Source organism: Mus caroli, unplaced genomic scaffold (genome assembly GCF_978045245.1).
Source record: "Mus caroli unplaced genomic scaffold, Mus_caroli_1 scaffold_4, whole genome shotgun sequence".
Lineage (NCBI taxonomy): Eukaryota > Metazoa > Chordata > Mammalia > Rodentia > Muridae > Mus > Mus caroli.
Window position 1 is genome coordinate 119,605,234 of NW_028227259.1, and position 404,582 is coordinate 120,009,815.

At 48.5% G+C, this 404,582-nt stretch overlaps 7 protein-coding genes, 2 long non-coding RNA genes, 2 other non-coding genes and 1 pseudogene across 25 annotated transcripts; 9 read left to right on the plus strand and 3 right to left on the minus strand.

The window, feature by feature from the left end:
• The first annotated feature begins 9,912 nt into the window (after positions 1-9,912).
• Pla2g1b (phospholipase A2 group IB) lies at positions 9,913-18,662 on the plus strand. 3 transcript variants are annotated; one of them, XM_021163628.3, is made up of 4 exons: positions 9,913-9,946; positions 14,510-14,669; positions 15,783-15,910; positions 18,500-18,662. In XM_021163628.3, exons 1-4 carry the CDS (start codon positions 9,913-9,915, stop codon positions 18,616-18,618), a joined length of 441 nt encoding a protein of 146 aa, XP_021019287.1. In that variant the 3' UTR covers positions 18,619-18,662. The 3 variants fall into 3 exon arrangements, with proteins under 3 accessions (XP_021019287.1, XP_029333729.1, XP_029333730.1); XM_029477869.2 differs by having other exon boundaries at positions 14,513-14,669; XM_029477870.2 differs by lacking the exons at positions 15,783-15,910; positions 18,500-18,662 and adding an exon at positions 15,486-15,540.
• A 3,457-nt stretch (positions 18,663-22,119) lies between these two features.
• Positions 22,120-28,595, minus strand: Sirt4 (sirtuin 4). 5 transcript variants are annotated; one of them, XR_015046988.1, is made up of 5 exons: positions 28,390-28,508; positions 26,593-27,087; positions 23,957-24,251; positions 23,360-23,553; positions 22,120-22,525 (listed from the first exon to the last, which is right to left on the minus strand). XR_015046988.1 is itself a non-coding variant. In XM_021162891.3 (5 exons), exons 2-5 carry the CDS (start codon positions 27,078-27,080, stop codon positions 22,518-22,520), a joined length of 1,002 nt encoding a protein of 333 aa, XP_021018550.1. In that variant the 5' UTR covers positions 27,081-27,087; positions 28,519-28,595; the 3' UTR covers positions 22,120-22,517. The 5 variants fall into 5 exon arrangements, 4 of the variants coding, with proteins under 4 accessions (XP_021018550.1, XP_021018553.1, XP_021018552.1 ...); XM_021162891.3 differs by lacking the exon at positions 28,390-28,508 and adding an exon at positions 28,519-28,595 and having other exon boundaries at positions 23,360-23,570; XM_021162894.3 differs by lacking the exon at positions 28,390-28,508 and adding an exon at positions 28,519-28,555 and having other exon boundaries at positions 23,360-23,570; positions 26,593-27,084.
• A 47-nt stretch (positions 28,596-28,642) lies between these two features.
• On the plus strand, positions 28,643-36,680 carry LOC115031140 (uncharacterized). 2 transcript variants are annotated; one of them, XR_015046990.1, is made up of 4 exons: positions 28,643-28,750; positions 29,880-29,992; positions 31,543-31,981; positions 36,413-36,680. It is a non-coding gene; the product is annotated as an uncharacterized LOC115031140 (long non-coding RNA). The 2 variants fall into 2 exon arrangements; XR_015046989.1 differs by having other exon boundaries at positions 29,884-29,992.
• A 2,217-nt stretch (positions 36,681-38,897) lies between these two features.
• On the plus strand, positions 38,898-39,038 carry LOC115031256 (U4 spliceosomal RNA). The gene has a single exon (XR_003836856.1). It is a non-coding gene; the product is annotated as a U4 spliceosomal RNA (small nuclear RNA).
• A 321-nt stretch (positions 39,039-39,359) lies between these two features.
• LOC110294924 (small ribosomal subunit protein uS7 pseudogene) lies at positions 39,360-43,234 on the minus strand (annotated as a pseudogene).
• Positions 39,704-39,844, plus strand: LOC115031255 (U4 spliceosomal RNA). Its single transcript, XR_003836855.1, has one exon. It is a non-coding gene; the product is annotated as a U4 spliceosomal RNA (small nuclear RNA).
• A 16,172-nt stretch (positions 43,235-59,406) lies between the features above and the next one.
• Pxn (paxillin) lies at positions 59,407-109,160 on the plus strand. 4 transcript variants are annotated; one of them, XM_085837066.1, is made up of 14 exons: positions 97,538-97,764; positions 98,078-98,193; positions 98,552-98,688; positions 98,783-98,984; positions 99,992-100,127; positions 101,477-102,307; positions 103,314-103,580; positions 103,774-104,166; positions 104,640-104,741; positions 104,999-105,169; positions 105,250-105,423; positions 105,910-105,991; positions 106,124-106,272; positions 107,027-109,160. In XM_085837066.1, the coding sequence occupies exons 3-14, from the start codon at positions 98,595-98,597 to the stop codon at positions 107,291-107,293; spliced, it is 2,868 nt and encodes a 955-aa protein (XP_085693192.1). In that variant the 5' UTR covers positions 97,538-97,764; positions 98,078-98,193; positions 98,552-98,594; the 3' UTR covers positions 107,294-109,160. The 4 variants fall into 4 exon arrangements, with proteins under 4 accessions (XP_021017360.1, XP_021017361.1, XP_085693191.1 ...); XM_021161701.2 differs by lacking the exons at positions 101,477-102,307; positions 103,314-103,580; positions 103,774-104,166 and adding an exon at positions 59,407-59,577; XM_085837065.1 differs by lacking the exons at positions 101,477-102,307; positions 103,314-103,580; positions 103,774-104,166 and adding an exon at positions 96,109-96,255.
• A 3,356-nt stretch (positions 109,161-112,516) lies between these two features.
• On the plus strand, positions 112,517-116,548 carry Rplp0 (ribosomal protein lateral stalk subunit P0). Its single transcript, XM_021162425.2, has 7 exons — positions 112,517-112,583; positions 112,831-112,932; positions 113,903-114,166; positions 114,261-114,407; positions 114,495-114,680; positions 115,581-115,721; positions 116,297-116,548. Exons 2-7 carry the CDS (start codon positions 112,879-112,881, stop codon positions 116,456-116,458), a joined length of 954 nt encoding a protein of 317 aa, XP_021018084.2. The 5' UTR covers positions 112,517-112,583; positions 112,831-112,878; the 3' UTR covers positions 116,459-116,548.
• Positions 116,549-118,227: 1,679 nt separating this feature from the next.
• Positions 118,228-176,731, plus strand: Gcn1 (GCN1 activator of EIF2AK4). Its single transcript, XM_021163616.2, has 58 exons — positions 118,228-118,271; positions 124,367-124,469; positions 127,897-127,960; positions 128,451-128,582; positions 129,372-129,480; positions 131,941-132,039; positions 132,127-132,261; positions 132,681-132,749; positions 132,835-132,943; positions 133,496-133,570; positions 133,993-134,121; positions 134,505-134,555; positions 134,785-134,883; positions 135,268-135,441; positions 136,406-136,558; positions 138,837-138,929; positions 141,174-141,249; positions 141,370-141,529; positions 142,323-142,512; positions 142,591-142,715; positions 143,433-143,611; positions 144,180-144,273; positions 145,247-145,360; positions 145,490-145,688; positions 146,753-146,908; positions 147,193-147,374; positions 148,112-148,192; positions 148,411-148,554; positions 149,948-150,075; positions 150,159-150,348; positions 150,468-150,538; positions 151,811-151,976; positions 152,193-152,387; positions 155,145-155,391; positions 155,949-156,070; positions 156,593-156,707; positions 157,388-157,567; positions 160,558-160,778; positions 163,135-163,203; positions 163,363-163,501; positions 163,588-163,784; positions 163,919-164,061; positions 164,709-164,826; positions 164,938-165,153; positions 166,542-166,706; positions 167,337-167,498; positions 167,692-167,784; positions 168,064-168,207; positions 168,318-168,587; positions 168,851-168,964; positions 169,359-169,589; positions 170,341-170,534; positions 170,624-170,738; positions 173,367-173,463; positions 173,722-173,870; positions 174,218-174,325; positions 175,586-175,804; positions 176,100-176,731. Exons 1-58 carry the CDS (start codon positions 118,254-118,256, stop codon positions 176,223-176,225), a joined length of 8,016 nt encoding a protein of 2,671 aa, XP_021019275.1. The 5' UTR covers positions 118,228-118,253; the 3' UTR covers positions 176,226-176,731.
• Positions 176,732-186,420: 9,689 nt separating this feature from the next.
• On the plus strand, positions 186,421-202,567 carry Rab35 (RAB35, member RAS oncogene family). Of its 3 annotated transcripts, none has more exons than XM_085837068.1 (6): positions 186,421-186,487; positions 192,641-192,691; positions 195,043-195,166; positions 198,417-198,541; positions 198,624-198,748; positions 200,499-202,567. In XM_085837068.1, exons 1-6 carry the CDS (start codon positions 186,421-186,423, stop codon positions 200,625-200,627), a joined length of 621 nt encoding a protein of 206 aa, XP_085693194.1. In that variant the 3' UTR covers positions 200,628-202,567. The 3 variants fall into 3 exon arrangements, with proteins under 3 accessions (XP_085693194.1, XP_021018168.1, XP_021018167.1); XM_021162508.3 differs by lacking the exon at positions 186,421-186,487 and adding an exon at positions 187,000-187,232; XM_021162509.3 differs by lacking the exons at positions 186,421-186,487; positions 198,624-198,748 and adding an exon at positions 186,988-187,232.
• Positions 202,568-203,006: 439 nt separating this feature from the next.
• Bicdl1 (BICD family like cargo adaptor 1) lies at positions 203,007-285,998 on the minus strand. 3 transcript variants are annotated; one of them, XM_029477602.2, is made up of 10 exons: positions 285,482-285,994; positions 278,614-278,829; positions 228,192-228,308; positions 225,297-225,443; positions 219,058-219,237; positions 218,068-218,286; positions 216,722-216,865; positions 210,775-210,905; positions 206,741-206,861; positions 203,007-204,412 (listed from the first exon to the last, which is right to left on the minus strand). In XM_029477602.2, the coding sequence occupies exons 1-10, from the start codon at positions 285,917-285,919 to the stop codon at positions 204,248-204,250; spliced, it is 1,878 nt and encodes a 625-aa protein (XP_029333462.1). In that variant the 5' UTR covers positions 285,920-285,994; the 3' UTR covers positions 203,007-204,247. The 3 variants fall into 3 exon arrangements, with proteins under 3 accessions (XP_029333462.1, XP_021018691.1, XP_085693193.1); XM_085837067.1 differs by lacking the exon at positions 203,007-204,412 and adding an exon at positions 205,906-206,161 and having other exon boundaries at positions 285,482-285,998; XM_021163032.3 differs by lacking the exon at positions 216,722-216,865 and having other exon boundaries at positions 285,482-285,993.
• Positions 285,999-345,899: 59,901 nt separating this feature from the next.
• On the plus strand, positions 345,900-352,975 carry LOC147005342 (uncharacterized). Its single transcript, XR_015046991.1, has 2 exons — positions 345,900-346,060; positions 348,376-352,975. It is a non-coding gene; the product is annotated as an uncharacterized LOC147005342 (long non-coding RNA).
• The last annotated feature ends 51,607 nt before the right edge of the window (positions 352,976-404,582 follow it).

A 404,582-nucleotide genomic window follows, 5' to 3' on the forward strand; every position in this document is an offset into this window, starting at 1 on the left:
CCCGGGGGGAGCTCAGTTCCCAGCCACCACACTGAACATCTCCCAACCTCCTTGTTTCAGTCTCAGAGCATTTGACACCCTCTTTCGGCTTCCATGGACTCTTGCATGTGCCTGGTACACACACATGCATACAAATAAAAACTAAACAGTCAACAAAATTTCGAGCAGAGTGATGGGCCTGCCGAGGTAGCCGAGGGTGACAGTGGGTACCACGCAAGTCTGACGACCTGAGTTCTATTCCTGGATGCCTGTGAAGAAGCCAGATATGGCTGCAAGGGTCTGCAACTCTGTAATCTCAGCACTCCCACCTCAGGATGAGCAGTGGAGACCAGAGAATCACACAGGGGCAGAAACAAGGTGGAGGGAGAGAATCGACTCAAGAAAGTCGTCCTCTGACATCCAAGTGTGGGCTGTGGCACACGGGTGCTCTCCCTCCCTCCCCTCCTCCCTCCATCCCTCTCTCCCCCTCCCTCTCCTTCCTTGTCTCCCTCCCTTCCTCTTCCCTCCCCTTCATCTTCTCCCTCCCTCCCTGTCACCCCACCTGTCTCTGTCTCTGTCTCTCTGTCTCTGTCTCTGTCTCTGTCTTTGTCTCTCTCTCTCTCTCTCTCTCTCTCTCTCTCTCTCTCTCACACACACACACACACACACACAACAACAACAACAATAAAAGAAAAAATGAGCCGGGCGTGGTGGCGCACGCCTTTAATCCCAGCACTCGGGAGGCAGAGGCAGGCGGATTTCTGAGTTCCAGGCCAGCCTGGTCTACAAAGTGAGTTCCAGGACAGCCAAGGCTACACAGAGAAACCCTGTCTCGAAAAACAAAAAAACAAAAAAAAACAAAAAAAAGAAAAAATGAAATGACTGGAGGTGTGACCCGGCTGAAAGAGTGCTCCACTAGCTAGAGTCCAGTGCAGTGGTGGATGCCTATTAGTCTAAAACTTGAGAGGTGGAAACAGGAAGGTGGGAAGTCAGAGGTCATCATCCTAGACTGTGCGTCAAGTCTAAGGTCACCCGGAGAACCATGAGACCCTGTCTTGAAAAACAAACAAACAAACAAAAATGAACGTTCAATGTAGAGAAAAAAAATGAAGAAGGAAAGGAAGGAAGAAGATTGGGAAATGTTGACAAGAAGTGAGCTTGTTTTGCTGTCTTCTCTACCTCTGCATACGTATATTGCTTGTCTCACTCAATGTTCACACATATACAACCAAAATTAGAGAAAGGAGGATAACGTATGGGGCTGGTGAGATGGCTCAGTGGGTAAGAGCACCCGACTGCTCCTCCAAAGGTCCAGAGTTCAAATCCCAGCAACCACATGGTGGCTCACAACCATCTGCAACGAGACCTGGCGCCCTCTTCTGGAGTGTCTGAAGACAGCTACAGTGTACTTACATATAATAAATAAATAAATCTAAAAAAAAAAAAAGGAGGATAACATATAAGTGTTCTGCTTTGTTTTGGAGATGGAGGCCTCACTATGTTGCTGCACTTTACCTCCTGGGCTTTATTGGCTCCTACATCAGCCTGCCAAATAGCTGGGTCCACATGCGTGTGTGTGTGTGTGTGTGTGTGTGTGTGTGTACATGCATGCATGTTCTCCTGTGAGTGGGCACATACGTGTGTGCGTGCACAGTTGAGTGAGAAAGCCTGAAGCTGACATGCAGCCTCCCTTCGTCTCTCTCTATTCAGAAGGGTCTCTCAGTCGAGCCCAGAGCTCTCTGATATGGGACAGACAAGGCAGACAAGATAGCTGGGTGGCAGGGAGCCCCTTTCTCCAACACGCTATTAGTTGCAAGAAGGCTGTCCTGCCCTTCAGCACTGAGTGAGCGCTGAGGATTTGAACCCTGGTCCTCTTGCTTGTGAGCAGTTATTTTTTTCACAGAAGCATCTTCCCAACCCCCTCCTCCCTTTTCATTATTTTCTTCTTAGTTTTACTTTGTATGTATAATAGGTGTTTTGCCTGAATGGATATGTGTGGGACCGAGGGCATGCCTGGAGCCTGCAGAGATCAGAAGAGGCCATATGGGGTTTGGGAATCGAACCTGGGTCCTTGGGAAGAACGGACAGTGCTTCTAACTTCCGTGCCATCTTTCCAGCCCCTGGCCACCCATCTTGCTTTCCGACACAGTTTCACTTGATAGCCCAGGTGGACTCAGAACTCCCGAATCCCCTGTTTCAGCTTAGGAATTGCTGGGATCTCAGTATGACTCCGGCTGTGTGACTTTGAACATATTATCTAACTTCTCTGAGCCCACTTTATCCTGTCACGTGGGGAAGATGACTTCAGGAGACCCGCTGCTGAGCTTCTCCAGCAAAGTCCGTCGCCTTCTATGCCAAGCCTAAGGGGGTGCTTCGCCATGGCAGCAAGCAGCTCTTTTAAGCATTTCCAGGAAAGCCGGATCCTTATCCTTTGAGGGTGCAGCAGATGTGACCTTGACCTCACTGGAGTGTGGGTATGCCGGCACCTGAAGGAGTCAAGAAGCTATCAGGGCCTGTACTTTCCACTTGACATTGTATTTTTTTCCAGACAGGGAGAGGTGGAGTTTCACACACCTGTGCGCGGATCTCGGCCAGCAGAAACCACAGCACAGACTGTGAGGGGCTAGGGAGGTCTTCAGGGAACTTCTGCAGGGACTGCGGCCGGCCTGTAGCTGTCACTTAGCATGGCTCTCCACTTAGTGTGGCACCAGAGAATTTGCCCAGACTGCCCTGGACCCTGGCAAAACCTGTGGCACTCACTGCCCTGAATATGGTGACTCTGGTTGCACACACACACACACACACACACACACACTAACTAAGCAATTAAAAATCAAATTTCTAACTGGATCTACCTCAAAGGCTGGGTCAGGTTCTTGGGACAAACTTAGCACTTAGTAAGTACAATCAGTGTGGAGGATGGGATGTGCCAGCTGCTTGCACCTTGGACCACACATCTCTATCCCTTAGCATCCCCCCAGTCCCAACCTCAGGAGCAATGGGGGACGAGCCCCCACACCCCACATAGTAGGCAAGACCTCTGTCACCAAGTTATATCATGGGACCCATTACTGCAATTTGTTCTGTTTTGTTTTGTTTTGTTTTGTTTGAGACAGGGTTTCTCTGTGTAGCCCTGGCTGTCCTGGAACTCACTTTGTAGACCAGGCTGGCCTCTTCCTCTCTATCTTCTTTTGACCTCATAGCATCCACAGGGGAAGGGGTCAGCACTTTGCTGGTCCCTGCATTTGAGCTGGTATAGGGTCTTAGGCTAGCCCTTTTTCTTCGCTTTGTCATCAACATGGACTTGGCCTCTGTGGCTATCTTTAGTAGCTCTGCCAGGCAGCACTGCCTGTGCAGGTGTGTGCATTCTATGTGTGAGCTAATCACACAGTAGCCACAGGTTGCAAACTGTCAAAGAACAGCTAGAGAAGCATGAATGAATGGTTCTGTAGCCCAGCTAGCCTGAGACTCTCAATTCTCCTGCCGCAGCCTCCTGAGTGCTTGGATTACAGTCACACCCCACCATGCCCATTTTATTTTCTTCTTTGTGTGAGCCTGTGTGTGAGTGTGAGTGCGTGTGTGTGCATGCATGTATGTGTGTGCGCGCGTGCACACGCACGAGCGCGAGCATGAGCCCATGTGTGCATGTGAGAGCATTGAGTGTGTGCGTGCGTGTGCAAGTGTGTATGCACGTGCATGCATTGCAGTGTGTGTGCATCCGTGTGTGTGTGCAAGCATGTTTGTACATGAGTGTGTGTGTATACTGGTATGTAGGTACACATGTGTGTGTACATGCACGCCTGTGCATGTGTGTGTACACACACAAGCACTGGTGTGCCTGTGCATGCTTGTGCTCGAATGTGTGTGTACATTGTGTAAGTGAGCGTGTGTGCGTGTGTGTGTGTGTGCATGCGTGCGTGTGTGCACACTGCTAGGGTTGAATTCAGGGCCTCACCCAGGCTAAGCAAACACTCCAACACTAAGCTAAGCTGTCAGCCCTGGCACATCCTCCACAGCTGGGATCACAGGTGGGCAGAGGTCAGAGGAGGTTAACGCTCACTCAGTGAGAAAGAGAGTTGATTCCGCCAGACTCCCACACAAGATGACCTCGCTCAGGATGGAGGAGGATGCATTAGTGGGAAGCTGCAGGTGTAGCCATTTCTAGCTCTACCCCATGCTATGCCTGCTTCCCCACCTGAAAGCGATCCAGCAAAACAGATCAGTGTGCTTAAACTGTGCTTGCTTCCATATCCCATCACCTCATGCATCCTACAAGATGTATCCCTGCCTGACCAGGGCAGCTCAGAACCATCAACGCCACAGCAAGAGAAGGCTGGGAAATGACACATTAGGATGAAGCGCACATTCAGAAACAGCTGTGTGAGGATAGTGCCACACATCTGTAGTCCCATTGCTAGGGGACAGAGGCAGAAGGACCGCTACAGGTTAGGGCCAGCCTGATCTACATAGATGGTGCAGGAGGCTTAGGTAGTTCCAAGCCAGTCTAAACTACATAGAAGACCCTGTCTCTAAAACAGAAAAAGGGAAAAAAGGGGCCTGGAGAGATGGCTCAGTTGGTAAAGGACTTGCCATCTGGGCATAAGGAACTGAGTTTGCATCCCGGGATCTATGGAGAAGCTGGGCACGGGGCATAGAGACAGGCAAATCTCTGGAGGTGGTCACTCTAGCCAAACTGGTGAGCTCCAGAGTCAGCGAGTGACCAAGTCCCGAAACAATAAAGAACAGAGTGACTGAGGAAGAATTTCTGGTATCCACATGTGTAAACATACACATACAACATACACAGTTCAGACACACACACATGTGCACACCCTGAACAAAAAATACACACAGGCAGGTATGGTAGTACATGCCTGTAATCCCAGCGAGATGTTGATTAACTAGGGGGAAACTATCAAGAGAAATCTCTGCTCAATAAGAACAATCAAATGAGGGCTGAAGAGATGGCTCAGAGGTTTAAGCTCACTGACTGCTCTTCCAGAGGTCCTGAGTTCAAATCCCAGCAACCACATGGTGGCTCACAACCATCTGTAATGGGATCTGATGACCTCTTCTGGGGTGTCTGAAGACAGCTACAGTGAGCAGGGCCTGAGTGAGCGGGGCCAGAGCAAGAGCTGGAGAGATCGCTCAGTGGTTAATAGCACTGACTGCTCTTCCAGAGGTCCTGAGTTCAAATCGCAGCAACCACACGGTGGCTCACAACCATCTGTAATGAGATTGGATGACCTCTTCTGGTGCGTCTGAAAACAGCTACAATGTACTTATATATAATAATAAATAAATAAACCTTGTAAAATAAATAAATATATATATTTTAAAAAAGAATAATCAAATGAATAAATAAATGAGATAAGGTAAAAAGGCCTGGGGCTGGGGAGATGGCTCAGTGGTTAGGGTCACTTTTTACTCCTGCACAGGACCCATGCGGCACCTTTGAGCTGTCTTATTTTTCCAGTTCCAGGGGACCCCAACACCTAAAATATTTTGGTCTCCAATATTTGGGGTAAGGGACAGCGAAACATGTAATATGTAACATTGTTGGGGAACTCACCTTGACGGTAATGGACTGAACCTCTGAATCTGTAAGCCAGCCCCAATTAAATGTTGTTTTTTTATGACTTGCCTGGGTCATGGTGTCTGTTCACAGCAGTAAAACCCTAACTAATATAGAAGTTGGTCCTCCAGGCATGGCAGAACTATTGTGAGTTCAGAGCAGCCATGACTCCCCATACTCATGAGAACTTCCTATGATCAAGCCTGGGTGGTGAGCGTCACTGGACCCTTGTCTGCAATTCCAGCTTTGTGGTCCTTGCTCCCTGTCCCCAGAGGTGTGTGATCCTCTCTGCTGCGTGTGGTCACCAGCAGTTCTGGGAGAGAACCAGATCTATGGACCCTTTGGAGATCATCACCATGTTCGCTGAGGCGGGAGGTTTTGATGATGTACCTGTTTGGGGTGGGGGGCACCCAGGTTCCTGTAAGTAAGCCCTGTGACTCACAGGCTCACCACGTTAGCCTCTGGCAGAGTCATGCCTGTAGGCTGTTGTTAGTATGTCATAGAAAGTAAGTAGATGTCAGTTCACCATGCCCCCAGGAAATCATGTGACATTTGTCATTGATTGTGCTTTTCTGTACCCACCAGGACAGATTTTTTTTCTACAGGTTTTGGGGGGGGGTGTGGGTGTGTGTGTGAGAGAGAGAGAAAGAGAGAGAGAGAGAGTGACAAGGTATCTTAGGTATGGAACCCAAGTCTAAAAATAAAATTCATGTATCATCTATAAATACTCATATATGTAATCTGGAAGTAATATATAATTTTATTTATTTATTTTTAAAGATTTATTTATTTATTTATTTAATGTATAGGAGTACACTGTAGTTGTCTTCAGATGCACCAGAAGAGGGTGTCAGATCCCATTGTAGATGGTTGTGAGTCACCATGTGGTTGCTGGGAATTGAACTCAGGAACTCTGAAAGAGCAGTCAGTGCTCTTAACCACTGAGATTTCTCTGTGTAGCCTGGCTGTTCTGGAAATGGGTTCTCTAGACCAGGCTGGCTTCAAACTCAGAAATCTGCCTGCCTCTGCCTCCCATGTGCTGGGTTTAAAGCCATGCACCCCACCCCCCACTCCCCACTCTGGGTTTTGAATTTTAAATTTTTTATATTTATGTATGTTTGTGTGTTCTGTATGCTCGTATGTATGTGCACCATGTACCTTCCTGGTTCCCTTGGAGGCCAGAAGAGGACATCAGATTTTCTGGAACTGGAATTATAACAGTTGTGGGTGCTATGTGGGTGCTGGGAATTGAACCTGGGTCCTCTGGAAGAACAGCCAGTGTTCTCAACCCCTGAGCCATCACTCCGGCCTGTAGGTTTGAATAAGAATATTCAGCATGCATGCAAAAGTTCCAGATGAAAAAACCCCACGGGGCCACACAGTGGATTAGTTGTTGCTAGGAATTGGGAAGAAATAATTACCAGTGGGAGCAAGGTTTCTTCCTGGGATGAATGAAGTGGATACTTGAAGGTTCTCTGGAAAGTCGGTTGGATGGTGTTTTACTGGGGCAGACATGAAGGAGTGGTTTGTTAAAGTGGACACAGGTGTGAAAGGCTAAGGCGGACTTGTGAAGGAACATTTTGCTGAAGCAGACACCAGAGAGAGGGATGCTGTGCTAATGCAAGCATGTGAGAGGACACGTGATAAGGATTCCTCACTAACAAGATGTACGTCTCGGTCCCCCCTTACACTGCATAGCTGAGCTGCATTTGTCCGGCCTTCATAGAGAGAAACGCACCAAGAAACTCTGGTGGTGTGCTGTGGCTTAGTGCTTTCCCAGACTCAAGGTGATTGGCAGAGTGATGTCAGCTGAGACAGACGGGTGGCTGAGGCAAGACCATAGAAGACACATGATGCTGGGAGAGGGTATAAAAGGGACTCTGTGGGGTAGGGGTGGGGGTCCTGATGAGATGGCTCAGTGGTTAAGAGCACTGACTGCTCTTCCAGGTCTTGAGTTCAATTCCCAGCAACCACATGATGGGTCACAACCATCTGTAATGGGGTCTGACGCCCTCTTCAGGCAGGTGGATGTATATGCAGCAGAGCACTAATACATTCAATAGAATTAAATAATTTTTTAAAAAAAGGACTCTGAGGACAGTGATGGAGGCTGAGCTAGACTTGCTAAGCTAGAAATTTAAAGAATTTGGCTAGGCAGTGGTGGCGCACCCCTTTAATCCCAGCACTTGGGAGGCAGAAGCAGGCCGATTTCTGAATTGGAGGCCAGCCTGGTCTACAGAGTGAGTTCCAGGACAGCCAGGGCTACACAGAGAAACCCTGTCTCAAAAAAAAAAAAAAAAAAGTTCCCAAGTGCTAGTCTGCAGGTGTTTACGGACTATGCATTAACTGCTAAGTCCTCGACTGTTCCAAGAGTCATTCAGGTCTGATTCCACATCTCCAAAATTTTTTCACAAACCTGCACTGGGAAGCAAAAATATAATGTTTTCAGAGTGGGAAGAAACTAAGATGTGTGCCTTGGAGTTGGACAGACATAAGCGAGAGCCAACCTTGCCTTGCTTGCTCACAGTCTGTGACCTTAGGCAAATTATTTCACCTCTCTGAACACCTTTCCTCATCTGTAGAGGGCATGGCAGATAGAACCATTCAATGACACCGCCCCCCACGCAAACCCAAGCATTCCAGACACAAAGGCAGGGGTCATCTCCAGCCTGCCTCCCTCCCCCACTTCTTACGGCGTCTAACGGGATGGTTGCCCCAGGTCCCTTGAAGCTAGGCTAAGGAGCCGAGCGAGGAGGCAGGAGTATCAGAAGCTCAGGGTCAGGCTTCAGGTTAAGATCGTATAGCTGTGGCAGAGCACCAAGTTCCATTCCCAGCATTCACGTCAGTGGCTCAGAACCCCTGTAACTCCAGTTGCAGGGAACCTGACTCCCTCTTCTGGTTTGTCTGCACTCTCACATGCACGCACAAGGGAGCTAGTGAGATAGATCGCTTTAGAGCACTGGCTGTGCTGAGGTTCTCGTCTTTGCCGGTCTATTGTAATGCAAGTGCGAGCCCCCAAGACCTCTGACCCTGCCCCAACTTATTTCTGATTGGTAAATAAAGATGCGGACAGCCAATAACTGGGCAGAAGAGACATACGTGGGGTTTAGGTTTCCCACACTTGGGGTCAGAGAAGAAGGAGAGGAAGGGAGGAAGGAGAAGCCATCTTTGGTTAGGAAAAGGGGAAAACGTCACCTTGTGGGCTGACCAATTGGAGATAAGAGCAGTCCAGACGAAGCATCGTAAGTAATAACTCGGGGTTATCGCTAGGAAGGTAGATTCTAATAGCCCAGAGGGTAGGCAGCTGCCCAGCAACTATGCTGCTTGAAGCTTATTGTTGTGTGTGTCCCGGAGTCTAAATGGTCTAAGGTAGGGTAGAAACCTTGGGCCTGGGACTGGCGAGATGGCTCAGCGGGTAAGAGCACCAACTGCTCTCCCAAACGTCCTGAGTTCGAATCCCAGCAACCATATGGTGGCTCAGAACCACCCGTAATGAGATCTGATCACCCTCTTATTAGATAATAATAAATAAATCTTTGGGCCAGAGCAAGCGGGGCCGACCGGAGCGAGCAGAGGTCCAAAAATTCAATTCCCAACAACCACATGAAGGCTCACAACCATCTGTACAGCTACAGTGTACTCATATACATAAAATAAATAAATAAATAAATATTTTAAAAAAAGAAAGAAAGAAACCTCGGGCTGAGATTTAAAGTAATTTCTACAACAGGCAGTCTGTTCTTCCAGAGGTCTGAGTTCAATTCCCAGCAACCACAAGGTGGCTCATGGCTGTCTGTAAAAGGGATCTGATGCCCTCTTCTGGACTACAGGTGTACCCGCGGACAGAGCACTCATACGTAAATGAGTGCATTTTTAAAAAAATATTTTTAAATATAAAATATATTTTATAAAAATATATTTTTAAAAATCTAAAAAAAGTTTATAAAAATATATTTTTAAAAATCTAAAAAAAAAAGTAAAAGCTATTATCAGCTACACAGCAAGTTTGAGGCCAGCCTGGGCTAGAAACCTTGTCTCAAAAAAAGAAAAAAATTAATAAAGTAAAGAGGAGTTCAAAGATGTCCCATGAGTTCCAGGGCAACCTGAGACTTGTCATAATGGGGGTAGGGAGAGTAGTAAAGGATTCCAAGATCTGAAAACCATCCCCTTGGGGAGGAAGTGCCAGGTGCAAATCTGTGGTATTATTTTCTCTTACAGGCAAATCCCTCTGGGTTGTTCCCCCGATAGACCCAAGGCCAGCCCAGAGTGGCTAAGAGCAAAGCAAACAGCCTTATCTTGGGAGCATGGGGCCCCATCTATAAAAGAGGAAAGTCACTGGAGTTCTTCCCTCACCCAAGATGAAACTCCTTCTGCTGGCTGCTCTGCTCACAGGTAGGCCCCTCTGTCGCCTCTCTCTGAGCACCTTACGGTCTCCCTCTTCTCCAATGCCTCCCTCCCACTGGTCACGCTGGAATTGTTTGGCATTCTCCTTAGGGTCTAATAGCCTCTGGGTTGGGGTCTCCTCTTCACCCCAGTGTTCAGGACAGCTGGTGCTTTTCGACCTCTGGGGTCTGAACTCAGTTGACCCCTTAGAAAACACTCCCTCATTTACCTACCCAAGCAAAGGAAGCCCCCTTCTGCCTCTGATGTCTTCTTGCCCTGGCACCACTTTCCTTGGCCTTGCCAGTGCCCTAACAACTTGCCTTTTTCTTTTTCTTTAAAAAAAAAAATATTTTTCCCCAAATAGTACTAATGTCTTTAATCCCAGCACTCAGAAGGCAGAGGCCAGCAGATCTCTGTAAGTTCGAGGCCAGTCTTGTCTACAAAGCAAGTTTCAGGACAGTCAGAGCTACACAGAGAAACCCTCCCTCTCTCTCTCTCTCTCTCTCTATATATATATATATATATATATATATATATATATATATATCATTATGTATCTGAGAGTTTTGCCTCAATATATGGTATATATTGTGTGAGCAGTGCCCGCAGAGACCAGAAGAAGGGTCAGATCCTGTAGCGCTGGAGTTGTAAATAACTATGAGCTGCCTGCCATATGGGTGCTGGAACCAGACCTGAATCCCATGGAAAGACCGCAAGTGTTCATGACTTCTAAGCCATCTCTCCAGCCGACCCCCTTATCATCATCACCATCAATAGTAATTATTATTTTATTGACATGACCTTGCTATGTGGCTCAAGATGTCTCCTCTCCACAGTATAGCCCAGCCTTGGGACTCTCCTCTCTCAGCCTCTGAAATGTTAGGATTCCATCTGTGCCTGGTTTGAGTCTGCAATTTTTTTTTTTTTCGAGACAGGGTTTCTCTGTATAGCCCTGGCTGTCCTAGAACTCACTTTGTAGACCAGGCTGGCCTCAAACTCAGAAATCCGCCTGCCTCTGCCTTCCGAGAGCTGAGATTAAAGGCGTGCGCCACCATGCCAGGCTGATTCATTTACATATTCAGGCACCCTCTGCATACAGGCATTACATCCCCAGCTCCATGAACAGAAACGATTTGGGCCCTGTGCATTGAGTCACCTGTAGTTGGCACATAAGTCGTTTATATTCACCCAGCGATGATTGAGACCTGCAATCAGGCTGTCAACTGAGCCTCAGAGATAAAAGAGCCATGTGCCTGTTCCAGAAGCACATGTGTTCGCACGCGCGAGCACACACGGTGCGTTAGTTATGCCTGTGTCTAGCTTCTGTAAAGCATATATCTAGCTGTATCACCGAGGGATACAGCCCCTACTTACTGCCATCACAGGGGTCACCCACATTGTGGAAAAAGCCAGCTGCTCCCTTTCTTTGTCCCTGGGGCCTCCCCACAAATGGTTAGCCAGAATGAGCCCAAAAATAGAGTAAGCAGGGCAGGGTCTTACGCGCCCTTGATCTCCATGCTCAGGAGGCTGAGGCAGGAGGATTTCTAGTTTGATGTCAGCCTTGTTTACATAGCAAGACCCCAATGTGGTGCTCACACTCGTCATTCTAGCTCTCCGGAGGCTGAGGCAGGAGGATTGCCATGAATTCAAGGCCAGCCTTTTTTACAATGTTAGCTCCTGTCTCAGAAAGAATGAATAAAGGAGGCCAAGCAAGGTGCTGCATGCCTTCCATCCCAGCACTAGGGAAACAGAGGCAGGAAACTGTGAATTCAAGACCAGCCTGGTCTACAGAGTGAGTTCATGCCAGCCAGGACAGTATAGTGAGTGAGACCTTGTCTCAAAAAGATAAAAGGAGAATGGAAGAAAGATTAAAAGATGGAACTGGACAACGCCGTGTGAGACGATAAGGCAGCATGGTGACTGAGGAGATGGGACCCCGAAAGTCCCTTGTTCTCTGTGCTCTTTATGCAGCAGGACTCCGTGCAAGCTGCTGACGGCCTCTGCTCCACAAGCTGCTCTGCAAAGCCTGTGCTTGCTTTGGGCAAGCGCAGTCATGGCACAGGTTTGCTCGTTCATTCAACAGAATTTTGTGGAGCGTCTACTAGGTACCAGGCACATACTTCACTCACTGACTTTATTCATGGCTTATCTAGAGTCAGCTCATCACACACACACACACACAAATACACTTACTGCATAGACACAAACACAGATATACCACACACACAAAACACACACCACACACAAACATGCACAAACAATACACAACACAATACACACACACATACACACAAAGAGACACACACACCACACACACAAGCAGATACACACCACACATATACAGACATACACAAACAACACATAACACAATACACACACATACACCACACACACAGGCACACACATACCATACACAAATACATATCACACACACACACACCACAACGTGTGTTAGGCACGGTGATAGGCTTTAAGGAGTATGAAAACCAGGAGACCTGCTCTTGAGAACCTCCTGTCCTACCAACTGAGTGGGAACACATTAGGTAGGATGCCTTAGCACCCACAGAAAAATCCAGGCACAGCAGTGACACCCCTACAATTCCACGACTTCAGAGATGGAGACAGGAGGAAGCTCTCCGGGACTTGCTGCTTAGCCACCATAGCCAAGCCCCCAGCTCTCAGCCACCATAGCCAAGCGGCAAGCCCTGGGCTCACTGAGAGACTCGGTGTCAAGAATAAGAGAGTGAGTTAAGATTCCAGATGTTGGCCGGGTGTGGTGGCTCACGCCTTTAATCCCAGCACTCGGGAGGCAGAGGCAGGCGGATTTCTGAGTTCGAGGCCAGCCTGGTCTACAAAGTGAGTGCCAGGACAGCCAGGGCTACACAGAGAAACCCTGTCTCGAAAAAAAAAAAAAAAGATTCCAGATGTTGACCTCTGCCCTCCACCTACATATGCACACATACACACACATATGTGAGTCCAAACACAAACCGAAGTACTAGGAAGCAAAAAAAACACGGGACAGTAGAGGCACCGCTTGGGTGTGTGGACCGGAAGATCCTCTTTAATGGGGAAGCATCGGGGCCAAGATCTCTCTAGCCATTCAGGAGGCTAAGGCAGGAGGATTGAGAATTTAAGACTTGGACTATAAGCCGGGCGTGGTGGAGCAGAGGAAAGGGGATTTCTGAGTTCGAGGCCAGCCTGGTCTACAGAGTTCCAGGACAGCCAGGGCTACACAGAGAAACCCTGTCTCAAAAAACCACACACACAAAATAAAAACTTGGACTATAGGTAGACTCAAAAAAAGAAAGAGAGAGAGAGAGAGAGAGGATTAAATAAATAGTAACATTTCAGTCCAAGAACTCTCAGAGGGTGACTCAGAGAGTGGCAAGCCTGTCTGTGCTTCCGGCCACTTGTCTATTGGTGACCTGGGCAGGAGTGGCAGTGGAGAGAAAGAAGAGATGAAGTGGAGTCCCAGACCCATGGAAGGGAGAAGCCTCAGACTGAGGTGCTGGGCCGACACTGGGGCTGAGGGAAATCCAGGATGTTCCAGCATTTATGAACACAGCCCTGAAAGGCACAGCGAGACAAACTCAGAACTGGCCCACACTGGCCTGCGCTGACCCAGCTTCGGCAAGGACCTACTTACTTACTGATTGCCCTCCTGTTGGCCATTCCTGCATGTGGGAGGCACTGAGCACCACACCATTCTTGCATCCTTGCCTCCATCTTCCTCCTCTGCCTCCTACTTCTTTTCCTGAGGCAGGGTAACACGTAGCCCAGGCTCCCCATTCAGTGCTGCAGATGGAAGCCAGGACTTTGCGCTTGCTTGCTTGAAACAGGGTCTCACATAACCTGGGAAAGCCTTGAACTTGCCTTGTAAGAAGATAACTGTGAACTTCTTCTTTTTTTAAGATTTTGTTTATTATTGCCAGGCAGTGGCGCACGCCTTTAATCCCAGCACTTGGGAGGCAGAGGCTGGTGGATTTCTGAGTTCAAGCCCAGCCTGGTCTACAGAATGAGTTCCAGGAGAGCCTGGGATACACAGAGAAACCCTGTCTCAAAAAAAAAAAAAAATTTATTTATTATTATATGGAAGTACACTGTAGCTGTCTTCAGACACCCCAGAAGAGGGCGTCAGATCTCATTACGGATGGTTGTGAGCCACCACGTGGTTGCTGGGATTTGAACTCAGGACCCTCAGAAGAGCAGTCAGTGCTCTTACCCACTGAGTCATCTCTCCAGCCCCGCAATCTTTATATAACTTAATGCCGGAGGGGTATCCCAGCCCAGTCCAGTGGTGCTCGTTTATTTATAGTCCTAGCACAAGGGGAGGACAAGGCAGGAGGGTTGCTGCGGAGTTGGAGGCTAGACACCTTCCTGCTCAGGACTGACTTAGATCCAAGACCTAAATAATGAAAGGAGACAATCAGCCGCACGTTAGTAGCTTCTAGGAACCGATGCTCCCCCGAGGCAGCAACTGATAGGAAGCGAGAAAGAAGATAGCAGGCAGGCTTCGGTCCCGGGTAAAGCGGTTCGGAGTGGATTTGAACGTGCTGTACACTCTTGCAGCAGGCGCTGCTGCACACAGCATCAGCCCTCGGGCTGTGTGGCAGTTCCGCAATATGATCAAGTGCACCATCCCCGGGAGTGACCCCCTGAAGGATTACAACAACTATGGCTGCTACTGTGGCTTGGGCGGCTCGGGCACCCCAGTGGACGACTTAGACACGTGAGTGGTCTATTCCGTGGGAGACTGGAGCGTGGGCACCAGGGTGGGGCCAGAGAACCGACCAATCACATCTCGTCTCGAGAGGCGGGAAGGGGAGGCGTGCACAATCCCTGAGCGTCGTGTGTTTTCTTTTTGTTTAGTTATTCATTATTTACATTTGTTTGTTTGTTTTCCAGTCAGGGTTTCTCTGTGTAGCCTAAGCTGTCCTGAAACCCACTCTGGCTGTGAACTCAGATATCCTCCAGCTTCTGCCTCTTGAGTGCTAGAATTAAAGGCATGCATCACAATGCTCAGCATATATTTTCACCTCTTGTTATGTAAAGAAAGAGGTCCAAGAGGACCCATTAATCTAGTGGTCCCAGAAAGTGGAAAGTGGAAATGTAACGTGCGCGATGCTACCCTCTAGTGGCAGAGCAGGGTACTGCCAACCATCCACATGTCAGCCTTGGCTTTAAAATGGCATCGCAACTTCAGAACTTGTAATTTCACTGTATTCCTGCAGCTTAAAAAAAAAAAAAATCGCCCTGTCTCGAATCCCCTCCCCCCAAAAGTCGCCAATTAATCCTAGCACTTGGGAGGCAGAGGCAGGCGGATTTCTGAGTTCGAGGCCAGCCTGGTCTACAGAATGAGTTCTAGGACAGCCAGAGCTATACAGAGAAACCCTGTCTTGAAAACAAAAAACAAAAAAACAAAACAAAACAAAAAAGTCATTTTTTTGAGACAGGGTCTTGCTGTATAGCCCAGACTGATCTCAAACTCAGAGATCCACCTGCCTCTGCCTCAAGTAGTGGGATTGTCTTTTTTTTTTTTTTTCAGAGCTGAGGACCGAACCCACAGCCTTGTGCTTGCTAGGCAAGCGCTCTACCACTGAGCTAAATGCCCAACCCTCAAGTACTGGGATTGAATAAAGGCGGGGGCCACCACACCTGGAAAAAGTAGCTTTCAATAAATATATGCTAATAGTGATCACAGAATCTCGAGTCATTCTCGAGCCATTGCTTCTGGAACACTGGTGCTTAAGTCAGCCTTGCCTGTTAGAGAAAGACTGCAAGCTGAGAACCAACCTCCGGCGGGTGCACTACCCCACCTTCAGCTGTTTCTTCCCCTCTCCAGGTGCTGCCAGACTCATGACCACTGCTACAGTCAGGCCAAGAAGCTGAAAAGCTGTAAATTCCTCATAGACAACCCCTACACCAACACCTACTCCTACTCATGCTCCGGGAACGAGATCACCTGCAGCGGTAGGGTTACCTTCCAAGACCTCAGGACTCTGCCTGGCCTCTGGCGGGTTTGGAAGGGGGAGGGAGGGACAGGGACAGTCACCATTTTGTGCTCCAATACTTGACAGATTTTATGTATTTATGGGAGGCATATCTATGGCATTACACACGTGCACAGCTTTCGGGAGTCAGTTCTCTCCTTCCACCGTGTGAGGCCCGGGGATGGGACCCAAGCTCAGACTTAGCACCAAGCCCCTTTGTTCCCTGAGCCAGCCTGCCTCCCCAAAGCTTCTCCCCTTAACTGCTATGTTATATATTGATTCTGTATTTACTAAACACTCAGAAGCTGTATCATTGCTTATATGCCAAACACTGAACTAAACATCTTTTCGGGAAAGATTTCTCATCTCCACTTTACAGAGGAGGAGTCAGAGGGTTGGGAATGTAACTCAGTTATAGATCGCTTGTCTAGCATGCACAGAGCCCTGAGTTCCATCCCTGGAACCTATAAATTGATATGGTGGTGCATACCTGTAATCCCAGCATGTAAAGGCAGGACATATAATTTAAAAAAAAGATTTATCTATCATATATATATATATATATATATATATATATATATATATACACACACACACATATATACATATATATATATACCATTGCTCTTTTCAGACACACCAGAAGAGGGTATCAGAACCCATTACAGATGGTTGTGAACCACCATGTGGTTCCTGGGAATTTGAACTCAGGACCTCTGGAATGGCAGTTAGTGCTCCTAACTGCTGAGCCCTCTCTCCAGCCCAGGATATATGATTTATAAGTGGTAGTTGATGTAAGAATTAATATTACGGGCTGGTGAGATGGCTCAGTGGGTAAGAGCACCCGACTGCTCTTCCGAAGGTCCAGAGTTCAAATCCCAGCAACCACATGGTGGCTCACAACCATCCGTAACGAGATCTGGCGCCCTCTTCTGGAGTGTCTGAAGACAGCTACAGTGTACTTACATATAATAAATAAATAAATCTTAAAAAAAAAAAAAGAATTAATATTACAAATGTATTCAGGAAATTGATAGAGCAGCAGTTTTTCTTAAACCTTGCTTGTCCCCAAATAATGACATAGAGACTAAGATTTATTTGTGTAAAAGCACAATAACTAGACAGTATAATTCTATTCTAATCCTCTGATCTAATCTTGCTACTTCCCAGCCAAAGTCCCCATAATCCTTGCACTTAGAGCCTTCCACACTCCAGTTAAATTCTCAAGCCTTCCTCGTGCCCAAGTCCCCCTGCCTCTCTGAATCCTTTCTCCTCCCACAAGTCCCGCCCTAGTCTCTAGGAGAGATTGGCTTTTCCAGATTTTATTGACAAATGGTGTGCATTGTTTACACAAACTTGAGACAGGAGATCCTTGTTTGATGTACATAACTAGCTGTCTTCAGACACACCAGAAGAGGGCATCAGATTTGATGAATGAGTATCTGCACGTACACCTGCTCGCCAGCAGAGGGCGTCAGATCCCATTACAGATGGCTGTGAACCACCATGTGGCTGATGAGATTTGAATTCAGGACCTCTGGAAGAGCAGTCAGTGCTCTTAACCGCTGAGCCATCTCTCCCTCCCCTTGAGACAGGAGATTCTTAATATAAGCATTGCAATACCGGCTCCAGATTGATGGTGGGATAGAGAGATCTGCATTTGCATACTACAAGGGTAATCTTCACACAATTCACAAAAATATTATTACAGCTGATATTTGTACTTTTCTGATTTTTAGGTTTATCTGCTTATGTTTATTTTTTTTTTATTTTCTTTTGTTGTTGTTTTGTTTTGTTTTGTTTTGAGACAGGGTTTTTCTGTGTAGCCCTGGCTGTCCTGGAACTTGCTCTGTAAACCAGGCAGACCTGGAACTCAGGGATCCTCCTGCCTCTGCCTCCCGAGTCCTGGGACTAAAGAGGTGTACCACCACTCCTGACAATGTTTCTTTCTTTTATGTCTAAGAATAAGTTGGCATCCTGGTGTCTTCTAGCACTCTCTGTCATATCTTTAGAGACCCAGCCTCTCACTAAACAAGGCACTCACCTGTAGCCTGATAGGCCAACAAGTGCTGGCAACTTGTGCTCTCTACTTACTGACAGAGTTGCAGATGCCCCAACCACACCTTGCTCAAGGGCTTGGGGATCCTCAGTTAGAGGCTGGAGCTTATGTCTTGCGTGTTATCCACTTCATCCACTGAGCCCAAGAAGTTTCTTTCTCTCTTTCTTTCTTTCTTTTTAAGATTTATTTATCTTATGTGTATGAGTTCACTGTTGCTGTCTTCAGACACACCAGAAGAGGGCGTCAGATTCCATTACAGATGGTCGTGAGCCACTACATGTTTGCTGGGATTTGAACTCAGGACCTCTGGTAGAACAGTCAGTGCTCTTAAGCGCTGAGCCTTCTCTCCAGCACAAGAAGTACATTTCTATTATAATTTGGCAACCCCAACGTACTTTCCTTTTGCTTCTGTCTCTCAACCCACGGAATGGCCCCAGCTTCTTTCCATTCTGTCATGTGGCGTCCTGGGCTCCACTCAATTCGATTCTCTCTGTTCTTGTTTCTCTCCAGCCAAAAACAACGAATGCGAGGACTTCATCTGCAACTGTGACCGTGAGGCTGCCATCTGCTTCTCCAAGGTCCCATACAACAAGGAATACAAAAACCTTGACACTGCGAAATATTGTTAGCCTGTCACCTCACTTCCCGCCCACGCCGGCCCCGCCCACCTTGCTGTCTTATTTCACCCTGCGCCCTCGAATAAAGTACCCGCTGTCAGAGCCTGGGTTTGGTGATTGTTGTCTCTGTCCACCGAGCATGGCTAGATCCTCAGAGGAAAGCATTCCGTCTAGGCTTGGAAGTGCAAGATGAATGAGAACATTTCCAGGAATCAAGCGCCTCCTAGAATGGACGATAATCCGGGTGATGGTAGTGCACACCTTTCATCCTGGCACACAGGAGGCAGAGGCAGGCAGGTTTCTGTGAGTTTGAGGCCAGCCTGGTCTACAGGGTGAGTTTCAGGGATAACCATCAGTCTTGGAACAAAAGAATAAGAAAAGTGGCTGCTGGTTTGCAATCACGATCAATGGATTACCCTGCACCCGGCCTGTGCTTCTCTAAAGTCTCGATCGTCCTGCTGTACGGCGACTATGAGGAATCTTGTTTTTCTAAGCTGAGACCCGGTCAGATAGGATGGGAAGCGGGCTCTGGCTTTGTTTGAACCAGTTTTCATCTGAGCTCATCCTTCTGCTTCTATTTGCAATAATCTCAACCCAGTTTTTTTTGGTTTTGTTTTTCCTTCTTTGAGATAGCCCGGTTGGCCTGAAACTCATTATGTATGATAATTTTTTTTTTTTTTTTTTTTTTTTTTTTTTGGTTTTTCGAGACAGGGTTTCTCTGTATAGCCCTGGCTGTCCTGGAACTCACTTTGTAGACCAGGCTGGCCTCGAACTCAGAAATCCGCCTGCCTCTGCCTCCCGAGTGCTGGGATTAAAGGCGTGCGCCACCACGCCCGGCTTTGATAATTTTTTTGAGACAGGGTTTTACCGTGTATTCCTGGAACTCACTATGTAACCCAGTCACTCGTTTCCAGGTGACAGGCTAAGCTTAGAACCTCAATCTTCTGAAGTCTCCCGAGCTTGTGAACCCTAAGAAGGCAGAGTGAGGCAGCTTAGCCACCTTTGAATCTCTGGCTCCCAGGGTTCTTTCGAAACCCCTGCCGAGCGTCGAGGCTCGGAGTAGCAACCCTAACCCTCAAAGAACTGTAAAGACCCAGTGGAAAGAAGCTGGAAGCTTAGTGTATGGCAGAAAAATAGGCGGTTAGGCGTTTGTTCCCATTGTTCTTTCACGTGATTGAAACAAAAGAGAACGGAGAACACAGCTCAGGTGACAGTGTGCTGGCCTAGGATGCAAGATGCCCTGGTTTCGACTCCCAATTGCTAATAAAACTGGGCATGGGCGCACGCCTGTAGTGTACCCAGCACCCAGAAGGTGGGGGCAGGAGAATCAGGAGCTTCGGGTCCCCTTAGCTACAGAGTGAATTAGAAGCCAGCCTGACAAACAAAACACCAGATCGTCTAGACCTGTGCACAGCCTGGTTAATTTCTGTCCCTGTCCTGTGCGCACAACCTGGTTAATCTCTGGTTCCCTAGTCAACGGATTTCGGAGTCAGGTGTCTGATTGGCTGCTGTGAGGACACGTGGTTCTTGATTTCCCCTCCCCTCCCCCTTCCTCTCTCTCTCTCTCTCTCTGTCTCTGTCTCTCTCACTTTAGTTATCCACCCCTCCCTTCCCAAAGGTCAGGCCAGGGCGGCCGCAGGTGCTGCTACGGCCACCTGCGCAGGTGCTGTGACCGGTGACCCCGGTAGTAGCTCGTAATTGCTGTCCAGAATCCGGCTGGAAGGGGTAGAAGTTTGAACATGAAGCCCCACATGGTTCCTATCCTGGTAAGGATGAGAAATGGGAGAAAGTAGGTGCTGTAGTGCTAGTGGGCTGCGTGACAGATGCCTGACAGCACAGGCAAAGGCGAGAGGGCTCTGGACCAGGAGGCGTTGTTCACCAGCCACTGTGTGGGTTCAGAGAATTGAACCCTGGTCCTCTGGAAGAGCGAAAGTGCTCTTAACTGTTGAGCCCGTTTGACACACATCTGGGAAAGGAAAACCTCGGAAGGACTGACCCTGTTGTATTGTCCTGTAGGCATGTCTGCAGAGCATTTTCTTGATAGATGGAGGGTCCAGCCCACTGTGGGCGGTGTCATCCCTAGGTAGGTGGGTGTGGGCTGCATAAGAAAGCATTCCTCCAGCCTGCCGGTGGTGGAGCACAACCTTTAATCCCAGCACTTGGGACGCTTCTGCTTCAAGCTCCTCTCCGGGTTTCCCTCAGTGATGGGTTGTAATCTATAAGATGAAATAAACCCTTTCTCCCCATGTTGCTTTTGGTCATGGTGTTTAGCACAGCAGCACAAAGCAAGCTAGGATACTTGCTTTTCACGTTTTTACGTTTTTTCTTTCTTTCTCTTCTTTTTTCTTTCTTTCTTTTTTTTTTTTTTTTTTTTTTGGATGCTGTTGATTGAACTTACGGCTCCACACATGCTAGGAAGGCTGTTAACAGTAAGCTACACACAGAGAGACACCTGCCCTCGAGTAATGTCATCTTTCAAAAGAAATAATAGTGTCTATTATTATATATATAACATATTTAATATATATATATTATATATCTCATGGACTTGTGGGGCTGGGATGTGAGGAGATAGGGTCATAATATACTTCCTAAGTGTGTGATAAATGATGTTAAATATTTTCCTAAGGATGGGTCTTAGTTTGTCTTGGCTCTTTAATGTTTGTGACTTGGTTTTGTTTTGTTTGTTTTTTGAGACAGGATCTCTCTGTGTAGCCCTGGCTATCCTGAAACTCACTCTGTAGACCAGGCTGGCCTCGAACTCGGAGATCCTCCTGTGCCTCTGCCTCCTGAGTGCTGGGATTAAAGGTCTGCACTGCCACCACCTGGCTGTGATTTGTTTTTAACTAAAGTACATAAAAAGAAAACGAAGGGCCTGGAGAGATGGCTCAGTGGTGGAGAGCATTCATTGGCTGCTCTTTCAGAGGTCCTGAGTTCAATTCCCAGCACCACATGACAGCTCACCATCTACAATGAGATCTGATACTCTCTTCTGGTCTTCACATGTACAGACAAAGTACCTATATACTAAAATGCATATAAACAGACCTAAAAAAAAAAAAAGGTTGGATGTGGTAGTGCATGCCTTTAATCCCAGGAGGCAAAGGCAGGCTGGAGAGATGGCTCAGCAGTTAAGAGCCCTGCCTACTCTCTCAGAGTACAGTTCCCAACACGTTCATTTGGCCACTCAAGAGCTGAGATTGCTGCCGAGGCTGGAGCAGGGTAAGCGTGAGTCCCCTACCCTCATCTCAGGCACGAGTCTTTCTGAAGTAGAGTGTGCCTCCCCTGTGCCTCCTGTTTTGGGGTACACTGATTCTTTCCAGTGAGGGCTGTAATAAAAAAAAGTCAGCTGAGGAGCCCACAGGAATTAGCCGTTCTCTCTAGAAACCAGGTTCAAGGTAGGCGTCATCTTCAGCCAGCTAACATCAAGGAGAAATCCCTATGACACGGGAGCATAAAGCCTGCTTTCTTCTTAGCTGCTTAAAAGATATGTGTAAGTTCACAGTCCACACATTTGTTATGCTATTAAAAATAATTTATTATTTGGCTAATAATTTTTTTAAAAAGCTGTGTTAGCCATTGCTCCTGTCATCAGAAATATCAAAGTGCTTCAGTCAGACACATCCATTTGGAATTATGAATGAATTATAAATGCCCTGAATGAGTGAGATCTATCCCCACGTTGCCCCTCACAGACGGTTGTGGTTTACTGACTTCTGCCTGATCCTTCTTCCTGGTTACCAGAAGGCGACACAGCTACTCCATCAAGAGCAGCTACTTCTTTGGAAAAGTCTTTCCTTAGGGGGCAGCTCTCATTTCTGTAAACAGGAGGGTGCCTGGCCTCTAGACGTGGCTTTGCCACCTCTATAGGATGCAGAGTTGGAGGGGCAACGGGTGGGGTGGGGGGATCCTTAGGGATCTGAAAAGAAATGAAACAAGTTAATGCCAAGATAAATAAGCTGGAAATGGGGTAAAAGAAACATCCACGAGGCAGGGGGATTTCTGAGTTCGAGGCCAGCCTGGTCTACAGAGTGAGTTCCAGGACAGCCAGGACTATACAGAGAAACCCTATCTCGAAGGGAAAAAAAAAAGAAAGAAAAAAGAAAAGAAAAGAAAAGTCCATCCACCTTTCCATTAAAAACCAGGTGGCCAGGCTAGAGAAATGGCTCAGTGGTGGCTCTTCCAGAGGTCCTGAGTTCAATTCCCAGCAACTACATGGTGGCTCACAACCTGATGCCCTCTTCTGGTGTTCTGTCTTGACACACCCTCCCAAAATAAAACTATCTACTGTTTTTTTTTTGTTTGTTTTGGTTTTTTTGTTGGTTTGTTTGTTTGTTTGTAAAGCTCGTTTTAACTAAAAATAGTCTTATCTTAAGAAGTCTAAAATTCACTTGGGAGGCAGAGGCAGGCGGATTTCTGAGTTCGAGGCCAGCCTGGTCTACAAAGTGAGTTCCAGGACAGCCAGGGCTATACAGAGAAACCCTGTCTCGAAAAAAAACCAAAAAAAAAAAAAAAAAAAGAAGTCTAGAATTGTCTCTCTTGTCTGGCCCCTGACTACTCTGTGTAACAGGAAGTGGAATCTGTCACCTGGCTTTTGTTTTGTTGTTTGAAGTTAAGGTGTCAGTTGCCTATGGCCAGATCTACTGGCCTTGAGCTCCAGGCCAACTGCTTTCATCAGCCTCTGAGGGATTTACAAGGGAGAGCCATGCTCCACCTGGCTAGACCCCTTTACCTGAGAGGGTTTTCTCTTTACCTTGAGCAGCGGGACTCAGAGGAAAGTCCATTTCCAGCCTTTGAACATCAGAGTGCTGTCTCTGCGGGTCTATTAAGGGCAGCAACTCTCCACAGCGGGAATCCAGCTTCAGGCAAGCCAAATCGTCAGACCGGGTGGGGCCGATATTCAGAATGGCTATTGGGAGCTTTTGCTCCCGGGCGGTGAGGATGAACCTGTAACCAGAGTACACCTGCCCAGGCAAATCACAGTGATCGCTCTAGATCCCGGGAAAGAACCCACCCGCAGCCTCAGAAACGGAAACAAACAGAAAGGATAAAAAGGAGCTGAGGTGGGGGCTGGCTGGCTCAATGGTTAAGAGCACTGAATGCTCTTCCAGAGGTCCTGAGTTCCATCTCTAATGGAATCTGATGCCTTCTTCCGGTGTGTCTGCAAACAGCTACAGTGTGCTCACATAAATAAAATAAAATAAATAAAAGGACCTTGCCGGTTATAGTTCAACATGTACGCATGCGTGCACACGCACACACTCCCGAAGTGAGACCCAATTACGAGGGAACTTCTAGTTCTCAGCCTGTAGGATGGGCAAAGGCAACTGCCACCCTGACAGTCAGGTACCTGCAGGGATGATCCCACCACCAGTAGGGAGTCCGCCTCTTTCACACGCCGGTGCACAAAGTCAACCTTGTCTGGGTTCACCGTGTCCCCAAAGAAAACGACGTCCGGTTTCAGAGGGCCGCCGCATCGATCACAGCACGGGACCTGAAAGCTCCGGACCTGCTCCTCAGTGAGGAACACGTCGCCGTCGGGAGCCACGCCCTGCGCCTCGGCGCTCCAGCTGGGGTTCAGGGCTTGGAAGCGTTCCTGCAGCACCCTGCGGGCAGTCTGCTCCCCACAGTTCAGGCACAGGACTCTAAAGACAAATATGAAATCTGCTGAATATAATTCCTGGGAGACGCAGAGCTGCCAGAGCAGTCCGACTATTTTTAGTCCCCCTCCCCCAAAACAGTCATTTTCTTTTCCAACCCCCGCCCCATTTTAGGACATTCAAGTGTTCTCCTTTCTCCCGTTTGCAAGGTTCTCAACCTGTGAGTCCACAGGTCCTGAGTCCCTGAGTCGCCTAGGTCCATCGGAAAAACGCAGCTCGTGGGCTGGCGAGATGGCTCAGCCGGTAAGAGCACTAACTGCTCTTCCAGAGGTCCTGGGTTCAATTCCCAGCAACCACATGGTGGCTCCCAACCATCTTTAATGGGATCTGATGCCCTCTTCTGGTGTGTCTTAAAGACAGCTCCAGTGTATTCATACATAAAATAAATAATAAAAATAAAAAAAACACAGATAGTTACATTAGGATTCATATCATTAGGAAAGTTATAGTTATGAAGTAGTCACAAAAATAACTTTACGGCCAAGGGTCACCACAATGTGATGTATTAGAGGGCTGCTGTGTTAAGGTTGAGAGCCACTGTTCTAGACTCCATTCGAATGTTTTTGTCCTTAATGCATCAACATAGACTCTACCCTCATTTCCTTAGTACACAACCCCGTGCCCCTCCACACTTGCTCTGTCCATTATAATAACTGTCACTACCAGTTCATTTAAAGACACCTTTTGAAGGGTGGGGATGCCATTAGATTGGTAGCGTTTTTTACCTAGTATGCACAAAGCCCTGGGTTGGATCCCCGGCACCCCCTAAGGAAGGTGGGTGCCCCACACTTGTAACCCCAGTAGTCAGGAGGTGGAGGCAGGAGGGTCAGAAATTAAGAAATTTAAAGAAGCTGGGCAGTGGTGGCACACACTTTTTATCCCAGCCCTTGGAAGGCAGAGGAAGGGGGATTTCTGAGTTCCAGGCCATCCTGGTCTACAGAGTGAGTTCCAGGACAGCCAGGGCTACATAGAAACCCTGTCTTGAAGAAGAAGAAAAAAAAAAAAGATAGAAAGAAAAAAGAAAAGAGAAAAAAAGAGAAATGTAAAGAAGATGGCTCACTTGGAAAAGTGCTTGCTGTGCACACATGAGAACCTGAGTTCAGACCCCAACACCCATGCAAAAGGAAAGGCCTATTGCCTCAACTCCAGGGAGCAGAGACAGGAGGATACCTAGGACTTGCCAGCCCGTCAACTGGTGGAGACAACTAAGGAAGACATTTCCACCTCTGGTCCCCACATGTGCTCACATACCAGAATATACACAAATACAAAGTCACGATCATCCTTAGCCACATAGCAAGTTCCAAGGCAGCCAGGGATATAAGACATCCTGTCTCAAAAAGTGGGGGCCAAGTGTAGTGGTGGCACACACCTTAATACCAGTGCTCAGGAGGCAGAGGAAGGAGTAACTCTCTGAGTTCAAGGCCAGCCTGGTCTACAGAGTGAGTTCCAGGATATCTGGGGCTACACAGAGACACTCTGTCACAAAAACAAACAAACAAACAAACAAGAAGAGGAGGAGGAAGAAGAGAAGAAGACAATAACAGCTTTCTTTTGGTGAGAAGAAGAAAAAGAAGAGGAAGAAGAAGAGAAGAAGAGGAGGAGGGGGGGGAGGAGGAAAAAGGAAGAAGAGGAAGAAGAAGAAGAAGAAGAAGAAGAAGAAGAAGAAGAAGAAGAAGAAGAAGAAGAAGAAGAAAAAGAAGAAGAAGAAGAAGAAGAAAAAGAAGAAGAAGAAGAAGAAGAAGAAGAAGAAGAAGAAGAAGAAGAAGAAGAAGAAGAAGAAGAAGAAGAGGAAGAGGAAGAAGAAGAAGAAGAAGAAGAAGAAGAAGAAGAAGAAGAAGAAGAAGAAGAAGAAGAAGAAGAAGAAGAAGAAGAAGAAGAAGAAGAAGAAGAAGAAAGCTTTCTTTTGGTGAAATCTTTCTTTTTTTTCAACCCAAACTCAGAGTTAACAACACTACCCATCATCCTCACAATGGCCCTTTCTGAAATAACTCTGAAGTCCATTCTAGATGGGTTAGAGCCACCGCAGGACGCAACCCCACTCACGTTATTTTTCCTAGTGCTGGGAGACTGAGCCCAGAGCTTTGCCCATGTGACCACTGCACCCGAGCCAGCCAGAAAGCCTCCTCTCCTGGCTTGCTCCCTCCCCTGCTTCCGTCCCTACTTCCTCTCCTCAGTTCACTGGGCCTAACTCCAAAGTGAACAACTTGCTCGGGGAGCCTTTGCTTGCTCTCGATCTTAAGATAACCCTGGGCCAGACAGCCAGGGGCCGTTCACCTGGGGGACCACACGTCTTCTTAGGGCCAAACCCCACAGACTTCTGCACCTGTGCATGCATCCATGGAGCTCCGTCAGCCGCTGATTCCCTGCTTTGGAGTGCAAAGCGTCCACGTTCTGGGTCACCAACCAGTGCAGCTTCCCCAGTTTCTCCCAGTTGCTCAGAGCCCAGTGTGCTGGGTTGGGTTGGTGAGAGGAGAATTGAGGCCAGCCCACAAAGTTTCGGGCCCAGTACCGCTGGCGGACCGGAGCACTGCGGACGAAATCAATGTGCTGGATGGGTCTCCGGTCAGTGCGGGCGTAAAGTCCCACCTTTTCTGACCTGTAGTCTGGGATCCCGGACTCGGTGGAGATTCCCGCGCCTGTCATCACGAGGAGTTTCTTGGAAAGGCTAATGAAGCGCTGTAACTCTTTGATCTTTTCAGGGTCCAAAGGAGGGCTGGGCGGTACAAATAACCCCGAGGGTCCACAAGAACGCGGCCGGCTGAGGTGGGTGATCCAACGGCCCTTTGTCGGCCTGAAAGTCAATCCACTCATTCTTCTTCTGGAGAGAAAGAAATCCATGAGAGAAGCAGGGTTTTACAAGTCAAGTTAACCCATCAATTGATAGACACGGGAATACTATTCGACTATGAAAATTTTGCCACTGTGGCCCCGGCCTGCGATTGTAGCCCTGGGGAAACAGAAAGGAGGAAGGTTCTTCCGGAAGCCCTTCAATTCTCAGATCCTACAATGGGGACTTACAACTATCTTTAACTCCAGTTTCAGGCCCTCGTCTGCGCTCTGCAAGCGCCGGGGAACAAAGGGGTGTGCAAATACACGTGCAGGTAAAATACCCAAACACATAAAATAAAATTTAATTTTAAACAATCAAATATTTTTTTTAAAGATTTATTTATTTATTATATGTAAGTACACTGTAGCTGTCTTCAGACACTCCAGAAGAGGGCGCCAGATCTCATTACGGATGGTTGTTAGCCACCATGTGGTTGCTGGGATTTGAACTCTGGACCTTTGGAAGAGCAGTCGGGTGCTCTTACCCACTGAGCCATCTCACCAGCCCCAAATATTTTTTAAAACAAACTTTTAAAAAAAGTTTACTTATTTTATGTATATGAATGGTCAACCTGCACGTACACCTACATCCCAGAAGAGGGCATCAGAACTCATCAGAGATGGTTGTGAGACACCGTGTGGTCGCTGAGAGTTGACCTCAGGACCTTTGGAAGAGCAAGGGGTGCTCTTAACCACTGAGCCATCTCTCCAGCCCTAAAAACCAGACTTTTAATAGCCCATTATTTTTCACCTGCTACTAATATAAACATGTTTTAGTAATATTTATATTTTTGTTAATATTATCTCATGGGACTATTTGTTCTATAACTCTACTTGGTTTAAATCTATTATTATTATTATTATTATTATTATTATTATTATTATTATTATTATTATTTGAGACAGAATTCCCTGTAGCCCAGGCCAAGGAATACAACTAAACCGAATTATCTCATTTCTCCAAAAGATATTTGAATTTTAGTATGTCAGTTTTGTTTTGTTTTGTTTTTTTTCTACACGGTTCTCGGTACCAAATCCAGGGCCTCTGGGACGGACGCTAAGCAATCACTCTGTCTGCTTACCCTGCATTGTAAATTCTGCTACTTGGACACAGAAAAATCAAGGCGCACACACTTGCCTGTGTCTGGTTTTCTGGTTGTAAAGACAAGCCTTTGACACAGTCTTTGATATAATGCGGGAACTATCGAGTGACAGGCACACATATTTAAGCTTGGCTTCCTACCCAAGAAGAGCTCAGGACCCTGCTTTCTCCATGACATCCCCCAGCTACCTGTGAACCGCTAAACAGTCGGGTTTTGCCGGGATAAATCCTCCGTGTCCCCTCGAGAACAAAAAGGACAGATGGAATCCCTCGTAAGAATGCTCAGCAGGGAACCTTCAGCCGGATCAGAACACTTACCTTCCCCAATTCTCACCCAACAGTGGGACTGGCTTGTTACGTGTGCATCTTGGGAAATGTAGTCCGCGAAGCCGATCTAATTGGAAGAAAACTACAAGTCCCAGAATCCTACGTGTCTCCCACACCAAGATTCTAGGGCGCTCCTACACGGATTTCCCGCTGTCTTTCCTGCTCAGCTCAGTTAAGGTTCCGGATGTGCTGCTGACGCCTGGGGCAATAATTGCCTTTTGAGGTTCTTGTAGTTTGTTTGTTTGTTTGTGGCTTGTGCTGTTTGCTGAGAGAGGGTCTGACATAGCCTTGAGCCTTGTCTGACTCCAAATCCCTGATCCTCCTGGCTCCACCTCCCAAGTGCTCGAATTAGAGGCTTGTGCCACCAAAGAAGTGGTTAATATTTCCCATGTCCTGCGTGCGAAAGAGGATCCAAGTAGTCCTAATTTAGGAATTCGCTCTCTTAAACTCTTTCACTGGTAGCACAGGACAATAATCTCTGACACTCGATAGGCTTAGGCGGAAGAATCACGAGTTTCAAGGCCAGCCTGGGTGACTTAGTGAGACCTCGGTCTCAAAATAATACTGTAAGAGCACTGGGGCTATAGCTCGGTGTCAGCGCGTTAGCCCAGCCCTGGGTAGCCCTGAATTCACACTAGCGGGCATTTCTCCACCCAAGACGCTTTTTAAAATAGATTAAAAAAATAATAATAATGTGTGTGTTTTGCCTTCGTGCATACAGGAGCTCCTGACGGCCATAAAAGGGCGTCAGATCCCCTGGAACTTGAGTGACAGCCTGTTGTGAACTGCCCTGTGGGTGCTAGGGATGGAATCTGAGTCCCCCTGCAAGAGTAGCAATGCTGTTGTTTGTTTGTTTGTTTTGTTTTTTTCGAGACAGGGTTTCTCTGTATAGCCCTGCTTTCCTGGAACTCACTCTGTAGACCAGGCTGGCCTCGAACTCAGAAATATACCTGCCTCTGCCTCCCAAGTGCTGGGATTAAAGGCGTGCGCCACCTGGTGAGAAGCAACGCTCTTAACCAGTGAGCCACCTCTTCAGCTCCCCCAACCCCTACCCCAAAGACCCTTTCTTTGATTTTTGTTTTTGTTTTTCTGAGACAGGGTGTCGCTGTGTAGTCTGACACTTTTTTTTTTTTTTTTGGTTTTTCGAGACAGGGTTTCTCTGTATAGCCCTGGCTGTCCTGGAACTCACTCTGTAGTCCAGGCTGGCCTCGAACTCAGAAATACGCCTGCCTCTGCCTCCCAAGTGCTGGGATTAAAGGAGTGCGCCACCACGCCCGGCTTTTTTTTTTTTTTTTTTTTTGATACTTTTAATAATAAATAATTGCCCCCTCTGTTTTTGTGTTTGTTTTAAGACAGGTTCTCACTATGTAGCCTTGGCTGGCCTGGAACTCCTTATGTAGACCACGCTTGGCCTTGAACTCATGGAGATTCACCGGCCTCAGCCTTCCTAGAACTTTGATGAACGGTGTGTGCCAACATGGTTCGCAGATTTGATTTGTTTTCTTCTTAGGTGCTCATGTCCACTTCCACTGCAAAGTAATTAAATTTCCTGCTCTGTTAAAGATTGATAGGGGTCTGCCAGGTGTCTAGGCAGGTGAAGCTTTGCCACTTGACAACCCAACTTTGATCCCTGGAATGAGGGAGGAGAGTACCAACTCCACCTTTGGCCCACGTGCACACACAGTGTTCTTATTCTAAACAGCAAAATAGATCATGGGTGCTGGGGAGATGGCCCTGAGGCTCAGAATTACAGCTCAAGCATGAAGACCTATGTCTGGATTCCAGTACCCACATAAACTCTCCTCCCAGCACAAAGGCGAGCAGAGAGAAATCGGGCGGCTGGCACCTGCTTGCTCCCAGTCTGGAGGAAGAACTGGAGCTCCGAGTTTATTGACATGCTGTCAGATTCTGCCTCAGAAAGAATAAAGTGGGGAGTGATGAGGGGATCCCCAAGACTCCCCTCTGGCCTCCGCTGACTCCCCAACACATATGCAGTATACACACATACCCCAACATACAACCAATTTGGATTACGAAGAAATGTGTCCACGGACTTGAAAATGGACGCTTTGGCAGCAACTATGAGCAGAGCCATGTATAATAATACATAGAGACTGATACACTCCCTCTCCTGACTTCAGGAGCTCTTTTATGTTTTGTTCTGGTTTGTTTGTTTGTTTGTTTGTTTGTTTGTTTGTTTCGGGAAGAGTCTCATTCTCCCAGACTGGCCTCAAACTCACCACGTAGCCGAGGATGACCTTCCTTCTGGGTGACGGAATCACAGGGGTGCTCAGCTCTTCAACGCCATTTCTTACGGGTTTTTTGTTTTGTTTTTGTTTTTTTTATTAAATAAGCAATACAATGACCAGGTCTCGCTTCCAGGTTTTTGTTTTGCTTTGGTTATTATTATTATTATTATTATTATTTGGGTTTTGTTGTCATGGTTGTTTGTTTTGACAGTGTTACTCCACAGCCCAGGCTGTCTTAGAACTCACTCTGGACCCAGGCTGGCTGCCAGCTTGTAGCTGTTCAGGCTGCCGTGCCTGGGTTCAGGTTCTAATGACATTGGTTTGAAGAGAAGCCAGGGAATCTGTTTACTCATATCTTGGCCGCTCCTGAAGTGAAGCCAGCAAAATCTGCCACTCTATACCGGTGTGGTGTGTCCTTTTTAGAATGTGAAGTGGCCTCAGTGGTTAGCATGTTACCTGCCGCAGCATCCTTTCCCCTACTCAATAGCTGATTGGGTGGCTCTGCTTACCCAGTCGGGAGCTATGGGAGGAAGTTCTGGTTTTCCCTGCTGTCTTCTGTCTTCACTCTCTGAAGGTAGCATTCCCCCCCCCCCCAGGTAAACTATGATCTCCAGAACAGAGGGCTTTGGGACCTGGGCACATACATGCCCTGACTCCCAGGCAAGGATCTATCGGTGATGTTCATTTCATTTAGAAAACTGAAAAAAAAAAATTGGCCTTGGGCTTTAATATTCTCATAATGAGGTGTGGTCTCCCTTCCCCCCAGCTTGGAACCTGCCTGCTCTAGGGTGGAGCTACCGGCTCATTCGTCCTGCCACGCCCACTGCTGGAACCTGACTCTGCTGCCTGGAGTCACACACGTGTTCGTCCTGCTACTGGACCCTGAGTTACTCGGCGGGAAATTGGGTTCCCTCCCCCTTCCTTTATAAACTGAGTGTCTGGAAATATTAAATTGAGTCTTGATCAGAGTTTTGTCTTGACTTCATTCTTTTCTTCCGCCCCGTCTAGATTCCTCTCTTTGCAGGGAACTGCCATTCTCAGTGAACCGTTCGTGTTGTGGACCGCGGGCGGGCCGCAACAGTTGGCGCCCGAACAGGGACCTGAAGAATGGCAGAGAGATGCTAAGAAAAACGATTGCTGTGTGGAGCTCCACAAGAAAGGAAAGAATCTTCGTATCGGAGGAGGAGCATCGGAACAACGGACAGGTACACATGCTAGCGCTAGCCCAAAAAAATTTCAGTTTTGAAAGTGTTGCGGGGATGCAGTAGGATACGAAGCAAGTTTGAAGCAGTGCTAACCCAACACTGGTTCTACTTGGGTCAGCAGTTCGTAAATCGGAACTAGATACGGAGACAGGCGGTGTGCCGCAGTTTTTTTTAGAAAAAACTGCTTAGGTGGAAGATAGAAGGGTTCAAAATCATGATCAGGCCGTTGTGTTTAGTTTTCAGGAGTTGCTTAAGGATAAAGGAAATTCATACCGGAGAAGGTATGGGCTAAGCTGAGACAGCGTTAAGCCCGAGCGCTGGTTCACTTAGGTTCAGCAGTGAAGCTTAAGAGTAGCTAGGCACAGGCGGTAGGCCGTGGCTAGAAAAAAGCTACATTGTTAGGTGTGAGAAAGGAAAGGGTTTATTAAAAGGAAATTAATACAGGCGGATTGCCCCAGTTATAAAAACTGCATCATGAGGGAGGAAATTGTCCCAAATAGCAGGAGTACTCTGCCCCATTTTGTGTCTTGTTTATGTCTGGTGCACCAATCTGTTCTCGTGTTCAATTCATGTATGTTCGTGTCCAGTCTGTATGAATGAATGTTCTATGTTTTATGTTGGATAATAAAAATGGTATAAAAATCTTTATCTGCAAGGCCGAGAGCTGCCACGTGTTTCAGCCAAAAATCAGACACGTGACAGGAGGGCCCCTGATTAGAAAAAATGTTCGTTTTAAGAAAAAGCAGCGAGTACACAGCCTCTTAGTTTCGAATCTGATAAATGGTTCATGATTAATGTGTTTGACAATAGTAAAGTGCTTTTTTATTCTATGATTGTAGCTACAAAGATTAATATTCTCTGATTGGTCTAAAATTAACTGCTTCATTTGGTTCTTTATTAAAAATGTGCTCTGCATGTTTTCGCATTCAGCTCATAAGTTGTTGGTTAAAATTAATAATTGTTACATTGCTACAGATGGTTAATGTTAAATTTGATAACTCAAGTTTAGAGTCCTTCCGACACGTGGCCTAAGGCAGCCCTAGAGGCTGAGTCTCTTAAGATATTTCTAGTTTAGATAATGATTAATGTGGTTCCTATCCTAAATAGTAAAATTTAAGATAAGATACAAAGCAATGCCTCTTTATTAAAGCGTTAAAGCTTGCTTTAATAGGTATTCATAGGTATTAATTGATATCCAAACTTCGTAATATAATAGTAATGCTTCTAATATTGATTTTAACAGTGATAAATTGCTTTAAACATAGGTTTTGCTTTCCCAAAGTTGTAGGTATTATCCTAACCTTGCACAAAAACTTAAAAATTATGGTTAAATCTGCCATTGTTCCATTGACTGCAGCTTGCAGTTTGATTGCAAATTTAAGATTAATGCTCAGATTAAAAAGTATTTTACCTTTGAGTCAATACAGGGCTCTGGGCAGTCCCAGAGCGGCTTGTGGCCCTTTCTTTTGTTTTGCAAACAATGCCTAAAAAAGTTTTTCCCTGTGTTCAAGAAAATTTCTTTTTAACAGTGTTACAGATCTATTCAGATGTTTAAAATAATGCTTAAATTCAAAGATTTTTGCTTCTAGTAAACTGGTAATCACTAGAAAATTTTGCCTCTATGTATGGCTAATATAGCTTTACATTATGTAAGAAAAATGTTTATTGTTTCTGCTTCTTTACAAGAAGCCAAAAGTTTTAATCTTTCAGTATATATTGTTTCCTAAGTGAAAAATATTTTATTAACTAATGCTTCTCAAGGGAAGTTTACCTTAAATCCTTGCTCTCACCCAAAAGATTCAGAGACAGTATCCTTTTGTTATTTGGTGTTTTGGTTTGCTGCAAGGGGTTTTGCAGGAAATAAAGAAAGCTTTTATAATTGTTGTTAATTGGTAATTAAAAATTGGTTGTGCCCAAGACAATTCTTTGGCCAGAAAAAACATTATTGTAAAGTCATTTTTCTCATCCTCCCAGCCAATCGTTTGGCCCACGTGGGCCCAACTAGCTGCTGTGGAGCGGAGTCTTAAGACACACAGTTGCCCCTATTCCAGCACAAATAATCTAGTTGTGTGCTGTAGATGGTGTTTTAAAATGCTGAACAATCAAACCTTAATTTATATATTGATAGTCAATGCTATATCTCTGAGCTCATTATTACTTAAAATTGTTCGTCCCTCAGATACTACTAATTCTCAAATTTACAATTGCTTATACATATTTCTAGTTAATAAATAAATAAATTATGCACGTGTGACTCTTAATAACTTTTCTAGCCTTCTAGTTACAACCGTTCCTTAAGAAAAATAATTGAAAGTGCAATTAGTCACTGCCCCTTTACAGCCAAATATTTAAAATGTTTTGTCCAAAAAGTTATTAATTCAAAAGGTTAGATATTGTAAAAATTTTAAACTTTAACCTCTTAAAAGACAAAAGAGAGAAATTGTATTCCCATATATACTATTTAGTGCATTTCCATGCACACTATTTAAAACATACCTTTATTTTCAAAATTTGAGATTAAAATGTCAAATTTAATAAATGCTTTTTAGTATCTTAAAAGGATCTACTTATTGGCTTATAGATTGATCCTAAAACAGCTACCTTATTAGGAAAGGGAAAAACAGGTTCTCTCCACAGAACTCTACAAAAACTTATTGGTAATTCGTGTGCTGAGCTGACAGGTAAGTTAACTCAGTGTCCTGATTAAAAGGACTAAGAGATTAAATTCATGTTTTAGATCCATCCTTGCTTGTCATTTTTCCAGTTTGGACTAGCTTCTAGCCTTTTAACTTTATGGCAATAGTACATCAGAGACTGTATATTCAGATTAGTAAAATTAGTCATTTAATAAAGTCATAATGATTTTTCACTCTTCTTCAGTGTGACCAGCCATTCTAACTCAATCTTAGACTGGTCTAATATTCAGTTCAATTATTAGAGATTCCTATATTCTAAATTACCTAACAAAGTTAATTCAGAGCATTTTCCCCAAGGTCACCAAAGGCTCATCTTGCCTTTACCTTATTTGTCCTAAACTTTTTGCAAACTGACAATAAAGGTCAGTCTGCAGCAGAACGCCGCTGGCACCCAGTTACTTCTAATTTGAGATTAACTTTAGCTTTACAATTTGCATCTAAATAAAGTACCTTGACTTCTCCAAACAGAAAATTTACATTACTACACTCTAATTGTTTAGTATTCTTCCTTCTCTCAAGCAGGTCAATCTACATTCTCCGGTTCTCCGCCCCGCCCCTAAGAGCAAACAGGTGGTTCTGCTAATCTCAGCATGTGGCCTTTCAGTCTAAGATAGGATTTAGATTTACCAAGAGAGCTAGGGAAGTAGAAATTTCATATATATTTACAAAGATTAGTTCTTATTTTGATAGATATAGGCTTAGTCCCTTAACTGGCCTCTGGCTTTTCACCCTTGCTGTTACTGCAAGGTGTCCTTAGTTCCTCAGGCTACTGGGAATAACAGAGATGAAGAGAAAAGACTTTTAACTCCTATTTTAACCAAAATTAATGGTGTTAATACTGACGTAATTCTTGTCTAGGCCTTGCTAAATCTGAGGTTGACAAGTCTCACATAGAGGCCTCGCAATAACTCAGAATTGCGATACTGATTCATATTCATATGAATACGGTATGGGTACCGCTTGGCGCAGGAGATCACTGCGGAGGGAAGGTCCAGTTTGACCGTTTCTGAGTTCCCTGTGCGACACACCTGATTTAAAAAAAGGTTGGTATCTGACTCCAGATAAAAACCAAAATACTTACGGCTCTGCCTCCCCTCCCCAAAAGATACCAAGAGCCACAGATGTGAGTTGTTACGATACTCACGGGAGGAATCAGGTAAATGTCCACCCAAGTCAAGGTTAAGGCCCACTCATCTACGGATGAGAAAATCTTTTGATCACCTCTGTTAAGCATTGCCTATTTAAACTTAATTAACAGGGGGGAGAGAGATTGGAGACCTTGCTGTTGTAAGAGCAGGCCCTTCACTGCCTCCCACCCAAAAAAAAAAAAAAAATAAAAAAGCCAATTGGCCTTGTACTAGGAGCCAGCCAGTCTTAATCGCTTCTCACTGTTTCCCCTGCCTGTCACCCAAAATTGTGGATAATTATCAGTTCAGTGTTATTCTAAAATTGTTTAGCTAAACTCAGCCAGGGTTCCAACGCCCTACTTAAAAGGCAAACAAGTAGCTACCTATTCAGCACTAATTAGCATTATAAAGTCAGAGCCTACAGCCTTAGCCAGATACAGTTTACCATTAGAATAGTTAAGAAATCCCACGGAAATAGGTTTTTTCTTTAGCCCTAGGAACTTAGGCAGAACTATTGAACATAGATAATTTTTCTGCCACAGGCCACCCCTTTTTTATTTTTATTTTTGTTATCTAATGGGGGGAAATGTGGTCTCCCTTCCCCCCAGCTTGGAACCTGCCTGCTCTAGGGTGGAGCTACCGGCTCATTCGTCCTGCCACGCCCACTGCTGGAACCTGACTCTGCTGCCTGGAGTCACACACGTGTTCGTCCTGCTACTGGACCCTGAGTTACTCGGCGGGAAATTGGGTTCCCTCCCCCTTCCTTTATAAACTGAGTGTCTGGAAATATTAAATTGAGTCTTGATCAGAGTTTTGTCTTGACTTCATTCTTTTCTTCCGCCCCGTCTAGATTCCTCTCTTTGCAGGGAACTGCCATTCTCAGTGAACCGTTCGTGTTGTGGACCGCGGGCGGGCCGCAACAATGAGGGGCTGGAGAGATGGCTCGGCGGTTAAGAGCACTGGCTGTCCTTCCAGAGGTCCTGAGTTCAATTCCCAGTACCCACATGGTGGCTCACAACCATCTGGCACACAGGTTGCACACGCAGAGAACTCATATACATAAAATAAGTAAATAAATCTTTTAAATTTTTTTCTCATAATGAATCCGAAGGGGAGGCGAGTGCCACTATCAGTATTTTTGTAGACTTTTACCACACACTTATTTACTGATGGTGGGTGGGCATGTGCATGATGTGTGTGGCATCTGCACAGAAGTCAGGGGTCCTATCGAGAGGTGCTTTTCTTCGTCATCTATGTGAGACCCAGGGATTGTACTCAGGGCTGGCAGCAGGCTCCTTTACCCATCTACCCATCTCACTGGTTTTCAATGTCCTGTTTAGTATCTTTTCTGAGAGACTTGAAATTGAACTCAGGGTCTGTTTTTGTTTTTGTTTTTGTTTTTGGTTTTTTCGAGACAGGGTTTCTCTGTGTAGCCCTGGCTGTCCTGGAACTCACTCTGTAGACCAGGCTGGCCTCGAACTCAGAAATCCACCTGCCTCTGCCTCCCAAGTGCTGGGATGAAAGGCGTATGCCACCACTGCCCTGCTGCTCTTGAACTTTAATGCCAAGCAAAGGTCAAGATAAAAATGAAAACTACTCCTCAGGCAAGTGATGGCTCAGCGGTTAAGAGCACTGACTGCTCTTCCAGAGGTCCTGAGTTCAAATCCCAGCAACCACATGGTGGCTCACAACCATCTGTAATGGGATCCGATGCCCTCTTCTGGTGTGTCTGGGAACAGCTACTCAAATAAATAAATCTAAAAAAAAAAAAAAAAAAAAAAAGGAGTTCAGACACAGGGTTTGATTTTTTTTTTTTTTTTTCTGAGACAGGGTTTCTCTGTATAGCCCTGGCTGTCCTGGAACTCACTCTGTAGACCAGGCTGGCCTCGAACTCAGGAATCCGCCTGCCTCTGCCTCCCGAGTGCTGGGATTAAAGGCATGCGCCACCACGCCCAGCTAGACACAGGGTTTGAATGAACAGCTTTCTACTTGTCAAAGTTAAAACAAAGCAGAGAAATTTACTTCCCATTTTCATGTGCTCCAGCATTGCTGGGTAATGAAGCCTTTTTAGCCTCTCTCCTCAGAATTAAAGTCTTTTCAAAGAAGGGTTAGGAAGCCCTCCGTGTCCAAACATTGGATTTAATTTCCTATACCACAAAAGGGGTTGAAGCTGATTTGGGGTCCTTTAATCTTCAACACTGGGAAGGCAGAGGCAGGAGGGTCTTTGTGAGTTTTAAGACAGCCTGGTCTAGAGAGCAAATTCCAGGTCAGCCAGGGAGACCATCGTGTCTCAAAACAACAAACAAACAAAATCTTCACTTAGAATTAAACCTAGAATTCCTATATGAGCCAGCAACTCCACTACTGTATATACCCGGAACAATTGAAGACAGGGGCTGGGCTGGTGAGACGGATTGTGGGTAAGCCTCCCCTGAATTCAATCCCTGGGACCCAGGTGGTGGAAGGAGAGAACTGCCTCCCACTAGTGGTCCTCTGACCTCTACACACTTACACTCACAGTGTTTTCAGATGTGTAAAGTCTCTAGCGTGAGAGCGTTTGTCACCGGCTGGTCCTGAAAGTGGGCCAGGGAGCTCAGAGTTTAATGCCAACGGAGCTCTATTTTGGGAAGATCAGGTTCTTACAATGAATGTGACTGTCGTCAACGACGCTGACATCACCCTTAAGATAGTTAACACTACCTCTGATGCTATTCTAGACTTTATACGCGTATTTTCTTGTGTCTAAAGTCATAAGCAAGAAAGCCTCCTTGGAAAAAGTAGTTAACGTTGAGCCCAACTTTACACCTAGACGCGGGCGGTTGCCTCCGGTCCCCCCCGCCCACCCCCCAGGCTCCTAGCCGAGTCTATTAGCATGTTCGTTCCCATAGTGCTTTGCTTCATTTCCACCGCGTAAATCTTAAATAAAACTAGCACGCCTCTCCGTTCTATCACATAGAGAGTGCCAAGAGAATGTCCTTGGTGCTCTCATTTCCAGGGTAGCGATAATGGAGGGTTTTCCCGTTTGCTTGAAACCCCCTTTTTGAAATAGGGTCCTCGTCTGCTAGGAACGTTGCGCTGGGGCCGAAGTTCTTTAGCTTTGCGCAGTGGCAGTATCGTAGCCAATGAGGTTTATCCGAGGCGCGATTATTGCTAATTGAAAACTTTTCCCAATACCCCGCCGTGACGACTTGCAATATAGTCGGCATTGGCAATTTTTGACAGTCTCTACGGAGACTGAATAATTATGGTTTAAAAAAAAGTATACTATTTCTTTTTTTCAACTTACAAACTAAAGAAGTTTTGTTTAATTCTTCTAAGCTAAAGCACTTTTCAACTCTTTCTACGGCTTTTCTAGGTGTTGGAATATTCTATTTTCTTGAGATTTCTTTTTTTAAAACTCCTGCTATACTGGAAAGTCTGTTATCCCCGTCTGCAGCAATCCTGTCTCCGCCTCCGGTCTTCTCAAACTTGTATCCGTGACTGGCCCAACACTCACAGCAAATCCTCCGCCTCTGGAGTGCTAGGGTTACAGACCTCTAAGCCACCACCGCGAGGTCAGCCTCTGCATCGGACCGTCACGACACAGGTCCTTTCATCCCGAACTTCTGGCTTACCCTCCTTCTCCCGCCGCGGTTGAGCCTCCACCCAGGCCATCGCGATGACGTTGACTCGATTTGCATAAGAGTCCCCAGCATCCCAAGCGACTGCCGCGTAGTTTGCAAAACACGGACGTTCGGGCGCGAGATAACCCACGGGCAAGAACGTGTCCACGCAGATGATCGAGATGGAACCGCTGGGTTCCGTTCCCGTCACGTGGAGGTCGCGCGTGGGCCGGAGCTCACCGTGACTGTAATGGGAGTCGTCAGCCCTGGGAGGCTGAGCGAGCACGTTCACTCGTCAGCTTTGCGCAGTGGCAGTATCGTAGCCAATGAGGTTTATCCGAGGCGCGATTATTGCTAATTGAAAACTTTTCCCAATACCCCGCCATGACGACTTGAAATATAGTCGGCATTGGCAATTTTTGACAGTCTCTACGGAGACTGAATATTCGTTGTTAAATGTCAGACTTGCTTTCTGCTTTAAAGCCTCTTGTCTTATCTATTGCGTATTTAATTCCAAGTTGTTCTCTGTATGACTAGGGGCAGATTCTTATTGCTTCACGTATCTGAATTTCCAAGTATCCTTGCGGTATTGTTTAGTATGGATGCTACTGCTTTTGCATTGTACTTGTAGTCATCTCCCTGCCCCTGCATTTTGTTTTGGTGATTTGTATTTGTGCTTATCTCCTTGTCTTTGCAGGCGGATGGCAGTAGGGTCTGAGCCACCGCTTTGTTTTTGTTTTTCTCCACAAATGCTCACTGCTCCCTCCCTAGGCAAATTCCCTCTTACCCTTATCTCTTCTACCCCTTCCTCTTTCAAACCAGAGAGAGACAGGTTTCAGGAGGATTCTGGAGTCGAGCAGGACCACCCAAGGAAGGTTTCTAAGCCTCAGCTTTGACCCACATGGGCAGTCCTGTGTGGGTCACTGATGTTCGAGCTTGTCATCCCAGCACTTGGAAGACAGAAGCAGGAGGATCAGGGATAAACAGTGCTTTGACAAGCAAGTATTCCAGAACCAGCCAAAGTAACTCAAAGGAGTTGCTGAAAATCAAACTAAATGAGCATCGTGATCTGGTATGATGGCACAGCCTGCAGCCCGGGAGTCTGAAGGCAGGAGGACCACAAGCTCAAAGCTAGCCTGGTAAGAAGACTGTGTGTCAGGCCTGATAGCCTGTGTTCCATTCTCAAGTCTCACAAGGCAACAGAAGAGAATGGGTCTTGAAGTTGTCCTCTGAGCTCCACATAAGGACGGTTGTGCAACAGCGCTTACAGATGTGTGCATGCACACACAGTAAGGAAACAATTCTATCATTTTTTTGTATCTGAAAGAACTTCGTGAACACCAGTATCTTTTGAAATTAGGGTAAAACAAACATTGATTCTGGTGATTTACACTACAACTGGCTTTCAGAAACCCTGAATACTTGCCTACATCAGTGAAGCTCTGGGCCGGAAGCCTGAGTTTTTTAAAACAAACTTGACAGTGCCTGGCTATGTAGCCGGGCTTGGGGCTTGATCTGCCTGCCTCTGCCTCCCAAGTGCTGAATTAAAGGCGTGCTTCACCTTGAGCAGCTTTTTGTTTGTTTGTTTTAAGAGATAATTTTTTAAATTTTTGAAAGGAGTTTTTTTTGTTTTTTGTTTTTGTTTTTGTTTTTGTTTTTTTTGGTTTTTCGAGACAGGGTTTCTCTGTGTAGTCTTGGCTGTCCTGGAACTCACTCTGTAGCCCAGGCTGGCCTCGAACTCAGAAATCTGCCTGCCTCTGCCTCCCAAGTGCTGGGATTAAAGGCGTGCACCATCACGCCCGGCAGGAGTTATTTAAAAACAAAATATAAAACCACAGAAGTAGGGCTGGTGAGATGGCTCGGTGGGTAAGAGCACCCGACTGCTCTTCCGAAGGTCCAGAGTTCAACTCCCAGCAACCACATGGTGGCTCACAACCATCCGTAACGAGATCTGGCGCCCTCTCCTGGAGTGTCTGAAGACAGCTACAGTGTACTTACATATAATAAATAAATCTTAAAAAAAAAAAAAAAAACCACAGAAGTAACCGGTGAGTTAGCTCAGTGGATAGAAGTGCTCACTATGCAAGCCTAATGACCTGTATTCGATGCCTGGAACCCATCGAAGAATTAACAAACAGCGACCAACTGTCCTTTGACTTCCACGCATGAGCCGTGGCACAAGAGAACCTGAACTCACACGATAATAATAATAATGATAATAATAAAATTAATAATAGTAACAAAGAGGGCTGGGACTATATCTTAATGGTAGACCACTTGCTTCACATGCATGAGACCCTGGGTTCTATCCTTATTAGCATATCATTGCTAAATACGTATATAAGTAACATATATGCATATAAGACTGTCCCTGGTGTCCCACACTTTGAATCCTAGCACTGGCAAAAGCAGTCAGATCTCTGTGAGTGCAAGTCTACAAAGCAACTTTCAGGCAAGTCTGCATAGTGAGATCCCGTCTGAAAAAAATACACACATGGGCTGGAGAGATGGCTCAGCGGTTAAGAGCACTGGCTTCTCTTTCAGAGGTCCTGAGTTCAAATCCCAGCAACCATAAGGTGGCTCACAACCATCTGTAATGGGATCTGATGCCCTCTTCTGGTGTGTCTGAAGACAGCTACCGGGTACTTATATACATAAAATAGGTTAACTAAAATCTTTTTTAAAAAACCAAAACACGCCGGGCGTGGTGGCGCACGCCTTTAATCCCAGCACTCGGGAGGCAGAGGCAGGCGGATTTCTGAGTTCGAGGCCAGCCTGGTCTACAAAGTGAGTGCCAGGACAGCCAGGGCTACACAGAGAAACCCTGTCTCGAAAAAAACCAAAAAAAAAAAAAAAAAAAAAAAAAAAAAAAACCAAAACACACACACACACGCGTGTGCGTACATGCGTGTGCGTGTGTGTAAAATACATATATACAGGAGAAGAGCTGCTTGCGGAAGGAACATAGTAAAACCACCTTGGAGAGGAATTTGCAATACCACTGAAGGACCCATTTTTTTTTTTTTTAATTTGAGGTACATCACTTAAGGGTGACAAAAACTCAATAATCAAATAAATAATATTTTTAGTAAAATGAGTCAAGGAGGCTGAGGGCAGAATAAGAAGGTCCCTTGACACAGGGGTCTCACTACATAGCCTCCTCAGCCTCCCAAGGGCTGAAGTTTAGAGTTGCGCAAGGTTTTTTTTTTTTTGGTTTTTTTTTTTTTTTTTTTTTGAGGACTCGCAGTTTACTAGGCAGCTGCCGGGAAATGAGCGGTTAGACTTGGCCACACACTCCTGCTCATGCTTTTTGACCGCGTAGGCGTTGGAGGAGTCCTCAGCGATCTCTGATGAGCTCATCTTCAAAACCCTCGGCAAGGGTCTGGATGTTCCGGAAAGGAGCACCTGCGCACAGCAGCCAGATGGCCTGAATCACCAGGCGGGGACACACCCACCGCCCGCAGCCCTGCGTCCGGGCTCATTCAATGCCTGTTGAGGCGTCCCCGGGGGCCACTGTGGACGGTGGCAGTCACCAGTACCCGCAGAGGAATTTTACCAGTGAGCAAGTAGGTGATCTCAAAGGCATGCTTGACTATGCGCACGGTCACGAGCTTCGTGCCTCAGCACGGAGTTAGGGAGGTGCTCCGGGATGGGGCTCTGTGATTTACATACGGCGCTCCTGTGTGGGGCAGGGACTTATCCAGGGCAATATAATCCTGAAGAGAAGAATGGTGGATCTGCGCGTCATAACTGTTCGGTTTCCCAAAGAGCTCAATGTCCACCAGCAGTCTCCTCCACTGCTGGTGTGGCTGTCTCCCACTGGGGCATTCTGAGGACACAGTCCCACCGTCCCATTCTGGCAAAACTGGCTTAATTTACTATTAATTGGGACTCAGCCTCTGGGAAGTTCTGGTTATACTGTAGCAGATCGAGAATTCCAAATTATTTCTATCCACCTCAATGTGATTTCATTTTATATTATATTATTTTGTACAGGACATTTTGGGGAGGTGCTTTTTTGTTTTTTGTTTGGTTGGTTGGTTTTTCGAGATAGGGTTTCCTCTGTGTAGCCCTGGCTGTCCTGGAACTCACTCTGTAGACCAGGCTGGCCTCGAACTCAGAAATCCTCCTGCCTCTGCCTCCTGGGATTAAAGGCAAACGCCACTGCCCGGGTTTTCCTGCCTTTTAATACTTTAACTGGCAAAGTAAACAAACCCGAGCCAGACCCCGCCCACCTCCCCCCACCCCCCAGACTATCATTGCAAGACTGTATTAGTTTCACGATGGATGTAGTTCTTGCAGACCTGGGACCCACAGAGCTGTTCTGGCCCCACCCCCTACCTCCCGGCCCCTCTACTGAGATAAAGGGTGTGCACCACCACACCTGCCTAAGGCTAAGTGTACATGTTGTTTTACAACTTCCATTCTCTTCCCACCAAGCAATGCATCTTGGTCGTATTTTGCATGTCAGCATCCAGTTTGGCTGTCTTCCTCTGTGGCTGTATCCTGCCAAGGTTAATCTGTTCTGTTGATGGACATTTTGATTGTCCAATGGGAATGTAGCAAGCCATGTTACAATGAATATCCTTGTGGCTACATCATCCCTATGAGTCAGTCCTTGTGTGTGTGTGTGTGTGTGTGTGTGTGTGTAAGCAATGTTACAATGAATATCCTTGTGGCTTCATCACCCCTATGAGTCAGTGTCTGTGTGTGTGTGTGTGAAAGTGTATGTATGTGTCTCCCTCTCCCTCACTCTCCTCCCCCACCCCTTTCTCTGATGGTTTCATGTAGCCTAGGCTAGTTTTGAACTCTCTATGTAACTGGAGATGGCCTTGCACTCCTGACCCTCTTCCATCCATCTCCCAAGTGCTGGGATTACACACTGTGCCTGGCTTCTTTGTGGGCCACTTTGTGAGGAATTTTCTATATGAGAGATCGCCACTTTCAAGACCACGTGTTTTTATTTTTACATTTTAAAGTCAGGCACACTTCCAATTTGGCATCTGAAAGCTTGCTGATACATTTGGGCCAAAAGTAGTGAATGAATAGAGAGATAAACAAGTATAACACATATGTTTTTGTGTGTGTGCTTAAAAAGCCAGGGTCTTGCTTTCTAGTCCAGGCTGGCCTTGAACTCCTGATCCTCCTGCCTCAACCTGCCAAGTACTGGGATCTCAGGTGTGAGCCCCCCCGCCATTCTGATAGTTCTGGGGAGATCCGAAATGGAAGTTTTCTGTAGCTGTAGCACCTTCCCTTTGGAGAGTGGTAGGGTGAAGAAGAGAACTGTAGCCATCTTGCTGCCTGTAATGATAAGATCCAGTATCTGGGGGGCTGGAGAGATGGCTCAGTGGTTAAGAGCACTGACTGCTCTTCCAGAGGTCCTGAGTTCAAATCCCAGCAACCACATGGTGGCTCACAACCATCTGTAATGGGATCCGATGCCCTCTTCTGGTGTGTCTGAAGTCAGCTACAGTGTACTCATATACATAAAATAAATATATCTTTAAAAAAAAAATCCGGTATCTGTTTGTCGTCCAGGTCTTTCCCCGGCTGGGAGCAGGGAGGAAGGCTGCTGGGTTGGATGAAGTAATCTTTGTGTCTGAGGGAAGAAGGAGGAGGAATCTGGACCCATCCCAAACTGACCCTCTCCTCTTTATCAGACACACAGACACACAGACACACACACACACACACACACACACACGCACACACACACACCTCCCACCCCTGACGCTGTCTTCAAAGCTTGCCTTGGACCCCCTGACTGGCTCCAGGGCTACCTCAGCGGAGAAAGGGCCCAGCCGCCCCTAAACAATTTGCTCAGTGTTTAAGTCACTGCAGGATGTTTGCAAGAACCAGCTTCTCGGTTAAAAATATCCCATGCTGGAGGGGCCTGAGTCTGTCTCAGAACAGAGCTGCCCCACAGCCCCAAGGCTTCTTCTCTGTCACTAGGGGAATTGAGGAGATCGATTGATACCCCACCCCTCCCCATCATACTTTGAAGTCGCACTTTCTGTGTTCTAATTTGGCTCCATGATTCACTAGCTTTGTGACCCTAGGCCACACAATTAGTGTCTCTGTGTCTTGGTGCCCATGGCTATAGAGGGGGCGTCATGTTCTCTCTCAGAGGCCATAGGTCTCTACCCTGTCTGCCAATTGCCTACAGAGTTTTTTGTTTTTGTTTTGGTTTTGGTTTGTTTTTTATCCTGAAGTATAGAAGAAGAGAAGGAAGGAGAAAAAAATCCTAATACCCGGACTACATTCCAGACCAGTTGACTCAGAATGTCTGGGGACTGGGTCTGGGCAAGTAAGATATAGATAATAAACTTCCCAGGTAGTGACAAGTGCCTTCAAGGCCAAGGCATGGTGTGCTGCATAGGGACGGAGCTTGCATGCATGCTGCCTGGCACAGTGGTGAGATCATGGCGCCAAGGGTACAAGTCCTGGTGGTAGTCACCGAAGGCTGCCTGGAGGAGGGGGTAGGCAAGCTGTGAACTGAGGAATTCCCAGGACAAAGAGAGCAAGGTGGATTCTAGCAGGGTTTTAGCATCTGCAGAGCCAGGAGTCTTTGGCTCAGGGAGGAGGTGTGTTCCTCTGTGCTGGGCTTGAGCTTAGGGAGAGAGTGCAATCTTTCTAGGTCCTAGGTTCTGGATTCAGATCCAGCCACCACCTGAGACTGGAGGTGAGCTAGAAGTCAGGTAAGGGAGGAAGTATGGGCCTCCCTCCGGTCTTCTGCTGAGGTCAGAGGTCATTGAGAGTTCCTGCGACTGTTCTGGAAGCACAACAGTGATAGAGACCAGGGTTTTAAGGGGAGTCACGTCCTTTCCAGGTGTCTCCCATGAGACAGCCCTGGACTCTAGCCTGGCCTTCTCACTTGTCAGCTCCATGGCTATGGGCAGGTGACTTCACTTATGAGCCTCAGTTTCCCAGTATATAAACTAGGTGTGAACTGGATGCGATAGCCCATACCTGTGGGAGACACAGAGGTTCTTGGGCTCACAGTTAATCACTAGGGGAACCTGGAATGTTAAAAACACAGGCTTGGGGGGTGGGGTGGAAAGATGGCTCAGTGGGTTAAGAGCACTGGCTGCTCTTCCAGAGGACCCGAGTTCAATTCCCAGCACCCACATGGGGGCAAACAACTCTCTGTAAGTCTAACATCTGACATCGTCCACACAGACATGTGGGCAAAACACCAATACACATTGATGTGTTTATAAAAAGAAAGAGGGGGGCTGGTGAGATGGCTCAGTGGGTAAGAGCACCCGACTGCTCTTCCGAAGGTCCAGAGTTCAAATCCCAGCAACCACATGGTGGCTCACAACCATCCGCAACGAGATCAGGCACCCTCTTCTGGAGTGTCTGAAGACAGCTACAGTGTACTTACATATAATAAATAAATCTTAAAAAAAAAAAAAGATAAAGAGGTATAAGAGGTGTAGTCAGGCACTGGGGGAGGGGGTGCCTCAGCGGGCCCATGCTAAGGCATCCCTTCCCCCTGAGAGACCAGCCACACGACGGTATAGTGCAGAATAGAGTTTATTCAGGGCATGGGGAGGGGAGTTAAGAGGGTGGTAGAGGCAGAGAAAGGCAGAGAAAGGCAGAGAAAGGGAGAGTAGAGAAGTAGAGGCCAGCCATGGCCATGAGCATAGCACATGGAGAGAGAGGAAGGGAATGGGGAAGGGGAAATCAAGAACAAGAGAGAAGCAGGGCGTGGTGGCGCACGCCTTTAATCCCAGCACTCGGGAGGCAGAGGCAGGCAGATTTCTGAGTTCGAGGCCAGCCTGGTCTACAAAGTGAGTTCCAGGACAGTCAGTGCTACACAGAGAAACCCTGTCTAGAGAAACCAAAAAAAAAAAAAAAAAAAAAAAAAAAAGGAAGTGAGAAGCAAGAGACTGAGAGAGCAAGAGAGGGAGGAGGGGGCAAGCAGCCCCTTTTATAGTGGGCCAGGCCTACCTGGCTGTTGACAGGTAACTGTGGGGCGGAGCCTTCCTTGCTGTTGCCAGGTAACTGTGGGGTGGAGTTTAGACAGAATGCTAACACAAAGCTTGATTCTTCAAAGGAAGAGATGCACAACCTGTTATCCACCCGTAAGCCTGAGAACGGACAGGACTAATAGCCTGGTGACCTGTGCCCTATCCTCCACTGGACCCTTATCATAAACTCATCACCCTATAGAACCCATCATCACAGAAGGTGTCGCATGTAGTCAACCGATAGAACCCATCCTTACGAAGGCTGTCGCGAGCAGTTTACAGAGTCTTGATGTAGTCTTTGCTTTATTGTGCGCACGGGATCGAGGTCAACAGAGATGCTCTCACCAAACTGTGCTGTGCCCAAATATACCTAAAAGAAGCTACTCGGGGTCGGGCTCTCCAAGTTGAACCAGCACCAGCTACTTAGTCATGTTGAACTGAACTGCCTGCTTGCCTTCCTCAGTTACTCTGCTGGCTGTAGCTGTCATGGTTGCAGAGACCCCTGACCATGCCTGTGATCCAGCATTTAGGAGGCTGAGGCAGGAGGATTGCCTGGTACAGAGAGAAGCTATCTCACGAAACTCCCTCTAAGAAACAAACAAATGGCATAAAACCTCTCGTAGATTTATGTATTTATTCATTAGCTTATTGGTTGACTGATTTTTTTCATATGTTTAGGGTATTTGTTTGTTTGCTTGCTTGTTTCTTGAAACAGGGCTTTTCTGGGTAGGCCTGGCTATCCTGGAACTCTATCTGCAGACCAGGTTGGCCTTGAACTCAGAGATCTGCCTGCTTTCACCTCCTAAGTGCTGAGATTAAGATCATGTGCCACCACGCCCGACTTGTGTATAGGTGTTTTACCTGCATGTATATCTGTGTAATGTGTGAGTTTCTTGGTGCCCACAGAGGTCAGAAGAAGGCCTTGGATCCTCTGAAACTGTTGTCATATATGGTTGTGAGCCACCATGTGGTTGTTGGGAATCAAACCCAGGACTCTGGAACAGCAGCCAGTGCTCTTAGCCTCTGAGTCATCTCCCAGGGCCTATAATAATGTTTGCTTTTGAAACAGGGACTTCAAATAACTCAAGGTAGCCTTTAATTCTATGTAGAGAAAGATGACCTTGAATATCTATCTGATCCCCCTGCCTCCACCACATAAGTGCTGAGATCACAGGTCTGAGCCACCATGACTGGTTTGTGTGTGGTGCTAGGAATCGAGCCCCCGGAGCTCTGTTTGCTGCGGAAGTACTCTCCCAACTGAATTACATCCTAGCTGGGACATGGGCTTTTGTAATCTCTACGATTAAAGCAAGCAAGGCAGAGAATGTTCACACCCCCGCAGCTGCTGAGTCACAGCCCTGTGGAATCTCACTCCCACTATGTGGATGAGAAAGTTGAGGCTTGTGTGGGGCAGGATGCACAGGCGGCAGGCACAGAGCCCGGAGTTGACCCTGACCTGACATGGGCTTACCAGATACTAGGGGACTCCTCCAGAGGTCATGGTCTTGGCTAGGATCCACCCTTTGGATGACAGAGATCCTTTTTGAAGTGAACGTATATATTTTTCTGTCTGTCCCTCCCTCCCTCCCTCCCTCCCTTCTCCTTATTATTATTTTTGTTATTTTAAAGGTATATTTATGTATTTTATGTATGTGAGTACACTGTAGCTGTCTTCAGACACACCAGAAGAGGTCATCAGATCCCATTACAGATGGTTGTGAGCCACCATGTGGTTGCTGGGATTTGAACTCAGGACCTCTGGAAGAGCAGCCAGTGCTCTTAACTGCTGAGCCGTCTCTCCAGCCCCCTGTTGTTGTTGTTGTTGTTAATTATTATTATTATTAAACAGGGTCTCACTCTCTAGCCCTGGCTAGCCTAGAGTTCTCTATGTAGACTAGGCCATCTTTGAACTCACAGATATGCATCTGTCTCAGCCTTGCTACTGCTGGCCAAGTCTGGAATGCTCTTCGCACAACCTCTCCTCTAAAAATCAACGTCACAGTTAGCCCTTGTCTTTCCTTCCCTTTTTTAAACCTTCCTTCTTCCCGTCCTTCGTCCCTCCTTCCTTCCTTCCTTTTTCCTTCTTTCTTTCCATAACATTATAATTTTATTCATAACAGAACCAGGTTAGAAATGGGTCACTCGGCCTTTTCTTGTATCACATCCTAATCTGAAATGATTGCACCTCTCTTTTTTTTTTTTTTTTTTTTTTTTTTTTTTTTTGGTTTTTCGAGACAGGGTTTCTCTGTATAGCCCTGGCTGTCCTGGAACTCACTCTGTAGACCAGGCTGGCCTCGAACTCAGAAATCCGCCTGCCTCTGCCTCCCAAGTGCTGGGATTAAAGGCGTGCGCCACCACGCCCGGCTTGCACCTCTCTTTTATGTTACTTATTTTACGTGTACGAGCCTTTTGCCTGCATGCATATGTGTGTGTATGTGTGTGTGTGGGGGGGGGGGGGGGACCCTGTGCTTGCAGAGTCCAGATGAGTGTGCTCGAGTCCCTGGAATGGGCTCTACAGGCAGTTGTAAGGCACCACGTTGTTTCTGGAAATGGACCTGCGTCCTCTGTAAGAACAGCCAGCGTTCTTCACCACTGAGCCATCCGTCCATCCCGGGGCATCCGTCCGTCCATCCCGGGGCTTGCATCCCTTAAACCTGACGTGGAGCTTCCCAAACTCCAGCCTTAGCCCAACCCAATTTGTAGTCTCAGCTCTTTGTGGGAAATGGTCCTAGCCTGTCCACTGTGACCACTCTGCTTCCTGCCACAGCCTCGCTTTCCCTGGGCAGACAGAAGGTCCTTGTCCTCCCTCGCACTGTGCCATTTGGTGGTGCAAATGTGTGGCTTGCTGCCTCCCGCACTTCTTGCAGACAGTCTGGCAGGTTTGGGAGCATTCCCCGTGCCCTCCTCCTCTTCTTCAGAAACACTTCCAGAACAAAAAGCAGGAGTTCAAGTGTTTCTAGAAAACATTGCCTTCACATACCCTGTTCTACCTAGATGGCATTTCCCCCCACCCCCAACTATTCTGGGGACTTCACACGTGTCGAACATGCCCCCCTCCAGTGATCAGGGACCATTGCTGTTGTGCCTTAAAAAAAAAAACCAAAACCAAAACTACAGTTTTAATTTATTTTCAAAGTATAGATTCATGTTGGGAATCAGTGACATGACATGTGTGGCTCAAGATTTAAGAGATTCAAAAGGCTATTTCCCGGCAGGCCTGGTGGTGTCTCGCAGACGTATGATCTCTGCATCCCAAGGCAGAAAGAAGAGGGTCTTGAGTTTAAGACCAGCCAGAGAGAAACAGCAAGACTCTGTCCCACAAACAAAACGAATCAGAGTAGAAAGGAAGACGTTAAGTGAAGACTCTTTTCTACTCCTGACCCTGGGCCATCCTGTCCCTAAGCCCTACCAGGTGACTTCGCTGTTTCTGCTTCCCTGGCTGGGCTGTCTTCTGGTAAGCATATTTATATTTAATATATAATACTCTTCCTCTCATATTTATATACTTTTCCCCACTTTCTCTCACAAATGATTCAGATAGCATTACCTTGCTCATTTGTGTGTGTGTGTGTGTGTGGGATTGTTTCATTTCAGAACATAACAGTCTTCCTGAATCTTTCGTGTGGCTGCAGAGTTGTCCATTTTGGAACTATATGTCATTTATTTGACCAATCCTCTAATATCCAGTACTGATAGATAATATTTGTTGTTTTTTGTTTTTGGTTTTTTGAGACAGGGTTTTTCTGTGTAGACCAGGCTGGCCTCGAACTAAGAAATCCGCCTGCCTCTGCCTCCCAAGTACTGGGATTAAAGGCGTGCGCCACCACTGCCCGGCCGTACTGATAGATAATATTTGGATTGTTATATCCATTCACTTTTTCTGAGGCAGTACTTTCTTATGTAATCTATGTTGGCTTCCTCCCTCAGCTTTTGTTAAGGATAAGAGACCAGATCTTGGGTTCAGACTCCATCTTAGAGAACCTGACCTAGGGATGAACTCTTTAGTACCGGCTTCCAGGTTATTCCTCAACAAACTTGTGCTTCCAGGTTACAAGCCTGCCCCTGACACTTCACTTCCTAACAACCACCAATCAGGAGGAAACCAGAAGTTAAGTTTAGGGTTTGGCTTCCAGCACAGCCAATTATGTTAAAGGCCAACAAAGTGTCACAATAGCCCCCCCCCCCCAATCAGATATGTGCCTGGCTAGAAACCTCCTCGCTTACTTGCCATTTCCTATAAAATAAAACCTTGTCCTGCTGAGAGCTCAGGGCTTCACACAAACACACACACACACACACTCCATCCTGCTGTGTCAGAGAGGACAGTGTAGCCAAAGCTTGAGCTTAAAGACCCCCAGTGCCATTGCATAGGACTGAGCTCCTCGGTGGTCTTCTGGGGTTCTGAAATAGGCACAGTACTGGAGTTACTGGCCTGTTCCACCATGCCCAGGTTTGTCCTTAGCTTTTAAAAACAACACTGAATGAGGCTGGAGAGATGGCTCAGAGGCTAAGAGCTCTGGCTGCCCTTGCAGAGGCCCTGGATTTGATTCCCTGCACCCACATGGCTGCTCACAGCTCTGTCTAACTCCGGTTCCAGGGGACCCAACATGCTCACACAGGCATACATGAGAGCAAAACACCCATGCACATAAAAATAAAAAGAAAGAAAGAAAAAGAAATTATTTTAAAAAAAAATAGCTGAGTAGGGGTGGTACAAGCCTTTTAATCCCAGCAGAGGCAGGCGGATGTCTGTGAGTTTGGGGCCGGTCTGGTTGTACAGAGTGAGTTTCAGGACAGCCAGGGCCACATTCACCTCAGAAAACCTGTCTCGGAAAAAACATATAAATAAAAAATGAAAAAGCCAAACAAATAGATAGAGAGCGAGAGAAAGAGAGAGAGAGAGGGAGAGAGAGAGAGAGAGAGAGAAGGGAGGAAGGAAGGAAGGAAGGAAGGAAGAAGGAAGGAAGGAAAGAAAAAGAAAGAAAGAAAGAAAGAAAGAAAGAAAGAAAGAAAGAAAGAAAGAAAGAAAAAGAAAGAAGAGAAAGGAAGATGTGATGGTTTGCATATGGTCAGCCCAGAGTGGCACTATTAGAAGGTGTGGCCCTGTTGGAGTGGGTGTGTCACTGTGGGTGTGGGCTTCAAGACCCTCACCCTAGCTGCCTGGAAGTCAGTCTTCCACTAGCTGCTTTCATATGAAGGTGTTGAACTCTCAGCTCCTCCTGCACCATGCCTACCTGGATGCTGCCATGTTTCCACCTTGATGATAATGGACTGAACCTCTGAACCTGTAAGCCAGCCCCAATTAAATGTCCTTATAAGAGTTGCCTTGGTGCCAGGCAGTGGTGGCACACGCCTTTAATCCCAGCACTTGGGAGGCAGAGGCAGGCAGATCTCTGAGTTCGAGGCCAGCCTGGTCTACAGAGTGAGTTTCAGGACAGCCAGGGCTACACAGAGAAACCCTGTCACAAACAAACAAACAAACAAACAAACAAACAAACAAACAGAGTTGCCTTGATCATGGTGTCTGCTCATAGCAGAGAAACCCTAACTAAGACAATAGGACATAATGTCAGATGATGAAAGTAAATAAACAAGCCAGAATAAGGAGATGTTTCTAATGAGGAACACAGACAAGAATCTAGAGATAAAAAAGTATCTAGGATTAGAAGGGTTGGACATGAATAGCCAGGCAAGATCTCTGAAGAATATTCCAGAAAGAAAGCACTCAAAGCAGATCTCCCCCGGAGGGGAACTTCCAGATGAGGATGTGGGCAGTCAGTTACACCCCAAAAGAGGTCACACACCCGGCTTCCAGCTCCCTAGCATCGGAAACTGGGGTCAGCGATCCTATGACTGTAAATTGCTAAGTGTGTGGTAATTTGTTACACAACTGTAGAGAAAGTGAGCCACAGAAAGGGATTTGAGCAAAGAGAAAAAAGAACTAGTTTGATGGGTTTGGGAGGCATCAAACAGGATGAACCGAAGCCTGATTTGGCTCCAGTATATTGATCCGGGGAGACTGGGTAGAGAGCAGCTTCCAGGTGGAAACCTGGTGATCAGTTTGGATTTTACCCCAAATGTAACAGGAAACTAACAGAGAAGAGCAGACAAGACCTAATTTGCATTTTTCGAAGGTTACATTGTAAGCTAGTTGATTCCCTCTTAGGGGTTTAGAGGAGAGAGAAATATAGCCACCCGAAGACTTCCAAATGTGATAGCAAATTTATTCCTAGCCCAGCCAGCCTAGAAAAACAGCCTCAATGTTCATCAACAGCACAGTGCAGAAATGGGTTCTGGTACATCCATACAACGGAATACTACTGAGCAATAAAAATGAACAAATTAGTGATCCCTAATAGAGATGAAGTTTATAAACATGATGTGCCCAAGAAGGCAGACCTCCCCTGTGCACCCCCCAAAAGATACCCCCCCTGAAAAAAATAAAGAGAAAATGCAAAGTGGACATAGAGGTATTTAAATTCAAGAGTTGGAGAGGCAGGAGGGTCAAGAGTTCAGGGTCTGGGGCTGGAGAGATGGCTCAGCAGTTAAGAGCACCGACAGCTCTTCCGAAGGTCCTGAGTTCAAATCCCAGCAACCACATGGTGGCTCACAACCATCTGTAATGAGATCTGGAGCCTTCTTCTGGTGTGTCTGAAGACAGCTACAGTGTATATAATTATAAATAATAAATAAATCTTTTTTTAAAAAAGAGTTCAGGCTCATCATTGGCTTCAAAGCATGAGGAGTTTTGAGGTTACCCTTGGCTTCAAGTCTGAAAAGCAATCAACACTCTCAAACTACTCTCTAAGGACAGAAAGCAAATCATCGACGATACGGGAGGGTGGGAGAAGCTGACTGGGAAGGAGCAGCAAGGGCAGATGGAATGTTCTAGATCTTAATTGAGGTGGTGGTTACACAAAGCTATCCCTCTCCCTCCAGCCCCTACACTTAACAACTGCTGTCCGTGTTGAGATAGGCTCTCCCCGCTATAGCTGAGGGCTGTCCTCCAATTCCTAAGGATCCTTTGGTGGGGTTCTTATTGCGTTTACTGCATTTATTACCACACTCAGGAGGCAGTGGCAAGTGGATCTCTGTAAATTCAAGTCCAGCCTGGTCTACAGATTGAGTTCCAGAACAGCCAATAGAGAAACCCTGTCTCAGAAACAAATGTAACTCTAGGGGCTGGATGGAGCAATGATTCATTAATTGGGATCTTGCAGAGAACCCACCTTTGGTTTCAAATACCCATATTGGACACCACTGCTTGTAACTCCAGCTCCTGGGGGTGGGGGGTTGGATCTGACACCTATGGTCTCTTCAGGCACTGGAACACACATGCTCAGATCCACACGCAAACATGTATATGTACATATAGTTAAAAATAATAAAAATAAGCAGGGTGGTGGTGGCTCACGCCTTTAATCCCAGTGCTTGAGAGGGCAGAGACAGGTGGATTTCTGAGTTCGAGGCCAGCCTGGTCTACAAAGTGAGTTCCAGGACAGCCAGGGCTACACAAAGAAACCCTGTCTCAAAAAACCAACCCCCCCCCAAACAAAACAAAACAAAAAATAGCCAGGTGGTGGTGGTGCACACCTTTAATCCCAGCACTCAGGAGGCAGAGGCAGGCAAATTTCTGAGTTCAAAGTCAGCCTGGTCTACAGAGTGAGTTCCAGGACAGCCAGAGCTACACAGAGAAACCCTGTCTCAAAAAAAAAACAAACAAAAAACAAACAAAAAAATCTTTAAACCAGGTGCTGTGTCCAAGGCCTTCAATCTGAGCATATGGGAGGGAGGAACAGGCAGATCTCTTGTGAGTTCAAGGCCAGCTCCCCCTCAGTCTACACAGGGACTTCAGGCCAGCCAGGGACACATAGTAAGACGATTTAAAAAAAATTTTTTTAGGCAGTGGAAGCACACATCTTTAATCCCAGCATTTGAGAGACAGAGGCAGATAGATCTCTGTGAATTCGAGGCCAGCCTGGTCTACCGAGTGAGTTCCAGGACAGCCAGGGTTTCACAGAGAAACCCTGTCTCAAAGAAACAAACAAGCCCAAACAAAACAAAACAAAAATAAATAAACAAATAAGAGCTATGGCGCTGGCTTCTTGCTGGAAGCATCCAGTTTAATTTGGAGGTCAATGAATTACTTGTCTGGGCAGGAGGATGGTAGAATAGAGAGAAAAAACAGAAAAAAAAGTAGAGGTAGAAATGGCGGAGTGATAGAGGCTACATTGACCTGACAGGAGGTGAGGAGGAAGAGGGTTTAGGGACTGTAGAGTACCTGGCAAACACGTGGCCCCCGCTCTGATATGGCTGAGGATGGAGTGTTGGAGGTGACTCATCTTCCCTCCTAGGGCCACATCATCTCTTTAAGGTGGCTGGGGCATTGAGTTTATGGTCTTGGACATGTGACTGCAAGCATAGGTATACCATCCCATCGAGCCACGCCCAAGCCCCGTATGTTTAACTTCTGACACAGCACTTCTGGCTTGCAGGAATCAATGACCTTCAGGAAGGATGTGCGCCAAGATTTAGCTACAGGGGAGGTCTCCTCAGCATACATTACATTAATTATGGGGACAGCATGGAGAGAATTCCGTTTCACTAAGGCGTTGGTTAAGTAGATGCTGGCTGGGGTGCATCACTCAGCACTGCTATGGGTTAAGTAAATGGGGGTAAGACGAGCCACAGCAGAGGTTCTCAACCCTCCTGAAGCTACCACCCTCTAACACAGTTCCTCATGCTGTGGTGACCCCCCCCTGCCATAAAATCATTTTCTATGCTACTCTATAACTGTAATTTTGCTGCTGTTATGAATCGTAAGATAAAGGGTCCTTTGATGCCCCCAAAGGGGTCAAGATCCACAGGTTGAGCACTGTGGATCTAGAAACTGGAGATAGCGGGGCTGGGGGGCTGGGGGGGTAGCTTAGTCAGTTTAGTGTTTGCCCAGCATTTATGCAACTCTGGGTTCTGTCCTCAGTACTGACAGAACCAGACATGGTGGGCCACACCTGAGATCCTAGCACTCTTTGGCCTTTGTTATAAGGCAGTCCTGGGATACATGAGACCCAAAACAAAACGAAACAATAACAATATCACATACGCCTATTAGTCACATTATTGGACTGCAAATAGTTTTAATTTTGTCTCTTAGTTTATCTGTATTTTTTTTTTTTAAGATTTATTATACATAAGAACACTGTAGCTGAGCCGGGTGTGGTGGCGCACGCCTTTAATCCCAGCACTTGGGAGGCAGAGGCAGGCGGATTTCTGAGTTCGAGGCCAGCCTGGTCTACAAAGTGAGTGCCAGGACAGCCAGGGCTACACAGAGAAACCCTGTCTCAAAAAACCAAAAAAAAAAAAAAAAAAAAAAAAAAAAAGAACACTGTAGCTGTCTTCAGAGGCACCACAAGAGAGCATCAGATCTCGTTACGGATGGTTGTGAGCCACCCTGTGGTTGCTGGGATTTGAATTCAGGACCTTCAGAAGAGCAGTCAGTGCTCTTAACTGCTGAGCCATCTCTCCAGCCTCTCTTCTTTACTTTTATTTTAAAAATCACTTGTCTTAGTTACCTTTTCAATGGCTGTGACAAAACACCACAAGCCAGGCGGTGTTGGTGTTAATAGAGCAGCTTATTGGAAGCTTGCTGTTTCCAAGTGCATGCCTATGATCACCAAGGCGGGGAAGTCAAGCAGCAGGCAGTCGGGCCTGGCGCTTGAGCCGTAACTAAGAGTTTAGGTCTTGATCTATGAAAAGGAAGCAGACAGAGAGTGGGAATGGAGTGGAGCTTTTGAAACTTCAAAGCTTGCTTCCTAGTGACACGCCTCCTCCAGCAAAGACCACACCTCCCAATCCTTCCCAAACAGTTCCACAGGCTGGGGAACCAAGTGTTCAAATATATGAGCCTATGGTACACTTTCTATTATTAGGGATGGGAGTACTGCAGACTAAATCCAGGGCTTCAGGCACTTTAAGCAGGTGCTTTGTCACTAAGAAAAAAAAAAACCAAAACATTTTTTTTTTCTTTTTTGGTTTTCAAGACAGGGTTTTTCTTTTTTCTTTTTTTTGGTTTTTCGAGACAGGGTTTCTCTGTGTAGCCCTGGCTGTCCTGGCACTCACTTTGTAGACCAGGCTGGCCTCGAACTCAGAAATCCGCCTGCCTCTGCCTCCCAAGTGCTGGGATTAAAGGCGTGCGCCACCACGCCCAGCTGGGTTTTTCTGTATAGCCCTGGCTGTCCTGGAACTCACTCTGTAGACCAGGCTGGCCTCGAACTCAGAAATCCACCTCCCTCTGCCTCCCAAATGCTGGGATTAAAGGCATGCACTACCACTGCCCCGCTGTTGTGGTTTTTTTTTTTTTTTTTTAAGATTTATTTATTTATTATATGTAAAGTACACTGTAGCTGTCTTCAGACACTCCAGAAGAGGGCGCCAGATCTCGTTACGGATGGTTGTGAGCCACCATGTGGTTGCTGGGATTTGAACTCTGGACCTTCGGAAGAGCAGTCGGGTGCTCTTACCTACTGAGCCATCTCACCAGCCCTGTTGTGTTGTTTTTTGAGACAGGGTTTTTTTTCTATTATGTAATTCTGGTTGTCCTGGAACTCACAGAGATCTACCTGCCTCTACCTTCTGGGTGCTAGAATTAAATGTATGTGCCACCATGCCTGGCCAACAGTTTACATTTTTATTTATCAATGATTTTAGAGAGAGTCTTATATAGCCTCATAATCAATATTTAGCTAAGGATGGCCTTGAATTTCTTATTCTCCTGCTTCCACTTCCTAAGAATTGGGATTTAAGTCCTATGTTACTTGTTGGGCTGGTCTTGAAGTATGTATGTATGTATGTATGTATGTATGTATGTATGTTTTGAGACAGGGTCTTATGTAGCCCTGGCTGGCTTTGAACTGAACTGACTGTTCAACCTTGAACTCCTGATAAACTTGCCTCTGCCTACTAAATTCTGGGATTATAGTCTTGTGCTGCCACACTCAGTTTGTGTGTGTGTGTATGTTTATTTTTTAAAGTTTTCAAAAAATTTAAAATTTGATACAGGTCTTCCCATAAATTGCCCAGTTTAGTCCTTACTCTTTCTCTAGTCCAGTGTAACCTTGAATTTGAAGACTTGCCTGCATCTCCCAACTAGCTGAGATTATAGTCCTGAGCTACTACATCAGGCTTTTATCGTCCAGTTTCTGAGTCCCCTGGGCAAATCTGCCAGGATCCTGGAATGAAGTTTTGGTAGTTTTTGCTTTGCTGTAATGTGGGATAAATCTGCCTTGTGCAGAATTTCGGCAGTCTCTCGGAAGGAGGAAGCAGGGAAAGGGGTAAAATGAAAAGTTTCATAAGCTCTAAAGTACTGGATCTGGGGCCAGAGTTGGTCGCAGCCACTGCTGATGTTAGCAGTCAGGACAAAGGTCTCAGGTTCCAGCCCAGCCGGGCTGGAGGTACAAAGAGACCCTGTTTCTCGGAGCAGTGGTGGTACACACCTTTAATCCCAACACTTAGGAGGCAGAGGCAGGCAGATTTCTGAGGCCAGCCTAGTCTATAGAGTGAGTTCCAGGACAGCTAGGGCTACACAGAGAAACCCTGTCTCGAAAAACCAAAAGAGAGAGAGAGAGAGAGAGAGAGAGAGAGAGAGAGAGAGAGAGAGAGAGAGACAGAGAGAGAGCCTGTTTCACAAAAACTGCATCTGGGATATTATTCTGGGATGACCGGCACTGCCATCAGTACAGAGGGCAACCCAAGGATCGTCCAAAGGCTCTTTAATCCTCCTGGGACAGGTGGACAAATCCGACTCTCTTGAGTGACAAACCTGCCAGAAGGTCGGGTCAGACTGAATGCAGCGGTTCATGGCCCATAGAAGCCACCAGCCTGTCCAGCCGCCAGGGGGCGCCACGACCACGCCCAGCTTTCGCCCCCAGCGGGATTGGGCGTGCTGGGGGTGGGGGTGGGAGGTCGGCGGCGGGGCGGGGCCAGCGTGCACGCGGGGGCGGGGCTATCCTGCAGCGGGCGCGCGCGCCGGCGGTGGCGGCGGTGGTGGAGGAGAAGGCAGCGCGGCAGCGGGTTCCGTTCCGGGCCGAGGCTGGACGCGGAAAAGTTGCGGGGGGGCGAGGAGCAGCCCGGAGACGGGCAGCGAGGGCGACATCGAGCCGGGGACTGGCGTCTGAGGACCAGCCATGGACGACCTCGGTGAGTGCGGGAGGCGGAGGGCGGAGCGGCCGGGGCCCGGCGGCCGCCGATCCCACCCTGGCGCCCGGCTGGGCTACGGTGCCTACGGCCCGGGGCTGTGCTGGCTGCTCTTCGCTGCGGCGCCTGAGGACCCCGATCCCGTACTGGGGGTTCAGGAACCCACCTCTGGGAAAGGCGCCCCACTCCCGGGGCAGACCGCCTTGGCTTGCAGGAGACCCTCACTTGGCTTCCCCACCCCCACCTCAGAGCGGCTGCCTATGGGACTCGGTCTCAGAGGCTGTTTCTTCTATGACCCCCCTCTGTTCCCTCCAGGCCACCTCCCACTTTGCACACTGCCCCCAGGCCCCCCACCCCGTTTCAGGGATATAGCCCCTTTCGAGAGAGCCCACCCATTTCCTATCACAGCCCACAGAAGAGCTTGTGAGGACCACACCCCCATTCTAATGACAAGTGTCCCCGGGGGTACTGCATATACACCTCCCAACCCCCACCACACACCGTTTCAAGTCTGGTCACCCTGTATTACAAGATCAGCCCTTCCCCTTCAAGTTTAAACTTAGAAAGGCAAGTTTGGGAGGGTGGCTTATGACTCCCGCCTCTCACCCACCGTTCCCAGACCCTGGTGACATGCCAGAGGAATGAGAAGGGGAATGGGCCGCAGGCTATGGCCATCTCTGAACGTGTCCTGGCTGGCAAGGTCCCCCACCCCCAGCATCAGGGCTGCTGGAAACCCCACAGGTAAAGAGGACAGGACACCCAGAACAGAGTTTTAACTGTCCTCGTGTTATTGGAGTCCAGAGGCCATTCTTTTCAGCCCACACTTGGTCTGCTGTTAGGACAGAGGAAAGGAAAGACACTCCTGGAAGTGGTTTTTAAACCCAAGGGGGTTGATTCAAGGGTTCTAGGAATGCCCTGTGAATCTCAGCGTGAAGGAGCCCCTGTCTTTCCCGAGGGCCCCTCAGCTGAGGAGGTGTGTGTGGGATAAAGTTTCTTCTCTGTAGGAGCCTTGTCTTCACTCTTTGGACTGTGGGTGGCTTGTATGACCGCTGGTGCCATCCGTGTCCCTGGCTCTGAGGAGCAGATTCACTAGATAAGACTGAGGGACCTCTCAGGCAACACAGGGTGCCAAGTTAAGACTGGTCATTTTTAAAACTGGCTACAGTTTCCTTGTGGGATCAGGGAGCCCGTGTAACATCCTGGAGGCTGGGATGGTGTTGGGTCCTGCTTGGTTCATGGAGTGGGCTGTCTGCCAGGCATAGCTATGCTTTTGGGTCAGACTTGGCACGTCCGTTCCCGATGCACTCAAGGTTGGCGTAGCTTCCAGGCAGGTATTTTTAATTTTTATTCTTCCACATAAAAATACCTGAGCTTTTGAAAGGAGGCCGGGGCGATGAGCTTTTGAGTAGGTATCTGAACGTGTAAGGGGTTTCCCGCGGTGGGGACGAGGGGAACCTCGTCACAGCACCTCACAGGCTGGTTGAGGGCCCTGTTGCTTCTGGACAGTCCCCGTGCTGTTTGAAGGACTGAGAAAGTCTTTGTAGTGCCCGCAGAGCCCGGAATTCCCGGCTTCTGACTGTCTTCCATTTAGGGCCAGCACACTGAGTCGTCTTTGAAAGGAAAGAGCGCGTTCTGGCAGACGGGGACCGTAGGGATTGAAATGGGCTGTCTGTGGAGTTCTTACCCATGCCTGGATTTGTCCTGTCCTTTCTGTAAGATCATCCCGAGGCCATGGCCACCAACACTACCTCTTTTTAACAAACCAAGAAGGAAGAGACCAAGAGAGGCTGAGTCTCCGACCCAACGTTGCACAGCCCAGAAACAAATGAAGTCTGTGCCTAGAAGCTGGTCCCTGGGCAGCTCCTGTACACATTCCTTCCCAGGGAAGGGGGTGAGCTGGTGCTGGCAGGAGGGGTGGCAGCGGGTGGTGGCTGCCACCTGTGACTTCTGCTGCCTTCTCTAGACTCCCTAGTTGCTCGATCTGCGCGCTACACTGCCTCCTTAGTCTGGGCTCTCAGGGGGCCGTTCCGCCTGGCTGACCAGAGCTCAGGGCGGGGTGGGGAGAAGGATGGATGTGCAGGAGTGGAGAGGAATTTGCTTCTCAGCCCAGGCGGTCAGCTGTCTGCATGGCTGCTCAGCACACTGCCTGTCAGCTGTTTTCCTAAGTTAGGATGGCTATGACGGAGCCAGCCCTCTTGTTTTTATTTGTGTCCCAAGAGAGATCTCAGCAGCGTGAACCTCCCCGTCGCTTAACATGGGGGAATCATTTAAGGTGATCTCCCTGTGGCAAGGCCATGCGTGGGGTGCATACCTAGCCTCCATGATAACGGTGGGGTTTTCTTTGGGGGGGGGGAGGCTTGAGAATAAAAATAATGAATCAATTTTAAAAAGACAAATTGGAGGACTCTCCCCCTCCTCACAGTGGCCAGTGAGAGAGTCACCATGTGTTGTTTAATAAGTTACAAATTTATAGCTCATTGGTCAGGGGGAAAAAAAAACATAAACACAGCGTGTCCTGCCTTCCTCCGCGTGTTCCCTGCGTTTTTTTGTGCTGTTGGGCGGCTGCTTGGTGGCTTTTCTCATTAGACGCTTAGACTCTGGTTTGGCCCAGAGCTCCTTCTGTTCAAGTTCTGGCCGGGGTTTCCTGGACAGAGTTCTCACAACACAGATCACTCCCATTATGCTTTCTGCCCTGGCTCTCCTCTCTCCCTCTCTCTCCACGTTCATGTCGGTAATGTATTTGGGGCGGCCGTAACCACAGTGTGGCCTGCCTGTCAGGGATCCCTCTTCCACTGCTGGAGACAGGCCCCGTGCTCAGCACTTTCTCTCTGTCTCTCTCTCTCTGTCTCTCTGTCTCTCTCTCTCTCTCAGATGTAGAAGCCTGAGCTTAGATGTTCTGGCAGAGCTGGCTGGGGTTTGAACCTAGATTGATCCAATTGTGGATCTGGTCGTCTTAATCGGAAAGCATTAGGACCTGGTACTAATCGGGGAGCGAACCCTGAGAGAGGCCTGCGGAGTAACTGGTAGTTACCTCTAAAGTTTCTGCTCTGCCAGGCCGGGAGGTCCCCCAGGAAATGGCTTGATAGCATTGCCTGCTCCTCCATAGTGGAGGACACAGGCAGCTGTTGGCAGTGGCCAGGCTGCTGGAATCTGGACATGTCTCCTTTCAGCTTCTCAGCGGGCTTGACCCGTTGGAAAACAGTGCCTCATTGTGTTTGGGGGTGATGCGATGAGGGTGGGTGTGGGGGTTAAGGGAGTTGCCTGGGGCATTCCGGGCTACAGAGCTGCCTAGTCTCCATAGGCAAGCTGGCCTTAGGGCTCGCCTGTATGTGGTATCTCTGTGTGTTAGGCCTGGTTCAGAGCAGAGGCTAGACCTGTGACAGAGGCGGTATCCAGGGGTCGGGCAGCAGGGCCCTCCCTCCCAGTGGGTGTTGTGTGAGGTGCCTGCTGGTAAGGGTGCCCAGCTTGGATTTGAACCCTGGGTGGGTTGTGTTTGATTGTTAGGCAGATCTTTTCTGATCAGGACAGAAAGCTGTGGGCTTTGGGCCGGGCACGGCTATCACGCAGAGGGTGATATCTTTCTGATGGGACATTGCATGTTCCTTCTTTTTGCTTTCTTCAGGGGTGGCTGTGTGTTGCAGAAGCCGGGCCCAGTCATTGGCTGGAGGGGTCTGACAAAGGCCAACAGTTGCTGTTGGGGCCTTGCGGGGCCACTTCCCTATATACTAATCTCCTGTGGGGCTTCTCGTGGCCTTTCCCTTGTTTCAAGAACAGAGATGTTGAAGAGCTTCTTCCAGGGCTCACGTAGCCTTTTACTGAGCTTGTTCTGGCCTCAGGGCCTTCAAGAATAAAAATAACATCTATGGAGTCCATTTTTTTTTTTTTTTTAAAGATTCATTTATTATATGTAAGTACACTGTAGCTGTCTTCAGACACTCCAGAAGAGGGAGTCAGATCTCATTACGGATGGCTGTGAGCCACCATGTGGTTGCTGGGATTTGAACTCTGGACCTTCGGAAGAACAGTCGGGTGCTCTTACCCACTGAGCCATCTCACCAGCCCCCATGGAGTCCATTTTTAAAAATCGTTTTTTTAAAGTCAAGGTCTCTCTCTGCAACTGTGGCTGTCCTGGAACTTGCTATGTAGACCAGGCTATCCTCAAACTTGCAGAGATCAGCTCAGCCTCCCAAGTATGGGATTAAAAAATGAGTGCCACTGCATCTCATATATGGAATGCTTTAAAAACCATGTGCTCGCCAGGCAGTGGTGGCGCACGTCTTTAATCCCAGCACTCGGGAGGCAGAGGCAGGCGGATTTCTGAGTTTGAGGCCAGCCTGGTCTACAGAGTGAGTTCCAGGAAAGCCAGGGCTACACAGAGAAACCCTGTCTCAAAAAACAAACAAAAACAAAAATGTGCACAACTCAATGACTTTGCAGAACACTGTTTTTGAAACAACACGTGCAGAGCTCTTTTCTGAGACATTTCTTTTGTACTTTCATGCAAGCACGGCTGGGCATCTTGCACCCAGTGTTGTTTCTGCCTACTTAGCTCATATGGACCACGCTCTCTTGTTCTTAGTAGTTACTGCTGCCCGATTCTGAAGGAGGACACTGAAGCTGGGAGTGAGCCCACTCGCCCAGATTCTACAGCCAGTGAGGGGCAGGATCGGGAACCGAATCCAGGGTCACTGACTGCAGAGTAGAAATCATGTTGATCCATCAATTGATCTACCTATATATCTATGTATCGATGTATGTATCTATCACAATCATCTATCAATCTATCATCTATGTATATATGTATCTATCATCTTATCAGTCATCTATGTATCAAGAAATTTTGTTGGTTGATTGGTCTATGTATCTACCATCTATCTACCTATCATCTACCTACATATCTATTTATCATCTATCTATCTATGTATATCTATCATCCATCTATCATCTGTCTGTCTGTCTCTCTGTCTGTCTATCTATCTATTTTGAGATAGGGTCTGTCTGTCTACCTAGCCCTGGTTGGCCTGGAATTCCCAGTGATCCACCTTTCCCTGCCTCCCAGTGCTGGGACTAAAGTCACGTGCCACCACATATGGTTTTCTTTTCACTTTGTATTTTAGGCAGGGCCTCATCCTGTTGTCCAGGCTTCCCGTCAACCCATTCTTCAGCCCAAACTGGTGTTGAACGTGTAAACCTCCTGCCTCTGCTTCTGGATTAGCTGGGATTATAGGTCTGTGTCCTCAGGCTTGGCTTCAGAAATCTTTTCTGTTTGTCTCTTTGAGTCCTCATCTGTCCCGCCCCCACTCCCCTTCCCTCTGTCCTTCCGTGCTCAGGAGGAGATGAACAACACCGGTGGCTATGGCTGTTGATAGACAGAGGGCTCCATTCAGCTCTTAACAGCCACTGGCCCAGTCACCTGTACCCTTGACACAGAGCTGTGGGCTGAGAGTCCAGCTGCTAGAAGTTAGTGTCTCCGGGGCAGCCGCTTTTCTTTCCGTCTTGTAGGTCCTGCCCTACCCTGCACGGACGCGGTCTTTGTCTTCACTCCGGTATACGTACTCTCTGTCACTTGAGACGTCCGTCTCTAGTGGAGTAGCTGTTAAAAATGTCATGGTGGGCCTCCTGTGGTGACATAAGCCTTTAGCCATAGCATTCAGGAGACAGAGGCAGGCAGGCAGATCTCTGTGAGTTCCGAGTTCCAGGCCAGCTGGGGTCTCCGTAGTGAGACCGCAGTCTCCAAAAGAAAATGAAAATGTTGAGCAAAGGAAGAGAAGGGGGGGGGGCGGTCATGGGGGGAGTGGGAGGATGGCGGCTGGGGGGGCAATGGGGGGTGTCTGTGGGGATGGGAGAAGTTGGGGGCCTGAATGGGGAGAATTACAAAGCTGAGAAATGTTGATTAAACATTGGAAGGAAAGGTCAAGGTGGGTCTCTTCCCCAAGGATAAGCCTTTCTCCACTCTCATGGCTGGTCTCAGTGTACGTTCACATCCCGATTAGTTTCCAGCCGCCTGATTGCCTAACCAGTGGGGCTTAGCACTGGCTTCCCTAGGGAGGCTCCGGACACTGGGCCAGCAGCAGGCAGATGTGCCATCGGGAAGGCCTACCACAGCCCCAAGTGGCCAAATCTTCCCTGGAAGATAGCCTTTAATGCTTATTTCTGGTGTGATTGTGGTATTGTGGTTTGTGGGATCGTCTTTCTTAGGGGCACGGGAAAGCAGGAGTGTCATGAAACCTATACTTTTTATTTCTTTGTTCATTCGTTTATTTCCTAGAACTCACTCTGTAGACCAGGCTGGCCTTGGAACTCAGAGATCTGCCTGCCTCTGCCTCTGAGTGCTGGGATTCGAAGGGTATGCAACCACACCCAGCCCTGCAACTTAGTTTTAAATGATGTATTAAAAGAAAAAAAATCAAAATCCAAGCCCGAAAGTCTCACGTATCCCTCCGAATCTGTAGGGGATTGGTTGGTTTAGTGTGTCCCACCCCCCTCATACTCGGGTCCCTATAAACAGACCTTCCTGCATGCTTTTTCTAAAAGTACATTTGTTAGCATGTATTTTCTTTATGTGTATGTCTATGTATGATGTATACCCTAGAAGTGAGTTGCAGGGCGCTGTGAACTGACATGTGGGGACCAGGAATTGAACCTGGATCTTCTGTAGGGATGGCCAGTGCTCCTAACCCATGAGTCACTCCTTCAAGCCCTGATGGTTTTTTTTTTTTTTTTTAAAGACAGTTTCTTGTAGTCCAGGGTTAGCGTCGCACTTACAAAGTAGCAGATGAGACAATGACCTTGAGCTTCTGATCCTCCAGCCTTCGCTTCCGCCTCCCAAGTCCCCGGATCATAAGCGTGTTCCCACTCAGTGTATGCAGTGACGGAGACCAAACCTGGAACTCGGTACAGTTAGGCAAGCGTTCTGCCAACTGAGCTGTGCTCCCCAGCCCTTCCCGTAGACTTTGGAATTGAAACTATACCAGGCTGGGGAGATGGCTCAGTGGGTAAAGTGTTTGCTTTTCTAAGCATAAGGACCCCAGTTTGGATTCTCAGCCACCCATGTACAAAGACTGTGGAGGCATGCACGGGATGCAGAGACAAGCCTGTGCGCCGAACTCGTGGGCCAACCAGTTTAAGCGCTCCAGATCTACTGAAGAGATTCTCAAAAAGGTGAGAATGGCTGGTGGAGGCTGGCTGGCTGGCTGGCTGGCTGGCTGGCTGGCTGGCTGGCTGGCTGGCTGAGTGGGTAAAGGAACTTGCTGCCAAGCCATACAAGCTGAATTCAATCTCAGGTCCTACAAGGTACAAGGAGAGAATCCACTCTCACAAATACGTCCTCTGAACTCCACAGACATGCGGTGGCGTAAGTCTCAGTGTTCCACCCCCCAGTGCACGTCTCCATTACTTACAGTTCCTGATTGACGTTGCTGCTGGTAATGACGGCGGTACTGCGTTGTTTAGGGAGGAAGAACAAGAAGGGATCCCGTGCTCACAGTTAGCTGATGCAGCGTTTTCCATATTTCCCTGTCCTCTGTTGTTGAATCTACAGATGTGACACCCATAGGTGCAGGGAGCCAATTCTACATGGATTTGTACCTTGAACGTTTGCGGATAGGTGCGCATGTAGAAAGCGTGTCCCATACATTTACATGGGGTGGCCGAGTGTTCACATCTGAGCCTTAAGAGGAAGGTACGCACGTCTGTGGCAGGGTTTTCAGTTTCTCCGAGTGTTTAGACACAAATAATGGGTATTGGAGAAGAGTTCAAAGGCACCTTTTCCATGGGACTCAGAGGAGTTGTTGAGCGGGGGTGGGGGTGGAGTTGGGGGTGGGGGTGCTGGCTTGTGTCTGCTTGTGTTGGCCTTCTGGGGCTGTAGGTGGTGGGAAGAGAACCAGGTAGGAGGTCTGCTGTCATCTGGGGCGGTAGATCACAGCACTGTGACCTGTACTGAAAACAAAACCAAACAACCAAGCCAAACCAGCAACAACAACAAATTGGGATCTGGGAGACAGGCCACTTCTATAGGGGCAGAGTCCGCGTCAGCTTGCCTTAGTTATTTTGGCTGACCTGACATCAATCAGAAGGAGTCAGGACAAGAGAGATGTTGATCTCTGGTTGCAGTTAAAGGGTTGTCTCGGCCAGTGGTTACAGAGCAGGAGTGGATGTCTTCAGGCAGTGTGAGCTCAGGGAGGGCAGGTGTGGGTGTGGGCGTGTGTGGGTGTGCATGCCTCACCTAGTAACCTCATTAGCCTGTGATTGGCCAACATCATTAGCCTGTGGGCACAGGGCCCTAGCTTTCACTTGCAGCTCAGTCTGGCCCCTATGATTTCCAGTGTTCTCAGCTCTCCTGGAATCTCCATTCCCCAGGTCCCACTTGTGTAGTGTGCTGAGTCAGTTGGGCCCCTTGGCTCTCTAGGTTTTTGGCTGGTGACGGTGGTAGTGTGGATGGCTAGAGTCTAGCACTAGTGGCTCTGTTGTTGGCTCAGAGGCAGAGCTGAGGCCCTTGTCCCTCCCCAGAACCTACTGAGCTGGCCAACAGGCCCTCTGGAAGTCAGTGCTTCATGGAGGCGGTGGGGTGGGACTGGGTCTCTGTCCATCAGCCTGACCGCTTGGGAGGGACTCATGGAGGCTTCCTAACCAGGCCTGGATGTGGTGCATCGGGGCCCTTATACTGCCGATCTCAAGAGTAGCCTGGTGTGTGTTTTATGGGGGAGGGGACGGGGCCTGGAGGAAGCTTTATGTAATCCTTGGCTCCAGCTCAGGTAATTGTTTTAATGAAATGGAATGCAGCTTATTCAGAACTTGCTTGGCAGAAACAGCCGTGTTCTGGTGTGTTTTCGTGTTGAGGAGAGCTCGGGGTTTATATTCCCAGATGTTTCGAATCATAGACTCTGGGTGAGCTGAACAAGGTGGGTGGAAGCCACCGGGGTGCTCCTTCCTCGTGTGTGTGGGGGCTGCCCCGGTCTTCCTTGGATGTCTCCGGTGTTGTGGGGATCCAGCCTGTGGCCTCTGCCACAGGCTGGATCCCCACAACACCGGTTGGCCCATGAGTTCGGCGCACAGGCTTGTCTCTGCATCCCGTGCATGCCTCCACAGTCTTTGTACATGGGTGGCTGAGAATCCAAACTGGGGTCCTTATGCTTAGAAAAGCAAACACTTTACCCACTGAGCCATCTCCCCAGCCTGGTATAGTTTCAATTCCAAAGTCTACGGGAAGGGCTGGGGAGCACAGCTCAGTTGGCAGAACGCTTGCCTAACTGTACCGAGTTCCAGGTACTGCCAGTGTGTCTTTTTGAATGGGCTGTGGAGCTTTTGACCTAGCAACAGAGAAATCCAGCTGGAGGCGGGCTGCGAAGGATGTGCAGGACCTGGACTGGGGATGGGTGCTGAGCACACTGCAGAAGGGCCTCGGGGAGTACCTCTTTGTTTACACAGTTTCCTTCCTTCACCCCACAGCCAGGCCCTTCCCCTTGCCCCTCCCCTCTTTAAGCAGGTTGATTATTATTATTATTTTTTTTTACTTACTGTATATGTGTGCGTGTGTGTCTGTATGTACACCAAGTTTATGCACGTGCCCACACAGGCCAGAAGAAGCGGTCAGATCCCTTGGAACTGGAGTAGAGGCCCCTGCGATCCACTTGACATAGTTGCTGGGAATTGAACCTGCGTGCTTTGGGAGAACAGCCAGTGCTTGAGCAGTGCTGAGCCTCCTACAGGCCCCTTCTCAATGAAGTGCCTTTAGTTTTAATTTTAAAATTACACTTAGCCAGGCGTGGTGGCGCACGCCTTTAATCCCAGCACTCGGGAGGCAGAGGCAGGTGGATTTCTGAGTTCGAGGCCAGCCTGGTCTACAAAGTGAGTTCCAGGACAGCCAGAACTACACAGAGAAACCCTGTCTCGAAAAACCAAAAAAAAAAAAAAAAAAAAAAATTACACTTGTTTATTTACTTATACTTATCCATAAATTACATACATTTACTTAGCGTGTGTGTGTGTGTGTGTGTGTGTGTGTGTGTGTGTGAGAGAGAGAGAGAGACAGACAGACAGACAGACAGACAGAATGTGTGGAAGTCAGACAATATCTTGCTCGAGTTTTCCCTTTCTACCCTGTGGATTGAACTTGGGTTGTCCTGCGTGGGTGACCCCGCCCCCGCCCAGTGGCATGAGGTTGGCCCACTGTCCCTTGCGGCCTTGCGGTCCCAGTCTGTCTCTATTCATCTTGGCCTCTGAGCTGGTTTCCTCTTTTTCAGTTTTTGACACAGCCTGGGACATCCTCCCCGCTTGCTGACACACTTCCTACCCCCCGTGGATGAGCTTTCCTTGCCTCTCGCTTGCTAGTTCGGGTGCTCGAGTCTTTACCGACCCTTCCTGTGCTCTCCACATCCCTCCTTGGGCTTGGAGTGGACGCACCTCCTGCTTCCCCTGCAGAGCCCTCTGGGCTGGCTGTTCTCCTCTTGTTTATCTCTTTCCACGACCCCTTTTAGAACCTTTGTGCTGGCAACTCCCAGAGTTCCGTCCCCACCCCAACGTGGATTCTATTGTCCAGATTCTTCCGGTTTGCAAGCCGGCAAAGACCCAGCTCATTTCCTTTCCGCTGTCCCTCTTGGCGGCCTCAGCTGTTGTGAGAGCTCTGTGCTCTGGGCATGGCCCTGCTGCTTTTTCCTCAGCCTCTGTTTAGATAATGGACGTAAAGTTTGAGGTAGGAGGCAGTCATCCCAACCTATGAACGAGGAAGCGAAACTGAAGCTCACAGGAGTTAGGGTGTGGGGACACCCCCAGCACCAGTGCAGACCACAAGGAAGGAACTTAACCTAAGGCTTCTCGCACTCAACCCATTTTCTTTTCTTTTTTTTTTTTTTTTTTTCTGAGACAGGGTTTCTCTGTGTAGCCCTGACTGTCCTGGAACTCACTCTGTAGACCAGGTTGGCCTCGAACTCAGAAATCTGCCTGCCTCTGCCTCCCAAGTGCTGGGATTAAAGGCGTGTGCCACCACCGCCCAGCAACTCCTGGACTTCTTTTAGCCTTTCTACTGTGAGCTTCTTAGGACAGAGCGTCTGCTGCCTGTCAGGTGTACCAGCCACCGCTGCTCTATGCTTCCCGCAGTTGCTCCATAGATCAGTCTTTGACTGTTGATGATTAAATGGGCAAGAACTGCAGGTACCCACTGTGAGTCTAGACCTCCAGCAAACCACTTCCTTCCCTGGCAGAGCCAAGTGAGCCTCTCTGGGTTTGGGGTGTTCAGGATCCCCAGCCTCATCTGAATTGGGGGGGGTGCTGCTGCTTCAACAGTCACTCTATACCCGAGCCTCTGCCCTCACATCCAGAAAACAGGAACTTTCCCGGATACAGCACTTTAGTCTGTGTTGAGACATTTGTTTCTAATTTATTTTCTTTATTTTAAAATGCTGTGGTTCAAGGTGTGTGCCGCCTCTACCACTCAGGCCATTTCTAATTTTTATTTTTTAAAAAGATAGATTTATTTATTTATTTCATGTTTGTGAGTACACTGTCGCTGTCTTCAGACACACCAGAAAAGGGCATTGGATCCCCATTACAGATGGTTGTGAGCCACCATGTGGTTGCTGGGATTTGAACTCAGGACCTCTGGAAGAGCAGTCAGTGCTCTTAACCACTGCACCATCTCTCCAGCCCCCATTTCTGATGTTTTAAATGTGTGTGAATGTTTTGCCCGTATGTACATGTGTGCTTCGTGCCTGCAGAGGCCAAGGGAGGGCATTGGATTCCCCGGAACTGGAGTTACAGCTGGTTGTGAACCCTCAGGTGGACGCTAGGAATGGACGTCTGGTTCTCTGGAAGAGCAGCCTATGTGCTGAGCCATGTCTCCACCCCCCCCCCCCTTTTTTAATTTCTTGAGACAGAGTCTTGCTTTGTAGTTCTGGATGGCCTCAAGCTCAGAGTAATCCATCTGCCTCAGCCTCCTGAGTCTTGGTGTTATGGGGGTAGATGCTCCACGGTACCCGGCTTAAACTCTCTTGAGTGTTGGGTCAATGGTAATGATTAACACTGGCTCATGGAATCATCTAGACTCTACTCCAGGCTTTGACCCTTGGTGTTAGTTACCATCAGTGTTTTATTATTTATTTGTTTGTTTGTTTGTTTTTTCGAGACAGGGTTTCTCTGTGTAGCCCTGGCTGTCCTGGAACTCACTTTGTAGACCAGGCTGGCCTCGAACTCAGAAATCCGCCTGCCTCTGCCTCCCAAGTGATGGGATTAAAGGCTTGCGCCACCACTGCCCGGCACCCTCAGTGTTTTAAACTCCTACCATACATCTCTGGCCTTGGCAGTGGGCATCAAAACACCTGTGCCCACTGGGCTCTTTAGCTCCCTGGAGACTGTGACTCGGTGGTTCCCTAAGACGACATAACTTGGCCACCTCGTGGCACCGTGGGGCTGTGCCCTGGAGGTGCGCTGGTCTCCCTTCAGTGCTGGCACCGTGATGTGGTGTCTCAGTTCTCCTGAGTCTCTTTGGTGGCTTCAGAGGGGAGGAGGTTGCTCTTTAGCTTGGCTCATACCAACCCTCACTTAATGCTGGTGTCTGAGAGCTGCTACCGCTCCCTGTCCTGGGCTCCATTTCCAGCTCAGCCTTGGGCTGTGAAGGACACGCTGTGGCATCTGTGAAGCCTCCCAGAGGGTGCTGGCCACTGAGGCTTCTTTAGTAGTAGGGCAAGGGAGATGGAAGCTGGGTGTGATGCAGACACCATTATCCTAGCATTTGGGTCACGGAGGCAGAAGCACTGCCCTGGGTTCCAGGCCAGCCTGGGATACAGAGTGAAAGCAACAGGGCCCGAAGATAGGGCTCAGCAGTTGAGAGCAGTCATGCAAAGGACTGGAATTTGGTTCCCAGAGCCCATATGATGGCTCACAACCATCTGTAATTCCAGTTCTAAGACATCCAATGTCCTTTTCCGGCTTTCATGGGTGCCAAGAATGCATGTAATGCACATACATACACCATATATACATAGTACATACACACACCATACATACATAATACATACACACACCATACACAGAATAATGTTCATACAAATAAAATAAATAAAATAAATAAATCTTAAAACTTTAAAAAGGGAAGGGGGAATGTGCTGTGTTCAGGGCAGGCACCTGGAATGGCTGTGGGTGGGTGGACACGGGCCATCTCCTCTCAGGGCAGCTGGTCTTTTGGGGACAGCCCTGGGCTCTGTTCAAGTTTGGAGTGGCACAGCACCCTGGGCGAACTTTCCCTGTCAGTTTCTAGGAACATCCCTCTACCTTGGGTAGAAATGGTCCACACTCGGTTCCTGCAGCCTCTTGGCGCCTCGGCTGCTCAGGGCGCCTTCTCATCCCGGATGAGCTCTGGGGCAGCAGCCTTGCTTTGGCTTCTCTGGGGCTGGCGAGAAGGAGCTGCTACGGTGCCTGCGCCCTGACACTCGTTCCTTGGCTGCCGGGGCCTGAGCCTTTCTGGTCATCCGCTACCCAGCTTGGAAAGTTCTCTGCCACAGGAGTGGCTGTGTGGTCTCGTCACCCTCCTGACCGGCAGGCTTGCCCCGTGTTTGGGCTGAGGCAGCCGCTGGACGGCCGGTGGCCGCTCTCTCCTGCCTCACTGCCTCAGATGGCCTTGGTCCTGAGCAGTTTTAGAATTCCTCCTGCCCCTTCTGTGTCTTTAGTTGGTTTGCTGAAGGGGCCAGGCCGGAACAAGCAAGTGTGTCACCTGGAGGTGGTTGTCACCGGCTTCCTGAGGTCACTTGTAGTCATCGGCTTCCAAACATCCTGTTTGTGCCTGTGGAGTAGGACAGTTGGCCGAGAGGCAGGTTGTCTGTTCCCTGCCTCACCCACCCTCAGGCCACGCGTGGGGCCAGGCTGTCAAAGGTCATCCTCTCACTAAGGGGCTCGGTTTGATGGTAGTAGATTGTTGAACATCCTGCTCTCCTGGTTCAGTACACTGGTTCTGTCCTGTCCTGGTTCTGTGCGCTCTCCTCCCCCTACTTTGCCTGCCTGGGACATGTTCCCCTAATGTTCTGGCAGCTGGATGCTAACAGCCCTTCTCAGCTCCCAGAACTGGGGTCGCTAGCCTCTGCCTCCCTCAGTCAGAGCGATTCCACTTCTCCCTGCTTATGTGTTGGGCTTCAGAGGGGGGTGGCGGGTGGTCCTTTTGTTTCTCTTTTTGAGAGGGGGGTCTTCACATTCACTGTGTAGCCAAGGACCACCATGAACTTCTGATCCTCCTGCCTCAGTGCTGGGATTTAGACTTGAGGCACTTATGTTGTGTCTGTTCTTGGTGGTGCTGAGAATCGAACCCACGGCCTCACAGCACTAAACTGGTGCTGGGATAAATTGGGTGTCGTTTGTTACTTTTCTTCTCCCTCCTCTTCCTCTTCCTCTTCCTCCTCTTCCTCCTGCCGCCAGCTACAGGGTTTCTCTGTGTAGCCCTGGCTGTCCTGAAACTCAGTCTGTAGACCAGGCTGGCTTCGAACTCACAGAAATTCTCCTGCCTCTGCCTCCCGAGTATTGGGATTAAAGCCATGCACCACCACTGCCCGGCTTGGGGATTATGTTTTAACCTGCGGGCCCACACTGCCCCTCTCGGCTGTCACAGTGTGACCTCTAGTCACGCTGGACTTTGATTCCTGCTTGTCATGAGGGGGATGGCTGGCGTTGAGGGAGGACGTTCCGCGGCGCATGCATGTGTATATTTTGTGCACGTGAAAGTGAAGTCATCTGTGGGTCGATTGGGGCTTGCCTGGCAGTGCTGCCGTTGAGGCAGGTCCCAGTCGTGGGAGGGAGGGAGGAGGGACTCTGAACCAGGTTATGACAATAGGAGGGAGCAGGACACCAGAAAGTCAAGTGTGAGGAGCTGGGCCTGGGGGTGGTGCTGGGGGAAGAGTTTTCTGCCGCCCGCCCAGTCTTCTCTCTCCGTGCTTGGTGAGGAGGGCACCAACCACAGCCTGTTGGCCCTCTGTCTCCTTGTCAGTTCTTGAGTTCCTGGCTTCTACTCTCTGACTTCTTCGCTTCCTTCTCTTTCCCTTTCATCTCTGTGACTTCTTGCTTCCTCTGCTTGGAGCACTGCTATTGGCTGACACACCGTAGAATGGTTACTTCTTCTGGTTGACACCCTTTCATAATTACAATGTGTCTCTTTACCCGGGAGCCTCTGCTTGTATGTCTGCTTGTGTGTGACTCACAGAAGCGCCTTAAGCTTCCTGTCCTTTCCCTTCCTGGTCCCCCCCCCTTCTTTCCTGCTCCTCAGTTGAATAAAGTAGTTGCCGGGAGCACCTGCAGTGGCGACCTCAGCCTGGACGCCTGGCTCTGCAGATAGCCAGAATGTGTAGAATGTGATCCACAGCCTGGAGAGGACAACGGGTCAGGGCCTCGGGTGCAGATCCTCATCTGGAAACAATCCCACATCTTACAGCCTTTCTCACAGGAAGTTTCCTTTGTTGTGGTAGGCCTTTCCAAGCTGGTCCTGAACTTGAGAGACTCTGGAATCTCTGAGTAAGGCAGCCCACGCCTCCTCTTGTTTTTTTGTATTTTTTGTTTTTGTTTTTTTCTTTTTTCCATAAAGACATTCTCATTGGGTGAACCGTCACTCCTGTTCCGCGCTGTCTCTCAAAGTGTGACTGCAGCAGGGCTCCCTGAGTGACCTGTTCCTGGGCCACAGTGAATGACTGCAGGTCAGGAGCAGGCAGCGACGACATTCGGAGCTCCCTCCGCTGCCACTCCATCCTCCTCAGAGGACCACTTTAACTTTCTCTTTTGGAAGACAGGGTCTCCCTGTGTCGCTCAAGTCTGGCCTGCAGTCCCAGGCGCAAGGGACCCCTCTGTGTCAGTCTCTCAAGTGCCAAGGGTTGGCCACAGGTCCTGTCATGTACACTCTGACACGTTTGCAGGAGGAGCAGTGTCCTCTTAAAAATGATTTGGGGATTTCTATCCCACCTCAGATCATTTTATTCCCAAACAAAAGACACAAACCTTTATACTTATGTGTAATAAGCCTTAAAGCACTAGAGCCGGGCAGATATCAGCCTTCTGTGCTGTTTCGTCTACTTTTCAGTCAATAACCTCAAGATATCACTTGCCACGTTCCGTCTGCCAGGCCGGCCCTGATGGCCGTCCTTCCCTTTGCTCCCTGAGACCAGGAGCCTGGAATCCTTCAGCACCGCCCACCTCTCCTCTGCCCAGCAGTAGCTTTAAGCGTCTCTATTAACCAACCCTGGATAACTCGGGGCGGGCAAGAGCTACACAGTAAAAGCTGGTATCCGGGAGGATCTGTGGGGATCAGATCAGGAGCATCCAGATCTTAGGATGCAGGATCAGCACCAGCCCAGCCCACCGCAGCCCAGGGCTTCCGCTGCCAACCTGGCCCAGCCTCTGGCCCGCCCAGCGTGGGGGTCTCGCCACCTCCCTCCATCTTCCCCTTTGAATCTGTCTTTATCTTCAGAGTTTCTTCCGGCCAGCATCACTAAAGTGCAGTTTTAATTAGTCTGATGACATTTAACTTGATACTGTGGGCTTTAACCTCTCTCTAACTGTCTGTCTGTCATTGTCCTCCTGTCTGTCAGTGGCGCAAGTCCCCATCTGTCATTTGTTCTCTGCTCACACCTTCTGTTCCTTCTTTTTTTTTTTTTTTTTTTTTTTTGGTTTTTCGAGACAGGGTTTCTCTGTATAGCCCTGGCTGTCCTGGAACTCACTTTGTAGACCAGGCTGGCCTTGAACTCAGAAATCTGCCTGCCTCTGCCTCCGGAGTGCTGGGATTAAAGGCGTGCGCCACCACACCCGGCCTGTTCCTTCTTTTTTTCTGCCCCTCGGAGTCATTATCTTTAGGATTCGCTTTCTCTTCTGTAGTCTTATTTAGCTAGCACTCGTCGGTTTATTATTTTAATTCGCAACTTACCAGTTGCTTTCAAGCCATATTTAACTACTCATGTTTAATCTAAAAATCTTTTATTATAGTAAATGTTCATTTTCCTCCATGTGCTTTTCATTTTTGTTGGTAATTCTGCCCCTGCATACATTATAAACACATAATTGTTCTCAACTGCCTGGTGGTGGTGGTGGCGCACGCCTTTAATCCCAGCACTCGGGAGGCAGAGGCAGGTGGATCTCTTGAGTTCGAGGCTAGCCTGGTCTACAGAGGGAGTTCCAGGACAGCTATGTAGTGAGACCCTATCTCTTTCTCTCATTCACACACACACACACACACACACACACACACACACACACACACACACTTGCGCGCGCAAGTGTGTATATGCACGGACAGGCAGCGTGAGTTTGGCTGGCACTGTATATCAGTGTAGTGTGCATGTGTGGCATCCGTAGATCTCTGAATTCAGTCCTCAGCACCAAAGCCAAATAAACAACAAAACATTCTAGAGAACCTAAAATTTTTTTCTTCCTTTCCTTCCCAGCGTCTTGTGTAAAACAATGTCTTCCTCCCTGGCTGTGTCCTCACTTCACTCGGACCCACCTTCTGGGCCGGTCTGCATAGCCCACTGGGAGATGCTGCGCACACATTCCAGCAGCACGCTTTTTTCCTAAAACACTTCTCTGTCTCCCAGGATAGGCGTGACCAGCCCCCTCTGACCGCCAGGCCGCCGCTGGGCCGTGCCCCTCCCCCCTCAGCGCCAGGCCCAGGTGCTGCCCACTGTCAGGCCCTGACCCTGCCTGTGCCCACATTCCTGAGCAGTGAGCTCCCCTCCTCCACTCCAAAGGAAACCAGGCAGGCCACACAGTGAGCTGAAGCCTTAAGTACCCACAAGGGGCTACACTGCGGCCGCAAAGGCTCGTGGAGTATTCCCTTGCTCTCTTTTTTATTCATTTTCGTCCTCTTTTTAGAGTCAGGGGTAGTGTGGTTGGAGGGAGGGGGTAGTAACTAGATCATAATAGGTGGAGCGTTTCCTGATCCAGGGCAGAGAGACTTTGTGTCTCTGACACTCTCTCACTCTGTACTGAGTGCTCACGGAGGATCAGGAAGTAGTGTGAACTAAGGTGGAAAGGCAGATCTCTGCTGCAGCAAGAGGCTTGGCCGGGGCCATTAGCTCATTCCTTCGGTAGTGTTCACCCAGCATCTGATTGTCCCAGGTTCTGTGCAGCGCTCAGAGGGGCAGAGGGATGTGATGAGGGTGCTGCCCCTGCCCTCCCTGGGCTGCTCAGGGGCTGAGGGATATCGACACACAGTCTGTCCGTCACGTTGCCATGTGCTCTCATCGGGGAAGAGCGTGACGCTTTGGGAGCGCAAAGGAGCAGGGCCTTGAACCAAGTACAGAGTGAGGTCAGGAGGACGTGGGTCTTTCTACCGTTTGCTGTTTGACTTTACTTAGAGCATGGACATTTAGAGGAGACGGATTGTCGTGGGTGTCATGGCCGTAGACAAACACGGACATTTAGAAAGGCTTTCATCTTTTAAGGAGATGGCCGTTCCGGGATAATATTTGTGAGCTTCTAACAAGAGGTCCCCGGCCAACACATTCCTTTTTCCTTAGGTAGACAAACTGAACCTTTCAATCCTGTGTGGCCAAAAAGAAACTGAGGTGTGAGATTCAACAGATAAGAGAAGATTTCACCTGGTAAACAAGATGGAGGGTGGTCTATGTCGGGGAAGGGGGGTGGCCGGCGCAGAGACCTGGAGGGAGGAGAACATGTATGTACCTGTGTGTGCTTGAACTCGTGTGATTTGGCCACTCATTGCGACTTTGTACCCCAATCCTCCTAGTTGGATCTTTCAAGCGAGTCAACCGGCCTGAATCACAAGGGTGAGGGCAGTCACCGGTCTATGCTTCCTCCACAGAGTGGCCTTTTAGGGGTAGCCGTGTTATAGCCGCTGAGCTGAGGCCTGGGTGTCTGTCAACCTCTGGTGTGATGCTGGGCTTTTGTGACACTCTGTAGGCTCAGCTGTACCTGACTCCCCCAGCCAGTTCTGAGGGGATTTCTATGAGAGCAAGGGACCCGAGATTGTCCTGGAAGGGCCTTCGGGGAGCCAGGTTGTAGCAGGAAGGACCTGGCTCCCCTGACACCATGCTTGGCTGAGCCTTCTTCCTGGAAGAGAGCTATTGTACATGGAGCTGCCTGTGGACTGCCTAGACTTCCCTTAGCGCAAATGGGAGCAGGCAGAGAGGGGACCGTAGTGTTCCTATGTGCTCTGCGAGCCCTTGGAGCAGGGCACATGCAGCTTCTAGAACTTGTCCAAGGCCTGGCTTGGAATGACCTGCCTTCAGCAGGAGACAAACTGGAGGTAGGCACCTTACCATCTTCCAGACTACTTCCCAGGCCTCTGGATCTGCTTCCTCCTGTCTTCCCTGTCTGTCTGTCCTCCTCTAGCACTGATGGGGGATGCATCCTCCTCTCTCCACATCCACCCAGTTAGCAGGTCTTGTTGATTTCTTGTTTCATTTAGAGCATTGTGACTTTCGTTCTTCCAGCGGTGCCCTGCCTCCCTCCCATCCTGCCTGCCTGCACACACTGGCTGAGCAATCTAAAGACAGGCCCGGGCCTGCCTTCCCCTTGCCAACTATTCTCTGTGGAAGCCCTTGTAAGTCCAGACTCTGCAGGCCCTGGGCCCTCGACCCCCCTCGGCCACGCTTGGACTTGTACTCTGGGCTCCATTCTCTGTCCTGGCACTTTCCCAGGTTGTTCCTACCTCTGCCTGGAACTCGCCACCCCCACGTCTGCTGATCCCTCTGCTCCCCCCTTAAAATAGGCTCCCACAGTGCTCTCTGGTGCAGACCCTGGGCCTTTGTCCTTCCTGTGCTCAGCCGGAAGGTATCTGGGCCACCAACTGAGTATTGAGGTATTGGGGTGCGGAGGAAGCTGCCTCCTGTGAGGGATGGACAGACCTCAAGCAAGCAGGTAAACCAGGTATGAGTAACTCTGTCTGGAGACCCTGTGGGATTGGGGTTGCTTTGTGCCCTGAGCCGTGTGGTAGCTTGTGGGGTCTGTACTGCTGGACACGTCCCATGCCGGGAATTCCCTTCACCTGGGGCTGACATGACACTGAAACAGCGTTAGTTAGCCCCAGGCACTACACTCATCACCACTAGTGAGGCAGCGAGGTGTGAGCGCAGGGCCATGCCCTTAGCCTAGCCAGGGCTTTCTCACCTCCTCTGCACTGTGACTGCTTCCTCCCCAGAGTAATGTGGTGGGGACCCACGTGCTGTGGGTTTACAGATCTCCTGGAGGTTGCTGTTGTAAAAATCCTCCTCCTTGCCGGGCGGTGGTGGTGCACGCCTTTAATCCTAGCGCTTGGGAAGCAGAGGCAGGTGGGTTTCTGAGTTCGAGGCCAGCCTGGTCTACAGAGTGAGTTCCAGGACAGCCAGGACTACACAGAGAAACCCTGTCTCAGAAAAACAAAAAAAAAAACCAAAAAACAAAAAAATCCTACTCCTTTCTGGGCTTTGGGAGAGGATCTCCATGGGTGCCTATGTCCAGGGCTTCCGGACTGAGTCCCAAGCAAGCCGTGTCTCAAAACTTTGGAGTCGGGAATCGGAGGGCTTAGTTAGACCCATCTCTGTATTTCTTCCTTGATGCCAGCGTTGTTATGAGCAGATGTCTCTTGGGAGTGCGTTGGGCCAGAAGGCTGGCCTTGGACCCAGACGCCCAAGGGACCGACAGTGTCTTTCTTTCTGTTGGCCGCGTGCACTGAGCCTCCACATCCCAAGCACAGGGCTCGCAGATGCTTGTGCTTGGAGATCTTTTGAATCCGGAAATGGCTTTACCGTCAAGGGGAAAGAGATTGGAGGTTTAATTGGGTCTTAGATGTCAGTCCCAAGTCCCTTTCTCATGTAGCCCAGGCTAGCCTTGAACTCTTAATCTTTCTGCTTCTACCTCTCAAACTCTGGGGATTATCGGTATGAGCCTCAATGTCCTGCTAAGATTTTTTTTTTTTTGGTTTCTCGAGACAGGGTGACAGGGTTTCTCTGTGTAGCCCTGGCTGTCCTGGAACTCACTCTGTAGACCAGGCTGGCCTCAAACTCAGAAATCCACCTGCCTCTGCCTCCCGAGTGCTGGGATTAAAGGCAGGGCGCCACCACCACCCGGCCCTGCTAAGATCTTTTTGACAGAGACAAGTGTTCTGCTCCTGGTGTCTTAACAAATGGAGCTTGTGACAGTGTGGAGGGTCCCGCTACCCAGCGGACACCTCCCCAAGATTCTCCCGCGTTACTGCGCATTCTCTTCACTCCTGCTCAGGTGGGGAAGTCAGGGATATTGTCAGCTGTTCAGCCTCCACCCGTCTCCTGGCACACCATGAGAATGGCACTGAACTGTGTAAGGACGGTACAGTTTTTATTAGTTTATTAACGTAGATTTTTATTACCTTTTATTTATGTATTTACATGCATGGGTGTAGAGCAGTGCGTGTGTAGATGTTGGGGGACAGCTGGAGCGGGCTGGTTCTCTCCTTCTACCGTGGGGTCCCAAAGATTGAAGTCAGGTTGGGCAGCAAGCACGTTTCCATGCCCACCGTCCATCTCTTCAGAGGGCTGTGTGCTCTGACGTGGCAGGTCTGCTTTACGCTCATGTCTCTTTTGTCTCCTCATATGGCTTGTGAAGGGCTTGGGAACTCAGAGTATAAGGGACCACCAGGATGCCCAATTACTCACAAGGAAACTGAGCTCAGAGGTGCCACGCCAGCAAGTGGTGGAGCTCGGACTCTTGGGCACGTTCTTGAGTGATTACAAAGCCACGCTGCATTTATTCCAGGTTTTTTTAATTTGGATTTCCTAAGCACAAACACAGCTATTAAGTGATTCACTTGCAGGCTTTCGACTGGGGTTCTCTGCTTCTTCTAGCCCTGCTTCTGAGCCTGCCGGCGCTACCTCTAGAACCCCCTGTAGAAGGAGGAGAATCAGAGGCCATTGCTGAGAGAGATCTAGGAAGTCTGGCCGCCCAGCGGCCATGTGTAATTCCTAATCCACCAAAAAGACAGAAAGGCTCAGAGAGGTGACGAGTCATAGACCAGAGTGTCAAGGACAAGTGCAGGCACACTCGAACCTATGATGTCCAGTTAGAGCAGCCTGGCCTCAGGCCTGCCCTCTGCCCAGCTCTGCAAGGAGCTGTGTGCATGCATGCATTCACCACACACACGGACACACGCATGGGCACACTTGCACATACCTGTGCACACACATATTGTGCTACCCTTGACTCTTAGGATAGCAGCCACTGGTGCCTTTTTGCTTTTTTATTAGCATATGTTTAGCTATGACTTTTTTTTTTTTTTTTTTTTTTGAAACAGGGTTTCTCTGTGTAGCCCTGGCTGTCCTGGAACTCACTCTGTAGACCAGGCTGGCCTCCAACTCAGAAATCCACCTGCCTCTGCCTCCCAAGTGCTGGGATCAAAGGCGTGCGCCACAACTGCCCGACTAGCTATGCCGTTTTATATGTGCATATGGCGTCTTATTATATTTATCCCCCCCCACACTCCCCTTTTGCTGACTCCCACTGACCTTCTCCTGGGCTTCGCTATCCTTTCGGTGAGCTAACGAGTTCTATTAGGCTTGCTTGCAGGAGCGCCGGGAAGGGGTCATTTACTGGAGCATGGACACTTTATCAGTGGCTCCACCATGGAAGAGCATCTTTTCCTTCCCCAAGCATGGTACCCGTAGGTCCTCAGGGGAGCGTGGGAGCCTCCCTACCCTCTTCCCACAGTGCCTTTAGGCAGAGGACCTGGGTACTAGGCCAGTGTTACCGTTGTTCTTTCTGTCTGGGTTTGAATTTGTCCTCATTCGCAACAGGAAATCTTGTTCACGGTCAGGGAGATTGGGCCACTCTTATCCCAGCTTGGACGTCATCTAGTTATGTCTCAAAAATTGGAGTGGGCCCTCCGCCAAGGGGTAGCATCTGTGGGGAGGCAGGTGTCACAGTTTGGGGTACAGCACGAAGGAGGAGAAGACAGAACCTTCCCCGCTTCGTAAAGGAGAAATGACTTACCTCAGGCAGACGGGTCAGCAGTGGAGCAGGTGATGGATCAGCTCATTGACTTGTGTGGTGACCGTTTCATGTCTGGGCACCAAGACGGGCAGGAGAAATGGTAGTCCTGGCTGACAGCTTTGTTCTAACAGAGGTCTCCCGCTTAACTGCTGGGCCTCTGACTCACAGAGGGGGTTGTGGGACTCACAGTTGTCCCATCTGTCGTTTACCAGGACGATCCTAGACAGCTAGCTGTGCTCCATACATGGCAGAGCAGGAGGCTCAGGGGCTCTAGATGTATTCCACCCCAGCCCAACCCCCATGCGAGCTGTCTCTTCCACACTTCATTCCGGAGAGCATGCTGTGGGACACACCTGTGGCTCAGGTGACATGGTGACAGCCCACCTGGCCAGTCGCCCGGCTGCCCCCTTCAGAATGCGGCTTCTTTTAGAAGACTGTCTCTATGGTTCAACATCCAACACACAAACAAGCTTGTGGAATGTTCCTTGTGTGTACATTGGGGACTTCCTGTGTGATATTTCTGGGCATTTCGGACAGGCGCTGCTATTACCATCTGTCCTCTTTCTGCTGGGTTGGGTTCCCTGAGCCCCAGACTGTCTCCTGCAGTAAAATCCAAATTGGGGATGTGGTGGGTCCCACCCTCCTCTACCCCCTGTTGGTGTCCTGGGCTGGCCAGCTGGGAGGGCAGGCTGGCTGAGCCAACCCAAGCAGAAGCCTTGGATCTCCCTCTGCCTCTGAAGCCAGTGCGCAGACTCCCCCAGTCAGGGTCTGCGAGGGCTGGCGTGTGCTTGGCTCGAGGCTCCAGCTCAGGGTCGGTGGGCTTCTTGCAGGCTGGTCATATGACCTTGCGTGTGTTCTGCTTCCTCCTCCTGCATCCTACTTCCCTTGCATGCGAGCCCTGTCAGCCAGGCTGAGCCCACAGGTCCCCTGTCAGCCAGGCTGAGCCCACAGGTCCCCTGTCAGCCAGGCTGAGCCCACAGGTCCCTGACACATTTTGTTCCAGGAAAGCCTGTTTTCCGTTTTCTCCTGTGTGGTTTCCCAGTCTGACTTTGCAGCCACCGTGTGCCTCCTCCCTGTCCAGGAAGAGGCAGATTTCCCACTGTGAGAGTTGGAGAAGATCTTCCCTCTAGTGGTACAGGGACAGGCTGGAGCTGTCTGTCCCTCCTTTGTGGGAGGCACTGTCACCTCACCAGGACCTCCTGGTGAATTTGCAGGTCACCCGTGAGTAAGAGAGGCACGCTTGTGGGCAGGAGGCTGGGAAGGGTCTGAGAGCCTCTGTGCGTGGGATGGCTCTTTTTCAGGAGGTGCCAACTGTCTGTGGTGACACCAGCTGTCAAGGGGCCCCGGCATTTCCTGGAGCTCTGAGCTTAGCAGATGGCTTCCTAAAACTGAGAGCCTGAGGAGCCCGGGGTCAGATGGTGTCAGTTCCTCTAGGGAAGCAAGTGTGTCCTTGAGGGTTGATGATGGAATGCTGTGGGCCGCTGGCCTGCTGCCTCTTCTGCCTCCACCTGGCTGTCCAAGATGGCTGTTTCAAGTTCTGATGCCAAGGGTGTGTGTGGGGTCCTGAGGTCTCTGAGTTCTCTCGAATTCAGCACTGTGTGTGGCACGTATGGAGGAGACTTGATGGTGCCATCTTGAACCCACTTGAGGTTTTTTTTTTCCCCCCCACAGTAAAAGCACATTGTCACGTATGTCAGTACTTGATGACTGCTGGCCACCCGTGGATAATACTGCACCTCTTGATTGATTGTGCATCAGGCCAGAGATGAGGCCAAGGTTAGCTCTTGTCTGAGTCCTCTCTTACCTGGGCTTGTGCCCTTGTGGGGACAGCACTTATAGAGGGCAAACCTGGAACTACCTGGTGTGTGTGTGTGTGTGTGTGCGCGTGCGTGCGCACACATGCACATGTGTGCTCGAGTGTGCATGTGTTAAAGCCAGCTGTCTGTCTCCTCCTTATTTGACTGGTGTGGTGTGTATAGGAGACCTCCATCTGCCTGTGGACTGATCTGTGAGGCTGCAGGTCTGTGCCTGGGGGAACCTTGCTTTGCTTGGTAGTGCTCAGACGGGAGGGAGCAGCTGCAATCTCATTAGGGGCCAGGAGGAAAATGCTTGTACAAGTTGACCTGGTGTCCCACAGATGAGGCTAGGGTTATTTCTCCCTTCCTAAGCAGCTGCCTTGACGCCAGCGTTGTAGCCCTGTCTGCAGTCCCTCGGGCACTCAGCACTTTCCTCCCTCTTTCCTGGCCTAACTTCTTAGGGTCTTTGGAGCTTAGGCGGCTCCTGGTCAAAGTCAGAGGGGCTCCCGGACCCTGCTGCAGTGGGGAGGAGTGAGGAGCACTGAAGCTCCAGGCTCCTCGGCCCCGCCTCTGCTGGGGAGTGAGCTGGAGGCTGCTGGGCTCAGCTGACATTCTCCAAGGAGGACTTGGAATGGACCCCAGGCATAAACGGGTGAGGTCAGTGGTGTGCTCAGCAAGAAGGCCCCAGTTAGTGACGACCTGCCACAGCTCCCAGGATCCCTGGCTGACGTCCCTGGCTCCAGCTCCTTCCCTGTGCTGTTCCAGGGGACATGACCATCAGGGATGCAGATTTATGTACCGTGCGCCTCTGTGCTAGAGTGGGAGGCCTACATCATTTTACCACCAGCCACCATGCTGACTTTCCCCACACTTCCCAGCTGTTCCTCACAGTGAGCTCTGTGAGGGACCGAGTTGGTGAGCGGAAGCTCCTAACAGTCGAGTAAATTTTCCCCAGGCTATGAGCAGTGGATCCCGAGTCCTGCGTTTCTACTGGGTAGGCTGTTATCTCTGCTGGGGCACAGTGCCCGGGGGCGGGGTTACCAGAGGGTGTGCGGAGAGTCATGTGACACCAGAGCAGCCCAATCTTCGACACATACGACACATACAGCGTGGCTTTATGTGCGGACAGTGGGGGCCTTGTGGTGCTGTGTGATATTGTGCACTGAAGGCCCCAAGTGTGTGCAAAGGACTCTCCGCAGCCTCTGTCTGTCTGTCTGTGTCTGTCTGACTGCAGTCTCATTGCCTCCAGATCCCAGCCTTGCTAGTTTGATTCCAAGCAGTGATTTTGACTTCTAGCTTCTGTGTTAACTTGGTCCCCAGGGGGCTTCTGGGTTTTCCTAAAGGTTTTCTGGGCTCCTGTCTTCCTTTGTCTCCTGGAGGTATGAACATCCAGGTAACAGGAAGATGGAGGAGGAGGGAGAGGTTCAGACTGCATTTGCTATTGTTTGTAGAGAGAGACACCAAGGCTAGAAAAGGGGTGGGGTCCCAGTCCTGCTAAAGAGGAAAGTTGTGGTCAAGGCCAAAGCAGGGAGTGAGGGCCCTTTAGTTTTACTTTCTGAGAGGCTCAAAGATGGAGTGTCAACTCCAGGGGTTCTGTCCCCTGGAGTTGGGCAAAAACAGCATTGGTGGGAGTGTTTGTCCTCTGTATCTGTGGCCTTATACTTGAGGGTTCAGACATATTTGGAGCCAGAAAACACAGCTCAGTGCTGTCGGTCTTGTGTTGCACGAGGTCCTAAGCCCTGCACTGGGGGAAAAGAAGAAAAGAAATATTTTTAAAATCACATCTACTTGCAGAGAACCTGAATTTGGTTCTCAGGATCCTCCCTTGACAGCTTCCAGCCACCCACAACTGCAGCCCCAAAGGGGATCTGAAGCTCGAGATGGACTCTGCAGGCACGCACGCTTGCATGCACACTGTGACCAAGCCTGGTTACCTAACTTACCTGCCACCCACATGGTGAGAAGAGAGAAGCGACTCCACAGTTGTCTTCTGACTTGTATGTGTGCGTGTGCGCATGCACACACACACAGATATAAAAGGGAGTAAATAATTTTAAAAAGATGTATTTTATATGTGTGACTCTTTTGCGTACACATATGTATGTGCACTATATGTGTGCATGGTGCCAGAGGGAGCCAGAAGAGGGACTCAGGTCCCTTGGGATTTGAAGCCCCACATGGGTGCTGGGAACTGAACCTGGGTCCTCTGCAAAAGCAGGGCACACTCTTAACTGCTGAGCCATGTCTACAACCCTTAAAAAAATGTAAAACAAAACAGTATATATATAAGTCTACTGGGCGTGGTGGTTCATGCTTGTAATTCCAGCTTTTCAGGACGCTGAGTCCATATTGAAAGTTGATGGCAGCCTGAGGAATACAGTAAACTGTCTCAAGACGGAAGCCAAATCAAATCATCACATACACAGGAAGGTGTGCATGGGCCATACGCGCACCACACCATTCCATGTAGGGGACCAAGCACGGAGGACTTGCAAGCCCAGGACTATATTGTGTCTCCCGTCTGTCTCCATCACACATTAACTCCAGCCCTTCCGTGAGAGGCCAGAAAGGGTGGAAGGAAGTTCCTATACAGAGAGCCCGAGTCTGGGGAGGGATGAGGGGGAAGTGTGGACCCACACAGAAGAGGTAGGCACCCAAAGCGAAGTACGGAGCCCAGCCGAGCCAAGGCTTAGGGCCAACCTAATCTGTGTAAGGAGACATAGCTTCAAAATAAAAAGTATGTGTGAGTGTGTGTGTAGTTCAGGAAGTTCAAACCATTTTGTCTACTGGAAGTAGGCTTAGCAGAACCCAGGGAGGTAACAGAGACTGAGAAGGGACCGAGCCTGGTTTCTGATGCTAGACCGTATTGTTGGCTCCAGATGATAAAAAAGAAAGCATGACTGTGACAGGGAGAGGCCCAGCGGGGGCAGTTACACATGGGAACCAGAGGAGGTGGGTAGCCAGGTGAACAGAGGCGGGCCGCTTGGCCAGTGGGGAAGCCTTTCTCAGTTGTTTTGGGCTGCGTTCGCCAGTCAGCATCTGACGAGTAAAGAGAGCAGAGGAACTGGTGTCTCTGTGTCCATAAACTCGGTGGAGAGACCACAGCTCATCCCAGAAGCAGGCAAACTTTTGAACTTTTTGTTCAGGTCTGTGGGGCCAGAGATGACTCAGAGTGGAGCCCCTCCTAACCTCTGTTGGTGATTAGCAGGGGGAGCCGCCCCGCCTGCCTGTAGACTCATGTGCTTGGAAGAGCCCAGATTGCAGGAAGGGCCTGGAGCCGAGCTGGAACAGACCAGGGACATTTCCAGAACAGGAATCCCCTGGGCGCCAGTCTGCAGCGCACACCTTTGATCCGGGAGGTGGCGGATCTGAGTTGAGGCCAGACAGCCTGGTCTGCAGAGTGAGAGCAAGCACCAGGGCTACACAGAGAAACCATGGTGGTGTGGGGTGGGGAGAGTTTAGATGGAGCCTGTGGGTTAGTTGAAGAGGTCGCTAAGATCTGACCCAAGAAGTGTGTCCACACGTGCTGGGGGCGTGGGGGAGGGGCTCTCAGGATGAGTTCTTAAAGTTGCTGCTTCCTCACCTGGGGGTGTGGCTGGATCTGGCTGCGGGGCACGTACAGACCCGGGGTTGGAGACCAAGACAGCTGCAGTGTGTGGGGTGTGTGGTGTGGTGGTGGTGGTGGTGGTGGTGGTGTGTGTGTGTGTGTGTGTGTGTGTGTGTGTGTGTATGTATATACCTACCTGCTTCATAGGGGCCCTGGTAAAGTTGGATCTCAGAGTGACCTCACAGAAGCCCTGCAGCCTATATTTTCTTATGTCTCCTCTCACCTGTGCCTCGTGCCCTTGGCTGCAAGCCAAGGGGTGGACCTGCCTGAATGCTCCAGGTTGTGAGGTTGCATGAGCCTCTGGCAGGCAGGGCTCAGCTGAGAACCGGAAATCACTGGCACACGGGAGCTGGGAAGAGACAGCTGTACCCGGTGACGGCCCCTGTCTGCTGATGGCTGGAAACCTCTAGACCTTTCCCCCTGGTTTCCTGTTTGTCACCTAGCCCACACTTCCTTCAGGGCAGCTCCTGGTTGAGCAAGGCTTGAGTCAGCTAGGGAAGCTGGGCGGGTGAGTCTTCACAGCCTGCAGGCATGGCTGTTAAATAGTCAGATGGCACCACCACGGCTCTCCTGCCCCTTGGGGAGAACAGCTCCCGTCCGGGGTTTAGATAATAGCAGTGCCTTGGAGTGAGGCAAAGTCTTGAAGAGCTCAGTTGCTATATAAATCTCATCTAATCCTGTTTCCTCCTTGGAGCCTGCTCAGAAATGGGGGCAGCTCAAGACCTTGTCCATTTTACTTGCTAGGACCCTGGCCAGGCAGATCGAAGCAGGACAGCCCAGTTCCTCCTGTACGCTGATTGCCCCGGTCCTTTCCTGTCTTTCTCTCCCAGCAGGAGAGAGCAAGGTTATCCATCTCTAAGAGATTAATTCTCCAAGAGGGGACAGTTGTTGAGGGTACAGAGCCCAGTTTGTGAGGGAAACTCCCTCTAGAAGGTTGAATTCCTACAGAGTATTGAGGCCTTAGGTCCCTAGGCATGGTAGGGGCAGAGATCTGGCTTCACTGTGTATTGGCTGGCCACAGCCACCTTCCCCGAGGATAGAACAGTTACCAGGATAAATATACCCGGCTTTCCATTCCTGGGGAGTTACTCACTGAGTCAAAGCACCCCTCTGTGGGTTAGGTTACCTCTGCTCTAACTGCTCTCAGGCTCTGGCGGCTTGAGGGGACAGGGACTGGGCAGGAGCCATGGGAGGGGGAGGGGCGGGTCTGCCTCTTGCTCCTTCCTCCTTCTAAATGGAGAAGTCTCACTCAAGGGGTGGGAGGTAAACCGTCCCCAGCTCCTTGCGTTTACATAGTTCCTCCCTTGGTCAGGCTGAGCCCACCCACTGTGTCCATCCCTCTGTCTGAGCAGCTGTAAGGGCCCTTAGGTTACCACCTGGGCTCCCCAGGTGACCAGCGGGGGGACTGAGCCCCTTTTGGGGCACAACAGGGTAGACAAGCTGTTTAAGCATCCTCCGGATCCGGACGGCAGGTACTTATGAGCTTATCAGCTCTCTGCTTCACCATGGAGCTGTGGCCAGTGGGCCCTGGCGTGGTGAGGGCCCAGGTAAGGCAGCCCGTAGCTGGGAAAGGATGAGAAAGGTGGCTCAGAGCTTGCAGTTCTAGCCGTGGGTTCAGAAATAGTGATCTGATGGTGAGGTGTGTTAGTCAGGTTTCTTCAGAGGAACAGAACGAATCCAGTGGATATATGAACACTCGCATATTCAATACATATGATATATAAGTATACTTATATATTTATACTTATTAGAGTGACTAACAGCTGTAGACCTGCTAGTCCACCATTGGCTGTCCACCATCCAAAGGTCTAAGAATCCAGAAGTTGCTTAGTCCACAAAGTTGGCCCTCTCAGGTGGTCTTAGGTATACACCAGTGTGGCGGTCCCTGCAAACCCTAGGCAGGCAGAGGAACTGTCCTAACTGTTCTATAGCTTAAGGGCCTAGGGGAGGATCTGGTGTGGTCTAGGTCATGGGAGAGGCCACCAAATTACAAAGTACATATCTCTCCTAGGGATGGGCTTGATTGACTGAGAAACCGTGTTCAAGATAAAGGTCTAGGGAGGAAGAGTCTGGGATAGGCATAATGGTCTAGGGGACTGGGGTATGGGCTGGCCCCACAGATCACCAGGATATTAACCACACCCACTCTCAGCCTTCTGAAGAGTCAAACCTGTGTGCTTATCATTCCTGGTTTCCCTGGTTCTTATCTGTGAGCACAAGGGCCTTGTGTCCTCTACACACCAGAATCCCCAAGAAGTAGGTTCTAAGGAATGGACTTGCCAGAGGCAGAGAGAGAGAGAGAGAGAGAGAGAGAGAGAGAGAGAGAGAGAGAGAGAGAGAGCGCTTCCTTCTTCCATGTCCTTTACATAGGCTGTGAGCAGATGGTTCAGTTCGGGTTAAGGGTGGATCTTCCCAACCCAGACCAGAATGAGGGGCTGGAGAGATGGCTCAGTGGCCAAGAGCACTTCCAGAGCCCACTAGTTCAAAAGTTTAAAAACAAACAAACAAAAATCCAGATTAAAACTGGGTTTCAGAGTAGAGAGATGGCTCAGTGGTTAAGAGCACCGACTGCTCTTCCGAAGGTCCAGAGTTCAAATCCCAGAAACCACATGGTGGCTCACAACCATCCGTAATGAGATCTGATGCCCTCTTCTGGTGTGTCTGAAGACAGCTACAGTGTACTTAGATATAATAATAAATAAATCTTAAAAAACAACAACAACAACAACAACAAAACTGGGTTTCACTGAGCGTGGTGGTGCACGCCTTTAATCCCAGCACTCGGAAGGCAGAGGCAGGTGGGTTTCTGAGTTCGAGGCCAGCCTGGTCTACAAAGTGAGTTCCAGGACAGCCAGGGCTACACAGAGAAACCCTGTCTCGAAAAACCAAAAAACAAACAAACAAAAAAGAAAAACAAAAGAAAACCACTGGGTTTCCCACTTCAACCACTTAGTTGAGGGAAAATTCCTCACAGGTGTTCCCCTGCCTGGGTTTTAGTTAATTCCAGTCAAGGACAACCAAAAATAGCCATCACAGGTCTCCCTCCAAGGCCTTGTTTTGGGCAGAATGATGCACTGTCTGCCATCCCAGCACTGGGTATGACATTTCTTTGTCCTTAGAGTTGTGGGTCCTCTAGTACGGAGCTCCTGCCTGTTCAGCACCTCCCACATGCTGACTGTGCCATGATTCGATCCCGGTGCCCAGTAGGCACTTGATGCCCGTTTTCTTGTTTGATCTGAACCCTAAGCTTAAAATGATGACATTCCTGGAAACGTGGGGCAGGCAAGACAGCTGAGGCACAGGCCCCTGTCCAGGCAGTTCATCCAGTGAGCAGACAGCCTGTCTGCAAATCCCCGAGTACAGGCTGTAACATCCAGCCACCTTAAGAATGGCTGGGGCCCCAGCTCCGGCTGCAGAACCTGAACCACCTTGGGTTGGACCTGGAGCTCACCGCTCTTGGCACCTGTCCAGCGCCAGGACACTGCCTTTTGACAGATTGTATCACATGCCTAAGATGTGGCTGGGGACAGCCAGAACAAAGGGGCACCGCTTGGGAAAGAGCTCTGCATGGGCATGGGGGTGGGAAGGTTTCACCGATTCTCCCCTTGGCTGTCCTTTCAGTGGGGGTTGGGATGGGTGGAAGGGAGTTCCGGGGTGCTTACTATCAAGTCTTGACAACCCAAGTCCAGTCCCTGGGCGCCATATGGTACAGGGAGGGAACTGACCCCCTGAATGTTGTCTTCTGGCCTTGGCATGCGGGTGCTCTTCCTCCTCCAGTAATGGGACGGTCCTGTCGTTGAGTGCTGGGCTCCAGTGCAGGTTCCTGGCTTGAAGGTGATATTGCTTCAAGCTGTAGCCCGAGCAAGGTACAGCTATAAAATGGGCTGCCTGTGCCCTGCATTTGCAGAAGAGATAGTAGAAGCTGACTGAATGTGTCCCTCTGGGTCTGTGGAGCTTGAACTTCATGCTACCCTTAGATTGCACCTCCAGATGTCCCAATTTGCATGCCCAGGGTCTTGGCACTCAGGCTGGTTTCCGTGCCAGCTCTGTGCCTCCGGCTCTAGCTTCTCTCAAGACTGAAACTTCCCACTGTGCCTGGGGACTCCCTAGTCTTTCCCCAGCTCAGCAAGAAAATTCTGCGGTTGCACGAGGTTACCCCTGGTGGCAGGAAGGTGATGGACCAACGGCTCCCTCTGGTGGTGAGCAGCGGAAGGCTCGCATGCTTACTCAACAGTGCACAGCACTGTGAGTTTTGTGCTCCTGGCCAGGTGGCACTTGGCACACTGCACTGCACTTCTTTGCCCATCCATACCCAGGGCTGCACAGTCCTGCCCCGTCCTCGCCCACCGGTGATCTCTGCTTCCCCCCTCCAGTGGATCCAAGCTTCTGGCTCGGGCTTTAGTTGAAATGGTGTCAAGCCCGGACCCAACAATTTAGTGGAGTGATGCTGATGCACTCTGAGGTGCCCCAGCTCTGGGCCTTTTAGTCTGTGAGAAGAAGGACAGAGGTGGTGATGGATCTGTGTCTGACCTCTGTACTAAAGGACGGGGCCATTGAGGCGTGAGGTGAAGGAGTTTCCAACACCCCTTGTATAATTAGAGCTAGTGAAAGGTTGTAGCCACTGCTGAAGCCTGGAGAATCCTGGCAGGTAGGGAGGCTGCTTTGTGAAGCCTCATCCTGGCTGTGTTTACTGAAGCCAGGGGAGGAGTTTGCTGGGTTTGGGGGGCTTTAGGCTTTAACAGCAGCTGATGGGAACGCTAGGCTAGGCGTCTACAGCACAGGACCCAGAGCCTCAGAGGCTGCGTTTAGGTGGCCTCCTGTATTGCTGTAGCAACTAGTGAGGGGCCCTGGGGTACGGGGACTCCAAGTCTATTCAAGCCACCAGGCAAGGACTAAGTTAGGGTACAGAGAGAGGAGGAAGCCTTGTCAGAGGCTGTGCTTGGGTAAAGTTCTGCTCTCTCAGGTAGGCAAACGTTTAGAGGAAATTGGGAAATCTTTTTTTTTTTTTTTTTTTTTTCTGAGGCAATGTTTCTGTGTGTAGCCCTGATCTCCTGGATCTTGCTCTGTAGACCAGGCTGGCCTTGACCTCAGATCCACCCACCTCTGCCTCCCGAGTGCTGGGATTATAGGCGTGTGCCACCAGTCAGGGCTTTGAATGCTCCTTTCTTACTCTGGGGCTCTGGCCCAGACTGTTTTCATGGCTGCATCCGGTTCTAGGAAGGAGGGTCTTTCTCTAGATGTCACAGAGTAATTAGGTCTGATGTTTGGCAACTGATGTATTTTGGCATCTGATCGAGGGCCAGCCCTTGTAAATCTCACTGATACTGCAGGGGAAGAGTTATTCACAAGCTGGGCGTGGTGGCCACGCCTTTAATCCCAGCAGAGGCAGGCGGATTTCTGAGTTCGAGGCCAGCCTGGTCTACAAAGTGAGTTCCAGGGCAGCCAGAGATACACAGAGAAACCCTGTCTCGAAAAACCAAAAAAAAAAAAAAAAGAGTTATTCACAGGGAGGGCCAGAGGGTCGGATAGCTCAGCGGATAGCTAGGTGAGCCTGACATCCCCAGCTCCCATGTAAACCTGGACAGAGGTTGTATCTGCAGCTCCAGCATAGAAGTTGACATCTGCAGTGAAGTCACAGACAGGAAGCGGGGCATGGACTCTTGCATGTGGTCCTCTGATTTCCATGCTCATGTGCAAAGTACACAGAAATAAATAATCAACAAAGGTAAGTATGAAGATTGTTTTTACATGTATGGGTGTTTTGCCTGCATGTATTAAATGTATGTGGTGCCTGCAGAGTCTGAGAGGATGTTGGATTCCCCCTGGCATGAGAGTTACAGGTGATTGTGAGCCGCCTCGTGGCTGCTGGGAACTGAACCCAGGTCCTCTGCAAGAGCAACCAAGAGGTTTTACTGTGGAGGTGTCTCTCCAACATGGACACCTGACTGATTAGACTAGGCCTTCCTTAAAGACAGGAGGTCAGTAGTCCTGGAGATGAGCCGGGTTCAGGCCCTGGTGCTTCCATCTGGTATCCACATGGCAGACCGTTCTTCTGTAAGCTCCAAGTGAGTCCTTTTTTCTTGTATTTAAGATTGACTTTTTTTTTTTTTTTTAAGATTTATTTATTTATTTCATGGTGTTAGTACACTGTCGCTGTCTTGAGACACACCAGAAGAGGGCATCAGATCCCATGACAGATGGTTGTGAGCCACCATGTGGTTGTTGGGAATTGAACTCAGAACCTCTGGAAGAGCAGCCAGTGCTCTTAATCGCTGAGCCATCTCTCCAGCCCCTTGAGATTGACTTTTAATTATGTCTATGTCTCTGTGTTTGTGTGCATGGTGCAAGTGCCCGCAGAGGCCAGAGCCTTTGGAAACTCCTATAGCAGGGTATAAGCTGCCTGCTGTGGGTGCTGGCAACCAAACATGGGGCTTCTGCGTGAACTGTCTGTGCCCCGGACTGTCTTTTCAGCCTCCTCTCTTTCTTTTAATTATACCATGTTTGATATGTGTGTGTGTGTGTGTGTGTGTGTGTGTGTGTGTGTGCATGCATGTGTTGGTCAGAGGACAACTTGCAGGAGTTATCTTTCCTTCTACCACGTGGGTACCAGGGATCAAACTCAAGCCATTCGATTTAGTAGCAAGCATGCTAAGCTACTAAACCCCAAACCTTTGGCCCCAAACCTTTCTTCATAAATTGGAAGGAAAGAAGGAAGAAGGAAGGAAGGAAGGAAGGAAGGAAGGAAGGAAGGAAGGAAGGAAGGAAGAAAACAGGCAATCTGGGGAGAGAACTCAGCTGCTAAAGTGCATGATGTGCAACCTTGAGGCCCAGAGCTCTTCAGCTCTCACTGACAGCCTCCTGTGCTGATACACGTCTATACCTTCCATGCCGTGGGGAACAGGTGGATCCCAGGGACTTGGTGGCCAGCCAGTTTTTCCGAAACCCCTTCTCTCAAAAACACAAGGTGTGGAGGCCAGCCTGGTCTACACAGAGAGCTCTAGGACAGCCAGGGTTACATAGAGAGCCTGTATGTATCTCTCAAAAAAATGGAAGCTGAGCTGCTGAGACGGTGCGGTGGAGACTATAAGCCTGGTGACCTGGCTTTGTAGGGTTTAACTTAGAACCCTACAAAAGTAGAAGGTGAGGACCAACTCCACCAAGTTGTCTTAGGATCTGGGCGGTGCTGGGGCACGCCCTTAGTCCCAGCACTGGGGAGGCAGAGGCAGGCAGATCTCTGAGTTTGAGGCCAGCCTGGTCTACAGAGTGAGTTCCAGGACAGCCAGGGCTACACAGAGAAACCCTGTCTCAAAACAAACAGAACAACAAAACCAAACCAAAAACTATCAGACACATACAATATAAAGAAACAAATCTTTAAAAAACAAAACAAAACAAAACAAAACAAAAACCCATAAAACGGTGACCTACAGAAACAAAATGGAACACGACAAAGAACATACCCAACCCCGACTTCCAGCCTCCACACAGGCTCGTGCTGGGGAGCACAGCATGTGCGTGCACATACACACGCGTACACATCACACGCATGTGAACACACACAAGAAAGAAAACAAAAGGAAAAAGCTTGTGGGAGCCCAGTGTGGTGACTGAGGCAGGAGAATTGAGAGTTTGGGGCCACCTGGCTTGCATAGCCAGGCCCCATCTCAACCCCAGGCGCTAGGCTGTGCCCTGGTGGCAGTGGTAGAGTTGATGAGACAGAGCTCTAGGCTCTATCTGTAGCACCATAAAAATAGAAGAAAAAAAAAAAAAATCCAACCGGAATCCAGCCCCAGCCTGCGTGCAGGGCACAGGGAGGGAGACGATGTGTGGGCTGTGTGGGCAGCGGAATCCCTGATTCACTGTCTAGCAGGGAAGGCTTCTGTCTCCCTCGGAGTGTTCGGAGCCCGAGGAACTGTATCAACTTGGGCAGTGGGGACCTCAGCTTTGCTCGCTATGTTATGTGGCTGTTGTGGGGAGGATGGCAGGTTCCGTAGGTGAAGCTCCTGGCCCTGGGAACAGTTCAGGACTGGCGGCTGCTCTTGCCCTCTTGGGAGCACTGCAGTAGTCCAAGATGGAGAAAGAGGGGTTCCGCCTCCTGGGGGTTGGGCCTGGAGGAAATGGCCAGCAGGTGTGGCCCCAGAGAGACGCCTCCGGGATTGGCCCTGGACATTAGTTCCTGCTATGCCTTACCTAGACACATATAGACTCCCTGTAGTAGTGTAGTTCCGGTTTGTTGGAGGCAGGAAGTCAGAACTCCTCCAGGGGACCTGGAAGAGGAGGGGCCGCAGGAGTTTCTCCAGCAGTAGGAGGCTGGGACCCAGGGTCTCAGCTTCTCTTCCCAGTGTACAGCAGGAGCCAGGGGTAGGTGTGCCCGCCTCAATGATGTTGGTAAGCAGAGCCGCGGGGAGAAAGCATGGCCTCAGGAGGTTCTTGCTTCCCTCTCCTCTGAGCTGGAATGGGGCTGGGGGCAGGGCTGCAGCAAAGGTCAGACTGACAGCCAGCCGGGCCTGCCAGCTCGAGCACCTTAGATTTGCCACCATCTTGTTGCCGTGTGATCACAGCAGCCTCCCATAGGCTTGGGGTTTGGAACTTGGGGGAGTCTGAGGAGTCATGTGACCCTGTCCTTATCTGCCCTGTTACATGGGGCAGGGACCCAGGGCTTCCAAGTCTGCTCTCTTCAGCTCTAAAGAGAACAGTTGTAGCCGTTTAGGTGACCGGAAGGGTCGCCTGTGACCATGTGTGTAAACGCCTCCCACAGCGCCTAGTAGACACCGAGATGAGAGCAGGCCACTGAGTTTGTGATGGTTGCTTAGGAGGGCCAGAGACGCAGGTCACTAGAGGCTGAGCGTAAAACAGGTCAGTGAGCAGTCTAGGAAGGAGGGTGTGGCGTTCGGGGCTGGACTCTACCCAGGCCGCGGCCCCGCAGAGGGTTTCGACACAGGAGGAGGAGTAAGGCAGGAAGGTCACCACTTCTAGCCCCTACCCTCTAGCTGAGTTCTTCCTGTCAGGAGCCTGAGCCCCTGTAGGCTACCCCATGCTGGGGTGATGGCAGCTTGCGGTACAGTTAAACAGCCCTGGGGCCCTGGAGCCTCTAGAGCTGGGTTCCTTGCCAGTTGGCAGGAAGTTAGCTGAGCAGCCTTGCCCCCAACTTGTTGAGGGGGTGGCTAGGGCTGAGCTGGCTTCATGCCAGCCCCCAGCCTCTCTACACGCCTTAGCTGTAACCTGGAGCCTGGGGAGGAGCTTAGAGCATGGAATTCTGCTCCTCTCCCTGGCCTTGGAGGACAGGTGCACCCCAGGGCCACTTCCTGACCTGGCTCTGTCTGCCCAGCCCCTCCCTGTGCTGTGATGTGTTTCGGGGCTCCCCCCACCTGATTACCCCAGTCCCCCCCGCCCCCTCCCTGCCCCGTGGAATCAAGAGTTCCGGGCAGGCATTTCTAGCTTGCACTGGCTTCAGCACAGCCCTGTCAGGAGGAATGCAGAGCCAGGCACCTCACCCCTGAGGGAGGAGCCCAGAGAAAGCACTTTTAGCCTGGGCTGGGGACAGGGCAGCAGATGTGGGAACCTGAGGAAGGCAGGGCACTGTCCCTGGGAAATTCCCGGTAAGGCCGGTGCTCACCAGTGAACGGACACCTTCTCTTTGCAGATGCCCTGCTGGCAGACTTGGAATCTACCACTTCCCACATCTCCAAACGGCCAGTGTTCTTGTCAGAGGAGCCCCCCTACTCCTACCCCACTGGAAACCACACATACCAGGAGATCGCGGTGCCACCTCCGGTCCCACCACCACCGTCCAGCGAGGCCCTCAATGGCACGGTCCTGGACCCTTTAGATCAGTGGCAGCCTAGTGGTTCCAGATACACTCACCAGCAGGTAAGGGGTGTGCACCCGAGAAGCCCTCGGGGACTTAGGGGTGATAGGAGCTGATCTACCAAGGATGCGTCAGGCCACTGAAGAACTGAGGTGGGGGTGGGGGGGGTGGGGGGATGGACATACACAGCCGTACACAGTCCTTCCTATGCACCATGTGAGGGACCAGTGACCAAGTATTAATCACCTGACCGGCCCGTGGAAATTCCCTGTGAGACAGGCTGCAAGCAGGAGCTTCCCGGGGGCTGGCGCTGCTCCTGGCTGCTGTTCCTGTCTCTCCTCGGGGGACAGGCCTGATTGTTCTTCCCCTCCGCAGCCTCCGTCCCCACTACCCGTGTACAGCTCCAGTGCTAAAAATTCCAGTGCCTCCAACGCCCAGGACGGCGTGGGCTCCCTTTGTTCCCGAGCAGGCGAGGAAGAGCACGTCTACAGGTACAGAGCCAGCCCTCTGCCAGCCCCCGGCTTCCTTCTGGGAACCTCTGGGCCGTTGGCTTAACTACAGAAGGCCCCCGAGGCCCCTACCAGGCCCTGTGCCTGTCAGGGGCCTGGGGCTCCCTCTACCATCTCACAGCGGTGGGCTGGGCTCCCACAGCATCTGTGTAGTTGAGGAACTGAAGCGAAGTTTCCTTCCTCCTCGCTCACCACATTCCTTCCCTGCCCTCCCTCCCTCCGCCTCCTTGCTTGACCAGGAGGCTTGTGACATTCTGCCTCAGGGGCCTTGGGTGGCAGGGGGACCCTCGCATCCAGCATAAGGAGGAGAGGTCTCATTTCTCTCCTCTGCTTCTCGAAGCTTCCCCAACAAGCAGAAGTCGGCGGAGCCCTCACCTACCGTGATGAGCTCCTCCTTGGGCAGCAACCTCTCTGAACTTGACCGGCTGTTACTGGAGCTGAACGCGGTGCAGCATAGCCCGCCCGGCTTCCCTGCAGGTACGGCTGGGCATCCAGGCCACCCGTGAGCTTTCGGGTCCCTGGGGGCCTGAGGGATGAGCAACCATTTTGGTTTCCTTTTTTTCCCCCCAAGATGAAGCCGAATCGAGCCCCCCCTTGCCTGGAGCCCTGAGCCCCCTTTATGGCGTCCCAGAAAATAACACTCCCTTGGGTGGCAAAGCGGGGCCCCTGGTGAAAGAGAAGCCAAAGCGAAATGGAGGCCGGGGGCTAGAGGATGTGCGGCCCAGCGTGGAGAGCCTCTTGGATGAACTGGAGAGTTCCGTGCCCAGCCCTGTGTGAGTATTCACTGGGAAGCTCTTGAAGGTCCTGTCCAGACAGGCTCCAGGCCAGAGTGCCTGTGACGTAGCCCTAGAGTCACCTGGTTCCCTTAAGTGCCCGTTACTTGCCGTACCAGCCATCAATCAGCACTGTGCTGTGTGTGCGGAGGCCGTCTGTGGTTCAGACTGTTGCTAAGGCCCCAGAGGGCTGGAATCCTGGCTGGGCCAGTTAGTACACTCAGCTCTGAGTCTGTCTTTTCCTCTGTAAGTTGGAATAAGCTGAAGTGAGGCACGGTGATAACGTGGTCACGATCCCAGCATCTGGGGAGTCGGGGCTTGGGGGAATCTCGTGTTCAAGGCTAGTCTAGGCTGTATAGTAAGTTCCAGGTCGGTCTGAACAGCACAAGACCTTGTTTTAAAACAGGAAGCAAACTGTAAAGTAGGTTAGCAGACAGGGATCATGGGATGAGATGACATAGGTAAATCCAGTGAGACCATGTAGTCCCATGTGTGCGGGGGGCCTGGTTCGTAGCTCTGTTGCTCACCGGACGCTCCTAGTAATGTTAGGTCTTGTCTGTTCATTCTGAGGTAGGGTCTCACTCCACAGCCCGGCCTGTTGTGGAACTCACTATGTAGTAAGCCTCTTGGCCCCAGTCTCCTGCATGCTGGGATTACAAGTAGGAGCCACCACCACACCTGCCTGTCTTAATGGTAGCTAGCGCTGACTGATGTCACCATGTATAATAACCTAACGTCTATGTACAGTGCTGTAGAGGGGGCCTAGTGGTGCTCCCTATGTTTGACAGGTGAGCTTGCCCTGCCCTTGCAGGGGTGTCTTCCTGTAAGGGTACCGTGTGAGCCACCTGCGTTTTTCCTCTGGTCACCTCCCCTTGGCACGGTCTCAGCCAGTTGTACTCTGCCAGGGATGGGGGTCCCTAAGGTACTGGGTACTGGAGACCTGATCCCCTGTGGAGCTAGAGTCTGGCCCCCGGGGCTTCCCGCTGACACAGCGCCTGCCCTTGCAGCCCAGCCATCACTGTGAACCAGGGAGAGATGAGCAGTCCGCAACGAGTCACCTCCAGCCAGCAGCAGACCCGGATCTCGGCCTCCTCTGCTACCAGGGAGCTGGACGAGCTCATGGCGTCACTGTCAGATTTCAAGGTGCCCTGTGACCCTCCGTCCTCTCTGCTTCCCCCCACCCCCCATCCATTCTCCGACCTCAGTGAGTAGCTGGCCTGTGGCTCCACAGCACCCTGGGGGGGGAGAGGCTAGGCAGTCTGTGGGTGAGACTGTGCTTCTTAGCAGTCAGTGAAGGCAGAGAAACCAGAGCCTCTTTTAGCTGGGACATTCCTCCCTCTCCTGGTGTTCCCAGCCACCCAGGTCAAGGGGATCAGGAGGCATGGACACAGGGACAAAGAGCCCTGTGTTGATGGCTGCTCTTGCTGGGGGAGGGTATGTCCGGCTGGGCCTGTGGGGTCAGGATCCCATGCCTGAGAGGTCACTTGCCCCAGAGCTGCCTCTCCCACGCTCGCTGTCCTCAGAACACCCACTTTCTTTCAGCCAGTGGGGATGGGATTTACAGGCCTCTGCAGCCAGCCTCCGTCCACACTCCACTTTGTTCTCCCGGGGCCTGAGTCCCCAAAGCTTGGTTTGTGGGAAACCCAACCTGCCAGGCCCTTGGCCCATCAGCAGGAAGTGTCCCACCTTCCCCTCCCAGGCTTTCCGGGCCCAGCAGTCCACGGTGTTTTATTTAGAAGATGTATTGCTTTGATAGGGCTTCATACTGACAGAACCCTCCAGTAGCTGCTGACTTTAGCTCCGTGTGTGTCAGCCAGAGACCTCTGGGGCGCAGCTTGGGGAATATGAGAAGGGAGCCAGGCCGTCTCTCCATTCTTGGCCCAGAAAGGTGCCTCCTGCCTCTCTTCAGCTGTACTCTTGCTTGGAGCTCAGAGGCGGGAGACCAGGAGCTGGCGCAGTCCGGACTTGTAAACCTTGTTGCCTGGTTCTGAGCAGTGGCAAAGCAAGTCGGGACCGGCATTGGCTGTGCTGGTGTTCATCCCAGGACAATGCGGTTGCTTCCTTAGACTGTGTAGCCCAGTGCCACTCAAGGAAAAGCCACACTGCTTCTTGCTGAGCACTAGAGTGGGGACTTTCCGATAAAGGAAAGCAGGAATGAGCTGGGTGGGATGGCCCGGTGGGTAGTGCGTGGAGCTGGTGCCTGTGGCCAGCTTCCCCTGGGTTTGCACCTCATTGTAAATCTCCAACATGCTTACTCTGGGTGACTTTGTGAGCATGACTCTGTGGCTGGTCTCTGATGCCTGGGTCTCCTAAGGTGCGAAGGAACCCAGACCAGTGCAGACAAGCATTTCCGGGCTTGGAGCCTTTCCAGAGACCCTGTGCCTTAGTGTTGCACAGGTGTAAGATGGCGGTTCTCAGAGCACTAGGCCACACCTGCCCCTTGCTCACCTTTCCCCGTTTTTTCTCTCTTCCCCTTTGTCTTTCTCCTCTAGACTAGCACTTCTGCTGTGCTGCTGAACTCCCAGGGGCTGCTGCCCGGCTCTTCTCCATCCCCGCCCCTCACCCTCCTTCATCCTCCTCTTCCTCCCACTAACTCCTCCCCTGGAGACCACACCCCAGAGGCCCTCTACACAGAAGGCAGTAGTCAGGTCCTTTTAACTTCTGTGGCTCCCAGATGGCTTTGTTTGGGTAGTCCTGAGGACACGTCTGACACTCAAAACTCAAGGTATCCTTCTGCTGCGGCTTCTCGACAGTCACGTGGTGTGAAGAGCCAGGCTCAAGTTAGGTGTGGCCTGATGGGCGCTGTGGGTCCCCCCTCTAGGACTCCCCCATGCCACATTCCATACCCTGCAAGGAGCACAGGGTCCCCGGGGCCACTGGCCAACCATGTGTTTTCAGAGGAGACTGTGGCTCCCATTTGGGGACGGCCACAGGCTCTGACAGCATCCAGGCCTGAGAGTCCCCACGGAGTGACTTACAGCTTTCAGAAAGGGCTTGAGCCACCCGCTGTGGCATTAGATAGGCAAGATATCCTTCCTGACACCTGGGCTCTCACCAAGGAGTGTGCCCTGCAGGAGAGGGCACAGTCAGAACCAGAGGGCCTGGGAAGCACTTGTCCTGCTGCAGGGGACAAGGAGCAGCTCCGTGGGAAGACTCCCCAGAAGGGAAGCCTTGGGGGACCCACTGAGGCACTCGGGAGCCCAGGGAACCCAGAAGGTACCACCGAAGCCACTCTGGAGGCCAGGAAGGAGCAGCCGGAGCCTTCTCATGCCATGGCCGTGGGGACACCCAGCGTCTCGGAGAGGATTTCCACCTCCGGCCAGGCAGGCACCAGCTTGTGTGGTCACTAGGCATGGCTCTGGCAGGACTTGAGTGTGGGCCACTCCTTGCTAACTGCATGCTGCCCTTACAAATGCCTTCCTGGGCAGAGAGTGCCAAAGGATGATGGTCCTAAAGATATGCTTGGCGGTGAGCCTGTGGGGCCAGCCTTGTGTCTAGTGATGTTCGATCTCCTGCTTAAGATGTCCCTTAGAGGAGCTGACCCGGCATCTCAGTGTACAGAACGGTTAGATGCGTGGATTTGGGAACTACAGAGATCCACACAGCACTCTGGCAGCTCTCACTCCCTATGTCTACTTGGGGAACCACCCAGAGGCTCAGCTTTCCCCTCTTTAAAATGGGAGCACTAATAGCACACTGTCCCAAGGTCACGCAGAGGGTTGGCTGAGATAAGTCCTGGAAAGTGGAAACAACCCAGTCCATGGTTTTTCTTCCCTCCGCTCCTGGCTGTCCGTCCTGCCTTTGCCTCCTCAGTGCTGGGACTCTAGCTGTGTGCCACCATGCCGGGCTCTTCCTTGTTTCTCGTAGGATTCTGACTTTACGCCTTCATCCCAAACCGTTTCCGCCAACAGTACAAATGAGTAAGCTTTAATGCGTACTATAAACTACGTACAAACACTGGCTAAAAGATGTAAAGAAAAGAGAAGCCTCCATCTTTCTACTTAAGTAGTGAGGAGAGAGGCGAGGGAGGGGTGAGAACATCAGATGACTACTGTGTGACCCCAAGTGTGAGCCAGGAGAGCCCCGCTGGCTCCGGCTAAGGAGAGAGTATCCTATGAGTATTTTGTCCACGGTTAGAGATTGACTTGTGAGTGAGCGCTAGGCCGTAGGACCCTTGACAGCCCTGTCTGCTTCCTGCTTTCACCTGTCTCAGGTGGCTTCTTGGTTGTTCTGCTTTGACTTCTTGTGACCCCTGGTGTGGCCCAAGTGGCGGCGTCCCACCTTCCCTGAAATAGGATTGGTGACGGCTGCTTTGTCCTCCTCCCCCAGATCCGCTCTGTGATCAGGAGGAGCCGGGAGACGGGCCACGTGCACCCCATGTCCCGGGAGCCCTCCCCTCGCCGCAGGCTGGACCCTGCCAGCCTGAGCAGGAACCCATCCCAGGAGCAGCTCATTGCCGAGCTGCAGGGCCGGCTGGGCATCCAGCTGGCGGCCGAGGAGGTGGCAGGGGCCCCCGAGCAGGACTGGCTGACGGAAGGCGTTGTTATCACCGTGCAGCCACGTGGGAGGCAGGCCGGGGGGCAGCTGGTAGAGAAGGTAGCCAGCCAGCTGATGTGGCCCTGGGAGTGGGGGTCTGGAGATTCCCTCAGCCCTAGTGAAAAAGATTTTGGGGTTGTGGGGTGGTTTCTGCACTATTGCCTTATGACGAGGCTGGCCACATCACCCCTTCCACCCTCTTTTGGCTGCTGAGTTCTTACCTTCCTGTCTCTTTCCCCTCTCTCCTTCCCAGGTTGTCTACCCTCCTGACTCTCCCATTCCCCTGAGAAGAACCATCTCTGTTGTGGCTCCTTCTCCCCCTGCCCCTTTGCTCCAGGATCACCCCGACCCTTCGACTGGCAGCTCTCCTCTCCCACCCAGCCTGCCCACTCCCTCCTGGCCAGGGCCCTTGGCTGCTGCTTCTGCTCCATCTTCTGGGGTCCAGACTGAAGGGGGGAAGTCCCCAGAGGAGGGTGGGCGTGGCCCTCCTGGTCTCATCTCCGTGCCCCACACTGTGAGGTCTGTGGGCTGCCAGACCAATGAGGACCCACTCTTCTGCCCGATGCAGGCCGGCCTCCTGGCACCTTGCCCTGCCCGTGCCCTGTCTCGTCCCAAGCCACCTCCCAACTCCGAGGATGCTGCAGAGGTGTGCACTCATGCAGGCACGGAGGGCTCCGTCCTCCATCCTCAACCCAGACAGTAATTGGAGTCCTTCCTTAGGGTCTGCCTGACCCTGGTATCTAGGCAGCATTTCAGTAAATCACACACACACACACACACACACCCGCCCATTCCCTTGGGTTCGTCAGCTGAGGAGGCCATTTCCACACTGGAAACTATGAACCATCTCTGCCCTTGTTGGCCTGGGCCTGCCATTGTCAGGGCCTCCATGTCTACCCCTTCCCCCTCTCCCTCCCCTTCTTTTCCTAGGCTTCCTCTCTCAGGTTCTCTCTCTCTCCCTCCCGAATCTCTTCACCTCCACTCCCAACCCCCTCTTGTTTTCTGCCATTGCCAGTAGGGAGAACTCCTCTAACTTTGTGTGATAATCCAGTGGCGAGGCCTCTCCATCTCGGTTTTTAAACAATGCTTTCTCCTCTTCTCCTCTCTTTGCCACCTAAGATGCAGGGCCTGGAACAGAGAGTGGATGGAGAGCGGCCGTGGGCAGCCGGCTGGCCCCCCAGCAGCAGGCAGAGCAGCCCCGAAGGGCAGGACGAGGGAGGGGTCAGTGCTTGGGCTGGGGGCTGAGTTCTTGCTTGGCATGTTGTCCCTGGGCTTGGTCATGCAGCTGGGTGCTGGAAGCCCTCCTCGACCTTCCTTGGGACTGCCTGCGATGTCACCCCCCACCCCACCCCAGGGGACCGTGTGCCTTTTGCCTCCGTCGACCCGTCTGTTCGGGATAGAAAGCCTCATAGGTGTTAACGCTGTGAGTTGCCCACACCAGGCCCTGGAAATCTGACTGGCTCTCTCTGTGTCCATAGTTCATGGCCCAGGGGAAAACTGGAAGCAGTTCACCCCCTGGGGGGCTCTCTAAGCCCGGGAGCCAGCTGGACAGCATGTTGGGGAGTCTGCAGTCTGACCTGAACAAACTAGGGGTCGCCACCGTTGCCAAAGGGGTCTGTGGAGCCTGCAAGAAGCCAATCGCCGGGCAGGTAAGCAGGGGAGGTGGGCACTGAGCACCGGGGCCTGGGCTCTGAACCTCACCGGAGTGACTCTGTGTCTGTCTTGGAAGGTCGTGACCGCCATGGGGAAGACATGGCACCCTGAGCACTTTGTGTGCACCCACTGCCAGGAAGAGATTGGATCCCGAAACTTTTTTGAGCGGGACGGACAGCCCTACTGTGAGAAGGACTACCACAGCCTCTTCTCCCCACGCTGCTACTACTGCAACGGGCCCATCCTGGATGTGAGGCTCCTGGGCCCTGTCTGCTCCTTTCATCTCCTGGGGTTGGCAGTCCTCTCTCTGAGCTGTGTCAGCCAGGCTTACCCAGGCAGGAAGTGGTAGGGTAGAGCTGAGAGTCTGACCTGGCGGCTCACAGCAGCCCAGATGTGTTAGGTGGCTCCCCCTCCCATCCTGGAGTCCTGGTGTGGGAGGCCCAGGCATTAGGAGCCTGGGTGCCGGGTGTCTCCCTTCCCACAATCTGTGATGTTACTTATAAAGTAGGAGTCACAATCAATCCGGTGAGCCCGTGAGTTTGAGTTCGAAGTTTGAGGAGGGAGATGTGTATGTGTGTCTGTCGGTTGGAGATGTGTGTGTCTGTCCGTTGTATCCCTCAGCAGCTCTGAGTACTTAGTGTTTGCAGTTAGGAAAGAGCCCTCTTCCATTGGCTATGCGCAGGGGTGAGGGGGGAAGGAGAGCCTCGTCCATGCGCCCTTTTTTCTGCTTTTGCAGAAAGTGGTGACAGCGCTGGACCGCACGTGGCACCCGGAACACTTCTTCTGTGCCCAGTGTGGAGCCTTCTTTGGTCCAGAAGGTAGGGCTACACTGGAAGGGCCTGCCTGCCATGCTCTGGGAGGTCTCAGAAGGAGGTAGGGTGACCTCGCCGATGGTGGGCTCGGGGTGGCTCCCGGTCTACCTCTGAACGCCACTGGCTTCCGATCCTCAGGCTTTCACGAGAAGGACGGCAAAGCGTACTGTCGGAAAGATTACTTCGACATGTTCGCTCCCAAGTGCGGCGGCTGCGCCCGCGCCATCCTGGAGAACTACATTTCAGCCCTCAACACCCTCTGGCACCCCGAATGCTTTGTGTGCAGGGTAAGGGGCACCTCCATTCAGCCAGAGGGCCTGGGAGCGGGCGGGGGTGTGTGTGTGTGTGTGCAGGGGTGAGTCTCTCCTGTGGTGCCTGTGTTCAAGGCTCTCAGCAAGCGAGCAAGCGAGCAGGGCTGGGGTGTGTGTATGTATGCTTCTTCAAGTCCCAAAAGTCCTCAGCTGGGGTCGAGACAAGGAGCCAGGTAGAGGTGTTCCCTGCAAGCTCCAGTGTGCGGGCCTCAGGACTGGTCACACTGGACAGAGCATCTGACGATCAGATGACGTGTAATAAATCCTGAGGCTCCAGGGGGAGCGGACTGTGCTTCTCAGCTGGTCTGTGGGGTAACAGGCCCCCAGTAAGGGCTTGTGGACCAGTAACCTAGGAACACTTGCTGTAGGCCCACGCCTTTCACACCTGCGTGCGCACACTAATCAGCAAATGGGGATCCACAATGTGAAATTTAAGCTCAGCTCTCCTCTCCCTATCCTTTTTAAAAGTGTGCCCGTTTCTGGCTACAACTGTATGGCCCCTCTGTGTAAATCCAGAACTCACACCTCTGACTAGGTGTGAGTTCTGGAGCAGCGAGCACGGCTGGATCACATCACGTACAGACCTTCTTCCTCCAGGAGAAAGTTGAGGGTGTAGCCTAGCTCACAGGAACCGATGAGCAAGCAGCGGTCCTTACAAGGGTGACAAGGGTCCTTTGGGCGTCAGCCAGGACAGCTCCCAAGCCCCTCTCTCTCCTCTTCTGCCCGGCAGGAGTGCTTCACACCCTTCGTCAACGGCAGCTTCTTCGAGCACGACGGGCAGCCGTACTGTGAGGTCCACTATCACGAGCGGCGTGGCTCTCTGTGCTCTGGCTGCCAGAAGCCCATCACGGGCCGCTGCATCACCGCCATGGCCAAGAAGTTCCACCCTGAGCATTTCGTGTGCGCCTTTTGCCTGAAGCAGCTCAACAAGGGCACCTTCAAGGAGCAGAACGACAAACCCTACTGCCAGAGCTGCTTCCTGAAGCTCTTCTGCTAGGCCGGTGCCTGCCCTCCCCACCTTCCCCAGCCAGCCAGTGCCGCCATGCACCGCTCGCACGGGGCCAATCCACCAACGGAAACTGGAACCTCACCCTCTCAGCAGGTGCAGGCGCAGGACAGAACACTGGGTCCGTCCTGCCTGTCTCTCGTCCCTACCACTGCTTAAGGGGCCTCCTCCCCCTTCTGTGGCTCTCCTGGGCTCTTTGCACTTCATCTTCCCCAGAGGTGGAAGCTGCTGCCCAGTTGTCCCGTGGATGTCCCTAAGAGCCAGCACCTCACACTGGAGTCTTTGACAGTCACCTTTCCACAGTGTGGTCATTGGGAGGGCAGAGAGGGTCAGCTAGGGGCTCTTTTTATCCTTCTCCAAACCCCTACTGTATTGGGGACACCGGGCCCCACTAGACAATGCCAGCATAAAGTCACCCATGGGCCACCAAAGGCACTTTGGGTGCCACCACCCAGTCTCCCAGAGTCTGGGTGACTGCCCCGGGGTCTCTGAGAAAGCCTCCTGCAGCAATAACCTTTTATATAGACACGTGCTTCATCTCTGGGGAAGGCGTGAGGTGGGAGTGTCACCCACCCGCGCCTCAACACTGTACCAAATTTGATAGATTTCTACACTGAGGTTCAACTTCGTACAGCGCAAGTTGCTTTTATGTATCTCCACAAGATGATTTTGAAGAGATTTAAAGAACGCCCCCTTTTGTACTCTCGTCTGTCCTCGCCGCTGGGTCAGCCGGTGGCCTTGGTTTTGGTATGGACTTCGCTTTGTACTGAGGGCTCAGGACGGGGAAATACTTTGTATCTTTATGTTATTTCTTAGCACAATGAGCTGGGAGCGGCTCTGTGCCGACTTCTGGAACCTCACAGCTCCCGGGACTGTTTTTAAACTGCTGTATTTTCAAACCCTTCCCTCACTGCCCAGGTCAACGGGCTCTTCATTAAGAACTACTCTAAGAATGTCCAGCCCTTTGGACCTGGAGTTTTGAACCTCACGGGTCCTGTTCCCAAGGCAGGCAAAGGGGAGAGACATATTTGGGGGTCTGCTTCCTGCCTAAGTAAGCCATCTGGAGCCAGCCTCTGCTCCCCGTGAAATTTTTTTGGCGACAAGGAGAACCCCTGAATTTTCTCAGCCTCCTCATTGCTTCTCTGGGGCTCACTCTTCTGCCTTCTCAGGAAAGCCGGTGTCTGATTTTGACCAGGAATACAGTAAAACGTCTCTGGTCTCCACTCCACTGAACGGATCTCTCCCTCCCTCAAACTTCCTGTCAACTGACCGGGGCGAAGGTTGTTGTTCCCTTTCACAGGTGGGGTTTGTGTTGGTGCGGGGGGCCGGGGGGGGGGAAAGGGGGTCTGAGAAGAATGCCCCAAGCTGGTACAGGGGAGCCTGGTAGGATTTGGGGAAGAGGGACAAGATCCCTGTTAGAGCAACGAAAAGTCCCAGAGCTCCCAGTCCAAAGGATGAGATGGGAGCAGCCAGCTTGGAAATGGCTGGGGAAGAGGGGTCTGGAAAAGGGATTCCAGACAATTACATAGGCTGGGGACCTACACCTTACATCAGCTTCCCAGTAGAGGACCAGCGTGATGGGGTCCCAGACAAGGATCCCCGGTCAAGGTCAGCTCCGGCAGTGGCTGCAGACACCGGCACTTCCACCCACAGGCCTTACTGCTCTGTTTACAGTGACCTGCTCCAGCCCCCCCCCCCCCTCCAAGAAGAGGCCGGGGTATCTGGAGGGCCATTCTCTGGGTCAATGGATCTGTGATCATTTGATTTTTTTTTTCCCCCTTATAAACTTTTAACCTGGCTTTTCTCATTTCAACTCCTGTGATATATGCCAATAAAGTTTGCCATGATTTTCACCCGAGCTGATGTTATTTCTTGGGACTTTGAGCTAGTTGCCACAACAGAGAAACTAGACCTCTCTAGACTCAGAAGACTCATACAGAGAAAGCCGATACTTGCTGTTCTCTTCCTGGAGGCCCAGAGAGCCAGAGAATGGGATCCTTGGAGCTTGCTTGTGGCCATAGGTTGGTTCTTCTGACTCCAGTGTGAACTTTACCTACCTAGCCTAGGGAGTACTGACTGCGCCCCACAGGGGCAGGTCCTGCTCTAGGGCTATCCTGTGGATTCACGGAGTGTGTCTCCCGGTGGGCCTGTTGAGTGACTTCCACTCACTGATCATGGAGAAAGAACAGAGTGGAAATCCCAAGTTCCAGAGAACTCACCTTGGTCTAACTCATCCTTTCCCTATGGAATGCCCGAGACTTCCTGCTGCTGCTCACTCTCTACTGCCCCCTTGTGGTCATGTCCATACATGCATGCTTTTTCTTGTCAGATCCCGGGGCCCCTATGTTGGATGGATGGTTTGTTTCATTTTGCCCAAAGCTGCAGTTTCAGTCTCACCTGTCCTTTAGAGCAGGTCTCCAGGCAGCACAGGAAATGGTATTTTGGGTGACGACTCCATTACGGCGAGCTTGACACCCAATCAGAGATAATGACTTGGTTTCTTTTCCCAACCCTCATGTCCCTGTCCTTAGAGTTTCTCGGTAATGTTTTACGGATACCTTCCCGTGCCACTGGGTATAGATTTGCACCATTTCTAATGGCTTCATGGCATGGTGACTGTAGTGGCTATTCCTGGTTGTCAACTTGACTATATTTGGAATGAACTACAATCCAGATTGGAAGGCTCACCAGTGACCCTTATCTGGAGGCTTGGAGATAGAAGTTTCTGATCTGAATCTTGGTATGGAGATCTTGAGGTATAGTGGGTATGGATTCCAGAAGATTAAATCTCCGAGTTTAAGGTCATCTGGGATTAAAGGTGTGGTGGAACACACCTTTAATCTGGGCTACACATTCTGCTGGAGACAATATAAGGACATTGGAAGAAGGGAGTCTAGCTCTTGCTCCTTCGCCTGCTTGCTGTGTGGGACTGAGTAACTGCTAGATCCTTGGACTTCCATTCACAGCTACTACTGAACCATTGTTGGGAATCCGACTGCAGACTGTAAGTCATCAATAAATACCTTTACTATATAGAGACTATCCAAAAGTTCTGTGACTCTAGCGAACCCTAACTAATACAGTGATATATTGGCATACGACAGTTAGAGTATTTATAGTGTCAGAGTCGGGATGTCTTTGGAAATGTAACATAGCCATTATGTATGCACTTGGAAAAGCGCATTTAGAGAAAGAGAGACATGGGGTTTGGATTTGACTGTGGAGCACAGTGGGGCCCACACAGTGGCCTTTGGACCTGTTTCTACAGCCTTCTGAAATCATCAGATGATTTTAACCACTCTGGGAGCTTTCTTGTGGACAAAGTATTGCACCTCATGACTTGGGGAGTGGGGATGGGGTGGTGGTGGTGGCTTCAGGAACATGCACCAGCACTTAGCACAGTGCTGAGCGTGTGGAATCTAAAGAGCGACCTCAGCAGCCACTGATGCCTGCAGTTCTCAAACTGGGCCGATCTTCAAAGGCACCAGGAAGCTTTAAAACAACAGACTGCTTGTTTAGCATGAACAAGGCCCTAGGTTCAATATCTTCCCCCATATATACACATTTATTTATATATGGATATTTATTTATTCATGGGTCTGGGAAGATGGCTCAGCAATTAAAAACAAGGCAGGAGTGAGACTTTCTCAGTAAAACAATTATCCAAATAATGTTGAATGACTGTGTGTGTATATATAATGTGTGTATGTGTGTGTATATATATATATATGAAGAAGCTAGTTTTGTTTTTCAAGACAGGGTTTCTCTGTGTAGCCCTGGCTTTCCTGGAACTCACTCTGTAGACCAGGCTGGCCTCGAACTCAGAAATTCACCTGCCTCTGACTCCCAAGTGCTGGGATTAAAGGCGTGTGCCACCACGCCTGGCTTTTTATTTATTTATTTATTTATTTATTTATTTATTTATTTTGAGAAGCTAGTTTTATGTATCGATTTTCTCCCGTATCCCTGGAAGGGAAAGCAAATGGTCAATAAAGTGGAAGTGCTTTTTAAGACAACACAGCAAGCGGCAGAACAAAGTTATGGATCTGGGTCTCATCTGGCCGCATACCCTGCGTTTTGCCTGCTCAACAAATACTTATCTGCCCACTGTCTGGCAGGCACAGAATAAAATCTCTGCCCTGTGGAGCTTACCTTCCTGCAGGGAGAGGCTGACAAACCAGAATGTGGTGAATTATACAGCGAGTTAGATGGTGCAAGTGCTGCAGGAGAAGGCGGGAGAGTAAGGGAGGGTGGGTTTGGTTTTGCCCCCGCCCTTAAAATTTAAAATCAAGAATCAGGGCAGGTCTCCTTGAGTAGATAGCATTTGCAGCAAGACATGGGGGAGGTGAGTTTCTCTGACGGATGCTGGCCAGCACCATTCAAAAAGCTGTGAAGCCCGTGGTGGTGGTGGTGCACGCCTTTAATCCCAGCACTTGGGAGGCAGAGGCAGGTGGATTTCTGAGTTCAAGGCCAGCCTGGTCTACAAAGTGAGTTCCAGGACAGCCAGGACTATATAGAGAAACCCTGTCTCGAAAAACAAAACAAAACAAAAACAAAACAAAAAAAAAGGGCGTACCCTTGAAGGGGATAAAAGGGCAAAGGGATCAGGCGAGAGGCAGACACATCAGTAGGAACGCAAGAAAACAGATTGCGACAGTGGAAACGGTCGTGTGGGACCTTGAGAATAGTCTACGTTTTAGGCTTTTACTCAGAGAAAACGGCAGTCTTTGATTAACTTTGTGCGGGTGAGGATGTAGGTTTTGAAAGGAAGAACAAAACGGGCAGTGATGGCCCACGCCTTTAATCCCAGCACTTGGGAGGCAGAGAAAGGCAGATTTCTGAGTTTGAGGCCCGCCTGGTCTACAAAGTGAGTTCCAGGACAGCCAGGGTATACAGAAAAACCAACTAAATAAATTTAAAAAAAATTAAAAGAAAGAAAAAAAGAATGGAAGAACTTGAGGAGACTAGAGCATCAGCTCGGGTTTCACAGAAAGAAGTTGTTTTGCTGTACTGACTCGGTGACGCTGCAGGGCGGCTCCGACCCAGCAGAGGGCAGCAGCTCTGAGAGCCCGGCTCCTGCGGCCGGGTACTGTCTTTACTTTCCCGACTTGCTGGAGTGGCAGCGGTCTCAGCCAATAGACGCGCATGTTAACTGAGTGAGGCATGGAACCAGCCAATAGGCATGGACGACGTAGTCTTCGGTTCCGAGGCCCGCCTGGTTCTCCTATAAAAGGGACGCGCGGGCGTGCGGCCCGTCTCTCGCCAGGCGTCCTCGTTGGAGGTTGGGGCTTGTTTTTTTGTGGGAGGGCGGCAAGAGCGCGGGGACGTTGCGGGTGGGATCGATGGGCTCCGGAAGGGTCGGGGCCGGGCTCTGCCCGTCCTGTCTACGGCCTGGCTTGCCGGATCGCCCGTGCTGCTGGCGGCGGCAGCCCCGGGCCCAGCTCCCGCGTGGCCGGCTTGGCCTAGGCCTGGGATCGGGGCCGGTGTTGGGGTTACCGGGCTCACGCTGCCCCCTCTCTCTTCCCCAGTGACATCGTCTTTAAACCCCGCGTGGCAATCCCTGACGCACCGCCGTGATGCCCAGGGAAGACAGGGCGACCTGGAAGTCCAACTACTTCCTCAAGATCATCGTAAGTATGGAGCGGGCCGGTGCCGCGCGGCTTCCGCCCCCGGGGCTTCCCGGGGCGGTCATTGGCCACGCGCTTTAAGAGAGTTTGGGATCCCCTTCGTTCCAGAACTAGCTCACCCAGTTTCTCATCTCGTCGAGCCCTTCGCGTTTGTGCAAAAGGGCTGAGACGGGAGTGATTCATCTTGTTGCACCTGCCAGTCAGGCTGCTGTTCAGTGACTTAATTACAAAAGACCTTTGAGGCGGCTTTGAACCACAACTACCAGACTTTGTAGGCACGAGTCTGTTTAGTTAAAACTTTTTTTTCGGAGACAGGGCTTCTCTGTGTAGCCCTGGCTGTCCTGGAACTCACTCTGTAGACCAGGCTGGCCTAGAACTCAGAAATCCACCTGCCTCTGCCTCCCAAGTGCTGGGATTAAAGGCGTGTGTCACCATTGCCTGGCTTTAGTTAACTTTTACCTTAATATGTTTCAGAGACAGATTTTTGGGTCTGGTAGTGCCTTTTATAGTTCACAACCTAAGATCCCCGTCCTCTCTATAATTTGTTTTCTGTGCTTTTAAGTCTGTCTCTCTTCCCTGATTAGAGTCATCTTGGTCACCCAGGTATGCCTTATTTAAAAAGTAAAACTAAGATTTAGTTGAGGCAAGTCTTCCCCCTATAGCTCTGGCTTGCCTTGGATTAGCAATTAAGCCTTACCTGTCATTACAGGTGTGGCACCACACCCAGCTAAAAGTTAATTTTTGGCTGTGACAGTAATTTTGTGCTACTCCTAACCAGCAAGTGAGCTGGATCAGATAAAGACAGACGTTGGGCTCAGGTGGCTGGCTCCTATGGAGAAGTGTCACAGCCTAGGGTTGGAAGCATAAAGGTGAAGCAATGGGGAGGTAGTGGTTGCAGGGTTTCGGGTTTTGCTGGGTATTTTTGTTTGTTTGTTTCCCTCTCAATGTGGTTTCTTCCTGGCTTCCTTCATAGCAACTTTTGGATGATTACCCAAAATGCTTCATTGTGGGAGCAGACAACGTGGGCTCCAAGCAGATGCAGCAGATCCGCATGTCCCTCCGAGGGAAGGCAGTGGTGCTGATGGGCAAGAACACCATGATGCGCAAGGCCATCAGGGGCCACCTGGAGAACAACCCAGCTCTGGAGAAACTGCTGCCTCACATCCGGGGGAACGTGGGCTTCGTGTTCACCAAGGAGGACCTCACTGAGATTCGGGATATGCTGTTGGCCAATAAGGTAAGGGGCCAGGACAATGAATGAGAGGATTTGGCCATTTCTGGGCTTACCAGTGGAGAGGCATTTCACCGTCGACTACCTCTGTTGTGTTTAGGTGCCAGCTGCTGCTCGTGCTGGTGCCATCGCCCCGTGTGAGGTCACTGTGCCAGCTCAGAACACTGGTCTGGGGCCCGAGAAGACCTCCTTCTTCCAGGCTTTGGGCATCACCACGAAAATCTCCAGAGGTACCATTGAAATTCTGGTGAGTAGACGGCCTGCAGTGGTCGGTCCTTCAGACTGGGCCTCCTGTGTGTCCAGATGGTAACTGTCCAGCTGTTCTCTTCCTCAGAGTGACGTGCAGCTGATAAAGACTGGAGACAAGGTGGGAGCCAGCGAGGCCACACTGCTGAACATGCTGAACATCTCCCCTTTCTCCTTCGGGCTGATCATCCAGCAGGTGTTTGACAACGGCAGCATTTATAACCCAGAAGTGCTCGACATCACAGAGCAGGCCCTGCACTCTCGCTTCCTGGAGGTATGTCTGCCCAGCTCCTTCCTCCCGTGCTGAGTGTGACAACAGATCCTGCTGGCATCTTCAGCTGGTCCATCTTCTCATCTGCAGAAAACAGAATTGACTCTAAAGTTGGGTGGGAGGTCGTGTGCTGGGACTCTAAAGGTTGTTAGCCTGTGATAGCAAAACACTGGCTGTGGGGGCTGTGTCTAATCCCAGCAGAGGCAGGCACCCTCTTGTGAGTTTGAGGACAGCTAGATTTCAAACAAAATAGAACATTGCTGGTGGGTGAGATTTTGAGTATTGAGTCAAGGAGAGATGAATACAATTTAATGCTAACAATTTAAATTATTGCTCTTTTTAAGGACTGTCCCACACCAGGCTCTTGCCATTAAATTGACCTTTTTTGTTTTTTGTTTTTTTGTTTTTTTGAGGCAGGGTTTCTTTGTATAGCCCTGGCTGTCCTGGGCTTTGTAGACTATGCTGGCCTTGAACTCAGAAATCCTGCTTTTGCCTCCCAAGTGCTTGGTTTAAAGGTGTGCGCCACCACCGCCCGGCTTAAATTGACTTTTAAGGAAAATTGTTTCCTCGAGTGAATAACTTACTGAAATTAGACATGCATCTATAGATTTAGCATTTTAATCTATATTAACATTTTTTGAGTTTATATAGTTTATAACTCCAACCATGCCCACCCCCAAACATAATTCAAGATTGGAAAAAGGTTTCATTACTGGTAATAGATTAATATTCTGATAGTGCTCAGTAACTAGGTTAACAGCTTAGATTTTCAGAAGTCACTGTAAGGAATATTGAACACCCAGGTCTGGAGGAAGGGTGAACACAAACTGATGGCTCTTTGGCTCTGCCTGGGCTTGAGATTGAACTGAGGCAAGCTAAAATGTCATTCTTGTCTGCACACAGGGTGTCCGCAACGTGGCCAGTGTGTGTCTGCAGATTGGGTACCCGACTGTTGCCTCGGTGCCACACTCCATCATCAATGGGTACAAGCGTGTCCTGGCATTGTCTGTGGAAACTGAGTACACCTTCCCACTTGCTGAAAAGGTAAGGCTGTCCTTTCAGGACCACAGAGGCCTGATGGGTTGGCAAGTGGCAGTCTGCTGAGTTAGTGTATTCATGCTGTGTCACACAGTAGGTACCTTGTGAGAAGACAGGGTTTCATGTAGCCAAAGCTGGTCTAAGCTGTAGTTGGGTGACCTTGAATCCAGGTGTTTGATAAGCACCACCAGGTTGGGGCTTGTTACCAGTGCTTCCCCACTAAGCCAGCACCTTACCAACTAAGCTGGTAATCCATGCTCCGTGCCCTGTTTGGTACTGGGTGAGGACTGGGTGGCCTGAGGAGCTAGAAGTTCATTCTGGCCTGAGTCTGCCCTGAGCTAGACAGATCCTTTGTTAATAAAAGTGGGGGAAAACACATATTTTAGTGGAGGCATGCATGCTCTCATTTTAAAAGACTACAGACCCCTAGAGCTGGGCCCAAGTGTCCCAGCCAGCAGGCTATGCTCAGACCTCCTGGTGGGTGATCTCATACTGGGAAGCTGCCACAGGACAGTCAGTTCTTAGCAGGAAGGTGTAGGTGGTAGAACTATGCTCATGCTGACTGCCTTTTCTCCCTCAAGGTCAAGGCCTTCCTGGCTGATCCATCTGCATTTGCGGCTGCTGCCCCTGCAGCTGCTGCCACCACTGCTGCCCCTGCGGCTGCTGCAGCCCCTGCCAAAGCTGAAGCAAAGGAAGAGTCGGAGGAATCAGATGAGGATATGGGATTCGGTCTCTTCGACTAATTCCCTCAAAGCAACCAAGTCAGCCTGCTTAATTTGAGAAAGATGGAAATAAAGGCTTACTTCTCTTAAAACTGGTCTGGATTTATTTAGTTTGTTCACTTAAGCAGGATGAAAAAGCAAAACCGCTACTGTTTAGGGTGATACTTTGTGTTGACATCTTGTTTCTAAAAGTAAAGCTCCTAGTGGTTTTGTGGGCTTTTTTTGTTTTTTGAGACAGTTTCTTGACTTGGTGCCATAGCTAGCCTGGGACAAAGATTTTCCAGGTGTGAATTAAAGGTGTATGTCACCAAGCCTGGCCTTTCTTATGGTAGACCATGTTGGATATATATCATGTATACATATCATATATGTATACTAAACTCAACGGTTAAGAGACCTATGAGTCACACCAAATCTGTATGGTTTGGTATCTAGGTCTGTTTTCTGTATATCACTGGATGTCCAAGCCATTGTTAATAGGTAGCCTTACTGCTCCAAGGCAGGGTGATGCAGGACCAGAGCCCTGTTGCTTGAGGCTGGGTTTGAGCTAGGCATGGTTTAAGGACTAAAAGTCTGAGGGCCTGAGACAGTGATACTGAGCTGAGGCACAGCAGTATCCAGGTGAGTCGAGATTGAACTCAGGTGCCTGATTGTGCCTTTTGAGATGAGGATTGGTGTAGAAGTTGATCTGCCTGAGCCTTCTGCCTGCAGAAATTGAGTCACTGCTGTGTGGTTAGTAATGATGAAGTTATAATACTTGTGTTTGTGTAGTTTAGATGTGCAGTTGAGTTTCTAAGTCGTGGTGGCTACATTTTTTTCTTGGTAGATCAAGGCTTGAATACAGGGGCAGTTAATAACTAGCCACTAAGGTGTGCATGTAGGGTTGCTTTCATGTTCTAGACTGGAGGGTGCAAACTAGAATAACTTGCTATGTAAAAAGCCGCTCCAAGAGCTCCTAAAATACTGCCTGTCCATGTGCATCACCGGTAACTAGACAAAAAGTTACCTAGAATTGCAACCTCTAACGACAGTAGTTTGATGTTGGTTCATATAGGCATTCAGTAAGTGTTAAGTCTGAAAAGCTGAGGATTTTAAAAACCTGGGGCTCTAACAAGTAGGTGAATACTGTATCAAATGCAATGCCCTATTGCGATCATGAACCTTGTGACATCACTACACATCTGTGTATAGTTCCCCCCACCACCACCACCAGGGTTTCTCTGTAGCCCTGGCTTTCCTGGAACTCTAGACCAGGCTGGCCTCAAATTCGCCTGCCTCTGCCTCCCGAGTGCTGGGATTAAAGGCGTGCGACACCACGCCCGGCCCCATCTGTATAGTTGCCACTGCTGAAGGCCAAGAAGCATGGAGATCGCATTCTCCAAGTACACTCTTGAGTTGTAGTAAAAATTCACTAATTCTAAGACATCGAGCTCTTCCTCAACCCTGTCCCCAGGTGTCTGCAGTTGAGGCTCCCAGCAGGTCACGCAATTCCCGGGTCATCCCTGCAACCCTCCCGCGTACCTCGCCATCACCTGTTCTAACCTCCAAGCCGCTTGGGCCTGAGACTAGTCTTTGGGTTTCCTGGGGCCTAGGAAACAGCACGATGCGGGGTGTCGGTGCTGGACCCGGGATCCCCCCCAAGGATGCCAGAGCTGCAGGGCGCTATCCGGGGTCTAGGAGATCCCGCGCCCAGGGGCTGCAGAGCGCGACCTGCGGCCGCCCTCCCGCCCGGGGGCGCCAGGCCTCGCCTTGCCGCGTGGGCCCTGCTGTGACCCGGAAGCGCTCCGGAAGCGGTTCCGGACTGGGCGCCGGCAGGATGGCGGCGGACACGCAGGTGAGGCGGGCAGCTGCGGCGGCCAACGCGGCGGGCGGCGGGGGCCGGACCCGGAGCGCGGGCAGTGGGGTGGCGGGATTGCCCGGGCGGAGGCTGCGGCGCCCACAGCCGCGGAGGGCGCAGACGGAAGCGGTGGCGCGGGGGAGGGGGGCGGCGGCTGCTGGCGGCTCGAGGCTCCGGCCGGCCTGGGCGAGCAGAGCGACCCTGGACTCGAGCATCTTGCCATCCGCTTGGCTTTGGGGTAGCGGGCGCCGTGCTGGGCCTGTGCGGGTCCCGGTGGTGGCAGAGCTTCCACTCGGCGTTGGCTACGGTTCTCCGGAGCCCGCGGGGCGATGCAGAGGCCCCCCGACTCTGTGCCCACGCTCGGAGCGTAGCCTTTTTATGTCCATACGGGTTCGGAGTTGAGCCTCTGCTCGTTGGTTTCGTCAAGGCGTTGGATCAATGACATCACCCCTCCGGGTCTCGGTCCTTTTAACATAGGGTGGTGGTGATAATACCGATCTCCTATGTTATGTTACGGGAAGATGTCTTGAGACAAAGTAGTAGGGGCCCATGTGGGTTTGCTGGGTGTTAACTGGGTCCTGGGTGAGATCCCAAAATGTCACCTGCGAAGAGTCGTGACACCTTTGTGCGTTCACACCTGTGGGTACATTGCAGTTCAGGGAGGCGTTGAGGCTACCCCCTTCTCCATCTTAGCCTCATTTGTAGCCTTGTGGAAGGGTGAAATAAGAAATAAATAAGAAACATAATTTCTTTTCCTCTCCATGTCCCCATCCCACCCTCCCTTTTCAAAAATGTAGATCAAGGCCAGGTAGTGGTGGTGCGGTGGTGGCACACGTCTCTAATCCCAGCACTTGGCAGAGGCAGGTGGATCTCTGAGTTCCAGTCCAGCCTGGTCTACAGAGCGAGTTCCTGGCAGACATGGCTACACACACACACACACACAAAACCCTGTCTTGAGAAACAAACAAATTAAAAAAAAAATGTATAGTGAGTTGGCTTTGAACTTGTAGCCATCTTGCCTGTGCCTTCCTAATGTGTGTGTGTGGGTGGGGTGGGGGATGGGGGGTGGGGGGGGTTACCCTGCCTGGCAGGAACATATTTAAAAAACAGTTTGAGTCTCTGGGGTGAGATTAATTGATTTTTATGTTTGAGTCCTCAAGGCCCACCAAAGAGGGGCCATTTAACCTGATCATTAAAAAGATGCTTTGCAAGGGTCTTCAGTACAAGGGTTTGGTAATTTGTTTAGACAGAGCTGCCTCTTAGTGAATCCTAAGAAGGGAAGTTAGTGTTTCTGAACGTTTAAGAATCTTCTCGCTAGAGTTGTGTTATTTAGTAGTAGGTTACCATTAACTGTGCTATCAAAAGAGCCGTAAGGCTTACTTAAGTTGGTCAGAATTAAATGAAATTTAAAAATTCGGTTCTCCACCTGTGCTTCAAGTGATTTGCCCTTCACGTCTTCAGAGCAGCCACATCAGGTCTGTCATTTCAGAAAATCCTCTCTTGGGCAGTGATGTCTGCAGAGACACCCGTGGACTTGGGAGGCATGAGAGCTGATCTTTCCAATGTCCAGTGTGACTGACTCCTAGAGGCTCTTAGCATATAAGGTTTCCAGTGGGAAACTTTTCCTATCTTCCTTTGTAGCGTTGGGGACCCAGCCCAGGGCCCTCGTGCTTGCTGGGCAAGGGCTGAACGACGAGCTACTCCTAACCCGGCCACTTCTGATTAAGGAAAAGAGGAGCCTCGACTTCCTTGTCAAATATGAAAAGTTCCTGCATATTTGTGAGAGAACTATCGCTATGAGTTTAATGCCATGTTATTGCCCAGCATGGTGGCACAGGGGTTTTTTTGTTTTGGTTTTTTGTCCCAGTACTTGGGAATCAGAGACAGCAGGATCTCTCAAAGTTCCAGGCCATCCAAGGCTGCACTGTGATAAGAAGACCTTGTCTCTAAAAAAAAAAAAATTAAATTAAATTAAAGAAAATAAAAGGAAGTTTAATGTTGCCATATTGGAAGGCAGAGGGTAGTACATATGCAGTATTTTCTCAAACCTCAGTAAGGTTGGTAAAGGATTTAAAAAATTGTAATACGGGGCCAGCAAGATAGTTTATTGGGTAAAAGTGCTTGTTGATGTGTCAGCAAAATGGCCTGAGTTTTGACCCCTGTATCCCTTGGTGGAAGGAGAGAACTGATTCCTGAAAGTTGTCCTCTGACCTGTGCACGCATGCGCACACACACACACACACACCATGGCATGTGAACATCTGAACACATGCATGGTACACATACACATGCGAATGCTCTCTAGGCTGTGGGGGACATAGTGGTGGAGTCCGGCATCCACTAGATCCTAGGTTCCATCCCTAGCATCCCTCCTCCAAGATATTTTAGGGTGGAAGGCAGGCTCGGTGATGGACCTTATGTCTGGCATATACGTTTCAAGCCTTGTGTCTGGTCCCCAGCACAGCAAAGCAGACCCAGCAAATGGATGTGGGAGCAGCAGCGCACAGGCAACAGTGGCCAAGTCTGGAGGCTAGAACGTGAGAGGAGGTAGAGTTTGGTTGGTTGGTTTTTGAGTCAGGGTTTCTCCATGTAACCCTGGCTTTACTGGAACTCTGTAGACCAGGCTGGCCTCAAACTCAGCTCTAATTCTGCCTCCCAACCCTGTTATCAAGGGTATGCACACACACACCCTGTCCCCCGTGAGCTACAGATTTCAGAACACTGAAGGAAATGACTCCTGATCCATGAGCTAGGAAACTCAGGAACCAACCCGGAAGACCTTGCAGAATCTCTGAAAGGCAGAGCTCATGGGATCAGGTTTCCTTCACTGATGGAGATGTTTCCAGACCAGAGTTCTCAGCACTGTGGATAAAATAGTCTTACAGCAAAGCATATATGACCATGAAATTTCAGAATCTTAAAAAAAAAAAAAGGTCTAGAGGTTTCTAGAAAGAAAACCTGATCCCTTTTAAAAGATCAAAACAGAACCAGGCATTCCTAGAACCCAAACACAGTAGGTTAGAGTTGGAGGCCTGCTTGTACATAGTGTGAGCAACCATGTCTGAACAAAAAATATTACAACAGCTTTGGTCTTCCCAATCCTAGCTAAAGGTTAGCATTCAGTGGAGAAGTACAGTAGCCTCAGTGTTCTGAAGGACAGTGATTTCAGCATGGAGTTCTGTGTCATGGCAGACTTGACTATGGAGGCTCAAGCCTTTACACGGACCCTGGGGGCACTTGTGGTGGTTACCTTACACATGGGGAAGAACAGAGAACTCAGGGAGACAGACTCCTGGACGAAGGGCAGAATCTTCCAGAATAAAGACACAGAACCAAGAATTTGAGTTGAATAATTAATAAGATTAGGAAGAACACAGCAAACAGGATCGTGGGAAGGGCAATTATTAACTCCAGGGAAAGACATTCTAGGCGGAATGAGGAACCCGGTCATTAAATGGAGGTCGGTACTGTTTCCGGACAGTTCCAGCACCAACCACCGCAGCTGGCTCATTGTAACCCTGAGGACTGCTATTGATGGGATGGAGAGAGTGGTGGGGTCAGAGTCCGAAGGCCACTGGCGGGAAAACAAAAGTCCCACTGCAAGCACCACCAGGTTTGGGAACAGTGGAGGTGACACTCAAGTGCTGGCCAGGCTCAGGCTTAGGGGACAGATCTGGAGCTCCTGGGCTCTTTGCTGGTATGGAAATGAGAACAAAGGACACTTAAATTACCACCTTTCTCTGAGCACTGGGGATGCAGGCAAGTTCAAGGCCAGCTTGATCTGTATAGTGAGTTCCAGGACAGCCAGGGCCATAAGAAAACCAAACCAAACCAAACCAAAAACAATCAATCAAAGCAAGAAATAGTTTATAAGTTTGGACACCACTGTGTCCATTCCCTAGAGAATTAGACTAGGAATTTAAACATAAAAGAAAAAGCAGGAGCCAGTGAGCCCGATCCGGGGGCCACTGTGGAACTCCCACAAGCTGTTCCCTAATCTCCACGCTCAACGTTCGCCCTTCTCCCAAGTACACGGAAAAAGAAGGCATTGTTCTTTGTCTGCGCCCTTGACTCAAGTTACTGATTTAAACTTCCTGCGGATGAACTGCCCTCAAAACCAGTGTCCTCTTCCCCGCTCGGAGCCGTCCTTTGCCCTGTGGACCCGCAGCCTGCCACAGGAAGTTTGCAGACTACCGCTCAGGAGCAGGTTTCCCCGGGTCTCAGAGTATTCACATACTGCGTCTGTGCTAACTCAGTTAAGGAGGCTGTGGACGCCTTGGCGCCCTTTTATAGACTTGGGTGCTTGGGTTCAGGGTTAGTTCTGAGAACACAGGTGCTGTGGCACTGGTCCACTTTGAGGCAGAGGCTTTTATTGTGGAAGTGGGAGATGGGCCTGTTGGTGCTGCCCCCACAGGCCTATTAATGGTAGTAGGCTTTTTGAGTGACTTAGAACTAGTTGCCATACTAGTCCCAAGAGTTAAGAGCTGTTAATTAATTGCCTTCGTTCGAGAATCTGAGCCTGCGAGCGGCCGTCGTCTCACTTGGCGTCCACAGCCAGTGAGACTGAGCCGGGGTCCAGCCTCTTGGTCTTTCCCCATTAGAGCGCTGTGTGCTTCTCTTCTGCCAGAGTGACAAGGTCCTGGCGTTCTTCCTGGGAGATCAGAGTGTGGCCCTGGTAAGGGAGAGCCTGCTGGGTATACTGTGGGCCTTCCCTAGACTTCACAAACTTGGATTTTTGAGGTATAGTTTACATGTAAAAAAAAAGTACTGCCATTTATTTATTTATTCATGCATTTATTTATTTGAGACAGGGTCTCTTTATGTAGACCAGGCAGGCCTGAAATTCTTCTGCCCCCTTCTGGGATTAAAGGTGTATGTTACCTTGCCTGGCTTGTACTGCCTTTTTAAATGTATTTGTTGTGTTGGGACTGTTGTAGGTTGTGTATCTTGATCATATCCATACCCCTCCCCCCTCACTACCCAGTGCCCCAGGACAGACCCTTTCCACATTCATGATCACTTAACAGAAATCTTTTTTTGGGAGGGGGGTGTTTCAAGACAGGGTTTCTCTGTATAGGCCTGGCTGTCCTGGAACTCAGTTTTTAGACCACGCTGGCCTCAAACTATCCACCTGCCTCTGCCTCCCGAGTGCTGGGATTAAAGGCGTGCGCCACCACGCCTGGCTAGTTAACGGAAATCTTATTTCATGTGTATGTGTGAGTGCCTGTCTGTTTGTCAGTGCACTGTGTGTCTGTAGATGCCAGAAGAGGGCATCAGGTCCCCTGGAACTGGAGTTCCAGATGGTTCTGAGCTGCTGTGTGGGTGCTGAGAACTGAGCCTCAGTCTTCTGCCAGATCAGCAAGTGCTCTTAACTCCTAAGCCATCTTTAAAAATAGGTGTATTTACTTAGTTTGGGTATGTATGTGTGCATGAATGTGCTCTTGTGTGTCTGTGCCACACTGTGTGTGGAAGTCAGAGGATTGACTGTGGGTCTGTCGTCTCCTTTGGTGTTTGGGTCCTCTGGTTTGGTATTTGGTGTGGTTAGTGCTGCCAACATGAGTGTGGGGGGTGGGGCCGCCTGCTGGGGGGGACGGGGGTGGTGGTGGTGGTGGTCAGCCTTCCAGTGCTCACCTCTTAGGAAAGTGGCTCTCCCTCACCCATAGTCACCAACCAGGGGTGAACTTTTGGGGTGTTTATGAAAGGATGCTTTCTGTCTAGAGGTTTCTGAACTTTGCCTTGCCTTGCCCGAGTTCAAGAAAAGTATGTTGACTGGATTAAGACAGTGTATCTACACTAAGGGTGGTGTTTGTTCCCTGTGCCTGGAGATTCTACACTGTCTAGGGACTTGATTGTCACAACTAGGGCAGGAGGAGAGTGGGCTGAAACTGGCTGTGACTAGTGGGTGGAGCTGAGAAATGCTTTTAAAACCCCATAATGCACAGAGGCAGCTTCCCATGACAAGATGTTATCCAGCCCCAGCTGTCAGAACGCAGCCCTGCCTGTGCACATTCTGTGTGCATGCACACACACACACACACATACCCTCAGCGCTTGTCATGTCTGTTGAAACTGTGTGGGTTTGGTCTTCGCAGGTTTCTGAGACACTGAAGCGCTTCGCTGTGAAGGTGACAACAGCCAGTGTGAAGGAGCGGAGAGAGATTCTCAGTGAACTGGGGCGATGCATCGCCGGCAAAGGTGTGTATTTGCCTGTTCCTGCGCTGCTGTGTCTGTGTGCGCTCTCTCTTTCTCCCTGAGCTGACTGAGACTGCCCCTGCTCAGTCTGCTTCTGACTACACCTTTTTTTTTAATGTTCTTCAAAACAGTTGAAACATTTGGGTCAGTGCAGGTAGGTTTGTTTGGTTCTGTTTCAAGACAGGATTTCTCCAGTTAGCCCTGGCTGTCCTGGAACTTGCTCTGTACTCCGGGCTGGCCTTGAACTCAGAGATCCGCCTGCCTCTGCCTCAAGAGCTCTGGGATCAAAGGTGAGCCCCCCCACCGCCCGGCCATTATTTGTAGTTTTAATTCTGTTGATTCTTGAGCGGTATACTGGGCACACAGATATTTTCTTTGTATGTCCACAGACATGAGAAGGTAGTAGCAGGTGGCATCCAGCTAAGTACCCTAAGTCTTGCTGAGGTTGAGAGATCCATGTTTTCTAATGCGCCCTGAGAACATTCCCTACAGGCGTTTGCATTTTACTAACTTTTCTTTTTTGGGGGGAGTAGTGGTGGCTGTTTGAGAAAAGGACTCCTTAGAATGGCCTTGAATCCCACTCTCCTTATTTAGCACTTAGTCCTGGAATTATAGGTGTGCACGACTGCACCAAACTCAAACAAACCAGCCGGCGGCCTACCTTCCGTCCCTCCCTCCCTCCCTCCCAAGACAGGGTCTCCCTGGATGGACCCAGCTGCCTTGTAGTGCTTGTCTGTCTTCTGTCCTCAGCCTCCCCAGGGCTGAGCTTACAGATGTAAACCACCACATCTGGCTTTTCCTCCCAATCTTCTTTCACGTTCCCACCTGCTGCTTCAAACCTGTTGTTGCCTGGGTGACAGCCAACTTTGTTAAAGCTGTAAGTGGTGTCAGTTGCTGCGTGAGTTTCTCAGCTGTCCTGTGTGTGAGTGCTGTGGTGTATAATTTTATGCCTACTTGGAGGCCACTCTCCCGAGGCCCCGGTCTGTTAAAGCTGCTGTGCAGAGATGCCAAGTGTATGCATGTACTGAGCCGTGCTGGTTAGCTTTCCCTGCAGGCTAACTAACTGCCAAGTACTGCATCCCTCAATCCCCCGTTTATGGAGTAAGTTTGACTTCTGCGTCTCAGTTTATGAACTACTCTGAGTCTTTGAGGGTGGTTTTGCTTTTCTGGCACCCTGAATGTACAGTTCCAAGTAAGTTGTACTTGTGAGGTGCTGTGGTGTGAACACCCAGCCTCCTTCCTGGAATCTGTAGCTTTCGGTCCTCTAACACTGTGGGCCCAGGTTGAACTTGAGCTCGTGTGAAGCCCTCAAGGGCTGGTGAGGCGGGGAGTGAGAGCAGCTCGGGGCAGAGGCACACGAGCGCTGGGTGTTTCCTGTCATTGTTCCTGATCTGTCAGCTTGCCTGCTGTTTCCTTAGTGCTGAGAGCCCCACAGGCTCGGAGCTCTGCTTGTTTCCTCTCCATCGTTTGGGCTCCTGAAATGGGACGCGCTGAGAAAGCTCCTCCCGGGCTTCATCCGCCTCATACAGGGGCTGAGTTTCCCCAGACCAGCTTCTCTCTGCTGACTGCTTGCTCTGGTCTGCTGGGTCCTGCTTGTCCCAGCTGACTCACCAGCACACCAGGGCATTCTTGTTTCGCCTGGCTTCCTGTTATTTCTTCCTTGGGAGGTGGGTTTACAGCAGAGCCCACCGGGTGGGGCAGTGCCTTGGTAGAGCAGCCTGAGTGATCTCCGCGGAGCCTTCTTCTTCCCTGTCTTCCTGCCCTCTCTGCATTTCCCACAGTTGACAAATGTAGGTTTGGGCTTTTAGGGCCGTCTAGTTCTAGGCACGCCTGTCCTGTCCTGGTTCTTTTTTTTGTTTTTTCGAGACAGGGTTTCTCTGTATAGCACTGGCTGTCCTGGAACTCACTTTGTAGACCAGGCTGGCCTCGAACTCAGAAATCTGCCTGCCTCTGCCTCCCAAGTGCTGGGATTAAAGGCGTGCGCCACCACCGCCCGGCTCTGTCCTGGTTCTTAAGCTTTTCTTTTCTCCCCCCCCCCCCCTCTTTTTTTTTTTTGAGACAGTCTCTGTAGTTCAGGCTCTCCTTGAACTCAACTATGTAGTCCAGGCTGGCCTAGAACTCACAGAAATCTACCTGTCTCTGCCTCTGCCTCCCTGAGGGCTGGGATTAAAGGCATGCATCACCACACCTGACTTATGAACTATAAAAAATTTTAATTGTCATTTTGTGTGCATGCCTGTTTGTCTGTGGTATGTGTACAAGTGTCAGGATGCATACGTGAAGGACAGAGAACCTTCTGGAGGCAGCTTTTTCCTTCCTCCTTTACATGGTCCCAGGGTGAGATTAGAGTCAGGCTTATAGAGTATGTGTGTACCTTTACCCACTAAAGAACTTTACCCACTTTACCTGTTTAGAAACAGGGTGTCTGTGTTGCCCAGGCTGGCCTCAAACTTCTGGGATCAAGTGATCCTTGTACCTCAGTGAGTAGCGGGGGTGGGGTGGGGGGGCTGTAGGCATGTACCATCCCATCTGGTTTATGCTGTCTGGCTGTCTATATTTTTTGAGACAGTTTTCACTGTGTAGCTCTGGCTGGCTTGGAACTCACTATGTAGGTGACGCTGACTTTTAACTCACATAGATCTGCCGGCCACTGATGCGATTAAAGGTGTGCCTCACTACATGTGACCTTTCTGACTTTTAGTGTCATGTCCGCTCTTGACCAGCAAGAACGACACGACCACCAGTCCTTCTAACAGCAGTTTATTCAGTCTTTATCTTTCTTCTTGTTTATATCTCCCCCTGAACCCTGGGCCTCTCACTTATATACTCTCAGTTCCCATCCACTTACAGCAGGCCACGTCACCTCACCAGGTACGCAGCTTCAGCCAATCAGGGCAGCAGGGGCATATCTCCACCAAATGGATTCGCCAGTATCCTGGTACACCTGCGCAGCTCTCACGATGTTTGTGGCTTATATTCAGATGTATGAGGAAGTCAGGTGCAAGTCATAAGACTTAGCTGCAGTCCCTGGCACCTTCTTGGGACTGCCGCCACACCCGCTCCCCACATTTTAGACCACTTATTAGACTGTATGTGAGCAAGTACCTGCCGAGCATCACCAAGGAAACAGCACAGTGTAAAGCCAGCCCCCAGGCCGTAGAGCAGAGCAGGCAGTCGTAGCCCTGCTGAGCCCTGCTCTGTAGGTAGAGGGAGATGCTGGGGTCTTAAGCATCTTCTATCCATCATTGGTTTAGTAAGTGTCTCCTGCACTCGGGGCGTTTCTGTACAATGTGCCTGTTTTCTCCTTGAGATTTTACAAAGGTGCGGGGCTTACTGAGGCATCTGGGGCCAGGCTCCCGGCTGACAGGACTGATGTAAGCGGACGCTCACCGCGTGCTTGTTGTTGAGGCTCTGTGAACTCTGCTTTCAGATCTGCCAGAGGGAGCCGTGAAAGGGCTCTGCAAGTTGTTCTGCTTGACACTGCATCGATACAGGTGAGCCCCCAGAGACCAGGGCTTAGACCGTGCCATACAGCGACACTGTGTCAGGGAGACAGCATGGGGCAGTGGGGAGAGCCCCTAGTTGTTAGAGCCAGACTCTTAGGTTCATGTTCTTAACTACTGGATCCTGGGCAAGTTACTTAGCCTCCCTATGCCTCAGTTTCCTCATCTGCAAAATGGGGATGATAGCATTTTGTACCTCATGGGAAGTTGTTAGTGTGAAGGCCTGGGACACTGCCTGCCTTATTATGATATCTCAGCGTATGTATGCAGTCATTAGCTGCACTTATAAAGCTTTGGAGTTGTGGGGCATACACCATGAGCATAGACCTCTTTCTGGGGTGAGGTGGGTTTATCAGGTTCATCTCCGTCCCCTAGGGGCCCCTGAAATGTAGGACCATGAGTGTCCCCCGGGAAGAGCAGTGCTTCAGCAGCCCTGTCTCTGCTGAGGTCACATGTTGCTCCCCCTTCCTTCCCTCTTTAGAGATGCAGCCTCTCGAAGAGCCCTGCAGGCAGCCATCCAGCAGCTGGCCGAGGCCCAGCCAGAGGCCACCGCCAAGAACCTCCTGCACTCTCTCCAGTCTTCAGGGGTCGGCTCCAAAGCATGTGTTCCCAGGTACGGGTCTGGGGCTGCGGGCCTCCGGGGGATGGTGTGGTCTTCTCAGGTAGGCTGGTGTAGAGCCACTGGTGGGAGCACATCTGGCTCTCTTACCTTTGCACTCTGAATAGCACTAGAGAGCGCCTCTGAGTGGGGAGAGGAACCAGGTAAGTAGAGAAGAGAGCCAGTGGGCCCGAGGCACTGGATGGGAAGCTTTATATACTTGTTCATATAAATGTTATGTGAATGAGTGTTTTACTGCTCGCATGTCTGTACACTACGTGCATGCCTACAACCTGAGGATACCAGGGGAGGGGTCAGGTCCCCGGGACAGTGGGAGCTAAGGGTACCAGGGGAGGGGTCAGGTCCCCGGGACAGTGGGAGCTGAGGGTACCAGGGGAGGGGTCAGGTCCCCGGGACAGTGGGAGCTGAGGATACCAAGGGAGGGGTCAGGTCCCCGGGACAGTGGGAGCTGAGGATACCAGGGGAGGGGTCAGGTCCCCGGGACAGTGGGAGCTGAGGATACCAGGGGAGGGGTCAGGTCCCCGGGACAGTGGGAGCTGCCATGTGGGTGCTGTGACTGTTTTTTTAACCCCTAAGCCGTCTCTCCGACCTCATCTTGTTTTTATTGTCCCAAACATCAAGGGATGGGATTTAGCCAGTGAAGCCTGGACGCTTGTCCTGTTTATCACTGATGGTGTCGGGGGAGGGTTCACACACACACCACGCTGCGCCTCAGGATGAACATTGTCCCCACGTGGAGGCTGGAATCCCGCACTAAGCTCTTCTCCCGCTTCTCCTTTGTAGCAAGAGTAGCGGCTCAGCTGCCTTGCTGGCTCTGACCTGGACCTGCCTCCTAGTGCGAATTGTCTTTCCCCTGAAGGCCAAGCGGCAAGGAGACATCTGGAACAAGCTGGTAGGTCCCGTGGCGGGTCAGCTCTCCCCAGGGTGTTCAGGCGTCCTTCGCATCCGAGTGCTCTGCAGAGGCAGGTGTCTGGTGGTGGGTGTGAGTTCAGTGCAGTAGGAATCACGTTCTGCGGCTCTGTGTCAGGCATGGTGTAGGGCCTTGCCTTCATGAGAGGCCAGACTAGGGCAGACAACTAAAAGGCAGGCTGCCAGCGGCTATGGTGATGTAGATCATGCTGTTACCTGGCTAAGCAGTCTCTCACCTGTGTCTGGATTTCAGGCTGATAGAGGGAGACTCTGGCTGCTGCCTTGGTCATCTGATCTCTCTTTTTATGCCTACACCTTGCACATTCTCTGTTTCTCCTTTCCACCTGTCTGCTAACCTGGCAGGCCGGCTGGGACCTTCTCTTGATGTCTAGGTATGCTTGGTATAGGCCAGGGGGTGTGGTTGATCTGGAAGGAGTCTTAGGGGTGATGTTATGGGTCTCATATCTGGCCATGAGATTTGACAGAGCCACTTAGCTATGCACCTCAGAGAGGTGTTACAGGGAGCCTTACAGTGGCCATAGGCACCTACATGTCAATGACAATTGGTATTGCATACCTGAAGCCATCTCATGGTAAAGTAGCCAGCTCGGTAGACAGACAGGTGGCCTTCTGTCTGCTCTCCTACCTAGATACCTGAGGGACAGTTGGGGAGTGGCCGTTGGCAGTGGTGATGTAGAGCTCTGACGTCTCCCTGCAGCAGTTGGCATGAGGTTAACTCTGCAGCCCTCCAGAGCGTGGCTTTCACTGTCAGCGAGTGGCTTTCTACTAAGGTGATTAGTAATACGCAAGGTCCTTGGCTTATCTCTGCTGAGTTCTTATAGCTGTTACCTGTGGGACCTCACTGACCGAGTGAGTAGGAGGGTTGGCCGTAGCGTGTTGTGTCATAGGACAGGACGTATCTGTGGTATGGGACTAGAATCTGGGCTTTTCCTTTGCCGATCCTGTTGTCTGTTAGATACATGATTAATTCAGCCATTCACTGGCTGGCTCTGTGCAAGAGGCTGGGGCTGCTGTGTAGGTAACCCTGAGGAGCCCTTAGCTGCTGTGGAGGTGCAGAGACGTGCAGGTGCGGAGCCCGGGGCCGTGCTGAGGAGAAGCAGGGTAGAGCGGAGAATGTGGCTGAGGGCTTCTGTGAGGAGAGGTGACTCTTGAGTCAGGGCTGGATCATCTCAGAGAGAGGGAACCCCAGTAGGCTTCTGAATGTGATATGGGCAAGCTTGTTTAATTGTAGAGATCTTAATTAACCCTGGCTGATAGAGCAGGTGTGGTAGGTGTGCTATCAGCATAGCACATAAGGATATAATCGTACAGAAGGCTATGACTCTCCCTAGCCACTGTGGTCCCTGGTGTTACTGGGTTTCGTGACTGTGTTTTCTGTGATCTGATCATTTATGGTCCAGTGGTGGAGATTTCCCTGGCTGGCCTGGAGCTCAGATCCGTCGACCTCAGCCTCTTGAGTGCTGGAGTTAAAGGTGGTGCCACGTGCCCAGTGTCACCCGACTTCCCGCAGCACTTAACATGCACCTGATGTTTAGTTGCAGTTGTTAATATCTGTGCTTTTCAATTTTTTAAAAATTTATTCTTTTGTTGTTGTTTTTGAGACAGTGTCTCACTTTGTTGGCTGGCCTAGAACTCACTGTGTAGACCGGGCTGACCTGGAACTCACTGAGATCTGGCTGCCTCTGCCTCCTAAGTACTGAACAAAGGAGTCCACCATACTTGCCTGTAGGATTTGGTCCTTAGTGGAGGACAAGTCTAGGCAGATAAGTACATTAACTAGGGCCGTCTGTTCTTTTTCTGAATGGCAGCTGTCTTACTGACATCGTGTCTTTTTTAAATTGTTGTTATTGGGGGTGAACTTGGGGCTTCATGCATGCTGTTCTGAGCTGCATCCCCATTTGTGTCTTTATTTGTTTAATATCGTTTTCTCTCTCTGAACTGGAAGGTGTCCGGCAGCACCTGTTCTCCTTGTGCATAGTAGGTAAATAAATGCACGAATGAGCAGTGTAGGTAAAAAAGAGGGTTAGGGGGCTGGAGAGATGGCTCAGCAGTTAAGAGCACTGGCTGCTCTCGTGGAAGACTCTGGCTTGATTCCCAACACCTACGTGGTGGTTCACAGCTCTTTGTAAGCCCGGGTCCAGGGCATCTGATGGCCTTTTCTGGCCTTCTGCACACACATGCAGTGTACAGACATGCAGGCAGGCAGACTACCCATATGCACTCTCTACATTCTTTACACCCATATCATTCTTCAGAGAAAGGGGTGGGGATGTAGGACAGGGGTTGGTAGAGAGAGGAGGGGTGGGATGGAAGGAGCCTCGTAGCAATGAAGGTGGTTGGAAGCCGATGTCTGTGGCAGACTGAGGGTCACAGCACGCCTGTGTCTAGATTCTCCTGACTAAGTAGTCCCTTGTCCCGGCAGGTGGAGGTGCAGTGCCTGCTGTTGCTGGAGGTGCTGGGTGGTTCCCACAAGCATGCTGTGGATGGCGCTGTGAAGAAGCTCACTAAGCTATGGAAGGAGGTGAGGGGGGAGGGCTGGTGGGAGATAGACTGCGCCATCTCTACCTCCGCTGCTGTCTGACTCCCCGGCTGCCTGCTTCCTCTCCAGAACCCTGGGCTGGTGGAGCAGTACTTCTCAGCCATCCTTAGCCTGGAGCCCAGCCAAAATTATGCTGCCATGCTGGGGCTGCTGGTGCAGTTCTGCACAAACCACAAAGAGATGGATGCGGTCAGTCAACATAAGGCAAGTGTCCAGCGTGGTGGCAGTGGCCTTGCTGCATCGGGGGTCAGTGGGGAGGAGTGGGGACTCGCTTTGTCCTGTGGCCCCTCCCTGTGACTTGTGTGAATCCTGGTGTGGACAGTTGTTTATTCTTCACCTGCGTGGGCAGTTGCTATGCACCAAACACTGCAGAAGACTGTGACCCTTGTCAAACTGAGTCAGAGATTGTTACCTAGTTAATTCCATCTGATAGATGTAACAGAGGAACTTGGCAAGTTGGGGGCTCTGACTTGGACTGAGGGGTAGGAGAAGCAGGCCAGGAGAGAGCTGGGCAGAGCAAGTAGGGCGGAGTGTCAAGAAGGCTAATGGGCTGGGCTGTGAGTGGTGAGCCCAGAGGGTGGGAAGCTATGCCTAACTGAAGCCGTGGACCTTCTGTCCTGTAGAGCACCCTGCTGGAGTTCTACGTGAAGAACATTCTGATGAGCAAAGCCAAGCCTCCCAAGTACTTGCTGGTGAGTGGACGGCTTGTCCTGGACACTGCCCTGCACCGTGCCCCTCCCCTGAGGCTGGGTGCCTGACTCTCTGTCTCCTCTGTAGGACAACTGTGCCCCCTTGCTCCGGTTCATGTCCCACTCAGAGTTCAAGGATCTGATTCTGCCCACCATACAAAAGTCCTTGCTGAGGAGCCCAGAGAATGTTATTGAAAGTAGGTTCCTGCTGTGTAGTGGCTGGGGGGCAAGTGTTGGCGTGCAGTCCTGTTCCTATTGGCTTGGCAACAGGAGGGCTTGTGCTGTGAGTGTGATGCGTAGTCACTGTCAACTGAGGGGTGTGTGTGTGTGTGCGTGCACGCGCCCACAGATGCCAGGAAAAGGCATCACAGCCCTGGCACGGGAGTCCTGGGTCGCTGTGAGCTGCCTGCTGTGGGTCCTGGAAAAGCAGCTGCCACTCTTCAGTGCCGACCTGCTGCTGTAGCCCTAGCAGGTGCTGTCTCGTTAGGAGACCTGGAAAAGTCTCCATTTGGAGTATTGTCCACAATTATTGAGGCTGGCGAACTTCCTGGAGACCATTGCGAGTAGTGACCCTTTCTCCAGACAGTTTGGATTTGATGTGAAGAGCAGAGCCCTGGCTCAAGGGTGTGATTGATGGCTTTGTGGCCTTGTCGAGGTGAAAGGTGGGCTTGTCATCACACAGCTAACCAGGCTGGGCAGAACGGGCACCAGTGCTTGAAACTGACGGCTTGTGCTTTCTGTCCCCTTAGCTATCTCCAGCCTGCTGGCTTCAGTGACACTCGATCTCAGCCAATACGCCCTGGACATCGTGAAAGGCTTGGCGAGTGAGTGTGCTGCCCCCTCTGGACAAGCAGACCTCTGCAGCCCCTGATGCTCCTGGCAGTTCCTGTTGTATCAGACAGCTTTTTGTTGAAAAGGGGTGGGGGACAGCTCCTTGGGTTAAAAAGGTGGTTTCTGCCAAGCATGCAAACTCCAGTGTAATCCTGGAAACCCCGTGATGAAAGGAGAGAGCCCGCTCCCACAGTTTGTTCTCTGCCCTGTACTGTGTGCCGTGGCAGCCCCTCCCCCAGGCAGAGTGAATAAATGTTAAATAAATGAAAAGGAAAAGGCTTTTAACCCTTCGAGGGGAGGAGGTTCTTTCCTGAGATACTTGATAGTTGAGGTCAGAGAGCCGGGACCCCTGGGAAGAGAGGGAAGTCTGGACGCCTGGCTGCCACCGCCCTGAGCTGTGGCTCTGTGTGTCCAGATCAGCTGAAGTCCAACAGCCCCCGCCTGATGGATGAAGCGGTCCTGGCACTGCGCAACCTGGCCCGCCAGTGCAGTGACTCCTCCGCCACCGAGGCCCTGACCAAGCACCTATTTGCGATCCTTGGAGGTGAGCCGGGAGGTGGGCACAGTAGGTGAGCAAGGTTGGAACCTTCTCCTGAGTCTGCTCCAGGAGGAGCTGTGGGTAAGGGCACATCTCTGCACGTGAGAGCAAGAGCGCACACACGACAGAATGGAGGGCAGTGTCCGTGTCTTTAAGAATTGGTGATTTTGTGTGCATGTCAGAAAAGATGGAAAGAGAGACGAGAAGATGGTAATAATGCCTTTGAGTATTGGAACATGGAATGTAATACTTTATTTTAGTCAGAAAGCAAAGGTTCTAAACTGCTGTGTTAGACCCAGCGTCGCACCCGCAAGGCTGCTTCCAGAGTGCACATGTGTGTCATCAAGTGGTGCTGGTGCGAACGAGCACTTTTGTTTATCCCCTTGCAGGCTCAGAAGGAAAGCTAACCATCATAGCCCAGAAGATGAGTGTCCTTTCAGGTAGGGCTTCTTCCCTGGGCTGTGGCCGTGTGCTGTAACAGTGGGGGAGGGTTAACCTGACTCTCAGGCTAGGAAACCCTGGAGGTAAGCTGAAGGAGAGCCTATGATGGAGCCTATGATGGCTGGGGAGGGCATGGCTGCTGGCCAACGTGCCCACAGGGCAGTCGCAGGAAGCCCTGTCCTGTGGCTTTGTGCAGGGGCGGGGCCAACCCGAGAATCTGCCTTTCAGGGATTGGAAGCCTCAGTCATCACGTGGTATCGGGGCCGTCGGGTCAAGTCCTGAATGGCTGTGTGGCTGAGCTGTTCATCCCCTTCCTGCAGCAGGAAGGTACTTCCTTGTGGCAAGGGGAGTGGGCGGTTTACACCCATTCTCTCACTCATCTTACATCCCAATCACAGTTGCACCCCCCCCAGTCCCACCCTCACAGAGCCCTCCCCCACTGCCCCTCCCCTTCTCATCCTGGGGCATCTAGTCCCAGCAGGTGCAGGCACATCCTCTCCCAGCAGGTGAGGCCCAACCCTCTTGACCGTGGTTTTCAGTCAGCCTTCCAAAAGACTCTCTAAAGACGCGCCTCCTTGAGTTAGCAGGGCTGGGGATTGTCTGACATGGTACTGCCTCCTCCCTGGACTCTGGCTTGCCTTGTCACCCTGCTTGTTGTGGTTTGATGTGGTTCTAAGACATCAGACCGACTGGCCTTGTCCCTCACCCTAGTGCACGAAGGTACTTTGGTACACGCTGTCTCCATCCTGGCGCTCTGGTGCAACCGGTTCACTACAGAAGTGCCCAAGAAGCTTACGGACTGGTTCAAGAAAGTCTTCAGCCTTAAAACGTCCACCTCTGCAGTGCGGCACGCCTACCTGCAGTGCATGCTGGCCTCCTTCCGAGGTGAGCTGTCCTGCCTCCTGAGCACACTGCCCTCGGGGCGCTCTCTCTGGGCTCACTTACTCAACAGTTGACAAGTTTCTAGGTACCACAGTAGTGACCTCTTCCCTTGCTGGGCTTTATCCAGAAAGAACCTACAATCAGAACGTGTTTTACTGAGATCACAAATTTAAAATGTCCAGTGCTACGTAAACTTGATTTTGAACCTTGTTTTAAAAAAAAAAAAAAAAAAAAAAAAAGACCACTTCCATCTCTATGTGTGCTAGTTCTCCTCCGCACCGTAGAGGCAGTGGGCAGTGTGGCTCAGGCCCGAAATGCCAGCGCTTGGGAGGTAGAGGCAGGACTTCCAGGTCATCTTGAGCTGCCTGCTGAATTTGAGGGCAGCCTGAAGTATATGAGTCGTTATAAATAGCAAAATGAGTCATGTTTAGCTGTAGTTGTAACTGGTTTGTAAAAGTTTGCTTTTTCATTTGAGACAGGGTTTCTCTCTACATAGCCCTGACTGGTCTGAAACTCACAGAGATCTGCCCATTAGGATAAAGGCCTGTGCTAATTTCCTTAGTGTGTTTATTTCACAGGTCAGCAGCTGGCTTCAGACTGTGGGGTTTGGGTCTAGAGGTTGCCTTGTGTGGGAACAGCAGATTGGAGTTGGCAGTTGAAGTTAGCCGTGGTTCTCTATCAGCCAGCTGGTGACAGCCCTGCCATCCTCTTAGCCTCTCTGTCCTTGTCCAGGGGAGGGGTAGCTGACGATCAGATTAATAGAATTCTTTTGATTTTCATTTATTTATTTATTTTAATTTAAGCTTATAGAACTTAAGCCACAGATTCCTCTCCTGTTCTTTGATATAGTTGGCAAGTTAACTGAAGGGCTTTAGCCAGTTCACACCTGGGTGGGTAATGTCTTCTCAAGTAATAATGTCACCCCCACAGACCAGGATGTCGCTCTCTAAGGTGCTTCTCTCCACAGGTGACACACTGTTGCAGGCCTTGGACTTTCTGCCATTGCTTATGCAGACAGTAGAGAAGGCGGCCTCCCAGGGCACTCAGGTCCCCACAGTCACTGAAGGGGTTGCTGCAGCCCTGCTACTCTCCAAGCTGTCCGTGGCTGACGCCCAGGCTGGTAAGGGGCTGTGGGTGTGCAGGGACCTGGGGGGCGAGACTGTCTTCATAGTCCCTGCTCCTTCAGCTTCAGGGCTGACTGCTGTCTGCAGGAATGAGCTCAGGAGTGCAGCCATGGGAACTCCCCCAGCGGCCCCACCCCACCCCTGCCCTCCCACAACCACTGTCCCTGGCTGTGACTCCAGTGCTCCGGGCTGTGGGCTTGTTTGCAGCATTGCTAGGCTGAGGGTTAGGATCTTAGGTCTTGTTTCATTGTTGATGGTTTCTGGGTTCCTGTTTATGTGTGTGAGGGTTTTGCCTGCATGAATGGGCATCACAAGCATTCAGTGCCACAGGGGTCAGAAGAGGGTGTCAATTCCCTGTCACTGAAGTTCTAGATGGTTGAGTTGCCATGGAGGTACTGGGAACCCAGGCTCTGCAAGAGTGGCAAGTGCTCTTAACCACTGAGTCATTTTCTAGACTTTGTTTTAAGTACTTACATCTTCATAGAATGTTCTAGTTCATTTCTGTTGCTGAGGTGACACACCCTGACTAAAAGAGATTTGGGAGTCGGGTGTGGTGGCGTACACCTTTAATCCCAGCACTCAGGAGGCAGGGGCAGGCGGATCTCTGAGTTGAGTCCAGCCTGGTCTACAGAGTGAGTTCCAGGACAGCCAGGGTTACACAGAGAAACCCTGTCTCAAAAAAACCAAAAGGAAAAAAAAAAAGAGAGAGACTTGGGGAGAAGGGAGTTCATTTCAGCGACAGTTCCAGCTGCAGCTGGTCACCGTGGGGACGTTAAGGCAGGACTTGAAGCAGCTGGTTACTTCACACCTGCATTCAAGGGCAGAGAAGGTGTGCGGACACTTGCTTGTCCTTAGCTGGATGTCTTTTGTCATACAGGGTCAGGTCCCCTACATGGGGAGTGGCGCAGCTCAGAGCGGGCTGGGTCTTGTCCTGTCAGTTCATTTAATTAGAAATTTCCATAGACAGGCTGCATACAGGCCACCCTAGTCTAGACACTCCCTCATTGACTCTCCTGCTGACTCTACACTGTGTCAGTTAATGATGAAAGGTAGCCATTGCAGAGGGTGTTAAGATTCGTAAAGGCCAGGTGGAAGGACGGCTCAGTGGTTAAGAACATTTACTGCTCTTACACTCACATGGTGGCTCCCAACTGCCTGTAACTCCAGCTCCAGGGGACCCTGAGCCTTCTGACCCCGCTGGCACTGTATTTACATAGTGAACATAGACTCAGATACGTGGAAAAAGTCATTTTTAAAAAAAAAAAGATAAAGTACCAAAAAAGTAAGTTGTAAAGTGATAGCTCTTTTAGCCCTGTCTTTCAGCCCCTCAGCTTCCGTTTGGAAGGAGTGGCAGGTTTGTGTCTGTGTGTGGTCTGTGTATGATGAAACGTGCTGTGTGTACCATGTCACCTTGCAACCACGTTCGCAAATGAAAGCTCTACTCAGAGCTTCAAGGTCTTTTTTGGCCCTAGGATCTTACCCGTCTCTGAGTCCTGTGTGTCAGTAGGTTTTATCATCATGGCACTCTTTGAGAAATTCAACTTAAGGAGGAAAGAGTTGTTGTGGCCCGTGGTCTTAGAGGTGCCCGTGTATCTGCTGACCTGACTCACTTCCACCAGGCCCTCCTCCTGATTGTGCCACCTGCCAATGGTGTCATAAGCCGGGGACCAAATGTTTAGTATAGGAGCCTTGCTCCTTGTGTGTGCCCTTACCTGGCCATGCTTCTGCGATGAGAAGTAGGACCCCCTTCTCTGCGTGCTGTTGCGTACCCATTGCATATGCCAAGGCCCTTGGCTGCCTTGGGTGGAGATAATGTGAACCGAGCTCAGCTCATTCCAGGGTGCATCAGGGTACGGTACATGGCCTCTGGTGGGGTATGGACATGTAGTAATTTAAAGGAGGGTTTGCTTTTTGTCTGAGGAGTGAGTGAATGAACATTGAGAAAGGTTTCACGAAGTATTCAGATAGATCCTGAGCGCCTGGGAGGCTGAGACTCTGATGAAGGACTGGCCCCAGTTAGGGAGGGAAAGGGGGAGAGAGCGGCACTGTGTGATTCCAGAGGAGAGGCTGCAGGCAGAAGACAACCCTACAGTTTTCCAGATTGCAAGTGAGACCGGAGGACTGACGCTGGGTTTCAGAATAGCAGAACAGTGAGCCTTGGAATGGTCCTTCATGGAGGGTCTCTCGGAGCCTGGCTCAAGGCTTCAGCTCTTGGAAGGGCCATGCTGGGGGGATGTGGAACACTGCTGTGGGGTGACCTTTGATCTCTTGCAGAGGCCAAGCTGAGCAACTTTTGGCAGCTGGTTGTGGATGAGAAGAGGCAGGTTTTCACATCTGAGAAGTTCCTGCTCCTGGCTTCAGAGGAGGGTGAGTGAGCTCCGGCCCCGACAGGCCTGCAGGCGGGACCTGCTCCTGAGCACCTCCCTGGTCAGCAGCTTGGCTCTTTGTATTTTTGTTTTGTTGTTTTTGTTTTTGTTTTTGAGACAGGATTTCACTGTGTAGCCCTGGCTGTTCTGTAACTCTCTCTGTAGACCAGGTTAGCTTCAAACTCACAGAGATCCACCTGCCTCTGCCACCCAAGTACTGGGATTAAAGGCACATGCCACCATCGCATGGTTACCTTGTCTGTTTTCTAAATGAATTCATTCCTGTGGGCGAGTCAGGCTCAGTAGAAAGGGGGGCTTGGGAGGGCTGTAGAGACAGGGGTGCCGCGTGTGCGGGGAGCTACAGTGTCAGCTGTAATTACAACTGCATGGGTAATTGGTGCTGTCTGGGTGGTGTTAGCCGCGTGCCAGTGGAACTGTGGGAACTCTACTCCCCCACCGGGCGACACGGAAACTACTGGTTTCTACCCTGGCAGAAAAGGAACAATGATCTCCAAATGTATGCGCAAAATTCTAGGTTGCCTCACACGAGTCTGCTGCTAATTAGAGATTTGAAAAGTCTTTTGACTCGCGAATCACAACATCCTATTAATGAGCTACAACTCTTAGTCACTTTGTGGCTTACATTTTTTTATAGTTAGCTTTTGATTAAGAGCGACGTTCCTATAGTTCAGAGACACGGTGGGAGGGAATCCGCACTGAAATCTCACTGGGATTTGCTGCTCTGGGTCCTTGAAGTTACACATGTGTAGCCCTCCGTCCACACAAGCTGTGTGTCACCATCGTGCTTCCCAGGCTGGGAATCAGTCTCTTGTCCCCAGACTACAAGTCCAAGCCACTGATCCGCTCACCCGGCTTGCTTATACTTCTCCCCTCCCCTCCCCTCCCCTCCCCTCCCCTCCCCTCCCCTCCCCTCCCCTCCCCTCCCCTCCCCTCCCCTCCCCTCCCCTCCTCTTCTCTTTTCTTTTCTTTTCTTTTTTTGATTTTTTGAGACTGGGTTTCTCCGTGTAGCTTCAAAGCTCCACCTGCCCCTGCCCCTGTCCCCTGAGTGCTGGGTTAAAGGTGTCATCATCACCACTGCCCAACTGTGTCTCTTTTTTTAAAGTTTATTTTGTGTGTGAGTTTTTGCTTTCATGTATGTCTGCACTTGGTACTCTTGGAGTTGGGGATGGATGTGAGCCACTGTGAGGGTGCTGGGAATCCAGCCTGGGTCTTCCCAAAGAGCGACAGGTCTTCTTAACCACTGAGCAGTCTCCCAGGCAGCCGCTCTTTTTTTCTTCTTCAGAGACAGTTTTTATTGTATAGCCTAGGCTAGCCTTAAATTTCTCATCTCCCTGCTTAAACCTTTCAATTACTAGGGTTATAGGTATGTACTACCTACCACTCATAGGTGGTAACTTTTAATAATTAAAATCAGTGTGTATAGGGCTCGAGAGATGGCTCAGTGGTTAAGAGCACCGACTGCTCTTTCGAAGGTCCTGAGTTCAAATCCCAGCAACCACATGGTGTCTCACAACCATCTGTAACGAGATCTGATGCCCTCTTCTGGTGTGTCTGAAGACAGCTACAGTGTACTATATAATAAATAAATAAATCTTAAAAAAAAATCAATGTGTATATATAATGAATTAAAAATGAACTATAGCTTTATATCTAACATTAATCACTTTTAAATTTTGCTGTCAATTTTTTAGTTCATTTTAAGTTTTGGGTATGTGGAAAGAATACATTTAGTTACTTAATTTTTGTGTGTATGTGTGGTGTGTGGGTGTGTTTGGGTGCATGTGTATGTGCGTATGTGCACACACACGGGTGCACGTGCAAGTTGGAGGACAGCTTTCAGGAGTAGGTTCTCTCCTTCCACCATGTGCGTTCCAGGGACTGTGTTCATGCATGCTACCAGGTTTGGAGGTGAGCTGCCCCAGGTTTGAAGGCGAGTTCCCCAGGTTTGGTGGCAAGCTCCCCCAGGTTTGGTGGCGAGCTCCCCCAGGTTTGGAGGTGAGCTGCCCCAGGTTTGAAAGTGAGTTCCCCAGGTTTGGTGGCGAGCTCCCCCAGGTTTGGTGGCGAGCTCCCCCAGGTTTGGAGGTGAGCTCCCCCAGGTTTGGTGGTGAGCTCTCCCAAGTTTGGTGGCGAGCTCCCCAGGTTTGGAGGCGAGCTCCTTTACCCACGGAGGCCCCTCACCAGCCCAGCTTGCTTGTTTTAAAGGCTTGCCCTGTCTCCCTTACAGCCCTGTGCACTGTGCTGCGTCTGACGGAGAGGCTTTTCCTTGACCACCCTCACAGGCTCACCAACAGCAAAGTCCAGTATGTGAGCCCCTTGAGCCCTGTTCACAATGTCTTGGGCATGTGGCGGGTGTGGCTGTGGATACTCCTACCCCGGCTTCCCAGGAACATCTGTGTGTGTGTGTGTGTGTGTGTTTGCAGGCAGTACTATCGGGTCCTGGTGGCTGTGCTCCTGAGCCGGACCTGGCATGTGCGCAGGCAGGCCCAGCAGACAGTTCGGAAGCTGCTGTCCTCTCTTGGGGGCGTTAAGCTGGCCAATGGCCTCTTGGACGAACTGAAGACTGTCCTCAACTCTCACAAGGTGAGGATCCGGGATCTGCAGTGACTCAGTCAGCCTGTTCCCACCCAAGTCTTAGCTGGGCCTGGCCTGGGCTGTTCTCGCAGGCTGGGCGATCCTGGACTTCCTGCCCGGCACTCAAGCTTTGAGAGCATCTCTGCCCTTTAGAGCCCGTCTTCCCTTTGTTCAACCAAAATATTTCTTTTTTTATTGTTTTAAAACACTTAATAATCTTACTTTACTTTTCAAGACAAGATTTCTCTGTGTAACCCTGGCTGTCCTGAAACACACTCTGTAGACCAGGCTGGCCTCGAACTCCCAGAGACCCACCTGCCTCCTGAGTGCTAGGAGTAAAGACCCTGGCTTACTTAGTGACTCTGAATACACACTTACTCTCACTTTTGATGTTTCTCACAGTATCTTAAAGTACACTAAAGACAGGTAGAGCTTACAGCCTTCTTTTTTTAACACTAGCTATATAGGCCATGAGATGAGCTGTCTGGATTGTCTCAGGCAGCAGCAGCAGCAGCAGCAGGCAGAAGGGAACAGGAGACACTAGAGGCCTGGATCATTTGAGAGCTCTAGGTGCCAGGCGTCCATGATTGTCCCTCAGCCCCATGTACCTGCCCTCCACAACCAGTCCCTTGGGTCTCTAGGTGGGCTGGCTTTCCAGGCACATCTCATAGCCTGTGGACTCCTGGGCAGAAAGCGGGGCATTGGGTTCAGTCCAGCGGGGATTCCCACTAATAGCAGGAGAGGCTCAGGGGCCCTGCACAGGGCTCTGAGCCCTGGGGACACATTTGTTCTCTCTCTACAGGTGCTTCCCTTGGAGGCTCTTGTGACAGACGCTGGGGAGTTAACCGAGATGGGCAAGACCTATGTGCCTCCTCGAGTTCTGCAGGAAGCTCTGTGTGTCATCTCTGGGGTGCCAGGCCTCAAGGGCGACGTCCCCAGCACTGAGCAGCTGGCTCAGGAGATGCTAATCATCTCCCACCACCCGTCATTAGGTCGGTGGCTATGGAGGGAGGTGGGGAGGTGGGGAGGTAGCACCAGGCAGAAGGCTTCAAGAAGCCCCTCTCCTTCAGTGGCAGTACAGTCTGGACTCTGGCCAGCACTTCTTACAAGGATGAAGATTGACCCTGACGCCTTCATCACCAGGCACCTGGATCAGATCATCCCCAGGATCACGACACAGAGTCCCCTGAACCAGGTAATGGGCCAGGGTATAAGACGTGAGGGCTCAAAGAAGCAGGAGGAGGAAAGGTACAGTGTAGCCTGCCCTCCAGGGAGAGACAGATGAGTACTGCTCGGGGCATAGAAGGGAGCTCAGGGCCCCATGGCAGGCGGTGTCTGAGGTGGTGAGTCCCTGGGATGCTGCTGTCAGGTCAGCTGGGGCCCTTAGGACAGGAGAGGTATTGTCTGTCCCCGTTCATGAGACTTGTCTGATCTCCCAGTCACTCTCTCTGCTTTCCAGTGTGTGAGCCACATTTTCAAATTTCTGCTAAGAAAGAGTTTTGGGCTCACACCCTGTCCTCCCAACAGTTCCAGTGGGGAAAGAGTGTATTTTCCAGTAATGTCAGCTGACATGGGGTCTCATTGCCACCTCCCCCCGCCCCCCCTTTACCTGTCCCCAAGACTGTCTTTTTGGTTAGGGCATTCGTGCCTGCCTTTGGAAATGGTGAGGCAGAGCCTCTGGACCGTGGAGTGGAGTGGAGTGTGCAGTCGAAATCAGTGGTCATAGCTGATGACGGGAAAGGCATGTGTAGGAAGCCAGACTCAGACCTCAGTGAGCCCTGGCGGTGGGCACTAGTCCAAAGCACAAGGCAGAAAGGGAGAGCCAATTGCAAGTGTTGTTTGGGTGTGATAGAGCCTATTTCTGATGCTAGTTGTGGTATGGACTGACGGTGTCTATCTGTCTGTCTGTCAGTCTTCCATGAACGCCATGGGCTCCCTTTCCGTCCTGTCTCCTGACCGAGTCCTCCCTCAGCTCATCAGCACCATCACCGCCTCTGTGCAGAATCCTGCCCTGTGCCTTGTGACGCGGGAGGAGTTCTCCATCATGCAGACCCCTGCCGGAGAGCTGTTTGATAAATCCATCATCCAGAGGTGGGGCTCGGCTCTTCGTTTGTCCTCTCTTACTTCTCCTCCCCAGCTCTGCTTTTCACGCCTGTTTGATGGACATAGGGTCGCTGTGAAAAATAAGCCAAGCAGCCCGTCTGTCCCTGGTAGACATACCTGCTTGTGTCCAGGCCTAGTGCTTAGGCCCAAGATATCATGACTCCAACAGCTAGCACTGACCTGGTACATGCACTTAAACGCTACCTGGGAGCTGGGTGTGGTGCTGTATGCCAGCAAGTCCACACTGGAGGCTGAGATAAAGGGATAGGAAGTTGGAGGCCAGCCTGGACCATAGCGAGACCCTGCCTGCAATGCAGAAAGCTGAAGAGATGGGGCTGAGGAAAGGGCTTGCAGGCCAGCCAGCCTAGTGAAAATGTCAATCTTGTTTCAAGAGATACAGTGGGGACACACGCACGCACGCACCACACACACACACACACACACACACACACACACACAGACGAAAACAAAACATTAAAGTTTCGGCGGGACTCGGCTGTCTTGAGGTTGAGGAAGCCAGTGCCTCTCTTTAAGCCTTGCCTTCCCCATGTTTCAGTGCCCAGCAGGACAGCATAAAAAAGGCCAACATGAAGCGAGAGAACAAGGCCTACTCTTTTAAGGAGCAGATCATCGAGATGGAGCTGAAGGAGGTGAGCCCGGAGATGCCTGAGTCTGCTTGGCCCGGTGCCTGATGTGCCGTGTAGGCGGGTCCCCTTGGTCCTTCTGAGGCGTTCCCCTGTGACCCCTGACCTGCCTCTGGCTCTCCGCTCACATTCCTCTGTGGCTTCCTTTGACCCCACTCAAAGGAAACCAGGGTTTTACTGGACATTGCTGCTCCATCCTGCCTGCTCTGGCTTTGTAAAGACAGGCTCATCTCGTCTCTGTCAGCAAGAACAGTGCCTGGGCGCCCCCACATGACTGATAGACTGGTCTGACAGAGCTCGTGCCGCTCAGTCTTTCTCTCCCTCTGTCTGTCTTCCCCAGGCTGAGGCTTCTTGTCTTCCGCACCTTATCCCTCGCCCTTTCCTGACTCCCTGCCTGTCCGTCCATAGTGTGCTCCAACGTCGTTTTATTAACTATTTGTTTATTGTCTAACTTTACCTGCTAGATTGTGGGCTCTGTGTGGGAGAGGCTTCATATATATGTATATATGTGTATCACACACACACACATATATCTCTGTGTCTCTAGCAGCTCAAACTGTTCCTGGCATGATGTAGGCACTCAGTAAATATTTATTGGAAGACTCAGGGCTCTCTCTGTGCCCAAGGCGTTCTGAAAGAGCCTTAGGTGTGTCTGAGAGCAGGTTAAAGTCCTTCATCTGAAGCCATGTGGCCACGGGAGGTCATTGAGGGAGCAGTTGTTTCTCTGACATCTCCGCTCACCTTTTCTAGCAGAGAATCCTCTTTTAAAACTTGCTTCTTTACTGCTCTCTTCACTTTGAAGGCATCTGGTGGCTGTGGCTTTTATAGGGGTTACCGTGGACATGCGGTGGGCTTGGGGGCCCTGGTCCTAGACTTGAGGCTGGCTTACAATTCCGGAAGCCAGGGGACTTTCTTTCCTCTGGGGGGAAGGTAGATCTGCCTGTGGATGTAGAACTGGTTTCTGACCCTGGTCCCTCAGGAAATAAAGAAGAAGAAAGGCATAAAAGAGGAAGTACAGCTGACCAGCAAGCAGAAGGAGATGCTGCAAGCCCAGATGGACAAGGAGGCGCAAATCCGGAGGCGGCTGCAGGAGGTAAGAGGCTGCCCCTCACCGCGCTCCTCATGCCAGTGCGGTTCGGGGAAGATGCTCTGCAGCCCGCCGTGCTCTTTGCTGTCTGGGAGGGTCCCCTAACTAGCCTTTTTCTACTGGCTCTGCTTGCAGCTGGACGGGGAACTAGAGGCGGCGCTTGGACTACTAGATGCCATCATGGCCAGGAACCCGTGTGGCCTGATTCAGTACATCCCTGTCCTGGTTGACGCCTTCCTGCCCTTGCTGAAGTCTCCCCTGGCTGCTCCCAGGGTCAAAGGCCCCTTTCTGTCCTTAGCTGCCTGTGTCATGCCCCCAAGACTCAAGACCCTGGGTTAGTCCTTATTTGCTGGCTGTGGGGTTGTCTCCGTGGTGTTTGCAGTGAGCTGGAGGTGCCTGGGGGTGTTGGGAGAAGACGTGGTGACCTAAGCTTCTGAATATTGTTTCCCCATGGGCGCATCCACGGAGCCCACACTGGATGTGCTTTAGAGCCGTGAGGTGGTGGCTCCAGCCTCCCTTCTCTGAGGAGCAAGGGTCACCTGCTAGTTAGTTAGCACCTCATCTTCCTGAATAGCTTTGTTCTTGTGCTCAGGACCAGATCCAGGGCCTGGTGAGAGCCACCCAAGCCTGCTGGAGCAGGTGTTTTCTATGAGGTCAGGCTCAGTGGCAGTGAGATGGGGCCGGTGTGCCTTGCTTGTCTGTGTGCCCAGAACTCATAAGTAGCATGTGCCAGTGGCTTGCTCTCTGTTGGCTTTGAAGAAACATCAGCCACGCAGGAGAGAAGGGATATAGGGGCCTTACTCTTCTCATGACGGGGTTGCAGTCTGCAAGCTGGTCTGAGAAGAAACGCCAGCTGGAGTTGTGTGACCTGTCGAAGTGTTGGTGTCTGCCTGATGAAGGACAGACCTGTGTAGCGAGAGCTTTTCTGTGGGGTGAAAAGCTGTAGGGTGGCTCGTCAGGTGGTGCCTGACCTCTTCAGTATCAAAACTATCAGCCAGGAAGTGGTGGCAGTGGCACACTTTTAATCCCAACACTTGGGAGATAGAGGCAGGTGGATCTCTACAGAGTGAATTCCGGCACAGAGAAACTTTGTCTCAACAAACAAACAAAAGTGTCAGCTCTGCCAGGCAGACATAGTACTGCAAACCTGTAATCCAGAAATTTGGGAGGTGGAGGGAGGAGGAGCCTGAGTTTTAGGCCAGCCTGGGCTACGTAGTGATACCATATCCCTAAACAAATATCATCCCCCAAAAACCAGAAGGGCAGCTACTGCCTCCTCGTTTTTCTTCGATGCTGTCATAAAGTCGGAGAAGTTAAAACATTTCGGTTCACCTCTGTCCAGGGCACCGTCTTGTGTCGTTGTGGGTCATCTGCTGTCTGTCTTGTCTTCTCTCACAGGCACCTTGGTGAGTCATGTGACCCTGCGCCTGCTGAAGCCAGAGTGTGCTCTAGATAAGTCCTGGTGCCAAGAGGAGCTGTCTGTGGCTGTCAGGAGGGCGGTGTCGCTGTTGCATACACACACCATCCCCAGCAGGGTGGGCAAGGGCGAGCCAGGTAAGGGGCAGTGTGAGCTGATGTACAGAGTGAGGCAGGAGGCAGAGCGTCCCCGAGCTTCCTGCCCCCCTGCCCCCGCTCCCTTGGCTTTCCTCATTTGCTTCTGCTCAGCGTCACATTCTGGAGCTGGGCCAGCCTGTGGGTAGAAGCAGGGCGGATTTAGCAGCAGGCAGGCACACTGTCCCCAACGTGGTGCTTGGTGCTGGGAAGGTTCTGGCCTCGTCCCCACCAGCGCTTGGGCTGCTCGGTGGCCCCAGCTTGTCACTATGCTGCTTGTCTCCCAGATGCTGCCCCGCTGTCTGCACCGGCCTTCTCCTTGGTCTTCCCCATGTTAAAGATGGTGCTCACTGAGATGCCCTACCACAGCGAGGACGAGGAGGAGCAGATGGCCCAGACCCTTCAGATCCTCACTGTCCATGCCCAGCTGAGGGCGTCCCCTGACACCCCACCTGAGCGGGTGGATGAGGTTGGCACAGGCTTAAGGGCGTGGGGAGGCAAGGGTCTCATACTTCCTGACCTCGGGTTCTGGTGTTTTATTGTAGCAGCAGTCCACATAATAAGACAGCATGCTCCGATGTAGAAAGGGGTCGTACTGCTGCGTTCACAGCCTGTGTTCATAGGTCTCTGTCCCTGTGGGTGCTTGGTTTTCCATTGCTTGAGGTGCCATGCCTGTATACACTGTGCTTTATGTAACTCGTTCCGTATTCCTGGCTAGTTCAGTACCCTGTCTTTTCCCTGACCTGAACAGCACTTTGTGTGTTTGCATGTTTCTTGCATATCTAGTACAGGTTGGTTTGCAATGGCTGGGTTACATGGCACACATTGAGCCGGCCTCTTACTAAGTTCTTCCCTTCAAAACTAACCTAGGTTTTGTATGAGTCTCAGTGTAAGTTTCATTGTGTAGCCTGGCTGGCCTCAAACTCACAGAGAACTTCCTACCCCTGCCTTCAAGCTCTGTGTAAAGTGTACGCCATGCACGACATCCATTTGAGATGTGTGTTATTTGGCATTTCTTTCCCTTCCTTGTACAAGGGAATTTCTCTTCTTAGGCTCTTTGGTCTACCAGAAGTTCACTCTGGGAATCAGGCAGCGGCACAGCATGTGATAGACTGCGTTAGCTGTCTTGGGCTGCTTGGTTGTAAATAAACCTAAGGAAGTTTCTACCATGTGCATTGTCATCTCACCTCTCTCGTTCTCTTCCAGAATGGCCCAGAGCTGCTGCCCCGAGTGGCCATGCTGCGTCTGCTGACGTGGGTGATCGGGACGGGCTCCCCTCGCCTACAGGTGATCTGCTTTCCAGTTGGCCTGTGCTGTGTTTTGTGACTCTGACCTCAGGATGAGTAGTCAAGACCTAGTCGCCCTTGGCCTCTTGTTAGCAGGGCTGCCGGTGCCTGGCTTGACTATGGGGTCTTAGCCGCAGAGGTGCCGCAGGGTGGCTTTTTACAGTGCACCTCTACAGATCCCTCTGCATAGCTGACCCAGCACTTTGGTGTTGTCCCCAGGTTCTTGCCTCAGACACACTGACCGCCCTGTGTGCCAGCAGCAGCGGGGAGGACGGCTGTGCCTTCGCAGAGCAGGAGGAGGTGGACGTGCTGCTCGCTGCCCTGCAGTCCCCATGTGCCAGTGTGCGCGAGACTGCGCTCCGGGTGTGTACATGCTGCCGTGTTACTCTGGGCAGGTGTTTGAGCTACATAACGAGCATTGGGCAGAGTGTCCTTTACTCTCAGACAGGGCCAAGAGGCAAAGGGAGGAGGTGATGGGGTGGGTTACGGTCCTGGGCTTGTCGTGATAGAGCACTGTCTGTGGTTTTCTTCACCGGGAAAGACTTCATCTGATTGTCAGTCTAGGTTGTGGCTCTCGGTGCAGCTACAGATTGCTTGTCTTTCTTTTTTCCTTTCTTTCTGTGTATTGATAAAATATTCTGACAAAAGCAATTTAAGGGATTGAGTCTTACCTCATAGTTCACTGTGACAGGGAAGGCATCAGGCACTTGAAGCAGCGGGTCAATTACACATGTCGTCAGGAAAAGAGAGCAGTGGACACATGCATGCCTGTGCTCCAGAGTCCAGGTTCCCCTGCCTAGGGAATGGTGCCACCCGCAGTGAGTGGGGCTTCCCACAGCGACTAATATAATCAAAATGACCCCTCACTGGCTTGCCCAGAGGCCCATGCTCCAGGTGGTTCTAGCTTCTGCCACGCTGACCTAACTGACAGGGTTCGTGTGTTTATTTGGCTTTCTGCCTCTGTTTAGCTTTTCAGGATGGCTTGTAGAATTGGTAAAATATGGGACAAATAATGGCAGTGTGGTTATTGTTTGTATTTTAATTCATTAAGCAAGCACCATTTTCTATCATGTTTAGAGCTAAATTAGTAATTTTTACGTTAAAAAGTTGTTGTTTTTTTTTGTTGTTGTTGTTGTTTTCCCGAGACAGGGTTTCTCTTTATAGCCCTGGCTGTCCTGGAACTCACTCTGTAGACCAGGCTGGCCTCAAACTCAGAAATCCACCTGCCTCTGCCTCCCACGTTAAAAAGTTCTTAAGCTGGGTATGGTGGCTCACAGCTTTAGCCCCAGCACTTGGGATGTAGAGACAGACAGATTTCTTTAAGTTCAGGGCTAGCCATGACAGCCAAAACAGTTATAGCTAGAGTGAGACAAAACAAAACAAAATTTCTACCACTATACACCGTCAATTCTATACACAGAAAGTTGGGGTGTGTGGACATGCTCTGAACCACTGAGCTGTATTCCTAGGTCCCCCAGAAAACTATCGGAGGAGGCTTTGAGCTGAGTCCCAGCACTGTTTAGAGCAGCTCTGTCCGGTTTCTGCAGCTTCCCACCTGTGCTGTCTACTGCAGTAGCCACGAGCATAGTGGTTTCAGTCCGACTGGTGGAACACCTGACTCTCAGTCACGTGCAGCCACTTTCCCTTTAAGTAGCCCTGGGCAGCTAACGATGGTTCTGGGGATGGAGGAAGTGAAGAGACAGGGCGCGTGCTCATAAGATGTCAGTCCTCACAGGCTGCTCCCTCGTTCTTACAGGGGCTGATGGAGCTCCGCCTGGTACTGCCATCGCCCGACACTGACGAGAAGAGCGGCCTGAGCCTGCTGCGGAGACTCTGGGTCATTAAATTCGACAAGGAGGATGAGATACGGAAGCTGGCCGAGAGGTGACAGTCCTGCTTGCTGGGGCTGCAGGGACCTACCTGCTGCAGACCCTTGCTTGCCCAGTTCTAACTTTGGTTTGCTGCAGGCTTTGGTCGACCATGGGCCTTGATCTGCAGTCAGATCTCTGCTCTTTGCTGATTGATGACGTGATCTACCACGAGGCAGCCGTGAGGCAGGCCGGGGCTGAAGCCCTTTCCCAGGCGGTGGCACGGTACCAGCGGCAGGCAGCGGAGGTTATGGGCAGGCTCATGGAGATCTACCAGGAGAAGCTCTATGTGAGTGGCCCGGGGACGGGGAAGTGGATGGGTGGCCTTGTGTCCCACTCGTCTCATGGTCTGTCTGCCCCTGGGCAAGGCAGCGCACTGCTGGACATTTAGCACTTTGTCTGTTGCAGCGGCCACCCCCAGTGCTGGATGCTTTGGGACGAGTGATTTCAGAATCCCCTCCCGACCAGTGGGAAGCCAGGTAAAGCCCTGCTTGGTCTTGTTGCCAGGCTTCCCGAGCTGCTCCAGCTGGGTGGGGTGGGGCTGAAAGGAAGCCACATGGCCTGAAGTTGACAGCAGGAGGAAAGTCAAAGAGGCCTGTGCTCAGTGCTGGCTCCGCATGCACCATTCTGCACCCTTGAGCATTTGTCCTCTGTTTCTCCAGGCTTGTTTCCTGAGCTGTGTGAGTGGCACACATGTAGAATCTGTCAGGAAGAGCACTGGCCCCAGCCTGTTAACAGTTGAAATGTGCTCAGCAGATGTTAGTAGTAGCAGCTGAAGGGCTGCTTCCCATGAAGTAGCTGGAGGGCTAGGTAGGCGAGTAGGAGCAAGGATGGCCTCAGAGGAAGACACTTGTCACCTGGCGTGGGCTTTCACCAAATAGTAGAACTAGCTTCCTGAATGGCAGACTCACTGTCATAGGGTTACTGCTGCTGTAATGAGACACCCTGGCTAAAGCAAGCTGGGGAGGAAAGGGTTTATTCAGCTTACACTTCCACATCACTGTTCATCACTGGATCACTGAACAAAGTCAGGACAGGAACTCAAGCAGGGCAGGAACCTGGAGGCAGGAGCTGATGCAGAGGCCATGGAGGGATGCAACTTACTGGCTTGCTCAGCCTGCTTTCTTATAGAACCCAGGACTGCCAGCCCAGGGATGGCTCCACTCACCATGAGCTAGGGCTATACCTATTAATCAATGCTCTACAGTTTTGCTTACAACCCAAACTTATAAAGACATTTTCTCAATTGAGGGTCCCTCCTCTCCAGTGACACTAGCCATGTCCGGTTGACATAAACTAGCCAGCACATGCGCATTCCCACGTCTGCATGGCTTGGTGTGCTAGTGCCTGTGCTGTGTGGACTCATCTTCCTACGTCTTTGCCAGTCCAGTCTGACAGCCGGGAACAGGATGCAGACTTTCTCCTCGAAGGGGTCTCTTGTCTCTGTGGCTGAGGAGAATAAAACCCACTCTGCTCTGTCCCCAGCCAATGGCTGTCGCATCTGTCATCTTGAACATCTTTCTTCTAGCCTGTCTGAGACAGAGGGGTGCTCATTGTCTTTCATAATCAGGGAAACGGAGGCACAGGGTCTGTGTTTCACAGGTGGCTTGTTCACAACACTCGGGCGGTTGCTTCATGGTGGCTTGCATGCTGTCCCTGCCCCAAAGCTGTGTTTGCAATTGTCCTCCTTCCACATGGGGCGCCCCTGACTGTGACCCTGGTCAACCCACAGGCTCCTGTTTGCTTCCTAGGTGTGGCCTGGCCTTGGCCTTGAACAAGCTCTCACAGTACTTGGATAGCTCTCAGGTGAAGCCACTCTTCCAGTTCTTTGTCCCAGATGCCCTGAATGACCGGAACCCAGATGTGCGGAAGTGCATGCTAGATGCGGCGCTCGCGACACTCAATGCCCATGGGAAGGTGAGCAGATGACAGAGGAGCAGTGTGTGACAGGGTGCCAGCACCTGCTGGGATTCATTTGTTGCAGAGAGACCATGAGAGGATATAGGTCCCAGGGCTTTGCTGTAGGCCTGCTGGGAAGCCGGGTAAGCGGGCAGTGTTGCCAGCCCCAGCAGCCAGCCTGTGGCTTGGAGCAGCCTGTCCAGGCTGACCTGTGCTTGGGGCTGCCCTTCACAGGAGAATGTCAACTCACTGCTGCCAGTGTTTGAGGAGTTCTTGAAGGATGCACCCAATGATGCCAGCTACGACGCTGTGCGGCAGAGCGTGGTGGTCCTCATGGGGTCTCTGGCCAAACACCTGGACAAGAGTGACCCCAAAGTAAAACCCATTGTTGCCAAACTCATCGCCGCCCTCTCCACACCCTCTCAGCAGGTACCTTTCACTGGGGGTCCCCGGGTCATTGCGGGTGGGAGGCCATCCTGGGTAGGCTGTAGCGTGCTAGCTGAGTAGGCTGACAGAAAGCAGCCATCTTCCCTCCAGGGAGAATCCAGGCACTTCCTTCCTACTCATTAACTAGAGGTTTGTTTTCTGGAATATATATGTGTGTGAGCATACATGCATGCATGAGTGTGTACAGATGTGCATGTGTGAAGATATGTATATGCATGCTTGAGTTTGTTTAAATTAAATCTTGCACTGAAGACACAAATATTTAAATAAATAAATAAACAAACAAACAAAAAGAAAACTCCATACAGAAGCCAACATGGCGGTGCCTTCCTTTAATCTTGCAGAGGAGGTGCATCTGTAGACCAGATAGGGCTACGAAGTGAGACCGTAACTCAAACCAGCCACACGCCAGAGAGGATCCCTTTGTGGGTTCCCTCTTGGCCTCTCTGTGTGCTGGCTACACATTACAGGTACCTGTAGGGTCTCTCTGATCCATGCTCCCAAGGACTTTTCTTTTCCTCTTGTCTGGAAACCATGCATTTATATCTAATTCCTTGATTGACATACTGGATCTCTCACACCCCGAGTGTCCTCATGAAAGTCACAGTTGGAAACAGTTTCAGGATTGATCAGAGTCTGACCACCAAAGGGCCTGCTTAGGCAGCTGCCGCGTGGCGCTCTGTGGCTGGGCTCTGGCTGGAGCGTAGGATTCAGCGCATCTCTCTCTCCTGACCTGGATCTGGCTTTCTTACACCCAGCACTATCCCCTGGTGACGCTGGTAGGTGTGGGAACTAGGAGGTGTGGTTGTTTAATCCAGGCACAGCGTCATAGCACGCTGCCAGGTGGACCCCGTTCCCCGCTGCCTGGGCCTCAGGTCTTTGTTCAGACCACGGCTACTTCAACTTCTAAAGTTTACAACCCTTCTTGTCACAGACATTTTACTCAGTGCTGGGCATTTATGTTTATAAAATAGATATGCAAATCAAATGTCTGCAGTAATAAACCGTAACAGTTAAAATCAGTTCTTTGGTATATATGAAATGTTTATCATTTATTAGAGCTTAAAACAGATTTGCATACTAATGAGATAGATGGCTGTGCTTATTTACTTTTTTATTTATTGATTGTTTTTAATTAGGTATTTTCTTCATTTACATTTCCAATGCTATCCCAAAGGTCCCCCAGACCCTCCCTCCGCCCTGCTCCCCTACCCACCCACTCCCGTTTCTTGGCCCTGGCATTCCCCTGTACTGGGGCATATAAAGTTTACAAGACCAAGGGGCCTCTCTTCCGAGTGATGGCCGACTAGGCCATCTTCTGCTACATATGCAGCTAGAGACACGAGCTCTGGGGGCTTATTTACTTTTAAATAAATAAATTTTGCCTAAATAGTTGGCACTACTTTGGATGTAGAGTTTCGGTGTGAGCTGATTCCTGACTTTAATCAGTGCTGACAATGCTACTTTGCATAACTACATGGTACAAAGCGGCAGGCTCTCACACATACAGTTTTTAATATTTTTTTCATTAGATGTTTTCTTTTTTTTTTCTTAAAGGATTTATTTATTTATTATATGTAAGTATACTGTAGCTATCTTCAGATGCACCATAAGAGGGCACCCAATCTCATTATAGATGGTTGTGAGCCACCATATGGTTGCTGGGATTTGAACTCAGGACCTTCCGGAGAGCAGTCAGTGCTCTTAACCGCTGAGCCATCTCTCCAGCCCCAGATAATTTTCTTTATTTACATTTCAAATGTTATCCTGAAAGTTCCCTATACCCTCCCCCCTGTTTTGTTTTGTTTTGCTTTTTGGTTTTTCAAGACAGGGTTTCTCTGTGTAGCCCTGGCTGTCCTGGAACTCACTTTGTAGACCAGGCTGTCCTCGAACTCAGAAATTTGCCTGCCTCTGCCTCCCGAGTGCTGGGATTAAAGGTGTGTGCCACAACTTGTTACTAACTGACTGACTAACAGATTTTAAAAAGTAAGTGTTCTAACGCAGTGGACCCACAGCTGTAGTGATCTGACACTCACAGACTGAGGAACCCTGAGAGGAAGGCATTGAAGTCTCTCGTTTTCTGCCAGGATCATTCTCTAAGTGCAGAAAACCCGATACACACAGCGAGATGTTGCTGTTCCACACAGTGGTTCTCAGCGCAAGCTGAGGGGCTGAGCACTACTCTTGGTGTGCAGCATGCTCAGGATAAAGTGCACTTGTGGTTCAGACTGAGGCTGCAGTGACGTCACAGGAGGCGACACTCCTGGGCTTTGTCAGGAACACCTCAGAGTCTTTTTTTGGGGGGACGGGGTGTGTGTGTGTGTTCAAGACAGGGTTTCTCTGTGTAGCCCTGGCTGTCAGAAATTTGCCTGCCTCTGCCCCCGAGTGCTGGGATCAAAGGCGTGCACCACCGCTCCTGGCTCACACCTCAGAGTCTTACGTGTTGGATTTGGAATTAGTGTTTGGCTGGTGTACATTCAGAAACGTTTACTGTTTCCTAGTATCTCACAACCCCTACAGTGACTTAGGGTGTGGCCCCATGTAGGGCTGGGAAGCTCAGTTTGAGGAGCTATGGTTTCGACCAGAAACAGCACTAGAGGTTCTTGTTGATGTTTGCACTGTGGAGCGGGGTGTGTCATAATGACTGCGGAACTAGCTCACTGCTCCTCCGGTGCTTTGACACTGGAGCAGTGAGATTGGGCTCAGCTGTCCCTGATGTGACAATGGCTGCTCCCGCAGGTCCAGGAGTCTGTGGCCAGCTGCCTGCCACCTCTCGTGCCTGCCGTCAAGGAGGATGCTGGGGGCATGATCCAGCGGCTTATGCAGCAGCTGTTGGAGTCGGACAAGTATGCGGAGCGCAAAGGAGCAGCGTACGGACTGGCGGGCCTGGTCAAGGGCCTGGGCATCCTCTCCCTGAAGCAGCAGGAGATGATGGCTGCACTGACCGATGCTATCCAGGACAAGAAGAACTTCCGAAGACGAGAGGGTGGGTCCCCTGAGCCCGGGGCTGACGGCATAGGAAGTGGGTGCCCATGCATGCACGCACACAACAGAGAAAGGGAGGGCGGGTGGGACTCCTCCCAGCCCTGTCCATGGTAGGGCTGGCCTGCACTTCGCCCTTTTTCTGTCTGGCACTGCTTGGGCTGAACCCCAGGCTTCAGCTATGCCACGCAGGCTGCTCTGCTGCCGAGCTGTGCCCCAGCCTTTCTTATTTCCATGTTTCAGGCTAAGGAGTCCCTAAGTTACCAAGCACAGCCTACAACTTGGTGATCCTCCTGCCTCAGGTTCCAGAGTGCAGGGATAATAAACTTGTCCCCCTACCTGCTTTCTGACTTCTAATACAGCAGAGAGAGGCTTGGCTGGTGGTACTAGAAAGTGTTGGAATCTGCCCTGCCTCCTTCTCTGTCGCCCTCTACCACATCCCTGCCCAAGGACTGAGACAGGCGGCTGCACTTGAGTCTGTCTATGACTATGGTCACCTGAGGAGGTCCCAGGAGCCTGGTGGCCCTAGCGTTCTCAGTCCTCCTGTCATCCTCTCCCCAGGAGCGCTGTTTGCCTTCGAGATGCTCTGTACCATGCTGGGGAAGCTCTTCGAGCCCTATGTGGTCCATGTGCTGCCCCATCTGTTGCTGTGCTTTGGGGATGGGAACCAGTATGTACGCGAGGTAAGTCTGGAGGCAGAAGTGGACTGTTCCTAGGCAAGCTTGGTCAGGGAGGGGTCTAAGATGGGTTCCAGCCCCTACTGCCAGAGGCCTGTCAGCACCTACCTGGGTTACCGCTATGAATTTCTCTCTGGTTCCCTGATGCATTGAAGATTTTATTTGTGTGTGCATGTGTGCTGTGTGTGTGCCTGTGTGAGCACATAGGCAGATTCCAGGAACTAGAAGAGGGTGTCAGGTGCCCTCTATCCCCTTTCAGCTGGGCTGGAAACTGGCAAACCCCAGCTAACCCTTCGCATGGGCACACGCATGATGTCCTGGCTTATTATGTGGTCCTAGCGTCCAAGCTTCCATCCTCGTGATTGCTAAACGAGTTACTTCTCTGTGTAGCCCTGGCTGTCTGTCTGAACTTGACACAGGGTCTAACAAAGCCACCATCTTGGTGACTGTAGGGACACAAGGGTCAGTGGCAGACTCAGTGCTTGCCCTGACAAGGAGGCCCCTGACTGTCTTCTCTCCTCCCTTGAGGCTGCAGATGACTGTGCCAAAGCTGTGATGAGCAATTTGAGTGCTCACGGTGTGAAGTTGGTGCTCCCATCCTTGTTAGCTGCCCTGGAGGAGGAGTCCTGGAGGACCAAAGCTGGTGAGGCCACACCCCTCCGTCTTGTCCTGAAAATGACCCTCAGTAGGTACACAAGTAGTCACAGCTCCTGTGTATGGACACGGCAGTCTGTAGAGTTAGGGTTCTGATTCCTGGATCAGGCTTCATGCAAAAGCCACGGCCCTAGGGAAAATCCCAAGCTTGAAAGCTATAGTCTGGAAGCTTCTGGAACAGATAGATGGAGATTCTGGTAGGGAGGGCAGGGCCTGGGTCCTTCCTGCAGAGCCTCCCTTCTGTCCTTCAGGCCTCTTTGCCTTACAGTTTGAAACAACACAGAAAACAATGATCTCCTCATTTGTGGATATGGGACCTGAGCCCCGAGAAACCCAGTGACTTACCCTTGGAACACCTGCAGGACCAAACTAGGTCTTCCTGCTGCCCTGGCTAGGTCTCTTCTGTTGTGATAGGCACCATGGCCCAAGGAAACTTGGGATCACAGTCCATTATTCAGAGAAGTCAGGGCGGGAACCTGGAGGCAGGAGCTGACGCAGAGGCTGTAGAGGAGGATGCTCACTGGCTTACTCCTCCTGGCCTGCTTGACCTGTTTGCTTATACATCCAGGACCACTAGCCCGGGGCGGCACCACCCACAATTACAGTTACAGAAAATGTGCTGGTGAGTGTCGAGTGTCTCAGTGCTGCACGCATGTCTCCTGTCTGCAGGGTCCGTAGAGCTGCTCGGGGCGATGGCGTACTGTGCACCTAAGCAGCTGTCATCCTGCCTGCCCAACATTGTGCCCAAGCTCACAGAGGTGCTGACAGACTCCCACGTCAAAGTGCAGAAGGCTGGACAGCAGGCCCTCAGGCAGATCGGCTCTGTCATCAGAAACCCAGAGATTCTCGGTATGCTTCTCCTGTGAGGGCGCTTACCCTGCCTGTATCCCTTCTCCTGGATGCTCTAGGGAATGTCCACTGACTGTCGCCCTCTGAGGACAAATACATCCATATTGAAATATTCATATTCAGTGCTGGGAAGCCCCTTTCTTAGTTAGACTAAATGGTTGAAGGCACTTTGGAAGCGGTCTGGAGCCTGTCATCAGCTTCATGGTTAGGGACACTGAGTCATTGGCTCTGAGAGCCCCCTATGCACTTGGGTGAGCTGTGCGGTCTGCAGATTCCCTGGCAGCTCAGAGCCCATCAGCACCGTCTAAAACCCTGGTTTCCGGGTAACTGTCTCTTCTGCTAAATTCCATCAGGCAAAAGGATTAACCTTTTTTTTTTCCCAGTTTTTTATTAGGTATTTAGCTCATTTACATTTCCAGTGCAATACCAAAAGTCCCCCATACCTCCCCCCCACTCCCCTACCCACCCATTCCCTCTTTTTGGCCCTGGCGTTCCCCTGTATTGGGGCATATAAAGTTTGCAAGTCCAATGGGCCTCTCGTTCAAGTGATGGCCTATTAGGCCAACCTTTTTTTTTTTTTAATTAAAAAGTTATAATTACGTTTATTGTTTTAGTGTTGTATGGATATACATAGACACAAGTGTACGGTGGAAGTAAACAGACAGTGAGAATTGATCTCCTCCTCCCAGCCTGTGCGTCCTGGGCACCATCTCAGTTCAGACTTGGTGGCAAGTGCCTTACCACGGAGCCCTCTCATTGGCCCAGAGGTGTTCTTTTCTGTGATGCTTGGTCTCTGGCGTAGTCGGCCTGTGTGGACAGCCTGGTGTCCTGGGATGCTTGTGACCTTCTGATCCCAACTCCTGGGATTATATGGGCATGCATCACCAACACCTACCCGGTTTAGGCGGTGCTGAACACTGAGCCCAGGATTCCCGTGCTAGGCATGGGCTCCAGCAGCTGGGGTACAGCCCAGCCATGGTGTGTTTCTTTCCTGAGGGCTGATGGAGGCTGAGTGCTGGCAACAGAACCTAGCCAGCCACCTTGCCTGCCATGTCATGGCATTGTAAGCTTCAGCTCAGAGCGTTGGTGCTGCTGTAGGTGGTTCAGCATCAAACCACCAGTCATGTATGTTGTCATTAGGAAATGAAACCAGTGTGGCTGCGTGCGTGCGTGCGTGCGTGCGTGCATGCGTGCGTGCGTGCGTGCATGCGTGCGTGCGTGCGTGCATGTGTTAGGGGTGGAACACAGGGCCTTGCCCATGCGAGGTGGTGGTCTACCCTGAGCTATGTGCCCAGCTGTGGTTTTCTTTTGTCACAGGGTCTCGCTGTAGCCCAGGCTGGCTTCAAACTTGCCAGTTTCCTGCCTCTAGCCCGCGAATACTAGGATGATAAGTGTGTGGCGCAGGGATTGCTCTCCTGGGCAGGCTGGCCTCCCAACCGAGGGATCTCCCATGGCCCTGCCACTTCCTACTTATACAAACCAGTGTCTATCTTCTATCATGCCTGTGCCCTCTCATGTCTGGTTTCTTTTACCCAACATGTTTGCAGGGCTCACCTGTGTCATAGAAAACACAGGTGTCTTGTGCCATTTATGGCTGAGCTTCCGTTATGTGCCTGTATTTGGGCTGATTCAGCCTTGACTATGAGCAGTAATGTGGCTGTGACCCTCTGTGTAAACACTTTGTGCAGACACATGCCTCCTAAGTTTCCTAGACGTAGAAATGGAGTCAGTGACAGTTGCTTAACTTTTAAAACAACTACATTTATTTATTAGGTATTTTGTGTGCGCACTCATGTTTGTGGCACGGGGGGCACAGGTGTCACAGCACACGTGGGGGCAGAGAACAACTTGCACGAGGAAGTTCCCTTCCTTTACCTCTTGGGTTCTGGGGCTTAGACTCAGGCAGTTATGCTTGGCTCTACCTGCTGAGCTTTGAGAACGGCCATGCTGGTTCCGGCTGCCAGCACTGTTGTCTTTTCAAAGTGGTCTTTAACTGAAATAGTTATTTCACTTTCCCTACTCCAGCCCCTTGCAGCTACCCTTGCTTTCAAGACGATGGCTTTTCTTTATTATTGTTAAGTCAATCTGTTATAGTTGTTCTTGGGGGTTTGAATGGCATCTCTTTGTGGTGTGTGTTTATTTTTTGAGAGAAGTTCTTGCTCTGTAGCCTCGGTTGGCCTAAAACTCACTGTGTAGCCCAGGCTGGCCTTGAACACAAAGAGCCCTGGCTGCCTCTGCATCCTGTCTGTCTGTGTGGTTTTGGTGTGCCTTTCCCTAAAGGCAAAGATGCAGTGACTTGAACATGTTCCCATTGTCTGTTGTCACCGTAGCTTCTGGAGAATCGTCTATTCCTACTGTTGCTTGTTTTATAAGTGGGTTAGTAGGTTGTTATTGTTGACTGCTGCGTGTGTATAGAGAGGCTAAACTGTCTGAGCTCGTGAGGACATCCTGGAGTCCTCCTGCAGGGCTGTCTGGAGAAGTCAGTCCATCTGCACTTGGCTGCTCTAAGTTCTGAGTGCTTTTTTTTTTTTTTTTAAAGATTTATTTATTTTTATTATATGTAAGTACACTGTAGTTGTCTTCAGACACTCCAGAAGAGGGAGTAAGATCTCATTACAGATGGTTGTGAGCCACCATGTGGTTGCTGGGATTTGAACTTCGGACCTTCAGAAGAGCAGTCGGGTGCTCTTACTCACTGAGCCATCTCACCAGCCCCCTGAGTGCTTTATTTTTATCACTGGCTCTAAATCCCCACATGGTTACTGATTACAGACAAAGCCCCTAATACCCAGGAAACTTGGCACTGGCTACAGGTCATCCTGTTGAAACTAGCCCGTTCTCAGTGCAGAGAGTGCTAGCTGCCACCCTTGCTGCTTGTGGCGCAGGGATTGCTCTCCTGGGCAGGCTGGCCTCCCAGCCGAGGGACCTCCTATGGCCCTGCCACTTCCTAGACTTGTACAAACCAGCGTCTATCTTCCTATGACATGCAGCCATTGCCCCGGTTCTGCTGGATGCCCTGACGGACCCATCACGAAAGACCCAGAAGTGCCTGCAGACCCTGCTGGACACCAAGTTTGTTCACTTCATTGACGCCCCGTCCCTGGCGCTCATCATGCCCATTGTCCAGCGAGCCTTCCAGGACCGCTCCACAGACACACGCAAGATGGCAGCGCAGATTATTGGCAACATGTACTCCCTGACAGACCAGAAGGTAGTTGCCTGCCCGGCTTGCAGCAGACGGGGATGGATACAGGCATCGTCGCCACTGAGCTTCACAGGGAATCCTGGGACCTTTAGGGTGGGAGCTGACAGTCTGGGCATCTCCCAGAATGCAGTGGTTGAAGGGCTAACTGAATCTTGGGTGGAGTTCTGTCAACCCTGCGACCTCACGAGTGTGCATCCAGCGGCTGCAGTTTTCTCTCACAGGAGTGTCTCTGACTGGGAGCATGTGCTTCTGTCAGGAGTCTGTGTGGGTGATGTCCCCATCCACCACAGCTCTGCCGTGAAAGTCAAGAGAAGGCAAAGTGCAGTTATTTCTACTTCAGACAATTTAAGAAATTAAAAAACAGCCGGGCATGGTGGCGCACACCTTTAATCCCAGCACTTGGGAGGCAGAGGCAGGCAGATTTCTGAGTTCGAAGCCAGTCTGGTCTACAAAGTGAGTTCCAGGACAGCCAGGGCTGTACAGAGAAAGCCTGTATCGAAAAAAACCAAAAAAACAAAAAAGAAAAAATTAAAAAACTTCAAACTTGGCCTGGTGAGTTGGCTCAGTGGTTAAGAGTACTGGCTCCCCCTCAGAGGTCCCGAGTTCAATTCCCAGCTCACAACCTTCCATAGTGTGAGCCAATGCCCTCCTCTGGTGTGCAGGTATACATGCAGACAGAGCAATCCTACGTTTATTTATTTTATTAAAATATTATTTATGTATTTATTTGTATGAGTACACTGTAGCTGTCTTCAGACACACACCAGTAGAGTGTGCATCAGACCCCATTACAGATGGTTGTGAGCCACCATGTGGTTGCTGGGAATTGAACTCAGAACCTATGCGAGAGCAGTCAGTGCTCTTAACCTCTGAGCCATCTCTCCAGCCCACTCCTACATTTATAAGACTACATATATAAATACATTAAAAAAAAAGAGATCTGGATGCAGAGTGAATTAAAAAAAAATAGAAGGAAAAGAAAGGGAGAAAGCAAGAGGAAAAAAGATTAAAAAGGAAAAGGAAAAAAAGCCCTTGAAACTATATATGTGATGTGTGCCTGTAATATCAGCACTCAGGAACTGAGGCAGGAGGATTACAAAATCCCAGGGGCTAGAGAAATGGCTTTAGCACAGTGGGTTTTAACCTGTGGGTCAAGACTGCAGTGGGGGCGGGGCGGGGCGGGGCGGGGCGGGGCGTGGATGACCCTTTCACAGGGGTCGCATGTCAGGTGTTTACATTGTGGTTTGTGATAGCAGTGAAATTACAGTTATGAAGTAGCAGTGAAGTTGATTTTATGGTTGGGGTCACCACAGCATGAGGAACAGTTGAAGCAGCACTAGGAAGGTTGAGACCCGCTGTTGTACTTAAGAGCCCTGACCCAGGTTTGACTTCTAGCACCCATAGGGAAGTTCACAAACAACCAACCTCAGTTCCAGGGAGCTGGATGCTGTCTCCCATTGTACGCAGGTGTCCATGGCAGGGGCATTAATACACATAAAATACTGTTATTACTTTTCAACACTGGGGTTCTCTAGATTGCCTGGCTTCCCTGGAACTCACTCTGTAGACCAGCCTGGCCTTGAATTCAGAGGTCTGCCTGCCTCTGCCTCTGCCTCTGCCTCCCGAGTTCTGGGACTGAAGTTAAAGCCAGGCCCTGCCACTGCCTGGCCACCTTGTTCTGTTGTTGTTGTTGTTGAGACTGGTAAGCATTTCATGGAAGACTGTCCCAGGAAGAATATCAGAAAAGTAACAACAGAATGCTCCAGGGCTCCTCCAAATCGGAGCAGCTAACGATTGATGTTCTCACATCACGGGCCAGGCATGGTGGCATATGCGTGCTTTTCCACTTAGCACTCAGGAGGCAGAAGCATGGGGTTGCCACGAGCTCAAGACTAGCCTGATCTACACGACAAGTTCTAGGCCAGCCAGGGCTACATAGCAGGACCCTGTCTCAAGAGAGACAGGGAGAGAGATTAAGTTATAGTAAGTCCCCCCAAAGCGATACTTTGTAGTATATAATGTCTGGACAAGTTTGTGTGCCATGATTTACGTATTTGTTATACATTATCCCAGGGTGGGGCTGCTTTTGTTTTTTCCTATTTTAAGAGCTATTGCAAGCTGGACACAGAGGCACGTGTCTTTAATCTCAGCACTCTGAGTTCAAGGCCAGCCTGGTCTACAGAGTGATTTCTAGGCCAGCCAGAGCTACATAGTGAGACCCTGTCTTTAAAAAAAGCTATTGCAGTAAGTAGCCCTCCCTCCCTCCCTCCCTCCCTCTCTCTTTATGTTGGTGTTCTGACTCCCAAGTTTGTCTATGTAACAGGGTCAGATCTGTCTGAGTCAACGCCTTGTGTTGTTACAGGACTTGGCTCCTTACCTGCCCAGTGTGACACCTGGCCTGAAAGCTTCACTCTTGGACCCTGTCCCTGAGGTGAGTGTGGGCATGGCCCAGTGTCTGGAAAGTACCCCCAAGTCACGTGTCTGTCTCTCAGGCGAAGAGGAGAAGGCCAAGGCCAGGGGCTCTTACCTGCTTCTCTGCTCCTCACTGAGCTGCGTCTCCTCTCCCTATCTGTCCTTGCGTATATGACAGGTGCGCACCGTGTCTGCAAAGGCTCTTGGGGCCATGGTGAAGGGCATGGGGGAGTCGTGCTTTGAAGATTTGCTGCCGTGGCTGATGGAGACTCTGACTTATGAGCAGAGCTCCGTGGATCGCTCAGGCGCTGCTCAAGGTGAGACCAGAACAAGCCCAGAGGCCAAACAGGGAGCCCCTGAGGAGCTTTCGGGTCCCATGGCTGATACTATCCTTGCCCTTCAGGGTTGGCTGAGGTAATGGCCGGCTTAGGAGTGGAGAAGTTGGAAAAACTGATGCCAGAGATCGTGGCCACAGCCAGCAAAGTGGACATCGCACCCCACGTCCGAGACGGCTACATCATGATGTTCAACTACCTGCCCATCACCTTTGGGGACAAGTTTACCCCTTATGTGGGGCCCATCATCCCTTGTATCCTCAAGGTAGGTACCAGTGACAGTGCCGAGGAGGGAGGGAGAGGGAGGATGCTGCTATCCTCCCGAGCTAGCTTGGGGCCAGCTGCCAGGCATCCCCACAGAGTCAGCCTGGGCTGACCGCCCTCTCTCTGCGTGTCTAGGCTCTGGCTGATGAGAACGAGTTCGTTCGTGACACCGCCCTGCGTGCCGGCCAGCGGGTCATCTCGATGTACGCTGAGACAGCTATTGCCCTGCTGCTGCCACAGCTAGAGCAAGGCCTCTTTGATGACCTCTGGAGAATACGGTGAGAGGTGGGATCCAGAGGACCCGTGCTCCCCTCAGACTCCTGGAAACCCACATTGAGGAATTCCTGTTGCTGAGGGCCCTCAGCTCTCTCCACACTGTCGCCTCTCGGCCATTTTATCATCCTTGTTTCCTGTAGTAGACATGGTTCCGTCCCCTGTGTGTGTGTGCGCGCGCGCATGTGTGTGTATGTGTGTATGTGTGTGGTGTACAGGCAGTTGAACTCAAGCTGTTGTGCATGTTGGGCAAGTGCACCCAGCCCTTTTTCTCACAACTGAGCTAACATGCTCACTAGTAGAAAATGCCCAAGGCACCAGACATACGTGTGCAGACCTTTAATCCTAGCACTCAGGAAGTAAAGGTGGGTGGATCTCTGTGAGTTTGAGGCCAGTCTGGTCTACAGAGTGGGTTCTAGGACAGCCAGGGCTACACAGAGAAACCTTGTCTTACCAAAAAAAAAAAAAAAAAAAAGAGGAGGAGGAGGAGGAAGAAGATGCATAAGGTTCTGTGGCCACATGAAGCTTGTCTCAGGATAGCCAGCATGGGTGTTTTGGGTAGGCTTCCCTGCAGTCTCCCTTACTTCTGTGGAGCACTGGACCATATCCTGTCACTGTCCCTGAGGCTGTGTGACTCTGCCCTTGGCCTCAGGTTCAGCTCTGTTCAACTCCTTGGGGACCTCCTGTTCCACATCTCTGGGGTCACTGGGAAGATGACCACGGAAACAGCGTCTGAGGATGATAACTTCGGAACTGCTCAGTCTAACAAGGTGAGGGCCTGGCCATGGCTTCCCACCCGTGGCTGTGGAGCGCAAGCCCTGACGCTGAGCTCTGGAGGCCTCACTCTGTGTTCTCTCTCTGTCTCCCTGTGTGGGTTCCAGGCAATCATCACTGCCCTGGGGGTTGACCGGCGGAACCGGGTCCTGGCAGGACTCTACATGGGCCGCTCAGACACCCAGCTGGTGGTGAGGCAGGCGTCACTGCACGTGTGGAAGATTGTCGTCTCCAACACTCCCCGCACCCTGCGAGAGATCCTGCCCACTCTCTTTGGCCTCCTGCTGGGTTTCCTGGCTAGCACGTGTGCAGATAAGAGAACGGTGAGTTTGTTGGGCCTGGCAAGATCCCAGCCCTAAGGTCGTCCGTCCTCCCAGAGCTTGGGGAGCTGGGTCTGCCGAGCTGGAGGGGACACGGGCATCCCCTATGTAACGGGAACAGTCAACAGTTATTCAGTCATTCAGCAAAGTCTCACTGTGCCACCTCTCCTGGGCACAGTGGCAAAGGAACGCAACCTCCCTCCTTATTGTTAATGAGATGCATACCGATGTGATAGTCACAGGCACGTGTCAGATGTGCCTGTGGCAAGTGCAGCTCACACTTACACCTGCAGTAAGGCCCATGGCCCATCGAGAGCGCAGGTGCTTCCGTGAAGTGTGTTTGAAGATGCACAGTTAGTGAGCACGGACCAGCCGGGGCGGTGGGAAGGCAAAAACAGCTGTTCCAGCTGGATCTGCCTTAGATGCATGGCCCCATGAGGAGCAGGACATAGCTTAGGGAGAGCCAGGGCCAGGCCACCATAGCCAGAGGAATCCATTAGGGAGGAGCCGCGCTGCGTGAAGTGAGCTGGCGTGCTGGGTGGAGAGAGGCAGGGTCAGTGGTGCACAGGACATGCCCAGGCTGGACTGATAATTCACCTCGGCCTGTCCCCTTCATTCCACTTCCGGTTCCTGGCCTTGGTAAGCATATTGTGTATTTAGCTTTAAAGAAGAATTGGTATAAAGGCTCAGAGACAAAATCAATGGCTCTCCTTAAGTCATTTGTTACAAATGAGTTCTTTTGAGGGAGAGCAGTGGTAAGTGTCAGTGAGCCGGGCAGGGGCTGCCTCTCCTCCCCACTGACGAGCTTCATGTTCATGCGTGAAGCTGACCTAGTCTTTCTTGTCTATGTAAGCATTTATGACTTATTTTGGGGACGAGGATTGTGTGGGCTAACCTCTAACTCGTGGTCCTCCTCCCTCAGCATGGTTCCCAGTGCTGGGCCACCGTGCCTGCTCTCTACCACACTGCCTTAAAGATAGGGCTGTGGTTTTGTTTTTAAATCATGTGTAAGTGGTAATGTCTGTGTGTGAGTACGTGCACGTGAGTATAGGTGCCCACAGAAGTCAGGGGAGCATGTTGGGTCCCCTGGAGCTGGGCGCCAAACAAGAGAAGTGAGTCAGGGCTCTCTGCACTGAGCCACCTTTCAGCCTATTTTGTTTTGTTCGCTTTGGTTTGGTTTAGACAGGACCTGTCACAGGCTGGCCTTGAACTCATGGCAATCAGCCCTCCTGCTCTAGCCCCCACACACTGTGCGCAGTGGCAATGGTAGCTTTCTTTTCACTATGATTTCAGTGTCACCTGAGAAGGTGGCAGCTCAGGTGAGGCCTGGGTGTGCAGAGACCAGTCGAGCTGCCACCTCCCTCCCTCCCTCCCTCCCTCTCTGCTGACAGATCGCAGCGAGGACGCTGGGCGACCTTGTCCGGAAGCTCGGGGAGAAGATCCTTCCTGAGATCATCCCCATCCTGGAAGAAGGACTAAGGTCGCAGAAGAGCGACGAGAGGCAGGGCGTGTGCATCGGGCTCAGCGAGATCATGAAGTCTACCAGCCGGGACGCTGTGAGTCCCTCACAGGGCCTGTCAGCCGTGGGGCTGATGGCTTGCTCGCTTGCTCAGGGGAGGGAGGGCTCGGCCTCACTCTGGAGGTGCAGTCACCGGCAGTATGTTACCCACTGTGTGCAGACACTGTGTGTCTCCTTCTCTGCTAAAACCTCAGGCAAGAGGCCTTAGGAAACTGGAGATGACTCCCCATTGTGTCCCTTAGTGTGTTAGATTCCAGGGGTGTGCAGCCTCAGTGGGAGAGGGTGGCAGAGGCAGGAGGCATGTGTTTCCCAGGCACAGAGCCCTCACCCGTCCTATTGGAGACTAAAGATTTTTTAGTGGAGGAAGCACTAAGTGGAGGTTTATAGTTCAGACCGAGGGACTTGTCTTTCCAAGAGAATGGAGCAAAAGACTCGGAGCTGGAGGGCAGCTCCTGGGGCTCCTGCTGTGCTCTGTGGAGTCTGGGACTTGGTGATTAGTGAGTTTGCCTTACTGAGTCCAGGTGAGGGGCTCCTGGGGTGCGCAGGTGTTCTCTGCCTTTTTGCACTTCCGTTTTCACGGTCAGAGCGAACAGAACCATCCTTCTAGCTCGCTCAGCAGGAGCCCTCACCGCATCCCCATGGGTCTCACTCTGCCTGCCGTGTTTAGGTGCTCTTCTTCTCGGAGTCCCTTGTGCCCACGGCAAGGAAGGCGCTGTGTGATCCCCTGGAGGAGGTCCGGGAGGCGGCGGCCAAGACCTTTGAGCAGCTGCACTCCACCATTGGCCACCAGGCTTTGGAGGACATTCTCCCGTTCCTACTGAAGCAGCTGGTGAGTGGGTCTCCCACACACCTACCAGTGTGGCCTTTACTGTCTGTGACAGTGAAGCACAGGGGGTTGGGGGTGGGGAGGAGATGACAAGGCAGCAGGAGTTGAACAGTAAGTAAATGTGGGAGACAAGGAGGGCATCCACAGCAGGGATGCAGTCGGAGTCATCCTCAGTCCTCCCCGTGCTCCTCTGCAGGACGATGAGGAGGTGTCGGAATTTGCCCTGGATGGTCTGAAGCAGGTTATGGCCGTTAAGAGCCGTGTGGTGCTGCCCTATCTGGTGCCCAAGGTACATCTCCACTCACAGTACACACGCCCCATTCCAGGGCCTCCTGTGCATGTACATTGTTGGGTCTGGCAAGGCGAATGCAGGGAGTTCAGTGCTCCTTTGGCTTTCAAGATGTGTTGGAGCAGGCCCTTGGATCTGAGCCAGGGAGTGGGCTCCCTTAGACAGGGTGGGGGGAGTCAGCAGGGGAGTGGGCTCCCTCGGTCATTTCTCCTAGACCCCAGTCTGGGCCTGGCGCTGAGGTTAATTGTCATCAGGCTGATACTCTCTTTATTCCCCCAGCTGACAACGCCACCCGTCAATACCCGGGTGCTGGCTTTCCTGTCCTCTGTGGCTGGCGATGCTCTGACCCGTCACCTTGGCGTGATCCTCCCAGCTGTCATGTTAGCACTGAAGGAGAAGCTTGGGACTCCAGAAGAGCAGCTGGTACGGGTACCACGGTTGCTCCTCTAGCCTTTCGCTGGCTCTTGCAGCCGCCCTTGCCGACTTGGAGACTGAGTCCACGCTCAGTGCACACATGTCCCTGTGGTTTTCAGGAGATGGCCAACTGTCAGGCTGTGATCCTCTCAGTGGAGGATGACACTGGGCACCGGATCATCATCGAGGATCTGTTGGAAGCCACACGCAGCCCTGAAGTGGGCATGAGGCAGGCAGCGGCCATCATCCTGAACATGTACTGCTCCCGCTCCAAGGCCGACTACAGCAGCCACCTTCGCAGCCTGGTCTCGGGCTTGATCCGCCTCTTCAATGACTCCAGCCCTGTGGTTCTGGAGGAGAGCTGGGACGCTCTCAATGCCATCACCAAGGTGAGGGCTGCTGACCAGAGCTGCCCCACGGTTGCCTGGTCTGTTCTCCTAGGTCCAGGCATCCGGTGGTGGGACGGCAGGTTTGGGCCACCGTGGGGGCCTAAGATTGCAGGTATTTGTAAACATGGCTCAGAGGGAAGCTACTGCTGCCGTTACTCGGCGGCCTCAGTACTGGTGACTTGTGGCCAGCCCTTCTTGCCTTCTTTGCCCCATGTCAGGGAGGAAGGGCTGGGCCTCACTGGTGCTTTCCTCAACCCTCACAGAAGCTGGACGCTGGTAACCAGCTGGCCCTGATCGAAGAACTCCACAAGGAAATCCGCTTCATAGGCAACGAATGCAAAGGGGAGCATGTGCCAGGCTTCTGCCTTCCAAAGAGGGTGAGCGGAGCCTGGGGCCCAGGATGCGGGGCGTCAGCTCCAGGGGTGCAGCTGCTGCCAGTGTGTCTGGCCTGCTCGTGTGCTGGAGCTGCGGCATCTTCACAGTGTGCTGCTCTGTGGCCGCCCCCTGTGGACCAGGCTCACTGTGCCCTTGGTTTAAGCTATAATGCAGTCTCAGCCAGAGCCAGTGAGTGCTACAGAGGTGGCAGCTGTGCAAGTCTCCTGTCATCAGCTTGTTGGGCCCTTTGCCCTCCAGTCAGGTCACGCCCTCTTGGCAGTGACTCTTGGCCAGCCTCGTCATGAACTCTGTGGAGTTGGAGAGGGGATGGCTGTTGGGAAGTATGCTGGCCTGGTGTATTTGAGATGAGACTCTCCACTCTGCTTCTCCTGACAGGGAGTAACCTCCATCCTTCCGGTGCTGCGGGAAGGGGTCCTCACTGGCAGTCCTGAGCAGAAGGAAGAAGCAGCCAAGGGCTTGGGCTTGGTGATCCGCCTGACCTCAGCTGATGCCCTGAGGCCCTCTGTGGTCAGCATCACTGGCCCTCTGATTCGCATCCTTGGGGACCGGTTCAACTGGACTGTGAAGGCGGCCCTGCTGGAGACACTCAGCCTCTTGCTGGGCAAGGCGAGTGAGTTAGGAACTTTAGGGTTCCATTTGGATCCTGGAGAACAAATCTGTTTGCAGGAGACCAAATGCCATGTGCTGTGGAGGCAGAGAGAGGGGATTGGGCCACAGACACGAAGCTGGCACAGTGCCAAGTCCTGCCATAGCTCTGTGACCAGACCTTAGAGCCTTGCAGTCTGTGAGCCTGCTCCCTCACCCGTGCGACTCCTAACTCTAGAGATCTGCTGTGGGTGCCTTCAGAGGAACTTGAGTTCCTTGTCCTTGCAGATGAGCTGCAGCCTGGTATAGCCAGGGCCGCGCCTGCTGCTGCGACCGACCACTCCCTCCTCACTTGCACTGAGGCAAAAGATGCTGAAAATTAGTGGTTCTCAACCTGGGGACTGAGACTCTGAGGGGGACGGGGGTCACAGGGACTGCATATCAAATACTTACGTTACTGTTTGTAACAGTAGCAAAATTACAGTTATGAAGTAGGAACAAAAACCTTGTATGGTTGGGGTCACTGTGACATGAGAAACTGTGGGAGGGTCGCAGCGTTAGGAAGGTCGAGAGTTACCGCGTTAGGTTGTGTGCAGCCAAACAGGTTTTCCCATGTGTGCTTGGGTCTTCTCTATTTGGAGCTGTCTGTTCCTGGTGTGTGAGCTTGGCCTGCTCATGGTGGTTTTGAGTCTTAGGTTCAAGGTCAGTATACGATGACCTTGATGTCTACCTACCGCAGTCTTGACTTGTGGGGGTGACGATTCTCCCACAGGTTGGGATTGCCCTGAAGCCCTTCCTGCCCCAGCTTCAGACCACCTTCACCAAAGCCCTGCAGGACTCCAATCGGGGCGTCCGGCTGAAGGCGGCCGATGCCCTGGGGAAGCTCATTTCCATCCACATCAAGGTGGACCCCCTCTTTACAGAGCTGCTCAACGGCATCCGCGTGGTGGAGGACCCAGGCATACGGTACGCCACCGCGGCGGAGGCAATGTCCACAGGCCACGCCTGAGCAGGGGCAAGGAGCCTGGGGTTAAGGTGGTGCGTTTCTTCCGTAGGGACACCATGTTGCAGGCCCTGAGGTTTGTGATTCAGGGTGCGGGCTCCAAAGTGGATGCTGCCATCCGGAAAAACCTGGTCTCACTCCTGCTGAGCATGCTGGGCCATGATGAGGTACGGCTGTCGGCCAGTGGCTGCACTGAGGACTCCGCCGCTTCCCGTCTTGGGTGGTTTTCCCCACGGTGTGTGGGTGACTGGATCAGCTGTCGGCTGGGTGGAGGCAGCCCTGCCCTTAGACACTCTGGCTGTGAGGCTGGAAAGTGTTACTGATGCTGATTTCTGGGGTCCAGGTTTTATCCTTTGACTGTGCTGGGGTCTCAAACTGAGCAAGGTCTTAAGGCCACTGAGCCCTGGCCCCGGGGAATGAAGCAGCTGGGTCACCAGGCCTTCCCCAGTTTCTTCAGAGTCAGTCACTTGTCCTGTCTGTCTCCTGATGGAGCTGTGCAGAGCCCTTTTCTTCTGTAGCAGCTGCTGTAGAGCGTGAGGTTGCCCGTGGCTGCCCTTTCACCAGGTTGCAAAGGCCTGGGCCTCCTGATTGTACCTGGTCTGGTAGGTCCTCCCAACTCTGGAAGTGTTTGCTCCACCCCCATTGCTCTCCTTACTCTGTGGCAGGACTCGGGGGCAGTAAGGCTGCAGGAAGACGTCTCCGTTTCCTTCCACAGACAGCCCTCTGGTGTGGCAGCCTTGTGCGTGTGTGGAGTGTGTGTGTGTGTGTGTGTGCAGGAGTGTTCACCTTGGGAGGTTCATGTGGAGGGGGAAAGGGGCACGAGACAGGGTTTCTCTGTGTGGCCCTGGCTCTCTTAGAACTCACTTTGTAGACCAGGTTTGAACTCACAGAGATTCTCCTGCCTCTGCCTCCACAGTGCTGGGATTAAGGTGTGCACCACAATCCGGCTCAGTAAATTCTCCTTAATTGCATCTCTACCTTACTTTCTTTTGAGACAGGGTCTCTTGCTGAGCTTAGAGTTCCCCCTTTTAGGCTCTACTGACTGGCCAGTGAGTCCCTTGTAGACACCTGGCTTTTTATGAGGGAATCGGGTGTCTGAACTCAGATCTTTAAGCTTGCATGGCAAGCATTTCGCCCACTGGACAAGCTTTGGGTTTTTTGCCACAAGGTTTTCTGGGTAGCCCAGGCTGTCTCCAGCGGTGATCTTCTTGCCTTAGTCTTCCTGATGCTAGTGCTGCAGGTCCGAGCTAAGCCGTCATGTGGCATCAAATTCCCGGCACACCCATGACAGGTACTGGATTGCTGCACTCCTGGCCCTCTAGACCTGCTTCAGGTCCTTAGTGGCCTGAAGCCCCTAAGTCTTTGGCTACAGCCCTGCCTCCCTCTTGGTTGCCAGTATGCCTTGTTGTCGTGGTCACAGTCTCTCTCTAGAGCTTTTACAGGACCATGCACAGAGTACAGCAAAGGTGTGTATTAGGCAAACTTGCATTTTCCACAGCAGAACTTAAAATAGTTCATCTGGAGAGGGTGTCCAAGCTACTTCTCAGTGTGCTTGGTGCTTAAAGCCCCCGCGTTGTGGACAGCCATTCTCAGCTTGAAGATGGCAGTCAAGAGTCAGCCTGACTTTAGCTTCCTAGTCCTCTTGTCTGTCTTTGTTTGGTAGGTTGGTCAGGGTTTCTATGGCTGTTATGAAGACCATGACCAAAGCAAGCTGAGGAGGCGAGCGTTTATTTGACTTCCACATCATAGTCTATCATGGAAGGAAGTCAGGACAGGAACTCACACAGGGCAGGAACCTGGAGGCAGGCACTGATGCAAAGGCCATGGAGGGGTGATGCTTACTGGCTTGCTCCCCATGGCTTGCTCAGACTGCTTTCTTAGAGAACTCAGGACCACCAGCCCAGGGATGGCCCTGCCCACAATGGGCAAGACCCATCCCTGTAGATCACTAATTCAGAAAATTCCCTACAGCTGGGTTTTACAAAGGCATTTTTCTCCTTGCTGTTCTGTCCTCTCAGGAGACTTTAGTGTGTGTCAAGTTGACCAAAACTAGCTAGCCCATGTGGTTTGGAGGGACAAGGTCAAAGAGGGACTCAAAACAAAACAGCATGTCCTTAGGATCCCTTCTCTAAGCTGGCCATGGGGCAAGCAAGGGGCCTCTGTGCTCCTGCCTTGGTGTTGACAGCCCTCACCCTAGGGCGCTGTGGGTGTGGCTCAGTGGAAGAGCACTTGCTCTTTACGAGGGTCGATTACGGCTGCTGACCCTGGCACTGTCCCTCCCTCCATAAGAAGTGTGTGAGCGGCAGGACGACACTCCTCTCCACTCCAGGGGCTTCAGCTTGACTGTCTAGAGGCACTGACAGAACAGAGAGATCAGCTAGTCACTAGACATGGGGCTTGTAAGCAGGAAGAGTTGAGCGCCATCACTGTGGCTGTCTTGTAGGCAGTGTGGGAATGTGGCTCTCCTTTTTTTTTTCCCCCGGGGTGGGGGTGGGGGGTCTGTCTGTCTGTGCTCTTGTGTCCGATGCACTGTGGGTGGTGATGGAGATGCTAAACGGGCGGCATCCAGTCTGGAGCAGCAAGGCGCTGTGTAACACGCTCGAGGTACTGCTGCTGCTGCTGTGACGGTGGCTGCCATCCGCACACAGTGCAGTGTGTCGTTTTTAACTCCCCAGCACGTAGCAGTTGTAGTGAATTGGAGATCCTGGTCAGGTGCTGGGAATTTGGGCGCCTAGAGTTCCCGGGTTGCTGGTGATGTTGGCCACACTCCCTGTCACTCCCCTCTGCCCTGTCAGGACAACACTCGGATCTCCACAGCTGGGTGTCTTGGGGAACTGTGTGCCTTTCTGACTGACGAAGAGCTCAACACTGTCCTTCAGCAGTGCCTACTAGGTAGGTCGCTGCAAGGCCTGGGGAGAAGCCTGGACACGTGTCCCCCTCCTCCCTAAATGGTCTCGGAGCCCCTAGACTACCCTTGCCTTTAGCACCCAGCTGCTACCACAGACTGGCTCTCCAGTGCTCCGTAGCCCTGACTGTTGCTGGTCTTAGAGCAGAGCTGCACCCTGGGCTCGGTGTGGGGTGCGCCCCTGCTGGGAGGGTGGGGGTGAGTGTGCTGGGTGCAAGTTCACCCAGCTGTGTGCCTCTGTTCAGCTGACGTATCTGGCATTGACTGGATGGTTCGGCACGGCCGGAGCTTGGCGCTGTCCGTGGCTGTGAATGTGGCTCCCAGCAGACTGTGTGCAGGCAGATACAGCAATGATGTTCAGGACATGATCCTCAGCAACGCCGTGGCAGACAGGGTAAGGCTCGGTTCTGTCCCCCCCAACCCACCCACGGCCATTCCTGTGTGGAGGGGCGTGTCCAGCCGGGTGCTCAGCTCCGGGTCCTGCAGTGGCGGCTAACTTGTTAGGTGCTGATGAGTGATGCCTTCACGCCCCAGTTTAACCCTGTAAACGGAGGCTTGGCTTAGAGGAGCTCTGCCCTCTCTCCGACCCTTGTTGCTGGGGCGTGGCACGTGTCTCAGTAAGCGCTGCGGGTGTGGCCATTGGGGATAGGGTGGGCGGTGGGGGCCTGCACGTCCTGGTTCTGCTGCTCCTTGGCGGGAGTGACGTGGCTCTGTCCTGGGAGCTCTGGCTGTTCTCCACAGATCCCCATCGCCGTGAGTGGGATTCGGGGCATGGGCTTCCTCATGAAGTATCACATCGAGACAGGAGGTGGGCAGCTGCCCCCCAGGCTCTCCAGCCTTCTCATCAAGGTGAGTGTGGGTGAGAGGCTGGTGGGGAGGTGGAGCGGCGTGGAGACCACTCGTGATGAGGCCCCAGGACCAGAACTCATGGGTTTAAACACTTGTTTGGTTTTGTAGCAGTAAGCAAGCAGGAGATGAGTGGTCGGGCCACTCATAAGTTGTTCTCTCCTGCTGCGTGTCCTAAGGGTCCAGTCAGACTGGCAGGTTCCGCAGCGGTTGCTTCTACCAGCTGAGCACCTCACTGCTTCCCAGGCCAGCGTCTCTTAGCTGGTCCAGTCTACGGACGCAAGGAGGCCTGCCTCTGCCTCCTGGTGCTGGGATTGAAGGGGCACGCCTCCATGCCTGGGGATTGAGTTGAACTCTGATAATCTCCTCCCCTGTCTTGCTCGCTTAGCTGGCCAGGCACTTGCCAGTGTGCCTGTTGTATAGGTAATCCCAGCACTTGGGAGGCAGAAGCAGGAGAACTTGAGTTTATGGCTCTCCTGGGCTACAGAGTGAGTTAAGGGAAAGGAGCAGGTGGGAGAACCAGGTAATCAGTCGGACACGACAGCACGGTCTCCCTTCTGACAGCCCCTTCTCAGATATTGTGGCGCACGGGCTCAGAGGCAAGCTCAGAACTGTGCCTCTGTGACCTGTTCCTAGGCAGCTCCTGTGCTGCTCTGTGGACATCACCGAGTAACGAGTTCCCTGGCGATGCCCGTCCCACTCTGAGAGTTCAGAAAGGGTCTGGTTACCTGGATGCTGTGAGCGGTCACAGCAGAGACAGGTGGATTTCTGAGTTCATACCAGCCTGGTCTACAGAGTGAGTTCCAGGACAGCCAGGGCCACACAGAGAAACCCTGTCTCGGGAAAAAAAAAAAAAGAGTGGAGACAATGAAGGCAGGCGAGCTCCCTGAGGCTGCTGGACACAGGCCTGGATTAGGTAGGGTTGAGGAACCAGGAGAAACCACCTGAGAGAGGATGCAGGGATGAGCGCATCCCAGGCAGTGTGAGCAGCAGCAGCCAAGGCCTGAGCACAAAGGAGCGCGGCCTGCACAAGGCAGCAGAAACCTCTTTTGGGCCAGGAGCTGTGAGCCAAGGGGCTAGCAACACCATATGAGACAGGGAAGGAAGACATCTTGTCACCTGTCCAGGGAGGGACCTTGTCACACTGTTACTTTGAAGGAGGAAGCAGGGCGCAGTGTCCATGTGGAGGAGAGCGGCCTCTCTGGAAATTGGGGTGCTCATGTGACCATGGACTAAATGGCTCCCTCTGCACCTCTCTCCCAGTGTCTGCAGAACCCATGCAGTGACATCAGGCTGGTGGCCGAGAAGATGATCTGGTGGGCAAACAAGGAGCCCCGGCCCCCCCTGGAGCCGCAGACCATCAAGCCCATCCTGAAGGCTCTTCTCGATAACACCAAGGACAAGAACACTGTTGTGCGGGCCTACAGCGACCAGGCCATCGTGAACCTGCTCAAGATGAGGCGGGGCGAGGAGCTGCTCCAGGTGGGAGACTAGGGTGCCTGGAGCACCGAGCCTTTGTTCTTCAGACTTGTTTGAGCAGCAGATGAAGTACAAGACAGGAACCCAGGTGGTGCCGCCCTATGTGAGCCCCACACCATGCCCTCAGTCCTTCCCTATCAGCCTGTGTCCTCTAGCTTAGGGAAGGCGTTTTCTGAGTTGTGTCTAATCCATCCCAAGCCCGAATGCTGCCAGATTCCACCCTGGTGGTGCTCGGGCTCAGCCTGGCCTCCATCCTGAAGCTGGGCCCTGACTGTCGCCTCTGGTCCTCTCTCCACAGTCACTCTCCAAGATCCTGGACGTGGCCAGCCTGGAGGCTCTGAATGAATGCAGCCGGAGGTCGCTGAGGAAGCTGGCCTGCCAGGCGGACTCGGTGGAGCAGGTGGACGACACCATCCTGACGTGACAGGCTGGGCCCGCCCGCCACAGCCACGCTGCCCCTCGTCTGTGTTCACACTGTTTTCATTTTTGAAAATACTTTTATTCCAAGGGGGAGCTCAGGAGATGGCATTCCCAGAAAGTATTTTAGTACATCAAGCGACCAGAGCCAAAGCCTTAAATCCAACCCACACACAACTGAAGATTGCCTCCTCCCTCTCTTGCCCTTATCTCCAGAGAAGAGAAAGAGAAGCGTGCACACCACCCTCTGCGAGCGGCAGCAAGGGGAGCCCGACTCGGCTCAGCCCGGACGGACAAACTCAGGCCCTCCTCTACTTGGGAGGCCTGTGTCTGAGGGCTCTGAGCGGGGCATCAGTGCTGCCTGATGCTGTGCCTGGCTTTCTGGGCGGTCTGACTCTACCTGGCTTGTCTGGAGAAGAGGCTGCTCAGTCCTCCTCCTCCTCAGCTCCGGGTCTTGGGGTACAGGCCATTCAAAGGAGGTTTAATAAAGGCTTTGATTTCATCTTGAAAGAAGCAGGAGTTTGTCATTTTTTTGAGACAAGGTCTCTGACTATGTAGCCAGGCTGGCCTTGAACTCAGAGATCTTCCTGCCTTTGCCCCAGGGCTGGGATTGAGGGTGTACGACCCTGCCCCAGATTTCTATAATTCTCGAACATCCATCAGACATGAAGCTTCCTGCATGAAGAATAAGGATGTTTGTGCTCTTGTTTTTTTTTTTTTGTTTTGTTTTGTTTTGTTTTGTTTTTTTTGGTTTTTCGAGACAGGGTTTCTCTGTATAGCCCTGGCTGTCCTGGAACTCACTTTGTAGACCAGGCTGGCCTCGAACTCAGAAATCCACCTGCCTCTGCCTCCAGAGTGCTGGGATTAAAGGCGTGCGCCACCACGCCAGGCTGTGCTCTTGTTGAAGTAAGAGCCTGCTCTGTTTCCCTGCCCCGTCCCGCCCTGCTTGGCCCCGCCCCCAGAGCTTCATTCACTGACTTCCCTGTCCTGGCCCAGTGCTGTCAGGCCTGAGATTCCCTCAGTGGGGAAACCAGGGGCTGAGTGACGTTCTTCCCAGCTCTGTCCTGTGGGAAGGTGATCAGGCTCTAGAGACATCCGTCCCCTCTGGAGCAGTGTTCTGTGACCCAGGGATGTGCGGAAGGGAACCAGGTCTGTAGCTCAGCATCCGCCTGCTTATGACAACTTCCTCCTAGTTCCTAGAAGGCTCAGGACACACCCCGGAGTGATGGGAAGTTCTCTGGTCCCAGCTTACTGATCAATTGCTGGGCTTGGTGGCCTACGCCTTTAATCTTAGCACTCAAGAAGGCAGAGGCAGGTGTCTGTCTGTGAGTTCTAGGCTAGCCTGGGACTCTGTCTCAAAATGGGGGAAAAAAATTACCAGCTAGAGCTGTAAAAGAAAAAGGGGGTGGAGGGGCAGTGTAGCCAGATGTGACATAGGTCTGTAATCCTAGCATTTAGGAGGTAGGAGAACTGGGACTGGGGAGGCATTTCCTTGGTTACATAGTTAAAGCTAGCCTAGCTACATCAAACCCTGTCTCAGAAAACAAAAAACTAAAGACCAGTCTCACTAATAGTATAGCGGAAGTGGGCTTTTGACTGAGGGATGTGTAAGGCAAGGTGACCTCTAAGACGTGTGTCCCCAGCTTCCTATGTCACCAGCAGGCCAGGTGTCATCTGGCTGAGGGTAACTGTAGACTCCTAGGGCTGGAGGGGACCTTGGTAGGTCAGCCAAGTCAGTCTCCAGAGCTGAGCAGCCAATGCTGTCAGCTTTTGGTGGCCATGGCAACTGGGATACAGAGGGTCACCAGTGTCCTCTCGGCTGCCCAGGGCATTTGGCTTCGTTACGTGGGTGCCTCTTGCAGGCAGCAGGTTGTCCTCTGTTCCTTCTGCCAGCTTGGGTTCCATCCACCCCAGATTCTCAGCCCCTGCCCAGTGAGCGGAGGGCGGAGGACACCCAGGAAGCAAAAGCTGAAGGAAAAACAGCTTCCAAGTCCAGCCCCCGGAGGAGGAGCAGACGAGAGCTGAATAGACACGAGCCAAGGCTCTTGGAACACCCTGCATTGTATTCTGGGCTGGAGGGCTGGTGCTGCCCCTCAGAAGTCCGATGGCTAAGGACACAACACAGTGGGGTGGGCCAAAAGGAACAGTCCAGAGGCACAGCAGCCCTGGAAGAAGTGGAGTATGGATCCACAGGAGTAAAGGATGTTTATCCTGGTGGCTGGCTGCTGCTTAGCCTCTGACAGGGCTTCGGCACCTCCAGTTCCTCTTTCTACAAATGAGGAACTTGGAATAACTCAGAATAGACTCTCCTCCACACCGCTTTAGGTACTAGTGTTCAACATTAAATTGAAGCATCCTGTAAACAAGAATCTCTCATGAGTATTTGTTTTTGTTGTTGTTTTGATTTTTTTTTTTTTTTTTTTTTTTTTTTTGGTTTTTCGAGACAGGGTTTCTCTGTGTAGCCCTGGCTGTCCTGGAACTCACTTTGTAGAGCAGGCTAGCCTCGAACTCAGAAATCTGCCTGCCTCTGCCTCCCGAGTGACTATTTGTTTTTAAATTACATTTTATTTATTTATTTGTGTGTGTGTGTTTTGCCCTAACATAGGTCTACTACATGCGTTCCTGATGCCCCTGGAACTGGTATTGTGGACGGCTGGGAGCTGCTATGTGGGTGCTGAGAAGCAAACCAGGGTTCTCTGGAAGAGCACTCAGAGCTCTGAGCCATCTCTCCAGCCCCTTGTAACTGTTTGCCATAGGAGGGAATCGAGGCGCGGCGGCCATGATGAATCGACACTATAAGGCTAAGAAAGGGCAGTGCTGCCCTCTCCCCTTGAAGTGGCCTAGGCTTCAGAGCAGCGCTTCCAACCCTTTCCTGTTGTGGAGCTCACAGGAGGATCCTGAGTAAGCGCATAAGCCAGGCACAGATGACAGGCCCAAAGCTCCACCCACCCCAGGTCTTGCCTAGTTCCTAGTTCCACAGGGGCAGGCTAGCAATTCCTTACCTCATTTGCTGGATACTAGCTAGGAAAACCTGTAGAGAGTCAGGGTCCCCAAATCAATGACAAGAGGTAACTGTCTAAACTGAGTGTTCAACTTCACCGGAGCCTCTGGGACCAGTGTCATGCTGTGACCAGGACGGTATGGTGGAGCTGAGCCACTCCTTTTTTTTCTTCGAGACAGGGTTTCTCTGTATAGCCCCGACTGTCCTGGAACTCACTTTGTAGACCAAGCTGGCCTCAAACTCAGAAATCTGCCTGCCTCTGCCTCTCAAGTGCTGGGATTAAAGGCGTGCGCCACCACTGCCGGGCAAGCCACTCCTGAGAACTGGCTTTGCAAGGAAATTCTCTGGGGCTCAGGAGCAGCCCAGGAAGCCCAGGCTCTGCAGAAATCCAGACTTGAGTTTTGGAGTGGTTTTCCTGATGGATTTTAAAACAAGGTAGGTATTTGGAGACGTGTGAGTGTGAGTGTTGCTGCTGATGTTTGAGATGGGGTCTCTGTGTCCTGACCTCACTCTGTAAACCAGGCTGGTCTTGAACTCAGATATCTGCTTGCCTTTGCCTCCTGAGTGGGATTCAAGGAGTGCACCGCTGCCACGCCTGGTCAGGGGTGTTCTAAGTATAGTTCTGTCTGGCTGTATTAAATTACATCAAGTCTTTGAAAACAGAGCAGTAAATTGTAACATAGTAGTTTATATCCCCAAACTCAGGAGGCTGGGGCAGGAGAAATGTTGTGTATTCAAGGTCAGACTGAACTACAGAGTAAGACAACATCTACTTTATCTATCTATCTATCTATCATCTATTTACCTATCTATTGAGTTTTTGTTTTTTTTTTTTTTTTTTTGGTTTTTGAGACAGGGTTTCTCTGTGTAGCCCTGGCTGTCCTGGCACTCACTTTGTAGACCAGGCTGGCCTCGAACTCAGAAATCCGCCTGCCTCTGCCTCCCGAGTGCTGGGATTAAAGGCGTGCGCCACCACGCCTGGCTCTATTGAGTTTTTTTGAGACATGGTTTCTCTGTGTAGCTCTGGCTGTCACTCTGTAGTCCTAGATGGGCCTTGAACTTAAAAAGAGATGCACCTGTCTCTGATATTTAAAACAAAACAAAGCCAAAAAGAAAGAGAGAGAGAGCAAGAGAGAGAGAGAGAGCATGCAAAATGGGATTTTATTTTTGTTTTGTATATGTATTTGTCTAAATGCAGGTGACATGTGTGTGTGTGTGTGTGTGTGTGTGTGTGTGTGTGTGTGTGTACAGACACATGTGTCTTCCTAGATTGCGTTCCATGCTATTTTTTGAGACAGGCTTCTGTCACTGAGCCTGGAGTTCTTTGATTCCGAGGGACTGGCTGGGCAACAGGCTCCAGGGAGTCTCCAGTCTCCACTTCCCCAGCCCTGGGGTTACAGCCACAAGCTGCCACGCCTGGGGGCCCTTCTGCTCTGGTGACGGACACTTTCTCAAACTCCCAAGCCTTACCTTTCTGCAGTGCCCGAGGAAGAAGATGAGGTTAGGCCTAGCCACCCCAGGCCTGGGGACCAGTCTGTGTGGACTAGCACCAGGGCCTTATCTAAAGGACTAGTTTTAAGGTATGCTGAAGAAAATGCCCTACTGTTCCATGTTCCATGCACAGGACATACTAGGAGCTTTGCAGTCAGATTCAAACTCTCCCTGCCCTGCTTGTGATCCAGCTCTGTAACGGGCGTGGCCACCACAGGCTTGTCATCTGTTTTGGATGATAACGGTGTACCCTGCATAAGGCGAGGTACTCTCTATGTGGACAGTGTGAGTGAGAGACTTAAGGGAAAGGGCCAGCGTGGTGGTTTAAATGAGAATGGACCCATAGGCTTATAGATTTGAATATTTGGTCACCAAATGAGTGGCGAGTGGCAGTATTTGAAAGGATTAGGAGGTGTGGCCTTGCTGGGGAGAAAGTGTGTCACTGGGGGTGAGTTTTAAGGTTTCAAGGACCCAAGCCAGGCTAGCGTCTTTTCTCCCACCAATCTGGATATAGAACTTTCAGCACTTCCAGCAACCATATCTGCCTTTGTTTTACCACACTCTCCACCAAGGTAGACTAAACCTCTGAAGTTGTGAGCCAGCCCCAACGAAATGCTTTCTCTTCTAAGAGCTGCCTTGGTCATGTGTCTCTCTCCCCAGCAGCCAAACACTGACAAAGCCAGCCAGTCACCGTGTAAGGTGGAACACAGGTGGGCATGATGCTCTTGCAGATGCACCTTCAAGTTTTTTGACCCTGTGGTTTGAAGGGCTGCTACCTTAAGATCTGGAAGTCAGGCTTCTGACGGTGATAGCTGCCTTTGCCAGGACAGGGCAGGAAGGGACCGGCCATCAGTCAGTCCCCATGGCACAGAGTTCTGTCCTTAGGAAGGGTAGAGCTGAGGTGTTAGCATGTGGACTAGGCTCTGCCCCACAGTCATTCTCTCTCTCTCTTGCCTTCTTCCCCTTGCTCCCCCTCTTGTCCCATTTCCCTCCCCCTGTCTCCATATGCTCATGGCTGACCTCTACTCTACTACTCTCTCTCTCTCTGTGCCTTTCTCTGTCTCTACTGTCCTCTCAACTCCCCTCCCCATGCCCCGAATAAACTATTCTATACTATACCATCATGTGGCTAATCCTTCAGGAGGAAGGGATGCCTCAGTATGGGCTTGCAGAGGCACCCTCTTCCCCCACACCTTACCACACCACAACATGAGGGGCACACGGGAAGGGGGCCTCTAAGGTCCTTCAGACAGCCGGCAGGATCATGGGGGAAGAAGTCTGTGTTTCTTTAGTCACCAATAAAAGTCTATTCAATAAAAATAATACTGGCCAGGCGTGGTGGCGTACGCCTTTAATCCCAGCACTCGGGAGACAGAGGCAGGCAGATTTCTGAGTTCGAGGCTAGCCTGGTCTACAAAGTGAGTTCCAGGACAGCCAGGGCTACACAGAGAAACCCGTCTCGAAGGAAAAAAAAAAAAAAGGACCACTTGCTTCCATGGATGGTTCTGAGCTGCTCCCCCACCTCCCCTGAGTTCTGTTGGGGGTTGGGGGGGGACTCCCTCCTTCAAGGTGGGTTAGAGCTGGTCTGAGGAGTGTTGTCAGTAGGATTTCTGGGTGAGACCTAATGGAGTGTGTCAGAATGAGTCTCCCAGACCCCGTCTAGTGTTTTTATGATGGGGTTTCTCCTAAGATGATACCAGAAACCGTGGACACGGACGTCTCTCAAAGTAGCAGTAAGATTCCCACCCCAGAGGGAGGTGGGCAGCTGGGGCACAGCAGCATCTGACACATTGGGACATCGATTCTCAGACACCTTGACCTCAAGATCCACTCACACTTCAAAATTATTAAGGACTTCAGAGGATGCTGGTTTATGTGTATCTTTTTGTTTTGTTTTGTTTTTTCGAGACAGGGTTTCTCTGTACGCCCTGGCTGTCCTGGAACTCACTCTGTAGACCAGGCTGACCTCGAACTCAAATATCTGCCTGCCTCCGCCTCCCGAGTGCTGGGATTAAAGGCGTGCGCCACCACTGCCCGGCGCTTATGTGTATCTTACCTGTGGATGCTTGCTTTCTAGAAATCACAACAGAAGTATGTGTTAGAAAATATTTAATCTACATAAAATAAATAAATCTTTTAAAAAGGGGAGGGGCAGCTGGAGAGATGGCTCCGCGGTTAAGAGCACTGACTGCACCCGACTGCTCTTCCGAAGGTCCAGAGTTCAAATCCCAGCAACCACATGGTGGCTCACAACCATCCGTAACGAGATCTGGTGCCCTCTTCTGGAGTGTCTGAGGACAGCGTACTTATATATAATAAATAAATAAATCTTTAAAAAAAAAAAAAAAAAAAAAAAAGAGCACTGACTGCTCTTCCAGAGGTCTGGAGTTCAACTCCCAGCAACCACTTGGTGGCTCACAACCATCTGTAATGAGATCTGACGCCCTCTTCTGGTGTCTGAAGATGGTGACAGTGTACTCACATAAAATAAATAAATCTTTTTAAAAAAACCATATAAGCCGGGCGTGGTGGCGCACGCCTTTAATCCCAGCACTCGGGAGGCAGAGGCAGGAGGATTTCTGAGTTCGAGGCCAGCCTGGTCTACAAAGTGAGTTCCAGGACAGCCAGGGCTATACAGAGAAACCCTGTCTCGAAAAACCAAAAAAAAAAAAAAAAAAAACCATATAAAATGATGATGATGACGATGATGAATGAGGAAGCCCGATGATATAGCTCAGCTGGTGGAGCGCCTGCCCAGCGTGCACACAGCCCCTGGATCACTCTGTAGAGCCACACAGAGGCCCGGTGTGGTTTTTTATGTTCACTTCCACATTTTTGCATGACCACAGCCCTCAGATTTACCCAGATACCACAGGTCCCTGTGTTGACCTAACCCCAGCACTGCAGACTTCAGGGTGCCACCCTTCCCCAAGCCCTCAGGGGCTCCCTCTTCTCTACCCTGCAGCCTCACATCCCATCCCTCCTTCTGGACCTCTGAGGAGCCCTGGTTGGTCTCCGCCTCCCTGTTCACTGCCGAGGTTGAAGAGTAGAGGCCCGCCACCCTGAGCTGCCTTGGCTCCCCGTCCTCATATGCTACACTTCCTTCTGTCATCCCCGTGGCCTGTCCTCCCAAGCACCTCAAAGGTAGGTTTTAAATTTCGCTTTCTGCTAAGTCTCTGGATGCTAAGTGCCAGGCATGAAGTAAGTCTCAATAATTGTGGCAGTTTTTTTTTTTTTTAATTTAGAAACATTTTTTTTTTTTAATGTACAGGGGCAGTTTGCATGTACGTTTAGGCACCACATGCGTGCCTGGTTCCTAGAGAAGTTTAATAGAGGCTGTCTCTTCTCCTGGAGCCTGAGAGTCATAGACATTGTGAGCGAGCTGCTATGTGGGTGTTGGGGACCAAACCAGGTCGTCTGCAAGAGCAAGCGCTCCTCCGCTACAGAAACACCTCTCCAGCCTCACTAACAGCTGGACGGATTCCCGATTTGCTCCCCTACTATGAAGAAGCTGTGGGTGGTGTTTGGCTTCTGGGTACATCTAGTAAGCACTTCCGTATTTATTGAATTAATGAATCAACGAAGTGAATTTGTTGCATGGACCCAGCTACCAGGTGATGTCGAAAAAGCAGCTGTGCCTGCCTGTCACTGTTTGTCTCATTTGTAACTGCCCCGTCCCGCTCACCACACACGTTACCCGCAATCATTAAAGCTCTGTGGCCGTGTGCAGCGTGCTCCTGCTGCGGGTCTGTGACAAAGCATTCCAGTGCTGCTTTTCTGACGGGGATCTCCCGAGTTAGTTCTAAGGTAGGAAGATAAGCTGTAGCCCGGGACATGGGGACAAGGTCTCTAGCTTCGGGCTGTCCTGATCAGCCTGCAGTAGTTCACACGTGACACACGGCACATGTGTTTTTGGGAAAAGCTCTTCACTGACTGCAGCCAGGTAAACGTTAGACAGTGTTTTCAGAGCGTTTGCTGAGAGACTCATTTTGGGATTCCAGAAGCATACCCTGGCCTCAGGGAATTCCCCCTCCATGCCAAAATTGATGATTCTCACAGGGTGTGATAGCGGCTGTCTGAATACAGCTGACATTCAAAGTGTGCCTCTGTTCTGGTGTCACCATGAAGTCTTTGTGACGGACTCTTCTCCTTCCCTCTTGCTAACAGAGACAGTCTGTGTCCTCTGAAGTATAGTATAGTATAGTAAATGGTAAGAGGCCATTAAATAGTTATAGAATAAAGGCAGGAATTAACACCCACTGGGTTCCAGGTGACATATGGGGCAGAGCTGGAAATCTCATCTTCCTAGAGCTGTTCTGCTTCACCCCACAGAGAGTCCTGCGTTGACAGGTTGCTGCTCTGGGACTGTGGGAAGTCCCCTATAGGAAACAGCTCAAAGATGAGCGAGCCCTTGCAGAATGAGTAACATTGGTCCCTGTGACTGACGACGCATAGCCTCACATTTACAGTATTCTGAGGAAACAGACTCTGAGGCCCCTTGACTATCCAGAAGCTATTCAGGGGCGGATTTCAAAGCTGGCATTGAAACTGCAATCTTTTCAACCTAGGAGCAGGCATGAAGATGACCTGACCCGATGCTTTATGGGCCAGGGAGACATGGAGTGCTTACCTGAAGTCTACCCTAATCCTAAGACTTCTTGCTTTCCATCTGTCTCCTCTAAAATGTTTTGAGGTTTTTCTGTTATGTGTCTGAATGTTAGTCTGAGTCTATGTCTACAGACCACATGTCTGAAGTGTCAGCCAAGGCCGGAGGGTGACATCAGTTCTGAGACCCTGCTAAGGCGCCATGGGGGGTGGGAGAGGCTGAGGATTTAAACAGCTTCCTCCGGAGGAGCAGCCAGTGTGCCATCCCTCAGCCCCTTCCCTGTTTCTTAAAAAAATGCCAATCAAAGGAATAGCAGGAACCTGGCCAGTCCCAGGAGTTTTCAATCAAGAACACTCAGCACAGCGAGCGTCTCTCCTCAGCCGGTATCTTATGATTCTAGGCTCGTGTTCATCTGACATCACCAGGCTTGCTTTGGGGAAATAAAGAGTTCAAGCAAGACCTGGATCAGACACTGTGTGTGCTGTTCAAGGACCTTGGTCTGCAGTACCTTGAATAACAAGAAAATTATGAACTGCATAAATCTACCAGCAGCGGAATCGTTAAGGAATAGCACAACCATCAGATGGGGGCACCACGTGGTGACGACGCAGTTAAATGATTGATGGCGGCATACCATTGAACTGCGAGAGGCACATGGGTGCTTAGATACTCTGAAATGTATGGGAAAGCATGTATCCATTAGATTAGTAAGTGTTTCATGCTGTCCAAGAAACTTTAAAGGAACACTAATGTCAACTTTGATTTCAGTAAGCGTCTGTATTTTGTTGTTTTGTTTTAAACACTAGCACTGCTTCTTACGGGGAAGATTAGGAGTGGGCTGTATCCCCAACAGGTGCTTGACTGGAAAGCACTGGAGAGCAGGAGGAAGCAGTGACAAAGAGGCTGGGGGTGGAGCTCGGCTCGCAGAGCGTCTGCCTAGCATCTGCGAAGCCATGGGTTCGAGTCTCAGCACCACATTAAAACCGGTCTCAGGAGGTACAGGTGGGATCAGAAGTATATGATTACCCTCGGCTACTCCGGAGAGTCAGGAAGCCACCCTGGGCTACTTGAGAACTTGTCTGGAAAAAGTAAAAAACCACAGGGATGGGGCAATCCCTGCAGACCTCCAGGGAGGATGGCGATGGCATCGACAGCGCTCGGGGACTGGCAGGTGGGCTTCCGCTCCAACTGGAAAAAAACCTGGGGCTGGCTCCGCGCTGCGTACGGTGGAACGGCGCCCCCGGGAAACTGAGGCAGAAGGAGCAGACACGCCGGCGAGCAGGGTGCGTGCGCCTCACGGATCCCAATCCGGAACCGCTACCCGTTCCGCCAGGGGGTCGTGCGTCCGGGATCGTGGTGCTCGGGGTGTGACTTCCTCCCCAGCGCTGACCTCCAGGCTTCAGCCCCGCGGCAGGTTGTCACCTCTCTTCCGTCGGGCCCTGCGGAACGGCTCCGTTCTCCCGGGGATCCGCAGCTCGCTCGCTCCCTCACTCGGACCTCGGCCGGAGACCGTGGCGCACTGCGCGTGCGCGGAGAGGGCGCGGCCGGCCGGGGCTGCGGCTGCGCAGAGGCGGTTCCAGCCGCCGCGCCTGCGCAGTGGCGGGGCGGGGCGGGAAGGAGGGAGGCGGCGGCACCGGCGGCGGCTGCTGAGGAGGAGGAGGAGGAGGAGGAGGAGGCGGAGGTGGGGGAGCGGAGGGAGGTGTTTCTGTCAGTTCCGGCTGTTTGTTCGGGAAGTGGATCCGCCGCTGCCGGAGCAGCCGGGAGGGAGCTGCGGATCGCGAGGCCAGGACCGACCCCGCCCGCCCAGCTCGCCCGCCCGCCCGCCCGCGCGCGCGCGCCCGCCTGCCCGCCGCCCCCGCCCGCCATGGCCCGGGACTACGACCACCTCTTCAAGCTGCTCATCATCGGCGACAGCGGTGAGGGCCGCAGGGGCCGGAGGCGGTGCGGGCCCTGCCGGGCGCGGCCCGCGGGGGCCTCGGGGCGGGCGGGCGAGCGGGGCGGGAGGGCGAGCGAACGAGGAGGCGCGGCCCGCGCGGGGCGGGAGGCGCGGAGCTCGGCTGGGTCGCAGGCCCCCGGGGGGCCGCAGCGAGGGGACTCCGGGGTGGCTCCTCGGCTGGTCGGGGGGCACCGAGGGCGCGGGATGCATGCACGGCCCCGGCGCTCGCTCCTGCCTCACGTGTGACCTTGGTCAAGTCGCGCGATCGCTGGAGTTGGAGAGAGCCGGGTTCGAGTCCCGGGAAGGCAAGCTTTTGCCACTCTGTGACCTTGGGCGAGTTGCCTCGCCTCTCTTGAGCCTCAGTTCCTGCATCTGAGAAGTGGGGACTTGTTAAGCTGAGTGGAGGGAGGATTCGGTGAGCTGAAAGTAGGGAAAAGCGCCTGACCCGGCATAAAGTAACCCTCTAAGTAACTCACAGTTAGTGTTAGCAGCATGAGTCGCCCTGTGAAGACTCAGCGCTCCGTGAAATGGGGGTATTTCCAGGACCCGTCTCCGGGTTGCCGTGCGCTTGGATGAAGTGCGGCAGGTACAGCCATGAGCGCATTCCTGCAGAATTGTTACTAAGTCTCAGCAAGGTTCAGTTCTCATCTGTGGAATGGGAGTGGTAGATTTGCCTGCCAGGGCTGATGTGAGCACACACTTAATGAAGGGACTAGTGTTTGGCACACAGTAGGTGGACAGTGTTTGCTGTTCTCTTACCTGGGTGCTTCATTCAATATTTTAAGTGCTTTGTGTACGCACACACACACCACACACCTTTCAGGACCGCGCCATCTCTGATTCATAGATCAACTTCTGGTACCCAGTGCTTAAATGCACTTGGTCAGTGAATGAGAGTCACACTGGTTTCTGGCCAAGGATGAAGCATTTTAGAGGTGTTTGGAGTATGGCAGGTGACCGGGTCCTGTGGGGTGACGGTGAGTTCAGGGAGGCAGGCCCAGGATGTTTAGGGGAGCTTAGCTGAGGTGCTAGGAATATGTGATGTTTTAGGAAGGAGGCTGGCGAGCAGCTAAGTTTATAGATCAGACTGGAGTGTGGGATAGAGAGGGTCATGTGACTTGAGACAGCCAAGTTGGTGGTAGAGCCTGTGGATTGTCAAGGAAATAGAGCTCTGTGTCCTGTTCCATTCCCCCCCCCCCCCCCACACACACACACTTAGGATATAAGGCTTGTTGGGTGAAGCTGTCGTAGACGGGACATGGAAATAAGTGGATTTGGTCTCACGGGAGAAGCTGGGTTGGGGTGTGGTTGGTGGCTTGGATCCAGTGGAAGATGGCTGAAGTCTTAGGGGGTTGCTGTTGGGGGGGGGAAGGTGTCGGGAAATGCTAAGGCCTAAAGGATGGGGTAGAAGAATAGCTGTGTCTGGGAGCGGAGTTGGAAAGCTGGAAGACTGACCTGTAGTGGTTTGAATGAAAGAAAACCAGGCAAGCTGTGTAGATAGACTTGAACTTGGACCCAGCTAGTGGCATTCTTCTGGGCTCTTGAGGGTTTGCTGACATTATGGTGATCTCTCTCCTTTCAGAGCTAAAGTCAGCCCGCTGTGGTCAGAGGTCTTTATCCCTCCTCAAGATGTGGCCAGTGTTAATATCCAAAACTTGAAAGGCTAAACTCAGCAAGAAGATGTAGCTTGTTGGCATTTTCTCTTCTGTGAAACCCAGGAAATGGTTTCTGCCTGCTTTCTTACGGTGCACCTCGCATGGTGTATTGATTTTTTTTTTTTTCTTTTTGCTCAGAAGTCAGGTGTGGGGAGAGGACTCACTGGTCAGTCTCTGTGTGGACTGGCTCCAGATTCGGTGTGAGTGTATAGGCCTGGCTTATGGGGAAGGAGGAGACACTATGCTGTTGGGTTTCTCCTGCCACGGAGATGACACTCAGGAACCTGGGAGGTGGAAGCCAGGGAGCGGGGACCATGACATCACCGCCTGACTGCCCTGGCCCCTTGAGTGTGTGCTTCTGAAGGTGTAGCAACTGATCCACAGGCACTGTGCTATCTGATTCTCACCCATGGTCTCTGTGGTTTGTCAGATAAGGAAACCAAGGCTCAGAGGAGAAGCCTTCGCTACCCCGAGCTTTAGCAGCAGAGCTGGGAGTTCTAATCCCGTGTGCTAACCCCGAGAGCAGGCGGCATTGGGCTGGCAGGCAGCGGGCCTCACCGGATCCTAGTGTAGCGGCTTTCAAGTCTAAGTTCTCCTTCCCCCCTCCACCATGTAGTACACACTTCTGGAATGTATTCCCTGGGCACGGGCATCTTTTCCTTATACCCGAGGTCCTGTCCTCTCAGCTGTCCTGACATTGGCTTTTCGTTTGTAACCGTACCCACTGGTGCCAGTCACCCTCATTCTCAGAGCCTGGAGGCTACACTAGTTAAAATCCTTCTCTTAACAGATGTGTAGACAGGAGCTGGAGGTGGGCGTGGTTGGTCTGCGGGTACAGGAGAATGTGGTCACTGAGGCAGAGTTAAAATTGATGCCGCTTTACCTGAGTTTGCAGCAGGCTGGTTAGGTCTGTGGCCCTAGAGGAGAGCAGTGGGCAGAGCTGGGGAAGGTCTGTGGTACCATGCAGGGGTGGAGGGTGGTCAGCGGTGGCATCAAGTATAGCATAGCAGGCCTTCAGGCTAAGTGGTGGAAGAAAGTGCTGCTGTGCTGGAGGTGGGCCCTGGGCTTCTTCATTGGGTGCTTCTGTAGGGTAGGTAGCAGCTGGGATAGTTGGGAGGTGGCACGTCTTGGTTTCTGTTCCTCTCAGGAAGAGCAGAGTTGGAGGTTGGTATCAAGTCCCATGGCAGCAGACCATGTTGTGACTAGTGGGTTTTCTGCAGCCAAGGATTTCAAGTCCTTGCTGGCACTGCAGATGGTACCTCTCTCTCCCTTGGCTATAACAGATACATGAGATTAGGATAATTGATGATTGATGATGGTGGTGATAATAGAGGTGGTAAGGGTGGTGGTGGTGGTAGTAACAGTGGTGATGATGGAGGTGGTGTTGGCAGCCAGATGTGGTATTGCACATCTTGAAACCAGCACAGGCAGGTGGCTTTGTGCTGCTGAGGCCAGTTTGGTCTGCATTGAGAGTTCCAGGCCAGCCAAACCCTGTCTAAGGGTTCGGGAAAAAAGGATCCTGCTGTCTCCTGCCCCTGAAGTTTTGAGCACTGCTTCCCTGGCGGCTGGGGATGCTGCTGTAATAGCATTGTGTAGCATGGCTTCACTGAGACTGTCAGCTTGTGGAGGGGCATTTAGATGGTAGCTATTAAGTCCTGGGCTCAGCTCATGGCTCTGAATGAACACATAGGGTGAGGGAAGGGAGGTCTAGGTCCTGGAGAATTCACTGCTCAGTGGCTAGAAAGAGCTTTTAGCTGAGTAAGCTGGACTTAGAAGACTTTCAGGAGGAAGCAGAGGCACCAGTGGGCCAATGGGGTGTCAGTGACAGGCAGACACAGGACCAGCCCAGAAGCTGGGCTGTCTTCGGGTTTAGCAGGAAGCCTCATGGCGGAACAATGAGGAAGTGGTGCAAAGCAAGGGCATTCATTGTGAGCAGAGGCTGAGCTACAGGTGCGCTGGATGCTTTGACTGGTGCTCAGCAGCAGGGCATCCTCCCCAGACCCTCCTAGGGAAAGTAGAACCCCGCTGGACTCAAGTTCTTCACTGGAGTGGCCTGGAGAGGGTGTCTGGGTTGGGTTAGAAACAGTTGTACAGCTGTCTGCAGCAGTGGTTTGCAACCTCGGCTACTTGAGCGCTGGCTGGGGTGGAACAGCGCTGTCTTTCAGAACTGGAGTCAAGCTCTGGGCTTCTCTCATAATAGGGACATACACTTAAATTTTGATTTTAGTCACGGGGCATTTTTGATGTCCTGGGGTATGATTTGGTACCTCTGAAGGCATTTCTGTCCGACATAGAACAGAAGCAAGGTGTATGGAAGCCATGGGATCACTTTATGCTGGTTCCTGTAAAGGCTGAACGAGGAGGATGGGCCGACAGAACATGCTCTGCTTATTTATACATGTGTGTGTGTGTGTATATATATATATATATATATAGCTTTTGGCTGCTTTTGTTTTAAGTCATGCTTCATTACTGGGATACACTGTGCTTGTTCTTGTGTAGCAGTTCCACAGAAGTGAGGATGTTAGGTCACAAGGTCTAGGGTATTTAAATTTTTCTTGGTACTGCAAAATTGCTTTTCAAAGAAACTGAAGTCATTTGCATTTCTACTAAAGGGGCTGAAAATGCCCCCATTCAGGGCTAGGAGTATAGTTCAGTTGGTAGAATGTTTGTTTCACATGCACAGAGTCCTGGGTTCGATCCCCAGCGTCCCTATAGCCCCAGTATTTGGGAGGTAGAGGCAGAAGAATTGGATTCAAGGTCATCCTGTACTACAGTGAGTTCAAGTCTGACTGAGGCTAGGTGGTAATTAATCTCCAACAGCACCACCCCCCAAAAAAGAGGGGGAGAAGGGAAAGGAAGAAGGAAGGAAGGATGGAAGGATGGAGCAAACAAGCTGGCAGGCTCTCAGCAGAGGTGTCCCGCAGGGCTCCAGAAGCCTGGACTTGAACCTGGGCTGACTTTTTACTGGAGGAACCTTAGGTCTTAGCTGCTCATTCCAAGCCCTGGTTTCCTCATGTGAAGAGACAGAGCTGGAATTCTTGGGAGCATCAGGAGCCACCACACAGACTTGAGTGTGCGATCATCTTTATTCTGAGGCTGGCTGATCTGGTCACTTTGGGGTGGTGGAGGCAGAGGGCAGGAGGCAGGTTGGTGTTCTTGCCAACCAGAGTCACTGTGTTTAGCGGTCTGGAGGGGGGCGGGGCGAGCAGGCAGGCATGTTTATTTACAAGGCACATCAAGGAGCTGCATTGGCAAGTCCAGAGGCCCAGGCACTAGTGTGGTGGTCGCCAAGTAGGGGTTCTGGTTGTGCGATCCTCACTTTCTTCACCTACATAATATCCCTGATAAAATCAGGGGCTCTTTCCACCTTTGCGTTTCTTTGCAAACTAAAGTGGCATGAAGTTTGCTGAGGACGCACTTGGACAGGTCTCGTTTGCTTGACCTTCCTCTTGCTTGTCTCTGTTGTCTGGTGTCTTCCTCCAGGCTGCTGGGGCAGCCCTCAGAGCAGGGCCTGGGCATGAGTCCCTCCGTCATCTCCCCCAGAGAGTTTGGGAGCAGCTTGTCTTACATGAGACGGAGGGAAAGGTCAGCGACTGAGTGGAAGATGTTCTTGGTGTGCGGGGAGACAGGCTGCCCTTGAGAAGAGTTCTGGCCCCACTGGGCTAAGGAAGGATGGACTAAAAGGAGGAACCACCTCCCCCCAGCTTATCTCATGTGCTCTGTGTTGCAGGTGTGGGCAAGAGCAGCTTGCTGTTACGATTTGCAGACAACACCTTCTCAGGTGAGTCCTCCCTGAGTGCTGTTGGGGTGTTTGGTTTTGGGATCCCCGACCCTGTCCCAGAACCCATCTGCTCTGTCTGATTCTGGATGAGGGAAAGTGGGGCTCTGGGGGCTCAGGAAAGAAGCCTCCGTGTTCTGCTTGGTCCATCTCGTCACAAAAGGCCTCTGCTGGTCCCCACTTCCCTACCCAGAGTCTCTTTGTGTTCACATTTAGGAGTTTAAAGTCCTACTACATATACTGGATGGTACATATCTTTGTTTGTTTGTTTGTTTGTTTGTTTCAAGACAGGGTTTCTCTGTATAGCCCTGGCTGTTCTGGAACTCACTCTGTAGACCAGGCTGGCCTCGAACTCAGAAATCCACCTGCCTCTGCCTCCTGAGTGCTGGGATTAAAGGCGTGCGCCACCACGCCCAGCTTGGATGCACTGTTCTTTTTGTAAACATAAAAGTGAGGTTACTAGGGCATAGGGTCTAAGGTGTTTCAACTTTGCCTGGTTCTGCCAAATTGCTTTTTTAAGAACTTACGTATTTGACTGAAGCTGAGGGCGAAGGGGACCTGCCATGGTATGTGAAGGGACATGCCATGTGTCTTGATCACTGTTCTACTGCTGTGAAGAGACACTGTGACCACAACTCTTTTTTTTTTTTTTTTTAAGATTTATTTACACACCAGAAGAGGGCGTCAGATCTTGTTACGGATGGTTGTGAGCCACCATGTGGTTGCTGGGATTTGAACTTAGGACCTTTGAAAGAGCAGTCGGTGCTCTTACTCACTGAGCCATCTCTCCAGCCCCCAACCACCACAACTCTTATAAACGAAAGCATTTAATTGGGGACTTAGCTTACGGTGTCAGAGGGTCAGTCCATTGTCATCATGGCAGGGAGCATGGTGGCAAGTATTGGGTTGGAACAGGAGCTCAGAGCTACATCCTGGCCTAGGCCTGACACAAGCTTTAGAACCTCAAAGCCTACCCCACACTAACACACTTTCTCCAATAAGGCCACACCTCCTAATACTTGTCATCTCTTTAAACAGTTCTACTTCCTGGTCACTAAGCATCAGGTGTATGACCCTGTGGGGGTCATTCTCCTTTAGACCACCATGGTGTGGCTGTGTAGGAGAGGACATTCGGGAGTGAGTTCTCTCTTCCCATCCTGTGGGACTCGCCCAGGTTATCCCATTTGGCAGCAAGCACCTTGACCTGCTTGAGCCCCACCTCACTAGGGCTGCAGTTGCTTTCCAGGGAAGCTGTGCTCACCTACGTGCCATCAGCCTTTCCTCTGTAACTGTAGCTGGGGGTTTTTGTCTGCTAGTCTGTCTGCGGTGGCAAGTCTCCATGTGGGTGCTGGGAATTGAGCCCAGGCCCTTTGTGGCTCACCAGATGCCTGTTGCAGTGTGATGGCTGAGATTGTCTCCGATAACTCCGTGTGTTCTCTGGGGAGCAAAGCCACCCTAGCTGAGAACCACTGTTCCTCAGAATCCGGCTCTAGCTTTCTTCCTTGCAGTTTTTGTTTTGCTTGTTCATATGGGAGGAGCTGCTGGCCCTGCAAGGTACCGGATGCTGGCCTGGTGTCTCGTGCTTGCCCTGTTGTGGCTGTCATTCCCCATCACAGATTCTGCTAAGCGTTTCTACTACCTTCTTGCTTTCATTTCTGCCTCACCTTGAACTTTGGCCTTTCCTATGTCCTTGCCACACTTCACATGGTCCTCTGGTCCTTTGAAAGAGGATCTTGGTGTGTTCTGGATGCGGTGGGACCCACGGTGTTTGTAAACCTGCACCACAGTGAACTACTGAAGTAGATGGTGTGCTTAAATGCATCTTCCACACAGATGTCCAAAGAGCCATTCCAAAGGTTTCTTTGCTGTGAAACAGTGGAAGTTCTCAGCAGTACACAAAGACCGGACTCCTTCCTCTCTCTCTTACCTGGGCTTAGCCTCACAAACCCCAAACCTGCCGTGGCTATGTTGCTGTTGTCCCCCTCCAGAAAGTGCAGTGTTAGGTCCTATTAGTCAGCTTTGAAGGCTGTCCTCACCCTAATACAAAGAGAAACCCAGGCTGGAGAGGTGCTCCATTCTCAGGTCACAGCCAACATGTTCCTCCCCTGCCCTTTAGTAAAGGCGGCCTCCATCACTTCACATTCTAATGTCATTCATAGCGTGTTTCTGAAAGTCTTTCTTACTCTGTGTCCCTGTGAACTGCCTCGCTCGCATTGTGGGCATGCTAGAGCAGGTGAACTCTCTTGGTTCAGGCCGCTCTCCTTAGCCTAGCCTGGATGGGGCACACACAGTGGGGTGGGGCAGGCTGGGGCTGGGGACCAACGGGCTCTGAATAACAGGCTGCCTCTGTGCAGGCAGCTACATCACCACAATCGGAGTGGATTTCAAGATTCGGACTGTGGAGATCAATGGGGAGAAGGTGAAGCTGCAGATTTGGGACACGGCAGGGCAGGAGCGCTTCCGCACCATCACCTCTACGTGAGTCCCCTGAACCCCTGGCCTTGGGTGTTTGCCTGCAGTTGCGTGACATTGCTGAATGGAAATAGTGTGGTAGAAATGTCCTGGGTGTGAGGAGAGGTGAGGCTGAGGTGACTGCTGGCCTCAGTGAGTGGTGGCAGCTATGCCTTCCTTTCCTGAAGATGCTGTGGTGTGTGGTGGTAGCCACCAGGGCCAGGGGTGTGTAACGGCAGAGCCCCTGACCCCTGGCCCTGGTATCCGTCCTGGCAGAGACTGTCACTCACTCATGGGCACTCTCTCAGTTCTACCTGCTGGCAGTTCCTTTGTCCTCAGGTGGCAACAGCAGCAATATTTGCCTCCCTGGGTGACAAGCCTTTCCCTGGTGCCCACTGAGCCACTGACAGTTCTTGATGGTGTCAGTTTGTTCTGTGCAGTCTCTGGCCACTCACCCTGACTCCTCAGAGGTGGCTCTATGGATGCCTGGAGACCACAGATGTGGACTCCTTCCTCCACATCTCCAGTGTCTGTCAGTGTCTCTGTAGAACTCACTCCAGCGTGGAGTCATGCAGAGTCCAAGTTCTTAGGTGCTCATGAAACCGGAATTTAAACATTTGTTCTGCCCTGTGTCCTGGGCGAGCCGCCCAGCTTCTGTGCCCCTGTCTGTCCAGAGGTTTTTGCTTCAGATTTGCCTGAATTCTGAGACTCAAGTCCTGGTCTCTAGGTCTGGACTTTTCATGGGTCACTTTGGCTTTCTGTGTTCTCTGTGCTGTAACTCCATTTTACAGATAAGGTGGGTCTGGCTGTGTGAGATGGGGCCTCACTGTGTAGCCGTGGCTGCCCTCGAGCTCACAGATGTCTGCCTGCTTCGGCTGGGATTGAAGGCATGGGCCATTTCTCACAGCTGAAGGTGCTTCTGAGAAGGGGGCTCCATGGTGCGTGCAGGGCTGGCCTCTGCGGACACCTCGCTGGCCTTCCTTATAAACAGTTGTACATCTCAGGGCAATGTTCCCCATCCTGGCATCAGGGAAGTGCAGGTAGCCATTAGGGAAGCACAGGGCCGCTCAGCTGAGAGGGTGAGGTTGGTGTGTGGGTCGTACTGTCTGCACTGTAGTGGGTATAAGTGCCATGGTCCAGGGCTCCCTTGGTACAGGGCCCTGTCCTGTCTGAGAAACTAAGGTTAGCCCCTGCCTTGGAGTCTTAGGCACGGCCAGTTCTGAGGTAGAAGGCACTTGAGGGCCTACCAAGGGGGCCATGGAGACCCATCCTCGTGTTGAAAGTGGCTGGTGAGGAAGAGAGGCTCTTGAAATAGCTGAATGTTTTGGTGGTGTAGGGATGGAAGTGGCTGTACTCGGTCTGCTAAAAGAGCCCTTTCCTGAGGAAGGATCTTTGTGGCCCTCGGGTGGCTGGGAACAGTGAGAGGAGTAGAGCCTGCGCTGGCCTAGGAAGACAGACCTGGGTGCTGAGGCTGCAGCTGGGCCCAGCTGGAGCAAAGATGAGCAAGGCAGGGGATGTGAGAGACCTGGATCAGAAGCCTGGAAGCCCTGGTGTCCTGCTAGCCAGAGGTATGGGTCATCCATGGCCCTGCCCTGGCCAAGGCTCTCCCGGAATGGAGAGTGGTGTGCCATTTCTTGGTATCTTCAGCAAAGGAAAGGTTACAGAGGTGTTCTGCTTTTTGTACTTCTGCGGCAGGAACGTGTGTCTGTCCATGTGGCTCTCATATGCACTTCTGCTCTAGAGGTATCCACCAAGCTATGCTGTTAAGCTAGTAGTTCTCAGGGCAGGAGTTTGCTTGAGGGACCAGGGCCAAGTTGGTTTAGGGGTCCTTAGCTGAGATAGTGGGACTGCCAGGCTCCCTTGAAGCCACAAATGCTTGCAGCCTTGGAACAAGTCTGCGTAGAGTGTGGTGTCCTGCCCTTGGGGCTGCCCTGCCCTGCCCACCCACCCACTCTTGGCTCTGCCACCCTCATTTGGGACCCCAGATTGCCGTGGAGGAACACTTGTCCTGATAGTACAGAGCACCCTGCGCTGTCTTTGAACTGTTCCCAGCCTCCGGTGGCATCTGTGATCTTGTCTTCCTTCACAGTCTCTTAGACGTCTCTACTCACACCCCATTTTATAGGAAGCGAAGTAAGGGGTAGGATGCAAGCAAGGCTGCTTCCAGAGTCCATGTCTTTCAGAGACAAGACCAGGCTCCACTTCTCAGCTATGTTCTGACTATGGAGAATAGACAGCATAGATCCCTTCACCAGTCTGGGCTGTGGATCCTGGTGTAGTCATCTTGAAACCCAGGGCAGGAGGCACCCTGCTTTCTGGGTTTATAGTCTAGGTGTTTAAGACCTTAGTGGTCGCCGGGCAGTGGTGGCCCTCGCCTTTAATCCCAGCACTTGGGAGGCAAAGGCAGGTGGATTTCTGAGTTCGAGGCCAGCCTGGTCTACAAAGTGAGTTCCAGGACAGCCAGGGCTACACAGAGAAACCCTGTCTCAAAAAACAAAACAAAACAAAAACAAAACAACAAAAAACCTTAGTGGTCAAGAATAGGTAGCTTTAGAGACAAGGCTCGGAGGGACAGTCTTGGGGTTAGAGTGGGGCCAAGGATGCTGCTTGGCCTCTGGCGCTCCGAGGCCTAAGGCCCTGTGCTGCAGGGTTGGTGCTGTCTGCCTTTCTGGGTAGCAGATGTTCAGAGAGCAGTGATGGCAGCCAGCTACTTCCAGACCTTCTGGCTGGCTTGGGTCTGCAGGGTTAGTTGGGTCTCTCCTACATCCGCTGGAGGCCTGTGTAGCTGCCATGGTCTCCCTCACTGGCACAATCTGCCAAAAGCGGGAAGAAAAGTGTCACTGCCCACGGGGAAAGGGGAGCGTTTTGCCATGGCTCTGTGTAGGTGCAGCCTCCTGGGATGGCATTTTACTACTGAGATTGGAAAGAAAGTTTGAACATTTAAACAAGGATGGTGATAACATGATGTCAAACACAGAAGCCGCCTGAATTCTAAAAATAAAAGGAGAACTTGAAAGAAGTTTCCAGCTTATGGCGCCCTGAGTCAGCAGGGTGACTCTTCAGGCCCAGTCCACCCTGGACTGTTAGCTGCCAGGGACAGGCCTGAGAAGCCAGTGGGGCTGGGGCAGCCTGTCCTGCTGGTGGTCAAGGCTTGGTGCAGGGCTTGGGCTGGGCCTGGGCACCCGCACCTTCCCCAGCCACTGTCCTGCAGCAGGCAGGGCCCAGGGAAGCAGCTCTGTCCCAGGCCAAAGCCCTAATGAACATCTTGGCCCTACAGGTATTATCGGGGGACCCATGGGGTCATTGTGGTTTACGATGTCACTAGTGCCGAGTCCTTCGTCAATGTCAAGCGATGGCTTCATGAAATCAACCAGAACTGTGACGATGTGTGCCGAATATTAGGTGAGGCTGGGCCCGAGGGCGGGGAGGGCAGGGGACCTGCACTCGAGTTCTTGCGGGCGGGTGACTCTGCTTTGTCTTAAAGTGGGCAATAAGAATGATGACCCTGAGCGGAAAGTGGTAGAGACAGAAGATGCCTACAAATTTGCCGGGCAGATGGGGATCCAGCTCTTTGAGACCAGTGCCAAGGAGAACGTCAATGTGGAGGAGGTAAGCTCCGGCTGAGCCCTGGGCAGAGGGCAGGGGAGAACCCAGGGCTCTGTTCTCCACCTCAGGCTTCTCCCGCTCCAGGCCCCCATGTGACCCATGGGTATGTAGTGCACACTGTTTGTTGGCTGCCTTACTGGGCAGCCCTGTCTGCTGGGCAGGTCTTAGCTCAGCCGTCCTCTGGGGTGGATTTTCCTAGAGGAAAACGGAAGTTCCTCTTACTGAATACGAGTGAGAGGTGGAGTCATGGCCCGGCCTTTGCCATCCCAAAGCCACGCAGTCTCTTTTCCAGCTGCTTCCTATTGGCCCTTCCTTGAGTCCATCACTACTACCTCTTCCCTGCCCCTCTTGGTCACTCCCTTTCCTGGCCTCCAGCGTGCAAAGGGTGCCTGCTGAGAAGTTCCTGGGGTTTTGGTTTGTGCCTCCCTCCAGGCTGTGACTCTGAAGGGAGAAAAGCTAGAGCTTTTGCCACAGGCCCCACGTGGCCCATTCCCTGGCCCTAGAGAGGAGTCTAGAGGTGCTAGGGAAGGTGGGCTCCACAGAGCCAGGCCAGGACCAACCTCCCTCTGTGAGATTTCTTTGCTCATGTGTACACAGGGAGGATCAAGTGAGCTGAGGCGTGCTGAGTACTCTATACAGCATGCTTGCTAAATAGGTGGAGCTGTTAGCGCAACCCTCTTTACAAAACCTTGTGTGCATGTGTGTATGTGGACGCACTTGTGCACATGCAGAAGCTACAAGAGGGCATCAGAGACCATGGAGCTGGAGAGGGGTGCTTGTCAGATGCCCTGCTGTGCTCCCCCTGTCAAAGGGCACATACAAGCTTCTGAGCCCTCGGTCATCTCTCTGGGTCCAAGGACGTCTGAGCTCTTAGTTCAGCTTTTCTGTTTCCACAGCTGCAGCTGCTCCTGCCTTTTGGGGCAGAGTGGGCCTGTGGCTTGTTGGCTCCTCTAACTAGGACACTGGGTAGTCAGGGAAAGGTTTAGGCAGTGTCTGGCCCCACTGCAGGGAGGTGGTGACAAGTGGACAGACAGTGACTTTCCTCTGTCTACATGCAGAGCGACATCCCTTTGTCTTGCCAGAAGGTTCTAGTTGAAAGCTTCTAACTGTATTAAAAAGGGCTGGGGAGATGGGGAGCTGGCTTGGTTGTGCCACTCTTGCAGAGCACCTGAGCTCCGTTCCCAGTGCCCCTGCCAGGCAGCTCACACCTGGCTGTGACTCCAGTTCCAGGGGCCTATCGAACCTGTAAGAGGTGGACTCCCCAAGACAGCTACAGGCTTTCAGCCTTTAACACCACTCCCTCTGCCTAGAGCAGCAGGTCTCAACCTGCAGGTTTGGGGTTGAATGACCCTTTCACAGGGGTCACATATCAGATATTTACATTGATTCATAATAGTAGCAAAACTAGTTATTATGTAACAACAAAATAATTTTGTAGTTGGGGGTCACCAGGACATGAGGAGGAACTGTTTTCAAGGGTCTCAGTGCTGGTTAAGGCGAGGACCCCTATAGTAGAATGTGTTTTGAGGGCACACAGTTCACACCTGTAGCCCTAGTACTGCAGAGGCAGGAGGAGGATTGTGAGTTTAAGACTAGGCTGGGCTACAGAGTCATGGCAAAACACCCTGCAACACGTGTGCATGCACACACTAAGGTCTTGAGGACATACATGCAGTTCACAGAGAAATAGAAATGTCCTGGGGAGGTGGCTGTGCTAGCCTGCGGGGTCAGCCTTGCCCTGTTATCTCTCCAGATGTTCAACTGTATCACAGAGCTGGTTCTGCGAGCAAAGAAAGACAACTTGGCGAAACAGCAGCAGCAGCAACAGAACGATGTGGTGAAGCTCACCAAAAACAGTAAACGAAAGAAACGCTGCTGCTAATGCCCCAGCCCACTGCAGAGACTGCACTGCATCCCTCCCAGCCTGAGGCCTCGGAGGCTCTCGGGGGACAGTCTCAGTTTAGTGCCGTTATTTAAAGAATTCTCTCCACGTTTTTTGTATCTGGAGGCGCCATCGGCACTTCCTCCCCTTTTCCCCTTGAGTGCCAAGAAGGTGTTGGACGAGCCCGCCCTTCCCCACGGTGCCCTCTTCCCTGCCGAGGCGCCTGGACCTGGTGAGGACGCTGCCAGCTGAGTGGACTGATTAACCAGTTTGTACATAGTGTATATTGCATTAACCAGCTGCACACCCTCAGCCTGCTCTGGCTTTTGGCTCCTTCCTGCCAACCTGCTGCAACAGACCCTCCCCAGCCCTCCATCCCAGCTCGACGGCAGCTTCCTGAGGAGCCAACCTCGTGTCCTAGCTGAGTCTTTGGCCATCCATCCCTGGCCCATGGAGTGCACTCCACATGGCTCCTACCCTACAGCTGCTCTGGGAGCTGGGAACCTGGCTCCACACAGGCCCTGTCCTCTGCTGGCCCCTAGGCCTTCAGTTCCTTCCACAGAGGAACTCAGTCCTGCCCTTTTGGACAACAGGTTTCTCATTCTGCCTTCTAGATGCCTCTGCTACAAACCCAGGAGAGCCATGGCTTCTCACTTACCCAACATGTTTCAGTTCCTGCAGAAAGGTAGTGGGACATCTGTAAAGAGACGGAGCTCGCAAGGGGGAGCATTTTAACAAATACAACCAATGAAGCCAAATCAAATGAACTAAGTTCCTCACAATTATTTCCTTGAGATCTGATTGGCTCAATAGCAAAAGATATGACTGTTCCACGTCGGGCTCAGTATTTTTAGAAAAGGTATGTGGCTTCTGTTGAGTGCAGGGCTAGGCGCTCTCCCTTCCATGGGAAAGGCTGGCTTTGCACTCTCATACCTGTGTGCTCGAGGGCCTCCCGCTGGAGAAAGTCTGTAATGTAGCACCAGGCGCCTGTGCCAGACAGAGTCAGGGGTTGCTGGGCTCTGGGAAGGCACCTCAAGCTGGGACCGACTGGTGGCTTTTGCATTACTGACAGATGTGTTTTTAGTATGAAGGTGGTAGGAAGATTTCCTAGCCACTGGGAAGAAGTGGCAGTGGGGTGGGGGCAGCCAGTATTCACTTAGCCACCCACCAGGGTGATCAGCATTTGGTTACCCCCCCCTTCCCCACACTTGGTCCCTTTCCCCGGAAGGATCACGTAACTCAGAACTGATTTGGACACATAATGTGTTTTAGATTTTCTTCCCTAGGCGATTTCCAGGCACAGTCCTGACTGGACAATCATCACAGAATACTGCAGATTTTCCATGTTAACACTGTGGATGGGTTTTCAATCAATAAAACTGGGGCTTTCTTCTCACCTGTCTCTCCACTTGTCCGAATTGTCAAAAGCTGCGGTTCTGTGTTTGAGCATCAGGCTGGGTTTGGGGAAGACGCTTCAGTGTCAAGCATTAGGTGACTCTACATAGCTCCGGTGAGCTGGGAGTTGAGGCAGAGACTGTCTGCAGGCCTGCCTTGGCTGACCCAGGGCCTGTTGTTCTGGGCACATGACATGCTTCTGAACACATGGGAAGCCAGGATGGGAGTGTTTGCCAATTCAAGCAATAAAAGGGTGATCTCTGAGCATCACCCCAAGTTGGATGGCTTCTGGCACCAGCCTGTTAAGGCCCGGGTGGTGGGTGATTTTGGTGACAACAGTGTGCCTGTCCCACAGTGTTACATGCATGAGTGGGGTTGGGTGGAGGTAAGGGTGGGAGAATCAGGTGTCCTGGTGGGCCCGATGTGAAACTCCTGTCAAACAACCAACTTTTAAATGGTTTGCTAGGACTATTTCTGTATTGAAAGTTTCTAATTATGCTTTTTAAAAAAAATACTAAAAATAAAGGTTCAAGCTGCCAAATTTCCTCCCAGGGTCTGTCTGCTCTCCCTCCCCTGTGCTCTGGGTACCCAACTCCTTCTGCTCTTGGTCCAGCGCTTGTCCTCAGGTGCTGCGCAGGTGCCCATAGAAGGCCCTGGGACACTGTCAGGGGCCAAGTCTGTTCTCTGTGATCCAGTGGTTCAGGGTGGCGCTTCCCGTGGGCCCAGAGCACGTGTGGGAAGACGCCAGAGGCTGCTCGTTTCCCCTGCACACCCCAGAAGGATGCAGCTTGTACCTGCAGTGAGCTCTTCAGGCTGGGCTGAAGTGTCTGCCAGGCTGAAGGATGTGGGATGACACTGTCACTTTTACAAGTCGCCCTTCTGGGGCTGGCCCTGGCCCTCTACACCAACAGCTAGTGGTGGCTTTGACGCATCCTAAGGCACATTCATAGCAAACAGCCCTCCACATACCCAGGAACTGAGGCACAAGGTCTGTAGAAATTCATTTTATTCTTATTCAGACTATTTTCAAAAGAAGCAGTGGTGCGCTGTTTTTCTAAAAATATGCCTTTATAGATTTATATGTGTGTATTATAAAATCCATACGTGTATTTACACAATTGCTACATACAAAATTACAGCACTGTGGTATGTACATATCTATAAGTACATTCTTTCCGCTCAGCCCTGCTGTGCTTTTCCCGTGGAGGGCAGGAGGCTCAGAAAGTGGTGAGCAGCTGCAGGCCGGACCCACAGCCTCTGGGCTGGGGCCTCAGCAGAGATGGGGAGGGGGCTGCTGCAGAAGGAGCAGAAGCAGCAGGCTTAGGGCTTTGTCCCTTAGAGGCCTGGTGGGCAGTATCTGGAGGCTCCCAGCAGCCTCACCCCATCCACCCTGTGGCACCCACGCTGCCTTCAGTGTGAGGGTGGGAGAGCCAGGCCCCTCAGGCCGCTCTTGTGGCCTCAACTTGCTCGGGTTGGCCAAGAAGTTGCATCTGAGGTGGGAGGGTGCTGTGGAAGACAAGTCCTGTCCCATGAGGGGGGAAGTCTGGAGGCTAAAGCCTACAGGGGCAATGGGAATGCTACCCGGCCCAGGCCTCCCTAGGGATAAGGACTGCACTGGAGGAAGCTGAGGAGTGGTGGCAGCCAGAAGATGGCCTTCCCTGGGGTACAGGATGGCCTCAACACAGCTTGTACACCCGGTTCTTAGGCCTCACAGCCACAGGCTGGGCCTCCTGCTGTGCAGGGCTCCAGCAGAGGTGCATGCACACGGGTGAGGGGCCGAGGGGCCGTGCCTCCCCTACTCCAGGCTGGTAGCTGGGGCTCGAGTGGAGGCTCAGGCCTCCTGAGGCATGCACAGGAGGCCCTAATCTCTTCCCCATGTTCAAATTCCAAGGAGGCAGCAGAGCCTTTAGGGTGGACTGTGGTCAGCTGGGTCTGAGTGGCTGAGCCCTGCTCACTAACAGGATCCTGGGAAAGCCCAGGCTGAGGCTTGGCTTGGGCAGTGGGGACAGGTTCATTCCTGTCCCTTGGTGAGGGGCAGCCTTCAGAGGACAAGGCAGGCCCCCTACCTCTGTCTCCATTACATTGACATAGGGAGTGAGCTCTCTGGAGCTAACTGGGCTCCAGGGCAGGTGGGCAGGCAATGTGGCTGCCTGGCTCCAGCTAAGAGGGAACCCTTTTTAGACTGTCGCTAGTCCCCCCTTCTCAATGGCCAGACTCATCCCCACCTAAATCTTCCTGAAGAAGGAGAAGAGCCGTTTGCCGTCTGCGGTGCTGGGTTCCTGCCCCCGCCCTACGCCGTGGCCCCTAGGGAAGGCAGCAGCAGCAGGCCGGCTCTGTTCCTTCAGGTGAGTGTCCATCAGCTGCCTGTCAATGACCCTGTGCATGTCATCCTGCAGAGAGGGAGAAGGGGAGGGGTAAGCAGCTGCTCTTCCCTGGTCGTGGGGCTGGACAGGGAGGTGACAGATGTGGACAGGTGAAGATGAGGGATGAGATGAAGAAGCACTGTCGTTTGCTGAGAAAGTGGTGAATGTTGACACCACGCCAGGACACATGATGCCATGTAGCTAGTGCGCAGCCTCAGGGCCCATGTCATCCATCCCGATGCAATGCCATTAGGCCTACATAACCGTGAGCCCCATACTAGCTTATGGGGCTGCCTGGGTGCCTGCCGTCTGGCTTGCCACCCCACCCTCAGCCCAGAGTGACCTTGGCTTGTGAGCTCTGTAGCCCAATGGCCTGCCCAAGATTGTTTGTGTCCTAATTTCCCCCTTCAAATCACTCTGAGGCTAAGCCGGCATGCCCCCACACTGGACAGACACTGTATGCTTGCGATGACCCCTGTGGCCAGCTTCCCACGGCTAAAGCTACGAGCAGTGCCATTTTGAGATGCTATCTTGTTCCAATTTCAGTCTATTAGGGGGTGAGGACCTGACCTGACCTGGTTGCCTAGAAAAAGCACCCTCACAGAAGGCAGCTCACAGAGGAGCAGCCGAGGACAGTTCCCTCATCACTGGACTGACTAGAGGTAGCTACCTGACAATGGGCTCTGCCACTACCGTCTGCAAGGAGCCCTGGTAATTACCACCAGTATGCAACCACCACCACCTCCAGCTTTTAGCCCAGTGGGAGCTGTGTGATGCTCTGACAAAAAGGCCCTAACAAACCCACAGGGACTCGGTTGCTGGAGTCCAAGCACATGGTGGGTGAGGCCAGGTTAGGGTGGGCTCACTGCAGCATGGAAAGGTTGGGCTGTGTGGCTCAGTAGGCACTCGTGAGCTGAAGGAGGGCAGACCCTGGATGCCTCTTACCTCAGCTGCACTCAGGCCTTGCTCTGTGGGCGTATTTGAAGGTCTCTAAATGAAACCAGAGGATCTTCCTGACCCCTCCCCAGGTGGGGAGCACACAGCTTGTTCCCCTATTCCTCCTCCTCCTCCTCCCCTTCTACCTCCCCTTCTTCTTCCTCCTCCCCTTCTTCCTCCTCCTCCTCCTTCCCCTGCCAGCTCCATTCTCCACTTGCCTCTCATGTTAGACCCTGTGTCATTTCTGCCAGCACACGGCTCCTACTTCTTGAGCCCCAGTGCAGATTCTCAGCACACTGACTGCTCTGTGGCACTTAGGACAAGGTCCATAAAATATGTTGTTCAACACCAAAGGGAAAACACAGAGCTTTAGAAGAAGTCCTCTCGATGCCGCCATGTTTTCTGTCACAGTCGCTACAACTGCACTCTTCTACTTAAATAACTGAATCCACCAATGGACTCCCAGGGAATACATCTCCTTGGAACTTTACACGTGCACAGTGCACGAACTGGTCCTGATCCCCGCCTGCTGCTATCCAGCCGTGCAAACCCATCTATGACAGGGCGGCATTGGTCTGCCGTGCTGCAGTGACAGAAGGAGGAGACTGGGACTTGATGGCACAGAGATGAGGCCAGGCTCCGGCACACAACACAGTGGGCCATGGGGAGATGGCAGATGTGGGACAGATGGCAGAGGACAACAGACGGATGGACACAAGGCTCAATCTCACCTCAAAGGCAGGAGGGGTGTACAACTAAAGCTGTTGGCACAGGAACTGAGAAAGGCCACTAGATCAGAAACCAAAGCAGCCAGATAGTAAAGAGCCCCGAGGACGCAAACTGTAGCCAGGAGGAGAGAAGAGAACAGCCTTGGTGAGCCATGGTGCTGGCTGCTGCCGGCCCCACGGGGCCACGATGTAATGGACACTGCTGTTCTGTCGGTCACTGCGGGGCTCACCTAAGTCACAGGTGACTACTATCTAGTAGGTTACAGTCTCTTGGAGAAAGACATTAACCACTAGACCCATTATTTTGAATCAGCCTATCTCACCCTCATCCCCGAGTCATGACCTTAGCAGTAGGGAGTTGGGAGACCCTGAAAATGGGGTCTTAGAGATAGCTGCATAGAGATAGCTGCACTGACCCATGCCTGAACAGCGCCCTTGGATGAAGAAGCCACAGACCTTTGAGAAGGCCTAGGGCAGCACCTGTGGGGACCACTGGGCTGAACCACATCACTTTAAAACAAACAGAATGACCAGCTGAGTGGGGCCTACTCCACATCTGGTGGAGGTACATCCCTCCCAGAGGCTGCCTGGGCTTTCTGTCTTCCTGGGGCCTGGGGCCCAGGGGCTCCTTATTGATACATGCAGGTTCTGAGTGGGCGCCCCCCTCCCCCAGCCCTGGGCGCTTGCTTACCTGCCAAGCCTCCAGCTGCTGAGAGAGGTTCAGTTTTTGCTGAATGGCATCCAGTAGCTGGCTGTTCAGAGACATCATATCCATCTTGCACTTGGCGAGTTCCAGCTCCACAGCGTTCTTCCTGCAAACATGGGCCGCGATGAGCACGGACATGTGCACCTTGTGCCTCTTCACTAGGAGACCTGGAGTCTCGGGGAAGGGAAGGGCCGATCCCACACCACAGGGTCCCTGGAGCTATGCTTCTTCAAGGACTGACTGCAACTCCTGCTCCCTAACCAAGCCATAGGTACAAAAGATGACCTGTCATCGCTAAACAGGTCACAGCGAGGGGGTAAAAGAGGACAGAGCCTAGAGAGGATCAAAGGCCTCTCAACAAAGGCGCTGCTTGCTGGCCCTCACTCAAGGCTGTGCACAGCACAGGGTGGGACCTTCTCCTCCTGCTATAAAAGATAGTCCTTTGGACGAGCTACTCCGCCATTAAAGAAACTGTTCCAAAGATAAAGATGTTCAAAGGATGGTGGCCATAGTTTAGCAACATTAGTTTGCAATAGCTGGGGAACTGTTTAAAAATGTTAAAAAGACAATACAATACGGCACCAGTGAAAACCCAGATACATGGCACTTCCTGACAGTTTACCATGATGGCACTGGAGAGGAAAAGGTCAAGGTTTTGAGAATAAAACTGCCAGTGTGTGGCCACATACCATAACACACTGGGGCTATCCCTGGAGATGGCACTGATACGAGCTCTCCCTCCTACTTCAATATTTTCCATTTGTGTGTCTTGGGTACTGTTTTGCTCACCTTCCCAACGTTATTACAGTTTAGCCGCTCAATGCAAAAAGCAGGCCGCGTGGAGAGGGTGTGAGAGGAGGATGCCTCTGCAAAGGCGGCACCCGCTGCCTGAAAGCAGATCCTGCCAGGCCCGTGGAGGGCCGCAGGCCTGGCCTGTAGTGGCTGCCCTTCTGCTCTCAGGACACACTAAATGAGCAAAGCCGGAACGAGTAGGTGATTCTTATTTGTACAGAACTCAGACCATACTTCCTCCCCGCCCGCTTTGCCCTCTACCCAGCAATTAGTCACCTACTCCACACCCGGTGTGCTGCATTCACCAGCCACTTTGCCCTAGAAGCAGCTCCCGACAACTCTGGGCTGGTCCCGGCCCCGCCCACTGCGGCTGCAGGCCACAGGGATAGGACCAAGCCTGTCCAATGGGCAAGCGTGCAGACACTGCAGGTCGCTTCTGTCATGCCCACAGCCATTGGCTGTTAAAGAACAGCGGAAATCCTCCTGGCAGCGGTTGCCATGGACGCGATTTGCCTGACAGTTCCCAAACCGCAGGCGGCTCCCAGCGGCTCTAGCCTCAGGAAGTACCAGTGTCCGCCCGCAGATGGCGCCGCGAGCAGCCCGGAGCTACCGGAATGTGCTGACTAATGCCACGGCCTAGAGATGCCAGTGCTGCAGTGCAGGAGGAAAGGGGAGTCTTCAATTGGAACCCCAGATCCAAATGCATACCACACAACTCGCTTATCATACATGAATCCTAGTCTTTAAAAAGGAGAGTGTTAGAGTGTTTCCGGGGCTGGAGAGATGGCTCAGCAGTTAAGAGCACTGGCTGTTCTTCCAGAGGTCCTGAGTTCAATTCCCAGCAACCACATGGTGGCTCACAACCATCTGTAATGGGATCCGATGCCCTCTTCTGGTGTGTCTGAAGACAGCTACTGTGTACTCATATAATTAAAATAAAATACATCTTAAAAAAAAAAAAGAATATTTCCAATGCCCAGAAGAACTCCTGAAGTCACTATTTTGATTTGTTTTGTTGTAAGGCCAATTGCTAGCCCCAGAACAATTGGTGGTACCCACATTGGTATGGTTTTAGTGGTACAAGTTTTTCATCTGCCTGATTAACTTCTGTTTTTAGTGAGTGCTTTTTAATCGTAAGGTGATACACTGCTAGCGGCTTTCCCATTGTGTGAGATAAAGACCACCTAAGGTCTCCGAGCGAGTGCAGTCTGGTGAGGCCGGTCTCCCTGGACCCGTTACAGTATACAGGTGAAGCAGCGGCTCCTCCCAGCCACTCTGACGCCACTGTGTGGGAGCCCCGGTGATTAACATGTGCAGGCACCGAGCACCACGGGTCATGTCCGCTTCAAAGCTACTGCTTTAATGTTCACACGGAATATGGCACACAGGGGCAAGTGACACTGACAGACCTTACTGAGATACACTGCACTCAATTCCAGAAACTGAGCTAGAAGAAACAGGCGACCTAATGGGAGGTCTGACCAGAGAACCTGCCGCGCTACACTGCTCACTGCTCTAGCTTAAAGGCCCAGGGCATCACTCAGACCAGCTCTCTTCAGACCTGCATGCGCACTAGGGAGCGTGAGTCCTTGCCCTCCAGAGTCGGGTTTAAGAGCTTCCCTTCCTTTCCGTCCCATTGTGGAGGCACCGTTTACCTTCTCAGTGAAGAGGGCAGTAACTGAGGCCCTAGGAAATGTTTTTAGGTCAGTTGGGTGTGCTAGTGCACGCCTGGGATCTCAGTAGCTGCGTCTAAGACCAGGGAGAAGGCTGGCCCTAGTCAGAAGCCAGCCTTGGCTGCGGAGCTAAACAAAGCAACCAACTCACAAAATAGGGGCTACGGGAAACTATCCCTGTGTACCTCCAACTTGTCCGATGGAAAGAAATGCATTCACACACTTCTTCTCTGTTAACAACAACAACAATGACGACCTGACAACACAATTTAAGAAGATGACCTGGCTTATTGGGAAAACAGAACAGTGGACACTGAAATGGTATGAAATCATCCCAGTGAGAAGTACAGACAGCCAGACAGCCTGGCCTCCCAGGGGCAGCTCAGTTAAGGGAGTGGCAAGTATGACAGACTTTCAGAACACGTCAGTCAGGTGAACTCTCAGGCTCCAGAGAAGATTCTAAGCAGCTAAACTTCCATTTATGACATAACTTGTATGTGCTGGGGGAGGGTTAAGAAGACTGACTGGATAGTGTTTTCTCAGTGGAGTATAGTTTACTGGGAAAGCGTCTGCCTGGCACACACGAGGCTCTGGGCTTACCCTCAGCATAAACACACCACCAAATAAAAAACCCATCTGACCAACTAACCCACACAACACTCTCGCTAAAGCTGACGGACCGGCAGATGAGGGTTCCTGCTAGGATGCTTTTGTGTATACTTGAGCATGTCTGTAGTAAATGAAAAATAAACCAAAAATAACAAAGCAGTGGTTGACACAATAATAACTTTGGGAAGCTAAACTGTACATGGGGATAGCCTATGCCACACTAGTAGCAGGGAATAGCACACGCCACCCATAGTAACAGAAAGAAAAACCAACCAACTATGCAACAAATATATTAAAGATATACAAACACACTCATAGGAAACGTGTCAACAAGGCACATGACAGCCTTCCCTAGCACGCTCTTCCCCAGGGGAACAAGTGAGTGAGTAGCAGGTAGCTAACCTTTGTTTGGGGGGGCAGGGTGGAGGGAGGGGAGAAGGTCTTGCTATGGAACCTAGGCTGGCCTTGAACTCTGTCTGTGGTGCAGGCTGGCTCATGCTGAAGTCCTTTCTTGTTTGTGTAGATCACATTATGGCAGGCTCATGACACAACTTCCCTTCCTTTCCTTCCCTCCCTCCCTCCCTTCACTCATTCGTTTATTGAGACAGGATTTTTCCTGTGTAGCCCTGGCTGGCCTCAAACTCACAGAGGTCTTGGTACTTCTGCCTCCCGAGTGCTGGGATCACAGGAGGGCACCAGCAGTTTAAAGACAAGCATGTAGCACAGTGTTATTAAAGGAAACAGTGGAGGCTAGAGAGATGGAAGGGCAGGCATCTGGTGAACAGTGAGGGCTGAAGTCTGAATCCCAGCACTCATGGAAAACCTGTATCCTCAGTGCTACAGGGACAGAAACAGGGGCCACACTCACCACACATACATACACTACATACACTATAATACCTACACACACACACACACACAGAGTAAACGATCCACGTCACTCACTTGGCAATGGCCTCGTCCCGGTCCCTGATGGCCTTCTGAAGCTGCTCCTTTGGCTCCTTGTCCTCAGAGGTCACTCTGAGTCGGTCCCTTTCCTCCTTTAGTGCGGTCATCTCCACGCTCAGCAGTGTCACCTAGCAACAGATCAAAGAGAGATGTCTGTGATAACACTGCTGTTGCTGCTGCTGCTGCCACCAGCCTGGGTGCTTTCTCCAAGGAAAAGGCACCCAGAGTCCAGCAAGATGGATCAGCAGGCAGAGGTGCCCTCCATGCAAGCCCAGCAACCTGAACCCAAATAAAGATGGGAGGAAAAAAGCGACTCCAAAACGTTGTCTGCTGACTTCCACCTCAATCTTGAGGGGCTGGAGAAATGGACAGCAGTTAAGAAGATCACTGTGTGCTCTTTCAGAGGACCCAAGGTTTTTTTGTTTTGTTTTGTTTTGTTTTGTTTTGTGTTTTGCTTTTTTTCAGTACTCTCAGTACAGGTGGCTCTAACTCTATCTTGAAGGTTCCCAACATCCCCTTCTGATACACATAAAATTAAGGATAAAGGGGGCTGGTGAGATGGCTCGGTGGGTAAGAGCACCCGACTGCTCTTCCGAAGGTCAGGAGTTCAAATCCCAGCAACCACATGGTGGCTCACAACCATCTGTAACGAGATCTGGTGCCCTCTTCTGGAGTGTCTGAAGACAGCTACAGTGTACTTACATATAATAAATAAATAAATCTTTAAAAAAAAAAAAGAAAAAAAAATTAAGGATAAATCTCTGAAAAAAAATTTTTTAAAAAGGTGTCCACAGGTTCAGGGGCATGTATGGGGAGTAGGCTGGTCCTGCAGTTAGATAACAAGACACACACACACACACACACACACACACTCCATATAGGGAGGCTGAACCTGCTATGTAGCCATGGTTCCAGATACCCCCGTGTCCTCAGCATATCATACCCCTGCTCTGGCTGAGAGGCACTCCAGGCAGACAGTGAAGAGATTCCCCCATCTGCATCAGGGCTGTGGAACAGAGTTTTGGAGGCAGGGTCTCAACTTCTGGCCCAGTGTGATCTCCCCATTCAGCTCCACAGATCAAAGCCATATGGGATTTCAACAGTATGCTCTGTCAGTCTGGTTCTATTACCTTCTCTGTGGGCCGTGCCTCAGTAAATGGCACCTGTTCAGACTAACCTGGGAGTTATTGTTTGGCAACGAAGGGCTGCTCTAGTGGCTGTGTAGCAATGCGTTCCACCCAACCCCACAGCACTGCGAGCAGAGCACAGTCTTGGAAGCATGCCCTTGCCACCTGTACATCCCAGGGGGTGGCTGCAGGTGCAACTTACTCCTAAAACACCCGTGTACTGATCAGCTGATATGCTGAGGTAGTCACCGACCCAAACCTTCACTATGTGGGGACATCGCTGACTGTATGTCCTGCTGGGGGGACAGAGTATGACCTCAAGCTAGAAAAGCCACACAAGGAAGGCATCTACTTCCTTTTGCACTCTGGTGTGAGCTAGAGTTGCCAAACCCCCCCCCCCCCCAGGCTGCAGACCTGTGAGATCCCAGGACCCTGCCCTGCCTGTTATCCATCCAGCTGTTCCAGCTGTTGATAGCTATTGGGTTTAATGCAGTGCATTCATTTTACTGAAGTTACACAAAGCAAATGTGTTGTGCACAACCAGTTCTAGAGATTTCAAAATGTGTTAAGCAATAAAGACTAATAGGATCAGACATGAACAGGGATGCCCAACCACACCCTCTTGGTAAGTATTACACACCCACTGACATTTTTCCAAGGGAGGATCCATCCACACAGGTCTGCTCCCTCCTATTAAGGGAACAGTTGCCACCCTGACTCCATGACTAGACTGAAGATCAAGGTCCCAGACAGAGCCAGCAGCTACTTAGCATGAATGCAGAAGCCATCCAATGATGAGGCAGGAAGACAGGAAAGTTTTATGTGTACGGTGGGTCTGCTCATATGTCTGTGTGTCCACTAAGGCCAGAAGGGTGCTGGATCCCTGGAACTGGAGTTACAGACAGTTCCAAGCTGCCATGTGGGCGCTGGTAATCCAACCTTGTCCTCGGGGAGAGCAGCCAGCACTCTTAATCATTGAGCCTCTCTCCTAACCTCAAACGTTGAGTGCCCAGTAAGGAATATGAGGGCCTGGGCCTGATGCTCTGCAGACTGAGAATGCTCCAACTTTCTCAGGAAGCTTTGGGAGCGTGCAGTTTAGAATTTCAGCAAACTCTCATTTGCATATTTCTAGCTCCAAGGCAGAGGTGACTGGGGAGAGGTACCAGCAGCTTTTGCAGCCTTATTGCCTGTACCACGACCCAGAAAGACTGTGGCAAAGACAAACTTCTTCAGATCAAAGGAGTGTGGGTGTGGCTTCAGGATAACTGAGGAAGGAGCAGACAGGTTTTGAAACCACACACTGGGCATGACACTAGACAGGACCAACCAACCTAATATGTGTCAAATAAAGCTCCAGAAAAGCTTTCCACTGTGGTCTAGAAAACCTGAAGAAGCTAGAGCCCAACAGTCAACTGCTTAGGAAGGGCTGTGGAAATCAGGGAAAAAAAAAAATCTCCCACAATGAGTTTACTCGAGGCTTAAATGTGATGAAGGTCCCCCTGCAAGCTCTAACCTCGGTTGTGGGCTGCACTCTTCCTCTCTTCACTAAGGCTGGATCTGACGGCTGTCATCCAAGTGGATCTGGTTTATCATACACATACTCAAATTACACCCCACAGAGGCCCTCATCATTAAACAGCACTTAAGAGCCCACCCTTAAAGCCATGCTACTTGGTCTTTCCTTTCACCACCATCTGAGTCTCCGTGCTCGAGCTTTGTCCAGTGGCCTGTGCTAGGCCAGCCAGGAGAAAACGCCGAGTCAGCACTTGCACTGGTCATTATGGGGGCTGTGGTCTGCCCGACTGGAAGATAACATGGGAATGCCATCACCACGGTAAGGTAGAGCAGAGGGTGCAGGAAGGAGAGCAAGAGAGGACCAAGGAAGAAGTGAAATCTGCTCTGCAACTGAAGGATGAGCAGGTCGGGGGGGGGGGGGGGGTGGAATCCTCCAGACAGAGGCGGAGCTGGAGGGGACACACCTGTGAGTGCTCAGCTCCTCTGTGACCATGCAGAGAAGGAGGGGCGTTAAGATGGAGGAGGCTGGAGCCGGGTGTGACAAAGGCCTTTAATCCCAGCACTCGGGAGGCAGAGGCAGGCGGATTTCTGAGTTCGAGGCCAACCTGGTCTACAAAGTGAGTTCCAGGACCGCCAGAGCTCTACAGAGAATCCCTGTTTCAGGGCATCGGGGGTGGGGGGAAGATGGGCTGGGCGGTGGTGGCGAACGCCTTTAATCCTAGCACTTGGGAGGCAGAGGCAGGCGGATTTCTGAGTTTGAGGCCAGCCTGGTCTACAAAGTGAGTTCCAGGACAGCCAGGGCTATACAGAGAAACCCTGTCTCGAAAAACCAAAAAAAAAAAAAAAAAAAAAAAAAAAAAAAAAAAAAAAAAAAAAAAAAAAAAAAGATGGAGGAGGCTGGCAGCGTGCAGGAGCACACAGTGGCCAGGACCTGATGACTTCTGTCTGGACTTGGATGCTGCCCACGACTCATATGAGGTACCCTGCTCTCAAGCCACACTACAGGAAAACTGCCACCATGTGGAGGTGGCTGGCTGTAGGTATGTGCGCCATGTATGTGCCACGGGCCCATGGAGATTAGGACAGAGTGTCAGGAACTGGAGTTATGGTTGTGACCCACCATGTGGGTGTTGGAAGCTAAACCTGGGTCCTCTGCAAGAACAAGTGTACTCAACTGCTGAGCCATCTCTTCAGCTCCTGGGTGCTTGTCTTTTATATTCTGCAATTAATCCTGAAGACCCAGACCATCTGCTGGTATTTGCTCTGTACTCATTAATGCCAGGGTGGATGGTAAGAACAGAGGACACTGGAGTGGTGGGTGCCAGGCAGGTCTTCATGTCGGTTATTAGGTTTTGTCTCATACAAATAATTAGCACTTAAATAATTTGCAGTCTTCTACTTAACAGTCTGGTTAGTGTTTGAGAGTGCATGCCCACACTGACTTCCGGCCCAGTTTCCAGGGGTGTAAAGAACTCCCCCAAGTGGGAAGCAATGGGCTAGCTGTTCCTGGAATCTCAGTTCTCTAGGCTACAGGTGCTCCACAGCCATCCAGACATGTGCTCACTAGCAGGCTCAGTGGTGGTCGGATGGGAACCAACCACTGTTCACGGTGCCGCACGAGGTGTCTGCTGCTGTTTTCAGTCATCCTGGACTATGAAATCCCATCTGAGCACCAACCCCCCCTCGGGTGCTAGTGTGGCCCCATGACTACCATGGCAGTGGGTGTGGGTGTGGCCGAGGGGCTTCTCTTGAGTACTCTGGAAAAGCCATCCAACTCTCCACTTCATGTGGAACACGAGTGCAGCCTAGAGCGCTCTCTGACAGGGAGCTCACAGGCACTGAACTCAACCACACATCAAACCAACTTTTGTTTTGGTTTCCTTTTCTTTTCTTTCTTTCTTTTTTGAGACAGGGTTTCTCTGTGTAACAGCCCTGGCTGTCCTGAAACTCACTGTGTAGACCAGGCTGGCCCTAAACTCACACAGATCTGCCTGCCTCTGCCTCCCGAGTGAGTGTTGGATCAACAGTGTGCCCGCCCCACCATGCCTGGCTATCAACTTACGTAGTAGAGAACCTGTATTTAAACTGTGTTTCTCAATGAAACAAGGTCCTCACTTTGATAAGAAAAGCAGCCAAAGTAAAATTTTTAGAAAATTGTCAACACTTTAATAAGCAAGCACTTGTTTTAGTAAGTGGGAACACAGTACTAGGCTTGGGAGGCTGAGGCAAGAGGATCTACTGGGCCCAAGAGTTCAAGGCTGGTAAATGTTAACACTCCATTTCCAAACCACTCTACCAACAATACAAGTGTTAATCTAAAGAACACTGAGACAGGTGTCAGGTAGCCTAGGCTAGTGTGAACTGGCACTGTACCTAAGGATGACCTTGAATTCCTAATCCCCCTGCCTTCACCTCCCAAGGGCTTTGATTACATGCATGTACCACAGACTTCAAAGGACCTCTATACAAGCTTTTCCTTTTGGGAGTGCTGGAGATTAAAGCCAGGGCCTTGCAGTTGCTTGTCAACACTCCCACCACCGAGCTAGACCTGTTAAGAGAACGTCTGGATCAAGTATTTTATTCTCTCAGTTTAGAAGATCTGTCCTTAAGACTGAATCACTCTCTGAGGACCGTGGACTTTAGGCAGGAGCATGCCTTGGGCTACCTAGCTCACTCCCCAGTATGTGACCAGGAGCAAGCCACAGCTGTAATTTCCATCCTTGCTCTGTGGCTGGAGGTCGGCCTCCCCATATTCGTCTAAGAGGACAGTGAAGAGACAAAGGTTTATAATGAAGGCATCATACGTGTAAGAACACGTTACCAAGGCGAAAGCTGTGTGTTAATCCCACATAGAAGGGTGGGAGCAGTGGCCCAGGACAGGTGGGATGTGAGTGGGACTATCTGTAGGTGTCCCCAAGTTTTCACTCCTGCACAAGAGTCTGGTCCAGAGGAAGCTTGTCTCAGGACAGACCTCACAAGCTTCTGGGTGGCACTTCTAAGTTCTTAACATCTTTCAGATGAGAATATCCATGTCCTTCAGTGTCCATAGGAGAGATGGGGCCATGATCAAACAAGAAAGGAACAGTAAGGGCAACAGAAATTTCCAGAGCTGAAAAATAGGCTCCCAGAGGGGAAGACACCAACATCTTCACTTCACAACTTCCACAACACAACCTGGGAGCTGTGGCTTTCAGTGGTCAGCACCCAATTCCTCAACTTTGGGTGCCCTCGGCTCACACAGGTGGGCGTTTTAGGTAAAGGCCCCGTGCACACTCTCTGCACTGTGAAATGGGGGTGCTCACCTGACTGTGGAGTTGCTGCAGCTCTTCTAGGCTCTGCCTCAGTTTACCCCTCTCTCCCTCCATGAGCTCCCTCAGGGCTCTTGAGTCCTCACTGGTCTGCCTTATTTGTTCTTCTAAGGAGTCATCGTCCATCCTCCGGGTGCTCTGACAGAGAGAGGTAAGCAGGTGTGGGGAGGGAGGAGCAAGCGACAGTTAGTGGGAGGAGGCACAATGCAGAGGACAGAAAGATGAAGAGGAAGGACAGACGACAGGGAGGATGACACAGGCCGGGGCAAGTGCGACTTGGGTTTAATTTTATCCTATAAGAGCTTGTTTTTACCAAGCTTTGGGAGAAGCAGCTGCGTGCTACGAATGGCACAAAGCTCTGGCATCTCCTTACCCCACAATGACCTGGCCTCCTAGCATCCACTCTACAGAGCAACCCAGGCTGTTCCAACAGAGACATCTGTCCCTCATCTGACTGCCTCCACTATGACAAAGACCTAAGTGTCTGTTAGATGGGAGAGAAGTCAAGAAGAAACCCATCAGACTGTGCACATGCCAGGCCACGGGAGGCGGGGGCGGGAGGGGAGCCAGAAGAAAAGCCCTCTTCTTCACACCTGAGGTCTTGTTCACCTCCTCAACCTTCTGTACTGATTTTGCTAGAAAGAAGCCTTAGGGTTTTTGTTGTTGTTTGTTTTGAGACAGGGTCTTACTATGCAGCTCTGGTTGTCTTGGAACTCACTATGTAAACCAGGCTAGCCTCAAAGTCACAGTAACCTGCCTGCCTCTTCCTCCATAGTGCAGGACTAAAGCTGTGAGCGGTCATACCTGGCAAGCCTTAGTGCTCACGCTCTGCCCGCTCACTCTTACCCCATCAGGACCAGCCGCACAGGGACAGCCTGGGAGTTTACATAGACAACTAAGTTTCTAAGCAAACCCTCCAACTCAAGGCCCCCAGTGCCTGTGCATAACTGTATGGTGAACTACCCCCTAGCTATGCCACAATGCTACTGGTTCTCAACCAGGGATTGCAACCTCCTTGGCTAACCTCTATCTCCAAAAATACTTACATCATGACTCACAACACTAGCAAAGTTACTGTCATGAACGAACAATGAAAATAACTTTACAGTTGGGGGTCACTACAACATAAGGAGCTGTATTAAAGGTTTGCAGCGTTAGGGAGGTTGAAAACCCCTCTCATTGTACTTGCAGGAAGGGGACCATGGAGACTGACTTCCTGGTTCCTGGTGCTCAATACTCTCAAATGAATGGCTCAGAATCCTGGCAACAAGTGACAAGGGAGGCCCTGTCTGCACCTTGTTCCCCACGCAGGCCGACCATGCCCTGTGGCGGGCCCTTACCGTGGGCTCCACGCCATCCACGATGCTCTGTATCAGCCTCTTGAGATCGTTGAGGGCGGTGCGCAGGCTGCCGGCAGGCACGTCTTTGGCCGACGAGGTCTCCGAGGACTCGTCCATGGAGGAGTCTGTGGATACGGCTGAGTCGGCGCTGTCATTCCCTCGGAGGTGTGAGCAGAGATAGCGAACCTGGCAGTAGGCTTCCCAGAGCTGCAGCCTCAGCTGTGTCACAAAATGTTACCATCACTACAGACTCTAGAGAGGCCCCGGTCAGTTAGTACCTAAGCCCAAAACACAGGTACTTGAAATCTGCTTTTTAGAAGCAAGAGTTTCGTTTTTTAAAATATCTTAAGAAATAATAGTTTAGAGCTAGTACATCTTAGACTTTCTTTTTTTTTTCCTTCTGAGATAGGGTTTTTCTGTGTAGCCCAGGCTGGCCTTGAACTCATATAGAGATCTGCCCGTCTCTGCCCCTGAGCGCTGGAAATAAAGGCATGTGCCACCCCCGCCATGCTCAGTTCTTTTTGAGATTACTATGTACATACGTAGCCCTGGCTGGCCTGGAACTAGCCTGCCGTAACTGCTCTGCCTCAGTCTTCCTTGTGCGGGTGACCAGCTATTCCCAATTCTGATTTCCCCTGTTCTCTCACCCTCTAACCCACTCATCTGCCACATAAAGTATTTCTGTCACCTATGAGTAGCTGTACGGGCTGGAGTCAGAGCCTGGGTGGGAAGGAGAGGCGATGGAGGTATAAAGAAGCAAATGGCACAGGAGGGATGGCTCTGGATCACTTCAGAGGCCCAGGGGGAGAGACTGAGCAGGACACAGCTCTCTGGTCTGGCTGTTCTGTTCAAGGTTTTAGTGGCTGACCAGTGAGCGAGTCTCACTCCAGCCTGTGGCCATCGGAACTCATGCCGGGGGGGCGGCACGGTGCTGAAGAGGGTGAAGAGAACCTAGGGCCCACTTCTGCCAGCTGGTGGGGATATGAGCACCTGCTCTCTCTCCTGCTCCAGCTCCTCGGCTTCCATGCTCTGCTCGATCTCTGACAGCAGGGACGTGCTGGTTGCGGCCGAGCTCTGCAAACTCCTCTCCTCCGTGAGTTCCTCCACCTTGCCCTGCAGCTGCCGGTAGGACAGTCGCACCTCCTGGAGCTCCAGCTGGCTTTGGTGCAGCTGTGGGGAAGAAAGCACAGGCTGGGCTGCTGAGCCATACCACGGCAAGCAGTGGCCACAAGTGGACCCTGCCACTAGACTGGCCAACAACTCAGAGAAAAACAGAGGCAGGAGGGACACGGAGCAGGCTGTATGGGGGATCCAGTCAGCAAGACCCAGCTCTGAGAAACTCAACAGCATAAACAACTCCAGAACTTGAGAATTCTCTGGGAAAAAGTTAATGGAAGAACCTAGGATTCAAAAGACTCAAGGGACTGTGTGAGGGCACACAGCTTAGTTAAAGAAAGACACTGTCTCAACAGCAGCGACGACAAAACCAAACAAAAATCTCAAGATATGAACCAAGTATAAGAGGCTTTGTATCTTGATTTAAAAAAATTATGCCAGGCATAGTGGCACAGGCCCTTAATCCCAGCACTTGGGAGGCAGGTGGATCTCTGTGAGTTCAAGGCCAGCCTGGTCTACATAGCGAGTTCTTTTTTTTTTTTTTTTTTTTTTTTTTTTGGTTTTTTCGAGACAGGGTTTCTCTGTGTAGCCCTGGCTGTCCTGGCACTCACTTTGTAGACCAGGCTGGCCTTGAACTCAGAAATCCGCCTGCCTCTGCCTCCCGAGTGCTGGGACTAAAGGCGTGCGCCACCACGCCCGGCTACATAGCGAGTTCTAAGACAGCCTCTGAAGTGGCAGCAGCCTTGGGTGACTTTCCCTGGGAAACACTGTGTTTTGCTGCAGGCTTCCGCTGGCTTGGGGGACTGCTGATAGGAGAGGCTGGCTGGAGATGAGTGTCCCACAGGGGTGGGGCACAGGTGCTCTCGATGCAGAGCCAGGCAGCAGCAGGCATGGTTGGGCATTATCAAAGCAGAAAACTAAGCCCAGCAGCAATGGGGGACCACAGTGACTCCATCACTGGAAACAGCAAACAAACTCTGATGACAATGGGAGCATTTACAATTCTCACTCTCAATGAGAGCTGAGGGTTTACACTTAGCCAAGTCCTTAGCAGTTTCCTTTTTAAAAAAAAAAAGAAAAGAAAAAAAGAAATTTTATTATTATGGTTCAAGTCCGTGTGCTATGTATGATGTGTGTGTGGGATACAGATACGATCTTGCCATGACAAACATACGGGACCTGTGCTTTTAACTGAGTCATCTTGCCAGCCCTCCTTAGCAGTTTACTGAATGAAGTTAAAACATGAACTCTTCAATGATCCAGCAACTCCATTCTGAAGTGCACGTTCCCAACGAGATGAGACAGTAAGAGATGCTGTCTCAAGCAATAAAGTGGAGGGGTCTGGATGACTCAGTGGTTAAGAACACTGGCTATTCTTCCAGCTGACCCAGGATTGATTCCCAGCACCCACATGGCGGCTCACAACTGTTTGTAACTCTTTTTTTTTTTTTTTTTTTGGTTTTTCGAGACAGGGTTTCTCTGTATATCCCTGGCTGTCCTCGAACTCAGAAATCCGCCTGCCTCTGCCTCCCGATGTTTGTAACTCTTAATCCATGGGATCTGATGCCCTCTTTTGGCCCCTGAGGGCACTGCCACAGCACCCCATGGAAAGGATCACAACAATCAATCACTTAGGGGCAGTGCCCCAAGCTCCTCCACAGAGTATCTGCTGTCATACCCCAAAATGTTTATAAGACCCTATCCATCCAGAAGGAGTAAAGGTGTGCGGATTACTCCACCAGGGATCATCCGAGAGCTGCTGTCATGTAAAAGCTGTAACACTTCCTGGAGAAGAAAATTCTCTCCTGAAACATTCTCCCCAGGCCCACCACGGTCACTTCCTGCCCAGTGACCCTGACCTTGGTTCCTAGGCTCTGCACCTCACTTGCAGCTCTCCCTGCTCACACCAGCCTGGCTGCTTCGTAGTCTCACTGTAACTGTAGTCTCATTGCAATTATAAAGTAGCGGCAGCTGCGGAAGAGAGCAGTGGCTGCCTCCTTCCAACTCTCCTCTCCCAGTGTAACTCCGTGGCCACTGCAGCTGGGCTAGAGCCCCACAGATTCCCACAGATCTCCTATAGTGTCTGGTATACAGAGCAGCAAACACACAGAGTTTTCTCCCTAGAGGTTAGTGTGGGTGAAGAATTTCCTGAGATTTAAATTTATTCTTTTAGAAAATGGTCTTTCTGGAGCCATCTCTGTTTCATTAAGAAGAGCAAACAGCTGGCTGTAGTGGCGTACAACACGGACATTTCCCAGACTTGGGTTGGCTGGAAACACAGCTCGGTGCTGGAGGGGCACCTTGACAGTCCAAGGCCTAGGGATCAAGCCCAGCACTGAGGAGTGGACTGTGCTGCTCTCCTCAGACTTTTCACTAAGCTGCCGTGCCTCCTGCAGATGCAGGGGCTCTGGGTGGGTGGTGGCAACTCCTCATGAAAGGAGTCAGTGCTTCAGAGCCGTGGAGCCAATTCCCTAGCTGCCTGGAGCCTCATCTTCAGCCCACCACTGCCAGAGACTGGCTGGCTAGTGGCCTGAATGAGCCCTAACTAGAAAGGGCTGGAGCCCAACTGCTGCCAGGAAGACAAGAAGACCTGGCAAGCCGCTTGCCTGTCCCTGGGTCAGCAACACCTGCTACTACAGTGGGACCTCCTCCAGCCCCAGTTTTGGGAAAACTTGGAAGGAAAAGAAAACAAAGAAAGCCAGGGTTACAGGGAATAAAGAGACTTTCCTAGGAAGCATTTGGCACAGTTACAAGCAGTACGTTAAGTACCAAATGCCTTACAAATTATTGTCCAGGAAACATACATCTCAGCAGGAGACAGTCTCACAGTTCTCACACACTGGACGCAATTAGTTCAATTACTCATGCACACTCAAAGATATGTAATTAACTGTAACAGCAAGAGAACAAAAGGCCAGGAGGGGCCTCATTCTCTGGTCAGTGACTGATTCACCACCTGGACAAATGTGCAGAAAAATCAAATCAAATCAAGGAAGAGTCTGGCAACTGCAGATATGCTGTAATGTAAAAATAGTATCTGTATGGGCATGGCTGCATATACCACTAACCCCTCAGTCACTCAGGAGGCAGAGGCAGGCGGGTCTCTGAAGTTCCAGGTCACCCTGGTCTCCAGAGCTAATTCTAGGACAGCCAGGGCTAGACAGGAACTCTGCTTCAAACAGAGAAGCAGAAGAAAACAGTATCTTTGTATAAGAAAGCTGGCAGTGTATTTCTATGTACGGAAAGGGATGGCACGAAATGCCTTTTTATTAGTACACTATGGAAAGTCTGAGTTCACAGCGCTGAAGCGTAGTGTGAGGAGGGCATTCTCTTGACATGGGAGTGCTGAGATGGTGTGAGGGAACTACACATGATCAGAGTCAGGGCAAAGTCTAGTCCCCAGGACATGTGCTCTATGAGTCCCCCACGGTGAGTGGGGCTGCTCTCTGCTGATGAAGCCACCCGTTTGCCAGGGTCAGCTCCTACACACTTCTGTAAGGGGCTGAGTGCCCCTTAGACTGACAACTGATTTCTTTACTGAGGCAGAGACAGGAGGCCTGCTGTGAGTCCAAGGCCAGCACATCAAGTTCTAAGCTACGTAGCACTAACCTTAGACCCCATCTCAAACCAAACGCTTGTTATGAAGCGAGCAGTGAGCTTTAATGCCTATGATAAGGCCTCAGAACAAAAACAACGACCACAGCTGAACTCCACCAGCGCCTTAAAAATCTGTTTTAGGGTGGGAGGACTGGCTCAGGGAGCATAGGCCCCCAAGCCTGACGACCTGCGTTTCATCCTGAGATCCACGTGTTGGGAGTTGAGAAGTGTCAGTAACTCTCCTCTGACCTGACAATGTGCACTGTGGCTGTGCACCTACACACAACCCTCCCCGCCCTATCCCCCCCCCCCCTAGAAAAAAAAGTTTGGCAGACAGCAGGACCAGTCACCAGTGAAGCAGATCAAAGGGGCCCTCCTGCTGATGGAGGCCTTTGCCTTGCCAGCTCAGCCTCCCACCCGCCCTTATCTGAGGATTTAAAATCAAGGGATTAAACACATTCCAAGGCCACTGACTCAACACTTTACAAAGCTGGGGTAGGACTGTGCAAGTCCACCTGGGTCAGCTGGATTTTTTCCTGTCATTTAAGGCCATCTTGGTGACGGCTTTCTGGAGGACACTAGTAACTAGTGACAAGGAGCTTTTACATAAACAGAAGGCACAGACAGAAGTAGGAAAGGTGAGGATAAATATGATTCTCCAAAAAGGGTGGACCGTCGTCCCGCCTTGCTGGCGGCCCTGCATGAGTGTGTGGCCTCAGCTGGGTTCCTGATGCTACAGGACACAGCCCGCTGACGGTCCCAGAGGTTCTCGCTCTTCCCCCTCATTTCCCGGTTCCTAGTTAGGTAGGAGACATCATTCTGATTTGCAAATTCATGCTAGGCTCAAAGTTTCTTTTTGGCAAGGGCAGTTTCTGGCTTTGTAGTTCTTTCCCCCTCTCTGTTCTGTCTCAGAGTGCTTCCTGGGGATCTGAAGGCTGCTCCACGGAGGGCTTGCAAGGGCAAATGAGCACCAGGCGAGTCAGCTATCGTGGAGGGGGGAGGTTTCTAGTCTGCATTCCATCAAGGACCTGGTATATGCCTTGGGATAAATGATTTGTTTTCTGTAGGCTTTAGAGAAGAATATGAAAGCTCTCCATTCACTAGAAAGTGACCTGTGTCATCTCTGCTGTCTATCACAGCAGCCTTAGCACTTCTCTCCACTTCAGAACCTGCTGGAAGGCTTTAGGACTGGCGTCACGTCACTTTCTCCTCTACTGTCCTCTCTGTTCTGTGGTACTGGAGATAGAAACTAGAGTCTCTGCTCTCTGGCCAAGCCCCCAACAACAGAACTACATCCCAGACCCATTTCTAGTCAGCATTTGTTGAAGCCCTACTATCTGGAAAATGATGAGTTGAAGGAACAAAAGCATCACCAAGGAGAACTTAAACCCTGCTAGACGACCCTTGTAGAGGTTCTGCCTGGTGCAGCCGAGCTCACACAGACAGCGCGGTGCTGTGAGTTACTGGACTCTGCGAGGTGCTGTGTGTCGCTGGACTCCAGACTCAGAAGTTGTTCTTGTTTATTGTCTGAGACAGTTTCAGTACAGCCTAGCCTGGTCAGGAACTTTACATAGCCCTGGCTAACGCTGAACTCCAATTCCTCCTTATTCAGCCTCACAAGTGCTGGGATCATCGTAGGCATGTACCACCATGCTTGGCTTTAGTTAAAATGTCATCTCACATCAGAACCTCTGAACAGCTTTCCTCTGAACCCAGTGAGGCCTCTGCGGCCTGGTCTTTGGGTAGGGACTCACCTGGCATTCCAGTATTACCTGCCCAACAGATGACCCACATATGATACCAACACTGCCCACTGGACTCTCCCCACCCACTCTACAGAACCAGCCCAGCAAAGCACCCGGGGGACAGATACTGCCCCATATTTCTGGGGAGACTGGGAGATTATTTTTTGTTTTGGAGGTTATTTCTTCCAAGTCTGAGCTTGGGTTTTTAGGTGAAGCCTGGTGGCAGTTCCCAAACAAGAGCAAAGATGACTAAGAAGTAGTTTCTCTTAGGGAAGTTAAAAACATCAGTTAGGCTCACCAAGGGCTTGGCCTGAGCCCTTTCTGGCAATGGGCAGAAGTTGAGCATGCCTGCTGGGTTCTTGGTTTCTGTGTTGTGCCGGCAACGGCAGGGGAGGGCACTGGAGCCGAGAGTGGGGTCCATGGGCTTCCTCTGAGATCTTCTCATAGATTTCACAAATACTAGCTAGCTAGGTCAGGAGACTCCGCGTGCTCCGCATTAACTGCCCAGAGAGAACTGTGTGACACCGCTCCAGGACCAGTGGCTCTGAGCACACAGAAGGAAGGGGTGATCTGAGAACACTTACTTACCCAGGTACAGGCATGCTAGAGTTCCCTGGGGAAGTCTAAGACCCATGTGGAGATCTCAGGGTCACCTACTTGGCCACCAGCAGTGGCGCTAGCCTTTCCTTTTTGGCTAAGCACCTGCTCCCCATGCCCCATCCCCACCCCTGTCTGGTCCTAGCTCTATGCAGTAGCCTCTCTGCCCAGTACCTGTAGGTCTTTGTCATGGCCCTGCCTTTCTAGGATCAGCACCCGGTCCTGTAGCTCCTCCACAGTCCCTTGAAGCAGGTCATTCTCCTCCAAGGTGGCGGTGAGCCGATGTTCCAGCTCCCGTTTTCGATCTGACAGCATCTTGATCTGAAAAGACGGAGAACCACAGGATGGTGTAGAGTTCTATTGGCTGAGCGTAGGAGGAGGGACTAGCCCCAGATATGGAGATATGTGTCTCTGGATATTGTGCCCAGAGACTTGGGGTTCGTCTTGGAGAAGAGAGCTGTATAATCCTGGGCTGAAGGGACAGGCCCTCCCCTTTAGAAAGCTGACTGGGAAGGGGTAGGAGTTAGCCCAGGGGAAGCCAGAATGTGGGCTGCCAGGCAGAGGAAGGGTGGATAGTCAGTGCTCTGTAAATTCCAGAGATAAGTCAGAAAAGGCCCCACCTTGCCTGACCTCAGCCCTGCCAGGCAGCACAGCACCTGATCTGCCTACACCTCAAGTCACAAGCACCAGGAAGTTCCCTACTAGGTGCTGTGTTCTTGCAAACAGGCTCTCCGCCTTCTCTTCCCACTGCCTGGAGCTACCATCCCAGCTCAGACCCTGGCCCCTGGCTAATGAGATGCCAGAAGGGTACAGAAGATAGAGTGTCTACATCAGCCCATGCCCTGGAAAGAATGAGACAATGGCCTCATGGTTAACTTGAACAAGAATCTGTGAAAAGAAGCAACGATCTCCCTTATGGGAAGTGTTGGATATTTTGCACATTGAAGTCAGTGTCAAGACACACGCATCTCTTGTAAGGTATGTCCGCTCTCTTCAGTGTCAGAGAGAGAACTGAGGAAAGAGATGCCTAGTCTTTTCTGGCTTCCAGGCTTGCTGTGAGGAAGCCGAATCCAGGGCTCTACCATGCCCAGGGGCTCCAGAAAGCTTTCCCAAGTAGCCCTGGCTTTGGGGGAAGGGAAGGCCTCTAGAGACCCGAAGGTCCTCACCCAGCCTGTTTCTCCGATTCTAGTTCCCTGCCACAATGATCTCTGATACACCTGCATGCTCGTAAATTCTCCCCAGTCATGGTCAGGATGCTTTCCTTCTCTGTGCTCTAACCTGCGAATGTCTTAAGGCTCTTCCTAGTGTACATCATGGGGACCCAACTCAACACTTTTCCAGTGGAAATTTAAAAAGTGTTTGGCCTGATCTCTGTCTTCTGGGCTTGGCCTTTCCTTCCCCCCTCAGCCTCTTGGCTGCTCCCACTCTGCATCAGAGCTGTGCTCAGGGCACAGCTCCTCCCTGGCCACCAAGCAATCAGATAGGATGCTGTCCTGGGGAAGTGAGGTATATGGCCTTTGTCCAGAGAGATCGGGTGTCTATCCAAACAAAGAAATATTGTCTCTCAAGTGTGCACCTGGGTAAGAGACCAAAAGGAGCAAGCCCCTGCGGTGAATGGGCCCACTATTCCTCTCACTGACCCATGCACAGGGGATTTTCACTCTAGTTCATTTTCACGTAAGTGCCCTCTGACCTTTCAATTCTCCGTCCCGTGGATCATCATGGTTTCCCAGATTCCAGTAAAGTAACAGGGGAATAGGATTCTGATATATAATTGGCCCTTAAGATACACTTACGGTTCCAGGTTTTATGAAGTAAGTTACTTATTTTAAAGGAATTATTTCTCAGCTTGGCCTTTCAAACAGCAGTGTCACTAGACAAAGCCAGGGTTTGGCACTAGGGTGCCAACTTCCTCACCGGACCCCTATATACCCTAAGACTTGTGACCAGATCTGGCAGTAAACACTCCTGGGAAACTGGTTCCTGAGGGGCTAGAGAGAATGAACAGATGGAGCAAAGAGGAAGGCAGGCAGCTTGGAGGCGGGAGCGCCTGGCAGGGCAGTAGAATGGCAAGTCATGCACACGAATGGTCACAGACAGGCATGCCGAACCCACGGGAGCAATCTCTACTTACTTCAAGGACCTGCTGCTCAATATCGGTGGGAATTCCAAGGGAAGGGAGGAAAGAGGGGAACAGGAGGCAGAAAAGAGAAGATATTGACAGACTTTAGGAAAAACATCCTCAGGTCACTTATGACGCAGGGAAGGTTTCTCTGGGCTGAGCACGATGGCTGAGCCCTTCATCACAGGTCAGGGGTTCCTGCCGTCTGGCTCTGCACTGTCTCTCAGAGTCTCACCAGGCAAAGGGATGACGGTCCCTGCAGCGGATCAGGTGGGCTCTGCCCTCAGGAAGAGCCCCCTTTCAGCTGGTGTGACTCTTGCTCTGTGTGCAGACCCCATGCTGCTCACAGGACCACTCCACAAGCACGACATTCCTCTTGCCCTGGTCTAGCCGGTGGCACAACCCTTGCTGCCATGCTCTGGCCTCAAACAGGTTACACTACCACCACGTTTCAGGTATCATACAAAGTATTCTCATTGTTAACTCTTCAACAGCATCTGCTGTCACCCTCTTCTATAAAGCAGAGGTTTCTGTTCTACTCTGTGGGGCTTCTGGTGAGTTAGTACTCAGAGTTCTCTGTATGATGCCTGGAACATGGTGGTGTACTGAGCTAGACCTAAGAGGAATGAAGAAGGGGGCAACATCCTTCCTCAGTTGTGTGTGGTAGACCAGCAAGGTGCTTCCTGTAGGAACTGTTCAGTAAAAAGTAGGTCATTCCTGATTTCCACTCCCTCAGCTGTAACTCTCAACAGCTTTATTCTTCCAGACAACAGGCTGCCCACAGGAGCAAGGAGCAAGTGTGCCCACTTAGGTTCTCACAGGAACGTCTCTTTGGATGTTTCAGAACTTTTTCTAGAGAGCAGGGGGTTTATTGCCAAGCCCAGAGGACTCTTTATCCAAATACCCAGAGGACAGTTTCAGGCGCGGCCACGCAGGGGCTCACTCACCTCGGCCTGCAGGCTCTCCAGCCGGATGATATGCTGGTTGGTGGAGGAAGTTTTCTCCCGGAAGTCTTCTTTGAGAGCATGGACCTGCATGGAGAGCTGTCTCTCAACTTCAGATGCCTGCAAGAGACAAGATGTTTTCAGAATGGATCAAAGGGAGTGTGCAAGAGAAGTCTGCTGTGATTTTCAAGTCTCTCTTTGCACGTGTGTCCCACAGAACTTTAGGGTGAGTGTTGGTTTCCATTTTCACCATAAATGACAGCCTAGGTCTGAGGCTACTTCACTGACCAGAGGAAACAGGTCCAGAAACAAGTCAGCCCTCGAATGCTAGCTATCATCAGCATCATTCTGTATACAGAAGCTCACAAAGTATCTACTAAAGTAAGAAAGTATCAATGTTTTACAACACTAAAATGGCCTTACTACCTTCTGCCTTGGGCTTTTGATTATTTTGAGACAGGCCTCACTGTGTAGCCTGGGCTGGGCTGAACTTACAGCAACCCTCCTGCACCAGTCCTAAGCACTAAGATTACAGATCCCTCAGCCCCTTCAGGAATCCTCTATCATGCCCCTCCCCTCCATTTCCCCAGCCATCACTACAGACATCTTTTTACCTTGTCTGTTGTTGTATGGCTTCTCTTCAACATGAATGCTGTTTAGAGCTCCCCATCATGTATAGTATGGATCGGAACATGAATTCTGAGGGACACTTGTGACACTCCCAGCTGTCTGGGTTGGGGTCCTCAAAGGTGATCTGAAGCAAGGTCTCCCTGGTCATGCATGAACCTCTCACAAGAGCCTGATGTCACCAGGGGAAGCCCAACATGGTGCCCTGTCAGAGGAAAGCCACAGAGCCCAGCAAGGGCACTCTGTGATCAATCTGAGGGTGCTGGAGCTGAGAAAGCTCGAGGGAAAGATCACCATGCTCTGGAATAGTTAGAAATTGTTTTCAGAGAAGGGGGGATGACATTGGTGAGGTGTCTGCTGAGCTGTTCCGTGAGGCACTCCATAAAGGGTCTGTCTCTAACAGCTCTTTTTACCTTCAAGAAGAATGTCATCAGTTGTCTATCTTTGCTCCTGCTTTGGTTCCATAAACTTAGCATATATTACCTCACTGGACTAGAGAACCACATATAAGTCTTAACATATTTCTGCTAAATGAAAACTTTTTGTTTGTTTGTTTGTCTTGTTCTTTTGTTTTTCGAGACAGGGTTTCTCTGTGTAGCCCTGGCTGTCCTGGAACTCACTCTGTAGACCAGGCTGGCCTCAAACTCAGAAATCTGCCTGTCTCTGCCTCCCGAGTGCTGGGACTAAAGGCGTGCGCCACCACGCCTAGCAGCCAGACTCTCTATTTTTACCTTTTAAATAATAAATCAAAAAACACAAAGCAGGGTAAATCCAAAGCAAACACCCTTTCTGTTAGAACTCAAGCTTACTTTCAGTTACTGCTAGCTCGTTTTAGATTTCTCAAGCACTATCAAACAGGTACCTTCTCCCGTGGAAGTCACAGCAGTAACCTTTACCAAGGCAGCGACTGTGGGGACACTTCCTGTGCTACCTCTGAGGAGGAACACATGCAGGGAAGGAGGGAGAGGAGCTGCCACAGACCAGGGACAACAGGAGGGAATAAGTCCTGGGCTGCCCTCAGAGCTGGGCTGCAATCCTGCCTCCCACAGTTTGAAGGAGCTTTACCCCCCTCCCCTACTCCCACTGCACACATGGGCAAGCCATTTTTAAATGCCAAGAGGTTTTATTTAGCACACTTGAAATTTCTTACAATGGCATGGAGGGCCCATCATTAAAACTCTCACACACTACAGTTTGACTGCTTGTTGTGAATTCATTAAATTTGGGAGGTTGAAATATTCAGATAAAAAAAATACTGTTTAAAGAATACACAACCCTGGGCTCTTCATGTCACTTCCGTGTGTGTTTATCATGTGCTCTGTACACATCCACACCCAGACCCTTCCCTTGGTCCCTTTCCCAAGTGTTCTCCTCTCTTTTCCTGCCGTGTACACACACATCTAAAGTCAGGTTCTGCGTGTGAGAGAGCGTGCCCTCCTCTTTCCTCTTCTTCCCCTCAAACACACTTAGATCTGTAAAGCCCTGGGGTAACTCAGGGAAGGGTGAGTCTCTCCAGTCCAGCCGGCCCGAGGAACGCTCCTGGGGTAACCAGCTTCAATGGGACTGCCCTAGAGAAGGGGTTCAGTCTCTCTTCACCATGGGGGTGTTCAGGGATGGACGTAGGTTGTCAGGCTTAGTAGGAAGCATCTTAGCCTGTTGAACAATCTATGTCCCTATTTTGATCAAGTTCAGATCTTTAGATATGACTAAAAGAATATTAGCTACACACACACACACACAATCACCTCTTAAGTGTGTATACACACTTACACTCCTCTCTAAGGCTCTATCTGTTTTCTGATCAAAGTATCAGGAAGCATCATGAAGGCCTTAGCTGCACAGTGAGTTGTGACATCTCTGAGCTAGGTACTAGCAGGTTCTCTAAAGAGACGACAGAAGGTGACATGGAAAAAGTAAAGAGCAAACAGCTTTTCATTCTTTCCATATGATGTCCATAAATTAAATGAGTCATTTAATCTCTGTGTTTCTCCTCTAAATTATAAACATATTCAACTGGGCGTGGCAATGCACATCTGTGACCCCAGCACTTGGGAGGCAGAGGCAGGCGGATTTCTGAGTTCGAGGCCAGCCTGGTCTACAAAGTGAGTTCCAGGACAGCCAGGGCTACACAGAGAAACCCTGTCTCGAAAAAACAAAACAAAACAAAAAAAAAAAAAACCAACCAAAAAAACCAAAAAAACAAACAAACAAAAAAATTAAACAGATCAAATGTAAAATCCCAAAGTTAAAATAATTCAAGTTCTTAGTCTGCAAAGATTTTTAATCTCCCAAGAACAGGCAATAAAAACAAAACAAAACCAAAAGAAAACAAAAAAATGGGACAGGCAGTGGTGGTACAGCCTTTAATACCAGCACTCTGGAGGCAGGGGCATGGGATGAGAATGGCTGCTACAGGCTCAGGCTCTGAGTATGTGGAGCAGCTGGACCATTTGGGAAGGATTAGGAAGTCCCTGGGGCAGGCTTTACGGTTTCGGAAGATTCACATCATCCGCAGTGTGCCTGCAGTTCCTGCTTCAGCTGGCAGTTATGAGCTCTTGGATGTCCCTGCCACCCACCGTGCCATCCCTCCGCCATTATGGACCCTGATCCTCTGAAACCCCATGCCTAATCCAATGCTTTCTTTTTAAAGTTACCTTGATCATGGGGTTTTATCACACCAATAAGAAATTAACTCATACAGCATTACAATTAAATGCTGGTGTGCCCAAATTCATAAAAGTATACTAATGGAATTAAAAACACAGATTAACATCAATTCATAACCAGTAGGTGATTTCAGTATTCCATTTTCTCCAAAAGATAGGTCATCTGAACAACAACAACAAAAAAAAAAAAGAAAGAAAGAAAGAAAGAAAGAAAGAAAGATATCAGAATTAAGTGATATTATACATCAAATGGACTAACAGGTATCCAGAATATTTCACCTAAAAGCCAAAGGCCATATACTTGATCAGCATCCAAGGATAAAATAGACAGAAAAAACCCAAAACAAACCAAACCGCTCTCATGAGTGCACAAAGTTGTGAAGAAATCAAGAAAGAAAACACTCTAAGTGAAAATGACAACACACCAACCCTCTGGGCACATTAAAGGCAGGCTACGAGCAAACGCACTGCTCAAAGTGCCTATGTAAAAAACCAGGAAGAGAACAGATAAATGACTTAATGATAAATCATAAGAACCTGGGAAAAGCAACAAAACAACCCAAAATCCAGGGGATAGCAAGAAATAACAAAAAAGAACAGAAATAATAAACTGGAAACAATACAAAGGATCAATGACTCTAAGGTCTGATCCTCTGAGCACATAAAGAAGATTGACAGACAGTTGACGTGACTAACCAAGGGGAGAATGAGAGGCAGCCACTCAATCAGAAATATTGAAACAGACACCAAGAAATTTGGATTATAAGGGAATATTTTACAGACATGTACTCCCACACTGGGTCTAGAAAGCAACACACACCTTTAAACCCAGGACTAGAGAGGGCAGGTGGATCTCTTTGAGTTTGAAGCCAGCCTGGTTTCCACAGAGACTACTAGGCTAGTCAGGGATACACAATGAGACTTTGTTTCAAAAACAAAAACATGCATTCCACTAAGTTGGAAACATCTCAAAGAAATAAACTAATTTCTAGATTTATCCAAACTGCTAAAGTTAAAGCAAAAGGAGAACAGCAACCTAACTAGACCTGTAACAAGTGGGGAGACTCAAACAAGCCCAGGCCCACAGAGATCCACAGCACAAGGCTACCAGACTTTCAAATCCTTCTCACAGTATTCAAACAAGTAGAAACAGAAGGAACACTTCCAGACTCCTTCTACAATTGAATACAGTATCCAACTAAGTCCAAAGTAAGGAAAAGAGTTACAGACCAATATCCCTGGAGAACACACATTAAGTAATTCTCAAAAAAAAAAAAAAAAAAGGCTTGTAGTCGGGCGGTGGTGGTGCACACCTTTAATCTCAGCACTTGGAAGGCAGAGGCAGGCAGATTTCTGAATTTGAGGCCAGCCTGGGCTACAGAGTGAGTTCCAGGACAGCCAGGGCTACACAGAGAAACCCTGTCTCGAAAAACCAAAAACCAAAATCAAACAAAAAAACGCCCAAAAAACAACAAACAAAGAAACAAAAAGGCTTGTAAATAAATCAGTATGGGCATAATAAAAAGGATTATCTACCGTGACCAAGTTGACTTTACCCCAGAAATGCAGGGATAGTTCAACATATTGGCCAACAAGTCAATAAATGTAATAATAATAATAATAATAATAATAATAATAATAAACCCAAACAGGACTTCAAGACTAAAATCACATTATCAACACAGGCTGAAAAGGCCTTTAACCAAATGTAAGTGTCTTCATGATAAAAGGCCTAAATAGCACAGGACTGGAAGGAACATAGCCCTAATAGCAAAGGCTATCCAGGAAAACCCCTGGCACCTCCTCCTGAAAAGGAGAAAACTGGAAACAAACCCATTAAAACTAGAATGGCAGAGCTGTCCGCTATCCTTACCCCTCACAAATACAGAGCACCAAGCACTAACGGGAGCAATAAGGAAGAGAAGGAAACTAGAGAAAGTCAAATAGGGAAAGAAGAAATCAAAGTATTCCTGTTTGCAGATGCTATTATACGTGAGAGATCCTAAAATGTCCATGAGAACGCTTACAGAAATGATCAACAATGTCAGCAAAGTGGTGGAACACAGAATCAACTGGCAATGACCAGCTTTCCTATACACTGACAACAGATACGCTAAGGAAGAGCTCATGCTCACACTCCCACTCACAACGTCCTAGAAGAAAGTAAAATACTTAATAAAGCTAACCAAGGAGGTGAAGGAACTCTACAAGGAAAACTTCGTATCTCTGAAGATTGAGATAGATACTAGAAAATGGAAAGACCGCCCACATTCTACCAAAAACTACTTACACACTTAAACCAATTCCATCAAAACCTGTATCTCATTATCCTCAGAAATAGAAAAAAATTATCCTAAAACCTCATCTGGAACCACACAAGATCCTGGCTAGCCAAAGCAATCCTGAGTAAAAGCTATAATGCTAGAAAAATTACCATTCCAGATTTGAAGACATATTACAGAGCCATAGTAATAAGCAGTATGTTACTGTCATTGAAACTAGACTGTAGACCAACAGAACAAAACAGAAGACCCACACATGAGTACACATAGCTATAGGTATTGGATAGTTGACAAAGATCCAAAACATGCACTAGAGAAAAGAGCATCTTCAACACAAGGTGCTAGAAAAATGAAATTAGACCCATACCTATCACCTTCAAGAAGAATTAACTATAAGTGGATCAACATGCAACCTGAAACCCTCAAGCTGCAGAGCATACAGGCAGGACCCTCCAGCTCCAAGGCTCAGTGGCAACCCAGCTGAGAGTTCACGCCTCAACAGCAAGAGGCAGAGAGCACAGTGGGAATGCTGTGAGTCTTTTGAAACCTCAAAGCCTGCCCAAAACTGACACACCTCTTATCCTGTCCCAGCAGGTCTACCAATTAGGGAGCAAGTATCCACAGATATGAGTCTATTGAGCCACTGTTGTCCCTAGGGATGCAATAGTGGCATTTATATCTCAGCAGTAACCAATACCTATCTAATTGAACTTAACATCCGCTCAACAGGAGGGAAATCATTCCTGGTCCTGAAAATCTAGTCAACTACTTAGGGCTAGTGAGGTCCTGGACCTTAGAGGAGAACCATCACTTTTCTAAACCAGCATAACTCCTAACAGCATTCTACATATCTATCCTTATACACATACATCAGTACAGCTCTAAGCCCTCACCAAACCAAACCAAACCAAACCAAACCAAACCATCCTTCTCTTTTCAATAGACAGACTGTTGCAGAGAACAACCTGACACCCAAGACTCAGGGGACATTTCTGAAGAGTAGATGCAGGGTTACTAAGAGCCAGAGGACCAGGAAATTTGCTGTGGGATTGTGTCTTCTAGAGATGACAGGGAAGCGTCCCGTATAGTGGAACAATATGATCACCTAAACAAGACCTAACAGGGGCAACGTCGATAGGTGTGCTAACAGGAAAGGGGCAATCAGAGCTAAGGACTGCTGGGAGCAGGAAAGTGAGTCCTCTCCAGGGATGAGCCCTCTACTGTTTATCCAATACCAAGTGGTCAGGCCTGTAACCCTATACACACAAGCAACAGCAGACAGACCCAGCAGGTTGTATTTGTGTGCATGTGTGCATGTGTGCATGTGTATGTGACGGTGACAGAAAAGGAGGCTTTGATTCTGAGAGGTAGCAAGGCAGGGAGACATGGAAGAAGCTGGGAAAGGGAAAGAAGAACATGAGGTAAGTGTCCAATCTTGTCTAGGTTTGACTTCCAGCATATGAACTGAAGACAAAATCAGTATGTACACATAGCATGGTATCATGGTATTCACTATGTAACAGAACTCTGTCATCAGCAGTAGTAGAGAGCGCTCAGATATGTAAGTGACGGGTGTCGGGCACAGGAAACAAGCACTGCACACGTGGGCTTTGGGTGGAGGCTTAAATGCTGATCTCCAAGAAGCAGGGGCCGAGCAGTGATTGCTAGAGGTTAGCAAGGGTGTTGGGGAAGAGAGAGGCCGGTAAGTGGACATGGGATGAAGTTAGGGAATAACTCCTACTGTTATAAGAAGATAATCACTGTTGCCAACAGTGACTATTTGAATATTTCATCAAAGTTAAAGGAACAGCTTTTGCTTGTTCTTGATACAAAAACAATTTATGTGGAAACAGATAAACCAGTTACCCTGCTCTCTTCACACATCATATGTACATTTATTTTATCTTTTGGAGGTTTATCTTTATTCTGTGTGTATGAGTGTCTGCATGTTACTATGTGGACATGTATGCAGGTAACCATGGAGGCTGGGAGAGGGTGTCAGAGCCCTTGGAACTACAGGTGATCACATGGATACCAGGAACTAAATCCTGCCTGGTTCCCTATAAGAGCTTCAGGTATTGTTAACTGCTGAGCCATCTCTCTGGCTCCCTATATGCAAATATAAATACCACAGTGTAAGGTCCGATGAGATGGCTTAAAGGTTAAGAACACTGGCTGCTCTTCCAGAGGTCTTGAGTTCAATTCCCAGCAACCACATGGTGGCTGATCTGTAAGGGGGATCTGATGTCCTCTTCTGGCCTATGGCTGTATATGCAGCAGAGCACACATACACTAAATAATTATTTTTATATATATATATATATATATATATATATATATATATATATATATGTGTGTGTGTGTGTGTGTGTGTATGTTAAAAAAAGAAATACAACAGTGTATTACACAACTATGCATAACTACTGATAAGTATAAAACACACTGAATACTCTCTGTAATATCTGAGTATTCTCAGGAATCTATACCGTCTCTCTTTAGAGTATACATACTCCTTTTCCCATAAGATGTCTGAGTCTTGTTTCTCTTCTGGATGCCAGTGGTGCCATTTTATTAACAAGGAAAAATAAAACTTTTTACTTTTAAAAAATAGGTAAAATCATAGGAGGACATCAATTTAGGAGATTAAAAAAACAAAAACCCTGTAGGTAACCTGGGAGAGATGGAGATCAAGAACTGTCCTGACAGGGAATCTGATCACGAGATGTAACAGGCACAGCCAACACCAGAGAGCAACATTGTTTACTTTGAAAAATCTTCCACTCTGAACATACACAGAGTCTCCCTGTGTCTTAGCAGCTGGAGTGGAACAGCCAAGGCAGAACAAAGAATACACATTTGTACAAATTAGCAGGTGGGTTAAGCACAGGACTAAGGCAAAGTATGATAATTAGCTTAAGAGAAAGAAGAACAAAATACACAGCTACATGTCTCTGAGAGAATCATTCAACTACTTATACAAATTTCCCTATCTGAAAGGTGACTGATTACCCTGTATGAAAGACAGCATTGAAAAACAAAAACCACAAGATGTTTGGTGCAGATTAAGCATGTAGTATATGACAGCTATTATTATTTTAAATCATTCCTACTTCTAAAAAAAAATTGATTGATTGATTGACTGTATGAGTACACTGTCGCTGTCCTCAGACACCAGAAGATAGCATCCAATCCCATTACAGATAGTGGTGAGCCACCATGTAGTTGCTGGGATTTGAACCCGGGACCTCTGGAAGAGCAGTCAGTGCTCTTAACTGCTGAGGCATCTCTCCAGCCCCAGACAGTTATTATTATTAAGTAAAAGTCTGAAATAGAATACTGATATTTCCTATAAAGAACATACATAACTTGAAAAAGTTGAAACCTTGGTAGGATCTGGTTTAAGCCACTAATTTAAATTTGCAAGTGTGGAACTGAGGCACAGTGAAAAGAGACAGACTTATCAGCATAAGGCATGAACATGTGTGAGGGCCAGGCCAGTAAACTCTTGGCTTCCATTTCATGTTCTTTCCTTTTTTGGGGAGTGGGGGCTAAAAAACAAATAGCCATGTTCTAGATGCTTGTCAGGGCTGGTAAGAATTCCTGCTCTAGAATAATGTCCAGTGCTCTAGCATGGGAATGCACGTGAGTTCACAGGAAAGACCTGATGAGGTTGCTGTGGCCTGTGGCCCTGTGTAGAAGCAGTATGCGTGAAAGCCACTCTGACATTTAAGACGTGTATACCCTGGAGAGAGAGAAGGCTGGTTTACTCTGGTTTTGATTTGAGCTAGCTTCAGACACAGAACATAGTAGCAGTTCTGTCATGACCATTCTTTGACTCCCCATCACTGAGGTAACCCCTCAGTGTCAGAGACCAGGAGCCGCAGCAGTCCAAGCATCCACTGAGGGAAAAGGACACATGCTAGTCCGCTTTCACTTATGAAAGAAGACCATCATTCACTATCAGACCCCTCTTGATAGTTTATAAAAATAAATAAATACACAAATAAATAGGAATTTAGAGAGAAGGGGCTGAGGAGCTGGCTCAGAGGTTAAGAGCACTTGTGGCTGTACTGATGTTTGGTGCCCATCTTCCTTCCATTTCTGGGGGATCTGATGCCCCTTTCTAACCTCCATCAGCACCAGGTATATATGTGGTGTATACACATACAGACACACAGGCAAAACATTCATACAAATAAGTAAGCCTTTTTAAAAAAAGGTTTGGCCGGGCGGTGGTGGCGCACGCCTTTAATCCCAGCACTTGGGAGGCAGAGGCAGGCGGATTTCTGAGTTCGAGGTCAGCCTGGTCTACAAGGTGAGTGCCAGGACAGCCAAGGCTACACAGAGAAACCCTGTCTCGAAAAACCAAAAAAAAAAAAAAAGGTTTGAGAGAAAAGATTTGTAAGGTTTTTCTGAGGACTTACATAATCAATACCACAATCCTCTGTGCTAATCTGCTGGTCTGGCCTTGATTTAACTCCAGCATAGATGGGACACTACTTACTTAATCCGCTTTCCTTGCAGACAGAGGTAAATTATGACTGAGTTCTTGTGGGGATAATGTCTTCCAAACACAGTATTTAAAAAGAATGTGACTTTTCTTCTCTAACAGTTACTGTACTGTGTAACCTCAGAAATTCCAACTCTGCCTGATCCAGGGCTGAGGGAATCCCTCCGGAGGCTGTGCCAGAGACATAAACTAAGGTTAGATGCTGTCGTTGACATTACCGTTTTAATCTTCATCCTTATAAAATGCAGCAACAAGCGCCGGTCTCACAGAGATTGAGCAAGCCATGACAATGGGGCAAAGGGACCAACGGAGGACAGAAGGAACTTCAGCTCTAATGCAGCTCAAATCCGTCCTGGCCCTTCTCTAACAGCCCCGACAGTCAGAGAAGAGGAGCCCCAAAGGGTCAGGAGGTAATGGAAGGGAAGTCCTCAGAATACAACCTGGTGCCTCAGGGTTGGAAATACAGTGGACTTCCTGGATCATGAACAGTTTGCGCCTTCAGAAGAGGATGGTATGGAAATGCCTGTGAAACTTTCCAAAATCAACAGGAAGGCTGGGGAGGTGCACAACAGATGCGATCTATGGAGAACACGAGGTCCTCACCCGAAGACAACGACGTCACAGAGACACACGGCTGTGCCAAATAATAACAAGGAAAATGCGAGTACTTAAATTTTCTCCTGCAGTCAACATAGCTTTCCAGGGGACTTAACTAGACTTAAAACATGGCTAAGGAGTAAGAACACTTTTTTTTAACTTATTTACTTGTACTTGGTATTTTTTTTAACCAACACATAAATGCAGAGACTATGTCTCTAACTCATCTTGGTTCCTTAATCGAAATAAATTGTGCGAGATGAGATTTCAATACTTTAAATGATTAGTCAGTCAGTCCAGCTATGACCGTAGAAAATAGAAACAGGATTAATCTAAGTCCCAGAAATGCCCCTTTAGCAAGGTCCCAGCAGTATCCCCAGGGTATTAGAGAGCTAATTCCATCTGATGCCAATGACCCGGCACTGGTACAGGGTACTGTTTGTCCTCATAGGCTCGAGCCAACTTTCTCCAGGCTTTGATGTAAACTACCCAGGACTAATCCGTGGGTTTTCTGCTCGTGCCCTCACACTGCTCTTGCATGTGGAAACTTTTAACACTTAGAACCCTCAAATTCTTTCCCTGTGCCCTCTATAGAAACTGTCAATTAAAATCCTTTCTTTTACAAGGTCATTATCATTTGATAGAAGATGGGAGTTGAATTTTGGGGAAGGAAGACCACATTGGGAATAGAACTGAGGGTCTCAGGCATGCTATACCACTGAGCTACACTCCCAGACTCCCTCCCCCATTTTGCATCTGGATCTTGCTATTGTTCAAAGCTTGCCTCAAAACCTTGAGGCTCAACTGTTCTCCTGCCTCAGCCTCCCGCATAGCTGGGGCAAAATGCACTCACCATTGTGTGGAGCCTGAAATTTTTGGGGAACTTGTCATTAAACAAACCAAAGAGTATGTGAACAGGCTGTACATTCAAGACACTGTTCATGCTAACAGCATAGATCATGTTGCTGGCCTCAAGTTTTGTGAGATATTTTCTATGTCCAAGCACTGCTCTGCTTAACATTTGTTATTTTACCTAAGGATACTATGGAAGAAGTAGAATTCATCCTGTTTTATAAAGTAACTGAGGCTAAGGCCCAAGCTAATGCTACCACAGGGCGGTGGCCTAGGGGACAGGCTGTCCTCATATCGGCCTCTGGTCAGATTCACCATCAGAACAAACATCAGATTGGTATTTCTTCCTGAATGCTTCGAGATCTCTTTTGCAACTTATCTCAGCTTTGCCTGTCCCTTGAAGTTCGGTTCCCTTACCTGCGACTGCCTACTTAACACAGCTACTTAACTGTGCTCAGTGTGTTTAAAATCCAAACTCCTGACTGACACAACCTAACCACTGTAGCCTAGATTGGGCAGATCTACCACTACAGCTATGAGATCCCTTGCTACTTGCGGCTTCTTCACAATCCTGTGAATTTAACCTCTGACATTTACCTCAGAGGCATGTTAATGTTAAAGAATGACACGCTGGTATTTATACTGCTGTTAGAACAGTGCTTGGCATGTTTGGACCCTGGGAGTATTTAGTGAATAAATATCTAGCATCCTGTGCTTCCTCCCTGCTCCACTCTCACCCAGCCATGTGGACTACTTGCCTACACTGCTGGCTACAGTCACGTTATCGGTCTCTCTGCTTATTCTCCTGGGCCATAGAACACCTTTCAATAGTTAAGTCAGGTCATGTGACTGCTCCAAGACTTCTAGAAGCTTTCGTTTTATGCAACACACTCCTTATAATATTTTCTTTATCTTTATGTGTGTGTCCTCAGGGGCCAGAAAGAGGCACTAGATCCTTGGACCTGGAGTTATAGTTGTTGTGAGCTGCCTGATGTGTGTGTGGAACCCGAACTCTGGTCCTCTGGAAGAACAGCAAATCCTCTTAACCTCCGAGCCGTCTCTCCAGGCCCTTACAGTATTTTATGGCTACTTTCCCATCTCAAGTCATCTTTTAAACAATTGTTACATTTTTATTTATCTGTGTGTGTGTGCGTGCGCGTGCACCTGTCTAGAGGAGGGGGTCAGAGATCAGCTTGCAGGCAATTATTTTTCTTCTTACACACTCGCCTGCTGAGCTTTCATAAAGCCCTCTTTACCTTTCTTTTTAAAATATTCATTTATTTATTTTATCTATATGAATACACTCTTGCTGACTTCAGACAAACCAGAAGAGGGCATTGGATTCCATTACAGATGGTTGTGAGCCACCATGTGGCTTCTGGGATTTGAACTCAGGACCTCTGGAAGAGCAGTCAGTGCTCTTAACTGCTGAGCCATCGCTCCAGCCCCACATTTACCTTTCTTCTCTTTTTATATGCCACATTCTTGCTGTTGCTGTCCTCAATCCTGTGGCCCTTCTACTACCATCCTGCTTGAAATATTCTTCCTCTAATCTTCACAAGGTCCATTCATCACTCACCAGAAAGGCTCCCTATATTTGCTATCATTGTTTGAATGTGTGCCCTCTCCCAATTCATATGTTGTAAAAACTGATCTCTAAATTCACACTGATGAAATTTACAAGCCGAGTATTTGAAAAGTAAAATCAGATTAGATGAGATCGTGATGGTAGCCCTCAGATGGAATTAGAGGCTTTGTAAGAGAAAGGGACCTTTTCTCCAGTGTGTATTTGTGTATTTCTAGCATATATTATATATATATGAACACACACACACGCACACCCCAGGTCTTTGTAGTTGTGTGGATTTATGTCTGGATCTTCAATTTGATTCTTGGATCAATGTGTCTACTTTTATCCAGCGCCGTGCAGTTTTTACTACTACAGCTCTGTAGCACATGCTGAAGCAGGAGTGGTGAGACCTCTAGCAGTTCTTTTATTGTTCTGGATTGCGTTAGCTGTCCTTACTTTATTTTTCCATACGAAGCTGTGCTTTGTCCTTTCAAGGTATGTGAAGATTTGTGTTGGAATTTGATGAGGACTGCAGGGAATCTGGAGATTGCTTTTGGTGGGTGACCATTTTTACTATGTTAATCCTACCAATCCATGAGCATGGGAGATCTTTCTATCTTCTGGTATCTTTAGTTTCTTTCTTCAAAAAACTTGATGTTTTTAATCATACAAGTCTCTCACTTGCCTGGTAAGCATTTCCCCAAGGTACATTTCTTGAGGCTGTTGTGAAAGGTATTGTTTCTCTGATTTTGTTCTCAGTCCATTTGTCATCTGTATAGATAGGAGGACTACTGAGTGGTTTTTTTGTTTTGTTTTGTTTTGTTATTTTAAATTTATCTTGTATCCAGCCACCTCGCTGAAAATGCTTATCAGCTGTAGGAGTTCCCTGGTAAAATTTTTAGGGCCACTTATGTATACTATCAAATCATTTGTAAATAATGATACTTTAACTTCATTTGTTCCAATCTGTATCCCTTTGATCTCCTTCAGTTGTCTTATTGCTCTAGTTGAAACTTCAAGTATTATATTGAATATGGAGAGTGACAGCCTTGTCTTGTTCCTAATTTTAGTGGAATTGTTTTGAGTTTTTCTCCATTTACTTTGATGTTGGCTGTAGGCTTGCTGTAGATTGCCTTCATTATGTTTAGGTCTGTGCCCATATCCCTGATCTCTGAAAGACTTTTATCATAAAGGAGTGTTGGATTTTGTCAAAGGCCTTTTCAGCATCTAATGAGATGATCCTGTGGTTTTTTTTTTCTTTCAGTGTGTTTGTCTGGTAGATTACATTGATGGATTTTAGGATACTGAACCATTCCTGCATCCCTGGGATGAAGCCTACTTGATCATAATGAATGATGTTTTTGATGTGTACTTGGATTCGGTATGTAAGCATTTTATTGAGTATTTCTGCATCTATGTTCATAAGGGAAATTGGTCTGCAATTCTTTGTTCAGTCTCTATGTGGTTTGGGTATCAGGGTAACTGTGGTCTCATAAAATAAATTGGGCAATGTTCCTTCTATTTTGTGGCATAAGTTGAGGAGTACTGACATTAACTCTTTGCACAGATGGTGCTAGCCAAACTGCAATGTATGCACATAAAACAATGCAAACAGATACATATTTATCAACCTGCATAAAACTCAAGTCCATGTGGATAGAAGACCTCAACATAAAACCAGATACACTGAACCTGATAGAAGAAAAAGTGGGTAATAAGCTTGAATGTATTGGCACAGGAAATGACTCTCTGAACAGAATATCAAGAGTACAGGGACTAAAATCAACAATTAATAAATAGGACCTCATGAAACTGAAAAGCTTCTGAAAGTCAATAGGACAAAACAGCAGCCTACAGAATAGGATTACTTTTTAAAGCCAATTCTATCAGATGTGGAATATCCAAAACTAAGAATTCAAGAAACTAGACATCAAACCCCCAAATAATCCAATTTAGAATGGGGTACAGATCTAAAAAGAATTCTCAATAATCTTAAATGGCTGACAAATACTTAAATACTCATCATGCTTAGCCATCAGCAACAAAACTCAAACCAAAGCTACTATGAGATTTCATATTACACCTGTCAAAATGGGTACGATCAGTAACACAAGTGACAGCTCATGCTGGCGAGGATGTGGAATACTTCCCACTTCATTGCTGCTGGGAGTGCACAGTTGTACAGTCACTATGAAAATCAATATGATGATTCCTCTTAAAATTGGGAATCGATCTACCTGAAGACCCAACTACCCCACCACTCTTGGGCATATACCCAGAGGATGCCCCATCCTACCACAAGGACACGTGCTCAACTGTGTTCACAGCAGCTTCATTTGTAGTAGCCAGAAACTGCAAACAACCTAGCTGTCCCTCAAACCAAGAATGGATAAGGGAAATATGGGGCATTTCTTTATGACATGAAATCGGCAGGCAAATGGATGCAACTAAAAAAACCACCACCAACAACAACAAAACAAAGGTCATCCTGAGTGAAGTAACCCAGACCCAGAAAGACAAATATGGTATATATTCACTTACAAGTAGGTATTAGCTGTGAACTAAATTATAATCAAGCAACAACCCACAGACCCAGAGAGGTTGAGTCCAGAGGAAGGCTCTAGGGGTGGATATAAAAGTATTTTTCTCTGCCTGGAATAACTCTCACCCTGGAGGTTTATTGCCTCCGTCTGCTAACCTATACTTAGTCCTGGAAGCTTCTGACCCTGCACAATCACTGTAGGCCTAGAGTGTTTTCAGACTCTGAGACTTGCTGAGGAATCAGCTCTCCCTTCCTTGCTCTTCCTGAGCTCTGGCTGGCTGGTTTACTCAGCTGTTCTGGTCCAAACTCCTCTGTAAGCTGACTGAGTCAATCTGGCTTCTCTCTCTTGGCTTCTCCTGAATTGCTCTCCTTGGCCTCAAACTACCTTTGGCAGTCTGTTCTAATCTTCTGGTTCCTCATCCTGTGGCTCGTTCTACCTTTACCTGTGTCTAGCTTGTTCACTCTTCAACCTGTCTCTGTGAAACTGCACCCCCCCTTTCTCTCTGCACTGTTCTCTCTTTAGTAGCCTCTCTTTCCTCTCTGTTCTCCTGAGAGTTGGGCTTATCCTATTCTGTCAAAATTTTCTCTGATTCATCACTTTGTCTGCCACTCAATTAGACATCACTTTTAAACACAGGTGCTTCATTCTACAAACTAATTTTACCTTCATTGTCTGGGATTAAAGGTGTGTGCTAAGGGCTGAGCCACACCACAACCAGAAAGAAGCTGTTTTTGTTTGGTTGGTTTTTGGTAAATAACACAATTGTGGCTTCACACTGTAATCAAATATCCTGCAACAGGGGGACACATGGATCTCCCTGGAAAAAGGAACTAGGTACTGTGGGTGAACTGGGGACAAGTAGGATGGGAGCAACAGGAGACAGGAAGTGGGGAGAGGTGGAGGAAGAGAGTGCAAGGAAAGATAGCTGGAATTGGGAGGCATCCGGGGATGATATGGAAATCTAGTTCAGAGGGAACTTTCTAAAATCCACAAAGATGATTCTAGTGAGGACTCGTAGCAATGGAGGAGGCGAAGTCTGAACTGGCCATCCTTGTAGCTGGGCAGGGCTTTCAATGGTGGGTTTGGTTTGCATTCGGTTGAGTTGTTGGCTGGGGGTGGGAGTGGGGGTGAGGATGGGGTACTGTGGAGATCTGCAAACAACCCAGGCTGAGGGCAGGACAGAGGATCGCCCCCAGCAAACTCACAGCAGGAGCCCCGTTGCCCAGGACAACATCCAAACAGCTCACTGAACACAGAAAAGTCAAACCCAGAGAGAAAACCAGACACCTACCTAGCCACAAATCCTTTGACTGACAATCTGTTTTGCCTGCCAGATGTGCTGGAGCAATGATGGCGCAGAACTTAGGGGCGTGGCCAACCAAAGTCTGATTTTACTTGATGCCCCTACTGCACAAGAGGGAGCCCATGCCAGACACTGCCTGGAAGCCTAGAACCAGACTGGACATACACACACACACACTGACCATTTCATTTGGCTATACTCATAGATCAATGCCTTATCCAGTTGTCATCAGAGAGGCTTCCACTAACAGGAGATTGGAGTAGATGCAGAGATCCACAGCCAGATATTATGGAGGGGGTGGAGAGGGAGGGAGGGAGGGGCTGAGACTAACTCTAAACTAGAGGTCTCCACTGGGTCCCTCCCCCATCTCTCAGAGTTTCCAGTAGAAGAGGAGGGGACGGAAAGACTAGTTGTCACAGAGGATGGAGGACTCCAGGAAAACACGGCCCTCTGAATATACTATGTAGGGTACACATGCGCTCACAGAGCCTGATGCAGCAGCACAGACCCTGCAGGGGTCTACACCACATCCTCTCCATATATATGCTGTGGCTGTTGGCTTGGCATTGTTGTGGGACTCCTAACAAGGGGAACAGATGTGTCTCTGACTCTTTTGCCTGCTCCCGGGACTCTTCCTCTTGTTGAGTTGCCTTGTCCAGTGTCAGTGTGAGGTTTTGCCTTGTCTTGCTGCATTTGTTTACTGGTTTGGGCCTCTCTTGGAGGCCTGCTCTTTTCTGAAGGGAGACAGACAGGAGTGGACACAGGGGAGAGGGGAAATGGAGACTGAGAAGAGTTAAGGGAAGGGAAACTGTTGTATTGTATGAGAGAAGAATACTTTCCAAAAGAGGGGTGGGGAGGGAGAGAGACCCCACCCTGAGCTAGTACAACTGCCCTGTGATACCCTCTGCTGTCCCGTGATGCCCTCTGCTGTCATCTGTGATGCCCTCTGCTGTCACCAGGCTGCCAGGGGCTTTGTCAGATGCTGAGCAGATACTGATACGACGCTCTTGGACTTCCCAGCCTCCAGGACTACGCAGTAAATAAACTTCGGACCTTTACTAACTGGATGAAGGTATTTTGAAACGAAAGGTACAGAATTCATGCTATCCTCCTATGTTTAATTTTTCTCTGTACCACTTACTACACCTGACATACAACTCTTTGGTGATTGAATTGATAGCTCTCTGCCCTTGACTAAGTTCCAGAAGGTCAGGGCCTCTGCTTGGCTTGCTAGTCACAATCCCAGGCCTCAGAACTGGGACAGGCCCAGACAAGACACATTTGTTATACAGAGAGAAAATAAGCATATGGAGTTATTTTCTACTTAAGATTTTTTACAACAGGGGAAAAACAAAGTGTAAAAAAAAATCTCAAAGCTGCAAAATGGATTCCATTTTTAGCAAGAGAAAATATATCTTTAGATATTAAACATTTTATCATTAACTCCTGTCCATTACTTGTATAAAACTCCCCTCTTGTCAACCTGGCCCTACTTGTTAACTATCACAAAACTCTATATAAATTAAATCTGAAGCTCTCCGTTATATATCCATTTTGTACAAAATAATCAGAATTTAAACAAAATGCTATTTTCTTACAGAGGGGAAAAAAACCCACAGAGAGCCCCTCCTTTTTTTTTTTTTTTTTTTTTTTTTTGGTTTTTTGAGACAGGGTTTCTCTGTATAGCCCTAGCTGTCCTGGAACTCACTCTGTAGACCAGGCTGGCCTCGAACTCAGAAATCCGCCTGCCTCTGCCTCCCGAATGCTGGGATTAAAGGCGTGCGCCACCACGCCCGGCCTTTTTTTTTTTTTTAAATAAAGTATTTTTACTAAAATGTTCAAACATGCAATATGGGAAAAGGTTAAAATTTGAATACAGCAGCCAAGTAGCCTACTAATACACCAATGAGGTATTCTACCAGTAACACTGCATGTTTGTCAATGAAAATACTCCTCCCATCTTGCCTCATGCAGAGTATGGGTCATTCCATGGTTACCATGGAAACAGTAGTATTGTGGCTAGAATTGGCCTCATAAGCTTTTACCACTGGCTACTGAAATATTTCCTGAGAAGTCACTGGGGAAGCACACAGTACGCAGGGATACGACTCTGTTGAGGTTACTCAGCTTCTTTCCTTTTCTGTGTATGTTTGTTTCTAAGACAAGGTCTCTATGCAGCCCTGGTTGTCCTGAAACCTACCATGTTGGCTGTCCTCCAACTCACAGCACTCCATCTGTTTCTGCCTCCTGAGCACTAGAATTAAAGGTGTGCAACGCCATGTGCCCAGCTAAACCATCGTTCATGAAGCCCTAGCATCAGTTCTTGGTTCCAGCTCTCAGCTCACATTAAAAAGAAATATTCTTCAGGGCTGGGGAGATAGAACAATCAGAAAGGTGCTTGCCTTGCAAGCAACAGGACCTGAGTTAGAGCCTCAGAATACACATTTTAAAAAAAGAAAGAAAAAAAAGAGAAAGGCAGGCAGGCAGGCAGGTGAGATGGCTCAGTGATTAAGGGCATTTTTTGCTCTTGTTAAGGACCCAGGTTTGATTCCCAGTACCCACACAACAGCTCACAGCTGTTTTCATCTCCAGTGTCAAGGGATCCCACACCTTCTTCAACCTCCAAGGGCACTGCACACATACGGTATAGAGTCATACATGGCACACAAGCACCTTTTTTTTTTTTTTTGGTTTTTCGAGACAGGGTTTCTCTGTATAGCCTTGGCTGTCCTGGAACTCACTCTGTAGACCAGGCTGGCCTCGAACTCAGAAATCCACCTGCCTTTGTCTTCCAAGTGCTGGGATTAAGGGCATGCGCCACCACACCTGGCACACAAGTACTTAAATACATGAATACATTGGAAAAATGTGCTGAGCATGATAGCACATCTTTGTAATCCCAGAGCTGGGAGGTGGAGGCAGCTGGATCACCTGCAGGCTTGATGGCCAGCCAACAGAGCCTACATGGTCAATTCCAGGTCAGTGAGAGATCCGATTCAAAACAACAAAACAAGGTGGGTGGGAACAGAAGTTGTCCTCTGGCCTCCACAAACAACAGATGTGTATGAGCACCGCCCTAGCCCCAGGTCTTCATGTAACTTACCTACTGGTGGCATTTTGCATGGCTCTCTGGACCCAAGCTGAATCAGTACTTATCAAGTGCACTCATGATGTTTTTCATTAAATTCTCAAAATATGTGCTAGGTTAATTAACCTTCCATTTAGATGACCTTGGAAAAGGTCAGGTAATTTTCCCAATATGGTAAACTGATTCTCCCAAACAGCATTAATTTATATGCTTTGCAAAGAAAAGGGTTTCTCAAATTATCCTACGATCCTCCAGTATTCAGAAAGCTCTCAAGTCAGTTGACAAAAACGATTTACAGAAAACCAATGATGAAAAAGGACCACTGGCAAGCAGGCAGGGAGAGCGGACTGTTGAGATAAAAAATACTGGTATTGAGTCATCGTCAACGGGGGTACTCTGCAAGTCATTTGCTATTACTGATAAAGTAATGAAATAACTGACCTACAAACCAAGTAGTGGCAAGGGTAAAGTCAAAATGGCCACTCCTGCTTTCTCTGGCTGGGCAGAGAAGGTGTGGCTGTGGCCTGCCTGCTCCCTCAGCATAGCGTGTTGAGCACGGACTGATGGAAAAGGAGCATCCTGAGGAATCCCCGGCCCTGGACTCTACCCTTGACCGTTGGTGAGTCTGCGGGGGAACAAGAGCAACATGCCAGCAATCGGCCTCTGTTTTCTCAACCCGTGAACACCAGGGGCCAAGTGACCTGCCTCCTGCAGACTGCCCTTCTGGGGCAGGGAGCACTGCGTCATGCCAGCATCTCTTCTGTTTTTCTGGTTTCTCCAAGAATGGATTTGTCTTGTGAAAATGAAACCAATGGCTTTGATGTTTACTCAACTGTCTTCTGAGAAAAAGGAAAGGCCACAGGACAGTCTATTAAAACACACATAGCTGGGTAGAAACCCTTTTAAAGTTTATTTTTATTTTATGTGCACTGGTGTTTTGTCTGCATATGTGTCTATGTGAGGGTGTCAGATCCTGGAATTACAGACAGTTCTGAGCTGCCATGTAGGTGCTGGGAATTGAACCTGGGTCCTTTGGAAAAGCAGTCAGTGCTCTTAACCATTGTGCCATCTCTCCAGCCCTAGAAACTTTTTTTTAAAGTAGAACTATATTGTATAAAACAGGCTACAAAGAATGTCTTTGTGATTTTAAGTAAAGTTGTTTCCATACGAACTCCCACTTTTCAGGAATAATTAACAGATTAAATGCCATCTCATCTTTCAGCTAACACAAGATGGAAACTCATTTCCTACTTTCCCAAGATGTGGGCAGGAAAGTCAGCCAATGTCTTCAAATATTTCCAGGTACAAAGTGCTAAGAACTCTTCTATTTAACATTATCTCTGCTTCCTTTCTGCCAGTCAACTTCTATGTCTATCTGGGATGCCAAGACAGAGAATATTATAAGTCTGAAAATTCTCAAGGAATCTTAGAAAGGCAGACATTAAATTTTAGAGCCTCCAGATCAGGTTTCGTTTAGATACCAGGGTAAGTGTTTCAGATTACCTGGAGAATCACTTTCAAGTAAACTGCCATCTCCTATGTTAAAATACACTCTGTAGATCAAGGCGTGCGTTCATCCAAAAGCTGATCATACTGGAGCAGAGTACAAACACACAGCACCAGCAGCACCCAGCACAGATCACCAACCATCCCAGCCAGGCAGCTGTGTGCCGGGCCCTGATTCAGCGTAGAGGAACACAGAAAGGGGAGACGAGGACTACACCTGATAAAGAAAACAGTAACAACACAGAAACGCATTCGGGCGATCAGTGACCAGAAACTTCTGTTCAAGTGGAGGAAACTGAGTCCCCAAGCCATGAATAATGAGTCACACAGTATCATCACACAGTTTTCCATAATGAATTCTGTATGTGACAGTTCTATACACTGAGACTTGTCAACAGTTCTGTCTAGGACGTTAGCCATCATTACTATATAAACCCAAAAGAATAAGTTGTGAGCAACCTGTAATACATTTCCAGAAAGAATAAAGCCACTGTTTCCAGTGCAAAGAAAGAGTGTACTTGCCTTTACTGACACAGCAGCAGAACTGCATTAGAAACCAAGTGTGGGGCTGATGAGATGGTTCAGCGGGTAAGAGCACTGACTGCTCTTCCAAAGGTCCTGAGTTCAAATCCCAGCAACCACATGGTGGGTCACAACCATCGGTAATGGGATCTGACTCCCTCATCTGGTGTGTCTGAAGACAGCTACAGTGTACTTAGGTATAATAAATAAATAAATCTTAAAAAAAAAAGTTAAGATCAATGTTGTCTCCAAGGTTCTACAGGAGACCTTGCTGTTTTAAAGTTGAATAATGACTGTTTGTTAATGATGTTCAAGGAGATTCTGAAATCGCCTTACATGGTTACAATTTCTGATTCATTAATTTTACTGCTAGGCATTGATCCTCAGGAATCAGAGAGGCAGCCAGTGATTTACATACCCAGCAATCCCCTACGGCCCACCCTACAGAAATATGTGTAACTGCACAGGAATGTGTGTATCTGTGTGTGTATAATATATATACACAAATAATATATATATTATGTATGTATATAATACACACTCACACACATGTTCAAGACTTGCTTACACTACTGCATAATATCAAATAATCAAGATCAAACCACTACCACCAGTAGATTAGATAAACTGTTACAATTCATTCAGTGGGATGTAATAAACCAAAGCACATAAATTAATCCCATGCATTAATGTGAGGTCAATTAAGGCAAACTGTAAAAATAAGATGGTAAGTGAAAGAAACCACAGAAGAGTTTGTACACTGTTAATCTGCTTTTGTAAAATTCCGTTTTAGGTAAACAAAATGACATCATTCGTGTGTACATACTTGGCAGCTAAGACTAAGTAGGAAAGGGAGAGAAGGAATGGTTACTCCAAAGGCAGATGTGAGGTCCCTTGGGGGATAAAGGCGGCTATGCTGACAGAGACGACTCCTCTAGGGCTGAGCTCAGTCTGATCCTTCATGGTTACATGGCTGTTTGACTTAACTGTAGCATTCTGTTACATGCATGTCACGTATGTCTACATTTTAGGTCCCTTCTCTGGGTTACACAGAATAAACAAGGTTTTATTTAAAAGATTTTAGTGAAAAGGTATTCTTCAAGGTTTACAATAAGTCATTTAGTCAGGATTTAAGGGGAAGGTTTCAGGTCAGCCACCTTTGATGTGGAAGCTCAGCTCAGAGACTGTATGGTGACGTTGGGTAATACACTTAACATCCCTGAGACTCATCCATTTCACTGTGAAGAAGTAAGGGGTGACTTCATCCCGCACAGGGCTGATACGGGATCAAAGGAGAGAAAGCAGGTAGCTCAGTGCAGGGTCCACGGGAGGCATGCAACACCTCTTCTGCTGGACAGATGTTTCTGTTACCTAACCCTGCGGCAACAGCACAGAGACAACCACCTGAAACACATTTCCTCTGCACAGCATAGTTATGGTAAGAACTCTGCGATCCACACAGTTGGGGAGGGAGACAGTAATCTAAATAAATGTTGCCAAAGGACACTGAGGTGCTGGAAACGGGACAGAGCCCTGCTCTTCCTGGCCTCGAGGGAGCCAAGAGCTGTGCTGTGGACAGCCTGGGTGTGTCTCAGGAGCAACCTCTAGGAGGCAAGGGTGTGAGCCCTGCAGAGGTAAGGAAAACAACTCGCTAATGAGCTCTGGAGGCCCCGAGCTTAGATGAGAAGCCTCAGTTGAGTCATGCTGATCCTTAGCCTTCTGCAAAGGTGAGATAATAAAGAATAAAAAGTCTGCTCACCCTGCATCCCTTTGAAAGGAATTGGTGAGTGAAGCCAAATTCTAATAATGGAGTTTCAGAGTGTCTGGAAGATCTTCCCTCACAAACGGTCAGGAAGTAACAGGTCCTGCCTGCCCTGCTCAGGAATCGGCTACCCAGCCTGAGCTCAGTGCGCCACCCAAGAGAGGAGAACCCGTGCCAGACAGCGGCTCTCAAACCCCTTTGTGTTAAGTTAATTTTAGAATCATAATTTGAGTTAAAAATATGTCCAATCATGCCTTCTTGAGTTACTCTCAAATAACCTCAATTGCATCTGCGGGCTCTCAGATCCGTCTTCATTAAAAACTGTTCTTTTCATAAAACCAGTTTTTAGTTTGTCCTTTCCACTGACGGCAGATCTCACTTACTACAGTTGCAATTCCTCCCATTTCATTCTTACAGATAAGCATAATTCCCACTATCCTACAGCGAACACTGGTTCATTTCCTAACACCAGAGCACACGCGCTATAGACCAAAACCACATCCAACAGTTAACATGTAAAACTGTCGTTGGGGATACACCATTTTCAAAATCTTCAAAAAGCTACTCCATTCCCTATGTTGTCCAAGTCAAGAAAGATGAAGTGTAACTGTGGAGGGCATCATAGCATCACAGTCCCGGGCAGATCTAAGATCAGTGAGGGAGAAGGCCGGCTACTTGTCATCTGATATGCGGGGCATTAGAAGGGCAAGTCTGCCAACCAGAAATGCTTAGCCAAAATCCATTCAACTTTTATATATGACCGCCAGCTAACAAGAACAGCTAGGGGGTAGAGGGACGAGCTAGATGTCACCATGAGGAAGTGGTCAGGCAAACGCAGAAGTTGGAGTTGTCTGCAGGAAAACTGGCCCAGTTTTTTCAGCTTGCCATTAGAACAGAAAAGATTGTACTTGTGTAACACCTGAGGGACCAGACATAACACAGAGTGAAGGACAGGAAGCTGGTTTGTAAGCCAATTAGAGAAGGCATCTTTTGAGGTCATTTGGAAGAAAGATGAATGATATTTGAATTTTTATATAAAAAATGATCAAACTGTAAAATAAAAATATCTGTTTTAAAATACATTAATACATAGTTCGTGGAACCTATTATAGGATTTAAAGGCCAGGTTTGGTGAGATAAACTCAAGACTCAGAAGCCTGAGCTAGGGAGATATGGAGTCTGAGGCTACAGGTTTGAGTTCCACGCCAGCCTGGAATATACACCAAGTCTCTTCTTCAAAACACTCTAATGTTTTAAATGTTTTTGTCTTAAAAAAAAAAAAAAAAAGGTACAAGCACATGTATATGTACTGAGAGGGCCCCTAAATATTGACTACATTTATTTCCAGTGGTGATCTTCACTTAGAAGGTGGAAACGTGACTTATATTTCTCGATCACTTTTTCTCAATACATATATATATATATATATATATATACACACACACACACACACACACACACACACCATTTTTGTAATAGTAAAAGGTTAGTTAAAAAGGAAAGAAAACAAAATCTCTTGAAGCACTGTATTACTGGAGCTAAGCAAATGATGAGCTCAGAATGAAACACTCCCACTGTGTGCTAGAATGGAGCTCAACAGCCTTGGCAAACGGGAAAATCTAGTCAGACAGAAACTGCTGACTCATCACATCTCCCATCAGTCTGTAAAAGACAGGGCTGTGATGGCCACAGCCTGAAGGCCATGGCATAGCTGAACCAAACCCATGGCAAAGCTTTTCTTTAAACCCCCCTCTCAAACTATCGGAGCATGGTATGTCACATCTGTAACACATATTCAGGAGGCCGAAGAGGGAGAGTTAAGGCCAGCATAGGCTACCCAAAACCGAAGCAAATGTCCCTTTTAGTCAGAGGCAGCTGCCCCCTTTTCTGCCATCATAGCATTATTCCAAATCCATCATTACTAGAAAAGGGAACAAACTGGCTTTGGCCTCATAAGACTCTGTCTTCCTGGCTTCTCAGAACGGAATGCTTCTCCTCTGAGAATGGAAAATGTACCACAGGTGTGTGTGTGGTCCTGTGTGCATGCGATGGCCAGAGTGAAGGGAAGCTATGACAGGTGAATTGTATCTTGAGGCCGTCAGGGCAGCAGGCATCAACTTGTCTTTTCTAACAGCACCGACTTTGACCACTCTCATAAATGAACAGACCCCTGGCTCCCTCTCATATCCAACAGGCATGTAACAAGCGTCTATTGTCTGGCTGGAACACACTGTGAAACTTACAAACAAAAGGGACTATAAACTGAACCCTAATGAAACACTCCCTGAGTGTTTAGGCACCTGACTTAGTTTTAAAAGGCAGACTTGGGAAGTGTACGATGCCTTCAATTCACACTGAAATGTATAAAAATCAGATGGACCTGAGGATGACTATATAAATGGGCAGGTATATGATAAAATAAAATGACAGGCTATCTATAAAACACAGGAGGAAGTGGGTATGTGGAGTTCTCTGAATAAGTCTTTTAAACTTAATGGTGTGTGTGTGTGTGTGTGTGTGTTTGCTTGTTGACACAGTTGCTAGTCAGGGTGGATCTCAAACTCCTGATTCTCCTGCCTCAGCTAAGTACTAGGATTATTCAAGTGTGCAACACCAACACCAGGTTTGAACATTTTTAGAGTAAAATCTTAGGAGTATGACAGACCCTTCCTTGTTGAGTTTACACATCTGCCTCCTGCTCCTTCCCCTGCACTGTGTCTGGCTTCTTAGGTGCCAACTGAGCCCCATCATTGTTGTGCCAATGACACGTTGAAAACCTGAGCCAGCTCGTTTCTGAATTTGCCTGGTTGCTTCCTCATGATGCCTTTTGCCTGTAGTTGTAACCTGTCCTTAACCTAAACCAAAAAAGGTTCTAATTCGGGCTTGGAAATGGGATTTGTAATAGAAATCTGAAATACAGTCAAGCCCAAAGATTGTGAAACTCTCAGACCAACACGAGCCCAGAGATAACTGTGCCATCTGTTGTATCTAGACCATTCCAAGAATTCATTCGCTCTGGGACATAGTGAGGACGAAAAAACTCGGGAGGAATGAAACGTGCTGCTCAAGGAGAGGGGAAAGTAAGAGAAGTGTCTCCTTCCTTCTGTGTAATGCAGGTGAGCTCAGTCCTGCACTTGGAAGCTGAAGCTCGAGGTGTCACAGCCCACGAGTCATGGCACGAGGGTTTGGGCAAGAGGCTCCTCTTCCTCTTTTGTAAGAGACCAGTATTTACTTTTCTACCTCCGAGTCCTGCTCACAGAGACAAGAGCTCTCTAACCTGAGAGCACAGATCTCCTGTGAGGCTCTTCCTCCCTTTCCACACTCCAGCATCTACCTATTTCCCCAGAGAGCACACGCAGACATTCATCAGCTCTTCTCTGGATGGGTCTCACCCCTGTAAGAAAGGTCCTGAGTGAGGTACCCCAATCACAAAAGAACACACATGGTATATGGGGGGCAATGGCTATGCAGACAGCTTGGTTTCCAGATGAATTGAGGTCTTGAACCCTGGCAGAACCCGATGGGTGATAATTCCCACCTACGGACAGAAAGCGTTCCCTCATGTCCCTTGGACCCGTCCCTGGCTCCTGTTGAAGTTACTGCCTCCACAGCCACCACAGGAGAGGCATGTGGCTAGCAGTCTTGTAGACTTCTGGCCTTCTGGCTAGACTCCATCTCACAGTTACCTAGTAACAGCAAGATAACACAGCCCACTATAAGAGGGGCTGCTTTGCCCCTCCTCCCTCTCTTAAGCTTTTACCTCTCTCTCTAAGCCTTCACCTTTCTTACTCTCTTAACTCTTTCTCTTTCCCTTCCCCCTTCTCTCCCCTTGGCCATGGCCAGTCTCTTTCTATCTTTTCTCTCCCCCCCACCCCCGCCTTTCTACAATAAAGCTCTAAAACCATAGACTGTCTGTGTTCATCAAGGCCTGGACTAAAGCCACTCACCTGCATGGGAATCACCCAGCGCCCCCTCTCCCCCTGACCTCTCTTCCTTTCCCCTCTGGGGCCAAGTGTCACCCCAGGGCCCCTATTCTGCTCTCAGATCCTCCGCTGTATCCAGTGTGGGATGCTGGAGACTGAGAACCTGGTACCGGGGGCTGCCCCTTGTCCACTCTCCTGTGTGGAGTCAGTGGCTTCACACAGCCAGATGCCCGCCTGGGGCCTCCTGGAAAGCATACAGCAGTCCTCCCGAGTCTGCCTGCCCAGAGCACAGGAACTCTGCCTGGATGTGGGCTCTCTCCTACTTCCCTCTTCCCGCTTCCCCTACACCCATGGCCCTGCAGGTATACACTCACTGATAAATGGATATTAGCCCAGAAGCTCAGAATACCCAAAATACAATTCATAGACCAAATGAAGGTCAAGAAGAAGGAAGACCAAAGTGTGGATACTTCAGTCCTTCTTAGAAGGGGGAACAAAACACCCATGGGAGGAGTTACAGAGACAAAGTGTGGAGCAGAGACTGAGGGAAAGACCATCCAGAGACTGCCCCACCTGAGAATTCATCCCATATATAGTCACCAAATCCAGACACTATTGTGGATGCCAACAAGTGCTTGCTGACAGGAGCCTGATGTAGCTGTCCCCTGAGAGGCTCTACCAGTGCCTGACAAATACAGAGGTGAATGTTTTCAGCCAACCATCGGACTGAGCACAAAGTCCCCAATGGAGGAGCTAGAGAAAGGACCGAAGGAGCTGAAGGAGCTTGTGGCCCCACAGGAGGAACAACAATATGAACCAATCAGTACCCCTCAAGAGCTCCCAGGGACTAAACCACCAACACGGAGTACACAAGAAGGGACCTAAGGCTCTAGCTGCATCTGTAGCAGAGGATGGCCTAGTCGGTCATCAATGGGAGGAGAGGCCTTTGGTCCTGAGAAGGCTCAATGCTCCAGTGTAGGGGAATGCCAGGACAGGGAAGCAGGAGTGGGTGGTTTGGTGAGCAGGGGGAAGGGGAAATGGAATAGGGGTTTTTTTTGGGGGGGAACCAGGAAAGGGGATACCATTTGAAATGTAAATAAAGAAAATATATAATTAAAAAAAAAGTTTGAGCTTTCGTCTTGTGTGCTAGCACTGACAACAACCCATACTCCCCATTCTTATTTTTAGTTCTGTTCACTTGGCATTTAGCTATGATTCTAGGACTGTGTTCTGGTCCTGCTGTTTAAGAAATACAGCTAATAATACAATACTGTTTGTTTGAAATTTTCTAAGAGGGTAGATTTTAAATATTCTTTTCTCACACCCTCAACACAAATAGTAGCGAAATATGATGAATATGCTAATTAATTTGATGGTGGTAATCATTTTGTACACATATTAATTCAGTTTTTATTTCTCAATTATTTTCCATATAGCTTGGGAAAAAATACTCAGATTAGTAGGTATTGGCAACAACAAAATAACTCTGGGGTAATAAAGAAAACACTGGCTAATAAAGGTTCTTTGTAAACTAATAATATGCACTGCGAATCTCCAAGAGAGAGGCAGAATATTAAATATTTCCTGTATTCATTCAACCATAGAACGATCCTCTTTTATTCTGAGACAATCGCTTTCGACTGATGTTAATAAAGGGCACTCTTTGAAAAGAGGTGCAATAAACACTTGAACATTCTAAAAAGACCCAACTTTTTATGCATAATTCATTGACAGAAACCAAGTTAAAATGAAAAAGAACACATAGTTTCAATAATCACAGTCAGTCTGTGTTCTATAGAATGAAACCAAAGGAGCTTGTCCAACCTACTGAAGTTAAAATAGGGTGTTAACCCTCAGGAAAATGTATAGCTATGCAATCCCCAGCACACAACAGAACAATGCCCCGGGCTTCATGGTTCCTTCTGTGTGTACCCAAGGTGATCTGTTCTCATTTTTATTTTGTGTTGAGATGAGGTGTCACGTGGCCCAGGCTAGTCTCTGACTTGCTACATAGCCATGTATGACTTTTTTTCTGTAACTTTCCTATTGCTGTGATAGAATACCACAACCAAGACGACTTATAAAAGAAAGCGTTTCATTTGGCTTCGTGTGTCAGAGGGTCAGGGGTCATGATGGCAGAGCAAGGGAACAGCTGAAGGCTCAGACCCTGATCCACAACCATGAGACAGACAGACAGAGGGGCACTGTGAATGGGGTGAGTCTTTTGAAATATCACAGCTCCTACACCAAGGCCACACTTCCTAATCCTTCCACCAACTGCAGCCCAAGGTCTCGAATACTTTTGTTCTATAATCCCTATTTCTTCAGATGAGTCATCAAGTATGCAATTTCAAACTTCCCAAACTACAACAAACAGTTATCAACCAACGGGGCCAAAGTAAACCAGGATTCATCTAGCACCATTTCCTGGTGCCAGAATGCTTCCCTGAGAGTGAGTGTTGGGTGCAATGGCCCTGACTTTAATGAGCTCCAAGGGTTTTGCTTTCATGCCACATGACCTCCTTCCCAAACACTGACTGAGCTACTGATGTAGAAGAAAGGCTTTTCTGAGAGGGTCCAGTGCTGGGGCTGAAGTCTAACCAGGCAAGTCTACTTTGTTCCTTACTGATGAGGGAACAAAAATACTTTACTATCAGCTGCTGATACTAAATTAGGCAAAAACAGCTGTCTCCAATTCCGGGTTCACCTTAGAATAGTAACACTCACCCTTGGATACACTTATTAATCAACTGGTTTAGAACACCCTGGTGCCTGCGTCTTCTCCCAGGGAAGACCTCTCACCTCTCTCAGTGAGACCCAGGTATCATCACTTGTCTCAACAACTGCTCAGGTGATGCTGCCGAGCAACCAAGGATGCGAGTGTCGACTTCAGAAGACAGGACGAACATTTACTGAGTGACTTTGATAACACAGGGATTAGGAAGGATACATTTCCTACCTTGTCCCCTTCACCAAAATGAAACTAGATACAAACAATAATCTGAAGTCTGTGAGAGTTAAGCCTGGAAATAGACGTCTGCAATTATCCATAGTCTCCACTGCAACTAAGACCATTAGCCTGGCTCCAGTGAACTGGAATGCATGCCTCTAAGGCTCCTCTGGCCATTCATTTTCTATTAAATTACACTGCTACTTATGTCAGCTGCTGTTAACTGAGCAACTATGACAGGGCCAAAGTTTGACATTTTCATTTAGTCTTCACATGACTTTACAGGTATGCCTCTGTCTTACAGACAATGCACAGACAGACAGAAGGGGGTGAAGACATACTCAGCGACACAGTGCTTGCCTAACCTGCACAAGACCCAGGCACCATCCCCAAGCTCATGCTTACTGTGTTTAGCTGTTTGGTTTTGAGACAGACAGTCATTTTGCAGTCCTGGCCGCCAGGAACTTGTAGATCCCCCTGCCTCTGCCTCTGCCTCCCAAGTCTGAGATCACAGGCACACCAGTATATCCAGAGAGCTTGCATGTATTTCCAGTGTGTCAAATTTATAAATCCTATTATTTTGTTTGTTTTTTAAGTATGATTGCTCTGTCTGCCATATTTGCCTACGTACCAAGAGAGGGCATCAGATTCTATTACAGATGGTTGTGAGATTGAACTCAGGACTTCTGGAGCAGCCAGTGAGTGCTCTTAACTGCCGAGCCATCTCTCCAGTCCCACTGCGTCCAATTTATCAGTCACAGGTCCTCTGGGGTAAGTAGTTGCTATGTGTACTCGAGAAGCACTGGGAACCAATGGTCTCGTCACTGGTGAAGGAATTTGGCAGGAGTGAGTGTGTACAAAAGAGAACAAGTCTTAATTCTGAGGTGACATTTTAGTAAACAGTCACATGTGTGACATACCTGAGCCACAAAACTATGCAATGCATGCTTCACTGTATGTGAGTACACTGTCGCTGTCTTCAGACACACCAGAAGAAGGCGCCAGATCCCATTACAGTTGGTTGTGAGCCACCATGAGGTTGCCGGGAATCGAATGCAGGTCCTCTGGAAGAGTAGTCAGTGCTCTTAACCGCTGAGCCATCTCTCCAGCCCTTAACTCCAAGTCTAGCTCTGATACATAGTAAACTTTCAGAAAAGATGTTCAGCCCCCTATACAAGTGCCCTGGGAGCACATCCTGACCATAGAAAATCGAGGAGAGAATTAACCACACCAGATAGAATATACAAACAAAAGAAGATAGCTGAGTACCGTCAGCCACGAGGAGGAGGAATTAAAGCTGGAGGAAGAAACATGGCATCCGTGTAAGCCTAGTATGTGGAAGGCTGAGCCGGGGAATGCCGGATTCAAGGCCAACCTGGGTTAAGTAGTGAGTTCCAGATCAGCCCGGACTATCAAAGACCCTGTCTCAAATATAAACCATACAAGCAAAGGCTTCATGAAGGAAGTGGCAACTGAGCTTGGTCTAGGGAAATTACAAGTGAGCTTGGTCTTACGGTCTAAGGAAATTACAAGTGACAATAGGAGGGGACAGTGCCAGAGGGGAAGCACCAGCTTTCACAGGAAACAGGCTAACTTGGTTGATACACTAGCACGAATACATTGGTGGTAAAAGACAGAGTTGGAAATGAATGTTAAATCCAGATGGCACAGGACCTTTCTGGTTATGCAAAGAGGCCACCCTCCTGGCACTAGATCTGCTCATCAGAGGTGGCAGAAAGGTTATCCACAGTAGGAAAAGGCCAAGGGCAGAATGTTAGGGCGGAGAGAAGGGAAAGGAGGGGCAGATTCTGGAATTCTTTAGCTCTGATGGGAGGGGAGAGCCGCTGGAATCGGCCTCATTGTCTTCTTCAGGGCTTCTGCTTTCTCACTGTCTCTGACTTTGAGGGGTTTTTCCTCTCCCATTTACAGTTAAGAGTGTGTATGTGCACGTGTGTCTGCATGCATGACACACACACACACACACACACACACACACAGAGAGAGAGAGAGAGAGAGAGAGAGAGAGCAAGCGAGAGAGAGAGAGAAAGCGCGAGCGTGAGCTCTAAGACGGACAGACAATAGGGGAGCCTGCATGGGTCTGCCTATGCCCTCTGCAAATGTTATAGTTGTGTAGCTTGGTCTTCTTGTAGAACTCCTAACAGTAGGACTAGGGACTGTCTATGACTCTGTTGTCTGCTTTTGGGACCCTTTCCTCCTACTTGTTTGGTTGGTTCATCCAGCCTTAATAAGGGAACGTGCCTAGTCTTATTGCAGCTTGCTATGTCATGTTTAGTTGGTAGCCCTAGGAAGCTTGCCCTTTTCTGAAGAGAAAGGAGGAGTGATGGATCTGGGGAGAGAGGAGGCTGGAATGAGGGACTGGAAGGAGAGGAGAGGGGAAACGTTGGTTGATGGGGATGTAATATATGAGACAAAGATTTTTTAAAAATGTGTGTGACTGCGACTGTGTGTCTGTCTTTCAAAAACAAAAACAAAAACGACTCTCGTTAGAAAGTAACATCCCATGAAAAGAACGTGTTTTTAATTAAAATCTTGCCAGTTTGTAGACAGGATGATATTTTCAAAACACTGACTGCAATTTTATGCTATGTTTAATTTCAATTTGGTTTTGAGGAATAAGTCAAATACTTCTCAGAATAAGTCAAAATAAACAAACTCTGGGATGACTTGACTCTTGATGCTCTCTAGCGAGCTCCTCTTCAATAACAGGCACCTGACTGTCAGCCTTTCCCAAACAGACAACAAAGTAAAACACCATCGGCTTAGCAAACAGAACCATCTTTATCGCAAAGAGGGTTAGCCCAGCTTCTCACAAAAGTTTGTTTTGTTTTTAAAATAGTACGTGTAATAGCCACAGCTCCACAGGCTTTGACTTTAGGTGAGTCACATCCTCTGACATCTTAGCTGTTTCTTTAACTGTGAGCTCAAAAGGGGTCAGACTAGATACCATGTGCTGACATCATCCTTTATCCACTGTAATTCCTAGGGTTCTATCTTGATACAAAAGCTCCCCCCCACACTTGTAAAAAGCATCTGGGGGTTGGAATATATGTCCCATAACAAGTGTGGAGATAGAACTCAGTTCTCTCCTTTTACCACATGGTTTCTGAGATTAGGACTTGGGCCATCAGGCTTGGAAGCATGCACCTTTACCTGCTGGGACATCTTGCCAGACCTACCATCTTCACACTTAAGTCAAATAGCAATTCTTTCAGTCTTCAGAGCAAATTGATAAGTTTTTCCCCTACATTTATGCCTACTAGGTATATGTATGGCACCGAACACCACTGGGAATGTAATGCCAGCTCTTAGATTCAGAGCTCTCCGAGTTTAAGTCCAGCCTGTCTATACAGTGAGTTTCAGGCCAGCTGGGGCTACACAACGAAAATCCTTTCTCTCACAGTGTGGGATGAAGCACTAACCACAAGCTCAAATAAAGATCCCATAATCAAGCAACGAAAAGCTTCCAGGTGCCCCAAACCTTGCTTGAAAACAAACACAGCCACATGGTTCTGAGCGGCAAATAAGATTTTGAACACAGGCTTTACTATTTCAATAATCTGATCTCGTGAAGGACCTAGATTCAGTTCCTGACACTACCAAGACAGTTCACAACTGCCTACAGCTCCAGTTCTAGGGATTCTGACATACAGTATACGGGTTATGCATATACATGGTATGCATAAACTTACACAGGCAAATATGCATACACATAACAAATTTATAAAAGTAACTTTATAGAAAGTATCCCCAATTTCCCCTACCTCTAAGGTAATGTCAAGGATAATGGTTTATTTTACGTTCAGCCTTAGCATGGAGGTGCAAAGTTGATATGTGTGGATTATGAGCTGGACACCAGACAGCAGGTCTCATTCATATTATCATGTTAGGTTTTTTTTTTTTTTTGTTTTTCGAGACAGGGTTTCTCTGTGTAGCCCCGGCTGTCCTGGAACTCACTTTGTAGACCAGGCTGGCCTCGAACTCAGAAATCCGCCTGCCTCTGCCTCCCGAGTGCTGGGATCAAAGGCGTGCGCCACCACGCCCGGCTTATCATGTTAGTTTTGTTTCTGTATCATACAATGCAATTCCTGCTTTAAGTGATGGATCATGTCAAGCATTCAGCTAATATATCATTTCTTAAACTCAGATAATATTACAATATACAGAACATGTATCTGCCAATGTTAATGTTGTAAATGAAAGAACTTACCCTACAACATCTCTGACATCACAATTACATGTTCTGCACTCTGAGCCTTATCAGAACAGTGTCATAGGAAGAGAAATCACTGGTATCCATAGCAACATCAGCAGACTGGGACAATGTAAAAAGCTGTAACCTAGCAACCGATGACTAGAGGTGTGTAGGGGAATTCTCACGACTGTGAACATGTAGCCAAGAATGCAACTGATCACATAGGGCAATGTGGGACTGACATATTTGTAGGAAGCTGGAGAATGGCAGCCTCATGCAACCCTGGTTCTTGTGCAACCTTGGTTCTAAGATGCCTAGTTTTAACTGGGAAACACACGTAAACAGCCCATTCCTGATATCACTAATGGTATGCGTGGAAAGGACCTTATGTATTTTGCTCACAATGGAAAATAAATTTTGTCGGGCTACCTACGGAAAAAGCTATCACTGTTCCAAAGGAGGAATATTTTCTATATGCAAAGAAGGTAACATTACAAGGCCCCCGGATTCACAATGTACCACATCCTGTGTGTTTCCCCCAAGAACTTTCTCTCTCATAGAGATCACACATACAGAGGTTCAGAGAGCAGGGGAGCCAGTCCTCAGCCTCCTCATTTGACTAACACAGAAACTGAGATACAGAGTCACTCAGAATCAGAACAGAGCAAACAGGCTAAAAACCCAGTTCTTCTGTTTCCCAAATCAATACTTTCCTGTATAATACAGTGTTATTTTCCCTTTAGGTTAAACAGAATACTTTATTAAAATGAGAAATAAATTTTGATTATGTGAAGCTGTTGAAATCAGTGTTTGTGAGCTGGGGAGATGGCGCAGCTGTTAAGAGCACTGGCTGTTCTACCAGAGGATCTGAGTTCAATTCCCAGCACCTGCTCGGCAGCTCGCAACAGTCTCTAATACCAGTTCCAGGAGACCCGACACCCTGACAGACATGAATGCAGGCAAAACCACGAAGTATATAAAGTCAAATAAACTGTTGGGGAAAAGGCTTGAAAGGAGGGGAAAAAGCTCCGTGTTTATCTGTTCTAACAGTCACCTTACTTAACATAACCACGAATGGATTTACCTTATCATAGAGCAAGCTGAAAAACACCCTAGGTGGGGGTGGGTAGGTTGGTGTAAGGATCAATTTCAAAACAATTTCTCTCATTACCAGAGATATTATCTGATATAAAAAAAAGTCCAAGTTTCCCTATTTGGGATAAAATGGCAGAAAAATAAAAAAGAAACAAACAAATAAACAAAATTAACCCCACCACCACCACCACAGGATTGGGCTTTAGTTCAGTGGTAGAGGACTTGCAAGGTCCTAGGTTCAGTTCTCAGCTCCAAAGGTGGCTCGGGGGACAAAATAACCATGAGGACAACAAAAACAAACCCCGTAACACCACAGCAACAAATCCTGAAATCCCGTTACAACCATTGGTGCCTTGGAATGGCACCTAACTAGACTAGAAGAATCATAGCCACTCAACTCCAGAAAAATCCAGGTCCAGGATCCTCTCCACCGACCCTGAGGACTGCCTGCCTCTCCAGCCCTTCTCCTAGGCACAGAATTGGCCTGTACATCCCAGTTCCCACAGGAACTAAATGTGCCCCTGTTCCTGAGTTCTGAATGAACATCCAAGCAATAAAAGCAAGACCCTAACTTCCATGTATGGCCCAGAGAAATCTTCCAGGTTTTCTGCTCTGCTGTATATTTGGGACCCACCCATGGAGAGCATGGTTACAGGACACAAGGAGATGTCTAGATGGGTGAATCCTTACCTGAATTGTCTGCTGTACTCCAGAGGATGCCTGACAGACCCAGGGTTTGTATGCTGCAACGATAACAGCATTAACTGACAAAGCCATAACTGAGTGACTCGTCAGCACGTACTGAACACAACCCCTGTCTTTTTTTCCTTAATCAGTATTATTTATTCCCAAAGAGGTGGCTTATTTTACCTGTATAGTCAACAGGAGTCCTACTGGGAGAGCAAAGGGCTGGGACCACAGACTCCTGCAAGTAATTTAACTTCCCCAAGGCTGCTTCCTTTACTAGCAATAGCCTAGTGACTCACAAGCCATGTTTTTCTATAGTTATCAGCTGAAAAAAAAACCTATTTCTCCCACATACACTTTTACATAGAGCCTCGGTATATAAAAGAGAAAAATGCTCAGGGTGAAATTGAACCAGGGGAGAAGATCACCCGACGCTTCAGGCATCCTCACAGTGCTTACTGAGCACTCCTGGAGCTCAGGGGCTCCTGAGAACCACTAATTTAAGCAATGGTTTTCTTAATGATATGGTGGAGAGTAGAGTAAATCTGATGAGACGGTCCAACAAACAGAACAAGTAAAGCAATCTTACACTAATGCAAAATAACTGAAAATTAAAACACATTTAAATGTATAACTGCAATAGAAACAGATCTTTTAACAGTAACTTAAAATCTAAGGATAAGCATGGTGGCAGTCTTAGTAATGATCCTTGTGAATTTAATATTGATTTTGAATACTTAATGCAATTTAAATAAGTAGTTACCGATGCAACTGGTTTGTCCACAGCCTACCGACACAATCCTCCCTAGTAACAGAGATCACGGTGAGACAGGCTGCAGGTCAGCGTCTCCACAGTGAGGTCAGCTGGCAGCCCAGCTGAGCCCTCATGGTCTCAGGGTTAAATGGATGTGTGCATGGGTCTCAGGGTTAAACGGATGTGTGCACGGGTCTCAGGGTTAAACGGATGTGTGCACGGGTCTCAGGGTTAAACGGATGTGTACACGGGTCTCAGGGTTAAACGGATGTGTGCACGGGTCTCAGGGTTAAATGGATGTGTGCATGGGTCTCAGGGTTAAATGGATGTGTGCATGGGTCTCAGGGTTAAATGGATGTGTGCATGGGTCTCAGGGTTAAATGGATGTGTGCATGGGTCTCAGGGTTAAATGGATGTGTGCATGGGTCTGATGGTTAAATGGATGTGCGCATGGGTCTCAGGGTTAAATGGATGTATGCATGGTCTCAGGGTCCATGTCTGCTTTTGTAAAGTTTTTCAAAGCATTCAAAAATTTAAAAAGTACAGGTGTGAAAAGCCACTGGTCCAGCTGTTAGATGTTCGTTCTCTTAGCACTCTAAACTGTGTGACATAGCTCTGGTACTGCCCCAGACTCTAAAGAGAAACAGCAAAGATAGGATCCCTATGTCTAAAAATCACCTGCTTTTCTTTTCTTTTTATGCATACGAACCAATTAAGTATTTTTTAATTGAATATTTTATTTGTTTACATTTCAAATGTTATCCCCTTTCCCGGTTTCCCCTCTGTAAAAACCCCCTATCCCATCTCCTCTTACCCTGCTTCTATGAGGGTGCTCCCCCACCCACCCACTCCCTCCTCACCGCCCTAGCATTCCTGTACACTAGGGCATCAAGCCTTCACAGGACCTAGAGCCTCCCCTCCCACTGATAATCACCTGCTTTCCTAATGACTGTACTTAGTCACCAAACACACAGTTTTGTTTTTCACTGGGGCAGGTTTTTTATGACTGAAGCCGATGGCCGGGTGGCACAGATGCCAAAAAACAGCACACAGTTTGCTCTCGGTGCCACTTAATTCTCCTCTGCCTGCGAACTTCTTGTCATTTAAACCCAGATGCCCAGTGCGAAAGGTCGTAGGCTCACAGTGGCCAGGCAGGCACTTAACTGGCTTCACCTTTCTGATCTACTGAATTGTTTACAAGAGACAAGGAAACCCACATCTCAATTTCAAAAAGATAAAAATGCTAGTTTCCCAGGTAAATCTAGCAACACTGTGCTTTCTATCCACACAAAATCATTTGACCCTTGAGCCAAACTCCAAATTTTAGACCTAATATGCTAGAACCTAGGCTCTCTTTTTCGTAAAAAACAAAGTTAGAGCTATATACAGCTACATTCAATAAAGCCAACTTGGAATACTCAGACCCGGCTACACTCTCCCAGTGTAAGTAGTTAAGAACAGGCTTCCACAGTGAAGACAACACTTACCAATAGAAACACCCATATGCTCAAAGAATATGCAATTACCACCTCATGTTTAACTTACTAATTAGCAACGGCAACCCTCGAGAAATGCTGGAACTGACTTCAGAGATGAATGCTGCTGTAGGCAAATCTGTTCTCGATTAGCTGTCGTGATCAACACTTTCCGATCCTTCTAGAACATCTTTGATATGATGCACAGAAATTGTTAAAATTGAACCTGAGACCTTTGACTCAGAGTCTCTGGAGCTAAGGCAATACAAAACAGCATCCACCAACCAGTATCACCTCAAATGTCCAAGAAATCAGTACAGGTAGGAATACACATGAAGAGGCGAGTTCTTTCTTCCTGACTCCCCATCCCTGAGGAGATACAAAAGCCAATTTCAAAGCAGCTGTTAACTGGTAAGCAATGTGAGGCTTCGAATAAGCATCAAAAACCAGGGCTCCTTGGATTCCTAATAGAAAACCCTGTGTAGTCCTTCCAACCCAGGTGGGGTCAGAGCAGAGGCATTCAAAAGGGATGCCCCGTGCTGTGTGTGCTGCATAAGGATGGAACCTAGGGCTCCAGGTATGCTGGGCAAACGCTTTATCTTTGCTACACCCCAAACCTAGTAAGTTTGTTCTTAATGGGAGGGTGACTGAAAACTGTCATTTTCCTACACCACAAAACAAAAACAGACAAAAACAAACAAGCAACACCTGCTAATGCAACAGGTGTCTGTTGTTGTGTCTGTTGTTTTATTGTCTTAAAACAGGGTCTCACTGTGTAGCCCAGGCTTAGCTGGAACTCCCTATCTAGACCAGGCTGGCCTTCAACAGACAGAGAACCAGCTGCCTCTGAGTGCTGGTATTAAAGGCAAGTAATACACCAGCTCAGAAAGAACTGGAGTCATTTGGGCCATGGACGACACTTCTGCGAGCAGCTGTTACTCACTGTAAAATGACCCAAGAGCAAGGCCAGCTATGCATCACCCCACACAGAATGACCCCTACAGCAGCCACTGGTTAAAGACAAAATCCTGAAAAGGGGACCTGGTAAAGAGCTGTTTCAGGGAATGTACCAGAAGCTGCTAACCTCAAATCAACTGTTCATTTTTCAGAGAAAAATAAAGTCTTTTCAGGAAAGAAAGATTTCTTTTGGCTCGTGTGCCAAGTACGTTTATTATTCCGTAGGAGTTCGACAGCAGCCAAAGCTGACCGAGGCGGCCTCTTCCAGGAGGCAGGAAACAGACAAAGCACCTGCTTGCGTCAGCTTCCTCCTAGACACCTCACATCGCACAGACAGCAACCCACAGGGGTAGCTGCTCTTTGTAGGTGTGGGGGTGGGGAGGGATTAGGGCAAGGGAGTGCTTTGTACTGCACTACCGCCAAAAGCACAGGGAAGGAAGGGTTATACAACTGGCTCACAGCTGTAGTCCAGCATGAAGGGAACTCAGGAACTGACGAGAGGACCATGGAGGAACACTATTTCCTTACTGGCTTGCTCAGCTTATTTTATACAACTCAGGAGCACCTGCCTAGGGATAGCACCGCCCACAGTGGGCTGGCCTCTCCCATGCCAATCTTGATTAATGAAGACTGCCTACAGACCAGTTTTAAATCTACCCTGGGTTTAATCACCGAAAATATATAATAATAAAAATCTGTAAAACTTGAGAAACTTGAAGCCACCCCTCCCTAGCTAGTGACAGCACAGTGCACTTAAAGAACACCCTTCAGAGGCTGGGACTTCGCACACAGAAACTTCGGCCGAGAGTGGGTCTTCGTTTCTCTCCGTGACCATCTTTAGACAATCCCTCTGCATATATGTCACCATGCCCCCTCTAGTCCCAAAGGAAGCCTTTGAACCACTCCACTGCCTCAGTGAGCCCACGATGACAGCCTCTTTTGGCTTCATGCAGCTGTTGGAACAGCCCTTTCATATACTGTCACAAATCAGCTTTGCACTTTAGATCTTTAGGCACACTTAGATCTGCTCATAGCCAAAGCAACCAGGTGCATGACGGGTCCTGGGTGTGAGAAATTGGGGAGGTGCCTGTATGGTTACAGTGAGAAGAAACAACTTACAGGGTGTGGCCCGTGAAAATGAGCAAAGAGATTACAGCCCAAATGCAGAACAAATGAGAAGGGGAAAAGTGAATTCTCAGGACTTTTACTTTAGGAAGAAGCCATCGGGGCTTCACAGGAAGGAACCACACAACCTCGATGAGGCAGCCGTCCCTAGGTCACTTCTGCTGCTGCCCCCTCCAAACCACAGACCACTGTGGTCTGTAAGAATGATGAGCACAGCATGGAGCTGGGGTGCTCTTTGGTCCATAGTACATGCTCCAGAGAGGATGGAAGACAGCAGGGATTCACCAAACCAAAGGCCAAGTCTCCCACAGGACAAGAACATTTCTGGTGAAAAGCTAGAATGTTCACTTCCCATATGAGAAGGCTACCAGCCACTCACCTAGAGAGCCACTGACCCACAGAGCAGGGAGGCACACCACTGTTCAACTGGAGACCTGGGGGCTGCAAATCCACACCACAGTTCACCACTCTTCTCAGCTCACAGCAGTTTTAGGCATTTCACAATCTCCCCAGTACCTATGAAGACCGCACTAGCTTTTTTTTTTTTTTAAAGATTTATTTATTTATTATATGTAAGTACACTGTAGCTGTCTTCAGACACTCCAGAAGAGGGCGTCAGATCTCGTTACGGATGGTTGTGAGCCAACATGTGGTTGCTGGGAGTTGAACTCTGGACCTTCGGAAGAGCAGTCGGGTGCTCTTACCCACTGAGCCATCTCACCAGCCCCGCACTAGCTTTTTAAGCAACCACATCACCACTCTCTTCTAAGGCTCACCAGCCCAAGTACTGACATCCATGGTTGCTCTGACCACCGGGTTTCAAATATATTTTGTGTGAATATGAAACGTCTCACATTATAGCATAGGGGTTAGTCTTCAAAAAAGTATAGTTCTAAACATGCTGTTTAGAACCTATTTACAATTATTTAATGACAACCAACAACCTTTTATTGACTGCCCATCCTCACGGATGCTTGTCTACACAAGAGCAGAGAGAACAGAGATGGCCCTGGCTCCCCAAGACCTCTGGCTCTTCCAGGGATGCTGCCTCTCTCCAGATGTCGTCTCAGACATAACCTCTGACTGAACTGGATTCCGAGTTAAACAAAACCCCACCACCAAAAAAGAAGCCCTTCACTCAGGAGAACAGAATGTGGGCAAGTCCTTAGAGGAGAAAAATGAGGTCGGTGGACTTAGAACTTTCCCAAGGGGTAAAGTATTCTAGGTATCTCCCCACTGGTCACTGGTTCCTTAGCTGTGTGGTGTTAGAGATTTGAGACTTTATAGTGTACAAATGTGTTAGAAAGAGAGCGGAACCCTCCAAGAAGGAGGCATTACCAAGAATATCTCCCTCAGACAGCACCAGATAGGATCCAGTATCCCAAAATGTTACCATGGGTTGGACTGTGTCCTCTTTTAAAGTCCCAATACCATTTTGTCAGAATGTTAACTTATTTGGAGAAAAGGTCTTTACAAATGTAGACAAATTAAATTTTACTTTATGTGTATGGGTATTTTTGCCTCAGTGCATGCTTGTGTACATATCTGGTACCAGTGGGGGCCATAAGAGGGTACCAGATGCCCTGGAACTGGAGTTGCCCATGGTTATGGGAAGTCAAACGGGTGCTAGGAATCAAGCCTGGGTCCTGTCGAGAGCAGCAAGCGCTCTTAACCCTGAACCATCTTTCCAGCCCTCTTTATAAACGTAAACAAACTAAAATGGGGTCCTAGGTCCAGATAACTGGTAGTCTTATATAAGGAGAGTAGATCTCAAAAGAGAGATGCCCTGGGCATAATGATGAATGCCTTTAAACCCAGCACACAAGAGGCAGAGGCAGATAAGGGATCTCTGTGAGTTTGAAGTTAGCCTGGTCCATGAGACCCTGTCTCAAAAAACAAAACACAACAACAACAACAAAAAGAAAACAGAGACAGAGGGAAAACAAATACCAAGAGGCACAAGGAGACCCCATCTATCAGCCGAAAAGACAGGCCTGAAGGAGATCCTCTTGTCAGAAGGAACTGACCCTGGCCGTACTCTGACTGCACTTCCAGCCCTCAGAACGGGGAGGCAGTGAGTCTGTGGCATGCCTTAGCAAACAAGGTTATGTCAGCCTTAGCAAACAAGTCAGATTTCTACAAACTTCTAAAGATTTTCATTAAAAAAGTTGGGTGTGGCAGCATACATCTTTAACATCAACATTCCTTTGGAGGCAAATGCAGGTGGATCTGTGTGATTTCAAGACAAGCCTGGTCTACAGAGGAGGGACCCTGTCTTAAAAACAAAACAAAACAGAAAACCCTCCCCCATTTTGTTTTCAACTTTTAGTTGGCAAGAAGGAAAAAAAAATATTTCCTATCTCATATTATACAATTTATTCCAGGAAGATTAAGTTCAAATATTAAAATGCTTTTATGTTTTTATTAGAATATGAAGGGAGCAGCTTTATAATCTAGAAGATAGAATTAATCAAAACGCAAAAGAAAAACCATTTAGGACATGATACTCCTATTTGACTTTACCTGGTACTGGCTGGCTGGCTCAGCAGAGTTAAAGGCATATTCTGTTATCCAGAGGACACAAGTTCAATTCCTACCTTCCACACTGAGCAGCTGACACCCAGCCGCAGCTCCAGAGGGATTCGTACCCCTCCCTCCACAGGCACTGAACTCCCAGCACATGCCCACACACACACAGGTGACTAAAATAAAATCTGTTTTTAAAAGCCTACCTACTTGTTTTTTACAAAAACAAACAAAACCCCCTCTTATTTGCCATTCAATAGAGTATGTAAGTAAAGTAAACAAGTAATGGACAGGAAAGACACAGTAAAAGATGCTCAGCCTCACAAGTCATTCATGAAATGGGATGAAAACAAGGACATCTTCATTCCTTACACAAGGGATCAGTAGAAATGTTTAGAATCTGATGACGATGAAGAGTCAGGTGTAGAAGGAACCACATACATTGGCTCGCACACACTGCTCGTCTGTAAGAAGGCAAATCTGTACCAAGGCTTTCAAGAATTTGGCAATATTGAATAAAGCCGAGATGTGTCTACACTCAGATGTAGTCATTCCTGTTAGTAGACTTATCTGCAGCAAAATTAAAATATGTGTGCATATGAAAAGATGCAGAAATATTCACCACAGAAAAGTTGTAATGGTGGGAAAACTAGAAGTTAAATCTCACCAATAAAATACATATACTTTACTGTATCTGCACCATGAAATACTACATAACAGTTAATATAAATGAAGCTATATTATCAACCTGTATAAAATTCAAGAACACAGTACTGAATCCGGATGAGGATTGCATGTAAATGTAAATCACTTTACATTATGCTTCCATTTATCAAATGTCTAAAATATGGAAAGTGATGCACTCCTAATAGATGTTAATGTAAACATATAACAATGTGTTTACCCCCAGCATATGAAGAAGCATCCATGCATGTGTGTACAAATACAGATTAGAAAGCTGATACTGAAAAAGCAGGTAGCACTGAGAGATTCAGATGTAAAAATAATATTTTAACCTTCTAAGAAACCTTTGACACACAAATAAAAATGTTTTCTTTGTATTTTAAACAGGCACAGATGTGAGGGGTCCTGGGTTCTAACCTCAGTACAGCAAAAGAAACATATACACACCCCCGTAAGTAAATCTCAACTAAATAAAGCAAAGTGCTAAGATGGGGTGGGGGGAGTGGAGGGTGAGAGGGAAAGGACTGCTGCACAGTCCAAGGCTGGCCTCAGCCTGCAAGCCCTGGTACTAGAGGTATGTGCCACCACGGCTGGCTTCAAAATGTTAGAACATTTTAAGTGCGGGAGTTGTACTTTTCTCTAGTTTTCTGTATCACCGTAATATTTTGTTAAGTTTTTAAGTAGACAAAGCAAACGTCTATCCGATAATTCCATCCTAAGCGTCACTATCACCACCTAATTCGGTCCTGTAGAGAACTGAAATCCTGGGTGGGCCTTAGTAAGTAAAGTGGGTCTAGACCCAGCCTGTGGTTCTAATGCTGGCGGTAGGCTGGCGGTACACAGGAGGGAGGAGAGGGACTGATGTAACTGATACATCATCATAAAACCCAGGCAAATGTTTAAAGTGATGACCTAACCAATTTCTTCCAACTCTAGAGCTGTACATTTGAGGAGGGAAAAGCTCGGAATTCCCTAAGCAATTTTAAATCGTGTTCTCTGGAAGAGATCAATTGGGTTTTCCAGTCTTTGGTCAACAGGTGCTCAAGCCTGGTGCTCATGCTTCAGATCGCGTGTGAGCAGTGTTTAATATAAATGTGGAAATGCCTTATTTTACCTCTGACGAAAGTTCCCAACACCACTGAGATTCATTTTGAAAATAATATCTTACTGCAAGTGCCTCTGAAGATGGAGAAGACTAAACAGCAGCCTGCTATTACTGCTGTGGCTGTTATTAGAAACCAGGCTCTTTCCACATCCTTCAGATCACTGCTCTGGCTTTCCGCTGGCAAGTGAGCTTTAGGGACATTCCAGGGTGCCCCAACAGCGTCTTGATGCAGACTCCTCCAAAGAGCAGAAATCACATCTTTACTGTTGCTATCTGGGAAAGAAGCTCTAGCACCAGACACTATGTAGTAGGATTTCCAACAACCCTCCAATTTAACCTCAGACAATATTAACCCAGGCAAAGAGCACTGCCGTGCCTCTCCTCTCCGGCAAGCCTCACTGTACTCTTTCTGCTGTGGCTATGTAGTTATGAGAGGACCTACCAGGTCCTATTAAACCAGGGGTCCTCAGCCTTCCTAACGCTGTGACCCTTTGACACAGCTCCTCATGTTGTGGTGCCCCCAACCATAAAAGTATGTTCTTGCTACTCCATCCTTGTAATTTTGCTACTGTTATGAGTTGTAATATAAATTATCTGTGTTTTCTGACAGTCGTGGACAACTCCTGTGAAAGGGTCAGTCAACTCCTAAAGGGGTTATGACCCATAGGTTGAGAGCCACTGTATTAAACTTACTGACAACTGCTACTGTGGTGTCACTTTCTAATTTAGAAAGTGAATTTACACTTTGCTCAGATATCTCAGCCTGAGTTAAAAAAAAAAAAAAGGATAGACTTCAGCGAGAACTCAGGAATATTTTGTCCAAATGACCAAATAAATTGGAGAAGATAACCCAGCATATGGAACAATGCCCAGAAGATATAGGATATCACAGAATAAATTACAATCAGGTCCTACCTCACTTTTAATTCTGATTATCAATCTAACCACTAAATATTGTAGGCAATGGTAAAATTAAAACTAAAATAAAACAAACAAGAAAAACCAAAACCCATCATGATGGAGCATGCTTAGAACCCCAGTTGAGAGGCTGAGATGGGAAGATCCCAAGTTCAAAACTCACCTTAGTTACCTAGGGAGACCTTAGCATTTCAAGAACACAGTCCCTACCAGTTACGGAGTAAAATGAAAAACTCTCATGAACTTATAGTATATATTTAATACCTTTTTAACGTTTTGTTTGTTTGGTTTTGTTGTTGTTGTTTTTGAGACAGGGTTTCTCTGCGTACTCCTGGTTATCCTGGAACTCTCTCTGTAGACAAGGCTGGTCTCAAACTCACAGAGATCCATTGCCTCTCTGTCTCCAAGTGCTGAGATTAGGGGTTACATCACCACACCTGGGGTGGTTTTTACTTTTCTACTTCATATTCTTCCATGACTAAGACATCTAAGTCTCAGCAGATGCAGGAAGCCCGTCCACACGAGCGATGACAATTAGGATGGCCGCCATTTCTCAAGCACTCACCACACACTAGACACTGTGGTGTGAACCTTGCACACACTTATTACTTACTCATCACAACATGACCTGGTTAATAATAACATAGCTGTTTCCACTCTATAAAGGAGGGCACTGACGGTAAAATAACTTTCCTGCATTCAGCCACCTAGTAAATGCCAGAACTGGTGTTTGGCCCCAGGGCTGTCTGGCTTCAAAGCCTGTGGTCTTAATTGCCGCCTTAGAAGTCTGGAATGGAGGGTACAGAAAATCTAATCAGTCCTGAATTGAAAGAAGCTTAATCAAGTCATGTATCTGTCTTCCCTGAAGTTTTCCCAGATGTAAAATGAGAGCGCTATCAATTCCTTTCTTCATAATAATGAGGCGCTAGAAGCTCATGGGGTATATACTGGCAACAATCCATTTAGGCTAAAAAAGATCTGTGTACACACAAAATAGGTCCATGAACACTCATGGCAGCTTTCTTCATACTAACCAAGAATAGACAGGCAAACGTGGGTCAGCTTGTGAATGGATAAACCAACGGCGACATGTAACAATGCGCTATTTCTCCGTCATAACACGGGATGAAGTATTGATACATGCTTCAACATGGATGAATTTGGTAAATCCAACACTAAGTAAAAGAAGTCACACACAAATTGCCACTGAATTAAAAAGTCGAAAGCAAGGGAAAACACAGTCCTGCTATATGGGTAGAGACATGGAGCTTTTGAATTGTAACAAAAGTGGCTGCTAATGGCTACAGCATTTCTTTTGGAAAGGTGAAACATTCTCTAAATAGCCAGTAGTGATGGCTGCATAACTCAGTAAAGGTAAGCACCACCCTCGACTGCACACTTTTAAAGGGTAACATATATGTGTATGGATTACATCTCAATACAGCTGCTGCTCTGTTTACTGTTAAGCACTGGAGAGTATGGCAGTCAAAGCAAATACACTGAAGTATGCTGAAGAAATATATTTTTGACACTATGTACTTATTACATGGTTATAAAAAGACATGATGGCACATGCCTTTAGTGCCAGCACTGGGGGTGGGGGTGGGGCACAGAGGCAAGCAGATCTCTGACTTCAAGGTGGGCCTGGTCTGCAGAGAGAATCCCAGGACATCTAGGGCTACACAGAAAAGCCTTGCCTTGAGGGGAAAAAAAGCAATCACGCCAGCTTCATTACACACATTCATTCCAACCCCCCAAAAAACACAACACAACAAAACAACACAACAACCAACCCATGGCCTTCTACCACTTCTGGTGGCTGCTATCTTGTCCTGTGAGAATTTAATTCCCTTCAAAGTACTTAGCTCCTCTGGCTCCTGAACACCCAGTTAATAAAGCAATAATAAAATGCAATCTAAACTTGCTGCTGCTGGGAACCTCAGGGACTTGTCCTGCTTCCAAGCAGCAGAGAGAGGAAGCCACAAAACCACCAGGGCCTCCACTCAAGGCCATGAGAGGATAACAAGAATCTAGATCTAGGGAAACATCTGGAAGCGCATCATCAGGCCTCTACAGTGAAATCGAGCAACAGGACAACCCTAAGACACCGCTTTGGTAAACAATCCGCACCGGCGCGTGCAGATCAACACAGACACATCGCATTTCTCCTCTGCCCCCTCTTCTAGAGCACTGGTTCTTAACCTTCCTAACGCCGCGGCCCTTTAATACAGTTCCTCATGCTGTGCTGAACCCAACCATTAAATGAATTTCCTCCATACTTCATGATGTGAATACCGGTGTTCTCTGATGGTCTCAGGCGATCCCTCTGTGAAAGGGCGTTGGACTCCAGAGCAGTCATTACCCACAGAGTTGAGAACCAGGGTAGTAGAAGGTAAACACAGGGCCTCGCTGGGGAGCTGGGCAAGCATTCTGGCATCGAGCCATACCCACAGCACACATTTCAACAGTGCTCGTCTGAAGCACAAAGTTTAACTTCACTTTACAGTTAAGGAAACTGAGGCATGAACAATGAGCAGAGTTAATTCTAAGTTGTGTGCTGCAGCACGTTAGTGTCCATGTTCTGAATTCTTCCACTCTGTTCATCTGTCTCTCACCAGATCACAGAACCAGCAGAATTGAATCCGCATTTGTCGTATGAACTTGGCCCAAGAAAATTTAATTTCCCTTTAGTTGCTCTGTGGTGTTTGTTTGTTTGTTTGTTTGTTTGAAAAATTGGAATTCCATTACATAAATTTCACTCGAAAAACTTGCTCAGGATTCTATTAGATGTTTTTAAACAAATAAAGCAATCCGGCCAGACTTCTCTGGTTAATCTTTCATGAATAATGAATGAAAGACTCAAAAACCTATAAAATTTTTACAAGGATAGAGATTCCCTTCCCAGTACTAAAAAGGGTTTCAGAGCGGATCCAGAAATGCTGCTATGAAGCTGGCCCAAGAAATGTCTTCTGGATACGCAGATCCAGTGGTGACAGAAAGAGAAAGACATCAGGGAAGCTCTTGGCCCTCCCACCCGTGCTCTCACCTTTCTCAGATTTGCTGGAATTTCTGCAAGCTGCTGTTTCTCAAGTTACCAGGCATCCTCTCTTCCTCTCCTTCCTCTCCCCACTAACAGTGTTTAGCTCACTCTTCAGAAGTCAGGAAGGGACTCAAATTTGCCTCACAATCCCAAAGAAAAGCAATCAACTGGGACAGACTCAGTAAATACTGTCCGAGCAGCCAACTATCACCTCAGTGCCAGAGCTGGGGACTTACCACAGCTGCCGCTAGCCTGTCTCCAAGACCACAGAGGGCACAGGATTAGACTGGGACAAGTGGCCACAGCTTTCCTAGTAACTAAAGAACAGCTAGTTTTGTTTTTAACCTACAAGAAGGATTGAGATGCAATAGTAAACCCAGGTCTGTTTTTGTTTTTGTTTGTTTGAGATACAGTTTCTCTGTGTAGCCCTATCTATCCTAGAACATGCTCTGTAGACCAGGCTGGCCTCCAACTCAGAGATCTGCCTGCCTTTGCCTCCCAAATGCTGGGATTAAAGATGTGTGCCAGCACCACCTAGATTTACCAGGTCCTATTTGATTTTTTTTTAATGAGAATTTATAGACCACTCCCATATTTAAAAGAAATGTACTTTATTTAAATTAGATTTCTGCTCATTCAATTGTCAACCACATTCTTCACAATGATTAATCTTGACCTTAATTATCTGACACTATCTTACATGTTTATCTAAACGTGTAAGGATTATTATTTACTTGATGTGGTGATAAAACGTATTTATGGACCCTCTTTTCATAATGTACACTCATTTTCCCAAGCTGTTCAGCTAAAGACAGCACCTCTAAGTATTGCATTAATGATTAACCATTCTACAAGTGACGACGGACTTGCCCTGGCACAGATCTTTAAGGCTCTAACGGATACAGACATCATCCATTGCAGATGAGAGGAGGCCCAGGTGGAGAGACCACGGCTTACAGACAGCCTAGTCATGGCCTGGCTCCAGACTCCTTTACTGTGCTTGTTATCACCTGGGCTCCGTATGTAGTTCAACTCCGTAATCACTGGGAGGAAGGAGATCAGAATGGCTCCAAGCACACACATCCTACCAGCCCAGAGAAGCAGTTTCCCCTTTACTCTTTTATAGTTAAACCCCTGTGACTCACCCTGCTGAGTTGGTCCAGCAGCCTCTGGTTCTGGTCTGACAGTTCCTGGACAGCTCGTGTTTTTTCTCGGTCTGCTTCCCGAAGGTGGAGCTGCTGCCTCTCCAGCTCATCCTGTAGCTGCTTCACGTCCGTCTCCAGCTCAGACACCCGTCCTTCCCACTCCCCTTCTCGATTCTCGAATCGCCTTCTCAGTTCATGTTTCTCTTGTTCTAGGTGCTGGGCCAAAAAAAAAAAAAAGAGGATTAAAAACATGAAAATTTCTAGCCTTTTTTTCTTTTCCGTTTTCACCATTTTTTTTTTTCCCCAGACAGGGAACACAACAAAACACCCTGCCACACAGGGCATGTTGCCCAATTCACAGTTACAAAAATATTCTCTTCTTCTAGAACACAGGACTTGTCTCACAAAGAAAACAGCATTCCTACTGGAAACACTTAATGTTTTGTTCTCCCTGGGCAAGACCTGGTTCTGGACTTGGGAATTCACTTGCAATTTAACAAGTCATCGTTTGATTAAACTACAAATTTAAACAACTAAAAATGAGCACGACAACCAAAATGTTCGATACCTTTTAAAAAGAGGCCTCTCCTGGAGCCATCTTTTATGCTTGACGGTTACAAGCCAAGAAGCGACTAGTTCAGGATCAGGCCGAGAAAATGGGGGGAGCTGATTTGTGTTTAAGTTACCTGATATATTCAGTACTCCAAATCACAGCTTATATATATGATACTACTACAGTTCAAAAGCTTCAAGGCAAGTTCAGTTTCAGGCCTGATTTTATGTGTGTGTTGCCTGGGTTGTGTCTTTGACTTCATGGGCTTCCATGCTAATGGAGGGCAATAATAAAATGCTGTGACAAAGATGTTCTGAAGTAACAACTCAATCAAAAAGGAGTCCCTTGGCGTGACGGAAACAAGCACACCTTTCCAGTTGTGTGAGGGAAGCATCGATGTCCAATACCAAGCAGTGTGTCTAATACCAAACCGACACTTGAGTCTGACTAGAGTAACAATTCCCAACCCTCGGTGAGCTTAGCAAAGTTCTCGTGTAACTCTTCAAAATACACTGACTTAAGCTGGGCATGGTGGTTCACGCAGTAATCCAGCCACGGGAAAGCTCAGGCAAGAGTGCCACGAGGGAGAGGCCTCCTCAGGCTACAGTGAGAGATCCAGTCTCAAAAACAAAATGGTACTGATGTGGATCTCACTTCCTAGGGCTAAGGTTCAGTCAGGACTGGAGTACAGTTATTATGACACCCCAAAATAAACTATTTCGACACCCTAAAATAAACTTATCTTTCTCTCTATATATAATATATATATATATTTTTAGTGTTTCTTTTGGAAACCTCAGGTGTCAGCTTACGGTCCGTAAGAGAGCCAGTCCCACTCTGTCAAACCTGAGGTGAGCCTAAATGACAAGATTCCCCCATCCCATCCTGTCATCTTATTCCTCTTAACTCTGTTGAAAGGCCTGCTAATATCTCTCAAAGCCAATTTACTCCTCCAAGATGAAAGCGTATCATGCTTGAGGGGACTTGTGGAAGACTAAAAACAACAACCCAACATGTCAAATTCTAAGCACATCAGTGAAGACAGTGCTCACGAAAACGTCCGAACTGACCACACTGAGGGGCCATTCATTTGGTTACGGTCACTCTAGTCCACAGGCGGAAGTCGCACAGCTTTATAACTTAAACCCTTTCAGTCTGTTTGTTTTGTTTTTTTTCGAGACAGGGTTTCTCTGTGTAACCCTGGCTGTCCTGGAACTCACTCTGCAGACCAGGCTGGCCTAAAACTCAGAAATCCACCTGCCTCTACCTCCCAAGTGTTAGGATTAAAGGCGTGCGCCACCATGCCCAGCGAACCCTTTCAGTCTGGAGCATGTGGGAGTCGGAATACCAAGGGAGAAACTTCCATTGACCAGCACGGGAACAGTTTGTCTTATGCTATCAAGATGCCATACAACTTTCCAAATGATGTTTTAGTCACTCTAGAATTTTCACAAAGATAGAAGGTAGAAATAAGAGCTGATTGCAACCAGGCAGTGGTGGCGCATGCCTTTAATCCCAGGACTTGGGAGGCAGAGGCAGGTGGATTTCTGAGTTCGAGGCCAGCCTGGTCTACAGAGTGAGTTCTAGGACAGCCAGGGCTACACAGAGAAACCCTGTCTCGAAAAACAAAAGAACAAACAAAAAAAGAAATGAAAAAGAGCTGATTGCGATACTAAAAGTGTGAAACTTGGTTTTACCCAGCATGAACACAACTGAACAGAAGGCAGAAAGAAGCAAGCACGCAGTCACCACAGTGTCACCGAGAGGCCAGATGAATTAGGCTTGTGCTCCACAAGAACAGAGAGACTTAAAAATATTCTGCAGACAGCTGCTAGTGAACAGCCCATCTAAGCAACTCAAACAGCCCAATCCACTCGGAGGGCGGGGCTGAGACAGGTGGTGCTGATTGCTCTAATCTGTCCTTCTATTTAACAAGAGATACGCTCTGCATTTCAGGTGTCCCAAGCCTTTGATGAAGGGCAGGCAGAATCTGACCTTTTGGACAGAATTCAACTGATGGTCTACTCTAAGACATTTCTCCTAGACTTATATTTTCATGTAAGCTTTAAATTAATCAATGAAGTCTAGGGAGAATTTCCACACATATAGGTCTCTATCTACCTGTGCTTTCATATTTTCCAGGGTTATATGGTACTTTGAAAATTAACACCAAACTTATCAAGAAAACTCTAAGAGGAGCCTAAGAAGGCATAAAGACGAGATGTAACACGGGATTCTGGGACAGAAGAGAAGACATTTGGTATAGACTTAGGAAGTATAATGATTTTATTAATTATGACACATGTTAATGTAAAATGTTGGCAGAAATATGAGCCTGGATGTCTTAGAAAACATGCATAATCTATTATGATTCCAATTTTTCTCTAAAAATAAAATCAACCATTAAAGAAAAAAAAAAAAAAGAACAAATCAACCAATCTTTAAAACAAAGAAGTTACTAGGCTAAGTAAAACAGATACTTGTTGAAATGGATTTTTGTGCAAAACTAAATAGTAACAGCATCCTCCTCAGGCCATGGCTCATGAAAAATACCAGAGGGGAAACTCTGTTCTCTAGAGTAGCGAGCACTGAATGTACAGCAGGGTCCTGGGCCTGTCTCCAAGTCTAGTAGTGACTCCCAGAGACTCATTTCCATCTCCCTCCATCCCTTACTGGGGGGAAATCTGTACAGTAATCCCCAGAGAACGGGAGCACGTAAGTGTAAGTCAGTGAGGACTGGGTAGATACACGGTTTCACATCCTGAGAGCTAATTCTAGATACAGCAGAGACAACCAAAAACGCCTCTCCACTAGACTTTGAAGCATAGGAACAATATATCCTAGCCAAGCCACAGAACTCCTACATATGCTAACCTTTAAACAATTAAAGGCCAGTAATATGCCTCTAATGAATCAAATGTTTTTATATTTAAAAAAACTAATAAAATCCTAGGTATGGCACATAGAACTAGAAAGATACTACGCAGAAAAGATCTTGAAGATGGATTGTTTGTTGTAAAATTAGAGAAGTAACAATTTGATGACACCAATATAAAAATCAGTCTCTGAGACCACCACCACCATTACTAATCTTTTTAAATTTTTGGGTACGGGATCCCACCATGTTGCCCACAGTGCCTGGAATTAGAACACATACTACATGGGTTTTTTTTTCTTTTTTTTTTTAATTTATTTATTTATTATATGTAAGTACACTGTAGCTGTCTTCAGATACACCAGGAAGAGGGAGTCAGATCTCGTTACAGATGGTTGTGAGCCACCATGTGGTTGCTGGGATTTGAACTCTGGACCTTCGGAAGAGCAGTCGGGTGCTCTTACCCACTGAGCCATCTCACCAGCCCCCACATACTACATGTTTAACCTCCAAACCACTTTGTCAGAAAATGCGTTTGATGTCAATGTCTGACGACAGTAAATCCTTCTTATTAAAGTACACTAGTTTTCTACTTCCAAGTACTTAATTAAAAATACAGCTGTTTGGGAGGCAGAGGCAGGCGGATTTCTGAGTTCAAGGCCAGCCTGGTCTACAAAGTGAGTTCCAGGACAGCCAGGGATACACAGAGAAACCCTGTCTTAACCCCTCCCCCCCAAAAAAATACAGCTGCTACATTAAACTCTAGAAAATATTTTGTCTAAACAGGCATTACAATATCTAATTTGTTAAAAAAAAAATACAGTGGTAACAGGTGGCTGGAGAGGAGGCTCTGAGCTTAAAATCACTTATTGCTCTTTAAGAGACTTGGGTTTGGTTCCCAGCTTCCATATGGTGGCCCACAACCATCTGTAACTCCTGTTCCCGATTTGACCTTTGTGGGCACCAGGCATGCATCTGGCACACATACATACATGCAGGCCAACACTCATACAAGTAAAATAAATAAATCTAAAAAGAATAAACTATGGGGAAAAATCACTTGTAGGTATCAAATGAAACAGACTGGAATAAATTAGTCACTCTCAATTGTAGCACTAGAAGAATTAACATGGGCAGACAGGATATGCTTAGTGATGGTGCGACCCTCAACATCATCAAATAAGTACATTCATTTGCTAACAAGCAACTAGTGAATATATTTTCAAGTGTACACAAAAGAAATTTTAGAGTCAGGTACACTGCACACCTATAGTCTGGCTGGTTGGGGACTGAGGCAGGAGAATCTCTTAAGTACCGGAGTTCAAGGCCAACATGGGCAACACAGTGACATGTTGAGACCCTATCTCAAAAATAAATCATGCTTTTCAAACATACATGCATACATATACACACACACACATATATACATACATATGTATATATATGAAGCAGGGTAAATATATGTAAGCTTTTGTTTTTAAGTTTTGATAGAGTACACATGACATATAATCTACGACCTTGACCACTTTTGCCATGTCCAGATCAGCAGTGTTAGGTATGACACTGGGCAACAGCGCCCCCCTCGCAGCCCCCCACCCCGGAGTTTTAAAAGTTTAACACTGGCATTTAACACAAGCAGACCGGCACAAGAGTGAAGATCTTAGATGATAGTATCTTCAATGATAGTTAAGCAGGGTAAGCTATTTTAGGCTTACCCATGGAGTCAATTACAAAGTGTCAGAGGTCGTTTATTTATCCCTTTACAGGAGAACCTTTTTGTTGCTGTGGAATTTTGAAATCCTGCCCTTACTGAGAACGCCACATGGAAACCAGGATCTGTGTAACTGTACACCATGAAATCTGTCACTCATCAGACTGATAGGATGCTCTTTTCAAGCTCACAGTTTCTTCACTCAAGTCCCTCTCTGAAGGAATTTCCAATCTCCAGTGCAGATCTCCGGGGTAGTCACTCCTTTTCAGTGTCATGTAACCGAATTGATTTGGAAAGAAAGGGACACCCTTGTATTTCTAGACCTCTACTTCAAGTGGAGACTAAACAAGTCAATTCATTAAGGTAGCAGTGCTCTGTTGTACTCTGGCTGTCCGGGCCCAGGTTTCACAGACAACTTTTCAAGCCGTGTATCAGGAGTCCATCGCCCGGCAGGCCTCGATAACGGGCCTGGCTGGAACACAGGCCGCTCACTGGTTTCCTTTCTTCTGATTTAACTTTCGATAGGTGACTAGACTCTAGACACACATCAATCCCACAGCAGAGGTGTTTCACCACTCACATTCTGACCAAACAGAAGCAGTGGAGGAGAACCTGACAGAGGGCTAGTTTCGGGCCTGGTCACATCTGTACTATGATGTTCTCGTAATGAGAACGAGGAGAACTAGTCCAAGAAAAATGGGTAACAGTGCTGAACGCAGAGGGCCAGAAAAGCCTGGCTGTTTCCACTGCTAAACTGCCTGCTCTTTCTATTTTGAAAATCTACCACTTTGGAATGGCTATCTTTTTCTAGGTACCCTCAGCTACCATTCAAGATTCTTTCTGCTTAAGAGCAAAAACCCAACAAACACAGTTGTAGACGATGTTGTTGCATGGAATTAACAGAAATATTACTCATTTGAAAACGTACTTAGGATTATTTATTAACTGGGGTGTGTGTGTAGGTCAGAGGACACGTTGCTAGTGACATCCCACATGGGTTCTGGGGAACCAATTGGGGCAAGTGACCTTACCCACTGAACCATTTTGCCAGGAAACGACCCCTCCCACAGGGGTGGGTGGGGGGAAATGTTTTTAATAGTGGTTAAAAGTAACATACATGCTAAGACCCAGGACACAGGAAAGTACTACTGAGACACACATAGCTACTGAAGCCCAAACTAATCACATGTTGAGCCCTGCCTTCTCTGATTTCTGCAATGGAACCACATTCCCTAATCCCTAAGCATTTGAAAGCTATATAAAGCTCCTTTCGAGGCACTTGTTCCCCACAACTCTCTGCCAGAAAGTTAAGACAAGGGCATCCAGAGGCCTTAATGCCCGGACTGGAAAGCTCTGGGCTAACACCCTGATTAGAGATTAACTGTTTCTCCGAACACCTGAAGCATAGTTTAAATGCTTCTCGATGTTCTCATTTCTGTGTGCAGATATCGCCTTGGTGCTGTATAAATTAGTCATACTGTAAGCTCTATTTTAGACTCTGTGTACAATACATATATAGAACGGCCCACAACGGTGAGAGACGTGCACGGACTCACATCCGAGCTGGGTGGGAAAGACAGGTGGGCTCAACGAACGCGCTGATGCTGGTGAAAACTATCCCTCCTGCCTCCCCGTTCTCGATGATCTTCTTCGAGGTAGAATAGGCACGGAAACGGGGAGGACAGGCAGGCACCCCAGCTCCCCACCCATGCCGCCGGAAGGTCCTCACCTCCAGCTTGTCCGTCAGCTCCTTGTGCATCTGCTCGTACTGCCGGCTCATGTCCTGGTTCCTCTCGAGCAGCGCCTTGCCTAGCCGGGCCGCCAACACCAGATCCTTCTCCTTCTGGCGGATCACCGACAGCAGCTCGGGATCCTGGGTAGGCGGCGGCGGCAGCGGCGGCCCGTGCCCCTCAACCGGAGACTCCGGCTCCGCCTGAGGATGCTCGCCGGGCTCGGACGGCCGCTCCCCGGCCGCCAGCAACGCCAGCTCCTCCTCTAAGGCCAGTTCCAGTTCCCCGGGACCTCCGGGGAAGGAGACGAGGGCGGCAGCGGCGGCGGGACTCCGGACTGCGTCCCCGGCCCCAGCGGGCAGCTCCATGCAGCAGGCGCTGTCCGGCTCGGCGGGTGCTGAAGCTCGGCCGGCCAAGCCCAGGCAGAAGGCGGACATGGCCCGCGCGCGCCGAGCCCGCAGCGGTGCGGCCCGGCCGGCGCGCGCCAGGCTGCAAGGCGGGGGGTGGGGATGGGGATGGCGGGGGAGGGGCCCCGCCGCGCCGCCCCGCGCTTCGCCTCGCCTCGCCTCGCGCCGCGGCACGCGCCCCCCGGGTCCCCGCGAGCCCTGGGCGCGGTGCGCGCGGGCGGGCGGCCCCTCCCCCGCGCCGGCGACACGCGCCCCCGCCCCCGGGGGGCTCAGCTGCCGGCGCGCGCCCGGGACGCGGACGACGGGGGGTGGGCAAGAGCGGCAGAGGAAGGGGAGATCGATGAGGGGTGGCGGGGTGCGGAGCGGGAGGGGAAGCCGCGCTAAGGATGGCCGCCGCGGCCGGGATTCAGCCGCCCTGTTGCTGCCGCTGCTGCTTCTGCTGCTGCCGCCGCCGCCGCCGCCGTCGGCCGGCCGGCGCCTCACGGGGAGGGCTGCGCTCCGCTGTCGCTGCGACGCTCGTTGCTGCTGCTGCCGTCGGCCGCTCCTTGCAGCCGCGCTCCATGTCCCCCGGCTCGGCGGCAGCAGCGGCGGCGGCGGCGGCTGCTGCTGCTGCAGGGGCCGAGGCGGCGGCTCGACATCGTTGGCCGCGCAACCCCGGAGCACTCCTTCCTTCTTGCCTGCCGGGCCCTGCAGCTCACCCGGCCGAGGAACCCGCCCGGCTCGCCCGCCGGGCTCGCTCCTCCGCCCGCCCGCCCCGCGCTTCCGGCCGCGCCCCTCTTCCCCGCCCCGTGGCCGGCGCCTGACGCGCGCGGGCACCTGTTCGCCGCCGCGCCCGCCCGGGATTCGCCGGCGCTTCGCTGGCCTCAGCGGCGCCCAGGTGGCGCCCGCCTAACCCCGACGTGGCCTCACGCGACGCGGGGACGGATGCGCGCGCCGCCCGTGGGGACGCTCGGCGCGTCCCGAAAGGCCCGAGCCTCTCCCCACCGTGGGGGTGGGGGTGGGGGTGGGGGTGGGGGGGTGGTATGCGGGGCTAACGGCCACGCCCCCGGCCTGGAGCCACGCCCTCAGCCTCGTTCCCAGCTCGAGGTGTGGCCACGCCCCCTGCGCGCTCACCTAAGGGTGCGGCTCTAAGTCCACCACTTCGACTCCTCCTTAGCTTGGCGCTCGGCCACGCCCCCTGCCTCGTTTTCGCCGGGGCCACGCCCCCCGCGCTCGCACCTCTGGGTGTGGCCTCCTCCTCCTCCAGACTCCCACGCTCTCACCTCTGATGGAGCTCTGCGGCGGCACGCGTCCTCTTCCTCGCCTCCGCGGCCCCAGCCCGCAGCCTCGCTTCGGTTCGGGGAGCTGGCGGGAGCTCCGCTTGGGTTGGGTCTCGTGGTGGGGTATCCTAGCTGGTCTGTGGGCCGAGGGGGCTGCGGACAATTCTGTGAGTCAGGGAACCAGGCGGAGAGCCATTTGCAGTGTGGGATTTCTATCTGAACCCCTGCAAGAGCTAAGCAGTCGGGAGAGGGAGCCCTCGAGAAAAGGAGGCGGAGGAATGACTTGGAGAACCCAGCATCTTCATACTGATGACTCAGGGATATGAGAGAAAAGGGTTTGTGGAGAAATAACGGGAGAAAACAAAAACCCTGCTTCTAGATGGGGGATACGAAGCACAGACATTACCCAGTAATAACTACCTGAGCCATGTCCAACTTTTTCTTTGTTAGTTTTATATGCGTTATCTTAATCTCACAAGGGTTTTATAAAGTGTAGTCCTTATTGCTGTTTATACATGGGAAGAAACTCAGGCCCGAGACTTGGGTTCTGCCAGGCTGACTCTGGGATTCCCATTAAGTCATTATTCTTTCTTAACATCTGGGGGAAGATAAGCGGTGATTTACAAAGACGATAGGTTAATTCAGTACACTTTACTGCGATGTGGAAAGGAGAATGACGCTACAGGGTGACTGCAGGTCTCTTCTTTCTTTGATCGAGGTGGTATTTCGGGAGCCAGAACTGGTCTTTATTGTTTGCTTTTCCTGTTTAGCCACAACCTCTTTTTTTTTTTTTTTTAAGTGAGGTCATACTTTACCTCTTTTTATCCTGGTGAAATGGAAATTTTAGAACACCCAGAAGTTGAGACGTTTCTCTTGAGTTTTTTTTTTCTTGATTAAATTCAGAGCCTAAACTATTATCTTGTATGACAATCCACTCCAGGACCCAAGGCAAGAATCCAAAAGTTCTCCAGCCTCGGGGCTGGCTTGGGGAAAAAGACAGGTGAAGTGTTATCACGTCAGATCTGAGAGCTAAAATAGGCACTCAGCCGCAGTACCACTGAAGCAAGGGACTATACCAGCACATTTTATTATGCCCTGCCACACATACCTTGGTCAAAATTGGTGGGTATTGGTGGACTTCAGATGAAACTCCCCTTTGTCATGATTGAAGCACGGAAGGACAAATCTCTCCCTAATCTATAGAGAGACGGAGATGGAGAACAGGATTTCCTAATTAAAGAGAGCTTGAGCTATATGCTTTCCTTTAACGCAGACAGGCACCTAGAAAAGAGTGGCTTGCTGGCCTTGAACTCATTGGTCTCTATTAGGCTTAGTTGTTGCTATGGAAATGAACTTTTTAAAGGCTATCTATTCACGGTGTATCCCTGCTAGGTGTTAAACTTACTCTGAACCTGAGGATGAACTTGCACTCCGGATCCTTCTGCCTCCACGTCTAGAGTGTTAAGATTAAGTGTGCACCCAGATAGAAGTATTCATTTCATTGGCCATGAGTAGTATGTTTCAATGAATGTCCAAAAAAAATCGTGTTAAATACGGAGAACTATTCAGAATAGTGCTCCTTAAGTTGGTCTCAGAATCACTTAACACTCTGAAAATTATTGAAGATATTAAAAAACATTGTTTAGCATGGGTTTAGGCATTGATATTTGCCATATCAGACATATAAAGGTAGAAGAATTTTTAAATATCTCATTTTTAAAAATACTTCTAATAAGCATGTATTAAAATGTACTTTATGAATAATCATGATATATCTCCAATTTAAAAAAAAAATTAATGGTGCCACACACCTATAGTCCTAGCACTTAGAAGTCAGAGGCAGGTGGATTTCTGAGTTTGAGGCCAGTCTGGTCTACTAGGTGAGTTCCAGGATAGCCAGCCCTACACAGAGAAATACTCTCTCTCTCTCTCTCCAAAAAAATAAATAAAGTGTCTGTATGGGTAGATGTGTGTACATGTGTGCAGTTGCCTAAGGAAGCCAGAAGAGGGCATGGGAGTCCCTGAAAGCTGAAGTCACAGGCAATTGAAACCCACCCAGTGTGAGTGCTAAGAACTGAGCTCTGGTTGTCTGGGGGAGTTCCTAACCGCTGAGCCATCTCCCCAACTGGTGTTGATAAAAAAATATATATGTATGAATTAAAATATTTTCTCATTAAGATATATCCTGGGGGAAAGAGTATTTTAATAACTTTGTTTTGTTTTGTTTTGTTTTTCGAGACAGGGTTTCTCTGTGTATCCCTGGCTGTCCTGGAACTCACTTTGTAGACCAGGCTGGCCTCGAACTCAGAAATCCGCCTGCCTCTGACTTCTGAGTCCTGGGCTTAAAGGTGTGTGCCACCAGTGCCCGGCTTTTTAAATAACCTTTTTTCTTCTTTTGTTTTCTTTGATAAAGAGCCAACACTTACCAAGTGGTAGTTTCTTAGTTGCAGTGTGGAACTTGAGACATCTCCGAGTGCCTACTAATATTGAGATGATCCCATGAAATGGACCGTTGACCAGTGTATGACTAGTTCTATAATCACATGCTTTGGTCATTTTGGAAAAAGTTAGTTCACTGAGTTATGCAGACCTTCCAAATAGTGCCACGTGTAATTGAATACAGAATCAAGAGAATAATATTTATTTCTCCAATGGCAACTACGGGAACTCAGGAGGCAAAAGCAGGAAGGTTGCTGCAGTTTTGAGGCCAGCCTGAGCTATGAAGTAAATTCAGGGTCACGCTGGGCTACTGTGTGAGATTCTGTCTCAAAAACTACTATATTGGGCTGGTGAGATGGCTCAGTGGTTAAGAGCATCAACTGCTCTTCCGAAGGTCCTGAGTTCAAATCCCAGCAACCACATGGTGGCTCACAACCATCCGTAACAAGATCTGATGCCCTCTTCTGGAGTGTCTGAAGACAGCTACAGTGTACTCACATATAATAAAATAAAAATAAAATAAAATAAAATAAAATAAAATCTACTATATCGGTGCTCATTTTTCAGTTCAAGGAGAAACGGTGTTTCCTGAAAAATACGCAGCTGGCTTAATTCAGGACTCAAATGCTGATGTATCTGATTTCAGGACGGCCATCTAGCCCCAGGATGTCGCAGAAACGCTTTGTTTACACTTCTCATTTTATTACTAAAAAATATCAAAAGGAGAGGTACTTAGGAGGGGTCTACATTTAATATAAAAGGTCTCACCAGAGATATTCTTGAAATTAGAGCTTTTTTTTTTCTTTACATGAAAACATGTAAGGGAAGAATAAATAGAATGCCTACCAGTGTACCCTGAAGCCTGCTATCGTTTGGGTCTTAATGTCCCCCCAAAGTCCATATTGCTAAAGTCGTGGTCTCCAGCATTCTGCTGTTGGGAGATGGTGGAACCTTTAAGAGGTGGAACCTAGTGAGTCCTTAGGTATTACGGTTTATCTCAAAGGAAAGCATAGGGCCCTAGTCTGTTCTGTTTACTAACCATGTAGTAAGAAGCTTGAATCCTCAGTCTCTTCCTGCCACAGTATGCTGCCTTACCTAAAGCAACCAGCCAAGGACATCATACATGGACCAAAACCTTTTCTCTTTCTTTCTTTCTTTCTTTTTTTTTTTTTTTTGGTTTTTCGAGACAGGGTTTCTCTGTGTAGCCCTGGCTGTCCTGGAACTCACTCTGTAGATCAGGCTGGCCTTGAACTCAGAAATCCACCTGCCTCTGCCTCCCAACCCAAGTGCTGGGATTAAAGGCATGTGCCACCACCACCCGGCTGGACCAAAACCTTTTAAATCGGACATACTGAGACCTTTTTTTACTTATGAGTTGGTTCTTTTTTTTTTTTTAAGGTTTATTTATTTATTTTATGTATATGAGCACACTGTCGCTGTACTGGTGGTTGTGAGCCATAATGTGGTTGCTGGGAATAAAGGTTGCTCACTCTGGTCAACTCAGCGCACTCCAGCCTAAAGAGTTATCACCAGAAGAGGGCATCAGATCTCATTATGGATGGTTGTGAGCCACCATGTGGTTGCTGGGATTTGAACTCAGAACCTTCCAAAGAGCAGTCAGTGTCCTTGACTACTGTCTCCAGCCCATGAGTTGGTTCTTTCTGGTGTTTGTTTGTTTGTTCATTTGTTTTAAATAATAGTGCAGTGGATTGGCCTAATGCTGCTTGTATTCTAATGCTTATTTGGGCCCCCAAAACTGGTTGTCCCAGAGTCCGCATGTAGATGCTAACTAGGCGACCCTGCCCCCAGTTAATTGTAATTGGTAAATAAAGATGCCACCAGCCAATAGCTGGGCAGAAGAGACTGGTGGGGTTTAGATTTAGAAGGTTTGAGGGAGGGGGAGGGGAAGAGAAGAGGAAGAAGAAGAGAAAGAAGAAAGAGGAGGAGGCGGAGGACACAGGAGGAGCAAGGAGAAGCCCCCATGGGTTAAGTGAGCTATAAAAGGTGACCCTGTGGCCTAACCAGTTGAAGTTAAGCAGTCCAGATGAAACATAGTAATAACTCGAAATTATTGATAGGAAAACAGATTCTAACAGCATGGAGGGGTAGGCAGCTGCCCAGCTATTGTGTTGCTTAAGGCTTATTGTAAATATAAAGGCTGTGAGTGTGTCTTTTATCTGGGAACTGGATAACCAAGATGGAGTAGAAACCCTGGGCAGAGATATTTAATAATGACTACATAATCGTAACAAATAGTTACTACTTTGTAATAGTAACAAATCTGGCAGCTCCACGGTCCTAGCGTCCATGCTAAGACTTGAGTGGTGTTACTCTAAGACTACTATTTTTGCATCATCAGTACAAACAACACCACAGCTAAAAACACAACCCAGGATTAGACAGTTAACATAATAAAGTCAGCTTTGTAATTATAAATGAGAGTTACTATCTCTACAGTGTTTATGGAAGTAGTTTGAAGAACCTCCAGGAAGGCTCTTCAGAATCTTGTGCAGTTGGTCGTGTCACCTCTGGAAACTGATTTGGGACCGTTCAGGTCAGTAACAACTGCCTGCTCACAGACCAATTGGTGCTAGGATTTAAGACTTGGCAAAGCGAAGATACATCAGCTCTCAGGTCTGTAAGGAACTTATTATTTAGTTCATTCTGCTTTGTGCTAGAAGCAGGCGGCTAAAAGATACTCAGCACCATGTTCCAAGAACTTTATATAACGTGATCTCACTTGAGCCTCACAGTAACTGTCGGGCTAGTGTGTAACACCAGTATCCCAGTACACGGTACTCTGTGCGTCTTACAGCCCACTCTGCGATGCATGTCTTCAGTCCCTATGTCCCGTTCCATGTTTTTGAAAAGATTTGTCAACTGTTTTCATTGAAGTGTATGTATGCGTGCCTCCCTGAGCGCATGTGCACCATGTGCATGCAGGTACCTGTGGAGGCCAGAAGAGGGCAACAGAGTCCCTGAAATTGGAGATAGAGGTAGCTGTGAGCTGATTAATGTGGGTGCTAGCAACTGAACCAAAATCTTGCAAGATCAATATGTGCTCTTAACCACTGCACCATCTCTCCAGTCCCACCTCTCTGGGATTTTTACCCTTTCAAATCCATTAAAATATATGTGTATTGCTGTCTGGTTATGCTAGGAGCATAAGAAACACTATGATACCACAGAGGGAAAACCATGAAATCTTCCTTCTTAGAAATCCCCATATTTCTAAATATGACAACACTCATTTGCTTTTCCCCATGTTGTTTATTTCTGTTAACATCTTGATCTGTAAAAATCCAGAAAGTGTAAGAAGAAGAAAAAAAAAAGTCTCCCAGAAAACAAAACAAAACAAAACAAAAAAACTCTTTCTGAAAAGGCAAGTGTTGAAGAAGTATGAAGAGCCAGTGAAATGTGTGATAAAGCAGTCCTACACTTGGCATTTCCATGCAGAGTGGGGTGTGTGTGTGTGTGTGTGTGTGCACGCACGTGCACGTGTGTGTATTTCCAGTTGTATATCATCTTTGAGAACTAGTTACGGAAAACATCACAGTCTCCAAATAATCCTAAAATGCTATCCAAAGCTCCTTAAACGCCTTTGGAGTTGAGTTGATTCAACATTTTGCAAAATGCAGTGCATACACTTGGGCTGCTTCTCGAGTCGGTTTTTAGGATTTTAAAAGGGAAGCGTTTACCTTTGGTGACTGGTGCTCAGCCAGCCTCATTCTTTTTTTTTTTTTTTTTTTTGGTTGTTTTTTGAGACAGGGTTTCTCTGTATAGCCCTGGCTGTCCTGGAACTCACTCTGTAGACCAGGCTGGCCTCGAACTCAGAAATCTGCCTGCCTGTGCCTCCCGAGTGCTGGGAATCATTCTTTATCAGATACCTTTCCATGCCTGGAATAGAAAATGAATTCTCGGCTACCCGAAAGCTCCCTCTTCTCTGGTGACTCTGACAACTCTAGTGTCAAGGTGACACAAGACCCTTGTTTCCTGCTTTTTGGTTCTTGTTCAGCCACCATAATCAGCTTTGTCTCCCACAAGCCTCGGTCATGATATACTAATTGCCAAAATAAAGCTTTCATTAGTTTCCATCACTGGAAGGCAGAGGCAGACAGAGCTCTGTGATCTTGGGGTCTGTCTGGGCCACATCAATCAATCGATCAATCTTTTTAAAAAGAAGTAGAGTCTAGTGGGAGACCTTCGGCTGAACTGAATGTGTGCCCTTGAAGGGACTTATGGGACTCTGGCCCTCTCTTTGGTTTTGCTTCCAGGCCATGAAATAAATATTTTGCGGCAACTGCATCTTTACCATGATGGCCACCTTACCAGCCAAAGGCAAGGACTTGAGGATGAACCAACATAACCTCTTTTCTCTTTATAAGCCGTCTATCTCGGTTATTTTGTTATAGTGTAGAAAGCTGACTAATTCACAGAGGGTACAATGTGAGCCAATGAGTATTTTTGTCTATTCTAGGAGTTTCTATGTGTTAAAAATGACCCTTAATAAAGCCATGCCACTTAGGCAAACAACCAACCTTTCTGCTTGAGGGTAGTGGTGCATACCCATAGTCAAGCCTCCCCCCCCCCCCGCCCCCATCCTTGGGTTGCAACATAGTAGCCAGAAAGATCCCAAATGATTGTTTTGGCCTGAATAACTGGCAATATTGAGTAAAATGCTCCCTTCTTCCCAGCCCTCCTCCCAGTTATAATGATTTGGCTGTCTCCATTGCCCCAACTCATCAGGAAATGACTGCTTTATACCCACATTGGTTATTTTTGTTTCTTCCAAGGCCTACGTGTAGAAAGATTTGTGGTTTAATTTTCTGCACGTTCACGTTCTCTTCAAGAGTCTTGGCCCTGAGCTCATTGTTGATGTGCTTCGACGCATACATCATTCATCAGAAACTTGCGAGTTTTCCTTCATTTTAAGAATTTGCCAAGCATTTGCTGCCTGTGTCTCTTTGCTTTCTGCATTACGTTCTGGCTTAAGCTTTTGGCAGGGAAGTTATTTATATCTATTGATACCGCTTATGCTAACACTGTGGGGTTTTTTTTTTTTTTTGAGTGAAATTCCTCCCGGTTTTTTTCCTCTCTATTTTTCTGTGTCAGTTTTAGACCCAGACTTTACAGAAACAGTCTACCATCTTGGTTTCCAGGATAACTATAAATCTCCCTCATTATTTTTAAGAATTACAATTCTTTATTCTGTGGGCAGGAGAAGCACATTTGAATCATAGCTTGTGTGCGGTGTGGTGTGTGTGTGTGTAGATCACAGAACAACTGATGAGTGCACATGTGTGTGTGCCTACATGTGTGTGTGCTTGCATGTACATGTGCACGCACTCACATGCATGAGTGTGTGTGTGCATGTGTGTTCATGAATGTGTGTGTGTATGTGTGTGCATGTGTATGTGCATGGGTGTTGTCTTAGTCAAGGTTTCTATTCCTACACAAACATCATGACCAAGAAGCAAGTTGGGGAGGAAAGGGTTTATTCAGCTTACACTTCCCACATTGCTGTTAATCACCAAAGGAAGTCAGGACTGGAACTCAAGCAGGTCAGGAAGCAGGAGCTGATGCAGAGGCCATGGAGGGATGTTCTTTACTGGCTTGCTTCCCCTGGCTTGCTCAGCCTGCTCTCTTATAGAACCAAGACTTACCAGCCCAGAGATGGCACCACCCACAAGGGGCCTTTCCCCCTTGATCACTAATTGAGAAAATGCCTTACAGCTGGATCTCATGGAGGCATTTCCTCAACTGAAGGTCCTTTCTCTGTGATAACTCAAGCTGTGTCAAGTTGACATAAAACTAGCCAGTACAGGTGTGTCTGTATGTGTGTGCATGATTGTGTGTGTGTGTGTGTGTGCATGCATGCTGGGATGTTGCAATGTGTGCCCTATGTGAGTCTGGGTTTTGACGAGGGGTGGTGATAGATTGAACAAAGGACAGAGTCATACAGACACATGGACAAAGCTGGGGTCAGGTGTGTGTGTGCTCTGTTGGAGTAACATTTACTGCCACTGCAACCTAGATTCAGAGTGTGTTTTTGTTTTTCGAGAGTGCGGGGGGGTGGGGTGGGGGTGGAGGACGGAGACAGGGATTGGCCAGGCTTGGTAGAAGGTCTCTGGAGGGGAGCTGTCTCAGGCTGGAAATGTCCTGGATGAGGAAGTATCAGCGGCTAACTTTGGTACACACTTGTCACTTGCTTTCACAGGGACCCCTGAGGAAAACTCTGCCATCCCTCTGAGCCTGGCTCATATGGAAAATAGCTTTGCTAATTCCTCATGAATCCAAGGTTTGGAGTCCTTGTCATGTACCCATGTGAATAGCATTCATTCAGGGGTACACTCACTCAGGGCTTTCTCTACTCCTTACTCTGGGATAATAGTTAATAGAACATGTCAGCAAATAAAGGTAACTTGATTTATATTTGACAATGGCTAGAATAAATAAATTTTATTACTAATAAAATATTTTATGAGCAAATTAACTTTTTTTGTTCTTTCGAGACAGGGCTTCTCTGTGTAGCCCTGGCTGTCCTGGAACCCACTCTGTTCACCAAGCTGGCCTCGAACTCACAGAGATCCTCTTGCCACTGCCTCCAGTGAGCTGGGACCAATGGTGTACACCACTACTCTTGGCCACAAAATGATTTTTTAAAAGATTTATTTTAGATAGATAGATAGATAGATATAGTGTAGCTGTCTTCAGACACACCAGAAGAAGGCATCCGATCCTATTACAGATGGTTGTGAACCACCGTGTGGTTGCTGGGAATTGAACTCAGGTCCTTTGGAAGAGCAGTCAATACTCTTAACCTTGGGGACTGGTGAGATGGCTTAGAGGGTAAGAGCACTGACAGCTCTTCCGAAGGTCCTGAGTTCAAATCCCAGCAACCACATGGTGGCTCACAACCACCCATGAGATCTGATGCCCTCTTCTGGTGCATCTGAAGACAGCTACAGTGTACTTATTTATGATAATAATTAAATCTTTGGGCCGGAGTGGGGCCAACCTGAGCGAGCAGGGTTGACTGGAGCAAACAGAGGTCCTAAATTAAATACCCAACAACCACATAAAGGCTCACAACCATCTATCTATACAGCTACAGTGTACTCATATACATAAAATAAATCTTTAAAAAAATACTCTTAACCTCTGAGCCGTCTCTCCAGCCCCACAAATTAACTTTTTAAAGCTCTAATGTTATAGAGGGAATTCAGCAGAGTATGCAACTGTCAGGGCATCCGGGCAGTAAGCATTTGTTGAGGAATCCTGAGAGATTGGTATGGGTTAGCATGCCCTGTGAATACTAGGGATTAGAAAATTTTCAAACATGGCCCTTTATCACAGGGAGGTTTCCATCAGTGTTTGTGAAAGAAAGTATAGTATTACTACATCTTTATTTTTTATTTTTATGTATATGAGTACACTGTAGCTGTTTTCATACACACACCAGAAGAGGGCATCAGATCCTGTTACAGATGTCTGTGAGCCACCATGTGGTTGCTGGGATTTGAACTCAGGACCTCTGGAAGAGCAGTCAATGCTCTTAACTGCTGAGCCTTCTCTCCAGCCCCACTATGTCTTTTTTTTTTTTTTAAGATTTATTTATTTATTATATCTAAGTACTACACTGTATCTGTCCTCAGACACTCCAGAAGAGGGCATCAGATTTCGTTACGGATGGTTGTGAGCAACCTTGTGGTTGCTGGGATTTGAACTCCGGACCTTCGGAAGAGCAGCTGGCGCTCTTAACCACTGAGCCATCTTGCCAGCCCCTATGTCTTTATTTTTAAGATTTATTTTTACTTTCACTCATGAGCCTGTGTGTGTGCCTTCCTGTGTTTATTTACAGCACATGTATACAGGGCCCCAAAGGGGCCCGAAGAGGTCATCAGATTCCCTGGAGCTGGAATTACAAGTGACTGTAAGCACTTGTAGATGGGAGGCAAACCCAGGTCCCCTGGAAAACTACCATGTGCTCTTTTTTTTTTTATTATTATACATAAATACACTGTAGCTGTCTACACACACTCTAGAAGAGGGAGTCAGATCTCATGTGGTTGCTGAGATTTGAACTCGGGACCTTTGGAAGAGCAGTCAGTGCTCTTAACCACTGAGCCATTTCTCCAGCCCCTAACACATGCTCTTAACTGCTGAGTTAACTCTCTAGTCTCACCATAAGGAACATAAATTGTTTAGGAATATGGACTCTGCCCTAAGCACTGGTTTCAAGTAGAGGCTACCCCGATTACTAGCTCAAAAAATTGTGGGCCTGTTTGTTGATCTCTCCGATAATAGGCATGTGTAAGTAAATATTTTTATTCACTAATGGATTCTTTTGGCTTTACTTGGTGGTGCCTATTACACAAGTAGGAACTTGGCATATTTTAATAATGAATGCATAATTAGGAATACATAGCCAGTGCTTGTTACATAAGATATTTAAAACAAAAACAAGTAGCAGGCAAAGCAGTTGGATGGCTCTGGAATGCTGGATCCACTTCATATTAAAATGGCCTATATTGTTTGTACTAACCCTCTTCCTTATGCAGGACACTTGTCGCAAAGAACCCACTGTGCTGGATATTCCACAGCAAGGACAAGGACATGTGTGCTATGAACCTTGCCTTCGAAGACTTGATAATTTATTAAGAGTTAAGACAACATAAACAGAAATAGCTATAATTATAGGCAGTGCTAGAATTATATTAAACGGTATATTAAACACCTTATAAATTATGCAATGCGGGGCTGGTGAGATGGCTCAGTGGGCAAGAACACTGACTGCTTTTCCAAAGGTCCTGAGTTCAAATCCCAGCAACCACATGGTGGCTCATAACTATCCTTTAATGAGATCCGACGCCCTCTTCTGGTGCGTCTGAAGACAGCTACAGTGTACTTGTGTATAATAATAAATAAATCTTTAAAAATAAATAAATAGCCAGGCGTGGTGGCGCACACCTTTAATCCCAGCACTCGGGATGCAGAGGCAGGCGGATTTCTGAGTTCAAGGCCAGCCTGGTCTACAAAGTGAGTTCCAGGACAGCCAGGGCTATACAGAGAAACCCTGTCTCAAAAAAACAAAAATAAATAAATAAATTATGCAATGCATATTGTAGAACCCAGAGTCAGGAGATACTGTTAGATATAGTCGCGTGAAGATAGATGCGGTGGGACTGCAGAGAAGTCAAATAGTTAGAGTATTGGCTGCTTTTGAAGTAGACCTGGGGTTATCTCTGGCACCCTTATCAGGAAGCTCACAGTTATCTGTAACTCCAGTTTCTGGGAGGACTGAGGCTCTCTGCTGGCTTCCCTAGGTGCTGTGCCATGTGTACGTACATTCTCAGGCGCACATATGACTAAAAGAAAGAAATCTTAAAATATATACATACACACACACACACACACACACACACAGAGTCAAAAGCCTATTGGTGGCTTTTCTAAACAATGTCAGGAGCAAAATAAGCCTCTCTCCACCTGTCCTTCCCCCTGAAAGGGCAGTGTCTGTGGAAGAGAGTGCAGCTGATAGAACCTACTGGGGAAACCCCCACTCAATTCCCAATTCGGCGTGCACCCAAAAAAAATCACGAAGGACCATCTTGATGTAATTATATGAGGTCATTTAATGACGGAGCTCCGAACCGACATGCATCCCACATGCAAGGAGATAATGGATGTCGGCCACAAGGCTCAAAAGCTAGGGGTTTTTATGGGGTAAGGGGCTTAGGGGTGTGGAATTCAGCATAGCGACACACTATTGGCTTATTGAAACATTAGCAGAGAAATTACATGTATGTGCAGGGTGTCAGAGTTCTGTGAGCTGTTGACTCAGTTCAGATAGCCCTGTTATGTCCTCACATTCCTCTTTATCTTTAAGGTTAAGCTGTTCCCAAGAATGTTTTAACTACGGGGCATACCCAGGTTTGTTTTTCTTTTTTCTTTCCTTTTTCTCAGCCCCACGCAGCCTCTAGACTCACAAACAACCAGCAATTCCTGAGTACTTTATATGACTTACAGGTCTTGAAATTTCATCTTTCTTTCACAGCCATACTGCATTCGCTAGTCTCACCATGCCTTGTCCCCTGCTCTCTTTAGGACAGAGCTAGGGGTGGGAAAAGCTCTCATCTACTGAACCAGTGTGGATATAGGGGAGATGTTCACTCCTCCATTACCCGACCTCCCTTCTGCAGCACGGAGCTCTCTTGTTGATATAATGGGCCGCCTGCCCATTCCCAATTTAACAGAGAAAGGTATCTGGGAGCAAAGTAAGATGCCTTCCTGTTGGGCTCAGGAAATAACTGCACCCAAGAGAGCTCTCTGTGTGTTTCTTTTTACATTTGCATTTGCAAAAACTCACGAATTTGCAAAGGCATATTTGAGAAGGTATTTGGAACCACCCAGTTAAGAGAGGAGATGGCACAGACTGGAAAAAAAAAAAAAAAAAAAAAAAAGCTAGTTATATAATTTCATTTAATTGAAAGAAAACCAAAAAGGAAAAAGGAAAGGAAAAAAAAAACCCAAAACATCAAAGATATAAATCTGCATTTCCCCAGGGTCTCAATGGAATGATTCAGCTTTTTAAAGTAAGTGGGTCAGAAAACTGCTAATTCTGTAATGATTTTATTCAACGGCATTCAGCTGGTAGATGTATTCCTCGCAGATCTAAAATTACAAGTATGTTAAAAATTGTCAAAGTTTGGAGTCGTTCCAGCAACGTGCTGCTCGGTTTATCAACCACGAATATGATATTTCTTCGTTTGATTGGGCTCTCATGGCTGGCTAATTTAACTTGGTATAATATCCTCAAGGTTTTCCTTTGAAACAGCAAAAGGGGAGGATATCGTTTGCAGCCTGGTTTCGAAATTCTGCGTCCTATTCTGGACTGCCCTGGTGTATCGACACTGTACCATCGAGAGCCTCCTACAGAAAGAAACCCAACAGGACAAGCCAGTTGCCCCATAATAGGAGGGTGGACTTAGCACTCTGTAGATCAGTTTTGTGGAAACAGCCCAAGCTTAAAAACACAAGCTAGAATTAGCCTGGAAAAAGCACCTTATTTTCCAGTTGTGGGGAAAATACATATAATGTGAGATCCACTGCCCTGGCCATTTTCGTGTGCTGTTGAATGGCATGAACGACTTCCATGTTGCTGTGTAACCACCCACGCCGCCACCTTTGTCATCTCAGTCTCAAAGGCTGAACTCTGTAACCATTAAACAACGACTCCCATTTTTTTTCCTCCACCAGGCGTCTGGCAATTTCTCTTTCTGTTCTTCATCTCTTTGCCTCGAAGTGGGGAGGAGGTTGAATTTTTTAAAAACATTTATTTATTCAGAATGCATGTGTGAGCTGGGCGGTGGTGGCCCACGCCTTTAATCCAGGCACTTGGGGGGCAGAGGCAGGTGGATTTCTGAGTTCGAGGCCAGCCTGGTCTACAGAGTGAGTTCCAGGACAGCCAAGGCTACACAGAGAAACCCTGTCTTGAAACAAAACAAAACAAACAGAATGCATGTGTGTGTGTGTGTGTATGTGTGTGTGTTATATGTATGTGTGTGTTGTTGGTAGTGTATACAAATCACATGTGTGGAGGTCAGAGACAGCTTTGGAAGGCAATTCTATCCATCTACCTTGTGAGTCTCAGGAATTAGATTCAAGTTGGTCAAACTGTCTTTTTCTTTTCTTTTTTTTTAAAGTTTATTATTTTATTATTCATGTGTGTGTGTGTTTGCACGCGCACCTGTGTATCTGTGTGTGCCTGTGTGTCTCTGTGTGTGTGTTTCCAGCATTTATGTCTGTGCACCACAGAAGAGGGCTTCATATCCTCTGGGACTGGAGTTGCAGAGAATTGCTAACTGCCATGTGGCATTGGGAATTAAGCCTGCCTCCTCTGAAAGAGAAACAAGTCCTTGGAACTGCTGAGCCAACTGTCCAGACCCGTGGCTGACCCACCTTGCTCGCCCAACAGTTGTACTCTCTGTAGGAAACCGATTAGGGATTTAACTGTTCCTGTGCCCTCACAGAAGTAGAACCACATGACGTCATCCTCTGGTCACTGCCTCTTTTAACTCAGCGCCTCAGGCTTCATTCCTCTCTTATCATGGGGAGAATTCTCTTCTCTTTATGGGTCTTTGTTTTTTGAAGTGGAAACTTCTGGTTTCTCTGGAAAGTCAGTTATGTCAAACGATGTTTTGCTGAAGCAGACACAGTTGTGAAAGGATACGTGATGCGGATTCTTTGCTAATGACACTGGCAAGTATTGGTTCGCTTTGCATTGCATTGCTGGGCCCCACTTGTCGTGACTTCATAGAAAGAAATGTGTATGCTCTACCTGAATTGCCACGTTACCAGCCCCCACTCATCTTCTTTTGAACTCGTGGATAAAAGTCACACACACAGTGGTTCCATTTCAACTTGACCTTCTTGGCACAATTGCTGGGTGCTACTATCTCCCGCCTGGAAAAAGCATGTCCTTATCAATTTCTTTTTTTTTTTTTTTTTAAGATTTATTTATTTATTATTTGCAAGTACACTGTAGCTGTCCTCAGACACTCCAAAAGAGGGCGCCAGATCTCCTTACGGATGGTTGTGAGCCACCATGTGGTTGCTGGGATTTGAACTCTGGACCTTCGGAAGAGCAGTCGGGTGCTCTTACCTACTGAGCCATCTCACCAGCCCCCTTATCAATTTCTTATCTCTGCCTCTCCCACCTGTCCTAAACTTCAGTTATCAAACTCCCCTGACCACCCGCCTATAGGAGCGGCCAATTTTGAGATCTCACATGGCTGCATGGTTCTCTCTCCAAAGCATGGGGAACTCTCCTCTCCTCCCTGCATCTGTCTCTTTTCCTCCAGGAACCCGGAAGTCCCTCCTGTCCCTCCCACCCAGTAATTGGCTCATGGCTTTCTTGACTGACAGATCAAGATCCAACTGGGCAAGAGAACCTTAGCATCAGACCCACTCTCTATAGAAACACACCAAAAAAAAAAAAAAAAAAAAAAAAAAAAAACCCTCTGGTGGTGTTCTGGCAGCTTCTTGCAGCTTCCACAGCCTCAGGTTGATTAGCAGAGTGATGTCAGCTGATACAGACTCAGTCTTTGATAAGACAGACTCGCATGGTGAGGCCAGACCCATGGGAGAACATTTTAATGTTTGGAAGGAGTATAAATAGGACCCAACAGACAGTGATGGCGGGCTTGCATAGCTAGCTTGTCCTTGCATTTTGGCTGCTCTTCACTTCTTTGAGAGAGGAACCCCAGAAAACTTCTCTTGGTGTCTCCGTTGGTTTTGGCCACTCCTTGTAATGATAATTCTTTAATAAATCCCTGCACGGGATTGCTATCCACCTCAGTGGTTTATGTTCCTAGATGAAACACACACAACCTTTATATTTTAATATGCCCCAAGCATCACAATAGCTGGGCAACCGCCTACACTCCATGCTGTTAGAATCTACCCCCCACCAATAACTCCAAGTTATGACTTACTAATTTCTGTGTTCCATCTTGGTTGCTCTTACCTCCATTTAGTAAACCCTCTGGACCACGCTTTCTTGGCCCAGAGCCCAGGCCACTCTCCTTGCTTCTCTACCCCATGGTGGCTCTTGTCTCTCGCACACTCCTAAGGCATGGTGTCTCTCTTCTCTCCTGCCTCCTGGAGGTCTCTAATCCCCCCTTGCCTATGTCTTTCTTCCCCAGCCATTGGCTGCTGGCATCTTTATTTACCAATCAGAATTAACTGGTTGTAGGTTCTCAGAAGCTATGTGCAGACCCTCTTCTGTAAGCAGTTTTTTTTTTTTTTTTGGAGGGGGGGGGTCCAATTAGCATTAGGATTATAAACAGCTACAGCTCCTACTGACTCTTGCAGATTCAGAAGAGGCCTGGCTGTTTCTGCTAGGTCATGCCACCACTACTGATTGGTGGTTTCCATCCTGACACTACTGGATGGCTGGCAAATCCATAGTGTTTTCAATCGGATCAAGCCGTGGCTGTTGACTGTGAACTGAACGGATGATTTCCTGACAACAGATTAAATTTGCTCCAAAGAACAATTTCTAAACGGGTCCACTTCTCCTGTATCCTAATAACCTTTTTTTCCCACTACCTCTGGTGGGTGGTGGGCTAGAAGGGAGGTTAAAGCATTTCAGAACCCATATTAAAAATAGGTTTTGGAAAATCAAAGCCTACATTTTTTTATTTTTTATTATTTTAATATTGTTTATTTTTGAGATTATAGTTACATCATCAATTCCCCCTTCCCTTCCATATACTCCTCCTTATTCTGTCCCAAATGCCTGGCCTCTTTTCCCATGAATTGCTGTTACATGCATATATGTGAATGTACATACATGCATATATGTAAACGTACCTACATACATATTTGTAAAGATAACCTGCTCAGTTTTTATGTGGCTGGTATGTATGTTTTCAGGGTTGGGCGTTTGGTATTGGATGCTTGTTTGTTGAGACAAGGTCTCCCTGTGTAATCTTGGCTGAGCTGGAGCTCACAGAGACCTGCCTAGCTCAGCCTCTGAGGACTGGCATTAAAAGCAAGTAGCACCTCCCCTTACTCTTTACCATTATGGACTCTGCCCTTCTTTATTCTCCAGTGCTGGGGTTCCAGGCGTTTTGTGTCAGTGCTGGGGATTTGGACTCAGGTCCACACTGCTAACACAGCAAGCACTATGATCCCTGAGCCGTCTCCCCAGGTGTTGTGTCCGGCCAGCAGATCACAGATCTGGGTTCTAGCCTGGAAAGGCATTTTGGAAACCTAGAAGAGAAGAAGGGCTAGGCGTCGAGAGAAAGATGCAGCTAAGACAGTCATTCTGATCAAAGCTCAATTTTACTGTTCCGAACGCAGTTATGAAGCAGGGGAAGGGGGTCCAATTCCCGCCAAATAATCTTGGGGTCCAGTAGCAGGGTGACCATGTGTATGGCTCCGGAACAGCAAAGCGGCAGGCTCCAGCAGTGGGCGTGGCAGAACGATTGAGCGGGAAGCTCCACCCCTGAGCAAGCAGGTTTCAGGCTGGGGGAGGGGAGACTACACCCAGGACCCGGTTTTTGCATTCCAAGTAACTATTTTCTTTAAAACCTCCTGCCATATCTTCCAGAGTGGCAGATCTTTTTTTTTTTTTTTTTTTTTTTAATTTTTTTAATGTATATGAGTACACTGTAGCTGTACAGATGGTTGTGAACCTTCATGTGGTTGTTGGGAATTGAATTTTTCGGACCTCTGCTTGCTCAGGTCAACACCGCTCACTCAGGTCAGTCCCTGCTCACTCAGGCCCAAAGATTTACTTATTATTATAATTAAGTACACTATAGCTGTCTTCAGACACACCAGAAGAGGGCATCAGATCTCATTATGGGTGGTTGTGAGCCACCATATGGTTGCTGGGATTTGAACTCAGGACCTCTGGAAGAGCAGTCATTGTTCTTACCCACTTAGCCATCTCTCCAGCCCAACATTGATATTTAAGTTAGCATACAAAGTAATGGACTTAATAGGGAACTTTAAAAAAAATGTAACCTACTTTTTAAAATGACATTCCATTTTTTTATTTATGCGTAGGTGTGAAGTTGCTGTGGCACAGGAGAGTAGAGGTCAGAGGACAGCTTGCAACAGTCAGTTCTCTTCCCATCGTGTGGGTTGTAGGACTGGAATTTAGGTCATCAGCCCTGGAAACAAGCACCTTCACCCTCTGAGCCATCTCCTTGGCCAAGAAGAGCTATTTGTAAAGCACCTGGTGTTGGGATGGCAAATAGTTAAATTTGATTGTCAATAGTTAAGTTTGACTGGATTAAGGGAGCCCAGAGAGAGGCAAACCCCAGTTCTGGATATGTTTGTCATCATGACATTTGTAACAGAATTGGTACATGGAACCACAATAGGGTGGGAGACCCTGAACACAGGTTATACCATCCAACAGAGGGAAACCTAGAAGGAATGAAGGTGGAGAAATGGAAGCCACCCAGGAAATGGAAGCTCCATTGTTCCTGAGATAGTATGTCTGTGAATGTCACTGTCACCCATAGACACCAGTTTCCAGCCACATCCTTTCAAATATGGACATATACCAGTGACTCCCCCAGGTCCTTCACCTCCATATTAGGACTCCATCACAGGTTCCCCCTATTCAAATATGTACACCTTCTTGGAGATAGCAGTAACTGGGATTTGAACTCAGGACCTTCGGGAGAGCAGTCAGTGCTCTTACCCGCTGAGCCATCTCTCCAGCTCCATATGTATATATTTTAAGATTTCATTCTTTTAGTCATATGTGGAAGGAAGGAGAGGGGGGAAAGAGAGAACGAGATCCCTCAATCTAATTTCTTTCCTTTTGTTCTTCTTTGACAATGGCTACTAACAAACCACAGCCAACACTCCTACATGACCACTAACCCTGCCTCTCGGGCCCCTAGTATTTATCTACCCTCTCAAAAGTTCCCAGTTTTCAAATGTTACACAATCACAGAAACTATCTGCAGCTGACCAAATCACCCCCCTCCTAAAGCACGAGGCAAATCATAGTCAGCTGCTGCGGACAGTCCGAAGCAGCCCCACATCCCCACACTTGGGATCAAAACGAAAGCAAGTTCTTATCATATGTCATGTTATTTAAAGAAACTAGAATCCCAGAGTTGTCACTACACTGCTCCTATCATTCCTCATCTCCACTGGTTCAGTTCCTCTAGAGACCCTGACAAGGCACATGTGTTAGTCCCTTCATCCATTCTTATTCCAACAGACCTTGCAGGGGAGTAGCTGCTAGTAATGACTATACTACATGCTGTGTTCATATAGAAGACAAGTTCGGTGGCACCAAAGAAAGATTCCTATAAAATAAATGTATAAGAATAAGAGAAAGTGCTGGGCAGTGGTGGCACACGCCTTTAATCCCAGAACTTGGGAGGCAGAGGCAGGTGGATTTCTGAGTTTGAGGCCAGCCTCGTCTGCAGAGTGAGTTCCAGGACAGCCAGAGCTATACAGAGGAACCCTACCTCAAAAAACCAAAAGAAGAAGGAGGAGGAGGAGGAGGAGGAGGAGGAGGAGGAGGAGGAGGAGGAGGAGGAGGAGGAGGAGAAGAAGAAGAAGAAGAAGAAGAAGAAGAAGAAGAAGAAGAAGAAGAAGAAGAAGAAGAAGAAGAAAAGAGAGCCATTCCCAAACCAGAGTGAGGTGGAATCCAAAGGTTTAACAAAATAAAAACTTCTGGAACTGAGGCCAGCCCAGGGCCTCAGGCATTTGTCTATCAGAAAGGGAGCTGCTTTCTTTGCTTTTTTGGTTGTTTTGTTTTGTTTTGTTTTTGTTTTTGAGACAGGGTTTCTCTGTGTAGCCTTGGCTGTCCTGGAACTCACTCTGTATACCAGGCTGGTCTCGAACTCAGAAATCCGCCTGCCTCTGCCTCCCGAGTGCTGGGATTAAAGGCGTGCGCCACCACACCCGGCGGGAGCTGCTTTCTTTGGAAGTGAAGGACAATTAAAAAAAAAATTAAGGTAGATGTGGGTACCGAGAAAACCCACCCAGCAATGACCTAGCATCCTGACTCACTGGCAGTGGGAACAGAGTGTACAAAGAGCCGATCTGAGAGTCTCAGCTTGTTCACTGAATGCCCCAGCTTCTAACTAGTGTTCCTTACTCAGTGATGTGGTTGTCCTTTTGCTTCTATCCCCAAACACAGGGAGTGTAGCATGAGTTTTTAGCTATACCGCTTTGGCTCCTGGTGGGTCGTACATGCACACTTGCCCAGGAGCTGTTTGGATTCTCGAATGGAAGACACACACACACACACACACACACACACACACGACAGCTAATTTTAAAATGTCTTGGCTACCTCAAAGGCTAGGCACTCCTAAACCTTGCCCTGCTACCTCAGGCCCAATTGTTGAAGTAGACAGTGGCCACCCAGCCGAATTCTCAGATGGCTGGTTGGTGCTCTCTCTTTCAGCTCCCCTCCCCCCGCCCCCCCAGGTTTTCAGTTCTTAGCCTGTGAAAATCTAAAGGTCCTGTTCCATCTCCCTTTGCCCAGTCATTGGCCGCTGGCATCTTTATTGGTTGATCAAAAACCAACTGGGGACAACTAGGACCTTCAGCTCTTGGACTCACAGTTTTCCAGTTAAATCAAAGCATTAGAACCAGTTCCCGACAAGACAGGATGCTTTTAGTCCTGGTAACATTAGCACTTTTGTGCTCAAGATCTTACGTTTCTTGTTTTTACTTTAAATCATCATCATCGGCAATAGGAATATACAGGCTGTTATGAGCCACCTTATGTGAGTGATGGAGACCTCCAACTTGGGTCCTCTGCAAGAGTAGTATATGCTTGTAAGAACTGAGTTGTCTCTCCAGCCATTAACTGTCATCCCCTTTTGATGCCCCTTCCTCTGATCCTAAGCACCCCGATGTTTTCTACAAAGAGAGACAAAGCCAGCATCCCATAGGTTGTACGCCCAGTTGCGAGGCATCCTATGGAATACTCTCTAATTGCTGATTGACAGGGACAGGTGGGCGGGACAACACACCGATCACTCTGTCCTATCAACTATCCTCTCTAAGAATTCTGGTCCCCTCCCCTCCTCTTCTCTTCTTTCCCTCTACCCCTCCTTCTTATTCTTCCCCTCCTTTCTCCTTCTTCTCTCTCACCCCGCCCCAAGGAAACCCCCATTGTCCAGGTTGGCCTTGAACGCCTAGACTCAAGAGCTCCTCTAGCCTTGGTCTACCAAGTACCCAGGACAACCTGTGATACCACCTGGTCCAGCAGAGCTTCTTCTGTGATATGACCTCGGGATCTTGGGAGAGGCTATGGTAATCTGAGGGTAAACTAGGGTGTGGATGTGGGTTGAGTGACTTAACAGTAAACATAAGGTATTTCAGGGATACAAAACAGTAAACGGAAACATGCAACATGAGCTCTGTAGACCAGGCTGGCCTCGAACTCAGAAATCTGCCTGCCTCTGCCTCCCAAGTGCTGAGATTAAAGGCATGCGCTACCACTGTCCGGCCCTTAAGTTTGTAATTGTATACCAGTGTGTCCTGTCAAAACCAGCTGGGTGGCAGAGAACCCTTAACGGCGATTGGATTACGTACATGCAAAGAGAGCACTTTTTGAAAATGCTGGTTGCCGACTCAGACCTTGTATTGACTTAGCTCAGTCTGGATTGCTCTTGGGAGTTAGTTTTGGGGACTGGGGGATGGAGAGAGAACTCAGTGGTGGAGGCACGGGTTGCTTTGCCAGAGGACCCAGGTTTGACTCCCAGCATCGACAAAGCAGCTCACAACCATTTGTAAACTCCCGTTCTAGGGGACCCAAAATCCTCATCTGGGCTCCATGGAAATCAGCCCAGCATCCGGAGTGATGTAAACACAGTCAGATTCCCCTTGTCCCGCCTCCCCAAGCCTCCTCCGAGCCCTGTGGTGGAGTGGACGCGCGGGACCCACAACCCTGCATTGGTGGTTTTTTTTGGGGGGGGGGGCACATCCAAAACCCAAAACCAGGTCTGGATGGTCTGTTTTGACTATGGGAACTTCTGAAGGATATGGTTTGCTATTGAAAGCAGCTGCTGGTAGATGGGATGGCTCCGCAGGTAAGTCGACAACCCCAAGGACCTAAGTGCAGTCCCCGGGACTCAGACCAAGGTAGAGGAAGGAACTAAACTGACACCACAGAGCCATCCTCTGACTGCCACTTACGTACAGACAGCACCGCTTGGGATTGCCCCTTCGTCATACCTATAAACACACAGTAATAAAATTAAAACAAGCCCAACAAAACAGCTCTCGGGCTGGAAAGACGACCCAGCACTTGGCTGTCCTGGAACTCACTTTGTAGACCAGGCTGGCCTCGAACTCAGAAATCTGCCTGCCTCTGCCTCCCGAGTGCTGGGATTAAAGGCGTGCACCACCACGCCCAGCTCCCGATTTTTCAGAAACCCAGAGTTTGTGTCGCAGCACCCACACAGGTGGCTCACAGCCGCCTGTAATTCTTCAGCTTCTGGCATCTGTCGCTCTCTTCTGGCCTCTATGAACAACTGCATTCATATGCGCCCCCTTGCCCCCAGGCCCAGAAATAAATAATAGTGTATATATTTTTAAAAACAGCTGAAACACATTTTGCCTGTAAGAAAACAAATCCACGGCCATCTCTTAAATTAAGACAGAGATATTTTGCTATGTTGACACCACCAGGAAAAAGTGGAAAATTACAGTGTTCACACGGGTCTAAGTCACTGATCTTAAATCATTTCTCAACTGACATCATGGGTAACCAGGAAGCTGCAGATGTAAGAGCCAAAAGCAACAGATACTTACAGAAATAACTTGAGATGGGGAGGTGTGTGTAGATTGTATATATATATAAATAAAAGCTGGCAATTCTTAGAGTCTAAAATTCAAAACCTGTGTCACTGAAAACTCCATCCCCCTCCTTTTGGTATTTGTTTACTGGTGAATTTCCTTTTGAAAATGACAGATGGTCTCGCCTTGCTGGAGGCAAGAGGGCAACTGGATTTCATGATGGTCTGATTCTACAAATCTTTTGAATGGAAAGAAGTTCACAGAGACAGAAGAGGCATGCTGGGTTTTGCTTGCTTGGTTTATTTATTTATTTATTTATTTTGCTAGTTTCTCTATCTGTTCAAATGAACATTGTCAAATCATTAAAGATGTAGAGTCACAGTAGGAAATGTCCCCTGGAGCTGCTGTCACAAGGATGGATACAATTTTAGTATCCCAAGAATTGAAATGTAGCAGGGTGTGGCCAAACACACCTGCAACCTAAGTCTGAGGGAGGCAGAAACGGGAGGACAGCTGTGTGTTTGTTTATAGAGAGAGTTCCAGACCAGCCAGGGTTACATGGTAATGCCCTGTCTTAAAACAAAACAAAACAACAACAACAAAAACCCTGAACTATAATGACACAGTCTTGAGGATGGTTAATCAGCTTCATCATACTGAACTGGGGCTGGGGGTGGGGTGGGGGGTACTGAAAACATTTCCTCTAAAGTCAGGGACAAAATGAGGGTGTTCACTTTCTCTACTCTCACTCAGTATAGTGATTTAATTCCTGGCCAAAGCAATAAGACAAGAGAATTAAATAAAAGAGAAATCCAGGTGGTGGTAGTCCTTGCCTTTAATCCCAGCACTCAGGAGGCAGTAGCAAGCACTTCTCTGAGCTGAGGCTAGCCTGAGCTATGGAGAGAGTTCCCGGACAGCCTGGGCTATGCAGAGAAACCCAGTCTCAGAAAAAAGAAAGAAAGAAAGAAAGAAAGAAAGAAAGAAAGAAAGAAAGAAAGAAAGAAAGAAAGAAAGAAAGGTGGAGGGAGGCAGACAGACAGACAGACAACTGGGCCTCATGACTCTGGTCTGTAGGTTCAGCTACTTGGAAGGCTCAGGCAACAGGATCACAAGTTCGAGGCCAGAGTGGATTAGCCATTGCAGCCATTGGGGGAAAAAAGGGGGTATTCTTACTATAGCCTTCTATGATCCAACATGGAAGTTCTGTGCAAGCCTCCTCCATTTTCCCGCAGGACCAACCCATCTGAAAACAAGCTGATGTGCGGGTGCCATATTACATTACACCCATCTGAAGACCTAGGGTGTCTGGCAAGACCTGCACTCCTCAGGAAGTGGGGTTACATCCTTCCGGACGTGACTAAAGACAAGCACCCGAATGCTCAACACATGGAGGATCAAAGGCAGAATTTCTCTGCTCTGCTTCCTGCATGGGTGATGAATCCGGCAGATAAGACAATTTTAAAACGTACAGGTGAGAATCAACTCTGGTATTACAGTGTGCCGCTCTCTCTCTCTCTCTCTCTCTCTCTCTCTCTCTCTCTCTCTGTCTGTCTCTGTAGTGGTGCTGCTTGTATTCTAAGGCTAATAATACAGAGACCCAGGTGACCATGCCCCTAGGTTATTCTGACTGGTGAAGAAGATGCCAACAGCCGATAGCTGAGATATAGGTGGGGTTTAGGGTTCTGGGGCTTGTGGGTCAGAAGAGAACCACAAAGGGGAGAAGAAGGTGGAAGAAGGAGAAGCCACCGTGGGTTGGGAGTCAAGAAAACATGGCCCTGAGGGTTGGCCAACTGGAGTTAAGAGCAGCCCAGATAAAGCATAGTAAGTAATAACTCTGGTTTACCGGTAGGAAATAAGACTTTAATTGCATAGAGGGGAGGTATCTGTTCAGCTCTAGTGCTGATTAAAGCTTATTGTTAATATAAAGGTTATGTGTGTCTTTTATCTGGCAACCGAATATGGTCAAAGGCAGGTAAAAAACCCCAAATAGGGATTAAAAATTTCTACAACACCCTCTGAGGAAAGCAGACGTGTTAAAGAGTTCCAGATGGGGAACAGAAACATATGGTTTCCCGTGTGTTTCTCAAATGTATAAGCTGGGGCTTGATGTCCGCTGTCACAGTGAGCAGGCTCTCTTCTGCCTTCCTCCCCCACCAAGCCCCGCTCCCGCCCCGCCCCTCCCTGCCTCTCAGGTTGCTGTCAGCTGTCAAGTCACTGTGAGTAGATTGATTGCTCTTTTCCACCTGAAATTAAATGACAAGGGGGCGGGGGTGGGGGAGATGAGTTACAGGTTAACCTGAACAATTAAGGGAAAGCCTGTCTTAAAAAAAAAAAAAAAAGTAAAAAGAAGCCGGGCGGTGGTGGCATCCCATCACTTGGGAGGCAGAGGCAGGCGGATCTCTGAGTTCGAGGCCAGCCTAGTCTACAGAGTGAGTTCCAGGACAGCCAGGACTACACAGAGAAACCCTGTCTCAAAGTAAAATGGGCTGTGGCTGCTGTGGATGTTGTTGGGGTCCAGGAGTCACCCTCCAAACCACACAAACACGGTCTTAGACAGGGATGGTTTCTTGAAAGTGCACCCCAATACTGATGATCGATTAGGGTTGTAACTCAGAATCTGGGGGCCGAGGCTAGGGGCCCCAAACATTTCTCAGGGCCAGCTTATAAAGAAGAACAAGAAAACCTACAGTGATCTCATGTGCAGGAAGTGCTGCCCTGACCCCAGCTATTTCTAGCTGGACAAAACAGTTCTAATGGACCTTTACTCTGACTGGTCCTACGTGGAGCTTACATTTGAATTTCTTAAGAGTAATGAACCTCATAACATACAGAACACAACAGAGTATATGGTCAGCATGACCCTGCTCTGAGTCAAGTTATTTTTCTGGGTCAATGACTGACGGGCACATTACAGCAACAATATGAACTAGCTGGCAGGCTTGGAACAGAATGGCTACAGCTATGCTGGGGTGGGGCAGACAGACCTCAGAGTTGTAACTCAGTGGTAGAGCAGTTGCCTAGTGTGGATGAGGCCCTAGGTTCCATTCCCAATACCACAAAAATAAACAAGCAATTGACAAGGGCTTGGAAGATTCGGGAGACAAAGATACCTCATATACGGGCCATTCCAGCCACTGTGGGAATTATCATGGGGACCCCTTAAAAGACGTGGCACCGTAAGATTCAGCTATAGCACTCCTGGCTTAGAGTCAGCACACCAGAGAGATGGCCACACCCATCCACAGCCCTTCTCAGAGCAGCCAAGTTATAGAATCATCTCAAGTGGCCATTGACAGGCAAGTAAAGAAAAAGCACGCGCTCGCACACACACATATTACTTAAGAACCACGAAGCGCCATTGATAACAGGCAGGACTGACAAACTTCATAGCCAGACTCAGACCCAGATGGCATTCCCTCAAATCTAGATAAGAAGGGGAGGGGAGGGGAGCGAAAAGAGGGAGAGAGGAGTGGAGAGAGGGTAAGAGAGGGAGGGGAGGGAGAGGAAAGGGGAAAGAGAGAGAAGGGGGAAAGGGGAAGGGAGAGGGAGGGATGGGGGAGGGATAAGGAAGGAAGAGAGAAGGAGAGGTAGGAGAGAGTGAGGAAGAGAAAGAGCTTGTGAGCAAGAGCAAGCAAGGGAGACTACAAGCATACAGAAGTTCCTATGTTGGATCTTCAGCACTAGAGAAAAATATGAAAGTAGAAGCCCGATTATTAGGAGAGAAGATAGGGAAGATAGAGACGAGAGGGAAGGGGGAGGAACAAGAGTGAGGAAGAGAGTGAATCCATTCTTTTCCTGTTACTGCAAGAAAACAGCATGACCAAGGCAACTTGCAAAGGAAAACACTTGTGATAGGCTCAGGAGAGTTAGAGGGAGGGTTAGAGTCCATGAAGGCAGCACAAAGGCATGACAGCAAGGGCAGGGAGCAGAGGGCTCACATCTTGAATTGCAAGAGGAACAAGAGAGCAAATGGGAGTTTTGTGAGGCTTGGAAACCCCAAAGCCCGCCCCCAGTGATGAACTCCCTCCAGGAGACAACCTCTTCTAGACCTCCCCAAACAGCGCCACTAAGTGGGATCCGAGTGTTAAAACACCAGAGCCTATGGGAGACATGCCATTCAAACCACCACCGAGGCAGAGGGTGACCCAGGATCACTCTATGTACATCTGAAAATGTCACAGTGAAGCCCTCCATTTTACATAATTGATATACACTTTAAAAACTGGGTGTTGGGGCTGGAGAGATGGCTCAGCGGTTAAGAGCACTGACCGCTCTCCCAGAGGTCCTGAGTTCAGTTTCCAGCATCCAAGTGGTGACTCGTAACCATCTGTAATGGGATCTGACGCCCTCTTCTGGTGTGTCTGAAGACAGCGACAGTGTACTTATATATAATAATAAATAAATCTTGCTGGGCAGTGGTGGCGCACACCTTTAATCCCAGCACTCGGGAGGCAGAGGCAGGCGGATCTCTGAATTCGAGGCCAGCCTGGTCTACAGAGTGAGTTGCAGGACAGCCAGGGCTACACAAAGAAATCCTGTCTCAAAAAACAAAACAAACCAAACAACAACAACAAAAACTTTGTCTCGAAAAACCAAAAGACCAACCAAACAACCAAACAACTAGGTATTTGTGGCTTCTGGATGGAGCTCTGTGGTGAGATGCCTGAGAATCCCAGGTCATCCCCAGCCCCCTCCCTCAGAGAGTCTGGGTGCTATGAAGCCCTCTACTTGTCTTTTAAAATCTTCTCCCCAGTCATCCCTGGTAGACTTTGGCTTATTTCAGGACACATGAATAGGCTTTTGCCTTTAATGTATTCACTACCAATTATCTGCTTGCACACAGCTCTGTGTGGGTGTGTTCCCTGGGCTGGAAGTCCCTTAAGAAAATGAATTCTTAAGTTTTAAGTTGACTTTGATCGCTTCTCTGTTGCAGCCAGCTACGTGTGGCGAGGAGACCTCAAGAGAACAGAGGCCAATTTTAACTTCTGGCTTGAGTCATGCTGATAAGGTTTAGCATAGAAACAGAAGAACTAAACCCCCGAAGCTTCTCTGTGTTCCTTCTAATTTATAGGTCTCCGACAAGGAGATGGAGCCGATTTTAAAAATTCATAAGGAATGCGCTTTTCAGTGTTGCTGTTTGAAATCTCAGGTATTGCTCAGTCTGAGCCTCCTAGCCAGCCAACAAAACGGTGCTCTTGGCAACATTTCTTTCAGCAGCCGGAACTCCCCTCCCCCCACCAGCTGCCAAGTCTCCTCCTCACTTGCTGACCCCTTGTCTTCCCCCTCACTTCCACAAAACACCCTCAAGGACTTCAGGGGGTCCGTGGATTTGTTGGCTCCCTGCCAATCTCCCCGCCCATTCTCTTGTCCCGTTTATCCTGTTTGTAATTAACCAGGGGTATAACAAGACAAGCAGGTTCAAACAGCACAGGGGAAATTGCCTTTCCAGATGTTTATTTTTCTCCTTTTGGTGAGAACACTGGGTGGCAGGTCATCCATAACTCACATTCCCATCATGGATTGGTCCAGGATGAATAAGGAACCAGGTTTAAGATGGGTGTTTTGATAGAAAAGACTTGCCTCCTTGAGACGGTAGGGGATTGGATCTAGAACAGCTGTTCTCAACCTGTGGGTCACAATGGATGTTGAACAAACCCAAAATGGTAACCTATGACCATTGGAAAACACAGATATTTACATTACAATTCACAACAGTAGCATAGATACAGTTATGAAGTAGCAGTGAAATAATTTTATGGTTGGGGTCACCACAGAATGAGGATTAAGGGTGGCAGTATTAGGAAAGATGAGAACCACTAATCTAGAATGGATTAAGTCAATAAGACACGTTAGTCCAATATAGACGCCCTCCACCCCCAAATACTCTAGATCTGAGTGTATATCCAGAGGAGTTAAGCTGCTTGGAAGTGCTTTGCCCTTCAAAGGTTCATGGGCTGGGGACTGGGTTCCCCAGAGTGAAGCCCAGAGCATGGTAAAACTGGGAAGCAGTGAGATCCTTTAGAGAGAGAGAGTTGGTTTTCTTTTTCTTTTTTTCTTTTTTTAAAAGATCTACTTATTTATTTATTTAATGTATGTGAGTACATTGTCACTACCTTCAGGCACACCAGAAGAGGGCATCAGATCCCATTACAGATGGCTGTGAGCCACCATGTGGTTGTTGGGATTTGAACTCAGGACCTCTGGAAAGGCAGTCAGTGCTCTTAACCACTGAGCCATCTCTCCAGCCTGAGAGCTGGTGTTCTTTATTTCTGCTTTTGTTGTTGTTGTTAATTTGTTTTACATTTACTTCTTCATTTTGTGTTCATATATTTGTGGATTCTGCGTGCGCTGGGACGGGCAAGTGGAGGTCAGAGGCCAACCTGCAAGGGTGAACTCTCTTCCTCCCACCCTGTGGCTTCTGAGGATCAAATTTGGGGTGTCAGGCTTGGCAGCACTTACCTCTACCCACTGAGCCATCTTGCCAGCCCGTTTTTTTCTTTTTGTTTTGTTTTGTTGTTGTTGTTGTTTTGACACAGGATTTTTCTGTGTAGCCCTGGCTGTCCTGGAACTCACTCTGTAGACAAGGTTGGCCTCCAACTCAGAAATCCACCTGCCTCTGCCTCCCAAATGCTGGGATTAAAAGCGCACCCACCACTGCCCGGCTCCTGGTTTTGTTTTTAAAGACTCAATGTGGCCCTGTATGGAAGGGCGTGAATGTACTGAGTGGTTCCCCAGGGGGCTGCGTTGGCCACCTCAGATCACCTAAACTGTGTTCTTCCGTTTTTCTCCCCAGTCCCGCAGCCTCCCCACAGAGTTGCCCCTCCCCTTCTGCGTGACACCACACCCTGCCACTAGGACAGCCCAGGTGGTAACTTACACAGCTGGGAAGTTTAGGGATGGATCTGGACTACAGATGAGTGAGGGCTGGGGAGATAGAGTCCTTCTTCTCTCTGCCCCCCCTCCTCCCCCCATCACAGACTATCCTAGAAGTGGCTTCTTCTTGAGTCCCCTTGTTTAGCGATTTCCTCTCAATTAAAACATCCCCGCCGGGAGAGACGCGGCTAAGGAGGCTCCAGAGGTAAACAAAGGTCACAAGTCTGGGAAAACTGAAACTTGGAAGATCCTCCTGGCCACACCCCATTCCCCCCTTTTTATCTAGAAGCAGTAATCAGCTGCGGGGGAGGGAGGCGGCAGGGGCGGGGTTTGTGTGGAAGTGTAGGGGGGAGACCCTGAGCAGCGTGGCTGAGAGAACTCTCTGGGACCTGGGTGCCTGTGGGTGACCAGCTTTGGTGTGTGATTACCCATACTGGGTTGGGCCCTTTAGCTCTGCAGTTGCTTTTGAGTCTCCCCTCCTCCTGTACGTAACCCCTCACCCCTGCTCCGCCCCTGTAAGTAACCCCTTACCCACACTCCTGTTAGTAACCTCAAAGACACTCATTTGTAAGGAGCCGTCCTCACATTCGCCATTATAAGATGGCACTGACACCTGTGTTCTAAGTAGTAAACAAACCATCTGCACATGCGCTGGGGTAGTTTCCCACCCCATGTGCTCTGCCTTTCCCGTGATGACAACTCTGGCTGATGGGCTGCAGCCAATCAGGGAGTGACACGTCTGAGGCGGAGGACAGTCCTCCATAAAAGGGAGGGGGCTCCGCCATCTCTCTCTCTCTCTCTGGCTCTCTTCTCCACTGGCTCCTGATGGGGTAAGCAATAAAGCTTGTGCCGCAGAAGATTCCGGTTGCCCTGAGTGTGTTCTTACCAGGGGGAACAAAAGCGGCGGGCAACAAATGGTGCCGAAACCCGGGAGCTACTACATCACGGGGAAGGAGCGGTTAATGAAGTGTTCCCGGAAAACAGACTGTTGAGAAGGATCCGGTGTGGGTTCAGAACTCTACAGCTGGGGAACTGTGGTAATGAAGTGTTCCCACAAAACAGACTGTTGAGAAGGATCCGGCGTAGATTCAGAACTCTTCAGCTGGGGAACGGATGCGCATTCGTTACAGCTTTACAAGGTATGTCTGGTCTTGAACTTTCTCTAGTGTTAAAAGCCTTTTTATTTCTTTTCACATGTCAACAAGTGGTTAAGGCAGGGTGGAGAATTCTGGACAAAATTCAAGACAGTCTATCAGAAGTAAAGCGGGGAGAGAGAGCAGGAAAAAAGAGAAAGCATGGCGCGCGAAATAAGTATACAGGCCTTTCCACGGGTCTTGAACCCGAGGAAAAGTTAATGTCAGGGAAGAATACCTGGGGAGAGATTAGAAAGAAAGAGGAGAAAAAACAAAGGAAAAAAGAAAAGTTAATGTCAGGGAAAAATACCTGGGGAGAGATTAGAAGAAAAGAGGAGAAAAGAGATGAGTTTAAAGAGCCAGTTCTTAGTAGCTGTAAATCAGATGAAAAAATTAGCCCTTCTGAGAAAACAGACTTGGAGGAGGGAGCAGCTCGTTATGAGAGAGAAATGCGAGCTTATAGGTCAAGAAAAAAGCCAAAAGCAGCTGGCAAAGGCCAGCTTGCTGCTTGGCCTCAAGGTCATAGTGCACCTCCGCCCTATGCGAGCCCCCTCCCTGCGTAGTGCGTCAGCCCTGTGCAGAGAGGCAGTGCGCGGACTCGTTCATTTCAAGAGAGGCACAAAGGAAGATACAACAGGCATTTCCGGTCTTTGAAGGAGCCGGGGGTGGGCGTGTTCACGCTCCGGTAGATTATACACAGATTAAAGAGCTTGCCGAATCGGTTCGTAAATATGGAGCCAATGCTAATTTCATCTTGGTGCAGTTAGGCAGGCTTGCTGGCGAGGCATTAACTCCTGCCGTCTGGCAAATGTTGCAAAAGCTGCTCTCCCCAGTGCGGGCAAATATATGGAATGGAGAGCTCTATGGCAAGAGGCTGTACAAACACAGGCCCGAGCAAATGCTGCCGCTTTGACTCCAGAGCAGAGAGATTGGACCTTTGACCTGTTAACGGGTCAGGGAGCTTATACCGCTGATCAAACAAATTATCACTGGGGAGCTTATGCCCAAATTTCCTCCACGGCTATTAAGGCCTGGAAGGCGCTCTCCCGAACAGGTGAAGCCACTGGACAATTAACAAAGATACAGTGGCTGAACGTCATTGTTCAGAGCCAGATAGGCCCAAAGAAATGGTTAAATGGAAAGATGTTTTAAGTAACAAATGGAAAGGACCGGATCCTATTTTGATAGGATCCAGGGGAGCTGTTTGTGTTTTTCCACAGAATGAAGACAACCCATTTTGGATACCAGAAAGACTCACCCGAAAAATCCAGATGTCCCTCATCATGGTGATGTCCAGTGCGACAACAACAAAGGGAGAGCAGCGTTGGGAGATACAGAATTGGACGGCTAAATTTGAACAGACCCTTTGAAAATTGAGACTTGCCCCACGCACTTGGACCTGTCCCTGACCTAAGGACTATCTTTTCAACATTTTCCTTCTTTAAAGAATGGGTGGGGGTGGAATTATTTGGAGCTGTTCTTTGCTGTGGATTAGTGTTGCTTCTCTGATTGGTCTGTAAGCTTAAGGCCCAAATTAGGAGAGACATGGTGGTTATTTCCCAGGCACTTGCAGCACTAGAACATGGTGCTTCCCCTGATATATGGTTATCTATGCTTAAGCAATAGGTCGCTGGCCACTCAGCTCTTGCACCCCACGAGGCTAGTCTCATTGCACGGGATAGAGTGAGTGTGCTTCAGCAGCCCGAGAGAGTTGCACGGCTAAGCATTGCAGTAGAAGGGCTCTGTGGCATTTATGAGCCTATTCTAGGGAGACATGTCATCTTTCAAGAAGGTTGAGTGTCCAAGTGTCCTTCCCCCAGGAAAAACGACACGGGAGCAGACCAAGACCCCTTCGGGTGATGAGCCTGGGAGGAGGTTTTGTGTAAAGCCCCTATTTTACACACTGGGGATTTGACCTCTATCTCCACTCTCATTATTATGGGTGGCCTATTGCTCTTAAATAAAAGAAAAGGGGGAGATGTAAGGAGCCGTCCTCACATTCGCCATTATAAGATGGCACTGACACCTGTGTTCTAAGTAGTAAACAAACCATCTGCACATGCGCTGGGGTAGTTTCCCACCCCATGTGCTCTGCCTTTCCCGTGATGACAACTCTGGCTGATGGGCTGCAGCCAATCAGGGAGTGACACGTCTGAGGCGGAGGACAGTCCTCCATAAAAGGGAGGGGGCTCCGCCATCTCTCTCTCTCTCTCTGGCTCTCTTCTCCACTGGCTCCTGATGGGGTAAGCAATAAAGCTTGTGCCGCAGAAGATTCCGGTTGCCCTGAGTGTGTTCTTACCAGGGGGAACAAAAGCGGCGGGCAACACTCATTGGTTCATCAAGTTGGTCTTTGATGCAGTCGTTACTTTGAGCTGTTGTGGGTTCCCTTTCTGGGATGGATGGTGGTGGTGGTGGTGTGTGTGTGCATGCACTTGCGCATGTGTCTATACACGTGTGTGTTGCCTTCAACGGAAGAGTCTCACACAACAGTCTCCCTGGAAAAGAGTGTGTGTTCTAGCAGGCAATCCTCCTAAGCATCCTGCTGTGGATGGCATGGTTCCATACAACCCACCATGTGCGGGTGTACTCTGTGCCGCCATGGTTGGCTGAGCTCCGGTGCAAGGTGCAGAATTTCCTCATGTTACTTTACATTTACCCCCAACTCCTTCTTGTGTCTCTTCTATCTGCATCTCCATGGGTCTTTTACCACCTGGATAAAGTGCTAATCCTTGTGATAACTCTGCCTTCTAACCAGCAAGCCCCCACCTCCAACCCCCAAAAGGAAATTTCATCATTTTATACTAAAGGGGACTTCTATTGTATCCAGCTTCTGCATGCTTAGGGAGAAGGTTATGTCTTTTCAGCAAGCGCAAGGAGGGAAGGAGGCATACCTTTCGAGTGAGACATGGAAAGGGGAAGTTGGCTTAGTCATATGTGCTGGTGACACGGAATTGGGAAAATAGGCATTCAAAACCTGATTGTCGGTGGCATGTTAAAACAGTTCCCTAGAGGAACAGAACCGATATAGAGTGTGCATAGAGTAGGCACATGTTATTAAGGGCATTTATTAGAATCATTTATGTGATTCTACCTTATACTGAAGCGGCTGAGAACTATGGAGGCTAGGTGCTTAAGCAGTCCCAATCTGATGCTGAAAGTCCAAAAGGCTGCTGGAGAGTCGCAGGTCTCCTGTCCATGATAGAAGGCTGAACTAAATGGCATTGGTCTTCCTCTCTGCCTTTTGTCCTTATTTCCCGAGGACTTCCTGTGTGTCAGACACCATGCTAGGTTCTGAGGACCAAGCAATGGAGACAGATAATGGTCTCCATGGAGCTCACTGCTTAGCGGGGAAGAGAGAAAGGAGACAGCTAAATGAGAAATAAGAGGAGAGTGTGTTACAGGAAGTTTTGGTGCCAAGAAGCAAATTGCCTCCTAGAACTGTAGGATATTAATGGAAATGAGGAAGGCAGGGACTTCAGAAGGCTCCCAGGACCTACTGGTAAAAATGTACCACCCAGCCTGCCTGGATGTATCGGAATCTATCCCGCTGGGTTTCCAAATGACTACATTGTAGACAAGAACTCTGAGCTCCTCAGATTCACTTCCCAAATGGCAAGTCTCTTATTTCATGGATAGGTTACTGTAACAGTCAGCCACTCCCCCCAATAAAGGGACTTAAACAAGTTAGAAATTTCTCCCTGCATTGTGTGTCAGTCCATACATAAAGGTTGGTTGAATGGCAGCTGAGTTCCTTTGGTGTTGTTGCTCTGATGTGTCTCTAGGATGCCTTGTCTATCTAGGATAATTCAGCTCACCAGCACTGGCATATTTGAGGCTGCAAGAATGCAGGGAAGAAATGAAGCCTGTGTGGGCAGGCTGCTCGGAGAAACACACCATTATGCCCCATCTCAGTATGAGGTGTGTTTAGAATTCGGCAATGAATCACAGATAAGACACCAGGCTCCTGCCTCCCCCAGCTAGCGGCTGACACCTTCTTGCCTAGGTGCTGTTCAATTTATCTTAGGGTTGAAAAGTTACACTTGGACATAACACTGAATCCACATTTCAGGAAAGAGTTGGGAGGATGGTGAAGGATGGAAAAACTTGGGATGGAGGGAATGCTATACTCTAGGAAGAGTGTACCACCCTGAAAGACTCAGCCAATGAGGAATTCAGGGAAATGTGATTGGGAATATAAAATCCACTTTCCCCCACCCCCAGCCGTTTTTACCTTACCTTCTCTCTCTGCAGATTGATGTTTGGTCTTTGATAAACTTCTTTTCTTCTCTACTGGGTCTCTGACTATGAGGTGAAGATCTCCACAACTCACACAACTGCTCTTCTACTCCACTTTCTTCTTCTTCTTCTTCTTCTTCTTCTTCTTCTTCTTCTTCTTCTTCTTCTTCTTCTTCTTCTTCTTCTTCTTCTTCTTCCTTCCCCCTCCCCCACCCTTCCCCCTCCCCCATCCATTCCCTCCCCCACCTCTCACCTTCTCCCTCCTACTAAAGATTTACTTATTTATTTTATGCATATGAATACACTATAGCCTCTTCAGACACACCAGAAGAGGGCATCATTGGATCCCATTACAGAATTACAGATGGTTGTGAGCCACCATGTGGGTGCTGGGAATTGAACTCAGGACTTCTGGAAGTGCAGTCAGTGCTCTTAACCACTGAGTCATCTCTCCAGCCCTCTTCTTGCTTCTCATTCACTTGTTTTAGATTGGTGAGAATCTAGCTACACAGCTACTTCTAGAGCAGGGCAGTGCGTCTCTCTCAGTGTGGTTTCCAGCTAGGCTTACATGACCTGGGGCTGGAGCTGTTATTGACAGGAAGAAAGGGGGAGAAGATCCTGTGTATTGTCAGACTTAGCAAACAAAAATGTGGGCATCCAGTTAACTTATAACTCCAGATGTGTCTCAGTTAGGGTTTTACTGCTATGAACAGACACCATGACCAAGGCAACTCTTATAAGGACAACATTTAATTGGGGCTGGCTTACAGGTTCAGAGGTTCAGTCCATTATCATCACAGTGGAAAGCACGGCAGCATCCAGGCATTCATGGTGCAGGAGGAGCTGAGAGTTCTACATCTTCACTGAAAGGAAGGCAGGAGCAGACTGTCTTCCAGGCAGCTAGGAGGAGGGTCTCAAAGCCCACTTCCCCACAGTACTACTCCCTATGGACCAAGCATATTCAAACCACCACAAGATGAAAAAGGAATGTTTCTTTAGTATAGCTGTGTCCTACTTGGATGTAGCCCCTGTCTGGCTGAGAAATGATTCTCTGCTTTTCTGAAGTTCAAAGTTAACTGGGATTCCTGGAACAAATGGGGTTCCTGGCAGTGAGACTCATAAGCTGCTACTGAAGGCTCCAAATTTACCCTTGTTTCTTCTTGTTACATTTTTATTTTATTTATTTATTTATTTATTTATTTATTTATTTATTTATTTGAGACAGGGTTTTTCTGTATAGCCCTGGCTGTCCTGGAACTCACTCTGTAGACCAGGCTGGCCTCGAACCCAGAAATCCGTCTGCCTCTGCCTCCCAAGTGCTGGGATTAAAGGTGTGTGCCACCTCTGCCCGGCATTGTTACAATTTTTTAAAGACGGATTTACTTTAGTTTATATGGATGAATGTTTTGACTGCGTATGTGTGATGTGGTGTGTGTGTGTGTGTGTGTGTGTGTGTGTGAGAGAGAGAGAGAGAGAGAGATTTAATTTTATTCCATTCATTCTATATGGATAAATGTTTTGACTGTGTGTTGTGCAATGCGGTGTATGTGTGTGTGTCAGATTTATTTAATTTTAGTTTATATGGATAAATATTTCGACTGTGTATGGTGTGTGATGTGTGTGTGTGTGTGTGTGTGTGTGTGTGTGTGTGCGTATGTATGTATGTGTGCATATGCAGGTGTGTGTGTGTGTATTATATAAATGCCTGACTCAGCCGGGTGTGGTGGCGCACGCCTTTAATCCCAGCACTCGGGAGGCAGAGGCAGGCGGATTTCTGAGTTCGAGGCCAGCCTGGTCTACAAAGTGAGTTCCAGGACAACCAGGGCTATACAGAGAAACTCTGTCTCGAAAAACCAAAAATAAATAAATAAATAAATAAATGCCTGACTCGTATGGAGGCCAAGAAGAGGGTGCCAGTTCACCTGGACCTGGTATCAAAGAGCTGCCCTGTTGTTGCTGGAAATGGAACCTGGGTGCTCTGAAAGAGCAGCCAGCATTCAAGTACAGAGGCATCTCTCCAGCCCCCCCCCCTTTAAGATTTATTTATTATTATACATAAGTACACTGTTGCTGTCTTCAGACACACCAGATCTCATTATGGATGGTTGTAAGCCACCATGTGGTTGCTGGGATTTGAACTCATGATCTTCGGAAGAGCAGTCAGTGCTCTTAACCACTGAGCCATCTCTCTCTCTCTCCAGCCCTCTCTTCCAGCTGTCCTCTTCTTTTACATCATAAATCACCTCCAGTACCTTTTCTGTGTTTTCTGGCCTCCCTCGTGCCTGCAGACACTCCTCTCTGTTCACAGGACGTCTCCGCAAGGGAAAGTTTGCAAACAGAACATGGCATAAGCCAAACTCAACCTTGAACAGTGCGTGAATGGCAGTGAGTCTTTGGGGAGTGCTTATCGGATCTTCTGAGGCAGCTATAGGAGCCATTGGATGCGCTGCTGTGGTTTGTACTTTATGGCAAATGGTTGTTTTGCCTAAGGCCTGTGCTATAAATAAGATGGTTATAGATTTACACTGATATCTGTTTCCTCGGTATTACAAAGGGACAATCTGCTACTGGGCTGGTCAAGAAAAAAGAAAATTAAATGGGAATTTTATTTTATTCTTCTCCCTAAAGGGGAGATAACTCAGTCAGTAACTACTTGGGGTGGAGGCATGAGGATTTGACTTTAATCCTCCGTATCATGTAAAAAGCTTGATATGGTGGGGTACACTATGTCAGAGCTAGATAGGCGGAGACAGAAGGATCCCGGGGTTCACTGACCAGTCTGCCTTCTCTTATTAATGAGCTCCAGGTCTGTTTCAAACAAGATGCTGGCTCTTCCAGAATGGTAAGCAAGATTGACTCTGGCCTCCACACTCATGCGCATATGCACACATATAGGCCTCTGCATGTGTAGTCACGCCTACACGTACACACACACACACACTCACACACTCACACTATGGAGAAAATGCAAAGGAAATGCTGCTATGCAAAGAGCCTGCCCCTCAACAAGTGGCTGCCATCCCATGAAAGCAGCTTTGGTAGAAAGCTTTGAAAATAAACACAGAAAAAAAAAAAAAAAAAGAACCTCTAACCAGGTGGAGGTGGCACACATCATTAATCCCAGCTCTTGGGTGGCAGAGGCAGGAGGATCTCTGAGTCTGAGGCCAGCCTGGTCTACAGAGTGAGTTTCAAATATAGCCAGGGCTATACAGAGAAACCCTGTCTTGAAAAAAAAAACCCACTCGATAGATAGATAGATAGATAGATAGATAGATAGATAGATAGATAGATACATACATACATACATAGATAGGTACATAGATACATAGATAGATACATAGATAGATACATAGATAGAAACATAGATACATAGATCAGATACATACATACATACACAGATACACAGACAGACAGACAAAGAGAGGTTTTGATAAGACACTGTGCTGGATGCTGGAGAGGTCTGATCCAGTGCATTGAGAAAATAGCTGTGGATCTTTAGATTCCAGGAGTTGAAGGGAAAGGGCAGATCCTTCGCGTTCATCCGAATCAGACATGATGAGCTCATTGGATCCTTTGGAGTCATCCTTGGGGTTTCTTAAAACTTTGCCCCCTTTATCATTTCAACTGTTTTTGCTTGTTTGTTTGTTTGTTTTTGTTTTTGTTTTTTTAAAATATGTGGTAAAACAATGGGGTGCCTGCCTTCTATGAGTTCCTTTCTCCTCTGGGACCTTGCACCTCTCTGGAGGAGGGGCTGTTGGGAAGTCAGTTTTGGAAACAGAGAGCACAAACCTCTGGATTCTTCATGCCCTTCAGAAAAGCGATTGGAGAATGTAATGAGCTTTAAAATGCAGCCGACCTAACAGACCGTCCTAAACGTGCTAATATGGTGGAACGCTAGTAATTGGATTCATGGCTAGCTCTCGTGAAATAGAAGCATGCCCCTTCAGTGGCTGCCAGGTGGTGCTTAAATAAACTGGGACATGTCACCTTGAGAGCTTTGGAGAAGGCAGGGTATCCAAAGCAAATATGGGTTGGATTGCATATAAATGACTGTGTTCAACATCCTATGACACCAGTCAGGACAACTCTCACTGTGGCTACAGCAATTAAGGAATGGAGACTGGGATTTCAGCTAAATTTTGTTAATTTTTTTCAACATGCTAGAAAAAATTAACATATTCACTAACAATTTCAAAAATGATCAATTCAGTTTAATAATTCATTCACAATACTCTATTTCTGTATATTGAACACATGTTGAAAGGAAAGTATTTTACCTCTGTTGGGATTAATAAAATTTACCACCTTTACTTAGTTCCAAAAAACACTTATTTTGCCCAAAGGGAAGTCCTTACATAGTTTCTCCCCATCTCTTCTCCTAGCCCCTGTCAACCATCAGCCTAAGTTCCATCTCCTAGGAACTTATCTATTCTGGATATTAAACAAACCAAAACACACAGATTCAGAGCTGGTGAGGTGCCTCAGTGGGTGAAGATGTTTGTTGTCAGGCTTAATGACCTAGTGTGATTCCCTGGATCCACACAGTAGAGAGAATAAACTGGATCCTACAAGTTGTCCTCTGATCTATGTGTGCACAAACACACAAATAGGGTTTTGTGTGTGTGTGTGTGTTTGGTTTTTTTTCTTGGTTTTTCAAGACAGGGTTTCTCTGTATAGCCCTGGCTGTCCTGGAACTCACTCTGTAGACCAGGCTGGCCTCAAACTCAGAAATCCACCTGCCTCTGCCTCCCAAGTGCTGGGATTAAAGGCGTGTGCCACCACTGCCCAGCAAGATTTATTTATCATTATATATAAGTACACTGTAGCTGTCTTCAAACACACCAGAAGAGGGTATCAGATCCCATTACTGGTGGCTCTGAGCCACTATGTGGTTGCTGGGATTTGAACTCAGGACCTTTGGAAGAACACTCGGTACTCTTACCTGCTGAGCCATCTTGTCAGGCCCTTCTTAGTATTTTTGTATAGTGACCACATTTTGAAATATTTTGGCTATATTTGGCTTAATAAAATGTACTATTAAACTAAATTCTACCCTTTTGTTTGTTTTGATTTCATTTGGAATACCAGAAAGTTTACAATATGGCTGTGGCTCACATTATATTTCTGTTGGAGAGTGCTGGTCTAATCAAAAAACCTTACTCATATTGTACACTATTTTTATAATTAGGCCAGGTATATTAAAACATGCCTTTAATTCCAGCACTCAGAAGATAGAGGCAGGTGAATTTCCATGAGTTCAAGACCAGCCTGATCCACATCGAATGTTTCAGGACAGACAGCATTACATGGTGAGATCCTGTTTAAAAGAACACAAAATTTTTTTGAGTATCTACCATGAAGTTTTCATTTTTTCCCTCTAACCTGTGAAAAAATTAGTTAAGAATACATTTGTTGCTTTCTAGTTTAAAAATTTTAAATTAGATTTATGTGTATGAGCATGTTGCCTTCATACACACACACTTCATACATACACACTTCATACACACACACACACACACACACACACACACACACACACACACAAACCCTGTGTGCCTGGTAGCCACAGATGTCCGAAGAAGGCATTGATCCCTGGAAATAGACTTACAAAAGGCATTGATCCCTGGAAATTGACTTACAGATGGTTGTGAGAGACAATGGCAGGCTGTGCCAGGTGGGAGCCAACAGGTCCTATCAAGAACTCCTACTTTAGCTGGGCAATGGTGGTGCACACCTTTAATCCCTGCTCTCAGGAGGCAGAGGCAGGAGGATTTCTGAGTTCAAGGCCAGCCAGCTGAGTCCACAGAGCAACTTCCAAAACATCCAAGGCTATACAGAGAAACCCCCATCTCGAAAACAAAATAGGTCCTAGTTTTATTTTAAGGGAAATATGGAGCCAAAGATAGTTTTAGAGCACAGACGTAAGGCAGTGCATAGTTCATAAAGGTAAGTCCAGAGATAGCTTCGCAGATGGCTAATATTTCTAGCACACCTCTCTAAAGGTTGCCAGGAATGGTTAACGTTGGAAGAAATGGCTCGCTCTGTTAGGATTTGCAAAACAACAACCCAGGGCCTTAGGCATGTTCTACCACTGAGCTGTGCCCACATCCATTAGAAATGAGTATCGTGGTGGATGGCCTTTAATATTCAACAGGATTTTTAATGAATAATCCTCTATTCCAGGACAGCTCATACATTTTTCATGGATCCTGTTTGCCAGAAGTACCCGGGGGCATCCCAGGGATAATCATCAAAAGGCAAAGCCAAGCTTGGTTAGACAAGTTAAGTTGAAACAAAGTTCCTTTGGATAGAGTTTTCATTTTGAGTGGTGGGCTGTGTGTGTGCATGTGGTGCGGGAATGGAGTTCAGGCACTTGCATGTGCCAGGCAGCCACACACACTAGGACTCAGTTCCTCCCCAGGGATGGGTAGGTGATTATTGAGGAAGGTAGAACAGTCTTTTTTTTTTTTTAAGATTTATTTATTTTATATATATGTGAGTATACTGTAGCTGCCTTCAGACACAGCAGAAGAGGGCATCAGATCCCATTACAGATGGTTGTGAACCACCATGTGGTTGCTGGGATTTGAACTCAGGATATCTGGAAGAGCAGTCAGTGCTCTTAACCACTGAGCCATCTCTCCGGCCCTGGTAGAACAGCCTTAACTGAGAGGAATATGCTGATGGGCATAGACAGAAGTCAAAAGGATTTTTAGAGGGATGATAATGACTGAAGAGTGTTGTTAATAAAACCTTTTTGTTGTTGTCATTGTTTTGGTCCCTAAACATCATGAAGGAACCCAGAGTGGACAGGAGATAGTTCTCTTGCTTGAATATGACTACTGAACATCAGATGGCTTTGCCACCATGGGTATATTGGCATCCAGTAAACCAGCAGTGGCTGGTGAGAAAGATACTCACTGGAACAAGATGGAGTTGTCCTTTGGCTAAAGTGGATTCAACCAAGACAGCATGTTGTGGTTACTGTCTGGAAACAAAGGAGGTGGTGTGGTCTGAGTAAGAATGGCCCCCATAGGCGCATGTGTTAGACTGCTCACTCACCAGCAGGTGGCACTGTTTGAGGAGGATTAGGAGGCGTGGCCTTGTTGAAGGAAGTGTGTCACTCAGGGGGCAGGGCTTGGAGGTTTGAAGAACCCACACCCAGACCAGTGTTTCTTTCTCCTTCTGTAAAGCTCTTAGCTACTTCCCCAGTGCTATGTGTGCCCTGTCGTGATGATAAGGGACTACGACTCAGCATCTGTAACCAACAGCCCCAACTAAATGCTTTCTTTTTATAAAAGTTGTCTTGGTCATGATGTCTCTGGAAAATGATAAAGCACCCACCTAAGTGCTATTGCAAAAGGGAGAGGAGCTGGGTCGCACTAGCTTCTCTCTGGACCGTTCTCCAAAGGGCCACGTGGTAAAAGGCTTGCTCCTCACTCTCTGGTGGAATCTTTAGGAAGTAGGGTCTCATGGGAGAGGGAATTAGGTCACTGGGGACCAAGTCATCAAAAGGCAAAGCCAAGGTTGGCTAGACAAGTTAAGTTGAAACAAATTTTATTTGCTCCGGCAATGATATACAACCACCAGCACAAAGGTCAGGACCAGGCGAGCATGTGTAGCATTGTAGTTTTGTCTACACTGCTCTGTGTTCCTGGCTGGTAGAACGCATGCACCCGCCCAGGAGCTATCTCAGATCTGCGGATAACAGACATACACACATTAGCTCCTTATTAAACTTCCTTTCTGGCTCTGTGGCTGGGCTCTTCTAAGCCTTCCACGGCTTCACTCCTAGCTCAACACCTCTAAATCTGCCCTCAGCTTAGTTGCCCAGTTACCTTCTGTGAAGCCCATTAATCCTGAGGCCCAAGATGCTTTTGGGCCGCTTTCAGCCTACATTTTGGAAGATCTCCCTTGAAGCTCCAAGTCTATTGGTCTCTCTCTTTTTCCCAAGTATCTCAATTCTCTTCCCCTCTCCTAGCCTAAGGGAACCTGGAAGTCCCGCCTCTTTCTTTCTGCTCAGCCATTGGCCATGGGCATCTTTATTGATAGATCAGAAACCAATTGGGAGCGAGGGCCTTCGGCATCAGTAAGCACAAATTCCAAATCAAAGCATCCGAACCACCTCCAAATAAACAAGGACCAGACCCTCTCACACCATGAGCCAAAATCAGGCCGTGCTTCTCCAGGCTGACTGTCTCAGATAGTTTGGCATAATAGCAGGTATTGCTCTATCAGGTATTGATCTACCAGCTCTCATCCATCGCTAGCTGAGGGCTCTTCTGGGACTATGGACTTGTAGGCTCTTTGAGGACACGTTGCTAGGTGAGCTCCCAGGAAGAAAGCACTGGGTAAGGTCACAGTGAGCATTGATTAGTGCATAGAGTGAACATTGAGGGGCTCTAGCAACACCCCAGGGACACCTATTACACCAGCAAGCGCCCAGGGCTGTCCGCACGGGGGAACTGCACATATCTGTGTCTGTTAGTCCTATCTCTGGCCCTATGTCTGTCCTCGTTCTTGATTTGTTTCTCTTCCTCCTTTCCTATACATAATTCACACTACCCAGCCATGTGTTAGATATCTTAAATAAGGATAAATAAGCTATTTTAATTATTTTCTGGAACACAGAAGACTGTAAATAAATAAATAAATAAATGCTAATGGAGTTGTATTATGATTTTGGTTTGAACATTTTCTTCCCAGTCTGAGATCTCGAAATGGAACTTGTTTTGTTTGTTTGTTTGTTTTTTTGGTTTTTTTGAGACAGAGTCTACATAGCCCTGGCTGTCCTTAAGCTCACCACTGTAGACCAGGCTGTCCTTGAACTCCCCTCTGTAGACTGGGCTGGCCTTGAACTAGTCCTCTCTGACCCTTTTACCCTGAGCTCAGTATCTAGAATAGCACCTGCCACATAATAACTGCTCTGGAAGCATGAATCAAATGTATTAATGAGATGTGTAAGACCTAATACGTACAACAATGCCCCTCATGGACCCCCTCAGTGAGACATCTATCAACAGACTGGGATGATGTGTTTCATAAGGTCAGGGCTGCCCTTCAAATGACTGTCATATGAGCGTGTTTATTCTCATGAACACAAGCTGTGAGGAAGAGACTAAAGATAGCTCCAGCAATCGTGTTGGGGAATGTATACCCAGCAGGCTGCCATGTGCATCTAAGAACACCCAATGGCAACTCAGATGCAGGCTGTTTATGAGCCTAATCTTTGCTTGTAGGTGTCCTGGCAAACTGTTCTTAATAACAACCCTGTGGAGAAAAGAATTACCTACGACGTGGGAAGCCGGGCTCCCTGGAAGCCTCCAACGCTAGAATCCTTGTGACTGTTTTACATTCTAGGAATCGGAAAGGAGTTGTTTAAGTGGTGGGTCACAGGCATTTAGCTGTCTGGGGGTTTAAGCTATAATATGTTTCCCTTACAAGGCAAACATAATAGTTTTACTTCATAAAAACAGGCATGAGAGCTGAAAATGATTGCACTTTGTTTTGTTTTGTTTTGGTTTTTCGAGACAGGGCTTCTCTGTATAGCCCTGGCTGTCCTGAAACTCGCTCTGTAGATCAGGCTGGCCTTGAACTCAGAAATCCACCTGCCTCTGCCTCCCGAGTACTGGGACTAAAGGCGTGCGCCACCACACCCAACTATGATTGCACTTTTGATTTTTTTAATTAGTTAATTTATTTATTGTATGCATGTGAGTATACTGTTGCTGTCTTCAGACATACCTGAAGAGGGCATCAGATCCCATGACAGGTGGTTGTGAGCCACCATGTATTTGCTGGGAATTTAACTCAGGACCTATGGAAGGGCAGTCAGTGTTCTTAACCACTGAGCCACCTCTCCAACCTCTTTTACAGTTACATTCTTGGAATTTTGTTATGTGACCAAACTTCCCAGAGACATTCAACACACATGGGACTGACCCCATATTGGGATTCCATAACAAACAAAAGTAGGGGCACCATCGAAGTCCAACCCACTGAACCAATGAGTTTTATTGGGGTTACTTGTAGGCATATGGGTGAGGGGCTGCTTGGAGGAACAGAAATGTATCAAAGACAGCTGCATCACAGAAAGTCCTTCCCGGCATGGGTGACAGCTCACAAAGCTGACATGTGGCGCACACTGCATAGCCTGCAGGAAGCTCAGCAGGTTGAAGAACATCCTTTCCAGATGCCTTGGACAGCTTGGCTGGATTCTGTTACTTTAAGGCAGCGGGTTTGGGGGGCTACAGGAGTCTTCCTTGCAGCTTGGCTCTCCCCTCTCTGAGGAGGGTTCTCAGCCTTTGTTGTCTACCCTGGCAGGGAGAGGCTCTAGCAAATCTGGTTGGTTTCATGGACTTCCTGAAGCCATTTTGTGTTTCTTAACCTTCTTCCTGTGTAGAGCATTCCTGCAGGATAGAATGTGTCAATCTCAGAGGAAACTGTTATACACTGGGTTTCACAGATCAGTGTTAGTCATACACACTTTCTGGAAAGGTCCATGTTGGTATACTCCATAATTAGACCTGATGGTCAGCCTTCCTGGATTTAGAACCTCCTAGGAGATTAGTGAGGACATTTGTGGCTTGTCTGTGAGCATGGTTCCAAAGAGGATTAGCTGAGGGTGCCGTGAAAGAGACCCCATGTGAGTGGCACCGTATTACCACCTGGACTGAATGAAAGGCAGAAAGTAGAAAGTCCAGAGCGAGGTGCTGGAAAGATGACTCAGTGGTTAAGAGCACTGGCTGCTTCCAAGGGTCCCAGGTTTGGTTCCCAGCACCCATGGTAGCTCACAATTGCCTATAACTCCAGTCTGAAGGGATCCCAGACCCTGTTCTGATCTCTTTGGACAATCATACAACACACAAGTGTCCGCGCGCACACACACACACATATACATATATACATACAGGCAATACACTCATATAGATAAAATAAATCTTTTTTTTTTTTTTAAAGGACACTGTCTAGTTTGAGTTTTATTGATGTGAAGAGACACCATGATCAGTTGGGGCTGGCTTACACTTTCAGAGGTTCAGCCCATTATGATCACGCATAGCAGGAAGCATGGCAGCATACAGGTAGACATGGTGCTGGAGGAGCTGAGAGCTCTATCTTGATCCTAAGGCAGCCAGGAGGAGACTAGCCAGGAGACTAGCCTCCATACTGGGCAAAGCCTGAGCATAGGCGACCTCAAGGCCCTCCTACACAATGACATACTTCCTCCAAAAAGGCCACACCTACAAACAATTCCACTCTCTGTAGCCAATCATTCAAACGCATGAATCTGTAGGAGCCAAGCCCATTCAAGCCACCGCAGACACTATCTCCTAGCAAATATCTTGCTCCCTTGCTTCTTACAATCTTTTTGCAACTTTGTTTCCTGATCTTAGGAGCTGGATTGTGTTGCAGATTGTCGATTCAGATGGACAGCCCCACCTAGATTCCCTTGAATCCATGGGAACAACAACAACAACAACAACAACAACAACAAAACACACACACACACACACACACACACACTTTAAGTATATGTGTGTTTTGCCTGCATATAGGCCTGTGGAGGCCAGCAGGGAACATCAGATCCTCTGGAACTGCAGTTACAGATCGTTGGGAGCCGCTGTATTGGCGCTGAGAATCAAATCTGGGTCCTCTGGAAGAGCAGCTAGTTTTCTTAACTGCTGAGCCATCTCTTGGCAAATGAATGTTTGTTCCTTTTCTGTCTGTCTGTCCATCTGTCTGTCTGTCTGTCTCCCTTTCTCCTTCCTTCCCTCCCTCTCTCCCTACTCCCTTCCCTTCCTTTTTCAGATACAAGCGTTTCATGCATAATATCTGAAAAAAATTTTTTTTATATGTAGTATAACTTCAGTACCTCGGATTGCTCAATATAATTTCTATACAATCTACTGTCCTACAGTTCTGTTCTAGGGCAGTCCTTTTTTATTTTAAAAACATTCGTTTTCTGGGGCGGGGGGTGGTAGTGGCGCGAAGGGGGAGGTGTGGCAAATCCCTCTAAAACCCTGTCTCCAAAAACAGCAGCAGTAACAACATTTGAGGCTGCGTGGTGCACTGTACCATTTCTGGATGCGAATGATCCTTAATAGGCCAGAGGGGATGGACAGGAAGGCCCTGTCCAGTGTTTATCTTGAATGACACCAGTTCGATGTTTATCTTGGGTGAATCATCACCTCTCAGGGCTGAAGCAATTCTGGGCACTGGCTAACCTATTGATTTTTCATGTTTTGTTTTTTTTTTTTTTTTTCCTGTGCTATACAGAGCCTGTCATTGGACCTCCAACATACATTACTCCCCACTGCCCCAGGAGGTTTGCCAGTGTGCCAGTTATAATGTTATTCTTTTCTCTGCCCTTGATAAGCATGTTAACCGTTGGCAGGGATCAGGTTGTTAGAGGGATAATACATTCTTTACAGAAGGAGAGAAATCACTCTCAGCCTTCCGAGCTTCAGCCGTTAGCGTCGAATTCCTCATGGTGCAGCTCGCCACCGATTGAATTTGGAAATTGCTTCTCTCCTTCCAGACTCCTGAATTGCATTAGAAGGTCATTTTGCCTTGTGGTTGTCTTCATTTTCTCACCTAGAGATGGGAATGGCAATGTCTCCTCTGCCTGGTTGAGCACCGGTTGGAAGGCAGATGTGGTAATGAGTGTCAGATTTGGGGGAAGTCAAGGTCTTCCACAGTACAGACGGCTGAGGTGGCTGTCTGTTCTAATTTCAGTCCTCCTGCTGTGATAAAATACTCTGACAGAAAAAGCAGCTTAAGGGAGGTGGTGGTGGGGTTCATTTCAGCTTGCAAAGTATTGTGGGGAAGTCAAGGCAGGACTTCAAACAACAGCCAGTCACATGTCTTCCAGTTCTATTTCTCCACTGGAAACCCTGCCTTGGGGATGATGCCGCCCACATTGGGCTAGGTCTTCCCATCTCAGTTAACTTAATGAATTGATCCCCCCATACACACACCCATGACATGCCTCCAGGCCAACCCAATGCAGACAATGTTTTGCTGAGATTCTCTGCCCAGGTGATTCTAGGCTGTGTCAAGTGGCAATTAAAAACCAGCCTCCCGGGCTGAAGAGATGGCTTAGCAGTTAAGAGCACTGACTGCTCTTCCAGAGGACCTGAGTTCAATTCCCAGCACCCACCTGTAAGGGGATCTGATGCCCCCTTCTGGTGTGCCTGAGAAGAGCATCAGTGTATTTACATACATAAAATAAATAAATCTTAAAAAAAAAAACTAGCCTCACATATCTATCTGTACGAGTAGTCAGTCGCATCTGTTGAGAGCTTTCAGAAGCCACATAAAGTTTTACAAAATAGGCTCACAGGTAAATTTGCATGTATCCTATTTGCACAGCCATTCTTTCCTCGAGATATTTACAAGTCAAAAATCTCACCAGTATTCTTGGTCATTATGTGAATTGACTATGTCTATGCCAAGAGGTATTAGAATCCTACGGTCACAAAGGAAAGAGATCCCATCTGAATTATCTGCCTTGAACAAAGAGGGAAATTTCCTGGCTTATGTGAGAAAACCTTGAGAATGTCCTGCTGGAAGGTCACCATGGAAACAACCAGAACATTGGGGTTGGGGGAACAGTTGTCAGTAAGTACTTAGCTGAGTTTGGATTCCCCAGCAAGGCATGGCTGCAGCCCCAGGACTGGCTTGTTGTGCAAATGGGGATAGATAAGCGGATCCCTGGAGCTTGCTGGCCAGTTCAATGGAATCTGTGAGTTCCAAGTTCAGGGAATGCTGTCTCAAAAAAAAAAAAAAAAAATGTGCTGGCAAGCAACCGAAGAAGACACCTACAGCTGATTTCCCTTCAAACTCATATGCATGCACGTACTTGCATGATGATATATACACATACATATACACACACCTCACATGCGCAATAAAGAGGAGACAGAGGAAGTATAGTGGTGGCGGGGAGACCAGAACTCCAGACTTAAATACTGCTGTGGGAAAAAAAATCTCAGGTATGAGAACCACTTGCCCAAAGTAAAAGATGCTGAGAGACCACGGGAAGAATCGAGACAACCCAGTGCGCTCTGTTAGAAGCAGTGTTTGGGCAAGCAGCAAGGTGGAGGTTTCCTGCACACGTAAGCATGAGGTAGGGTCTTTGGATGCTAATCTAGATAAAAGTGGGCTACTGCCAACTGGAATGCCCTTGGGTGTTTTCAGAAGTGACTGACCCATCCAATGTCAGAGCATCGTGCTTGGCTGGCTTGCTTCCTGAATTTGGTTATCCTGTATGGTTTGGGATATATGCTGATGTCAACTACCTTGGGTTCTATCCAAGATGGCTGCCACCACGTGACACTGGACTCCCACAAACATCAGAGAGATTCTGGGCATCTGCTCCCCATGTTGTTCCTTAGGCAAGAGCATGTGTGCTGGACAGGGAGGGGTGTGTGTGTCACATCCTTATATCCTTAAAACCAGAGAAGAAAGAGAATCTTTTTGCCTGACTCACCTGCTCAGGTTAACTAAGATGCCTAGGAAAGTGTTACTTGTCAGTGTGAATTGCTATAACAATATCTTAGACCGGGCCACCATGATGGCTCAGTGGATAAATCCACTTGCCATGAAACCTGACCACTTGAGTTTGATCTCAGACCCACATACCCCTCTGGGGCCCCCCTCCCTCCCGAGATAAGGTTTCTCTATGTAATGATCCTGGCTGTCCTGGAATTCACTCTGTAGACCAGGCTGGCTTCAAACTCACAGAGATCCACCTGCCTCTGCCTCCCTAGTCCTGGGATTAAAGGTGTGTGCCACCACTTCCCAGTGAGTCCCACATGGCTGAAGGAGAAAACTGATCTCTACATGTTGTCTTGGCATGAGTATGTGCACGCATGTGTGAGTGTGTGCATGTGCATGTGTGTGCCCTTATGCACACACACAGACAGAAGGTAAGTTTAAAGTCCAAATACGTTAGGCTGTAATCAATAAACAATTGAATGCATTGATCTGGAGGCTTGGAAGTTGAAGGTCAAGATTCTCACAGATTTGATGAGAATGTGTCACTCATGAATGATGGTGTCTGTGTTTCAGAAGGGCTCCATCTTCAGGATATAACTGCCTCTCGCTGACCCCACCTCCCAATACCATCAGTTTGATGAGCTTGGACCAGCCATTGCAGTCCAGGGAACACTGTGTAGACTAAGCTAGATCACCAATGCCTAGTTGGACCACATATGCCTAAGCTCCCTCATGCATATGGCTGCTTCAGAGATTGCAGGGAGCTGGCAGTCGCTGAGTCTATGTCTATCAGTTGAGGAAAATACAGCCTTATATCCCGTCAAACCCTTATTCCTAATGAATCTATTACACTTTCAGGGCTATAAATAATAGATCCGTTCCCTTCCTTCCAATGCAAATATTTTGAATATTTTAATGATTGCTTTCCAAAGCCTACTTTTGAAATCACCCTCCTAAGGTTTGTGCCAACGTATACGCCCACAAACAGATGGCAGTGGGCACTCCTGAAGCATAAACTGTCATTGATCTATACTGGTGCCTCTCAGATGGGGGTATTTCAGTGTCCCTCCTATCCTAGGGGGCTGTAGCAAGGACCGAGACATCGTTAATCATCACAGATGAGGTGATACAGATTTTTCTGGTTACAGAAGGATGGAATGCTGCTGGAACCACTTAATATCTGGAGTAGGTCCCCCTAACAAAGAATTACCTGGCCCCAGAGGTCGAGAAACCCTGACTTACACAGACCTATTCACTCTGGTTTTTAATTTATTTTATATTTTTAATTACGTGTGTGTGTTTGTGTGTGTGTGTGTGTGAGTGTGAGTGTGTGTGTGTTGGTGTGTGAAGATGTGCATGTGTGGTTTCAGGTACATGCAGATTCCCGATGAGGGCATTGGTTTGCCTGGAGCTGGAGTTACAGGTCGCTGTGAGCCACCCAATATGGGTTCTGGGAACCACACTCAGGTCCTCTGCAAGAGCAATATTCACTGCACGTCCTTCACTGCTGAGCCATCTCTCCAGCCTATATGATTCATACTGTTAGACTATAAATTAGTCTCTGCAAGAAGAGACAGAAAGACCTGGGCAACCCACTCTGTGCTTGGTCTCGAAGGCTCAAGTGCACTGGAGGTTCTTTTTCCCCAGTTGGGAGGATGACTGAATGATGAAGAAGGAATTGTCCAAGGTGGGTATCTGAACTGCTTCCAAAACTCGGTTCCAGCCCTGGTAGACACTTTGTGTTAAAGTCAGTGATCACTGTACAACAGCAAAAAGGATATGATTCTGATGTGAGACTCACCAAGGATGACTTTATTTTTACTCGTTTCTGTTCTGACTATGTGAAGTGGAAACTTCTAGTTTCTTTGGAAAGTAAGTTATGTCAAATGGTGGTTTGCTGGGCCACACGGGTGAAAGCGTGTCTTGCTAAAGCAGACACGGGAAAGAATGTTTTCTGGAAGCAGACGTGGGTGAAAGGATGTTTTGGTAGAGCAGACATGTGAAAGGACACTTGATGAAGGAGTATAAATATGACCCAACAGACAGTGGGAGGCAAGCACTGAACATTGGTTTGCTCCGCTTTGCTATTCTTCAGTAACAACATGCATGTATCAGTTCCCTTACATAGCGTTGTTGATCTCAACTTGTGGTAACATCAGCATTGAGAGAAATTTGCCCAAGGACTATTCACAAGATCCCTGTGGCAGCTTGCCACTTCAGCAGCTTTGGGCCAGTTGGCGAGTCTGGGTGTTTCCTCAGGGTTGAACTGAAGCTGCTGGTTCGTGAGTGGTGTCTGCCTGCCAAGAGGACTGGACTGTAGCTGCCAGTTCATATTTGATATTTGCTACAGGACTGAACTGCCAACGAAGATCAAGCTCACCTGCAAAGAGCTAAACAGGTCCACTTCCCCCATATCCTAATAACTTATCTCTTCTATTATCTCTAGTGGGAGTTGGGCTAGAGAAGAGGTTGAACCCTTATTAAAATAGGTTGGAAAAAATTGATGCCTACAACTATGTATTAGTCAGGGTTCGCCAAAGGAACAGAACTGATAGGGTGAATATATACATTAAAAGGGGGTTTTACTAGTTTGACCTAAAGGATGTGGTTCAGGCCTCCTGTCAGAAAAGATGCTCCCACAACAGAAGAGATGAACTTGCCAGGCAAAAAGCAAAGCTTCCTTCTTCCTTGCTCTTCCACGAGGGCTGCCAACAGAAGGTGCACATTTAGGGCGAGACTTCCGGATTTGAGTAATCTGGTCAAGAAAATGCCTCACAGAAGTGCCCAGCAAAGTTCTTATAGATTCCAGATGGAGTTCAGTCAGCCATAAAGATTAACCATCATGGACACTTGAAGAATAAGGTCACATTGTAAGCAAGATCTGTGTTCCAGTTTGGGTTTCTGTTGCTGTGATGAAACACCATGATCAAAGCAACTTGGAGAAGAAATGGCTGATTTCACATTACATTTCCACATTGCTATTCATCAATGAAGGGATTCAGGACAGGAACTCACACAGGGCAGGAACCTGGAGGCAGCTGCTGATGCAGAGGCCATGGAGGGGTGCTACTTACTGGCTTGCTCTTCATGGTTTTCTCAGCCTGCTTTCTTATAGAACCAAGGACCACCAGCCCAGGGATGGTCCCACCCATCAATCGCTCTACAGGTGAATACAGAGGAAATTTTTTCAAATGAGGTTTCCTTTTCTCAGATGACTGTAGCCTGCACAGTCTGGATTTACAATTTAGCTTTTAGCTTCCTAACTTGGTTTTCCACACATTCATCAACAACCACAATGAGTCGTCTTTCTCCTTGCTGTGACAAAACACCTATCCTGGTTTGTGTGTGTCTCTCTCTTCTTTCTGTGAGAAAATACCTCATGACCAAGAGCAACTTATGGAAGATTTTATTTTATTTTATTTTATTTTTTTAGGGTTCTGGAGAGACAGTGTCCATCATGGTGTGGCTGGGCATGGGGGAAGAGGTAGGCAGGTGGTTGTAGGTGGTAGGTGTCAGGAGCCATCGTAGAACAAGCTAATAACAACAGGTGATACTCCTGAGATGGTCTGCTTTGGATTATAATAATCCATGATAGATTCACTCCTATAGGCAAGGTCCAGGAGAAAATCATTTTAGGAAAGTTTCCTGCTATTAATATGCTTTTCCTATTATTATTAAACATATGTAGGAATCAGTAGGTATTAGCCCACCCTTTTGAGCACATCTCTGCAAAACTACGAAGATGAACTGTTTTGTAGTGATGCTGTGTAGACAAATAGATGACTTTTTAATTCTTAATGATGATCCTGTAAGAATTCCTAACATTTCAGTGATTATTAAGTTCTTTTATAGTAGAACTGCTATTAGGTCCTTTTCTGATAGTCAAAACTGCAATGAGAACTATGCCAGTCTCCCAAGTGTCACCAGTTAATTGCTTTTAGATGGTAACCAGACTTTCTCCTACTCAGAGCACATTCCAAGAGATTATAAAACCATTAACCAAAGGTCATAAAAAGGGAACAATGATTTATTATAGGTGCTAGGATAGAAGATAAAATATTGACTGGGTTTATCTATACAAAACTTCACTAATGACTTAGTTATGGTTTTTAACTCTTCCTGAATCTATAGAGTGGTGGCAGGTGATGAATGTTTAGCCATATAATTACTCTTTTTTTTCTTTTTTTTAATTAGGTATTCTCTTATTTTACATTTTAAATGCTATCCCAAAAGTCCCTCATACCCTTCCCCCCCACACACTCCCCTACTCACCCACTCCCACTTCTTGGCCCTGGTGTTCCCCTGTATTGAGGCATATAAAGTTTGCAAGACCAAGGGGCCTCTCTTCCCAATGATGGCCAACTAGGCCATCTTCTGCTACATATGCAGCTAGAGACATGAGCTCTGGGGGTACTGATTAGTTCATATTGTTGTTCCACCTATAGGGTTGCAGGCCCCTTTAGCTCCTTGGGTACGTTCTCTAGCTCCTCCATTGGGGGCCCTGTGTTCCATCCAATGGCTGACCGTGACCATCTACTTCTGTGTTTGCCAGGCATCATCATAGACTCACAAGAGACAGCTATATCAGGGTCCTTTCAGCAAAATCTTACTGGCATATGCAATGGTGTCTGCATTTGGAGGCTGATTATGGGATGGATCCCTGGGTGCAGCAGTCTCTAGATGGTCCATCCTTTTGTCTCAGCTCCAAACTTTGTCTCTGTAACTCCTTCCATGGGTGTTTTATTCCCAATTCTAAGAAGGTACAAAGTGCTCATCACACTTTGGTCTTCGTTCTTCTTGAGTTTCATGTGTTTTGCAAATTGTATCTTGGGTATTCCATAGAATTACTCCTAATGGATATGCATGTAAACATTCTCAGTTGCAAACTTCTTATTTGATTTGTGATTTTAATTTATGTGTAAACTCGCAATGAACTTTTTACCATGTGATCAGGTGTTCTGAAAGTGTAAGTGCTGATGACAAGGAGAAGAGGCAGCACTGAGCTTCGGAAAACTTTTTTGGACGGAACATTTTTTTAGACAAAGAGATGATCATTTTGCTTTCTCCCTTTTTCTTAGAGAGCTTTCATAGGTAACTTTTTACAACTTAGAAATAAATGCTAAATTCACTTTTCCAAGTATCCCCTTTTCTTCCTGAGACTTCAACTAGCAGGCTGGAAGCTAGAGACACACAGCTCCTGCAGAGATAGAACAAGGGCCACATTACTTAATCCCCTGCTGTTAGGCTACAGGTGTTGTTCACCCAAGCCAGCAGCTTTTTACTCTCAGAAAGAGCAAGAAAGTTTTTTAGGATATTTTAGAAGTTATCATCAGCATTCAGTATAGTTAGAGAGCTAGAAAGTCTGGAGTCCATCAGTCATTAAAGCCACACCAGAATCCTATTCCATGTCCTGTTTCAACCTGTTCCGGGCTGGGAGGCTCCTGGCAGATAGGAGAAACATGAAGCTGTATGATTATATTTAATTTTATCTTCTCCTTCTCCTTCTCCTTCTCCTTCTCCTTCTCCTTCTCCTTCTCCTTCTCCTTCTCCTTCTCCTTCTCCTTCTCCTTCTTCTTCCTCCTCCTCCTTTCTCTGCCTCCTCCTCCTCCCCCTCCTTTTAAGACAGGGTCCCTTTATGTAACCCTGGCTGTCCTAGAGCTCACTAAATAGGCCAAGCTGGTCTTGAACTCACAGAAACCCTCCTGCCTCTGCCTCTGTCTCTAAGTGCTTGGAATAAGGGCATATACCATTACACTTGGCTGATCACATTTTTACCCACACAAAGAAAGCAAAGATAGAGGCAGAAACAGACAGACAGAGAGAGAACAAGTACAGTGGACCCCTCACCAGTGACATACCTCCACACGCAAGGCTCTACCTCCTAAATGTCCTAAAACCTTTCCCCAGCAGTACCACCAACAAGATATTAAGTGTTCAAACACAGAAGTTATGAAGGACAAGAACAAAGGAGGGAAGATTGTGCTGGAGAGATAGCCTTTTGGTTAAAAGTGTTTACCGCTCTTGCAGAGGATCAGAGTTCAAGTCCCAGCACCAGAGTCACATGACTCACCACCTCCTGTGACTTCAACACCAGGGAGATCTGATGTCTCTATCATGGTCCAGAACCCTCATACATTGTGCAGATCTATACATGGATGCACACACGTGCACAATTTATAAAAACAATACAATAAACAAAAATATTTTTAAAGGATTTATTTTGGCTCATGGTTTGAAGAAATACAGTCCATGAGAATGGCAGAGGGAATTAGGAATTGAAGATGGTATTACACTCTTTCTGTGTCTGTGTGTGTGTGTCTGTCTGTCTCTCTCTCTGCCTCATGGACCCCATGGACCCCATGAAACCCCCATTACACTCAGATTTCTCCCCGTTCTCTTTTTAGCTTAGTATGGAATGCCTTCATAGACACCCCCAGGGTGTGTCTCATAAATGATTCTGTTGGGGGTTGGTCTGGTGCTGCTACGAATTCAGATGCTCAATGCCGGCCACCAAGATCTGGATGCAGTCTAGATGGGCAGATTCTCATGCACACCAAATGATGTTGTGTAAACTTTGCTCACCTAGGTTCTCTGACTGGTTAAATAAAAGTGGCTGATGGCCAATTACTGAGGAAAAATAGAGGTAGGTTGGGCTTCAATTACTGGGCTGGGGGTTGCATGAGACAGAGATAGTGACACGCAGAGAGATACAGAAAGAAGGAGAGACAGACATACCGAGAGACAGAGACAGAGACAGAGAGAGAGAGAGAGAGAGAGAGAGAGAGAGAGAGAGAGAGAGAGAGAGAGAGAATGGGAAAGAAGAAGGAAGATGGAAAGAACAGAAGGTCTCCATTAGACAGGATGGATCAGGAGCAAAGGGTCGAGATAAATGCCCCCTGAGAATAGACTGCTGGAGCAGAAATAACTCAAGCAAGACTCAAACAGCAAGAACTTGGGGAGCACAACCGGGAAATAGCCAGTCTAGTGAGGAAAAATAGTTTGGGGTACTTGCCCAGGAATTGTGGTAAAGCTAATTAAAGAAGTTGATAGAACTCTAACTTGATGATTGGGTAACTGAGCTGGGTCATAATAAGAACTAATAGAGTTATTAAATATCATACAACCACATGATTCTGAGATGAATCTAAATCAAGATGATAAGGGGGAGGAACTCTCATTGGGGCCAAACATTTCTGTTTGGTTTTCAGACAGGGTCTTACACTATAGCTTATGCTAACCAGGAACTAACTACATCACCCAGGATGACCTCGAAGTCATGGCAGTTCTCCTGCCTTAGCCTCTTGAGAGCTGGGATTATAGATGTGAACTACCATACCTGGCTCCAAATGCTTTTTAAACTCGGTGTACTGAAGGGATAAAAAGCAGAGGTCAGGGCTGGAGAGATGGTTCTGTGATTAAGGGCACTTCCTGTTCTTCCAGTGGACCCCAGATCTGTTCCTAGTACCCACATAAGGTGGCTAACAAGCACCTGTAACTCCAGATCCAGGTGGTCCGATGCTCTCGTCTGGTCTTGGAGATCACACACACACACAACACACACACACACACACACACACACACACACACACACACACACACACGAGACTCTAAAGATTAGCCTGGAATGTCACCTGGATTCACATTGTGATTCCCGTTCCTGCTGTAGGTGTGACTTTGAGCAACTCCTTGTCTTTGAGATATAGATAACAGTACAGTGTACTTACATCATGAAACCCTTGGAGGGCTGGGCTATGGCTCACTGATAGAACACTTGTGTAACAGTCACAGGGCCCTAGATACCATCCCTAGCCCCCTGGAACCTGGGGCATTGCAACATCTTTATAAATATTAGAAATTTTGTTTTGACTTCTATCTCACTTTATGCAAAGCCTGGTGTGCTGGTTAGTCGTATGTCAACTTGACCCAAGTGTAGTGGTTTGATTGAAAAATGGTACCCATAGGAAGTGACACTATTAGGAGGTGTGGCCTTGTTGGAGGAGGTGTGGCCTCATTGGAGGAAGTGTGTTACTGGGAGTGGGCTTTGAGGTTTCAGATGCATAAGCCAGGCCCAGTATCAGTCTCTTCCTGCTGCCTTCAGATTCAGATGTAGAACTCTCAGCTCCTTCTCCAGCACTATGTCTGCCTGCATGATGCTTCCTGCCATGATGATAATGGACTAAACCCCTAACCTGTAAGCCAGCCTCAATTAAATATTTTCCCAAACTGGGTGGTGGTGGCAACACAATCCTTTAATCCCAGAACTCAGGCAGAGACAGGTGAATCTCGGAGTTTGAGGCCAGCCTGGTCTACAGAGTGAGTTCCAGGACAGCCAGGGCTACACAGAAAAACCATGCCTTGAAAAACAAAACAAAATAAAATTATGAAAATTGCCTTGGTTCTAATGTCTCTTTATAGCAATAGAAGCCCTAGCTAAAATAACAAACTAGAGTCATCAGAAAGGATGGAGCCTCAATTGAGAAAATGCCTCTCTAAAATCCTACTGTAAGGCATCTTCTTAGTGATTGATGGGGGAAGGCCCCCCAGTGTGGGTGGGGCCATCCCCGGGCTTGTGGTCCTGAGTTCTATAAGAAAGCAGGCTGAGCAAGCCATGAGGAGTAAGCCAGTAAGCAGCACCCCACCATGGCTTCTGCATCAGCTCCAGCTCCAGGTTCCTGTCCTGCTTGAGTTCCTGTCCTGAATTCATGCAAAGATGAACAGCGATGTGGAAGTGTAAGCCAAATAGACTCTTTCCTCCCCAACTTGCTTTGGTTTTGGTGTTTCACCAGCGCAATAATAATCCTAACTGAAACCTCTGGTCATTGGCAAATCCAGCAATCCTCCTGTCTCAGTACTCCCCACCCCCCAAACCCCTATGTTAGAGTCACAAGTTTGTGCACAGCCAGGTCTAGCTTTTTCTGTGGCTTCTGAGATTCGAACTCAGACCCACAGGCTTTCACTGGAAACCCTATTGCAGTCTCAGAATCTGTTTTTTAACAGAACCACATGTGACCTGTGTGCACTGAGAGAAGCACACACTGTGTACCTTGCAAGGAGGAGTCTATGACTCTGTTTGTTTTTTGTTCGTTTGTGCAGGAAGCGGGTGTGGCCACATGGGCCAAGTTGTTTACTGCCTTGCCTGAGCATGCGCAGTGAGGCTGCATGCATGGGCTGTCTGCCAGGCTGGACTGTTCCTCGTGATCTGGACCTGTCAGCCTATCAGTGACCTATCTGAGCTCATGCCTGGAGCATGTGTGTGTGTGAATTCTGGTTGGATGAGGTGGGTTGGAGCTGGATGAGGTCAGTGGGTGCAAGTATAGGAGGTTTGTTGTTGTTGCCCTGACTGTGAGTGGAGAGAGTTGTAAGAAAAGCTGCAAGAATGACAGAGAAAGAAGAAGCTGCTGGGGAAGAGAGCTGTAGGGGGAAAGCCACAGGTAAAGAAGTTGCTAAGTGAACCTGCCTTGGTGTCCGTGTAGTTCCTGTCACTGCCGGCTCGGAAGACAATAACAAGTGGTGGCCCATACGGGGAACTCATTGCGTCAGTCAGCAACAGTAAGTAAGAAAATTTTAGTAAGCAGAGGTAAGGAAATTTTGGTAAGAGGAGCGGTAGGGAAATTTTGGTAAACACTGGTAAGGAAAGTTTAGTAAGCAGCGGTAAGGATGCATTAAAACAAGAAAGGGCAAAGTATCACAAATTAAAATATGGCACAGAACTGAACCAAGGTGATTTGAAAACAGCGGTAAGGAAACTTTAGTAAACAGCGGTAAGGAAAGTTTAGTAAGCAGCGGTAAGGAAATTTAGGTATGTGGAACTGTTAGAGTCTGTGGCTACCTCTAAATTCTGTGTTTTTACCTAAACAATTAGGGCTACTGTGGAAAATGAGAGATCAGAGTGATGCCATCTTGTAAAGGGCGAAAAATGGAGGGCATTCAGATTTTAGTAGACAAGTCAAATAGATAGGATGGGTGTATCAAGGCCAGACAGGAGAGGCAGAGCAGAGCAGAGGCAAATATCCAAAGTGATCTAAATTATAGACCAGGAAGCTTTATATTTTAAAAATGGGACTTGCATAGATAGTATGGACAGGTAACCTCAGAGACTTGAGAAAAAGTATCTGCAAGGAGGGAGCTACCGTGCCTGGCAGATAATTAAATCACCAGAAGGTGGTGGAAAAAGTAAACTTATTCTGCTAGAGAGAGCAACACCTTGGTGGAAGGTTGGTGTATCTAAGCTCAGTTTCTTTTTGGAGAGGTTTGAAGTGATTGTCTCTCTTCATGAAGGAGAAAGTCAGTAAGGTTCCCGGGGAAAAAGGGACAAAGCATTAAGGTTCTCAGGTATAGAGATGAAGGTAAGGTTCCCGGGAAAAAAGGGGACAGCATTAAGGTTCTCAGGAATAGAGATGAAGGGAATTTCAGCAACATGGGTTCAACTGCGACTAAAATGAAAGTAAAAATGTTAGCCATCTGGAACTTGGTCAGGGCGTGCTTGAGGGACAACAGTGGAAAGTACAATGCTGAAATAGAGGAAGGAGCGGCAATGCTCGAGGAAGCTAAGGAGATTGCTTCTCAGGCTAGCTGAAACCTAAACAGCTTAGACAACAAACCAAAGATAAGAAAAAGAAGAAGAAATCTAGCTCTGAAGGGTCTACTAGTGACAGCGATGGGACCGATAGCGACAGTGACGTCCTAGTCGGATATTCCGCTGGAGTTTAAGGCGCGGTAGGCTGCCTGAACCATCAGCCCCTCCGTTGCCTTCTCCTCCCCCTTTTAAAGATGAGGGAGACAAAAGGGGAAACCATAGTCTTCATACAAAAGTCTGGAAAAAATGTGCTCGCCATTGCAGGGGCCTTCCCAGTATTTCAGGACCAACAGGGGCAACGGTATCATGAACCCCTGGAGTGGAAGGTTGTACAAAGATTGAAGGAGTCAGTTTCGACTTATGGGGTCCAGGCTGCCTTTATAAAATCTTGAACACGCGTTTAAACTCTGATAAAGGCAGTAAGAGTTAAGGTTAGGTACTTTTTGAGCAATTTCCTCAAAGATAAAACATTGCAACCTGCAGGAAGGTCCTGAAGACTCAGTAGTAGAAACTTGAGCCATTAAAGGAGAATGCTTTAAATGAAAGAAAAAGAGAAAAGATGGTCTTATATAGTGGATGGGAGGACTAGCCAATAGTATTAGAAGGAAAACAACACTATGAAAGGGACCATTGTTTTGTGTAAAATAAAAACACTTAAAGTTCTTAGGTATGCATATGTATGCTCTATGTAAATATGTTACAAATTTATGTTTATAAAATCTGTATTTCAGGAAGCATTGAAAAGATATGGAAAAGACATTTAGTGAACAGGCAGGGAACAGAAGGCAGTGTGGTATGGGGGTATAGAACAGAATATAGCCAAGTTTGAATAAAATGTTTTTCTTTATGTACTTCTGTGTTTTGAAAGTAATAATGTGTTCACAAAAATAAGATCATGGTTTCCTCCCCCAGAAGGGTGTCTGCCATTTTCCCTGGAGATAGAATTGCTTAAATTTTGCTTTTGCCTAGTCACCATGCTAGCTTCCCTTCAAGGGGACTGAAAAGAGGAAATCGGGGCTTCGGCTCCACTGGAATACAAATTTGAAAGCTGGTATCCTTATGATTAGCCAAAGAGTGGATTGATTGCAGGAACAGATGAATATTTTGGAGCAGTTAGTATTTGCTTCCTGCATTACTCATATGTCAGGAATGTGTGTAACCTCTGTTCAGTATCAGAAATTTCCAGAGCTGCAAATCTGTCGCGTGCAATTGGTGAGATGCTGCTAGGAAAGTGGAGTCATGATCGCAACACAAAGATGAAGGAATTGCGAGCATCGATTGTTGCCGTGAACAGCAACTGTGTGGAGATTGCAACTGCAAAGCAACGGCTGGAGATCATCCAGGGAACTGTGGTATTCTTAAAAAATTGGGGAGGGATGGCCTTTTGGGCACTCCTGCTGACTGTTGTGGGTGGAGGAATGCTTTGGTGGATGGCACATATGCGAAGGTGGCACAGGGCTGATAAACGAGCCTTAGTGCAGGCTATGGCAGCCTTGGAAGCAGGAACATCCCCCCAATGTTGGCTCAACATGCTGGATTAGTAATCAATGACGGGTAAGACTCTCACGTGTGCATACCAACCTAAGACAGGATGACGAAAGTGAGTTCGTCACTCCCATGACAGGTAAGATGTGGTATGGATGGGGGCAACCTAAGACAGATGCTGATCCCAGAGCTACTAATAAAACAAAAAGGGGGAAGTGGGTGTGGCCGCATGGGCCAAGTTGTTTACTGCTTTGCCCGAGCATGCGCAGTGAGGCTACATGCATGGGCTACCTGCCAGGCTGGACTGTTCCTCGTGATCTGGACCTGTCAGCCTATTGGTGACCGACCTGAGCTCATGCCTGGAGCGTGTGTGTGAATTCTGGTTGGATGAGGTGGGTTGGAGCTGGATGAGGTCAGTCAGCAAGAGTATAGGAGGTTTGTTGTTGTTGCCCTGGCTGTGAGTGGAGAGAGTTGTAAGAAAAGCTGCAAGAATGGATGGAGGAAGAAGAAGCTGTTGGGGGAGAGAGCTGTAGGGGGGAAAGCCACAGGTAAAGAAGTTGCTAAATGAACCTGCCTTGGTGTCCGTGTCATTCTTGTCTCTGCGGGTCGGAGACTGAGGCAAGCAGAGACTACAACATGTTTGTTTGTTTCGTTTTGTTTTTTTGAGACAGGGTTTCTCTGTGTAGCCCTGGCTGTCCTGGAACTCACTCTGTAGACCAGGCTGGTCTTGAACTCAGAAATCTGCCTGTCTCTGCCTCCCAAATGCTGGGATTAAAGGTGTGTGCCACCACCGCCCAGCTGAGTCTGATCTGGATCCCCTTGTCCTATCAAACACCAAGTGAAGAACTTAGTTGATTCTTGTCTGACCCAATCCTTAGGTTTGGGGACAATGCTTAAAAATCAACCAATTCTGAGCTTGAAAAGACCCTTAGAGATAGATTTTCTTCTTCTTTTTTCCTTCTCTCTGTCCATTTCGTTTTTAAACAGATTTTTATTTTTTGTGCATGTGTGTGTCCCTGAGTGTGTGTATGCACACTATGTGAGTGCAGGAACCTCTGATGACCAAAAGAGGGCAGAAGATCCCGTGGAAATGGAGCTACAGGTAGTTTGTGAGCCGTTGTGTGGGGACCTGGAACTGAACCTGGGTCCTGTACAAGAACACCATACCCTCTGAATGACAGACTCTTTAGCCCCTTATTTCTTTTACTAAAACAGAATTTCCCCTTTATTTGTGGTGTGTGTGTGTATGTACACTTGAGCACACATATAGTGTTCATGTCACTGTGCATGTGTGGAGGTCAGAGGACGAGCTGGAGGAATCAGTTCTTACCTTCCCTCCGTGTGAGTTCCAGGGGTTAAACTCAGGCACTCGGGCTTGGTGGCAAGCCCACTCATACACTGAGTTATCTTGCTGGGCTCCTCTCCTCTCTTCTCCTATTCTCTCTTTTCTTCCTTCCCCTTTCCTTTTTCTTGTCTGTGAATTTTCTGTGTTAGGGTCTACCTACTGGGGGCTGGAGAATGTAATGTTTTCTTCCTGTCTTCTTCACTGGGGCAAACAAGACAGTAATATCCATCTTGTTGTATTTCGGAGGCTGACACTTAGCTTTGACCACCTACAAGGTTGTTGTAAGCTGACCCTCAGTTTCTTTATCTGTAAAGTGGGAATAAATTCCCCTGGTCAGTGTCAACCTTGGTTGGTAGATATAAGGATGAGTTTGAAACATTATATATGGGTATGTTCCCTCACTGATGAAAAAATATTAACATCTAAAATGTAATTATTTACTTGCTGCCTACCATGGGATGTTGAACACTGGTAGGTGTTGCAAAATTAGGTCCACAGAGTGTGGTCCTGTGGGAACGGCTTCAATTATGACCACCAGATGGCAGCAAAGAGCAGGCTTCCCTATGAGGCTTCTGCTGCAGCCTAATGGGATCCAAAGGCAGAATAAAATGGTTGATAGCTCTCCCTGGTTTCTATCTCATTCTCCATCCCTCACATGCTCCTCTCTGCATCCCCAACACTTCCCTAGCCCAAGACCACTTAGGTATCCTTCTTCTATCAATTCTTTCCATGGGAATGATGTTTAAACACACATTCAAGGGCACATTAGAATTAATGGCAATCCCTGTGTGTTTACAGCCTGTAGTTAATGTGAACCATCAATGAAAATTGAACCTGGGGGGATTTATGAAATACATATTTATGAGGCAACAAGGAAATATGAAAATATTTAAACAGATTATTTAAGATCCAGGTCCCTCTCCCAAGTGGATATATCTGGGATCTATCCATTACCCATTCGATAAATATTTATTTCTGGCTTGGGAATAAAGATACATTTTTTTAAAAAAAGACAGAGTCTCTCTATTATGTAGCTTTGGCTGTCCTAGAGTTTACTATGTACACCAGGTTAGCCTCAAAATCCTAGAGACCTCTGCCTCCTGAGTGCTGGGATTAAAGGAATGCACCACTACATTCTTTATATTTTTTAATATTAGTTTTTGATATTAGCTAAGGCACGAGGGGAACCATGGTGGTGTGTTATGGGGTGACAATCTTTGGAGGGGCCAGGGCAAGTCTCCCTGGCAATGTGTTCTTTGTGGTGAGATGCAAGAGTTGGGTATGCAAAGGAGCACACAGAGCCCTCCAGTCTGAGGGAACAGGGCCCTTCATGGCCCAGCGAAGCCCGTGTAATTTTACATCAGTTTGATTGAGAAAATAAATAGTGGAAGAACAAATCATGACTCAAGGGCACTTAGCTGTCTGTACACCGTCTGCACGTATTTGGAACACTCCTCATGTGTGCTCAGAGACAGCAACATTCATTTCTTCTAAGAGCGCTGAGTGGATTTCACAGAGTCCTTATGATGAGGCTGTGAACACCACCCCTGGATCACACAGGGTTCACTCATCATCCCAAGAGGCTGCTCGTGGGACGATGGTTCCTTTCTCGCAGACTCCATCTTACCAGGAGAGGATGGACCTTATGAAGCACATCTGTTTTGACCATGTATTTCTTGGCTTTGTTCCTATTCTCTATCCCCTGTGCTTGTCACTGTGGTGGTTTGAATTAAAATGGCCTCCATAGTCCCATAGAAAGTGGCACTATTAGGAGGTGTGGTCTTGTTGGAGGAAGTGCGTCACTGCGGGGTAGGCTTTGAGGTTTCAGATGTTCAAGCCTGGCCCAGTGTTCTCTCTCTGTCTGTGGCCTGGGGATGCAGGTGCAGAACTCTCAGTTGCCTCTCCAGCACCATGTCTGCCTGTGTACCGCCATGTTTCCTGCCATGATGACAATGGACTAAACCCCTGAACTGTAAGCCAGTCTAATTAAATGCTTTCCTTTATGAGAGTTGCCGTGGCCATGGAGTCTCTCCCCAGCAATAGAACACTGACTAAGACAGCTGAGGACCAGAGGCATTGTGAGTAAAGAACTCAGGAATCCACAAATTTGGGTGGAGGAAGAGAAACTCATTTCTTTGCACCAATTTTTGGCTGAAACTCAAGGTTTCTCCTTCTCTTATGAATGTAGACCACAGATCACGGAGTGTTCTCAAGGCCTGTGTCTTTGCCACCAAAAGTCACAGATGTTTGTGTGTGGCGTGGCTAGCTGGCACTGATGTCTCAGAACTCAGTCATCAGCACTCAAAAATTATGTTGGTTTTTAGATTAGCCCCTGTATTTATTTTAGGGTTTTAGTAAAGAAAAAATGTATTACTACATCCCAATTTGGTTTTGTAAAGATTCTGGATATTAATGTAATTGCCTATTTATAACCTTGTTTTAGTTCAGACATTGTAGATGGATTTTAATCCAGCAACATGGCTGCTCTGGTAAGGAGTCACAGCTAAAGACCTAGGTCTGCGTGATCTGGGTGGAATAACACGACTTTAATCCTTCCAAGTGGCGTTCAGACACACCCTTGTTGCACACCTTTAAACAGTGTTGGTAAGATTAGGTTTTAGAAGGAAGCAGCCATGTTTGAAAGTAACCTCTGAGTGGAGAGCAGTTCTGTTCAGTTCATGTAGTCGGTGTAAGTTCAGTTTGTGGAACTCAGGGACAGTTTCTCCAAGCAGAGCAATTCAGGGAGAAGCCAAGAGAAGCTAGTTTGAAGCTGTCAGTTTGGAGAGGAGTTTGGGCAAGGACAGCTAAGTTGAACCAGCCGGCCAGAGTTCAGAAAGATCTAGAAAGGATGAGTTTATTCAGCAGTAAAAGCCTCCAAGACTACAACTGCATCTGGTGAATAAAAGTCGCTTTTACAAGGCACTTAAAACCATTGTTCAGGACTGGCGAGATGGCTCAGTGGTTAAGAGCGCCGACTGCTCTTCCGAATGTCCCGAGTTCAAATCCCAGCAACCACATGGTGGCTCACAACCATCTGTAACGAAATCTGATGCTCTCTTCTGGAGTATCTGAAGACAGCTATAGTGTACTTACATATAATAATAAATAAATAAATCTTTACAAAAAAACAAAAAACCATTGTTCAGAGGGCAGTTTTTCAGCATCACAAGGTACCAAAGGAACACCATGCCTAGGAAAGATGAAGAGACTCTTCCAGGTGGCCACTCTCATCTCAGGGTAGATTTAGAGCCTTGTGGCTTTATGTACCTGGGGCACTATTAGTCTTTGTGGGCCCTTCTTCCATACATGATATCTAGAATTATGTCTTACAGTTGTGTTTGTATACAAAGGTGAATGTTAGCCAGTTGTGGTGGTATACACCTTTAATCCCACCACTGGGGACAGAGGCAGGTGGATCCCTCCATGAGTTTGAGGCTAGCCTGGTCTACATAGTGAAACTTTGTCTTAAAAAAAATAAAAGGCAAATGCCATCCAGATTGGATCCACTTTGTTTCATTTGTTTGTTTTCTTCTGCTTTCTAAAGCAATTAAAACATTTTTGTTGTCTCTGCATCTGCTCTGCCGGATGGAGAACTTGTTCATTTCCAATTCTTCAGTGATATATCCCAGTGATGCCTGTGTCTCCATTCTCTGTCTGTCTGTCAGATATATTTGTGTATGTGGTGGGAACCCTTGTGCACGCTAAGCAAGTGTTCTATCATTTGACTACACCTCTACACCTTTATTTATTGAGATGATCGCTGGTTATGTAGCCCAGGCTGGACCGACCTAAACTTACTCTCTAGCCCAGGCTGGACCTGAACTTACTAACTCAGGCTAGATCCTCTTGTCTCAGAATCCTGAGAAGCTCGGATTATAAGTACCATCGTATCCACCTTATCATCTGTCCTGAGTGGCAAAACATCCCTGTTGACTGTCCCCGAGGCATCTTTTTTTGTTTGTTTGTTTGTTTGTTTTTGAGACAGGGTTTCTCTGTATAGCTCTGGCTGTCCTAAAACTCACTTTGTAGACCAGGCTGGCCTCGAACTCAGAAATCCGCCTGCCTCTGCCTCCTGAGTGCTAGGATTAAAGGCGTGCGCCACCACGCCCGGCTTCCCTGAGGCATCTTACACCCACCCTATAGAGCATGCTGTCTAACCTATCATGAGTAGAGATGGACCCAAAGGCCATGTGTGACTTCTTCATGCCTCTCCCTCACCTTCCACATGCCAGCAAACAAGTTCTGTTAATTCCACTGACGGTGCCTCCTGCAGGGCCTCTGTAGCTTTACCCATTCCCAGTCCTAGTGACCAACTTCAGCCTCGACTCCCTTACCTGGAATCTCCCCATGGCTGCTTCTCACCTCACCTGTCTCCAGAGTCATCACATTGGAATCCCAGGTTGATCATATCCCATCCTTCCTACGACCAATCCCTCCCATCTACATCGACAAAATCTTCAGCTTCGGAGTTTCTGAGAAGCATAGGCTTATGGAGCCTAATTCATTTGCTTCTGTGTGGAGACTTGGAACCTGCTTTAAAAGCAAGTAGGTAAGGCTGGCGAGATGGCTCAGTGGGTAAGAGCACTGACTGCTCTTCGAAGGTCCTGAGTTCAAATCCCAGCAACCACATGGTGGCTCACAACCACCCATAATGAGATCTGACATCCTCTTCTGGTGCATCTGAAGACAGCTACAGTGTACTTACATATAATAATAAATCTTTGGGCTGCAGTGAGTGGGGCCAACCGGCAGAGCAGGCAGGGTTGACCAGAGTAGAGGGGTTGACGAGGGGTTGACCGGAGTGAGCCAAGGTCCTAAAAATTCCATTCCCAACAACCACATGAAGGCTCACAACTATCTGTGACTAGCATCTCTGAGGTAAAATCTTCTGGAAAGTGTTTTCTGGGAGCACAGAGGCTGTGTTCCAGAGATAGTGAAGGTTGTACCTCGTGCTGTGGCTGGACTTGGTAATGTGCAAGAGTCACCGTTTTGGAGGCATGGGGGGGTGGGGTCCTGCAGAGCAGCTGAGGCTCAGCACTGTGAGAGGCCATTGGTGAAGATGCAGTCTCAGTTGCAATTGATGGCCTAGAACTTGAAGGGGGTCATGCAAAGGAGTTGAGGCTTGGCACCATGAAGAGAGCCTATGAGAGGCTATTGGTGAAGCCTAGTTACAGTGGAAGACAGCAGTGTTTTGGAGATGCCAGTACCATAAATGACCACCAAGAACAGCAGCAGCAGTATAGTACAGGCATCTGGAACCTAGAAGACAGTCTATGGCAGTACACAGGCAGACAGACAGGTGTGTGCTACAAAGGGCAGGGTTGGAGAAGTGACCCAAGCCAGGAGGACCCTAGAAGATCGTGAGTTGCCCAGACATTGGATGGTTGGATTTTGAGTTTGCTTTTGATTGTGACTGTGATATTTTTCCCTCTTGAAGAAAGAATTTTAGTGGAGCCCACATTTAAAAGACTTTGAATTTTAAAAGATATTGGATATTTTAAAGGGATTGAACTTTTAATATGTAAAGACTATGGGACTTTTAAAGTTATTTAGATCAGTGTACTCATATACATAAAATAAATAAATAAATAAATAAATAAATAAATAAATAAATAAATCTTTAAAAACAAAAAGAGCAAGTGGGTAGACAACTACTTGTGGTCTGTCCTTTTGGGGGACAGTTCTTGGAAAAACACATAGATGCCAGCTACGCACAGTCCCGTGTTCAATGTTTTTCCTGGCCTGGTTCCTACATAAATGCTTTCCTTGCTCATACATGTACCTGCCTCTCCACACACCGGTTTTAACCTCTCCACCTTTATTCATGCTCCATGTCTCCAATGTCTTTATTTCCCTACCTGATGAAGATCTTACATATTGGGGTTCTGTTCAAAGGCTACATATTACAAGTCATTCTTTTACCGCCTCCAGATATAAATCATTGTTACCATCTCTGTATCTCTAGACCACTGTGGACAGCTTTGATAGAACATTGTTGCATGTAGATTTTGGCTACCCTGCCTAAGGTCCTGGAACTGGCCTTGCTACCAGCCCCCACCGAGCTTCCCTTGAATCTATAGATATAAGACATACATACACACAGTGATTCCTTGCCTTTGGATACAATTGCTAGGTGCTACTATCTCTCACCTGGAAAAGCAAGCCCTTAATATTCTTATCTCTGCCCCTCCCACCTGCCCTAAACTTTAGTTGCTAGGATACATCTAGTCCCTGCTAAACATCCCTGATCATCTGCCTGTAGGAGGGCCCACAGATCCCAATTCCTTCTGAGACCTTGCATCTGTCTCTTTTCCTCCAGGGACCCGGAAGTCCCTCTTGTCCCTCCCACCCAGCAATTTACTCATGGCTTTTTGACTGACAGATCAAGAACCAACTGGGGAACAGGACCTTAGCATCAGAACCGCCCCTACATCACATTAACACTCTTATTATAATTAGGCAGGTGAGTAGGAGAGATGCTCAAGCAATGTTAACCAGAAGGCTAAAGACTGAAATTCTGATAGTCAAAGTTGATGGTCCACTTGTTTAGACTGAGAAGCACCTACAAGCTGACTAAAGAACACCTTTGAGGTATTGGTAAGTGCATTTCAAGTCTTCCCAAAGCAGAAGACTCATCCTGAACATAAGCAGTGCCACTACACAGGCTGGGGGGCCTGGATGGGGTTAATGTACAAAAGGGAGAAAGCCAACAAACTCAGCATGACGGTGAGCTTTGTCAACTTCGTCAACACAACCTAGCATGATCTGGGAAGAGTCTCAGTGAGAAGTTGTCTGTGTTGGGCTTGCCTGTGGGCATTTCGGGGGGGGGGTTGTCTTCATTAAATTAATTGATAGCCCACTGTGGGTGGTATCATTCCCTACTCAGGGGGGAGGTACCTAAACTGTGTGTGAGTAGAGAAATGGAGCTGAGAATGAGCAAGCAATCAAGCGTGCATGTATGCTTACATTCCTTTCTCTCTGTCGTGACTGGGGATGGGATATGTCTATTTAAAGTTTCTGCCTCGACTTCCTCACAATGGCAGAGTATAACCTGGAGTCACAAGCTAGAATGAACTCCTTCATCCTCTACGTGGCTTTTTGTCAGAGGATCTATCTGATCGCAGCAGAGGAAACCAAGCTAGAACACACAGGCATTTACTCTCTCTGCTTCCCACCTGTTGTGAAAGCTGCTCCCCCTCCTCGATGTAATGGGCCAAAACCTCTGAAACTGTGAGCCAAAATAAACCCTTCATGCCTTAAAGTGTTTGGATATTTTGTCATAGCAACTAGAAGTCTTACTAACCTAGGCCTTTTTGTACTTGTTTTGGGGAAAGATTTCCTTCAGGAGGAGCAGGGTGGTTGAAGTGTGTGGGTGGGTGGAGAGGAATAATAGCCTTGAAGGAGCAGCTAGTATTGTCTGCCATGTATACTCAAGCATGTTGATAACCAGTATGGATGTACTATGTGTGAGACAGTGCATGCATGTGTATCTTGCATATGTGTGTATACTTGCACATGTGTGTGAGTGGTGTGTGTGCGCACATGTGCATGTATGTACATGTGTGTGCGCACTTGTGCATGTGTGTGTATGTGGTGTGTGTGCATGTGGTGTGTGTGCATGTGTGTGCATGTGGTGTGTGTGCACTTGTGCATGTGTGTGCATGTGGTGTGTGTGCACTTGTGCATGTGTGTGTATGTGGTGTGTGCATGCTTGTGTGCCTGTGTGTCTGTGTGTGTCCTGCTAGGCTGAAAGCAAAAGGTACGATCTGTTTCTCCTCTAAAACTTCTTTTTTGTTTTGTTTGTTTGTTTGTTTGTTCGAGACAGGGTTTCTCTGTGTAGCCCTGGCTGTCCTGGAACTCACTCTGTAGATCAGGCTGGCCTCCAACTCAGTAATTCACCTACCTCTGCCTCCCAAGTGCTGGGATTAAAGGTGTGCGCCACCACTGCCTGGCCCTCTAAAACTTCTTTCTTGCTGCTAGCTTCACCCAGCTTCTCCATGGTTCTTTGGTCCATCTGCAAAACCAGTAGAATCAATTCACTTTCTTTTCAATATCTATTCATTTCTCTTGCTCTTTCTATACCTGTTGAAAAATATGACCAAGTCACTTTTTTTTAAAGACCTAAAAAATAATCAAGGAAGTAGGTATCACACTCCACTGGACTAGTGGTTAGAGAGATGCTCAGTAGTTAAAAGTAAGTACTGCTTCTCCTGAGATCCAAGTTCAAATCCTACCACCAACATGGGTGACTCGCAACCTCCTATAGCTCTGATTTCAGGAGATCCAATGCCTTCCCCTGGCCACTAAGCGCCCCTGGCACACACATGACACATATCCATGAATGCAGACACTCACATATACCCATAAAAGTAAAACCAGAGAAATCTTTAAAAGTAAATAAATTGTTTTATTAAAAGAATTCCTTAGATTGCTAGGTTAAAATGCAGATTCCAGGTCCCCCATGATAAGCCCACCAAATTAGATTCTCTGGGTGGGACCAGAGCTTTGCGCACTGAAGATGGTCCCTCAGGTAATTACAATGCACTTATCAGTTCAAGCACATTGCTTTAGGTTGGTGCTTCAAGCTTGGTGGCTTATTAAAATTACCTGCAGAGCAAAACAAAGCATCATAAAACATAAGTGTCACACACACACACACACACACACACACACAAATAAGTAATTAAAAAAAAAACAAACAAAAAAAGGAAAAGATTTAAAGAGAGGACTTGTCTCCCCTGTCACTGGTGTCTGAGCATCTCTTCGTGGTTGCCATTTGTAAAAATTCTTCTCATCCCTTTTAGCCACTGTGCCAAGGGCGAGATGACATCACATCTGAAAGCTGACATTTTGCAAAGCGTATTAAAAGTAAACCCAGCACAGCACATGATAAATCGATCCTTGTATCTGGCGAGCTGACTGGTTCTGGTAAAAAAAAAGACCAAAATCAGACACAGAAAAAGCACAGAGGTATCTACTGTGCTAGCGCAGGCTGCTGGTAAATGCTAGCTGACCAAAGGTTAGGTAACAAAAATACCAAAACCTTTCAACCAGGGGGTCTCCGTGTGTAGCTCCAGGAGACTTCCTGCCTAAGGCTTGCAAGATTCCCGGATCAGTTTCAGCACTGAAAGTGAAAGCACATCCTAGCTTTTGCCGGTCTCTCTGGTATCAATCTTCCCGGGGCAGCTAATTTCAATTTAGCCATCCATGCTACAATTAGCCGTTCTAGATAGTAACATCTTGCCCACCACATTCTAGTAGGAAGTTGAAATAACTAGTTCAGCTCCAGCTCTTATTTCTGATGGTGAGAACTTAACTCACTCCCACCAAGTTGATCCATGTTAGCAAAATGGACCATGAGCAACAACGCAGTACGAAGCACGGCCTGGAGTCCAGCTTCTACTATGACCGGTTTGAAAGGAAGCAAGGACGGCAGGCGAAGGCAAGGGTTCACATCACCCCGAACTTATGTTAAACGCCCAGCTGCCTGGAACAGGACCAGCTTTTCCTTTTGTGTCATGCGACTCAGCTCTGGCGACTTTACCCTTGCTTATGACATTGTAAGACCTTGAGCGATTTCCCTTAAATTTCTCTGCTTCTCTCTCTCTCTCTCTCTCTCTCTCTCTCTCTCTCTCTCTCTCTCTCTCTCTCTCTCTCTCTCTCATGAACTGGCAGAAAAAGAGGTCTATTATATGACAAGGGGGCCGTGCAGAACAGCCCACGGAACTCAGGTACGGGAGAGTGGCTCAGAGCCATCTGCACCGCTGATTAGCAGGAGGCTGCTGAATACTAAGTTGCAGACAGCAGCCCGCACTCCAGACCATCTCAAGACCTTAATTAGCATCGTGCAGGGTAGAGATGCAAGAGCTGCCTCACTGCGGTTCCCCACTGACAGCAGTCAAAAGAATGAAGGTTTCTTCTTTCAACATAAAAAAATACAGCAAATTCCAGAGACAGAGAGATAGAGATAGTTACATAGATAGATACATAGATAGATAGATAGATAGATAGATAGATAGATAGATAGATAGATAGATGGTTGAGTGTATGGATGGATGGGTAGGTGGATGGATGGATCAATGAATGGCTAGGCAGATGGATAGATGGATGGATGGATGGATGGATGGATGGATGGATGGATGGGTGGATGGATGGGTAGATGGATGGATGGATGGGTGGGGTTAGATAGATAGTTGTATGCATACATGGATAGATAAATAGGTGAATGAATGGGGAGAGAAATTACCTATTATCTACAGTCAGCATTTAAAGATGGTGTTTAGGGTTGTTTAATTTTAACCAGTTAAAGAATGCCTCAATTACAATTTAGCTCTCAATACCAACTGCAAACCAAATCACCTTGGGACGTGACCAAGAAGACATTCTCTCCAGGCTGATCTGGTTGACACAGATTAGATTAGAATCCAGTAATCATCTTTTTTCTTTTTAGATTCTCCAGGTAATTGAAATATTCCTAAAAACTACCAACCTAACGCAATGGTGCTTGAACTGATAAGTGCCTGGTAATTACTTGGGGATCTTGGTAAATAGGCAAGGTCTCCTGTTTCCTGCCCAGAGAGTCTCATTCGGTAAGCTGATAGTGGGGGATCTGGAATTTGCATTTTAACCTAGCAGTCCAGGGAATTACTTTTTAATCATGTTTTAAAATTTTTATATTAATATTTAATTATTTTTTTCTCTTTGCTGGATTTTTTTAAAGATTTATTTATTTATTTAATGTGAGTACATTGCTGTCTTTAGACATACCAGAAGAAGGCATCAGATTCCATTACAGATGATTGTGAGCCACCATGTAGTTGCTGAAAATTGAACTCAGAACCTCTGGAAGAGCAGTCAGTGCTCTTAACCACTGAGCCATCTCTCCAGCTCTCATTCTCATGTTTTAAATTTATCAAGGATTTTGTTTTGTTTTGTTTTTTTGTTTTTCAAGACAGGGTTTCTCTGTATAACCTTGGCTGTCCTGGAACTCACTCTGTAGACCAGGCTGGCCTCGAACTCAGAAATCTGTCTGCTTCTGCCTCCCAAGTGCTGGGATTAAAGGCGTAAGCCACCACTACCTAGCAAGAATTTTTTTTTTTTTTTTTTTTTTGGTTTTTTCGAGACAGGGTTTCTCTGTGTAGCCCTGGCTGTCCTAGAACTCACTCTGTAGACCGGGCTGGGCTCGAACTCAGAAATCCGCCTGCCTCTGCCTCCCAAGTGCTGGGATTAAAGGCGTGTGCCACCACTGCCCGGCTTTAATTTATTTTTAATCATGCATATGTGTGTGCTATGTGTGGGTTTATGCATGTGAATGTGGGTGCCCACAGAGGCCAGAGAAGAGTGCACTGCATCCTGGGGGCTGGAGTTCTGGGTGATACTGAGCCCTCCGATGTGACTGGATGGTTGAGACTGGAACTCCGTATCCTCTGGAAGAGCAGCAAGTGTGTCTAACCACTGGGCCATCTCTGCAGCTCAGGGTGCTCCTTTTAAGGATGTGATAAAAGGGTGTCAGAGGCCTTGGGACCCCTATAGCTTTGTGGTTTATCCTGAGGAAATGACCGGAGGTGAATGCAATGCCCGTGTACCTGGAAATGGTCACTGCAGCACTAGATCTACCAGTGGTTGCAGTGGAAACTTATGGTTTCTTTGGAAAGTCAGTCATGTCAGGTGATGTTCTGCCGAGGCACAGCGGTGAAAGGATGTTTTCCTGAAGCAGACACAGGTGAAAGGGTGTTTGGATATTGCAGACATGTGAAAGGACACATGAGGAAGGAGTATAGCTATGATCCCACAGTCAGTGGAAGACGAGCACTGAGCATTGGTTTGGTTTGCTCCGCCTCGCCATTCTTTGCAAACGACACGCATGTGTTGGTTTGCCTTACATAGGGTTGTTGAGCTCAGCTTGTGGTGACGCTGCCATTGAGAGAAACTCGCCCAAGAACTGCTCCTGAGGTTTCTGAGGCAGCTTAGTGCTTCAGCAGCCTCGCCTCAGGCTGGTTGGCAAGCCTGGTGGTTTCTTCAGGATTGAACTACAGCTGCCTGGTGTCTGCTTGCTGAAAGCACCGGACTATAGCTGCTGGCTTGTGCCTGGTGTCTGCCTGCCTAGAGGACCGGTCTGCAGCTGCTCAATCATATTTGGTGTTTGCTATGGGACTGCTGAAGAAGATCAAGCTTGCCCCGCAAAGAACTGCTGCTGAGCAGGTTCACTTCCCCCATATCCTGAGAACGTTTCTCTTCCACTCCCTCTGCTGGGCGGTGGGCTAGAGGAGAGGTTGAGCCCTTATTAAAAGTAGGTTGCAAAAAAATGTATGCCTACAAGTGGTCTCTAACATTACATTGGCTGGCAAGTTAAATGCCATAGGTGAGTGGTTCTTACTCAGGTTGCAATGGGAGGAGAGAGTATAGTGACCCTAAGAGATATTTAGCAATACAGTACTCAGGATAGCTCCCGACAACAGATAGTTATCATGACAAAATGTCCATGGTGCTGATGCTGAGAACCCCTGCAGCATCCTGATGCCTGACTTCCACCCCCAGCTAATGACGTGAAAATTTCTAGGGAAGACACGGTGGTATGTTAGGAACAGCAGCCTCTGGATGGGTCTCCCTGGTGACTGAGCTGAGAGGCTCCAATTTTCATTTTCAGAACTTGAGAAAATAACTTAGATGATCGATAACAAGCCATGTTACATAAACTCTCCACTTTCATAATAACACCTGATTTCTGAGTTTGGCAAGGGCTCTAGACATCAATAAGAAAAAGACAAACAGTGGGAATCGACTTGGAGGACGTGAAAGGGCAGTTCTTATAAAAACCACAGCTGAATGTGGTGGTGGTGTGTACCTGTAACCCAGCACTGGGGAGGCAGAGGGGCAGGAGGGTTGGGAGTTCAAGGTCAGACTCAACTATATTGAGTTCAAGGTTAACCTCAACTACATAAGATCCTATATAAAAAAATTAAAAATCAATCAATAAACAACAACAACAACAAAAACGAATCCAGGCTGGAGAGATGACTCAGTGGTTAAGAGCAATGACTGCTCTTCCAAAGGTCCTGAGTTCAAATCTCAGCAACCACATGGTGGTTCACAACCACCCATGAGATTTGACACCTTTTCTGGTGTGTATGAAAACAGTTACAAGCCAGGTGGTGATGGTGTGTACTCCTTTAATCCCAGCACTTGGGAGGCAGAGGCAGGCAGATTTCTGAGTTTGAGGCCAGCCTGGTCTACAAAGTGAGTTCCAGAACAGCCAGAGCTACACAGAGAAACCCTGTCTGGGGGGTGGGGGGGGGCGGGGACGGGGAGGGGGGAATAAAAAAACCAACTACAATGTACTTTGATATAATAATAAATAAATCTTTAGGCCAGAGAGAGCGGGGCCGACAGGAATGAGAATGCTTCATTCCCATCAACCACATGATGTACAACCATCAGTACAGCCACAATGTACTCATATACATAAAATACATAAAGTAGAGCCGTGTGTGGTGGCGCACGCCTTTAATCCCAGCACTCGCGAGGCAGAGGCAGGCAGATTTCTGAGTTCGAGGCCAGCCTGGTCTACAAAGTGTTTTCCAGGACAGCCAGGGCTATACAGAGAAACCCTGTCTCGAAAAACCAAAAAAAGACATAAAATAAATCTTAAAAAAAAAAAAGAAAACAAATTCAAACAAGCAAAATACACGTTCACTCTAGCTCACTAATAATTAGAGGCTAATTAACAATGACCATGGAACTTGCCTATTCACCTTTTAGATAAATATTTTAAAAATCGATGCTACCTGGTTGTAATGATTGGCTTCTGTCAACTGGACACAGCTAGTTGTTTAGGAAGAGGAAGTTCAATGTAGAAAATGTCTCCATCCGATTGGCCTGTAAGCACAATTATGACTGATGTGGGAGTATCCAGCCCACTGTGGGCGGTGTCACCCCTAGGCCCAACCCACTGTGGGCGGTGTCATCTCTGGGCTGGTGTTCCTGGGTGTTATAAGAAAGCAGGCTGAGCAAGCTGAGAGGAGCAAGCCAGTGAGCAGTGTCCCTCTATTGCTTATGTTCCAGTCCCTGCTTGAGTTCCTGCCTTGGCGTCCCCTGGTGATATACTGACCTGTAAGCCAAATAAACTCTTCCTCCTTTAAGTTGCTTTTGGCCACGGTGTTTTGTTCATAGCGATAGAGATCTAATTCAGACAGTAAAGTTAGCATGTGAATAGAACTCGGCACATCCACCATAATCCATGGTGATAGGGGAAGTTGGCACCAAATCTGCAAGTCGGTGCTGTTTCACAAAGTGGAAACGGAGGATGGATGAGTTGTTAAGTCAAAAGACACAGAAGTAAATCCTTGAAAAGTATTCAACTGGTTTATAGCATGTGAATAAACACTTTTGTGTGCAATAGTAACTAAATAAAAATATCACACATGATGCTACAAAGGAAGGAATATATACTCCAACATGCTTCCATTTCATTTTTACGACAGTCACGGAAGGGGCTGGGAAGGAGATTGGCTGGTGTAGCACTTGCCTTGCAAGAGTGAGGACTTAAGTTTGGGTTCCATAGCCAGGCATGGCAACACATGTCTATAATTCCAGGGTCCTCATAAAGCAAGACAAGGCAGGGACAGGACAGTTCCTGGAAGCTAATGGGTCATCTAGACTAGTATAAGCAGGAGTTAGACAAAGGGACCCAACCTGAGAACCCAGCCATCTTCAGACAACCTCTCACATGTAATGGTATCTGTGCACCTGCACTCACACACACAAATATGCAAACACACACACATGAATGCCATATGCACACATATACCACACATACACAGACATACATACACACACATACCACACATACACAAACATGCAAACACACAAACACAAATGTGCAAACATACATACAAACACACATACCACACACACATATGAACACCAAATCCACATATATACCACCTACCACATACACAAACGTGCAAACACCACACACAAACATGCATACACATAGATACCACATACACAGACATACAAACACACATATACCACATACACACACATGCCACATACACACAAACATGCAAACACACAAACACAAATGTATAAACACACCCCCAAAACATTCAAACACACATACGACACACACACATGAACACCACACACATACCATACATACACAGACATACAAACACACACATACACCACATACACACATATACCACATACACACACATGCCACACACACAAACATGCAAACACACAAAAACAAATGAGCAAATACACTCCCCACATGCATGCAAACACATGCATCATACACATATATGAATACTACATACTGATACAAAAATGTGCAAACTCCACACACAAACATGCATACACACAGACACAACATACACAGACATACAAAGGCACATGTACACCACATACAAACATACACACACATCATACACACATACATGCAAATACAAACACATATCACCACATATGAACATGACATCCACATATATACCACACATACCACATACACTAATGTGCAAACACCACACACAAACATGCAAACACATACACACCACAGACACACACCACATGCACACAAATGTGCACAAACACACAGAGAGACACCCCCCCCCCCGCATTCACACTTATAGAAACAGCTTGGAAGATACATAGACTTTCCTCTGCTGGAGCAGCCTTTTCATGTGTGTTTCTCTGTTTTCAACACTTTTGCAATGAGGTTATAATTCTTCTGAAATTAGAAACTCTGAAAAATCTACAGGCAATGTTATTTTTTTCCCGACAGTACATCTACCTATAATTTAGGTGCTGTGTACAGCTCTGGTACAGGGGTGTGCAAACAGGATTTGGCTGTCAGTGTGACATTTTGCCAGGGATCTAGGCAAAGCTACTGGGTGGATCAGCAGAAAGGGTGACCCTAGGAGACCTCTGTTAAAATCAGATTTTCCTCTGTCTGTGACTCCTGGTGGATTTCATCTGGGGATAATTTATTTAATATGAAAAGTGTTTCTGCTATCAGAATTATCTTTAATATATATATTATAAGTAATATACATCATATCATTTCTTGGCCTTTTGGCTAAGATCAAGTGAAGTAATATACATCATATAGTTATTATATCGCAAAAAGATTATTATTTATATGTCAATTAACATATAGCATAATGTTATTAATATAATTGCATGTTAATATGTAATTATGTTATTATTAACTAATTAATACATACTCTCCAATGTTTATAATATATTATATATTAATTATATAGTATATAATTGATTATATAGAATACATAAATTATATGATCATACATGTAATATATAATTTGTGCATATTATATATGATTGTATGTAATCGAATATATTATGTATTAATATATAATGGAATATATAATAGAAATATAATATATATGTGTGTGTATGTGTGTATATGCATTCCCACACAGCAAGTACCTCTGCCCCCCAGAAGGGAAGCAGAACTCTGTGTCCTTCATATTCAACAGATAATTACAGGGCTTGGACTTCTGCCCTGAGTAGTACTCTAATGGGTTGGGTACTTGAAGAAGCCATCCAAGGTCCTTGCTGTTAGGAGGTTGGCAGCTATTCGTTATTTCTTATTTGTTTAGGATGTGTATATCTATATTTGCTTTTCTGTTGGTGTCATAAGACACTGATCAAGCATGTCTTGTGGGAGGAGAGGGTTTATTTCAGCTTCCAGTTTACAGTCCATCAGTGAGGGGAGCCACGGCAGGACCTCAAGCAGGAACCTAGAGGCAGGAACCGAAGCAGACGCTCCCTCCCCCACCCTGGGATTGCTCAACTAGCCTTCCTATGTAATCCAGCTCCACTGACCCCCCTATATCCACAAGCCATAAAAGAGTAGTGAAGCTCATTCGTTCATTCATTCGTTCATTCATTCATAAGCTCATGGGATATTCATTTAAAACATCCTGTGCTGAACTGGAGAGACAGCTCAGGAGTTGAGAGAGCATGCCGAGGACCCAAGCACTAACTCTGGGCCGCTCAGAACCACACGTATGTAACTCCAGCTCTAGGTGACCTGATGCCCTCTTCTGGCCTCCTTGGGCACGCAGAGAAACCCTGTCTTGAAAAGCGAAAACCCGGGGGCTGGTGAGATGGCTCAGGGGGTAAGAGCATTGACTGTTCTTTTGAAGGTCCTGAGTTCAAATCCCAGCAACCACATGGTGGTTCACAACCACCCATAATGAGATCTGACACCCTCTTCTGGTGCACCTGACTACAGCTACAGTGTACTTATGTATAATAATAAATAAAATCTTAAAAAAAAAAAAAAGAAAAGAAAAGAAAGAAAAAAAGAAAAGCAAAAACTCCCAAATCAACCAACCAACCAAAAAAACCCTACCTTTAATTATTAATTACAGTGCGTTCTGAGAAGAAGAACTTAAGGGTGATACCTCAGATCTTATCTCCGTAGACAGATTTGCATTTTCAAGCTTGGACAGTGAAGCCTTAATGGGAACAAAGAATGTATGTGTGTGTATGTGCGTGCGCGCGCGCGTGCGGTTGTATTGGGGGGAGGGAGTCGTTCAGTTCTGTATGGAGACAGGAGTATCAGGGTGCCTCCTCTGTTGGCAGCCTGGGTGGGAGAGCAGTGGGGTGGGGTGGGGTGGGAGAGGGATGGGGGTGGGGATAGGAGGGGAGAAATGACTAAGGGAAGAACTGAGTAAGGAGGAGAGGAGAGACCGAGATGTATCTGCACTACTGCAGAACCCTCTGCAAATAGCTGGGACTCCCCTACCACCCCAGCTGCTGGGCAGCTACAGACTGGTGATTCTCAGCCAGTAGCCCCCAAGAGGCGGACTGCCTCCCTTAAAGTCAGCTGTTGTGCCCAAGGTCACCACCTCCCCCCAAAAGAGTTACAGGTCCAATAATGACAGGGGACCTGAAGACTTTCAGAGAGGGGAGGGGTCAGCTTAGGTCTTCCGCCGTATTCCTGCTACCTTCAGAACATTCCTGAGAGATTCACTCAACAGAGCAGTCTCTAGTCAACACAGATCCCCTGGACACTGGGGGGTCTCCATCTCAGAAGTGAGCTTTCCCAGGAATCCAGCCAGTAACAGGGACCTAAAGGTGTCTGCTGTAGTGAGAACGATTTAAATAATAATGGTGAAATTAACATCTTTCTTTGGTGCTTTTTGTTTGTTTGTTTGTTTTATTTTGTTTATTTATTTATTTATTTATTTATTTTCTGAGACGGTTTCTCTGTGTAGTCCCGGCTGTCTTGGAACTCACTCTGTAGACCGGGCTGGCCTCGAACTCAAAAATCTGCCTCTGCCTCTGCCTCTGCCTCTGCCTCTGCCTCTGCCTCTGCCTCTGCCTCTGCCTCTGCCTCTGCCTCTGCCTCTGCCTCTGCCTCTGCCTCTGCCTCTGCCTCTGCCTCTGCCTCTGCCTCTGCCTCTGCCTCTGCCTCTGCCTCTGCCTCTGCCTCTGCCTCTGCCTCTGCCTCTGCCTCTGCCTCTGCCTCTGCCTCTGCCTCTGCCTCTGCCTCTGCCTCTCAAGTGCTGGGATTAAAGGCATGCGCCACCACGCCCGACTTTCTTTGGTGCTTTTTGAGACTGTTGGGGGCAACTTGAGTCATGATCCCATGGATGACTGACCAGTCTTGCTCTTAGAGCTGGACGTCTCCAAGTTCCACCTCCTAACGTTTCCATAACTCCCTCAAACAGAGCCACAAACCAGGGACCAAGTATTTAAATACCGGAGCCTGGGGGGTCGGGGTGGGGACAGTTCTTATTCAAACAGGACACAAACTTGGGAGGCGGGTGTGAGGAAGGATTTGGAGGAGTAGGTGGTAGGAGCGAAAGGTGGATTTGATCAAAATAAAAGCATTAATGTATGAAGGAAAAAAAATCCTCTTCGGATGTGACTCTCTGGGGATTTCTATGCTTCTTTGGGTATTTGGTTCTACACAGAGCACTGAGGGAAGACGGGCATCATTTCTGGGCAACTGTACTTCCTCTTTAAAAGTCAGTGGTTAGTGAAGTCCCTGTACTGTGCCGCCACAACGCAGGACCGGCAGGACCACATCACTTTAAATAGATTTATAACTTTAAAATGACGCTGGTCTCTTTCTTTTCCAGGCTGCTCCTGCTGGCCCTCGGGAGCCCCCTGTTCTATTTTTAGGCGTCTAAGGTAGGTGGATCAGATGGGAGCTGCAAAGGAAGCTAAAGAACTCAGCACATCACCCACCCGGGAGAGCCCTCGGCTCTGCTCTTTCCTGTCTATTGCTGGTAAACTGGGCCCCAGCTTGGCCCACCAGAGAGGAGGCCACATAGAGAAGGAATTGTCTGAGCAAATGTTACTAGCTCAGTCTCTGGATCGCAGCTAGAGGGTGGTTTGGGTGGTGGTGGTGGTTTTTGTTGTTGATGTTAGACTAGGTTACTCTGTAACAGCCCTGGCTGTCCTGGAACTTGCTTTGTAGACCAAACTGGCTTCCAACTCTCAAGAGATCCACCTGCCTCTGCTTCCCAAGTGCTGGGATTAAAGATGTATCCCACCACCACCTGGCCACTTCTACAGTTTTAAAATCATGTTGAAATTATTCTGCCTAAGTCTCCATGTCAACATTTGTGTGTAGCACTCTCTCTTGTTCTCTGTCTCTGTCTCTCTGTGTCTATGTCTCTGTGTCTCTGTCTTTGTCTCTGCCTCTGTCTCTCTATTCACCTGCATACATGTACACATGCATATGAGGAGTTGACTTCACATGTCTTTCTAAATCTCTCTCTACCTTATTTTGTGACAGAAGACCTCTCATTGAGCCTGGAGTTCGCCACCTCAGGAGTCCTCATCTCTACCCTCCAGCTTGGGACTCTGAGCGCTTCTGTTACACCCGGTTGGAGATTCAGACTCAGGCCTTCATACTTGTGCAGTAAGAACTTTACCAACTGAGCCATCTCCGCAGCCCTGAGTCAACAGTTTGCACAGCAGAATTGTGTTTATCAACAGCCAGAAAACAAACAAAAACACTCCTCTCCCACATATATGGAAATATATACACATATGCATATATTACAGTATAACAATGACCCTTCCTTTTATGTATACACACACACATTTTATGTATACAAATTATAACAATGATCCTTCCTTTTACAGATACACACACACACACACACACACACACTTCTGAGCTTAATGTGCATTTTAAGAGCTGGGAATGTGCCAGGCAATGGTAGCCTTCAATCCCTAGCTGATACCCTTCCAGAAAAAATCTGGCAATGCTGATAAGAGATAATTGCCAATGAAGATACTTTAGCTAGGCTGCTCAACTCTTGATAACTTCAGAGATACGAGGAATCAATCACCTGTATTTTCATATAGCTACAAATTGATAGCTAGCTCTTCCTTCAGGTAAGGCTTGATCAAGCAGCAATAAAATGTCACCAAGCACACACTTCTTCCTGCTTCTCCACTCTAACTTCCCTAGCATGGACAGTGTCTCTATAGTGTACCCTGTGTTCTCTGGAGGCGTAGTTCTTGGTCTTTTTAGCACACTATAAAAAGATGTATTTATTCATATATTTTATGTATATGAATGCCCTGTCTGCATGTGCACCTGCATGCCAGAAGAGAGCATCAGATCCCGTCACAGATGGTTATGAGCCACCATGTGGGTGCTGGTAATTGAACTCAGAAACTCTGGAAGAGCAGCCAGTGCTCCTAACCGCTGAGCCATCTCTCCAACCCCAGGACATTTTGCATTTTCCTACAACAACAATATAATATATCTTCTGATATCTTGTAAACAAGTTTTGGGTCAGACAGACCCCAGCCAGTTTCTAGTTCCTGTATGAATCACTCAGAAGTCAAAAGCCCCTTAGGCTGTCTGTAGTGTTTTGAGTAGGTTTGGCCCCCACAGACTCATGTGTTTGAATGCTTGGCCCACAGGGAGTGACACTATTAGGAGGTGTGCCCTTGTTAGAGTGGGGATTCAGATTTGAGGTCCTAAACTCAGGCTCCACCCAGTGCAGAAGAAAGCCTCCTCCTGCCTGCCTGCAGAAACCTATCTCCTGGCTACCTTCCCATCAAGATGTAGAACTTTCTGCTCCTCCAGCCCCATGCTTGCCTGGATGCTGCCGTGATGATAATGGACTGAACCTCTAAACCTGTAAGCCAGCCCCAATTAAATGTTTTTTATATGAGCTTATAAATGTCTTTATAAGAGCTACCTTGGTCACTGCTTCTCTTCGCAGCAATGGGAACCCTAACTGAGCCAGGTGGTGCCTTTTTTTTTTTTTTTTTTTTTTTGGTTTTTTCGAGACAGGGTTTTTCTGTATAGTCCTGGCTGTCCTGGAACTCCCTCTGTAGACCAGGCTGGCCTCGAACTCAGAAATCCGCCTGCCTCTGCCTCCCGAGTGCTGGGATTAAAGGCGTGCGCCACCACGCCCGGCTGGTGGTGCCTTTTCTAAGGTGCTACCAATCTCATATCTTTCTTCCTAGTGCTACCACTGTCTCGCATTGTCTATTTTCCTTTGCACAGAGGATGGAACTGTCCTTGGTTCCTTAGCACTTGGGTTTATGTCATAGTAGAGTCCCTCGGATATTCAGGCTATGACTCCAAGTCACTGGGAAACTTCATTTTGATTGGACTCACTGTATTAGTTCCTGTTCTTTTTCCTACCAAGGAGTTGGGAGTCACATCAGTGAGACATGAGCAAAGTGTGCCCACTGTATCTGGGGATGGAGACAAGTCACATCTCAAGGTTTTTGTTTGTTTGTTTTTGGTTTTTGAGACAGGGTTTCTCTGTATAGCCCTGGCTGTTCTGGAACTCACTGTGTAGATCAGGCTGGCCTCAAACTCAGAAATACGCCTGCCTCTGCCTCCTGAGTGCTGGGATTAAAGGCGTGCACCACCATGCCCTGCTCAACATCTCAAGGGTTTAATGTCACCACCTGATAACCAGGACAGTGAACGTGTTCTTAGATGCCAAAGCCAAGGAAAAGTCGTCTACTCAATAGGCCTGACATGTGTCACTGACAGTTCTTTGGGTATAAGTGGTAAATACCAGCTTGGCCATTCCGGTAAAAATATACACCTATGTACATTTGTGTGCACATCTGGGGTGCTGGCACGGTGTCACATTGGAGTGCCCAGAGGGGTCACATGCTCATTATGATAATGGTCCTCTGTGAACTCCATTTTATTCAACTGACCCCTCCATAATAGGATGTCTCTTCCTTCCTTCCTTCCTTCCTTCCTTCCTTCCTTCCTTCCTTCCTTCCTTCCTTTCTCCCCCCCTCCTTTTGTTTTTTTAATGTCTGCATGTGGGGGAAGGGTTCACAATTACCTATAATTCCAACTCCAGGGCATCTGATATCTCTGACCTCGAAGGCACCTGCACTCACACACATAAGCGCATAAACACACCCTCCTACACAGAGGAAGACTAAAATAAGTTTTAAAAATACAAATGAGACTAGGCGTGGTGACATGTGTCTTGAGTTTCAGAACTTGGGAGGGAGAGGCAGGAGGATCTCTGTGAGTTTGAGAACAGCCTGGTCTTCGTAGAGAGCTCCTGTCTCCCCTGCCCCCCAAAATATGAAATATGTGTGTCTACACAGGTGTACGTATGTGCCTATCAGTGGGACGCACACTCTGCGTCGTCCTCGGGAATGCTGTTCGCCTCTGAGGCAAGGTCTTTTGTGGGCTTGGAGCTCATCAACTCAGCTAGACTGGCTTTCCAGTGAGCCCCAAGTCCTCTGGGCCCCATCTTCCTCAGGGTTGGATTAAAAGACACACTTCTACATTCTATGTGGGCTCTGGGGTTCAAACTCAAGACCCCATGCATGCAAGAAGGTGCTTGGCCACTGTCCTGTCCCCTGGGCCCTCACTGGCCACATCTCTGCTCCTCTGTCTCAGAGCAGGAGTCTGCCTCCTCGAGCCCCTTTGACTGGATTGGCCTTAGGATGGCCTTTGACTAACTGTGTGTTAAGTTTGGTCCCCTGAGCTCCAGAGCCAGAACTTACACAATCTATTAGCTTCTGCGACCAAACTCCTAGTGCCCAGAGACCACCCCAGCAAAGCGCTAGGATGCTGGAGCTGGGGGGAGTCACGAGGCTCTTCCCAGGTACCTGTCTGCACCTGTAACCACACAGGTTCTTCCTCGAGCCGTGCCAATGTCCCTGGTTCAGTGCAGCCCCCTAAGTGAACCCAGGTAAACTCAACAGATCTACACTGATGTGTCCAACCCGCAGAATCCTGTACAACCACACACCACTGTGTGAAGCCTCCAAGTTCTAGATAGCTTGCTCGATGGATATAGATAGTAGTTGCAATCTTTGCCTGTCTGCGTCCTGGGCCTGGTAAGGTGGTACGTGCCAGGAGGGGCCTCCTGAAACCTCCTTGGACTTCCACAGTGTGAAGACTACATAATGGGATTTTCAGTCTGCCAGTGGCCCAGAGCAAGAGGCTAATCTTCAATACCTAAAGCAAGGTATTGTTCCGAGGAGAGAAAGAGATACCTGTCTGGAAGTTCAAAACAACAGCCATTTTTTTTTCTCCCGCTTGGGTTTTGTGCTTCTTGTGTGCAGAGCTGTATAAATACTCTGGGTGCCTATCGCATGTTGTGTTAAACAATTCTGAAATAGATACCACCAGGACGGGATGATCTGAATTAAGCAGCCAGAGACTGCAGCCTGTGCCATCTGTAACCCTCTCCTTTCTCTCTTGGCCCAGTTAAAGAAAAAGTGCACACGTGCGTGCGTGCGTGTGCACGCGCGCACACACACACACACACACACCGATCCACAAGAGAACGAACACATTAAATAAAGCAACATGTAGGATGTCAATGCAGAACACTCCCCCCGCCCCCAGCATACTGACTCTCCAGTACTTGTGGAGGACAGGACAGCCCCATGCATTCAATGACTAAATCCGCTGGGTTGGGAGCAGGGATGCCATGGTTTCCATAGACTGAGTGGAACATCGCTGCTCAGGGATTCTCATGCAGGGGCACTGTGCTCCTAGGAGACATTTGGAAACATCTGGAAACATTTGGTTGACACAGTGGATGTTAGGGAATAGCCAGTATCTATCAGGTTGAGGCTAAGGATACTTCTTGGCATATCATGGTACCCCATGGGGTTATCCCTTCATAACAATGAATTATCTGGCATTGGGATCAGGGGTGTTGACAGGTAGTGGGGGACCTGCCTAGTGGATATAAGACCCTGGATTCAAATCCCTAGCAGACAGAAGGAGGAGGGGGCAATGAATTATTTTATTTTACTATTTTTGTGTATGTGGTACATGTGTGGGCATGCACGTGTGTGCAGGAACATAGGGCCACGTGTATGTGTGTGCAGATGCCAGAGGAGGACACTGGCATCCCTCTCTATTGCTCTTCAGCTTATCCTCTTGATGCTGGGTCTCTCACTGAACCTGATGTTCAGCACATTGGCTCCCAGGGCTGGCTAACCAGCAAGCTCCCAGGATCCACCTGTCTCTCCTCTTTCCCAGCGCTGTTTTTATGTGTGTTCTAGAGATCCAGACTCAGGTCCTTATGCCTGTGCAGTGGGTACTGTTACACACTGAGCCACCCCCCAGGTCATAAAAGGGACCAAAGCCCTGACTTAGAAGAACTAAAACTGCTTCATAGAAGAAGGCCAGGTCTTTGGTCCTGAGAACTGTTACTCTGTATAGCAGGATGGATAACAACACTCCATCCTGATCTCCCAGCTACTCGTCCACAGAGACATGGAAATGCCCGTGCACAAAGCCTGTGTGTAGTCTTCACAGACATAGTGTTCCTGTGGTTCAAAATATGCAACCAAAGACTGGAGAGATGGCTCAGACGTCAAGGGTGCTTGCTGCGCTTCCAGAGGACCCAGGGTTTGATTCCCGGCACCCACACTGGGTGACTCCCAAGTGTCTGTAACTCTAGCTCTAGAATCTCCGAAGCCCCTTCTGGCCTCCGCAAGCTCCCACACACACGTCATTCCCTCACCAAGACACAAATGTTTAAAATACTGAATCAACTTCAAGTCTGGCGACTTGCCAATGGCTAAATAGAGAATGGCTTATCTGCACTAAAGCCGGAGACAAGAAGGAATTAAGTGCCAACCCTCGAACTGATAGCAGTCTATTGCAAATTCATGATTCTCTGTGAAAGAGTCAGACTCACCACACCACATATTGTTTGAGTCCTGGAAATGAGAAAATTCAAGAAACAGGGTGGAATGCAGGAGTTGTCTGGGGTTGAGGGCGGGAGTTGGTGTCCACTCTAAACGGCCATAAGAGATCTTCTTTGGGTTATGAAAACACACCCAAACTGGTTCAGCGTGGTGGTAGTGGAACTTAGTGAATGCTCTCAAAAATACTGAACTCGGGGCCGGAGAGATGGCTCAGTGGGTGAGAACGTGGCGTTCTCTTGCAGGGGATCCCGAGTTCAGTTCCCAGCTTCTGTGTCAGGAGCTCACAGCCACCTGTCACGCCAGTTCTAGGGCACCTGAAGCCTTCTGGAGTCTGTAGACTGGAGTCTGTGCTCACACCACACTCACACTCGAGCACATGTGATTAAAAAAGTAAAAAAAAGATCTTGAATACATCCAAATCTGGGAGCTTGGGGAGATGGCTCAGCAGTTAAAAGCGCTGGCTGCTCTTCCAGATGGTCCTGTGTTCAATTCCCAGCAACCACATGGTGGCTCACAGTCATCTGTAATGGGATCCGACACTCTCTTCTGGTGTGTCTGAAGACAGATAGAGTGTACTCATATACATAAATAAATAAATTAAATCTTTTTTTAAAATCAAATTCTACACTTAGAGTAAGCGAATTTTATGTTCTATAAATCACACGTCAATAAAACCTTGCAGTTTAAAGTGCATCTGTAGGCCGGGCGGTGGTGGTGCACACCTTTAGTCCCAGCACTTGGGAGGCAGAGACAGGCAGATTTCTGAGTTCGAGGCCAGCCTGGTCTACAGAGTGAGTTCCAGGACAGCCAGCGCTACACAGAGAAACCCTGTCTCGAAAAACCAAAAAAAAAAAAAAAAAAGAAAAGAAAAGAAAACCAAAAAACAAGGTGTCTGTAGGCCCGAATATCTATATGATGTGGGAAATGGTTAGAAATTAAAAAAAAAAAATTAGTCAGGTGTGGTGGTGCATGCCTTTAATCCAATCACTTGGAGGGTAGAGGCAAGTGGATCTCTGTGAGTTTAAGGCCAGCCTTGTCTACAAAGCAAGTTCCAGACAACCAAGATTGCCAGGACAGGTTAAAAAAAAAAAAGCCTTAGCCTAGACCTGGTGATTCAGATCTGTGTTTTATTTAGTTCTTTCTTGCAGTGCTGGGGATTGAACCCAAGACCTTAGGCACACCAGCCAAGTGTGCTTTCACTAAAGCTGTAAACCATCTGCCATCTATATTTAAAGCAAGATCCATGGACATCTTGCTGTCACGTTATGTGGTTATGTGTGCGTGAGTGTGTGGCAGAGGAATCTGATCTCATCAAGATGAAGGGGAAAGTGCTGTGGTTTATGAAAAAGAGAAGGAAGCCAGGGATATGTTTGGTGGAGACGTGGTATGGTGTGGGGGATGGGGGTGCCTCTGCAGGCCCATGCTGATGCATCCCTTCCCACTGAGGTACCAGCCACACAACAACCGTATAGTATAGAATAGTATATACTAGCTGTATAGTATAGAATAGAGTTTATTTAGGGCATGGGGAGGGGAGTTGAGGGGGTAGTAGAGACAGAGAAAGGTGGTAGTGGGGGTGAGGGGGTGAGGAGAGAGAGAATGCATGTGGAGAGGGGGGAGGGGAATGGGGAGAGAAGGGGCAGAGGGGGAAGAGAGCAAGAGAGTGAGGAGGGGGCAGGCAGCCCCTTTTATAGTGAGTCAGGCACACCTGGCTATTGCCAGGTAACTGTGGAGCGGAGCGGAAAAGAAAGACTAACAGAAAGAAAATAGATCATGGCTCCATGATCCCTTCAGAAATGACCCACAGTTACCTGGACCACCATCTAGGCCACAATTTTGGAAGGTTCTGTTACCTTCAATAGTGCCAAAGGCTAGGTTAGGCCTCTAGGGGACAGTCCAGAGCAAAACTTGATCATTTCAGTAATTTTTTACTGAAGTGGTTCTAATATATATAATAAAACCCAGGCCTACTGCCTGTTGCTTCTTCCAGCATATAGAGGGATACATCTCGGGTGAAATGTGAACTTAGATCTAAGATGGGATGGCCACTATGTTCACACATACAAAATAATATCTGCTAGTACACATAGGACACTTCTAATGGACCAATGTTCTAAGTAGAACATTCTAGAAATTTTATTGTTCCATTAGCTTAATTATGGATTTATTATTATTTACTACTGGGGCAACAAGGCTCGTGGAGGTTCATGATATACTTAAAAGTCACAACTTTTAAGATCACCTGTCAAGTGGCCCTGAGAGAGGAAGAAGCGATCATAACCGACCTAGACTGCAATACTGGAAACCTGCAGAGACAGGGTTCACGTCACTTTCTGCGAATGGATAGCAATCAGCCTTGAGCCTTTTACTTCTAACGTCTGTCTATAGCAACTCCAATGGATGGTTTTGAATGCACCAATCAGACCAAAAAAAAAAAAAAAAAAAAAAAACCTTTGAGAGATGGAGAATACAGAAGCTATTCAGTGAGCTGATTTGGCAAAGTGACATGACAATGGCCAGCAGATCTGCACTGAGCTTCTGCAGTGTTGGAAACTGTCCACGCTGGAAGCAAGCATCTGAATGGGATCTCTCAACATGGCTGGGGATTCAGGTCATCCCAGCAGCCTGCAGACCAGAGGCACAGAAACTTTCCAAGGCTTTCCAAACTTTCAAAGAGGATGATGACTGGGGTCAAGTACTTGGGAAATCGGGGCAGGGCTTGGCTGTGAAGAGCACCATTACTGCTGTCGTAGGGACCCTGGTTTGGTTCCCAGAACCAACATCTCATGGCTCACAGTCTAGGAACCAGAACACCGCTCTGGCCTTCATGGGCACCAAGCACGAATGTGGTGAGCATGTGTATATGCAGGCGCTCAGACTGAAAGAGAAAAATAAAAATGAGGACATCTTTTAAGAAGAAATGGATGGGAACAGAGTACTACAGCATTTCCACATCCCGGTCCTCTTGTGGCAGATCTGGGCTCTATCTCCCAGGCAGCATCTGTGGGGCATAGCTCCAGGGTACCCATGATTGGGAATGGCTAGAAGGATAAACTTGGCATGTACCCTGATATTTTTGAGGGATGTGCATTGGAAGCCTAAACACAGATACTGGCAAGAGAACAAGAACTTGAAGGCAGGAGACGAACACATGTAATTAGATATGTGGACTTTGGTGTTCTTTGGCCAGAGGAATTCTCCCCACCCCCTTTCTCTATCTCCCTATTGCTACGCGCCCCCTCTCTACAACCCCCCCCCCCCCGTTCGCTCTGGCTCCCGCTCACTCCGGGCCCTGCTCACTCTGGACACTGGTCAGAGGAAGTCTTAAAAAGAAAAGATTACCTTAGTTGGACATGGTTGCTCACACCTTTAATCCCAGCACTCAGGAGGCAGAGGCAGGCAGATCTCTGAGTTTGAGGCTATCCTTGTCTACAGAACAAGTTCCAGGATAGCCAGGGCAACACAGAAAAACCCCACCTTGAAAGCAAGCAAGAAAAAACCAAAAAGATAGATAGATAAAAATAATTATCTTTATTTTTTGTTTATTTAATTTTAGAACCAGATGTAGTTTTACATGTGTTTTTGCCTGTATACATGTTATGTGCACCACGTGCGTACTTGATGTCCACGGAGGTCAGAAGAGGGCATTAGATCCCCTAGTGGTGCTGGGACTTGAACCTGGTTCTTCTTCAAGAGCGACCAGTATTATTAACCACTGATCCATCACTCCAGCCCCCATCTTTATTACTTTTAATTGTGTCTCTGTGTGTGTGTGTGTGTGCACGTGCATGTGAGTGTAGGTGTCTATGAAAGCCAGAAGAGGGCACCAGAGTCCCTGGAACTGGAGTTGCAGGTGAATGTGAACCACCCCATGTGCCTCCTGGGAGCCAAATTCAGGTCCTCTGGAAAAGCAGCCAGTTCTGTGCTCTAACCACTGAGTCATTCATCCGTCCAGCACTCATTCCTTTGTAAAATTCTGGGTCTTATTATGTAGCTCAGGCTAGCCTGGAACTTGGGTTCCTCTGGCCTTAGTGCTGGGACTACAGATACGCATAGCCCCAAAGCGTTCCTAATCATTGCAGCTTCTCCCACTTGTGAGGGGACACCAGCATGCACGCTGCTATCAGAGACGCTCTCATGGGACAACTGAAGTTTACTGATACCTTGGAGGAATGACTGGTCTTTACTGTGTCTCGGTTTACTTTTGCTTGTTTATTTATTTACTTGTTTAACAAACAACGGATGGGGTAGAAGTTAGGTCCTTGTCCTTCTTCCAAGGCCAGTGCTCCCAGAAATAAGACTCAGACTCAAAATATATTTACGAACACCTTGGCCATATAGCTACAGTTTCCCTTGACTAGATCATGGTTAAAATAACACATTTATTTTAACCTACATTCTGCCACATGGCCGGTTACCTGAGCTAGGTGCCACATGTCTGTCTCCTCATATCTTCCCAGCCTACTGTCTCTCCTGGCTCTATCCCAGATCCTTTCTGCCTCCCGGGTGTCCCACCTTTCTAGTCTACCCTTTCCTATAGGCCAGAGGTTTTTTGATTGACAGGTGACACATCCATACAACACACAAGATGTTCTTTCTACAGTGGGTAGTAGCAGCCCTCATTCAATAGAATGCTCTAGAATAATACGTGAGCTCCCATACACAGGCAATGTTCTTAGCACTAACTCCCAAAAGAAAACTCTAGAAGGAATGTAAGTTTTTATGATCGGAAAGAAAACCCCTGGGCAGCACACGCCTCTAATCTCAGCACTAAGGATCCAAGATCTCTGAGAACTCAAGGCTAGCCTGATCTACATAGCAAGTTCCAGGCTATACAGGATTACACAGTGAGATCCCGTTAAAAACAAACAAAAAAATAATTAATTGAAGTGAGAAACAAAAAACAGATAAAAAAAAATTGTAAGCCAGGTGTGGTGGTGCACACTGTTAATCCTGGCACTCAGGAGGCAGAATCAGTCAGGTCTTTGTAGGTTCGAGGCCAGCTTGCTCTATGTGAGTTCCAGGCCGGTCGAAGTTGCACAATGAAACCCTGGCTAGAACAAAACAAAACTAAAACCTCCAAATAATAAATAAATACAATTAAGGCCAGGAATGTGGCAGGCACCTGTTATCTCGGCTCCTCAAGAGGTATAGGTAGAAAAGTTCCTATTTGGAAGACAGATTGGATTATAAAGTGAAACCTTATCTCAAAATGAAACAGGCACAGTGGTGGCCATCTTTAATCCCACCGCTCAGGAGAAGACGCAGGCACATAGGTCTCTCTATACATTCAAGACCAACCTGGTCTACCAATCAGTTCCAGGTTAACCATGATTACAGACTCTGTTCCAGTTTACCCCAAAACAGCAGACACCCGAGAGCTAGAGAGATGGCTCCGCAGTTAAGAGCATATACCACTCTCCTTGGAGATTGAAGTTTGGTTCCCTGAATGCACATTAATTAATTAACGCTCACAAATCTTACAACTCCAGGGAATCTGACACCCACTCCTGGTCTCTGTGGGCTCCTGGACCCAGAAACACATAGAGATATAAATAAAAATAAACTCAAAAAAATACAAACATGGAAACAAATCAGTGAGCCCATTAAGTATTTACTGAGGAAAAAAACATATTTAGTCTCCAACCAAGTCCATAGAGTGGTTCCACAGTAAATGCTTCTGTGTGTTTAATATTTCTACTCTTTTGAAACCAGCCCTTAACTCTTTGGGGCTTAGGAGAGCTAGGCAGAAACTGATAGCTGGGTTCAATATTGATTGTCCTTCCTCTGTTCTGCCTGATCGTGACAGAATGAAGTCTTCCTTCCCCCCTTGTCCAGCTGACCAGAGCCAGTTCTGACCTGTGTGACGAGTATGGAACTGGAGTCCAAATACTCCAGAGAGCATTCAGCTACAAGAAGTATATGTCTGTCTTTCCTTATCCTTTCCATCCGGTTGGATTTAGTTGGAATGGTGGGAGCTCAGGCTCTATAGAGTGTGAGGAGTCAGTACGAAAAACGCGCAAAGGCTGATTAGCAAGCTGTGTAACAGAAGCATGGCAGAGGCTGGCCGTGGCACAAGGCTAGAATCCTAGTACTTGCGACCCCTAGGTGGGAGGGTCAGGATACACAAGAGCTTCACAGACAGAGTCTGTCTTATTCCCCCAAATGGAATCTCCACCGGGAGTTTGTGTTCTGTAAAAAGCAAATGACTTCTTACCAGGTGGTGGTGGTGGTGGCGGCAGCAGCAGCAGTGGCAGCAGCGGCAGCAGCGGTAGCAGCATACGTCTTTAATCCCACCACTCAGGATGGAGAGGCAGGCGATCTCTGAGTTCAAGGCCAGCCTGTTCTGCATAGTTAAGTTCCAGGTCAGCCAGGGCCACACAGAGAAACCCTATCTTGAAAAACAAAACCAAAGCTTATTTTATTCATGTCCTGTTTGTGTGTATACACAAGTGTGTGGGAGTGCCACGGTACACACATGGAAATCAGATGACACCTTGCAGGAACAGGTTCTCTTGACCATATGGGTCCCATTTTAGAACATCAGGCTTGAACATCAAGCACCTTTACTCACTGAACCAGCTTGTCAGCCCTCGAAATAGTCTTCTAAGGAGGCCTAGTAGCTTAGGTAACATTCTATGATGTAAGCTACTATCTTAGTTAGAGGTTGCATAAGTCCACTGTAGCTGTCTTCAGACACACCGGAAGAGGAAATCAGATCCCATTATTGATGGTTGTGAGCCATCATGTGGTTGCTGGGAATTGAACTTAGGATCTCTGGAAGAGCAGTCGGTGATCTTAACCGCTGAGCCATGTCTCCAGTCCTCTAAGGCAACTCTTTAAAAGGATAACATTTAATTGGGGTTGGCATACTGGTTCAGAGTTTCAGTCCATTATCATTATAGCAGGAAGTATGGCAGCATCCAGGCAGGCATGGTGCTGGAGAAGAAGCTAAGAGTTCTTCATCTTGAACCAAAAGCAACTAGGAGAAGGCTGTCTACCAAGGAGCTAGGAGGAGTGTCTCCAAGACCACCCCTACAGTGACAAACTTCCTCCAACAAGGCTACACCCACTCCAGCAAGGCCACACCCACTCCAATAAGGCCACACCTCCTAAGAGTGTCACTCACTCCCTGGGCCAAGGAGATTCAAACCACCATGGGCAATTCTTACACACCTCAGTCTCTGTTGTACGTAACTCAGCACATTAAGAAAACAGCTCTCTCAGATCTGTGTTCTTAGGTAAATGTAAAGCAATATTTTTGTTTAAATAGTACATTTAAGTAGTACATTCTCTTTATGGAAGAGCTCAAACAAGCACAACCTAAATACAGCTGGGCCAACATGGGTAGCCACAGCTCTCATCCTGGGCTCACGATGAAAGCTTAGGAGAGCTATCCCATCCCTGGCCCATGGACGGAGTGATGCAGTTTTGCTGGGACTTTCTTTTTTTCTTTCTTTCCTTCCTTCCTACTTTCACTTATTCATTTTTTTCTCTTTTTGGCGTTTCAAGCCAAGGTTTCTCTGTGTAGCCCTGGCTATCCTGGAAGTCACTATGTAAACCAGGCTGGCCTTGAACACAAGGATCTGTCTACCTCTGTCTCCAGAGTGCTGGGATTAAATGGGTACACCACCATGCCCACCTAACTTGCTGGGAATTTTTGAGCTAGGTAGAAGGGCCATAAATGCATTCTCTGTGTCAGGGAATGGTCAGTGATTGCCTTTAAACATATCTGTTCTGCTCAAATTTCTTCTAAAGTGCTGGCTTCTCCGCCCTCACTGTGTTCTTTCCTTCCTGGTCTGTCTTTGTTATATTACAGTCTAAATTTGCCTCAATCCTGTGGAAGTAGCTGTGCTCTTGACACTTAACTGGCCTTTGTACTCAAAAAGACAAATGCTCTGTAGGTGGTTGATTGGTCTCCCATCTTTTTCTGACAGGTCTGGGGAGGGAGGAAGAGAAAGAGAGACAGGGAGAGGAAGAGGAAGTAGGCAGGCAACATTTATCTGTTAAGAGTGTCTGGGTGCAATTTGTCCTGCCTACAAGATGTGCAGGGATAAAGATGGAGCAAAAATCGAAGGAAGGGGCAACCAGTGACTGGCCCAACCTGAGACCCATCCTATGAGAGAGAGCCCACCCCCGACACCATTAATGACATTCTGCTATTCTTGCAGACAGAAGCCTAGCATAACTGTCATCAGGGACTCTTCGCCCAGCCACTGATGGAAACAGATGTCAGGACTGACAGTCAAACATTGGGTGGAGCTTGGGGACTCCTGTGAAGGCAGGGAGGAAGGATTGAAAGAGAAACAGAGGTCGAGGGCCCTACAAGAAGCCCCAAAGAATCAACCAACCAGAGTCCGTAGAGATGCAGAGGCTGAAGTGCCAACCAGAGAGCATGCATGAGATGGACCTAGGAGTTCTACACATAAATGACCGATGTACAGCTTGCTCCTCATGTGGGACCTTTAACAGCAGGAGCAGGGGCTGTCTCTGACCCTGTTGCCTGCCTTTGGATCCCTTTCCCCTAACTGGACGGCCTTGTCTAGCCTCAATAGGAGAAGATGCACCTAGTCGTTCTGCAACTTCATAGGCCAAGGAGGGTTGATATCTATGGGAGGACTCCCCGTCTCTGATGAGAAAAGGAGTGGGAGGAGCAAGGTGAGGGGAGAGGGAGGGACTGGGAAGGGAGGAGGGATGGGAAGCTGTGATCAGGATGTAAAGTGAATGAATGAATGAATGAATGATAATAAAAAATGGTGGGGTATAGCTTAGTGGTCTAGTACTTGGGATGTAGCTCAGTGGTTCAATACCTTCCGCATATGCATGGAGCCCTGAGTTACATCCCAGAACCAAAACCAGCCGAATTAAAAACAAAAAAATACATTTTTAAAAATTGACAATTGCTTAGGGGTGAGTAGAGCTATAGGAAACCTTATTTATTTATTTATTTAGATAAACTGTTAGACTGGGTGCCAGGTTTATAACTACCCCTAGAGGTGGGGTTGAATGAACTCAGACATTAAGGTTGGGGAATATGGGAGAGGAGATTCACAGAGAATGTTTGTGATTGTTTTTTTTTTTTTTTTTTTTTTGAAAGTAAGATAAGGATTTCTGAGCCGGGCATTGACGGTGCACACCTTTAATCCTGGCACTGACTTTCCAAAGAAACTGCAAGTTTCCACTTCAACACACTGTGAGGCAATTTTGCCACTGTATGCACCTCACAGAGAGTGCTTACTGAAGCCTATGTGGTTAACTCAGTCACTGAATCAAGTCACGTGATAAGCACTAGCTGTATGGAGCTCCTGCTGGCTTAACAGGGCACACTGGTTTACAGACAACTTAAAATAATAATAATAATAATAATAATAATAATAAGTAGAAAAGTGTTCCCTGTCTTAGCTAGGGTTCTGTTGCTGTGAAGAGAAAACTATGCCCACAGTAACTCTTAGAAAGGAAAATATTTCACTGGGGCTGGCAATTCTTTGTTAGCAAAGAATAGCGAGGCAGAGGAAACAAAACCAATGTTCATTGCTCGTCTCCCACAGTTCAGAGGTTTAGTCCACTATCATCATGGCAAGAGTGTGGTGGTATGCAGGCAGGCATGGTGCTAGAGAAGGAAGGATACAGGCAGACATGGTGCTAGATGCAGGCAGACATAGTGCTAGAGAAGGAAGGATGCAGGCAGACATGGTGCTAGAGAAGAAAGAATGCAGGCAGACATGGTGCTAGAGAAGGAAGGATGCAGGCAGGCATGGCGCTAGAGAAGGAAGGATGCAGGCAGGCATGGTGCTAGAGAAGGAAGGATGCAGGCAGATATGGTGCTAGATGCAGGCAGTCATGGTGCTAGAGAAGGAAGGATGCAGGCAGACATGGTGCTAGAGAAGGAAGGCGAGTTCTACATCTTGATGCCCAGGCACCAGAAAGGAACTGTGTGCCATACTGCGGGTAGCTTGCACATAGGAGACCTCAAAGCCCGCCCCCACTGTGACACACTTCCTCCAACAAAGCCACCCCTCCTGATAGTGCCACCCCTATGGGCCAAGCAAACACACGAGTCTACGGGAGCCATTCCTAGTCACACCACCCAGACACCTTAACAGGATCGCCAACGCAGTACAGTCAACGCATAAGGCGGTTACACACTTGACTGCTATCATCACTATTATTCTGCCTTGATGTTTTGAGGGAGGGTCTCGGGTAGCCCAGGTTGGCCTCAAATCGATAGGTAACCAAGGATGCCTCGAACTCCTGATTTCCTGCTTGCATCCCTTCGGGGCTGGAATCACAGCCTGCATCACCTTGTCTAGTTCATTTGGTACTAGGTATCAAAGCCAGGGCTTCAGGCTTGTAGGTGAGCATCCCACCCCTGACCCCTGCCCTCCATGTACTATGCTCTGCACAGAGCCGATGTACTTATACACACATCTGGCAGTGCAGCAGGGCCCGTTCATGTCAGTATCACCACACGTACCCATCGTGCTGGCAGCCCCAGCCCACTGGGTGATGTGAGTGATTGGGCTCCATTATCACCAGATGGGTCCTTTGTTGATTAAAGCATCGTGACTCGGTATGTGACCATCTGGAGGGCAGATAGACAGGAGGAGGAAAAAGAAGAGGCAGGGGATTAAAATAATAATAATAATAATAGAAGCATGCCAGAGATGTGTTGTCAATTGTAGAAATTGTTAATCCCATTCCAGGGCTCCCACCTTTGATCATTCAGTTCCCAGATAAAAGACACACGACCTTGATTATTTACAATAAGCCTTAAGCAGCACAAGAGCTGGACAGATACCTACCCTCTGTAGTATTAGAATCTACTTTCCTATTGATAACCCCGAGTTATTACTTATTATGTTTCATCTGGGCTGCTCTTAACTCCAATTGTCCAGCCCTCAGGGCCATGTACGTTTTCTTGACTACTAACTAGCCCATGGCATCATTCTCTTCCTCCTTCGCCTTCTCCCTCCCTTTGTGGTCTCCTCTGACGCTCCCAGTCGGGAACATCAAGCCCTTAATTCTTGATTCTATCTTAATTCTGCCCAGCATCCTTACTTAGGCTGTAGGCATCCTTACTTACCAATCAGAAATAACTTGGGGACAAGGTCACATAGCATTATTTGGGTCTACATGCAGAGTGCATCTCTAGGACAACCAGGTCTTGGCGGGGGTGGGGCAGCGGGGGTGGGGTGGACTACGGGGGCCACACTTAACATTACAGTACAAAGCAAAAGACCAAACCTCAACAACCAATGATACCTCCCAGGATGCAGTTCACTGCTTCTCAAGGGGATGGCAAACCAAGGTGATGTGGGTGGCTTGGAGGATGTGGAGGACCATTCCACTGTGACTTCTGTGATCCTCACCTCTGGGCTCATACCCTTGTGTGGCCCTCTCCCCTCTAGTGAGACTGGTATCTGTTGCTTGCCTCTCACTAGGAGTCTATGCGGCTGTTTCTGATATTATACCAAAGTTGACTGTCATGTCTGTCTTGCTGAGAGAGGCTCATTTTTGCTTGTGCTAGCTGCTCTGTGCACGGGGCTACTTGACAAGGAAATTAACTTGGCCTCCATTTTTGTATTTTGTTTTTTGTTTTTTTTTGTTTTGTTTTGTTTTGGTTTGGTTTTTCTTTTTTTTTTTTTTTTTTTTTGGTTTTTCGAGACAGGGTTTCTCTGTGTAGTCGTGGCTGTCCTGGAACTCACTCTGTAGACCAGGCTGGCCTCGAACTCAGAGATCCGCCTGCCTCTGCCTCCCGAGTGCTGGGATTAAAGGCGTGCGCCACCACGCCCGGCTTGTTTAGGTTTTTCAAGACAGGATTTCTCTGTATAGCCCTGGCTGTCCTGGAACTCACTTTGTAGACCAGGCTGGCCTCGAACTCAGAAATCCACCTGCCTCTGCCTCCCGAGTGCTGGAATTAAAGGCGTGTGCCACCACTGCCCGGCTTTATCTATGGTTTAAGAAGGAAAACATAGATTCAGAACTACCCACTCAACCCCAGAGAAGGCACTGGGAAAGTGTCAGGCTCTGAGAGACCTGTTTTGTTTTGTTTTTGTTTTTTGTTTTTTTGAACTTGGCCTCCATTGACGGAGGAAAAAAAAAAAAAAAACCAACTACACATGGAACTTTCGAGGAGCTAAATGCTGGCAGCATCTGCACGGGCTCAAAGCAAGTCCTTCCCAGTCAGTTCCAGAGACAAAACACCCACTCCACATTAGGGCTTTGCAGAGAATCCATCCCAACTCTAAGATAACAAGCACTTTTAATAGAAATTTTAATTTAGTGGTTTTGTTTTTGTTTTTGTTGCTTGTTTTCAAGGCAGGGTTTCTCTTTGTAGTTTTGGCTGTCCTGGAACTCACTCTGTAGCCTAGGCTAGCCTTGATCTCACAGAGATCCACCTGCCTCTGCCTCTCGAGTGCTGGGATTAAAGGCATACGCCACCAGCACCCAGCCAGCAATTTTTAGTCTTTTAAGGTATGTCTATATGTGTGGGCGTGCGCAGGTGCTGTAGGGGCCCGAAGAGGTAGTGAGATCTGTGGCTGGAGTTAACAGGAGATTGTGAGCAATCTCAGTGTGGTGCCCGGCTTCCACTCAGGTCCTGGGAAGAGCAGCAAGTGCTCCTAATTGATGAGCCATCTGACCATCCCCAGCACGGGGTGTTTTATGCGTCAGTGGCAATGCTATACCACACACAGTAACCGACACAGACAAACCTGCCTGGTGCCCAGATCACTTGTCACAGTTGCCCTTGTTGCATTGGCTTGTGTTGCTGAATAGAGAGACACTGGGGTAACTCAGAAAACAAAGACTAAACACATACCTCACCACGAAAGGTAGGCCCGCTGGCTCTCATCGAAAGGCTGATGTAAATGTTTTCAATCGCAATGATTTCGTTGTTCCTTAAACAATGCTGGCTAGGCAGGGTGCTGGGGTGCTGGGGAAGGCAGGTCACGGATCTCAGGTGTATTACCTGGCGGTGCCGGAAGTGGCTTTTCCTCCGCAAAGCAAGCGAGCTAACGGTTGGGCTCTGGAAGGCGCAACAACCTCTATTTTTCAAAGATGGCTTATTTAGACCCTGCTAATGGGGATGAGAGAGCAAACTGGGTTGGAAGAGCAATCATTTTCAAACCACACCACCCCTGAGCAAGACATTTCAGTTCTAAAAATACGCCAAGCGCTCCAATTCAGAGAGCAACGTCTTCACCGGTTGTGGGAAATCTCTGTGCCCAGAGAAATTGGTCACATTAAGTCAGCATCTCGATTTTTGTCTACACCGTGCATAAAGCATGCCCATACAGCCGTTCGTTGTTCGCTCTTAAGAGTTTCATCTGAAGCACCGTGGGAGCTAACAGATCAATTCTCTGCGCCTGACTTATTTCCGGGGTCGAGGAGCCTGAAGTCTTCTAGCTGAGCCTCACCCATTTCCCCTGCTTAGAGCTCCAGAATTTATCTCCGCTTGTAGGTGGTCCGTGTCTATGCGTTATGAAATAAAGGATCCTTGTCAATCTCCGTGGTTCAAATATAAAATCTTAAAGGATTTGGAGCCTTCTGCTCATCTTTTGTCAACAGAACTTCCCTGGAGGAAGCAGCTAAGACTCAAAAATGAGAATGAGGAGGAAGAGGAGGAGGAAGGAGAGGAGGAGGAGGAGGAGGAGGTCAGGCTGGAGAGATAGCTCAGTGGTTAAGAGTACTGACTGCTCTTCCAGAGGTCCTGAGTTCTAGTCCCAGCAACCACATGGTGGTTCACAACCATCTGTAATCGGATCTGATGCCCTCTTCTTGTATGCCTGAAGACAGCTATAGTGTACTCATATAAATAAAATAAAGCTTTAAAAAAAAAAGGGTCTTGTTCCAAAGAAAGAAATAATAGTCATGTAGTCATGAAATCCCCTCTTCATTAAGAAAGAAAAAGAGAGGGCAGAGGAGAGGTGGTCAAGTACTTGCCTAACACATTCCAGCACCCAAGTTGCATCCCCAGAACCCATGTACCATGTAAAGGCCCCAGCCGTGATAGAAGGTGTTTGTAGTCTCAGTGCTGGGGAGGCAGAGACAGGCAAATCTCTGGAAGGCAGCTGGGCAGCCAGCCTCTACCTGACAGAGTTCTAGATCAACGAGCGATGCCGTACCAAACAGAAAGCAGAAGGCAGGAGGTGAGATGCTGGATGGGAGAAACCCTTGCTGCATCTGCTGGTTTCAATGGGAAATGTCCCTCACAGGGTCGTGGGTTTGAACACTTGATCCCCAGTTGCGGGTGCTGTGGGAGAATGTTACCAGATAACCTGGCTGGAAGAAATGTGTCTACTGGGGTGAGCTTGCCCAACACTCTCTCTCTCTTTCTCTCTCTCTCTTTCTCTCTCTCTCTCTTTCTCTCTCTCTCTCTCTCTCTCTCTCTCTCTCTCTCTCTCTCTCTCTCCTACCTGGCAAGCAGGCGGGCTTCACACTCCAGCTACCTTGTCTTCTTACCCCGAAAGGCTCTTCTTTCCCATCTGTAACAGAAGCAAACCCTTTCCTTCCTAACTTACTTTGTGATCACGGTATTTTTTTTTTTTTATCACAGCAAAAGAAGAGTAACTACTGCATCGCACAAACCTGTCAACCCATGATCGATCCCCAGAACCAAGGTGGGAGAAAAGGAACAACTCCTTCAAATTGTCCACTGACCTCCATATGCCCAGTTGTGTGTATATGAGCGCGTATGCGCACAAGCATGCATGCACACACACACACATACACACACACCTCGGGATGAGGATACAGATTGGTTGTTTATGCATGCATATCATACACTGTGTCCTGAGGTGGATACCAGCCCCCAAAACACAACAATATGACAAACTATTGTTTTGGTTTTTTTTTTTTTTTACATCACCCCAGGGATGGAAGGTTCCTGGAAGCAGAAACCCACTGCATTGTTGAGTCTTTGCAGTGTGCCACAGAATTAAGGGACTCTGAGCTTATGTTCTCAACTGATCTAATAACTTGATTTTTTCCCCAGTTTATTCTCAGTGTCTCCCTCTGTCTCTGCCCACCTTCCTGATAAACCCTAAGTTTGGTGAATTTCTTAATTGTGTCTCATTCCTCTCCCACCTTCATTGAGACCTAATTAGCCTGCTATAAAATGGAACAAGGAGGGGAGATATTTAGATAAGGATACACTTAGATACATTGTTTCTTTTCAAGACCGAGTCTTGCTATGCTTGTTGGCATGGGTTCTCCAGGCTCTTGCCTCAACTTCCTGCCTGTTGGGATTACAGGCAGGCATCGCCACACCTGGTCATTTAGATACAATTTCACAAAGTTATGTACCCGGAGCCACTCCTCTGTGGGTAAGTAAGAGCAGAGGCCATAGCTTTACTTAGGTCTGGGGGTCTGTTCCCAGCACGTCATGGGGCTCAATACAGCCTCTGACTCTAGCTCCAAATTATTGGATCCCCTCTTCTGGTCTTTATGGACACTGCACCCTTGTGCACACACCCACACGGACATACACACAAACACACATAATTAAAAAAGTAAGTTTAAAGCAGTCATAATTAAAAAAAAAAAAGGACATTCTCACTGAGCCCTCAACTATCCCCTCATACTGTTAAAACTATTGGTCCTCGTTCTCATCTTCTCTTGCTTTCATTTCCTCCCTCTTTAAAATATTATATAAATCCATCTGTACAGCCCACACCCTTTTATGTCTGGCTTCTTTCACTTAGCGTGATACTTGCCTCAACCATGCATGTCTTAATGCAGAGTGGAGAATCCTACTCCAAGGGCAGGCCACCGATTTGTTTATCTTGCTTTTCGGTTTCTAGGTTAATGTGGGATGGAAAGGAATCCCCAGACCGCCGTCTGTGCTGTGTCTTGCTTTAGTGTCTGTAGTCAGCATTCACAGTTTTCTTTTGTGTGAACCCCGATCTTTTCTTGTTCGTCTTATTTATAGGACCTTGGTAGTGCCTAGTGACTGAGTGAACTGATTTCTTAGGTTTAGCTCAGTAGTTGGTGCTGTAGAATAGAAAGCCATTAATTATTATTCTTTGTGCTTTCATCTTATGTTTGATTATCTCTCAGGAGTCTCGTTGGTGTTTAATAAGTTTTTAGTGTCTCTTAGAGCTGTTCGCCTTGTAGTTCCATCAGCTGTAAAGAATGACTCGGTTCCTTTTAAATTGCTTTTGTAATGTCTGAGGGAAAGGAGAAAAACGGAGAGTATTGTTGGGGTGTGGGGCTGGAAGGACACAAATAGGATACCAGATGTGATCGCCTGAGCTCCCTGTATGGGAGATGGCAATGAAGACAGTGGGCATCTTAGAATCTAGCTGGGATGTGAGTGGAAGAGAAGGGTGGGCCTGGCAAAGAGTCCAATGGGGACCCACTTCCTACTTCAGAAAACTGTATAGAGTATGACTGTCTCCTGTGATGGTTTGTATATGTTGGGCCCAGGGAGTGGCACTATTAGAAGGTGTGGCCTTGTTGGACTGGGTGTGGCCTTACTTGAGTGGGTGTGGCCCTGTTGGAGTGGGTGTGGCCTTACTTGAGTGGGTGTGGCCTTGTTGGAGTGGGTGTGTCACTGTGGGTGTGGGCTTTAAGACCCTCATCCTAGCTGGCTGGAAGCCAGTCTTCTGCTAGCAGCCTTCAGATGAAGATGTAGAACTCTCAGCTCCTCCTACATCATGCCTGCCTGGATGCTGCCACATTCCTGCCTTGATGATAATGGATTGAACCTTCAGAACCTGTAAGCCAGCCCCAACTAAATGTCCTTAAAAGAGTTGCCTTGGTCATGGTATCTGTTCACATCACTAAAACCCTAAGTTCAGCTTCTGCAATAAACATCAGAGGAACTTGAAATAGGAGGGGACAACTGTAAAAGATCAGGCCACTCCTTCTAGACTGTTCCTCCTCCTCATTTCAGTGCCCCATGCCCAGTCTGTTGGGAATGCTTTTGTTTTTTTGTTTGTTTTTAAATAAAAGCTATGCTGGGCTTTTCTTTTATTTATTTATTATATGTAAGTACATTGTAGCTATTTTCATACACTCCAGAATAGGGCATCAGATCTCATTACAGATGGTTGTGAGCCACCATGTGGTTGCTGGGATTTGAACTCAGGACCTTCGGAAGAGCAGTCCGTGCTCTTAACCCCTGAGCCATCTCTCCAGCCCCCGGGAATGTTTTTATTTTTGTTGTTTTGTTTTTGTTTATAGACATATTCTCTCTATGTAGCCCTGACTGTCCTGAAATTCTCTATGTATCCCAGGCTGGCCTAGAACTCATTAGGTAGCCCAGGATTACCTCGAATGTCAGATCATCCTGCCTCCACCTCCAGGGTGTTGGGACTATAGGCATGTGCTACCATGCCTGTTTTATGGGGTCCTGGTATTCAAACCCAGGCCCTCCTGTGTGCTAGGAGGGTAGTGTGCCCACTGAACTTCATCCCCCCACATTTGAGATGTCTTTTGAGGTTAGAAAGGTAAATCCAAAAGGTAATGGGTGAAGGAGGCGATTGGAAGAAAATAAAATAATTTCTTGGATAGACTGTCTATCAAAATGTCACCTGTGTCTCTATTCCTATTTTAGGAAAGGAGCCGTTATGAGAGCATGGGGGAAGTTCTCGTCATTTGAGGTGAGAACCTATCTGTCTATCTGTGCAGCATACTTAGACTGAAGCCTTTCCTGGCTCCAACAGATGGATGACAAGGTAAATAATGTATCAAGCACCCTCTGAGGACCCTCACCCGGGGAAGAGAGGGCTGCCTCTGCAGATACCTGCTCTGGCCACTAGAGAGCGCTTCTGCTTTGGTGAGGCAAAACCACAACCAAGCAATGGCACTTCTGGAGGTCTGTCTAGGCAGAAGCCCAAGGGCTGGAGAAGTCTAGGTGTACATTCCGCAGCGTGGGATGTGTGGGATGCAGAGAAACGCCCACGTTTCAAATGAGACAAAGGTTATTACTAAACAAGGAAGCTAAAAATATGCCAGGGGGCGTGTGTATGGCAAATACAGAAAAGACAGAAGTTTAGACATTTAAAAATGAAGTAAGTGGGCACAATCAGATACCACTTCACACCGAGAGAATGGCTACTAGATATTTTAAGATCTGGAGACTAAGTAACGTAGGTGAGGGTTACAGAGACAAGGGAGTCTTGCTTCGTAAGTGCTAGTAACTTTAAAAGGCGTGGCAACTGTGAAAACCCATTTGCTGTTCTTCAAAATGTTAGTGTAAGACCCAGCAATCCATTCCTGGTCATAAGCCCCCAAAGAACTGGGCCTTGTGTGTGTGTGTAAATACCTTTAATCCCAGCACGGAAGAGATAGAGGCAGATGGGTCTCTGTGTGTTCAAGGCCAGCCTGGTCTTCACAGAGAATTCTGGGCCACCCAGGGCTATACAGTGAGACCCTGTCTCAAAGAAACAGAAATGGGAGCAGAGTGTTGAACAGACACTTGGACACCAGCTCTCACTCAGGAGGTGGAGGCAGGGTTAGGGCGGTAGCTCAGTGCTTAAGACTGCCTGCTGCCCTTCCAGGGGACTAGAGTTTCCTGCCCAGCACCACGTGGGACAGATCACAGCAGCCTGTAACTCCAGCTCCCGGGGATTCCATGTCCTCCTCCATTGCATGCTTCTGTCTCCTCTCTGCCTTTTTGTGTTACACACACACACACACACACACACACACACACACACAGATTTAGAAAGAAAAAAATCCCCAAAGGTTGAAACATTATAGATATCAATCAACATAGATGTATGGATGTTTAGAAAGAGAAGGAAAAAAAAAAAGTCCCCAAAGGTAGAAACATCACAACTGTCAATCACCACCTACAGAGATTTTTAAACATGGAGTATTGGGCTACGTATAATGGTAAACAGCTTTAGTTTCAACACTCAGGAGGCAGAGGCAGAAGGATCTCAGGGAGTTTGAGGCCAGCCTGTTATACAGAGTGAGTTCCAGACCAACCCCAGGTTACACAGAGAAATCCTGCCTCAAACAAACAAACAAACAAACAAACAAACAAACAGATGGACAGACAGACAAAAAAAAAAAAAAAGCATGTTTGGGCCATCAAAGATGGATCATCAGGGAAAGGCACTTCTTCACCACTGCCCGACAGATACCCACCCAGCTCAGTGAGTTTGATGCCTGGGACTCACATGATAGAAAAAGAGATTGGATTCCCACGAGTTGTCCTCTGACCTCCCCACGTGCACTGTAGAATATGTGTGCACCTTCCACACTTAAAGAAATGAAGTGCAATATAAAAAATTAAAATTAGGGATGAGCGGGAGGTGGTGCCTTTAATCCCAGCACTTGGGAGGCAGGGGCAGGCAGATCTCTAAATTCATGGCCAGCCTGCTCTACAGAGTGAGTTTCAAGACAGCTGAATAATATATATAAATGTATACAAATAATATATTATACAAAGAAACCAGAGGGGAAGCCGAGCGGTGGTGGCACACCCCTTTAATCCCAGCACTTGGGAGGCAGAGGCAGGCGGATTTCTGAATTCGAGGTCAGCCTGGTCTACAGAGTGATTTCCAGGACAGCCAGGGTTACACAGAGAAACCCTGTCTCGAAAAACAAAAGAGAAAAAAGAAAAGAGAAAGAAAAAGAAAGAAAGACAGAAAAAGGAAAAGAAAGCAGATGGAAATTAGATAACATATAGTTACCACAACACCTGCCCCTAGATAATTTATAAGACCCTGGAACACCCACAAACCCACCCGGAAAAGTTAGAGGCTATGGGTAAGGACCGCCATTTATCCTCCTGGGTAAGCCTGCAAAGAGCGCCAATTTCAAACAGAAGGCTGGCATCAGCCTGGGTCCCAACAATGGGGACTGTCTAGGCAACATCTGGGGTAAAACATACACAGGAGTGTTTAAAACCGTGTTCTCAGTGCACAAGCCAGCCAAGAAGGCGTGTCTGTAATTTGCTTTGCTATCCTTTTCCTCAGTAACCCTTCTTCAGCCATGCTGCTGTGGAGGTCAACCAACTTGGTCCATGTCCTGGAGCCTAAGGACCCTGCAGATGTTACAGAAAGAGGGAAGAAGAGGGAGAGGGGGAGGGAGAGGAAAGGCTGCATTTGTTACCTTGATGATTTTTAACTTTTTTAAAATAAAAATTTAACATTTAGTTTTTATTTTATGTGTATGGATGTTTTCCCGATGTGCGTGTGCGTGTGTGTGTGTGTGTGTGTGCGCGCGCGCGCGCGCGCGCGCGCGTGTACACACATACCACTTATGTGCAGTGTCTGCCGAGGCCAGAAGAGGGCGCCAGACCCCCGAGACCGCAATGGGTGCTGGGAATCAAACCTGGGTCTTCCAGAAGGGCTACCGGTGCTCTTAGCCATCCAGGGAACTCTTTGGCCTCAAACCTGCTAATTTTAAAGATGGAGAAAGAAGCCATGGGCTATTCAAATCCTTAACTTTCTTCCTTGGAAAGCACAGGGGAGAAGGAGAGAACCAACTCCCACAAATTGTCCTCTGACCTTCGCACACATGCACACACGTAGCCGCATAAAGAAATTTACAATAAAACTTGAAAAGAGCCATGTGTCAACGACCATGGGTTGCTTCTAAAAGCTAAAAAGGCCAGGAAATGGATGCTTCCAGAACGAACTTGTCAACAAGCACTGGCTGCTCCCGCCAGTCTTCAGACACCTGGCACTTAAAGAAAAAGGATTACGCAGCTGTGGGAAGCGAATGCATGGGCCTCCTTGCGGCTTCTCAACCCACTGGCTCTCTTCTCCCTCAAGGCTGTCTGTCCAGTGTCTGTGTCACATGGTGTGCTGTTCCCACAGAAACGGTAGTCCCAGTCCCGTTCTGTGTAGTCATCCCTGGACCATCCTTCAATCCCCGCCCCCCGCAACTCCAGTGCGCTTTGATCCTGGTGCCCGCGGCCTCTTCCTCAGCTACCTGTGAGTTTTCCCTATATGGGGTCGGGGTGGGGTTTCTTTGTAGAATGCCACCCTCTCCACAATGCTGTCCCTGGACACCTCTTGGATGATGGTAGTTCTCCCCGGGCCCTACCCTAGACTCTGTGAACCTTCCTAGTGGTTCATTTTTCTCTGTGGCTCATTTTACTGACTGACCCTGATTATTGTTTGTCACTGTTACTGGAAAAGGAGTGACTTAGCCCGGGACTGTGTTTCCCCGGGTGGGCAGCCATACCTTGCGCCTGTTGGGCAAGCGCTCTACCACTGAACCATACACATTGGCTGATCCGGGGGTTCTAACAACTAAACCGGTGTTAGCAAATAGTAGACACCTGATAAGTGTGTGCATGCGTGTACATGTGCATGTGTGCATTCGTGCGTGTGTGTGTGTGTGTGTGTGTGCACACGCGTGTGAGTTACCAAACTTGTGATATCTGATGAGGTCTTCATAGTCTCCCAACTCAAGACATAATGAAATCATTTTAGTCACCAAATTTTTTATTATCATCCAGTTCTTGGTTCGTTTCACTCTATTTTATTTGGAGATGGAGTCTTGCTATGTAGCCCAGGCTAGACTTAATCTTGCACTCCTTCTGTCTCTGCCTCCCAGGTACTGGGGTCATAGAGTGCACCACTGTCCTCAGCTCTTATCTATTTCCAAAGTGGCCTTTGCTGGCATCTTCTGCTGTTCAGCCAATACAAACTCACTGAGGGAGTCCTAAGAGCTAGGCACTGCTCAAGCTTTGGGGGACGGATGCTTGGAGCAAAATGAACATAGTCCTAGAGTGTGGGTAGGCATGGAGCTGGGTGGGGTAAAGGTTTAAAAATGAATATTAGGTTGACAAGAAAGGTGGAATTTGGTCTTCAACATCACTATGCAGATTTAAGATGAGCCTCACTGGAAGGTATGGGGTGGATTTATTTTATTTTTAAGATTTACTTATTTATTATATGTAAGTACACTGTAGCTGTCTTCAGATACACCAGAAGAGGGCATCAGATCTCATTACAGATGGTTGTGAGCCACCATGTGGATGCTGGGATTTGAACTCAGGACCTCCAGAAGAGCAGTCAGTGCTCTTACCCGCTGAGCCATCTCTCCATCCCAGTGGAGTGGATTTAATCATAATCCAAGGTTTGGGTGTTTGTCTTCTTGGCGCTCTGCCAAGGCACACGACACAGGCCGGCCAGAGCCGGTGTATGCTTTCATCAGCGCTGAGAGGTTGACATTCATCTAGTCTCTGTCACACACAGGTTTCTGGTCTGCTGTCAGTACTAATTATGCTAAGGATCCTGAAAAAGAAGACCTGGGCAACTGCAGGGATTTAATGACATTTTTTCCCACCATTTGCCCTGAGAGAAAAGTTGATGTGAGTTTTATATGCTCGAGCGACTTGTAGTGTAATGAATTGGGGATTGTGGCACTACCCTGAAGCCAGCAAGCTGAAGGGATTTTTCATTGTATTCTTTTCTTTCTTTCTTTCTTTCTTTCTTTCTTTCTTTCTTTCTTTCTTTCTTCTTTTTCTTTTTTGTTTTTTTGAGACACACTCTCACAATGTAGGACTGAGAACTTACCATGAAAACCAGGCTGGCTTCAAATCCCCAGTGATTGGCCTGTTTCTGCCTCCTAAGTGCTGGGATCAAAGACCTGCACCATCATGCTAGAAAGAACTGTTTTTATAGTTTGTAACATTGTGTGTATGTCTTTTTGTCTGTGTGTCCATCTGTCAGAGGTTGACCTCAGGTGTCTTACTCACTTGTTTTCCCACATTATTATTTTGGGGCGCGGGGGAGGACAGGGTCTCTCTGTCTCAATAATTCAGTCAGAGTTGTTGGCCACCAAGCCCCAGCCTGCCCTCCTGTCTCTGCCTCCCCAGGGCTGGCACAGGCTGCTGCCCCTGCCCTAGAGGCTGATTGCAGGTTCTCATATTTAAATGACACTCTTCCAACTAAGTCACCCCCCACCCTACCCCCAGCCCTCTTCTTCTTGTTGGTTGCAGCAGGGTCTCAGGCTCTACTAGCCTGACCTACCACTCACGTGAAGCCCAGGCTGACCTGTGCCTATGGCAATGCATTTCTCTCCTTCCAGAGCCCGGGGGTTACAGGTGTGAGCCATGCTCAGATGCCGGAAGCTTTCCTGAGGAAACATAACTAGCGGAAAAGCCTGAGCATCGGAGAAAATGAACTATAATCAAGTAGCAGAGAAGCCAGTAGCCATTTAATTATGTTTTGAAAATGTATCTTTCCTCACTAGGCTAGAATGTTTTTTGTTTTGTTTTGTTTTGTTTTGGTTTTGGTTTGGTTTGGTTTTTCGAGACAGGGTTTCTCTGGAACTCATTTTGTAGACCAGGCTGGCCTTGAACTCAGAAATTCACCTGCCTCTGCCTCCCAAATGCTGGGATTAAAGGCATGCACCACCACTGCCCGGCTTTATCTATGGTTTAAGAAGGAAAACATAGATTCAGAACTACCCACTCCACCGCAGAGAAGGCACTGGGAACGTGTCAGGCTCTGAGAGAGCATGGCACAGTCCACCATGATGGTCATCACAGTTAAAATTTGGAAAACGTTTATTTATTTATTTATTTATTTTAGTTAGCTTGTAAACGCTACTAGTTTAAATAAATTACATTTCATGTGTTCAGTGGGAATGCTCACGTGATACATGTGTGACAGGTTAGTTCTCAGGCCAAGGTAAGTTTTGTCCAACAGGGGACATGTGGAGCACAGAGGGTTTTTAGGGCCTTGAAACTATTCTCTGTGATCTTGTTAGGTGGCTACACACTATCATATGTTGTCCAAACCCATGGGACAGAGTGGGACATAGGGTGACTACAGAATAAACCTCACCCCAGATATGTACCCCCAGAGAAATGGAAGCATCTCCATGTGTTCCTGACAAATTACTCCACAGCCCAAGTGTGAACCTCCAGCGCTAATTATGGATTCTCCATCGTCAGTTGCAATCCACAGTACTGCTGTGGTGGAGCATGGCACTGATGGGTGGGGCGGGTATGGGGCAGACCTCTCTCTGCAGCTTCTGCCAGGAATTTAGGTTTACTCTAGTTACCTCAGTGGTTAAGAGCACCGACTGCTCTTCCAGAGGTCCTGAGTTCAATTCCCAGCCACCACGTGGTGGCTCACAACCATCTGTAATGGGCTCAGAGGCCCTCTTCTGGTGTGTCTGAAGACAGCTACAATGTATTCATATATAATAACATAAATAAATAAATCTTTTTAAAAAGAGTTAAGTCTAACAATCGGATGGCTTTGTGGTCTTGATCTTATAACAGTTGTCAGAAGACATGTTCAAGATTAGGCCTGTCATGGGAAAGGGAGGGTTCACCCTGTCCTTTGAGAAGCAAAAGTCAGATCTATAGGAAGTTAGTCTCCCTGGGGACATTTTCTACAGTGGTGCAAACTTGGTTCATGCTCTTGTAATTTCTCTCCCAGGGTCTTGTAAGGAAACCAAACCAAACCCATCCAAAAAGGCAGTTGGAGAGAAGATGGTCCAGCAGTCATGAGTGTTGTGTTTTATAAAAAGATAAGGAAGGCAGGGATGTTTGCTCTGGAGGCACGGTATGGTGTGGGGGAAGGGGGTGCCTCTGTGGGTCCATGCAGAGGCATCCCTTCCCCCTCTGAGGTACCAGCCACACGGATCAGGATCGAATAGTATATATAAACTCAGGGCACTCGGAGAGGAGGGCGGGAGGGAGGGAGAGAGAGAGAGAAGAAAGAGGCAGGCCATGAGCCAGAGGAGTGGGGTAAGGAGCAGGAGCAAGAGAGTGAGGGTGAGGGTGGGGCAAGCAACCCCTTTTATATCAAGTCAGGCACACCTGGATGTTGCCAGGTAACTGTGGGCGGAGCCTAGATGAAATGTCAGGGAGCATTTGCTGTCTTTGTAGGCTTTGTTGATCCCAGCCCCTAGCACAGAATAGATACATTCATAGTCTCTGGCAGTTGAATATTTGGTCCCCAGTTGGCAGTGCTGTTTGGGGAGAATTAGGCAGTGTGGCCTTGTTGGAGGTAGGCTTTGAGAGTTAAAAGACTCTGGTGGCACACGCCTTTAATCCCAGGATTTGGGAGGCAGAGGCAGGCGGATGTCTGAGTTCGAGGCCAGCCTGGTCTACAGAGTGAGTTTCAGGACAGCCAGGGCTACACAGAGAAACCCTGTTTCGAAAAAAAACAAAAACAAAAACAAAAAACAAAACAAAAAATGACTCTCACCATTATGAGTTCCAGCTCTCTGTTTCATGCTTGTCGTTGAAGGTTCACCCTCTCAGCTTCCTGTTCTGGCTGCCATTTCTCTCAGCCACAGTGGGGCCTTTTCCCTCAGGAACCATAGGCTCAACTAAGCTCTTCTTCCAATTAGTTGCTTCTGACTCGGGGTTAATCACGGCAACAGATAAGTGACTGCTCTTGCAGAGGACCTGGGCTCAGCTGCCAGTGTAGTGTCAGGGAAATGTTAGCAGTACCCCCCAAACCAGACAGGAACCTATCAGATGCAATCACAGTAGGTAGGGCCTTTTTTATTCGAGCTAGCTCGGGGCTCCTCAGCACAGGACTGTCACACAGGACAGTTTTGGCGATGCGGAGTCCCGAATGTCTATCTGGGCAAGGGGCAGGGCTTTATAGTAAGTAGCAAGCAGGGAGCGAGTGTGCAGGCATCTAATTGGGAAGTTACTATGGCCTTTAACATAATTTGCTGGTGCTGGGAGTCATATTATAAACTTAACTTCTACTCCCCTCTGCATTGGTGGTCATTAGGCAGGGGGTGGGCTTGTAACCTGGGGTGACAGGCTTGTTAGGGGAGTAACCTGGAGATGCTGGTCTTGTTGGTGGTGAGCCTAGACACTGGAGGTAGGTTCGGGTTTTGTTGAGGTCGGGGGGTAACATGGAAACTAATGTTAGGTACTGGCTTGTTAGTTTACCTGAGTTCAAACAGGTTCAGGTTCTCTAAAATGGAGTTTGTAAGAGATTTGGCCTCTCAGCAGCACCCAGATGGCAGCTCCCAACCACCTGTAACTCAGGTTCCAGGGGATCTGACATCTATGTCCTGGAACTCTTCTTGTAGATCAGGCTGGCCTTGAACTCAGAAATCTGCCTGTCTCCCGCCTCCATAGCGCTGGGATTAAAGGTGTGCACAACCCTGCCTGGCAGCGGTTTCCATGGTACTGAAGGTCAGACCCAGAGCTTGGCTCTTGTTTCATCAGCCTGGACGACATCATGGAACTATATATATAGTCTGATCTCTTGGTTCCTTAAATTACCTGGCCATCCCCTTCCCTCGATTTCATCATAGTGGTGGTGCTGGTGGGGGCGCTGGAGCAGGAGCTAAGAAGCTCGGAGTATTTAGGTAATTTTGCAACTGAGCCAGCTTTATAGTGGGTTCTCCCTACAGAGAAGACTCTCCATGATAGAGACGGATGATGAAGCCTGATTGTCAGGGCCCTGATTTACAGCGAGTCTGGGATGGAGCTTGCTTAGCAGGCAAGGACTGTCTCCTCGGTTCAGTCTTTAGCACCGTACTCTCGAACAGATTGCAACATCTCCTGCTGTCTGGCTAGTAATGCTGTCTGCTGTCTTGGCATTCCTTTCCCCAGGATGGCTGCAAGGTACACCCTGGAGCCTCTTAGGGACTTTTAAAATACCCCAAGTCTAGATCCTAGAACAGGGAAATGAGCTGGGAGCAGGGGAGGCCCCTGTGTTAGTATTCTTTTTGTTTTATGTCTTAACTTTTTTTTTTTCTGAATAGCCCTGGCTGTCCTGGAACTCACTCTGTAGACCAGGCTGGCCTCGAACTCAGAAATCCGCCCGCCTCTGCCTCCCAAGTGCTGACATTTTATCTTTTATTTTTATTTGCATCTTTCAGTGTGTGCAAGAGTGTCCAGGGGAGTATGGCATGCGCGAGAGATCAAAGGATGACTGGTGAGAACCGGATCTCTATTTCCTCCACGTGGGTCCTGAGGATCGAACTCAGTTCGTCAGCCTTGGCTGCAGACGCCTTTACAAGCTCAGCCACCTCACTGGCCCACATGTTAGTAGTTTTCAAACCTCCTCTGCTGCTCCCAGTGTGCATATGGATTGGATGCTCTAGGTGTATCTATCCGAGGAAGCCAAGCTGTAATCAGACAAGCATGCGGTTACAGTCTGTTTTTTAGTCTGAGCATACTCATAAATATCTATTCTGTGCCAAGGCCTGGGATAGAGAAAAGTAGAAGTCACTACAATTTGGTGGTTATAAAAAAATGGGCTTTAGAGCCAGGCCTTGGTGTCATAACCAAAATCCCAGCACCCAGGAGGTCGAGGCAGCCACATCTCGGAGTTAAAAAGGCCAGCTTGATCATGGAGTTCCAGGAGAGAGAAAAGTCTGTCTTCAAAACCATAAATAAATAAATAAATAAATAAGAACGAAAGAGCCCAGTTCAGATCCTAACCCAGCACTTATTGGTGTGTGACTCAGTTTCCCTCCCTTCTTTTTCTGTCTAAAAAAATCAGCCCCTCCCTCACCGCTACATCCAACTCCCACAAAATATCTATAGTCTCATAGGGTCAAGAAAAAGGTCATTGCCTTTCTCATGGTCCCTTCAAAAGCCTCCATTCGGACCCCAGGTGCCTCATTTCCTGGCGTTGCTGTCTTGATTTTTTTACACCTGTCTCTTTTGTGTGTGTGTAGGTGCACTGTGCACTTATGTGCAGGTGCCCGCAGAGACCAGAAAAGATCATCTGATCCCTTGGAACCGGAATTACAGGGAGTTGTGAGGGGTTTGAGGTGGGTGCTGGGAACCAAGGGAAGATCCCCTGGAAGAGTCGCTGAGCCATCTCCCCAGCTTTTGCGGTTGCGTTAGACAACACTATTTCGAGCTCGCTCTCTAGAATGCGTTTCACGGTTACATAATTTAGAAAAGCTATTCTTAGTTGTCTTAGAGTGCAGAGAACCTCACTCAGTGCTAGCAAATACTACACTCCTTCTCTGAGATTGCCCCTTCACAGGTCAGTTTACACCCTACCCCTGTGTGAATGCAAACAGCGCCGCCTCTTCACAAACACCTTCCCCCACATTGCTAACGAGGCTGGGCACTTTCCACACACTGACGGCCACTGGGCTTTCTCATTGAGAGAAGGGGGCGGTCTAGTGATCCTGGCTTAAATTTACTTGAACATATCTTTGTGGTGAGACCTCACGATCTTGCTGCGGCTCAACCCAGAGGTACAAGGCAGGCAGGCTGGAGTGGGTTCCGATTACTCCCCTGCCTCAGCTGTACCGCACAGCCTCCTGATTCCCCCCACGTAACCCCGGCGCCTACGTTAGGCGTGGGCGATGGCTCAGTTGAGTGCATTCCTGCAGAGGGCTGGAGTTTGTTTCCTAGCATCCTTATCTGAGGCGGGCAGTTCGGGCAGAGCTCCCCGCAGGAGCTTGGACTGAAATGGACAGCGCCGCAGGGGCCCCCATCTCTAAACACAGCATCCTACGAACCGCCAATTTCAAACTTCCCAGCCCAACCCCGCCCGGATTCCCTTGCCCTCTTCCTATTGGCCGCCAGTCAAAGGAAGAGACAATGTGATTGGCTTTTCCATTGCACTTCCTCTAGCCCTCAGAGATCTGGGCGGGTCCTGGTGGAGACCCCCGCTGTCCATCAGTAGATGGCGAGCGCTGATTGGGTGAGACACGGCCGAGACCTGCCCACGTCGTTTCCTTCAAACGCTGGGGCGGGAGACTCAGGGTGGAGCGGAGCGGGGTGAGTGTAAACCGGGGGTCTGCGGAGTGTGAGTCTAGGTTATGTGTGTGTGTGTTTGTGTGTGTGTGGCTGTTGGGGGATTGGAGAGGCTCTGGAGGGGAGTCCCCTTTCCCAGGTCTCCTCGGTCGACCCCGTCCATACAGAGCCCATTTTCCCACCCAAGGCCTCAGGATAGCGTGGGGGGGGGGTGCTCCTGAGGGTCTGCTGCGGCTACAGCAGGGGTGTGCTGGGGGTAGCCCAGGGTTTGTGGGTGCAGCCCTGGGGGCGGGGCAATGGGTTCAACCCTGTGGTTCGTCCTTGGGGGTGTCCTGGGGGAAGCCTGGGGTCTGGGGCAGGGGTTGTTGTTGGTGGTGTCTCTGGGTGTGCTGCCGGAGGACCTCAGGGCTCCTTAAAGAGGACCGAATCCCCTGTAGACCAGTCTCTGTCCCCTGTAAGCTTTACCTGCATTCTTGCCCATGGCGCTTCCCATTTTCTGTGTGATCTTATCTCCCTCACTTAACCTCTCTGTTCCAGGGTCTTCGTCGTTCTATTCCCTGCCTAACCCAGCGCCTCTTTCTTGTGTCTTTCTCTCTCTCTAGCCTTTCTGGTCAGTCAGGCGACCGATCTTCCTCAGGATCATTGACCTCTGTACCCTCCAGGGGCAGAGAACCTTCCTTTCCCTGGGATAATCCTCAAGGCTCACTGATCAAACCCTTTAGGCTTGGTTCACAGGTTAGGTCT

What these genes read in the sequence shown, in the direction of transcription:
- Pxn (XM_085837066.1), top strand. Translation starts at nt 98,595, where the DNA reads ATGAGCTCCTCCTTGGGCAGCAACCTCTCTGAACTTGACCGGCTGTTA. An exon ending in AGTTCCGTGCCCAGCCCTGT is followed by an intron (nt 98,985 to 99,991) that starts GTGAGTATTCAC and finishes CTGCCCTTGCAG; the next exon opens with CCCAGCCATCACTGTGAACC. An exon ending in AGCCTTCTTTGGTCCAGAAG is followed by an intron (nt 105,992 to 106,123) that starts GTAGGGCTACAC and finishes TCCGATCCTCAG; the next exon opens with GCTTTCACGAGAAGGACGGC.
- Rplp0 (XM_021162425.2), top strand. Translation starts at nt 112,879, where the DNA reads ATGCCCAGGGAAGACAGGGCGACCTGGAAGTCCAACTACTTCCTCAAG. An exon ending in ACTACTTCCTCAAGATCATC is followed by an intron (nt 112,933 to 113,902) that starts GTAAGTATGGAG and finishes CTTCCTTCATAG; the next exon opens with CAACTTTTGGATGATTACCC. An exon ending in GAGGTACCATTGAAATTCTG is followed by an intron (nt 114,408 to 114,494) that starts GTGAGTAGACGG and finishes TCTCTTCCTCAG; the next exon opens with AGTGACGTGCAGCTGATAAA.
- Rab35 (XM_085837068.1), top strand. Translation starts at nt 186,421, where the DNA reads ATGGGGCAATCCCTGCAGACCTCCAGGGAGGATGGCGATGGCATCGAC. An exon ending in CGATGTGTGCCGAATATTAG is followed by an intron (nt 198,542 to 198,623) that starts GTGAGGCTGGGC and finishes TTTGTCTTAAAG; the next exon opens with TGGGCAATAAGAATGATGAC. An exon ending in AGAACGTCAATGTGGAGGAG is followed by an intron (nt 198,749 to 200,498) that starts GTAAGCTCCGGC and finishes TTATCTCTCCAG; the next exon opens with ATGTTCAACTGTATCACAGA.
- Gcn1 (XM_021163616.2), top strand. An exon ending in CGGGCTCCCCTCGCCTACAG is followed by an intron (nt 148,193 to 148,410) that starts GTGATCTGCTTT and finishes TGTTGTCCCCAG; the next exon opens with GTTCTTGCCTCAGACACACT. An exon ending in CCTTCAGCAGTGCCTACTAG is followed by an intron (nt 173,464 to 173,721) that starts GTAGGTCGCTGC and finishes GCCTCTGTTCAG; the next exon opens with CTGACGTATCTGGCATTGAC.
- Sirt4 (XM_021162891.3), bottom strand. Translation starts at nt 27,080, where the DNA reads ATGAGTGGATTGACTTTCAGGCCGACAAAGGGCCGTTGGATCACCCAC. An exon ending in CTCCATGGATGCATGCACAG is followed by an intron (nt 24,252 to 26,592) that starts GTGCAGAAGTCT and finishes ATTTGTCTTTAG; the next exon opens with AGTCCTGTGCCTGAACTGTG. An exon ending in TGGTGGGATCATCCCTGCAG is followed by an intron (nt 23,571 to 23,956) that starts GTACCTGACTGT and finishes TTGCCTGGGCAG; the next exon opens with GTGTACTCTGGTTACAGGTT.
- Bicdl1 (XM_029477602.2), bottom strand. Translation starts at nt 285,919, where the DNA reads ATGTCCGCCTTCTGCCTGGGCTTGGCCGGCCGAGCTTCAGCACCCGCC. An exon ending in TGGAGAGCCTGCAGGCCGAG is followed by an intron (nt 225,444 to 228,191) that starts GTGAGTGAGCCC and finishes CCGTCTTTTCAG; the next exon opens with ATCAAGATGCTGTCAGATCG. An exon ending in AGCAGCTGGAGGCTTGGCAG is followed by an intron (nt 204,413 to 206,740) that starts GTAAGCAAGCGC and finishes CCCTCTCTGCAG; the next exon opens with GATGACATGCACAGGGTCAT.
- Pla2g1b (XM_021163628.3), top strand. Translation starts at nt 9,913, where the DNA reads ATGAAACTCCTTCTGCTGGCTGCTCTGCTCACAG. An exon ending in GCTGGCTGCTCTGCTCACAG is followed by an intron (nt 9,947 to 14,509) that starts GTAGGCCCCTCT and finishes ACACTCTTGCAG; the next exon opens with CAGGCGCTGCTGCACACAGC. An exon ending in CCAGTGGACGACTTAGACAC is followed by an intron (nt 14,670 to 15,782) that starts GTGAGTGGTCTA and finishes TCCCCTCTCCAG; the next exon opens with GTGCTGCCAGACTCATGACC.